The 543,464-nt window shown below is 53.4% G+C and overlaps 10 protein-coding genes and 1 non-coding gene across 15 annotated transcripts; 9 read left to right on the top strand and 2 right to left on the bottom strand.

The window, feature by feature from the left end:
* The first annotated feature begins 16,584 nt into the window (after positions 1-16,584).
* Positions 16,585-22,343, top strand: LOC118696190 (sperm-associated antigen 4 protein-like). The gene is made up of 7 exons (XM_036398172.1): positions 16,585-16,589; positions 18,228-18,315; positions 18,595-18,655; positions 19,036-19,148; positions 19,706-19,873; positions 20,847-20,936; positions 22,197-22,343. The coding sequence occupies exons 1-7, from the start codon at positions 16,585-16,587 to the stop codon at positions 22,341-22,343; spliced, it is 672 nt and encodes a 223-aa protein (XP_036254065.1).
* Positions 22,344-27,821: 5,478 nt separating this feature from the next.
* LYZ (lysozyme) lies at positions 27,822-30,185 on the top strand. The gene is made up of 4 exons (XM_036398339.2): positions 27,822-28,002; positions 28,345-28,503; positions 28,699-28,777; positions 29,211-30,185. The coding sequence occupies exons 1-4, from the start codon at positions 27,849-27,851 to the stop codon at positions 29,269-29,271; spliced, it is 453 nt and encodes a 150-aa protein (XP_036254232.1). The 5' UTR covers positions 27,822-27,848; the 3' UTR covers positions 29,272-30,185.
* A 9,310-nt stretch (positions 30,186-39,495) lies between these two features.
* On the top strand, positions 39,496-100,972 carry CACNA1S (calcium voltage-gated channel subunit alpha1 S). Its single transcript, XM_054517261.1, is given in 44 exon segments — positions 39,496-39,761; positions 45,181-45,286; positions 54,956-55,095; positions 56,115-56,248; positions 58,148-58,300; positions 59,437-59,642; positions 60,709-60,812; positions 63,157-63,305; positions 65,092-65,173; positions 65,701-65,861; positions 66,645-66,870; positions 68,760-68,967; positions 69,240-69,360; positions 69,765-69,879; positions 70,004-70,097; positions 70,806-70,875; positions 71,115-71,247; positions 71,513-71,642; positions 73,105-73,164; positions 74,501-74,607; positions 75,017-75,104; positions 75,333-75,440; positions 76,246-76,298; positions 77,364-77,510; positions 78,456-78,657; positions 80,780-80,938; positions 81,246-81,356; positions 81,840-81,923; positions 83,953-84,009; positions 84,655-84,783; positions 85,726-85,791; positions 86,301-86,392; positions 87,242-87,401; positions 88,066-88,193; positions 89,652-89,748; positions 92,121-92,223; positions 94,545-94,646; positions 94,781-94,905; positions 96,124-96,252; positions 97,615-97,814; positions 98,256-98,325; positions 99,163-99,255; positions 100,070-100,186; positions 100,526-100,972. Coding segments are annotated over 44 exon segments (5,541 nt in total). The 5' UTR covers positions 39,496-39,600; the 3' UTR covers positions 100,787-100,972.
* Positions 100,973-104,410: 3,438 nt separating this feature from the next.
* On the top strand, positions 104,411-164,016 carry KIF21B (kinesin family member 21B). 5 transcript variants are annotated; one of them, XR_004981633.2, is made up of 36 exons: positions 104,411-104,472; positions 122,223-122,445; positions 123,805-123,987; positions 127,725-127,874; positions 128,894-129,028; positions 129,368-129,535; positions 129,997-130,112; positions 130,692-130,887; positions 132,317-132,506; positions 132,606-132,669; positions 133,478-133,702; positions 133,976-134,057; positions 134,520-134,637; positions 134,925-135,116; positions 135,684-135,883; positions 136,020-136,127; positions 136,599-136,667; positions 137,418-137,647; positions 138,486-138,633; positions 138,732-138,926; positions 139,702-139,803; positions 139,912-140,077; positions 141,217-141,277; positions 141,554-141,611; positions 142,055-142,260; positions 142,690-142,764; positions 142,887-143,000; positions 143,623-143,661; positions 145,671-145,807; positions 146,041-146,221; positions 150,898-151,062; positions 153,664-153,781; positions 154,974-155,144; positions 155,581-155,780; positions 156,195-156,457; positions 157,015-164,016. XR_004981633.2 is itself a non-coding variant. In XM_036398308.2 (35 exons), the coding sequence occupies exons 1-35, from the start codon at positions 104,435-104,437 to the stop codon at positions 157,067-157,069; spliced, it is 4,878 nt and encodes a 1,625-aa protein (XP_036254201.1). In that variant the 5' UTR covers positions 104,411-104,434; the 3' UTR covers positions 157,070-164,016. The 5 variants fall into 5 exon arrangements, 4 of the variants coding, with proteins under 4 accessions (XP_036254201.1, XP_036254199.1, XP_036254202.1 ...); XM_036398308.2 differs by lacking the exon at positions 156,195-156,457; XM_036398306.2 differs by lacking the exon at positions 157,015-164,016 and having other exon boundaries at positions 156,195-156,996.
* A 5,481-nt stretch (positions 164,017-169,497) lies between these two features.
* Positions 169,498-173,061, top strand: ELF3 (E74 like ETS transcription factor 3). Its single transcript, XM_036398504.1, has 8 exons — positions 169,498-169,660; positions 170,267-170,488; positions 170,715-170,798; positions 170,892-171,005; positions 171,131-171,220; positions 171,766-171,882; positions 172,025-172,220; positions 172,941-173,061. Exons 1-8 carry the CDS (start codon positions 169,498-169,500, stop codon positions 173,059-173,061), a joined length of 1,107 nt encoding a protein of 368 aa, XP_036254397.1.
* Positions 173,062-238,173: 65,112 nt separating this feature from the next.
* On the top strand, positions 238,174-243,915 carry GPR37L1 (G protein-coupled receptor 37 like 1). The gene is made up of 2 exons (XM_036398423.2): positions 238,174-238,928; positions 242,623-243,915. Exons 1-2 carry the CDS (start codon positions 238,263-238,265, stop codon positions 243,433-243,435), a joined length of 1,479 nt encoding a protein of 492 aa, XP_036254316.1. The 5' UTR covers positions 238,174-238,262; the 3' UTR covers positions 243,436-243,915.
* Positions 243,916-245,447: 1,532 nt separating this feature from the next.
* ARL8A (ADP ribosylation factor like GTPase 8A) lies at positions 245,448-264,090 on the bottom strand. Its single transcript, XM_036398563.2, has 7 exons — positions 263,664-264,090; positions 255,359-255,439; positions 254,368-254,441; positions 251,036-251,129; positions 249,160-249,227; positions 247,842-247,912; positions 245,448-247,747 (listed from the first exon to the last, which is right to left on the bottom strand). Exons 1-7 carry the CDS (start codon positions 263,784-263,786, stop codon positions 247,698-247,700), a joined length of 561 nt encoding a protein of 186 aa, XP_036254456.1. The 5' UTR covers positions 263,787-264,090; the 3' UTR covers positions 245,448-247,697.
* Positions 264,091-271,179: 7,089 nt separating this feature from the next.
* PTPN7 (protein tyrosine phosphatase non-receptor type 7) lies at positions 271,180-279,196 on the bottom strand. The gene is made up of 9 exons (XM_036398455.2): positions 279,066-279,196; positions 278,538-278,721; positions 278,032-278,116; positions 277,430-277,506; positions 274,837-274,974; positions 273,986-274,096; positions 273,080-273,237; positions 272,131-272,244; positions 271,180-271,578 (listed from the first exon to the last, which is right to left on the bottom strand). The coding sequence occupies exons 1-9, from the start codon at positions 279,194-279,196 to the stop codon at positions 271,485-271,487; spliced, it is 1,092 nt and encodes a 363-aa protein (XP_036254348.1). The 3' UTR covers positions 271,180-271,484.
* Positions 279,197-296,370: 17,174 nt separating this feature from the next.
* Positions 296,371-352,805, top strand: LOC118696438 (receptor-type tyrosine-protein phosphatase V-like). The gene is made up of 41 exons (XM_036398597.2): positions 296,371-296,375; positions 305,596-305,822; positions 305,920-306,107; positions 307,090-307,153; positions 309,438-309,704; positions 311,489-311,755; positions 312,292-312,558; positions 314,205-314,477; positions 315,148-315,408; positions 316,126-316,398; positions 316,852-317,121; positions 317,650-317,919; positions 318,051-318,323; positions 318,611-318,883; positions 319,266-319,535; positions 320,169-320,441; positions 322,889-323,161; positions 326,027-326,299; positions 327,248-327,517; positions 327,942-328,220; positions 328,951-329,085; positions 329,187-329,391; positions 332,886-332,953; positions 333,317-333,443; positions 334,377-334,424; positions 334,831-334,924; positions 337,168-337,258; positions 337,973-338,049; positions 338,858-338,992; positions 339,473-339,595; positions 340,345-340,505; positions 341,840-341,975; positions 342,451-342,530; positions 343,143-343,230; positions 343,667-343,757; positions 344,397-344,473; positions 346,540-346,674; positions 347,188-347,310; positions 347,783-347,940; positions 348,664-348,799; positions 352,265-352,805. The coding sequence occupies exons 1-41, from the start codon at positions 296,371-296,373 to the stop codon at positions 352,322-352,324; spliced, it is 7,164 nt and encodes a 2,387-aa protein (XP_036254490.2). The 3' UTR covers positions 352,325-352,805.
* Positions 352,806-364,690: 11,885 nt separating this feature from the next.
* Positions 364,691-537,011, top strand: LGR6 (leucine rich repeat containing G protein-coupled receptor 6). Its single transcript, XM_036398590.1, has 18 exons — positions 364,691-364,900; positions 428,432-428,503; positions 440,816-440,887; positions 454,924-454,995; positions 479,587-479,802; positions 489,424-489,495; positions 507,644-507,712; positions 509,416-509,487; positions 510,796-510,867; positions 511,876-511,944; positions 512,869-512,940; positions 516,454-516,519; positions 519,560-519,631; positions 522,267-522,338; positions 523,008-523,133; positions 526,813-526,973; positions 532,867-532,947; positions 534,461-537,011. The coding sequence occupies exons 1-18, from the start codon at positions 364,704-364,706 to the stop codon at positions 535,696-535,698; spliced, it is 2,871 nt and encodes a 956-aa protein (XP_036254483.1). The 5' UTR covers positions 364,691-364,703; the 3' UTR covers positions 535,699-537,011.
* LOC118696459 (U6 spliceosomal RNA) lies at positions 526,469-526,563 on the top strand. Its single transcript, XR_004981652.1, has one exon. It is a non-coding gene; the product is annotated as a U6 spliceosomal RNA (small nuclear RNA).
* Positions 537,012-543,464: the final 6,453 nt, after the last annotated feature.

The following is a 543,464-nucleotide window of genomic DNA, read 5'->3' as shown; positions in this document are numbered from 1 at the left end:
AATTTCAGGATAAATGATGGTATCACCCTGAACCAAGCAGCAGTGGCTGGTGTGGAAGAGCTGAGGAGAGCTGGGACTGGGGTTGTCCTGGGAAATAAGAATGCTGGAAGTGAGGAAATGTGTTTGATCAAATCTCCCCCCACCTCCAGCTCTGCCTTTTCCAGAAGGAAGAATTCCTCTCCTGCTGGTTTTCCCCTTTCTTGCCAGTGCCAGATGGATTCAGGAAGGGAAGCAAGTCTGGAAAATCAGTTTTTTGATAATCTCAGTTTCAGCACAGCCCAGCACCCTCCTGGAACTCCTGGGAGAATTCCTGTCTCCTCTTCCAGAGCTGTTTAAAGGGCATAAACTGGATCAGGTGCTGCCCTTAGGAGTTGGATCCAACACCTGTCCCTGCAGGTGGAACCTAAATTACCTAAATTACCTATTAATGGCCTTTTCTCCTTTGGGAGGATGTTGGGAGTTCTGGATGTTGAGAATTCCAGACTTTCTGTGCTGCCAGGCACTGACCCCCAGGAGAACACTGCATTGACCTGAGGCCGTGGAGAAGCTTCCAAAATGGAATGATGGAACTGGGATTGTGGGTGTGGAGTTTGAATAGAAGTGTGTGATATCACAGGGTGGGAAACTTAAAAGGATTTGGAATACAGTAATATAGATAAGGCAAGATGGGGAGGAAGGAAATAAAATAAAATAAAATAAAATAATTCCTGGGAGCCTGGGCGTGGGGCCTCGGCCTGGCTCTCGCTCAGCGCTGAGCCGCTCCTCATCTCCCCTGTCCAGCCCCGGGCGGTCCCAGCGCTGTCCCCTCCCGGGACCCCCGGCCCCGCCCGCGCTTTGTGAATGGGTCGGGCGGGCCCCTATGGCCTTGGCCAATCAAAAAATCGCCCCGGCGCTCCCCGCCAATCAGGGGCTGTCGGTGGGTAGATTAGAGATCGGAGCGGGGAGGGGCGGGTTCAACGCTGCCAGCCAGTCACAGGAGGAGGTTGGCGGTGATTGACAGAGGAGCGAGAGCCAATCAGCTGCCGCGGATGTGCCTTCGGGGAGGAGGCGTGACCGCGTTCTGAGCGACAGCTCCTCCAGCCAATCCTCGCTGCCCCGGCTGGGACAGCGGGACATGCCCCTGATAGACGGACGGCGATAGGCGGAGGGACAGCAGGACAGGGCGATAGACAGACAGACCGACAGGCGGACGGACAGAAAGCGCAATGGATGAATCGACTGAGAGGTGCCCGCCCCCTGCCCGCCCAGCGCACGGCGCCAGCACCAGGAGGCGGACGGGAGGACGGACAGAAAGACATCCCAACTTGCAACTCCTGGGACGGACAGACAGATAGACACCCCTGCCTGCATCCCCTGGGATGGACAGACAGACAGGCAGATAGACAGACAAACAGACATCCCCTCTGCATCCCCTGGGATGGACAGACTGACAGATATCCTCTCTGCATCCCCTGGGACGGACAGACTGACAGATATCCTCTCTGCACGTCCCAGGACGGACAGACAGATGGACATCTCTGAGACCTGTGAGAGGGGGGAAGTCCTGTCTGTGAGCAGGAAGCTGCGCAGCCAGAGTGCTGTGGGCAGTTCAGGGGCTCCCCTGGGAGCAGGGGATAATCCAGGAACTGCTTGAGGAGTCTTTGCTGCTTTTTGCAAAGGTCAGGATTAAATGTGTGAGATGGGATTTCTTGTTGGGACTCAGATGTTTATCAGTTGTTATCTCTGTCACAGTCTCACAAACCCTGAGTTCTACAGCACTTCACTCTAACAAACTAAAAATGGAGCCCTGTCTCTCTCTCTACAAGGCCTTTTAAGGATAAACTATCCAATTAAGAAATGACACCTAAATTATTTTTACTTTTAACCCGATAACCACCCACCCATGCCTTGCAATATGGACTTTTTTATCCAATTACACAAAACCACCCAAACCCATGGAGTAGAAGGTGAAGAAGAAGGAGCAGCCTCAGCCCAAAAACCTCCATCTTGCTTTGTAGTAATATCTATATTACTATAAAGAACATTACTATATTCTTTATTTCTTTATTATATCTTTAGAATATTACTACACTCTAAGACCTTAAACACTAAGTTTTCCACCCTGTGATATCACACACTTCTACTCAAACTCCACACCCACAATCCCAGTTCTATCATTCCATTTTGGAAGCTTCTCCACGGCCCTAGGACAGATGCAGTGTTCTCCTGGGGGTCAGAGCCTGTCAGCATAAAAGTCTGGAATTCTCAGCATCCAGGGTTCCAACAGCAGTCACAGTCACTCTGTCCTGACACTTCTCTGTGAGACACAGCTGGCTGAATTCTGTGTGAAAGTGATTGCAATTGAATTGCAGCTGGCTTCTGTTCATGGGCATTTTCCTTATCTCTCCCACACCCACTCCTCAATCAGGAGGAGACATCTGCTGATAGCAGCCATTGAATGTCCCTGCATGGCTGATAAGAACTACAGCATCCCATTGGGAGATGTGAGCCCAGAGGGAGGAGCCAACATTCCTACCTGGATATAATCTGGAGATTCTGGAACACCAGCACAGCTTCTGCACTGGATTGCCCAGAGGAACAGCAGCTGCCTCTTGCCCTGGATCTTCAGAGGCAGAGACTGCACCTTTCTCCAGGATCCCTGCTCCAGCAGAACCAGCCCTGGCACTGCAGGAGGGCTGAGCCACAATTCCAATGGTTCTGCTGCCAACAGCCTGACCCACAGGGTGTCAGGCTGGGTTCTGACTCTGGCAGTGCTGTTCTAGTTCACTGCATTGTTTATTTTATCCTTTTATTTTCTTCCCTAATAAAGAACTGTTATTCCTGCTCCCATATCTTTGCCTGAGAGCCCCTTAAATTCAAATTTATAGCAATTTGGAGGGAGGGGGTTTGCATTTTCCATTTCAGGGGAGGCTCCTGCCTTCCTTAGCACACACCTGGCTTTCCAAACCCAGACAGAGCCCCATCACACCCTGGCAGTGCCCAAGAGCCAGGATCCACAGCAGAGCTGCTCCCCCACAGGAATGGGGCAGGGCCAGGAGACCTCTTCCCTTTTCCTGGGCTCTGCCAGAGCTCATCACAGCAACCACACGATGCCGCTGCCGGCTGAGCTGAGCTCCCAGCCCAGCTCAGAAACACCCCGAGGGCAGAGCCAAGATGCTCTCAGATCTACTCTGCCAAATGGAACAAAAATATTTCACTGATCTTCCCCTTCCAAGTGCAAATTTTTTCTATGCACCACATTCAAATGGCAACACAAACTTATTTCTGCTTGTGAAAAACGCCAATCACTTGTTTTAAAATTTTAAAAGTTTAATAGTAATAAAATGGTTATAAAAATAGTAATACAAATTAGAGCAATAAGAATTTGGACAATCAGAATTAGGACAATAAAGGACAATAAAAGCAAAGAATTAGGAATGTTGGGATGCTTTCCTCTTGAAAAGCACACCTTGCTAACAAAGGATTAACCCTTAAAAGCAACAGCCTGCTGCATATTCATACATCTCATACATGATTCAAAAATTCTTTTCAAACAAAGGGTGTTCTCTGGTTATTGTCAACTTCCCCCCTTCATCTTGTAAATCGTGGTCAGACTCCATGACGGCTGCAAGGACTCGTTCTTCACAATAAGGAGGCAATGATTTTTCTCTTTGGGATCTTAGTGTCTTGTTGCTGTTATATCTGTGCAAAGAATTTCTTGATGATCTCATCCCTTTCTTGAGCTAGTTAAAAAAAGTATCTTACATAGCACAGTTTCTATTTTAACATTATGTTATAACCTAAAACTATATTTAACACTCTACTTAAGAGGATTAATACAGCATAACTTTCTAACATAGCACATATAATATTCATTTTAATATTTGCAAAAAGCCAATCATATAATACACATTTTTCACACTCATAAATTTTTTCATTCTTGCTCAGTGATGCCACAAACTTGAAAATATTTGTCAAAAACCTAGCTCACCAAACTGTTTACCATCATAATCCTTCTGTCTGACAGGATCCAAAACTGAGCACCACCCCTGACTGCTCAGAAATTAAAGATAGCAGGACAAAAAGCTCAATAGTTTTGGATTTTGCATTCTCACTGTAATGGTTCAACATGAGAGGAATAGAGGATTTGTCTTTCCAAACGAGCTGTGGGTTTGCTGGTAGATAAAACCAGCACTGGGAGATAAAAGAAACAATGAGAAGGATTCCACTGATTGATGAATGGAAAAAGATATTTGCTTTTACAAATAAACTTTAGGTTGCTGATAAACGAAATTACACATTGAAAGATGAAAGAAATAATGGGGAAGAAAAACCCCTAAATTCCATAAGAATTAAAAATTAAAAGGGAGGGTTGTACATTAGAGGGGAATCTTTGGTATCAGGTGTTTTGGGAAGTCTGAACCTCTCAAGTACCTCAGCCAATGGGGAAAGAGAGAAGGGAAATGTGGCTGGAAATTGGGATTAAAAGGAGGCTGCATCCTCCAAAAATCTGAGAGACCCCAGGGCAATGCCCCATGGCCTCTGCCTTTATTGGAATAAAGCCAAAAAAGGACTCCTCTGTCTCCTTTTTGGACATAAACCTCTGGTGTTTGTGGATTAATTTTCCCGACAAACAGCTCTAACCAATACAACATTGCCAAGAGTTCACAACAAATTATTAAGGCACAGATCCTCTAACTGCAAATATCCCTTATGGGTTTATTTTATCTGTTTCCGTGCTGATGGCCTTGCTTTCTTCCTTGCTATGGATAAACTTTTATTTTTTCCATTTCTTCTTCTGTTAGCTCAGTAGTTTGCCCTGCAGAGCAGCTGCTAAGCCCATCCACACTGCCCCAGTGTGAAATGTGAATGTGGTGCCCCTCAGGAGTGAGAAAGGGAGTGCGGTGTTTCCTGGAGGTTTTCCTTTGTTGGATCTCGGGTTCACATGACCTGTAACAGCCCCTTGGCAGGGTTTAAGCACACATTTAAAGTCAGGCCAGCTTTGCCCTCCTGAGGTGTGGCTGGAATCCACCTGTGAGCTCCTGTTCCCTCCACAATGGAGAAAGCAATTTTTTCCTTTTTAATTTAGTGCTGAAAGCAGCTCAGGAGTCACACTGATGTTCAGCACCTGGTTTAGTTCAGCTGCCACCCCGTCCTTTCCCAGGCTGTCACACATGGAAGGGATCCATCAAACCAGCCCCATAAACATCCTGCACCTTTCTTTGACCTGCAGTGGCAGTACACGATCCTGCTGGGCCACCTCTGCTGCTCTGTGTGGGAACCACGCTGGTGTCTTTACATTCCAGGACAAGGATTTTGTTGTTTTTTTAAGTGGCTTTGGAGCCACCTTAAGGCTGGTGGGAGGAAAACAGCACCTCCTGGATTTCCTCTGGTGTTTTCTCATTCTTGTGTATCCCATTTAAGTGACATTCTCACGGTTTGGCAAGCAGGATCTATCACTGAACTTTGGGCTTTGGTCTAATAATCATGAATATCAATACTGAAAGTCTTTCTGAGGTTTGGCTCAGGCCCCACTATGCATTTTACAAAACTGCTTCTGGCCACGGTTGAAATTTACTTTTTCTCACCCCCCTTTATCTGGAGCGTTGAATCTCTGATAGGGGTTGTCCTCTCTCCTGTGTGGGGTGTGGTCAATGTTTGCTTCTCGGCTTTGCAGAGGAGAAATGCCACTAAAACCCCACCAGACTTGCACTGCTCTCGTTGCAAAGCAATGAAAACTTCCTGACCTTGCAGGTGGCATCTGCTTCTCACTGCATGGACAGTCTGGCTTTGTCAAATCCCTCTCCAGAACCCAAAATTACCCAAAGCAGAGATGCTTGAATAAATAAATTTATTTATTTAATAAATACAGATGTATTTGAAACTCAGTGATGCTGGTATTGAATCAAGGCTTTAAAGAAACTGAAAGAGTTAAAAGTTTAGATTTAGTTAGGAGGACAGACACAATTTAAATTGATTAATAGTATACCAAGAAGAGTAGAAGTGATGGGGAGTAGTTAAGGCTAAGATATAAATCACTTACTTGTCTTACTGTGTTTGAAGAAGCAGAATAAAAATGTGGAGCTATTGTGGAAAGGAAGAAACCATGACTGGTACCTGTGCCCTGAAAGCAGCTGAGGCCAGCTGGGGGAGCTTGGACTGCAGCCCAGGGGTCAGAGAGTCTGACAGGACACCAGAGTAAAAAGGTCAAATCCAGGAAAACAGCTTTGCCTTCATCTTAACAAGACCAATCCCCATTTTGAAACCCACCCACCCATTAGAATGGAGGACTGTGTAAGCGTGAAGGAACTTTGAACTCATTTAAATACATTTTAATATGAAGCAGGGGTAGGAGGGGCTAGGTAATGAATATGTATAGGTGTTCTGGGAAATTGTATGAATATGTAAGGCTTTTTTTGGTAAATAAGGCGCTGGATTAAACACTTTTCTGACCTAGAGATGGGGCAACTGAGAGGCATTTTAAGAACTTTTATTCCATTTTCAGTCCCATGTGAAGGGTGAGACAATACAGATGTTATAATTCACACCATCACAATCAGAAGCCAATTATTTCCTAATCACATCACACCAATCACATCTACTTTTCCAACTATTTTCCCCAAATATTGGTATAATTACAATTTAATTAGCACAAATCACATCCATTTCTCACAATCACATGTACTTTTCCAACTATTTTCCCAAAATATTGATATAAATACAATTTACTTAGCACAAATAACATCCATTCATCGCAATCACATCTACTTTTCCAACTATTTCCCCAAAATATTGATATAATTACAATTTACTTAGCACAAATCACATCAATTTCTCACAATCACATCTATTTTTCCAATTATTTTCCCAAAATATTGATATAATTACAATTTAGTTAGCACGAATCACACCCATTTCTCAAATCACATCTACTTTTCCAATAATTTTCCCAAAATATTGATACAAATACAATTTAGTTAGCACGAATCACATCCATTTCTCACAATCACATCTACTTTTCCAATAATTTTCCCCAAATATTGATATAGTTACAATGTAGCTAGCATTTCTCACGATCCATAAGCCCTATGCAGAAAGCACAGCATGTCCCCAGGGCAGCAGGCCCTGCAGGTTGTTGTTACCTACAGCTGTTTCTGTGAGTGCAGGACTTCACAGAGAAGATTCACTCAGTGCTGTGCTTCTTTTAAATGGAATTGGTTTTATTCCTGCTAGGTAGCAAGTGCCAGCTGATAGCTTGAGAAGAAAATGATAAAATCACAGAATCTCCTGAGCTGGAATTCTCGGAGTCTCTGTGCTTGAGATGACCCCAGAGGTATCAGAAAGTTGTTTTTTTTTTTTCCCAGTTCCTCAATAGAAGGAGTCAGGATTCCTCAGCTCTGGTTTTCAGGGTTGTTTATTTTTCCTTATCTATTCCATTCTTTCTCTGACCTGCTCAGATCTCTCCAGCAGGTCGGGGTGTGACACAGTCCCTGCCCTTGGGGTGGTGTTAGATTTTTATACTACAAACTATTGTACTTTATTTACAATAATTTTCCAATACCTATCACCTATGTTAGACAGTCTGTCTCTACTCTAAACCAATCCAAAAGTGCCACCATCCCAGCAGAAGATGGAGGACAAGAAGAAGAAGGAGAAGGACAGGACACGCCCAGATTCCTCCATCTTTCCTCTTGAACCCCCATTCTAAATCCCCAAAATTCTACTTTTTCACCCTGTGGTAAATTAACTATCATTCTACCCAAACTCTTGTGGCCTGTAAATCCTCACACAAAGTTGGTAATTGTTTCCATGGGGTAAAATCAAAGGCACAGGTGTCTTTGACTCCGTGCCGAGGTCTCTGAGCCCCTGCCAGGGTCTCAAATCACCCAGGGCAGCCAGAGGAATGTCCTGGGTCCCACCAGGATCACCCAGTGCAACCCCTGCCCTGCACAGACACCCCAACAATCCCACCCTGGGCACCCCTGAGAGCAGTGTCCAAACACTCCTGGAGCCCTGGCAGCCTTGGGGCTGTGCCCATTCCCTGGGAGCACAACCCAGGGTCCAGATTTGATTATTAGTTCAGGTTTACGAGATGTAAATTTTGTAGTAAAAAAGGAAAATGTTTGTAGCCAGGATATTTTCTGAAAAATCCTTTCCTTAGGATTTTTCCTCCTGAGAAGCTGAGAGGCCTCAGGAACAAAGTGTAACCAATGGTTATCTGCTGCTGTGGAATGCAACAGGTGCATCTGGGATTGGGCTCATGTGGTTGTTTCTAATTAATGGCCAATCACACCCAGCTGGCTCAGACAGAGAGCTGAGCCACAAACCTTTGTTATTCATTCTTTCCTTTTCTATTCTTAGCCAGCCTTCTGATGAAATCCTTTCTTCTATTCTTTTAGTGTAGTTTTAATATAATATATATCATAAAATAATAAATCAGCCTTCTGAAACATGGAGTCAGATCCTTGTCTCTTCCCTCATCCTCAGACCCCTGTGAACACGGTCACAAATGTTGATTGATTGCATAGGGTGTTGTACTATGTTCAGCAATTTGATGTTTACAAAAATATTTTATGGATGTCTGAAGTTGCAGGTGCTGCCATTCTTGTGGAGGAATGTACCAGCAGAGCTTTTTCTATTTAAATTGAGAGAAATGTGGTTTAATTTCACTTAAAATGTGCTCTTTTGCCCATTATAGCTCGCAGCAGTGGATTCTAACCTTTTAAACATAAAAAAAAAAAAAAAAGGAAAACAAATCTTTGACTGTGATTAAGTGTAGGTGGAGCACCTGAGCTGGTGAAAGTCAGATAATCTCTCACTGATATCCACAATTAGCAGAGCTGTTGCAATCAAGACCTAGAAATACAGAGACATTCATATTAAACACAGGCAGCTCAAGAACCCAGCAGTCAAGATGAAGAATAATTTTCTTCACTAACACATTTTTTATTTACTTTATTTTTGCATTAAAAAGTTTGTAATTTAATAAATACAGATATATTTGAAACTCAGGTGCTAACACATTTTTTTAAATTTTGGTTTTGCATTTAAAGTTATGCAAGTTAATAAATACAGATGTATTTGAAACTCAGGTGCTAACACATTTTTAAAATATTGTTTTTGCATTTAAAGTTATGCAAGTTAATAAATACAGATGTATTTGAAACTCAAGTCATATCCTTCCTAGTTTATGACAAGTGTGTGGCAGACAGGACTCTTCCACTTAAAGGGATATTGAGCTGGAAGGGATAAAAGGTTTCATGGAGCAAATGTAGAAGAATAAAAAGCAATAAAAAGGCTTCTCTTTTGCCTGTTGGGTGGTATGAAAATTCCAGCAATGACATCCCTCCTGGCTCTGGGGGAGCAGTGAAATCTCCTTTATTCAGGTATTTGTGCTTTATGGTTATGACATAGAGGAGAACCTCATTGGAAAATGTTTCTCCTGCCATGGCTCAGCTGTGATCTGCTGGGCTCTGAGCAGGGACAGCTGCAGGTGCAGGTGAATGTGGCATTGCAGCATCTCCCCTCACAGCTGCAGGGCTCAGGGGCAGCAGCTTTCCTATGCAATCGTGCAAGATTCCCAATATTTCCTGTTCCTGCATCAGGAGAAAACCAGAAAACCATCGGGGCCAAAGAGCTTTTTGGTGAAGCAAAAGGTGGAAGAAATATCTTGGTAGAAAATAGCCAATATCTTGGGAGAGATTTAATTTTAATTTTAATTTTTTTTTTAAATTTTATTTTATATTTAGTTTTTGGGATTTTTTGGGGGAGGGGTTGGTGGTTTTTTTTGTTTTGTTTTGTTTTGTTTTGTTTTGTTCATTTGTTTGTTTTTGTTTTGGTTTGGTTTTTTTTTTGTTTTTTTTTTGTAGAAGCTTAATTCTGCACTGAGGTGAAAGTCACCTGAAACCTACACCTGCTGGCCTTCTCTCCTTAGCTCTTCCTCAGTTCTTTTTCTCCTCTGGCTGAAGAACTGCCAGGCTGACCAAGCCAGGGTGTCTGACCAGCCCAATACAAGTTTTCATTCCCAATAAGGTGTAAACTTCAACCAGAGTAAAAGCTGCTGAGAAAGTCATGAATCATATCCCATTCTGCAAGGCAAATTCTTGACTGTTTCTTACTACTGTAAATTACTTTAAAACAGCACTTAAAATGTGTAATTTTCCATACCAGTAAATTCTTGGTGACATAAGAGAAACTTTGTGCTGAGAGGGCCCTATAAAGATATGTCAATGTTTGCATATATAGATTTTGTTTTCCTTCAGATGAAGTTATCTCTTCATTTCAAAGCTTAATGGAAAGAATTTTGGATTTATCATGATCTGGTCTACAACTGTCAGCTCTCTGCTACACGAACAGTATAAGGACTCGAGTTGTTTAAGCACTAAAATAAAGTTTTACTTTCCATTTAGTTGTCATTTTCCTCCTCCCTCTTTAATCTTATCTTTTAAATGACAGTTTAAATATTTGCTTAGCAGTGCCGTGTTTATCCTGTTAAGATAATCTGCTTATCTGCAAGGGAGAAAGCTGAGATGACCAAGAAATCTGTGAGGAGAAAGAGGCCTCCAAGAGAGCTGGGCTTTGGACAAGGACTGAGTGGACAAGGGGGAACAGCTTTAAGCTGAAAGATGGTAGATTTAAATTGGATATTAGTAAGAAATTCCTCCCTGTGAGGGTGCTGAGACCCTGGCACAGGTGCCCAGAGCAGCTGGGGCTGCCCCTGGATCCCTGGAGGTGTCCAAGGCCAGGCTGGACAGGGCTGGGAGCAGCCTGGGACAGTGGAAGGTGTCCCCCATGGTGGGGTGGAATGAGATGGGCTTGAAGGTCCCTTCCAAGCCAAACCGTTCTATAATAAATATAAATTATAATATAAATATATTATAATATAAATCTAAGATATTATAATATAAACACACAAATATTAGAAATAAAGATAAATTATAAATAGAAATCAATATAAATTATTCTATAATAAATGCAAATACCTGCAATATCTCCGAGCTGGCTGAGCCCCAGCCCAGCCCACTCAGGTCAGGGCTGCTCCTGGGCTCCCCTGGCAGGGGAGCTGCTGTGCCCAGGGCTGTGGTGTCCCCTGAGCCCAGGGCTGGCTCTGGGCTCCCCGAGTGTCCCAGGGCTCAGCACCAGCACTGAGCATCCTCACACTGAAGGGGCAGCTGAAGGATTCACACTGAGTGAGGGGGAGCAGAGTTTGGGGCCTGGCCACTCCTCCTGCTCCCTCCTGTGTGGTCCCAGCCAAAGAAAATCTCTGAAACACCAAATAATGAAAGAGATATGAAATACATCTTTCAAATAATGAAATATAGTGGGTTTAGATTCGATTTTAGGAAAAAATCCTTCCCTGTGAGGGTGGGCAGGCCCTGGCACAGGTGCCCAGAGCAGCTGAGGCTGCCCCTGGATCCCTGGCAGTGCCCAAGGCCAGGCTGGACAGGGCTGGGACCAACCTGGGACAGTGAAGGTGTCCCTGCCATCATCCCACAAGATGTCCTCCTGTGGGAAATGAATTTGTAGAGAATTCTCAAAGCCTGACAGAAGGCTCACATGGAATAGGACAGACATTGCTGAGAGAGAAATGGAACTACTTTCAAAGGATGGCCTTGCAAATAAGACTGGATACTTTGGAGAAATAGAACTATGAAAGATGCATTGTAGTAGGACCCATGAGGGGTAATTTTAGATCATTTGCTCTAAAGCATTTACAGCTTTATATCTGTATAATGCATTGTAATTAGGAAATGGTTGGCTTCTAAGTGTGATAGTGTGAATTATAACATCTGTATAGTCTCACCCTTCTCATGAGACTGAAAATGGAATACAAGTTTTTAAAACGCCTCTCAGTTACCCCATCTCTGGGTCACAAAAAGACATAATCCATCAGTCTCCCAGGTCTCTTCCAACCCAAATTATTCTGGGGTTCTAGTTTATGTTTTTAAGCTGGCCAGAGCTGAGGAGGGAGAAGAAAGGGAAGCACAAGAGCTGAGCTCCCTAAGGAAGGTGTAGAGGGTGAGGAAGACCATCCCAATGAGGTTCAGAGTGGAGCCCCTTGCTTTCCAACCTCCACACAAAGCCTGGATTCAGCTAGGTCTAATCTCAGCCTCAGATTATGACAATGGTTTATGTTTAATGGAATTATCTATACAAAATTTATAATAGTTAATACTGAACAGCTACATGGATTTTTTTAAATTAGTTCAGCATGCCATCAGTCACTCACTGAGGATCTGTTGAAACTAAGAAATCTCTGCCTTGGGCAGGGAAGGACCTCTTAATTTCAGGTAAGGGATCTGAAACCTTGAGTGGTGCTCCAGTTCCAGGGGAGAGTCCCTGGTATGCAGTCCAGCTGCCACTCAGGGACAGCTCAAATGTGGCTTATCCTGATGGTAATATTTATTAGAGTGAAGTAGCTGGCTGCTAGTCAATAGTTTAGAGAAGATAGCTGTCTTTGTTTTAGCTCTGTTATCTCCTTCTGCACTTAAGTTATTTTCCACTTTTGGGCTTTGAAACCACCTTTAAAAATATTTTTGCTTCACTTCCTTGTACCTAAGCCAGGAGCATTCCAGCTCACAAATCCACCACTGGGTGTGGGGCCCATTGCTCCATAGCTGGTCTGATCCAAAGTACAGCTGAGGGTCAGGTGTATCCATGAGAGACACCACAACAATATTTATAAGATTGCCTTGGGGCCTCAGGTGCCATCTCTCTCTGTCACTGGTTATGTTCCTGTATTTGCAACTTTTTTTTTTTTTTAATAGACAGGAGAGTTTTCTTCTAATGACAAAATTCAATGTCAGCACATGACTGGTTTACAAATGGAGATGAGAGCTTAGACAAGTCCTGCCTCTGACTCAGATTTCTGGCAGTAGCTCTGTTTGAGGTGGCCTGCACCCCAGATATCTCTCACTTGCAAGTTCTTAAGAATGGCCAATTAGGTCTATTAAAAATGAATTATTTATTGAATAGACACAAGATTAACAGACTTAGGACTTTTAACAGACTGCTTACTACACGGGATGAAACAAAACCAACTGCTAGTAGATGAAAAGGTACCCATATTCCAGCTAGTGAAGAAATAGTATAGATTAGGAGTCAATGTAATTTAGCATGGAAGTGATGATGGAGTACACATAAGGTCCTTTCAACTCAGTTCCTGGGAAAATATCTGCAGAATTTGTGTCCAAACTCTGAGAAGTCCTTCACATTTCCAAGGTGTGTGTGGGAGATTTCTGCCTCCACGAAAGTTTGTGCAGCTTTTATAGTTTGTAAAGTGAAGTGTCTGTCAGTCAGAAATTCCAGCTCATATCCCCACACCTTGTTCTCAAGGCAAGTTGTTTGTTGTCTGTTGGGGAAGATGAAACAGGAAAGCCTTACAAATATGATTGTCTGGCAAAAGATTTTGAGAATATGGAAACTATAAGTGAGATGGAAATGAAAGCAAGCTTTGAGATCCCTCAGTTACTGAACAACTGGAAAACAATGGTGTGGCCACTGAAGGTGATCCCCTTTTGATGGAACAACACCCTCTGCTTGCAGACAGGCCCAAGGGTCAGAGCAGACCCTACAGCTTGGCAGAAGGGGCCCAAAGAGGAGTTTTTAGGGTTTAAAATGTAACACAGTGTGGTAATGTAATGATTCTTATAGGCTGTATGTAAATGCTATAGGATTTGTATCTTGTGCTAGATTGGCTAGTTAGAATTAGAATATTCAGCACAGAAGATTTATTGTATTGTAATGGGAACCTCAGTTTCTTATGCTTTTGCTCTCTTACCCTTTTACTCTCTTACCCTCTCATCCTCTCTCCCCCTCTCTTCTCTCAGTCCTGCTCCAGCTGTGGCTGGCAGCTCCCAGCAGGGCCCTGCACCCAGGCCCTTTGCAATAACCCCAAGTTCCAGCCCTGGCTGCAGAGATCTCTCGTCTCTGTCTGTTGCTCCCCTGATGCTCCTACAGTTGTCCCCTGTGAGCTCCATCCCTGGTGCCAGAGGGAGAGAGAGCTGACAGCCAGAGACACTCCCCAGCCAGCCAGGCCAGCCTGGGGATCTCATCATCCATGTGATGGGAGGACAATGCTGATGGACAGAACAGATCAGCTCTTCTGTGGTGGGGCAAAGTCCTGCCACAAGTCCAGTCCTGCCTGGCTTCCAAGCAGCAGCTGGAGTTACTCAGCAGCAGTGACAGCTCTCAGTGGCTTTAGGCACAGGACTTGGGTTCCCACCTGGCTTTTTGGTCCTTTCCTCAGTTATGTGGGCCTGTGGTGCACACATGAGATGTTTTGTTGGATGGCCCATCAGAAATGCCAGCTGGGTCTGTTCCAGCTGCTGTGGTTGTGTTTGGCAAAGCCTGGTGCTCTCACTTTCTCACACAGGTGTGGTGGTGTTCACAGGGGTCCCAGGATGAGGGAAGAGACAAGGAACTGACTCCATGTTTCAGAAGGCCGATTTATTATTTTATGATATATATTATAGTAAAACTATACTAAAAGAATAGAAGAAAAGATTTCATCAGAAGGCTTGCAAGGAAAGGAGAAAGAACAGAATGACAATAAAATCTTGTGTCTGAGAGTCTGAGCCAGCTGACTGTGATTGGCCATTAATTAGAAACAACCCCATGAGCCCAATCCCAGATGCACCTGTTGCATCCCACAGCAGCAGATAACCATTGTTTGCATTTTGTTCCTGAGGCCTCTCAGCTTCTCAGGAGGAAAGATCCTAAGGAAAGGATTGTTCATAAAAGATGTCTGTGACACACAGGTGTATCAGCAGGAGGCCTGAGCTGGGTGAAGGGAGCTCCTCTCTTGCAGCCTCGCTGCACATCTCCTGTGCTTGCCCATCTGGCATTTGTGGCTTTCCTTACAGCAGCCCCTCTTAACATATTTACATGATATTTGCCTTTTAATTGTGAGGGTCAGCCATGGCATTCCTCACCTATCACAGAATCCAAACCCTCTTGTAACTGCATATGAATCTATGATTTCTGGCCCTCTGCAAGCATCCTTTGCTTGTTTATAGAAAACTTACTAGTTAGGTGTGGGGGTGTTTGAGGGTTCCCAGGACGAGGGAAGAGATGAGAATCTGACTCCATGTTTCAGAAGGCTGATATATTATATTATATTATATTATATTATATTATATTATATTATATTATATTATATTATATTATATTATATTATATTATATTATATTATATTATATTATATTATATTATATTATATTATATTATATTATATTATATTATATTATTATAGAAAATGCTATACTAAAACTACACTAAAGAAAGAGAAAGGAGCCATCAGAAGGCTAGACAAGAATGAATAATAAAAACCTGTGACTGACCAGAGTCCCAACACAGCAGGGCCATGATTGGTCATCAAGTAAAAACAATCCACATAGAACCAATCAAAGATGCACCTGTTGGTGAGCAGCCTCCAAACCACATTCCAAGCAATCTGATAATTATTGCTTACATTTAGTTCCTGAGGCCTCTCAGCTTCTCAGGAGAAAAATCCTGGCAAAGGGGTTTTTCAGGAAATACATCAGTGGCAGTTGGGTGGTGGGATGAACCATCTCACCTTCAGGCAGAGCTCCCAGCACAGCCTTTTGCAAACCACAATGGGGATGTGCAGAGGCACAGTTGCCATCCTGGGCACCCCAATTGTGAAAGCAGAGCCAGCACAGCTGTGAGGTCAGAGCAGCGCCTGCCCAGCCCTGTGGCACGGGGACAGGACCCAGAGGGGCTGTGTGGCTGTCACACTGGGCAGACATCACCTCCTGCTGCAGCTGGGCAGGCAGAGCTGAGCCCAGAGCGACAGGGAGGAGGAAAGCTCACCAGAAAAACCATTGGAGTCTTCCAAAGCACTGGCAGAGGTGACTGGAGCTCAGCAACTGCCCCATGAGCTGGTATGAGGGGGGCTGCCCCTGCCCAGGGTGTCAGGCTGGAGCAGCAGGATGGAAGTGGGTGTCAGTGGGGTTGGAGCAGCACGGGGAAGCTGACAGGTTTTCTGAAGACCAGCCCTGTGATGTGTGAAGTCCCCTTTCTGTGGGCATAGGTCCCAGTTGAAGAAGAGACTCAAGAGAGAGGCATAACTTTTCTCTGGTTTCTTTTCCAAGAGATGTTGTTCAGGTTTATTTGGCAGGTGCCTTTGTCTGCCTGGGGAGAAATTTTCTGAGCCATTCTCATGCCATCTTCAGAGTGCACATTAGCTGTTTTTGCTGTGGGCAGGGGGCAGGATGGGAATGTCTGAGGGCCAGTGCCAGCAGAGGGGAGAGCAGAGGGTGTCCCTCATCAGCAGCCCAGGGCTCTCACTTGGGTGATGAAGCTTGAGCATTGCTTGGGCTGTGGGCAGTCTCAGGCAGAGCCCAGAGCAAAGCCCCTGGCAGTGGCACTGGCACACCAGAGCCTGAGCCTCCAGCTTTGGCTGCAGAAGGACAAACTGCTGTGGAGCCAAGCACTCAGGGGAGAGCCAAGCATCTGCAGGGAAGGGTTTTCCCAGCTCTGGCAAGAGACTGTGCAGGTGTGAGAGAGCTCTGGGACCAAAGTCAGGCAAAGCTCCTGTGCTTCCTTGTGGTTATTAATTGTGGTGTTGGGGTGGTCTCCAGGATGAAGTGAGAGATGAGAATTGACTCCAAGTTCTCAGAAGGCTGATTATATTATATTATATTATATTATATTATATTATATTATATTATATTATATTATATTATATTATATTATATCATATCATATCATATCATATCATATCATATCATATCATAATGATATACTAAAACTACACTAAAGAAAGAGAAAGAAGACATCAGAAGGCTAGACAAAAATGAATAATAAAAACCCTGTGACTGACCAGAGTCCTGACACAGCTGGACTGAGATTGGTCATTAATCAAAAACAATTCACATGGAATGGAACCAATCAAAGATGTACTTGTTGGTAAACAACTTCCAAACCACATTCTAAGCAATCAGATAATTACTGTTTACATTTCATTTCTGAGGCCTCTCAGCTTCTCAGGAGAAAAATCCTGGCAAAGAGATTTTTTCATAAAATATAACAATAACACGTCCTCGCTGTGAAGGGGTTTGCCTGAGGCTTGGTAATTGACAGCCTCAGGACTCCCTCTCTTTCAGGCAAAAGATGCTGCAGCTGAAGAAGAGCTTTAAAGTCTTCATCTTGTTGCTCTCAGTGGCTCTTGGTGAGTTTTCATGAGCAAACAGTGAGAGTGACAGCCTGGCTGTGCTGGATCCCAGCTTTCCTTGGGGCCATCATGTGTGCAAACTTCTGTGGCCCAGAGGGTGCCCTTGACTGGCTTTGGGACCACCAGTGGGAGCCCCAGGCAGTCTCACAGCCATGCTCTGGCTTGCTGCAAGGTTGATAGAGAAGGGCCTGTGCATTTCCAGAGCTGAACTGGGGATGCCCAGTGCAAGAGGAGCGATGGGCAGGTCCCTCTGCCAGCCCCTACAGCCTGGCCCTGGTGCTGACTGAAATGAGGGGAAACAGGGAGTGGAACTGGGGCAACAAGCACTGCAGACCCTGCTGCCATGTCCCCTGAAGGCTCTCAGCCAGAGGCACATCCTCTCTCTGCACCCTCATTCCTCACCCCCGAGCTCACCAGCAGGGAGCAGACAATGGGCCTTGGGGCTGGCTGCAAACCCCACTCCAGTGCCTGGTGGTGTGAATTGCAGGTGGTTTCTGTGGGACTGCCCTTTCAGAATGGTCACCATGGACAAAGGAACTCGTGGAGGTCAGTGACTGTGGTGGGACAGGCACCTCCTGCAGGGCAGGTGTTGCTGATGGTGGCTGGATAAATCTGAGGCTCTTCTGCTCCTACACAGCATGACCAAAGAAGAAGCAGATTGTGTAGTCTGCCCTAGGAGCCATGGTGGTTCTGGCAGTAAATGTTCTAATCAAGATTTTGGTGGCTCTGGCAGTAGATGTTCTAATCAAGATTTTTCTCTTTCAGAAGATGCAAAGTGTATTTCCATCAGGACTGAAAACTTTCTGGTAAGAGAGATTTCCTGAACTGGAGCTGTGTCTGTGCAGAATGTCAGCTGACCTTGTGCTACCTGTGCTCAGTTTCCAAACAGCAAAGGCTCCTGTACTTCTGTCCTGCCTTTGCCCTTTGCTCAGCTTGGGCTGGAAAGAAGCACTGGCAAAGCAGGGGAAGCCCATGTGTCTGTTCCCTGAGCTCAGGTGCTTCAGAGAAGGAAGGGGCTGCTTTGGCAAGATCTGCTTTTCTGTTCCTGCAGGAATTCACACACTTTGATTGAAACCCGAAAGCTGCAGAATCTGCTGGAAGAGATCACTCAGCTGAGGGTGGAGATCAGTACTTTGAAGGTGACCCTGCCATTTTGGGGAAAGGGAACAGAAAGAGCCATTTTGGGGCTGGGCAGAGCCCCCAAGAAAGCTCTCCTTGGTATTGTTGGTGGGTTCAGAACGTTGTGGCCCCAGACCCTGTTCCCAGCCCTTGTGGCTCCATCAGCAGCACAGTTTGCCAGCTCTGTGGGCATGGCTGGCCATGCATGGCTGGCACTGAGCTCTGCCTCTGTGGGTGCTGGCAGCCTGCTGAACTGTCCACTGATGTTGTCCTTTCCTGTTTGCTCATGGCTTTCCCAGGAGCTGAGCCAGATAGCTTTGGAACCCTGTGTCAAGACAGACTGGGCCCTCAAGAGCTCTGGTAAGGACATGAGCAGCCCAGTCTCCCTGCCCTGTGCCTGCCTGTGTCCTGCCCACAGCCTCCACAGGGATGTCTGGGGCTGTTCTGGGGGGATATCACAGAAATGACAATGTTCCTGTGTGGATGGAGGGGCTCTCTTCCTCTCCACTGCACCTGGGGAAGGAAAGGCTGGCTTGTGCTGTGCTTCCTCCCAGCACTCTTCACCCTGTGGAGAGGCAGTCACAGGCACCTGGCTGCTGTCATTGCCCCCAGGGCAGGGTGATGCAGGCAGGACAGGTGGACATGGAGCTGCCCAGTGGCACCAGAAATGGTGTCTGAGCACCAAACCCTGCCAGTGTGTAGCTGCTTGCAGCCAATTCCCCTCCCTCCCTCCCTTACAGGGGCCACCATTGACATACAAAGAACTTCCCAGACCTATGACTGCAAAGAGAGCTGTCTCTGCAGGATTTTACGCTTCTTCTGGACTGCCAGCCCTCCTGATACTATTCTGCAGGTATCTTAGCAGAGATCACCAGTTTTCTTCTCTCCTGTGAATTTGGGAACCATTCTTGGGGGCTCTCCCCTCAGCCCAGTGGTACTGATGAGGCCCACAGCAGATTGGATTCCTGAAACCAAAGGTGGAACATGGGGCTGGGCTTGCTGTGGTTCCTCTCCAGAGGGGAGTGGAGCCAAACTGAGCTCTACTGCTGCATTCTGCCCACAGTGCTTGGCCACAGCTGCCTGAAAGGACTTCTTTCTACCTGCTGACCTGTCTCCACTGTCAGCCCTAAGAAATGCTTTCCAGGGTGGGAGGCAGGAGGAGGAGGGATGCCCTACAGAGTCCCTGGGCAGACTGTGTCTGCTTGTCCCTGAGTAGGATGATTTCATAACCAGTATTCTCTGTTCTGCCATGCTGAGCCCACCTTGGCAGGCAGGAAAGTCCTTCTGCTTCCGTCCATTTCCTCACAGCCCCTTATTTCCAAGCTGAAACAGAGCCCACAGCCCCAATGCTTCAAGCTACAGGGGCAGTTGTGTTGGCCCACACATCACTGCTCTTGCATTCTGTTGCAGCCAAATATTTTCCCAGGAAACTGCTGGGCTTTCAAAGGGCATCAGGGCCAGGTTGTCATCAAGCTGCCAGCACGAGTCTACCTGACTGCCATCACACTGCAGCACATCTCCAAAGATGCCTCTCCAAGTGGGACCATCATCAGTGCCCCCAAAGACATTGCTGTCTTTGTAAGTCTGCTGGGCACTTCTGGTGGGGGTCTGGCCCTAGTGGGAGCTCAGGGCATGGTCCTGTTCTGGTGCATCCTCTGAGCTTTGTGTCCTGCACTCCCCTGAGCACTGCTGTGCTCAGTGCAGCACTTCAAGGGCTCAGGAGTCTGGGGATTTCTGCTGGTCAGAGTGACTTTGAGATATGTACAAGTCTCTTTTCCCAGCCCGGCAGTTGAAGTAGGAGTCAGGATTCTTCTGTTCTCATTCTCAAGCTTGTTTATTATTTCTTACCCTTAACATCCTTTCTCTGGCCTGCTGAGGTCTGTTCAGCAGGTCAGACAGAGGCACACTGACTGCCTTTGAAGGCAGTGTTGTCTTTCATACTAAAAACTACATGTACATCATTTACAATTACTTCCCAATACCTATCACTATGTTAGACACTGAGCTTCTACCTTAAACCAACCCAAAAGTGCCACCATGACAGCAGAAGATGGAGGCCAAGAAGAAGAAGGAGAAAGGCTGGACACACCCAGAGTCCTCCATCTTGCCTCCTGAGCCCCCATTCTAAAAACCCCCAAGATTCTATTTTTCACCCCATGAAAAACTAATTATTATTCTACTTAAAATCTCCTGACTTGTAATTCTTCATATAAAGTTGGTAATTTGCTCCATGGGTCAAAATCAAAGTCTCAGATGTCTTGGGCTCTGTGCCAAGGTCTCTGAGCCTCCTGTCAGGGGCTCGAGCCATCCAGGACAGCCAGAGAGATGTTCTGACACAAGAGGTTCATTCTTCTTAAGACTCCTTCTGGCCAAGCACCTCGGAGTTCTTGATCAAAATGCAAATTAGAGACTGAGCTCTACCCTGAGCTCTTCCCTAACCAACTGCCAGAGCCCTGGGAGAGGCTGGGTACATAAGGGGGCTGACCCAAGTCTGTACTTTCCCTCTGTGTCAGGATGAGCCTGACTCACTCTCCTTTGCTTTGCTCCCAAGGGAGTGGATGCAGACAGAGATGAGGAAACTCTCCTGGGGGTGTTCACCTACAGTGTGGAAAAAAACCCCACGCAGACCTTCCCTCTGAAGGTATGCTCCACACACGGGGGCCAGGGAGCAAAACAGGTTTGCTTGCAAGTCTGATGCAGGGAAGGTGCAAATGTTTCCTCCTTGGGCAGAGAGTCCTGGGTTGCTGCTGAAAGAGAACTGGGGGGGCTTGGAGGGCAGAGCAGAACGTGGTGGTGGTGGCTGAAGGACAGGGTCAGGCCCATGGCAACACAGCTCCTGAGAGATCCCTGGCTGCAGGCACTGCCTTCAGAAAAGCCAGATGCACATACAGCCACACCAGCCAAACAGCAAACACACCTTGTGCCGGGGAGAAACGGGGACAAGCGGTGGCAAAAGCCATCAGGCATCACTGTTGTTCCACTCTGTGCCCTGCTGACAAGCTGGACAGCGTCACCCCAGCACAGAACACCCCTTCTCTCCCATTGCTCTCAGTCTGCCAGGAGGAAGGCAGGCAGAGGGCATGGCAGGGGCTCAGTGGGGTGGCACACAGTGGGGTGACACACAGTTGGGGTAACATGTAGTTGGGGTGACACACAGTGGGGTGACACACAGTGGGGTAACATGTAGTTGGGGTGACACACAGTGGAGTAGCACACAGTGGGGTAGCACACAGTGGGGTGACACACAGTGGGGTAGCACACAGTGGGGTGACACAGTGGGGTAACATGTAGTTGGGGTGACACACAGTGGGGTGACACACAGTTGGGGTGACACACAGTGGGGTGACACACAGTGGGGTAACATGTAGTTGGGGTGACACACAGTGGGGTGACACACAGTTGGGGTGACACACAGTGGGGTGACACACAGTGGAGTAGCACACAGTGGGGTAGCACACAGTGGGGTGACACACAGTTGGGGTGACACACAGTGGGGTGACACACAGTTGGGGTAACATGTAGTTGGGGTGACACACAGTGGAGTAGCACACAGTGGGGTAGCACACAGTGGGGTGACACACAGTGGGGTAACATGTAGTTGGGGTGACACACAGTTGGGGTGACACACCAGCCCCATGCACAGGAGCACGTCCCCAGCCTCTCTGTCAGCACAGAGCAAGGGACAGAGGGAAAGGAGGAGCAGCCCCAGCTGGGCCAGCATGCAGAGGATGCCAAGGGCCTTCCCTTGCCCCCAGCCTCCCCAGCAGCCCTAGTAGCAGCTTCAGATATCGATTGCTTCTCCCAGCTTCTTTTGGGAGCTTGTGCCTGAGCAGAAACAGGGCTGGCAGGGTGGCACTGATTTCACTGTTGATTTTAACACCCCTTTTTTCCTTCTTCATAGAACATGCTGCTCCCCAGAGCCTTTTCACATGTCAAACTTCTTGTGAAAAGCAACTGGGGAAATGAATGGTATACTTGCATTTACCGAGTGAAGGTTCATGGAAAGATGGAAAACCAGAAAGCCTCAAGCCAGGACCAAGATAAATAAGAAAACACAAAAGAAGAAAGGGCAGGAGGAAGAAGGGAAATGGGGGAAATGACGTGGCAGCCCAATGTTGATTTTAGACAATGCATGTGGGACTGTGTCAGGTGAGTTTTAGGTAAGATATTAGGAATTATAGAATCATTTAATCCCCTCTGTTGAAAGGGACTCACAAGGATCATCAAGTCCCACTCCTGGCCCTGCACAGGACAGCCCCAACAACCACCCCATGTGTCTGGCAGCTGGCTCAGTGCTGTGACCAGTTCTCTGGGAAGTCTGTTCCAGTGCCCAACCACCTTCTGAGTGAAGAACCTGGGTACAGAACCTTCTGGGTGAAAAAACTTCTGGGTGAATCAGAATCTGCTGAGTTACAGGGGACCCACAAGGATCATCAGGAGTAAATCCTGCAACTCCTGGCCCTGCACAGGACAGCCCCAACAACCACCCCATGTGTCTGACAGCTGGCTTGGTGCTGTAGCAAATTCACAGGGGAACCTGTTCCTGTACCTGACCACGTTCTGGGTTCTGGTTCTTCACTCAGAAGGAGAAGGTTCTTTACCCCAAGGCTCCTCACCTGTTTCTTCTGGACAGTTACAGGCTCTTTGGGAGGGGTAGGCAGGACAGAAGAGTTGCAGGGGTCCCTTCCATGTCAGGGGTTCCATGATTCTATGATTCTGTGATTCTGTGACCACTTGTTTCCAACCCATCTCGTGTAAACCCCTGACACAGAGCTGTGTGTGTCCTATCCCAGAAGCAGAGTGGAAGCCACAAGTCCAGGGTTTCAGACAATGGCAGAATGCATGGAAACCTCTACTCCTTGCCCATGGATGTGCAGTGAGAGACTAATTTGTGCCAGAGCCTAGCACTACTGACTAAAACAAATAAAGCCATCGGTCCTGGGAATTGAACTTCAACCTTGGTTTGATGAGTAGAACTGTAAGCAGTAAATAAGGAAGCAAAGAATGGGGACTCCACCACCTCCATGGGCAGCTCCTTCCAAGGCCTGAGCACCCTTTCCATGGAGAAATTCCTGCTGATGTCCAACCTGCCCCTTCCCTGGCACAGCTTGAGGTTGCTCTCCTCACCCTGTCCCTGTTCCTGGGAGCAGAGCCCAGGTCCCCCCTGGCTGTCACCTCTCAGGAGTTGTGCAGAGCCACAAGGTCCCCCCTGAGCCTCGTTTTCTCCAGGCTGAGCCCCTGCCCAGCTCCCTCAGCTGCTCTTCATCAGACTTATGGCATATGACTTTTAGCTAGGAATTCTCTGCAAACCCCTTTGTAGCAACCTCGTGCTAGTTTATTGTCACTTAAGTTAATCCAGGACAGGGATTTAATTTTTTTTGTTGCCAAAAATTCAGTAAAATAAAAAAAAAAACCTCCTTAACACCAATGTAGCATTATAATGCAGAATTCTTTATTCAACCAGATGCACAGGGGAATAATTCCTCCCAAAGCTGTGCATGCTAAGTACAGGAAAGTTTCTGTTTATATTCTGTATTTTTTATACATATTCATTGATTGTCCCAGACTAAACATACATATGATACATATGATTATACATCTGATTTTTATACATCTATTTTTTCATACATGCATATGATTTCCCCAAAATCATTAACGTATTTCCCCATTCATTCTTCTGTCCTGGTGCTGTCTCTGGTGGTCCCTGGTGGTTGTGGACCTCAGTGTTCCATGGTGACCTTGCTGAGCTGGCAGGACACTGAGGCAGGTGAATTTCCAGTCTCCTTACACAATGGGCATTGTGCAGTTTCCACAGGCCAGTCATTCTGGAACAAGCTTTGTGTTAGCTCACCAGGTGTAGGCCATTTATCATCTGGTAACAATTTTATTTATGGCATTATCTCCATCCTTCCCGTTAACCCACAGTGTCAAATTAAAAAAGGCAGGACTTTAAAGTGAGGTAAAAAAAAAATCAACTCAGAGAAAAAATATTCTTCCACATTACCAATTTATGGAAGTAGCTCACTCTACTCAGCTGAGCTTCAAGTCAGTTGCTGGGGAATCCCCTGGCAGCAAAAGCTCTAACAAGTGTCACTGTCACCTCCTGTATGAATCAGACAAGTAAAGCAATCCTACATGGCAGCACCAGCAACTAGTAAGGAAGCCAACTTCAAACTATGGCACACAAAGAGCAGTGAACAGCTGAGCAGTGAACCCTGCTGCAACTAAAAGCTATTCAGGTGTTACGTTTCCACAAAGAATTCCCACTGTTCCTTCAAATAATATAGGAAAGCTATTATTGTGAATGTTAGGCTCTTTTTTTCCATTTTAATTCTTATCCGACAGTTGAATCTCAAGTCACAAAGTTGTGCAAAACTTTGTTTAAAAAGTCCAACCTTCTATACAATGTGGGTCTTGGAAACAAATTCTGGACTATGCAAGGGTAAATAAAATTCCAAATACGTATTTCACAGTTATTTACAAATTTTGTAATACCTGTCACTCGTTTCAGAACCATTTACTCAAGGGTAAAGCCAAGCACTGAAATTTTACACTAAACAAACTGTCTCCAGGAAACACATTCTAAAAGTACCTTAGTAAAGGAGATCCCTTTCCCAGACACAATAAAACTTGCCTGGAATAAACCACAGTTGTCACTGAAAATGCAGGAAAAACAAAATTCTCCAACAACATTTTTAGTCTTAGAGAATCAATGCATTATTTCATTCTGGCCAGGATGTTGTTCTGGCAATATGTGCAACAGAAATAATTTCATCCACATAGCCTGGGTTGTGCAGAGAAAATCCATGACACATGAATTTTACCAGATTTTTCATAACCTTTATACAGTTAAAACCCATTGGTTCAAAGTTCATTGGTTCCAAGTCACACAGTTTGTAGTATTTGGTTTCTTATTGGTTACAGATCTCTCTGACTGATGCTGATTAGGTCCTCATTCTTATCTATCTCTCATCTGTCTTTTCTCAGACCATGTGTCTCTGACCATGCCAGGAGTGATGTTTGTTGTTAAGACAATTCTTGATGGTTTTACCTTTTGTGTATCTTCTATGCTACCCCCAGCCTGCAGAGATGTTAAACTCATCAGGCCTGGAGTGGTGAAACAGTCTTTTGAAAAGAAATTTCAATTCCTTTCAATTTGGGCGAAGGCAAACAAAACCCCTGACTAAAGTTATACAAAAAATTTTAAACTTGGTATAATTTCCAACAAGAGGGACCCCTGTAAGCTCCTCACTGAGCTGGAGGGTTGTAGAGGCATGGACTCCTTTCTTCCCTGGAATCCATGGCAAATGTGAAGCCTTTGCAGAATTCCCTCCAACTTAGGTGTGATGGCAGTTGATATAATAATACATAAAGAAACCAGTGAAATTATTTCTCCTGCCAATCTCCTCTATGACTGCTAGAGAAGAACAAGGAAGCTCTTCTATTCAACACCGCATCCACAATCCCCTCCCAGAATACTCTGTTAAGCCTCAATCCTTCCTTCTTCAAAGCTGTATGGCAGCATTGTTAGCATGAAAGGATAAGGAGCTTGTTTTGGAGCTAGAGGAGGAAATAAACCATAGAGGACCCTTTCAAGGATTGAGAAGCCTGAAAATATGTAGAGGAATGTAATGCCTGCATCCTGAGTTTCTCAGCCAATGGTGGTTTGGCTGCCAAGCCCCACACAGCCACTCCCTCGCTGCCCTGAGAAGGATCAGGGAGAGAATCAGAAGGGTTAAAGCTGGAAAATTCGTGGGTTGGGATAAAGACAATTTAATATGGAAGGCAAAATCCACATGTGCAAACAAAGCAGACCCAGGAATTCACTCCCTGTTTCCCATGGGCAGGCAGGTGTTCATCCATCCCATGGAGAGCAGGGTTCCAGGACGCGTTACAGCGACTGGGGAAGGCAAACACCATCACTCCAAACATCCCTCCCCTCCTTCCTTCTGCCCCCCACTTTGGGTACTGAGCATGGTGTCATATGGCCTGGACATGCCTTTGGTCACTTTGGGTCATCTGTCCCCGCTGTGTCCCCTCCCAGCTCCCCACACACCCCCAGCCCCCTTGCCAGCCTGGCAGTATGAAAAGCAGAAAAGGTCTTGGCTCTGTGTGAGCACTGCTCAGCAATAACAAAAACATCTCCATTATCATCCCTACATTCAGCACAAATCCAAAATACAGCCCCATGCCAGCCACTGGGAGGGAAATTACCTCAGCCACACCCAGCACAGTCATCTTTTGTTATTTCTTCATCAGACACAATAATATGAGAGCTACTCAGCTGTGCCATATCTTCTTATCTTTATGTCTTTGATAACCATTGCCTCTTTTTATTTTTACCTTTCAAGATCTTTTCTTATCCTTATTTTCTTGAGCTTTTTGATGCATACAGTAGGAGAAAGAAAATTGATGTCAAAGGCAGCCAATGTAGTGGTAGTGACCACTTGAGGTAGTGACCAATGAAGTTAATGTCCAGTGATCAGCCATGGCTTGTAATATACAGTCCATGCAAACAAAAACATAATAAATCTTGTTTCTGTTGTATGTAGTTTATTGTTCAGAAATATTTTACAAGGGATAGTAGGAAGCTGAATTAAGAACATAAAGTTGGCTACTCCTTCTTCACCTCCTTCACAGGAGGTTCTATTCAAGGGCATTTTTCATGGTAGATTCTTAACTCATTGTCATTCCCAGTAAATTCTTTTTATCTCAACCTGGGATTGGAGAAGGTGAGAGGAGCAGCTTGTAGACTTTTCAATGGGAGTACTAAATTGGGGAATATTATTGCTAGACCATGATGGGGGATGCAGCCAAGACAACTGACCCCCAGTGACCACAGCATATCCCAGATCATGAGTAGTGTCCTGCTCAAAGTATAAACCTGAGGGAAGAAGAAGGAAGGAGTGGGATGTTTGGAATGATGGGGTTTGTCTTCCTGAACCACTGCTAATGTGGTGGAGCCTGGTTTCCTGGAGGTGGCTGAACATCTCCCTGCTGATGGGAAGGAGTGTGTTTCCTCTTTATTTTGCTTTTTCTTGCATGTGTGGCTTTTTCTTTCCCCATTAATCTGCCTGTGTCTCAACCCAAAAGCTTTCTAACTTTTACCTTTCTCATCCCACCAGGGTGGGAGAGATTGAGTGACTTATCAGATTGTTGGTGTTAAACCATGACACTAACACCAGGGAACTACAGCCATGACAATTGGAATAACCATGACACTCACCAGGGAACTACAGCCATGACATTTGGAATAATATCCAACTGAGGATTGCTGGGGTGTCTGGGGAAAACATATGCCTCAGTCTTGAAGGACCAGTGAAATAAGTACTGGCACCTTACAGGAATTTTGGAGTTCTTTTGGAGCTTGTTTTGGAGTTTGGCCCACTTCCTTATTGGCTTGTTACTGTAAAGACTGCCCAGACTTCCCAGATACGCTTGCTCAACCAGCTGATCCTCCCCCTGGGAGCACGAATAAAAGGCTGGCATTGCCAGCAGTCCTGGCAGACAGGCAGTTCGAGCTGCTTTGGCACATCTTGCTGTGGACTGCAAGATGAGAAAGTCAACGCTCTTCCTTGGCTTTCTTCTTGTTTTCCTTAGCCTGGCTCTGCCAGGCACCCAGGGAAAAATAATTCCCAAATGTGAGATGGTGAAGATCCTGCGTCGGAATGGCTTTCAGGGCTTCGAAGGCACAACTGTTGCTGACTGTGAGTATAATGAGAATGAGCTGCCACAGCACTTCTCTGCCTGTACCACCTTTGTCCCTCTCTTCTTTTTCATCTTCCAGCACTACTGTTCTGTCCCTCCATTTCTTTGACTTCATAGTTTTGTCCTCCCCTTCCTTGCTCCCTTCTATAGTTCACACAGCAAATACCCATCTAGAGCTTTGTCCTTCCAAGAATTTACCCATCCAATTCTCAAGGTTATGATATCACCAGTTCAATTACTTCTCCTGCACTTCATTCATCCTGGATACTTTCATATCTTTCCTCTTATTTACCCTCAGCATTCCTTAATGTTCTTCTCTGGGATCTCTCTTCCTCCTGCAGGGATGTGCCTGGTGAAATATGAGAGTAGCTATAACACAAAAGCATACAATGACAATGGCCCAAGCAGGGACTATGGCATCTTCCAGATCAACAGCAAGTACTGGTGCAATGATGGCAGGACCCCTGGATCCAAGAATGCCTGCCGCATCAGTTGCTCAAGTAAGTGGTAGGACAGAACAAAGAACCTTTCTTTGTTCATTCCATGAAAGCACCTGCCTAGCAGCTGCTCTGGGCATTTCTGTCTGTGCTTCCCCCACCCATCTTCTCAGTGCCCACCTTTCCTTCTGCCAGTCTGTCCTTGCTCTCCCTCTGCCCTGCTTTCCTCCACACTGATGTTTTCTCCCTTCTCCACAGAACTGCAAGATGATAATCTTGAGGATGACATTCGGTGTGCCAAGAAGATTGCCCGGGAGGCTCATGGCCTCAGTCCCTGGTAAGGATATTTGCAGTGGACACTGGGGCAGAGTGGGCAGAGCAGATCAAAGACAGTCCTGCTATTGACTGAGGGAGGCAGGGGGATCAATGGATGGGAAGCTGGATTTGGTGCAGTTTAGCACAGTCCTTCCCCTAAAGCTGAAAGGAGAAGATAGGAATCCTGCCTCACAGCATCTGCTCTAATTCCCTAAATTTCCCTCCTCTCCCAGAGATCTCCTTTTTGTTCTCTTCCCCTTCCCCCAGCTTGCTTAGATTGAGCTCATAATAATTTCCATTTATTTGTAACTTTCAGATGGGATTAATTTATTTGTAACTTTCAGGGAAGAGTCTTCATCCAGGACTCTCAAAGATTAACCAACTCTGTTTTCATGACCAATTCAATCATAATCTAACTCCTCAAATTACTGTGTGTAATGTATTTGTTTTTTCAGGTATGGCTGGAAAAACAATTGCCGGGGCAGAGACCTGAGTTCCTTTGTCAGGGGTTGCTAAATCGCTGCACAGGTGTGGATCATTTCCTCAGGACCACCAGAGATGGAGAATGACAGCGTTTGGAGAGGAGGCCAGGGAAACGCATGGGTGTGGGGAATTAAAAGCAGTATATTATTAAGATAGAGTGGGTACTGGCTAGTGCTAACTTTGGAGGCTTTCACACTGCTGCAATGCAAACAGAGAACTTACAGCTCACAGCTTAATAAAAACAGGCATAGCAATTAGCCACGACAGAGTTTCAGCCTTGATTTACTTGCATAATCCTGACTCAAGATTTTGTTGCCCTAACAGGGTTTACCAAGATTTAGGGTTCCTCTCTCCTTTTGTTTCTTTCTCTGTTCTCCTTCACCACTCCCTTCCTCCTCTCCTCCTTCCCCTTTATTTTTTTGCCCATTCCTATTGGAGTGTCTGTAGTGAGGAAATACAAAAGTTTCATTAACATTGTGTAAGATGTGCAGAATTATGTTGCCTTATGACCAAGACAATCACTGATTGAGACAGACCATGGACAGAGAGAGAAAACTATGCTGAAACATGACATTGCTCCTTAAATTAATCTGAGCATCTGCCCCTGGCTGGTATGAGGGATAGGGCACTGAAACATTTGGGCATCTGGCCTGAGGGAATACAGCATTTCTTATCATTCTTTGAGGAAGTCAATCAAACACAGTCTAGAGTGCAGGCAGCAACTCTGTGAGGAAATGATGGGTTGGAAAGGCTGTTAGGGAAGGGAAATGTTTTGCTGTTTAGTTTACAAGTCCTTTTTCCAAATGAAAGCTGGATTCAGAAACACGGCATGAATGAAAGGTGCTAACACTGGAAAAAACATGTTTACTGCTTCATGTGCTTTCTGCTGTTGCTAGGGGAGCAATGACTTCTTTGGTGCTTATTCAATAAAGGGATGTTTAAACTCATGTCTTGTGTGAATGTATAAACCAACCATTAAAGGCATGTTTGTTTAGATGGCTGCATCTTAAAAAAAAAAAGCTCAAAGTAAGCCTTGCTTGAAGTCCCTCTTCCCCTTTCCCCAGTGTTGGAGGTTAGGATTTTTCATTTTCTTTCTCTCATGGAATTTTCCTCCCATTTGTTGCCTAAGAGATGGGAGCACAGATTGTCCTGGGGAAACTCTCAAACGAAGACACAGATATTGGAGAGACAAAAGATGTGGATAAAGTGGCCAGGGAAGGGGTGCAGTTTGCAGTCTCTTAGCTGGGGGGTTTCTCTAGGGAAGGGCAGACATGCTGCAAGATTTTGGCTGGGGGATCAGGGTGAAGCTCAGCTCTCTTGTGCTCTCTCTTGGGACCACAGTGGAGACAGGTGGGGTTTTGGTGCTGGACTGTTGCTGCCCAGAGGATTTGCTGCCTCTGTGCAAATTTTGTCCTGCCCTGCTTCTCCTTACCGTGGGTGAGAGTTTGTTTGCAAGGAACTGGGACCTTTCCATCACCCAGCCTCACTGGGAACGGGTCCCCAACCCCATCTCCCTTAGAGTGAGATATGTTATAAAATAATTTGTGCTAAAGGAAATGAAACCCCAGCATTTTGTGTACAAAGCCAATGTCAGGCAACAAGCAGTAATAGGCTACGTGATAAGAATGGAGATTCCAACACCAGGAGGACACTGCCTCCAGGGATGGATATTTCAAGGGATTTCTTTCCATCTGACAAGGAGGCAGGAGGCATTTGATAGGCATCATCAGAAGTTTATCCCAGAAAATTTTCACCTGACAGGATTCCAGGAATTATCCACCGGTTCTGGGAAGCGTGGCAGCAAGAAAGAAAAACTCTGATAGTATGCTAAAATATGCTAAAGAAGAGCCCCTTCCAGAGCCCAAAAGACTGTGTAAAACAGACCCCAGAAATGACATTTTGGAGACCCACATGGACTTTGGTGTGATAGAGGCCAAATCCTGAGTCTCCCCGACCCTGATTGCCTGGCTCAGAGTCGAGATTGCTTCTGGCTTTTTCCAAATTCATACTTTGATTATTTAATAAATGTTATGAATAAGAAGCTTGACTAGGCAAATACTCAAGCAGCAATCAATTTATTATTTAGTATGGTAAAGTATGAGCAATACAGCGCTGGGTACAGTGGGGGAAGTTTTCCCTCCAGCTGCACACCGATAATTGAGGGTTACAGGTATTTATAGGGGTACTCATCATATTTTTCAGCAGTTTCTATTTCCAATTTTTTTTCTCATCAGCAATTTGTATTCCAAATTATTCCATCACAATTCTATACACTATTGTGATCTTGTATCTCAAAAGGAGCATCCCAGATGGTGGCCTGTGGATGTGTTTCTGAGGAAGCCCCTTCTCCATCTCTGCTGCCACCCTGAGGGGCACCGGGCCCGACTGTCCTGTGGGCTTGTTTGTGAGGGAGCCCCTTCTCCCTCTCCCCTGTCCGCCAACACCGCCTGAGGCAGACGAGCTGGGGCTGGGACTGTGGGGCTGGGAATGGGACTGGGAATGGGTAAGTGGGGCTGGGACTGGGAATGGGACTGGGAATGGGATTGGGACTGGGACTGGGACTGGGACTGGGACTGAGTAAGTGGGGCTGGGACTGGGAATGGGACTGGGAATGGGATTGGGACTGGGACTGAGTAAGTGGGGCTGGGACTGGAGCTGGGTCAGTGGTTCTGGGTCACTGAGTCTGTGGTTCTGGGTCTGTGGGTCTGTGGTTCAGGGTCACTGGGTCAGTGGGTCTGTGGTTCTGGCTGTCACTGGTTCTGTAGTTCTGACTGTCACTGGCTCTGTGGTTCTGGATCTGTGGTTCTGGGTCATTGGATCTGTGGGTCTGTGGTTCTGGCTGTCTGTGGGTCTGTGGTTCTGGATCTGTGGTTCTGGGTCACTGGGTCTGTGGGTCTGTGGTTCTGGATCTGTGGTTCTGGGTCACTGGGTCACTGGGTCTGTGGTTCTGGTTGTCTGTGGGTCTGTGGTTCTGGGTCTGTGGTTCTGGGTCACTGGATCTGTGGGTCTGTGGTTCTGGTTGTCTGTGGGTCTGTGGTTCTGGATCTGTGGTTCTGGGTCACTGGGTCTGTGGGTCTGTGGTTCTGGGTCTGTGGTTCTGGCTGTCTGTGGGTCTGTGGTTCTGGATCTGTGGTTCTGGGTCACTGGGTCTGTGGGTCTGTGGTTCTGGGTCACTGGGTCTGTGGTTCTGGCTGTCACTGGGTCTGTGGTTCTGGCTGTCACTGGGTCTCTGGTTCTGTTTGTTGTTGCTGATAGTGTTTAGCCAGTGAAAACCCATCACAGGGTTGAACCAGAAGGGGGAATTACCTCATCACCTGTGCTTCTAATTGGGAATTCTAGTCAATTATGATAATTTGCTAAACTTATAAAACTGTGTTCACCCTGTGGGAGGCAGGCTTTTATGGACACTTTTTCATAACTGCTCCTGAAGGCCTCCAATAAAGACCAGCTTTTTATTACCTCCTCAACTAATATTATCTCAAAAGTGTGTGTTTTTTTCATTTATAGGTTCTTAAAGCATCCCCTTGACTGTACCAGTTGAGTGCTAAAGTGTCCCTGACTATATTGGAGCATGGTAAAGGTGGGAATAATTCTGACTGCAACAGGATGCTGATTCTTTGCTTCTTTTTTTCTGCCAAGGTCAGGATTAAATGTGTGAGATGGTATTTCTTGCTTGGACTCAGATTTTTATCAGTTCTTATCTCTGTCACAGTCTCACAAACTCTGAGTTCTACAGCACTCTAACTAAAAACAAACTAAAAATGGAGCCCTGTCCCTCTCTCTACAAGGCCTTTTAAGGATAAACTATCCAATTAAGAAATGACACCTAAATTATTTTTATTTTTAACCCAATAACCAACCACCCACAACCAAGCCCACAATGTGGACTTTTTTATCCAATTACACAAAATCACCGAAACCAATGGAGAAGAAAGTGAAGAAGAAGGTGAAGAAGGAGCAGCCTCTGCCCTAAAACCTCCATCTTGCTTTATCTATATTACTGTATTCCAAAACCTTAAACTCTAAGATTTCAACCCTGTGATGTGACACACTTCTACTCAAACTCCACACCCACAATCCCAGTTCTATCATTCCATTTTGGAAGCCTTCTCCAAAGGTCAAATGCAGTGTTCTCTTGGGGGTCAGTGCCTGTCAGCACAGAAAGTCTGAAATTCTCAGCATCCAGGGTTCCAAGAGCAGGAGTCTTCAGTGACCAACCAAGATGGAAAACAGAGGATAACAAAGGATAACTGCTAACAGTTATCCCTGTTAGCCTTGGTAAATCATTTACCTGAGTTCTAACTTAAGTAGAATGGTACCATTGTTCCCAACTTGGATTATGGCCAGGATGAAAACTTGGAATTGATAGGAAAGATGTGATAGGAAAGAGAATTTAGTCATTACTTTATTCTGGCCAGGATGTGCAACAGAAATTATTTCATCCACACGTGCCTGGGTTGTGCAGTGAGATTCATTCTGTCACACATGCCTCTTTAGCAGATTTTCACATATTTATACAAAGCCCCAAAGAAATTCTCGCTCATTGGTCTTAAATGACACAATTCTTAGTATTTGATCTCCTACTGGTTGTTGATCCCTTTGCCTTCAATGCTGATTTGTTCTTCATTCTTTGGTTCCCTTACCAATCCCCCACCCCTGACAGCCCTCAAGGTGCAATCCCCACCTTTGAGAATCACTAAGGGATGTGACACATTTCACTGAAGCCAAGGGGAATTTTTGGCAGGTTCCTCTGCACAGATCAGTACAGATGTACGCATCTCTGAATGTGTGTGATTTGATTCTGCTATGAACGCTTTTATCATGAATCTGTTAGTAAGCGCTGTTAAAGTGTAAAAAATGCTATTGAATGTTTAATTGTTAAATCAGTCCATGTCTGAGTGCTGCTAAACCCTTTTGCACCACTATCTTTTTTGTACCCTCACCCTTTTGCATCCTCAGTAAATGTAAAATCTCCTTCATGTAAATCATCCTAAATGGATTCCAGTCTGTTTTTCCTATGCATACTTCAGCCATGTAGCCAGCAACAGGGTGAACATCATAATTCAACTCCCTTAAGTTGCACTTTCACAAATTTGCAGTAAAATCTGATTTTTGCCAGTACCTTTGAGTGGCCAAACCATTCACTGGTGACATCAGTGGGCACACACAACTATACACATGTGTGTGCACGTACAGACACATGGACATACCCATGTGAGAAAGGATACTCACTTCCAAAACATTTAAAAGGTTTATTAAAACCTTATCAAAAATACAACAGAAGACTGAATGGAGAAAATATTACAGCACTGGCAGCAAAGGATTTTCCCCACCATGTGCTCACCCACACAATGGAGGTTTTGCCTTTTAACCCTTTAGCCACTCCCGAAGTTCTGTCCATCTGTTCCATCCTTCTTTGCTGTCCAGTGGTGGAGGTCACTTCCTTAAATCTTGATTGGGGGTCAGCTGTTGCCATAGTAACGAGCCAACCCTCCCAAATGTCCCAAAGCCAGGTCACCCCTGATAACAACGCAAGGGGGGTGTAAAACATAACTATAAAACTTCTCTTAACATATACATAATATTTGCCTTTAATTGTGAGGGTCACCCATGGCATTCCTCACCTATCACACCCAATGTGTGTCTGGCCACAGAGATGACAGGAACACCAGCAGCCCCAAAGCCTCATCCTGCTCCCCTCTGGCTAATCATCCCTCAGTCCTTGGGTGGAAAAACACAGACACACAGACACACAGACACACACACGAGCGGATCCGTGTGCACACACGGCTGCAGAGCCAGCCCAGCGCCTCTGCCTGCCCCGCAGCTCTCCCAGCATCTCCCCAGCTGCGGGCACCGGCACTCGCTGTCCCCGCCGCCCCGCACCCAGAGGCGGCCCGAGGTGCTGCTCCGCTCCAGGAGCGAGTCCCGTGCGGAGACAGAACCGCTCGGTACCGCAGCAGCTCCGGGAGCGAGGGCGGGCGGAGCTGCGGGGCCGGAGAGGGGCGGCAGTGGGGCCGGCAGCGGCGGCGGGCGAGGGTGTACCGCAGCTTTTGGCTCGGCTCGGCTCGGCTCGGCTCGGCTCGGCTCGGCTCGGCTCGGCTCGGCTCGGCTCGGCTCGGCTCGGCTCGGTTCGGCTCGGTTCGGCTCGGTTCGGCTCGGCTCGGCTCGGTTCGGCTCGGCTCGGCTCGGCTCGGCTCGCCTCGGCTCGGCTCGGCACGGCTCGGCACGTCACGGCAGCAGGAGATGCACCTGCGGGAGTCAGATCCCCATCCCAGCCCATGTCTTTGGGACCCTCCCCAGGCCGTGCCGGGGCGGTGATGGAGCGGGAGAGGAACGTGCACGCCCAGAAGTGTGCGAGGAAGAGGAGAGCGGCTGTGAGGAGGTTCCACGAGGAAGGAGTCTCTGTCGGGCAGGTAGGGAGCGGCTCCGACGGGCAGAGCGCTGTCCGTGGGTGCTAGAGCCGTGGGCCGGGTTTGGTGCCCTGTGCCAGTTAGAAATTACAAAGCCTGACAGAAGGCTCACACAGTGTGCATCTGTATGCAAACCTTGGGATAAGAAATGCTGACTGAGTAATGCCATGGAATAGGACAGACATTGCTGAGAAAGAAATGGAACTAGAAACAAGTCTCAAAGGATGGCCTTAGAAATAAGACTGGATCCTTTGAGAAATAGAACTATGAAAGATGCATTGTATTAAGACCCACGAGGGACAATTTCAGATGACTGGCTTTAAGGCATTTGCAGCATGGTGTGGCTAAAGCTGATAGGCCAAGAAATGCTTATAAGTATTGTAATTAGGAAATAATTGGCTTCTGATTGTGATAGTGTGAATTATAACATCTGTATTGTCTCACTCTTCACACGAGGCTAAAAATAGAATAAAAGGTTTTAAAACGCCTCTCAGTTGCCCCATCTGTGGGTCACAAAAGGGGTTAATCCGACATGTGCCAACAGCTCCCGGCGGGGCTCCGGGCGGTTCGGGGCTGCTGCGGGGATGCCCTGCCCAGCCCGGCCGCCCTCCCCCTCGGGTTCCAGGGTGTCCCAGATGCTCGTCCTGGAGATCCCCGCTAGATGGGCCCCGCGGCCTTGCTGTCCCTGCACAGGCTCTTCTGCACCGGCAGCAGGGGAATAGGGCTCCTGCCTTGCACTTGGGGTTTAGGGGAAAATGACGGCTGAGTGAGAAGAGGGATCTGCCTCACACGGAAACAGGGCTGGACCCCGCAGCAGAAATGATTTGACTTTCATTTGCACGGCAGAGTGGTGTAGAAGGGGGCAGATTGCTGATTTAACCCTAGTGCAGGCTGCCCTTGGCCATGGCAGGGGGTTTAGGATGAGATAATCCGTAAGGTCCCTTCCAACACAAACCATTCCGTGATTCTGTGAACCCCTTCACAACCGAGGGCATCCTCCTCCAAAGGACATCAAAACTGGCTACAGCAGCTGCAGGAGTTGCTTTCCCTGCCCTGGGCTCCCCAGTCACTCCCTTCTGGCCTCCAGCACAGCTGGCTGCATACTTGGCAAGCATTTCCCTGCCTGGCAGAATGACCCCACAAAGGCAGGGAGAGGAAGCTGTGAGCAAGGCAGCACAGTGCCCTGGGTGGAGCAGCACCCTGGGGTGCCTCAGGTGGAGTGGGGCACAGCTGGGCAGTCACAACAGCTGTAACATCTGTACAACATTTGCTGTGGAACATTAGATGGCTGCAGTTAGTTTGCTGACAGTTTAGAAAACCCTAGGAAAACCCCCATGAATAACACTTCTGGTGCCTCAGTCGCCTGCTGTGGAAGGTGCTGATAACCTGCCTCTCTCCTTACCTCAGCTCAGGGGTTACCATTCATCCAGTCAGGCTTTCCCAAGCCCAGCAGGGCTTGGCAAGACACAATCCAGCCTAGTGATGCCTCAGGTTTTAGCTTTATATTTTTCAGATTCTATTCTGCTTTAGTGTGTAAGTCTAGGCTTCATATTAGGGGATGTTGAGCTCTTTCCACAGAATAGGTAGACAAAACAATTCCTTCTCTAGCTGGGGACCCAAGGACAGCTGATCCAAATCTCAGGCCCAAGAGCACAAACAACGTGGAATGAAGGGAGAAAAACAAGAAGGATGGGACTGCATGAGGTAAAGCTGTAATTGGACAATTAACTCCAATATGCAAATGGACCAGAACTTATAAAAGTGTGAGACCCCATGACCTGTCATCCATTTTGTGACCACTTTGGGTTGTGCTGCCCAAGGTGGATCTATTTGAGACCTCTTAATAAATCCCTACTTTATTCTTTAGGGATTCTCTGTTCTAGGTCAGCCTTTACAAGGCATCATCAGGCTGGTTGGGTTCCTGCATCCCCAGACATCCTCCACACCCTGCATGCAGAACTTACCTTGGTAAGGCTAAGCAAGTGGTTAAGTGACCAATGCCAGCCAAGGGTTTCCTCTGTGCCTCCAGAAAAGCAAGTCTATAGGAATGTGTCTTTTGTTTACAGAGTGATAAAACTATCTTTTGTCTCTTTAAAAAGGAAAAACGCCCAGAGGTTTGCTTCTTCAATTAGGTAAAAACACACCTCACAAGACTTTGGGGACTTCACCTCCAACTTAAGGATAACCAATCGGACAGGAGCTAAAAAGTCCCACCTAAGCAATTTAGTAGAAAAGAAAGAACAAAGAAACTAATCACTTTTGTGAGGTGTTTTACCAGGAGCAAGAACCTCTTGCACCTGGCTCAGTTTTTCTCTGTAAAGAGTTTTGTTATTTTGCCTTTTATTAAAACTTTTCTGTTTCCAACACTGCTACTGAAGCCATCCTGCTGATTTTATGCTTTCCAAGGTAGCTGAGCTATCTTGGGTGTGATACAGATCTCCAAGAGCTTATGAGACTGAGGAGACCATATAACACAAGCCTGAGCACTTTTTGGGCTCACCATGATTCCCTGGAGCTCTGAGATTGGGGTGTCCTAAGTGAAACGGACCCAGCCTCGAAGGCCCTACAGCCCCAGTATCACATGGTCCAGGTGTGCACAGGTGAAATCCTGCAGAGGAGGGGCTGATGAGATGAGGGGGGAAACTGTCCTTGGGAGCTGGCCAGAGCTGGCTGCTCCATCTCACCCTGCAGGATGAGATTCAGCAAATGCACATTTGCCCTGGGCAGCCCGGCTGCTTCCCGGTGCGGGTGGGGACCTGGGGACAGAGCTGAGCCGGGACACGGTGGGGATATAGGGACAGAGCTGACCTGGGGACAGAGCTGACCTGGGACAGAGCTGAGCCGGGACACGGTGGGGACGTAGGGACAGAGCTGAGCCAGGACACGGTGGGGACGTAGGGACAGAGCTGACCTGGGGACAGAGCTGAGCCGGGACACGGTGGGGACATAGGGACAGAGCTGACCTGGGGACAGAGCTGACCTGGGACACGCTGCAGCTGGGGACCTGGGGACAGAGCTGAGGCGGGACAAGGTGCAGATGGGGACAGAGCTGATCAGGGACACGGTGGGGACCTGGGGACAGAGCAGAGCCGGGACAAGGTGCAGGTGGGGACCTGGGGACAGAGCTGAGCTGGGGACAGAGCTGAGCTGGGACAGGGTGCAGGTGGAGACCTGGGGATGGAGCTGACCTGGGGCACAGTGCAGGTGGGGATGTGGGGACAGAGCTGAGCCAGGACACGGTGCAGGTGGGGACCTGGGGACAGAGCTGAGCCGGGACACGGTGCAGATGGGGACAGAGCTGAGCCGAGACATGGTGGGGACATAGGGACAGAGCTGACCTGGGGACAGAGCTGACCTGGGACAGAGCTGACCTGAGACACGGCGGGGACACAGGGACAGAGCTGACCTGGGGACAGAGCTGAGCCGGGACAGGGTGCAGGTGGGGACCTGGGGACAGAGCTGACCTGGGACAAGGTGCAGATGGGGACAGAGCTGATCAGGGACACAGTGGGGACCTGGGGACAGAGCTGAGCCAGGACAAGGTGCAGGTGGGGACCTGGGGACAGAGCCGAGCCGGGACACGATGGGGACTGAGGACAGAGCTGACCTCGGACACGGGTGCTCCTCTGTTGGAGGCAGTGGCCAGCCTGTCCCACCCCCAGCCCAGCCCGTGGCACGCCAAGCACTCGCCCAACTCCCCATGTGCTGGGTAAAGAGGGAACAGCTGCAGGGGCCCTCAGGAGCTGGGACAGCACCCAGAGCCAGGCTGGGATCTAAATTTAAACTCATGCTTTGTGTGTTTGTACATGCGAGTGCAGGCTCCAGCCCCCACTCCCCCAGCGCCTCCCCGGCTGCGCGGAGGGGACAGAGCCAGAGGAGCTCTGGGACCTGGGGAAGGGGGGCTCCACTGCAGGGCAGGAGGGGAGCAGACAGCTAGGGGAGCAACACCATGGAGCCCTCTTCTCCCCAGGGTGACGTGAAGAAGAGGCAGCAGAAGGAGAAGTCCAAGAAGCCGGTACCACCGATAGCTCCTCGTCCACCCAGGGCTCTGTTCTGCCTCACCCTGGAGAACCCCCTGAGGAAGGCCTGCATCAGCATCGTGGAGTGGAAGTATCCTGTGGCTGCAGGGCTGGCAGCAGTGTGTGTGTGGCCTGTGAGCCTGGTGGGCTGCTGGGGAGAGCTGGCAGCCTGTTCCAGCTTGCACTGTCTCATCAGGCAGCGAGGCACCCAGGGAGCCCTGCAGGATGCATGGCAAAGGCAATGGCTGTGCTGGCTGGGGAAAGCTGGGCTGAGGAGTGGGTCAGGCCTTGGGTGGGGTGGGACAGGGACAGGCAGGGACAGCCTGGGCCAAGGGACTGGGGGCAGTGAATGTGTTGTGTGTATTGTGTGCTGGGGAGCAATGGGGGACAGACTGCTGAGAGGGGAGGGGGTTTGGTGTGGCAGAGGTGGGGATGGGGTCAGTGGGGACAATGTGATACTCTGGAGGCTTGGGGGTGGTAGCAAGACCCTGGTGAGTTGCTTGGGATGGCTCTTTGTGTGTAGCACAATCTGATCCCACAGCTGTGCTCTGCCCTGGTGGGGGGCCTCCCCCAAATCCTTGCTGACTCCATTGTCCTCTCAGCCCCCTTTCCCATCCCTCCCTGGTACTGCTGTCACAGGTGAAGGCTTTTTGTGGGTGCTACTGTTCAGAAGGATAGTCCTTCTTTGTGCCTTTGGCTTAGTGTTGTAGTTTGGGTGTTGCTTTTTGACCTTTTCACTGGGGCATTGCAGCTCAGAAATACCAAGATGGCATGTTTCTGCCATGCATCCAGAAACTAGAACTTTGTTCATCCATATTTTATGTAAAGGAAGAGAGTGGGAGATGAAAATTTTCACTTTGATTTCAGCGAAACGTTTGGGCTGTAGCAAAAATGATGGACTGGGCAACAGAATCAAGCTCTTCCACCACATCTTTTCTCATTTTAGTTACTGACCCTTATCTGTGTGCTCCTGGCCTTGGCAAGATGATCCCACCCCTGGCCAGGCTTCACTCTGGGAGGTGGCTTGGTCACCTTAGGCTGGCTGTGTTGCTGTGGGAACACCAAAACCATGCCCAGGGATGCTGCTTTGTCCAAAGCCCTGTTGGCAGGCATGAGGGCATGCTCACAGCTCTGGTGCTGCTGGAGGCTGAGACCTCATTCCTTTGCTGCAAGGGGACTCTCTGCCCTCCAGGAGTGGGAGCAGGGCCAAAATGGGGGAGCTCTCATTTTCTGTGTCTCTGGCTCGAGAAATGATGGTTCTGTGGGCACAGAAGGGAACTGGGTCTGTGTCTTAAATGGGCACTGAGAAAGGAGGAAACTTGTGTGTGTGCCTGAGTGGCAGGGGAGGTGTGGCACTCACATGCTCTGAACAGAGAGAGACATCATTCTCTCACAGGATTTTTCCTGAAGAAATGAAGAGAGAAAAAAGAGAACAATTCTTATCTCTATTCTCAGCTCCTGTTGTTTTTACACATGTAAAATGTGTTAAGAAAACAGTTCACCAAAAGAGAATTAGTAATTAAATTCTACTAAAGATTATTTTATTTCCTTAGCCAATTAAAAAAAACCCCTATACCTGACTGTCTAGTGACAGTCACGAGATTTTCTTTAAAATATATATTTTATGTAGTATAATATAATATTCTTTTAATATTTCTTTAGTATAGTATATCTTTACTATAATATAGTATAATATAGTATAATATGATATAATATGATATGATATATTTTTAATAAAACAATTATTCAACCTTCTAAATCAATAGAATTAAATACCAATAATTTCCTTATATCAGGGGCTCCCTAAATACTATAGGGAGGAGCTGGAAATAGGATTTACATCTTGCAGCATGCTCAAACACATTCTTCTGCTGGGCCAGCATGTGCCAGAGCAAGTGCACAGCACAGGGAGGGTCTTCCCTACCTCAGTGCTCTGGAGGGGGACTGGCACCATGACATTTTCTGAAAAATCCCTTTGCCAGGATTTCTTCTCCTGGGAAGATGGGAAGCCTGAGCTTCTCCATGTTTTGCTCCTCTTGAATGTGGTCTGGAGATTGTTTATCCAAACACATGAATTGTTTTTAATTAATGGCCAATCACAGCCGGCTGTGTCTGACTCTGTGAGTCAGTCATGGGTTTTTATTATTTATTCTTTTCTAGGCTTCTGATGTCTCCTTTCTCTTTCTTTAGTGTAGTTTTAGAATATATAATATATATAATATAATATAATATAATATAATATAATATAATATAATATAATATAATATAATATAATATAATATTCAGCCTTCTGAGAACATGGAGTCCAATTCTCATCTCTCACCTCGTTCTGGGGACCTCACAACACCACAGGGGATGAGTGGGTGCCCCCAGCACGGTGGCATGTGCAGGTGGCTCTGACCTGTGCAGGACAAACGATCCAGGGAATCAGGTTTCTGCAGTGCCTGCCTGTATTTATACCCAGCTGCACCTGGCTGCCCTCACTCAGAGACCAGGGTATGTGACAGGGTCGGGTCGTTCCAGTTCCTCTGAGTTATTATGGTCTGCAGGGCCATGCAGGCTGCCAAGGGGAGATTAGCTGTGGCCCTCTTGTGTGTGGGTACCTGGTTGTGGTATTTTCTGGGACCCCGTCATTGGAAGGAATGATGAATCTGATTCCATGTTCTTAGAAGGCTAATTTATGATTTTATGATACTATATTATATAAAAGAATAATAACTAAACTATACTAAAGACTACAGTAAGGATACAGACAGAAGGCTAAAAAGATACTAATGAAGAACTTGTGACTCTCTCTTCAGAGTCCGACACAGCTTGGCCCCAACTGGCCAATGAGTCAAAACAATTCACAGAAGATACCAATCTCCAAGCAGCAAAACACAGGAGAAGCAAATGAGATAATATTGTTTTCCTTTTTCTCTGAGGCTTCTCAGCTTCCCAGTAGAGAAATGCTGGGTAAAGGGATTTTTCCAGAAAATCTGACTGCCATGCCTGGGCTGTTGGTTCTGTGTGGCAGTATGGGTTCCTGTTCCCTGGGCCCATCACTGCTGTGTGGCTGCTGCTGTCAGAGCACAAAGCTGAGCCACAGGGGTGGGCTGGGGTCTTTTTCAAGCAGTTGAAGTGTGGGGAGCATCACTCCACTCAGCCCAGGGTGGGCGAAAGGCTGACTTGAGGCAGAGGGTGTTTTCTGCTGAAATTTGCTCACATCTCAAGAAATACGTTCATCAGAACAAGGAAATTGAATGTTCTGCAGTTTACTGGGTGTTGTGTGCAAGGCAGTCCAACAGCCTGATGGTTGTTGGGATGTGTCTCACTTTGTGACACACGCTGGTATTTCAGGTCATTCTGTAGCCAGGAGAACTTCAAGGCAGATGGGGGAGGATTGTGGGAACCCTGGAGGACCACAGAGGCCTAATTCCTGCTGCAAGGCAGATGTGGGGGCCCTTGGATGCTGTGTGCTGAACAGAAAGAAGTCAGATTGCAAGACAAGGAGATGAGGAGGATGCTGAGGCTCTGTGTCAGTGGCAGGAGGCAGAGACACTGTCCCCAGTTATCCACATGTCTGTTTTTTGGTTCAATCTGTCCCACTGCATTTCTGCCTCATAACTGTGCCAGAATCACAGGCAGCAAGTGGATTTCAGCTCCAGTTACAGGAGCTCCAGTGGAGGTCACCCTTCAAGGAGGGCTTGTCTTGCCCTGCCCAAGCAGGCAGGGAAGCTCCAGACCCTGGGCTCTGCCTCATTACCTGGACACAAAGGGGAGCAGCTTTCCCAGCTGAGTTCAGTTTTTAAAGTGTCATCAGGTTGATGGATAGAAAGGTTCAGAAAAGGAAACGAAGCCTGTGATGAGTCCAGGACAGAGCTGACAGCACTCAGGCTGCTGTGGACAGCACGGTGCCCCTTGCTCTGTCATACTGGGCTGCACAGTGGTGTGGCCACCAGAGCCCAAGGCAGCCCTCAAGGGAGAATGCTGTAGGAAACAGAGAGTGGGGATCCCTGAAGGGAGAGCCTGGCTGCAAATGAGGCCCTGGAGACAGAGTTTGAGCTCTTTGGAGGCTTCAGGAAGGTGAGAGCTGAAGCTTGCCCAAGAGGTTTCAAGGCCCAGCAAAGCAGTGACAGTAGCAGGAGCCTGAGAGTGACCCAGTGCCTGAACCAGGGTCTTCATGGGAAATAGTAAAGTCATCCCTTTTATTCTGAGGTGTTATAGGGCTCAAACAGCACAATTTCTACCTTGAAGGGGTGGGACAGCCCTCAGGCTGTGCTCACTCCTGGGGACAGGCACAGCAGTACTGCCTGTCCTGGGCCACCATGGCTGTAGGACACCTGGGGATGGTGTGCCACAGGAGCCCCTGGATGAGCTGCCCTGTCCCAGAGACCTTCAGCTGGGGCCATGGAGCCCCTGTGAGACCCGAGCAGCAGGAGTCTCCCTCATGGATGCCAAGTGCAGAGGGAACTGGGGCCTGCCTGCTCTGGAGGGGATGCTTGGGTTCATGTCCTAGCTGAGACAATGCAGAGCAACACTCCACTTCCAGAACGCCTCCAACTGTTTTTATTCTAGCATACATGCTTCTTATGCATTCTTACAGAACCCATAAGTTTACTCATTGGTCAGTAAAGACAAAGTGCTCATTGGAATAGGCAGTTGCAGATTTCTCTTATTTATCCTTCTTTCTTTCTTGGTTTCTATGGTAGAAAATTCTTTCAGGGGTAAACGTGGATCCTCTTATCAAACTTCCCTCTGGCTCACAGAAGTTGCTGTAAAACCTCTTCCACAGGTTCAGTGCCTGCATTCTGCAAAAGGCTCCTGGCCCTTCAGGGTGGTTCACTGAAGGATGAGGAGGGGGAAGCTGCCAGCTCTCCCATCCCTTTGTCCTGTGGCAAAGCTGACCCCAGTGTCCTGGCCCTGAGGATGTGCTGAGGCTGAGCTCTGGCTGCTTTCTGTGCTCTGCCCCCATGGTGGGGTTGGTTCTCCACACCAGGCAGGCATCACCTTCCATACTTGTTTTTGGTTTGCTGAAGGCTGTGTTTTTGGTAAACAATTGGGCCTTGATGGGTTTGCCTAGTTCCTTTTACAGGTTTTAATCTTTCTTAATGGACTCTCCTCTGTCAGGTTAACAAGATATTTAATACTCTGCTTGTTTGGTTTGTCGTGTATTGGTGATTTGTTAATAATGTACAGATGTAAGCTTGCTTCATAGAGGGAGGACCCTGGTTACTCATTCTAGCATTAATTCTCCTATTTAAATATAGGTTAGCCTGTTAATGGGGAGGGAGTCATAAAGTTCTTATATTTTTGTAGTGTACAGTGTGTGTAGCTTTAACACACTCTTTGTTGATGGCTGCTTGAGGGCCCACAGTATAATTGGGAAATCAATATTTATCTGCTCGTAGAGCTTGTATTCTTTCTTAAAGGAGCTGGACCCCCTTTAAATAGCCCTAAATAGGACAGGACAGGGGTGGGGTTATTTTGCTTTTTCTTTCCTGTCTGCACTCCTTAACACTTCCTCATAGACCCTTCGAGATCATCATCCTCCTCACCATCTTTGCCAACTGTGTTGCTCTGGCCATCTACCTGCCCATGCCTGAGGATGACACCAACATTGCCAACTCCAGCCTGGTAAGGAGCACCCTGGAGCCCTTCCTGCAGCCCTGAGGGCTCTCTGGGGCTGGTGGCTTGGGGTGACACAGCTGCAGGGTGGCACAAGCTGCTCTGGGGGTGCTGCCCCAGGGGGGTGTCAGGCAGTGTTGGTCCAGCCAAAGCTGCTGCAGTCACTGGGAGGCAGGGCTGGGAAGAAGTGACTGCAAAATGGGTTTTCAGAGGGGCTGAAAGCACCCCTGGGTAGAGATCAAAGGCAGCAGGTTGTGTGTGGAGTAGACATGAAGGAAGAATTGATGCCAATGAAGGAAAAAATGTCCTCTGATTTATTTTTTATCACACTTTCAAAAAGAAACATCCTGTTCCAGAAAGGCTTAAATGGTTTGCTGCAGCATTTTGGAATAATTTTTTCTGACCTTTCCCTTTCAAAACTCTATTTTAATTTTGTTATCTTTTATTTAAGAGAGGAAGAAAACCTGTTTCTGTTAGGCAGAAAGGTTACTCCTTTCTAATCATTATTCCATATTCTTCCACAGTTGCTCCAGTTTTCCTGGAATATGATGTTTTGATGTGTCCCAGATCAACAATTTACACTATTTTTAGATTGCCACACCTTTCTACTCTTCAGATCCCCACTGTGGTTCAATCCACATTGATTTCCATTGAGAGACTGAGTATAATGACTGAATCCAAACACCTAAATCCCCCTTTTAATGAAATGGGGTTCCAGGACTCCTCAGGATGAGGAGGGTGAGATCCTGGGGTGTTCCTTCATGCTCCTGGCTGGTCTGACCAGCCTCCCTAACCCCTCAGGCTGGTTTGGGGTTCTTCCCTGGCTGGGGGGCACAGCAGGCTCTGGGAGGTGCTGTTACCTCAGGGGAGGGGTAAAAGAGGAAAGCAAGGCTGGGGCAGGCTGGCCATGGGGACAGAGGGGATGGAAATTCCCTCTGGGAGAGGGCTTGGGATGAGGCTGAGCCCTGTGGGGCAGAGCTGGGGGAAGCCCAGGTGTGGGTGGGGATAAGGGGTGAAGTGGCCCTGGCCCCACAGGGCTCCCAGAGGGGCTGATGCTGCCCCAGGAGCTTTCCCATGGGAAGGACCAAGTGATGGAAATTCATTGCATCAATGAAATTCCGTCTCTTTTTATTTTTTGTCCAATGGATTACTTATGCTGCACCCTACTGGGGGATGTTTCAGCCTGTTGCCACAGCAATTGGTGTCCAGAGCCAGGTAGCCCCAGGCTGCTGTTCTTTCATTCCTGCTTGCTGTCCCTTTGTCACCATGTTCTGGTGCCTTTGGAGGAGCAAAGCCAGCTGAGAATTTAGCCAGGCACCATCACCTGGGGCATCAGGCTATGCTCAGCACAGGCTGCTGTTGGAACCCTGGGTGCTGAGAATTTCAGACTTTCTGTGCTGCCAGGCACTGACCCCCAGGAGAACACTGCATGGACCTGAGGCTGTGGAGAAGCTTCCAAAATGGAATGGTAGAACTGGGATTGTGGGTGTGGAGTTTGAGTAGAAGTGTGTGATATCACAGGGTGGGAAACTTAGAGTTTAGGGTTTGGAATACAGTAATATAGATAAAGCAAGATGGAGGTTTTAGGGCAGAGGCGGCTCCTTCTTCTCCTCCTTCTCCATGGGTTTGGGTGATTTTGTGAAATTGGATAAAAAAGCCCACATTTCAGGCCATGGGAGGTTGGTTATTGGGTTAAAATTAAAAATAATTTAGGTGTCATTTCTTAATTGGACAGTTTATCCTTAAAAGGCCTTGTAGAGAGAGACAGGGCTCCATTTTTAGTTTGTTAGAGTGAAGTGCTGTAGAACTCAGGGTTTGTGAGACTGTGACAGAGATAAGAACTGATAAACATCTGAGTCCCAACATGAAATATCATCTCACACATTGAATCCTGACCTTGGCAGAGAAAAGTAGCAAAGAACCTGCAGCCTGCAGGTAGTGGAGAAAGGCTTGTGGAGGCATTTTCCTGCAGCAGAGAGGTGCTGTGATGTGTTTAATCTCTCCCTGTCCCTTTTCTGTCTCTTCATTGCCCAATCCTCCTTGGAGAAGGTTGAGTTTATAAAAAGATGTTGAAATTATTGAGAAGGCAAAATGTAGGAGGGGAAACTGAGTCAGGGCAGTGAGGACGTTGCCCCACGCTTTTTGTGTGTGGAAATCAGAAAAACAGCAACTTTCACAGACACTGCAGGGTTTGATTTGCAGCCTTGGGAGAAGCTTGGATTGATGTAAAAATACAATACACAGGCATTAAGTAGAAAAATCATAAACTTATGTTTCTATGGTTGTAAGTAAGAATCTGCCTTAAGTAAGTGGGAAACTGGATTGATAAGATGGTGAAGGGTTTATAGTGTAGTAATGTAATAGTACGGAGTAGGTTGGGAGTTTAGAAGTTATAATAGAAGCATCTGTGTACATGTGAGACAGAAGCCACTGGATAAAATTATCCACAGTGCAGTAGAATTAAGTAAAGGTGATAGGTTAGAAAAGCAAAATAAACCCTGTAACAACTGTCCATTGGTTTAGAAAGTTCTATATTGCCTTGTAACAAAGAAACTTGTGATTGCTCTTGAGCTATGGCTGCCTGCCTGCTCCTCTAAAATCTCACAGCCTCTGAGACTGATGTTTACCTGAGCAATAAATCATTCTTAGCCCCAAAAGAGTCCCACCCCTCCATTAAAAGCAGTGACAGTGATACTGGGAGGCAGGACTGAGGGTCCCTCTGGTGAGGGCTCAGTGCTGAGGGTGTGCAGGGCCTGGCCAGCCCCAGCCTCCTCAGGACAGGCTCCTGCAGCCCAGAGCAGGGACAGCCACTCTAAAAAGAGTGCTCCACTGGTGATGCCTTTTTGGGCTCCTAAAAACAGAGGCTGGAAAAAAATCAAGAGAATAAAAAGCAGTTCAATTTATTGAGGGGCCTTCAGGTACATTTTGGGCAGAGGAAACCCCCCAGGGGCTATACCCAAAATGGAGATGGATTTGCACACTTTTATAAGTTTGGTCCATTTGCATATTGGGGGTTAATCTGCCAATTACAGCTTCAGCTAATGAAGTCATTTAGCTCAAGTTTGCTCCCCCAAGTCACTTTTGTTTCCATCCCTGGGGCCTGAGGCAGTGAGGTGTCCTTGATTGCCAGGCCTGGAGAGGAATTGTTGTGTCTGCCCCAAATGGGAAAAACACTCTATAAGGAGTTTGGAGTTATACACCAAAAAATTACAGGATTACAAACAGATAGAAACTATAAAAGCTGAACTCCTAAGGCATCACAAAGAGAATCTCAGGAGGAGAGGATTCCTAGGAGAGCTCTGCTGCCACTGCCTTGCTGCAGGACTGGAAAACCTGCAGAGCAGCCACTCTGAGTTTCCAGCCAGGGAAGAGCTGCAGTCAGAGTCTACACTAGGTAAACCTAGAATTAGTCTCATGAAAGCTTGGTTAATCAGAACTCATTTATGGGGGGGTGAAAAAATGAAATACCATAAAAATGAAAATAATGAAATAACCATAAACATATTATTTTCTAAGAATCCACTTTGTCCTGGAAGAAGTACAGTTGTTTAATTTCAACACATTTCATTATTCTTTCTATATTAGATTTCTTTTGATCCAGAAGGGTTTTTTTAATCCTGTTTGTATCTGATTTTGTCTTTTTCTAATGGAATCACAACATTTTCTTCAACTCTGATGAAATTATTTTGACTTTTCAACTTGTTCAATAATTCACAGCATTTATTTTCACTTTTACTTGAGTTTCCAGAGTTTCAAATCCCACTGTTTTTCACTGGAAACCTTACTCCAGGAGCAAGCAGCTTCAGAGTGTGTTTAGCAAGGCAGGTTATTCACAGGGATTCAGCCAAGAAAATACAGATGGCTGTGTGTGACCTGGCTGCCCGACCTCTGTTTATGAGCAGTGAGGAAATAAAGTCAAATTTAGAGTACAGTTCATCTGCCAGGGCAGCTGAGCCATTTCTGCAGCTCCAGAGGGTGGTGTTTGACATGCTGCACACACTGAAATACCTGGTTTTCATAGAAACATAGAATTGTAACATGGTTTGGGTCAGGAGGCTCATTCTACCCCCTCTCATGGCCAGGGACACCTTCCACTGTCCCAGGTTGGTCCCAGCCTGGCCTTGGGCACTGCCAGGGATCCAGGGGCAGCCTCAGCTGCTCTGGGCACCTGTGCCAGGGCCTGCCCACCCTCACAGGGAAGGATTTTTTCCTAAAATCGAATCGAAACCCATTATATTTCATTATTTGAAAGATGTATTTCATATCTCTTTCATTATTTGGTGTTTCAGAGATTTTCTTTGGCTGGGACCACACAGGAGGGAGCAGGAGGAGTGGCCAGGCCCCAAACTCTGCTCCCCCTCACTCAGTGTGAATCCTTCAGCTGCCCCTTCAGTGTGAGGATGCTCAGTGCTGGTGCTGAGCCCTGGGACACTCGGGGAGCCCAGAGCCAGCCCTGGGCTCAGGGGACACCACAGCCCTGGGCACAGCAGCTCCCCTGCCAGGGGAGCCCAGGAGCAGCCCTGACCTGAGTGGGCTGAGCTGGGGCTCAGCCAGCTCTGAGATATTGCAGGTATTTGCATTTATTATAGAATAATTCATATTGATTTCTATTTATAATTTATCTTTATTTCTAATATTTGTGTTTATATTTATATTATAATATCTTACATTATATTATAATATATTTATATTATAATTTATATTTATTATAGAATGGTTTGGCTTGGAAGGGACCTTCAAGCCCATCTCATTCCACCCCACCATGGGGGACACCTCCACTGTCCCAGGTTGGTCCCAGCCCTGTCCAGCCTGGCCTTGGACACCTCCAGGGATCCAGGGGCAGCCCCAGCTGCTCTGGGCACCTGTGCCAGGGTCTCAGCACCCTCACAGGGCAAGATTTTTTCCTAATATTTAAATGTATTCTCTGTAAATTTTCAATTTAAAGTTTTTCCCCATCAGTGGGACTCAAGGGTGACAGCTTGGAGGGAGGCCACCCTGTCAGGCCACCCCAAAGCAGCTGTCCTCAGCCCTATGGGCTTTGTAGGAATGTCAGGTAGGACATGGGAGGCCTAGGGAGTGGGGGACAGAGATGGACCTCAAACTGTCAAGACAATTTAAGTAGCACAGGTGTGCTACTTATTTAAATATTCAATTTAAGTAGCCCTGTGTGCAGGCATGCTGCTGGTGTCACACATTGTGGTATTTTTGGGGTCCCCTGTGGCAGGAAGGAAATGATAAATCTGACTCCATGTTCTTAGAAGGCTAATTTATTATTTTATGTATTTATATTATATTAAAGAATGCTATACTAAAGAATAGAGAAAGGATACTTACAGAAGGCTTAACAAGGTACTAATTACAACTCACAACTGCTGCCAGGGTCCTGACACAGCTGATGGTGATTGGTCATTAAGTAAAAACAATTCACATGAAACCAATCAAACAACCACCTGTTGGATAAACAATCTCCAACCACATTCCAAAGCAGCAAACACAGGAGAAGCAATCAGATAATTATTGTTTTCATTTCTCTCTGAGGCTTCTCAGCTTCCCAGGAGAAGAAATCCTGGCAAAGAGATTTTTTCCAGAAAATATGACAGTGACACACATAATGGCTTTAGGGATTTTAGGTAGCACAAATGTTTGATGGCAAGCAGTATGCTTCTGCAAACCCCATTTTGGGTTGTATCTCAGCCCTGGGGTTGGGGAATTCCTGTTTCCAAAGCCTGGACAAAGCCTCAGGTACAATTCAGTGACAGGAATGTGGGTGTGTGATGCTTTTGAAGGGAGTCCCAGCTGTAATTACCTGTAATTACCTGTGAGTCCTGTGTGATGTCTGTCACCCCAGGGCTCTGCCATCTCAGGAACACTGGAGCAGTTGTTTTTGGGCAGCTGACTGGTGTCCCACAGTCCCTGAGCAGGGTTTGCTGCCCATTGCTGGTTTTCAGGAGCTATTGGGCTCTGTGCCTGGAGGTTGGCATGGAGGAGAGTCGTGATTGCATCTGGCTTTCCTAGAGCTTGGGGTCACCCTGGATCTCTGGGAGTCTTCCAGGAGCTGTGGCAATGGAGAATACTCCTGCATATCTGCATGCACAGACTCGATAAAACTGCAGAAAATGCTGCTGCTCTGGTACTGCACCTGGAGAGGTGCACATGCAGCTCTGTGAGCTACCCCTGCCTCCCTCTGTCTTGGTTTGAAAAGCCAGATGTCTGCCAAGGAAGGCAGGAGGCTTCCTTGAAATGGAAAATGTAAACCACCCCCCTCTGAATGATTGTAATTTTGAAATTAAAACGCTCTCAGGCAAAGATATGGGAACAGGAATAACTGTTCTTTACTAGGAAAATTAAAAATACAAATAAAGTAGTACAAACAAAAAACAAACAAACCACTGCCAGAGTCAGAGCAGGCCCTGCCCCTTGTGTGTCAGGGGGTGGCATAGCCCCATCCCATGGGGGCTCAGCCCTCCTGCAGTGCCAGCTGTGGTTCTGCTGGAGCAGGGATCCTGCACAAGGGGGGAGTTTTCCTCTGCAGCTCCAGGGCTGCTGCAGATGGGCCTGGGCTCCCTCTGGCAATGCAGGGCAGCAGAAGCTGCTCCTCTGGGAATGCACTGGGCAAAGGGCTGCTGTGCTGGTCCAGGCTCAGATTGTACCCAGGTAGGAATGCTTGGCTCCTCCCCTGGGCGGAGCATCTCCCCATGGGATGATGGGATTGGATCAGCCAGGAGGGACAATCAGTGGCCTATGGACAGAAGATAATTAATAATTGATGGCCCATGAACACAAGAGATCTCCTGGGGAGAGGATGGGCTGTGGGAGAGATAAAGAAAACTGCCCAATGAACAGAGGATAACTGCCCCACCTCTGACAGATGGTGATAGAATTCACACTCCCAGCCACATCTTGCAATGTAAGACACGGCCTTATAAGAAAGATTGAGACAAAGTTTTTAACAGGATCTGTTGCAATAGGACAGAGGGTGATGGTTTTAAACTGAAGGAGGGTAGATTTAGATTAGTTACCTAAAAAACCCATTGATGGTGTTGATGCCTGGGTTCAAGTTGCCCAGAGAAGCTGGGAATTTGCTGTTATCTCCCTCCCAGGCTGGGGGAGGGTGGCTGGGGGCAGCCTGCTGCCTCTTCCTTGGCCCAGGTTTGAACCTTGCTGCTCCTCACTGGCTGCACCTGCTACCCTTGAAGCAGCGCTGTTCATCTGCTGTGGGCTTCTCAAAGGGTCCTCTGAGGAATAGCAATTTACCTTTTGATACTGGGCAAGGGGTTTTCAGAGGAAAATCCCTTCTAGTGAGAGACTGACTCTGTTCTGCTGGAAAATCAGGGCATGGAATTGACTTCTGCAGTGCTGGATCCTGACATCAGCAGCTCAGCAGCTGCATCCCACTCCAGGCTGGACCCTGACACTCATCAGCCCCAGCACTGCAGGGCTGCTGCAGCTTGCAGTGGGCTTTTCTGGTTTTCCTCTGCAGTTGGGGAGATACCTCACCGCACCAGTGGCTGCTGGCATGGCTCTGCAGCCCCTCCATGCCTGAAATGATCCTCATGGAATTTGTGTTTGCATGGGATTGCAAGGACAGGCTTTGGGGGACAGTCTGGGGGTCATTTGTCCCCTCATCGTGGGAGGTGAGCAGTGTTGAGTTGCTGTAGCTAAAACCTTGAAGACAGAGGCAATGCCAGGATCTCTGCTCTTACCCTAGCTGCCCTCAGATCCAACAAGAAATGGCATTGTGTGGGTGACAGTCATGTGGGGACACAGCACAGTCACTGCTTTTGGAGATGTTAATTGAGCCAGCAATGCTTCTCTCTTGAGCTCTAGCCCTGGCTTTGGAAAAGGAGAGGATTTTCCATTTGGCAGGGCATGGGGACCCCTCACAGCACTACAGTATTGCCCAGTGAAGATCCACTCCCAGTTTGGTCTCAGAGAGAGGTTTCTGCCTTTCTGAGGGCGATTCCCTGGAGATCCTGAGCAGGGATGCTCCTTGTCCTTCAGGGGGTATAAGATGCAGACAGGGACCAGGAAACACCAGAAATATCAATATCCCTCTCCACCTGGCTGCTTCAGGAGGCTTTTAGTCTGGAAGGGACATTGTCAACAAGGGCAGTGATGGCAGTGACAGGCAGAGCCAGCTGGGCACAGGCAGCTCTTGGCTGTGCCCCAGGGACAGATGAGCTGCCCTGGCCCAGCAGCTGCAGGGCTGTGCCAAGCCCCTGCCATGGGGTGCCAGGTCCTGCCTGGAGGGGGTGCAGCCCCTCTGCCCAGTGAGCCCCAGGCCCATTTCTAGCTGGTCACTGTGAAATACAAAGCTGTGCTTCGTGTCAGGTACAAACAGGCAATGTGTGTATTTGTGATTGTGGTATGTGTGGAGACCCACCATGGGACAGTTATAAAGACCAATTCTAATAATAACTGAGGAAAGTAAAGCATGGAAAAAGGCCTTTGAACCCATCTTTTGTTTACAATTAACCTTCGTTGATTTAGGAGCATTGGAATTAAAGCGTTAAGGATGTTGCTCTTTGCTTGTAGCTAAGCCTTGAAGAGTTTTGCAATAATAACCTTTTGGAGTATAATTTTAGAATATTGCTTGTATCCTTGAGACTATAGCTCTGGAATATATATAAAGGAAACATGCTTATCTCACACCTTAACAAAACAGTGAAAAACAGCTTGAGAAAGGAAGATGAACATCACCTCAAGGATTAATAGTTTCAACCAAGGGAAGCTGGACATCACTGTTATGAGATTTATAGTCCTTGCAATTAAAAGGTGGACCCACATCTGGAGAGCTGGACCTCACCACATGGGATTTCTTCCTTCTTTTGGAAACTGGACCAGCACCATCTGGGGATGCTCCTTTTGGGATACATCCTGAGAAAAAATAAATCACAATAGTGTATAGAATTGTGACGTAAAAATTGGGAATAGAAACTGCTGATGAGTAAGAATTGGAATAGAAACTGCTGAGAAATCTTATGAGTACCCCTATAAATACCTGTAAGCCTCAACTATCGGTGTGCAGTTGGAGGGAAAACTTCCCACACTGTACCCAGTGCTGTGTTGCTCATACTTTACCATATTAATTAATAAATTGATTGCTGCTTGAACATTGGCCTAGTCAAGCTTCTTATTTATAACATCACTTTGCCAGGCAAATGTCGGGCATTAAGCAGAGCCCTTGAGCCCAAGGCCTCCATTCCCTGGGAGCTTCCTTATCATCCCAGGCAAAAGGAGAGCCATGGTGACTCTGTGGGGACTCCAGACAGGCCCAGCAAGCCCTCAGCTGGAGAGGATGAGGTGTCAGTGCTGCCTGTAGGAGGAAGGCTGTGGAGGATATGAGAGAGGAGCAGCAGGGAGGGGAGCCAGAGAGGAGCAGTGCCCTGGGCCAGGCACCTTCAGGTGGCTTTGCTGGAGCAGTTTGGAGGAGCCAAAGCCTCAGGGTCGTGGCAGGGGCCATTAAAGGGCTGGGGGGATCATGCTGCAGGTCAGAGAGTGGCATGTGGTGGCTCAGCATGCCACCCTTGTCCCCAGGGTCCCCTTGGTGTGTGTAGAGGTGGCAGCAGGGGCTGCTCCAGAGTCACTGGTGAGGATGACAGGATGAGGATGTCACCAGGGGAGGTGACAGTGTGTTCTAATGGAGCATTCTCTGCTGCTTGCCTTTGCAATCCCCAGGAGAAGATTGAATATGCCTTCCTCATCTTCTTTGCCATCGAGGCCATGCTGAAGATCATCGCCTACGGCTTCCTCTTCCACACGGACGCCTATCTCCGGAACGGCTGGAACGTGCTCGACTTTTCCATTGTGACTCTAGGGTAAGGAAAAGTGGGAAGGCTGCTGCTGCTCAGCTGGTGCCAGGCCTCTTTCACAGCCAGTTTTTGTGGTGATTACAATGTGTTTGGGGACACCTCCTCGACTAAGTTCATGGGCCCCCTGTTCCTGCTCTGACATCCCCTGGGATCCTCTCTGTTGGGAAAAGTAATCTACAAACACCAGAGGTTTATGTCCAAAAAGGAGACAGAGGAGTCCTTTCTGGCTTTATTCCAATAAAGGGAGAGGCCATGGGGCATTGCCCTGGGATCTCTCACATTTTTGGAGGATGCAGCCTCTTTTTTATCTTAATTTCCTGGACACATTTCTCTTCTCTCTTTCCCCATTGGCTGAGAGGCACAAACTTCCCATAACACCTGAGGTACTTGAGAGGTACAAACTTCCCAAAACACCTGATACCGAAGATTTCCCAAATATTTCCCTCTAATGTCCAACCCTCCATTTTAATTTTTAATTTTTACAGAATTTAGGGGTTTTTCTTCCCCATTGTTTCTTTCATCTCTTAATGTCTAATTTCGTTTATCAGCAAACCTAAAGTTTATTTGTAAAAGCAAATATCTTTTTCCATTCATCAATCAGTGGAATCCTTCCCATTGTTTCTTTTATCTCCCAGTGCTGGTTTTATCTACCAGCAGACCCACAGCTTGTTTGTAAAGACAAATCCACTATTCCTCTCACTCTCTAACTCTAATTTCTTCCTGTCTTGACTCCTCCGTGCCTCATGGGTCTCCTTGCCTGGGGAAAGGGGGTGGTGTGGGGTCCTCCAGGGTTTGCACATGGGCTGGGAGCTCCCTGGCTGTCAGCAGTGGAGCTGGCCTTGCCAAGAGCTGGCTCTGGGTGAGGCTGAGCACGGCTGGCAGTCCTGACCTTGCTTTGCTGCCTGCAGAGCTCTGAACCCTTAGCTCCGATTTCTCACCCTCCATTCTCACACCCTTCTCTTTTTTTCTTGTCCTCCTTTCTGCCTCTCCTCCTCCCTCCCCTCCCTGTGCCCTGGCTCTTTCAGGCTCATCACCATGACCCTGGAGCAGGTCAATGTGAAGCAGGCAGGGCCCTCGGGGGGAAAAGGCGGCTTTGACGTGAAGGCGCTGCGAGCGTTCCGCGTGCTGAGACCCCTGCGCCTGGTGTCCGGAGTGCCAAGTGGGTGCCAGTCCCTGCTGCCACCCAGGGCTGGGGCTGGACAGACCCTCTGGGCCTGGCCAGGCTGGGGGGACATGGGACAGGCTCCTTGGTGTGGCTGGATTGAGCCCAGCCACGAGGAAGGTGTAGAGGGGGCACGGGTCCTTGCTTGTTCCTGCAGCTGCTGGTTGTCTGTGGAATTTGCAGGCAACCCTGACAAGGGAAGAGATGAGAATCTTGACTCCATGTTTCAGAAGACTGATTTATTATTATATTATATTATATTATGTTATGTTATGTTACGTTACGTTACATTGCATTACATCATCTCATATCAAAAATGCTATACTAAAACTCTACTAAAGAAAGGAGAAAGGAGACATCAGAAAGCTAGAAAGGAATGAATAATTAAATCTTGTGACTGACAAGACTCCCAACACAGCTGGGGAGTCCAGCCACAGGGAAGGTGTAGAGGGGGCACGGGTTCTTGCTTGTTCCTGCAGCTGGTGGTTGTCTGTGGAATTTGCAGGGAACCCCAACAAGGGAAGAGATGAGAATCTTGACTCCATGTTTCAGAAGGCTGATTTATTATTTTATGATACTACATTACATTACATTATTTATTATTTATTATTTGTTATATTTATATTATATATATTATATATTTTATTATATATTATATATAATATATGAATAGATGCTATATATAATATAATATAATATAATATAATGTTAATATCTTATTTATTATTACATTACATTATATCTATCATATCATATCAAAAATGCTATACTAAAACTATACTAAAGAAAGAAAAAGGAGACATCAGAAAGCTAGAAAGGAATGAATAATAAAATCTTGTGACTGACCAGACTCCTGATACAGCTGGACCTGTGATTGGTCGTCAAGTAAAAACAATTCACATGGAACCAACCAAAGATGCACCTGTTGGTAAATCATCTCCAGACCACATTCCAAGCAATCAGATAATTATTGTTTCTATTTCATTACTGAGGCCACCCAGCTTCTCAGGAGAAAAATCCAAGTGAAAGGGTTTTCCTAAAACTGTCAGTGACAGTTGTCAGCCCTGGGGAGCTGCAGGGTGGCACACACCTGGCTGCCGCCATGGCTCAGTGGCACTACCTTTGGGTGGCCAGGATCTCGCTCTGGTTCCTCAGAGCAGGAATCTTCTTCTGTAACTCATTAATACAGCCAGGATGAGAGCAGCAGAACAAAGGGAGGGGCATGAAGGAGCCTTCAGCACTGCCTGGCTCTGTTGTGCTCTTCCATGTTCTTTCCTGGTAGGTAGAAGTGAAATAGGGGTCTCCTTGAGCAGGTCTCATAAGCTCTTGGAGATCTATATCACACCCAAGATAGTTCAGCTACCTTGGAAAGCATAAAATCAGCAGGATGGCTTCTGTGGTAGTGTTGGAAACAAAAAAGTTTTAATAAAAGGCAAAATAACAAAACTCTTTACAGAGAAAATCCAAACCAGGTGCAAGAGGTTCTTGCTCCTGGTAAAATAACTCACAAAACCGATTATTTTCTTTGTTCTCTTCTTTTTCTACTAAATTGCTCGGGTGGCACTTTTTGGCTCCTGTCCAGTTGGCTATCCCTAAGTTTGAGGTGAAGTCCCCCAGGTCCTATGAAGTGTCTTTTTCACTAATTGAGGAGATAAACTTCTGGGCTTTTTTCCTTTTTAAGGAGACAAAGGATAATTTGTCACTCTGTCAACAAGGGGCACATTTCTACATAGAAGAAAGGATTTCCTCCTTCAGAGATCTCAGTCCTGCCCGTGCCCCTCTTCCCTTGGCAAGGGGCATTTCAAAGGCTGCTTCTTGGTGGGCTGGCAGGGATACAAGGTGCACCAAACACTGTTTAGGAAGTGGTTGACCTGCTCTCCCTTCATCTTTGTGCAGGCCTTCAGGTCGTCCTGAACTCCATCATCAAGGCCATGGTGCCCCTGCTGCACATCGCCCTGCTGGTGCTCTTCATGATCATCATCTACGCCATCGTGGGCCAGGAGCTCTTCAAGGGCAGGATGCACAAGACCTGCTACTACCTTGGGACAGGTGGAGCTGTGCTGGGGAGGGCAGCAGAGCTGTCTCTGTGTGGTGCTGTGAGACCTCAGGGACTCTGTGTTTGGCAGAAAGTGTGGTCTGGCCAGCATCAGGCCTGGGAGTGTGGCTGAGGGATGTTGGAAACAGCACCCAGCTGGGTGTGAGGGGTGCTGAAAGGGCCCTTTAACTGGTTTGAGCTATACAAGAAAAAAGCCTGGAAAAGTTCTGTTCTTTTCCCTCTCTCATTTTTCATCCCTTTTTTATTTTTTGGTTTTGCACGCTTAGAAACACTGATCTGTGGCTTTCTGAGGTTTTAGCCCAACTCTCAACACATCAATCCTTTCCCTGAGGCACAAGCAGCTGTGAGCAAGCCCAGCCCTGGAGCACATGGGCTGTGGTGTCTTCTGCCTGCACACAGAGCAGAATGGAGCTGAGCAGGTCTTGAGTTTGTTGTTGCTGAAATGGCCCCCCAGGTATTAAGAAGTCTTTTTTCTAAGCCCCGTGCTCGAGGAAGAAGTCGAGATTCCTAGGCTCTGATTTTCAAGGTTGTTTATTTTCTCTTATGTATAACATTCTTTCTCTGACCTGCTGAGATCTTTCCAGCAGGTCGGTTCGTGGCACACTGACTGCCCTTGGGGTGGTGTTAGCTTTTTATACTAAAAATTACGTGTGCTTAATTTACAATAATTTTCCAATACCTATCACCTATGTTAGACAGTCTGTCTCTATTTTAAACCAATCTAAAAGTGTCACCATCCCAGCAGAAGATGGAGGACAAGAAGAAGAAGAAGGAGAAAGACAGGACATGCCCAGATTCCTCCATATTGCTTCTTGAACCCCCATTCTAAAAACTTCAAAATTCTACTTTTTTGCCTTGTGATAAATTCGCTATCATTCTATTCAAACCTTTGTGGCTTGTAACTCTTCACACAAAGTTGGTAATTGTTTCCATGGATTAAAATCAAAGGCACAGGTGTTTTTTACTCTGTGCCAAGGCATCTGAGCTTCTTTCCAGGGTCTCCAGTCTTCCAGGGCAGCCCGAGGAATGTTCTGGGCTCTAACAAGCAGGGCGCAGTTTGGAGGAGGAGAAAGTGTGCGCTGCTGTGTTGAGCCTGACCTGCAGCTCACCCCATGGCTTTGCTCCCCAGACGTGATTGCCACGGTGGGCTCAGAGAAGCCAGCCCCGTGCACCAGCTCGGGCCACGGGCGGCACTGCAGCATCAACGGCAGCGAGTGCCGCGGCGGCTGGGCCGGGCCCAACCACGGCATCACCCACTTCGACAACTTCGGCTTCGCCATGCTCACCGTCTACCAGTGCATCACCATGGAGGGCTGGACAGAGGTCCTCTACTGGGTATGTGTGGGCTTGGAAACACAGGGTCTGCCAAGGAGGGCAGGAGCCTCCCCTGAAATGGAAAATGTAAACCCCCTCCCTCTGAATTGTTATAATTTTGAAATTAAAACACTCTCAGGCAAAGATATGGGAGCAGGAATAACAGTTCTTTACTAGGAAAATTAAAAATACAAATAAAATAGTACAAAAAAGAAAACAAACCACTGGCAGAGTCAGAGCAGTCCCTGCCCCCTGTGTGTCAGGGGGTGGCACAGCCCCATCCCATGGGGGCTCAGCCCTCCTGCAGTGCCAGCTGTGGCTCTGCTGGAGCAGGGATCCTGCACAAGGGGGGAGTTTTCCTCTGCAGCTCCAGGGCTGCTGCAGATGGGCCTGGGCTCCCTCTGGCCATGCAGGGCAGCAGAAGCTGCTCCTCTGGGAATGCACTGGGCAAAGGCTGCTGTGCTGTGCCAGGCTCAGATTGTGCCCAGGTAGGAATGCTTGGCTCCTCCCCTGGACGGAGCATCTCCCCATGGGATGATGGGATTGGATCAGCCCTGCAGGGACACTCACTGGCCATGGACAGAAGATAATTAATAATTGATGGCCCATGAACAGAGGATATTTCCTGGAGGGAGGATGGGTTGTGGGAGATAAAGAAAACTGCCCCATGAACAGAGGATAACTGCCCCACCTCTGACAGATGGGGATAGAACACACACCCCCATTTCCAGCCTATGACAACAGGAGACTGATCCAGCTTCCACCCTGTGAACGGGTATGGGCCAGCACAGCAATGACTGGTGGATGCTCCTCCAGTAAAAACCATGTTTTGCAGTCCTCAGGAGACAGTCATGCTGAAGCTTAGGCTTGGGGCTGATGTTTAAATCTGCCCCCAAAATGTTTGGGTCTGGATGTAAACCAGACACAGAGTTCTAGGCAGCTAGGCCTTGGAGCCAGGTTTATGTCCCACCATCCCAAGTACTCTTTTGGAGGGAGCAAAGATCCCAGAGGCTGTTCAGGGGCTCTAAGTGGAAACAGATGGAGGACAGTGCCTTCAGAGTATTTAATCTGCATCTCTCCTTGCCAGGTTAATGATGCCATGGGGAATGAATGGCCCTGGATCTACTTTGTCAGCCTTATCTTGCTTGGCTCCTTCTTTGTGCTCAACCTGGTGCTGGGGGTGCTCAGTGGGTAAGTGCCACCCTATCCTTTCTGCCAGCAGAGGAGTTTTAACTGCTTTCAACTATACAAGAAAAAAGCATGAAAAAAGCCTGGAAAACTTCTGTTCTTTTCCCTCTCTCATTCTTCATGTTTTTGTTTTTGTTTTTTTTGGGGGGGCGTTTCTTTGTTTGTCTGTTTTTTGTTTTGCATGTTTAGAAACACTGATCTGTGGGTTAGTTTTTGTGTTAGTGTCCATGGCTTTCTGAGGTTTTAGCCCAGCTCCCAACACATCAATCCTTTCCCTGAGGCACAAGCAGGGCACGTGGGCTGTGGTGTCTCCTGCCTGCACACAGAGCAGATGGAGCTGAGCAGGGGCAGGCACCCCATGGCTGTGGCTCTGGACACTCCTCACCTCCAGTCCCTCCTGCTGTGAGCACACACAGTTTTCTCATGGCCAGCCTAAGGAAAACATCTCTGATGAGTGCAAGGCATCCAAGGGAAGGATTGTTAGTCCAATTACTGCTTCAGCAGTCTCATCCAAGTACACCAATGAGCTGTCATCAGTCTGTTATGACAATCTAGGCCAAATTCAATTAGTGTTAATTCCCTGAGTAGTACAGTTAAAACCTGACATGTTACACTCAACCTACCATGCATTGCTGTGGGACTGCTACCACCCCAGTTTTGTTGCTGGGAAATATGTGTTGTCCTGAGGAGTGAGGGGGGCTTTTCTCCTCAGGTCTGTGTAGGGTCAGGGTCTTTTCTATATGTTTCAGTCCTTGTTTGTGCAAGTGGATCACACTCATCACCTTTATTAGTTCACAGGTTAGTTACACCTTAATTACTTGGATTTGTTAGGCTTCTTTTATGACAAGAACCATGCCACTGTAACATTAAAACAAATTGGGTGTAACCAGAACTAAAACAAGTTTAAAACACAAGATAACCCATAGGAACCTGATGCTTGTCTAGAGTTGGCTGTAACTGCAGGACAAGCTGGACTATAGTCACCTGATCCTGGAGTAAGTTGCTGGCACGAAAATGTTCTGAAATGTTTTTACAAATCCAACTAAATTATGTTTGACATCAGGAAAATTATTGTTATAGTGTCTGAGACCTGTTAGTAACACATGGCAACACCAGCATGGCTGGGCAGCAGGTCAACAGTCCTGCCAGAGCCCAGAGGAGAAAAGAAATTAATTGAAAGAGAGCAGAAGAGTGGGCAAGGACAATGGCAGACCTGTCCTTTCCATGTTACCATGACAAGAGTGTCCTGTTTACCTGCCCTGTGATGAGCTCACCTTCTCCACATGGAGAGCTTGGGGCAGGGTTTTGCTCCCCAGGTGGGTGAGACCCCACTCTGATGGGGAACTGTCCTGGCCAGGTGTCAGTTTGCCTGTCCAGCTGAAGCACCTGCAGTGAGAAGGTCCCAAAGAGCAGCAGTGGTGGGGAAGGAGCCCTGCCTGCGATCGGGCAGCTGGTAGGACCTTGCCAAGAAGGAGGAAAATCCCTGGAGCAGTGTAGGGGCAGTGCTGGTGTGTCTTGGTTTGAAAAGCTAGGTGTCTGCTAAGGAAGGCAGGAGCCTTCCTTGAAATGGAGAATGTAAACCCCTTCTCTCCAAATTATTATAATTTTGAAATTAAGGGGCTCTCAGGCAAAGATATGGGAACAGGAATAACTGTTCTTTACTAGGAAAATTAAAAATACAAATAAAGTAGTACAAACAAAAAAACAAACAAACAAACCACTGGCAGAGTCAGAGCAGGCCCTGCCCCCTGTGTGTCAGGGGGTGGCACAGCCCCATCCCATGGGGGCTCAGCCCTCCTGCAGTGCCAGCTGTGGTTCTGCTGGAGCAGGGATCCTGCACAAGGGGGGAGTTTTCCTCTGCAGCTCCAGGGCTGCTGCAGATGGGCCTGGGCTCCCTCTGGCCATGCAGGGCAGCAGAAGCTGCTCCTCTGGCAATGCCCTGGGCAAAGGCTGCTGTGCTGTGCCAGGCTCAGATTGTACCCAGGTAGGAATGCTTGGCTCCTCCCCTGGGCGCAGCATCTCCCCATGGGATGATGGAATTGGATCAGCCATGCAGGGACACTCCCTGGCCATGGACAAAAAATAATTAATAATTAATGGCCCATGAACAGAAGAGATCTCCTGGAGGGAGGAGGGGTTGTGGGAGAGATAAGGAAAACTGCCCCATGAACAGAAGATAGATGCCCCATAGATGGGAATAGAACACACACCCCCTTTTCCAACCTAAGACATGGTACAGGGTGTTTCAGGGCTTTCCAAGGCCTGGCCTGGCACAGAGCTGTGGCTCCTGAGAGTTCCTGAGCTCCTCAGGCCATCCGCTGAGTCTCTGGTGCTTGCCTTGTCCCAGCGAGTTCACCAAGGAGCGCGAGAAGGCCAAGTCGCGCGGAACGTTCCAGAAGCTGAGGGAGAAGCAGCAGCTGGAGGAGGATTTGAAGGGCTACATGGACTGGATCACCCACGCAGAGGTCATGGACAGTGATCGGGCCAGGGGAGAAGGTACCAGCTCTGCTTGCTCACACACCCTCAGCCTGAGGGTTGGGTTCCTTATGCTGACACCTAGAGAGGCAAGGTGGGAGTCTGAAGGAGTCACAAAGACTCATTTTGCCTGAAAACCCACAAAAAAAACCTTTGACTTCTGCAGGACAGTTTCTTCCTCTTTTTTTTTTTTTAATTTCCTGAATGATTTGGTTGAATCTGACCCTAACTAGCAATAATTTATCCTGATTGTAAATGTCCATTTCAACCACAGTGTTTAAAATTTGCAGACCACAAGCAAGGCCTGAGTCTCCTTTGGCAAGAGGGGCTGAAAAGGCCATGAGGAGTGTGTGCCCTTGGTGTGCAGGGGTACAGTCAGGGCCAAAGCTCTCTCACTAGGAGATGCATTAATTTCTTGCCATCACCTGAGGGTTGGGTTCCTTATGCTGACACCTAGAGAGGCAAGGTGGGAGTCTTTGAAGAAGTCACAAAGACTCATTTTGCTTGAAAACCCATGAAACAAAATGCTTTGACTTCTGCAAGACAGTTTCTTCCTCTTTTTTTTTAAAATTTCCTGAATAATTTGGTTGAATCTGACCCTAACTAGCAATAATTTATCCCTGATGGTAAATCTATTTCAACCACAGTGTTTAAAATTTGCAGACTAATGTAAAAGCAGGCAACCCCTTGTCAAAGGGAAGAATGATGCATTTGACTCCATGTTCTCAGAAGGCTAATTTATTACTTTATTATACTATATTATATTAAAGAATAGTATACTATACTAAAGAATTCAGAAAAGATACTGTATGCTAAAAAGATAATAATGAAAACTCCTGACTCTTTCCAGAGCCCCAACACAGCTTGGCCCCAATTGGCCAAAGAGTCAAAACAACTCACACCAGAATCCAATGGAACAATCACCTGTGGGTAAACAATCTCCAAACACATTCCACATGAGCACAACACAGGAGAAGAAAATGAGATAAGAATTATTTTCCTTTTCTCTGAGGCTTCTCACTGCCTTTCAGCTTCCCAGGAGAAAAATCCTGGCCAAAGGAATTTTTCAGAGAATGTGAATGCCACAGCAGACCACAAGCAAGGCCTGAGTCTCCTTTGGCAAGAGGGGCTGAAAAGGCCATGAGGATCATGTGCCCCTGGTGTGCAGGGGTACAGTGCAGGGCCACAAGCTCTCACACTAGCAGATGCATTAATTTCTTGCCATCACTTGACAATTTCTAGGGATTAAAAGTGGCCCAGGGAAGGAGGTACAGGCATCTAGCCAAAAGCTCAGCAAAGCCTGGGGAGTTCTACCACAGAGCCACAGGGTTTGCTGTGCCATCCTACCTGGTGAAAGCACTTTTGATGCCTCCAGCTGAGTGATGTATGTGTGCAAAGAGCCTTGGGAAACAGTGGGACAGATAAAACACTTCTTCCAGAGCTGTGGCCCATGTTCTGTTCAGCCTTTGCTCAGATCCCAGCTGGCCCCAGTTTTTCCGTGCTGGGATACTTGCTGCTGTCCCTCTCTGGGCTGCTGCTGCTCCTCCTGCAGGGCAGGAGTTTCTCATGCCTCGTGCTTGGTTTGCACCTCACCCTCAAAGCCTTCTGCCCAAACTTTGGTTGCTGACTCCCTGGGATGGCACTGTTGGTGGGGATTATTCACTTCTGAATAATCCCACTGCTGACTCCCTGCCATTATTCACATTGCTTGGTGGGGAAGCTCTTCCTGGTGTACTTTGGAAGAGGTTCCCTCCCACATGTTCTTCCCAAGGGCTCCAAGGAAAGCCTGTGATGTCATTCCCTCTAGGTATGATGCCATCGGATGAAGGAGGGTCAGAGACAGAGAGCTTGTATGAAATTGAGGGCATGAACAAGTGGATTCTCTTCTTGTAAGTATGCTCTGAACCATCTGCTTGTGGGCTTCCACTGTCTCTCACCAGCTGGGCCAGGCTTTCCTGGTCAGCCCCCAGTTTTTGGCAGAGAGACAGGGACTGGTGCTTGGGGGAAGATGCAAACATTGGGGTAGCAAACAGGGAATTTGGCTATGGTACTGGCAAAAAGCTCCTCAAGGTGGACAAAGTCTTTGCTGTGGGACCAGGCTCCCAGCATCCTCCTAAGGCTTGTGCAGCACAGTGTGTAATTTAGGACACTACAATTGCAATTTTCTCCTCAATTACAGTGTAATTTGCAATTACACTGTGCCTGCAAGCCCCCTGTGAGAGGGGCTGGAGCCAAAATTGAGCCAGGAGGGTGAATGAGCTGCAGTGCCTGAGTGACTGCACTGAGTTCCAGGTGCAGGTTATGGTCCTCATCCCTTTCCAGGGAAGGAGCAGGGGTGGCTTTGTCCTGCAGGCACAGCCCAAGGGCCTGGGTCTGGCCCACTGCCATCTCTGCTGATCCTTTGCCATCTTTCCAGCCGTCAGTGGAGGCGTTGGAACCGAATGTTTCGTAGGAAGTGCAGGGATGTGGTGAAGTCCAAGTTCTTCTACTGGCTTGTCATCCTGATGGTGGCACTGAACACCCTGTCCATTGCCTCTGAGCACCACTTCCAGCCAGAGTGGCTGACACAGGTGCAAGGTGAGCAAAGAGCCTGAGAGAGAAGGAGGGCCCAGGACACCCTGGTGCCCCAGAGAGCTGTGTGAGCTCCTGCTGTAAGTGCACAGCCACACTGGCACGGCACAGAGGCTCTCAGGCACACTCAGAACCTGCACTGAGCGTGTGTGTGTGAGCCCTGCTGTCATACAGCTCACACTGAGCACGCTCAGTACTCTCAGGGACATGATCTGGCATGGTGAACACACACAGAGTGTGTGCATTGGCACCTCTGCACACATGGCATGCAATCATGCTGTGCAGCCACATGCATTTGTGCATGCAGCCCCACTGACTGCACCTCCCCACACCCCCAGAGCACAGGTGTGCACACACACACAGCTCAGCCCCATGTACACACACAGAGCTCACACTCAGAGACACACAGAGCACAGGTGTGCACACACACAGAGCTCAGTGCCGTACACACAGACACCCAGCAGCACGTGGAGCACAGGTGTGCACATACCCACACACAGCTCACACCCAGAGGCACACAGAGCACAGGTGTATCTCAGCCCCACATACCCACACACAGCCCACGTGCCCACCCTGCATGGTCTCGTGTGCACTGTACAAATGTGTGCTCACACACACAAGCATGCAGCTGCACATCACCCTCTCATCTTCCTCCCCCTGTGGTCCCCAAAAAGCTGCAGCTCAGGGCTTGGTGTGCCAGAGGAGGGTGAGCAGCACTGCCCTCCTTCCCTGGCTGCCCAGCCACGCTGGGTTGAGGTCCCTGCTCTGACAGGCTCATCTCCCACCCAGACAATGCCAACCGTTTGCTGCTGGCGCTGTTTGTGGCCGAGATGCTGCTGAAGATGTACGCGCTGGGGCTGCGCCAGTACTTCATGTCCCTCTTCAACCGCTTCGACTGCTTCGTGGTGTGCTCAGGCATCCTGGAGCTCATCCTGGTGGAGCTGGGCACCCTGTCCCCCCTGGGCATCTCCGTGCTGCGCTGCATCCGCCTCCTCCGCATCTTCAAGATCACCAGGTTGGGGAGGGAGCTGGGTGGGTGGGGCTGAGCTGTGTGCGTGTGTGCACACCTGTGCTCTGTGTGCCTCTGGGTGTGAGTGTATGTGGGGCTGAGCTGTGTGTTTGTGTGTACATGGGGCTGAGCTCTGTGTGTGTGCACACCTGTGCTCTGTGTGCCTCTGGGTGTGAGTGTATGTGGGGCTGAGCTGTGTGTTTGTGTGTACATGGGGCTGAGCTCTGTGTGTGTGCACACCTGTGCTCTGTGTGCCTCTGGGTGTGAGTGTATGTGGGGCTGAGCTGTGTGTTTGTGTGTACATGGGGCTGAGCTCTGTGTGTGTGCACACCTGTGCTCTGTGTGCCTCTGAGTGTGAGCTCTGTGTGTGTACGTGGGGCTGAGCTCTGTGTGTGTGTGCTCAGTGTGCCTCTGGGGGTGTGTGTGTATGTGGGGCTGAGCTGTGTGTGTGTGCGCACACCTGTGCTCTGTGTGCCTCTGGGTGTGTTTGTGTGCACACCTGTGCTCTGTGTGCCTCTGGGTGTGAGCTCTGTGTGTGTGTGTGTGTGTGTGTGTGTACATCTGTGCTCGGTGTGCTGCTATGTGTGTGTGTACCTGGGGTTGAGCTCTGTGTGTGTGTGCACACCTGTGCTCTGTGTGCCTCTGAGTGTGTTTGTACCTGGGGCTGAGCTGTGTGTGCATGCACACCTGTGCTTTGTGTCCCTCTGGGTGTGAGCTCTGTGTGTGTGCATGCACACCTGTGCTCTGTGTCCCTCTGGGTGTGAGCTCTGTGTGTGTATGTGGGGCTGAGCTCTGCATGTGTGTGCTCAGTGTGCCTCTGGGGGTGTGTGTGTATGTGGGGCTGAGCTCTGTGTGTGTGTGCGCACACCTGTGCTCTGTGTGCCTGTGGGGTGTGTGTGAGTGTGTGCATGGGTGTGTGGAGCACACTGGCTGCTGGCAGCTCAGGGTGCCCGGGCATCCCTCACAGTTCTGGGGCATCGCTGTCCCCAGGGGAGGCTGCAGTGAACAGAGCTGGGGGCTGCTGGGCAGAGAACAAGGCCAGGCTGGGGTTTGTGTCCAGGACATGGTTTGACTGGGAGTGGGACAGAGCTGAGGCCCCACTCTAGCTCTGGGTTCTAGGATGTTGTGGGTGGGGCTGCTGTGTATTGTGTTGTATGGAAATATTGTATGGAAATATTGCTGGGAAATGTCCTGATGAAGGCAGGAATGATGAATCTGACTCTATGTTCTCAGAAGGCTATTTTATTACTTTATAATACTATATTATATTAAAGAATACTATACTATACCTAACTAAAGAATACAGAAAGGATACTTACTAAAATGCTAAAAAGATAATAATGAAAACTCCTGACTCTTTCCAGAGTCTCAACACAGCTCAGTCCTGATTGGCCAATGAGACAAAACAATTCACATCAGAAACCAATGGAACAATCACCTGTGGGTAAACAATCCCCAAACACATTCCAAAGGAGCAAAACACAGGAGAAGCAAATGAGATGAGAATTGTTTTCCTTTTCTCTGAGGCTTCTCAGCTTCCCAGGACAAAAATCCTGGGTGAAAGGATTTTTTCAGAGAATGTGAGTGCCACACCTGTGGGCCAGGACTCCTCACTCTTCTCTGTGGCCCCAACCCACTGTGTGTTCACCCCTCTTCCCCATCCTGCTCTGTCCAGGCAGCAATATTATCTTGCTTGTCACACCATGCCTGCAGCTTCATTTCTGCCTCCTGGAGCCTGCATGGAGCAATCCCAGAGCCCAGCCTGGGTCCAGAGTACCCCTTTTTGGGCTGCTGGCACATCACCTTGGTCTGTTTGGCTGGGTTCCCTGTGCCTGCCTCGTCCTGCCCACAGCCCTCCCCATCTTTCACCTCCCACATGTCTCTCCTCTTCTCAGGTACTGGACATCTTTAAGCAACCTGGTGGCTTCTCTGCTCAACTCAGTCCGCTCCATTGCTTCTCTGCTCCTCCTCCTCTTCCTCTTCATCATAGTTTTTGCCCTGCTGGGCATGCAGCTCTTTGGGGGCAAGTTTGATTTTGAGGACATGGAAGTGCGGCGCAGCACGTTCGACAACTTTCCCCAGGCCCTCATCAGTGTCTTCCAGGTTTGGGGCAGGGGGAAGGGCAGCAGGGGCTGGGGGTGTCCCCTGGGCTGGGGGTCTCTCCAGGCAGGAGTTAGGGCTCAAGGGGATGTGGGTTTGTGGGGTTTGAGACAGGAACAGGGAATTGCAGCTGGAGTTGTGAGCAGTAGTTCAGGTTCAGGGCTGAGCAGAAAGGAGGATTTGACCATGGAGCCAGAAGGGTGGGATCAGTCTGTGGGATTCTGTCATGCTCTGCTGGGGATGCTCTTTAGTCTTTATTACTGTTGTGCTCCCAGATCCTTACTGGAGAGGACTGGAATTCAATCATGTATGATGGGATCATGGCCTACGGGGGCCCGTCCTTTCCTGGCATGCTGGTCTGCATCTACTTCATCATCCTCTTTGTCTGTGGGAACTGTATCCTCTGCCTGCAAAGCCAGGCCCAGGCCCCATAGCATCAACTGCACAGGACTGGGCAGGGGGGAAGCAGGGGCTTCCCTCAGAGTTTCAGTGCTTGCCTGAAGCTTTTTGGTTGTGAAGAGCAGTGGAACAAACCACGAGCTTCAGGGCTGGCACTGGTGGTGGCTGAAGGCTGGGGACTGAAGGAAAGCACATATGGAGCAGGTCTGGATTCCTGGCAGGCAGAGATTCAGCCAGAGAGGGCAGCCAGCTCAGAGCTCAGTGCTCCCAAGGGATGGATGCTGGTTAGGCATCACCAGCCAGGGTTAGCACAAGCTCCAGGAGGGTTTCTAAGGCACCCTGGAGACCATGGATGGCTCCAGACAGGAACCACGTCCGTGTCCTTAGCACTGTGTCCCCAGATATCCTCCTCAATGTGTTCCTGGCCATTGCAGTTGATAACCTGGCTGAGGCTGAGAGCCTTACCTTGGCCCAGAAGGCCAAAGCAGAGGAGCGCAAACGGCGGAAGATGTCCAGGTGAGTGCTGCCATCCCTGCCTGGGAGCTCCCAAACCACCTGTTTGGCTCTGAGGGGACACAATGAGCTTTCCCATGGCCCCTGCCCAGACTTCAGTTCCTGCTCTGCCCTCCTCTCTGCTTAGAGGTTACCCAGAGAAATCTGAAGAGGACAAGCAGATGCTGGCAAAGAAGCTGGAGCAGAAAGCAAAGGGAGAAGGGATTCCCACAACAGCCAAGGTCAGTTCTGGTGGAGGTGAGCCTTGGAGGGCTCCTGGGGGTAGTCCTGGCTCCTCTTCCCACCAGCCAGGAGAGACAAAGGCTTGGAGCCAGTCTGGGTCTGGCCTCTTGTCCAGAATCACTCCTTGCTGTAGCAGGGACTGGTGATGGGTGCTCTCGGTGATGGGGCTCTCTGGGGGCAGGCAGGACATGCTGAAACTGCTCCATTGCTGGGGATCCTTTTTCTCCAGTTCATTTCCTTGGCCACAGCCAGCTGCCAGTGGCTGGTGCACACCAGTGTGGGATGGAGCAAAGCAAGTCAGCAGCATCCCAGATCTCCCTTATGTCCACACCAGCACCCCCCATGTGCAAACCCCTCTGTTCAGCTGTGCTGGCTGTGCTGAGCTGCCTCTGAGGAGCATCTGGCCAGCAGCTGCTTTCCTTTCCACTATCCAGAGGTGCTCTTAAAAGCTCTTTCAGGAGTTCCTCCCTATCTTATTCTCTCCTGGCATATTTGCACAGCTCCAGGACACATTCCTGTTTCCCATCCTCTTTGTTTCAATTGTAGCATCCCCTCACCAGGTTCCAGCCTGGGCCAGCACTCTGTGCCGCTGTATGGGCCCAAGGCAGAGATGCTGCTTGTCCCACGTGGCTTCCAAGATGAGAGGGTCTGGCCAGCTGGCACGTGCAGCTGCACATCCTCCTCCTCTCTGTCTCTTCTTGTTTCAGTTGAAAGTGGACGAATTTGAATCCAATGTCAATGAGATCAAAGACCCCTACCCTTCTGCAGACTTCCCAGGTAAGATTTGTCCCCGTCAGGGCAGCAGGAAGGCTGAGGAGGCACAGCAGAGGGATGGTGTGTGGAGCAAAGGATGCAGTGAGCTTTCACCAGCCTTGGGGTGCTGAGGTCCTTCTGGCTTGCATGCCATATCAGGATCACGGCATCAGAAGATTGTCCATAAGCTTGTCCATAAGGTCATATTCCCTCTCCCTCTCTGGATGATTCTTTTCTTTTCCCTTTTCATGGTCACCCTACAGGTGATGATGAGGAAGATGAGCCTGAAATCCCCCTGAGTCCTCGGCCCCGTCCCCTTGCAGAGCTACAGCTGAAGGAGAAGGCTGTGCCCATGCCTGAAGCCAGCTCATTCTTCATCTTCAGCCCAACCAACAAGTAGGCACTGCCCTTTCTCCCTGCCCAAGCATGCCTAGTGTCTCTGGCACCAGCTGTTCACAGCAGGGTCTTGTTTGAGCATGACAACCAGTTCTGAAGGGAACCAGCTCATGGGGAAAAGCCTTCTCTGTGAAAGGACTGGAACAGACACCCTTCCATGCCCAGGGCCTTCCTGTCCTCAGGGTTTGGCCATATCCCTCTGCCAGGCTGCATGGCCCTGTCTGATGCCCCTTGCAGCATCCTGTGGCATTTCTGTCCCTGGCAGGTTTCGGGTCCTGTGCCACAGAACTGTTAATGCCACCTGGTTCACCAACTTCATCCTGCTCTTCATCCTGCTCAGCAGCATTTCCCTGGCAGCTGAGGATCCCATCCGGGCCGAGTCCTTCCGCAACAAGGTGCCTGCAGAGATGTGAGGGTTTGGGGTGGGTGGGGGAGTATTGGAATTATTACCAATATTGTGTATGGGACGTGCCTGAGCTTGTCTGGCCCTTGCTGCTGAACCAAACAGCGGCACTGTGGTGTTTCACCCCACAGACACTTTTGGCTGCCTGGGTGTGTGGTGTTTGACCCCACAGACACTTTTGGCTGCCTGGGTGTGTGGTGTTTCACCCCACAGACACTTTTGGCTGGCTGGGTGTGTGGTGTTTCACCCCACAGACACTTTTGGCTGCCTGGGTGCTGCAGCTGGGCCCTGCAGACAAGTCCAGGCCTGCAGGAGCTCTGGTGGTGCTGGGATGGAGCTTCCCCCATAACAGGGGCTGCTCCTCAGGTTTCCCTCTGTGGAGAAGCTTTAAGGGGATGGTGAAGGAAAGAAGTCGGTTCTGATGGAGGCTTTGGATCCAGAGCTTTATTCTGGCCTCTGAATGCAGCACCAGCTCCAACAGAACTCCCTGAGCCCGTGGCTGCCGCTCCTTTAACCCCGGGGAGAGGGGCAGGGAAGGGGCAGGGAGCCACCAAGCAGGGACAGGAGGGGAGGGACAAAGGGACAAAGGACACCTGGATGGCCCAATGCCCCCAGGGGTAGAGGGCATCCTTTGGATCTGCCAATCACTCGAGGCCCTTCTGGAATGCCAGGATTGACAGACAGTGCTGGGAGGGGAAAGGAGAGGGGACTGACACACCTGGGAGGGAATTATCAGGGGAGGGACCCGGGGTTCTGAGGTAAACCCTGAAATCACAACGCAACAAGGGAGACCTCATGGAGACTCCCAGCTCCCCACTAAGAAGGGATTTACTTGCCAGATGCTGTTCCTAGGCTGGGATGCCAACCCTGCCTCTGGGAGGGCAGTGCACTCTGGCAGGCGATGCTGGATGTACTTCCCATTCAGGGTGCAGCTGGGACAAGGTTTTACTGCTCCATGTCTCAGTTTACTTCTGGGTGAAAAGATCCACCTGCCAGGGTGTGCAGGATTAATTTGGTTTGAAACTGTGGTTGGGGAAAGAGACATCCTGTGAGGCAGCAAACTGGACCTCTGGTGCAGTGCCCTTGAATGCTGTGGCATGCAGCCATGGGAGCCACAGCTCCTGTCCTTCAAGGCACCAGTGGGTCTGGCAGGGCCTGGGGGATCTCACATGAGACAGCTTCCCAGGGCACTTGGGGTTTTTGGGGATCACATGCTTTCAGGTGGAACTCACCTGGCAAGAGACAGCTTTGTCCCAGCTGCAGGTTGGATCATGCAGTGGAGAAAATCAGCAAAGCTGGGGAGAGTTCAGGAGTGTTCTTGGTACTGGGTTTAGAGACTGTTGAGCTGGATGGGCTCCCCAGTCCATAGACTGGACAGCTTCAGGATGTTTGAGCACACTGAATGTTTCCCTTGTCACCCAAGTCTCATCCTGTGCTGGTGTCTCTGTCTCCAGATTCTTGGATACTTTGACATTGGTTTCACCTCTGTCTTCACAGTTGAAATCGTCTTGAAGGTGAGTCCATGAGCATGGCTTAGCACATAGGTCTGTGTGGATGTGACAGGTTAGTCAGAGAGAGAAACAGGTAACTTTCCCAGGCATCATCCTAGGAAAGTTGTGAGAATGCTCAGAGAAAGAATTAAAACAATTCTTATCTTAATCTCTACACCTAGTGCTTGTGAACATGTAGAATATTTATACATGATGTTTATAAAAAAATATTTTACCAACAAGTGTTATTCCTAACTAACCAATAGTATAAAGAGTGTTATTTATAAACCAATCAAGTTCTATGTGAACAATCCATAAATATGTAAAGTTCCTAATAAATCTCACTTTATACCTTCTAATCATAAGAGTCAATGTCGCCTTTCTTCAACCATTCCTAACTCAATGGCGACAGGTCCAGACTTTTGTGGCCATGGGCACTCCAGTCCTCAGGCATTCATGTTCCTGAAGGTCTCAGTGAGGAGAAACTTCCAGGTCTAGACTTTTATGGCCATGGACAGCCTTAGGCATCAATACCAGCAGTTTGACTCCTAACTCTACCAGTTCTCTTCTTACTAACTATCCTAGAGGGAGCAGTAGTGATAATCCAAGCCTATGTCTTTGTGCTCCTACTGAGCCTCTACCTACAAGAAAATATCTGACTCTCCATGGCACACCAGGCACATTCTTATCACATAGTAGACCCTAGCCCCTGACTCATCCTAGGAGCAGCTGCTGCTCTCCTAACCACCTCAGCACTAACAATATGATTCCACTACACTCCCACTCCTCAGGCCTCCATGCTCCTGAAGGTCTCAGTGAGGAGAAACTTCCAGGTCTAGACTTTTGTGGCCACGGACACTCCCACTCCTCAGGCCTCCATGCTCCTGAAGGTCTCAGTGAGGAGGAACTTCCAGCTGATCCTCCTGGAGAGTTCATTCATGCAGTCTGGGTGATGTGTGACCTGTCCCAGAGGCCATGTGTCCTCTCCAGGGAGGTCAGGCAGCTAAACCAGCTGTGCTGTGACATGGGGACACATCAGCCATGGCATCAGCATTTTTATTAAGAAAAAGAGACAAAGAAATCAATGAAAATCTGTGGACAAAAGTCACATGTTGTTCCACTCCAAGGGTCTTTGTTAATTCTCCTCTTTAATTTGCTGACTGACTGGGAGAGTTGTCTCCAGCCAGTGTTGCACAGAGGATTTCCACCTGAAGCCAGGTTCCTGCCTGGCTGGAGGGGTCTGAGCAGGACAGGGTGCCCAGGCCATGGAGCTGTGAGAAGTCCCTTGTGCCCATTCCCTTGGAGGAACCATTCCCCTGAGCCCTGCCCAGCCTCTCTCCTAACTCCTTCTGCTCCCCAGATGACAACCTACGGTGCTTTCCTGCACAAAGGCTCCTTCTGCAGGAACTCCTTCAACATCCTTGACTTACTGGTGGTCGCTGTCTCCCTCATCTCCATGGGATTTGAGTAAGCACCTCCATGTGCCACAGGGTGGGCACTGGGCTCTTCAGGCTGGTGGGGCAGCTGGGGATGGTGGGTGGAGGAGGAGCAGCCAGCCCAATGTGTCCATCATGTCATGTATAGGGCACATGGGCATGGACAACTGGGAGACAGGCCCACAAACTGGTCAAGGAAGTCAAAGGACACTCCTTGAGTGTCAAATGTCTGTGGGTAGAAATTCAGTTTGGATCTGCTTCCTCCAGCTGCCAGTGTCACTTGGCCTTATGTGGGGTGGTGGCTGGTGACATCTGCGTGTCTGCTATCCCTTGTCCCTCGCTGCTGGCCCCAGCCTGCCCTCCTTGGCTGCTTGCTGGGGCTGTGCCAGCCTAGCCTGGGCAGGGAAGGGGCCCCAGCTCAGCTGTGCCTTCCTGCCCAGGTCCAGCACCATCTCTGTGGTGAAGATCCTGCGGGTGCTGAGGGTGCTGAGGCCTCTGCGAGCCATTAACAGGGCAAAGGGGCTGAAGGTGAGTGAGAGGCTGGGACAGGGGACCCATCCCATGGCAGTCCCACCTGGAGGTTGTGTGGCAGGCATCGTGCCTGTTCCCAATTCCCACCACCCATCTGTGGAAGGGCTCTGCCCAGTCCCTCTGCTCTGGCAGGCTCCCACTCTCCCTGGAGTGGGAGGGTGTGGGACACAGAGCAGGGGCTTGCCCCAGCTGTGGTCACATCTGCATTGTCCTCCCCCTCTGCAGCACGTGGTCCAGTGTGTGTTTGTGGCCATCAAGACCATTGGTAACATCGTGGTTGTCACGACGTTGCTGCAGTTCATGTTTGCCTGCATTGGAGTTCAGCTCTTCAAGGTGAGCTCAGCTGGGCAGGAGGGACCTTCTGCTCAAGGACATCCTGGCTGGGCTCTCCTGGACATCACCCTGGGGATGGTGCCTGCAGTGCTGGGTCAGCACAGGCTTGAGAGAGGAGCCACAGAGGAGCCTGCAGTGAGAGGAGGGCAGGAAGCACCCAGGGTACTGTCAGCTCCAGACAGCACCTGTGAAGGGCTGCCTCACCTCCCTTTGTGCCTCAGTTTCCTCTGTCTAGGGCAGGAGGCCCTTCTGACTGATTTCCTCTGTGCTTTGGTTGTGCTTTGGTTGTGAAGGGTTTCCTTTCTCACAGCGCTGCTCCTGCTCTCTGGGCCTTGGCTGCTCTAAGGCAGAGCCGGCCCTGCCTGAGCTCAGTTTTGTTCGAATAACTGAGCTTAAACTCTGAGCTGATGTGGGAAGAGCTTTCAGGACAGCCAGCAGACTGAGCAGAGCTGCCAGCACACCTTAGCTTTTAGCTCATTCTCTGGGTACTGCTTTCTCCCCTGTTTCCCAGACAGCTGACTCCCAGGCAGGGTGAGCTAGGCAGGCCTCAGCTCAGGGCTGTGGAAGGTTTGTTCCCATCTCCAGCAGTGTTTCTTGATCTCAGCCTGGGATTGACCCCTGGTCTGCCATGACTCTGGAAATGCCTTGTGAACTGGTTTGTTTGGCATGCCCAGTGGGGAGGGCCAGGGTCTGCATCGAGGTGGTGAGGGGGGCACTGACTGAGGGCTGCGAAAAAGTCAAAACTCCCCAGGGCTTCTAAGGTCAAAGCAAAGCCATGGCCTCTTCTGGTGTCTGTTGAATGCAGGGCAAGTTCTACAGGTGCACAGACCCATCCAAGCTGACAGAGAAGGAGTGCAGGTAAGAGCTCTGCAGCTCCCAGCTGGGCAGTGGCCAGGGCTGGGAGCTGGGGGGATGTGGTGGGGAATGCTTGTGTTCCTGTGTGGGAATGCTGCATCCAAAAAAATGGACCTGAGGTGTCATCCTGTTCTCCTTGTCCCTGGGTATTGGAATAATAGCAATATAGCTGGACAGGACGTGCCTGAGCTTGTCTGGCCCATGCTGCTGAATCAAATAGTGACATTGTGTGGTGTTTGACCCCAGAGACACTTTGGGCTGCCTGGGTGTGTGGTGTTTGACCCCACAGACACTTTTGCCTGCCTGGGTGTGTGGTGTTTCACCCCACAGACACTTTTGCCTGGCAGGTGTGTGGTGTTTCACCCCACAGACACTTTTGGCTGCCTGGGTGTGTGGTGTTTCACCCCACAGACACTTTTGGCTGCCTGGGTGCTGCAGTTGGCACGTGGGGACAAGTCCAGGCCTGCAGGAGCTCTGGTGGTGCTGGGATGGAGCTTCCCCCCATAACAGGGGCTGCTCCTGGGGTTTCCCTCTGTGGAGAAGCTTTAAGGGGATGGTGAAGGAAAGGAGTGGGTTCTGATGGAGGGTTTGGATCCAGAGCTTTATTCTGGCCCTCAGGCCTCTGAATGCAGCACCAGCTCCAACAGAACTCCCTGAGCCCGTGGCTGCCGCTCCTTTAACCCCGGGGAGAGGGGCAGGGAAGGGGCAGGGAGCCACCAAGCAGGGACAGGAGGGGAGGGACAAAGGGACAAAGGACACCTGGATGGCCCAAGGCCCCCCAGGGGTAGAGGGCATCCTTTGGATCTGCCAATCACTCAGTGCCCTTCTGGAATGCCAGGACTGACAGACAGTGCTGGGAGGGGAAAGGAGAGGTGACTGACACACCTGGGAGGGAATTATCAGGGGAGGGACCCAGGGTTCTGAGGTAAACCCTGAAATCACAGTGCAACACCTGAGGTAAATCAGGAACAAGCACAGGGCTCTGCTCCCCTCCCAGGGACCAAGGAGGGGCAGGCCAGTGGGGGTGAGGGGGCCCTGCCTGTGAGCTCTGTGTCCCCTCTGCTGCAGGGGTCAGTTCATCAACTACGTGGATGCAGACCCCACACAGATCGAGGTCCAGGAGCGTGTCTGGCTGCACAACGACTTCCACTTCAACAACGTCTTCTCAGCCATGATGTCATTGTTCACTGTCTCCACCTTCGAGGGCTGGCCAGAGTGAGTCCCTGCTGAGGGAAGGTCTGTGCTGGGAGCAGGGCACTGCCACGGGGTCTTGGTTTGAAAAGCCAGGTATCTGCTAAGGAGGGCAGGAGCCTGCCCTGAAATGGAAAATGTAAATGTCCTCCCTCTGAATTATTATAATTTTGAAATTAAAAGACTCTCTGGGAAAGATATGGGAGCAGGAATAACAGTTCTTTATTAGGGAAGAAAATTAAAATAAAATAAAAAATGCAGTAATACAAACCACTGCCAGAGTCAGAGCAGGCCCTGCCCCCTGTGTGTCAGGGGGTGGCACAGCCCCATCCCATGGGGGCTCAGCCCTCCTGCAGTGCCAGCTGTGGCTCTGCTGGAGCAGGGATCCTGCACAAGGGGGGAGTTTTCCTCTGCAGCTCCAGGGCTGCTTCAGATGGGCCTGGGCTCCCTCTGGCCATGCAGGGCAGCAGAAGCTGCTCCTCTGGGAATGCACTGGGCAAAGGCTGCTGTGCTGTGCCAGGCTCAGATTGTACCCAGGTAGGAATGCTTGGCTCCTCCCCTGGGCGCAGCATCTCCCCATGGGATGATGGAATTGGATCAGCCATGCAGGGACACTCAGTGGCCATGGACAGCAGAGATCTCCTGGAGGGAGGATTGGCTGTGGGAGAGATAAAGAAAACTGCCCAATGAACAGAGGATAACTGCCCCAGCTCTGACTGATGGGGATAGAATGCACACCCCCAGCTAACCTGAGACACATGGGCCTTGTCCAGGGTAAAGAAAGAAGAGCTATCCAGGGTGAGAAGCAGGACCAGTCCCCCTGGCAGTGGCTGTGGAGCTGGCAGGGTTACCCAGGCAGTCCTGTCCCACCATTGTTGGATGTCCCCAAAGCTCTCTGTAACTTTCAAGAGGAGTCATGGTCTTTCCACCCCAATTATGGTTTCTGTTGCCCCAATTTCCCTCCTGTAGGCTGCTGTACAAGGCCATTGACACCAATGCTGAGAATGTAGGCCCTATCTACAACTACCGGGTGGAGATTGCAATGTTCTTCATCATCTACATCATCCTCATTGCCTTCTTCATGATGAACATCTTTGTGGGCTTTGTCATCGTCACTTTCCAGGAGCAAGGGGAGAATGAGTACAAGAACTGTGAGCTGGACAAGAACCAGGTAATGGGGCTGCTGGAACAGGACAGGGAGGACCAGCCCTGGATCTGGCACACCTGGGGCTGGCTGATTTGGATCAGCCCCTCTTTGTGGTGACACTGCTGACACAGATGAGTTGAACCTGCCCCAGGCCTGTTTGCTGCTGGGGCAGGGCTAGCTGCACCCATGTCTAGCACAAAACAAGCCTGAGGGAAGGGCAGAGGGGACCAGAAACTGGGAGTGGGCCTCCCTGGACAGGTGGGGTGCCCAGAGTGAGCTGGAGCAGAGGGTTGTGCCCAGCTCTGGGCTCCCCAGTACAAAACCAGCATGGATGTACTGGAGTGAGTCCAGCAAAGGGCCACTGAGATGATGGAGGGTCTGGAGCATCTAAGGAGGGTCTGGGAGTCAAGTCTGGTGCTGAGAAGGCTCATAGGAATCTGACCTATGGGTAAAAACACCAATGAGAAGGTACAGAGGAGACTGAGCCAGGCTCTTTTCAGTTGTGACAGGAAAAATGCAGTGGACAACTGAAGAAAACAAGAAATTCCATTTAAACATGAAAAAAACCCTTTTTTTTTTTTATGGTGATGGTGGCCAAACACTGAACAGGCTGCTCAGAGAGGCAGTGAAGCCTCCATCTCTGGAGCTTTTCAAAAGCCAACTGTCCTGGGCAGCATGCTCCAGTTGGCCCTGCTTTGGGCAGCAAACTGTGACTAGACCATCTCCAGAGGTACTTTCTGCTGCCAGCCCTTCTGTGATGCTGCCATGCTGTCATTCTGGTTAGGGACAGCAAGGCTGAAAGCAGCAGAGGCACTGGCAGAGGATGTGGGACACGCTGGGGGGGACATTGGACAGGGCCAGCTGCTGGTCCCCGAGTGCTGTCATGCTCCTGCACTGAGGCAGCACGGGCAGCTTGAGCTGGGGGTGCCAGGGTGATGTGAACCACACAGAAACCCAGCAGAGATGGCCCTGGGCTGCTGGGGAGGGACAGGCCTGTGCAGCCATCCCAGTGCCCCCTTCACCCCTGGTTCATGTGGTGTCTTCACAGAATTCACTTTATTAACTTACAATATATAAAAGAAACACATGCACAGAACTCAGAATGAAAACTTTCTAAAAACATTTCTCCTCCCTTCCATCTTGCAGGGGCTTTGACCTCTTTTCTCTCTGTCCAAGGCTCTGGCCTACCTCATTCTGGCTGCATGGCTTCCCTGCCCCTACCCAGCCTGCAGGGGAGCTCTGACCTCTTTCACTGACTGGAACTAAGAGGGTTTTCTTCTGGGAGCTCTTTGCTTTTAACTTTCTGTGTTCTCAGAGGTGTATCTATGCCTTCAGCGGCTACACCAGGTGCCAGTATTCAAATTTCAGCACTGATAGGTTTGACCGCAAACTCCCAAAAAACTCACTTCCTTTTCAGACTAAGACAGGGGGTGTGCAGCGTGGCTGGGAGTGCTGAGTGTGCCCTGCAGTGGGCTCACAGCTGCCCTCCCTGTGTCCCTGTGTGTAGGGGCATTGGGGGTAGGATGGCAGGGACAGATGGAGAGGAGAGATCTCTGCAGCCAGGGCTTGGAACTTGTGGGTTATTGCAAAGGGCCTGGGTGCAGGGCCCTGCTGGGAGCTGCCAGCCACAGCTGGAGCAGGACTGAGAGAAGAGAGGGGGAGAGAGGATGAGAGGGTAAGAGAGTAAAAGGGGTAAGAGAGCAAGGTTCCCATTACAATACAATAAATCTTCTTCTGTGTTGAATATTCTGATTCTCACTAACCAATCTAGTACAAGATACAAATCCTATAGCATTTACATACAGCCTGTAAGAATCATTACATTCCCACACTGTGTTACATTTTAAACCCTACAAACTCCTCTTTGGACCCCTTCTGCCAAGCTGGCAGGGTCTGCTCTGACCCTTGGGCCTGTCTGCAAGCAGAGGGTGTTGTTCCATCAAAAGGGGATCACCTTCAGCTGGCCACACCATTGTTTTCCAGTTGTTCAGTAACTGAGGGATCTCAAAGCTTGCTTTCATTTCAATCTCGCTTATAGCTTCCATGTTCTCAAAATCTCTTGCCAGACAATCATATTTATAAGGCTTTCCTGTTTCATCTTCCTCAACACCTATGTCCCTGTGTCCCCATGTCCGTGTGTCCCCAGCGGCAGTGTGTGCAGTACGCGCTCAAGGCTCGCCCGCTGCGCCGCTACATCCCCAAGAACCCCTACCAGTACCAGATCTGGTACGTGGTCACCTCCTCCTACTTCGAGTACCTCATGTTCTTCCTGATCCTGCTCAACACCATCTGCCTGGGCATGCAGGTGAGGGCACAGGGCTGCTGGAGGGGTGTGGGAGGGGTGCCCAGGCTGGCTCAGCCCTGCCATCCCCACCAGAGCCTCTGCACAGGGGTGTTTGTTGTGGTGTGATGTCTGGGTTAGGGCCTCTGGACCAAAATGGGGCTGGCGGGATGTGGGGAACCCACAGAAGGGGCTGCAGGGAGGAGATTTCCTTTGTGCTGAGCCATAGGCCTGGCTGTGGGAGGGGGCTCTGCAGCCAGCACACATCTCTGAGCCCACAGTGGAGGCTGGATCTGCCATCAGCTAATGGCTCCTTCTGCCTTATCCTCAGCATTACAACCAGTCTGCAGAAATGAACCACATCTCAGACATCCTCAACGTGGCCTTCACCATCCTCTTCACCCTGGAGATGATCCTCAAGCTCATGGCCTTCAAAGCCAAGGTGAGAGAAGAGCATGATCAGCACGGAAAGCAGGGCAGGCCAGGGGGTCCATTTATCCTGCACTGCGCATGTCTTGAGTACAAGCACCCCCAGCCCTACAATTCCAGAGAATTTCTCCTTACAAGACCCTTAAGGACCCCCATGCACAGGACCTTGGAGTTTCTGGAGGGATTACTGCTTGTCAGGGCTACCCTTGCTGGCCAAATCCCACCCATCCAGTTGGACACGATTCCCATCTTCAGTGTCAGGGCCATAGTGGGGTCACAGCTCCACTGCAGCCATCCTGATCCACCTCCTCATTGCACTGCACTGCAAGACAGGACCAAATAACTCAGCAGAGTGCAGAACTATGACCACCATCCCTTCTTCTGAGGGTCAGACTCACTGAAGAACCTTCTGGTACCTTCCTCTGGGCCCCACCCTATGTGTCCTCCTTGACTTACACCCTTGCATATTCACTCTTCTTTACCTCCTCCTTGACAGGGCTACTTCGGAGACCCCTGGAATGTCTTTGACTTCCTCATAGTGATTGGCAGCATCATTGATGTCATCCTCAGTGAGATTGATGTAAGTGTCCAGGGCACAGAGCTGTCCCCACCCAGGGCTGCACTGGCACCTGCCCTGGCACGGGGCAGCAGTGCTGGATGTGTCCAGCCCTGCAGGGGGATGCTGTCCTCTCCTCTCTCCCTGCTCTGCTTGGTTCTGAGGAGGGACAAGCAAGGATCAGCACATGGAGAGCACAGCTGTGGCCCTTTGTAGGGGGATAGAATAAAAGTAAATAAAGGTAGTATAGAAAGTAATCTTACCCCCTAAAGAGTTCCAGCTGGGTTAATTAGTAAGGATTAGGAGCAGGCCTGATTTTAACAGGCCACAGCTGTAGCAATGATAAGAAGAGTGTTATAAAAGAGTGGATTGGTTGGTTGAGGAGAACTGGGGTCAGTTGGCTGCTGCAAGGATAAGGAACAGTCAGTGCCTAGAGGAGCTGCCCATGAGAAACACCAAGGAGGTGTGAAACTCTAGCAATGTGGAACCTTTGCAATGTAATGACAATAGAACTCTTGCAATATATGACAACAGACTGGGTTGAGCATTAAAGTACAATTTAGATGTCCCCAACTGCCCAGCATGTCACATTGTCCCCTCCCCTCTGGTCTCCTGAGCCTGTAGGCACTGGAGTCCTGTGGAAAGCAGGCACTCAGGACCAACCCATCAGCAGCAGGCTGTGTGCCAGCCCCTGCCCCACTGCACATGTCCAGCCTCAGGTCAGTGCAGGTGGGACTAAAAGGGCTCCCACAGCTCCCTGACCCCACAGGCCCAGGGGAACCATCAGACCCATCAGATTTCCAGACATTTGCTTTGTGTGTGTCCCTTTACACAGCAGCCCCTACACACTGGTGGTGTGTGTGAGCTCCAGCCATCCCTGCAAGCTGTGGGATGGTGCCTCAGGCACGGCCTGCTTGGGGAGGGCTCTGCTGGGAGCATTTCCAAGGCAGGGCTAGGAAACCACCACAGCCCTGCCTTCCCTGGCACTGGCACATCCACACCTGTGTCCTGCCCTGGAAATGCCCCTCTGCTGTGGGAGGTGTGTGCTTCCTTCAGCAGCCTGGTGGGGCTCCAGAGGCAGCTGTGGAATGGGGAGATGATGGATTGGCCCTCTCCAGTGGCTTGGCAGTGTCTCCTCCAAGGGGCAGGGCTGGCTCTGGCACTGCTGCTGCCTCTGCCACCCTGCACAGGGTCACCTTCCATGTTCTCTGTGCAGGAAGGTGAGGTTTCCACAGACCCTTGAAAGCAGTCACCTTCTTCTCTGCAGGGTTTTCCAGGCCTCACAGAGTTGGGATGAGCAAAACCCATCCACCTTCCTCTCCTGTGAGACCCCTGTGCCCCTCTCTGCACAGCCCTGCCCACAGTACAGCCATCCTCTGCCCTCTGGGCTTCCCAGCCTTCTTGATCTCCCAGATTTCCTGCCAGTGCCAACAGCTTTCATCTGCCATCAGCTCCTCCTCATCCTTGCCCAGCAGCTCTCTGCACCTTGGTTTCCCACTGCCTGCACCTTCCTTCCCCAGCCTGCTCTCAGAACTCAGAATTTCAGGATCCCTGGACTCCACAGTGGTTTTCAGTCCCTCTGGAGCAAGAGACCACTTGGCCATACACCAAAATCCTGCTGTCCTTGGGATGGGGACGCCCAGGACCCACCACAGGCACCAGGAGGAGCCTGATGCCCTGACTGGGCTGGCAGGGGCTGCCCTGGTGCTGTGCTGCAGAAGGCCAGGCAGAATTTGGGGAATGTTCTCTGTGGCCTGAATTTCCCAGGTCCTTTCCCCTGTGTCTGTGTCCTTGAGGGTCTGTGGGGGTGCCCAGGACACAGCACAGGCACAGGAGGAGTCTCGTGCTCTGTGTGGTTCCTTGCTCACCCAGGTGCTGCCTCTGCCTAGCACCAGTCACATCAGCTTGTCCCTGAGCCTGAGGGATGCTGGGGCTCTGCCTGCCCTTCCCCTTCTCCCCAGTTCCATCTTACTCTTTGTTCTGTGTCTGTGTTCTCTCCTTGTGTCCCTCCCTGCCTCCCCTCTGCTGACTCTCTTGTTCTCTCTCTCCACAGACCATCCTGGCACCCAGTGGTGGCTTGTACTGCCTGGGTGGGGGCTGTGATGGCACTGTAGGTACCAGCTGTGTGTGCCTGCATCCCTCCCTGCCCCTGCCAGCCTTTGCATGTGCCCTGTGTGTCACTGAGGGCACCACAGCCGGCTCCTCCCTCTGGGCTGTGACTCTGCCCTGGCTGAGGGGGACTGGGGTGACCCCACACACACAGACACCCTTCCCACCCTGCACAGCCAGGGGACATGGGCAGCACCCCCAGAGACACCTCTCTTCAGCCCTCCTTGGTTAAAGTCCTGCTGGGACATTCCCAAAACTGCCCTTCCCAGCTCTCATTAACCCTTCCTGTGCTGGAGCCCACCCTACACCTCACCCTACAAACACAGGACGTGCTGGGCAAGACCCTGGTGGGTCTAAGGCTGTCTGTGGTGGCCCTGTGACCCTCAGGGCTCTCCCAATCCATGTGGCAGCATGCCTTCCTTCCTGCATGATCCCAGAGTCAGAGGGTGAGCCTGAGGGACTGGGGAGATGGGGAGAGGAGCCAGGGGGAGAAGTGCCAGCACACTCTGCAGTCTGATCCTGGGTGCAGGCAGGGGCACCATGGCTGCTGCCTGGGGTTGGCATCTCTTTGCCATTCCTCCCCCCAGGACCTGGAATCCCTGCCTTGAAAGCCTGGGGGCCCCAGCACTGTCTGTCTGTCCTGCAGGACCCTGATGACAACTCCCGTGTCTCCATCACTTTTTTCCGGCTCTTCCGGGTGATGCGGCTGGTGAAGCTGCTGAGCAGGGGGGAAGGTGTCAGGACCCTCCTGTGGACCTTCATCAAGTCCTTTCAGGTCTGTCAGGAGCTCTGCTCCCCTCCCAAACACACACATGCCTGGGAGCATGAGCAGCCTGTCCTCACCAGGTGTGATAGAAGGGTTTCCTCAAGCCAGGTCTCATAAGCTCTTGGAGATCTATATCACACCCAAGATAGCTCAGCTACCTCAGAAGGCATCAAATCAGCAGGATGGCTTCTGTGGTAGTGTTGGAAACAGAAAAGTTTTAATAAAAGGCAAAATAACAAAACTCTTTACAGAGAAAAACTGAGCCAAGTGCAAGAGGTTCTTGCTCCTGGTAAAACACCTCACAAAAGCCATTATTTTCTTTGTTCTTTTCTTTTTCTAGTAAATTGCTCAGGTGGCACTTTTTGGCTCCTGTCCAATTGGTTATCCTTAAGTTTGAGGTGAAGTTCCCCAATGTCCTATGAAGTGTCTTTTTACCTAATTGAGGAGAGAAACTTCAGGGTTTTTTCCTTTTTAAGAAGACAAAGGATAATTTGTCACTCTGTCACCAAGGGGCACATTCCTATTCAGGCAGAGGAGAAAGCTCCAGTGCTCCTGCTGGCCTCAGGCTGGGCTGGGGCTGGTGGTGTGCAGAACATGGCTCCTGTGGGTGGGAAGGTGACAGCTCTGGGAGTCAGAGCTGGCCAGGTGCTGGCAGTACCTGCTGGGCACGTTTGTCCTGCTCCCAATGAACCGGGCTCTGCACCAGGTGGGTACTCAGGGAACGCTGCAGCATCTGCTCACAGCCTGAGCTGGGCACTGCCCGCAGCCCTGGGCTGTGCTGAGCCCCTGTCCCAGCCACAGAGGCCAATGGGGGCTGGCAGGAGGGTGTGAGAGGAACAGGTGAGCTGTCCCCTCCCCACACAGGGACAGGTAGAGCTCCTGCAGCACCTGCAGAGCCCAGGCCCTGTCCCTGGGCTGTGTCTCACCCAAGCCATGGTCCTTTTGTCACAGGCTCTGCCATACGTGGCCCTGCTGATTGTGATGCTTTTCTTCATCTATGCTGTGATTGGGATGCAGGTGAGGGGCACGGGCCAGGGGGTGGGAATTGATCTTCATCAGATGCCCTGAGCCTGATGGCACTGGGGAGGCGGGACAGGGAGGGACTGGTTCCTCTGTTAGGCTCTTTCTGGGACTTTGCACATGATGGGACCTGTTTACCCTGGTCTGCAGGGGTGTTTGCCACCCCAGCAGCCTCCTCCTGTCCCTGGGCTGCAGCTGGGGCGCATGGCACAGAGCACTTTGGGGGTCAGTGGCACAATCCAGTGGCACAAACCATTGGCACAATGCAGTGCCACCAGTGCTTGTCCTGGTTCAGACCTTGTCTCTGTGGCCCAGATGAAGTGCAGTTGTAGTCAGGGGTGTTTTCAGCACTGGCAGGAATGTCCAAGAGCACCCACATCCAATCTCAATCTCTTTTGGGGATGCCCAAAGCCAAATAATCCAGAGGAAGTGGAGCTCAGGCACCAGGGGATGTTTGGTGCCAAGGAAAGGATGGCACACTGCAGACCTGCCACTGTCATTTACAGATGTTTGGGAAGATTGCCATGGTGGATGGGACCCAGATCAACCGAAACAACAACTTCCAGACCTTTCCACAGGCCGTGCTGCTGCTCTTCAGGTCAGTCTTGTCCTGCCATGTGAGCAGCTCCAGAAGGCTCTGAGCCTGTGGGAATGCCCAGCTTGGAGTGGGGAGGACCAGAATTTCAGTAGCTGATTTCTTTTTTGTCCCACAGGAAGGTCTCCTGCAGCAGTGGGAGCATTTCAGGAGAGGCTGTGGGTTTCTTGGGGTGGCTGCTGGAGAGAGGGGCATTTTGGGGTTGCTGTTCTGAGTATTTCCTTCCCAGACTGGATTTTAGTTTGTGAATTCTGAGGAACCTCATGGGAAGCAGGAGCTCAGCCCGAGGCTTTCCTTGACTCCAGACACTTTTTTTGGAGCTTTCAGTGGCCCTATAGCAGCAAGGCCAGAATCCTGACTGCTCCTTTTTTTGTTCACAAACAGCTTTTTGCCAAGGATTCAGTCAAAACACCAATTACTAATGTAAACCTGGGTGGCCTTCACCTAGCACTAGCTGTTCTTGTGTTGTTGCACTGATACCTCATGCCCTTACAAGATTTTCCTCCACTCTTCCTGGAGTGGATCTGCCATTGGTTTGCTCCAAGGGGCTGCCCACGTGCTTCTGATAATATGAACATTTATGGGCAGTGTTACAAATCAAAGCTGCTCTTTAACTGGCATTCTGAGGCATTGTTTCACCAAAAGCAGCTGGTAGTTATTAGTTCTGCTCTCTACCTAGTGTTTTGCTAAGGTGGGAATCTTATTTCTTTGATTTTTGAAAACTCCAGTATATTATGCCGGCAGAGGGTTTGGATTTCCTTACAAAAGCTTGTGTTTCCCATTCCCCTGTGTGCTGGGCTGGCCTGAGCCCTCCCTGCATGCCAGGGACCAGCAGGTGTGCCCTGTCCCCAGGTGTGCCACGGGCGAGGCGTGGCAGGAGATCCTGCTGGACTGCAGCTACGGCCGGCGCTGCGACCCCGAGTCCGACTACGCCGAGGGGGAGGAGTACACCTGTGGCACTGGCTTTGCCTACTTCTACTTCATCAGCTTCTACATGCTCTGTGCCTTCCTGGTATGCATCTTCCATAGTTTGGTTTCTCCAAAGTGTCTGGTCTTATTTGTAAGGCTGTCCTTTGAAACTTGTTTCTGTTTCCATTTCTCTCTCAGCCATGTCTGTCCTATTCCATGGCATTTCTAAGTCAGCATTTCTTATCTCAAGGTTTACATATCTTATCTCAAGGTTTGCATACAGATACACACTATGTGAGCTTGTCAAGCTTTGAGATTTCTCTACAAAGCCATTTCCCACAGTGTGCTGGCTCCCTTTGGCACCCCTGTCCTGCCTGGGCAGCCATGGGGTTGGGAGCTGTGGGTCCTATGGGGTGAGCCCCTGAACCTGCCCCTGGGGACATCCCCCCCAGCCCACCCACCCAGCCATGCTGTAAACTGACCCTGCCCTCCTGGGGCACCCCAGATCCCTTTTAGTGTCTTCCCACAGCCTCTGTGTGCTGCCTTCCAGATGTGTTTGTGCTGGCCTCAGCAGGGGTGGAGAGGGATGAGATGCTGATGTCCATATTCTTTCACATGACCTGCTTGGGCAGGAGGCTCCTCTCTGCATGGGAACACCCTCACTCAGCATCCTCTGACTGCAGGACATCCCAGAACACATCTGCCCTGTTTTGTAGCTGCTCTCTCTCCCCTGGTTGGGTCCTTCCCATCCCTTCCTCTGCCCTCAGATCATTAACCTCTTTGTGGCTGTCATCATGGACAACTTTGACTACCTGACACGGGACTGGTCCATCCTGGGGCCCCATCACCTGGATGAGTTCAAGAGGATCTGGGCTGAGTACGACCCCGAGGCCAAGTGAGTGAGGCTGGGTGGGTGGGTGGGCAGCATGGAAGGGGTGTGTGGTGCTTTCTGGGGTCCCCCATTGAAGGGAGGAAATTATGAATCTGACTCCATGTTTTCAGAAGGCTAATTTCTTATTTTATTTTATTTTATTTTATTTTATTTTATTTTATTTATTTTATTTTATTTTATTTTATGACATTGCATTGCATTGCATTATATTACATTATATGATATGATATGATATTATGCTATACTAAAACTATACTAAAGAATAGAGAGAGGGTACAGACAGAAGGCTAAAAGATAATAACAAGAACTCATGACTGTCTCTTCAGGGTCTGACACAGCCTGACTGTGATTGGTCATTAAGTTAAAACAATTCACATGTTGGATAAACAATCTCCAACCACATTCCAAAGCAGCAAAACACAGGAGAAGCAAATGAGATAATTATTGTTTTCCTTTTTCTCTGAGGCTTCTCAGCTTCCCAGGAGAAGAATCCTGGGCAAAAAGGATTTTTCAGAAAATGTGATAGCGACAGGGGTGTTCCATGGAAGGGACACATGCAGGCAGGGTGAGCTGTGGCATTGCCTGTGAGCCAGCTCCCAGCATCTCAGAGGTTCATGTGGACTTGCCAGAATTGGTCCAGGTCTGATAAAAGCCATCAGGAGATTTGGGACCATAAGACTTCCAGCTCCCTCTCCATCCAGCTGTGGTGAGGCTGCTTGTGGGAACCCAGGACATCCCTCTGGCTGTCCTGAGCAGCCCAGACCCCTGCCAGGGGGCTCAGAGACCCTGGCACAGAGCCCAAGATGCCCCTGTGGTTTTGATTATGACCCATGGAGCAAATTACCAACCTTAGATGAAGACCAGCAAGCCACAACAGTTTAGGTAGAATGTTAGTGATGTTATCACGGGGTGGAAAAGTCGATTTTGGGGTTTTTAGAATGGGGGTTCAGGGGCCAAGATGGAGGGAACGGGGTGTGTCCAGCCTTTCTCCTTCTTCTTCTTGGCCTCCATCTTCTGCTGTGATGGTGGCACTGACAGATTGGTTTAGAGTAGAAGCTCACTGTCTAACACAGGTGATAGGTATTGGAAAGTAATTGTAAATATTGTACATGTAGTTTTTAGTATAAAGACATAACCCTGCCCTGGGGCAGGCAGAGTGCCTGGAACTGTCCTGCTGGATGAACCTGGGCAGGACAGGAGAAAATATTTTATAGATAAGATAAAATAAACAACCTTGAGACCGAGAAATGAAGAGCCCTGACTCCTTCTTTGAGCACCAGGCTGGGAAAAGAGACTTTCCAACTTTTCTCGGGGTCACTGTGAGCAGCTAAAGATCCCAACAGCTGCCAACCTTTCCCATGGCACTGCACCCTTTACCTGCTCCCTGGGGCTCAGCCCCCAGAGCAGCTCCCCAGGGCACTGCCAGTCAGCTCTGCTGCCCCTCTGCTGTTTCCTCTGCAGGGGGAGGATCAAACACTTGGATGTGGTGACTCTGCTGAGGCGTATCAACCCTCCCCTGGGCTTTGGGAAGTTCTGCCCACACCGTGTGGCTTGTAAGGTAAGAGCCAAGGTGGTGATGAGGTGTGTGAGCACAGGGACGATGTAGGAATGTGTCCCCTGTGGATGGAGGGACCAAATTATTCTTTGTCTGCTTAAAAAGACAAAAAGCCCAGAAGTTTCTTTCCCAAATTAAGTACAAAGACACCTCATAGGACCTTTGGGACTTCACCTCAGACCTGGGGCTGTCTGATTAGACAGAGGCCAAGAGGTTCTCTCCTAGAAAAGGAGAGAACAAAGGAAATAATAGTTTTTGTGGGGTGTTTTAGCAGGAGCAAGAACCTCTTGCCCCTGACTCAGTTTCTCTCTATTATGGCTTTATTATTTTGCCTTTTATTAAACCTTTCTCTGTTTCCAACACTACCTCAGAAGCCAACCTGCTAATTTTATACCATTCTGGGTAGCTGAGCTATCTCAGGTGTGATGGGTTTCTCTGAGAGCTCATAAGCCCTGGCTCAAAGAGAAACACATCAGGACACCTTCCCCAAGCTGTCCCCGTGTCCTCCTGGCAGGCTGAGAGCAGAGCAGATTATACTCTGCTCTGACCTCTCCTTTTTAATGAGGGGGTGATTTGGGGGGCAAGGAGAGGTGCAGAGCTGACAGAACTGACAGGCCTGAGGTGGTTCAGCTCCTGAAGATCAGGACTTACCTGTGCTCACCTCCTACTTCAAAGGGGTGGCCCTGATGGGCTGGCTCTGCCCTCCCTGCAGGGCACCCCCAGGCCACACTGCAGCTGCTGCACGATGTGGCCACATCAGCTGGGCTGTAGGACTTGGTTCCAAGTGCTGATGGTGCTTAGGGAGAAGGAAACCCCAGCTTTCTTAGCAGAAATACACTTCTCCTGGCTTAGCTCATTCTGAACAAATCTGTGTGAAGCTCGTGTGTAACATGCATGGGCAGGAGCTCAGGCACTGGTGTAATCCCTCCTGGGTTTTGGGCAAACACATCAGATTTGATCCCCAGACTCCTCACAGCAGCTGGAACATGTTTTGGAGTGGGGAGTGCAATGCAAAATTCCCCCCATGTCTCTGAAAGCAGCTGGGGGGGTTCAGCCTGGAGAAGAGGAGGCTCAGGGGGACCTTCTTGCTCTCTACCACTCCCTGACAGGAGGCTGAAGCCAGCTGAGAGTTGGTCACTTCTCTCAAGTAACAAGTGACAATCCAAGAGGAAACAGTCTGAAGTTGCACCATGAGAGGTTTAGGATGGATATTGGGGAAAGTTTTCTTACCAGAAGATTGGTTGGGCTCTGGGACAGGCTGTCCAGGGCAGTGGTGGGTTTCCACCCTAAAGGGATTTAAAAGCTGTGTGGATATGATGCTTGTGTCCATGGTTTTTCTGGTGGCCTTGGCAGTGCTGGGGGAGTGGTTAGACCTGATAATCTCCCAGATCTTTTCTGACCTGAACAATTCTGTGATCCCATGATTTTCTCCATGGCACCCATGCCCCTGTAGGTTATTTCCCTCTGTGATTCCATGATTTTCTCCATGGCACCCATGCCCCTGTAGGTTATTTCCCTCTGTGATTCCATGATTTCTTCCCATAGCACCCATGCCCCTGTTATTTCCCCCAGGGGAGCACTGACTTTAACCCTCAATCCATGGAGAAAGTTTCCCAGACTTCAAGATAGACTGGAATCCACAAAAGTGTGAAATAGATTATAGAGAGCAGTGTAGGTGAATCACTTGGTGAGAAATTGAGGTTTTGGGATTTTTAGTGTGTTGTGGATGGAAGCAAGATGGAGGGCACAGGGTGTGGTCCTGGGTTTCTTCTTCCTGCTTCTTCATCCTTCCTCTTCATGGGTTTGGGTGGCATTTTGTAATTGGGCAGAAAAGTCCACATTGTGGGCTCTGTGGGATCAGTTATTGGGTTAAAAGGGAAAATAATCTAGGTGTCAGCTCTTAATTGGATAGTTTAGCCTTAAAAGACCTTGGAACAAGAGATTGTTGGCCATTTTGTGCCTTCTAAGGAAAAGCTGCAGAACTCACAGTAGTGAGACTGTTTTACTGATAAGAAATAATGAACACCTGAGTCCAAACATGAACAATCCTCTCAAGTGCCTTCAATCCAGACCCAGAGAAACCCACAACTGGTACCCCCACAGTGTCCAATAACCAAATCACTCTCAGTAAACAATCTCCATAACACATTCCACATGTGCCAAACAACAGGAGCAGTGAATAGAGATAAGAATTCTTTTCTCTTCTTCTCTGAGCTTCTCACTGCCTTCCCCAGGAGGAATCCTGGGAGGGAGAATCATGTCTCTCTCTGCTCATAGAATGTGAATGCCACAGCCCCTGGGCAGGCCAGGCAGGGAGCCTGGGGCTGCCAGGCTGCTGTGGCCCTGCTGACAGGGTTGGTTTGCTGTGTGTGCAGCGCCTGGTGTGCATGAACATGCCCCTGAACAGCGACGGCACCGTCACCTTCAACGCCACCCTCTTTGCCCTGGTGAGGACAGCCCTCAAGATCAAGACAGAAGGTAAGCAGGGATCCTGGCTGCCTCTACAGCCTGACAGGGAACCTTCCTTGAGAATTTCCCTTGTTTGACCTGCACATAGATTGAGTTTTGTTGTTGTCTGGGACAAACTGAATAACCACCATTCATTAAATTCAAATAGAAGACATTCACTGTCAACATTCCAGCGTTGCCTCAAACAGGAGAAAGTGCACATTAAGTTTGGAAGGAAGGACAGAGTGATAGAGCATGATGAAAATTTTCCACTGTGCATGAAAACCAGCCACATGGCACCTTTTAATGGAAATCGAATGGTGTTAAGCTAAAAGAGAGCTAAAAAGAGTGCTTCATTCTTCCAGGAGCTGAGGATTGGCAGTGAAGATGTTGAGATTCAGGAAAAAAACTGGTTTAAAACAGATGGGAGGACAAATTGTGGTTACTGCATCTGTCCACAGCTGGTTTTTACAATTATCAATACCATAACATTAGAACTGTCCTCCATTGTATAGGAACAGGTATGGTGCAGTTCCTTCACTTAGAAAAGCCCACTTTCTGTAACTGGATGTGGGTCACCCCACTGGCCAGGGAACTCAGGCACTCTCTGTGGGGTCAGATCCTGTGGACAAACCCCCAGCCCTGCTGTTATTGCCCATCCCAGGGAGGGCAGAGCCCCTGGGTGCCTGCATGGGATGCTCAGCCCAGGCTGGAGGATGTTATCAGCTGATGGCTGATATGTTATCAGCTGATGGCCACGTGTTGCAGCCCTGAGGAGCAAACCAGTGCCACCAGTGCCACCTCAAACAGCTCAGGAGTGGGGCTGCTCCAGCTGCCATCATTTTAATTTAGCTTAGGAGAGGAGCTGCTGCCCTGCACAGAGCTGAGGTGGCTCCTGAAGATCAGGACTTTCCTGTGCTTCCCTCCTGCTTCAAAGTGTGGCAGGGATGGGCTGGCTCTGCCCAGAGCCCTCATTGCAGGGACTCCCAGTCCTCTGAATTTAGCTGTGCTGGGGAGGAGCTGCTTTCCTTCACCCCCTCCTTGCCAGCAGCAGAGTTTGCTGAGCTGTGCTGTGTGTCCCAGCAGCTTGTTAAGGGAATAAATCAGGCAGGACTCCTTCCTTCATGGTGGAAAAAAGCTCCTTCTTTATTCACATAACTGGTTTTTATACAGCTTTACAGACCTTGTGGGGGACTCCAATTGGTGAGGAGCATTCTTGCCAGTTACTTTTATTGGTTAGCAATAAGTTGTTCTCCTGTATTGATTGGTCACTCAAGCCCCCAGTGTGTACATGCAGGAAAGGTTGTTTGTGAGAGATAGTTTTTATTTTTCTATCTAACAGTATAAAAACACTTTATACAGGTGCAAGTTGTTTTTTATGCAGGAATAGATTGTTATGTTAATGAACTGCTCACACCAGGATTGCTCTCACATGGGAACTTGCAAAGGGCTAGCCTGACAAGGCCAGCCACTGATTTTAGGAGAGCAGGCTTGATTTGATGAAGCCTTTATGATTTTTACCTTACTGCAGCCCTTGTCTGTGTGCCTGTGCTGTGGCAGGGCCAAGGCAGGCACTGGTGGGCTCCTGGGACCAGTTCTTCCAGCAGTGCCATGGGGCTTCCCTCTGCCTGGGGTGGGACCCTGGCAGCCTGGGAGGAGCACAGGAGACCTTGGAGGTAAACTGGGATTTCAGGAATGGTGAATTCTGTGGGAGCACCGAAGGGGAGGTCAAAATCTGTGAAGTGTTCTGGCTGAAATCAAAGCCTTGCTCTCACTAAGCTCAGCTTTGTTGGGTGGGGAGACAGAGGAGCTGTCACACCCTCCTGAGGGGGCCAGGTGTTCACAGGCTCTGTCTTCACTCCTGTTCACACCCCTGGGAATGAACTGCTCTGTCCTGCTGGCTTTCCTTGCAGGAGCGTGCTCTTTGTTGACAGAGTGACAAAATTATTCTTTGTTCTTTTAAAAGGAAAGAAGTTAAAAAGTTTTTTTCTCCGATTAAGTGAAAAGACATTTCATAGGACTTGGGGGACTTCACCTTAAACTTAAGGATAGCTAACTGGACAGAAGCAAAAAAGTCTTGCTTGGGCAATTTAGTAGAAAAAGAAGTGAATAAAGAAACTAATTGCTTTTGTAGAGTGTTTTACTAGGAGTAAGAACGTTTAGATTTTGGCTCAGTTTTTTTTTTTGTTATTTTGCTTTTTATTAAAATTTTCTGGTTTTAACACTGCAACAGAAGCTATTTTGTTGATTTTTATGCTTCTAAGGGTAGCTGAGTTATTTTAGATGTGTTAAAGGCCTCTGAGAACTTATTAGACCTGGCTCCAGGAGGCTGTTATAACATTTCCTCACAGGTAATTTTGAACAGGCCAATGAGGAGCTCAGAGCTATTATCAAAAAAATCTGGAAACGAACCAGTATGAAGCTTTTGGACCAGGTCATCCCACCCATTGGAGGTATGTCCCCAGGTGTCCCTCCCAGGGGGACACAGCAGCTCCTGCTCAGGGTCCCACTGCTGCAGCCACGGGGATCCTGGCACAGGCAGAACCTTCACGTGGGTTTCACCATGGTGTTGGTTTCCTCCCTCCAGATGATGAGGTGACAGTGGGCAAATTCTATGCCACTTTCCTGATCCAAGAGCACTTCAGGAAGTTCATGAAGCGCCAGGAGGAGTATTATGGGTACCGGCCCAAGAAGAACGCTGTGGAGATCCAGGTGGGTGTGTGGGTGCTGCTGGAGGGGAGGGGCTCCCTGGAGGAGGCTTCCCCCAGCCTGGGGGACTCAGAGCTGCAGGGAGCCTGTGCCTCATGTCTGGAGGTGAGGTGGCCCAGGTGAACCAGCACTGAGCTGGCCATGAGTCCCCAGCACTGAGGGGACCCCAGTGTGACCTTGGTGTGCAGGTGACTCAAAGCAGAGGAGGGCTTTGACTCTCTGCTCCATTCACTCCAGTGTAGAGAGGGCTTGGCAGGATCTGGTGCCTCACCAAGGAGTTTTAACACCTGGAAAGTCCCACCCCAGACCATTGTCTGTGCCAAATACTGCTCATCCCAGTCTGTTGTCATTATATTACAAAGGTTCTATTGTCATTATATTGCAAGGGTTCCATATTGCTAGAGTTTCGTGCCTCCTTGATGTTTCTCATAGGCAGCTCCTCTAGCACTGACTCTTTCTTCTTCTCACAGCAGCCAAATGACTCAGTTCCCCTCAACCAGCCAATCCACTCTTTTATAACACTCTTTTTATTGGCTACAGCTGTGGCCTGTTAAAATCAGGCCTGCTCCTAATCTTTAATAATTAACCCAGCTGGAACTCTTTAGGGGATAAGATTGGTTTCTATACTACCTTTATTTACTTTTATTCTATCCCCCTACAGCAGTCCTCACCCACCTGCTCTGCTCTAGTCCCAGGGCCTTGTCCCTGCTCTCCCCCAGCTCCATGTTCCTGGTGTTGTCTCAGCCTCACAGAGCACCAGGGGAGGGGGGTACACGTGGCTGACCTTGAGTGGGACCCCTGCAGCCAGAGAAGCCTGCACAGCAGGCCCAGGGGCGGCTGGCAGAGGGTTTCTGTGCCTGGCAGGAGGCTGGGATGTCCCTAGGCTCTCCTGACTTTGTAGGGAGGAAATCACCTGAGGAGATAAAAGAGCAGGACCCAAAGGTGCAAAACAAGGAAAAGAGCCAGGCCCCAGATCAGGGACAGAGGCCCAGCCTGCCCTTGGCTGTCACCTCCATCAGGGTATTCCCTTTTGGGGACAGCATGAGCCCAGAGACTGTGGGACAGCAGCAGCTCAGGAGCAGGGCCACCAAGCACAGCCAGCTGCAGGCTGTGACCCATGGTCTGTCCTTGGCAGGGGGAGAGTGCCTCACCATGCCTCCCTCTCCAAAGAGCAAGGGGAGGGTGGTGGGCTCACCCAGCCCTGCCTTCCTGTCCCCCCAGGCTGGGCTGAGGAGCATTGAAGAAGAAGCTGCTCCCGAAATCCATCGGGCCATTTCTGGGGACTTGACTGCAGAGGAGGAGCTGGAGAGAGCCATGGTGGAGGCTGCCCTGGAGGAGGGGATTTACAGGGTGAGTTCAGCCTCAGGGCACAGCACAGTTTGGTGTCCCACCAGCCCTGATTTCAGAGTGCTGGTGGGTAAGCTTGGCTGCTAGCTCTGGGGGACATTCTGCAGGGTGTGGGCCACAAGGATGAGCAGCACTTCTGTCCTTTCTGGGAGCATCAGGACATCCTGGTGGTGGCATCTTGGGCAAGCTGCTCTCTGCCTCAGTTTCCCCTCTGTGAAAGGAGCCAGCCCATGTGCCTGGCAGGGCTGTGCTGGATATTTACCTGCTGATTTGGAGGTTCTCACTCACATCTTATGCCAGGCTCAGGTGGGAGAGCTCTGGTGTCACAGGAACTGATTCACATCCCATCCCTGGGAGCCTCAGAGACAGTGTGGGCAGCTGTGGGGTTGCAGAGTTCCTTCTGTGTCCCCAGGTGCCACCACCTCAGGCTGTCCCACAGAGGTGACAGGATTTGTCACAGGCTGGCTCATCCCAGTGCTGCTTGTCTTGGTTTGAACAGAGAGGGGTCTGGTGAGGAGGACAGGAGCCTTTCTTGAAATAGAAAATGCAAACCCTCTCTCTCTTATTATAATTTTGAAATCAAGGGGCTCTCAGGCAAAGATATGGGAGCAGGAATAGCAGTTCTTTACTAGGAAAATTAAAAATATGAATAAAATAGTACAAAAGAAACCACTGCCAGAGTCAGAGCAGTCCCTGTCCCCTGTGTGTCAGGGGGTGGCACAGCCCCATCCCATGGGGGCTCAGCCCTCCTGCAGTGCCAGCTGTGGCTCTGCTGGAGCAGGGATCCTGCACAAGGGGGGAGTTTTCCTCTGCAGCTCCAGGGCTGCTGAAGATGGGCCTGGGCTCCCTCTGGCAATGCAGGGCAGCAGAAGCTGCTCCTCTGGCAATGCACTGGGCAAAGGCTGCTGTGCTGTGCCAGGCTCAGATTGTACCCAGGTAGGAATGCTTGGCTCCTCCCCTGGGCGGAGCATCTCCCCATGGGATGATGGAATTAGATCAGCCATGCAGGGACACTCCCTGGCCATGGACAGAAGATAATTAATAATTAATGGCCCATGGACAGAAGAGATCTCCTGGAGGGAGGATGGGTTGTGGGAGAGATAAGGAAAACTGCCCAATGAACAGAGGATAACTGCCCCACCTCTGACAGATGGGAAATAGAATACACACTCCCATTTCCCACCTAAGACCCTGCTGCATGGCCATCAACCCTCAGTGCCTCAGTTTCCCCACCTGGGTAGTGAAGCTTTGGGGACCCTGTGTTCTGCAAGGCCTGAGCAGAGCAATCCCTGTTTCAATGTGGGAATGGCCCCAGAGCAGCCTGGAGCTCCAGGCTCCCCCTGATGCCCTCCCTGTTGGTTGCAGAGAACAGGTGGCCTGTTTGGCCAGGTGGACAGCTTCATGGAGCCCAGCAGCCCACTGCAGCCCCAGGTGGCCAGCCAGAGGCCCCTGCAGTTCACTGAGGTGGGCACTGAGGACCTCGACTCTCCTGTGTTCCTTGATGACTTCCCCCAGGAGGCCAACACCAACATCAACAATGCCAACAGCAGCAGCTGGCTGCAGGGGTAAGGGGCTCGGGCGCCGTGTGCAGGTGAGGAGGGCAGTGCTGGCCCTGCCACTGCCTGCCCTGGGGCTGTCCTGCCTGCACCCTGGCCTGCCCAGGGCTCCCATCCCACCATCCTTCATCTCAGTGCCATGAGCATGGAGGTGGCAGCGGGGCTCCAGGGGTTGCAGGAATCTCCCCTGCCCCTCACCTGCCAATCTCTGAGGGCCAAGGCCCAGGCTGGGCCACCAGCATGTGCCAGGGCACAGGTAGAAGGGACAAAAATGACCAATGTAAGAGATGTATTAGTCCTGCTTCTTGGGGTCTCCACCCTGTTCATCCATCCCAGTTGTCCCTACGGGTCTGTCCCCCAGGCTGGGGAAGGTGGGAGGGCTGCACCCCAGGTGGAGCTGGCTCAGTGTGTGCCCCCAGCCAGGCTGACCCACCTGCCTGTCCCTGCCAGGGTGCACTATGAGGATGAGGTGCTGAGGAAGGCGCTGCCAGCAGCACGCAGGCGCCCAGGCCTGGGGTGAGTCTGGGCTTTGTTCTTCTTCTGGGGCACTGGGACCAGGCCAGGGCCAGGGCAGGGGGAAGGGGCTGATGGTGCTGGTGGAAGGAGGAGGTGCAGGCCCCAGAAAGTTTGCTGAGAGCACTGAGCGCAGCAGGATCTCTCTGGAGAGCTCCAGGAGACCCTTCTCCTTCCTTCCACCCTTTGAGGTGATCAAACATGGAGACTGCCTCAGCTTGGGGAGCACTGGCCATCCCAGACCAGATGTTCATTTCGTTAAACAGGGACTTTGGGTGCTGCTGGACTCCTAAATCCTTTATTTCCCCCAGTCTAGCGAGCCTGCTCCCATCTCTGTCTGGCAGTGGTGTCCTTGCTCTTGTACCCATCTGATGGATGTTGAGATGCTAAAGGACAACAGGGCTGGAGAGGGGCTGGGAACACAAACCCTGTGAGGAAGCCCTGAGGGAGCTGGGGGTGCTCAGCCTGGAGAAAGGAGACTCAGGGGTGCCCTCATCACTCTGCAGCTCCTGAAAGGTGCCTGTGCTCAGCTGGGGCTGGGCTCTGTCTCCAGGAACTGACACAACCAGAGCACACAGCCTCGAGCTGTGTCAAGGGAAATACAGGTTGGATATTAGCAAAAAGATTTTACAGAAAGGGTGATAAAGTTCTGGAATGTTCTGCCCAGGGAGGTGGTGGAGTCACCATCCCTGGGTGTGTTTGACAAAGCCTGGATGTGGCACTGGGTGCCAGGGTTGAGTTGAGGGGTTGGGGCTGGGTTGGACTCGATGATCTTTGAGGTCTCTTCCAACCTGGTCATTCTGTGAATTCTGTGATGTCCCCACCTTTCCCTCCCACAGAGCAGAACCGCCCCATCCCCATGGAGATGCTGAGCAGGAGGAGAGGAGGGGGCACCTCTGGGGCTCTCTCATCACCAGGGCCACTCCTCCCCCAGCAGGTAAAAGGGGCAGTGCATGTCAGAGAGGATGTGTAATGTGGGGGACACAGGTGAGCCTCCCTCCCTGCCATCCTGGGACTCCTCCCTGCCATCCTGGCACAGCTGGGCTGGGAAGGAGCCCCTCTCCAGCCTCATTGGGTGTGTGTGGCAGCCATCTTGACATCTTCAGTGTCCTGCTTTTTATAAGCTACAAGAACATAAAATTTGGATGATTGGTTGATGATTTTTGATAATGGTTTATATTTTTGTTTGGTTTTTTTTGGGGGGGGGTTAGTTCTATGTTTGTTTTGGGGTGGTTATGGAATGATGATGGCAGTTGGTTGTTGTTTTTGATACTAGGAAATATAGAGGAAGGTTAAGTGAAAGGGTGTTGATGATAAAGCTCCAGCCTTGCTGGAGCTTTTCTCTTGGATCAGCCTGGAGATGGAATGGGCTCTCACCCTGCTGCTGTAACAGCTCCATGGGGAGCTCCTCAAACAGCTGGAACAGCTGGAAGCACATTTCTCTGGCTGCCCATCTGCCTCCAGAGCCAGGGCAGAAGGGGTGCATCAGATTTGCCCCCATGCTCCCTTTTCTGGCCACAGTGCCTCATGCCTGGCATGTGCCAGGGCTGGTTCCCTGCTCTCTGTTCATGTGGCCCTGCTGGTCCAATTCGGGGGTGCCCTGGACCCAGGAGCTCCAGCAGGATGGCATTGCCTGTCCAGGCACTGGGTAGGGACAGGGACAGACCCTGCAGCCCCCACACTGACATGGGAGAGATCTCCCCTGAGCTGTGTCCCAGCACATGGTTCAGCTCTGTGCTACTCTCACCCAGCTGCCCACAGAGGATGGCACCGTGACAGGAACAGCATCCAGCTCCAGGTTCCAGCAGAGAGAAACTGGTGAGCCAGGAGCATCCTCCACCCCAGCCATCACCTTCCTCATTCAGGAGGTAAGGCAAGGACACACTTGGCAGGGGGAACAGCAGGGATGGCAGGAAATTCCAGGGATACCATGCTTGTGCCATGGTGGGAGATTGGGGGGCAATCACCAGGGGAAGCTGGCAGTCACCTTCCCCTCATCTTCGTCCACCCTCAGGGAGGGACTCCCAGCTCCTCCTCAGAGTCCCCTCCTCTCATCTTCACAGCTCAGCCACAAGGACAGGCAGCAGCTGTGTGCCAGCACAGAGGGCACAGGGAGGAGAAGAGGGAGGGAGGGAGGGAGGGTGGGTGCCTGCAGCCAGGGCAGTGCCCAGGCTGAGCACCCAGGCTGTGCTCTCCTCCTCTGCCAGGCTCTGATCTCCGGAGGCCTCGGGGCTCTGGCCCAGGACTCGTCCTTCCTAGCAGTGACCAGGGATGAGATGGCAGCCAGCAGGCAGCTGCAGGTGGATGAAGTGGAGAAAGCAGCTGTGGAGCTGCTAAAGGGAAGAGAAACACTGCAGGGCACAAGAACTGGCTCTGCCCCTCTGGACACCTCAGCTGTGGCACCAGGCAGATCCCCAGGGCTCGGGGGATCTCCCTCCCAGAAGACCATCACTGCCACTCGCCTCTGAGCTGCCACTGCAGTGCCAGGGCTCTGTCTCAGGGCTGCAGGAGCAGAGCCACCCTGTTCCTGCTTCTGCCGGGGTCCTGAGCTGCTCTGGCCAGCTGTGGTGTCACTTTTGGGCCAGGTCTCTGGGATGCTGGTGCAGAACAGGACAGTGCTGTTCCACTGGACAGGTCATTAAAGTGTTCCTGCTGTGTGACTCTGGGTGCCCCTCCTGTCCTTCCTGCCTGCACAGCCAGTGGAGGGGGCTGCGAATGTGACACCATGTGTCACCAGAGCTGGCAGTGATCCACGTGGCAGCTCCAGTCAGTCATTTTGAGGTTGCCAAGGGCTCGGGGGATCTCCTGAAATCCCAGCAGCTGGAACCTGCATCCTCGTGTCTCTGCTGGAGCCTGCAGCCAAGTCTGGCCTGTGAGGAGGAGATGTGCCAGGGCTGGGCAGTAAAATGGGGCCTGGGGCCTTCTTGGCTCCCTGTCCCAGCTGTGTGTGGAATTGGGGCTGGGGCAGAGGTATGAAAGCATGTTTGAGCTGGGGCAGCAGCCCTGGGGCTGGCCAAGAGGAGAGCTGGACACTGTGAAGCCATTTCTGCCCCTTCCACACTGTGCTCTTGGGGTCAGGCATCCCTCCCTGTCCCTGGGAAGGTCTGGTTCAGCCCTTGACATCCATCCCAGAGCTCAGTGGGACCAGGAGAGTGTGAGCTGTTCCTGCAGTGCTCCCAGCTCTGCCTACTGGTGCTGAGCAGGCTGTTCCTCTCTGGGCTGCCCAGGGCACCCACAGTGCCCTCCATGGGATTGCTGAGCCCTGGGGCAGCCCCATCTCCCAGCCCAGCTCCTCAGTGGGATCTGGCTCCCCAGGGCCCCCAGCCCAGCCTAACTGGGAGCTGGGGGGCTCTTGATCACCTAATGTATATTAAAATACAGAGAGTGGATGGGTCCCAGGGGAGGAGCAGATCAATGAGGCAGCCTGCTCCCCAGCATGGCTTTTATTGACTCCATCAAGGAAACTGCAGAGCTCCAGCTGCAGCCTGAGCAGCAGAGCCAGACTGGTGCCTGCAGCTTCCCCCACTGCATGCAGCCAGCAGGGATGGGCAGTGTGGGGGACACTGCTGCACCCCTTCCTCTTGCTTCTGTGCCCTGGGGCAGGAGCCACCCCCCATTGACACCCACACCCTCACACACACACCCTGATGGGGTTGGCAGTTCAGTTCTGGCAGCTGCTCTGCCACGGGATGCCAAGGACACCATGGGGTGAGTGGTTGTGGTCTCCTGGTGGGTCTAGGGAGATGCAGGACTGCAGGTATCACTTGGGTGGTCACTGGAGGCTCTAAACATAAAGGGCGACACCGTGGTGGGGACAATAGCACCGTGGTGGGGGCTCTGCATCTCTGTGGCTGCACAGGGGATGATTTGCTCCATCCCAGGTACCTGTGTGGTGTGTCTTTCTTAAGCTGTTCCTGGCTGAACTGGGGGACAGGTGTCATTTGTGGTACATCTGGCATCTGGGTGGGTGTAGGAAGAGAAAAACATCATGGCAGTCACTGCCTCTCTCTGCCTGGAGCTTTAGTGGGGAAGAGTCCATCCTCAGGAAAACCAGCAGCTCAGAACTGCACCATGCACCAGGTGTCCTTGCAAACATGGGACAAAGAAAGAGGAACACCAGCTCCTCACATCCTTGCAGGAAGCCAGACAGGCCCTGTCCTGTCACCCCCATGATTCTGTACCAGCACAATTGTCCTGGGCCTTACCCATGCCAGCAGAGCCGAGGAGCTCCTGCAGGATGCAGAGTCCTGTGAGGGCACCACCCACGGTCCTGGCACCTTGGGAGGGGCAAACATGGGCATGGGGTGAAGGTACCCAGACTGCAGAGCAAGGGCAGGTGCTGGGCTCTGTGCTGGGCACAGCACTGCCTCACCAGCTGTTAGCCATCAGTGCTGGCATGTCCTGGCTGTCCCTCTCCCAGGATACAGCCTGGGCCCCTCCAAAGAAACCTCTGAGTGCCTCAGTTTGCCCTTGTGCTCCGTTGCTATTTGCCCTGATATTGACCCCAGCCTGCACAGCTGGGAGTGCCCTGCGGGTCCCACCCTGATGAAGATTCTTTCCTCTGCAGAGCCAGGGCCTGGCTGTGTCCGGCTGCCCTCAGCCCCAGCAATGTGAGTGCAGCTCAGGAAAGGCAGAACAGGGACTCCTTCAGCTCCCCAGTGCTTATCTGTCTCCAGCCCTGCTCTCTGACGCTCTCTGGATGTGTTTCCCTCCCCAGGGCAGCTCTGAGGATGGAGCCAGTGGCTCTGTGGGCACTGCCCTGTGCTGTGTGGGTGCCCACCTTGCTGTGCAGACCCCAGCCCTGCAGTAGGGACTGAGCACGCTGGGGAGCTCTGCTGGCACCTGACACCATCCTGGCACGCCACATCCTCTGAGGATAGACTGACCACAGCCTGGGAGAGCCCAAAGGGCTGCCAGGCCCCGGTCCCAGCTCCTCCAGGAGCTCCGAGCTCGGCCCCGTCCCTGCTCTGCTGCTCCACGGTGTCACCCCCCAGCACCAGAGGGGACAGGATCTGGGGGAGCCGAGGAGGAGCCGGAGCGATGCCAACCATGTGGAGACACGCGGGGCAGTCCGGAGCAGCCCCGGTACAGCCCCAGAGCAGCCCCTGGTACATCCCGGTGCACCCCGGTACACCCCGGTACATCCCGGCACACCCTGGTGCATCCCGGTGCATCCCGGTACAGCCCCCGTACACCCCGGTACATCCCGGCACGGCGCAGGCGGCAGCGGAGCCGCTGACCCGGCAGAGGGCAGCAGGGGCTGGCGAGTGTGAGTGTGAATGGGAGTGAGTGCGAGCTGTGGCCGTGTGTCCCTGTGCCCCTGTCTGTGCGTGTCCGTGTGTCCGTGTCCGTGTGTCCCTGTCCCTGTGACCGTGTGTCCCTATGTCCGTGTCCGTGTGTCCCTGTCCGTGTGTCTGTGTGTCTGTGTGTCCGTGTACCTCGGTATCCGTGTGTTCCTGTGTCCCTGTCCATGTGTCCCTGTGCCCGTGTGTCTCTGTCCCTGGGTCCTTGTGTCCCTGTCCCTGTGTCTGCGTCCGTGTGTCCCTGTTCGTATGTCCGTGTGTCTCTGTCCCTCTCCCTGTGTCCCTGTGTCCGTGGGTTCCTGTCCCTGTCCGTGTGTCCCTGTGTCTGTGTGTCCCTATGTCCCCTGTCCATGTGTCCGTGTCCCCCTGTGTTCGTGTGTCCGTGTCCCTGTCAGTGTGTCCGTGTGTCCCTGTGTCCATGTGTCCCTGTCCGTGTGTCCGTGTGTCCTTGTCCCCCTGTGTCCGTGTCCCCGTGTAGCTGTGTGTCCGTATGTCCGTGTGTCCGTATGTCCGTGTGTCCGTCTGTACCTGTCCCTATGTCCGTGTCCCCCTGTGTCCCTGTCCGTGTGTCCCTGTCCGTGTGTCCGTGTGTCCCTGTGTCCCTCTGTCCGTGTGTCCCTGTGTCCGTGTGTCCGTGTGTCCCGGCTCCGAGCGGTTCCCGCGCCCTCCGCCGCGTGCTCGCGGTCCGGCCCTGTGGGCGTTCCCGTTCCGGCCCCGCCCCGCACCTGGCCCGGCCCCTCCCCGTCGGCCGCCCCGCCCCTCCCGCCCCGCGGATGCTCCGGGGCAGCGGCGGCCGCGGTGCCGTGCGGGGCCATGGCGGCCCCGGACAGCTGCGTGAAGGTGGCCGTGAGGTGAGTGCGGGCACGGGCGCTTCCCGCGGGGCGGGCCGCGCGTTCCGGGCCGCGCGGAGCTCGGTGCTCCCGGCACCGGTTCCGAAAGGCGGGGCGGGCGCGGTAGCGGCGGCTGCGAGGCGGGGGGTGCTGCGTGCCCGGTCGGCTCCGACCCCCAGCCCGGGGCAGCGAGACCCCGCCGGGCCGGTCTGTGCCGCACCCCCACGGCCCCGCCGCTCTCCTCCCCACCCCCTCCGCACCGTTTCGGGATGTCTCCCCCCTCTCCCCACCGGCTCCGGCGCTGCCTTCCCTCCACCCGCCCCCACCGCTGGCGGAGGGCGAGGCCGGGACCCCCCGGCTCCTCCACCTGCAGAGCCGGCGGCCGCCCAGCCTGGGCAGCTCCCGGCTGCTGCGCGGGTGGCTTTGGCCGTCCGAGGTGTCACCGGGATGCCGGGCATTGTGGGGGCTCCCTGCCCGCCCCCCCCGCTGGGTGGTGGGAAGCGATGCGGTATCTCGGTGTCCTTTGTGCTGGGAACAATGCGCCTGCAGCCCCGCACCTCTCAGAGGAGCTGCAGGCGGCCTCGGAGCCCGCCGGGGTTCGGGGGGCTGCGGACCTCGGGGGGCGTGGGCCGGGCGAGGCCGAGCCCCGCGGGAACGGTGACACCCCCTGTGTCACCCTGGTCTTTTGTGAGCGCCATGCCCGGCCCGGTGCGCGGCGGCGGGGCTCTGCCGCTCCCTGCCCCCGGGAGAAAGGAGCCCCCGCCGAAAGAGGGGATCCCGATCCCACGGAGCGGCACCGGACCCTCTGTCCCGCGGGGGAAGGGACCGGCCGGGGCAGCCGCATCTGCCGGGCCCCGCGGTGGTGGCGGAGCGGATGGGACCCCGTGGGTGCCCGTCCCGCAGCGGACTCGCCGTGCAGCCCCCCGCTCTGAGCCCCGCCGGCACGGGCAGGGCGGGCTGGCGGCTGCGGGCACCGTGCGGGGGCTCGGGGGCTCTGCCCGCGCCCTGCCTGCTCGGAGCGGCAGCACAAAAGATGCTGCTGGTGCAGCGGCAGCGATGGAGGGAGAGCGGTGGGTGTGGGGCTGTGTGTGCGTGTGCACGCGGGTGTGCGGGGCTGTGTGCGTGTGCACGCCGTGTGTCTGTGTGTGTGTGTGCACCGCGACACCTCCCTGCTCCCGCTGCCCCTCCATCCTGCTCGCCCTGCCTGCAGCCCCAGGGGATTTTTTGCCGTTCTCCTCTGGAAAGGCCGAGGGTCGAGGCCAGGCTTGGCTGTGAAGGATGGGGGAGCTGCAGGAGTGAGGGCAGCCCCTGCTGCGGCTGCTGCTGCTGGGGTGGCTGCACAGGGGCAGGGGGCTGTGCCAGGATAGAGCGGCTGTGCCAGGACACTGACCCGGGAACCGAGTAATGCCGACCATGGGGGTGGGGATTTCCTCCTGGCCGGACTCTTCCCGTCTCCATCTGCATTTCTCTCGAGATGATGCCTTTTAACAGCATCCTGGCCATGGGGTGGGTGCCCCGCGGCATGGCGGCTGTGCAGTCCTTTCTGCGGGGTTCTCCTAATCCCTCAGGTCCCCTCCAGCCCTGGGGTCCTGGGCTGGCTGCTGCTTGGCTACGGGACTGCAGTGGGGATGTGGCTGGGGTATGCAGCATTGCGGTGGGGCTGGAGCGATCCTGGGGAGGATCCAGGCAGGGAGGGAGAGCTCCAGCCCTCTCACACCCCTTCCTTGAGCCAACATCCCGCTCAGAGCAGCTGGTGAGAGCTGGGCACACGGCGGGATGTGCTGCTGGAGGTGAGTCGGGAGGACAAAGGAGCCGGGCTGGCAGCGAGGAGGCTGCAAACAAAGCCGTCAGGTTGTGACGCCGTTCGGGAAGGTGGCTCTGATGCTCAGCTGAGTGTGCCAAGGCTGAGCTGCTCTCCCTGCAGACCACCCACCTTTTCTGCCACAGCAGCCCCCGGGGGCTGGGGCTGGGTCCCCTCCTGCCCCGGGCTTGGAGCAGAGCAAGGTTTTCCTTTGTCAGTGCTGGTGACACCCTGCCGGTGGAGCAGCCAGGCTGCAGGATTCTCTAAGACCCTCGAAGTAAACCTGCCCCAGATCCCACCTCTCTCAGCCATCAGAGCACAGAGGAGATGATTGAATGTTTCTGGGATGCAGCAGGACACGGATCAAAGCTCCCCTTTTGTCCCTTGATAATAACATGAATGGGCCAGCTGTGCTGTTTCTTTGGGGTCTCTGTGTCTTTCTTTGGGGTCTCTGTGTCTGTGCTGCTGGTGGGAGGGAGGTGGGACCTGGGGAAGGGCCAAGGACACTGGGAAGTGATGGTGGTGTTGCTGGGGGTGATCCAGCTGATGTCAAGAGCTGCCACAGCCATCAGGACCCATCTCTGTGGTCCCAGGGTGGGAGGATAGGGACAGTTGAACAGAGATGCTGATCTGTGCATCCCAGTTCCTGCTGATTGCCTTGGTCTGTCAGGAGAAGGTGGGAGAGATGCTGTGGCTCCCATCTTCTCCTGGAGACCCTCCTCTGCCCCATTTGCACTGCAAAGAGCCTGGGAGCTGAGCTGTGGGGACCTGGTTTAGGCTTCCCACGTGCTGGCAGGGAAATGGCTGGTACCTGCAGCAGTGCTGCTGTCAGCAGAAGGAAATGCAGGCCCAGCAGCTCCTCCTGGCCGAGGGGCTGATTTCTTCCTGTACCTTGTACCTGCAGCTCAGAGCTGCAGTGTCTGCAAGGGCAGGGCTGGGTCCTGCCCTGACCCTCGCCCTCCCTGCCAGCAGGGTCTGCTTTGCTTGTCCCTTAGCCTGGAGTGTGACTTCTGAGTGTGACTTGTGTCTCCTGGGTCAGGTTCCAAGTGCCACTGTGTCTCCTGGGGCAGGTTCTGAGTGTGACTTGTGTCTCCTGGAGCAGGTTCTGAGTGTGATGGTGTCCCCTGGGGCACGTTCTGAGTGTCCCTATGTCTCCTGGGGTGGGTTCTGAATGACCCTGTGTCTCCTGGGGTGGGTTCTGAGTGTGACTTATGTCTCCTAGGGCAGGTTCTGAGTGTGATGGTGTCCCCTGGGGCACGTTCTGAGTGTCCCTATGTCTCCTGGGGTGGGTTCTGAATGACCCTGTGTCTCCTGGGGTGGGTTCTGAGTGTGACTTATGTCTCCTAGGGCAGGTTCTGAGTGTGACTTGTGTGTCCTGGGGCAGGTTCTGAGTGTCCCTGTGTCTCCTAGGGCGGGTTCTGAGCATGATGGTGTCTCCTGGGGTGGGTTCTGAGTGTCCCTGTGTCTCCTGGGGCAGGTTCTGAGTGTGATGGTGTCCCTGGGGCAGGTTCTGTGTGTGCCACTGTGTCTCCTGGGGCAGGGAGGAGCCAGCAGGGCCGGGCTGTGCCTCAGCCAGACCATGCCAGGGTAGCAGTGCCTGCAGGGAGCTGCCTCCTGCCATGGTGGTGCAGAGCAGGGCCTGGGGGCCAGTCCTCCTCAGGCAGCAGCCGCTGCTTCCTCCTTGTAGGTGACCTTCAAATGGGTGCCTGCAATGCAGCCGGTGCAGCAGCTCCCCACTCCTGCCCTCTGTCCAGGAGGTTTGGTTTGAGGCTTGGCACAGGAATTTGAGGCTGGTGCCCCTCAGCAGCCCCTGTCCCCACAGCCCCTCCAGGTGCTGCCAGCTCCTGCAGCCACAGGGCGCCAGGCCGTGGGACTGGCTGTGCTGCTTGCAGGAAGCAGAGCTCAGCCCAGTAGTTCTGCAGTGTCAGGCGGGGCTGATGGCATCTATTGACCCCCAAGCCATTAAACTGCTTGGCTGGAGGCCTGAGTGGCCTGGCTGGCTGCAGAGCTGCTCCCTCAGGGCACCTCCTGAGGGCTGCTTTGAGAGAGAGCAGCATCCCCTGTGCCAGAGCTGCCATGGCACTGAGCATGCCTGGCCTGCCGAGGAGACGCAGGAAACGGAGCTTGTGAAATTGGGGAAGGAAGTTGAGTCGTATTTCAAGTTTATTTAAACTCTGCAACCTCCAGTGCTCTGCTGCTCTCGCTGCCGCCCCGCTGTGATGCTCTGTGGCCCTCACCAGAGCCGTGTGTGGCTGGTGCCTCGGGGAGGGACTCCCAGCTCCTCCTCAGAGTCACCTTCCCCTCATCTTCATCCCCTCATCTTCATCTTCATCCACCCTCGGGGAGGGACTCCCAGCTCCTCCTCAGTCCCCCTCCCCTCATCTTCGTGCACCCTCCAGGAGGGACTCCCAGCTCCTCCTCAGAGTCACCTTCCCCTCATATTCACACAGCCCTCAGGGAGGGACTCCCAGCTCAGAGTCCCCCTGCCCTCATCCTCATCCACCCTCAGGGTGCTCCAGCCAAGTGGCTGAGCTGGCAGAGGCCTGGTGCTGGGACCAGCTGGGTTCCAGCCCTGCCAGGGTGCTGGCACCTCTCTCTGGTGCCCCATGGCTGGGGCTCTCTGCCTGCTGGGATGCTCTCTGTGAGCCCAGAGTGTCTGCTGCCAGTTGGGGTCACTCACTGAGGAAGTGAAGCTGGAGCCCTTCCACATCAGCTGTTCTGGGGTGGATTTGGGCCCAGTGGAGAGGTGGTGTGAACCCAACTTGTGCCACTGTCTGTGCTGCCCAAGGGCTTCAGCGGGCAGAGAGAGGCTGCAGCCCTGGTACCTGCTGCCCTCCATCCCCTGCTGCCCTCCATCCCCTGCTGCTGCTGTGCCTTGGAGCCCTCTGGTGTGGTCTGGGGGGCCCTGGCTCCTGCCAGCTTTGGCTGGTGTTGGGCTGGCTTTGCTCAGCTGTTACAGGCGTGCAGGGAGAGATAAGGCAATCAATTCCAGCCCAAGGCACGGGATGTGACTGTCTCCTGGAGGGGGAGGGGAAGGGGGGAGGGGAGCAGCCCATCCTGGTGCTGGGCACAGCCCTGGGGTGCTCTGTGTGCCATCTGCAGGGTGAGGCACAGCCCTGGGGTGCTCTGTGTGCCATCTGCAGGGTGAGGGACAGCCCTGGGGTGCTCTGTGTGCCATCTGCAGGGTGAGGCACAGCCCTGGGGTGCTCTGTGTGCCATCTGCAGGGTCAGGGACAGCCCTGGGGTGCTCTGTGTGCCATCTGCAGGGTGAGGGACAGCCCTGGGGTGCTCTGTGTGCCACCTGCAGGGTCAGGGCAGCCCTGGGGTGCTCTGTGTGCCATCTGCAGGGTCAGGGACAGCCCTGGGGTGCTCTGTGTGCCATCTGCAGGGTCAGGGCAGCCCTGGGGTGCTCTGTGTGCCATCTGCAGGGTGAGGGACAGCCCTGGGGTGCTCTGTGTGCCACCTGCAGGGTCAGGGCAGCCCTGGGGTGCTCTGTGTGCCATCTGCAGGGTGAGGGCAGCCCTGGGGTGCTCTGTGTGCCATCTGCAGGGTCAGGGCAGCCCTGGGGTGCTCTGTGTGCCATCTGCAGGGTCAGGGACAGCCCTGGGGTGCTCTGTGTGCCATCTGCAGGGTCAGGGCAGCCCTGGGGTGCTCTGTGTGCCATCTGCAGGGTGAGGGACAGCCCTGGGGTGCTCTGTGTGCCATCTGCAGGGTCAGGGCAGCCCTGGGGTGCTCTGTGTGCCATCTGCAGGGTCAGGGGCAGCCCTGATCCCCACAGGGAAGGATCTCAGGAGGCTGCTCCATCCTCAGGGTGCTGGGCTGGCAAACCACCGCTGTGGGCACCCTTCCTACCCAGGTTTTCCACCTGCTGAGGGTAGCTCAGCCATGGCAGAAGGCCCTGCCCCATCCTGTGGGTGTTTTGCTGCTGGGTGAAGCCACCCAGACACGCTGCTGCTCTGCTTTCACTTTGGGGTTTTGCAGCCTGCCGTGACTCAGGGCTGTGTTCCCAGAGCAGGGGACAGCAGCTCCCCAGCCTGGAGGGAGCTTTTGGGGAGCACGCTGGGCTCTGGGGGGTGCTGAGCCCAGGTGTGGGCTCTGTGCCTGCCTTCAGCCAGGCTCTCAATTGGATTTACAGCAGAAATGTTCAAAGGGGATGGAGATGTGTGAGGGGGGAGCGGGGGAGCTGCACCCCCGGATGTGCCAGCGCCCGCAGAAAGCAGCTGGGGCAGGGTTTGGGTCCTGCACACATCACCCATGGCAGGGCAGTCAGCTGAGCACCCTGCAGCCTCAGCAGAGCCCAGGGCCTCCCAAGGATCAGCCCGAGGACGGGGCCAGCTGCTGCCTCAGCACTGAAATTGGAGGCAGGAGAAAATTGCAGATGAAGCCCCAAACAAAGCTGTCAGAAACATGGCCCCTGGGAGGGAAGGTGATATCCTCTGTGAGCCCGGTGTGAATCACAGAGCCAGGCCTGGCCAGTGCTGTGCTGCTGCTCCTGCTGGGGGTGGGGGTGGCCCCGGTGGTCCCACAGGGCTGCTTCCTGCTGGAGGCTGTCAAAACACCCGATGGCACTGGTTAAACAGCCAGGTTTGGGGTGTGCTGGATTGGGATTCCACTGGTTAAACAGCCAGGTTTGGGATGTGCTGGATTGTGAGAGTGATTCCACTGGTTAAACAGCCAGGTTTGGGATGTGCTGGATTGTGATTCCACTGGTTAAACAGCCAGGTTTGGGACGTGCTGGATTGGGATTCCACTGGTTAAACAGCCAGGTTTGGGGTGTGCTGGATTGGGATTCCACTGGTTAAACAGCCAGGTTTGTGATGTGCTGGATTGTGAGAGTGATTCCACTGGTTAAACAGCCAGGTTTGGGATGTGCTGGATTGGGATTCCACTGGTTAAACAGCCAGGTTTGGGATGTGCTGGATTGGGATTCCACTGGTTAAACAGCCAGGGTTGGGATGTGCTGGATTGTGAGGGCACTGGTTAAACAGCTGGCAGGTTTGGGATGTGCTGGATTGTGATTCCACTGGTTAAACAGCCAGGTTTGGGGTGTGCTGGATTGTGATTCCACTGGTTAAACAGCTGGCAGGTTTGGGATGTGCTGGATTGTGAGGACACTGGTTAAACACTAACAGGTTTGGGATGTGCTGGATTGTGAGGGCACTGGTTAAACAGCTGGCAGGTTTGGGATGTGCTGGATTGTGAGGGCACTGGTTAAACAGCCAGGTTTAGGATATGCTGGATTGTGAGGGCACTGGTTAAACAGCCAGGTTTGCCATGTGCTGGGTTGTGAGGGTGATGCCACTGGGGTCTGCTGCAGGAGATCACTCTGCAGGGGCTTCCTCTGCACCCTGGGCAGCTGCTGATGGGTTTTACTGTGGCTTGGTGGAAGGGACAATGCCTGGCACCCCTTCCCTCTATGGGCAGAGCAGGAGGCAGCCCTGGTGTGTGCTTGTGTGGGTGCAGGTGCCTCCTCTTGCTCGGGATCTGCCCCTCTGTTCTCTCCATGTGGATGCCACACAGTCACTGCCCCCATTGCCAGGGGAGGGCTCAGAGCTGAGCCCCAGCTCTGGGGGATTCCCTTTCCCAGCCCTGCAGCTCCTTGGAGCCTGACATGGCTGGGGAAGATTTCTTGTCACAGCCTGCTGTGGTGGAGCCTGGTGCCAGGCTCCCCTGCCTGTGCCCCCTGGGGCTGTGGGCACCTCCCTGCCCATGCCCAGCTTTGGCAGAGAGATGTTCCCATCCCTGCTCTGCTCTGGGATGCTGGCAGGGAGCTGAACTCCTGCTCCTCCTCTTCCCCATGCCTTCAAGCACTGAGTTCCCTGGCCAGTGTTGCATGGCTGGGAAACACAGCTGGAAAACCCAGCTGGTCCATGGTGCTGTGATCTCTGCTCATCCATTATTTCAGGCTCCACCTGCCTGAGGGAGGCATTAGGTCAAAATGTTCTCTGTTCCTTGCCCAGGTGAGGGACTGGGTTTGCTCCTGGGTACTTCAGAGTTGTCCTGTTGGCCAAGGGCTTGGCATTTACTTATTTATATTTTTATTTATTTATTCATTTTTCTTTTTTATATAAGTTATTAATGTTTATTCTATATATAACTATATATTTATTTTATCCATTTAGTTCTATTTATTTTTATTTATTTATATCAATTATATGTATTTTTATTCTATGTATAATTATATGTATTTATTTCTATTTATTTTTATTTATATTTATATTTCATTTTATTTTATTATTTTATTTTATTTATTTTATTTTTATTTATATTTATTTTATTTATGTAATTTATTGATACATTTCATATCTATTTATATATAATTATATATGTTTATTTAAATTTATTTTTATCCATTTATTTATTTATATAAATACATATTATCATATCAATTTATATCCATTTATTTATTTATATATATTACTTATATTCCCTTATTTGTATTTTGGGGAGGGGCTGGAGAGGCACCTCTTTTGTACCACCTGCTCCCACGTCTTGTGGGCAGTTTTGCTCTGGTGTTCCTGGTGGGCTCTGGGGCTGCAGAATCTCCTGCCCAGGTCAGGCTGTTGTTTCCCCACTGGGTGCCCTGGGAGCTGCCAGCCCTGGCTCTAGGGCAGCCTTATCTCCAGGATGGGCACACCACAGTGCTGCTGGGCTGAACTGGGACATGGGGACCTTGCAGGGGCACCTGGGAGAGGGACAGATCCTGTGGGTGGGATTTGCTGAGCTGGGGGAAAGGGGAGGCTCAGTGCAGAGGGGGTGCACTGGGGTGCAGAGCTGGGGTAGGGTTAGGGGAGGTCTGTCCATCTGTCCCCATCAGACCTGGGGGTTGCTGTGCTTTGCAGGCTCGGGCTGATGGCCTGGCAGGGTCTGTTGGTGAGTGATGGTTTCCTTTAACTCCCTATTCATTGCCACACTGCTGCTGAGGCTGGTTTGGGGCTGTTCTGCATGGCAGGAGGGGAGCTGGGGCTCTGCTGGGGCGTGTGTCCCATCATATGTGCTGTCACTGGGGTTTGGTGACACTGCACCCTTCATGGGTGACCGTGCATAAGGCACTTATGGGGTGAAGCTGGAGTCCAGGGAGACCCCAAACTGGATTGGCTCTGCTCCCCTGTCCCCTGCATCCCCTGGGCCCTGCTGGTCCCTGCCAGGGGCTGGGTGTCCCTGCCAGGGGCTGGGTGTCCCTGCCATGGGCTGGCTGTCCCTGCCATGGGCTGGGTGTCCCTGCCAGGGGCTGGGTGTCCCTGCCATGGGCTGGGTGTCCCTGCTGGTCCCTGCCACAGGCTGGGTGTCCCTGCCACGGGCTGGGTGTCCCTGCCATGGGCTGGGTGTCCCTGCCACGGGCTGAGTGTCCCTGCCACAGGCTGGGTGTCCCTGCTGCTGTCCCATGCGTGTCCCTCAGCTTGCCATGGTCCCAGCACAGAGCAGATGGTGCAGCTCACAGCCCCGTGCTCCTGCCAGAGCTAATGAGCAGCACATGGTGCCTGCCACGGCCTGATTTAAAGGTTTCCCTAAGCCTGGGAAAGTCTGGAGTGGTGGATTAGGGGGAGCCCAGGGGGCTGTGGGGTGTGAGGCAGGCTTGCCCTGCACAGGAGCAGGCTGGGGCCTGGTGGGGTGGGGTTCCTTGGGGGATGATGTAGAGTCATGTCCCCCTTTGGGCTGTGCCCAGTGGGGCTCTGGGTGCACCCCAGCTCTGTGGGGTGTCCAGGAGCTCTGTCTTGGCCCAGTGCTGATCCAGTTGTGCTGGCTGTGGCACCCTGCCTTGGCAGGGTTTGTCAGGGCACCTTGGCACAGGGGGCTCTGCGCTGTGCTCACTGCTCTGGGAGGTGCCAGGCTATATCTCTTAATTGGACTGTTTGCTGACCAGGCCTGGCAGTCTCCAGGGAGCCTGATTCAATTTTCTCTGATTGCTAAGCCACTTCCCTGCCGTGGTAATTAAATGCTGAACTTTGTCTTGGTTTGTGTCCAATATAACCTGTGTGCAGAGAGGCTGCCCTTGGCAGGCAGCCCTCTCCCTGGTCCCCATGCTCAGGCAGAATGGGGCTGGGAGATCCTTTCCCAGGCAGGGGGAAGATTCTCCTATGGGATCTGAGCCCACTGGGGAGGGTGGGCAGCCCCATCCATGCTTGAGGGGTGGGAAAACCTGGAGCACTTTGTTGTGATCCTACCCTGGGGAGCTGCTTGGCCAAGCTGAGAGCCCCACACACCTCCTCACCTGCTGGCTCTGTGGTGCCTGGGCTGTCCTTGAGCCATGGGATGTCCTGGGAGAGCACTGGAGGATGAGAGAGCTGCTCCTCCTGCCTGCCCTGGTGGGATCAGCAGCACAGCGTGGGCAGCAGCCTTGGGCAGAGGAGGTGAAGCTGGGGAGCAGAGAGGACAGCAGGGCTGGCAGGGGCTGGTGCAGGGCTGGGCTGCTGGGCAGGTGCTCCTGCAGCTTCAGTGCTGGGGGGCTGGAGGGGGCTGGTGGCCCTGGGAGCAGAGCTGGGGCCATGGGGGGAGTGGGGAGGGGAGCAGGGCAAGCACAGGGGTGTGGGGATGGGAGTGGGGTGAATGCAGGGGTGTGGGGTGAGCACAGGTGGTGTGGGAACACAGACAGGAGCAGCATGAGTGCAGGCACTGTGGGGAGAGGAGCCAGGTGCTGTCTGGGCTTGCCCAGCCCACCTGTCCTGACAGGCTCACAGGGCTGGGCTGTGCCCCTGGTGGGCTCTGCCAGCCCACAGAGGCTGATCTGTGCCTGGCTGAGGGGCAGTGCCTCAGCAGCAGTGCTGTGGGCAGCCCAGCCTTGCCCCTCTGCAGACAAGGTGGACAAGGGGTGGTGGCTGTGAGCATCTGGGGCCTGGCACAGAGAGGGAAAATCCCATGGAGCTCTTCCAGCCATCACTCTGCAGCTCTCTGGCTCTGCTCCCTGGGCAGGCAGCCCTTCCTGGCTGGGCAGCCTCCTTGGGAGGGAAGAGGAACAGCTCTTTGTAGGGTCTGCAGGCAGCCTGCAGAGAGGTCTTGGAGGGACAGGAGCTCTTTGTGATTCCCCCCAGTCTGTGAGCAGCTGCCCTACAGCCCCCTGACAGCGCTGGGAAATGCTGTAGGGTGTGTGTGCTCATGCTCCCCGGGAGGTGGAGCAGCCCCTGTGTGAAATGGGTGATGCTGGGTGCTGGATCTGGGTCCCAGCTGTGTGCCCACAGGCAGTTTGGTGGGGCGGGTGGGGCTCTCACGGCTCTGGCTCCGTGCTGGAGGGCTGTGGGAGTGTGCTGCTGGCTTTGGCAAACTGCTGGGGGCCACAGGATGCTCTGAACCCCTTGGGGCTGCTGTGGTGCTGGGCTGTGGGATAGGAAGCTGAGACAGCTGGGTGAGGAGGACACGAACCCAGCAGGCCACGTCAGCCAGGCTGTGCTTTCCCATGCAAGGACACAGCCTCCCTTCGGAGTGCAGGAGGCTGGGGCTGCCATGGTGTGTGCTGCCCTCACTGGGCATGCTGGCAGTGCCAGCTGACCCCATCCCTGTGCCTCTTGTAGGGCTCGAGATGCTGGAATGGGGAGATCCCCCCCAGGAGGGATCAGGGACCCCCAGGCTGACCCTGCCTGTGGAGCTGCCTCTCAGTGCCCACCTGGCACTACTGCCTCCCCCAGCCCCTCCTGCATCCCCAGGGCTGGCACAGGGCAGCAGTGCAGAACAGCTCCTGCACCCCCTCAGGGCAGCAGTGCAGAACAGCTCCTGCACCCCCAGGATTGGCACAGGGCAGCAGTGCAGAACAGCTCTGGACCCCCTCAGGGCAGCTGTGCAGAACAGCTCCTGCACCCCCTCAGGGCAGCAGTGCAGAACAGCTCCTGTATCCCCAGGGCTGGCACAGGGCAGCAGTGCAGAACAGCTCCTGCATCCCCAGGGCTGGCACAGGGCAGCAGTGCAGAACAGCTCCTGCATCCCCTCAGGGCAGCAGTGCAGAACAGCTCCTGCATCCCCAGGGCTGGCACAGGGCAGCAGTGCAGAACAGCTCACCCTTTGTGCCTGTCTGAGCTGCTGTGCCTCAGCTCCTGCCCCTCAGTAGCAGGATCCTGTCCCCCCTCCCCGCAGATGCTCGGTGCCCTGGCAGCCCTGCCATGGAGACAGAGCTTTCAGAGCCTGCCAGCCTGGCAGGGAGGGCAGGGACAGCACTGGGGACGCTCCAGCCGGGCTCCCCTTTGTGGGTGTCCCTGCGTGGCTCGTGCTGATGGCTGTGGATGCTGCTGCTGGATCAGGCTCCTGCTGGGAGCTCATCATCACCCAGCAGTGATGGGGAGGGGTGTTCTGCACCCCTGCCTGCCCCTCTGTGTGTCCATCCATCCATCCTTCCACCTCCTGCCTGCTGCACTGCCTGCCTGGGAAGGTTTTCTTGGCAGGAGCGTTTGGCTGGGACTGTGCAGCTCTGTCCTGGCTCTCTGTTCCTTGTCACCATCAGGGCACAGAGTGGGGGCTTGGTGTGGTCCTGGTCCTGCTGGATTTCACCTCCCTGGGCTGAGCCTGGTGTGCTCATATGGGAAGAAAGGAGCAGAGCACTGAGCAAGGTGCTGGCCTCAGGACAGGCTGTGTCAGCTTTGGGCACAGGGTGTCACCAGGGGGGCCACCAGGGCCAGCGTGGGGCTGGCTGGGCACAGCCTGCCAGGGAGAGCTGGAGCTTAGGTCACTCCTGCCAGGCTGGGGGGTGGAAGGCAGCACCCTGCTGCTGAACTGCTGGCTAATTTTGGTTGCCACTGAACAGGTAGGTTGCTAATTGTCACATAATCTGTGTCATGGGCTCTCAGGAGGGCTGCAAGGCTCTCAGTGGATGTCCCAGTCCTGCACCATGCACCCCAATGCTTTTGGCTCTGCTGTGGGTGCCATTGGCTGGCACAAGCTGTCCTCAGAGCTGTCCCCATGACCAGGTGTGGAGCAGGTTGGCTGGCAGGTGAGGGAGCAGCTCCATCGTTCACAGGTCTGACCCTGGCAGCATCACAGCCAGTTCTTCTGGACCTGGGAGCAGACAGCATGTGGCCAGGAGCTTTTTTGGTAGTGGTAGGGACAAGAAGTGCCAGAACACACTCAAATGGTGACTTTATGGCCACTACAGTTGCTCATCTCTGTTGAAGACCGTGGGATGCTCAGGCAGAGGGTGGCAATAGCACTGTGACCTCTGCAGCATTACCAGCTGGGGTTGGTTGGGAACAGGGCCAAGGAGAAACCTGGCCTGCTGCTGTAGGGGATTGTCATGTTTGGCTGGAAAGCTGCTGCAGGAAAGGACCTGGGGGATGCTGGGCAGTGGTGCCTGACCATGAGCCCACGTGTGCCCAGGGGGCCAAGAAGGCCAATGGCACTTGGGTTGTACCAGCCACAGGAGCAGGGCAGTGCCCATCCCTCTGAGCTGGGCACTGCTGAGGCACCTCCAGTCCTGAGGAACCCTCACAGGAAGGACATTGAGGGGCTGGAGCATGTCCAGAGAAGGGAGTGGAGCTGGGGAAGGGTCTGGAGTTCCAGGAGCAGCTGGGAAAGGGGCTCAGCCTGGAGAAAAGGAGGCTCAGGGGGGACCTTGTGGCTGTGCACAGCTCCTGACAGGAGATAGCTGGGGGGATGTTGAGCTCTGCTCCCAGGGAACAGGGACAGGAGGAGAGGGAAAGGCCTCATGGTGTCCTGGGGAGGTTTAGGTTGGATATTAGGAAAAATTTCCTCCTTGATAGAGTGGTCAGGCACAGACTGCCCAGGGCAGTGGTGGAGTTGCCATCCCTGAGGGTGTTTGAAATATGTCTGGCTGTGGCACTTGAGGACATGGTTCATGGTGAACATGGCAGTGCTGGGGAATGGTTGGGCTTAGAGGGAGTTTTCAACCCAAACAATGCCATGATTCTACCTGTGGAGGTGTCATGGTGCCTGGGCATGGCTTGGAACTACACATGAACACCTCCCTGCCCCAGCCAGGGTCTCACATTGCCCAGTTCCCAGCCCGGTGGCATTGCTGAGAGGGCAGGGGTGCAGCACTGGTGCAGGACAGCTGGGGCAGTTGGACACTGGGGAGCAGCAGGAGCTGCACTGGCCTAGAGAAACCCTCTGAGATGTTTTTTGGTGGCTGCATGAGGCTCCCATGGTGCTTTGTGATGTCTCTGTGCTTTCCCATGTGAGTTTTGGCAGCTGGTGCCCGTCCTTGCCCTCTTGCTGCCCTCATCCACTCTCATTGCAGAGTCTGTAGTGTTTGAACACCGGCTGGCAGCAGCTCTCAGGGACATCCCTGGGTGAGGCTTGGCCAATTGCCTGAGGAGCAGGGTCTCCCTGGGGCATTCCTGCACCTCCAGTGTTCCCCTGGTGCTGGGGACACGGGACAGGGTGGCATGGGGGAGCACACTGGGGACTGGCACGTGGGTCCTCCCCAGCCCCACAGGTCCTGGGGAGAGCCAGGGTGAGGGATGGGTCTCCGGGGTGCTTGGAGCTGGCTGGACAATGATGTTTGGGGAATGGGAGTGGGGCAGATGTTGGGGTATGGGCACTGGAACAGCCCAGCATGGCCAGGCTCAAAGTGAGTTCTTAAATCCCCTGTGGAAAATTCATGTGTGCACAGCCCTCTAGTGCTGCTGCTCATGCTGGTCCAAACCCCCCTTGCAGGTATTTAGCCCCCTGGGGGGAGTGGAGAGACAAAGAAATGTTCTGCTGAAATCCTGCTCTCATTTTTCCTGAGAGGGAAGAAAATTCCCAATGGAGTTGTGGCTCCAGTTGGTTCCTCTGCCCATTCCCTGGGGCTGCAGCTGCTGTTCATGTCTAGGGCGGGGATGAGGGAAGCACATCATCTTGCTCCAAAAGTAATTAAAGTCAGGGATAATTTTTTCTGGAGGAGGGTGGAACCCTGGGAAGGCGACAGGAACGAGTCTGGGACTGAGCACATCAGAAGCTGCTTTTTATTGTGGCTGCTGAGCTAAATATATCCACAGAGGCACAGAGCAGTTCCCACGTGTCTGCTGCTGTGTGGGGTGAGGGCTGCAGGGTGCTGGGCACTGCCTGTACCCCCACACACAGCCCAGGGCCTTGCTCCTGGGCGGGTGAGGATCAGACACTCATGCACAGAGCTGTGCCAGGGCAGATTTGGGTTGGATCTCAGGAAAGGTTCTTCCCCTATGGGGTACTGGCACTCCCTGCCCTGCCAGGGACACCCTGTGCCCCCAAACACAGCCCAGGGCCCTCCTGGGCCTTGCTCCTGGGTGGGTGAGGATCAGACACTCATGCAAAAGCTGTGCCAGGGCAGGGAAAGGTTTCCTATCAGGGAAAGTTCTTCCCTCAGAGGGTGCTGGCACTGCCTGTACCCCCACACACAGCTCAGGACCCTCCTGGGTGGGTGAGGATCAGACACTCATGCACAGAGCTGTGCCAGGGCAGGTTTGGATCTCAGGAAAGGTTCTTCCCCCAGAGGGTGCTGGCACTGCCCAGGCTCCCCAGGGAATGGGCACAGCCCCGAGGCTGCCAGAGCTCCAGGAGTGTTTGGGCAGCGCTGCCAGGGATGCCCAGGGTGGGATTTGGGGGTGTCTGTGCAGGGCAGGGGTTGGACTGGATGATCCTGGTGGGTCCCTGCCAGCCCAGGAGATTCCTGATTCTGAGTCCCAGTGGCTGCTCAGGCCTGGATGTGGCTTGCCAGGGATGTGGTTTGAAGGAATTAATAGCTGAGTTTATGGAGCACCCGGGGACTGGAGCTGTGCAGTCATTAGCGCTAATGAGAGCTATCGGCACAGGCCTCGGCTCCAAACTCCCGCTCCACGAGTCCCCTGGGAGCCCCCGGCTTCCTGCAGCCGTGCCTCACCACGGGCAGAGCTGTGCAGGTCCTGCAGAGGGGCAGCAGTGTCTGTGAGTCCTGCAGAGGGGCAGCAGTGTCTGTGAGTCCTGCAGTGGGCGCAGTGTCTGTGAGTCCTGCAGAGGGGCAGCAGTGTCTGTGAGTCCTGCACAGGGGCAGCAGTGTCTGTGAGTCCTGCACAGGGGCAGCAGTGTCTGTGAGTCCTGCAGAGGGGCAGCAGTGTCTGTGAGTCCTGCACAGGGGCAGCAGTGTCTGTGAGTCCTGCAGTGGGGCAGCAGTGTCTGTGAGTCCTGCAGAGGGGCAGCAGTGTCTGTGAGTCCTGCAGTGGGACAGCAGTGTCTGTGGGTCCTGCAGTGGGACAGCAGTGTCTGTGAGTCCTGCAGAGGGGCAGCAGTGTCTGTGAGTCCTGCAGAGGGGCAGCAGTGTCTGTGAGTCCTGCACAGGGGCAGCAGTGTCTGTGAGTCCTGCACAGGGGCAGCAGTGTCTGTGAGTCCTGCACAGGGGCAGCAGTGTCTGTGAGTCCTGCACAGGGGCAGCAGTGTCTGTGAGTCCTGCAGTGGGGCAGTGCCTGTGAGTCCTGCAGAGGGGCAGCAGTGTCTGTGAGTCCTGCACAGGGACAGCAGTGTCTGTGAGTCCTGCAGACGGGCAGTGTCTGTGAGTCCTGCAGAGGGGCAGCAGTGTCTGTGAGTCCTGCAGACGGGCAGTGTCTGTGGGTCCTGCAGCAGGGGCAGTGTCTGTGAGTCCTGCACAGGGACAGCAGTGTCTGTGGGTCCTGCAGTGGGGCAGTGTCTGTGAGTCCTGCAGAGGAGCAGTGTCTGTGAGTCCTGCACAGGGGCAGCAGTGTCTGTGGGTCCTGCACAGGGGCAGCAGTGTCTGTGAGTCCTGCAGAGGGACAGCAGTGTCTGTGAGTCCTGCACAGGGGCAGTGTCTGTGCACAGGGGCAGTGTCTGTGCAGGTCCAGCTCTGCTCCCACATTCCCAGGCAGGGGTTGGCTGCAGTGGGTGGGATGGGATGGGTGGGTCAGGCTCTGCCCAAGCCAGGAGCCAGCTCAGCCTCGCCTGTCCCAGTCCCATCTGCAAGTCCAAGGCTGGGGACAGCTTTTGGGCTGGGTGGTGCTTTGCTTCAAACGGTGAGGACTGTATTGTCTTGTCGTGGTTTTGCATTTTGCATTTCAATCCTTTGTAGCTGGGGTTTGATGTGTCTGTGTTGGAGCGAACGGGGCTGTGCTGCCCTGACTCTGCCAGGCTGGGGCTGATCCTGTGCCACAGCCTCTGTCTGTGCCCAGCCCTGCCAGGGCAGCTGTGAGGGGCTGGTGGGCTGGGGGCAGTTCTAGGTGTGTGTGTGCCCAGCCCTGCCTGTCACCCATTCGTGGAGGTGCCTGGTGGTGTTTCTGGGTGTGTCACCTCCTGGAGGTGCCTGGTGGTGTTTCTGGATTTGTCACCCCCTGTTCTCAGCTGCAAACAGGTCAGGGTTATGGCTGGCTGCAGGAGCTGAAGCATCCCCTGCTCTGTATGCTCTGTGCTTCAGGCAGAGCTGCTGTCTGTCCCCTGCCTGCATGAGCCACGTTTCCAGCAGGTGTTGTAGGGTGTCCTGAGCTCAAAGGGACCCACAGGGTTCTCTGACTCCAGCTCCTGGTGCTGTGCAGGACACCCCAACAATCCCACCCTGGGCATGTCTGGCAGTGCTGTCCAAACACTCTTGGAGCTCTGGCAGCCTCGGGGCCATGCCCAGCACCTCTGTGGGAAGAACCTTTTTCTAATACCCAGTCCTGGCACAGCTCAGGCTGTTGCATTGGGTCCTGTCACTGTCACAGAGAGCAGAAATCAGAACTGCTCCTTGTCAGGAAGCTGCAAACCTCAATAGGTCTGACCTCAGGCTGCTTTTGTCCAGTCTGAACAAGCCAAGTGACCTCAACTGCTTCTCAAATGGCTCCTCAAGGCCCTTCACCATTCTTTTGTCCCCCCCTCTGGACACTCCCTGATACCTTTCTGTCCTTCTTACACTGTGGTGCCCCAAACTGCTCAGCACTCAAGGTGAGGCTGCAGCAGTGCAGGGCAGTGAGGAGCAGTTCTTTTCCCCCTGTTGTGCTGGACTGGGCACACTCTGGGACATGGCTCACAGGATGGGCTGTGCTCTCATCCTCAGGGCCACACTGGTGTCCCCCAGGCCTGTGCTGCCCTCACCCTGCTTCTCTTCCCATAGGATCCGTCCTCAGCTGCCCAAAGAGAAGATAGAGGGATGTCACATCTGTACCTCAGTGACACCTGGCGAGCCCCAGGTGCTGCTGGGCAAGGACAAGGCCTTCACCTATGACTTTGTCTTTGACCTGGACACGTGGCAGGAGAGGATCTACACGACGTGCATGGGGAAGCTCATCGAGGGCTGCTTTGAGGGCTACAATGCCACTGTGCTGGCCTATGGGCAGGTATGGGCTCTGCCCTCAGTGTGGGCTCTCCAGGGAGGCTGGACAGGGCACCTGGGGAGGCTGAGGAAGGTGGAGGGTGTGGAGTATTGATATATTACCAATATAGCCAGACAGGACATGCCTGAGCTTGTCTGGCCCTTGCTGCTGAACCAAATAGCGGCAACTGTGGTGTTTGACCCCACAGACACTTTGGGCTGCCTGGGTGTGTGGTGTTTCACCCCACAGACACTTTTGGCTGGCTGGGTGTGTGGTGTTTCACCCCACAGACACTTTTGCCTGTCTGGTGCTGCAGCTGGGCACTGCAGACAAGTCCAGGCCTGCAGGAGCTCTGGTGGTGCTGGGATGGAGCTTCCCCCCATAACAGGGGCTGCTCCTGGGGTTTCCCTCTGTGGAGAAGCTTTAAGGGGATGGTGAAGGAAAGGAGTCGGTTCTGATGGAGGGTTTGGATCCAGAGCTTTATTCTGGCCCTCAGGCCTCTGAATGCAGCACCAGCTCCAACAGAGCTCCCTGAGCCCGTGGTTGCTGCTCCTTTAACCCCGGGGAGAGGGGAGGGAAGGGGCAGGGAGCCACCAAGCAGGGACAGGAGGGGAGGGACAAAGGGACAAAGGACACCTGGATGGCCCAAGGCCCCCCAGGGGTAGAGGGCATCCTTTGGATCTGCCCAATCACTCGAGGCCCTTCTGGAATGCCAGGACTGACAGACAGTGCTGGGAGGGGAAGGAGAGGTGACTGACACACCTGGGAGGGAATTATCAGGGGAGAGACCCGGGGTTCTGAGGTAAACCCTGAAATCACAGTGCAACAGTGGAGGATCTCACCCAGGTGAGGATCTCACCCAGGAACCTGCAATCCTTGGGTGACCCAGCACTCTGCACTGGGATGTGCAACAGTGACACTGAATGGTGGCAGCAGGGAGGACACATGAGCAGGGGTGTCCCTCCAGCCCAGGCTGAGAAGGGCTGCAGAGTTAGGATATGGATGGAGTCAGCTCCAGAGCAGCAGAGCTTTCCTGCTTGTTCAGCCTCTGAAAGTGACGTGGAAATTAGGAAAAGTGAAGTTACTGAGGTAATAGTGGATGATGAGACAGAACTTATATTTGTACCCTGTAAGGAGGTGAGATCCTGGGTGTGGAGAGAACAGAGTTGTCCCTGGTTGGGTGAGAGCTGGGAGCAGGGATGGCCTTGGGTGGGAGGAGGGGGTGGCAGGGCTGGCAGTGTGGGGCTGATGTGTCACTGGGGGTCACAGTGGCTCAGCAAGGGCGTTTGGGGAGCCTGAAGTAGCAGAGGGAGAATATGGGGTGTATTGGGCAGAGCTGAACCTGGGAGGGCCCAGCCAGCTCCTGTCCCTGTCTCTGCACAGACTGGAGCAGGGAAGACCTACACCATGGGCACTGGCTTCGACATGAGCATCTCAGAGGAGGAGCAGGGCATCATCCCCCGCGCCATCAGCCACCTCTTCAGCGGCATCGAGGAGCGGCGGCGGGCGGCGCAGAGCCAGGGCCTGGCAGCGCCCGAGTTCAAAGTCAGCGCCCAGTTCCTGGAGGTGAGTGGGTAATGGCAGGTCTGGGGTAATAACCTCTCATTTGGTGTTATTATAAAGCAGAGCAATAGGGCTCAGGAGCTCAGTCCCTGGGTAGGGACCGGGTGCCCGAGGCTCGCTTGCTCATGCCAAGGCCGCAGGGCTGCCATCTAGCAAGCACGGTGATTATCAGCTTATTAAATATTAAACCCCGAATGTTTCGGGGTGTGTCCTGCCTGGCTTCGTCTGGCCTCCCTGCTGGACCAAAGGCGGCAGCTGTGGCGTTTTTCACCCCAGAGATGCCTTTGGCTGGCTGGGTGCTGCAGCTGGGCGCTCAGAACAAGTCCAGGCAAAATAGGAGCTCAGTTTACCTTTGGTGGAAAAGGTTCAGACGGTGAAGAGAAAAGGAGCGGGTTCTGTCGTGGAGCTTAGATCCAGAGTTTATTGTAGCATGGTAGATTTCTGAGTCTGGCAACAGCTCCAGACCGACAGACAGAGACAGGACCACGGCAGAGACACAGCAGAGACCCCGACCGCGTGGTCTTGTGTCCTTTTTAAGCCCCAGGGACAGGGGGAGGGGATGGACAGGTGAGGGCCAACCAGGTGTGAGCAGGGGAAGGCTCAGGGGATGTGGACGCCAGGACAAACCAATGAGCCCAGGTCTGGGGGGGTCTGCCCATCACACCACGCCTTGCTGGAAGGTGCCAGGCAGGAGGGCACAGGGGGAGGGTGAAAGGTTGGCATCCTTGAGGGGGTTGGGATAGGTGAGACAGGAAATGGTGACACACTGCAACATCAGCTCTATAGTGATTGCAAGCTCTCAGGATTTCAGCTCTGCTTGCTAGGTAGTGGTGCCCTGGGCTTGAGGCTGCAGCAGACGGAGAGAGAGGAGAAGGAGAAGGCGCAGGCTGTTCCACGGAGATGGCTTTGTTTGGGGAGGTCCGTGAAGGGTCTCTGCTCTTCTTCTTTCTCCCCTAATGGGGTACAGTATGCTTCTTTTATAGGGTTGGAAAGGATCCAAGCTTGACCAATGGTAAGGGGTTAACATGACATTGCCTTATAGGGTTACAGAGGTAGGTTAAGGGCGGAGGACAGAGAAACAGGAATTTTCTTTTGCTGTTTCAGCATTCCTATTGTTCATATCCTCCATGGTGCTTTTCCTAAATCTATGGGGTTTACTACACTGGGGGACACCATGGCCCTTGCTTCTGTGCCTTGGGCTCCTCCAGATCTTCCTGACAGAGCTGCACCCTGTGACAGGCATGGGGCTGTGTGCTGGTGCAGTGGGTGGAGGGAGCTCCCACCATGGGGAAGGGTGGTATGGCTTGGTCCCCTGGGGATCCGGGGGCTCTGGGCTGCCTTACCCCTGTTTGAGGTCAAGGATAGCCCTTTCTTCTCCTCCTGTTTCACTCTGGACCAGAGCTCCCAGTGAAACAGGAGGAGGAGAAAGTGCCACCCTGGGGGGGGGTTGGGGAAGGACTGGGCTATTTTCCATGTCCTTTGTTGCATCTCTGACCTTGAGAATGCATCCTCTCCTGCCTCTGCCCAGGCTTCTTCTGTTCAAAACCTCTTCCATTAACTGCTTCACTCCCTGGAGAAGTTTGTCCTGGGAAGCACATGGACCTTGTATGTTGGCAGCATTTTTCCTGGGGGTTGCTCCTGGGCTGAAAAAACAAAGAGGTGCAAGTGGGAACTGTTTTAAGGCCCCAGTGAGAAAGCAGAGGGTGGTGCTCAGCAAAGCTGAGCTCCCAAGCAAGCTTCATCTGGTTGAGGCTGAGGTTTTGAGAGGAGATGGGCAGGGAGGGGCCCTGTGCTGTGATCTTGCCTCCTGGTGGCTTTGTTGGCCATCACATCTGGGTGTCTTCAGATGCTGATGGCTTGGAGAGGGCCCAAAGTCACTTCCTACCCATGTCTCCATCTGCAGAGCCCCTGTGGTGCTGTTGTGTCCTCCCATTCCCCTCACTTGGCCCATCCAAGCTCCTGGTTTTCTGCCCAGTTGTGATCAGTGTGTGGGGCTTCTCTTGAGCGATCCTTTGTGCTGGGCTGGAAATGGGGACAATTTCCTGCCTGTCCTGAAGTCCTGCATGGCTAAAGCAGCACGTGGCCACGTCAGGCACTGGTCACCAACCCTGGTGTCCTGGCAGGGGCACAGGACTTGTTCTGGCTGATCCCTGTCTTGTGACTTTGCTGCTGGGAGCAGGTTTAAACCCTTGAGGAGCCTGGTGGCACCAGGAGCACCAGGGATGGATTAGTCTGATCCCTTGTGCTGGCCAGGAACCTGCAGTCCTAGGGTGACCCAGCCCTGTGCACTGGGATGTGGGTGCAAGAGTGACACTGAATGGTGGCAGCAGGGGGACAGATGGGCAGGGGTGTCCCTCCAGCCCAGGCTGAGAGGGGCTGCAGAGTGAGGATATGGATGGAGTGAGCTCTGGCAGGGCTTTCCTGCTTGTTCAGCACTCCCTGGTCCCCCTCATTCCCTGCACACCTGACAGAGATGCCTTGAGCTGTGATGAGAGTGGGGTTTCACTGGCTCCTGTGGCCAGGTGAGCCAGGAAGGTCAGGGGGATGTGGAGCTCCTGGGTGTCTGCTCAGTGGAGCTGCCTGTGAGCACCAGGAACTGAACAGGTTTGGGCAGCAGAAGCCAACCCAAAGCTCAGAGCTTTGCATGGAAGCTCTGGAGCACCAGTGTGATGAGGAGAGGCTGGGGGAACTGGGGGGCTCAGCCTGGACAAGAGGAGGCTCAGGGGGATCTTCTTGGGGATCTTCTTTCTCTCTACAGCTTCCTGAGAGGAGGGTGGGGCTGGACAGGGGTCGAGCTCTGCTCCCAGGAACAAGGAACAGGAAGAGGGGAAACAGCCTCAAGTTGTGCCAGTTGAGGTTTAGGTTGGATATTAGGAAAAATTCCTTCCCTGAAGTTGTAGTGTGGCATTGGCACAGGCTGCCCTGGGCAGAGGTGGAGTCACCATCCCTGGAAGTGGTCAGAAGATGTGTGGGTTTAGTGGTGAACATGGTAGAGCTGGGATGAATGGTTGGACTTGATGGTCTTGGAGGGCTTTTCCAGTCTGAAGAGTTCCACAATTCTGTGCTTGTGCCTCTTCTGGTGCACATGCACCAGAGTCACCATCCCTGGAGGTGTTCAGCAGATGTGGGGTGTGGCATTTGGGGACATGGTTTAGTGGTGAACATGGCAGTGCCAGGGTAAATGGTTGGACTTGATGATCTTGGAGGGCTTTTCCAGTCTGAAGGATTCCACAGTTCTGTGCTTGTGCCTCCTCTGATGCACATGCACACACCCCAGCTCCCTGCCCAGCCTTGCAGGCAGTGTGAGCACACACAGCTATGGGGGAGTGGCAGCAGGTGCCAGAGGGCAGCTCCTGCCAGTCCTGCAGTGCCAGAGGGCAGCTCCTGCCAGTCCTGCAGTGCCAGTGCAGCTCCTGCAGTGCCAGAGGGCAGCTCCTGCCCATCCTGCAGTGCCAGGGCAGCTCCTGCCAGTCCTGCAGTGCCAGAGCAGTTCCTGCAGTGCCAGGGCAGCTCCTGCCCATCCTGCAGTGCCAGGGCAGTTCCTGCAGTGCCAGGGCAGCTCCTGCCCATCCTGCAGTGCCAGGGCAGCTCCTGCAGTGCCAGAGGGCAGCTCCTGCCAGTCCTGCAGTGCCAGAGCAGTTCCTGCAGTGTCAGGGCAGCTCCTGCCCATCCTGCAGTGCCAGGCTTGAGCAGCCTCGTGCTTCCCCTGCTCACCCCACACCCACTGCTGCCCTGCCCAGCTCTACAACGAGGAGATCCTGGACCTGTTTGACAGCACCCGCGACCCCGACTCGCGCCACCGCAAATCCAACATCAAAATCCACGAGGATGCCAGTGGGAGCATCTACACCACGGGGGTCACCTCACGCCTCATCAGCTCCCAGGATGAGGTGGGTGCAGCATGGGGCAGACACAGAGCAGGGGTGCAGCTCAGTGGGGGGATGTCAGAACTCAGCGCATCCCTCTGGGTGTCCAGAGTTGCCAAAGCCCCTCTTGGGGAGCTTGGAGACCCTGGCACACAGCCCAGAACACCTGGGGATGTAATTATGACCTGTACCAGCTTTGTATGAAGACCTGAAAGTCACAGAAGTTTAAATAATGTAATAATAAAATTATCACCAGGTGAAAGGGTAGATTTTGGGATTTTTAGAATGAGGGTTTTGGGGATAAGATGGAGGGACTTGGGCGTGTCCAGCCTTTCTTCTTCTTTACCTCCATCTTCTGCTGTGATGCTGGCACTTTGGGATTAGTTTAGAATAGAAGCTCACTGTCTAAAATAATTGATAAGTATTAGAAAGTAACTGTAAATATGTTATATGTAGTTTGTAGTATAAAAAGACAGCACTGCCCTGGGGGTGGTCAGAGTGCCTACACTGCATACAACAGACTCCAGGTCACACACTGAGCAACCATATATGCATTTGGAAACTCAGATTAATTTTAAATGGGACTCTTACTTGGAGATGAAAACTTTCAGTGGAAATCCTATTAATTCACATACACCTTTCCTTAGAATCCTCATAACCAATACACAGGAATGTTATCCTAAGGGATTGGGACCCATGCCAGAGAGTTAATTTGCAAGTTGCAGTAGGCTGCCCTGCTGAGTGGACCTCGGCTGAGCAGGAGAAAAATTTTATAGATAAGATATAATAAACAACTTTAAGAACAAAAACTGAAGAACTCCAGCTTGTTCTTCGGACGTGCAGGCTGAAACAGAGACTTTTCACATATCTCAGAGCTGCAATAACAGCAAAACTCCCAAGAGGGGGAGATCTCTCCCAGGGTGGGAGTGCAGTCCTGGGGGTGTTCTGGAAAAGGTCAGAGTGTCCACTGAGCTGCACAGGGTCTGTCCTGACTCCCTAGAAGGGTGCTTTAAGGTTTCCTTCCCTGCCTGGTGTTGTTGCAGCTGATCCAGTGCCTAAAGCAAGGAGCTCTTTCCCGCACCACAGCCAGCACCCAGATGAACGTGCAGAGCTCCAGATCCCATGCCATCTTCACTATTCACCTGTGCCAGACAAGAGTGTGTGCCCGCCCAGAGCTGGTGAGATGTGCTCCTGCCTCATGGCCAGGCTGTTCTTGGGTTCCCTACCCAGGTGATGAATGAAGTTCCCTTGGGAAGGGGAGAGGGTTTGAAGTCTAAGAGAAGCAGGGATTTCTCTTTCCAGTCACAGCCTGCATTAGGGTTTAATGGGTGCTGAGGGTGAGCTGATCTGAGGCAGGATGGCTCAGAGCAAGCTGCTCTTGGGATGCTGTCCCCATCTCTGGGGGGCTGGATATGGAGGGTGAACGCTCAGACTCTGGCTGACACCTGAGTGAAGGCCAGGGAGCCTCTGCCTGCTGCAGTGTGAGGTGCTGACCCCTATTGTGTCCCTGGCTGCAGGTGAATGAGGAGGTGAGCAGCCTTCTGGATGGATCCCAACCTGCTGCTGAGTACGAGACCTTGACAGCCAAGTTTCACTTTGTGGACCTGGCTGGCTCAGAGAGGCTGAAGCGGACGGGTGCCACGGGCGAGAGAGCCAAGGAGGGCATCTCCATCAACTGTGGGCTGGTAGGGCTGCACTGCTGGGCAGGGGTGGGGACAGGGCAAGGCCTGCCAGGGGAAGCCTCTAACACTTCTGGGTCTTGCCTGGAGCTGCCCTGGGCTGTTGGGGAACTGCTGTCGTGGCTGGGGTTTGTGCTGCCTGTGCCTGATGGGGAGAACACGCAGTGCCAGTGGTGGGAGCACAGCTCTGCTGCCAAAGGAGACTCCTGCTGTGGGGTGGGGTGCAGCTGGGCACAGGGGTGCAGCTCCCAATAGGGTGAGATCTGCTAATCAGAGCTAAAAACCCCACTGTGGGGCTTGATGCTTCTTCTCAGTGCAGCATGGAGAGAGGCACAGCCCAGGCTAAGGGGAGCCCCACGCCTGCCCCTTGTGCAACCCAAACCTGTGCTACAGTGTGTGCCCCAGGCCTGAGGTGCTGTACCCTCAGCCAGGGCTGAATCTGGGGGGGCTTCCCTTTGTGTTGGTAGCTGGCCTTGGGGAATGTCATCAGTGCCCTTGGAGACCAGAGCAAGAAGGTCGTGCATGTGCCCTACCGCGACTCCAAGCTCACCCGCCTGCTGCAGGATTCCCTCGGGGGCAACAGGTAAGGGGGACCCAGGTGGGGGCTGAGCTTGGGCTGAGGGCTGCAGGGGCTGTCCCCTTGCCCACGGGGCTGAGGGGGCTCTGGAGCTCTGGAGGAGCTGTCTCAGGACTCCAGTGGCTGCTTGGTGAGGGAGAGATGCCTTCTTCCAGGCACGGCATGACTTTGCAGATGTAAAGACATCATCAGCCTCAGGTGCAATCAGCAGCTTTGGCAGAATCAGCTGATGCAAAACCCTCCTGAGCCCTGACAGATCTGGGACTTGGCAAGTGTTGGTGCCCAGAATGGGATTGAATTCCCTGCCTCTTCTCCAAAGAGGGAGGCATTGAGGAAGGGCTGCCTTTCCCAGTGCTGTGTGATGTGCTTGGGGGGTCTTGTGGGTGCTCTGGCTGAGCAGGAGAAAAATTTTATAGAGCTCTAGCTCTGGGAGGGATGAACCCAGTTCATAGCTTGTTTTAAAACCCAGAAGGGCCCAGAATGGGTGTCTGGGGGCACGTGGTCTGTGCTGAGCCCTGGGTTTGTAGCTGCTGGGTTGCTGAGCTGTGCAGGGACTGTCTTTCACCCTGCCCTTGCATCCCCAAGCCAAACCATCATGATTGCCTGTGTGAGCCCCTCTGACCGGGATTTCATGGAGACCCTGAACACTCTCAAGTACGCCAACCGCGCTCGCAACATCAAGAACAAGGTGGTGGTGAACCAGGACAAGACGAGCCAGCAGATCAGCGCCCTGCGCGCCGAGATCGCCCGGCTGCAGATGGAGCTCATGGAGTACAAGGCAGTGAGTGGGGCCAGGTCCTGCTGTGCCCAGCAAGGGAAGCACTGCAGCCAGCTGTTCACTGCCCCCCAGTGGGATGGGGTGTCCCTGCTGTGAGCAGGTTTGCCCCCGAGCAGGCTGCACGGGCCAGAGAGCTCAGTCCTTTATGGGGACAGACTGCCCAAAACCCAAGCAGCTCTCAGCTGCTGGCTGCCTTTAGCAAACATAAGGGATATCAGCTCTTTAGTGATTATCAACTCTTTTGAGTTCAGCTCTTTTGCTTGCTAAGGTGCTGCAGGCCAGCTGGCAGACGCAGAGAGAGAGAGAAGGCTGCTCTGGAGTTCTACAGCAATGTCTTTACTGGGGGTCTGTGAAGGGTCACAGCGATGGCTCTTCTACCAGAATGGGCTAAAACAGCCCATTCTATAGGGTATAGAGGGATCAGAAATTGTCCAATAGCAGGGGTTAAGGAGAAGCGACCTATGGGGTTACAGAGAGATAAGCTGGGGTCTGAAAGGCAGAAGACAGGGGCTTGCCATGACTTGGCATTTCCTATCTTCAGGCCTCTGCTCTCCACAGGGCCCTAGCAAGCCCATGGCCTGCTACAATGGGGGAGAGAGTTGAGAGAGTAACAGTGAGAAAATTCCTTGGTTTAGACACAGTTTAAGAAGTAAAGCAAACCAAGGAATTCATTCCCCGTGTCCCATCACAGGGAGGTGTTCAGCCATGCCCAGCCCAGCAGAGCTCTGTCAAGTCTAACAGTGACTTGGGACAATGCTCCAGGCATCCCCTGTTTCTTCTTCCTTCCCCCAGCTTTATATGCTGAGCATCACATCCTGTGGTTTGGGATATCCCTGTGGTGAGTGGGGGACAGCTGTTCTGGCTGTGTCCCCCCAGCTCCTTGTGCACCCCTGGCCCAATGCTGGTGGGGGCAGAACAGCTCCTGACTCAGCAGGAGCTAAAATCATCCCTGTGGGATCAGTGCTGTTCTCAGCACAGATCCCAAACACAGCACCACACAAAAGCTGCTGTGAGGAAAATGAACTCCACCAAAGGCAAACCCAGCTGATGGAGCAACCCTGGTCAGGAGGCAGAGACAGGTGCAGAAAGGGCCTTCCTTGTGTTTAAATTGGGGCAGGTTTAGTGGGACAGACCCTCCTGCCTCCCATCCTCTGCCCCCTAGGAGAAACTGCTAGGAGGAGTCAGGAGGCTTAAGAAACAGGATCTCAGCTCAGGACCTTGGCCAGGTTTTGGGGGTGGTAAGGCAGGGAGAAGCCCTGAAGCCTCTCCCACCCTCTGCATGTTCAGCTCAGGCTCTCCTGGTCCCTGCAGGTTTGTCCCTGCTGTCTGTCTGGGGCTGTCCCAGGGGTGCACTTGTGGGTCTGTGTGTCCCAGGCAGGTCTCCGTGCCCCAGCTTGCCCTGCCCTCAGGGGCTCCCCTCCTGTGCCCCCAGGGCAAGCGGGTGATCGGGGAGGATGGCACGGAGGGCTACAGCGACCTGTTCCGGGAGAACGCCATGCTGCAGAAGGAGAACAGCGCGCTGCGCATGCGCGTCAAGGCCATGCAGGAGGCCATCGATGCCATCAACAGCAGGGTCACCTACCTCATGAGCCAGGAGGCCAACATGATGCTGGCCAAAGCAGGTGGGGCTGGGCTGGTACGTGGCATGGGGGGCCAGCAGCTGGGCCAGGGGCTGGGGGACAGCAGGGTGTGCCTCTCTCACCGGTGCCTGTGCGCTGCAGGTGACGGGAACGAAGCCATCGGCACCCTGATCCAGAACTACATCCGGGAGATTGAGGAGCTGAGGTGAGCGGGCACTCAGCTGGGGGGTCTGGGCTCCTGGGGCCAGGAGGCTCACACAGCTCAGTGCCTCCAGCGTGGCTGGGGTGGACTGGAAGCACTGCTGCTACACAGGGTTGAAGGAGGCCCAGCCTTGGTGCCAGACAGTGCTTTGGCTATTGTTGCCCCTTGGTATGGGCTTTGATGGAGGGGGAAGTTCTATTTGAAGTGCCTGGGGTCTTTCAGGGACTGCTGCCTCCCACAGTGGGTCCATGCCAGTCTCTTGGTTGATCCTGGTCCCCTGTCTGGCAGCATTATGGCTTTCTAACCCATCATTAGGGGGAATGGCTTAATAGTGACTCTGTCTCTGGCTCACACCATCCGAGCACATCATGTTCAGTCTGTAGAAGACTGGGGAGACCTTAGAGCCTCTTCCACTGCCTAAAGGAGGCTATAAGAAAGAGGGAGAGGGCTGTTTTTTGTTTTTTTTTTAACATGGACAGATGGCCATAGCACAAGGGAAAATAGCTTGACACTAAAAGCGGAGAGATTTAAATTAGAAGTTAGGAAGAAATTCTTCCCTATGAGGGTGTTAAGGCAGTGGCACAGTTTGCCCAAAGGAGCTGTGGTTATTCCACATCTGTAAGTCTATGGAGCTTGCAGCAACCTGCTCTAGTGGAAGGTGTCCCTGCCCCTTCCATAGCAGGAATGTGGACCGGGATGAGGTTTAAAGTCCCTTCCAGCCCAAACCACTCTGTGATTCTAAACCCAGGCAAGACCCCCTGTCAGGCCAGTGGGATGGCCCCTGTTGGACTGTGCTGTTTGCACTCCCTAGGACGAAGCTGCTGGAGAGCGAGTCCATGAACGAGTCCCTGCGGCGCAGCCTCTCGCGGGTCTCTGCGCGGGGCCCCTTCCCCGTGGGCTCCTCACCGGGCGCGGGCCTGGCCGGGCTCTGCAGCCCCGCGGCTGCGCTGGACACCGAGGCCTCCGACGTGCTCCGAAGGGCCAAGCAGGACCTGGAGCGCCTCAAGAAGAAGGAGCGGCGGCAGCAGAGGAAGAGGTGAGGGGAGGTGTTGGCAAGGGGGAGGCTCAGTCTGTCCCTGTGGGGCTGAGTCTCCTGTTTCCCCTCTCTCTGCTACAGCCAGAGCCCACATGCCCGCCTTCCCCTCCCAGCTCTGCCCTGCCCTTGGTCTCCTGCTCCCCATCATGGAATTCCAGAGGCTGTTTTACCCAAAGGGTCCAAAAGAAGCAGGGAGGGGAGGGTGGCCCAGCAGAAGCTGTTTCTGGCCTCTCTCATGCTGGGACTCACCAGACCCCCTCTGTTCCCCCCCAGCCCAGAGAAGGAGGCATTTAAGAAGAGGCAGAAACTGCAGCAGGACAATGGGGAGGAGACGGATGAAAATGAGGTGGAAGAGGTGAGTGGGCATTGTGTTCATGCTGTGGGGGTGTCTGGGTGTGGAGCACTGAAACTGCCACACGTGGGACAGGGACCAAGCTCAGCCTGGCCCTGAAGCAGGCTGGAAGGGTCACTCTGCTGAGGACTCCATGCTGGAGCATGGTGGAAGCTGGGTACTCCCCAGTCAGCCTGGATGTAGAATGAGGAGTCCACGTTTTTGGGGGCTTGGTTTCAATCAGCATAGATGAAGAGGGGTCAGCTGGGAAGGGATGAATGGGTCAAATTGCTGTTCCTCTCAACAGTATGTGCTGGGGGTCCAGAAATGGTGCTGCAGCCCCTGGGCATCCTGTGTGGGAGGCTGAGTCCCACTTGGGGGGCTGTGGCCCATTGCTGTTGGGTGAGCTCAGGTTTGGAGGAGGGAGGAGCTGTGGGGAGAAGGACAGCCCATCCTGCTGGCTGAGATTAGGCACTCATCTCTTAGGAGGAGGAAGAACAGGATGAGAGTGGCTGTGAGGAAGAGGATGGGCGTGAGGATGAAGATGAGGACTCGGCCAGTGAAGAGAGCCTGGTGGACTCGGACTCGGATGCAGAGGAGAAGGGTAAAGTGGAGATGTGTGTGCAGCCATGGGCATGGAGGGGCACTTGCTGGCATCTCTGGCAATATGCTCTGCTCTTGGGGAGGCAGAGCCCACCATGCCCCAGCCACGTCTGCTCTGTGGGACTTGGAAGAGCCCCAGGGCTGCTGCAGTGCTCCTTCAGTGCTGCTGCTCCCCAGCAATGGGGGTTCCCATCAGCTCCTCTGTCCTCTCCATGTGCTGTGACTCAATGGGGCCATGCAAGTGATGCTCCCCATGCCTCCCAGCCTGACTTTCTCCTCTGCCTCCAGCTGTGAATTTCCAGGCTGACCTGGCAGATCTGACCTGTGAGATTGAGATCAAGCAGAAGCTGATTGATGAGCTGGAGAACAGCCAGCGGCGGCTGCAGACCCTCAAGCACCAGTATGAGGAGAAGCTGATCCTCCTGCAGAACAAGATTCGGGACACACAGCTGGAGCGGGACCGGGTCCTGCAGAACCTCAGTGAGAACTGCCTCACCCTTGGGATCCCATTCCCAGACCCCAGTTCCAGCTCAAGCCCAGCTAACTCTAAGTCAAAGCATCCACCCCTTGCTCTGGTAGAGCTTTGCCATCCCCCTGCTTCTCCTTGAATCCCTGGCACCCCCAAAACTCTGCTTGTCTTGCCAGGGGAGCAGCATCAGTCAGCTGCACAGCTCTGCACCCTGCTGGTGCTGCAGAAGGGTGGCAAAGTCTCTTCCAGCCTTGAGCACCACTTCATGAGCTTCGGGGACTCCTGGGGAAACTGGGGGGCAAAAGACCCAATGGTGTGGCTGATCTCCAGGCTTAGATAGGACAGGGTCACCCCTGTGTGTGGCTGTGTGTCCCAGTCTGCAGCTCTGCTCAGGCCAGCCCTGTATCTCCACTCAGTGCTGAGCTCTTCCAGCAGATATTTCCAGACAGACCCCAGTTCCTGATGGGTGAGGGGGGCTCAGATGGGCAGGGAGGGATGCAGTGCTTGGTGCCTCCAGGCAGGTCTGTGGGTACAGGCAGATCCTGAGGTGCATTGTGAGCTCTCTCCCCACCCACCAGGCACCATGGAGTGCTACACCGAGGAGAAAGCCAACAAGATCAAGGCAGACTATGAGAAGCGGCTGAAGGAGATGAACAGGGACCTGCAGAAGCTGCAGGCAGCCCAGAAGGAGCACGCTCGCCTGCTCAAGAACCAGTCCCGCTACGAGCGGGAGCTGCGCAAGCTGCAGGCAGAGGTGGCCGAGATGAAGAAGGCAAAGGTACCTGGATGTGCCGGGGCAGGGAGGAATCCTGGACAAGGCCGGAGCAGTGTTTTGCACTCTGGTGGCAGTGCAGAGTGCTGTCTGCTGGGTGTGTGGTGCCCCGGGGCGGTGGCACAGCGGCCCCTCCTTGCAGGTGGCGCTGATGAAGCAGATGCGGGAGGAGCAGCAGCGGCGCCGGCTGGCCGAGACCAAGAGGAACCGGGAGATCGCGCAGCTCAAGAAGGAGCAGCGCCGGCAGGAGGTCAGAGCCGGGCTTGCCATGTGCGGGAGGCATGGAGAGGGGACACTTCAGAAGCAGGGGGAAGGACCACAAGGGTCCCCAACTCCCTGCTCTGGGTTATCAGCCTTTTTGGAGGTGTCTTGGGCTGCCAAAAGCCTCTGCACTCTGCCTTGAGATTGTGACTGGTCTGGCTGGGGAGAGGGGGTGTTTGTCCTGCTCTGGCACTCCAGGTACTCACAGATAGCTTGGTGAAGCCTCACTGGAGGTCCTAGCAGAGCACAGCTGGATGAATGGCTCCCAGAGGCTTCCCACTGCTCCTGTTGGAGTTGTGGGGATGCTGTGGGAGGGGAAACATGCAGCCAGAGCCAGGTCAAGGCTGGGAGCCTGCTCGGTGTTAGAATCAGGAGTGAGACTGTGCCAAAGGGAGCACTGGGACTGCAACTACGTCTGGGCTGGACCTCAGGGGTGTCTTTTTCTTTCTCACTCATGCAGTTCCAGATCAGGGCTCTGGAATCTCAGAAGCGACAGCAGGAAATTGTGCTGCGGAGGAAAACGCAGGAGGTGAGGAAAGGGTGTTTCCTCCACATAGCCCCCAGCTTCCATGGGGGTCTGGGCCCCAGTGCTTGGCTCAGAGAAATCCCATCTTTCAGACAGGGCTGGCTTTGGGAATCCCAAAAGGCAGGGGGAGGTTTTATGGCTCAGGAACCAGGTGGGAAATGGATGTAGGCAGCAGCAGAGTTCCCCATCCCGAGCAGCAGAGCCTGGTGGCAGGGGTGGGCTATGAGGGAGCAGAGGGAGCCCCGTGAGGCACAGATGTCCCTGGGCTTTGCTGCTTTGCTGTTCTCAGACCTGTGGGGCCTGGGGGTGATGCCAATGGGTTTAGGCTGGGTGAGACTGCCCAGCTGACACCATTTGCCATTCCTTTGAGGGAGTCCCCCCTAAGCTGTACGTTCCTTGGTAGCAGCAGGCAGGCAAGGAGACTCCACACGGCTCCTGAGGGTGCTGATTAGATGAGGGTTTATTGGGGGTCCCACCCCCAGGAGCAGCATGGTTTCTGAGGGAGAAGGGGGGAAGGGGGAGGGAGGGGAAAGGGGCCAAGAGAGAGCCTGGTCTGCCTCCCACAGCTTAACAGGGAGATTCAAAGTGGGCACGGAATAAGCCTTGGGCCAGTGGGATTACAGATCCATGATACTGCAGGGGAGGATCACAGGCTTGGATGAAACCCTACATTTTCCAGGGGTGAGACAGAGCATACATTTAACTGAGATGTAACAGCACAGACCCCCTCTCCTGTGTCCTCCCTGCGCGCAGGTGTCGGCGCTGCGCCGCCTGGCCAAGCCCATGTCGGACAGGGTGGCGGGCAGGACGGGCCCGAAGCCGGCCATGCTGGACTCGGGCGCCGAGGTCTCGGCCAGCACCACCTCCTCCGAGCCCGAGAGCGGCGCCCGCTCCGTCTCCAGCATCGTGCGCCAGTGGAACAGGAAAATCAACAACTTTCTGGGAGACTCCTCAGCCTCCATTAATGGGGCTCGGCCTGTCAGGTCAGGGCAGGGGCTGGGTGGTCGGGGGTGAGACATGCCAGGGATCCCATGCCTGGCTTTTGGTGGGTGGTGGAGATTGAAGGGTGGCTGCTTAGTGTCAACTTGAGCCATATTAAATCATTGATCCTTTGATAAGCTGTGCTGGCAGAGTGTGACTGTCACCTGGGCTTGAGCCCAAAGCTGGTCTTCCATGAGGATTAAATGTTGTGGCATAAACCCTGCTGGACTCATCTCTTGTCCCGCTTTGCTAAGAGGAAAAGTTGGGTGATATATGGTCTCCTTAGGCCAGGTCTCATAAGCTCTTGGAGATCTATATCACACCCAAGATAGCTCAGCTACCTTAGAAGGCATCAAATCAGCAGGATGGCTTCTGTGGTAGTGTTGGAAACAGAAAAGTTTTAATAAAAGGCAAAATAACAAAACTCTTTACAGAGAAAAACTGAGCCAGGTGCAAGAGGTTCTTGCTCCTGGTAAAACACCTCACAAAAGCCATTAGTTTCTTTATTCTTTTCTTTATCTAGTAAATTGCTCAGGTGGCACTTTTTGGCTCCTGTCCAATTGGTTATCCTTAAGTTTGAGGTGAAGTCCCCCAAATCCTATGAGGTGTCTTTTTACCTAATCAAAGAAAGAACCTTTGAGCTTTTTTCCTTTTTAAGGGGACAAAGATAGTTTTGTCACTCTGTCAACAGAGAGCACATTCCTCCAGTTGGGCAATGCAGAAACAACACAGATGCATCCTCTGTTTCTGGCCAGCCAGATGGCAGATCCTGGGGCAAGCCCAGCTCTCCAGCACGGTGTGGCCATCTGCCCAAATGCCTGTTCTTCCCTCTGGCTGTAGGAAGAAGTTCCCCAAGAAGGGGTCGAGCCAGACCTTCAGCAAAGCTGCCCGCCTCAAGTGGCAGTCCCTGGAGCGGCGCATCTTCGACATTGTCATGCAGAGAATGACCATTGTCAACCTCGAGGCAGACATGGAGAGGCTCATCAAGGTGGCTGTGGCCCTGGGGACAGAGAGGGCTGGCTGGTGGGTGCAGGACAGGGAGGTGGCCATGTGGACAGTGCTAATCCCCCTTCCCTTTTCCCCCAGAAACGTGAGGAGCTGTCGCTGCTGCAGGAGGCGTTGCTGGGCAAGCGGGCAAAGCTGCAGGCAGAGAGCCCCAAGGAGCAGAAGGGTCTGCAAGAGCTGAACGAGGAGATTGAGGTGCTGGGGGCCAACATTGACTATATCAACGACAGCATTTCAGACTGCCAGGCCACCATCATGCAGATTGAGGAGACCAAGGTGGGCAGAAGGACTGGGTCTGGCTGGCAGGGAGAAAATGAGAGCATCCCTCTGTGGCAAGAGCATCCCTGGGCACAGCCAGCTGGGGCTGGGCTCTGCTCAGAGGACCCAGAGTCCTCTGAGCTTTCACTCTTGGTGGGGCTTCACCTACACAGTCACTTCTCATTAGGTGATTAATTACAGAGAGGAGTTCTGGCAGGTCCTTGCATGTCCATGCTGCCCTGGAATTGTAGGGAGCCTGCAGCCCCCATTTGCCCATGGGGCTGGTGGTCACTTGTACCCATGGTTGTTGCTTCATGCACTGGAAACATCCCAGGAGGATTGGCTTTTTCCCAGCAGAAACCATCTAGATTTTGTGTCCAGTTGTGATACTGGGCATGCCACTGGGCAGCTCCCAACTCCCCTCAATGCCTGCAGCCTGAAATGGAGGCTATGTGCTGTCCCTGGCTTGTCCCCAGCTGTCACCTTGATTAGCAGGGAAGAAGGGCTGCTGTTAATTCACACTAGGCTTTGGGTTGTGGATTTGGGTGAGCCTGGTGTCTGTTCAGTGTCTAGTTTTGTGCTGGAATCAGAATTTCTGTAGCAGTGCATAAACCCTTCAGCACTGGACAGTCCCATGGCTGGATGTCCCCAGTAGCCACTGGGCAGGCTGGGGAGGGTGAGGGTTGGACTGGGCAGTGCTTGCAGGGTGATGGAAGTGCTGTGCTTGCCATGGAGGCCCATCCAGCAGCAAAGCTACCCTGCTGCATCCAGCCCTTGTCCCTCTGTGTTTCAGGAGGAGCTGGACTCCACAGACACCTCGGTGGTGATCAGCTCCTGCTCCCTGGCCGAAGCCCGGCTGCTGCTGGACAACTTCCTGAAAGCCTCCATCGACAAGGTGTGGGGCAGGGCTGGGCTGTGCATGTGTGACAGGGCTTCTTTTGGGGTGCCAGGGTGAGGGCCTGGTGGCCAGGAGCTTGCCTGAGTGCCAGCATTGCTTGCACAGGGGCTGCAGGTGGCCCAGAAGGAGGCGCAGATCCGGCTGCTGGAGGGGCGCCTGCGGCAGACGGACGTGGCCAGCTCCTCACAGAACCACGCCCTGCTGGATGCCCTGAGGGAGAAGGCTGAGTCACACCCCGAGCTGCAGGCACTGATTCACAACGTCCAGCAAGGTGGGGCCTCAGGCAGGGGCAGCTTCAGGCCAGGTGTGCTGCCTGTGGGCTGCGTGCCCACCTGGACTGGGCCTGCAGAAAGCATTTGGAGGAGCTGTGGCTGGGACCCTGCCCAAGGGCCCTGTTGGGTGGGAGTGTGTGCCCTGGATAACAGGGACAAGGACTGGGTCACCCCCAATGCCCTCCTGGCCATGGATAACAGGGACTGGGTCAGCCCCCATACCTTCCTGGCCATGGATAACAGGGACAAGGACTGGGTCACCCCTACACCTTTCTGGCCATGGATAACAGGGACTGGGTCAGCCCCCATACCTTCCTGGCCATGGATAACAGGGACTGGGTCACCCCTACACCTTTCTGGCCATGGATAACAGGGACTGGGTCACCCCCCGTGCCTTCCTGGCCATGGATAACAGGGACAAGGACTGGGTTATCCCTCACACCTTCCTGGCCATGGATAACAGGGACTGGGTCACCCCTCACACCTTACCTTGGCCATGGATAACAGGGACAAGGACTGGGTCACCCCCAATGCCCTTCTGGCCATGGATAACAGGGACTGGGTCAGCCCCCATGCCCTCCTGGCCATGGATAACAGGGACTGGGTCAGCCCTCATACCTTTCTGGCCATGGATAACAGGGACTGGGTCACCCCTACACCTTTCTGGCCATGGATAACAGGGACTGGGTCACCCCCCGTGCCTTCCTGGCCATGGATAACAGGGACTGGGTCACCCTCCATGCCCTCCTGGCCATGGATAACAGGGACTGGGTCACCCCTACACCTTTCTGGCCATGGATAACAGGGACTGGGTCACCCCTACACCTTTCTGGCCATGGATAACAGGGACTGGGTCACCCCCCATACCTTTCTGGCCATGGATAACAGGGACTGGGTCACCCCTACACCTTTCTGGCCATGGATAACAGGGACTGGGTCACCCCTACACCTTTCTGGCCATGGATAACAGGGACTGGGTCAGCCCCCATGCCCTCCTGGCCATGGATAACAGGGACAAGGACTGGGTTATCCTTCATACCTTCCTGGGCTGCCCCCTCTGCTGCAGGGTTTGGGGTGGTTGGTGACAGTGGGGTCCCCTCTGGGTCCCCTCTGCTGATGCACTGTCTCCCTCTCACAGAGAATGGCTACACCAGCACAGATGAGGAAGTTTCAGAGTTCAGCCTGGCCTCAGATGGGAGGTGAGCACCCAGCCTGGCACTGTGATGCCATTCATGGACCTCGTAGAGGGCCATGGATGAACAGAGCCCCACCTGAGCTTTTCTGTGGTGCCCAGCCCTTGGTGGGTGGAGCAGGATGTGTCTTGGACACGAGCAGGGAGTGAAGGCTTGGTCATTCCTTGGAGAAGGGGTGCTGGGGGGCAGAGGGTGACCCAAGGAGTCTGGTGGAGCAGTGGCACCAGCTTTCTGAAGAGAGTTTGGCACTGAAGATCCATCTTTGCTCCTTTCTCATTGCAGCATCTCCCAGTCTTTCACCATGAAGGGCTCAGCAAGCCAGGATGACTTCAAGTTCAAGGTTAGTTGGCCTTTTTGTGTGGGCTGGTCACAGAGGCTGGGAGGAGGGAGGGAGGGATGTTCAGTGATGCTTCAGGCCTCTGCTCTGCAGTCTGAACCTTGGGGAGCCAGGCTTGGCATAAGACAGTATGGCTGCTCTGTGGATGGGCAGAACCAAGGTCTCCTGGTACAATGGTCCTGTCCTGGAGCACCAGAGACTTGGGAAGCACCCACCACACCAGGCAGTACCTTCCAAATCTGAGTGGCACTGAGGATGTCCCCATGGAGGGAAGCAGCCACTGTTCTGTACAGGCTGTCATGTTTGCTGGAGGGCTGGCTGATGGGCATCCCAGTGGGACCTGGGGGAGCTGGTGTGTGGCCAGAGAGCACAAACTCTTCCAGCCCCCATTGGGGGCTGCTCCCACTGCCCCCTGTGCCCGCCCTGAGCCCTCTGCCCTGCTCTAGGGAGAGCCCAAGCTTTCGGGGCAGATGAAGGCAGTGTCAGCTGAGTGTCTGGGACCCACGCTGGACGTGTCCACCAAGAACATCACCAAGTCCTTGGCATCCCTCATGGAGATCAAGGAGGACGGGATTGGCTTCTCCATCCGGGACCCCTATTACAAGGAGAAGGTGTCGCGCACCATCAGCCTGCCCACCCGGGGCAGCACCTTGTGAGCATGGGCCACCAGGGGCTGGGGGGCTCAGGGGGCATGGCCTGGGGGCCTGTGCCTGGCCTGTGGACGTGCAGAGGGGTGTGGGAAGCCCAGTCCTGCATCTGTCCATGCTTGGCTACAGCATGCCATGGGGAATTTCCTCAGCGGGGCTTGGAGAGTGTGTAGGAGTGTGTTGGTGTCCTTTGCAGATGGAGAGGAGGATACTTCAGAAGCAGGGGGAAGGACCACGAGGGTCCCCAACTCCCTGCTCTGGGTTATCAGCATTTTTGGAGGTGTCTTGGGCTGCCAAAGCCTCTGCACTCTGCCTCGAGATTGTGACTCCAGCCCAATCTCTTGTTTGCTCTTCTGGGGGAGGACAGAGGTGTTGACTGGGGAGGGATCCTGGGGCAGGGCAGGCACCCACTCAGCTTTGTTCACTTGCTGCAGTCCCAGGCAGTCCCGGGGCTCGGACACCTCACCCCTGACCCGGCGGAAATCCTACGACCGTGGGCAGCCTGCCAGGTGAGCTTGAGAGAAACACTGACACGGCCAGGGGGGCTGTGTGGCCCAGGATTCTTTCTGGGCCCAGTCAGGTGCCAGGTGAGCAGTTCCAAGTCATGTGTCCCTCTGATCCTTTGGCTCAGGCCTGCAGACATCGGCTTCACACCGCCCTCCTCCCCACCCACCCGTCCGCGCAACGACCGCAACGTCTTCTCCCGTCTCACGAGCACCCAGAGCCAGGGATCTGCCTTGGACAAGTGAGTCCTGCTGGGGTGAGAGTGTCTGAGCGAGGGGAGCCCAGACCAGGATAGCACGTGGCCTGTACTGAGTCCTGTGGGGGTGTATAGCATCACCAGGGCTTGGATTGGCTCCAGCCAGTGTCCTGTCCCCTCTTCACCTCCCTGCTTCTCCCTGTGAGGGAGCAGCTGCCATGGCAGGGCTGTGCTCCTGCCCACTGTGCCCCTCTGAGCTCACAGTGCTGGCCTCTGCCTGCAGACAGGGTGGTGCCAGACTTGGAGGCCCAGAAAGACGAGGGAGCAGGATGGGTGAGGGGATGAGGGCTCAGAGGAAGCTGATGGGCTGGCACCCAGCCACAAGTGCTGCTCCAGCCTCTCCTGGCAGCAGGTCAGGTGCTGCTCTGGGCTTGCTAGCAGCGCTGGTGTTCCCTGATGGAGACCTGCTGTCTGTTCCTCACATGCCTTCCTGCTCTTCTGCTCTCCCCTGGTTCTCCACGTGTGCTTCTCCTTCTCCCTCCCTCCACTCCTTCTCTCTGTCCTACACTGGCTTGGATGCAATAACAATCTTCCACCTCTGACTCCACTGCTGCCTTCTCTACTCTGGGTTTTCTCTCCCATAATCCTGCTAATTTTCTGCCCCTAGGTCTGATGACAGCGATTCCTCTGTCTCGGAGGTGCTGAGGTATAGACAATTCTATTTATTATCCCTTCCTCTGCTCCTCCTTCTCTCTGTCAGATGCCTGCTCTCCCTGTCCCTGCATGCTCTGCCTGCAGCTTGCTGCTCTCCCCCTTCCCAGCTTGTGTGTCTGTCCCCCTGGCATGCCACCTCTGGTGCCTGATGCTGTCAGTTCAAGCTGTTCCTGCTTGGATCAGCCCTTGGTACGTGGTGCTGGGCTCACTGGTGGGTGCTGGCTGGTTTGGGTTGGCAGCATGTTCTCCTCCAGCTCTCATGGGTTCATGCCAGCATGAGGCCACCACGTCCCACCCCTTCCCCAGCTCTCCAGCAGGATGGTGAGATGATGGGAAGGGTGCTTGCAGTACATCCTTTGTGCAAGCTTCCTCCAGGCAGTTACCTCAGGTTCAGCTCGTGCCTGGTTGTGCTGCCCTGGTGCTGAGTTGGCAAAGGTCAGTCTCTTCCCTAAAGAAATCGAGTGAGATTGTGGTGCAGAGCTCAGCCTTGGAGTTAAGGTTCTCCTGGGCTTCTCTCCCTGCATCCACCTCACTACAGAGGTTTCCCAGAACAAAGGGCCACATTTCCCCCATCCTTTAGGAACATTGCAGCCTTCCAGTGCCTAAAGGGGCTTGTAACAAAGAGGGAGAGCAACTTTTTACATGGGCAAATAGTGACAGGACAAGGGGGAACAGTTTAAAACTGAAAGAGGAGAGATTTGGACTAGATTTTAGGAAGGAATTCTTCCCTGTGAGGATGGTGAGACCCTGGCACAGGCTGCCCAGAGAAGCTGTGGCTGCCCCATCCCTGGAAGTGTCCAAGGCCAGATTGGATGGGCCTTGGAGCCCCACCTGGTCTAGTGGAAGGTGTCCCTGCTCATGGCAGGGACATGGAATGAGATGGTGTCTAAAGTCCCTCCCAACCCAAACCATTCCATGATTCCATGATCAGCTGTCCAGCACCCAGGGGTCCCCTCCCTCTGCCTGTGCCCTGAGCTCCTGCAGACCCCCTGTCACTGGGGAGGTGACACCAGACCAGTCTGAGAGGGTCACCCTGGGCAGTTCGTAGTCAGGCAGCCACTCAAAATCCATGGAAGATGCAGTGCAGGGATTTCCCCTTGGATTCAGTGTTGCTTTGAGGCTGGTGGAAGCTCTGGGGGTGAGGGGAAGGCTGTTGGCTTGGCTTTGGTAAGGGCAGAGCTGAGGAACATCACATGCATGTGATTTCCAAACCCAATTAATGAGCCTGTGCTTGTCCTCACAACTAATGCAAACCTTGCCCTGCTCTCGCCCCATGCTTCAGTTTCCCTGCCTGCAAGAAGAAACAAGCACAACTTTGGGTGTTGTGGCTGTGCTTGATGACCAGGTCACACCCCTGCCAGGGGTCACACACAGCAGGGTCAGGCTGGTGGTGCTCAGCACCCTGAGCACGTCTGAAGTGGAGGGTTTGGCAGATGATGTCCCCCAGGACAGAGCAGTGTTCCTTGGCAGGGGTAGGTGCTCTCCTGCCCAGGGCCAGCAGTGGGGGCAGGAACAGCCATTGCAGCAGGGACATGGGGGGCAGATGCTGGTGCTGCCCTTGGTCACTCTTGGGATCTGTGTGAAGGAGCGAGGCCCTGTCTGCAAATGCTACCAGCCAGAGGTGACAGCTCCAGGGGATGGGGGTGCTGATACTGGAACTCTGAAACATTATCCCAGCAGAGCTTCAGCTTCAGGCTGGAGACTCCACAAATGGGCCTCAGGGCCAAGGAGCTGAGTCTCCTGAACTGTCCTGGGTTTGTGCTGGTGAAGCAGGAGAGGTTTGGGGGGAGAGCAGAGGTCGCTGGGCAGCCTCCCCCTTTCCCTGTGTGATGGCAGGGGGTGCCCATGGGGACATTCTGGGGTTTCCACAGAGACCTCAGCTCAGACAGGCCACCTTCAGGTGGAGCAGCCTGTCTCACTCTGGGCTTGGTGTGAGCCAGCTCATGTTCTTCCATGCCCTGGGGCTGTGGGCACTGTACCTGTTCTCTCTCTCCTGTGAAGGGGCATCATCAACCCGGTGGGTGGCACCAAGAATGCCCGGACAGCCCCTCTGCAGTGTGTCTCAGTGGCAGAGGGACACACCAAGCCTGTGCTCTGCCTGGATGCCACCGATGAGCTGCTCTTCACGGGCTCCAAAGGTGGGTGATGGGCAGGGAGGATGCAGATGCTGTGGGAGCAGGGGAAGTGTTGGCATTACAGGGGTGGTCCCTGTCTTCAGTGTTGAGCCCTGCCCCTGTGCTGGGGCTGGCTGGCTCCTTTCCTCTGGCCCTGTGGGTGGGGGGGACATGCTCAGAGGGAATATTGTCCCCAGGCCACCATGCCCTTGGAGGAGACGCCCCCAACACTCCTGGGCGTGTTCTTCCTCCCACAGACCGCAGCTGCAAGATGTGGAACCTGGTGACAGGCCAGGAAATCGCCTCTCTCAAGGGCCACCCCAACAATGTGGTTTCCATCAAGTACTGCAGCCACACGGGGCTGGTGTTCACCGTGTCCACCTCGTACATCAAGGTGTGGGACATCCGCGACTCCGCCCGCTGCGTCCGCACCCTCACGTACGTCAGCTCGGGGACCTGGGCACTCTGGGCTTCTGTGGCTCTGCAGGAGCCTTTACAGAACCGGCAGGGGCTGGGGACATGGCCAGATACAGCTCCTTAGTGCCAGTTTGGAGGGCTGCTTCCTGAGGGAACAGGGAGGTTGGGAGAGGTTGGGATGAGGGAATTCCTGGGGACTCCTGCAGCAAAGACTCGGGGTCATAAAATCACAGAATGTGCTGAGTTGGAAGGGACCCATCAGGATCAAGTCCACCTCCTGGCCTTGTGCAGGACACACCAACAATCCCGCCCTGTGCCTGGGAGCGTTGTCCAAACACTTCTTGGACTCAGACAGGCTCAGAGCTGTGCCCATTTCCTGGGGAGCCTGTTCAGCACCACAGCACCCTCTGAGGGAAGAACCTTTTCCTGACATCCAACCTAAACATCTCCCAGCTCAGCTCCAGCCATTCCTGCCAGTCCTGTCACTTGTCATGAGAGAGAAGAGATCAGTCCCTGTCCCTCTGCAGCCCCTCAGGAGGATGTTGAAGACCCCAGTGAGGTCTCCCCTCTAGGCTGAACAAACCAAGTGACCTCAGCTGCTCCTCATGAGGCTTCCCCTCCAGACCCTTCACCATTCTCATGGCCTTCTTTAGGATGCTCTCCAGTGGCTTCATGTCTTTTTTATATTGTGGTGCTCAAAACTGCCCTGAGGGCTTGAGGTGAGGCTACCCCAGTGCAGGGGCAGGACAATCCCCTCTGCCCAGCTGGCCATGCTGTGCCATGGACATCCCAGGACATGGATGTCCCTCCAGGGCAGTGCTGACTCATGTGCATTGACCAGGATGCCCAGGTCCCTTCCCACAGCTGCTCTCCAGCCTCTGTTCCCTGCTGTGTACACACAGCCAGGGTTGCTGTGTCCCAGGTGCAGAATCCAGCACTTGTTAAGGGTCAGGAGCTTTGAAGAGATTTTGCAGCTGTTCTGAGAACTGACAGCTCCCATGGGGGGCACAGCCCCAAACAGCAGTGTCTGGGTAAATCACAGCCTCTTCAGTGGGAAACATGGGGCTCTGTGAGGAGTTTGAGGACCAGAAGGGAGCATGGAACAAATGGGAGCTGTGGCTGCCAGTCTGGAGTAGGGCTCAAAGGTTAGGACAGGATGGTAGGTAGTAACAGCAGCCTCCTCGAGCCAGGTCTCATAAGCTCTTGGAGGTCTATTACTCACCCAAGATAGCAGTGTTGGAAACAAAAAGGTTTAATAAAAGGCAAAATAACAAACAGAGAAAAGCCAAGCCAAGTGCAAGAGGTTCTTGCTCCTGGTAAAACACCCCACTAAAGCAATTTGTTTCTTTGTTCTCTTCTTTTTCTAGTAAATCGCCCAGCTGGGACTCTTTGGCTTCTGTCCATTTGGCTATCCTTAAGTTTGAGGTGAAGTCACCTAGACCTATGAGGTGGCTTTTTCACCTAGTTGAGGAGAGAAACTTCTGGGCTTCTTTCCTTTTTAGGGGGACAAAGGACAGTTTTGTCACTCTGTCAGCACGGGGTACATTCCTATAGTAGGTCAGAGTTACCCACTTGCTGTGGCTCAGGTCTCCTTTCCCCATGCAGCCTCAGCTCACCTGCCTTGGCTTCTCTCTTGGCACAGAGGCCAAGGCCTCTGCTGCCCTGTGCTGGATGCCAGCACTCCCCAGCTCTCCTGTGGGAAGCAGAGAGGCACAGGAGAGCAGAGGAAACTCAGCTGGAAACCAGGGCAGGATGCTCTGAGTCATGCCCAGACCCTGATCCTTGGCTGCCTTTGCAGGCTGGGCACTGGCCTGTGGGACAAAGCTCCTGTTGGTCCCATCGTGGCCAGAGGGACAAGGACACTCCAGGGCCTTTCCTCAGTGTGGGACCCAGCTGTGCCAGCCTGGGGACAGCCCTGTGGTTCCTCACTGCCTCTGGTCTCATCCTTCCTGATGCCTCAGGTTTTGGCTTTTCTGTTTTTCAGATCCTGTGCTGCTTTAGTGTGTGGGTCTGGGCTTCATATTATGGGATGGTGAGCTCTGTGCACAGAGCAGGGAGACAAAACAATTCCTTCTCTAGCTGGGCACCAAGGACAAATGATCCAAATCTCAGGCCCAAGAGCACAAACAACGTGGAATGAAGAGAGAAAGGCAAGAAGGATGGGACTTGATAGGCTAAAGCTGGAATTGGACAATTAACTCCAATATGCAAATGGACCAGAACTTATAAAAGTGAGAGACCCCATGACCTGTCATCCATTTTGGGACCATTTGGGCTCACCTGGGCTGTAGCCCTGGCTGGTGTTGGAATACAAGCCCCTCAGGGCACAGGCCTGGAGGGAAATCTAAGCACAAGGATTGAACTGAAAGCCCTGGAGAAACTGAGATATATAAAGCTACAAAGTGAAATAGAAATACAGATTTAGAATATAGATTTTAGCTTTTAGTAGAAACTTATCCTAAGTGCTTTGAGTATTTAAAAAGCTGCAATAGAGAACAAAAGCTTTTTTTGTCTTTAGGCACAATTCTACCATAGTAGTGGCATTTCTATGAGGTTGCTTTGCCCCAGACAAAGTGTAAATTGCTGGGCTCTTGTGCTGCCCAAGGTGGATCTATTGAGGCCTCCTAATTAATCCCTGCTTTATTCTTTAGCTCTGTGTAGTCTCTGTTCTAGGCTCTGTTCAGCCTTGACAAGGCATCACCTGTGGCAATCACATATCCTCTGAACAGAGACAGACACATAGCTCTCCCAGGATTTTCCAGGGAAGCTGTGAGAAAGCTCAGAGAAAAGAATGAGAAACAAGGCTTATCTCCACTTGCTGCACCTGTGTTGTTGTGCACATGTGGAATGTGTTATGGAGATTTCTTTACCAAAGGGCCACTGGTGATGGTGTTTTAGATTCAAGGACCAATTAGGTCAAAGCTGTTATCAGACTGTCTGCAAGGGCGATGGGAGGGTCTGATGGCTCAACCTGGACGCCACAACCTTCCCAGAGAGAGGTCCTGCAAGAGACAACTTCCTAGGGGTCTCAGGCAGTCCCTCAGCAAGGGGCAGCCAGCTCAGCTCTTAGCAGGGATTTCAGCTCTCAGTGATTTCAGTTCTGCCTTGCCAGGTGTATCCAGGCCAACACAGGGACAAAGAGACAGGAGCACCATGTGGTTGTTCCACAGAGTTCCTTTATTCCAGCACCCTGCAAAGGAGGCCAGGAACAGCAGCTCCCTCCTGAACAGGGCAGAAACTGGGGTTTTATGGTACAAAGGGGGAAAACCAATCAGTCCCAACAAATCTACATGGGGTTCCAAAGTGTGCTGAGAACTCACCATGACCAAGGAGGATTTCTCAGTCCAGGAGAGTTTGAGATCTTATCACAGCCCATTCAAGGGATACCTCTCCAAGGGAGAGGTCTGGCATGCCCATCTCTCTCCACAGATGGGTTTTTTCTTAATAGGATAATATAATATTATAGGATAATATAGTATTACAGTATAAAATAGTATTATAATATAATATAGTGGTATAGAAATATCAGGGTGCCTCTGTCACAGGAATAATTGACATCTGACTCCAAGGCTTTGGAATGCTGAACACTCTCTTTATTATACTGTATTATATTATATCTATAGTACAAAAAATGCTAAGGAATACTAAAGAAAACTTGTGACTGTCTCTCAACAGTCAGGCAATGGATTTGTGTGATTGATTGGCCAAGGAAACAAAACAATCCTCAGCAAAATCCAATTACCAAATTCCTTCAGGTAAACAATATCCTAACACATTCCACACGTGCAAAACAACAGGAGCAGAGAATAGAGATAAGAATTGTTTTTCTCTTCTTTGAGGCTTCTCTCTGCCTTTCCCAAAAAATCCTTGGGAAAAATTGTGCCTTGCTTTTCTCTGTGAAGAGAAATGCAGCCACATAGTATAGGATAGTAAAATAAAGGTATAGGCTGGGGATGGTGTGGCTGGACAGTGCTCAGGCAGAAAGGGACCTGGGGGTGCTGGTGACAGCTGGCTGGACATGAGCCAGCAGAGTGCCCTGGTGGCCAAGAAGGCCAATGGCTCCTGGCCTGGATCAGGAATGGTGTGGCCAGCAGGAGCAGGGAGGTCATTCTGCCCCTGTGCTGGGCACTGGTGAGGGCACACCTGGAGTGTTGTGTCCAGTGCTGGCCTCTCAGTTTGGGAAGGATGTTGAGATGCTTGAGTGCGTCCAGAGGAGCACAACGAGGCTGGAGAGGGGCTGGGAACAGAAACCCTGTGAGGAACCACTGAGGGAGCTGGGGGTGCTCAGCCTGGAGAAAGGAGACTCAGGGCTGCCCTCACCACTCTGTACAGCTCCTGAAAGGTGCCTGTGCTCAGCTGGGGTTGGGCTCTTTCTCCAGGCAGCACTGACAGAACCAGAGCACACAGCCTCGAGCTGCACCAAGGGAAATACAGGTTGGATATCAGGAAAAAGTTTTTCATGGAAAGAGTGATAAAGTTCTGGAATGGCTGCCTGAGGAGGTGGTGGAGTCACCATCCCTGGGTGTGTTTAAAACGAGCCTGGATGTGGCACTGGGTGCCAGGGTTGAGTTGAGGTGTCAGGGGACAGGTTGGACTTGATGATCTTGAAGGTCTCTTCCAACCCTGTGATTCTGTGATTGATCAGCCTCCCACAATCATGGAGTCAATGCTAATTACTCTGAACTCTCCCCCTTCAGGTCGTCTGGCCAGGTGATCTCTGGGGACGCGTGTGCCGGGACCAGCAGCCGCACGGTCACCAGCGTGCAGGGCGAGCACCAGATCAACCAGATCGCGCTCAACCCCGCGGGCACCGCGCTCTACGCGGCCGCCGGCAACGCCGTGCGCGTCTGGGAGCTCAGCAGGTCAGGCCTGGGGGCTCAGCAGGGCTGGGGGCTGAGCAGGGCAGGGCTGGGGGCTCAGCAGGGCTGGGAGCTCAGCAGGTCAGGCCTGGGGGCTCAGCAGGGCTGGGGGCTCAGCAGGGCTGGGGGCTCAGCAGGGCTGGGCAGGGCTGGGGCTGAGATGGGCAGGGCTGGGGGCTCAGCAGGGCAGGGCTGGGGGCTCAGCAGGGCAGGCCTGGGGGCTCAGCAGGGCTGGGCTGGGGCTGAGCAGGGCTGAGCAGGGCTGGGCAGGGCTGGGGGCTCAGCAGGTCAGGCCTGGGGGCTCAGCAGGGCTGGGGGCTCAGCAGGGCTGGGGGCTCAGCAGGGCTGGGCAGGGCTGGGGCTGAGATGGGCAAGGCTGGGGCCCAGCAGGGCAGGGGCTCAGCAGGGCAGGGCTGGGGGCTCAGCAGGGCAGGGCTGGGGGCTCAGCAGGGCAGGGCTGGGGGCTGAGCTGGGCAGGGCTGGGGGCTCAGCAGGGCAGGGCTGGGGGCTGAGCTGGGCAGGGCTGGGGGCTCAGCAGGGCAGGGCTGGGGCTCAGCAGGGCAGGGCTGGGGGCTCAGCAGGGCAGGGCTGGGGGCTCAGCAGGGCTGGGCAGGGCTGGGGCTGAGATGGGCAGGGCTGGGGGCTCAGCAGGGCAGGGCTGAGGTTCAGCAGGGCTGGGCAGGGCTGGGGCTGAGATGGGCAAGGCTGGGGCTCAGCAGGGCAGGGGCTCGGAGTGGCATGAAATGATGCCCCTGGGGAAAATGAAATGATCCCCCTGGGGAAAATGAAATGATCCCCTTGGGCAATATGTAATTATCCCCCTTGGCAAAATGAATTGATTCCCCTGGGCACAATGAATCGATGCCCTGAGGAAAATTAAATGATCCCCCTGGGCAAAATGAATTGATCCCCCTGGGCAAAATGAAAGCCTTTTTCACAGCAGGAGTTGCCTTGAATAAGTTTTTTCAGGATGCTTTCCTATGGGATCCTAGTGGTTTTAATTTAAAAAAATGTTAAAGATTTTTTAAGATTTAAGATTAAAATTTTCTTAAATCTTAAATTTAAGATTTTTAAATATAACTTAAGATTTTAAATCTTTAAAACGTTAAGATTTTTTAAGATCTTAAATCTTAATTTAAGAATTAAACATTAAGATTGTTTAAGATTTAAGATTTAAATTTAGGATTTTTAAATTTAAGATTTTAAATTTTTAAAAAATTTAAGATTTTTTAAGATCTTAAATCTTAATTTAAGAATTAAAGATTCATTTAGGATTTAAGATTTTCTTAAATTTAAGATTTTAAATTTTTCTTAAATTTAACATTTAAGATTTTAAGTCTTTAAAAATTTAAGATTTTTTAAGATCATAGATCTTAATTTAAGAATTAAAGATTAATTTAAGATTTAAATTTAAGGTCTTCTTAAATTTAAGATTTTAAAATTTTTCTTAATTTTAAGATTTATTTAAAATTTAATATTTTAAATTTTAAAAAATTTAAGATGTTTTACAATCATAAATCTTAGTTTAAGAATTAAAGATTAATTTAAGATTTAAAATTTAAATTTAAGATTTAAAGTTAAGATTTTCTTAAATTTTAAATTTAATATTTTTAAATTTAAAGTTTAGGCTTTTAAATTTTTTAAAAAATTAAGATTTTTTTAAGATCATAAATCTTAATTTAAAATTAAAAGAAATATTTAAAAAAATTCTTAATATTTAAGATTTGGAAATTTAAGATTTACAGTTGTGACCCAAGGGGTGATGAACAGCACTGGAGCTGTGTGGGGTGGGGGGTTTGTCTGTGCACTGGGCAGAGCTCAGCAGAACAGAAAAGACAAAAGTGGGATGAGCAGCAGGGCCCTGGTTTCCCCTTGTCCTTCTACCTGCCCAGGGCTGTGAACCCTGTGGGCTCTGCAGCCGCATGTTGGCACTCTCAGGATGCACAGCCAGATGTTGGCACACTGTCAGGATGCACAGCCAGATGTTGGCACACTCTCAGGGTACACAGCCAGATGTTGGCACACTCTCAGCCTGCCCTCCTCCTTGGATCACGGGCAATGGGCTCTCCCTGCCCACTCTTCCCCAGAGGGAGCAGCCCCAACTGGGGCACCCCAGGGAGGGCTGGGGGAGGCTGGATGAGGGAGGCTGGGGGTGAGGCTGGGTGTGAGTGAGGGTTGGGGTGGGGCTGGGGGCGAGTGGGGCTGGGGGTGAGGCTGGGTGTGAGTGGGGCTGGGGGTGATGCTGGGTGTGAGTGGGGCTGGGGGTGAGTGGGGCTGGGTGTGAGTGAGGCTGGGGGTGAGTGGGGCTGGGGGTGAGTGGGGCTGGGGGTGAGTGGGGCTGGGGGTGAGTGAGGCTGGGGGTGATGCTGGGTGTGAGTGGGGCTGGGGGTGAGTGGGGCTGGGGGTGATGCTGGGTGTGAGTGGGGCTGGGGGTGATGCTGGGTGTGAGTGGGGCTGGGTGTGAGTGAGGCTGGGGGTGATGCTGGGTGTGAGTGGGGCTGGGGGTGAGTGGGGCTGGGTGTGAGTGGGGCTGGGTGTGGGAGGGCCCTCGGGATGAGCCCCAGCACGGGCAGGGGCTGAGCTGTGCCCTCGCTGCCCTCGCAGGCTGCAGCCCGTGGGGAAGCTCAGCGGCCACATCGGGCCCGTGATGTGCCTGACAGTGAGCCAGACACCCAGCAACCACGACCTGGTGGTCACAGGCTCCAAGGATCACTATGTCAAGGTACTCTGCTCCTTGGGGAGCAGCACCCCGAGTCCTGTAGCATCCCATCAACTCTCCTCCCTTGGTCAAGCCCCAAGCCCTCAGCCCTGAAACATTAACTACTTAACAGAGTCATGCCTCCCAAAGGGAGAACAGTCTCCCCCACGGACTTGGTGTCACAACTTCCTCTGGTTTCTCCATCCCTGTCACTGGCTTGGTACCCCTGGTACCACCCCCCTACCCCTGGTGGCCAGGCCCCTCTGCCCAGCCCTTAGCTCTGCCCCCCACCCCTTCCCCTTTATAAGCTGCCTGCTCCACGTGGTTCTTCCTCTTTCCCTGCATTTGTCCCTCAGGGACTGAGTTACCCTGCTGGAATAAAACCTTGCAGAAGAGCCTTTCTTGCCTCTATCAGTGAGCCAGCTGTGCTGGGTGTTGAGTGGAGGTTTGACTGCATTGCCTGAATGTTAACTCAGCCTGCCTTTGGACAGGAGAGGCTTGCTGGGGACAAGAGATGGGCAGCAGCACCTACCAATTTAACACCCACATTTTTAAAGTCCTGTAGGGAAGCCTAGGTGTTGGGAACCCCTCACTCTTCTCTCCTCCTGAAAGCTGAGCCCAGATTCTGTTTTCACCTCTGCATTTGAGGTTTTCCTTGTTTCTTCTTCCCAAATCTTGCCTTTTGCTTGGTCCACAATGCACCTTGAGAGAAGAAGTTGCATTTCTCTCATGCATCAGCCTCTCTGGTTGGGATTTTCATGTGAGGGCTGACCCAGATGAGCAGTTCACTGTTCTGCTCCATAATCCCTCCCTGATAAAGATGCCTTGTGCCTGCTCAGTCACAGCTCCAGCACAGCAGGAGCCTGTCCCTTCCTTTCAGGTTTTAGCAGGTTGAATTAGAGCTGTCCCCAGGGAAGGGAGGAAGAGTGGTGAGGTGGTGAGACAGGATCCCCCTCAGCTGTCAGCTTGGCTCCAGAGGAGTGTGAAGGTTCACCATGAGTAAAATACAGCAGAGTGGGGCCGTCCCTGGTGGCAGATCTCCTCTGCTTGTGGCAGGACCCTCAGCCCCAAAAGCCTCCAGCAGCCAATGCCCAGTCCCATTCCCAAAATCACTCTGGGTGCCCTGAGCCTGGGACACAGAGGGTGGTGGCCAAACTGTCCAGGGGAGGGAGTCCCCAGTGCCATCTGTGGTTTGTTACCTGCTGCTCTTCCCCAGGTGTTTGAGATCACGGAGGGCATGGTGGGCAATATCAGCCCCACTCACAACTTCGAGCCCCCTCACTACGATGGCATCGAGTGCCTGGCCATCCAGGGAGATGTCCTCTTCAGTGGCTCCAGGGACAACGGCATAAAGAAGTGGGATCTGGAGCAGCAGGAACTTATCCAGGTCTGGAGGGGAGCACAGGGCAAATGGGGGTTGCTGCTGGGGCCTGGGGGTTTGTCCAGAAACCTGGTGCCAGTGGAGCTCACCAGGGAGGGCACTCCCAGTCCTGGGAGTGGGTCAGGGTGTGCTGTGCCCCCATAGTTTGTCCAGCAGGGTGCTTGGGATTGCTGGCTCTCCTTCAGACAGGCTGAGGCATCAGTTGCAGTGTGGGGGCTTGTGTTCCACCCTGAATTCTGGGTTGTTGTCTCCTGCCCAAGGGAGAAACCAAGCCATGATTTTGAGCCCACACCCTTGGCTCTTACCTGGGCACCACCAGTTCTACCAGGTCCTGGGGTGTCAGTGAGGAGCTGAGCTCCCTGAGACAGTGACAGGATGGGTGCATGAGGCTGCCCCTGGTGCTGCAGGTGAGGTTGGTCATGGCTGTGCTCTGTGCCTCCAGCAAATCCCCAATGCCCACAAAGACTGGGTCTGTGCCCTGGCCTTCATCCCCGGCCGCCCCATGGTGCTGAGCGCCTGCCGAGGAGGCGTCATCAAGGTCTGGAACGTGGACACCTTCACCCCAGTGGGGGAGATCAAGGGCCATGACAGCCCCATCAACGCCATCTGCACCAACTCCAAGCACATCTTCACTGCCTCCAGGTGAGCCCCCAGCACTCTGCCCCCGTGGCCCCTGGGAAGGGGAGACCCTGGGTTTGAGCTGTCCCCCCTGGGCCTGGGTGGGTGCTGGGTGAGCAGGGAGCGGGGAGGGAATCGCAGCTTTTTAGTCCCTCCTTCATCTCCTTCTGCCCACTGTAGCCTGCCCACGGCCAGGCCTGCCCACTGCAGTGCCAAGAGCTGTCCCTGGCCACCCCCTGCCCACGCTCTGGTGATGCCCTGGGTTACTCCCCACGCAGGGACCCCTCTCCCTCGGGGCTGGGCATTGTCTGCTGCTCTCGGGGAGCTCTTCAGCAGCAAGACTCTGATATCCTCTTTTCGACCCTGTCCCTTTTCTCCCTTCCTTTTTCTCTGTCTCTCTCTGCCTCTCCTTCTCCCCCCCTCCCATCTGTGCCACAGTGACTGCCGGGTAAAGTTATGGAATTACGTGCCTGGGCTCACCCCTTGCCTTCCACGACGCGTCCTTGCCATAAAGGGCCGTGCTACTAGTCTGCCTTGACCCTCCTGCTCTTTGACTCTCTTGCTCATATGCTCCTCTTCCGTCTCTCCTTCCCTTTTCTCTCCATCTCTCCCCTTTCTCTGTCCCTCTCACTGTTGCTTTTGCTCCTCTCTCTCTTTCCTTCCCCCCCCCTTTTTTCTCTGATCTGAGCTGCTTCTTCACGGTATGAAACTATTCTGAGTTTTTCCCCACTTGATAAGTCTTTGTTAGAATGGACTCACCCCCTCGGCCCAGTCATCCCCCTGCCTTGGTTTCACTTCTTTTTGGTTTTTTTTCCTCGCCAAGTGCCCACATCTACTTTGGCACCTCAGTGGGAAGCCATGGCCTGCCCGTGCCTTTGCATGGATAGTGGGTTGGGAGTCAGCAGCCACCCCCAAATCAGCCCATGCCCCAGGAGCAAAGCAGCTCCCTGGGTTTCACTGCTGGAGCTCATTCAGGGCGGGTAGGAGTCCTGGTGTGGGGTCAGCCCTGGAGGTCACCCTTTCCCTTTGTCCCCAGCTGCTGCCAGTGGGGTGAGCTGGAGGCTGAGCCCCATTGGGTTTGCCTTCTCCCCAAAGTGCATCAGACAATTCCTGCCAAGGGAAAAGGGCCTGGAAGCTTGGGGGGCTGCATGCTGCCGTGGTGGGGAGGGGAGGGGAGTGAGCACCCTCTGGGGCAGTGCTGTGGGGCTCCTGCCCCCAACCCCTGGGTCATGCTGTCCCTCTCACCTTTGTTCCTCAGCGACTTGACAGTGAAGCTCTGGAGTGGGAGGAGGTTGCCTGCGGGGTCAAACTAGGAACTGCAGAAAGACTGGAAGGCGTGGGCAGGGTGAAGGGCAGGGCACCTCAGCCACCCCCAGGAGCTCAGCCCAGCACGGGGATTTCTTTGTGCCTGACCCAACGGGGTGGACAATGCTGCATCTGGTACTCTGAGCACTGTCAGCTCCTGTGAGGAAGCAGCTCTGTGGGGCACCAGCAGCTCCACCTGCCCTCCTGCTGAGGTTTCTGATGGTTCTCCAGTGAACAGGAAATGTTTCATCTCTCCTCTTGCCCATCCTGCTGAAAGGACTTTGGGGGTCCCTGACTCCTCAGAGACACCCAGCTCCCTCCTGCCGTGGCTCTGCCGTGCTGTGCTGCTCCTGGGCTGGTTCCTGCAGGAGTCTTCTCCACTCCACGAGGACATTTGGTGTCTGCTGGCCAGGACCACCACACAGAGGATGCTTCTCTGGAGCCATTACTTGTGAGACACCTCTGCTGTGGGGACTGCAGAAGGATTTCCTGGTACTCCCAGCCTTCCCTTTCCTGTGTGGACGTGTCCCCAGTGGTTGGAGGGTGCACTCTGAGCTCCTTTGCCATGTCCCATCTCGTGAGGCACAGCAAGCCTGGGATGTTTCCATTGGGCAGCTTCCAGACAGATCTGCTGCAGTTCCTTTGACACTCTCCAAACCCCACTTGTAAACTCAACTGCCCCCTGGCTCTGGGCTCTTCCCCACATGCCCAGCCTGCTCAGCCCTGCTCTGGATATTGTGACCCCATCAGAGCTTTGTGCTGGGTTCCTGCAGCCAGTTAACCCCCTTGAGATGGAGAAATGAAGCAAGAATGGAGGTTACAGGGCAAAAAGGCCAAGGCTGGATTTGGCACCCCACTGCTGTGGCTCTGTCTGTCCTTCCCTTGGGTTCTGCCCTCAGACCTCTGCCTGGACTGGAGCTTGCTCAGGCTGGGCCTGCATGGATGCAAGGCTGGAGAGGAGCCAGCAGGGCAGGGAGCAGCCAGGGTCACTGTGGCAGGAGCAGAGGGGGAGAGGGTTGCACACTCTGACCTTGCACAAGTCCCTGACTCCCCCTGTGCTCAAAGGACAATCCTGCAGTGAATGATCTTGCACAATCTCATCTCCTGGAGGGTCTGGGGGTTCCACCCAGGAGTGTTTCCCCAAGGACACACAGTCTGCAGGCTCTTTCCTCTGTCTCTTCTGTTCAAGAGGGGCTGGTAAGGCCCTGGTCTCACACTGGAGCTTCTCTCCATCTCTCCTATGGCCCACTGGACCAGCCCCTGCTCTGTCCTGCCCTGGGCTACCCAAGGTTCTTGTGGAATGGCCAAGGAGATCCCAGGATGGGTGTTCCTGCCTCACACACTCTCCTTTCCCCTTTGTCACAGAAGAAGCAGCACTTGAACTCAAATTTAAGGATTTCTCCATGTGATCCCACCAGCACAGAACTGGGATCTTGGAGGCCAGGGGCTCCAGGACTTGCCCCATCAAGCACAGACCATTTCCCCTCTGCTCTCTCCAACCATGCTGATACCTTGACCTGCCCCAGCTCATCTGCCACCAGCCCTTGTTCCAGACATTCTGGCTGGAGTGAGGGGATTCCTCTGCATCTCTGCACCATGAAAGACAGGAATATCTCTATTGATTTGGTGGGGGAAGGGGGGGTGTTGCCTTTTTTTGGGAAAATTCCATCCTGCTGGCTTGCCTTGTTGGAGGGTAAATGGTACATGTGTGTGTGTGTGTGTGTGTGAGTGAGTGACCCTGCCAGGACAGTCCCTGCTCCCTGGGAATGTGGCTGAGCCCTGCACAGCCAGGACTGGTGGCTGTGCTGGGGAGAGGCTCCCATCCATCCTGTGGGACCTGTGGAACTGAGGGTGCAGCCAAAAGTGCACAGAGACCTCAGCAGCCAGTGGCACACAGCCATGGGGGTCTGCAGGAGGTGTCTCCCCCCCAGGCCTGTCTTGGAGAGGTTTCTGCACTCATTCCTCAGCTGGTTTTTGCTTTGCTTGGCTGGAGGGCTCTGTGTGTGTGGGGGTGTCTCTGGGAAGTGTTTGCCTGTAGCCTGGTGTTGGTTCTGTCTGCTCTGAGATCTCCAGTGCCTGGCCTGAGCCTTCCCTGCTGCCATGGCTGAAGGGGGCTCCCAGGGTCAGACCTGCCTTGCCTTTGCCCCCAGCACCTCCCTGTGTGCAGGCTGAAAGGGCCTGTTCAGTACTCCAGGGCTGAGTGGCCAGTCCTGGATGATGCTGAGCCTCTTTTGAAGCTGTGTCCAGGCTCTCACAGCCCACAGAGGGAGGGAGCTGGTGCTGGGGCATTGCTGTCCTGAGGCAGGGGGTTTGAAGGGAGGAGAGTCCTGATTTAGGAATAGCATTCTCCCATTTAGTGCTCCCACTAAAACCCCCATCCCCATCCCCAGCAGGGAGAGAGGGGAATTGGAGGCACAAAAGATGAAGATCACAGGTTGAGATAAGAGCAATTTACTGGCAACAGCAGTGAGATAAAAAACAATCAGGAAAACAGCAGCAATGTTAATAACAGAAGTATAGAAAAGAGAGAATGATGCACATGCAGAGTGCTCACCCTGACCTGACCACAGCCATGTTCTACTGACCAGAGAAGACCTCTCCTCTGAGGAGAAGAATGGATCCTGCCCCTGTGTGTCTCCATGGCACCAGGACATTGTGACCAAGCCTTACAGTGCTGGGATCTGCTGGGCCAGCCTTGGATCCACCCAGCCCAGCAGAGCCCAGTGCTGCTCTCCCCCCCTGGCTGCAGGCAGGGGTGCTCAGTGCTCACTCCTGCAGCTGTGAAGGTGCATCCAGGGGGATCAGAACTGACATTAGGCCTTTGATTCTGCCTGAGCACGTGCCCACTGGAAGCTGGGCTGGCATTTACCCCTGAAGAAGTTCCTGCAGTTGTTGTTTTTCCTCTCAGCTCACACACCCGTGCTTCTGGCACAGAGGGGGGTTTTCCTTCCCACTTCCTCCTGTCCTCTCTGTGCTCATGCAGGTAAAACCATGGGTTGCCTTGTGGTGTGTCCCCTCTCTCTAGAGGGGGCCAGTTGCTCCCAGCAGCAGAGGCTCTGGTCTGTACTGGTGTGACATGGGACATTTCCTCAGTCCACAGCCCTGGACTGGAGGATAACTCCAGTCCTAAACTGGACCTGGGCTGGTCCAGTTTAGACAATTTTTTAACACAGCTGAGATACAGGTTGGTAGGAAGAAAAAACAATGATCTTCATCATCAGAGTTGGGGAGTCACCTTTAACACTCTCCTTCTGTTCAGATCTCTGAGTAACCTCCCCAGAAATCTCTTTCTTGACTCCAAAGATTATGTGGACTGCACTAAGGACACCTGGCAAAAATATGATTTCCTTAAAATCCCAAGGGAACTCAGAGCTTCAGAAGCTGTTTTAACAGACCTCAAGGGAGAAAAGTGGGTGAAAGTCTGGGGAAAATCATCCTCCCCTGTTCCCCCATGGGTTGGTCATGATTGTTATTAATGGAGTCCCAAATGAAGTGCCCCAGGTAGGGGTAGAAGAGCAACACTCAAAACATCCCAAATGACCCTTGATGTTGGTCATGTCATAAACTAACAGAGCAATCCTGATCCCCCTCCCTGCTCTGAGACAGAGGCTGTGATGGGAGCAGACAGAAAGATGTGCAGGGTTAGGTACCCACATGGGCAAAGCAGGCAATGCTGTCACCAGTGCCTCAGTACCTCCTACAGAAAATGCTCAGATCTAATTTGCTTCCAACCCACTCTGGGCAGATCTGTTGTTATTTCAACTGTTCAAGCCCTACCTTGGATGCCAAAAAAAAAAAAAAAAAACAACAAAACAAAACAAAAAAAAAAAACTGTTATGGTTTAGGACTGGTATTCCTAATTTAGTGTTCCCACTACTACAACTGTGTGCTTCCACAACCCCCACCTCCTTCCCTCCCTGTGGTGGGATGAGGAGGAGAACTGGAGGCACAAAAGGTAAAAAAATCACAGGCAGAGATAGGAACAATTGACTGGAAACAGCAATGAGATAAGAAAAATGAACAGCAACAATATTAGTAACAAAAGTGCAACAATATTAATAACAAAAGTGTGCAAAAGAGAGCAAATCACGTGCAAATGCTCTCCACAGTGTTACCCTGATTGGAAGAGATCCCTTCCCCCTGCCCAGCAATGATGTGAGGTGGCCTAAAAGAACCTCTGGGCTCTGGCCATGTCCCCTCCTGGCTACTGCAAAATTTAACTCTGTCCTGGCTGGAACCAGGCCAGGGGTGACTGTGATCCCATAGCTCTGTGTGTGTGTGTATGTGTGTGTGTAGCTCTTAGTTCCTGTGTGGGTTGATGTTTCTCATGCAGAAGAGCATTTCTTGCTGTTGATCTGGTTTAGCTACCTCACGGTGCAAGCTGGGTGCTGTTCTCATTGGGTTTCCTAGTGGGGATGGGGTGGGGACTTTGTGGTGTAAGAATTTTTATTTCTTTTTCTCTTAATAATTATTGTTATTGTTATGGTTTTGACACTTGAATTCATCCTGGGGACATGTGGCCTCTCTCCCACCTTGCTGCATGTCTGAGCCACCCCCTGTGTTCCCTCCCTGCTCCTCCTGGGCAGGGAGCAGGGCTGGGTCCCTGCCCCAGCTCCCACCTTTGCAGTGGGATCCCCCAGAGCCATTGCAACACTGAGATTTTGCTCCCATTCCTCGTGGGATTCTGAGGATCTGTGGTGTTTTATTGGTGATTGGGTTGGTTGGCAGCCTGGGTGTGGCTCCCATCTGGTCTCATGAAAAGGGGGCTTAGAAAGGCTCAGCTCAGCCCAAATTTCTCCCCCTGCTCTCCCAGATCCTGTCTGTGGCTGTGATGAAGCTCTGGGCTGGGAGATGTCTGTGCAGAGCAGACCAGGGGTGGTTCCAGCCACGTCTGCCCAGAGCTTGCTGCTCTGAAAGGCTCAGCTCAGCCCAGGTTTCTCCCCCTGCTCTCCCAGATCCTGTCTGTGGCTGTGAGGGAGCTCTGGCCTGGGAGGTGTCTGTGCAGAGCACATTGCTGGGTGGGCTGGTTCCAGCTCCCTGCAAAGCCTGGGGGCTGGGAAAGCCTCTGCCCAGGCTGGGCATGGTCTGTGAGAACCTGATTCTGCTGTGGGATGGATTTTTCCCTCCCAAAAACATAGTTGTATCTAGATTGAGTGCCAGGCACTGAACATAAGCAAGGGGAGCCCTGGAGCCCCCAGCTCAGGCTGGCAGCTGCCCTGGCACAGGGGTCAGGGGGCTCTGAGCCACTTTGGGGTGCAGGTCCTCCCAAACACTAAAGCACAAGGTGCCACATGCAGGTGGCTCTAGGAGGGGTGGCCCTTTGGTCCCTGGCCCTCCAGAGCTCCAGTGGGACCATGGACTGAGGCTGGAGGAGGAGGAGGACTGGGCTGAAGGCTCTTTGCCTGGGGGTGAGCTGTTCCATCCCATGCACTGTGCTGGCTGCTCACCTGAAGTCCCCTCTGGTGGTCTCAGAGCCCCTCTGAGCCCCTCCAGGGCAGGGACACTTTGGAGCTGCCTTTGTACCACACACCTCACTTTCCTCTGCCCCTGGGCACCTCGATTTGTGACAAGGGTGTGCTCATACCTGCACTCCTGCCTCAAGTTGCTGGGTTATGCTTCTTTCCCCAGGGCCCAGCTCTGGCTCTGGGGGTCTCCTCACCCCCAGCACACAGCTCCAGCCTCCTTGGAGGGAGCAGGGCTGGACCAGAGTCAGGAGCCTAAAAGCACTGGACCCCCAAACCACTGTGAGCCCTCCTGAGCAGTGTCCCCTCCCTGTCACCTACAGCTCTGATGACACAGGCTGGGCTGGGAGCTCTGGGGTCCCATCCTGTCCCCCCAGGTCCCCTCCCCACCACCTCTGAGCACAACTGCCTTGGGGTCTCACTTGCTGCCTCCTGCCTTGGTGCTGCAAACCCAGTGCCTGCTTCCCATGGTGCTGTCCCAGTGCTTCTCCCCCTCACCAGTCCCACACCAGTCCTCCCAGTGCCCCTCACCAGTCCTCCCAGTGCCCCACACTGGAGAGTCCAGGTACGATCCCTGCCAAGCACAGGGCTCCAGTTTGCTTTCCACAGGCTCCCTGGAGCTTCACTGTCTCCTGCAGGCTGCTCATCCTCCTGAGCCCCCTCACCCTTCTGGGAAGGGACGAGGACCCCCAGCCCCTCCAGGTGCTGCACAGTGCTCCAGCTGTAACTGGGACAGACCCAGCTCCCGGAAAAGCACAGCCCTGCACCTTCCTCCTCCTGCCCAGGGCTCATCCCTTCACCCACCACAGCCCTGCACCTTCCTCCTCCTGCCCAGAGCTCATCCCCTCACCCACCACAGCCCTGCACCTTCCTCCTCCTCCCCAGGGCTCATCCCCTCACCCACCACAGCCCTGCACCTTCCTCCTCCTGCCCAGGGCTCATCCCCTCACCCACCACAGCCCTGCACCTTCCTCCTCCTGCCCAGGGCTCATCTCCTCACCCACCACAGCCCTGCACCTTCCTCCTCCTGCCCAGGGCTCATCCCTTCACCCACCACAGCCCTGCACCTTCCTCCTCCTGCCCAGGGCTCATCCCCTCACCCACCACAGCTCTGCGCTGGTTCCTTCCAGCTGCTCCTCCTGGCCTGGCACCCCCAGGTGCTGCCCCACACAAGGCTGGGGCAGCTGCAGCACTGTGTCCCCTGCTCCATCACTCCTCTCTGCACAAGGAGCACAACAGCAGATGCCTTTTCACACTTTTGGGGCTTTTCCCAGAGGCCAGCTGCCCTGGAGGCTGGTGGTGTCTCTGTGGGGGCTGTGCAGCCCAGCCCTGGCTGGGTTTGTCAGAGCATGAGGGGTGTGTGTGTGTGTGTTTTCTACCTTGGTGTGTTCCTGTAAATAGTGTAAGTTATTGTGCTCTCCTGCTGTACGTTTTTCAATGGCTGTTTGTTTCTTGCCTTTTTGTCTTTGCAAATAAAATGTTCTTGACATGAAGGGATGGAGCACAGAGGTGGTTTTGAGGAGGGAAAGGGCACAGCCAGGAGCTTCCCATCCCCTCCTGGGCCCATGAGCCTGGCCCAGGCTGGGGGATAGGTGGGGAGGGGGGGCTGTGGCTGCATCCCTTCTGGATGGAGTGGAAAGTGTCCCTCCCCATGACAGGGATTACATGTGGTGGCCCTCAAAGGTTCCTTCCACCCCAGACCATTCTGTGATTCTATAATCCTCTTGGTTGGGAGAAGATTGGACAAGAGGAAACAGCCTCAAGTTGTTCCAGGGGAGGTTCAGGTTGGATTTTGGGGGAAATTTCTGCATCAAAAGGGTGATCAGGCCTTGGCACAACTGCCCAGGGCAGTGGTGGAGTCACCATCCCTGGAAGTGGTCAAAAAACCTGTGGATGTGGCACCTGGGGACACGGTTCCATGGTGAACACGGCAGAGCTGGGGGAGTGGTTGGACTCGCTGATCTTGGAGGGCTTTTCCAAAGGAACATTTCCAGGATTCTCAGGTGACCCTGCCCCTGCAGGCAGCAGCTCCTCAGGCAGATGGGGCAGAACTGACCTTAGGGGGGGCAGATTCAGGGGCTCAGGTGGTGGAAGGGGCTGAGGGGCTGCCCCTCTCCTGGTGAGGAGGAGGAGGAGGAGGAGGAGGAGGAGGAGGAGGAGGAGGAGGAGGAGGAGGGTGCCCACCAGGCAGTGCCAACTCCTGCAGGAATCAGAGCATCCCTGAGCCTGCAGCATCACAGCAGTGGGGAAGGGAAGGGAAGGGAAGGGAAGGGAAGGGAAGGGAAGGGAAGGGAAGGGAAGGGAAGGGAAGGGAAGGGAAGGGAAGGGAAGGGAAGGGAAGGGAAGGGAAGGGAAGGGAAGGGAAGGGAAGGGAAGGGAAGGGAAGGGAAGGGCGGTGGCGCGGGGCCGCCAGCAGGGGTCAGCGCTGGCTGCGCCACCGCAGCGCCCGGAGCGCGGGAGGGGACACGGGGATGGGGTGGGGGACTGCGGGGTCCCGCCGGGGGCTCAGGGTGGTCTGTGCCACACAGCCCTGCCAGGCAGCCCCTGGGGCGATGCAGTGCCGGGTCCTGCGGGATGGGGAGGGGCGATGTTGGGGCAATGCAGGCTCCTGCAGGTGGGAGATTTTGGGGGCGATGCTGGGAGGTGGCAGGGCCCTGCCAGTGCGGGGTGCTGCGGTGGGGGATGTGTGACACGGTGCCACCGTGTGGTGCCCGCTGAGCCCCCGAGGTGAGCGATGCCGGAGCCCATCGATGCCTCCAGGGTGGGGAGGGGGACAGCGAGGTGTCCCTGCAGCCCCTGGGGCCGGGCTCAGCTCCTGCTGCCCCCATCCCCCTTTGCCAGGCAGCGCTGTGGGACTGCTCAGAGCGAGCAGTTCTGGGGGCTGCCAGCCCCGGGCTGTGCCCGCTGCCCCCGTCCCTCCTCCCGCACCCCCTGCCCTGCCCCGACACCCTGGGCCACAGCCCGGCTTCAAACGTGCCCGCAGTGCCGGTTCTGAGCAATGCCAGCCCAGCTCCGAGGTGTCTCTGGGCAGTGCCCACGGATGTCCCAGCCCTCAGCACCATGCCCTGTGTCACCCTCAGCCTGTGACAGGGCTGGCACCTTGGCTGAGCCTCCGTGGTGCTGCCAGGGCGAGTGGCAGCCCTGGGTTACAAATGGGGGGTGTCATGGGCCCAACTCCCCCTGGCAGGGCAGGTGACATCGCTGCTGCTCCCACCTGGTGCCTCAGCCACTGGTGGCATCACAGACACTTTCTATTGCCAGTCTTCACGTCACCATGTCACACTCATGGCCACCTCTTTCTTGCTGTGCCATGCACCCCACGTGCCTGAAGGTGCCACTGGGCCAGCAGCAAGGGACAGCAGGGACACAGCCCTGGGAGCTGTGGCAATGAGATGCTGGCAGCCCCGTGCCACCCATCCTCAGGCCAAGGGAGGAATTGCTCTGAGCCCATCAGGGCTGGGGCTGCTTCTGGCTAGGGGAGGCTCCCATGGGCACCATTCTGCACCTTGCTGTGCCCCAGGGCTTTAGGGAGGCCATGGGGACACCTGAGGAGAGGTTTATGGCCTCCCAAGCTCTCAGCACAGTGTTTCAGCATCTCTGGGGAGGGTTGCCCATGGTGATCTCCCCAGGGCCCATCACAGGGCCCAGGCTGTGGCACCTCAGAGGACAAAGGGGCAGGAAGGGCATTCCTGCAGGCACCTGCAGGGGGGTGGGGAGGAGAGCTCCTGCTCTGGCCTCCTAATTCCCAAAGGCCAGGGAAGGAAGGGGCAGGCTCAGGAGGACATAGAGGGCTCGCACTGAGGGTGTCACCTCTGGGAGTCCCTCTGCCATGGTGGCACTGCCTGGGCACATGGACTGGCTGTGGTGCGTCCCTGAGGTCAGTCTGCAGGGAAGGGACACCTGGCCAGGGGGTGCTCAGGGTGGTCTGTGCCACACAGCCCTGCCAGGCAGCTCCCAGATTGCCTGGAATGGGCAGAGCTGTGGGTGGGTGGGCTGTGCCCGGCTCGGGCAGGAGATTCCCAAATGCCACAGGGCCACCTCATCACCCCCTTGGCTGGTGGCCCAGGGGATGGCGAAATTTTGGCACATCCCACCGTGCTCCAGGGACACCTGCAGTGTAGTGGAGGGTGGAAAACCTTCCCCAGGGGCAGCTTTCCAAGCACAGGCACTGGCAGCCCAGTGGGCAGCCAGCTCCTGGGCACAGAGCAGCCCTGGGCTCCATCCCTGGCTGGCTGCATGGCCAAGCTCTGGGTCTCTTTCCCTGGTGGCCCTGTGACAGTGACAGACAGGGCTGTTCCCTGCCATGGGGATGTCCCTGTGGGATGCTGTGCCCAGGGAAGGACCTGGCAGCACCAGCTCTTGTGAGGGTGCTGAGGAGGAATGAACCTGGGGTGGGTGATCAGCTCGTGGGACCTGGTGCCTCCTGGCAGGCACCCTGGGATGTGACACAGGGGACAGGACATGAGCCACCCTGCCCTTGCTGGTCCATGTGCCAGGCTGGAGTATCCATGTTTACAACAGCCTGTCAGCACAGTGTCACAGGAGATGGTTTGCTGCCAGGTTTGGAGTGATAAGGACCCTGAAGTGACAAGGGGGTAGCTGTGTGATGCCAGGGCCTGCTCTGCTCCCAGGTGCCCAGGACTGCCTCAGTCTGGGCATGGTGTGTGGCTGCATGGGCAAAGAACCAGAACCAGGCAAAGGGTGCCTCAGCTTTGGCTGGGACTGGCCTGGCACAGGGCTAAACCCAGCAGGAATAAACCTCAAAGGGCCCCAGGTACCCCTGCCCAAGGCCAGAGAGGCAAGAGCCACCAAAGGTACTTCCCCAAATGCAGCCCATGACCCTGCCTGTCCCTTGGCACATGTCCCTGGTGAGTGTGTGTGCCTGCCGGTGCCAGGCACGTGTGACATGGCAGGACAGGGGCTGTCACAGCTCTGCAGCCTCTCCCAGACCTCCCCCAGGCAAAAATCGACCTATTCTGACAGACAGAGCAGCAGTTCTCAGGCACCTCCCTGGTCTCTGCTGTACCCCCACAAAAACCACCTGTCCCCACCAGAGCCCTGCTCCCAGCACGTGCCCTGTCCCCGGTGTTTGTCCTGCTTGGTCACTGAGACCTGTTCCTGCTCTGGGAAGCCTGTGCCACCCCAGGCTGTGCTCCAGGCACAGGCAGGGCACCCCCAGTGCACCTGCTGGCTGCCAGGACTGGCTGCCCACCTGGCCAGGTGTGTGCCCAGGGCAGTCCTGGCTCCACTGCCCAGGCAAATCCCAGTAGGGACCCACAGGGCCCACCCTGACCCCACGGGTGGCTTTGGGTGCCGGAGCTGAGTGAACCTGCTGCTGTGAGCAAACAAACACCAGCCTGGCAGCAGTTCTCAGGCACTTCCCTGGTCTCTGCTCTACCCCCACAAAAACCACCTGTCCCCACCTGAGCCCCGCTCCCAGCACGTGCCCTGTCCCCAACATTTGTCCTGCTTGGTCACTGAGACCTTCCTCCTGCTCTGGGAAATCTGTGCCACCCTACGCTGTGCTCCAGGCACAGGGCACCTGCTGGCTGCCAGGGCTGGCTGCCCACCTGGCCAGGTGTGTGCCCAGGGCAGAGTGAAGGACTGGCATTAGCTCCTGGCTCCACTGCCCAGGCAAACCCCGGGAGGGACCCACAGGGCCCACCCCGACCCCACGGGTGGTTTTGGCTGCAGGAGCTGAGCGAACCTGCTGCTGTGAGCAAACAAACACGAGCCTGGCAAGAAAGCAGCCCGTGAAGGCAGTGTGGGTGAAACTCTGGGCACCGCTGGGGCACGGGCTCTGACAATGATTAAACTGGCCAGCCCAGATTTCCCGGCAAGGCAGCGCAGGGCCGGGACCCGGTGGTTCATATTATGCAAATCACCTGGATCTGGGAGCATGAACGTTTGGGGCTGGAATTCCCCTCGGGCTGCCAGATTGTTACACCGCCCAAGCTATAAAAGCAGAGGCACGGGCAGGGCTTGCCCATCGGCACCAGCCTCCCGGGGCCCATGAGCAGAGCCTAGGGCCGGCCCGGCCTCCTCTCCCCTGGCTCGTCTCCCCTGGCTCCTCTCTGGATTACCCACCGCTGCTGGAGTTGCCACCACAGAAGGTACCAAAGCTTTTTTGCCGGGCCTGTTGACGTCCCCCAGCCCAGGACAGCTGCTTTGCTCTCTCCTTTCACCTTGGTTATCACCGGGGATGTGCTCTGGCCTTTTCTCCAGGCTCCATCTTGGCTGTCCCACCTCAGCTGGGAGTGAGGGCCCTGAGGGGGCAGCGGGACAGCAGCCCCCAGAATGGACAGCACGATTTGGCTTTTTGTGAGGGCCAAGCAGGGCTCGGTGCCCTCCTGGCTGCCGTGATTGGGATGTGCTCGTTGTGACCGGTGCAGAGGACTGGAGCTGTGGCACAGCACTGGGCAGGGGGCAGCCGGCTGGGCCAGGGGGCTCAGGAGTGCCCAAACCCCTCACCCACAGAGGGGCTGGGGGTCACTGTTCTCTGCCAGCCACCTTCTGGCTGTCACCTCTTGCTGGGTGAGGCCAGGGTCACTGTTCTCTGCCAGCCACCTTCTGGCTGTCACCTGTCGCTGAGTGAGGCCAGGGTCACTGTTCTCTGCCAGCCACCTTCTGGCTGTCACCTGTCGCTGAGTGAGGCCAGGGTCACTGTTCTCTGCCAGCCACCTTCTGGCTGTCACCTCTTGCTGGGTGAGGCCAGGCTGCTGGGACAGGGCTGCTCACAAACAGTGACGCCACGTCCCCAGCTCGCTGCAGCTCAGCCTCCCTCTGTGCTGGCCCCCGAGGAGCTGTGAGTCAGCCCAGCCCCAGCCAGCAGGTGCTGGGTGCATATTTCTGCAGAAGTGACCTAGAGGTGACGATGGGTGGAGGGAGAGGCAGCCCCACCTCACCCAGCCTGGCTCTGGGGTGCTGCAGGTGCTGAGCCCAGGGCTCACTGTCATCTCTTGGCACAGAGCGCCATGGCAGGATCTTGTGAGATCAGCAACATCTTCTCGAACTACATCAGCGCCATGTACCAGCCCGACGAGGTGCAGCCAGGCTTGGACATGCTGGGACAGCTTGGGGATGACAGCACCCTGGGGCTTGGCCTCCCAGCCAGCCAGCCCCCAGCACAGAGCACAGGTAGGGGCAGGGGAGTGGCACTGGTGGCACTGGGGAGCTGGCACACTGGGGCAGTTGTCAGGCAGTGCCACTGGCTGGGAAGAGCACTGCAAGGTCCTTGTCCCACTGGGACAGGTCAGCAGCTTCCACCATGCCTCAGTTTCCCAGGGAAAGGCTGTGGGAGGACACCCTGGGTGGCACAAGGTATGGCTGCTGGGACCACATCTGATTTATACAGGAGAAGAGGGAATCATTGTCCTCCTCCCTCAGCACAGTGTAGGGGACAGACTGCCAGGGCTCACCAGGGGCAGTTTGGAAGTACAGTCCTGGTGATGGGGGTTCATGTGATGGTGCTCAGGGAGGCACCCTGAGAAACCAGCACAGCAGGCTGGATCACAGCACAACAGGACAAATGGCACTGAAACCAGCTGTGGGGGAAGTCTGGGATCTGCAGGGCAGGGCACTACAGACCCTTCAGGCCCATAACTCTTCAAGAGCAGGGCCTGTGTGTCCCTCAGGATCACCACTGCACCACACCAGGTGCCCAGTGGCCACGGGCAGCCCACCCGAGGCACACGGTGCTGGCACAGCCACCCTGCTCTGAGCCCTGCTCTCCATCCCTTGCAGACAAGCCCCAGTGGTTCAGTGAGCTCCCCTACCTCTGGAGCAAGGTGCAGGTGCTGGAGTGGATCAGCTACCACGTGGAGAAGAACAAGTATGATGCCAGCTCCATCGACTTCTCCTGCTGCAACATGGACGGGCGCACGCTGTGCCACTGCAGCAGGGAGCAGATGCGCCGCATCTTCGGGCCCCTGGGGGACGAGCTCTACGACCGCCTGCACGAGATCAGTGAGTGCACCAGGGTCCCCTTCACCTGCAGCCCCAGCAGCTTGAAGAATGAGTTGGAGAGGCCTCCACTAGCCTGGAGGCCAGAGCTTCCTGGGCACTGCAGGGGCTGCGTGGGAGGGTGTGGGGGCACAGGCGTGACCAAGCGTGGCTGGGCTCAGCTCCCACTGTGCACTATTCCCCTTCATATGGAACAGGCATTGCTAATCCCAGTCCTTCACCTCTGTAGCCTCTGATGAGCTGAACTGGATCATTGATTTGCTGGAAAAAGAGGATGCGACTTCCCAGACCTTCCTCAACTCCAACCAGCTGGGTAAGAGAAGGCCCCTGGCCAAGCCCTTTCCCTAGGGATCACATACTGATGGCAGCTAGGCTAACCCCTCCTTTCCTTCTCTGCCCCTTCCAGAGCTGGGAAATCCCTGTGCCAAGGACTCCTTGGAGGACTTAAAGCCCACAAACCCTTTCACAGACTTCACCTGCTTGCCTGGTTCCATGTCCCCAGGCAGCTCTGATGTCTCAGGTCAGTGTTTTGACAAGGGTGGGTTTGGGTCTCGCTGCAGTCTGGTGGCAGGGGAGGGGTGGCAACCAGGGGTAAAAGCCCCCAGATGCTCAGAGGTCTGAACCCTGATCCTTTTTGCCTCTCAGGGCCTGTGATGTCCCACAGCCCCAACTCTCAAGACTCCGGTGGAAGTGACCTCGACCTCGACCCTGCAGAATCAAAGCTCTTCCCTAATGGTGAGTTGTTTCCTTCCAGACAGGAGCTGGGAGGGGAGGGCTGGCTCCCTGGCAGTTCTGCACTTCCTACCTGGCCATGATTTAGGGACAACACCTGAACACCCATCCTCACACTGAGAGGAGGGAAAGACCTGTTTCCCTGGGTGCTCTGCTTCTGTTTCTCTCCGTTGAGCAGGGTGATGGGCAGGGCAGTGGTGATCCTGTGGGAAGGGCTGGGTAGTGGCAGATGGGTGAAGGCTGCAGCCAGGGATCCTGGCACAGGAGTCAGTGTTTGGTGTTGATCCCAGCTGGTGATGACACTGGGAACACCAGGAATGCAAGGAAGCAGTAGGGTCTGGGGAAGGAGCAGCATGCTGCCCTAAGCATAGTGTTGGGGATGAGGGTGGGATGAGGCTGGAGGGAATGGGGTGACCTCACTCTCAGGGGATATTTCCTGGTACCTGGGCCTGAAAAGAGAGAGTTCCTCATCCCTGGGAGGACAGAGAGGGAGCTGCAGCCCAGCATGTGCTGCCCAGCCTGACGTGTGCCCCTCTCTGTGTGCACAGAGCACTTTCCAGGCAGCAAAAAAGGCGACAGCAAACACGGCAAGCGGAAACGGGGACGGCCCCGAAAACTCAGCAAGGAGAGCAGAGACTGCCTGGAGAACAAGAAGAGCAAGCACTGTACGTGAGCAGCACGGACTGCCTCTCTTGGCTTCTTGGCTTTGTGGGGAATGATGGGAGGAAGGGCCTTGGCAGGGGGGTTTAGGGTGAGCCAAGAACCTGCAGGAGCTTCCCTGCTTTACAGCTCAATGTCCTCTTTCAGCCCCAAGAGGCACCCACCTGTGGGAGTTCATCCGGGACATCCTGATCCACCCCGAGCTGAACGAGGGGCTGATGAAGTGGGAGGATCGGCGCGAGGGCGTCTTCAAGTTCCTGCGCTCGGAAGCCGTGGCTCAGCTCTGGGGCCAGAAGAAGAAAAACAGCAGCATGACCTATGAGAAGCTGAGCAGAGCCATGAGGTAAGTGCCCTGCCCTATCCCAGGGGGACTCAGCTCCACTGGGGCTCAGCCTGAGCCCTCCAGCAGCTCCTCAGTGTCAGGATCCAGGACATTCCTCTGGCTGCCCTGGGTGATTTGAGACCCTGGCAAGGGGCTCAGAGACCTTGGCACGGAGTCAAAGACACCTGTGCCTTTGATTTTACCCCATGGAAACAATTACCAACTTTGTGTGAAGATTTACAAGCCACAAGAGTTTGAGTAGAATGATAGTTAATTTGCCACAGGGTGAAAAAGTAGAATTTTTGAGTTTTAGAATGTGGGTTCAAGAGGCAAGATGGAGGAATCTGGGCGTGTCCTGTCCTTCTCCTTCTTCTTGTCCTCCATCTTCTGCTGGGATGGTGGCACTTTTGGATTGGTTTAGAGTAGCGACAGACTGTCTAACATAGGTGATAGGTATTGGAAAATTATTGTAAATAAAGTACAATAGTTTGTAGTATAAAAATCTAACACCACCCCAAGGGCAGGGACTGTGTCACACCCCGACCTGCTGGAGAGATCTGAGCAGGTCAGAGAAAGAATGGAATAGATAAGGAAAAATAAACCCTGAAAAGCAGAACCGACGAATCTCCACTTCTTCTTGGTCGTGGGGCTGGGAAAAAAAGACTTTCTAATACCTGGGGGGTCATCTCAACCACAGAAACCCGAGCCTCAGAGCCCTGATTGCACCTGTGTCTCCCACAGATATTACTACAAACGAGAGATCCTGGAGAGAGTCGATGGACGGCGGCTGGTGTACAAGTTTGGGAAGAACTCCAGCGGCTGGAAGGAAGAGGAGGTGCTCAACAGGAACAAGGAGCTGTAGGAGTCCTGGATGAGCCAGGGGGCTGATTAGCCCCTCAGGGCCAGCCCTGAGCTGGGCTCCTTGACAGGAAACTTTGCCTGCAGCTGTATCTGGAAGCTGCTGGCCCATGCAGCGTGTGGAATTCCACCCCTCGCTCGTGTGTGCGGTGACTGCCAGCCCCGAGGTGTGCAGAGCCCCTGTTTTGGCTCCAGTAGGTTATTGCAAACTTCCCTTGCTGGATCCATACCTCCAGCTGGAGCCGTGGGGACTGTGGCTGTTCCAAACCTGAACAGATGCAACGGGGAAGAGAACTTCAAGCCCCACTGTGAGAGCCCAGCAGGTCTCCTGCTAACGCCCACCTCCTGCCTGGGCAGAGGAGCAGCACATCTGTGTCACCTGTGACTGAACAGAGATTGTCCCAGCTGTGGGGTCTTCCCTCTCACTGCTTGCACCGTGCCAAAGGTGCCCCCTGTCCTCTTCACTGTGTGTGGGTTTGGTGAGACCCCCTTTGAGTAGCAGCTTCTCAGTGTGGCACCTGCTGAGAGAAGATGGGAACATTGTGGAGCTTCACCTGGCCCCAGAAAGTCCTCAGTGAATGAGAAGAGGATGTGGGACAGCAGGGCCATGCTGCACTTCTAGGCTGGCCTGTGTCTAGAGACAGGCCTCTTCTCCAAAAGTAGTTTCTAATTTATGTAAGACCCAAACCAAGTACAGAGTGAATGTACAGATATATTTTTTCATGAGTAAGATGTTCCTGTGTGAGAGCGTGTGCTGTGGGGCACACAGGTGTGTGGTGGCAGGTGGTGATGCTCAGCTGGACTGATGTCACAGGGCACAGACTGGTGCTGTGCCAGCCACGCCAGACTGGTGCCACCCAGCCAGGCACCCACCAGGTGCATGTGGTTTTCTCCTTTTTGAGCGTGAATATAAGATGAATAAATTGTTGGTTTGTTGGGTTTTTGTACCTATCTGTAATTTCTCTTGTTTTTCTTAAACACACGGTGAGGACCAGGCTCGTGTTAGTTGGGATGTGCCATGGCATGGACCTCATCTGCCACCATCTCCTGCCAGGTCATCCTGGCACAGAGGCACAGGGTGTTCCTCAGGGTGAGGTGGGCTTGGCTCAAAGCCACCCAGGGAGGGGCATCTCACTACCAAACCTTGGCCCTTCTGAGAGCCCTCTGGAGTTCCAGCCCTGGCAGTCTCCTGGAGCCAGAGCTCCCCAGCTGCAGGCTGGTGGGAAGCAAAGCCCTGGCTGATCTGGGGAGGGGTTTCTCCAACACCCTCCACATTAATACCCAGTCACAGCCTGGGGCAGGACCTTCAGCCTCTCCCTGCCCAGGGAGACATGGAGGGATACCAAGAAGCAGCACAGGCACTACAGGATGATTAATGCTTGCTCATCTCTGAGCCTGGCTGTTTTCTGGCCTCTGCCAGGACCTGGGTGGCACAAGGGCCACATCTCAGGAGGGGGAACTGCAGTGACCTGGCAGTGTGGGCAGCCCAAACACATCATGTTCTCCTCCTTGCCCAATGCCATCTTGCGTCCCCATCCAGCCCAGCTGTGAGGAAGCCAGGAGATTGTCTCAGGGGTGCTGAGAGGATCTCTCCAACCCACAGGATCTGTCTTGGGGTAGCAAGAAGGAGTTCAGGGTGCTGGAGGCCAAGCAGACTCTTTGATATGTTTCTACCATGACTGTGACGAGCAGCAGTGGCTCCTGGCTGGCACACACTGCATTTCACAATGAGTGACACCAGAGGATCTTGGTGCCACCCTGACCTTCTGCTGGTGCCCAGGCACCTGCTGAATGGGGCACACTGGGCACTGCTCAGTTCCTGCTCACCCCCCAAGAGAAAAGCCCTGGGACCTGTTCTCTGAGTTTGGAGCTGGACAAGGTCTGGGATGCCCTGGCAAAAGCTGTGCCACATCCTTCTGAATGCTTTCAGCCACTGCCTGGAGGGACTGAGGAGAGAAGCCAGAGCACCAGCAGGAGGGTGAGGGGAGGTTTTGCTGCCTAGACAGTAAAGGTGCTTTGCAAAGCCTGAGATGCATTTTTGGCAGGGGCATCCAGCCATTATCATAGAATCACAGAATCCTAGAACAGTTTGGGTTGGTAGGGGACATAAAGCTCGTCTCATTCCACACCCCTGCCATGGCAGGGACACTTTCCACTATCCCAGGTTGCTCCAAGCCCTGTCCAGCCTGGCCTTGGACACTCCCAGGGATGGGGCAACCACAGCTGCTCTTGGTAACCTGTGCCAGGATCTCACCACACCCATAGAGGATATTTTCTTAAGATCTAATCTAAATCTCTCCTCTATTAATTTCAACCCATTCTCCCTGTCCTATCTGCCCACATTCCCCTACTGCCCTTAAATACTGCCAGAGACAGGGCACAGTTCAACCTTCCCCCTCCAGCCCTCTCAGGAGTGGGACACACTGCAAAGGAGAGCAGTAAGCCCTTCAAAGCAAGCTCTCAAACAGACCATGTGGGCTGTGCCCCCGAGCTGTGCTGGCTGAAGCAGCTGGAATTGCTCCCAGTTTGCCTGGCCTCAGCTTGACTGGGATGTTGGTGGCTTGAGCATCCTCCTAGAGATGCTGCAGCAACATCAAGGGCATGACCCAGCTGCTTGGTGGGGACAGAAGGTGCCCATGGGCCAGACCCATCTTCCTTTTTGTGGGTTCAACTGCTGTTTCTATATGGAGTTGCCCTGCTGGTCCTCCTGGGATGCCTGGTCTCGTAGGGGAGACCTCTTTGCCTTCCAGTATGCTGGGCTGGAGTTGTACTGCTCCCAGATACACCCTGGGCTGAGGAGATCAGGGCTGCCCTGTGGTGCAAGAAAAGGTCCCGGGCCCTGGGTGTGAACCTGGAGCCAGTCCATGGTCTGGGCAGCAGCCAGACCTCTGTCAGGCTCCTTGCATAACCCTCCCCAGGGAACAGGTTTTCCTGCCTGGTGTCTGCTGGCTTCAGTGAGTGGAGGGTGCTCCAGCTCCATCCCTGACCTCCTGGAGCTCCCACAGGCCTGAGGGGTGGCAGGAGGGCCAGGGGCACCCACAGGAGGTGCCAGGGCAGTGGCAGGAGGGCCGGGGCACCCACAGGAGGTGCCAGGGCAGTGGCAGGAGGGCCGGGGCACACACAGGAGGTGCCAGGGCAGTGGCAGGAGGGCCGGGGCACACACAGGAGGTGCCAGGCCGTGCCCAGTGCCCATCAGTGTCTTTGTGAGCAGACACAACCACGGGGAGTGGGGCAAGGCCAGCCCCAGGCTGGGGCTCACAGGAGCTGGCTGTGCTCCTGGCTGCTGTCCCTCGGCTTTGGGGTTGTGGGTGAGGTGTTTATTCTCTGTAAATAGATAAGCCCAGCAGGCTGGCAGTGAGAGGGGAGAACTTTGTCACGCAGCCTGGTGCCCTGCCAAGTGCACCTTGTTTGCTCAAGCAGTTTCATTTCTCTCCCGCTGCAGTTTGTGTTACCTAACTGGCCTGGGACAATGTTTAACCAGCTCCAGCAGCAGCAGGGAACCTCTCTGCCTCTCCTCTGTGCCCCCAGTGTCCCCAGGGCCCGTCACTGCCACCCCACTGCCATTGCTGAGTGGGTGGCACACCAGGCAGGAGCTTGGGGCAGAGGCAGGGTCTGTGCATCATAAAGTCAGAAAATGGTTTGGAAGTGAATTTATAAAGCACCATGGTCCACTCCCTCTGCCATGGCCATGGGCACTTCCCACTGCCCCATCCAGCCTGGCCTTGGACGCTTCAGGGATGGAGCAGCCACAGCTGCCCTGGGTAACCTGTGCCAGGGCCTGCCCACCCTCCCAGGGAAGAATGCCCACCTAAAATACAATCTAACCCTACCCTCTGTCACTGTGGAGCCATTCCCCCTTGTCCCTTGAGGTCCCTCAGCTGTGTGGGTACCTTGTGAGAGAGGAGGAGGAAGAAGAGGACGAGGAGGAGGCAGGGCTGTGTGGGCACAGACAGGGGGACCAGATCCTGCAGCCTCTCATGAAATCTGTGTGGGTCAGTGGGATGGAGAGCCAGGAGGACTGGAGAGAGGAGCAAGGCTAGAGAAATGCACACTCATACACCACCATAGGTGCACAGCCAGCACACATTGGGGTAACCCCCACAGCCCCCTCCAAGCCCATACTGAGCCACCCCAGCAGAGCCTCCCAGCAGCAGGCAGGAAAAACAGATGATTTGTTTATTTTATTATTATCTTTGGAGGCACCTGGATTTTATGGCTGTGGCAAGCCATGACAAGAACTGAAGCAAAAGAGGATTTTCCTCCAAGACAGCCTCTCCTCACACTTTTACCCTGGGGTCTGTGGGGAGACTTTTCCCATTAGGTGGTCCCAGGTTGAACAGGCACACAGTTCTCATGGAAATATCTTGGGCACCCTTCAAATCTCAGCATTGCAGTGTGTTTTGTCTTCCTCAAGACTTCCCAAAGGGACACAGGGGCCATTGCTCAGCCCTGGTCCCACTTAGGGAAGAGAACAGCTTGCCCTGGCCACTGCTTCCCCAGGAGCTGTGGCCAAAAGCAGATTATGGCTGAAATGTGCTGAGTGGGAGCTGAGAAATTGGGTGAGGGGAGAGATTTCACCTGGAGCAGCACAAAGGTGTCCAATATCCCACAGGCCAGACCATGAACTGCCCCTGAGCACAGCAGCATGACCTGAATTTCCAGCCAAGCCAGCCCGTGGCCAACCTTGAGCAGGTCAGAGTAGATGGGAATGCAGTGGGGATGGGGACAGCTGGTGGGAGGCAGGGACCAATGGGAATAATCACCACACCAGGGACCATCTCTGCTCCTTCAAGCTCCCTGCAGTCCCTGCTGGTTTCACCCTTCCTGACCCTTCTGCTCAGGGGTGGCAGAGCAGGCAAGGCACTGTGGGAGCCATGCACACTTTGGGGACAGTGGAGAGGAGCTCCCAGCATGGCAGAGTAGGGTGTGGAGCAGCTGGAACCACTGTTGAGGTGTCAGGACCCAGGACATCCCTCTGGCTGTCCTGAGCAGCCCAGACCCCTGCCAGGGGGCTCAGAGACCCTGGCACAGAGCCCAAGATGCCCCTGTGGGTTTGATTATGAACTGTAGAGCAAGTTACCAACCTTAGATGAAGATCTGCAAGGCACAACAAATTAAGTAGAATGATAGTGAATTTATCACAGGGTGGAAAAGTAGATTTTGGGGTTTTTAGAATGGTGTTCAGGGGGCAAGATGGAGGAATCTGGGTGTGTCCAGCCTTTCTCCTTCTTCTTCTTGGCCTCCATCTTCTGCTGTGATGGTGGCACTGACAGATTGGTTTAGAGTAGAATCTCACTGTCTAACATAGGTGATAGGTATTGGAAGGAATTGTAAACATTGTACAGGTAGTTTTTAGTATAAAGACATAACCCTGCCCTGGGGGCAGGCAGAGTGCCTGGACTGTCCTGCTGGATGGACCTCGACTGGACAGGAGAAAGAATTTTATAGATAAGGAACAATAAACAACCTTGAGACCGAGAACTGAAGAGCTCTGACTCTTTCCTCAAGTGCCAGGCTGGGAAAAGAGACTTTCTAACACATCTCAGGGTCACTGTGAGCAGTGAGAGATCCCAACACTGAGGGATGCAGCGTTAGGGGCTGTGCTGGGGGCAGGAAGGGGAAGGTTTGGGGGCCAGGCTGTGAGGGATGGGGCTGTTACACACCAGCATTTCTGAGAGTGGAACTGCAGAGGGGATGGCTGCTGCTCAGATCAGATGTGAGGGCAGAGCTGCTGCCCAGGGCACCCACACCACACAGGAGCTGGCAGGGGCTGCAGCAGGGTGCTGCAGTGGCAGGTTCCAACCCAGCCTGCTGCCAGGGCTGGGCTGGCATGCCCAGGGCTGGCCAGACCCCCTGAGCTGCTCCCCAGGCAGCAGCAGTTGCCTGGGGGCACTTACCTGGGCTCCCAGAACACCCTCCCCCTGCCTAGCAGTTTCTTGGATACTTCCAGCAGAGCTGCCAGGGGTGCCTGCCTGGCCAGGGCAGCTGCCAGGAGCTCGTCTGGCAGCCCTGGGCTGTTTGATTGTTTAGCAGGAGAATGGCTGTTCCCACTGCAGGAATGGGGAAGCTGCTGCAGCTGCCTGGGACCGGAGGCAGCAGGGAGCCAGTGACATCAGGAGCACCCCCAGAGCAGCAGGGCACCACCCTGGGGGAGCAGGGTACCCCCTGGGACACCCCACATGCCTCTGCCTGTGCCCTCTTCCCCTCTCCCTGTGCTCAGCACCTCAACTTGTGCATCCACCCACCCCTGGCTTCCAGCCAGAGCTCCTGGGGGCTGTACCAGGACATCCTTGGCTCGTTCATGCAGGATGGGACTGGAGGGGCCAAGCTCCCATGTGGTTGGCTCCTGGTTTTCCACTTGCTGATTCAGCGCCAGGCATTTTCCCTGCAGCCTGAGAGTAAAGAAGAGTTCTGACTCTTTCCTCAAGCGCCAGGCTGCAGGGAAAGAGACTTTTTAACACATCTCAGGGTCACTGTGAGCAGTGAGAGATCCCGACACTGCAGAAGCTGCCCTGTCCCCCATGCTGCTCTCGATGCTTCTCTGGGAGCAGAGCTCTGCTTGCACTCCAGCTCCTGCTGACCATGGTGGCTGATCCCTGCTCCTCAGGGACAGATTCATGAACAATTTGCCCAAAAATGTTGTGGTCCCCATCCCTGGAAGTGCCCAAGGCCAGGCTGGATAAGGCTTGGAGCAACCTGGGCTAGTGGAACATGTCCCTGGCCATGGCAGGGGTGGGACTGGATGATCTCTAAGATCCTTTTCAACACAAACCGTTCTAGGACTCTGATAGCATGACCTGATTCCAGCCCAAAGATTTATTCTCACACAAGTTTGACAAAGCTGCATCTCTGCATCCTCCTCAGCTCCTGCTTCTCCTCAGATGCTTCCCCTCCTAGAGAAAATACCAGATCTCAGACTGCCCAGGTTGGGATACATGTTCAGCCCTTGGTTTCTGGCACCCTTCTTGGGTGGATGCCTCCCAGCTTCCTTCATTCCCCTCTCTTCCTCATTGCCACCAAGAATTGCAGTGTTTCATGGTGGAATCAAAAGAAATGTTCATTGCATTCTTGTTTCCTGGCCAGCCCTGCCCTTTGTTATCCACCAAACATGATATGGAACCTGGCACTCCACCAGCCTCAAATGGAGTCACTGGGCACAGAGCACAAGCTGGGGACTCCAGGAATGGGAAAGCACCAACTGAAGGGCCCAGCTGAGCTCAGGGCATCCCTGGTGGGCTGGAGATGCCAAAGAGGCTGTCAAGGTCTGCTTCCATCACACAGACATCTCACTCCAAGTGGCCAGTGCCTCCTGAGAGCTCCACCTTCCACACAGACATTTCACTCCAACTGAGCAGTGTCTTCTGAGAGCTCCACCTTCCTACCAGTGACTCCTGAGAGCTCCCCCTTCCTACCTGCTGCCATCACAGACACTTCAACTGACCAGTGCCTCCTGAGAGCTCCACCTTCCACACAGACATTTAACTCCAACTGAGCAGTGTCTTCTGAGAGCTCCACCTTCCCACCAGTACCCACTGAGATCTCCACCTTCCACTCAGACTTTTCACCCCAACTTGGCCAGTGTCTCCTGAGAGCTCCACCTTCCCAGGGGCAATCAGGCACCATGAGCTCTTCTCTCTGCTCCCTCCCGAGCAGGCCACATGCAAACAAGCCCAGAAGCTCTTTGCCAAGCCCAGAAGCCCTTTGCCAAGCCATCATGATGTGTGGTCCTCAAAGCCCTGTGCTCTGGAGAGGCTTGGGACTGAGCCTGGGGCTTGGTGATGGGATCTGGGCACAGGGGCAGCTGCAGAGGCTGTGGCTGTGTGATGGGGGACAGAGCTGTGTCCCCCACGGGCTGCAGCTCCCAGCTGGTATCTGCTGTGCAGATTCAGTCCACAGTGAGGTCACCAGGAGCCCTGATCTCCTGCACTCACTGCTCACCTTCCCACCCAGTGGTGGCCACGTGCTCCTCTGGGAGTTTTCACTGAGAATACAACATAGGAAATTAAGGTGTTTGAGCTCACCAAACCCTTTGGGGTACATTCTGGCCCCAAGAATGTACCCCCTGGTTCAGCAAGGCACTGAGCAGCAAGAGTTACTCTTCAAAAGCCAGAATGGTGAAAGGCAGAGTGGCCAGGGCCTGCTCCAGGTGTGTGAGAGGGGCTGTTCCAGCTGCACACCTTCCCCTGCTGCAGTGTCCAGCACACAGCACATCCCAGCAGCCAGAGGGGCAGGAGAGCAGAATGCTGTGCTGGGGGGAGAAGGAAGATGAGGGGCAGTGGTGTCTGAAATGCCTGAGAGGAGACACAAGGGAGCAGTGAGAACTGGAATATAGGAGCTACCACCCTGCTGCATTGCAATGGTGCCTAATGAAGCCATGGGGAACCCCTTGCTGTGCATTTCACTGCGTCCATGGAGCCTGAATGGAAAGGGAAACGTCTCTCTCTGGTGCTCCACAAAGGGTTCTGGGGGCACTGGGATGCCTTGAAGGCTGCAGATGGCCAGAGATGTTCCAAGGGCATTCAGAGAGGAGATGGGAACAGCCTCACAGCCCGTGTGTCGCCCTGTGGCAGCCCAGGCAGGCCAGCACCACCATGGCCCTGGGCAGGAGCATCACAGCCTCCTGTGTGCACTCCTGGCAGGATCCCAAGGGTCAGTGAGAGGAGACAGGAGACAGGTGGAATGAAATATCCATGCTGTGCCATGCACTGTGTTGTGCTGGGGTGTTTGCTGTAGTTCCCTGCCTGCCCCTGAATCACAGAACCATTGGGTAGGAAGGGAACTTAGAGACCATCTTGTTCCACCCTCTGCCACAGGCAGGGACACCTTTCACTATCCCAGGTTGCTCAAAGATCCATCCAACCTGGCCTTGAACATTTCCAGGCATGGGGCAGCCCCAGCTGCTCTGGGCACCCTGTGCCAGGGCCTGTCCACCCTCCCAGGGAACAATTCCTGCCCAATATCCCATCCATCCCTGCCCTATGGCAGTGGGAAGCCATTCCCCACTGTCCTGGCACTTCAGGCCCTTGTCCAAAATCCCTCTCCAGCTCTCCTGGAGCCCCTTTAGCACTGAAAGGGTCTCTAAGAGAGAAGGTTCCAGAGAGACTTTTCTTCTCCAGGCTGACCAATTCCATATTCCCTTCGCCTCTCCTGTCACAGAGGTTTCCATGTGCCCAGCGTGCCCGTTGGCAGGACAGGGCTGGCAGTGCCCTGAGAGCTGTGGGCACACCCCTGGGCACAGGACAGCTTTGCTGTCTCCTGGTCAGCCCTGCTCCCTGCCAGAGCCCCAGGGCAAAGCTGTGCTTGGGGCTGAGCTGCCACAGCCCCTCCACTGTCACTGGGACGTTTTCTGAAAAATCCCTTCACCAGGGAAGATGAGAAGCCTCAGCTTCTCCACGTTTTGCTCTTTTGGAATGTGATCTGGAGATTGTTTATCCAAACAATCCAACTCTATCCAATTCTAATTAATAACCTAATTTAATTATATTAATTATTTATTTAATTAATTAATAATCTAAATTCTATCCAATTTTAATTAATAACCAACCACCATCAGCTGTGTCAGACTGAGGAGTCAGTCATAAGCTTTCATCTTCATTCTTGTCTGGCCTTCTGACGTCTCCTTTTTCTTTAGTATAGTTTTAGTATTAAAATAATATAATATAATATAATATAATATAATATAATATAATATAATATAATATAATATAATATAATATAATATAATATAATATAATATAATATAATATAATATAATATAATATAATATAATATAATATAATATAATATAATATAATATATCAGTCTTCTGAGAACTTGGAGTCAATTCTCATCTCTCACCTTGTGCTGGGGACCCTCACAACACCACAAAACTCCACCTCTGAAGGATGGTGTGAGCCAGGGAGGTGAAGAATGGGGATCCAGTCCTGCTCATTCCAACACAAAACCTTGGAAGATATTGAGCTCACTTGACATTGAGCTGGCTGGGGGCAGCTCCCCCTGCCTGGGCTTTCCTCACCACCTCCTGGCTGGGGTCTCTGCTGCTGAAGCACCCCAGGGCAGGGTGACCATGCCCACGGTGGCCAGGCCACGGATGCCAGCCTCAGCTGGGCACAGGCAGTGGCCCAGGGGCTGCCATTGTGTGGTGCCAGGTGGCAGCTCCTGGGTGATGCTCAGGCTCCCTGCAGAGCTGGCGCTCCTCCAGCCTTTGCCTTCAGGACTGCGGCTGAGCAAGTCCAGGCCTGAGCCTGCTCCTGGGCAAAGGGTGGGGCTGACAAGATCTCATGGCTCCAGGCCTTTCTAAAAGCAGTTTCAGAGCACTCTGTGGGAGCACAAACACCAGAGCCATTACATAAGGTGTGTTTGGGGGTGCACAGCGGGGTGAACTGAGAAGAAGCCTGGGCCACAGTGGTGCTGCAAAACCCAGGGACTTTGGGCCAGCCCTGAGAGATGAGAGTTGTGTTTTCCCTGTGGAAAATCCCTGTGGGATCTGCATTATTCCAGCAGCAGGAGGATGAGAGCCTTGGCTTTCTGACACAGTGGGCACAGTGTGGTTTGTGCCACTGGGAGGTTGCACAGGCTCTGGGTGTGGAGGTGCCTGTCCCAGTTTTCTTTCTGGTACCTTCCCAGAGTACCCAGCTGAGCACAGCAAGCCTGGCTGTGGCTGACCCTGGGCTCCTGTGGTGCCATCTGAGCCGCTGGCCTTGTCAGAGCAGGCAGCAGCTCCAGCAGGATGCACAGGAGATGGCTGGCCCAGGTGTGCTGCTGGCAGTAACCAGGGTGTTCTGTGTGGGGTGCACAGGGGCAGATGGACACTGAGTCCCTTGGAGGAGAATCCCTTCACCTCCTCCACCCCTACAGGCTGGTGGAATCCATGTGCAGGAAACCTTTCAACAACAACAGCACTAAGAGGGAGGGTGCCCTGGCATGTGCCTCATGGTTCTTTGGGCACAGCAGGAGAGGAGACAGGCACATGAGGAGCTGATTGTCTGTCCCCTTGTTGGGATCTCTCGCTGGTCAGAGTGACCCCAAGAAAAGTTGGAAAGTCTCTTTTCCCAGCCCAGTGCTCGAAGAAGGAGTCAGAGCTCTTCATTTCTCGGTCTCAAGATTGTTTATTGTTTCTTATCTATAAAATTCTTTCTCCTGTCTTGCTGAGGTCCATCCAGCAGGACAGTTCCAGGCACTCTGCCTGCCCCCAGGGCAGGGTTATGTCTTTATACTAAAAACTACCTGTACAATGTTTACAATTACTTTCCAATACCTATCACCTATGTTAGACACTGAGCTTCTACCCTAAACCAATCTAAAGTGCCACCATCACAGCAGAAGATGGAGGCCAAGAAGAAGAAGGAGAAAGGCTGGACACACCCAGATCCCTCCATCTTGCCTCCTGAACCCCCATTCTAAAAACCCCAAAATCTCCTTTTCCACCCTGTGATAACATCACTAATATTCTACCTAAACTGTTGTGCCTTGCTGATCTTCATCTAAGGTTGGTAATTTGCTCCACGGATCATAATCCAACCCACAGGTGTTTTGGGCTCTGTGCCAGGGCTTCTGAGCCCCCTGGCAGGGGTCCTGGCCATCCTGGACAGCCAGAGGATGTTCTGGGTTCCCACATCCCCTCTCCCTGGGCACCTGCAGTGAAGCCCTGAGGCTTCCCAGAGCCTCTGGCACTGTCAGCCCTTCCCCAGCCATGCAGGGAACAGGTCCCAAGGGTCACTTTAGCCATGGGCAGGGCCCCAGCCTTTGTGCAGACCCATCCCTCCTGCATCCTCCCTTCCCAGCAGTGACGGTGGCAGGCAGTGGCAGCCGGCCAGCTCCACCTGTCTGACAGGTAGAGCAAGGGTGGGGGCAGTGGCTGGCACCCGCTGCCTGTCCCAACCTGCTGGCTCCTGCCAGGAGTCACCTGCTGCAGGACAGCAGGAGTGTGCCCCCAGCTCCAGGGCCACCGTGCAGGGACAGCTCTGCCCACCACGGAGGGAAACCAGCACTGCTGGCTGAGGGGATCCTGAGAAAGGGAGCTGGGGTCGTTCAACTGGAAAAGGGAAGATCCAGGGAGACCTTAGAGCCCCTTTCTCTGCCTCAAAGAGGCTTTAAAAAAAAGAGGGTGAGCAATTTTTACACAGGAAGATAGTGACAGGACAAGAGAGAAGAGTTTTAAACTGAGAAAGGAGAGACTTAGATATCAGGAAGAAATTCTTCCCTGTGAGGGTGGGGAGGCCCTGGCACAGGCTGCCCAGAGAAGCTGTGGCTGCCCCATCCCTGGAAGTGCCCAAGGCCAGGCTGGGTGGGGTTTGAAGCAACCTGGCCTAGAGGAAGGTGTCCCTGCCTGTGGCACAGGGGTGGAACAGGATGACCCTCAGGGCACCTTCCAACCCAGACCTTCCCACACTTGTGTGCCTGGGTGACTCTGTGATCCTGCACCATGTCCTGTTACCCACACACACAGGGAGTCCTGGGGGTCAGACACTGCAGACACAGTTATGGGCACAGGCAGGGTGTGTGACACTGGAAACATCCCAAACACAGACATAGTGTGCACAGACACACACTGCACACTGCAAACCCACAGTTATGGGCATATCCTGAGTGTGTGACACTGGAAACAACCCAAACACAGACATAGTGTGCCCAGACACACACTGCACACTGCAAACATGCAGTTATGGGCATTTCCAGAGTGCGTGACACTGGAAACATCCCAAACACAGACACACAGTGTGCACAGACACACAGTTATGGGCATTTCCAGAGTGTGTGACACTGGAAACATCCCAAACACAGACACAGTGTGCACAGACACAGAGTGTGCACAGACACACAGTTATGGGCATTTCCAGAGTGTGTGACACTGGAAACAACCCAAACACAGACACAGTGTGCACAGACACACACTGCACACTGCAAACACACAGTTATGGGCACATCCTGAGTGTGTGACACTGGAAACAACCCAAACACAGACACAGTGTGCACAGACACACAGTTATGGGCACATGCAGGGTGTGTGACACTGGAAACACTCTCAAACACAGACACAGCTGATGCAGGCAGAAGGTGAGGCTTACAGCCAGTCACACACAGACACGCAGTGTGCACTGCACACACACACAGGTACAGCAGAGTGTGACTGCAGCTGTGCACACATGCACACAGGTGCACACTGCGTGTCTGTGTACCCTCAGTGTTTCAGCAGTTACACACAGGGTTACTCACACGAGTCCCCACACACCTCCTCAGCCATGGGCATACACCCTCAGGCAGGCTGCACCCAACATGGTGGTGGCCCAAGCCACTCATATGTCCCACCTCCATCACCCACAGAAGATGCCCAGGTGGCCCCTCACCCTCAGCCAGCCATACACACCCCAGCCTGTCTCTCTGCTCCCAGCTCCCTGCATTGAGAAGGGCTTTGGGACAGGCAGAAATCCCTGAGGGGTGCTGATGGGACCAAGGAATCACAGTGGGCTGTCATGCCCTGATCCAGCCCAGCTGGAGCAACAGGAAAGGGCACCTGATGATACAGGGTAAGTGCTCCCTCTTTTGTGGCAGCAGAACCCTCAGGTGTAAGGAGCTGAGCCCCAGCCTTGCCTGGTGAAGGTGCAAACAGGCCATGGGGGACTCTTGCCCAGCCCTTATCAGGAGATGGCAAAGAGAGGCTTGTACCTGCTGGCCAGCACCCACCCTGCCTGCTCTGGCAGCCTTGCTCCCAGCTGTGTCCCCAAAGGGGCTGTGCTGGCCTGTTTGGGGACAGCTGGGCACTGCCCAAGGCCTGTGTGACCCCACACTATTTCTGAGATGGCCTCAGAGCTGCAGGGACAATCTCAGCTGGGGTCAGAGACCTCCAGCATTCCCAGCACCTCAGCACTACCTGAGAGTCACAAACACCTCCTGGATCTGGCTGGGCCACTCCAGCCCTGAGTGACAGCCAGCAGCATCTTGCCCAGCCACTTCCAAACAAGCCAAACAGCTTGAGGTCCTGCAAAGGCACTGCAGACATCTCAACCCCCTCCCAAAGCAGGCTGAGCTTGGGGCTGTGCCTCTCTGCCCCAGGCAGGGCTGGCAGTGCCATGCAGCTGCCCAGGAGCACAGCTGGCTGGGCCCTGGCAAGGCAGCCATGGTGGGGCACACACACCAGCCCAGCTGAATGGCACCAGCCCAGTTTGCACAGGAAAAACACCCCGAGTGTCCCTGGGTCTGTGGGTGCCACAACAGGGGGGACAGGGATAGGGGAACAGGGGAACAGGGAGAGGGGAACAGGGGATAGGGGAGAGGGGAACTGGGGACAGGGGAACAGGGATAGGGGAACAGGGATAGGGGAACAGGGGAACAGGGGACAGGGATAGGGGAACAGGGGAACAGGAATAGGGGAATAGGGACAGGGGAACAGGGTAACAGGGATAGGGGAACAGGGATAGGGGAACAGGGGACAGGGATAGGGGAACAGGGGACAGGGATAGGGGAACAGGGGACAGGGATAGGGTGATGGAGCTCCCTGGGATGAAAGCAGCAATCAGGTCTCCATGAAGCACACACACACTGTGGGTTCAAAGCAAACTTCTGCCTGCTGAGGGAGGTGAGGAGGGCTGAGGGCACAGCACAGCAAGGGGGCACTTGGCTCTGTGCAGAGCTCCTGGTGCACAGGGCTCTGGGGAGACCAGCTCTTCCTCTTGGGTCCACAACAGCACGTTGGGAATCCCAGGGCAGAGCCTACAGCAGGCTTTAGCTTGCTTCCCCCTCTTGTCCCCAAAGAGTGAGCAAATCCCATTTATCCAGAGGAAAGAGGTGCATGGGGTGTGCCACAGGGAAAGCTGGATGGGGAAAGGCCGTGGCCGCAGCTCCCTGACCCTGTGAGTGTCCCACAGTGCCCCCGGGGTGGCGATGAGCTCATTCCGCTGCGGTTACCCCGCACCGCATGCCAGGTGCTTTCTCATGAGGCAAGAGGAGGAGGGGGAACAGGTTATTCAAGGTCTGCAGGGCGCGGGGCACCAACAGCTGAGGGCAGGGGATGGGGCAGGAGGGCTGGGCCGGCACGCAGGGTGCGGCCCCCTCCCCTTTCCACAGGAGCGCCAGGAAAGGGGGGCTCAGCAGGGATTTAGCGCCAGGCACTGCGGCACAGCCACAGGGCACGAACGGAGCAGCGGCAGACTTTGCCCCCGCCTACAAGGTGTGGCACGGAGAGCGAACAGACTGCAGGGCATAATTATCATCAAAGCCGGAACAGGTGGGGTGGGAGCAGGAGAGGTCACATCTGGGTCAGGTCAGGGATCTGACCTGCATGGGATCAACAGACCGGCCCTGTGATGGGGTTTGCAGCATGACAGCCTCCTTCCATGCCCGGGGCTCCTCAACAAGAGGGGGAGCCAAGCTAAAGCCTGCTGTAGGCTCTGCCCTGGGATTCCCAACGTGCTGTTGTGGACCCAAGAGGAAGAGCTGGTCTCCCCAGAGCCCTGTGCACCAGGAGCTCTGCACAGAGCCAAGTGCCCCCTTGCTGTGCTGTGCCCTCAGCCCTCCTCACCTCCCTCAGCAGGCAGAAGTTTGCTTTGAACCCACAGTGTGTGTGTGCTTCGTGGAGACCTGATTGCTGCTTTCATCCCAGGGAGCTCCATCACCCTATCCCCGTTCCCCTATCCCTGTTCCGCTGTTCCCCTATCCCTGTTCCCTGTTCCCCTATCCCTGTTCCCCTATCCCTGTTCCCCTGTTCCCCTATCCCTGTTCCCCTATCCCTGTCGCCTGTTCTCCTCTCCCTGTTCCCCTGTTCCCCTATCCCTGTTCCCCTGTTCCCCTATCTCTGTCCCCTGTTCCCCTATCCCTGTTCCCCTATCCCTGTTCCCCTATCCCTGTTCCCCTGTTCCCCTGTTCCCCTGTGCCCTGTTCCCCTGTTCCCCTATCCCTGTTCCCCTCTCCCTGTTCCCCTCTCCCTGTTCCCCTGTTCCCCTATCCCTGTCCCCCCTGTTGTGGCACCCACAGACCCAGGGACACTCAGGGTGTTTTTCCTGTGCAAACTGGGCTGGTGCCATTCAGCTGGGCTGGTGTGTGTGCCCCACCATGGCTGCCTTGCCAGGGCCCAGCCAGCTGTGCTCCTGGGCAGCTGCATGGCACTGCCAGCCCTGCCTGGGGCAGAGAGGCACAGCCCCAAGCTCAGCCTGCTTTGGGAGGGGGTTGAGATGTCTGCAGTGCCTTTGCAGGACCTCAAGCTGTTTGGCTTGTTTGGAAGTGGCTGGGCAAGATGCTGCTGGCTGTCACTCAGGGCTGGAGTGGCCCAACTGTCACATTCCCAGCCTGAGAACCAGCAGCTTCAATGTGCCCAGTGGACCAGAACAATTCCACAGCCCTGGAGCACCCTCCTGCCCTCCCCAGGCTGTTTTTTGCCATCTGCCCACCAAACTGGGCACACTCCTTTTGGAGAGGCCACGGCCCTGCAAGGCACAGGGAGTGGGCAAAGCAGCCCTTCTGCTCTGCCATGCCAGGGCACTGCACCCTCTGGGCACCTGGGAGACCTGGTGATGCTTCACAGGGTGCTGGTCCTTCTCCTCTGCTCCAACCACTGCTTTTCCTGCTGGCAGATGCCACAGCCAGAGCCCCTGGGCCCCATGTGCTCATCCCCCATGCCTTTGGGGGGCTGTAGTGCTGTGCCCCCTTCCCCTCCATACACACAGACCCTCTTCTCACACACATCCCAACCCTGCACGCACACACACACACACACACACACACACACTCTCCATCCTTGCCCCCATCTTTCCCCCATCCATGTCCCTCCCTGCTCTACCCCTTGGGCTAAAGGTTGGGTTCTTGGAGGGGGTCATGGCTACTGTGCACAGAGAGTTATCTTGGAGAGCTCAGGGCTGGAAACTTGGTGCCATATGTGGTCTGCACAAAGATTTGGCTGCTGCCAAGGCCTCCAGACAACAGAGGAAGGGCTGGGGAAGCACCATGAGGGGTGAGGATGCTCCCAAACCTGCCAAGCCCATGCTGTCCCAGAGCCATCCCTGTCACCAGCACACAGCTGGACACTGGCAAGGGACTGCTGGGGCTCCACTCCTAGCCCAGGGCAAGAGGCAGCAGGGACTTCTGCTCCCAAGGGCTGGGGGACTACAAGAGCCCCCTTGTGTGGACAGGTCAGGCATTGTCCCCACAGTGCATCTGGTCCTTGCTCCAGACACTGGCCTGGAAATGGTTGCAGCTCCTCCCTGCCCTGACAATGGCTGGACATTTTCTCTTTTCACATTGAAGTATGACAAGAGACACTGCTGTGCAGTCACTTCCCTTTCCATGACCTTTGTGCATGGCCAGAAGAGCTGTCCTTCACTCCTGATGGCTTTTGGAGGCCACCAGGCTGGGCTGCACCCATAGCCCCGGGTCTGGGGATGGAGGGGAGAGCAGAGCTGAGGGCACCCAGCCTGTATGGAGGCAGAAGGGTGCCCTAGGGAGGGATGACCCCATGCTGGCACCAGCAGTGCAAAGGAGAGAGGGTTTGTGAGACCTGCAAACCTGGGCTATGGCTGAGCTGCACCATACCTGGTGCCCCCAGTGCCAGAGGGGTCCCTGGGTACCTCTGTGACCTGGTGGGCAGAGGGACCCCCCTGCAGCCCCCCGGGTCGTGTCTGCTCTGTGGGAGCTGTGTACGTGTGGGCAGGGCCCCCGTGCATGGAGCTCCGTGAATGCCATGGCAGACAGGGTGTGGCACCACCCTGACATTGATTTTACAAACAGTCCTGGGGTCATGAGCAACAGAAAGGGCAAGTGTGGGTAGTGGCAGCACCCATGCTGAGCCCTGCCTCCTCACCCAGGTCACCCCAGGAGAGCCCACATGCAGTGGGGCACACGCAGGGAGTGGATGGAAGGGCACAGGGGAACTGCCCTGGCACAAACAAAGCCCAGCAGTTCATGCTCAACCCAATGAGGGACTGAGGATTCCCCCAGCCAAGGGCCTGGTGGGTCTGTGACAGCTGCAGCTGCAATCCTGTGCACCTCTCCCAGCACTGGGCACGAGGATCTGGGGTTCCTGACCAGCTGGCTGGGCTCCTGCTGGAGATGTGGGAAGCCAGGGAGGTTCCTGGCACCCACCCACATCTCCAGGGCAGCTGGGGATCCTGCAATCCTGCTGAGGATCCTGTAATCCTGCTGGGGATCCTGCAATCCTGCTGGGGATCCTGTAATCCTGCAATCCTGCTGGGGATCCTGCAATCCTGCTGAGGATCCTGTAATCCTGCTGAGGATCCTGCAATCCTGCTGGGGATCCTGCAATCCTGCTGAGGATCCTGTAATCCTGCAATCCTGCTGGGGATCCTGCAATCCTGCAATCCTGCTGGGGATCCTGTAATCCTGCTGAGGATCCTGCAATCCTGCAATCCTGCTGAGGATCCTGCAATCCTGCTGGGGATCCTCCAATCCTGCTGGGGATCCTGCTGGGGATCCTGCAATCCTGCTGGGGATCCTGCAATCCTGCTGGGGATCCTGCTGGGGATCCTGCAATCCTGCTGGGGATCCTGCAATCCTGCTGAGGATCCTCCAATCCTGCTGGGGATCCTGCAATCCTGCTGAGGATCCTGTAATCCTGCAATCCTGTTGAGGATCCTCCAATCCTGCTGGGGATCCTGCAATCCTGCTGGGGATCCTCCAATCCTGCTGGGGATCCTGCAATCCTGCTGAGGATCCTGTAATCCTGCAATCCTGCTGGGGATCCTGCAATCCTGCAATCCTGCTGGGGATCCTGTAATCCTGCTGAGGATCCTGCAATCCTGCAATCCTGCTGAGGATCCTGCAATCCTGCTGAGGATCCTGCAATCCTGCAATCCTGCTGAGGATCCTGCAATCCTGCTGGGGATCCTCCAATCCTGCTGGGGATCCTGCTGGGGATCCTGCAATCCTGCTGGGGATCCTGCAATCCTGCTGGGGATCCTGCTGGGGATCCTGCAATCCTGCTGGGGATCCTGCAATCCTGCTGAGGATCCTCCAATCCTGCTGGGGATCCTGCAATCCTGCTGAGGATCCTGTAATCCTGCAATCCTGTTGAGGATCCTCCAATCCTGCTGGGGATCCTGCAATCCTGCTGGGGATCCTCCAATCCTGCTGGGGATCCTGCAATCCTGCTGGGGATCCTCCAATCCTGCTGGGGATCCTCCAATCCTGCTGGGGATCCTGCAATCCTGCAATCCTGCTGGGGATCCTGCAGTCCTGCTGGGGATCCTGCTATCCTGCTGGGGATCCTCCAATCCTGCTGAGGATCCTGCAATCCTGCTGGGGATCCTGCAGTCCTGCTGGGGATCCTGCTATCCTGCTGGGTCTCCCAGGGCTGCTGAGGGTGGCCAGGATTTTAGTTCAGTTTAGCCATGGTGAGCCCAACACATTTACCTGCTCCTTGGTGCAGTGGCCACAGCCAGGGCTGTCCTGCCCTGCTGTCCCTGCTGTCCCACAGTGGCTGGGGATCCCATTTCTGCTATTCCACCTTCCAGCCCATCCCTGCAGGCAGGGACACCACGGACACAAGGACATCAGCCAGAACTGGTGGCTTCCCAGAAGAGGGATGTGGAAGCCTTGACATAGCCCTGCTTCTCCAGCAGCTTGGTGGTTCTCTCAGCTGCAGGTGGCATTTGGGGTGCAGGGTGGCTTTGTGTGAACCCTGTGGGGCTGCAGCCTCTGGGGAGCTCTGTCTCATTGAATAGCAGGGTGACCCCAATGCAGGGAATGATTGGCATCTGACTCCAGTGATTCAGAAGGCTGAACAATTGCTTTATTAAGGCTATATTATATTACATTATACTATACTATATTAAAGAGATACTACACTGTAAAAAAGATACTGTGAAAAATGCCAATCACTTGTTTTTAAAATTTTAAAAGTTTAATGATAATAAAATGGTTATAAAAATAGTAATACAATTAGAGTAATAAGAATTTGGACAATTTTGGTCAAAATAACTTTGCAATGTTAAAATAACTTTGTTTTATTTCTACTAAATTACAAATTCTACTAAATTTAACAACAAAAATAATTCTACCAAATTAACAAAAACTTAGACATAGTAGTAGTAGCTAATAGTAGACATAGACATAGTAATAGTAGCTAATATAGTTATAAGTGAACTGTCTATTTAGTCCAAAAAACATCCAGTGTAATAAAGACCCTACTATTGATATACCAACTATCATATCTACCATCAGAAGTATAAACCAAAGCCCAAACTAGAAGTGATAAAGAAAACAAACCAAAACTAGAGCCAAAAACCACATACTCTAAAAAACCAGACCCAAAGAAAAACTGTACAAAATAGTTCCTAGAATATGTGCACTAGTTTATAGAAAAATATAAATATGCATAAGAGTCTATGAATATGCAACAAGCTAATGTAATAGAAAAATTATATAAAGAGTAACTCCAAAAATAACAGTGCACTCTTAGCTAAATGCCAAGCCCACAGCTGTTTTTAACCCTTTGCTTTATTTCTGCCTCCTACTGTCTTTTAATTAAACTTCTTAAATTTTACCAAGAAAATAAACCTCGTTTTTCACACTCTGAACTTTGCTCCTGTCTGCCTGGTACCAGGGCAGCTCACATGGAGCCCACAGCCCCAGAGGCATTGCCTGGTGCTGCCACACGTGCCATGGGCTCTGCAGGCCTGTCCCCTGCCCCACACCTTGCTGTGGGCATCACTGACCTTGGGCTGGCACCGTGGCTCTCTGTGTCGGTGGAAGGGCTGCAGGACCCTCTGAACTTTGCTCCTGTCTGCCCTGCAGCCCCAGAGGCATTGCCTGGTGCTGCCACACCTGCCATGGGGTCTGCAGGCCTGTCCCCAGCCCCACACCTTGCTGTGGGCACCGCTGACCCCCTGCCCAACATTGGGCTGGCACCGTGGCTCCCTGTGCCGCAGGAAGGGCTGTAGGACCCTCTGTCTGCCTGGTGCCAGGGCAGTTCATGGCCCAGAAGCATTGCCTGGTGCTGCCCCACACGCCATGGGGTCCGCAGGCCTGTCCCCCTGCCCCACACCTTGCTGTGGGCACTGCCCAACCTTGAGCTGGCACCGTGGCTCCCCATGCCACTGGAAGGGCTGTAAAACCCTCTGAATTTTGCTGCTGTCTGCCTGGTACCAGGGCAGTTCACATGGGCCCTGCAGCCCCAGAGGCATTGCCTGGTGTTGCCCCACACGCCATGGGGTCCGCAGGCCTGTCCCCTGCCCCACCTTGCTGTGGGCACTGCTGACCTTGGGCTGGCACTGCAGTTCCCTGTGCCACTGGAAGGGCTGCAGGACCCTCTGAACTTTGCTCAGAGCAGCCCATATGCACTCCACAGTCCCAAAAGCATTGCCTGGTGCTGTTACATGGGGTCTAGAGGCCTGTCCCCTGTCCCACACCTTGCTGTGGGCACCGCTGACCATGGGCTGGCACCATGGCTCCCCGTGCCACTGGAAGGGCTGCAGGACCCTCTGTCTGCCTGGTACCAGGGCAGTTCATGCCCCACAGGCATTGCCTGGTGCTGCCACACACGCCATGGGGTCCGCAGGCCTGTCCCCCTGCCCCACACCTTGCTGTGGGCACCGCTGACATTGGGCTGGCACTGCAGTTCCCTGTGCCACTGGAAAGGCTGCAGGACCCTCTGAACTTTGCTCAGGGCAGCCCATATGGGCCCCACAGCACCAGAAGCATTGCCTGGTGCTGCCCCACACACCATGGGGTCTGCAGGCCTGTCCTCTGCCCCACACCTTGCTGTGGGCACCACTGACCGCTGCCCAACATTGGGCTGGCACCGTGTCTCCCTGTGTCACTGAAAGGGCTGTAGGACCCTCTCAGCTTTGCTTAGAGCAGCCCATATGGACTCCACAGCCCCAGAGGCATTGTGTGGTGCTGCCCCATACATACCATGGTATCTGGAGGCCTGTCCCCTGCCCCACCTTGCTGTGGGCATCACTGACCCACTGCTTGACCTTGAGCTGGCACCGTGGCTCCGAGTGTCAGTGGAAGGGCTGTAAGACCCTCTGAATTTTGCTCCTGTGTGCCTGGTACCAGAGCAGTTCATGGCCCAGAGGCATTGCCTGGTGCTGCCACACGTGCCATGGGCTCTGCAGGCCTGTCCCCTGCCCCACACCTTGCTGTGGGCACTGCTGACCTTGGGCTGGCACTGCAGCTCCCTCCCTGTGCCACTGGATTTTCCGAGGGCCAGGCTGGGCTCAGCTGCTGTGGAAATTCCCCACCTCCTCCCAGAGCAGGAGCTGCCCTGCCTCAGCACCCTGAGCCCCAGGGCTGTCCCCAGGCCGGGCTGTGCCCCTCCCGTGCCCTCCATGCCCTCACTCTGCAGAAGGGAGCTGAGCTGAGCTGAACCAGCACTGCAGGCTGCACACAGTGCCCTCTTTGTCGTGCCATGCTGCTGGGACTGATTTCTATTTATTTATGGAGGTGAATGCCTAGGGCTTGTTTGAAAGGAAAACACAGCACCTTGGGGTGCAGGCAGCCGTGCAGGGGTGGCTCTGTGCCCCAGGGTGAACCCTGTGGCGTTGCAGGCAAGCCCAGGCACCCAGTTCACTCTCTGAACAGAGAGAAACATCATTTTCTCTCACAGGAGTTTTCCTGGAGAAGCACAGAGAAGAAGAGAAAACAATTCTTATCTCTATTTGCTGCTCCCATTGTTTTGCACGTGTGAAATATGTTAGGAAGATTGTTCACCTGAAGGGAGTTCTTAATTGGATGCTGGTGATGATTGTTTATATTAATGGGCCTATTGTGTCAAAGATGTGTCCTGGCTGTCTGGAGAGAATAATGGGTTTTTCTTTAGTATATATATTTTGTATAATGTAATGTAATGTAATGTAATGTAATATAATATAATATAATATAATATAATATAATATAATATAATATAATATAACATTATATGATATATAATATAATATAATATAATATAATATAATATAATATAATATAATATAATATAATATAATATAATATAATATATAATGTAATAACCCCACTGGGCAAGCCCAGGCACCCCAAGCTGGGCACGTGTCCTGCAGGATGGGAGAGGCCAGAGCACCCAGGTCCCCCCAGTGCCTGTGCACAGCCCAGCCCAGCCCTGCTGCAGGTGTTTTGGGAAAGGGGACTGTGAAAAACGCCAACCACTTGGGGTTTTTTTAAATTTTAAAAGTTTAATGATAATAAAATGGTTATAAAAATAGGAATATAATTAGAGTAATAAGAATTTGGACAATTTGGATTAGGATAATGAGACAATAAAAACAAAGAGTCAAGGACAGTCCGGGTACCTCTTTCTGGGCAGCACAAGCCCATAAAAGGACCCACATTAACAGAGGATTAACCCTTAAAAGCAATAACCTGTTGCATATTCATACACCTCATACATGATACATAAATTCCATTCAAACACAGGATTCTGTCTGGTCAGTCTCAGCTTCTTCCTCTTAATCCTAACCTGCGTCTTTAATTCTAAGTGAGGTGGGAAGAAGTTAATTTCTCCTCATAATGGAGCAATAAATCCTTTTTCTCTGAAAGATTCAGGTGTCCTGTGGCTGCTATCTCACTGTGAGTCCTTTCTTAAAAAAAAGTATCCTACATAGCATAGTTTCTATTTTAACATTTTGTTATAACCTAAAACTATATTGAACACACTACTTAAGAAAATTAATACAGCATAACTTTCTAACATAACACATAATATTCATTTTAATATTTGCAAAAAGTCAATCATAAAATATGCATTTTTCACAGGGCAAGGACAGCAAAAAGCCTTCTCCAGGATCCTTCCAGCACTGTCCTGTGGTCAGGACCTGAGGCAAACACCACATCCAGCCCTTCAGGGCTTGTCTGGATATGCTCCAGCCCTGACACAAGCTCATCCCACAGCTGGAGCAGCACTTGGAGTGCTGCACCCACAGCAGGCAGCTCCTCCCTGACTCTGGCTTCCAGCTACAGGGAAGATGCCACCAGGCTGCTGCAGAGTGGCTGATGTGGCACCTGATGCCATGTGTCCCAGGGACTGGGGGCATGGGCAGGGAAGGTCAGGGCCCAAACTTAGTGATGTTGCAGTTAGGGAAAGGAATGGTCTGGATCAATTTTGGGCTGTCCTGTGGTCAGAGGAGCTTCATGCCCATCCAAACTGCAGATCTTGGCTGCCATGAGGCTTCACTCCCACAGCCTGGCAGCAGCAGAGCTCTCCATGGCATGGGCTCAGCTGGCCAAACCCCCTGCCAAGGTGCAGCTCACAGGCCTGCAGAGAGGAGTGTCTGAGTGTTTTGGGGGGCCAGGTGAGAAGCTGGGAGGTGTGCTGGAGGGAGCTCTGTAGCCTTGGGCTGTGGAGGGAAGCTGCTGAAATGTTCATGTTTATCCTGCATCAGTGTTATCTCACTAACCACAGTGCCACCTTGGCACACCTGGGCATGTTCTTCCCTCTCAGTGGAGATGGTGCAGTGGTCCTGCCTCTCCTCCATCAAGGAGCACCATCACGTCCTTGGGGCAGTCTCAGGTTTTGGTTGTTAATTGCTGCCCCAAGATGTGCAGGGTGTCTCTGTTTCAGCCCCTGCATCTGAAGAAAGACTCAGAGCTCTTCAGTTTTCGCTCTTGAGGTTGTTTATTGATTCTTATCTATACAATTTTCTTTCTGCCCAGCCGAGGTCTGCTCAGCAGGGCAGCCACAGGCACTCTGACCACCCTCTGGGTGGTGTTGTCCTTTTATACTACAAACTACATAGAACATATTTACACTTAATTCCCAATACCCATCACCTATGTTAGACAGTGCACTTCTACTCTAAACCAATCCCAAAGTGCCAACATCACTGCAGAAAATGGAGACCAAGAAGAAGAAGAAGAAAGGCTGGACATGCCCAAGTTCCTCCATCTTGTCCCCATAACCCCCATACCAAAAATCCTAAAATCGACATTTTCACCCTGTGATAATTTTATTATTCTACTATTCTAACCTCTGTGACTTTCAGATCCTCATACAAAGCTGGTAACTTGCTCCAGGGGTCACAATTAAATCCCCAGGTGCCCTGGGCTGTGTGCCAGGGTCTCTGAGCCCCTGGCAGGGTCCTGGCAGCTCTGGACACCCAGAGGGATGCACTGAGTTCTGACAGGGCAGCTCCTGCTGGAGGCTCATCCACTGGGCCCCACGGTTATCACAGCCACAGGGATGACTCCCTCCAGGAGCTATGGCAATTCTGGGTCAGGCCCTCAGGAAGCCTGATGTGTCCCAGCAGTGTGTGCCCATTCTTCAGTGCTAGGGAGCTGCAGAGGGGAATGTGCACTTCTGGGGACACCCAGCTCTGCAGCCTTTGCTGGGATGATGACCAGCAGTGATGGTGTGAGTGTGTGGGTCATGGCCATCAGTCCTGCTGCAGCTTGCCTGGTGCTCTCCCAAGAGCAGACCCCCATGTCTAGTGAGGCTGGGGCAGGGTCAATGGGAGCAGTGGGATTTAAGCTCATCACCAGGAGAAGCTGGTGGCCAGCACAGCTTTGGGATGAGGTCCAGCAAGTCTGGAGATGTAGGAGCACTGGGACCCATTGCAGCTGCTTCTCTGAGCACAGCTGATGCTGCTGATGGGGTGGCCAGAGCAGCCTGGACCATCTCCAGCCTTCTCCACACACACAGCTGGACTTGGCTGGCCTGGGAATGGCCACAGGAGGGCAATGACCACACAGGACACCTGGACAGTGCTTGTAACAAACCCTATCAATTGAGACTTGTCCTACATGGAGCTGTGAGCCCACATAACACTGTGGGCCACTCTCCAAGCACAGAGCTGGGTTGTTTGTTCTTTTGCATGGGCTTTCTTCCAGTTTGGCTTCAGAGCTCACAAGGGACAGAAATGAGCACATCAACTGTTCAATTTCTGCTGAAAAACACACCTGCACCAACCAGTGCATAACTTACCTGTTTTGAATTCATCACAGACTGAGTCTGGAGAGGTTCTGCTCTGTCAGCAGACTGGGCTGTGGATGTCTCTGTGTTCTCCTTCTGAACAAGGAGAAATCAGTTCACACCAGCCCATCTGACTGCTCAGTGCAGTTTCCCAGTGTCCACTTGCCTGGGAGAAGCCTCACAAGTCCCTGGGGTGCTTGAACTCTCCCCACTCATTACCTGTGGAGAGTAATGAGTGGGGAGAGTGCAGCCACCAGACTTGAGATAACAAACCCCAAGAGCAAAAAGCAGAGTTCAGTGCCCTGTCATGGCTGAGACCATGGGACAAGGATGGCATAGAGGAGGGTGCAGGTTCAGGTGTCATGGTTAGACTTGTTCAGACCCAGACTTGCTCCCAGCACCCCCCAGTCAGGGCAAGTTGCCTTTCCCATAGAGAAGTTCCTGTGTCATCCCCACAACCACAACATGGGGATATCTGCAGGATAATGCAGGCTTGTTCACCCCTGAAAGCAAGCTGCTGAATCCCTCCTGCAGCCAGCAACAACCCTCCTGCTCTGGAGTTGTGGCTTGCCAGTATCCCCCACCCTGCAGCCTCCCAGCTCAAACTGGATCTGTGTTTTTATTGCAAAGCCTGCCCTGGGGGGAGCAGGGGGAGGCAGGGACACAGGGACACAGCCAGGGCAGTTTCATCTTGGGAAGATGAAACAGGAAAGCTTTATAAATATGATTGCCTAGCAAAAGATTTTGAGAATATGGAAACTATAAGCGAGATTGAAATGAAAGCAAACTTTGAGATACCTCAGTCACTGAACAACTGGAAAACAATGGTGTGGCCAGCTGAAGGTGATCCCCTTTTGATGGAACAACACCCTCTGCTTGCAGACAGGCCCAAGGGTCAGAGCAGACCCTGCCAGCTTGGCAGAAGGGCCCAAAGAGGAGTTTTTAGGGTTTAAAATGTAACACAGTGTGGTGATGTAGTGATTCTTATAGGCTGTATGTAAATGCTATAGGATTTGTATCTTGGACTAGATTGGTTAGTGAGAATTAGAATATTCAACACAGAAGAAGATTTATGGTATTGTAATGGGAACCTCGCTCTCTCACCCTCTTTACCCCTCTCTTGCCTTCTCTCAGTCCTGCTCCAGCTGTGGCTGGCAGCTCCCAGCAGGGCCCTGCACCCAGGCCCTTTGCAATAAGCCCCAAGTTCCCAGCCCTGGCTGCAGAGATCTCTCATCTCCATCCATCCTGACCATCCTAGCCCCTGGCACTCCTCCAAGGGCTGTCCCTCCCTGCCAGCTGCTGGCTGTCCCCATGTGCTGTTTGCTCAGCCCTGGGTGCCGTGTGAAGGCAAACACGGCTGGAGCAGAAAGGAGGGCAAACAGAGGCTGTGCCAGTCCTGCAGCCAGGGCATGGTGAGAGCTGCCTGGGGCTTTCCAGGGCACAGCCAAAGCCCTGGCAGCCCTACAGCCCCTCACCTCTCTCAGTGGTGGGGGACATCCTCTGGCTGCCACAGCCCCAGCAGTGTCCCCCTGTCCCCCAGGCTGCTTTCACAGTGTGCAGATTTAACTGTGCCACATGAGCCAGGTGGGCCAGACTCCCCAGGACAGAGAGCCTGGTTGTTCCTGGGGACACAGAGGCAGTGGTCAATGCCATCACACTAAATTTGCCATTGTTGGTTGTGGGCCATCCTGAGAAGCAGATCCTGGCCTGGTTGGTGACCCTGGGCACCATCAGTCGTGTCCCCCACCCCACATGCAGTGCCTGTCCCTCCTCTCTAAGCCCCAGGCATGTCCCCTGCTGCTGTCACCTCTGAGCCCCATCCCTCTCCACTCCCAGCTCCCTTGGGCTGCCCCAGTGCAGGGGAGGGAAGGGAGGGGGTGAAGCATCTTTCCAGTGCTGCTGGGGAAGAACAAGCCAAGTTCAAACCAGCAGCACCTGGGGCAGACAGGGGGCCCATCTGACCCAAAAAGAGGCATGGTGGCACCTTGCACATCTGGCTGCTTGGTGGCACCTTGCACATCTGGCTGCTTGGGAGCCCTGCAGCCCATGGCCAGAGCTGGCTGACCCTTGGCCATCGGAGACTCTGAACAATATGTCACCTCCTCCTCCTCTAATTAGCACAGTCATTTGCTGGGAAGCTGTGCTAATTTTCTCCTGTGACATCTGAGGTCAGGGACAGTCCTAGTTTTCCTCCCAACACTGCTGAGCCTGACCTGCTGAGAACAGAGCAGCTCATCCCACATGTGCCACAGCAGAGCTCTCTGCTGGGCCTGCACAGGAGGGTCCCTGCCCTTTGGGAGCTATTCCCACACCTCTGAAAAGGGTACCCAAAATAACTTCTCACCTCCCCTCATCTACCCCCCCATAATGGCAGAGGGGGCAGAGTGTCCCTGCTGTGCCAGGAGCCACCCTGACCCAAAGGGATGTGGCCAGGGTGGCACAAACACATGCCCTGGCATTTCCAGGACCACCTGTGCCAATTGAAAGCAGAGGGAGAACTCCAGCATTCCCAGGCTGATGGCTGTGTGCTCGAGGTGTGTCTGCAGATACTTTATCTGTCCCACGGTGGGGTCTGAAGTCCAGCAGATAAGAGGCTGGGAGAGCACTCTGCAGAGCTGCTGCTGGAGGGATTCCAGGCTCTGCACAGGGCGTGGAACAGGTCCCAGTGCACAGTGCTGGTGGTGCCAGGTTGTGCTGGGAGAGGGCAGGTCCCCAGTGGCCCTGCTCCAGTGTGGGGCTGGCTGCCTCCTGTGTGCCCAGCTGGGCAGGGGGACATCTCTGGGGTGGGATGGATGAGTGGGAACTGCCCAGCCAGGGGGGCATCACTGGGATGGGATGGATGAGTGGGAACTGCCCAGCCAGGGGGGCATCACTGGGCTGGGATGGATGAGTGGGAACTGCCCAGCCAGGGGGGCATCACTGGGATGGGATGGATGAGTGGGAACTGCTCAGCCAGGGGGGCATCACTGGGGTGGGATGGATGAGTGGGAACTGCCCAGCCAGGGGGGCATCACTGGGGTGGGATGGGATGGAGGAGTTGGAAATGCCCAGTCTGGGGGGCATCACTGGGATGGGATGGGATGGGATGGGATGGGATGGGATGGGATGGGATGGGATGGGATGGAGCAGTGGGAATTGCCCAGCCAGGGTGGTGTGAGGTGGGACAGGGCAAGAGGCATGGCTGGGGCTCACAGCAGGCAGAGGGGAGCAAATGCTGCTCTGTTCTGCCAAAGCTCCCTGCACCCAGCCATCCCCACACAAGAATCCTTTGTTCCTGCCAGGTCCCTGTCCCCCCTGCTGCTCTGTGAGTGAGGGACAAGCCCCACGGCCCTGGTGACTCTGGCAGGCAAAATGAGAATAATTAGAAGGACGTGTCTTTATTACAGGTGTCTGTGAGGGCCTGCAGAGCCTGACCCAGAGAGCCCTTTGATCTCAGCTTTTGAAACCCTATAGCTTTGCTGACAGAGCTTCTCTGTGTTTCCAGGTCACCAGGATGATCATTTCCATCTGGGAACAATGCAGGCTTTATGCTGCCCTGTGTGTGCTGGGCTGTCCCAGTGTGGAATGAGCTGCTGTGCAGGAGGATGTGCTGCTGCACAAGCCCTGGCAGCCTCCACTCCTTCTCTGGGTGGGTGAGGGACAGCAGCAGGAGAGCCCACCCAGCTGCTCATCCTCATTACCAATGGAAAATGGGGGCCTCTTAGTGCCAGGAGGTTGAATTTACCCAATGCACAGCCCTGTGATGTAGGAGCATCAAGGGTAGGATGGTGGGGATGGATGGAGAGGAGAGATCTCTGCAGCCAGGGCTGGAACTTGTGGGTTATTGCAAAGGGTCTGGGTGCAGGGCCCTGCTGGGAGCTGCCAGCCACAGCTGGAGCAGGACTGAGAGAAGAGAGGGGGAGAGAGGATGAGAGAGGGAGAGAGTAAAAGGGTAAGAGAGCAAAAGGCAAGAGAATGAGGTTCCCATTACATTACCATAAATCTTCTTCTGTGCTGAATATTCTAATTCTCACTAACCAATCTAGTACAAGATACAAATCCTATAGCATTTCCATACAGCCTATAAGAATCATTACATTACCACACTGTGTTACATTTTAAACCCTAAAAACTCCTCTTTGGGCCCCTTCTGCCAAGCTGGCAGGGTCTGCTCTGACCCTTGGGCCTGTCTGCAAGCAGAGGGTGTTGTTCCATCAGAAGGGGATCACCTTCAGCTGGCCACACCATTGTTTTCCAGTTGTTCAGTAACTGAGGGATCTCAAAGCTTGCTTTCATTCCAATCTCACTTATAATTTCTATATTCTCAAAATCTTTTGCCAGGCAATCATATTTGTAAAGCTTTCCTGTTTCATCTTCCCCAACATCAGCCAGTGCCTTCCATGGTTCCACAGCAACTGGTTCCAGTGGCAGAGAGCAGCCCAGCCCTCTCCTGCACCCATGGAGGCTTGGTGGGCACCTGGGATGGGCTCTGAAGGCAGAGCACAGCTAGTGTGGAGATCTGTGGGGGTGATAATCCATCCTGTCTGATGGGTTCATGGATAGCAGCAGCACAGCCAGCAGCGTGCAGCTTCTCTGGGTGCGTGCTGCCCTCTCTGCATGTCACCTCCTGCTTTTGCAAGGCAAATCCTGGATGTGCAGGGCCAGTGGAGTGGGGACATCTGCTTTTCTGACAGATAAACTCCCCAGGGCCCAGAGCCAGCCTGTCTGTCAGTGGGGTGTGGGGACCCCCATCCTCTCCCCCTCCCACCATGCTGGAACAGAGTCTCTCCCCTGCTGGGGTGTGCTGGTGCCACACATACCTCACAGAGCTGCATGCAGGCACCACCAGGCACAGCACTGAGGACTGCTAACCCTTTCCTACTCTCCAGGCAGCAATGCCAGCTGAGTGCTGGTCTCCCAAGGGTGCCACTGGCCTCCAGACCCAGTTCCATTACCCTGAGCATCCAGCATGGTGCAGGCAGTGCTGGCACCCACCCAGGCAAGGAGCCAAGCACCTCCATGGTGCCAAAAGTTGGCTTTGCTGCCTCTGCAGGGTCCTTCCAGCCATGAGCAAACCCAGTGCAGCTCCCCCTCCTGGACCCCTGGCACTGTATTCTGCTACCCCCCCTCTGGAACTGCACCTCAGACAAGGTTCCAGCTTGCCTTGGAGCCTGCTCCCAGCTGCCTTAGAGACACAGAAGTCACAGAATGGTTTGGGTTGGAAGGGACCTCACAAATCATCTCATTCCACCCCCCCTTGCCAAGGGCAGGGACACCTGTGGGAAATTCAGGATTCCTCGACAATTATGATTAAGCAGAAGCTGTTGTTGTTTACATTATGCACTTATTTATACATTCTAACTCTACTGTACATGCTGAACACACATTTTTATTGGTGCTTTTGTTTGTCTATGGTCTATGAGTTTTGCATGCACTTCTCAGAATATGTGATTGGTTACAGCCTAGGTGCAACCACAGTTCTCTGTTATTTCTTTCTTGTGCTTTTGGAATTTAGTTTCTTAGCTTCTTCTTCCTTATTTTAGTATAGTTTATGTCTTAGTAACTTTGATGAATTCTAGAGGGCCCTGAGACAATTCTGATAAGAGCAGTTACAAGTGAATGGCTGGTGCACCCTGTAGTCTAAGTTGTTCAGGTACATTGCTACAGGCACCTTCCACCATCCCAGGCTGCCCCAAGCCCTGTCCAGCCTGGCCTTGGACACTCCCAGGGATGGGGCACCCTGTGCCAGACCCTCACCATCCTCACAGGGAAGAATTTCTTCCTAATCTCTAATGCAACCCTGCCCTGAGGGTTTGAACCATTCCTCTCCTCCTGTGTCCTCAGTCACAAAGCAAGTTGTGATGTACAGAGTCCATGCAGGTGGAGGCTTCCCAGGAGCTCTTTGTCTGCCCCAAACAATGTCCAGGGGGATCAGACTGGATCCCTGCTTATCTCCAGGATGCTGAAAGGTCCACCCTGTTCCCTGCAGCATCTCCCACTTGTTATGAATAAGAAGCTTGACTAGGCCAATGTTCAAGCAGCAATCAATTTATTAATTAATATGGTAAAGTATGAGCAATACAGCGCTGGGTACAGTGGGGGAAGTTTTCCCTCCAACTGCACACTGATAGTTGAGGCTTACAGGTATTTATAGGGGTACTCATCAGCTTTCTCAGCAGTTTCTATTCCAATTTTTACTCATCAGCAGTTTCTATTCCCAATTTTTACATCACAATTCTATACACTATTGTGATTTAGTTTTTCTCAGGATGTATCCCCAAAGGAGCATCCCAGATGGTGCTGGTCTGGTTTCCAAAAGAAGGAAGAAGAATCCCATGTGGTGAGGTCCAGCTCTCCAGATGTGGGTCCACCTTTTAATTGCAAGGACTATAAATCTCATAACAGTGATGTCCAGCTTCCCTTGGTTGAAACTATAAATCCTTGAGGTGATGTTCACCTTCCTTTCTCAAATTGTTTTTCTGTGCTTCAATAAGGTGTGAGATAAGCATGTTTCCTTTATATATATTCCAGAGCTATAGTTTCAAGGATACAAGCAATATTCTAAAACTATATTTCAAAAGGTTATTATTGCAAAACTCTTTAAGGCTTAACTACAAGCAAAGAGCAACATCCTTAACACTTTAATTCCAATGCTCCTAAATCAACAAAGGTTAATTGCAAACAAAGATGGGTTCAAAGGCCTTCTTCCATGCTTTACTTTCCTCAGTTATTATTAGAATTCACAACTGTCCCATGGTCGGTCTCCACACATATCACAATCACAAATACACACATTGCCTGTGTGAAACACAGCTGACACGAAGCACAGCTTTGTATTTCACACACTGCAGATGCAGCCCAGCTCTCCACTGGCTGCTCCCAGCAAGCACTCACCCCATGCTTAGGCCACGACAATCTGAACATCCTGCACCAAACCTGGAACATGCAGGAAGGAAGCTGGGGAAAAATCAACATCAGCCCCAACTGTGTGGCTCTTGTGGTTCACTGCAAACCCCCCAGCCCACATTTCATATCCTTGGAGGAGGAAGGTGTCTTTCTTTTCTGCTGGGATCTGAGATGCAGCTGAGCCCATGTCAGAGCAGACAGGAAGCTCCTCCTGCATGTCTGGAGATGCAAGTGCTGTGTTTCCATTTTGGCATGCAGGTGGATGTGAGTGCCTTTGTTGTAGATGCCTCAGCAGGTGAGAGCCTGCATTGAGCTGGGTTCCCAGGCTGCTTCCAGGTGTTTGTGTGTTCTCCTGCTCCTGGCTGCTCTCTGCAGGGTGGGTGCATGGAGAAGAGAATCACATTGTGCCTGTCCAGGGGCTGCAAGTCCTACTCCTACACCATCAGTGCTCATTGCAAGAGCTCCATGAGATCACCCCACTCATCTCTGTGCCAGTGGGATGGCTGGGTGCAGGGAGAACAGAGCAGAACAGAGCAGCATTTGCTCCCCTCTGCCTGCTGTGAGCCCCAGCCATGCCTCTTGCCCTGTCCCACCTCACACCACCCTGGCTGGGCAGTTCCCACTGCTCCAGCCACAAGATCACCCCACTCATCTCTCTGCTTATCCCACTGTCCTGGAGTGATTTATGATGAGAGTCTGTCAGAACTCAGTGCATCACTCTGGGTGTCCAGAGCTGCCAGGACCCTGCCAGGGGCTCAGAGACCCTGGCACACAGCCCAGAGCACCTGGGGGTTTGATTGTGACCCCTGGAGCAAGTTACCAGCTTTGTATGAGGATCTGAAAGTCACAGAGGTTAGAATAGTAGAATAATAAAATTATCACAGGGTGAAAATGTCGATTTTAGGATGTTTGGTATGGGGGCTATGGGGATAAGATGGAGGAACTTGGGCATGTCCAGCCTTTCTTCTTCTTCTTCTTGGTCTCCATTTTCTGCAGTGATGCTGGCACTTTGGGATTGGTTTAGAGTAGAAGTGCACTGTCTAACATGGGTGATGGGTATTGGGAATTAAGTGTAAATATGTTCTATGTAGTTTGTAGTATAAAAGGACAACACCACCCCAAGGGCGGTCAGAGTGCCTGTGGCTGCCCTGCTGAGCAGACCTCGGCTGGGCAGAAAGAAAATTTTATAGATAAGAATTAATAAACAACCTCAAGAGCGAAAACTGAAGAGCTCTGAGTCTTTCTTCGGACACATGGGCTGAAACAGAGACACCCTGCACATCTCAGGGCAGCAATTAACAACCAAACTCTGAGAATAGTCTATTCCATGATCCTCTGCTTTATGCCCAAAAACTGTTCCTGTGTCTTTCAGGCTTGGCACTGGATGCATGCAGGGATGGGGAAGTGGGGAGAGTTTTGGGGTTTTTGGTGGCATTTTTGAAGCCTCACTGCCTCAGGCATTCTGTGGTGCTGTGTGATTTGGTTTTGCTTGACTTAGTTTGGTTTTTTGACCCAGGCAAAAAGCTTTTCCCTTGCCTGGCTTGGAGAAGCTGCAGCAGCAATCTTGCAGCTGCATTGGGGTGAACAGCTGCTGGCTGGGGGCTGGAGAAGTGGGACTGGTGGAAGTGTTCCAGCCCCAAGCCCTGGGGAGCTGAGCTGGGCACAGAAAGCACACCAGAGAACCCAGCCCAGCTGCTTGCTCTGCCCTGCACAGGGAGCTGACACCAGAGAGCCTCCAGGGGTTTGCCTCCTGCTGGAACTCCTCTGTGGAAGCTGCACTTCCCTCGGGGTGACAGCCAGCACCATCTCATACCTCGTGTTGGGAAGGGGTATTTATTTCTTCAATGTTTGCCCCATTCTATGGGAGTTTTGGGGTCTTTGTTCCTGCTGGGGGGTGAGGGGGAGGAGGGTGTGAGTTCTGATAGTTTGGTGTTTAGCACTTGTTTCCTTTTCTTCCTTGCCTTGTGGGCATTGTTGTCAATAAACTGTTGGGTTTTTTTCCCCACTTTCCTCTATTAACATTCATTTTTCAGTGGAGAGGGATTGTTGACACTCTTGAGAGGAAACTACTCATTGCAGAGTGTCTCCTCTTAAATTTGTCTCCAAACTGAGCCACCCACACTCCCAGCTTCTCCTGCATCCTCCAGCCTGCTGTGTGCCTGGCTTGGAGCACACCCTGGGGCTGCCTGAAGTCATTCTTGCCCTGGAACCAGCCTGCCCATCCTGAGAGCACCCAGACACTCAATGCCATGCAGGCCCATGCTCCAAGAGCCCTCTGGCCAAAGCCCTGCTGACACTGTTGAGTCAGGGATGGAAAAAACGACTCTGGTCTTCATAAGGTGAATCAGAAGGTATAAGGTGTTTAATGAAGGTAATGGGTCTTTTTATGATCTGATTAGACTTGATTGGTCTCAAAGGAAAAACCTCTCACACTATTGCACACTATGACTAGCACACTCTGGAGAACCATATCTATAAACAACAGTTACAGAAAGAGAGATAATAATGGTTTTAATTATTTTATCTAAGTTCTGGGAGAAATGATCTCTGTTCTTTCAACTGAACTGAGAATATTCACACCCTACCATCCCAGGGGTGTGGGGGTGGTCTGGAACCCCTCAGTCTCTGTGCTGCTGCTGCAGCTCCTCACAAACCTGCACAGCCCCCAGTGGAGCAGGAGGTCTGCAGGATGGGAAAAAACCACAGAGGGATGTTCTGAGCCTGGGGACAGAAAAGATTGTGTTTGGATGAGAGAGCCTGAGCATCAGGGCTGGAACCCTGGATACTGAGAGTTTGGGGCTTTATGTGCTGAAAGGCACAGACCCTCAGGAGAACACTGCATTGACCTGAGGCCATGGAGAAGCTTCCAAAACTGACTGACAGAACTGGGATTGTGAGCGTGGAGTTTGAATAGAGATGTGTAATATCACATGGTGGAGAGCTTGGAGTTGTGGGGTTTTGGAGTATAATAATACATATGGAGCTAAGATGGAGGTTGTAGGGCCATGGCTGGTCCTTCTTCTTCACCTTCTTCTTCACCTTCCTCTTCACCTTCTTCTCCATGGGTTTGGGTGGTGTTGTGTAATTGGACAGAAAAGTCCACAGTGCGGACTTCAAGGAATTATTTATTGAGTTTAAAGTGAAAATAATTTAGGTGTCATTTCTTAATTGGATAGTTTATCCTTTAAAGGCCTTGTAGTGATAGATATGGGTCCATTTTTGTAGCTTGTTAGTGAAATACTGCAAAACTCACTGCTTCTGAGCCCATAACATAGATAAGGAAAAATAAATATCTGAGTCTGAACACGAAATATCATCTCAAGCACTTTCAATCCTGACCTTGACAGAGGCAGAAAAGAAGCCAAGAACCAGCACACCAGGCCAGGCCTGGCTCTCAGGGTGCTGGGTGCCACCCCCACAGCACAAGCAGCATTATTTTAAAGTCCTTGCAAGTGGCATAAAGAAGGAAAGGGGCAGGCCAACCATGAAACATCACATGAGATCATGCAGGTGCCTCTGGAGGACACTAACGTGAGCTACACACAGGCACCAGCCAGCACACACCAAGCTCCAGGTTTGCTAGCTAGAAGGGCAGGAGGGAGGCTGAACTGCTCAGGAGATTTTTGTTTGTTTTGTTTGTTTGGAGACGTGGATCCCAGGAGACTGGTGGGGCTGCTAGGCCAGACTGGCACAGCTAGGCCAAACTGGGACTGCTAGCCCAGACTGGGACTGCTAGCCCAGACTGGGACTGCTAGGCCAAACTGGGACTGCTAGGCCAAACTGGGACTGCTAGGCCAAACTGGGACTGCTAACCCAGACTGGGACTGCTAGGCCAGACTGGCACAGCTAGGCCAAACTGGGACTGCTAGGCCAAACTGGGACTGCTAGGCCAAACTGGGACTGCTAACCCAGACTGGGACTGCTAGGCCAGACTGGGACTGCTAGGCCAAACTGGGACTGCTAGCCCAAACTGGCACTGCTAGGCCAAACTGGCACTGCTAGGCCAAACTGGGACTGCTAGCCCAAACTGGCACTGCTAGGCCAAACTGGCACTGCTAGGCCAAACTGGGACTGCTAGGCCAAACTGGGACTGCTAGGCCAGACTGGGACTGCTAGGCCAAACTGGGACTGCTAACCCAGACAGGGACTGCTAGGCCAAACTGGGACTGCTAGCTCAGCCTGGGACTGCTAGGCCAAACTGGGACTGCTAACCCAGACTGGGACTGCTAGGCCAAACTGGGACTGCTAGGCCAAACTGGGACTGCTAGCCCAGACTGGCACTGCTAGCCCAAACTGGGACTGCTAGCCCAGAGTGGGACTGCTAGGCCAAACTGGGACTGCTAGCCCAGACTGGGACTGCTAGGCCAGACTGGGACTGCTAGGCCAAACTGGCACTGCTAGCCCAGACTGGGACTGCTAGGCCAGACTGGGACTGCTAGCCCAGACTGGCACTGCTAGGCCAAACTGGCACTGCTAGCCCAGACTGGCACTGCTAGCCCAGACTCTCCTCAGCTGTGAGTTCTGCCCACTGGCCCTGTAGCCCAAGAGGCTCTGCCAGGTGGTGGCTGGTCCAGGCTGTGCCAGCCTGAGCACAGCTCTCACCAGCAGCACATTCTGGCTGCTGGGTATCTCACAGGTGCCTAATGGCAAGCACCCAGAGGGCAGGCTGGGATGACTGAGCTGGGTGTCTCGGGATCTCTCGCTGCTCAGAGTGATCCCAAGAAAAGTTGGAAAGTCTCTTTTCCCAGCCTGGTGCTTGAAGAAGGTGTCAGAACTCTTCATTTCTTGGTCTCAATGTTGTTTATTGTATGTTATCTATACAATTCTTTCTCCTGTCCAGCTGAGGTCCGTTCAGCAGGACAATTCCAGGCACTCTGCCTGCCCCCAGGGCAGGGTTATCTTTTTATACTAAAACCTACATGTACAATATTTACAATTACTTTCCAATACCTATCACCTATGTTAGACAGTGAGCCTCTACTCTAAACCAATCTAAAAGTGCCAACATCACAGCAGAAGATGGAGGCCAAAAGAAGAAGAAGGAGAAAGGCTGGACACACCCAGTTCCCTCCATCTTGCCCCCTGAACACCATTCTAAAAACCCCAAAATCTACTTTTCCACCCCGTGATAAATTCACTATCAGTCTACTTAAACTGTTGCGGCTTGCTGATCCTCATCTAAGGTTGGTAATTTGCTCCATGGGTCATAATCAAAACCACAGGGGCATCTTGGGCTCTGTGCCAGGGTCTTTGAGCCCCCTGGCAGGGGTCTGGGCTGCTCAGGACAGCCAGAGGGATGTCCTGGGTTGCCACAGCTGGGGATGCAGGTGTGAGTGACAGAGCTCTGCTGCACTGATGGATGCTGGAGACAGGGCATGGAGGTGAGCAGGGAAAGCCTGGCAAGGAGCTCAGAGCACTTAGAGCAGACAGATCTGGCACATATACCACGTTTCCATCTCCTCAGGTGTTACAGCTGTTCCAGTATTGCCAGCTCTGGAGTGAAAGGAGTTCAGGGAAACCCCAGCTTGGTAACGAGAGCAGATTTAGATCTTGTGGCTAAGGAAAGAAGCCTGCTCCAGGGCATCTTCCAGCACCAGCAGCCAGTGTGGAGCAGGTTTCCAAGCTGCTGGGCACTCTGTTCAGTGCTAGGCAGTATGGCTCATGCTCAGCAAGGCTGCTCACAGCCACAGGGCAGCCCTGTGCTGGAGGAAGCTGTGGGTGGACGTGCCCAGGGTGATACACAGCAGCATGTGCAGAGCCAAAGGATGGGAGATCCCCATGCTGTGCAAGCCAGCAAAGCAGAACACGTCACTGTGGGGTTCACCTGCCTGAGACAGAAATGCTCAGCAGCTCCAGGAGCTGAGCTGAGCCTGCCCAGCCCCTCCACCTCTCCAAGCTGGTGGGCTGTGCCTGGACCAGCTCCAGGCACATAGGAACGAGCCAGTGATTCCCACCAGGCTGCTCCTCTAACATGGCACAGGTCCCCTGGCCCTGCAGGTGCTGGGCTGAGCCAGGAGCTGAGACACAACACTGTAGGAAATAAAAAAGGTAAGAGAGTAAAAGGGTAAGAGAGTGAGGTTCCTGTTACAATACAATAAATCTTCTTCTGTGCTGAATATTCTGATTCTCACTGACCAATCTAGTACAAGATACAAATCCTACAGCATTTCCATACAGCCTAAGAATCATTACATTACCATACCATGTTACATTTTAAACCCTAAAAACTCCTCTTTGGGCCCCTTCTGCCAAGCTGGCAGGGTCTGCTCTGACCCTTGGGCCTGTCTGCAAGCAGAGGGTGTTGTTCCATCAATAGGGGATCACCTTCAGCTGGCCACACCATTGTTTTCCAGTTGTTCAGTAACTGAGGGATCTCAAAGCTTGCTTTCATTTCAATCTCGCTTATAGTTTCCATATTCTCAAAATCTTTTGCCAGGCAATCATATTTATAAGGCTTTCCTGTTCCATCTTCCCCAACATCACACCACCTTAGAGGGTTGTTCTCCCCTTCCCCATGAAGCTGGTGAGGGCAGCCTGCACTGAGCAGCACCTGGGCTGATGGTCCATGGCAGAGCTGAGCCACAGCACAGGCTCTGCAGCCACCAGCCCAGCCCAGACCCCCCAGCCTGTGCCACTCCTTTTGCCCATGGGTGCTGGGGCAGCTCCTGCAGCAGCCCAGGCTGGGAGTTTTGGGGAACTGCCAGCCCAGTGCCCTGTGCCACAGGTTCTTGTGTCACCCTGCAGCAGGTGGCTGCCAGCACCCTCCTGCCATGCTGCCATCAGGACGTGTTTCTGTGCCAGGGAACTCCATTATTTCAAAACAAGTGGAAAGGGACTGAAGCCCTCCCTCATGGAGCCTTGGCACTGCTGGCTCTTCTCAGAGGTCCTGCAAGGTGTAGAGATCACCTTGAGAGTCTCCCAGCACCACTCCTGACTGGGCCCAGTGATGAAGGAATGGGAGCCAGCTGAGCACTGCTGCCAGGGAGAGGGTTGCTGCTGGCTCAGAGAGGCAGAGGCAAATTCTCCATGCAAGCAGAGTGCCTGCATTTTATTTCCAAGCTGCATTTGCTCTGTGCTTGGATAAGAGTCATTTCCCTCTCCCAGCAGCAGTGGCTGGACCTGGTTAAACATCCTGATGGAACTTGGAAGGGGTGCACTGCCAAACCTTTGCAGGTGCAGGAATTGCCCCCAGCTCTGAGAGTCCTCTTGTAGAGCTGAGGGGTGCTGGTCATGCTGTCCTCCCCACATGGGGGTAGAGCCTGATGTGCTGGGCCCTGTGAAGGATGGGTCTGATGGCTCAGTCCTCTCGCTGGTAAACTGAGTCAGCTGCCTCCTACCTGGGAGCCCTTCTGGTATGGATGGGGAACCTGCAGGTCCTGCCTGGGAGCTCGTCTGGCACGGATGGGGAACCTGCAGCAGGCAGAAGAGGTGACTCACTCCCATTTCAGGCACACTGAGGGGGATCTGGGCCCCAGCCCCTGGCAAGAGAGGGGACTCACACTGGTGGCAGTGGAGAGGAGAGGGAGGCAGTATGGGATTGTTATAGATGGATAATGAGATGATTGGCTCTCACAATTAAGGGATGACTATTGTGTGAGTATTAAGAAAAGCTTTAGTGATGTATAGTGATGTTATTGTAGTTTTGATGTCCTCTGTTCTCCCCACAGTTCCCTTTCCCCCCTGTATTGTTACCATCAGACAGCCAGGGATGTCCAGGACAGGTACAAAGAAGCTGCACACGTGTCCCTTGCATGGGGCAGTTGGGAATGGAAAAGTTTGGTGCTCAGGGGGTGAGGCATGGCAACACCTGACCCCCAATCCAGTTACAAGAAAGCAGTTTCCACTGATAAATGGCAAAGAAGAGCTGACTGAGACTTTGAGAGGGGCCAGGGCTGGCTGATGCAACCCCCAGGGCTATAAAAGACAGAACATCCATCCTGAAGATGAACCAGCCACGTGGTATCCATGAGGGGCATTTCCCAGCTCTGTGAATTTTTCCTCACGTAGTCCTTTTGTTGTATTTTTGTCAAGGTTTAATAAACCTGTTTAAATTTCCAAAGTGAGCAGGAGTTTCTCGCGGGATGGCGGCGGGAGGAGCAGCCCGGAGCGCGGGATGACTCAGCGCTGATGTGAGCGGGGTGAGGCTCGGCCCTGCCTTTCGCAATGTGTTTACCAGCACCTGGGCGGCTGCTGCCTTCCAGGACACGCAGCCCATCCTCCCCAGCCCCGAACCTGCTCGCCAGGCTCGGCACAGCTGGGGAGTGACCTGTTCCCACCCCGCTCTGGCTGGCTCACGGTGGGGAGCTGGGCAGGGAGCCTGGCCAGCCTCTGCTCCAGCACTGCCCAGGGGACAGCAGTAACCCAAAGTGAGGTAGTGGAGTGTCCAAAAACCACCGGGTGCACCAAAACACAGTCCCAAACCATGGGAAGGTGGTGGCACATTGCAGCAGTCATGTCCACATGATGTCAGCCCTGGGAGAGGGACAGAAATTCCCCTGCATTCCTCACACTGTGCTGACTGCTATCCCAGCCACCTGGCCACCTTCTGCCAGCTGCCAGGATACGTGTCCTGTGTGGGCAGGACAGAGAGTCAGGGGAAAATCCCTTTCTATGGATAGTGTCACAGCTAAACATGCTGTTTTGAGAAACTTCCCTAGAGGAAAGTCAAGGGCAACAGATGCAAAAAGTGTTTTGTTTCAATTCAGCTTCTTTTGGAGCTTGAGATGGGGAATGCTGCTGAGAAGCAGAAACACCAACATTTCCTTGGGAAGGAGGGTATCAGGCCCATCTCCCTGCTTTCTGCTCTAGGTTAACTCATTTTTGCTGTCACAGCACTGCCAGGGATGGACACTCAGCACAATGGGCATCAGTGCTCCTGCTGTGTCACGGGCAGGAGTACCTGGCACACAGAGACCCCAGACAAGAGGTCCTGGAGCCTTCAGAGCTCAGGTGCTTCCAGCAGGCCCATGCTGATCACTGGCACACTGGCCACAGGGCACTGCAGAGCTGTGTCACTGCCTGCTGCATCCTGCTGGCTCCTGGCCAGCCCAGACCCTTCGTCACGCTGAGCATGACCTGTGTGCAGCAGTTAACCTCAAAACACCGTTGCCAGTTAACCTACTTTGGCTCTGGGCAAGGCTGGGCCCTCTAGAGAGAACCACGTGTGGGCTTGTCTCCTGCTGGCCTCTCTGCTGGCCCGTGTCCATGGCATGATTCAGGGCAGCTCCCAGTGCCAGTGGCTGAGCAGGAGCCTGTGTCATTGCTTTGTCCCTGGGATATTTACTGCCTGCTTGCTGAGCAAGGTTCAGCCTGGCAGGAGCTGGCACCACAGGCACAAACTGGCGTCCCCAGCCTGGCAGGAGCTGGAGCTGGGTCAAGGTGGGCAGCTGAGCCGGTCCCCCAGCATCACTGTGCTGTGTGGGGAGGGATGGTGAGAGGCAGCTGTGCAGTGCCATGGCCTGGCCTGGCAGCTCTCTGGCTGCCTGGGGAGCCTCAGCCATCCTCGCTCCTGCCAGGCACTTGCTCCACCCTGACAGTGCCCCAGCATTCACCCTGACTGCTTTCCTGCCCCAGCTCCACAGCAGGGACATCGGAGAGGGCAGGGCCCACACATGAAATAGAAATGTCTTCACCCACCCCATGCCAGGAATATCTGCCTGCAGGCCATGTGCACTCATGGGCATGGCACGTTTAGCCTCAGCCCATTCTCCAGTGGGTCCCCAAATGTGTGTTCAGCCCAGCCCGTCCTCTCTTGGGCTGAGCTGCAGCTCCCAGGCTCAGCAGTGCCTGGCAGATATCAGACTGCTGTCCCCATTCCCAGGTTCAGAGGGTATCCAGGGAGCTGGGGAAAGTGCAGCACAGCACAGGCAGGAGCCACCCAGGCAATAAATCAGGGACAGAGCAACAGCTCCCCATGTGACTGCAGCCTGCAGCCTCTCCCCTTGGCTGGGGGCAGGAACAGGCAGTGGTCCGGCTGTGCAATGGTGGGGTGTGCAATAGTGGGGCTGTGCAATGGTGTGGGTGTGCAATGGTGTGGGTGTGCAATGGTGTGTCCATCTAATGGTGGCTGTCCAATGGTGTGACCATCCAGAGGTGTGTCCATCCAGAGCTGTGTCCATCCAGTGGTGTGGCCATCTAATGGTGTGTCCATCCAGTGGTGTGGCCATCCAGTAGTGTGTCCATCCAGTGGTGTGTCCATCCAGTGGTGTGGCCATCCAGAGGTGTGGCCATCTAATGGTGTGTCCATCCAGTGGTGTGTCCATCCAGTGGTGTGGCCATCCAGCAGTGTGTTCATCCAGCAGTGTGTCCATCCAGTGGTGTGTCCATCCAGAGCTGTGTTCATCCAGTGGTGTGGCCATCCAGAGCTGTGTTCATCCAGAGCTGTGTCCATCCAGTGGTGTGTCCATCCAGAGCTGTGTTCATCCAGTGGTGTGGCCATCCAGAGCTGTGTCCATCCAGAGCTGTGTCCATCCAGTGGTGTGGCCATCCAGAGCTGTGTTCATCCAGAGCTGTGTTCATCCAGAGCTGTGGCCATCCAGAGCTGTGTCCATCCAGTGGTGTGGCCATCCAGAGCTGTGTTCATCCAGAGCTGTGTTCATCCAGAGCTGTGGCCATCCAGAGCTGTGGCCATCCAGCGGTGTGTCCATCCATTGTCACACCTGCCAGCCCCACCTCCCTGCAGTGCCATGCTGTGACACACACAGCAGGGAGGGGACAGCCCCTCTTCCCTGGGGCCGTGCCCACCCCGTGCTCCAGGTGCTGTGGGCCTCAGCTCTGGGACACACCTGAGCCTCTCCCAGCCCTTGTTTAGCAACGCCCCTCATTCGGGACCAGCTCTCCCCTGACCACCTCTCATCACCTGTGCAGGTGTGACAGGAACTCATGGAGCCTCTTGGTGGTCTCTGGCAGGTGACACTCCTGGGATCCATCCCTCCAGCAACCTCCAGGGGCTGAAATAAAGTTCCATTTCAATTATCACATCTTTACAACAGTGACAGACAGACGGGGCACCAAAAACCCCGGTTTCTATGGCAATCAGGAATAACCTTCTTGGAGACTGTGCTGTTTCTGCTCCAGGTGTGTCTCAGGTGTGTCTCAGGTGTGCCCCGGGTGTACCTCAGGTGTGCCCCAAGTGTGCCCTGCTGTGCCTCAGGTGTACCTCAGGTGTGCCGCAAGTGTACCTCAGATGTACCTCAGGTGTACCTCAGGTATACCCCGGTGTACCTCAGCTGTACTTCAGGTATGCCCTGGTGTGCCCCGGGTGTACCTCAGGTGTACCCCAGGTGTTCCTCAGGTGTGCCCCGGTTGTACCTCAGGTGTTCCTCAGGTGTTCCTCAGGTGTTCCTCAGGTGTGCCCCAGGTATTCCTCAGGTGTGCCCCGGGTGTGTCTCAGGTGTGTCTCAGGTGTGCCCTGGGTGTACCTCAGGTGTGCCCCAAGTGTGCCCTGCTGTGCCTCAGGTGTACCTCAGGTTTGCCCTACGTGTACCTCAGGTGTACCTCAGGTGTGCCTCAGGTGTACCCCAGGTGTGTCTCAGGTATGCCTTGGTGTGCCCCGGGTGTTCCTCAGGTGTTCCTCAGGTGTGCCCCAGGTGTACCCCAGGTGTGCCCCGGGTGTACCTCAGGTGTGCCCCAGGTGTTCCTCAGGTGTGCCCCGGTTGTACCTCAGGTGTGCCCCAGGTGTGCCCTGGTTGTACCTCAGGTGTGCCCAGGTGTGCCCCGGGTGTACCTCAGGTGTGCCCCAGTTGTACCTCAGGTGTTCCTCAGGTGTGCCCCAGGTGTGTCCCGGGTGTACCTCAGGTGTACCCCAGGTGTTCCTCAGGTGTGCCCCGGTTGTACCTCAGGTGTTCCTCAGGTGTGCCCCAGGTGTGCCCCGGTTGTACCTCAGGTGTGTCTCAGGTGTGCCCCGGGTGTGTCTCAGGCGCGGCCCCTCACTCTCAGGTACGGTGACGTCATGGCTGGTGCGGCGCGGGAAATCCTGACCCCGAATAACCCCGCGGCGCCGCCGCTCCTGATTGGCTGCAGCGCAGAGCAAGGTGGCTCACACGGCCAATCAGAACACAGCTACCACTCCCTCAGTGCCGCTGCGATAGGAGGCCTCTGATTGGCTACCGGGCCTCTCCTGAGGGTTTATTGACGGGTGCCTGGCGCTGATTGGCTGCGTGGGTGCGCGCTGGATGTGTCCATTGGTTCCTGGCTGGGCGCCGCAATGGCGGGTGGGACCGCCCCTGGCGCTCGGGGCCGTGAGGGAGGAGGGCGGCCTCGGCACCTGTTCCTGCGTCCGGCCCAGCTGCAGCTGCTGTGCCAGCCTCCGTCCCTGCCCCAGCCCTTTCCCTGCTCCAGCCCCTGTCCCTGCTGCAGCCCCTTCCCCTGTCCCAGCACCTGTACCTGCCGCAGGCCCAGCCTCAGCCCCTTCCTGTGTCCAGCCCCAGCCCCTTCCCTGTCCTTGCTCCAGCCCCTGTCCTGCACTGCCCCAGCCCCTTCCCCTGTCCCTGTCCTCTCCCTGTCCCACCCCCTGCCCTGTTTCCTGCGGGTGTCTCCTGTGGGGCAGAGCCTTTCCCGGGCTCTCCCAGCAGTGCCCGCTCTGCTGGAGCCAGCCCTGGTTCATATCCCACCCTCAGGAGGCAGTGCCTCCCTTGTGATCCCTGTTTGCTCGCAATGGCCACCGGTGGCCAGCAAGGGCCTGGGGCAGGTTTTGAGTGTCAGTTCCCAGTCCTTACTCCAGTCTGTGGTCTCAACAAGCCCCAGAGCCTGAGAAAACAAAACATTGCAGGTGGGAAATGGTTCCTGGCTGCAGTCTGAGAGCAGGAACAACAGGAACACTGCTTTGAACATTATCTGAGGTTCACTGGGATAGTGGAAGGGAGGGATTCTGTCTACAGCAGGTCCTGGAGCTGGCACCTGGGCAGGCAGAGGCACCGAGCATCGGGGGAGATGGGTGTGAGGCACCACTGTGTTCTGTCCCCCCTTGTGCCTCAATCTCCCTTGGTGCCACCAGAGCAGTCCTGTCCTGCTCCATCCCGCACAGGGGGTCCTGAGGAGCTCTGTGAGGTACCAGCCTCACTGCTGATCCTGTGGCACCCTAAGGGCCTCTGGGGCTTTAATGCCACCAGCAGCACCAGCTCTAGAGAGGATCCCAAAGTCACCCAGCTGGTGAGCTCAGTGTTTGGGGAGCACTTCACTGCCAACATCACTGACTCTTAAGCACAGCTCTGTGACGGTGTTCGCAGGTGTCCCAGGATGACTCCATGTTTTCAGAAGGCTGATTTATTATTTTATATATATTATATATAAAACATATATAATATATATATAATTATATTAAAACTATACTAAAAGAATAGAAGAAAGGATTTCATCAGAAGGCTGGCTAAGAATAGAAAAGGAATTATAACAAAGGCTTGTGACTGAGCCAGCTGGACTGTGATTAGCCATGAATTAGAAACAACCACATGAGCCCAATCCCAGATGCATCTGTTGCATTCCACAGCAGCAGATAACCATTGGTTACATTTTGTTCCTGAGGCCTCTCAGCTTCTCAAGAGAAAAAACCCTAAGGAAAGGATTTTTCATGAAAGATGTCTGTGACATAGCTCACTGCTAGGCCACAGGGCATGGATCCCCTGCCAGGCAGCAGCCCCAGCTGTGAGCTCCCAAACCTCTGCATGAAGACATTTCTCCATGTGAAGATCCGGACATTTTTCTCTCCATTCATGTAAACGAACGTGTTCTGAAATGTTCCTCTCCTGGCATCCTCATATGAGGAACCTCCTGAAGTTCTTCACTGTGCAGAAAGCACATCCTGGGAAGCCCCTGAGTGCCTCAGCAGTGTGAGGGATTCATGTCACTTCTCCTTACAGCTCATTTCCATGAGTGGTCCTGTTGTACTCCTTTGTTTGCTGACTTCAGCCTCTTTGGCAGGCAACCACCTTTTGTCTACCCACAAAACCACTTGGACGTTGGTTGTTATGCCTTCAGCAAGTTGTTCCTCAAAAATAAAATAAAAAAAAGCTGGCTTGCCTGACCATGGTTTCACATTTCACTTGCCCAGGTTCCCCTCCTTGGTGTTTGGACACGGTTTTGGCTTATTCAAAGATATCACTTTACTTCCAGCCAGCTCCCACACTTGCTTTTCACAAACATTTGCTGTAACTCTGCTCCAACCTCTATGAACAGACAAACACACTCACTTTCTGCCTCCAGGGTCATATTTACACAACATCCAGCATGTTATAAAGGCAAGAGATAAAGCTGTTAGAGAATAGCCAGAGGAGGGCTAGGAGGGTGGTGGAAGGGCTGGAGGGGCTGAGGCCATGGACAGATCTGAGGTCAGAGCCCACTGGGGGCTGCAGCTCCAATCTCTGCTCCCTGTGACAGTGACAGGAGCTGAGGGAACAGCTGGAGCTGGGCTAGGGGAGGGTTAAATTGGATGTTAGAAAAAGGTTCTTCCCCCACAGGGTGATTGGGCACTGAACAGGCTCCTCAGGTCACAGCCCCGAGGCTGCCAGAGCTCCAGGAGGATTTGTACAACACTCTCAGGGACAGGGTGGGATTGTTGGGGTGTCCTCTGTATGGCCACTTCCAGCTCAGGAACCCTTCTGTTGCTAATTTTAATGTCTTAATTTCCTTCTTTTTTTAGTTTCCTAATTTTCATAGTGTCCCTCTTTTTGCACCTAACTATTGCTGCTGGTTTTCCTGTCCTAGAGATCTTTATGGTCCTCAGAAGAACATTTTGGCCCAGGTTTGTTGTCCTGCAGGTAAAGTCAGGTTAACATGTACACTGAGACTGGGATGAAGGAAGTGTCTGTGTGACTGGATGGGTTTGGAAATACCAGAAGGAATTCTAAAGAGGAAAATTATGAGTGTGGCTTGCACAGGGCACAGTCAAGACCAGGAAGATGCTGAGCAATCTGTTGTTTGCATCAGCCCAGATAGCTGGACTTTGATTTGGGCTGGGGTGTTGGTAACTCCAGCAGGAGAGTTGTGCTTTGATAGTGGGAAGATGGCCACAAGATACAAACATGTCCCTCTCATCATCCTCCTCCCCTGCCACCATGATAGCACCTGTGAAGGCACCACTGCAAGGAAGCCCAGCCAGAAGCAATAATCCAGCCTGGCAGGAGGATCAGACACTCCATGACCACGGTCAGCTCCTACAGGCTGTAAAAAGAGTTGTTGGCACCGTGTGCTGTGGCCAGTAAAGAGGAACCCATGAGCCACAGTGAGGACCCAGCTGCACTCATCCCAGTGCTGCACTGCTCACCTGGTCAGGCCTGTGCAGGTGAGGGTGAGGGTGAGGGACACTGGGGATACACAGTGGCAGTGACTTCTGCCCATGCTGGTTCTTTTGCTTCTTTTCTGCCTGGATCAGGGTCGGGATTGAAAGCGCTCGAGGTGATATTTCATGTTGGGACTCAGATGTTTATCAGTTCTTATCTCTGTCACAGTCTCACAAACCCTGAGTTCTACAGCACTTCACTCTAACAAACTAAAAATGGAGCCCTGTCTCTCTCTACAAGGCCTTTTAAGGATAAACTATCCAATTAAGAAATGACACCTAAATTATTTACCTTTAACCAATAACCACCCACCCATGGCCCACAATGTGGACTTTTCTGTCCAATTACACAAAACCACCCAAACCCATGGAGAAGAAGCTGAAGAAGCAGGACCAGCCTCTGCCCTAAAAACTCCATCTTGCTTTATCTATATTACTACATTCCAAAGCCTTAAACTCTAAGTTTTCCACCCTGTGATATGACACACTTCTATTCACACTGCACACCCACAATCTCAGTTCTGTCAATCAATTTTGGAAGCTCCTCCACATCCTCAGGTCAATGCAGTGTTCTCCTGGGGGTCAGTGCCTGTCAGCACAGAAAGTCTGAAATTCTCTGCATCCAGGGTTCCAACATTAGGGAATTAATTTTAATAAAAATCCCCTTCTCCAAGGAATTTATACTGTGTAATGTGCCTGGCCCAGAGGAAGCACAAGCCCCATCATGCACCCCATTGGTACAGCACTGAAGGGATTTCCTGGTCCAGTTTTATGGGGCTGAGGTGCCAGTGGTGTCTGTGTGTGCTCAGCCTCTGCCACACACCTGTGCCTTGGCTGGGACTGTTCCTGGAACTGCAATCCCTTTGCCCAGTGCAGTTGTCTGTGGGCTGAGGAGTTGCTGATGTGCTGGCCAGCCTGGTGGTGCTGCTTCCTGCAGCTGCTGGGAGCACCTTCTTGGAGAGTAAGGTTGGATTGCACAAAGGCAGAGTCCCTGTGATATCCTAGAGAGCTGCAAAGAGCTGCCAGAGCAGCTGGGGATGGTGTGCAGGGAGTGATGTCTGGGGCTGTGCTCTCCTCAAAGCTGCCCAGCCCATATAGGTCTGTGGAGAGGGGGTGTCCTAAAGGCAGCCAGAGCCAGGTTCTGTGCCCTGGCTCCTCTCTGGTGGGCAGCATTGCTTCTGTTCCCCAGAGCTGGGGAGGGCTCTGCTCACTGTGACTCCAGGAGAATAACTCTTGAGAGAGCATCTGTGCTGGTGATCACCCTGGCCCTGCTGAAACCCTGCAGATCCATGGCTGTGGCAGCGTGGCAGGGTGGTAGGAATGCTGCAGCCTTCCTCAAAATATCTCCTTCAGAAGTCACTCAGAGTAAGGCCATAGAGCAGCCATTTCAAGTCCATGCACACACACACACCACAGATAGCTCAGCAGAGGACAGACAGGAAGGGTCTTTGTATGATGAATTCCAGGGAAGGTTTATTGCATCCACCACGCCAAAGGGATCAGGGACAAAGACACAACCATGTGCTGTGCACAGGTTTAGGTGTGGGGTCAGTGCCAATGACCTGAGGGCACAGGGCAGGGCAAAGGGCAGCAGCCTGTAGGGGAAATGGGGGATGAACACTTGGGGTGGGCAGGGTCAGCTGGCCAATGGGAGAAGCAATCTCATGTAGATTGGCAATAGTGCTGCACAGCACCATGGGGGAAGTCTTCTCTCTCAGCCTAGCTGGGGAAAACTCTATGGTGGATCATTCCAGGGCAAAGCCTGGAGGTTTCCAAGGGTTTTTTATGTTCCCAAACATGGCTGGACAGGCTTCACCCAGGAGGAGATCCCTGTGGTGTCACCCCAGTGCAGGGCACTAAGGCTGCCCAGGAAAGGGGCTGCTCAGGGGACACCACTACCCAGCAGAGGTGGGGCTCACTGCAAGGTGCAGGTGTGTGTGGGAACATAGAAGAACCCTCAGAAACCTCCAGGCTTTGCCCTGGAATGATCCACCATAGAGTTTTCTCCACCTAGGCTGAGAGAGAAGACTTCCCCCATGGTGCTGTGCAGCACTATTGCCAATCTACCTGAGATTGCTTCTCCCATTGGCCAGCTGACCCTGCCCACCCCAAGTGTTCATCATCCCCCATTTCCCCTACAGGTTGCTGCCCTTTGCCCTGCCCTGTGCCCTCAGGTCATTGGCACTGACCCCACACTTAAACCTGTGCACAGCACATTGTTGTGTCTTTGTCCCTATTTCCCCTTCAGTGTGCTGGAATAAACCTTCACTGGAATTTATGATACAAAAAGCCCTTCTGCCTCTCTGTGCTGAGCTAGCCATGGTGAGTGTGGTGTGTGAACCTGACTGCTCTGCCTGAATCCTTACCCAAGCAGCTTTTCCACAGGAGATGCTTATTGAGAAATAGCAACAACCACCATCTAAAGCCCACGTTGCTACAGGTGTGAGCATGAGGGCTTGTGGCCATGTCACCTGCAGGGAAAGACGTCACCCAGAGCCTGGGAGATCCCCTGCATCGTGGGTCCTGTTGTTGTCCTTTTGTTGTCCTTGCCTGCCGCCCCATCCCGCCTGCATTCCTGCAGCCTGACTCAGGGTTTGCAGATACTGCCCACGCCTGCCCAGCCACACGGGAGGGCTCAGCCCCTCCTCCTGGCACAGCAGCTGGGCAGAACTCGGTCAGTCAAGGTCACAAAGGTGTTTGGAATCAGGGAAAGGGGGAGGGAGGAGTATGGGAGCCATCATGGAAAACCTGGAGCTGCAGTAGATGGACTGTGCAGGGCTCCTTGCTCCTGTGAGAGGAGACCTCTGCAGTGAGCCATCAGCATGACTTTGTCAGGATATCCCAGGCTCAGCAGCCCTCCAAAGGAGACTCCAAGGAAACCACAGCAACACTGAGTGACTGGCAGCCAGCAGTTAATGCTCCCTGTCACTTTTCCATCACTGAGTGGGAAAAGACCAGTGGAAGGGTCCTTCCACCTTCCAGGCTGAGGTTAGAAAACTTCAGCATCTGCAAATAGAGGACAAGAAGAAAAGTGACAAATAGTGATAGGGAAAAGAGAAAAAGTCATTTCAGCAAATTGTTCCATTTCAACAAAGCTCAGAGGAGGAGATGCCTGAAGATGGGTCCCCAACTTGAACATGGATGAGGGACCAGAGGTGTCTCTGCCAGTGGCACAGGAGATGAGATGGGACAAGAAAGGCACTGCAGGCTAAAGGCCATGTTAGACAGCAGAAATTGCAGACCTTTCCCCAAGTTCCAGGCACTGTTTGTGTCTGAGGTTGTACCTAAAAGCAGGTATTGTCCCCAGTGAACTGATGACCTCCTAATGGGGCCATGGCACTGATCAAATTAGGCTGGTGAAGGTCAGAGCAGAAATGCAGGAGGAACAAGGACTTCCTTCCAAGCACGCACCAAAACTCAGGGCCAGACCTTGATGTCAGGGGATTTCTATTTTAAGTGGAACTGACTCAGTCTCTCACACTTCTCCTGGTCTCTGTCACCCTCTCTCCACCCCCAGCCTGAGGTGTTTGCACAAGGGGCATGGCTGGGCCTGAGGGCTGAGACACAGCACAGGGCTGCCACGTCAGGTCTGCTCTGCATGGGCTTCTCTCAACTGGCAGCGACAAAACAGTGCTGGGGGAGGTTCTGGATGCATCAGCAATTATTATTATTGCAGGATCTTTCACCTCCAAACACTGCTCTCTTCACCTTCCACAGGACTCAGGCAGAGCTGCTGCTTTTTAGCTGTTCATTCTCATTGTGGGTTGTCTTTTCTGACTGCTGTCTGTCAAAGTGTTGGGAGAGGAGGAAGACATGGGAATCTGCTGGCATCACCTCATGCTGCAGGAGTGGGCTGGCACTCTGGGCTGGCAGCAGTGTCCTTGCAGCACCTGGCAGCGTTGGCACCTGCCTGGCAGCACTGGCACCTGCCTGGCAGCATTGGCACCTGCCTGGCAGCCTGTCCTTTCCCTGGTGCTGGAGCCTGACACAGCACTCTCTGAAATACCTGCCCATGGTCTCTTATCTGCCAGCCTGCTGCATGCTGGCAGTGGGGACATGGCCCAGATATTCCATTCCATGGGTTCCCTACATCCACAGCCACAGGCACACAGGGCAGGAGCAGCCTGGCTGTGCCCCACTGCCTCTGCTCAGCACTGGCCCTCTGCTCTCCTGGCCCTTCTTTGGGGCTCACTCAGCACCCCACAGACAAAGGGATGTGAGGTCCTGAGGTGCAGGAAATCCTCCAGAGTTTTGTCATGTAATATTCATGGAGCATCAGCACTTGGATCCTACTCTGCTGCCATCGCCTCTGACCTTGCTCCCTGCTGGCAGCCCCAGGATTGCTCCTGTACAGGGAGAGCAGGGAAGTGTTTCAGTATTCTGAGTGTCCCAGGCAGGAGAGAGAGACCTGCCAGGCTGGGCAGGACATGGCCACCTGCATGGCCACCATTAGGACCTCAGACAGCCCGGTGGAACCAAGGGACCTTCTGCCCCAAATACAAATCATCCCTGCTGGGTTTGCAGCCAGCCCTGGATCCTGCTCCATTACAGAGCCAGAGAATCTCCTGTGCTGGAAGGGATCTACAAGGATCATGGGATCCAACTCCTGGCCCTGCACAGACACCCCAAAATCTCACCCTGTGCATCCCTGAGAGCATTGTCCAGACACTCATTCACAGAATTCACAGAACTCACAGAACTCACAGATCTCTGGGCTGGAAGAGACCTTCAAGATCACTGAGTCCAACCCATCCCCAACACCTCAACTAAACCCTGGCACCCAGTGCCACATCCAGGCTTTGTTAAACACCCCCAGGGATGGTGACTCCACCACTCCCCAGGCAGAACATTCCAGAACTTTATCACAGAGCTCCTGGAGCTCTGGCAGCCTCAGGGCTGTGCCCATTCCCTGGGGAGCCTGGGCAGTGCCAGCACCCTCTGGGGGAAGAACCTTTCCTGATACCCAGCCTGACCCTCCCCTGGCCCAGCTTCATGCTGTTCCTTCAGGTCCTGTCACAGGAGAGTCATCAGGATGTGGTGTCTGGGGCTGGCTCTGTCCCCAGCTGGTGCCTCTGGCTCTGTGCAGTGGGCAGGAAAGGTCCCAGTGTGATGTCAGGATTTGTAGGCAGCACACTGTGCCCATGGCTCTGCTCTCAGGGACAGGGACAGAGGGTGTGGAGCCTTCCTTGGAGCTCAGTAGCTTCTCCCAGGGAAGAGGAACCCAAATCCTGGCAGGCATTGGACCTGTGCCAGCTGAGTCTCACCAGCTCCTCAGCAACTGCCCCAAGGTGAGAACAGCAGAGGCTCCCCCAGCTGCAGTCACGAGTGCTGTCAGCACCCAGGTGCAGCTGCTGCTGCATTGCCTCACATCACCCATGGTGCTGCCACACCTGAGACATTCCAGCAGCATTTCATCACCTGGTGACTCAGGGCCTGGCTTTGGCTCTGAGCTGGAGCTCTGACCTGAACCTAGGGGAAAATCTCCTGCAGGCCGCTGGCCCCTGCCTCACTGTGGCACTGAGCAGCTCCAGGCCCCTGTGGGCTGCTGGCTGAAGGCCCTGTGGGTCAGAGAGTCAGTGCTGAGCAATTCACTGATGGGACTGAGTCACTGCAGAGAGGGGAAACTGCTCAGGAGGCCTGGGGATTTCTCCATCCTCTCCCTCTGCCTCTTCTGCTGCCACAGCCGTAGGTGGCAGCTCTGTCCTGCAGCTGGCAGGGCTTGGAGCCTGGCATGGATGGTGCTGACAGCCTCAGGAACCCCACTTGCACCTCTGTGCTGATGCTGCAGGTGTTGGGTAGAGCAGCATCTTGGCCACCCCTGGACAGGTCCTCATGGCTGTCAAGTGGGCATCCCATGGTGCAGGGAGTCTGCAAGGTAAAAAGCTTAGCAGGGAGGTTTTTCCCTTCCTGCATCATCCTTCAAGCATCCCAGGCAGTATCCTGGTAAACAGGGCTTTTAGGTAAAGGCTTAGGATATTCCTTTTCTGTCCTGTGCCCTTCCCTGAGCCTGGTCTGTGGGTACCCTCAGAACTGGTGGTGCTGATGGTGTGCAGCTTTGGGCTGAGCCTGGTCTGTGGATATCCTCAGAGCTCATGGATTGCAGCTTTGGGACCCCAGGGGGCTCCTGGCCCCCAAACCATGCAGCATCAGCACAGTGCCAGAACTGCAGTGCCCTGCAGTGGGCACAGGTACCAAACTGCCAGGGCAGAGCAGGGATGGATGCCTGTCTCCTCCCATGGCCTCCTGCCTCCAAGGAGCCTGGCAGAACCTTTCTCCCCACTTGTGCACAGCAATGGGGACGGGACCTGCTCCATGGGACACTCTGGGCCCTGACTGGATGTGGCTCCAGCAAAGCCTCTCTGGCCCCAGAGCAAGGGCCCTGTGGAGGGGGGTCTGTATGGCACAGGGGGCACAGCCCCCCCAGGTCACAGCCAGGCTGGGACACAGCCATGCCCTGTGCCAGGACACCTCAGGGCAAGGACAGGATTTGGAGGGGCCAATATATGTGATGGTGACCTTAGTGGGGGCAGAATGGAAACCCCCAGCCTGGCTGGGGCTTGGAGAAGGGAATGCAGTGCCAGGGGTGTGGGCACAGCTCCCCACCCTCATTTGCATGTGTGCAAAGCAGGGAATTTTCCACCAGCGAGCAGCTGAAGTTTCTGCAGGGTGACCTTTGTCCCCAGCCAGGCGGGAGCCCAGGCCAGCTGGCAAATGTCACTGTGGTGCCCTGTCACTGTGCTTCCCCCAGAGCTGGGCATCCAGGGGGCTGTGTCCTGCCCCCACACCCTGGCACTGCCAGCCAAAACCAGCAGAACCCCCAGAATCTCCCCCAGGGAGGGCAGGGAGGGCCCCCAGTCCCTCCTGCCCACCCTGTTCCAGCCCCTGGGGCTGCCCCAGCCCTGCAGAGAGGGCTGAGCTGTGGCACAGGCTCTGGGGATGGCACACGAGGGACAGACATTTCTGGGGTGACTCAGGGACAGACATTTCTGGGGTCACTCAGTGCATCGCAGCATCAGGGGCTGCCCGTGGGTGCAGGGTGGGCAGGATCTGGGCAGGATGCAGAGGGTGAGCTGTGTGTTGGAGGGCTGGAAGTGGGACAGCCAGGAGAGGCCCCTCAGGAGATGAAGAATGTGGGTTGGAGGTCTGGATAGAAGCCCTGCAGCTGGGACACCTGAGGGCACCACCCGAGGAGCTGGCAGGCTCTGCAGGCAGGGCTGAGGTGCTCACAGAGCCCCTGGGTGCACCTGGGCCCCTCCCAGAGCTCTGGGCCCACCTGGCTCGGTGCTGGGCACAGACCCCTCCCACAGGGTGTGACACCGGTGCCCCCCGTGCCAGCCGTGCCCCCACAGCCATTGGAGGTGTCCCTTGCCCTGAGGGGCACACAAAGCACAGACTGCCCTGCACCACCTCCACCTCACAGCATTCCAAGGAAGCACAAATGACAGTGTTCCCAAAGGAAAGGACAGAGTTCCCAAAGGACAGTGTTCACAAATGACCGTGATCTTAAAGGACAGTGTTCCCAAAGGAAAGGACAGTGTTCCAAAACAACAATGTTCCCAAACATCAGTGTTCCCAAAGGACAGTATTCATAAATGACTGTTCCCAAGGGACAGTGTTCCCAAATTACAGTATTCCCAAACTACAGTGTTCCCAAACAACAATATTCCCAAACATCAGTGTTTGCAAAGAACAGTATTCACAAATGACAATATTCCCAAACAACACTATTCCCAAAGGACAGTGTTCCCAAGGGACAGTGTTCCCAAATTACAGCGTTCCCAAGGGACAGAGTTCCCAAAGGGCAGTGTTCCCGAAGGACATAGTTCCCAAGGGACAGTATTCCCAAGGGACAGCATTCCCACACGAGTGTTCCTGGAAGCACAAACGTCCTTGACCTTTGCTCAGAGCCCAGTGCAGGCGGGGCAGAGCGTGGCTGGGCAGCAGAGCCGGGCCTGGCTCCATGCTCCATGGACAGGCTGCTTCCCACAGGGGCTCCCCCAGTGCCAGAGCAGGTGGGGTGCAGCACGGGTGCCCCCAGCCCACACTGGCTGAGCAGCAGCCCCAGCACAGCCCCTCTGCCCCCAGAGCTGCCCCAGAGCCTCCCCGGGTTCTCTGGAGCCTCGGTGCCAGCAGGGCTGGGCCCCCATGGCTGCAGGAGGTGCTGGGGCTCACTGAGAGCTGCCAGGGATGCTGCAGCACGCTGAGAGTGGTGCTAGAACGGGGATGAGCACATCACCTCCACTGGCACCCAAAGCCCAGCTGGCACAGCTCTGGAGGCCCTGGGCACAGCGGGGGATGGCCAGAGTGGGGCACACAGGGAACAGGAGGATCCCCCACAGCAGGGAAAAATGAAGGATTTCTTGCTAGAGACAGAGGGACTGAATTGACACAAATGGAGAAACCAAATACTCATCCCAAAAGAAAGGTGGTGGACTTGAGGATGGTTTATTTTCTACACTTGGGGTATTTTTGCTCCAAGTCACATTTTTGCATTTGTGACTTTTCCCTGACATTTACAGGGAGCTTTAAGGTGAACCACCAAGGGGAGAGCTCACAGCCTCTCCCAATGGCCTTTTGCTGCTTGCAGAGCATTGCTGGTTCAATTCCATGTGCAGATGCTGCCTCTGCCTGAGCTGACCTCGCTGTGGGTTCTCAGTTCCTCTGGGAAAACAGCGAGGCTGCCCCGGAGCAGGCAGCAGTGCAGCCCCTGCTCCGGGGCTGGGAACTCTTCCCTGCACAGCCCAGGAGAGCCTGGCTGTCCCTGGGAACTCACCTCCTGCTGGGGCTCTGGGGAAATCCCTCTGTCATTTGGGTTTTCCTGCTGTGAAATGGGTTTGGGTGTTCCTGTTGTGCTTTACAGCACTGATTCCTGGGACACCCACGCGTGGAGCAGGGCTGGGATCCCACAGAGGATCCCACAGAAGCCCTGGGGGCTCTGAGCTCGCTCCAGCAGTGCCATGGTCAGACAGCAGCAGCTTTTCATCATCTCCAGGAGAAGGGGAGGAGAAACTGCAGATCCAGAGCCTGTGCTGGCTCCTGGTCGGCACCGGGGTCTGCAGGGCAAACACTGAGGGTGCTTCACTCCCCAAAGCCCCAACATCCATGGCACACCATGCCCCATTGCAGGGAGCAGTGACACAGCCTGGGGCTCATCCCTGAGGGGATGAGCTTCTCTGACTGCCTCCTTGCCTCTGCAGAAAGCCCCCAGGCTCCCCTCTCCTGTGCCAGGAGCCTGGCAGGGTGTGGGATCAGTGATGGGCATCCCCAGTGTGGGATCAGTGCCATGGGGACACCCCCAGTGTGGGATCAGTGCCATGGGGACACTGCCAGGGTGTGGGATCAGTGATGGGCACCCCCAGGGTGTGGGATCATTGCCAGGGGGACACCCCCAGTGTTTGGGATCAGTGATGGGCACCCCCAGTGTTTGGGATCAGTGCCATGGGGACACTGCCAGTGTGTGGGATCAGTGATGGGCACCCCCAGTGTTTGGGATCAGTGCCATGGGGACACTGCCAGGGTGTGGGATCAGTGATGGGCACCCCCAGTGTTTGGGATCAGTGCCATGGAGGCGCCGATGGGCACCCCCAGGGTGTGTGGGGCAGGCTCAGCTCTGTGCCCCGGTGACACAGGGCTGGCACAGACACTGGGCTGGCCTCAATGTCCTTCTGGGCAGGACAAATGACAGAAATGCACCTCAGGGTGTAGTCCCTGAGGGACCCTCAGTGGTGCCTGCAGCCCGGCAGCAGCAGCCTGAGCCCTGGCCCGGCTGCACCCTGTCTGTGTCTCTGTGTTTGCTGTGTCCCCTCCCTGCCCTCTCGCTCCTTTCCTGGGCAAACAGGCGTGTCCCAGCCCGGTTATTGCCCTGCTCCCGCAGCCCCGCTGTTTGCTGGAAACAAAGGAAACGTTTTCCTCCTCCCACGGGCTCCGTGTGCCCCACGTGCCCCGAGTCTGCAGCAGGGGAGGTGCCAGGGTGGGACAGCTCACACGGGAGTGCGGGGGTCTGCAGCAGGGTCCCCTCTGCCACCTCTGCAGGGCCACCGGGACAGGCGTGCTGCTGCTGCTGCTGCTGTGGGTCACAGAGAGCTCGGGGCAGCCCTGGCTGAAGCCTCATGGGGTTCTGACACTGATTCCGAGTTAAGGAAAAAAAAATGTTTTCATTGACAGAGCAGGGGTGAAAGAGTCTGAGCCCTGCAGGGCCCTGGGAGGGCTGAGCTGTGCTGGGGCTGCTCTCACTGCCAGGGGCTGCTGAGGGACTCTGCCAAGGGCAGAGGGGCTGGGCAGCTCTGGCATCCCCAGAGCTCGGTGTGAGGATGCTCTGTGACCTGATGGACACACGGAGAGGGGCCTGAGGTCACGGGCAGGAGCCTCAGGGACAGGGTGACAGGTGCTGCTCGCCTGGGGGACAGGGCAGCTCCTCCCTGCTGCCATCCCAGCTAAGGCCAGCAGCTCAGCATCGCTGGCAAAGTCAGCTCCTGGCAAAGAGGCTCCTCATGCTGCACACAGGCAGCTCCATCTGCCCTCAGGGCACCCATGCCCACTGCCCATCCCCTGCCATCCCCACTGCCCATCCCCACTGCCCATCCCCACTGCCCATCCCCTGCCCATGCCCACTGCCCATCCCCTGCCATCCCCACTGCCCATGCCCTGCCCATCCCCTGCCCATCCTCTGCCCATCCCCTGCCATCCCCACTGCCCATGCCCACTGCCATCCCCACTGCCCATGCCCACTGCCCATCCCCACTGCCCATCCCCTGCCCATGCCCACTGCCCATGCCCACTGCCCATCTTCTGCCCATCCCCTGCCATCCCCACTGCCCATCCCCACTGCCCATCCACTGCCCATCCCCTGCCCATCCCCTGCCATCCCCACTGCCCATCCCCTGCCCATGCCCACTGCCCATGCCCACTGCCCATCCCCACTGCCCATCCCCTGCCCAGGCACTGCCCATCCCCTGCCCATCCCCTGCCCATCCCCACTGCCCATCCCCTGCCCAGGCACTGCCCATCCCCTGCCCATCCCCTGCCCATCCCCTGCCCATCCACTGCCATCCTCTGCCCATCCACTGCCCATGCCCTGCCCATGCCCTGCCCATCCCCTGCCCATCCCCACTGCCCATCCCCTGCCCATCCCCTGCCCATCCCCAATGCCCATCCACTGCCCATCCCCTGCCCATGCCCTGCCCATCCCCAATGCCCATCCCCAATGCCCATCCCCAATGCCCATCCCCAATGCCTATCCCCTGCCCATCCCCTGCCCATCCACTGCCATCCACTGCCATCCCCTGCCCATCTCAGCACCACCATCACCCTTGCAGTCGCTGCTACCTTATTTCCACCCAGCCTTTCAAACTTTCTCCATCTCAGCCATTCTTCTGGGCTTGGTTTGGAGCAAATGGCCTGGAGAAACTCTCCTTTCCCCCAGAAATTCCCAGGAGAAACTCTCCTTTCCCCAGAAATTCCAGGAGAAACTCTCCTTTCCCCAGAAATTTCCAGGAGAAACTCTCCTTTCCCCCAGAATCTCCCAGCTCAGTGAGCAGTGGCAGAGGCACCACGCACAGCTCACCCCACTGGGCTCCTGCAGGAGGGAGATGCTGGAGCAGGAGAGCCCAGGGGCTCCCTGCAGGGCAAGGAGGGACTCTGAGGAGCTCATCAGAGAGCTGGGGGTCCCAGCAGTGCCCACCCAGTGCCCCTGGTGTCCTGGTGCTGTACCCTCATTGTACTCCCACCATGGATCAGGTGTGTCCCTGTTCCACCACCCCAGCACCTGGGGAGCTGTGGGGGCACATGGGCATGGGGTGAAACAGATCCCCAGGTGGTTTTGCTGATCCCCAGGTGGTTTTACAGATCCCCAGGTGGTTTTGCAGATCCCCAGGTGGTTTTACAGATCCCCAGGTGGTTTTGCAGATTCCCAGATGGTTTTACACATTCCCAGGTGGTTTTGCAGATTCCCAGGTGGTTTTGCAGATTCCGAGATGGTTTTGCAGATCCCCAGGTGGTTTTACACATTCCCAGGTGGTTTTGCAGATTCCCAGATGGTTTTACACATTCCCAGGTGGTTTTGCAGATCCCCAGGTGGTTTTGCAGATTCCCAGGTGGTTTTACAGCTGCCCTTGGCTGCAGCAGAGCTCTCCTGTCCCTGAGGAACAGCTGCAATGAGCCCCAGGATGGGGCAGTCTGTTGGTGTGGTGCAGTGCAGGCTCAGGAACTCTCCTGACCTGTGTCCCTCTTCCATCAGAGAGTTTGGAATGTGTTCCTGATTTGGAATGTGCTGCTGGGGGTGTCCCTGTGGGCCACAACGCAGGGGGATGTTGGTAATGTATGATTTTTATGCAGGCTTGTCCAAAACACAGAGGGCTGAATGAAATACCTGGAAAGGGGCATGGAGGAAAGATCCTCTCCTGGGTCCCAGTGGAATATTTGGACTCTGGTGAGGCCCCTCCCAGGAGACATCTGCAAACACACTCTCATTTCCCAGGAAACAGTCTCAGCTTGTGTGAATGCAGCTGGAGAAGATAAATGTGCCATTGCCAGGCAGTGCCCAGGGCTGCTCTGGGCCAGCCTGGTGACAGCCAGGGACCCTCCCTGTGAGCCCCTGGAAGCAGGGAGGGAAGGAAGGGGAGGATCTCAAAGGGGCAGCTTGGACAGCGATTCTGTGGGATCCAGAGCCAGCCTGAGGTCACCCCTGTGCCACTGCGGTGTCACCTTGCCCCAGTGACCTCTCCTGCTGTCTCCAGGCAGCTCCGTGACAACGCCTGGCCCTTGTGCAATGCCACGGAATGAAACTAAAAATAAAAAAATAAAAATAGCTCAGCTCCTGCAGAGCACCTGGCTGCCAGCACCTGGCAGGAGCAGCGCTCCAAGGGCTCCCTCCTCCGAGCTGATGAGGCACTGAGGGAGGGAGGGAGGGAGGGATGGAGCTGCTCATCCTGCTCCTCTCCTGCCCCCGGCCTTGCCTGGCCCTGCTCATCCCCTGCTCAGCAATCTGGGGCTGCTGGGGGATGCTGGGGGGTGCTGGGGGATGTTAGGGTGCTGCTGGAGATTTTGGGGGAAGTTGGGCGATGCTGGAGGGTGTTCAGGGGTGTTGGAGCTGCCAAGTGCCCATCCTGGCCCCTGGCACAGTGTGGGCTCTGCCCAGGCCTGGCCAAGGTGCAGGGGCATCACCCCTGAGCCTGGTGTGGGCACTGGTGCCCCATCTCTCCTGCCTGAGCTTTGCAGAGGGAACTGGGGCAGCACTGGGGTTGCTGAGGAGCAAGTTCAAGTTATTCATCCTTCAGTTAAGCCACTCTGTGCTTGGCTGGCCAAGCTGCCCATGCCCTGACTCTGCTGGCACCCCCGCCCTGGGCACAGCACTGTGCCCCATTCAAACTGGACACACTTCAGCTCTTTGGGGCATTTTTCTCCACTGAGGAAGGTAATTGGATCATTTCAGGTGTAGGGCAGTGGGCCAAGGGCAGAGCAGTCATGAACCCTGAGGTGGTCACGTGAGCTTTTACAGCTTCCCTGGACTCCTTGCAGCCTGTCACCTTTGAGTCAGCAGTGGGGATAGTGACACACTCCATCCACTATCAGAGGGCTAAAAAGGCATCTTTATTACAGTCTCATGATATTTATAACCAACATTGTTCACCCAGAACCTGGCTGCTTCTCAATACCACCTGTAACCCAGTTGGTTGATTAAGGAACCACCCTTTGGTAAACTCCTTACCAGAAAAACAACTTATTCAAAACACCAGCTGCAGATTGTTCATCATTTGTTTACCATTCTTTGCCTCCCTAAAACTTCCCCGACCAATTCATGGGAAGGCTTATGTGGCTTTCTCTCTGTGACCAGACTGTCACATCCACAGGCACCTGAAGCTCACAGGAGCCCTGTGAGATCCTTGGCTGTCAGGGAGCTCAGGCTGGGCTGTTCTTCCTCAGGCCAGTGATCCCTCTGAGGCTGCAGGCCAGACCTTGGGCATTGCCACTCTGCTCCTGTAGAGCCCAGCAGGAGCCAAAATCTCCCTTTTCTCATGAGCATTTCCAAATGGTGCTCAAAACTCAGAGGATTTGAGAGTCAGAGAGCAGCACGTGGCTGCAGAAGGAGTGTGAGTGATGCCTGGTGAAGGCTGAGCTAGAACAGAGGCTGGACAGAGCTAAAGAATAAAGTAGGGATTTATTAGGAGGCCTCAATGGATCCACCTTGGGCAGCACAAGAGCCCAGAAATTTACATTTTATCTGGGGCAAAGCAACCTCATAGAAATGCCACTACTATGGTAGAATTGTGCCTAAAGACAAAAAAGCTTTTGTTCTCTATTGCAGCTTTTTAAATACTCAAGGCACTTAGGGTAAGTTTCTACTAAAAGCTAAAATCTATATTCTAAATCTGTATTTCTATTTCACTTTGTAGCTTTATATATCTCAGTTTCTCCAGGGCTTTCAGTTCAATCCTTGTGCTTAGATTTCCCTCCAGGCCTGTGCCCTGAGGGGCTTGTATTCCAACACCAGCCAGGGCTACAGCCCAGGTGAGCCCAAATGGTCCCAAAATGGATGACAGGTCATGGGGTCTCTCACTTTTATAAGTTCTGGTCCATTTGCATATTGGAATTAATTGTCCAATTCCAGCTTTAGCCTATCAAGTCCCATCCTTCTTGCTTTTCTCTCTTCATTCCACGTTGTTTGTGCTCTTGGGCCTGAGATTTGGATCATTTGTCCTTGGTGCCCAGCTAGAGAAGGAATTGTTTTGTCTCCCTGCTCTGTGCACAGAGCTCACCATCCCATAATATGAAGCCCAGACCCACACACTAAAGCAGCACAGGATCTGAAAACCAGAAAAGCCAAAACCTGAGGCATCATGAGAAGGGAGACACCTCGGGCAGAGCTGAGCCCTGGCTGACCCTCCCTGTGACACACACTGGGAACAGCCCAGGGCAGAGGTGAGGAGGGGCTTGTGCTTCACTGAGCCCTCTGAGCTGGGGCACTCGCTCCTCCTGTGCCCCCAGCCCCAGAGTCTGTGTCAGCCCAGCTGTGGTGCCCAGCACCCAGGCCCAGCTGAGCACAGGAGGCTGTGGGTAGAGCACGGGGCCATCCCACACCAAAGCTGGCAGCAGCTGTTGGGATCTCTCACTGCTCACAGTGACCCCAAGAAAAGTTGGAAAGTCTCTTTTCCCAGCCTGGTGCTCGAAGAAGGTGTCAGAGCTCTTCATCTCTCAGTCTCAAGGTTGTTTATTGTATCTTATCTATAAAATTCTTTCTCCTGTCTTGCTGAGGTCCATCCAGCAGGACAGTTCCAGGCACTCTGCCTGCCCCAGGGCAGGGTTATGTCTTTATACTAAAAACTACATGTACAATGTTTACAATTACTTTCCAACACCTATCACCTATGTTAGACAGTGAGCTTCTACTCTAAACCAATCTGTCAGTGCCACCATCACAGCAGGAGATGGAGGCCAAGAAGAAGAAGGAGAAAGGCTGGACACACCCAGATCCCGCCATCTTGTCCCCTGAACCCCCATTCTAAAAACCCCAAAATCTACTTTTCTACCCTGTGATAACTTCACTATTATTCTACCTAAACTATTGTGGCATGCAGATCTTCATCTAAGGTTGGTAATTTGCTCCATGGGTCATAATCAAACCCAGAGGTGTTTTGGGCTCTGTGCCAGGGTCCCTGAGCCCCCTGGCAGGGTCTGGGCTGCTCAGGACAGCCAGAGGGATGTGCTGGGTCTCCTGACCAGCAATGTCCCACATCCCACCATAAACCCACTCAGAACGCCCTGGCAGCCCTGTCCTGCCCACCTGGGGCACACATGCCTGGAGCTGTTGTGGAGTATTGGAGAATCTTGGGGGATGTTGGGGTTGCTGAGGGAAGCTGGGGGTGTTGGGGAATACTGGGTATTCCAGGATGGGGAATTCCAGGGGGGGATGCTAAAGGGATGTTTGGGGATGTTGGAGAATTTTTGGGGGATATTGGGGAATGTTTGAAGATACTGGGGGATTTGTGGGCATGCTGGGGAGAGGTTTGAGGATGTTTGAGGGAGGCTGTGGGATGTTGGGGGGATGTTGAGGAAAATGCTGGGGGTGTTGGGGGCTGTGGGGATGCTGGGAAGGGTTTGAAGGATGCTGCAGGAGGCTGGGGGGATGTCAGGGGGATGCTGAAGGGACGTTTGGGGATGTTGGAGAATTTTTGGGGGATGCTGGGGGACATTGGGGAATATTTGGGGATACTGGGGGATTTGTGGAGATGCTGGGGAAAGGTTTGGAGGATGCTGCAGGAGGTTGGGGGATGTCGGGGGGATGCTGGGGGGCTGTTTGGGGATGTTGAGGTAAATCCTGGGGATGTTGGGGGCTGTGGAGATGCTGGGGAGGGGTTTGAGGATGTTTGGGGCATGCTGTGGGATGTCAGGAGGATGTTGAGGAAAATGCTGGGGGTGTTGAGGGGTACTGGGTATTCCAGGATGGGGTATTCCAGGGGGGATGCTGAAGGGATGTTTGGGGATCTTGGAGAATTTTTATTCAGGGGGGGATGCTGGAGGGATATTGGGGAATATTTGGGGATACTGGGGGATTTGTGGAGATGCTGGGGAGAGGTTTGAGGATGTTTGAGGAAGTTTGTGGGATGTCGGGGGGGATGTTGAGGGGCTGTTTGGGGATGTTGAGGTAAATCCTGGGGGTGTTGGGGGATGTGGAGATGCTGGGGAGGGCTTTGAGGATGTTTGGGGGATGCTGCAGGAGGTTGGGGGGATGTCAGGGGGATGCTGAGGGGCTCTTTGGGGATGTTGAGGTAGATGGGGGGATGTTGTGGGATGTTAGGGGGATGTTGAGGGGCTTTTTGGGAATGTTGAGGTAAATCCTGGGGGTGTTGGGGGCTGTGGAGATGCTGGGGAGGGGTTTGAGGATGTTTGGGGATGCTGAGGCAGATGCTGGGGATGTCGGGGGATGCTGGGGAGGGGTTTGAGGATGTTTGGGGATGCTGAGGCAGATGCTGGGGGTATCGGGGCTGTGGACCTGCCCAGTCTGGCCGCTGTCCCATCTCCCGGGCGGTGGGTGACCAGCAGAGGGCTCGGCTCCCCTCCAGCCGCTTTATCGTGCCCAGCGCTGCCCGGGCTCGCAGAGCCGCGGCCGGAGCCGGAGCGAGCGGCGGTGCCCGGAGCCGCGGGGGCTGCGCCGGCCGCAGAGCGCTCGGAGCGGGGCACGATGGCATCGCCAGCACCGCCACGGCCACCGCCGCCGCTGCCGCTGCTGCTGCTGGTGCTGCTGCTGCTGCTGCTGGCCCCGGGGGCCGCGGGGATGCGGGGCAGGAATGGCCCGGGCAGCTCCGGGCACGGGCAGGCTGCGCACAGAGCCCCGGCGGCGGCGGGCAGGGAGAGGCAGCGGCGGGGCACGGAGGGCGATTCGCGGGCGGTGCAGCAATACGGGCCCGGCGTGCGCGTGGAGTTCCCGAGGCCCCCCAGCTCCGGCAGCCTGCAGCCCACCCGGGCCCTGCTGCCCTCCAGCACCGAGCCGGGGGTCCCCACGGAGCGGGACGGGGCCGAGCCCCGAGCCAACCTCAGCACCGTGTCCGACCGGCGGCTGCAGATGCACAACCCCCTGTACCCGGTGACCGAGGGCTCCTACAGCGCCTACGCCGTCGTGTTCCTGTCCCTCGTCGTGTTCACCGTGGGCATCGTGGCCAACCTGGCCGTGATGTGCATCGTGTGGCACAACTACTACATGAAGAGTGCCTGGAACTCCATCCTGGCCAGCCTGGCTTTCTGGGACTTCCTCATCCTCTTCTTCTGCCTGCCCGTGGTCATCTTCAACGAGATCACCAAGAAGAGGCTGCTGGGGGACGTGTCCTGTCGCATTGTGCCCTTCATGGAGGTAAGGGCTGCACAGGGCCCCAGGGATCCAGGACTCAGCTCCTCTCTGCCCTCTTGCTCTGGGGCAGGCTGTGGGGCTGCTGGCCTGGCACGAGGACAGCCAGAGATCCCTAATGGGGCACCAGGAGTTGAGGGACAGTGCCCAGAGTGACCTCCCCTCTGGCTCTGCAGCCAGCAACGATGCTGCCAGGGCTGGGAAAAGCCCATCAGACCCCATGCAGCCAGCACAGGGACTTCTGTCAGCAGGGTCCCTCCATCTGTCTGTTCCTGTCCCACCCCAAAGCTGGGGACTCACCCTGCTGGCCCAGGAACTGGCCACTGTGGGCTGCTGAGGATGCTCCAGGGCAGGGGGCTGCAGGTGGAATGGGACAGCCCAGGAATGAGGTCTGGAAGCCTGAGATCTGTGTTTGTCCTCACACCTCAGGTGTGACAGGTTGGCCGCCCTCAGGGAGAGCCAGGCACCCACTGAGGAGGGCAGAGGGACTGTGGGGACAGGGGATGGCAGAGTGAGCAAAACTGCCCCAGAGGGCAGGACTTGGGCTGGTGCTGGAAACCACCCTCAGTGTGCTCATCTCCCATCCTCGAGGGAACCTTGGGGTCCAGCTGTGCCCCTCCGTGCCCTGGTGGGACAGACAGACCAAACCCACCTGTTCTCTGTGGTCAATGCCCCGTTTATCAAAGGGTGCAAACGCCTGGAAGAGCTCAGAGACAGGGTCAGGTCACTGAAGAACCCCTCAGGCTTGGTCAGACCAGCCAGGGTCAGAACCTGCCCCTCCCCTGAGCATCCACCCCAGTGCTCCAGGTGTTCCCAGCTGCTCCATGCCCTGCTGGCCCCAGAACAGTCCCCTGTGACAGTCACCTGTGACAGACCCCTGTGACAGACCCCTGTGACAGACCCCTGTGACAATCCCCTGTGACAGTGCCCTGTGACAATCCCCTGTAACAGTCACCTGTGGCAGTCACCTGTGTGACAATCCCCTGTGACAGACCCCAGTGACAATCCCCTGTGACAATCACTTGTCAATCCCCTGTGACAGTGCCCTGTCCATGCCCAGGGTCTGCCCTGTGCAGGGGTCCCTGGCTGGGCACAGCCCCACAAGCTCCAGCAGTGGCCCTGGCTCCTCTGGGTGCAGGGTGATGGCCCAGGGTGTCCCACAGAGCACAGCCCCAAACCTGCACAGCCCCAAACCTGCACAGCCCCAAAGCCAGCACAGGCATGGGGTGTTTGCTGGGGGAGCCCTCAGCCCCTGTGCCCCTGCCCTACAGGCATTGCTCCTTTCCAGAGGGGTCCCACCCCATCCTCTCACTATACTGGAGTGTTTGCCCCATCCCTGTCACCACCTCAGGCTTCCAACTGCATCTGGGTGGACTCAGAGAGGGGCAGGAGTTTGCTCAAGCTGGCTCAGTGTCCCAGGGAAGGGTGATGTCCCCAAAACAGACCCTGTTTCAAGGAGGATCTGAGGAAGATCTGCTGCTCATGGGCTCCCTGTCCCCCTGAGAGAACCCTGGGGGTGGCACCAGCAGGTTCAGGGATTCAGCAGCACCAACCAGGGTGCCCTGGGACAGCTTGGGCCCAGAGGAGGCAGGAAGGGACAGGAATGTTGGTGCTGCAGAAGGATGAGTGTGTCACAGGTCCTGCTGTGGGGGTCCTGCTCTGCCCCAGCACCAGCCCTGCCCTCCTGCCCCCCAGAGCATGGGCAGAAAGGGCTCCAGGGCTTCAGCTGGGGGAGCTGCAGGGAGCCACAGCCAGGCAGAGCCAAATCCCAGCAGTCAGGTGGGAGAGGGAACCTCTCTAGGCCAGGGCTCGTGGCTCAGGCACTGCATGGATGCTGTGGGAAGCAGATGCACCCTCAGTGCTCTGGCACACAGCCAGGCTTTGGGAGCAGAGCTGGTTACAGGGGCTCGTGGGGCCAGGCTGTGTGAGGGATGTGCTGCACTGATGCCACCAGTGCCATCCCTGCCAGGGCACTGGAGATGGGAGCTCTGCAGGACCAAGGGCACCAGGAGAGATGGGGGAGCCCTGGAAGGGTGTGGGGGGAGAGGCAGCAGCACAGCAGCACCAAGGGCTGCAGGTGCCAGCCAGGGAGCAGGTGCAGCATGCTGGGTGCTGGGCTTTGGGCAGAGGAGCTGGGAGGTGGTGCTGGGTGCAGGATGCTGGTGCTGGGCTGGTGTCCTGATTCTGTGTCTGGGGAGATGCTGCTGTGCATAACTGATGGTGCTGCTGAGTGCTGGCATCACTCTGGCCATCAGCTGCTGCAGTGACCAGCCCAGGGCCAAGGAAAAGGCTGGGGGGTCGGGGGGGCAGTGTTCCAGGCTGTTCCAGGCTGTTCCCAGGGCACCACGTGGAGCCCTGGGAGGTTTCCTGAGTGCTGGGAAGGTCTTTCAGCACGGGGTTTGATGTTTGATGGCTTCGTGAGGCCAGGAACGGCCACAGCACTGGGACACCAGCATGTGACTCTGCCATCATCTTGGCCAAGGGCTGTGGGACTTGGCTCCCAGCTCTGGGGCTGGGAGTGCTGGTCGGTCCTGGCCAGCCCTCCCAGAGCCACAGCGAATCCTCTCCCTGCCCTGGCCTCCTCCTCTGGCAGAGGGGATGTTTTTCTTGCTATTCTCAATGCAGCGGAAATTGCCCCAAGCTGATTTGGGACAAGAGCGCCTTCAACTCACTTGGCCTGTCCAGGCAGGCCTTGGGAACCCTGGGAACCCTGGTGCTGCTGGGTGTGATGGTCCCTGCTCTGCAAGAGCCATCCAGAACAGAGCAAGAGCCTGAAGGACAGCCCTGCTGCTCCCACCTTGGCTGGATGGACAGACAGACAGACATCCAGCTAAACTTCTCCCTTCTGCAGAAAAGGGAGCTGGGCAGGGACTACAGGGGCAGGGGACGTTTTTATCCTTTCAGGAGTCACAGAAAAGTGGCTCCAAACCCTGGGATGCAGCCACAGGCTGTGACCTCCCTACAGCCTTTGAAGGAGGGGTGGTGGTCTTAGGTAGCCAGGTGTCACAGACATGGTTCATGAAAAATCCTTTCCTTAGGATGTTTTCTCCTGAGAAGCTGAGAGGCCTCAGGAACAAAATGTAACCAATGGTTATCTGCTGCTGTGGAATGCAACAGGTGCATCTGGGATTGGTCTCATGTGGTTGTTTCTAATTAATGGCCAATCACAGTCCAGCTGTGTCAGACTCTCTGTTATAATTCCTTTTCTATTCTTAGAAATCTTCTGATGAAATCCTTTCTTCTATTCTTTTAGTATAGTTTTAATATAATATATATATAATATATGTTATATGATTATATTATATTATTATATTCTATACTATATACATTATAATAGATATATATTATTTTATAATAATATATAATATATATTATATTAATATTATGATATAACAAGATTAATATAGTATATGTTATATTAAAATTCGAATAAAAATTATATTTATTATGTAATATATTATATTATATTAATATATAATATATAATGTATTATATAATATATATTATATATAACTATATAGTATATATCTGCATATATATATCTATATCTCTCTCTCTCTCTCTATATATATATATATATAAAATAAATCAAGGCTTCTGAAACATGGAGTCAACATTCTCGTCTCTGCCAGGGTTTTTCCCCGAGCCTGGCAGAGCCAAGCCCCCTGTGATGTCCCTGTTGTGTCTCCTCCCTCACCAGGTCTCGTCCCTGGGAGTCACCACCTTCAGCCTGTGTGCCCTGGGCATCGACAGGTTCCACGCAGCCACCAGCCCCCAGGCCAGCACGCGGCCCATCGAGCAGTGCCAGTCCATCATCGCCAAGCTGGCCGTCATCTGGGTGGGCTCCATGACGCTCTCGGTGCCCGAGATCCTGCTCTGGCAGCTGGCACGGGACACGTCACCCGTGTCCGGCGTGGTGACCGAGTTCTGCACCATGAAACCTTCATCCAACCTGCCTGAATCCATCTACTCTCTGGTGCTCACCTACCAGAACGCCCGCATGTGGTGGTACTTTGGCTGCTACTTCTGCCTGCCCGTGCTCTTCACCGTCAGCTGCCAGCTGGTGACGCGGCGCGTCCGCGGCCCCGACAAGAAGAGCGAGAGCCGGGGCGCCAAGCAGGGCCAGGCCGAGGGCCACCTCAACTGCACCATCATCGCCCTGACCGTCATCTACGGGCTCTGCACCACCCCCGAGAACGTCTGCAACATCGTGGTGGCCTACATGTCCCCCGACGTGTCCAAGCAGACCTTGGATCTGCTCAACCTCATCAACCAGTTCTTCCTGTTCTTCAAGTGCTCGGTGACGCCCGTCCTGCTCCTGTGTCTCTGCCGTCCCCTGGGCCAGGCCTTCATGGACTGCTGCTGCTGCTGCTGCGAGGGCTGCGTCCCCGACAGCTCCTCCAGCGAGAGCAGCGCCGACAGCAAGCTCAAAACCGAGATGTCCTCCTCCATCTTCTTCGACAAGCCCCGGGAGAACCCCCCGCCCCTCCTGGCCCTTGGCACCCCATGCTAAAGTGCCACCAGGGAGCCGTAGCGATCGTTTCACCACCTCCTCCCAAGACCAAACCTTGTTCTGCCATTAGTACTCGTGTCTGGACGTGGAACAAGAGAAAGAGACGGCTCAGGGGGCTGCGCCGTGGGCTTCAAAGCCAGCATTGGGCAGGTGGGATTGAAATGCCAGTCCCCGTGGCTACCCTGGTGACCCTCTTGCCTCTGCCCAGAGGTCAGCGAGGACAGCAGCACCCTCCTGTCCCGGCTGCCTGGCCGGGCTCCCTGGGGCTCTGCTCTGGAGATGGCGTTGTGCCGGAAAGGTCTCACCTGAAACCACAGAGGCTGACCATGATGGCTCACAGAGGACACAGCAAACACAAACTGCCCTCTTCCTGTCCCCTCCCCTCCTGCCAGCCCCTCCACAAGAGGAAAAGGTCCAACTGGTCGTATCCCACGGATCCAAGCCGTGCCCTGTATGAGCTCAATAAACCAGTAACCTAGAGCACGTCGTGCTTGCAGCTGCTGGCACTGCTGGGCTGAGCCCTGGGAGCCCCTGGAATGGCTCTTCCCTAAACCTGGGGGCTCTGGGGTGGGCATGGGCAGCTGGGGGGCAGGAGGGCAGGGAGCAGCTGTGCCAGAGTGGGCAGCAGCCAGGGGAGATGGGGAAAGGCCCCCAGCCCCTTTGCTGCCTCCCTAGAGGGTGCCTGCTGAAGTGTTGGGTTTGGGGCAACCTGAATTGGTCTCAGTAAAGTCCAGCCAGCTGAGCACAGGGCTGAGGTAGCCCCCAGCCTGGTTCCCCACGTGCACTATGCACAACCAAGGTGCTGCTGGGCAAGATGTGGAACCACCACCCCCAGCACCCCTTGGGGTGAGAGCATCTCCCCCAAATTGCCCCACAGGGCTCCTGGCCCTCCTCCACATGCCCACTGCAGGGACAGAAGTGGCCCAGGAGGGCGGTTTCAGGGCACCAGGGTTTCCAAGCCCACATGTTCCCGGCAGGAGCAGGGGGGTCAGGGAGCAGGCGGGATGGATCTGCCCGAGGGCAGCCTGGCCACGCAGCCCCGTCCGCTGTTAGAGCTCCTTGTCCCGAGGGCTGGCAGCCACCCAGCCCCGGAGTGCCAGGGAGAGGGAGCCGGTTGCCAGGGGCAGTGAAAGGCAGGGGCTCAGTGCGGGCTTTGTGCGCAACACCCACCGGCCCCGCGCGCGCTTCGCTTTCGCAGAGCCGTTTCCAGGGAAACAAAAGCCCCAGTTTTCTTTTGAGAGCACAAAACTGGGTTTTTCCTTTCATCCTCCTCCCCGCGAGCCCGTGCTGGGCCCCACGGTTTGGGAGAGGAGGGGTCTCATCTCGGCCCGGGGATGCAGGGGGGCTTGGTACCCAGGCCATACCTTCAAGTGCCCGCGGGGTCAGCGGGGTCCCGGGAGGGTCTGGTGGCTCTGGGCTCTGGGGGAGGGCACCTCTCATGTGCCTGGTCCACATCGCTCCTCCTGAGCCTGGGCCAAGGGTGAACAAAGCCAGGCTTGTGCTGCAGGCGTGGGGAGGGGCAGGGGGTGCAGGCAGCACTGGCACCGTGCCTGTGGCAGCACCCCCGGGCCAGCCCTGCTCCCACCCGGGGGCAGCTGACAGGGCAGGGCAGGGCAGGGGCCACCCCCAGGAGCCCAGCAGTGATGGTCACCCCCTCCTGGGGACATGAAGGCCACCTCCAAAGGACACAGGAGCCCTGCAGCAGTGGGCACAGCACCCAGGAGGGAGCAGGGAGAGGGAGCAGGAGCACTGCAGGACCCCAGACCCAGCAGGGCTCTGCAGCAGTTCTGGGACACAGAAGGTCCAGCAGCAATGATGGCCGTGGATGGAATGCCTGAGCTGGTCTTGGCACTCCAGCCAAGGAAACAAGGACCTGAAACCATCAGAGGTGCCTGCTCAATGGGCACACAGTGCCCAGTGGCACCCAGGGGACAGGGACCTCCCTCCCAGGCAGGGCCCCCAATGATGGGTGGCAGAGATGGAGAGAAGCAACGTGGCAGCAACCACACCCGCAACGCAAAATTGTTAATTTATTGTTAGGAGGCAAAAAAATTGTACAGTTACAAGAATCATTTCCCAACAGAGGTCAAATCTGAGTCAAAATATCTCTTACAAAAAAAAAAAAAAAGGGAGGGTGGGGGGGAGACAACACATTACAAGTCGTTAAATTAAAAAAAAAAAGAAAAAAAAAGAAACCTCTCTTTGTGCAATTCTGCAAAATCAAGAACAGAAGGTAAATTCCTGGCCTGACACCCTGGAGCTGAGTGGGAAGGGGCTGGGGGGGCTGCAGGGCCCCACCGTGTGCCCCAGCCCTGCACTGGGACCAGCAGCTGCCTCCCCTGCTCACCCAGCCTCCAGTGCCAGCCCAGTCCCCCAAACTGGCCCCACACAACCTGGCCAGGCCCCAGGCTGCCCCTCAGAGCCCCAGCCCACAGCACAGACATGGCACAGCCTTTGTTACCCCCCTGTGCACACACAGACCTGACCACTGTCCCCACAAGCACTGCTGGCCCTGCCCCACGGCTCCTGTGCCCCCCAGCCAGGGCAGCAGAGCAGGGGTGGCATGGGGAGGGGGCATGGGGAATGGGGAGAGGGGAATGGGGAGAGGGGAATGGGGAATGGGGAGAGGGGAATGGGGAGGGGGCATGGGGAATGGGGAGCAGGGAATGGGGAATGGGGAGAGGGGAATGGGGAATGGGGAGAGGGGAATGGGGAGAGGGGAATGGGGAATGGGGAGAGGGGAATGGGGAGAGGGGAATGGGGAATGGGGAATGGGGAGAGGGGAATGGGGAATGGGGAGAGGGGAATGGGGAATGGGGAGAGGGGAATGGGGAGAGGGGAATGGGGAGAGGGGAATGGGGAATGGGGAGAGGGGAATGGGGAGAGGGGAATGGGGAGAGGGGAATGGGGAATGGGGAGAGGGGAATGGGGAGAGGGGAATGGGGAGAGGGGAATGGGGAATGGGGAGAGGGCAATGGGGAGAGGGACACAGGGAGTGGGGAATGGGGAGAGGGGAATGGGGAATGGGGAATGGGGAGAGGGGAATGGGGAGAGGGGAATGGGGAGCAGGAAAGGAGGAGCAGGCACAGACAGCAGAGCACAGGGAGTAAGAATGTGGAGCAAACATGGTGAGCAGGGAATGGGGAGCAGGGCATGGGGAGTGGAGAATGGGGAGCAGGGCACGGGGAGTGGAGAATGGGGAGCAGGACATGGGGAGCAGGCACAGAGCACACCCTGGGCCTGGTGAGCAGCACTGAGGGTGCACAGATATTTCTGAGCGTGTCTCCAGGTGCCTCCACGTGTCCCTCCCTCTCTGGCATCCCCAGGGTGTGCCTGGCCAGGGCAGAGCCAGCAGCCCCAGCTGGGCACAGGTGATGCCCCTTGGCACGTGGGGAGCCAGCTCAGCTCTCCTGGGAGGTTACAGGGGGGCAGGTGGGAGGCAGGTGCCAGTCCCAGCTCCCCCAGGGGCTGCTGGCACTGCTGGGCCCCCAGCACTGGTACCAGTGCCTCAGATCATCCCCCAGCAGCCAGGCTGGGCAGTGGGCAGGATTTGGCCAGGCACAAGAGCAGGGGACACGTGGCACAGGGGGACAAGTGGCCCTGGACCCCAAAGAGGGGTTGGGGAAGTGCAGGCAGCAGGGGGAGGCTGATGGCAGTGGCCTGTGGCTAATCCCTGTCCCCCAGAGGGGTGGGGAGCCTGCAGGTGGCATTGACACATCCCCCCCACCCTAAATCTGAGGCAGGCAGGGCAAGGTGGGCACCCCCAACACCTCCAGGGTGGTCTCTGCCTGGAGGCAGCAGCAGGACACCCAGAGAAGGGAAAAGGGAGCCCCAGGGAATCTGCCTGCAGCTGGCACAGCCCCATCCCCAAGGGCTGCCTTCTGCTACCACCCTCCTCCTCCTCCTCCCAACGCTGACCCTTGGCTGGCCTTGGGGAGCCCCAGCTTTCCTACTGCTCACAGGGCCCAATTTAATAACAGCACTATCCCTTAAATTAAAAAATTAAAATATATATACATATATATATATACTGTATACACAGACAACAACAGAACAGTGCCAAAATGGAGGAAGAGAGGGGAGGACAGGGGGACAGGAGGGCAGTCAGACATCTTCTTTACAATAAAAACAAGGACTCTGCCCCAATGTCAGCAGAGTCTGGGGTCCCCTAAAAATACCCATCTAGAGAGAGAGCTGGAGGGACAGAGCAGGAGGGAGGGGCATGGGCTTGGACAATGGCAGCTTCCATCCAGCCAGGGCCCTCAGCTCCGCCTGGACTTCGAGTGCTGGATAAGCCACTGTAGGGTGATGTCTGCAGAGGCAAGGGGACACTCAGAGCCTCTGTCTCTGGCTGTCACCTCCCCCTGTACCCCAGCTAACACACCCCCCATGCCCCCAGCACTCACCAATGTTGTCCTTTTCTTTGCAGGAGATGGAATAGCAACAGATCTCTCGGTCCTGGATGGCAGAGAGGTTCCTGGGGAAGGGAGCAAGGCTGGCTGCACACACTGGGCTGGGTGGGGTGGCCATGGCAGACACCCTGGGCAGCCCCTGAAGGGTCTCTCTGGGCTCTGAGGGCACAGGGCAGGGGCAGCAGCTGCCCAGCAGCTGTGTGTGGGTCAGGCACCATGGCTCCATGCCTGGGGGTGCTCTGTGTGACAGGGCAAAGAGGGACCCAATCCCATGGAGAACCTGGCCACCAAATTCCACAGGTCCCCCCAGCCCTGCAGATGGGGCAGGGAGGTTTTGGGAGGGCTGGCAGCATGGCAGCTGCACAGGTGCCCAGGTCCAGAGGTGCTCTGGGGGGGGGCTGAAGGGGAGGAAGCGCTGGGAGTCAGTGCAGCACCCCAGCCTGGCCCTGTGGAAGAGCCCAGTCCCGCTGCCAGGGCGGCATCTGGGGCAGACCAGCTCCAGCAGGCAGTGCCACGCTGTGCCAGGCCCCCACGCCACCGTGCGGCACATGGCACCAGCCCTGGCACTGCTGGCTCCAGCTCCTCTGTGTCTCCACAAGGTGTCACCTCAGACATCCCCAGCCACTCGTGTCTGCCAGCCACCCAGGCACCAGAGTGCCACCCCAGGCCCACAGTGCCACCCAGGCACCAGAGTGCCACCCCAGGCCCACAGTGCCACCCCAGGCCCACAGTGCCACCCAGGCCCACAGTGCCACCCCAGGCACCAGAGTGCCACCCCAGGCCCACAGTGCCACCCAGGCACCAGAGTGCCACCCCAGGCCCACAGTGCCACCCCAGGCCCACAGTGCCACCCAGGCCCACAGTGCCACCCCAGGCACCACGATGCCACCCCAGGCCCACAGTGCCACCCCAGGCACCAGAGTGCCACCCCAGGCCCACAGTGCCACCCCAGGCCCTCAGTGCCACCCCAGGCCCACAGTGCCACCCCAGGCATCAGAGTGCCACCCCAGGCACCAGAGTGCCACTCCAGGCCCTCAGTGCCACCCCAGGCCCTCAGTGCCACCCCAGGCCCACCGTGCCACCCCAGGCACCACAATGCCACCCCAGGCACCACGATGCCACCCCAGGCCCTCAGTGCCACCCCAGGTGTGCTGGGGGGACACGGCAGAACAGGGAGGGGTCACACTGTGTCACACCCCCTGTGCCCCTGGCACACTGTGTCACACCCCCAGGGGACACTGGCACACTGTGTCACACCCCCTGTGCCCCTGGCACACTGTGTCACACCCCCAGGGGACACGGGCACACTTACATCTTCTCAATGAGCTCCTTCTCATCCAAGGCACCAGGCAGGTCCCTCTTGTTCCCCAGGACCAGGACCTGCAGGGCAGGACAGGGGACACCTGAAGCACCTGAAGCCACCAGACCAGGCAGGGACCTGCTCCTGCCACCCAGAAACAGAGGCTGCTTGTGGCACCACACAGCCCTGGCTGCTCCACTGGGATGTCCCAGGCAGACAAACCCCTCCAGCAGCACTCAGGAGGCAGAGCACTTCAATTAATTGCCTTAATTAGCCCTGCACAGCATCTCCTGGGCACTCCCTGCTCCCAGTGAGGACATGGCCCCACAGTGTCACAGACATCTGTTATGAAAAATCCTTTCCTTAGGATTTCTCCTCCTGAGAAGCTGAGAGGCCTCAGGAACAAAATGTAACCAATGGTTATCTGCTGCTGTGGAATGCAACAGGGGCATCTGGGATTGGTCTCATGTGGTTGTTTCTAATTAATGGCCAATCACAGCCCAGCTGGCTCAGACTCTGACTCACAAGCCTTTGTTATTCATTCTTTCTTTTTCTATTCTTAGCCAGCCTTCTGATGAAATCCTTTCTTCTATTCTTTTAGTATAGTTTTAATATAATATATATCATAAAATAATAAATCAGCCTTCTGAAACATGGAGTCAGATCCTCATCTCTTCCCTCATCCTGGGACCCCTGTGAACACGGTCACACCACAGCTCATCCTCTCTGGAGCATCTGCTGTGCCACCCAGGACACCCTCCCAGGAGCCTCTCCCTGTCTCTGAGCAGAAATTGAAGTGGCTGACACTGGCTCCATCCAGCAGGAGCAAGCCCTGGGTGCTGGGCAGACCCCACAGTGCAGGCAGGCAGCCCAAAGCAGGGTTGTGCCATCACTGATGTGTCCCTCACAGCAGCCACGTGGCTGTCACCTGACAGGGGCAGTGCCAGCCTGCACTGGGCTCTGCAGCAGCTCAGGGTGAGCGTCTCCCCCAGGCTGGTTCCAGTCAGGAGCCTCTCTCAGAAGAGCCTCCAGAGGCCTGGGACTGCAGCCTGGTGTGTCAGGAGCTCAGTGGAGCTGGCAGGGACATTTGTGATCTGTGGCAAGTCTTCAGTTAGCTCCTTCCACAGGATGCTGATTTGGGATGGATGGATGGATGGATGGATGGATGGATGGTGCACAGCCCACCCCACAGGAGTGGAGACCCTGGGGGGCAGTCCCTGGTCTGGGGAGACACAAGAAGCTTCCCTCAAAAAGCTGTTAGACCCCACTGGCTCCTTCCCCTGTTCCTGTGTTCCTGAGCAACTCCTTCCCTATTCCCTGATTAGCCCTCACCTTTGTACTGCCCCAAGAGCAGGGTCAGTCCCCAGGCCCCTGCAGAGAGAGAAAGCAGAACTCTGCAGGTGTGTGGGCTGGGACCTGAACACCTCACTGCACAGCTGAATTAAACATCTGTGGATATTATGCAAAGGCCCTTTTTTGCTTCTTTACCCTGGATTTTACTAGCAGCAATTCAGGCTGCAACACACAGGTACAGCATACCTGTGACATGTCCCACCTCCTGCACCTGTCACAGCCCCATGTCCCACCTCCTGCACCTGTCACAGCCCAGCAGCCCCTCTCAGAGGAGACAGCACCTTCCTGTCACAGCACAAATCAGGTGCAAATCCGTGTGAGAGGAGATTTCACCAGGGGGCCTGATCTGTGCTCTCTGCCCTAAAGTTCCCTCTGTGTTGCTTGGCCCAGTTCTGACCTAGCAAGTGTCACTGTCCCAGCTGGGCCCTCAGGAGTGCAGCAGGGCCCAGATGGCTCCAAGGAAGGGGAGCCCCTCCCTGACTGTGCTCTGCAGGCCCTGGCAGGGCCCAGCCTGGGCAGCAGGACTGAGGCTCACCGGGATGCCCTGCAGCTGGGGCTTGTCCAGCAGGTTGTGCAGCTCATTCTTAGAGGCCTCTATCTTCTCCTGGTCAGCAGCATCCACCATGTACCTGCAAGGGAAGGGACAGCCCTGAGCACAGGTGCCCAGGTCTCCATGGTCTCATGCTGTGTCTGTGCCACCCCAAATCTCCTCCCACAGCAGCTCACTGGGAACTGGGCCAGCACGTGCAGGGGGTTGATAACAGGATCCTTCCACCTCTTCACCTCTTGCCAAGGATGCCTGTGGAGCTGAGAGCCCCTCATGTGTCCCAGGGGAGTGGGGGAGCAGCTCAGCCTTGAATTCAAAGATCAAGAAGCTGGGAGAGAAGGAGTGGAAACACCAGCTCATCAGGCTTTGGGGAGTTACTTAAAAATAGGAAAAGAGCTACTGACTACTGAAGTGCTACTAACTACTAAAGTAGGAAAAGAGCTACTGACTACTAAATTTTCCTCCTTAACACAGGAAAATGGGAATGTGTGCTAAGAGGGGAGCCAGCATGTGGAGGGGGTTGATTTCAGGATCCTTCCACCTCTTCACCTCTTGCCAAGGATGCCTGTGGAGCTGAGAGCCCTTCATGTCTCCCAGAGGAGTGAGGGAGCAGCTCATCCTTGTCTCTGCAGCTGTCACAGCAGTGACAGAGTGGGTGAGGGAAGTCCAGGCAGAAGCTGCAGGACACACTTTGAATCCAACATGCACATGGAGCTGCCCTGTAGACACCCAGGACAAGCAGAGCAGGCAGGAGAAGCTGAGGATGCAGAGGTGATGATGGCCCAAGAAGGGCAAGGACCTTCTCATCTCATCGATGGATGGGCACAGGGGGGAGCTGAGAGCAAAGGGAAAGGGACCTGACCCAGCTCAGGACAAGGGCAGACTGGAGTGTGACCTGGATGCTGACAGGTCCTTTGGTTTCCTGACAACCACATGGGCCAAAATGATGACATTATGGAAGGGAATCTTGGGAGGGGCCATAGAGCACAAGGATGTGAAGCTGGTGGCCACCAATGCTTCTCTGAGCAGAAGGGGAGATTTGGGAAAGGATTTTGTTCTTAAAGGCCAACTTTTATCCTGCACATGATGTCAGTGAAGGCAAAACTTGGGTGAGGAACTGATCAAAGCAGCCTTGAATTCAAAGATCAAGAAGCTGGGAGAGAAGGAGTGAGAAACACCAGCTCATCAGGCTTTGGGGAGTTACTTAAAAATAGGAAAAGAGCTACTGACTACTGAAGTGCTACTAACTACTGAAGTGCTTAACACAGGAAAATGGGAACGTGTGCCAAGAGGGGAAAACACCCCAGGGACTGCCCCAGCCCTTGGCATGCTGGGCACAGGGGGGAGCTGAGAGCAAAGGAAAAGGGACCTGACACAGCTCAATGTGATGAGGCCAGACTGGAGTGTGACCTGGATGCTGACAGGTCCCTTTGTTTCCTGACAACCACAAAAGGATGACATTATGGAAGGAGGCAGCAGAAGGAGTGAAAGGACAGAGATTTTGTCATTTGCAGCAAAGCTCATTGTAATAAAAAGTGTAATAAAAACCCTTCTGCAGGTCCAAGGCCATGTCCCAACGTGCAGAACAAGCAGTACCACACTCCTCCTCACCTGCCAAGGCTTAGAGCTGGGAAGGGCAGCACAGGAAGCAGCCCTCCAAGTCTCAGGGGATGGTCACTTGGGAAAGATCCCAGAAATCTCATTTTCTCACTAGGTTTAAGTAACCCCAATTTGGTGTCCCAAGATCAGTATTTGTCCTTTGGAATAGGCAAGCTGCTTCCCATGAGTGCCTTGCCATGCTCACCCCCAGCCTGGACTCCCTGGGATTGCTGTTCCTGCACTGTTTGCAAGCAGGGGACACCCAGGGACACTCAGATTTGCTGACTCAGTAGCAGGTGAGACTCCTGCTCTCAGCACAAGATTTATCTGGCAGCACATAAACATCCTGAGCTGGAAAGCAGCCTCTCCTGTGGGAAGGGCTGAGCCCCATGACTGGCTGTGCTCAGCCCCTGTGGGGAGCAGCCAGCACAGAGGATGCATGGGAGCCTGGAAAGGGGAGCTCTGAGGAACAGAGCTGGGGATGCTGCAAGGGAAGGGGAGGGTCTGGCACAGCTGCAGGGACCTGTGTAGAGCCCATGGAGACATCAGCCCCCAGGGGAAGTATCTGGAAATAAGGAGGCTCAGGGGGAACCTTCTTGTCTCTCCAATTCCCTGACAGGAGAGTGGAGCCAGGAGGGGGTCGGGCTCTCCTCCCAGGAAACAAACAACAGGACCAGAAGAAATGGCCTCAAGTTGGACCAGGAGATGTTTAGGTTGGATATCAGGGAAAATTTCTTCTTTAAAAGGGTGGTCAGGCCCTGGCACAGGCTGCTCAGGGCAGTGGTAGAGTCACCATCCCTGGAGGTATTCAAAAAACATTTGGGGATAAATATGGTGGTGTTGGGTTAATGGTTGGACTTAATGATCTTAGAGGCCTTTTCCAACCTTCATGACTCCCTGATGATTCAGTGATTCCAGCTCCTGACATGGGTGTCCAGCTCAGGCAGCAAAGGCACTCCAGCAGCCCAGGGTGGGGGGATGCCCCCAGCCCCTGGCAAGGCTCAGCAGCAGCAGCAGGGGTGACAGCAGGGCTTAGGACACTCACAGGATGGCTGGGGGTGACAGCAGGGCTTAGGACACTCACAGGATGGCAGGGGGTGACAGCAGGCTCAGGGACACTCACAGGATGGCAGGGGGTGCCAGCAGGGCTCAGGACACTCACAGGATGGCAGGGGGTGCCAGCAGGGCTCAGGGACACTCACAGGATGACAGGGGGTGCCAGCAGGGCTCAGGGACACTCACACCATGGCAGGGGTGCCAGCAGGGCTCAGGACACTCACAGGATGGCTGGGGGTGCCAGCAGGGCTCAGGATACTCACACCATGGCAGGGGTGCCAGCAGGGCTCAGGACACACACAGGATGGCAGGGGGTGCCAGCAGGGCTCAGGGACACTCACAGGATGGCAGGGGTGCCAGCAGGGCTCAGGATACTCACACCATGGCAGGGGTGCCAGCAGGGCTCAGGGACACTCACAGGATGGCAGGGGTGCCAGCAGGGCTCAGGACACTCACACCATGGCAGGGGACAGGGGGTGCCAGCAGGGCTCAGGGACACTCACACCATGGCAGGGGTGCCAGCAGGGCTCAGGGACACTCACACCATGGCAGGGGTGCCAGCAGGGCTCAGGACACTCACACCATGGCAGGGGTGCCAGCAGGGCTCAGGGACACTCACACCATGGCAGGGGACAGGGGTTGCCAGCAGGGCTCAGGATACTCACACAATGGCACTCACTCCACGGCAGTATCGCTCCCACATGCTGCGGAACCGCGGCTGTCCCCCGATGTCCCAGAGCTGTGACAGGGACACGGCAGCTTTACCCCTGGCACTGTTACCCTGGTGCCATGCCCAACACCCCACACCCTTCCTCCCCCTCCTGGGCCATTCTGGCCGTGCACCAAACCCCAGGAGGAGGCTCCTGACCTGATAAAGAAGGGAGACAAACCTGAGGCAGGGGAGCTGGAGGGTGCTGAACCCCCTGTGTGTGCCTCTGCTGGCACAGAGGGACCCCTGGCCCAAGGTGGGTGCTCCTCCCCATGCCCATCACACCTCCTGCATTTCCCTGAGGCATTTCCCATTAAGAACATTCAGCACACTCCCAAAGGTGGTCCTGCAGCAGCCAGAGATCCCCCAGCCAGCTTTTCAAGCCTGTCCAACAGCTATTTCCCAGTACAACCCCAGCCCTTGGAAAATCCAGGTAGAACCCTCCTCTTCCTCTGCTTCCAAGGCAGAGACCACCACTGCAAGCCATGACCCGTTTTCCCCAGCACCCTCAGCAAGGTGACCACATCCATAAGTTCCTATTAGCAAGCCAGAGATACAAGGAAACCTCCAGCTTTGCAACCCAGACTGGCTCTCATTGCACAAGTCTGGATCTCCTACAGAGGAGGAGCTGCAGCTCCCACCACCACCTCCTCTGGTGGGTACCTGCACGACCCTAACAGGGCAAAACTTTCACTTCCAGGTGGTGGAATCACTGGAAATGTTAACAAAACACCTGGATGTGGCACTTGGAGACACAGTTTAATGGTGAACATGGCAATTCTGGCTGGACTCGAGCTTAAAAAGGAATTTTCCACCCTTAATGCTGCCATGCTTCTATTCTGTGAGCTGCAGCTGGGATCCCTGGAATTCTTCCACCTCCAGCAGAAGAGCCACCAATCTTCACCCTTCATCCCAAGAGCCCTCACCAGCAGTAACAACAATCTTACCTTTATGGTAACATTCCCTTTGGTGATCTTCCTCATGTTGAAGCCCACTGTTGGGATCATGTCCTCATTGAACTGTCCTGACTGCAAGAACAAGGTGGGACAGGGTTAGGAGGTGGAGGAATGGGGCCAGGGCAGCAAGGCTGAGAGCCTGGGATCACCCCAAGGCTCTGCCCTCCTGCAGGTCCATGCCAGGAGCACAGAGCCCAGGAGACACCACCAGGCCCATGGGAATGCTGCTCTTTTCCAGCTGGGAGAAAGCCTGGTGGGCAGAGGGAAGCCATTGTGTCATTGTCCCAGGCTTGCTGAGCATTTTGCATGTAAATCACCCTCTCTTTGTACACTTTTGTTATTAGCAGTGTTGCTTTTACTGTCTTCTTATCTCATTGCTGTTTCTAGTAAATTGTTCTTGTCTCATCATCTTTGCCTTTTGTGCTTCCAGTTGGAGGGGAAGGGGAAGCAAGAGGCAGCCAACACCAGTGGGAGCACCAACCCGGGGAATACCATTCCTAAACCATGAGGCTGTGGCTGCTGCAATGGTGCCCTGGGTGCCCCAGTGCAGCCCCAGCCCTGCAGCCAGCTGCCACCCTCAGCCCTGGACTCACTGCTGTCCCCATGGGACATGTCCCCATTGCCCATCCCAACTCTCTCAAACCCTTTGTGGAGGAGGCTGAGACCTTGCTCCTCTGCAGGGACCTCTGGTCAGGCAGCCCTGGAAGGACCCCCAGAGTTCCAGACTGGGCTCCCCACCCAGGGAACCACCTCCTGCTCCAGCTCCTTCCCAGCTGCAGCTCCTGGGGCACCAGCATGTTTCATGGTTCTGCTTTGGATCATTCCTGGCCCAGCCCAAACCAGACTGACTTCTGCTTTCAAGTGAGAGCTGTCTGCACTGCTCCCCCAGTTCTGCATCCTGCCTGTGCTGGGTGACTTGGGGATCACAAAGGGCTCCCCAGGGCTGCTCCCAGTGCAGCTCCAGTGTCTGCTGAGTTTATGCAGCAGATGATGAGATCCCTGTGGGGCTGCAGCAGCCCAGCCCCACTGTGGAACAGGTCAGGCTTGCTGGAGCAGTGAGCAGGAGCCCTCCCTCTGCTGCTGCTGGCTCACCAGCCTCGTGCCCAGCACACACCAAGGGCTCCTGTGAGAAACAACCCTCGCTTTTAAAATTGTAAAGGTTTATTAAACCTTAACAAAAATACAACAAAAGGACTAAATATGGAAAAATTACAGCACTGGGAGCCCCTGTGACTACCAGCCACATCCTCATCTTCAAAATGGATGCTCCCCCTTTTAGATCTCTAAACCCCATTAAAGTCCCATCAGTTAACCCCTTCCTTGCTGTCACGTTCTCACACCTTGGGTGGAGCTCAGGTGTTGCCATAGTAACAGGCCAACCCTCCCCAGTGCCCATCCCATGATAACAATGAGGGGGGGACACATCACAGTAACACAACTCTACATCTACAAAACTTCTCTTAACACACACAGAATGTTCACCCTTCATTGAGAGCTACCATCTCATCACTCATCTCTAACAGTGCTGCTCAAATCCCAGGCCTGCAGGGTGGGCCCAGCTGGAGCAGCACACAGGGACATTACAGGCAGGGATGTGGCAGCTCTGGGGCAGGAGGAGACAGGAGCTGGCACAGCCCCTTCACCTCCAGCAGCTTCCCTGGCACTCAAACCTGAATTATGGCCTGTAAATGCATCCTGGGGGATGCTGGGGGATGCTGAGGAGCCAGTAGGGCAGAATGTTTGACAACCAGGATAGTGCAGCCTTGGGGATTGCAGCCATCAGTGCCAGAAACCTGCAGGAACCACCAACCATGGCCAAACTCATCCTAGCAGGTCCTTACTGCCTTAAAATCCTCAGTTTCTTGAAGGCTTTTCTCCTAGTTAACAAAAACCTCAAAACAGGAAGTCAGTTTATGCTATTTTGTCATAAACAGATTTTTGTGCCAGGTTGAGCCTGTGGCTCCTCCAGATGCACCGCATCAGCAAGTCCCCAGGGATTTCCTGACCTCTTCCAAAGGCTCTGCAATACACCCTGCTTCCCTTTTTCACATCCCTTTTGCATTCAGCAGCAAAAGTCAGCAGCCAAGGGGTGCTCAGGCCATGCTGCACCCACACAGAACTGTGAGGAAGGGCATGGGGAAAGGAGGGAAAGCAGGCAGGGATCCACAGGGGACATCTGCTATGGGCTGAGGTTTAACACACAGCTGGGCTCTATGAAATGAAGGAATTCTCAGGCTGAAGAGCTCTTGGAAGCTGCAGGCACTCCCCTCAGGGATTGCAGACACATCATGGGATCTGCTGGCTGTGCAAAAGCCACAGCAGATAAGGTTCCCATGTGATAGAAGTTTCTTGCAGGAAGGGGTGAGTGCAGGAGCCAGGAATCACCTCTTCTTTCCTCCAGCATGTCTGTGTGAGTGACCACAGCCCTGCTCCTGCCCCAAACCCCTCTCCTACTGCAGCACCTGCCTCCAGGCTGTCCATGGAGCCAAAACAAAACTACCTGAGCTGTCCCAAACAGGCTGAGCAGGGAATGCAAGGCACTGTGCCCCAGGATGGCTCCCACGTGCTCCCTGCTGTCCCAGCACCCACTGAAGCATCCTGCACGTGCTCCTCCTCCATCAGCTCATCCTGCATCAGCTGCTCTCTGAAAGCAGCTCTCAGTGGTGGAAACACAGAGTTTCCTCTTCCCTCTCCAACCACCCCTGATGCTGGTGCCTTCAACATATTTTCAACTCCCGGCAGGGTCCAGCCATCCACAGCTCCACTGCCAGGAAAGCAGGGAGCACCCAGATGGAGACAAGCAAAAGCTTCACTGGACACATTCTTCCCCCAAATTTTGGTTATGTAATAGACATAGCATCCATGCTCACCCTGAAGATGATGCCAAGCCACACCAATTGCTTAAGAAAGGAATTCAGAGAATTCACAGAATTACTAGGTTGGAAGAGACCTTCAAGATCGAGTCCAACCCAATTCCACTGGGAAGCACAAAAATTGTTGCAGGCAAGATGGATTTTGTGGCCACAAATGGCAGATCAGGTCTTTACAGACTCCAGTTCATGGCTGGTTTTGCCAGGGTCACCCACTGCTCTGCCCAAACCACTCTGCCTTGGTGACCTGCCTGGAAGGCAAGAGACCTTTCTGCCCAGCCCCAACACTTTCCACTTGGGTCACTGGGAGAGGTGGCCAGAATTCAGCTTTTGCCAGGGCAAAGTGAAGGGTTTTTCTAAGTGCTGAGCCCATCCTGACACATGCACAGGGACACCACATCCCCTGATGGCCACTTCAGCCATCACCCCTGGCCCACACAGGGCTGGCACCTCGGCTCACTGGCACAAGCAGAGAAGCCACCTCAGCCTCCCCCTGCTCTGGTGGGCAGCACGCAGGGCTGAGGTGGCCAGGCCCTGCTCCTCACCGTGGCCAGGTGGCTGTCACCCTGTCCCAGCACAGCATGGCACTGAAGTGATGTGAGCTGCTCTAGATTCATCACTGCTGGCTGCTCTGCAGCCCTGCTCCCCAGAGGGCAGAGATGGCAGTGCTGGAAGCCCGGCCCTGGCTCTCTGCAGTTGTGTCCACACCAGAGTATGGCCCTTTGTGGGACAGAGGCAGGGCCCCAAAGCACCTTGGGCTGGGCGTCTCCCACCACTGCCTGGACCATCCCCAAAACTCCTGCCATGTGGCACTTGAGGCCCTGCCAAACCCTGTCCAAGCCCTTACAAGGAGGGAAATTTATATAAAAAAGAAATGTTTTATGGTGTGAGAGGTGAGGCCCTGGCACAGATTACCCAGAGAAGCTGTGGCTGCCCCATCCCTGGGAATGTTCAAGGTCAGGCTGGATGGGGCTGGGAGCAAACCAGTCTAGTGGAAGGTGTCTGCACGTGCCTGCCAATGGTGAGGGTGTTGAACAAGGTGATCTTTAAAGATCCCTTCAAACCCAAACCACTCTGGGATCCTATCTCAGGAAAGCCACACTGTCCATTTCTCTTGGCTCATGTTGACAGAGCTTGCAGCAGCAAGACAAGACCATGCCTCAGCCAGGTTCTCCTCCTCTTCCAGGAATATGGAGAAGCCAACCAGAAAAGCTGACACCTTCTGCATTATGAAGCTAAGGAGCACAAACACACCTGTGGAGGGCCCAGGTGTGCATCTGAGGCTGAATGAGAACCCACAGCCACCTCCCACCCACCCTGGCCCTGCCAGATCCCACTTGGGGCACACCCAGAGCTCCTGGGAGAGGTGGGGGTCAGGACAGACCGGTGCAAATACATCAGAACACGTCCCTGCTACCTCCTGAGCCCCTCTCTGCTCTGCTCCCCAGCAAACCCGGGGCACCTTGCACACCTGGAGCTGCAGGTTCCCTCCCAGGCTCATGCAGGGCACCTCCTGCCCAGCTGGGCCAGCTGGCTGCCCAAGGGGCCAGTGTCTCTCTGAGGAGGGGTGGGAGCAGGTGCTGAGCTCTGCAGTCCTCTGAGCCATTCCCATGCCTCCCCCTGCAGGCTCTCCCTGCTGGAGAGCTGGCACCTGCCCCACCATCCACATCCTACCTGGAGCCAAACACGAGGCTGATGTGGTTTCACAGGATGGGTCAGCCTGGAGGGAGCACAGTGATCCAACCTCCCCGCTCAGCCAGGATCACCCCAGAGCACCCCAATGGCACAGCATTATTCCCAGACAGCTCTGCAATGCCTCCAGGGAGGGGGACTCCTCACCCTCTCTGGGCAGCCTGTTCAGTGCACAGTCACTGCACAGGAAAGAAGTTCTTCCAAATGTCCAGGTGGAACTTCCTGGGCATCAGCTGCTGTCCATTCCTCTTGTGCCAGTGCTGGGCCCCAGGGAGCAGAGCCTGGGCCTGCTCTGAGCCCTCCCTGCAGACACTGACAGACACTGATGAGGGCCTCTCTCAGCCACCTCTTTTTGGCTCTTTGGCTCAACAGCCTCAGCTCCCTCAGCCTGTCCCCGTAAGAGACATGCTCCAGTCCTGTCAACATCTTCACTGAACTCACTCCAGGAGCTCCATGCTTCCTCTTGCAGCACTGCTCTCATCACTTTCCAGGCAGGGCTGGAGCACAGGATGGTGCTCCAGAGCCCCCAGCACATGTCCAACACCCTGGCACTTGTGCCCTCACTCTCTTGGAAGGCTCCAGCACAGGTAGAAAGCACGTGATGTGAAAAAGCAGCAATGCTCTCTTGTTCTAACCACAGCCTGCACTGACAGGTTTTGGGCCCCAGCACCTGCTGAGGAGCTCTCAACACCCTTGAGTCACCCATGGCACCATCAGACTGCAGAAAAAGCAGCTAAAAGCCCACTAGCTTCAGGTTAAATCAAGGTGTGTATCTACAGTTTTCACTTCTCCTTGCAGAAAAGACTTCAAGCCTCAGCTATCAACAGCTCAGAAAAAAAAAAAAAGTCCTGAAAATCAAAGTTCCCACCCCAGGCAGGTGACCCAGGAGGAGTCACCCTGACCACAGCTGCCTTCAGCAAAGCCCTTGCCTGGCACAAGCACAGCCTGGCTGCTGGAGGGAGCCACCCACCTGCCAGGGAACCAGAATCCACTTCTCAGTCAGGTGCAGCTACAAATCCTGCAAGAAAAGGATGGTGCCAAACCCCCAGAGCAGCTCTGGTCCCAGAAAGGACCTTCTCCCCTTCTTGTGCCATCTCTCCAACACCCCAAAATCCCACACTTCTCCAGTTCAGGTTTTATCCCCTCACAAAGCCCAAATCACAGCTATTTCCCCTTCCAACAACCCCATTGCCACACCCTAAAGCCAGGCACCTCCAGACCTTCTCAGGCAGTTCCTGTTGAGCTGGCATTTCCTGTGCCATGCTCCTATTTCACTGTCCAACAAGTCCTTCTTTCCAGGATGTCTTCTCAAAAGTTGGTGCCCCTTTTTGTGTGCATCTGTCATAAAACTTGAACTTTCCAAATAACTTGAGAGGCCAAACTCAGCACTCTGAGCCTGACTGCCGTGTGAGGGTCTCAAACACCCTACCACAGACCTGCCAGACCAGCAGGCCATGGTGCCAACTTCAGCCACCTCAAGAGCTGCTGTAATTCCTCAAAGTCCTTTTTCCCCACACCAGCAATCCTGGCTAAGCAGAGATTCCCAGCGCATGGGTCCTGCCAGTGGGATCTTGCCCACAGTTAAAGTGCCAGGTACAAAGTATTTACTCACAGAAGCAAACCCCACAAAGCTCACACTGAGCCCTGTCTGCTCCAGATGTGGCTGGGAGTGGAGGAGGTGGCATGTGGGGAACACCAACCCTTAGGGTTGCCCTGTGCAGGCAGAACAGTGCAGCAGCTCTGGGATAAAGCTCCATCACCCTTCACAGCTTAACTGGGTGATTAAAACCAACACTAAATTATTCTGCCATTTTTAAGGTAGCCTGGGTGCTGTTAACAGGCAGCAGCACTCACAAGACCAAGAGCAGGAGCAGCTCACACGTGGCACCACCGTGTCCCACCCTGGCAGAAACTGACTATTAAACATGCAAATGGCAGGGGGAGGTCCCCCAAAAATAGGATTGGTGCTCAGTGCCCCAGAGCCAAAATGTTCCCTGACCCCAGATGATGGTGTTAGTTTGTTAGCTTATGGGAGGAACCAGCAGGAGACTGGAGCACTGAGAAGTGACTTCCAGCAAGAGAGCAGGAGTGCCACCACCTCCAGGATGAAAAGCATTTTGGGTTGTCCTCTCTCTGCCCCTAGACACTTCAGGAAGGACATTCTTGTCCCTCAGCACCTCCCAAAGAGCATGGCTCCAGTGCAACAGAGCCTCCATATGAGCTGACAATCCCCTCTGACAGCCCAGCAGCTTCCAGCACCCTGAGGAAGCACCAACAACTCGTTCTGCTTTGGAGCCATGGCAGGCACAGACTTCAGAGCAACCAGGGACGAGGGGGCAGTGGGGGAACCAGGGTGGATCTGCATCCACCTCCCTCCATGAAACCCTCGGGGGGCAGCAGCCCAAACCCACCCTTCAGCATCCTCCCGCCTTGCACCACCACTATTGAAAGGCCCAGAACAACCCAAAAAGCCGGAGGGGAGACTGCCGAGCATCCCCGCGGGTGAAGCCACGCCCTGGGCTCGGAATCCAGGACACGCAGCTCCCGATGCTGTGCTGGATGCAGGGAGCCCGCGGATGAGCAGCGCGGCCGGGGAGAGGCCGGGGCTGAAGGGCCCCGGGGTCGCTGCCCTGCCCTGCCCGGGCGCTGCTGCAGGAGCGGCCCGCAGCCACAGCACGCTGCTGGGGTGAGGCACCTCGTGCTTCCCGAGGAAGGAAGGAAGGAAGGCAAACACCTCCACAGCGGCCCCCAGGCGAGGATCCCCGGCGGCACCGAGCGCGGCAGGGCCGTCCTGAGGCCCCACCTCGCGTCCCGGCGGCGGCGGCAGCGACCATGACAAAGCGCCCGCTGCTACGGGACCGAGAGCGGAGCTCCCGCAGTGCCCGGGCACCGGCACCGACCGCTGACCACGGCCGGGGCTCCGGCCCACAGGGCAGGGCCGAGCCGGACCCGAGCACTCCCTCGGCTCCGGGGAGCGAACGATGCGGATGGCCTGGGCTGCCCCGGGCTGCACCCTGCACCCCACACTGCGCCCCACGCTGTACCCTGCACCCCACACTGCGCCCCACTGCTGTACCCCACGCTGTACCCTGCACCCCACACCGCACCCCACTGCTGTACCCCACGCTGTACCCTGCACCCCACACTGTGCCCCACTGCTGTACCCCACACTGTACCCTGCACCCCACACTGCGCCCCACTGCTGTACCCTGCACCCCACACTGCGCCCCACTGCCGTACCCTGCACCCCACACCGCACCCCACTGCTGTACCCCACGCTGTACCCTGCACCCCACACCGCACCCCACTGCTGCAGCCTGCACCCCCAGCCTACACCCCCTCCCCAAAGGCATTTTCAGGCTGGGGTGCGATAGGGCGGAGACGTTCAGAGAAATACCCAGGGGTGCAATGGGGACATGCAATGGGGACATGCAATAAGGATGCAGTGGGGGTACAATGGGGATACAACGGGGGTACAATGGGTTTCAATGGGGGTGCAGCTGGGATGCAATGGGGGTACAATGGGGATGCAGTGGGGTTACAATGGGGGTGCAGTAAGGAATGCAATGGTGGTACAATTGGGATGCAATGGGGGTGCAATTGGGATGCAATTGGGATGCAATGGGGGTACAATGGGGGTACAATGGGGATGCAACGGGGGGTCCAAGTGTGAAGCCCTGGCTGGGCACGTGACCCCTCGGGGATGGGGCGATGCGGGGCGTCCCCGGGCTCACCGCGATAACGTTGACGAAGGTGGTCTTGCCCGAGTACTGCAGCCCCACCAGGGTCAGCTCCATCTCCTCCTTCCAGAACAGCGCCCGGAACCAGTCCAGCAGCTTGTTGAAGAGCGCCAGCATGGTGCCGGCCGGGCCGGGCCGCGCTAAGCGGGGCCGAGTTGAGCCGAGCGGATCCGAGCCGGGCCGGGCCGAGCAAAGCGGAGCCGGGCCGGGCCGAGCGGGGCTAGGCCGAGCCGAGCCGAGCCGAGCGCGGCCGGGCCGGGCAGGGCCGAGCGAGGCCGAGTGGAGCCGAGCGAGGCCGACTCGGGGCGGGGCCAGTCGGGGTGGAGCCGAGCAGGGCCGAGCGGAGCCGATCGGGGCCGAGCGGAGCCGATCGGGGCCGAGCCGCCGCCGGTATTGTCCGCGCGCCGCGGGCCCTGCTGCCGCACCGGGTGGGGCCCGCGCGCCGCCTCCCCCGCCCCGCTGCCGCGCCCCCTGCCGGCCCGGAGGAGCCGCTGCACCGAGCGGCCGGGCCCCCGCGACAGCCCGGACACACCGGAGAGCACGGACAGGCCGGACAGACCCGAATATCCCACAGCCCTGCCCTGGTCACTGCCGGCATCCCCGACCCTCGGTAACCCAGGGCTCCTCAGATCACATTACGGCCTGAGGGGAGGGGTGCACCCTCGTACGGCTGCACCCCACAGCCCTGCACATCCCCCCGAGCCCACCCCTGCGCCCCGACACACTGGTACCCCAGGTCCCCTGCAGCCAAAAGCCTTCCTGCAGCCCCAATATCCCCCAGCACCTCTTCACCTGGTGCCCGCTGCACCCAGCACCCAGCACCCCCACCTCCATCACCCCCGTGCCCCCGTGCTGGACACCAGCACCGGCAGGTGCATTCCCTGCACCTCTGGCAGTGCCCTGCCACAGCTGGCACCAGCCCCTCCAGCCATGGTGCCATGCCACAGGGCACACCCCAATCCTGCACCTGTACCTGCACCCCAGCCCCCCACACCTGGGAGTGCCGCTGGGACCCCTGGCACACACCGCAGGACCGAGCTCTCCTACCCCACTGCAGCCCGTTCCACTGCCCTCCTGGTGTCACCTGTCCCCCTGGTGTCACCTGCCATAGGTACAGCCACGGCAGGAGCTGCCCCTGGCCATGGGCGCCCCTTGCCCGGCGCTGGTGGCATCCAAAGGAGGGTGTGACAAGGGGACACCAGGGGCGATGAGGCCCCAGCAGGGCCCCTGGCTCCTGAGGCTCGGAGAACACCGGTGGGTGAGGGGGGACCTGGAGCTCCAGCCCTGAGGGACGTGCACCTGCTGTGATGGGACCTCCACAGGCACAGAGAGGACCTCATCCACCTGCTGCTTTCTTCAGTGGTGGGCCAGTCACTGCTTTTGGTGCCTTTGGAGGCTGTGCTTGGCCTCAGGCCTCAGTTTCCCCAGGTGATGTCTGTGTGATAGCTGGAGTGGTACAGGGGTGGTTCAGGTGCAGGGATGGTTCAGGTGCAGCGTGGTTTAGGTGCAGGGATGGTTCAGGTGCAGGGGTGGTGCAGGTGCAGGGGTGGTTCAGGTGCAGCGTGGCTTAGGTGCAGGGATGGTTCAGGTGCAGGGATGGTTCAGGTGCAGGGGTGGTGCAGGTGCAGGGATGGTTCAGGTGCAGCGTGGTTTAGGTGCAGGGATGGTTCAGGTGCAGCGTGGTTTAGGTGCAGGGATGGTTCAGGTGCAGCGTGGTTTAGGTGCAGGGATGGTTCAGGTGCAGGGGTGGTTCAGGTGCAGGGGTGGTTCAGGTGCAGCGTGGCTTAGGTGCAGGGATGGTTCAGGTGCAGGGATGGTTCAGGTGCAGGGATGGTTCAGGTGCAGGGGTGGTGCAGGTGCAGGGATGGTTCAGGTGCAGGGGTGGTGCAGGTGCAGGGGTGGTTCAGGTGCAGGGTGGTTTAGGTGCAGTGGTGGTTCAGGTGCAGGCTGCAGGGATGCTGAGGGTGCTGGGGTGCAGGTGTTTGAGGGGTGCAGGCAGTGTGGGCAGTGCTGGGTGGGGGAGATGCAGGGCACAGGGGTTGCAGAGGTCCTGGGCTACTTGAGAGTGCAGGGTGTGATGAGTGCAGGAGCACTGGGGGTGCAGGTGTGGGGTGTAGCAGAGCTGAGGGCCAGCAGCCAGGGTGGCACTGGGGCATGGGGGTGCCAGGAGCCCTGAGCGATGCCACAGAAGCTGACAATTCCCACCTGCAGAATGGGACACAACCCAAAGGCACAGCTGCCTCAAAGGATGTTCTGTGAGACCTCTACCCAGCCTGCTGCCTCAGCAGCCTTCAGCCATCAGGCTCAGCAGCCTCAAACCCCTCTTGCTTTGGCTCTGCTCAGCTCTGCTGGGCTGGGGGTGCAGAGCTGCCCCAGGGGTGTGCTGGCTGTGCCTTGGCTCTGCTCTGCTGGGCTGGGGGTGCAGAGCTGCCCCAGGGGTGTGCTGGCTGTGCCTTGGCTCTGCTCTGCTCTCCCACACCGTGTTGAGCACTCAAGGCTGTGCCACACCAACAGGGCTCATTCCATCCACATGGGATTTGAGCCAGGCCTAAAGCAAGGACTAACACACCAGGCTGTTTGCAATTCCCTCACAGCAGGTCCTTCATTGCAGCAGTTGCTGGTGCTCTGTGAGAGGCAAAGTGCTGAATCCACTGCTGGGGCTGCCTGAGACAAATGGGTGTGCACAGGAAATGGGGAAACCTGGTTAGGGCTCAATTCACCTCACAGCCCCTGACAATTAATGGTGGGGAAGTTTCCCTCATGTGCTATAAGTCATGGGGAAGCTGACTTTATTTTTGGAGACAGAAAGCATTTTGCTCTCCAAGCTGTTGCAGCCTGCTCAGGATCCCTGTGCTCCTAAAGGGAGGCCTGAGGAAGCAGAAATATCATTATTTTCTGTAATCACCCTTTCAGAGCTCCTCATACCAGTGAAAAATTCATCATCCCCTAAATCTTGCATGTAATTTCTGCTTGAAGATTATAATTTTTTTAATAGAATCAGAGGATTGTTCAGATGGGAAAAGTCCTCTAATATCACTGAGTCCAACTGTGACCCCAGCACTGCCATAGTCACCACTGAACCATGTCCATGGTGACTCCACCACTGCCCTGGACAGCCTGTGCCAGGGCCTGGCCACCCTTTTGGTGAAGAAATCTTTCCTAATAGCCAATCTAAACTGTACTCAGTGCAACTTGAGGCTGTTTCTTCTTGTCCTGTCCCTGTTCCCTGAAAGCAGAGCCCAACTCATCCCAGGTCCCCGCTCCTGTCAGGAGTTGTGCAGAGCCACAAGGTCCCCCCTGAGCCTCCTCTTCTCCAGGCTGAGCCCCTTTCCCAGCTCCCTCAGCCCCTCCTGGTGCTCCAGACCCTTCCCCATCTCCACTCCATTCTCTAGACATGCTCTAGCACTTGAGGTGCCTTTCTTTTCATGAGGGGCCCAAAACTCAACCCAGCATTCAAGGTGGGGCCCCCAAAATACAAGAGGAAAACAGATTTTTGAAACATTCCAGCCCAAAGAATGTCCCTACACCAGTTTGGGGCTTCCCCCCAGCATTCCTGTAGCACTGAAGCTGTTAGAGATTGCTCCTGGATGTTCCTGCAGTCCCTGCCCATCCAGTGCCCAAACCAAACTCACCCCTCACAGCAGGGACTACAGCTCAGTTGTTGACCACCCCCCCCACACTGGGAGACATAAACAAATGAGCAAAAAAGATAATTTTTATGCACCATCCCCACTCCACCCGCCCTATTTCCCTTATTCTCATCAAGGGGAGTCAGCCCTGAAGGTTTGGGGACATTTGGCTGTTTCCCAGTGGTTTGAACCAGGGTCTCAAGCCCTACTCCCTGCAGAGGGTCCATGGTGGCACCTGCAGGGGTCACCCAGCAGATCTGGTCCCTGTGGCTGTACCCTTGCAGCACTGTCCCAGTGGTGTCACCCCACGGTGGCCATGCCAGAGCTGGTGACTGGCAGAGTCCTGTGCAAGAGCTGGCACCACCCCAGGGCCTCTCCAGACCTGAGAGCCCCAGACCTCTCCAGAGCATGTTTGACATTCCCAGCAGGATTTGATGTGGTTGCTCAACCAAATTCCTTAAGGAAGCAGAGCTCAGGGCTGTGCTGGGTGAGGGGAGGCTTTTCCTGCTGCTTCCCTGGCTGAGTTTAACCCTGGCTTACCAAGGAGCAGCACCAAGAGCTGTCACTGCCATGTCCCTCAGGGTTCCTGGTGCTCCCAGCCCCCAGGTCAAGCCTCCCTCTGGCTCTGGGTGGGTGCTGCTTTGGGCCTCATCCTCTGTGGGCTCCCACCTGCTGCAGGTGCTCCCTTGGGGCCTTCTTGAAATCCTGGCATCCCAGTGCTGCCTGGAAATGTCAAAGTGTGCCCTGAAATGTCTCCTTTCCTTGGTCACTGATTACTTGGAGTCCAGGGGTGCTGTTGGAGCCTGTGGTTACCATCACTCACCTGAGAGCAAAGCTGTTACTCATTACTCAAAATGCTGGATTTTGGCACATGCTCTGCCTTTCCAAGGACCTGCTGAAGCAGTGCTGTGTTTGATGGCATTGAAACTTTCCAGCAGCTGCAAGTGAATTTGGAGCATTCTGGGTCTATTTACCACCACCAAAGCTGGTGTGTGCCACAACAGTGATATCTGCCACGTGGCCACCATGTTTTGTTCCTCCCATCCCAGTGAGTTGTTGCAAGGGGAGGGAATGGACTACCAGCCTGGAAAACCCCAGGTCAAAATTACAGTCATGTGCATAGGACAAGATCTTGTATCTTTATACCTAATATATTTTCTTAGATGTAAGAAAGGTTTCACAAAGAGGGAGGTGAGGCCCTGGCACAGGCTGCCCAGAGAAGCTGTGGCTGCCCCATCCCTGGAGTACCCAGGGCCAGGTTGGACTTGGAGCAGCCTGGGATAGTGGAAGGGGTTGGTACTAGATGGACTTGCAACCCAAACTGGTTTCTGATTGTGTGGAGGAAGGACTTTTCCTGAGCCTTGGGGACATGGTTCTCAGGATGCTGTAACCAGGGCCCCAGCTCTGCCTGCCTGGGCTGTACCTCCCCTGGAGCACAGGAACACCTGTGGGGAGGATAAGGACACCTGGGACCATACCTGGGGTTTAAGTGGGGGGCTGAGGAACAGCAGCAATCTTGGCTGTGCTGAAATCCCTGGCTAATTCAGGGGCTTCATGCTAGCCCAGGGCATGGGGAAGCACGAGATTTTGGAGAGATTCTTTTCCTCTATCTGCTGGTACCCTGTGCTCTTTATGGACTGGGTGAAGCAGTTTCTCAGGACACAGCCAGAGCAGCTCAAACCTGTCACAGCACATGTCACAGGTGAGACGGCCATGACACACAAAGTGTCACCATACAACATCAGAACGCTTCAACCCATACAGAGTAGCACCACACCACTTCAGAAGGCTTCAAGCATCAGCCCTTCTTGCTCTTTAGCCCAGCCTTTTACACCCTCATGTTTATGCACTGCACTGTGTGCCCTCTGTTCCCTCTGTGGTTGCTCAGCACACCTGGGCACTCCATGGCTCAGTGCTGTCAGTGCTGCTCACCTGCTTCTCACAGCTGCACCCACTGGGGATGGGGCTGAGCCAGCCCCACTCCCAATCACCCCAAACTGTACCTACACAAACCCTGCTGCACCTCTGACATGGGGTGAGCCCAGGGAGGGTTTGGCAATAACACAGGGGATGGTTCAGGGGGTCAGTGCACAGAGGATGGAGAGAACTCCCACAGGGGCCAGGTAAGTGTGGAACAAATGGAGCTGGTAGAAACTGAGATCAAAAGGCAGGAAACCTGCTTAACTGATCATAATCTGCATCAGACAGCTGAGCTGGAAAAACTCCCAGCACCTGATGGGTAATCTGGGAGGAGGTGCCAACACCCCTGGCCAAGTGTGATCCTGGTGCTGCTCCTGCATGCCTTGGGAGACCCTCAGGCAGCCCTTGGCCTGAGCCTGCCCTGAGAGCTCTCCTCTGGACAGCAGATTGAAAGCAAGAGGAAAATGGTGTGTGTCCTGCTGTCCAGGGAGTGCAGAAACACTGTCCAGGTGCAGTTTGTAAGTCTTCAACTTCTCCTGCCTGATGGCAGTGGGCAAGGAAGGACTTGAGGAGGGGGATGCTGAATAAAACCTGTCTCACAACTCAAACCTCGATGGGTGCCTCAGAGACACCATTAAAGGTAACAGTGTTACACCAAATTACCTGAGAAGGCAAAGTCCTGAGCCATGCATTCACCTGCAGGGAGCTTACAAAGCTCCACACCTCTCTGAGTGCCTGAGCATCACACAGGAGTCCCACAGAGAACACAATTCCACCCCAAATCACCTGGCTGGGCAGGCTGGGGCTTGAGGAAGGGCTGACCTGGCACTAGAGCAGGGGGATTTCTCTGCCAGGGTGATGGAAATGCAGCAGGTGAAAGGATGTCACTTGAGATCTGCCCCTTTTCCTGCTGCTGGGCCAGGAAGCAGATTTGTTCCTGGTGCCAAGGGAGGGAAGTGGGCAGGGAAGACCATTGGGCAGCAATTCAGCTGCATTTTGGGGAGCCATGGCATGGGGAAGGAGTAGGTCATGCACATGTCTTCCAGCAGGAAGATTGAGCCTTTTTTCCCTGCATCTCACACTGGGTCATGTCAGGGCTCATGACATTGGTGGGCACAGACTGGGCATTTCCCATCTCCTTCCCAGCCCTCACTGCCCAAGTGGGTGTCCAATGCCCAATGGCAAGGGCAGCTTTGAATACCTTCATAGTACTTCAAAATACTTCCCAGAGTATTTCCATCTCCATGCTTTATGACAAAATGTTTTTCCATGTTCTATATTTCTGCCTCTGGATTTATCAGTTAAAAAGACAACCTAATAAAACTCAAATATTATTTTGTTCTGATTTCAGAAAAAAAAAACCCAAGAATTCAAAATCCCCACCCTCATGTAACAAAAGGCAATTGGAAACACATCACTTGCAAACTGCACTTGGGAATCTCCCCTGCTAGAGAGAAGGGAGGTCTGGGTTGGATATGGGGGAAAATTTCTTCCCTGAAAGGTGCTCAAGCACTGGCACAGGCTGCCCAGGGAGGTGGTGGACTCACCATCCCTGGAGGTGTTCAAGAAACAAATATACATGGCAATTCATGATGCAGTTTAGTGGGGTTTGATCAGAGGTTGCACTCAATGATCTTGGAGGTCTTTTCCAACCTTTATAATTCTATGATTCTGCTCTGAGGCTGTTGAGAAGGTGTTGGCTGAAGGTGGAGAGGAAAGCAAGCTGTGGAACGCCGTTGGTGGCTGTGCACCAAGCCATCAAGGTGTGTCTTTAGCAAGAAGAGTTTAGTGGTGCATGTTTGGAGCAAGCCCAGCCCTGCCCACAAAGGATGCACCGACAGGACAGAGGCTCTGTTTATTTCAGGGTAGTTCCACCAGTGCTGTGTCTGACAGGGTGGACATTTGTGTGCAGCTGAAAGGCAAACCACACTCCCAGCATCTGCCAGCTGCAGTTCCTCCACATAACTTGCTCTTCTGGTTCAAGATCTTGCACCTCTCAAAAGCCAAAGCTGCTTTCTGTGGGTGAAATCTGCCTGGAGCCAGCAGCAGTGGCCACCTGGAGCAGCCAGTGCAGCACCTCACCTTGCTGCTCCCCAGGCTCCAAAGCCACAGTCGGGGCTGGCTGGGCTGTGCTCATCCCGAGGGATGCTCACGCTGCTGCTCTGTGGCCTGGCAGCATCAGGAGGGGTATTTTGGTGAAGGTGTCCCCGAGGCTGGTGCAGGAGAGGTCCGAGCAGGGAGCCACAGGCCCGGCGGGAGCCCTGCGCTAGCGGGCTGCCCCCTCTGGCAGCTGGGAGGCGTAGAGAGCCAGCGTGTGATGGAGGAACTGGTACTGCTCGCTCGTCTGGATCATCCCGCCTCTGCAAGGGAAAGGCAGGGCCCACTGACACTTCACAGACACAGAACCCTGCTCCAGCTCTCTACTCCCGGGGCACAAACATTTCCACTGCACCAGCCATGTCAAGATGCCTCTGAAACAGGCAGCAGAGCAGCCCAAAGAATAGAGGGGTTCAGAAACATTGCTGGGCTGTTCAAAATGAGATTGGCAGCTGATTTGGTGCTAATTTTCACCTGTACTTCTTGAAGAGTGGCCAGGTGGAGTGTTTCTGGATTTAGTGGCTGAGCAGGGCGGGAAGAGCAGATGGCTGCCAGGTTCACAGCCCCTCTCCTCTCCCTCATGTCCTCATGTCAGAGCTACAGCAGCTCTGACTGCAGAACCAGCCTGGCACTGGGAATTGTTTGCTATCCACACACCTGCATCCCCCAGGCACCCTTCTGGTTTCCAGCAGAAACAGACCCTGTGCCCCCTGGGATGCCCATCCCCGTATCTCTGCCACATCCCTCCCCCAGCCCTGCTGTCAGGCTGGCACCCAGCAGGACCCTGCAGGGAGCCCCCTGCCCTGTGTACCCACCTGTCTATGCGCAGATGGCACACGATGCCCAGGATATCCACCTCCCCCGTGTCCTGCAGCTGCTGGCACCCGATCCTGGTGGCAATGAAGCAGCCGGTGCGGCTGATGCCCGCGCTGCAGGGCAGACACAGCTGTGAGCACCTTCAGCACCCACTGCCTGCACCTGCATTGCTGAGCTGGTGCACTCCTAGATTGTGATTTCTGCCTGGAGGGATGCTGGGCTCCTGGCCCAAGCTGCCAGACCAAGGTTCTGAGCCAGGCACCAAAGCCATGGGCTGGGGTCACTCTGCCATGGCAGGGAGTTCTTGCTGTGTGGCACAGCCCGGCTGAGGCTGCTCTGCAAGCACAAAACCATTCTGTGCCCATCCTTGTGCAGTGCAGGGGGGCTCTGCAGCCCCTCCCCTCCCAGCTGGGCTCTAACCCCAGTACCAGGTTTGCACTCAGCCTGCAGCAGTGCATGCTGCACATTCCCTAGGGACAAACAGGTGCTGTGCTCCACTGTCCCTCAGCAAGGAGAGAATAGGCAGAGGCCACCTCCTGCAGGAGGGCTGTCCTGAAACATGGCCACATCCAAGCCACAGGCCATGCTGGGCGGCACAGGGAGCAGGAATGGGACAGGTTCAAAGGGACCAACCACGGGATCACCTGGTTCCATCTCTCTGCTCAAGCAGGATCTTCCAGAGCTGGAGCTGTGGGTGTAGGGTGGGGCTAGTGGCTGGGTCCCAAATGCAGACCCCTCCTGCTCCCACCCTGCTGGACCCCAGTGCAGGATATGCCACTCTAATGTCACCATCGTGCTGCCAGGACAGGAGCTGCTGATTGACAGCTCTGCTGGGGGTGGCTGTGCCCTGGGATTCCTGCACCACCGTGGGACCTGTATGTGAGGACTCACAGGGGACTGACCCTGGGGAGAAGCACAGACAGGGCTCAGGGAGGTGCAAGCTCTTACCTGCAGTGCACCACAATGGGCCCTGGGCTGGCTGCAGTCTGCAGAGCCTCCTCCACCTTGGCCACCAGGTGCAGCAGGGGCTTGGCTGACTCAGGTGTCTGCTGGTCCGGCCAGGAAGGGAAGAGGATGTGCTTGACCTTGCGGCATTCCTTCCCAAGCTTCTCCAGCACAGGACAAAGAGAAATGGGGATGTGAGGGCACGGGCCAGATGAAATGGGGAGTTCAGCTCAGCAGAGCTCAAGCAGCCCATACCCATCTCAGCCACTCTCCTCCTGAATCCCTTTCTGAGCCTCTGCCAGACATGAGGGAGAGACCCTTGGGCCAGAGCCAATGGATGTGTCCCATCCCAGAGGGTGAGAACAGATGCAGTGTTCAAATACTGTCCCAGAATCCAGGCCAAGCAAGCCAGATCCTTCAGGCTGGTGTCAACCCAGGGTGACACAGAGTCCATGGGGCAGAGCCCAATGACACAGTGCAAAAACACCAGGCTGGTGCTGCTCTGCCCAGCTGAGCCCTTCTCCTCTGCACCCCAGGGCTGGCTCCTCTCCTGCTCCCTCCCAGCCTCCCCAGGCTCTGCACACCCCTCCTCTGGCAGGGCCCTCCTGAGAATCATGAACCCTCCTCTTTCCTGTCACAGAGCATTGCCATCTCATTGCTGAGAGCTCTCAGCCCAGAGATGCCAGGGGTGTCAGGTTTGTTTTGTGACAATGAGTGTTTGGGCTATTTTTGAGATTTCTAGGGCTAAAGCAATGCCTAGGGCTGTTACAACCAAGGCAGTTATTTTAATGGAAATTGGTATAGTTGTTGGAGGGGTTTTTGTGGGGATAATAAATGAAGTGATATTATCAGGGGCACTGCTGGGCCCCAGGTGCTCCCTCTGTGCCCCAGGATGAGGCTCAGACCCACCTGGATGGAGAGATCTCGCACCACGTACTCCACACACTCGCTCACCCCCTGCACGTGGATGGTGAAGGGGCCATAGGTGCCCTCCTTCTCGGGCCAGTAGTGGACACATTTCTGGAGAACAAGGCAGGTTTGTGGCTGTGGAGATGCTCAAGGCACCCAAGGACCCTCGTCAAGGATGTTTGAACTGTGCTTGAGTCAGTGCTGGTGAGAGGGGTCCTCACCTTGGGGAGGTAGAGTGATACAGAGGGAAAGCAAAGAAGGGATAGATCCCTACCCCTGCACCCTCTCCCATGCCCTGCCCTGGCTTTCAGGCCCCAGGGATGCATATCCCTGCTCAGCCCAGGAAGCTTCCAGATGCAGCAGGACCCAGGGCACAGGGAGAGAAGGGAGAGAAGGGAGCATAGACATGGCCAGGAAAGAGTTTCCAGTTCTCAGTTCCCCCAGGCAGGTGCTGTTGGCTCCCATCCCAGAAGCACAAGCAGTGGGCAGCAGTGCCCTCTCCCCTGGGCTGGATCCCCTGGCTGAGAGCTCTGGGGGGCCAGAGGGGCACTGCTGCCCTCTGCTTCTGCCCCATCCCTGGGGGCTGCCCTAAACCCTTTATCCAGCTTTAACCCTTTATTATCCAGCTGGTAAAGAGTGCCCAGAGCACACAGCCATGTGAGGAGGAAAACCAGATAGGGCCAAGGCTGCAGCCCTGGGGATCTCCTCCTCCCCTTGTGATTCATCAGGGAACCCTCTGAGACAAAAGCACAGTGAGTGGGTGCACAGCCCCACATTTGGCCTCACCCAGCCCTCTGCTGCCATAGCACCCCCCTCCCGCTGTGCCCAGGGCTGGGCACGCTCCCTGGTACCTCCTTGCGCTCCTGGAGCTCGGTGATCATGACGATGAGGGGAGCCTCCTCCTGCCACACCATCTGCCAGAAGTCGCTCACGGTGTTCAGCAGGGGGCCCTGTGTGGCGATGTACTCCCGGGGCCGGCCCGCGTAGCCCTGCCGAGCACAGCCCGTCAGGGACCGGGGCACCCTGAGGGCACGGGGCTGTGCCCAGCTCACTCCAGCCCCCACCATGCTTTTCTCCTCCACGCTTTAGAGGCTGAGCTACACGTGCTGTTTCTTACTAAATCTGTCCTTAAAATGCTTTTATAGATCTGCTGAGGAGCCACCAGGCATCCTCCCCACCCCACTGGTCCCATCACCCAGGAGCAAGTCCATCCTAGCACACCCAAAGTCACTGTCAGTGTGGCAATAGCTGATGGATGCCTTGGCAAGGCAAAGCTCACACAAGGAGCTGCACTCCTCACTAGGGGCATTTCCACAAGGACAAGCAGGAATCCCTGCTTCACAGCTCCAGGCATCCTCTGTCTCCAGACACTTCTCCTGGTATAAAATTGCCAAAGGTACAGAAAATCCAGGCCTTCCCAGCAACCTGTTAATGCTTTGGTCTCACAAGAAGCTGCACTGGGCCAGCTAAGGGACAGGAATGTTTTCAGGAACATTTTGCAGAGCCCTATTTTCATGCCTTGAAATGATTTATTTTTCCTAGGAAATGTGATTTTCCATTCAGGAGTGTCATTCCCTGGGGGTATCAACCCTGGGAATTCCACCTTCCCCCCACAGCCATGCTCAAAAGCATTTCATGGAACACCTCAGAAGGAAGAGCAGCAATCCCAGGTGGGGCTGATGTGATCAAACACCTGCAGAGCCCTCCCAGATTCCTGCTCCTCCCAGGCATGCCCAGGCAGGCTGGGTTGCCAATTTTCTGATGTGCCCACAAATTCCTGCACTGCTACACCTCTGAGGAATCAAGGGGAAGGAAGGGGTCAGGAAATACCAGCTGCACACAGGGGGGTGTGGGCACAGGTGTGTGCCACAGGGGTGGGCAGTGCTTGTGCATTGCCAGCAGTCAGGTGAGACAGAGAGGATACAACAAGAGGGGGAGATGTTGGAGTTGTGGATGCTGAGAGTTTTAAACTTTCTGTGCTAACAAACTCTGACCCCTCAGGGGAACACTGTTTGACCTGGGGCTGTAGAGAGGGCTTCAAAAGCTGATTGATAGCACTAGGATTATGAGTTCAGTTAGAAGTGTGTAATATCACTGAGTAGAAAACTTAGAGTTTTAGAATACAATGATATATCTAGAACTAAAAATAGAAGTTTTAAAGCAGTTACTAGTCCTTCTTCATAAGTTTAAGTAGTGTTTTGTAATTAGACAAAAAAGCCCACATTGTAGACTTTGATAATTATTTGAGTTATTGAGCTAAAAGTGAAAATAATTTAGGTGTCATTTTTTAATTAAATAGTTTAGTTTTAAAAGATCTTGTAAAGAAAAGCCCAGCATTCCTGGGTGTCCCACACCTGGGGTGTAGGGACAGGGTGGCAGTGTCACCTGAGGTGTCACAGCTCCTCTGCTGCCCGTGGGCAAACTGCCCCTGGAGCTCCCAGCAGCTCTGGGCACAGTGCTCCTGTCCCAGGGAGCTTTCACCCTCCCTGCTGGGTGCTGCTTGCTGCTGTGGGTCTGAGCCACAAGCAGCACCAGGAAAAAAATGCTCCTGACTGCCCTCCAGCACTTTTTGTGGGCTGCTTTTCCACGTCCTGCTTTCCCTCACTGCCTCACTCACAGCACCAACAGTCCCCCCTCTGCTTCCCTGGCCCTGGGCAGCCCCAAGGGCAGGGTGCTGCAGTGAGATCAGTGGCTCAGCCAGGGCCCTGGGCAGCCCCAAGGGCAGGGTGCTGCAGTGAGATCAGTGGCTCAGCCAGGGCCCTGGGCAGCCCCAAGGGCAGGGTGCTGCAGTGAGATCAGTGGCTCAGCCAGGACCCTGCCCCAAGGGCAAAACTGGCACCTGGCTCACAGAGATCCCCTTCTGGCAGAGACTGCAGCCTGGAAGGGTCTGCACAGGGATGGAATCAAAACCAAGATGTCTAAGTAACACCCTAAGGTCTGGGGATTTCTCAGTCTCTGGAAAGGAACCCCACCACCACGTGCCAAAAATAAGCCACACCCCATTTTCATTAGTTCCCTTCCTGGGAAATTGCAGCAAGCTCCCTGAGCAGAGAAAAAAATCCCAGGATAAGTGAGCTTTGAGGATCTCTGAGCTGCCATAACCTGCTGACACAACTTGCCTCCCATGCCTGTGCCAGACCATGGACCAGTGTGTGAGGAGCAGATGGAGAAGCCACTGCCAGGGAGCCTTTTGGGGTGCTCAGTGTGCCCAGGAGCTGAGAGCAGCTCCCTCATGAGACTCTCCCAGCACAGGAACAGCATATCTGCCCTGTGCAGATGGAGCCACATCTCCAGCTCCAGCAGGAGTGGCAAGTTAAGTCTGCAGCCCCAGGGCAGCCACAGGAGAGCAGGTGACAGTGCCCCAGCATGTGTGAGCAGTGTGGCACCTGCAGCCTGATGCCCTGAGAGCCCTGGGCTGCAGCCCTGGGAGAAGAGGACACTCACTGTGATGTAGTTGGCATTTATGTAGCTGTCTTCCTCCTGGCTCCCAGCCCTCCTGAGGCAGACCCGGCTCTCAGGATCTGAAAGATGTCACAGGTCTCACCCAAGGGACTGATCCTGCCCATCCTCCCTGCTTCAACCCCAGGGGCTGGAGGCTGAGTCCTCCTACTCCATGCCATGCCCAGAGCTGTCTGCACCCTCCCTCAGGCATGTTCTTGTCCCACTTTAGCCTCAGCCCAAACCTGCAGGTGCCATAGTGAGCAGATGGGGTGACTCGCCTGCAGTGATCCCCTGGACATCCACAGAACCTTAAAAGATCTTGTAAAGAAAAACCCAGCATTCCTGGGTAACTAGAGCCCAGCTGAGCCCCTCCACAGCACCCTCAGCCTTTACCCTCTCAGGACCATGCCCTTAGGACATGGAAGGCCCCAGGAGTGCTGCACACCTGGGTAGGAGCAGCTCCCCATGTACCCCAAGCACTGCGCACACCACGGGCAGAAGGAGCAACAACAGCACCCAGGGGTGCCCACCCCAGTGCCAGGGCTGCTCTGAGTCACCCCTCACCCACAGGCAAATGGGAGGCAAAGGGACACAGTGGCACCTACTGGGGAGAATGGTTTTGTATCTGTCCTTGAAAGCACGCCCAGGGATTTCCAGCTCCTCCGGACTCACAAAGTTGGGTGGGATTTTCTGCAGGGGGAGAAAACAGCCATGAGGAAAAGCCCATTGCTGCCACTTGTGTCCCCTGCTGGTGGCAGACCTGGCTGCCCAGCAGGGCAGAGCTGGCCCAGGGGCATCAGCAGAGATGCCAGCTCCTGGGCTTTACTCCAGCTGTGGTGGAACTCCTTCCAGAGAGGCAGTGCTGGGAGAAGAACATGGCATGGGAGGGCGGGACAGGGTTTTGCAGGGACCCCAACAGGACACGTGTGCACCAGGGACCAGGTGGCACCTGGGCATCCCTCCCCTGTTTGCCCACACCTCCTGCCCTCCCACTGGGGCTGTGGGGCACAGCTGGGCTCAGAGCCTGATGTTCACCCTGTTCAGCCCCACCACTGCCAGCCCCTGGCACCCCTCCTGTGAGGAGGGAGAGGGAAAATCGTGATCATCGCACCGAAAACTCCTCCTGGAGCTGTGCCAGGCTCTGGGCGTGCTGCTGGAGCTCCTGTTTCCTCAGCACGTGGCTGGATGTCCTCAGAAACTTCAGTGTGATGTCCCGTGGCGTGCAGACAGGCTGGATGGGCTCCACGTTCCCTAGAGAGCTCATATCCAGCACTAGTGACACATTGGAGCCCCTCCTGCAAGGCACAGGGGTCCCTGGCTGACCTACTGCCACCCTGGGACAGAAGGACAGCCCACCACACTGCATCATCAGTTAAAACCACCCCACACTGGGCAAAGGCCAGATGGAGACCCCAGCAGATGGGGAGATTGAGGAACAGGAAGTAGCTGAACATTTTGCCTTCCTGCTGGGGAGAAAAGTCCCCTGAAGGACTGAAGGTGTTGGGATTTGTCCTGGGCTGGGTGAGTGCCAGGGTTGCCTCTGCACTCAGAGCTGGCAGCTGCAGGCAGAGGGCTGGCAAAGGAATGTCAGGGGAGCCCTGGGATGAGCAGTGCCATGGGCACCCCAAGGCACACTCACCTCTCCTGGAGTCGCACGTGCTTCTTGGCAGGGGGACTGGGCTTCTCTGCCTTGTCCATGTCCTCTGCAGCTGCCTGGGCTGCCAGGCTGCCCCTATGAACTCTGGAGCACACCAAGCAGGCTTGGACCATGCTGCAGCAAGCACAGAGCCCTTGTCCTGAAGCACAGCAGGGCCACACAGGGGGCTCTCAGCTCCTGGGAGAGCATGGAGCCATCAGAGGAGAAGTGGCTGGAAAAGTAAAGTCAGATCTGTGAGACACCACAAGGCTGGATGGAGCCCCCACAGATGGTCTGCAAGCAAGGGATTTTAAGTGCTCAGTTGTCCTGGAAGCAGGACCCCAGCCCCTGTATGCAGGCAGATATCCTGGAGAGCTCCCAGCACAGTCACCCTCCCTGCAGCACTGCAGCCCACACTGGTGACCCTGGGCATGGCACCAAGGGCCACCTGCCTCCCCTGAGGGGAGGACACCCACTCTGTGGTGGCAGGCACAGCCTGCTTTGGGGGAGCCCCAGATGCTCTCCACCTCCATGGAAGCACATGCCCTGTGTTCCCAGCCCTTCTCCATCACATCCCCCTGCCTCATCCTGGGGACATGGTGGGGAACTGGGAGCTGGAATGTCTGAGCACAGCAGTGCTCAGCAGGTGACAAGAGGTGGCTGTAGCCACTGCATGGAGCCTGGCCATCTCCTGCTGCAGGGACACACAGACCAGGCACCCTCAACAGCCCCATGGCCCTGGGACAGCCTCCTCCACCCTGCAGGTCACAGCATCTGTTGAGAGGAAACTGCTCTATCCGGGTGGTTGAGCAAAAGGCCGTGGGGCAGCCCAGCTGGGGAGGGTGCCAGACATCCTCCATCACCAGGGCTGGGGAGATGTAGGTGATGCTGACTCACCTCTGGGCACAGCTCCTCATGGTGCAGGCAGCACCCTGGGATTCTGAGCCTCCTCCTCATCCCCTGCTTCCTCCATGAGCAGGAGGCAGACCCAGAGCCAGGGAATGATGCAGAGTCAGAGATCTTGGTGGGCAAAGAGTGGGATCCCAGGCAGCCCATCTGCTCGGGGAGGTTTTGTAGAGAGCTGGTGTCCACATGGTGGCTGGGAACACAGCTAGGGCAGGAGCTGCTCCCCAGGATTCCCTGCTGCCCAGTGCCATTTCTGAGAGTGGCAATGCCACCACTGCCACTCATACCATCCCCGTGCCCCATACAGGGTGTTCTCAATACAGGCAGGACAAGAGCAGCTGCTGACCAGACACAGCCCAGGTTCCCATCCCAGTCTGGCCAGGAAACACCTGGGAGATGCCAGGGAAGCACCTCAGCTCACATGGCCTGTCCAGCATCCTGGCCTGCCTGGCGCTGCCATCCACACGCACATGCCCACTGCCCCTGGCACAGGCTGGCACTGCCCGGGGGCTCTCCTGCCTAGACTGGCACTGCCTGGGGGCTCTCCTGCCCAGCCTGGTGCCCAGGGGCTCTCCTGCCCAGCCTGGGTGCCCTGGGGGCTCTCCTGTCCAGCCTGGTGCCCGGGGGCTCTCCTGCCTAGCCTGGGTGCCCTGGGGTCTCTCCTGCCCAGCCTGGCACTGCCTGGGGACTCTCCTCCCCAGCCTGGTGCCCAGGGGCTCTCCTGCCCAGCCTGGGTGCCCTGGGGGCTCTCCTGTCCAGCCTGGTGCCCAGGGACTCTCCTCCCCAGCCTGGTGCCCTGGGGGCTCTCCTCCCCAGCCTGGTGCCCAGGGGCTCTCCTGCCCAGCCTGGGTGCCCTGGGGTCTCTCCTGCCCAGCCTGGCACTGCCTGGGGACTCTCCTCCCCAGCCTGGTGCCCAGGGGCTCTCCTGCCCAGCCTGGCACTGCCCAGGGGCTCTCCTCCCTATCCTGGGTGCCCAGGGGCTCTCCTGCCCAGCCTGGTGCCCTGAGGGCTGCCTACCTGCTGCCCTGCCGTGAGAGCTCCTCGGTCCCGGCCCAGGCCCACGGGCACGGCACGCTCAGCCTGACAGCGCGGTTTGAAAGTGTTCAGGAAGCCGCTTATCAAAGGAGCTGCTGCCTCTGCTGCTTCCTCTCCCTCCTTCTCCCCCACCCCGGCAGCCACCCACACACATACCGGCCACAGCTCCGCAGCTCGGCCCGGCCCGCCCGGCCCTGCTCCCCCCGGCCCGCCTGCCCCGGGCACGGCCCGGCCTCCCCGGAGCCCCGGAGGGCTCCACAGGAGCTCTGACAGGGCTGTGGGGTGAGCTCGATGGCCTCTGTCACACGCCATGGCCAGCCCTGCTGCCACCCTGGGGCACGGAGGGATGGGCAGGAGGCAGCCATGAGGGCAGGAGGTGTGAGGCGGGCTGCTCGGCATGGTGCAGTGGGGCTGCTCTGGGGGCACCACAGCCCCTCAGGAAGCCAGGGTGAATCCTCCCATGCTGCCGTGAATGCTCCCATGCTGCCACGAATCCCCCCATGCTGCCATGAATCCCCCCCATGCTGCCATGAATCCTCCCATGCTGCCGTGAATCCTCCCATGCTGCCGTGAATCCTCCCATGCTGCAACGAATCCCCCCATGCTGCTGTGAATGCTCCCATGCTGCCGTGAATCCTCTCATGCTGCCGTGAATCCTCTCATGCTGCAATGAATGCTCCCATGCTGCCATGACTCCTCTCATGCTGCAATGAATCCTCCCATGCTGTCATGACTCCTCTCATGCTGCCATGAATGCTCCCATGCTGCCATGAATCCTCTCATGCTGCAATGAATGCTCCCATGCTGCCATGAATCCTCTCATGCTGCAATGAATGCTCCCATGCTGCCGTGAATCCCCCCCATACCTGCTGTCCTCTTGCCCAGGCCATGCCCTGGCTGTTCCCCATGCTCCTGGAATGTGCCAGGGCTCGCTCAGTGCCTCCCACCCTCGGTGCCTGCCCTCGTGCTCCTTGTGCCACCCCACAGACCCAGCCCCTGCCGATGTTGGGACAGCCCTCTGCACCCACCACCACCCCTCGGTACCTCAGGGTAGGACAGGTGGGCTCCCCATCCCCAGCAGGAAGGGCAGGGGTGGATTTGGGGTCGCAGGTCCCTGGGCCTGGCTCAGGTAGGCCAGGTCTGCCCTTGGGGCACTGCACATCCTTCCTGACACATCCCCACTGCTCTTCCTGTTTGCTCGTGCCGGGCTCTGCAGCTTCCTTCCTCCTCAGCCCTCACCCCGCTGTGCTGCAGCAGCTCCTGCTGCACCCCAACAGCCCCACGGACCCCAAACCCTTCCCTGTGTCTTCTCCAAGGGCTGGTCTGGCCACAGCCACCCCAGCCCAGCTCACTGAGGTGACTGTGCTGTCACCTCACCAGAGAGCTGTGTGTCTGTGCACACCTGTGTGTTTGCAGGTGTGCCAGAACAGCTTCCCTGGGCAGCCCTGCCAGTGCCACCCAGTGCCACCCAGTGCCACACGAGGGCTAGGACATCAGAGGGCCCAAGGTCCAGAGCAAAGTGTAGGGCTTGGCCAGCAGCAGAACAGCTTTGTCCTGGAGAAAGACCACCAGCACTTGTGTCTTACCTGCAGATCCTTGAGTAGCCAGAGGACAGATTGAGGGATTCTCTGTGGAATGAAAGAACACATCTGTAAGACCTGGAGGCAGCCCCACCACACACTGCCCTTCTTTCCCACTGTCCCTGACAGAGCTCAGGAATTGCTGGGATGACCAGCACTGTGGCACTAAACAAGGTGTCTGCAGAAACTTCCTCCCAGTAGGAACCAGAGCAAACAAACAAGGATCTGTGCTGGAGTAACAGGCTGCCAGACATGCAGACACTCCCTGAGGCTGGGACTGGGTCTGTGCTCTAAGTGTGGAGGGCACCTGTCCCATCTGGGTGTCTTTGAGCTCAAGGGGTTCCTGAGGATAGAGTGTCTCAGCTTGGAAATGGGGGTGTGTGTTCTATCACCATCTCTTAGAGCTGGGGCAGTTCTCTGCTGTTCATTGGGCAGTTTTCTTTATCTCTCCCACAGCCAATCCTCCCTCCAGGAGATCTCTGCTGTCCATGGCCACTGAGTGTCCCTGCATGGCTGATCCAATTCCATCATCCCATGGGGAGATGCTGCGCCCAGGGGAGGAGCCAAGCATTCCTACCTGGGTACAATCTGAGCTTTGGGACAGCACAGCAGCCTTTGCCCAGTGCATTCCCAGAGGAGCAGCTTTCTGTTGCCCTGCCTTGCCAGAGGGAGCCCAGGCCCATCTGCAGCAGCCCTGGAGCTGCAGAGGAAAACTCCCCCCTTGTGCAGGATCCCTGCTCCAGCAGAACCACAGCTGGCACTGCAGGAGGGCTGAGCCCCCATGGGATGGGGCTGTGCCACCCCCTGACACACAGGGGGCAGGGCCTGCTCTGACTCTGGCAGTGGTTTGTTTTCTTTTTTGTACTATTTTATTTGTATTTTTAATTTTCCTAGTAAAGAACTGTTATTCGTACTCCCATATATTTGCCTGAGACCCCTTAATTTCAAAATTATAATAATTCAGAGGGAGGGCGTTTACATTTTCTATTTCAGGGGAGGCTCCTGCCTTCCTTAGCAGACACCTGGCTTTTGAAACCAAGACATTCCTCTTGCCAGGTGCTGCCTTGGTCATGAAATGCCCCTGGATGCTGCAGGAAAGATGCTGATGCACTTCCTTTGCAAAATGGCTTATTTGGTTCCACTCAAATTTGGTCATGACAAAGGACCCCCCTCAGGGTTAAAAGGGGAAGCTGAGATGCTGGGATGCAGTGTGTCCTCTGCCTCTGGAGCATCACAACACCAAGGTCCTCCTGGATGTCCTCAGGAAAGCCTTGCAGCACTTTCCCTCTGCTGCTCAGAGCTCCCTGTGCAGCTGGCTTGGCTCTGCCAGTCACACACCTGCCTGTGCCAGCTGCAGCTAAGCAGGACACCCAGGATGCAGCCTCTGGAAACCAAACCTGGCCCCTGGGGCTGCTCCTTATGCAGAAAACTTCAGTGGAGACTGAAGGGACTGTCCTGGCCATGGCCACTCACCCAGGGTAGGAGAACATAGTAGGGATGTTGTGTGGGGATGTGCCATGGCCTAGGCTCCTAGGAGCAGAAATGTTTGCACTGCTCAGATGTCCTGACCCTTACACAGCTCTGATGGTGCACAACGGGAGCCCAGTGTGCTCCCACCTGCCAGCATGGCTGCTCTTCCTCTCCTCTGCCAAAGCACCAGCATGCTGAGGAGGTGCATGTGAAGGGACAGCACTGGAGGGGACACAGAGCTGTGGAGACCACAGCAGGAAAATGAAGGTGCTGGTGGAAAAGGAGACATGAGCTGGTAGAGAGAGACTGGATGTCAGGGAGACCAGGAGCAGAGGGAGTCAGAACACACTGCTTGACCCAGGACATTTTTAATTTCTCAGTGCCACCTGGGCAGCAAGCTGTCCCCCGTACCTTGCTGCACCCACCTACGTCTGTTGCCCTCCTGGGACTGAGCCCTGTGCCTCCTGCCCGCTGGGCACACAGCAAGTGCACACACCTGCCCGTGTCCCTGGTCACTCATCAGTGCCCATCCCTGCTGGTGGGCAGAGACCCCGAGCAGGGAACTCCAGACATGCCCTCCCTCCTTCCATCTCTCCCCTGGAATGCACCTGCTTGGAGCAGGATGCTGCCAGCTGGCTCCTCCTGAGGGACCCTGGCTGGGCTCACAGAGGGGTGTGAGCAGTGAGGAGCAGAGAGCTGGGGGATGCTCTGGCCAAGACTGTGCCTTTCATGTGCAGCCCTGCTTGTCCCATGTCACATCACCAGCTCTGCAGCATTGGAGCAGAACTGCTGGATCCTACAAGCAGGGACTGCTGGATCCTACAAGCAGGGACTGCTGGGGCCAGGGCACACCTGGCTTTGAGGGGAGATGGTGTCCAGGCTGGGGGCAGATCCCAGCCCAGGGTCACTTTGCTGTAAGGACAGGACCAGAACACCAGGACAGCCACTGCAACCTCGTATGAGCTAAGAGGAACATGACAGTCTCCAGGGGCAAAACCCAGAAAGGGATGGGAGGAAGCAGCACTGAAGGAAATGGCTCCAGGCAGGTCACTGCTGTGCCCTTCACCTTCCTGCCTCCCTCCCGTGAGGTCCCAGAACAAGAACATCCCTTGTCCCCCCGCATTCCTTTCTGCTCTGACCTTGGTGGCAGTGGGGTGTCAGGGGTGATGGTGATGCCCAGAGTGCTGCTGGGAGGGTTGGTGATGGAGGGATGCACATGGAGGGAAGAGTCCCAGCTGTTACCACACCAGCCATTCACCCTGACCCAGCCAGGGATGTGCCAGACATGGGATCCCCTGTCTCCTCTGACCATGGACATCTGTGCATTAGGATTATCTGTTGGGAGGAAAGGACTAGAGAGGTCTGTGACACAGTCTCAGGGTTCTTGAAGAGTCCTTATAGGTGTGGCTTTACTTTCAGCAAGATGTAGGGCCCCTATGGAGTTGGTGCTCTGGAAAGGAAGATCTGGATTTATCCCTGACTGGTACTTGCTGCTTGTTCACTTGCATTTTAAAACTACTTTTCAATGGGGTCATCTTGCACCTCTGGCCATGATTTCATAGCCAGTTCCCTCTATGCAAAGAGCACCTTCCACCTCCAGACTGGGACCTGTTTTCCCACTACTGACCAGCCAACCCTTATGCCCATTTCTGCTCCCCATCCTCCTGAGGATGGGCTCCCTCACCCAGCCCCCCTGCCCTGATCCACACCCCAGCACCTCTCCCCCCTCTCCCCACAGCACTGCAGCCCCAAAGTCACCTTAACCTGGGCACCTCAGCACTGCCAGCTCAGTGGCAGTGCTGGCACCCAAAGCACAGACAGTGCCCAACACTTTCACTCCCCAGGGCTTTGTCCCACCAGGCCCCGTCACCTCTGGGTCCAGCACTCAGGAAGGGATGGTTCTGCTTCCGTTGGCAGGCTGGCAGTCAGGATGTCCTGCAGGCTGCTGGAAATGAGCCCGTCTCCTCCGCTGCCTGAACATCGCTCGCAGGCTTGAAGGTGAAGCAGCTGCCTGGGGACGGAGCAGGCTCTGTGCCAGCTGCCGGCAGGGCACAGGAGGAGGAGGAGAACGGTGCAGCCATGCCGAGCATCCCGCAGAGGCTCCCGGGGGACAGCGAGCCCTCGGCCCCTCACCTGTGTCCGTGTCCCCCGCCCGCCGGCCCGGGGAGGGGGCAGCAGCCCCGCCGATGGCTCCTCCCGAGAGCGGCTTCTCGCTGTTCCAGCGTCCTCCAGGGGAGCGCGTTCCCAAGGACAGCCCCGGCAGGAGCATCCTCAGGGCGGGCTGCGGAGCTCGGCGCTCAGAGCTCAGCGCAGCGCTGCCTGCCAGCCCGGAGCCCCGGCATCCCACCGGCACCGGGATGATCCCGGCGGATGGGCGACCTTTCCTCCGTGGCCGGTGCCGCTCTGGGCAGAGTTTGCTCCTGTGCTGTGCCTGGCTGGAGCTCGGAGCAATTAAGCAATCGCTGGTTCGTTTTGCCAAGGCACTGCCGCTAATGCTGCCAGCCCTCTCCTCAAGGAGAACCAGAGGAAGAGTTTAGGACCTGGATTTTCTGCTTAACTCTGGATTGTTTTCTTTGAATCACTCGGTTTGCTCAGTCTACAGAAGAGGAGACTGAGGGGAGACCTCGCTGAGCTCTTGAACACCTCATGAGGGGCAGCTCCAGTCTCTGCTCTCTGTGACCAGGACTAGAGGAAACAGCTGGATCCTTGTCACAGGAGGTTTAAATGATAAAAGGAAAAATGTTTTCACCCAAAGGATGGTTGAGCACTGGAGCAGGAAGTGGTCACAGCTCCAGGAGCATTTGCACAAAGCTCCTAGGCACAGGGTGGGGTTGTTGGGTGTCTGTGCAGGGCCAGGGGTTGGACTTGATAACCCTGATGGATTCCTTCCAACTCAGTATATTCTATGGTTCTATGACTGCTGAGTAGAACCATGTCTGGTTTCTGGAATTAGGCACTCTCTCATATCTCCTGCAAACAAGCTGAGCTTTCCTCTAAACTTGCCAACAGAGCAGCAGCAGAGCTGGGCTGCATCAGCACCAGCACCACTGGGCTGGGCTAACACTGATGCAGAGCTGGTGCTGCTGTGGACTAAAGAAGGTGCCTTGGCACAGGAACAGTTCCCCTGGGAAAGGTGATCTCCAGAGTGAAAGTGCTTTATATCAGCCTGGTTTGTTCCTCTCCTCATGTGGGAAGAAGCTCCCCATGTTCATTTTACAGTGGAGGGCTGTTCCTAAGCCAGGTGTATAGACTCAGGAAATAATAATAAATAATAAAGAGGAAATAATAATCAGGTATAGAATCAGGAAATGACAGAAACATTAAAGTTGAAAAATCCCTCTAAGATCATTAAGTCCAACCATTAACTGACCACTGCCATGTTCACCACTAAATTGTGTCCCCAGGGTAAAGGGGATCTAAGCCAACACATGGGACCATTCCTCAATGCTGAGGTGCTCAGACTTTGACACTAGCCAACAAATGCCAGTGGAGAAGCCACAGAGGGCCAGCAAGGGCCACAGAATGACCTGGTTACCAGGACAGCCTGCTGGGGACACAGCCCCAGCACCTGTGGCAGCACCTCTCTCATCCATGTGTCACTTGGGCTTGTCCTGTGCTTTCCTGAGTGCCTCCAAGAGAGCTGTGCTTTTAGAAATGCTGTCAGGAAAATGCTGTGTGCTTTGGTTTCCCTTGGGGAGAGAGCCTTGCTTGGACACCTGTGGAGTCCTGAGGAGTCCTGAGGAGGCACACACATCTTCTTGGGAGGCTCCAGGACACAGAACTGCCTGCAAAAAGAAGTCTCCCAGGAACTGGACACCACCCAGCTCCTCCCTGTCCTCACAGCACACAGGGCAAAGAAGGTCTTGTGGGAATCTTTAAAATTAGAGGGGTTTGGGAAAGCTGCAAAAGGCAGGCCTCAGACACAGCAGAACCGCAATTAGAGCTAAGAAGTAGCCATAAGGTTTGTCAGCAGAAAAATTATATACGAGGTAGAAAGTAAGGACAAATAGAACAATGGTCTGTGTATTAACACTTGTCTAGAATAACTCCCTAAGCTACAGAAAAGTTTATCTAGTGAGATATTAGGAAATTCTAAGCGTAATAATGGAGCTCTGTTTATTGTGTTTTAAGGCTTACAAGCAGGTATTATATTCGAAATAAGCAAGCATTGTTTTAACCAAAGCTATGTATGCTTATAGTGGTTGGATAGAACTGCTGTCAATGTGCTTTTGTTTTGTGTGATTGGTCAAAAAACTTTTAAAGTGAATTATAACATTGAGTTCTTTGTCTGCTGCCTGAGATGTGAGCTGGTGGCATCTTCCCATTGTCACAACCATGGAATGAGACTGATGCTGGAAAATAAAACAGCTCAAGGCACGTTCCTAACAGTCCCATCCCATTTGTGATTTGTACATAGACCCCTGACCAGCAATAGGTCTCAGTTGAAAAAGGCACAAAAAGGCCTGAAAATGCTCAAGATTCATCATGTTATTCCTACCCTGGGTGCCTTGGCATACTGCAGCAGAGTGTTATAGATGGATAATGAGATGATTGGCTCTCACAATTAAGGGATGACTATTGTGTGAGTATTAAGAAAAACTTTAGTGATGTATAGTTATGTTATTGTAGTTTAGATGTCCTCTGTTCTCCCCACAGTTCCCTTTCCCCCCTGTATTGTTACCATCAGACAGCCATGGTTGTCTAAGACAGGTACAAAGAAGCTGTACACGTGTCCCTTGCATGGGGCAGTTCGGAATGGAAAAGTTTGGTGCTTAGGGGGTGAGGCATGGCAACACCTGACCCCCAATCCAGTTACAAGAAAGCAGTTTCCACTGATAAATGGCAAAGAAGAGCTGACTGACAGACTTTGAGTGGGGCCAGGGCTGGCTGATGCAACCCCCAGGGCTATAAAAGACTGAGCATCCATCTTGAAGATGAACCAGCCACATGATGTCCACAAGGGCAGTTCCCAGCGCTGCGAATTTTTCCTCACGTAGTCCTTTTGTTGTATTTTTGTCAAGGTTTAATAAACCTATTTAAACTTTCAAAGTGAGCAGTTGTTTCTCACAAGTGGAACCTTGGCAGCCCTGCTGGGTTTTTGCCCAGCACAGCCCTGCTGGGTTTTTGCCCAACACAGCCCTGCTGGGTTTTTGCCCAACACAGCCCTGCTGGGTTTTTGCCCAACACAGCCTTGCTGGGTTTTTGCCCAACACAGCCTTGCTGGGTTTTTGCCCAGCACAGCCCTGCTGGGTTTTTGCCCAGCACAGCCTTGCTGGGTTTTTGCCCAACACAGCCTTGCTGGGTTTTTGCCCAGCACAGCCCTGCTGGGTTTTTGCCCAGCACAGCCTTGCTGGGTTTTTGCCCAGCACAGCCCTGCTGGGTTTTTGCCCAGCACAGCCCTGCTGGGTTTTTGCCCAGCACATCCCTGCTGGTTTTGCCCAGCACATCCCTGCTGGGTTTTTGCCCAGCACAGCCCTGTTGGCTTTGCCCAGCACAGCCTTGCTGGGTTTTTGCCCAGCACAGCCCTGCTGGGTTTTTGCCCAGCACAGCCCTGCTGGCTTTGCTCAGCACAGCCCTGCTGGGTTTTTGCCCAGCACAGCTCTGCTGCCCCAGTCCCTGGGCTGCTCCCTCAGGGGGACACCGAGCCTGGTGACCTCTCAGCAGTTATCAGTGACAGGAAACGAGCTGGGCAGGAGGGGCAGGAGACAGAGCCCCAGAGAGAAAGGAAGCGGTTTGAGAGCTGTCACTGCCGGCTCTGCTGCACGAGGAGCTGCGCCCACGCAGCCACGGGCACGGGGAACGGCGCTGCCCTGTCTGATATATGTGATCCAATAATTCCTGCTAAAGGAAATTGTGAAAAACACCAATCACTTGATTTTAAAATGTTAAAAGTTTAATAGAAATAAAACGGTTATAAAATAGTAATACAATTAGAGTAATAATAATAATTTGGACAATTTGAATTAGGACAATATGAGACAATAGAAACAAAGAGTTACAGACGTCAGGGTATCTTTTTCTGGGCAGCATTAGCCCGAAAAAGGACCCATGTTAATAGACGATTAACCCTTAAAAGCAATAACCTGTTGCATATTCATACACCTCATACATAATGCATAAATTCCATTCAAACAAAGGATTCTGTCTGGGCAGTGTCAGCTTCTTCCTCTGAATCCTGATGGCATCTTCAGGACTGAGTGAGGCAGGAAGGAGTTAATTTCTCCTGATAATGGAGCAATAAATTCTTTTTCTCTGAAAGATTCAGGTGTCCTGTGGCTGCTATCTCAATGCGAGTCCTTGTTTTAGAAAAAAAAAGTATCCTACACAGCATAGTTCCTATTTTAACATGATGTTATAAGCTAAAACTATATTTAACACACTACTTAAGAGAGTTAATACAGCATTACTTTCTAACACAACACATATAATATTCATTTTAATATTTGCGAAAAGCCAATCATAAAATATGCATTTTTCACAGAAATTAAAACCACAGCATCTTGTGTACCAAACCAATGTCAGGCAACGAGCAGTAATAGGCTACATGATAAAGAAGGGAGATTCCAACATCAGGAGGACACTGTCTCCAGGGATGGATATTTCAAGGGATTTCTTTCCGTCTGACAAGGAGGCAGGAGGCATTTGATAGGCATCATCAGAAGTTCATCCCAGAAAATTTTCACCTGACAGGATTCCAGGAATTATCCACTGGTTCTGGGAAGCGTGGCAGCAAGAAAGAAAAACTGTGATAATATGCTAAAATATGCTGAAGAAGAGCCCCTTCCAGAGCCCAAAAGACTGTGTAAAACAGACCCCAGAAATGACATTTTGGAGACCCACAGGGACTTTGGTGTGATAGAGGCCAAATCCTGAGTCTTCCCCACCCTGATTGCCTGGCTCAGAGTCAAAATTGCTTCTGGCTTTTCCAAATTTATACTTTGATTATTTAATAAATTTCCTTAATTATTAATTTGGTGTATTCATTTATAACACCCTGTTACAGTCATTTTTTCTGGAAAAATCTTTTTGCCCAGGATTTTCTCCTGGGAAGCTGAGAAGCGTCAGAGAAAAATGAAAACAATAATTATCTGATTTTTTTCTCCTGTGTTTTGCTCTTTTAGAATATGTTTAGAGATTGTTTACTAACAGGTGGTTGTTTCATTAATTTAATGTGAATTGTTTTGACTTATTGGCCAATTACAGCCAAGCTGTGTCAAGGCTCTGGGAAGAATCATCAGTTTTCATGATTATGAAAACATGATTATCTTTTTAGCCTTCTGTAAGTATCCTTTCTGTATTCTTTAGTATAGTTTAGTTTAGTATTCTTTAATATAATATAGTATCATAAAATAATAAATTAACCTAAAATCACAGAGTTAAAATCATCATTCCTTCCTGCCACAAGGCACTCTGCAAATACAATACTGCCCTCCCAGGCTGGGCTGCTCTGGGGTCTCCAGGGAGGGTTTGTGATTGTCCTGGTTTGAAAGGCAAACATTGGAACCCTGGATGCTGAGAATTTCAGACTTTCTGTGTTGACAGGCACTGACCCCCAGGAGAACACTGCATTGACCTGAGGCCGTGGAGAAGCTTCCAAAATGGAATGATAGAACTGGGATTGTGGGTGTGGAGTTTGAGTAGAAGTGTGTCACATCACAGGGTGGAAAACTTGGAGTTTAAAATTTTGGAGTATAGTAATATATATAAAGCAAGATGGAGGTTTAAGGCAGAGGCTGCTCCTCCTTCTTCATTTTGTTCTTCATAAGTTTAAGTGGTATTGTGTAATTAGATAAAAAAGTCCACATTGCAGGCCACAGGTAGTTATTTATTAGTAAATCAGTTATTAGAAAATTAGTTACTGGTAATTAATTATTAATTAGTAAACAATTATCAGGTAGTATTAATTATTATTTATTAATTAATTATTAGTTAGTTATTATTAAAATAAAAATAATTTAGGTGTCATTTCTTAATTGGATAGTTTATCCTTAAAAGGCCTTGTAGAGAGAGAGACAGCTCCATTTTTAGTTTGTTAGAGTGAAGTGCTGTAGAGCTCAGGGTTTGTGAGACTGTAACAGAGATAACTAATAAACATCTGAGTCCCAACAAAAAACCACACATTTAATCCTGACCCTGGCAAAAAAATAACTTCTTATAACAAATAAAAGAATTTAAGGCTCGACAGACACAGATCCTCTTCTAGCCTTTGATAACAACTAGAAAGGTGCTTAAAATAGCCCAGCCAGTGTCTGCTGCAGAAATAGGTGTGGTGAGTCCAGTCAATGGCAAGTTGTGGGAGTTGGAAAAACAGAAACTTCTACAGATACTAAAGGATTTGATTTGATTTGATTTGATTTGATTTGTTATAAAAAGTTATTAAACTTAAAAGTTAATAAACTTTAAAAAGTTTATTAAAGTTATAATAAAAGCATATGTGTATACCTGAGTTAGAAGCCCATTGAATAAAACTAGCAGCAATACAATAATACAGTATAAGTAAGTAAAAGTGATGAGTTTAAAAAAAATAAACCCTGTAGCAACAATCTATTAGTTTAAAAAGTTATATATTACCTTATAACAAAGAAACTTGTGACTACTTTAAACTATAACCAAATACTTACTCCTTTAAAATCTCACAACCTCTGAGACTAATATTTATCTAAACAATAAATCATTCTTAGCCCAAAAATAACCCAATCCCTTCATTATCAACAACAATAATAAGTGAGTCACTGCTCGGGGGTTAAGATTCTTAACCTTGCTAAGGACAGAGTGCACATGATGCTGCCTGGGGACAAAGGGCCATGGAGGATGTGCCAGCAGTTAAAATTTTAGGGAAAAAATCTTCAGTGAAAGGGTGATCAGACAGTGGCACAGGCTGCCCAGGATGGAGACAAAGGCAGGTGAATGTGGCTGTTGTAGATGAGTGATGAGATGGTGGCTCTCAATGAAGGCTGAACATTCTGTGTGTGTTAAGAGAAGTTGTGTAGATGTAGAGTTGTGTTACTGTGATGTGTCCTCCCCTCATTGTTATCATGGGATGGCCTTGGTACTCGGGGCGTTGGGGAGGGTTGGCCCGTTACTATGGCAACACCTGAGCTCCACCCAAGGTGTGAGACAGTGATCTGCACCCCTGGACAGCAAGGAAGGGGTTAACTGACAGCATTTTAAGAGGGGATAGAGGTATAAAAGGCAGAGAATCCATTTTGAAGATGAGCATGTGGCTGGTAGTCAGGGGGCTCACAGCACTGTAATTTTTCCTTATTTAGTCCTTTTGTTGTATTTTTTTTTTGTTGTTAAAGTTTAATAAACCTTCAAAAATTTCAAAAGGTGAGCAGTTGTTTCTCACATCACACTTGGGGACATGACTTAGTGCTGGGGCAGTGGTTGAACTTGGTGATCTTAGAAGGCTTTTCCAAGCTGAACAACTCTGTGATGACTTTTCCAAGCTGAACAACTCTCTCTTCTTGCATGTGTGAAAAATGCAGATTTTATGACTGGCTTTTTGCAAATATTGAAATGAATATTATATGCGTTATGTTAGAAAGTTATGCTGTATTAATTTTTTAAGTAGTGTGTTAAATATAGTTTTAGGTTATAACAAAATGTTAAAATAGAAACTATGCTATGTAAGATACCTTTTTCAAAAGAAAGGAATGAGGTACTCCCAAAGGGCTAGCAGCCACAGGACACCTAAATCTTTCAGAGAAAGAGAATTTATTGCTCCCTTATGAGAAGAAACGAACTTCTTCCTGCCTCACTCAGTCCTGAAGACACCGTCAGGATTAGGAGGAAGAAGCTGACACTGCCCAGACAGAATCCTTTGTTTGAATGGAATTTATGCATCATGAATGAGGTGTATGAATATGCAACAGGTTATTGCTTTTAAGGGTTAATCCTCTGTTAATGTGGGTCCTTTTTCGGGCTTATTTTGCCCAGAAAGAGGTACCCAGACTGACCATAACTCTTTGTTTTTATTGTCTCATATTGTCCTAATCCAAACTGTCCAAATTTTTATTACTCTAATTATATTACTATTTTTATAACCATTTTATTACTATTAAACTTTTAAAATTTTAAAAACAAGTGATTGGCGTTTTTCACAACCTTCAAAAATTTCAAAAAGTGAGCAGTCGTTTCTCACATGGTGCTTGGGGATGTGGCTTAGTGGTGAGCAGGGCAGTGCTGGGGCAGTGGTTGAACTTGGTGATCTTAGAAGGCTTTTCCAACCTGAACAACTCTGTGATGACTTCTCCAACCTGAACAACTCTGTGGCGATTCTTGCGTGGCAAGAGGCAGAGCCCGGCAGCCAGGGCAGGTCCCATCTCTGCAGCTGGACAGGCAGAGGCAGCCAGAGGGCAGCAATGCAGAGCTGATGGATCTGCCCAATGCTGCTCCTCCAGCTCCTAGCCACAGCAGAATGTGGGCCTGTCTGCTTCTGAGAGCTGTTCTAGATTGCAGAAATTCAGGGAGCTGCCATGTTGGGCCATGCATGCTCCTCCTGTGATTCCTCCGAGTCCTCTTGGTCTTGTGGCCGGAGGTGGAAGCCACAGGAGCTTGCAGCACATGAGGTCTGCTTTGTCCCTGTTCCAGGCATCAGAAATATTCCTGTCTGCTCACAGTGGGGAAGCCAGGGTGCTTGGAGCCACAGATGCCCCAGATCTGGAGGAAAAGCAAAGAAGCTATGAGCTTTTTAGTTTATTTTCTTCTGCTGTTTGGGCTGAGAGGGGTCCTTAGCTGCTCTGGGGCTGAGAACATCTTTCGTGCCAGCAAGTCCATGGATGGAGCCATGGAGCTTTCAGCACTGGAGGAGAAATGCAGGCAGCAACTGGTGTCACCAGGGCCCCAGATGCAGCAGAAGTGTTTGGCTTCTTGCCCATGAGAGCAGTGCCCTGCCAGACAGCAGCTGTACCAGCCCCAGGGCTGCTCAGCACCCTGCCCTGCTCCTGCCAGCGGGGCACGGGGTGAGGGCTGGCACCAGGGTGGTGTTTGTGGTGACCCTGAGCAAAGCACTGGTCCTCCCACCCCTGGGGCCAGCAGCACATCACAGGTGTGGTGCAGGGTGGGCAGTGCCAGTGGTCACTGTGCAGTGCTGCAGCTGCTGGTTCACCATCCCTCTACCCCCACACCTCACCTCTGGCTCTTGAGGGGTGTTTTGGGGCAGAGTGGGTTCTTCTGTGATGCTGAGCCTACCTTGGTGCTGGGGCCCAGGGCTGTGGTAGCAGAACAGGCAGCAGAGCTCTGTGCTGCTGGCCAGTGGGGCAGAGGATGGAGAAGCAGCAGCTGAGCACCCACAGGGCTGCAGAGAAAGGGCAAAGGCAGCCAGCTCTGCTCCCAGCTGGGGCAGGCACCCTGCCCTGCCATGCCACCCCTGCCAGCTTGGCATCATGGCACTGTGGCAGATCACGTCCCACCTGGGCACTGCTCCTGCCAGGGGCATCTCCAGCTCCTGTCACAGCCCTTGGGCAGCTGCTGGGCCCGGTGCCCCTCTGGATGGTGGGGGAGAGAGAGAAGGGACTTCCTCACAAACAAACCCATGGGGCAGCCGGGCCCGGTGCCCCTCAGGGTAGCAAGGAACATGGAGAAGGGGCTCCCTCACACACCCACGGCGCAGCCGGGCCCGGTGCCCCTCAGGGTGGCAGCAGAGATGGAGAAGGGGCTCCCTCACACACCCACGGCGCAGCCGGGCCCGGTGCCCCTCAGGGTGGCAGCAGAGATGGAGAAGGGGCTCCCTCACACACCCATGGCACAGCCGGGCCCGGTGCCCCTCAGGGTGGCGAGAGGGGCTGTGTCAGGAGCCTCAGAGCAGCGGCTGGAGCGGTAGGGGCACACCCGGGGTGGCAGCAAAATGAGGCAGAAACTCTGAGCCACAGCTGAGCCGCAGGTGTCCCGGCAGGCATGGGATGCTGGGCTAAAGTGTAGTGAAAAAACCCAGAGCAAGGGCGGAAAACAGCGGGGCTGGGCAACAGCGGCCGAGGAGTCGGGTCCTGGGTTTCTCCCCTGAGGCACCCCAGTAGATGGTGAGAGCCCTTTTCCAGTGAGGTCGGGTGTTAATAAGGTCCCAGTTCAACGCCATTCTTACACCAAAGGCTCACCCACAGTAAAGAAGAAGCTGAGAGGAAAGTTAATGTCTTTACAAAGAATTTGATGGGTGAAGGTATGGGTGTTGACGTCTTTGAAATGGGTCTTAATGTCTCTGCTAACTTCGGGCAGCAGGTTTGTTGTAGAGCCCAGACAGCTTGGCTCCTGAAACAAAGTGTCTGCACAAGCCTGAACTTTTGAACTTTGGGAGTAAAATGGTAGGTTCAAGGGCGAATATGCGGTAGGCGGTTCGGGAAGGCTGTACCTTCCTAGCACCTCGGCCAATGGGGAAAGCAAGAGGCAACATGGGGCCGGGAGTTTGGGATAAAAGGAGGCTGTGCCCTCCGAAATTCGGGAGAGAAAGTTTTGCCGGTATGCGTGCCGGTGCACTCTCTCCCTTTATTCGAATAAAGGTGCAGGACTCCTCGCTCTCCTCTTTGGACATAAATCTCTGGCATCTGTGGATTTTCCTGACAAAGCAGTACAGGGCTTGACTCTGGTGGCAGTGAATTGTCCCCGCAGCAGTGGCAGCAACTCAACCGTTCCCCTCGGATCTGAGAGCAAGAGAGGGCCAGGAGCTGAGCCCAGCCCCTCACCCCCTGCCAAAATCTCGAGGTATCTCTGCCCTTCCCAGGAGAACCCCCCCCCCCCCGCAGCTGCACCCTTTCCCCCACCTTGGCCACTTCGTCTCTTCAGTACCGGTTCTTATAATCTCTTAGGCAACAGATGGGACAAAATTCCCTGAGAGAAAGAAAAAAAAAAAAGGAAAAATCCTAACCTCCAGCAGTCCTGCTGCAGGTCTCTGGCAAAGGTCGCAGCCGATCTTTTGCAACCTCTTCCTCTGCCAGATGTCAAGCAGCAGAACTTGCCTCCCAGACAGGGGGCTGCTCTGGGACCAGGCTCTGTGCAGGCAAGTCCTCTGCCCCAGAGGTGCTGGAAGGGCTCCTCAGAAAACAGGAAACCACTCAACCAGAAGAAGCAGTGAAACATTCCCTCATTCTGCGATGTTTGTTGTTTTAGGCTCTCCCAGCCAAGTGGCTCAAGCTGAGCGGCAGCCCGGCTGATCCCTCTGAGCCTTGGGGCTGTTCCTGTGGGCCTTGCAGAGAGCCCAGCCCAACCCAAGCCAGCCACCACCCACGAGTGATGCAGGACAGCGTGGCTTTGCAGCCCAGATGCCAAACACACTCCTAATGAGAGCCCAGGAGGGCATGAGGAGGCTCAGCAAAGCTTGCTGCATCATTGTTACCAGTCTGCTGTCCCTCCCCTCCAGCAGTGGAGCATCTCTGCTTCCTGGTGTGTGGATGGTAAACCGAGGCAAGGCAGGTGTGTTCCAGCTCAGATGTGAAAATAGCTTCTGCCAGTGCTTTGGGTAGGGACCAGCACTCCAAGTTTGGCATCTGGGCAGGTCTCCAAGCCTTACAGATGCTCCATGCCCCCAAACCCCCAAATCAGGATGTCCAATTCAATGGACACTGTTGGGGACTCGTGGAGAGACAAGGCTGAGCTCTGTGTCACTCACATTCTGGAAGACCTAGTGAATGGTCCCACTGACCCTAGTCAAGCAGCAGAGGTTGTGGCTGAAAGGACAGACAAAACTGTCAGCAGGCAAGAGTGGAGGGTGCTGATCCTGCATCCCTCTGAGGCTGCCTCACCCCTGCTCTAGAACTGCAGCAGCCTTCAGGCAAGGCTGAGCATGTGCCAGCAGAGCCTTTGGCAACCAGTGGCTGTGGGAGCTGTGCCTGTGGCCAAGATGTGTCCCAAGCAGCAGCTACCGCTGGGATGTGTGGCTGCCCACAGCAGCGCCCTGGGGAACAGCCAGCCTGTGCCAGCCCCAAACATGCCACGAGGGGGGTGCTGGGGCTCCCTGCAGCTGGGCTGGGGAGTAGAACCCAGAAGGGGTCCCCCAGCTCCTCCTGTGAAGAAGCCAAGCTGCTTGTGCTGGGAGCTGGATGCAGAAAGCACCAGGCACTGCTGACATTCTTCAAGATGGACTTGTGTTGGGTTTGGCTTCAGGAGCTGCAGGGGATGCCAGGGAGAAGCTGAGGAGCTGCATAAGCAGGCACTGCCAGGGCTGCAGCCAACCTGCAGGGACAGGAGCACCCCTGGGTGCCAGACTGCAGCTTCCCAGAACTGCTGCAGTGCAAAGGCCTCTCCCCATGCCCTGGGACACTCAAAGGTGTCACAGCCACAGGAATGGGTGTAAAAAGCCCCAGTCCAGGACTTGCCACTGGATACGGTGGTGGTGGTGGTGGCATTGGTGGGGGCATTGGTGTTGGCACTGCACAGGCCAGGGCACATGGGAGAGAAAAGCAGCCAGGCACTAAGAGGGGACAATGCCCTGCCTGTGACCTGAGCTGCTAGGCAGATCTCCTTCCTACCATGTGACATGAAAGATGGGCAGGCTTTGTGTTTACTCCTCTGAAAAAGAAACCTTCCTCCTGAAAACAAAACCTTTTGTGTGCAAATGCAGCTGTCTGAAGGTTTGTTTTTATACAGGAAACTTTGAACTGGAGGCTGAAGCTGGTTTCATTTTGACTTGGGATTTTCAGCTCATGGTGATATTTGGAAACTGAGCTGCTTTCCAAATTTGGAGGCTGGGTTTTCACTGTGGATTGTGGCAGCAGTGTCTGGGGCTTCCTGTTGCTGTCCCTCTCCCTGTCTGCAGAAATCTTAGCCCAGCTGAGGTGGGGATGGGTGCCCTTTGGGGGAAGGCTGAATACCTTGAGTGGCAGCTGAAATGTGTGGCCCTCCTTTGTGGGACTGGCAAGGGTTGGGTGCAGAACTCCTCCACCGTGGGCTGCACAGCCTGCAGGAACCCACTGCTCCCATGTAAGGCTAGGCTGGGCTCATCCTGCCAGCCTCTGCCAAGAATATGGGACCTGTGAGGTGCAGACCTTGCCCACAGGTGGGACTGGAGGAGACAGGAGTGCTCACACTCAGCGCCATGGCTATTGCACCTCCTCCTGCCCATCCACCAAGATGGGAATAGGAGCGCCTTGGGACCTGCTCCCAGCTCTGCTCCAAACCCCCTGGCTAGACCCTTCCCCTTGTCCCCAGGGACCAGCCTGTTCACCAGCGTGAGGATAAGTGCCATTCTGGACAAGCTCTTGGGATGCCCTGCACCTCCAAGCCAATGCACCAGCTCCTCCCCATCTCCCGTGATGAGGGACTGAGGGCTCAGGATGCCTTTGCTCTGGGATGGTGCCTGGTCTGATGGGGGTCCAGGCAGCAAAGCCTTTGGCAATCCCAACCCACAGACACCCTCAGGGCTGGTGCATGGGCTGGATGCCTGTGCTGCCTTCATCACTGTCCTGGGGCTCTCCCAGATCCTCTTGCAGCAGCAGCTCGAGGGGATGCTCAGCACGACCACGATCCCCAGCACCTGGCTGAAACCACAGCACGTGGGACAAACTCTGGCAAGGTGGAGGGAGGAGTGAGCCATGCCCAACTTGCAGTGTTGGCACACAGCTCCTGCCCCTGGGGTGCAGATCCTTGGCCTCAAGGGGCCACGGGAGACATCCCTGTCCAGCTGATCCCTCCTCCCCAGCATCCTGCAACTGAGAGCTGGGCGAGCCCAGGCGGGCCTTCCCGCCGGTCCAGCCCAGACTTGAACGTCAGGGCTGTGCACCAGCAGAGTAAACGGGTGAGTGTGAGCGTGCCAAGTTGACACCGCACGCGCCAGCGCGCAGGAACAGGCCGTGGACCACGCCAGGGACACCCTCCAGGTGAGCTATGGGTCCCATTCCTTGTCCCCTTCCCTCTTCCCAGACACCTGGTTGAAGCCAGGATGTGTGCAGCGGGGAAAGGAGTGTGGAAGCTCCTGTGCCCTGGCAGGGTGCAGGCAAGCCTGGTGCCACAGCCCTGAGGGGGCGGCAGGGGATGGGCAGCCTCTGAGCACGGCTGTGCCAGGAGCAGACCCTGGCACTCGGTGGCTGTCCCTGCGCAGGGGGAGTCTTGTGCCCGGGCCCCTCGCCATGTGTGGCACGAGTGGGCACTGGGAGCTGCTTATGGCTACTTCTCAGCTCTGTGTGCATGGCATCCTTGTAGCATTGGGCACCCTTGCTGCCAGCCTGTGCTGGCACTGCAGAACAGGGTGGGAGCAGAGCCCCCCAGGATTCCACAGGCTGTTGGTGACAGGGTGGGTGATTTTGGAGCCAGGTGCTGCCCCAGCACTACCGTGCAGTAGATCTGGGACCGGCACTATCCAGGCTGCTCTCAGCCCTCCCCAGTGAGTGCCTGTTGCCTGGCCAGGGGAAGCAGAGCCTGCTGAGCCCCAGGGGCGGCGCCCACGCCCTGGGGGTGCAGAGCAGGTCTGCCCGGCTCTGCCGGCTTTGGGCGCGCTCTGAGTCACCGCAGCCCTGCGCTCCCAGCTCTGCGAGGCACCTGGCTCGCACCCACAGGCATCCCGGCTCAGCTGCCAGGGCTGCAGCAGGCAGTGTGGGGAGCCAAGAGCATCACCCAGGTGATGGTGACAGAGTCATTCCTGCCACTCGTTGCTGTCCCCCAGCCTGGACAGCGTGGCTGTGCCCTGCCCTGCAGAGGGGTGACGTCCCCCACTGCCTGCCTGCCCTCCCGCCTCTGCAAAATGGGAAGAGCTCCAAGCTATCAAAGCGGGTCAGGAGGCGGCAGCGGTGCTGGCAGGGCTCCATGTGGGAATGATTAAACCCTTGCCAGGGGTTGGAGAAGGAGAATCCCAGTGCTCTAGGGTTTAGGGTTGGAGAACCTTGGCGTGTGAACCTTGGAAAGCGAGAGGTCCCATTGGCACCTGCATCCTCTGCAGGTTCTGCCCTGGGAGCAGCCTGTTCCTCTTGTTCCTCCCTTGCAGCCCTGGGCAGCACTCAGCACCTCAGAGTATCAGAGGGGAGAAATTGTGGCCTGGGGCAGTTCACAGTGCTGGTGGGCATTGGGAGGGACTGAGGGACAGGGACCAAAGGGTTGGTGCTGGCCTGAGGCAGGGCAGGAGCCCCAGAGCTGTTCCCAGCCCAATCCCAGTGGCAGTATATTAGTACCTCATATCATGGGGCCCCTGGGCATATGTTGTTGTAGGGTGCCAGGTTGGATGCACAGAATCCTGCCCAGGGAGGGATGGCAGAGCTCTCACAGAGACATCAGGGCATGTCCAGACAGCAGTAGAGTCTCCTCTGTGCAGTGCCAGCATTGCCCACAGCACCAGGTCGTGGCTCTGTCCTCTGAGTGACAGGTTGAGTCCCTGTGGGAGTGTCCTCAGCCAGATGCTATCCTCTGGCAGGGGCCCTGCAAGGCTCTGCCTGTGCCCAGCCTTGGGAGCATCACCTGCTACTGTCACCTCACACAGACCCTGTGACACAGCTGGGACCCTTAGGTGAGCTGGGCTGCCTAGGTGACTCAGTCCTGCTGTCCACCCTGCCCATCCTCACCCTAGCAGGTGCTTCCAGGGAGGCCTTGACTCCTCCAGGTGTGCAGGACCATGCTCAAGTCAGGAGATGCCTTAGCAGGGACAAACCTAATGCTGCCAGCTCCATGCCCAGGGCACCTGGAGAGGAAGCCAGTGCATGGAGCACAATGTGGGTGGGCCCTGCTCTGCTCTGAGGTCGGTTCTGCTCGGGAGGACAGCCCAGAGCCTTTGCCAGGCAGGGCCTTTGCTCTGCACTGTGGCTATTGTCCCTCACCTCAAGCAAGACCTGACACCACAGTGACTGGCACGCTGTGTCCCCTTTCCCATATCTGCTCCTGGGTGATGCTCCTGGAGCACAGGGCATGAGCAGTCAGTCCCATGCTGGGGCTCTCCTCCTTGCCAGAGGTGGTGGCTTGGCTGCACAGCCTCTGTCCCCTCCCAGCCCTGGTGGGCTGAGCCTGCAGCCACCCAGGAGCCCTGCAGCCGTCCTGGGAGCCCTGCAGCCATCCCGGGAATCCTGCAGCCATCCAGGAGCTCTGGAGCCATCCGGGAGCTCTGGAGCCATCTCGGGAATCCTGCAGCCATCCTGGGAGCCCTGCAGCCATCCCAGGCAGAGGGCCAGCCCCATCCCCCCGGGCAGAGGGTGTCCCCGTCCCCCAGGCTGCAGGGTGTCCCTGTCCCCCCAGGCTGCAGGGTGTCCCCATCCCTCCAGGCTGCAGGGTGTCCCCATCCCTCCAGGCTGCGGGGCGTCCCCATCCCCCTGCTCCTTGCGGTAGCGTTTGTTCGTTCTTTCGTTCGCTGCTTCGCGGAAAATGTGATGACTCGGCAGCCCCTGAGTTTCCAGGCCTGGTTCCAGCTGCTGGGTGGAGAAAGTTCTGCAGTTGTCTTTAGGTTTGGCACAGCTGAAGGCTTCATGGTCAGGGGGGACTGGAGGGGAGATCCAGCATCCCCACTGAAGGAGGGCTCTCCGTCTCTGTGTCCCCACCTGAGGTGGCATGGTAGCACTGAGGTGGCCATGGGGAAGGCAGGGCTGGCACAGGATGAGCAGCTTCTGTCCCGTGGGGAGGCTGCTGAGCCCTGCAGCGCCAGGGACAGGGCCTCAGCTTGGCTCCCAGCAGTGCTTTGGGCTGTTTCCACTGCAGCCACAGCCCAAACTCCCTGAGCTGAGGGAGCACAGCCACTGGGACCCGAGGTTAAATAAGCAGGGCTGCTATTCACACATGTCCCCATGGCAGGGGGTGACAGCTTGCTGTGCCACCAGGACATGCAGAGGCTCTGAAAGCTGCTGGGATGTCTCCTGGTCCATGCTCAGAGGTCAATCCCATGCTGGTGGGCAGCAAGGCATCCCCCAAGCCCATCCTTGTGCCGAGTGAGGTTACCCCTCTCCTGGTTGGGGAGGTGTGGGGCAGTTGCACAGTATGGCAGCAAGATCTGAGGGAACGCTGTGTTCCAGAAATCCCTGCTTGGCTGCCAGCTCAGAGACCAGAACAGGTAGAACAGACCCTTTGCTCCCTGGGCAAGCCACTGTCCAGAGCAACTGCCTCAGTGGGGGAGTGGTGGCTCATGCAGGGCTGCAGCAGCAGAGGTTGTGGCTGGAGCTGGGGATGGCTGGTGCAGGGGCACTGAGGCTGTGCCCAGGCAGGTGCAGTCACCATGCATGGCCTTGGATTCTCTCCAGCTGGGCCAGGCAGGCACAGGCCAGCTGGAGTGTCCCAGTGGCTGGGTTTGTCCTCTTGCTGGCCTGGAACTGCTCTTTGGTATGCTTTGAACATGCAGGAGCCCCACCTTGACTCTAGGGAAACCTCCTGTCTGTGCCACTACTGCAGGGGACACTGCCTTTGACACTGGGGCATGCAATGTCTTTTTCCAGGATTTTCCTTCAAAATCCAGGGTGCCTCCTGTCCCATGTCCCTGGATCATAATTCTTAGTCCAGCAAAGCCCTCCATCTTCACCTCCATCCCCTGCTTCATCAGCCAGGGGCTCCTTGAACTCAGCTCTTCCATCACCTGCCACTCTCCAGGGACACCAGCCCTGCTCGCTCTGCCTCTATCCCAGCCACCCTCCAGGTGACCCTCCAGGCTGCTCATGGCAGCAAACAACCCCATGCTCCCCATCCACAGTGTGGTCACCTGTGCTGGCAGCCTGCACCCCACAATGGACTGTCAGGGGACATCCGTTGCAAACGTGTTTGGGGAGCAGCCAGCTGTAACCTCCCTGATCCTGCCTGGGCCCCCTGGCAAACCCTGCCTGCAGTGAGGAGCTCCAGCCTCCTCCCAGCCGGCTGCAGCTGCCCAGCTCTGGAAAGGGGCCTTTAAAAACAGTCCCCAGCCCACTGGAGACGGCAGCAATCAGGCTCAGATCCCCCCCTGTCTCATTTCTGGGGAGGTGCTCCATCTCAGGGGCTGGAGGAGCTCACCCCAGTCCCTGTGAGCACTCACCTTGCACTAAATGGGGAGTGGGCAGCTGCCCATCAAGCTGGTGCCCAGCAGCAGGGATGAGTATCCCCAGAGCTGGCTGTGGCACTGGTTGATGGATCAGCCTCATCACCCCAGGTGCTGGTGGATCTCAGTCCCAAATGCTTATCAGGAGATCTGTAAGAGCCACACCTGTTACCCTGGCCATCCATCACTTGAGCAGATGCACCCAAGGCATTTTTGGCATTCATTCCTTGGAGCTGTGGGCATTAAAGGTTAAAAATCTTGCCTGTGCTGGAGCCAAGGCATTGCCTTCTGCTCCCACCCTGATCTCTGTGTTCAGGGTGCAGGGGAGGGGGTCTGGAGACAGTGACATGGAGAGGCTCTGATGGTAGAGCTGTACCTTTCTGCTGGGGGAACATCTGAGTCCTAGACAGAAGTGACAAACAGGCCCTCACTGCTGGGCTGAGCTGCAGGGCCAGGGCTCCTTTATCCTCAGCCCAGTCCAGGCAGGGACCTCTGCAGAGACGTGACTGTGACCACGGACCCAGACTCCTGGCACTAGTCCCATTTGGCTGGGACCTGGGTAATTAACTGTTGCCCATGCCAAGGGAGGGGGATTCATGTTCCCTGTCCCCTTTTCCAGCTGGCTCCATCACCCTGGGAGTTGTCAGAAGGGATGGGGTATGGACCTGGGGTTGGAGATGCATCCTGGACCAGGTCCTCTGTGTCCCCCTCTCCTCTTAATTGCATGCAAGAGCTGGAGCATTCTCGTGAGCTTGTCCAGATACTGGGGGTTGTTCTGTCTGTCACAGGTCCCACCTAACAAACTTCTGAGTTTTTTGTCGAAGGAATCCGGTGTTCTAGAAGACAGGTGGGGGATGTGTCCTACTGTGACAGCTCGGTGGCTTACAGTAACGAGCAGAACTTGAATAGCTCCCATAGGTGGCCGTGCTGGCCACTGGGATAGACTCCCACGGCCACAAAGGCTGTGCTGGCTTCCGGACTGATGCATCACTGAGCCCCTTCCAGCACTGTCCCAGATCCCCAGCGCTGATGTGAAGCCAATGGCATCTCTGCTCTGAATGGGAGCTGGCACCGTGCCGCGCATTGCACAGACACCGCGGAGCACCGCCCTGCCCGCAGCGCGGGGCACAGCGTGCTCCCCGGGGCAGCCCCCCGAAGGACAGCGCCCTCCCACCCGGGCACAGCCCGCTTCAGCCCCCCCTCAGATGGGCAAAGCGTGCTTTGGGCACCTCTGTGCCCGTGAGATGCCACGGCAGGAGCCTCTCAGAGTGTGCACTGCCCCCGCCGCAGCCCGCGGCCCACGGGCACGGCACAGCAACACCCCCATCCCTGCCCTCGGCGTGCCCAAACCCCCTCCCAGCCGCACCTGCACAGCAATGAGAGCACGCCGAGCTGAAGGGTGCCTGAAGGTGCGGCACAGAGGGAGAAGAGAGTGCACAGCACTTCCCACTCCACACCCGCGGCTCCCTGGAGCACCCCAGCCCACCGCTGCCCCCTCCCTCCCTCCCTCCCTCCCTGCTCTGGGCTTGGCTCGGCTCGGGCGCGCCCTCCCAGCCTGGAGCCGCCGTCAGTCCCGTCCCGTCTCCTCCCCTCCCGCTCCTCCCGCCCCTCCCGCCCCGGCTCCCGGAGCTGCCGCTGATGCCAGAGCGGGCTCCAGCCCGGCCGATCCCCGCCGCAGCGAGGTCCCCCGAGAGCCCGGCCAGCAGAGCCTCCCCCCGGGCCGGCAGCTCTGCCCGCAGCCCGTAGATCCCTCTGATCCGCTCTCCCCGGGCCAGCTGCGGAGTCACCGCAGAGGACACGGACCTGCGGCGACAACAGCAAATGCGCCCGGCGAGAGGCGGCCGCCCCCGCTGGGCTTCTCCCAGGCTGGAGGCGAGCTCTGCCCCCGCCCAGGGCCAGCGGGCCCGGCCGAGGTGCCACGGGCTGGCCGGTCCCCACTGATGTCACCTTGTCACCCGCGCTCGGAAAGCATGCGGGGACACGGCTCCTGGCTGCCGTGGGACACGGGGCTGGCTGGGGACAGCCGCTGCTGAGAAACTGCCCCTCCAGCCCAACTTTGTCATCCCTCTGATCTGCTGCCACCAGGTCCCCATGAGGTCGCTGCTGCTGCCGCTGCTGGTGCTGTGCGTGCCGCGGCTCCCAGGGACCCTGGCACAGGTAAGCGCTCGGCTCCCCAGCCCCGCTTTGGCTCCTCAGCTCTCGGCTGCCAGCTCGCTGCCGCAGGGGCTGCCCGGGCGAGCGGCTCGGGGCTGCGGGTGCCTCTCCCTGGCCGTGCAGCTGCGCCACATCAGCGGCTTCGCCATCCCGAGCGGCGCTTCCCCCGCTGCCCCTCGCCCCCGGTGCTCCGGGCCCGCTGCCTGCGAGCGCGGCGTGTCCCCGTTGCCGTGGCTGCGCGGCTCCTCGCCCGCCACTGGCCCGGCTGCTGTTCCCAGGGTCCCCAGCCGCTTCGCTCTCCTCTGCCAAAAGCGCCGCGATCGGCGGGGAGCCGACACGAGTCTGCCCGCAGAGCCGAGGGAAAAGAACGCCAGGAAAATGATGGTTCTGCTGTGGCTTGTTGCAGGACAGGGAGTGGGCAGGAGACATTTCCTTTAACGTGGGGGGAACTGACGCCAGTCCAAAGCCGGGCACACCCTGCTGGGAGCAGGCTGTGAGAGAACACACGCCGGTGTCGCCGCTGCCGGGAGGGTGCCAGGGGCTCCGGGGATTCTGTTCTGCCCGGTGGGGTGGCAGCTGGACTGCGGTCTGCGGTCCCTCCCTTCCCTTGGTGGTGGGAAGGAGGTGTGCCTGTAGAGGGACTGAGATTGCCAGGCCCTGTGCAGAGCTCAATCCCTCCCTCTCTCTCCAGATACTCTCCTGTGCCCTGGATGGTTTGGTGGCCTTTCCCTGTGGGCATGGCCTGTGTTGTCTGCAGCCCCAGGACCTGTGCAAAAGGCCAGGGCAGCCCACAGGCTGCATCTGCCAAATCTGTCTCTTTGCCTTGGCTAAGGGAGGTCTGAGAAGTGACCCAGGCTCTCTTAGGAAAAGGGGTCAGAGCCCACAGATGCCATGTCAGGGTGGGAGCTGTGCCTGGCACAGGGCACCTCTCCCGGGTGCTGGTCTCATCCTGCTCCTCTCTCACTTGACACTTTCAATCCCCCAGGGCAAGGGATGCAACCACACAGCACAGGCAGCGCTGGAGGGCCAGGATGCACGTGGTGAAAGAGGTGAGTCACAGCAAGGAGGTTCCCAGGCCGAGGAGGGCAGGAGGAGGGCAGGATGGTCTCGTGCCTGGAGGGGTGAGATGAGATGTGCTGGACCAGGACTCTTGGAGTTAAGAGTGGCTTTGTAAATATTCTGCTTTAGGCTGACTACATGCCCAGGGAAGGGGGAGAGTCAGTCCCATCCTTCTCCAGCAACCGACTAGATGGGGGCACAAGGCTCCAGAGCTCTCTGCTTCCACAGAGCACCAGCTGGGCTCAGTGGCAGCACAGCCATAGGTGCCCTGCTCAGAGCCCTGGAGCTGGATCAGAATCTGTAAGGCAGCCCCAGAGCTGCTGTAGGCCTGGAGCCAGCACGGTGCCCACATGGCATCAGTCTGTGCCAGTGAGAAATCACCTGGATGATCCACAGGCACCTGTAAGGGCATGAGGTGGATGTGGATGTGCTGTGTGTGGTGTGGTTAGTGGGAACATGAGCAGTGCTGGGGTCATCACAGGCATCTGGCCCATTTTAGGTACATTTGTGCTGCAGATGTGAGGAGGGTGACAGAGGGAGGCAGGTGAGGAAGCTGCTGGAAACTCAAGAGAAGCAGAGAAACATGGGCTGAGAGCTCACACCTTCAGGAGATAAGAAAGAGCTTGCAGTAACAAACCATCCCTGCCTGACACCAGGCAGGACAGTGAGCTGTGAGTTGCCTTCAGGTCAGCTCTGCCTGGTGCTCTGGGTGTCTGCTGACAGCAAGGGTGGCCCAGGGCAGCTGGCCCAGGTGTAGACACCTCACCCATGGCACCCAGCTACATTTAGTTAGCCAATGTTACCCTTCCTGAGCTGGCTGATCCTAAATACACATTTGAACTTCTCAGGGATGGCCCTGTGGGGCACTACATGCTCCTTTTCATGTCCATCTGATGTTGTCTGGTCCTTTTGCCCTCACCAGCAGGCTCCAAACCACAGCATTGCATGGAACAGAAGTTGCACATAGTTCTGAAAGTCCAGCTCTAGGGAAGACACACACACAGAGCTCCTGAGCAGTGCCAATGGTGTCCCTGTCCCGGGCTCAGCCCACACTGCTCCTCCCTGGCTGTGTAAAGGTGCCCCATGGCAGCCCTCTGGGGCAGTCATTGTGCTTGGTTTGTGCTGGCTCACTGTGCCAGACCCTATGTAAGCCTGTCATAACACGTTGCACACCATAAATTTGAAGTGCTAATTATTTCACAAATGTGTTACTAGCACTAGAGCTGTTCTGGCATTTTCCAAAGGCTGTGTGCCATAGAAAGCTCATGGATGTGGCACCTGGGGACTTGGGTTAGTGCTGGACTTGGCAGTGCTGGGGGAGCAGTTGGACTCAATGATCTTAAAGGGCTTTTCCAATCTAGATGGTTCCATGACTGACAGCAAGGCTGAGGATGGGGGTGTGTAACAATCTGCTGGAGACATTGTGAGGCAGAGATGACCCTGCCCTGGTCACACCACCAGCTTGGGCCTGACAGACAGGCTCTGCTTGCCTCCTGTTGTGTGGGTGACTCCCGAGCAGCTCTAAGGGCAGGAATTCAATAGCAGTTTCAGCCACTGACCCATCAATTAGGCCAAGCCCTGAATGCCACTTCCCTGTCCCCAGGCACTCCATTGGGATGCCACAGGCCCTGTCCTCGCTGCTGCAGCACAGCCAGTGCAGGGACACACCTCAGCAGTGGCTGAGGCCTCTCTGGTCCCACATTTCCTCCATGCATGCAGTGTCCCAGTCCTCCCATGTCACCTCTGAACTGGGCAGGATGGGGGTGTCTCATTGTCTGGATTCCCCCAAAGCAGCCTTTGCCCCTCCTCTGTCAGAGCCCACACAGGGGCAGAGACTGTTGCAGGGAGCACAATGACCTCCCTGCCACACCCATCCTGCTCCCTGTCTTGCTCCTCCATGGTGGGCTCAGAGCCTCCAACATCTTGTTGAGGGGCTCAGGCCAGCCAAGGTGATGAGCAGTGGATTAGACCCAGCCAGGGAACTTCTCTGCCTTAAACCAGGATGCTCTGGACAAAGCCCATGGTGACTGAAGCCTCCTGGTCGTTCTTCAGTGGAGCAGATGCTCCATGCTTAGGAGCATCTCTTTGACAGCTTCTTTTGACCTGAGTCCATGAAGGTTTCTGAACATCCTTGTGTTTCCCAAAGGCTGTTCAGAGTCCTTGGGGTCAGGGTGGTGGTGTACCCCAGCAAGGGTGGGTGGCTGGGAGCTGGCCCTGCAGGCTGGCACCCAACACCACCAATCCCTGCTGAGAGTTTTGGATTTGCCTCTGCAGGCACCCTCCTGAATGTCAGTGTGAGTGACCATGACCGCTCAGACTCCCTCCTCCTGTCCTGGGATGAGCCAGAGGGAGGTGCCAAGGGATATTTCCTTGCCCTGGCCCCCCTGGGGTCAGGCATGCTGCTGCAGAATGGCTCTGCTGGACCCAACACCACCAGCTTCTGGTTCCATGGGCTGACTCCTGGCACACGCTACGAGATTGAGGTGACAGCCACGCTGGCCTGCATGGACACTGCCAGCCAGACCATCACAGCACAGACAAGTAAGGGCTCCCCAGGACCTCAGTGCTCCTACCAGTGATTGTTGTGCTGTTTGGAGCCCTACTGGTTCATGGGAGGTTGGGCTTTTCCTCACTTTCAGAAGAACCAGGGTCCTTTTTGTGTCTCCAGAGTCTTAGGTTGGGCTTTTCCTCACTTTCACAAGAACCAGGGTCCTTTCTGTGTCCCCAGAGTCTTAGGGGTCATTCCCTCATCCTTGTCCTGCCCCTGCACCTTGTATGGGCTGGGTTCATGCTGTGTCTTCTCCTCCTAGAATAATGGAGGTAATGATGGACCAGCCCATGGTGTGGCTCACAGAGAGCTGAGGGGTGGAAAATGTCATGCCTGGAAGTCAAGAAATAGCTACAAGGAAGGAGCATCTGCTCCACAATTTTGGCACATCTCTGTCAATCACTGCTCACCCCCAGGCCTTGCTCTGTGCCAAGGGCTGGAGAAGGGGCAGGGCTGGTGGCTCTACAGCTCAGGTGGGGATGGCAGCCCTTGCCTGCACCTCTCCAGAAGATCCTTGAGTAAATCAGTGCAGATGAAGGTGGGAAACCTAGCAAAGGAGAGTAGAGCTGGAGGGAGGAGATTGGGCAGTGGAAGGGCTGGTGTCAGGCAGCAGTGGCAGAAGCAGAAGCTGGTTGTCACAGAAGGGCAGGTGGCAGAACCCACAGGGCCAGCAGGCACAGAGGACCTGTCAGCAGGTGAGCTTCCAGGTGATGATGGCTTCACCTTCATGTGTTGGGCTGACCAAGCCTCCCTGCTCCATTCAGAGGAGCTGCTGGGACTGATCCAAGGGGATGGTGCAGCCCACACAGCCCATAGGAGGCTGGTGAGTGCTCAGGGAGGTCATGGGGCTGTGCTCGGGGAATCCCTGCTGGAGCCCCTCTGCTCTGGAGGCAGGCTGAGAGAGCTGGGGTTGTTCAGCCTGGAGAGGAGAAAGCTCCCAGGTGACCCTGGAAACACCTTTTAGTGCCTAGAGAGGATTTGAAAATGGAGAAACAGGGGCTTTTTACATGGGCAGATGGTGGCAGGACAAGAGGGAAGAGTCTTAAACTGGCAGAGGAGAAGTTTAGATCAGCTCTTAGGAAGAAATTCTTCCATGTGAGGGTGGTGAAGATCTGGCACAGGTTGCCCAGAGAAACTTTGGCTGCCCCATCCCTGGAAGTGCCCAGGGCCAGGCTGGACAGGGCTTGGAACATCTTGAGCTAGTGTTAGGTGTCTCTGCACAGGATGCCCAGAGCAGCTGTGGCTGCCCCATCCCTGGGAGTGTCCAAGGCCAGGCTGGACAGGGCTGGAGAGCTGGGATAGTGGAAGGGGGAATGAATGAGCTTCAAGGTCCTTTCCAATCCAAACCATTCCACAGTTCTGTGGTTCTATGAAATGCATTTTTGGTGCTCTTTGATTGTTGCCAGGGATATGTTGTGGTATCACCTGATCACCTCATCCTGGTGGATGTTCCCAACACGATGGGTGCTGTGCAAATACAGCCAAGGAATCCAGGAGCCTCTGGCAGGTCAAAACAGTGAGGGCAGCCCTCCCAGAACCCACTATTGCACCTTCCCCCAGCCTCTCTGCTCTGGCCACAGGCTGATGAGGGGGGTGGGACTGGATGAGCTTTAGGGTCCCTTCCAGCCCAAACCCTTCCAGGATTCTGTGACTGGGTCCTGTGAAGCTGCCTGGCAGCACCTCCCTGGGCAAAGGCAAGTTGCACCAGCCTGTGAGCAGCTTGCCAGCTCAGGCTGTGGCAGAAGCAGCCAGCCCTGTCTGTCCATGTCCCATGCAGGTCCCTCACCTGTCCTGAACCTGACTCTGAGCAGCAGCAGCTCCTCCTCTCTGCGTGCAGCCTGGGCACACGGGCACGGCCAGAGGGACGGCTACAGCCTGGCACTGTGGCACAGCCACTCCCAGAGCCTGGTGAGGAACGTGTCCCTCCTGCCCAGCACCTCCACCTTCCTCTTTGAAGGGCTCCAGGCGGGCAGTGAGTATGCCCTGAAGGTCAGCACCCTGGCTGGGCCCCGCCAGGCCAGCACCAGCACCCACCAGTGGACAGGTAGGGAGTGATGGGTGCCCAAGGAGGGAGGGGTGCTAGGAAGGGTTTGGCAGGAGGGATGCAGCACGTGTGGCAGGCTGGCAAGGGGAGGACGTCTCCAGGCTTGGGGTGGGGAGCTTGTGAGTGGTGGGGAATGGCTGGAGTGTTTCACATCCTCACTGTGAGCTGAGTGCCTGGGCCAAGGGGAAAACTTTGCACTTGGGCCTGCTTTGCAGCACCCAGGGCTTGGATTTGCCTGTTCCCAACAGAGAGGGGCAGTCTGGGGATCCTGGATCTCCTCGCTGCTGAGAGCTGTGGCAGTGCTGCAGTTCCCAGTCTGCCACCCCTGTGCCCTGCAGCTGAAAGACCATGGCAATGTGGAGGGACCTCCAGCCTGTGTGGGAGGGGGCACAGGAGAGACACCCCTCAGTAGACCCCTACCAGACCTTCACCCCTATGCCACAGAGAGCAGCTGTGGGCACAGGGGGGGAGAGAGGAGGCTCCAGGGACCACCAGCCCCAATGCTGAGCCCTGCTGTGTCCTGCTCTTCCCCTCAGCTCCCTCCATCCCCACCCAGCTGAAGCTCAGCCCAGGGTCCAGCACCAGCCTCGTCGCCTCCTGGGCAGGGGCTGCAGGGGCTGCCTGGCTCCACCTGGAGCTCCACAACCTCCTCACCCAAAAGGTCAGCATGAGCCTGTCAGCCAGGAGGGGCCTCAGCAGCTACACCTTCCAGCATCTGCACCCTGGCACTCACTACTGCCTGGGGCTCAGTGCCACAGCTGGGCCCTACACTGCGCTGGGACCCAATGCCACTGCCTGGACATGTGAGTATCAGCTTGGTGGCCCCAGCTTTCTCCCTGACTCTGGTCCAGCCTCTGGATCCAAAAATCCTTGGGTGCACAGGGTGATTTTGCTTGGACCTGGCCAAAAGTTGCTCCAGGCCCCAGCTCTAGGGCACTGCTGTGGTGGGGCCAGTGAATCCCTTCAGCAGGTGGATCCCCTGTGCTGGCCTGCTTCTCCCTGAGATGCAGTGGGAGCAGCCTGTGGGCTTTCCCCTAGGAGGAGGATGGAAGGGCAGCAGGTCCCACTGGTGTTCAGTGCTGCTGGAACTTGGCTCTCATGGCTGTACAAGGGCAGCAGAAAAAATGGGGCAAAGGGGCAGCAGCTGAGCTGGTTTGAGCTGGAGGCCTCTGGGAGGGGCTTATGCAAGAACAAGAAAGACTTTTTACATGGGCAGACAGTGATAGGACAAGGGGAGAATGGTTTTAAACTAAAATAGGAGAAATTTAAATTAGATATTAGGAAGAAATTCTTCCCTGTGAGGGTGCTGAGGCCCTGGCACAGGTTTCCCAGAACAGCTGTGGCTGCTCCATCCTTGGGAGTGTCCAAGGCCAGGCTGGACAGGGCTGGAGAGCTGGGATAGTGGAAGGGGGAATGAATGAGCTTCAAGGTCCTTTCCAATCCAAACCATTCCACAGTTCTGTGGTTCTATGAAATGCATTTTTGGTGCTCTTTGATTGTTGCCAGGGATATGTTGTGGTATCACCTGATAATTTCATCCTGGTGGATGTTCCCAACACGATGGGTGCTGTGCAAATACAGCCAAGGAATCCAGGAGCCTCTGGCAGGTCAAAACAGTGAGGGCAGCCCTCCCAGAACCCACTATTGCACCTTCCCCCAGCCTCTCTGCTCTGGCCTCAGCCTGATGAGGGCCCTGAAAAAGGGAACTTTGCTGGTGACACCACATCCATAGCCCAGTAAAAAGTTCCAGTCCTGAACTGGCTCTCCCAGATGTTTCCAGGAAAACCAGGAGGGCAATGAAGAGGGCAGAGCAGATTCACACTGAACACCAAGGCAGTGTTGGCCCTCACAGGATGGAGGTGCCAGAGCAGACTCAGAGCTGCTGTGGCCAGTGACTTGTCCTGGCACTGGCCAAACACTGCTCGTGTGTATGCTGGGAGGAGCTGGGTGCCACCAGTGTCAAATCTCCAGTTCCTCCTGCTCCACCTGCCAGCCTGGGAAGCTGGAGCCTGCTCCCTGCTCCGTGCAGATGGGATTCTGGAAGGCCTCCAGTGCTCCAGCTGGTTTCTTTCTGCTCTGGAGTGAGGCTGATCCCTGCTGTTGCTGTCTGCAGCTCTGACCTGCTCCACTGAACAGAATTCCCCCATGGCAGACACACGAGCCAGGGGCATCTGGCCAGGAGTTTGGTCCAGGCCAGTTCCTGGGAATATCAGCAAGCTCATGGTGGGATGTGAATGGAGTGCAAGGAGACTTTCAGGAATTTCCCAGCAAGGCTGCCAGCTTTGTCTGGACTCTGTTAGTCCAGGAATGCTTGTGCTGGGGAGTGCAGATGGCTCAGTCCAAAAGGATGTCTAAGGCTGGACATAACCCTGCAGGAATGAGGCTCAGCAGTGTAAAGGGGTACAGAGTACCCCATAACCCTGACTCACACAATCCTATTCCCTTCCAGACCCCTTGAGTCCAGACAATGTGACCCTGAGCAGTGCAGAGGAGCAGAACTCCTTAGAGGCTCGCTGGAGTGTCCCAGGGGGACACAGGGACTTCTACCTGGTGACCCTGCAGGAGGGACAGGACAGTGCTCCAACCAGGAACATCTCCGTGGGTGGGGACAACGACCACGTCACCTTCCACGGGCTGAGCCCTGGCCAGCAGTACTCTGTGCAGGTGGTGGCGGTGGCAGGGCCCTACAGGGCATCAGCACAGAGCTCAGCAGCCTGGACAGGTGAGCAGAAAGCCCATGTGTGGCCCTTGGGGCTGTTCCTGCTGCCTGGAGGGGGCTGGGGGTGAGGCAGGCACAGGGACAGGGCACCTGGGACACCTGGTCTCACGAGTAGGTTGTGGGTCAGAGCAGGAAATTCTGGCTCCCCACAGCTCCTGGTGAGGGTGGGCTCAGAGCTCCTGGGCAGGCTTGTGCCAGGCACAGAGCAAGATCAGATCCTGCTTTGTGCCTTCTGGACTCTGCTGAGCAGGTTGCAGGCAGCTCCTGCCTTCCCCTCAGCACAGCTGCATGGGTGGGCAGGGGAGCACCACCAGCTCCCCTGAGGGGGCATCTCCCTGTGCTCACTCCCCTGGGTGACCTGTGGAGCCACAGCTGGTGCTGCCCCAGATCTGCCACTCTGGGGAGGGACAATTGTGGGGAGGTGCCCACCCAACCCATGGTGCTGGGCGCACTAAGAGCTCTCCCTGCAGCCCCTTCTGCCCCTGTGTGGGATGGAGACAACTGCAGTGTCACAGAATCACAGAACTGTTAGGGTTGGAAGGGACCTCTGGAGATCATCTAGTCCAAACCCCCTGCTCTAGGGTCCCCTAGAGCAACTTGAAAAGCAGAAAATATCTTGTGAAAGCCATGCCTGATGCACTGCCCTGTGTCATGCTGTCCTTGTCCCTTGCAGAACCACGAGCACCCTCTGCTGTGAGCCTGTCCAGCCAGGGCAGCCCCCACAGCCTGCTGGCCAGCTGGGAGGAGGCCTCAGGGGAGGGTTACCTGCTGGTCCTCAGCCTTGCAGAGCACCCTGTGAAGAACAGCTCCTTGCCCAGGGGGGTCACCAGCTTCACCTACGAGGGCCTGCACCCTGGGACCCTGTACACCTTTGAGGTCAGCACTGTGGCTGGTCCCTACACATCCTCACCTCAGTGCATCTCCAACTGGACATGTGAGTGCCACAGCCCCTGATGGTAGGACTAAAAGTCTTTTGTCCTTGGGTGTGTGTGGCAGCCGTCTTGACATCTTCAGTGTCATGCTTTTTATAAGCTACAAGAACGTTGAAGTTTACCGGATTATTAATTGATGATTTGTGATCATGATTTATATTTTTGTTTGGGTTTTTTTGGGGGGGGTGGGGGAAGAAAAGGAAAAGGTTGGTTTTAGGATTAGTTCTGTATTTGTTTTAGGGTGATTGTGGAATGATGTTGATTGATCGTTTAGTTTTTAATACTAGGAAATATAGAAGAATCCCTTCCCCTGATGTCACACCTCAGGGCACTGACAGCACACATCTTCCACAGCTGAATCCAGTAACTGGGCAAAAGGCTCAGCAGGAGGCAGAGGTGCTGCAGATGTGTGTGACCCTGCTGTTTCCCAGTCACCAGGCACAAGGGGCAGCCCAGTGCCCTTCTCCTCAGCCATCACTGCTCAGGCTAACGCTGCCTTCAGCCACCCCCTCCACCACCCACCACCTCCTCCAGCACCAGAACATTTTTTTCTCTGCCAGTTTGAGCTGTGCTGGCCCAGTCCCTGCCAGACTGGTGTGTGGGTGTCAGCAGGGGTGCTCCAAGCACCTGGGTGCAGGTTTATCCAGGGAAGGGATTCCTGCCCCAGCACATTTGGAGCTGCACTTCTGCCAGGTGATTCTAGACCTTTCCTTTTCTAGACCCTTTGTCCCCAGAGCAGCTGACCCTCAGCAATGGGGGCCACAGCACCTCTCTGCAAGCCTCCTGGAGAGCAGCATCCTCTGGCAGCACTGGCTACACAGGGACCCTCTGGGAAACCAAGTCCCAGGAGCAGGTCAGGAATGTGACTGTGGGGAGTGACTGGACCAATGTCACCTTGGAGAATCTGGTCCCTGGGCGGCAGTACACGCTGGAGATGGCTGCTGTGGCTGGGCCTTACAGATCCCCTGTGAGATCAGCCACTGACTGGACATGTGAGTGTGACAGTGCTACCTCACCCTGCTGCAGGTCACAACCACCCCTGCCCCTGAGAGCAGAATGCTCTGTCAGAGTGGCCCATGTGTGGGGAAGTGGGAATCAGAGACAGGGGTGCATAGACAGACAGAATGGGCAGTCAGCTGGAGCCACATTCAGCCATGTTGGAAGTAGAAGGGTCTGCAGTGCAGGAGGAACCCATCACTGAACAGAAAACTCCCAAATGTCACCCAGGGGAAGGTGGGGACCTGCTCCCATGTCTGCTGTGGAGCAGGGGCTCTGGCTGCTCTGGGTTTGCTGTGCTGACTCCTGACCTAACCCCAGCAGGCAGGGACAGGGCAGGGTGCCCAGGACAGCCCCACAGCACAGCACAGCCTCCTCTCACTGCCTGGCTGTCCCCTCTCACTGCCTGGCTGTCCCCTCTCACTGCCTGGCTGTCTCCTCTCTCTCAGACCCCCTGGCTCCATCTGGTGTGACGCTGACCAACACCCGGCGCCCAATGGGGCTCTCGGCCTTCTGGGACAAGGCTGCTGGTGATGTGGACCAGTTCCACCTCCAGCTCTACAGCAAGAGCCATACAGCACAGAGGAACACCTCAGTGGGGCCAAACACCCACAACTTCACATTCCTGGGGCTGTCTCCTGGCACTCAGTACTTCCTGAAGGTGACTGTCCTCGCTGGCCCATACAGATCCTCGTCACACTTTGCCACTGAGTGGACATGTGAGTCAGAAATATTCCCAGTCTCCTGCAGGGATGGGACATCTGGCACTGCCTGCAAGACTAGCAATGGCACAAACTTGTCTGGGTGGAGGGAGGGCTCCAGTGAGACCTGCATGCTCCCTGTCCTTGAAGACAGAGCAGGTCTCACAGTGTCCTAGGTTAAGTGCTGTGTGCTGGGCCCCAAAGGACCCAGTCAAGTTGAACCTTCTGCCTAGACCACTGGTGATCTGAAGGCCAGCCAGGGACTGGTGGGAGAGGGATGTGAGAAAGGAAGCATAGAGACCTGTATGGGCTTGCTGCTCCCTATCTGTGGAGCAGAGCAGCCCACTGGGAGCTGGGTGCTCTCAGCACCTGCCTGCCAGCAGCACCCTGGGGACATGCACAGGCAGCTTGCATGTCCCCCAGGAGAACAGGAGATGTGGTGGCCCGGTGCCCCCACTTCTCTTTCAGCCCTGTGCAGAGGTGCAGGCTGTGCCTGCTCTGGCTTCTCCACCACCTCATGGGTGTCCATGCTCTGCTTCCCTCCAGATCCCCTGTCCCTGGCTAACGTGAGTGTGCAGCCTGGCCGGGAACCCCAGGAGCTGCACGTGAGCTGGGTGGAGTCCGGAGGTGGCAGAGATCACTTGGTGCAGCTCTCAGTGGCTGAGTCCCTGTCCATCATCAGGAATGTGTCTGTGCCCCGTGGAGTGACCCAGCTGGACCTGCAGGGGCTGGTGCCAGGCTCCCGGTACCGCGTGGAGATCATTTCCCAGGCCGGGCCTCATCGCATCTCCTCTCAGACTGCCATCGGCTACACTGGTACAGCACAGCTCCCTGCTCCCATCCGCTGTGTGGATGCCCACAGTCCTCCAGCTCCCAGCTCCATTCCCACACTAGATCAGTTCTGCCCAGCCCAGGTCTGCCCCAGTGACACTGTTTCTCTCCCACAGTCCCCCTGCCTCCTCGTTCCCTGTCTGCCAGCCCTGTCAGCACAGCCCGGGCTCTGGCTGTGCACTGGGAGGCTGCTCCTGGCCACAGGGATGGATACCTGCTCAGCGTGCTCCAGGAGGGCTCTTCTGCACGCCCAAGGAACCTGGAAGCAGGGAAGGACAGCACCAATGTCACTGTGGCACAGCTGGAAGCAGGGACATGCTACCTTGTGAGGATCTGGGCAGTGGCTGGGCCCTACCGCTCCCTCCCCGAGAACATCACTGGCTGCACAGGTCAGCAGCTGACACCCATGGGTGGTGGCATCAGTGTTGGTGCCTGGGGAGAGGGAGGGGGAGGAGAAGGAGAAGGAGAAGGAGAAGGAGAAGGAGAAGGAGAAGGAGAAGGAGAAGGAGAAGGAGAAGGAGAAGGAGAAGGAGAAGGAAGGCACCCTGGCCTGGTTTCTGATGAAGCTGGCCTGTGGTCACTTCCTGCCTCTCACAGTCTCTGTGTACAAAGATAGCTGCATGTTCAGAAGTGTATTTTTTCCTCTCTGACTTGTGTGCCTTGTTTTTCCTCACAGTTCCTGCTGCACCTACAAACCTGAGCCTTACCAACCCAGGCAGCTCCTCAGAGCTTTACACATCCTGGAACAAGCCCCCTGGCAGGAGGGACCACTACCATGTTACTCTGTACAGCCTCAGCACCCAGAGCAGGACTCAGGTCCAGACCTTGAGTCCAGATGCCCTGAACACCACCTGGACTCAGCTGGAAGCAGGCAGCAAGTTTGCTGTGCAGGTCACTGCTGTGAAAGGCTCGTTAGAAGCCTCTTCCATCAATGTCACCCAATGGACATGTGAGTCTGACTGCCTGGGTTGGGCACCCCACTGTGAGCCTCCACCTGAGCCTTCCAGAGCACCCACTGTCACCTTCCCCATCCCAAGCCATGGCCACAGGTTCTGTGTGATGGTCCCACCCTTCTGTTCACTGCCCTCACTCCATCCTGGGCACAGAGCCCGTCCCCCCATCCACCCCAGAGGCTCTGGTTATCTCCCCTGCCACATCCAGCAGCACACCCCAGGGATGATACTCTCAAAGCCGTGTGCCCTGCCTGGCCCTTTGTGCCCAGGCTTCTCTCCAGAGGATCTCTGGTCCAGCCTGCCTGGAGGAGCCCTGGGCACAGCAGCCAGCTCTCAGCACTGAGCAGCAGGGATAACTGGCTCCCTGTTGCTTTGCAGATCCCTTGGCTCCTGTGAACCTCACCCTGAGCAGCCCCTCAGGCTCAGCACTGGTGGTGACCTGGGCAGTGCTGGGCCGAGGGGCAGAAGGCTTCATGGTGGATGCCCATGACACAGCGTCTGGCACTCCTGTGGGGCACACACTGCTGGGTGGCCATGCCAGGAGCCACATCCTGAGGAGCCTCAGCCCTGGCACCCGCTACAGCGTGGCAGTGAGGGCCACAGCTGGGCCCTTCCATGCCAGCACCCCCAACCTCACCCACTGCACATGTGAGTGTGATGCTCTCCTTGCTGTGTTCTTCACCAGATCTCCCCTTCCCAGTTCAGTCAGGGGCCATACTGGTGCAGCTGTCCTGCTTACCTCTGCCACCCATGCACATACCCAGTGCTTGTTCTCTGCTGGATGCAGCACGAGGAGTCTGTGCCTGACCCTGTGCCACACCCTGTCCCTGGTAGCCACCCACAGTCTCAGCCAGCAGCCAGGCAGGAAACAGCTGCCACAGAGCCACGGCCAGCCTGTGGCACCCTGCTGCTGCCCCAGCTCCTGCAGCACAGATGTGGAGCATCTCCTTGTGCTGAGCCCAGCTGTGGCTGTGGCAGTGCCCTGTGTTTCCTCCCCAGCCCTGCTGCCCCAGCTCCTGCAGCACAGATGTGGAGCATCTCCTTGTTCTGAGCCCATCTGTGGCTGTGGCAGTGACCTGTGTTTCCTCCCCAGCCCTGCTGCCCCAGCTCCTGCAGCACAGAGCTGGAGCCTGTCCTTGTTCTGAGCCCAGCTGTGGCTGTGGCAGTGACCTGTGTTTCCTCCCCAGCCCCGCTGCCCCAGCTCCTGCAGCACAGAGCTGGAGCCTGTCCTTGTTCTGAGCCCAGCAGTGGCTGTGGCAGTGACCCGTGTTTCCTCCCCAGCCCCGCTGCCCCCGGCCGCCGTGCGCCTGCTGAGCCCGGGGCACCCCGACAGGCTGAGCGTGGCCTGGGGGGCCCCAGCTGGGGGCAGGGATGGATACAGCCTGACCCTGTACCGGGCAGCCCTGGGCACTGTGGCAGCCACAGCCTCGCTTGGCAGGGACACCCACAACTTCACCTTCACGGGGCTGGCCCCAGGACATGAGTACTCACTGGAAGTCACTGCCACAGCTGGACAGTACCAGGCAGCAGCACCCAAAATCAGTGCCTGGACATGTAAGTACCGGGAGCAGTGTCCTCTGCAGAGGGGTGGGAAATGTTACACACTGGGCTCTCCTGGGGAGAGTTGGGAGGTTCATGGGGGACCTGGTGGCTTTGGAGATGTGCACACACCTCTGCACAGGTGTGAACTCAGCAGTCAGTGCAGGGGCACACTGCTGGCTGCATGACACTGGCAGGTTCAGCTGTAGGCTTGCACAAGGCCACGCTGATGAAACCTCATATGCAGCCTCTGCTGTGTTTTGGGGTATCCCTGGGGGCTGCAATGGGGTCTGGAGAGCCCAGCCCTGTCCAGCACAGCCTGTGCCAGTTCCCAATGGGGTCTGGAGAGCCCAGCCCCGTCCAGCACAGCCTGTCCCAGTTCCCAATGGGGTCTGGAGAGCCCAGCCCTGTCCAGCACAGCCTGTCCCAGTTCCCAGTGGGGTCTGGAGAGCCCAGCCCTGTCCAGCACAGCCTGTCCCAGTTCCCAATGGGGTCTGGAGAGCTCAGCCCTGTCCAGCACAGCCTGTCCCAGCTCCCAAACAGCTCCCAGCCACAGGCCACCTTAGCAAGCTTAGGTGATATCAGCTCTAGTGATTATCAGCTCATTTGTGATTTCAGCTCTTTGCTTGCTGGGTGCCTTAGGCAGACACAGGGAGAGAGAGGAGAAGGCTGTGTGAGGTTCCACAGGAGTGTCTTTATTGAATCTTCTGTGAAGGTTCTCAGGGACAGCTCTTCTGCCAAACTGGGCAAAAGTAGGGGTTTTTATAGGGTGCAGGGGTTTTAGAAATTGTCCAATAGTAAGGGTCAAAGGAAAGTGACCTATAGTCTTACAGAGAGATAAGCAAGGGTCTGAAGGCAGAAAAAGGGGCTTCTAAGGTCCAGTCATCATCACTGGGCATTTCCTATCTTGGGCTGCTGAACACCACGGGGGCATTGCAGGCTCTGGGCCTGCCACAAAACAGGGCTGCCCAGATGTGCCTGTGCTGGGGCATTCCCTGCCTGTGCTGGGACATCTCCCTGTGTACAGAAGCACAGATGTGTACAGGGCACCTGTGCTGTACCTGTGTACAGGAGGCTCACTGAATCCTTTCCCACAGGTAGAAACCAGCTTACCATAAAGGTTCGTGAAATGAATCAGTGTAGTACAAGAAACCACTAATCCAGCACTTCTCCCCAGCCAGAAAGGTTCTAGGGCTGGTCAGAGAACAGAGGCTGTGCCAGTGCTGTACCTGCACAGCAGCTGGGTGTGGGAACACCCCTGTGCTCATGGCAGGGTGCAGGTGTTCCCACTGGGCTGTGGGAATGAGCATGACTTGGATGAGGAGGGCTTGGCATGAGAGGGACCAGTAAGGGTGATCATCATTAAAGGTGAGATGAGATGAGAGTAGAAAAGAGAGAAGTGAGGATGAGGAGGTGTTTGTCAGAGGGGATCCTCCCTCGGGGAGCACCTGTCCTGCTGCACTATGACCATCAGGTCTCTGTGTGCTGCTGCTGGGTGTCCTGTCCCTAGCACGAGGTGTGCTGGCTCCCCAGCTCCTGCAGCACAGGCCTGGCACTGTAGCAGACCCCATAGAATTGTCTAAGACCCCGTGGAGGGCTGAGACTTAACAGCAGCAATTGCTGAGTCATGATGAGATAGCAAAATAAGCTCCTGTCTTCTGCCTCTCGGACCCTAGCTTATCTCTGTAACCCCATAGGTCACTGTCCCCTAACCCCTACTATTGGACAAGTTTGGATCCCCTATACCCTATAAAAAGGGGCTGTTTTAGCCCATTCAGCAGAAGAAGAGCCATCGCTGGAACCCTTCACAGACCCCTCAGTAAAACCATTGCTGTGGAACCACCAGGACCTCTCCTTCTCCTCTCTCTCATCTGCTTCTCCCCCGAGCCCACTGGTGCCTTAGCAAGCAAGAGCTGGAAATCCCGAGAGAGCTGATAATCACTAAAGAGCTGAAATCCACTAAGCTTGCTTAAGGTAGCAGCGGCTACGAGCGGCCTGGGTATGCGGGCACTCTGTCTCCAGGAGGGACCGAGCTGTGTGGGTAGGACTGCCTTGCTCAGGGCAAAGCCTGCTCTGGGGCAGGGGGGACTTTATGGCACAGATATGGAGCATGTCCTTGTGCTGGCTGAGCCCAGCACTGGCTGTGGCAGTGCCCTGTGTTTCCTCCCCAGGCCTGGGCCTGTTGCTGCCCCAGCTCCTGCAGCACAGACATGGAGCCTGTCCTTGTTCTGAGCCCAGCTGTGGCTGTGGCAGTGCCCTGTGTTTCCTCCCCAGCCCCGCTGCCCCAGCTCCTGCAGCACAGAGCTGGAGCCTGTCCTTGTTCTGAGCCCAGCAGTGGCTGTGGCAGTGCCCTGTGTTTCCTCCCCAGCCCCGCTGCCCCAGCTCCTGCAGCACAGAGCTGGAGCCTGTCCTTGTTCTGAGCCCAGCAGTGGCTGTGGCAGTGACCTGTGTTTCCTCCCCAGCCCCGCTGCCCCCGGCCGCCGTGCGCCTGCTGAGCCCGGGGCACCCCGACAGGCTGAGCGTGGCCTGGGGGGCCCCAGCTGGGGGCAGGGATGGATACAGCCTGACCCTGTACCGGGCAGCCCTGGGCACTGTGGCAGCCACAGCCTCGCTTGGCAGGGACACCCACAACTTCACCTTCACGGGGCTGGCCCCAGGGAGCAAATACCTGCTGGAGGTGGCATCTGTGGCTGGAGCCTTCAGGGCACCTGCAGGGAACGTCAGCAACTGGACTTGTGAGTACCTTTTCTGAGGGGATGTGTGTGGGTTGTCTGCTTGTTTTTTCTGCCTCTCTTGAGGTCAGGATTGAAGGCACTTGGATGATAGTTCATGTTCAGGCTCAGGTGTTTATTGTTTTCTTATCAGTGTTACAGCCTCAAAACTGAGTTCTGCAGACTTTTATTAGCAAGGCACAAAATGGCTAACTATCTCTTGTTATAAGGTCGTTTAGGCTAAACTATCCAATTAAGAACTGACACCTAAATTATTTTCCCTTTTAACCCAATAACTGATCCCTCAAAGTCCGCACGGGACTTTTCTGTCCAATCACAAAATGCCACCCAAACCCATGGAGAAGGAAGAAGAAGGTAAAGAACAATCTGTCTCGACCCTAAAACCTCCATCTTGCTTCATATTTATTTCTATATTCTAAAACCCCAAACTCTAAGTTTTCCACCCTGTGATATTACACACTTCTAACCAACTACACACCCATAATCCCAGTGCTATCAGTTTTGGAAGCTTCTCCACAGCCTCAGGTCAAATGCAGTGTTCTCTTGTGTGTCTGTGCCTTTCAGCACAGAAAGTCTAAAATTCTCAGCATCCAGGGTTCCAACAGATGTGTGCTTTGCTGGGCAGTCAGGAAAGCTGAGAACAGCCAAGAACAGGGCCCTGCTGACCTTCACAGCAGAGCCCAGGCAATGGCAGTGAGCAGGGCTCTGCCCACTCTCATCATCTCTGCATGGCTGGCCCAGAGAGTGATGGTGAATGGTGCTGCATCCAGCTGGGGCCAGTCACCAGTGGTGTCCCTCAGGGCTCTGTACTGGGACCAGTTCTATTTAATATTTTTACAGATGACATGGACGAGGGCATCGAGTCCTTCATTAGTAAATTTGCAGACCACACTAAGCTGGGACCTTGTGTTGATCTATTGGAAGGAAGGAAGGAGGGTTCTGCAGAGAGACTTAGATCAGTTGGATGGATGGGCAGAGTCCAACAGCATGAAGTTTAATAAGTCCAAGTGCCAAGTTCTACAATTTGGCCACAAAAATCCCCTACAACGTTCCAGGCTGGGGATGGTGTGGCTGGACAGTGCCCAGGCAGAAAGGGGCCTGGGGGTGCTGGTGACAGCCAGCTGGACATGAGCCAGCAGAGTGCCCTGGTGGCCAAGAAGGCCAATGGCTCCTGGCCTGGATCAGGAATGGTGTGGCCAGCAGGAGCAGGGAGGTCATTCTGCCCCTGTGCTGGGCACTGGTGAGGGCACACCTGGAGTGTTGTGTCCAGTGCTGGCCCCTCAGTTTGGGAAGGATGTTGAGATGCTTGAGTGCATCCAGAGGAGCACAACAAGGCTGGAGAGGGGCTGGGAACACAAACCCTGTGAGGAACCCCTGAGGGAGCTGGGGGTGCTCAGCCTGGAGAAGAGGAGGCTCAGAGGTGACCTTATCACTCTCTAAGGGAGTTGTAGTCAGGTGGGGTCGGTCTCTTCCTCCAGGCAGCACTGACAGAACCAGAGGACACAGTCTGAAGCTACGTCAGGGAAGGTACTGGTTGGATATTAGGAAAAAATTTTCACCAAAAGAATAATAAAGGACTGGAATGCGCTTCCCAGGGAGGTGGTAGAATCACCATCTCTGGATGTGTTTAAAAAAGACTGGACATGGCACTTGGTGCTATAGCCTGGTTGAGGTGTTAGGGCATAGGTTGGACTCGATGATCTTAGAGGTCTCTTCCAACCTCATTATTCTGTGATTCTGTGGTTCTGTGGTTCTGTGATAGCTCCACCAGCCTGGGTGAGGGCAGCTGGAGCTCCAGAGCCATGGTTCAGGGCAGAGCCAGGCAGGAGGAGCAGCAGTGGGGAGTTCACCTTCCCTTGTCCCCAGGCTGGCTTTGTGTTCCCTCCTCACCCCTCCCCAGGGGACAGGGCTGTCCCTGCTCACACAAGCACAGAGAACTTTGCAGAAGCTTTCAGCTGCCTCTGGGCTGGTGGGTGGAGCCACACAGTGGAGGATAAGGGTGCTGTTCATCTAAAAGATCTTCTAATATATATATATATTATTTAATTTATCTAGATTTTAATATGTTTTGTGTTACTAATATAAAAATAAGTTAAAACGTTTATAAATAATAACCTTTAATAAGTTGAATATTAATAAGATTGTTTCACTATATTTAAGTTCTCTTGAGTTACATTTTATCACTCTACTGTTCTATTAAAATTAGGTTTATTTTTCTGTTATTAAAGTTTATTCATTCTAAGTTTAAGTGCTGTTTAATATAAAGATCTAATATATATATATTTTAAATTTAATTTATCTAGATTTTAAAACCTTTTGTGTTAATAATATAAAAGTAAGTTAAACATTTATAAATAATAACCTTTCAATAAGTTGATAAAAAATAACCATTCAGTAAGTTGAATGTTAATAACATTAAGTAAAGTTTCACTATATTTCAGTACTCTTGAGTTACATTTTATCACTTTATTATTCTATTAAAATTAAGTTTATTATTCTTTGTTATTAAAGTTTATTCATTCTAAGTTTAAGTGCTGTTTAACGTAAATTATCCAAAATCTTGTTAAAAGTTATTTATCTAAACTATAAAATACATAGGTAATTTTCTTAGAGAAGTAAGTGTGGTGCATCCTAAATCTTGTTAAAAGTAATTTATCTAAACTGTAAAATACATAGTTATTTTCTTAGAGAAGTAGGTGTGGTGCATCCTAAATCTTGTGAAAAGTAATTTATCTAAACTGTAAAATACATAGTTATTTTCTTAGAGAAGTAAGTGTGGTGCATCCCTTCTGATGGCACTACCAGGAGCCCCAGGCAGTGTCCTGGGTCCCTTTGCTGACTGATGTGTGTCCCATCCTGTCTTGGCAGACCCCTTGGCACCCCGCAATGTGTACATGACCAACCAGGGCTATCCCAACAGGCTGAGTGCATCCTGGAGAGCTGAGCCCCAGGGACAGGACAGTTACAGGCTCCTCCTGTACCACTCAGGCTCAGGCACTGTGGCAGCCAATGTCACTGTTGGGAAAGGCACCAGCAAATTCACCTTTTCTGGCCTGGCTCCAGGACATAAATACCTGCTGGAAGTGGTGTCCATGGCTGGGCCCTATGCAGCCTCGGCAGGGAACATCAGTGACTGGACAAGTAAGTGTCAGAGCTGGAGATTCTGCATCCTGCACAAGGCTCAGCCTTCCCATCTGGGTGGGCTCAGCACCTGTGGTGGGAAGGACAGAGACTCAGCCAGGGAGCTGCAGGGTCAGAGAATGGTTTGGGTTGGAAATGGAGGGGACGTTTTGGAGACCATCTAGTGCAACCCTCCTGCTAGTGGCAGGGACATCTTCAGCTAGATCAGGCTGCTCAGAGCCCTGTCTAAGCTGACCTTGGATATTTCCAGGGATGGGGTGAGATGGGGTGGGAGGTACCAGTGTAGCTGTGGGACCATGGGAGAGTGGGGCAGGGCAGTCCTGCTGCCTGTGGCAGGGCCTGGCAGCCACCAATGCTGTTCCAGGAGAAGCCCATGGCCCCACTGGCTCCTCCAGGCACGGGTGACTGAACAAGAGCCCAGCAGTGCTGCTCTGGTAGATGACACCCACGGCCTGGGGGGCCATGAGGCCTCACAGCTGGGGGGGACACCCCACCATTCCTGCTGCATTTTTCCAGGCACTCAGAGAATTGCTGGCATGGGGTATAAGAGGAGGATGGGCTTTTTTTTTTCTTTTTATGGAATGTGGAAATGCAGATAAGCACAATAAGCCTTTTCATGTGCTCGTCCCCACAGTCCCCATAGTTTGCTTGGGGAATCCAGCAGTCCCTGCTCCCACGCTCAGCCATCCCCTGGCAGGGTGCAGGGAGTCATGTGCAGAGCCCTTCGGGCAGGTTTCTAATGAAACTTGCTAATTAGCAGAAAGAATCCATCTCCTCACACTCCTCACTCTGTGTGTCCTTCAGCTGCCATTTAAAGGTCATTTCTGGCAATGTTATCACTGAACATGTGGAGTCTCCTTGTGTCACCCATGTCCTCCTTGTGTCTCTGTAGAACAGAAGAGACCACATGCATACCAGTAACTGCTCCTGGTGTGGTTTTTGTTGCAGCCCCCTCAGTTCCCCAGAATCTCTCGGTGGTGGCTGAAGGGAACAGCAGCATGCTGATCTCCTGGGGCAGTGTCCCTGGCCAGCAGGACGACTGCCAGCTGTGGCTGCGGGACCCCCGGAACAGCTCCCTGCCCTGGAGGCACTCCCTGGCCAGAGGACAAGTCCAGCACCTCCTCCAGGGGCTGATCCCAGGCAGGAACTACTCTGTGTCCTTGAGCTGCGTGGCTGGGCCCTACTGGAGCAGCACCAAGCCCTTGGCAGTGCCCGTGGGTGGGTACACGCTGCCATGGGGAGGGAGGGAGGGAGGGGGCAGGATGGGAGAGGGAGAAACACCTGGGGGGCCTCAAGTCTGGAGTGTCAACAGAGGCATGGGAGGTCTTGGTCTTGTGGTGGGAGATGGAGAAAGCCAGCAAGGTGACCCTCTGGTAGCCATTGGCTCCCTAGGCTAGCCCCACCACAGAGATCTCCTGGCTCCCTGTGCAGCAGAGCAGGCTCTGCAGATCTCCACTGTCGATGTCTCCTGTCAGATGGGAGCTCATTCCCACTGTCCTGTGGCCCATGGCACAGCAGGCTCCCAGGCTGCAGGTGTCCAGCTCTGCTCATCTCACTGGCCTGGGGAGCAGCTGCTGACAGGGGCAGAGGTTGGGATTTCTCTGATCCAGTGAGTTCAGAGCCTGCCCTGTCTCCTTTGCAGAGCCAGATCCAGTGAAGGATGTGCAGTGCCTACCAGAGTCAAGGAGCCTTTACTTGAACTGGACAAGCTCTCCTGGAGATGTGGAGGCTTATGAGGTGGTGACAGAGAGACTTTCTGAAGGACCCCCCACCTCCAGGCTTACCATGAGCATCCCTTCAAGCGAGGCCAGTCTGGAGGGGCTGGAGCCAAACTCCTCCTACCAAATCCTTGTGAGCACCGTGGGCATGAACACCCTGAGGAGCCAGGCTGTGACTCTGCTCTGCAGCACAGCAGTGGAGCGTGAGTCCCTTCTTTCTGTGACCGTGTTCACAGGGGTCTGAGGAAGAGGGAAGAGACGAGGATCTGACTCCATGTTTCAGAAGGCTTGATTTATTATTTTATGATATATATTATATTAAAACTGTACTAAAAGAATAGAAGAAAGGATTTCATCAGAAGGATGAATAGAAAGAAGAATAGAATGTACAGGCAGATTTCATTCTCCCTTCCTTGTCTTGGCAGACCCCTTGGCACCCTGCAATGTGTACGTGACAAACCAGGGCTGATCCCCATCCCTTCCTAAGAATAGAAAAAGAAAGAATGATAACAAAGGCTTGTGGCTTGGACAGAGAGTCTGAGCCAGCTGACTGTGATTGGCCATCAATTAGAAACAACCACATGAGCCCAATCCCAGATGCACCTGTTGCATTCCACAGCAGCAGATAACCATTGGTTGCATTTTGTTCCTGAGGCCTCTCAGCTTCTCAGGAGGGAAAAATCTTAAGGAAAGAATTTTTCGTAAAAGATGTCTGTGACGTCTTCCCACAGGGAAACACCCCAGGAGACCCCAGGAGGAAGCACCTGGTGTTGCTGGTCAGAGCTGGGGGCTCTTTGGGGTGCCTGGGAGCCCCATGGGGCTGCACTGCCCTGCAGAGGGTCGGGGCTCTGTCTGTGCTGCTGGGACCATCCCAGGCTGAGCAGGGGGAGCAGGGACACACTGACACTCTGTGCCTGCTGGTTGTTCTTGCAGCCCTGCCCCCTCCCCTGCGTGCAGAGGTGTTCCCAGTGGAGGCCAGTTCCACAGTCATCATCTCCCCCGAGCTGTTCAGCGAGGAGAACGGCCAGATCGAGTACTACGGGGTCATTGCCACCACCAACGAGTCACGTAAGTGTCCCTGCAGGTCCCAGGCTGTGCTGGCTCCCTGGAGGGCAGCAGGAGCCCTGGATGTCCCTTTGGTCACTGTCACCTTGCACATTCCCCTGCAGTGCTGAGGCCCACCCAGGAGATCATGTCCAGCACGTGGTACGATCACTACTACGGGACAGAGGACTCCTACCTGGCAGTGCTCCTTCCCAACCCCTTCCATCAGAGGAGCTCCCCCAACACCTGGAGGGTGCCCGTGGGGACAGAGGAGTGTGGCCAGTCCAGGGCCACCTGCAATGGGAAGCTGAAAGCCAACGAGCAGTACAGGTGAGAGATGTCAGCATCCCTCCTGAGGGGAAGGGGCTGCAGGAGAAAAAGGACTACACGTGTCCCTGCCATGCCACTGACAATCCAGCTCCCTCCCTGGATGTCACCTCAGCCTCACACCCCCAAATCTCCAAGGGTTTTCCACCCAGCACCATTTGAGGAAGACAGGGCTGGCATGCAGGGAATATTAGGCAGTGTAGTTGGCAGGGACAGGGAAAGCTGAGGCTGCCAAGGGCTGTGTGTGTTGTCTCAGGAGCTGAGCAGATGTCCAGCCCCCAGACAGGAACTAAAACAGATGCTGTAATTTGTAGGACCTTCGTTTGTGACTCAGAACCATGTGCAGACAGTGCAAAAATGAAACTGATTTGGAGACAGTTCCAGTGGTGCCTACTCAGTGGGAGGTCCAGAGGCTGGGGTTAGCAAACACTCAGGCTGAGCTCCGAGTTCCCCGTGAGACACACACATGAATCCAACAGTTACAAGTTCAGAGTCTTATTTGACAGTAAATAAGAAGTATTTATTTATTCGAAATTAAATAAGACAGGAACATGGAGGTACATATTTTCTTGTAGGGTCCCTTTAGAACTGCTGATGGAAAACCAGGTTTTCCACTGCTAACAAAGAAAGGTATCTTTAGTCAGTTGTGTTAATTTAGCAGCTCACAGTTTCATCAAATGGGGACCACATCCACAGGCATTTCTGTGATCCCCCAGTCTGGAAGGTTATCCCATTTCACTTTAAAGAAACTGGCAGCAAGGATGGCTGATAAAACCATTGAGAGCATTAGGAAAAGGGAATGAAAGTCTGTGGGAGAGTGTGTGCATGAGAGAGCTTCCCTTTCCACTGGGAATAAAGGGAGAATTAAATCTGCCTGTAGGTTGTGTGGTGAGTGGGTGTTGGACCTGCTGGCCCTTCCTTCCTTCCTTCCTTCCTTCCTTCCTTCCTTCCTTCCTTCCTTCCTTCCTTCCTTCCTTCCTTCCTTCCTTCCTTCCTTCCTTCCTTCCTTCCTTCCTTCCTTCCTTCCTTCCTTCCTTCCTTCCTCTCCCCCCCCCCCATGGAAAACTTTACATGATTCTGAGTTGTTTTATATTTATTTAATAGAATATTTATTTAATAGAATATTTAATAATACATTTATTTTATAATAAATTTAATAATATATTTATTTAATATAATATTTATTATGTATTATATTGTACACCTGTGCCAAACAAGGGCTCTTAAGCTGCTGGTTAGGGCAGCACTGGCCCAGATTGGTGATAACACCCAGGGGGTGGGAAATGGCTGTTTTTCCTAAGGGGAAGTTTCCAGAGAGCCATTGCCTGGGAAATTCCAGCCAGAGTGGGGTCCTGGAGAGCAGAGAGCAGTTCTGTGGGCTGTGTGATCCTGCCTGGCAGGAGAGTGGCTGCCAGTGCACTCCCATCATGTGTCCATCCCAGGTCCCTGGGCTGTCAGGGGATCTCAGAAGGTTCCAGAAGCCTGGAGACTGATCCCCATCCAATCTGTCTGTTCTGTATTGCTCATGCCTCACCCTCAGGGCAGGACTTGCTGGTTCAGCCCTCAGCCGTGGCTCTGCAGGGGTAGACAGGGATCAGCTGGGATGGGATCAGCAGAGATCCCAGACTGAGGGGTGTCAGGAGCCTCGAGGGGGCTCCAGCTGAGCCAGGCACAGGCTCTGCACCTGCCCCACCTACCTGAACTTCTCACTCCAGCAGGGACCTCCCTGGGGGGAGCAGCTTTTTAGGGCCACCTGGCCCTGTCATTAGTCCACCTGCCATGATTCCATCCCATGAGTCACCAACACGTACTGAACTGTCCAGTTATTCAGGACTAGAAGGTACTTGGACACCACAGCTTTCTTACTTTTACACCACTGCTTTCTTTCAGTTTGGCTGCCCTAAAAACATAAATGTTCTCAGTACAAACAGCACTGACCTAAATATCCTAAATATCTGACCTAAATATCTTAAATATCCAGCCTAAATATCCTCAGTACATGGAACACTCAGCCTAAATATCCAACCTAAATATCCACAGTAGACTGTGCTGCTGAATTAATGATTATTAGGGTGGTGAAAAGCTGACAGCTCATTCCCACTCAGAATTTCTGTTCTAGTTTCCTGTCTTTCAGTGAGTTATTTATCCACAAGCCCTCATCTTTCATGCCTTGGCATTTTCAGGCTCATTTTCAGAGGAGGTCTGTGCCCTGGCAGCCAGGTGTGGGGACCCACACACAGGCAGCAAACCCTTGGCTGCTAATATCCAGTGCTGCCTTTGAAAGCTTTGGCTTGCATTCAGGGCACAAGAAGGGGCCCTTCCAGGTCACCTGCTCAGGAGGAAAAGCAGAGAGCTGTGGGCATTGGTGTGCCTGCTGCCAGGAGGGGATGAGGGGCACATCTGCACGGGGAATAGGATGCACCAGCCACTTGTGTGCGTGTGTGCAAGGAGGAGTCTGGGCAGGTCTGGCCCTTCCAGCTGAAATGTCAAACAGGGCTCAGCTCTCTCCTGTCAACCTTGCTAACCAGCCGACATGAACTATGTGGTTTTAATTTTTTGTGTCCTGTAAGAGACCAGATGTTGGGAAAGATGAAACAGGAAAGCCTTATAAATATGATTGCCTGGCAAAAGATTTTGAGAATATGGAAACTATAAGCGAGATTGAAAGGAAAGCAAGGTTTGAGATCCCTCAGTTACTGAACAACTGGAAAACAATGGTGTGGCCAGCTGAAGGTGATCCCCTTTTGATGGAACAACACCCTCTGCTTGCAGACAGGCCCAAGGGTCAGAGCAGACCCTACAGCTTGGCAGAAGGGGCCCAAAGAGGAGTTTTTAGGGTTTAAAATGTAACACAGTATGGTAATGTAATGATTCTTATAGGCTGTATGGAAATGCTGTAGGATTTGTATCTTGGACTAGATTGGTCAGTGAGAATTAGAATATTCAGCACAGAAGAAGATTTATGGTATTGTAACAGGAACCTTGCTCTCTTACCCCTTTTACTCTCTTACACTTTTGCTCTCTTACCCTTCTACTCTCTTACCCTTTTACTCTCTTACCCTCTCATCCTCTCTCCCCCTCTCTTCTCTCAGTCCTGCTCCAGCTGTGGCTGGCAGCTCCCAGCAGGTCCCTGCACCCAGGCCCTTTGCAATAACCCACAAGTTCCAAGCCCTGGCTGCAGAGATCTCTCCTCTCCATCCATCCCCACTCCTACCCCTGATGCTCCTACAACCAGACTCCACCTTTCTCTGCTGATAACCCTTTGGAGGAGAGCTGCTTCCCATTTGTGCTTTCTGAACCATTTCTCATGCTTTTCCAAGTGGAAAAAACTGGTCCAAGAGGCAGAAAAGGGAGGGAAGACCATTTCCACACATCCCCTAAATCCATGACAGAAAACCAGCTTTATCCAGGCAGCAGCTCTGTCCCCCTGGGTGCTGGGTTCTGGGTGCTGTGCTCAGCTCAGGCTGTCCTGACTCAGGACTCTGCTTTGCCTTCAGGTTCAGCATTGCTGCCTTCACCAAATATGACCCAGTAGCCCCTGCTGTGACATTCACCATGTTCTCAGGTAAGCTGGAGAGTAGCATCTTCCCTACCTGGCTGTGTAGTTTAGAGGTAATGAACAGCCAGAGGGAGCTCATAGGTTATAGTAAATATAATAAATAGAATAAATGCAGCCATATATCATAGAATTATAAAATTGTTTGGGTTGGAAGGGACTTAAAGCTGATATGGTTCCACTCCCTGCCATGGGCAGGGACAGCTTCCACTATCCCAGGGTGCTCCAAGCCCTGTCCCTCCTGGCCATGGACACTTCCAAGGATAGGGCAGCCACAGCTGCTCTGGAAATCTGTCCCAGGGCCTCACAACCCTCATCATAAAAAACATTTTTACTGATTCTTCTCTCTATACTCTCTCCTTTCAATTCCAGCTGCTGGATCCAGTGCAGACACAGCTCCACTCTCAATGCCAATAATTGCTGGAATCATTGTGGGGTTTCTTCTGACACTTGCAGCTGTTTTTGCTTTGGTTTACTGGAAACAGCTCAAAGCAAGGAGGTGAGCATGAGCCATATCTTACCTCTTGATACCCAACCTTCAGTGCCAAGCCTGGAGGAGAGCAGGGAGAGGGTGTAAAAAGACACGTAGACAAACTAGCATGTGGGCTAGTGGAATTGTGCCTGGGAAACTCAGAAGCCAAAGGAAGAGGGGAGAGAAGAGCTGCCCATGTGCAGTTAAGTCACAAAACCCTACAGTGTGCCTGCCACTGGTCCACAATACCTCATGGCATCAATCTCTGCACTGCAGGCCAAGTAACAGCTCCTGTGTGTAGCCACAGCTCTCTTCACAGAGAGCAGCTGGCACAAGTTTTTAAGGATTTTTCTCTGGGAAAGATAGTGAGAAGCTCAAAGAAGAAGAGAAAACTATTCTTATCTTTATTTACTGCTTTTGTTGTTTTGCACATGTGGAATGTGTTATGGAGATTATTTACTCAAAGTAATTTGTTAATTAGACATTAGTGAAAGTTATTTTAATTCCTTGACTAATTAAATCTATGTGTGTTGTGACTGGAGATAGTCACAGATTTTTCTTTAGTATTTCTTTATTCAATTCTTTATTTCAATTCATGTTGCAAATTGTAGGATAGATCATGATACGAACAGTGCAATGGGGAAGAAGGTAAGGGAGTAGAAGTCTGTTTTTAGGCTGATGGGGATTTTGAAGCTTGTAATGAATTTTCTCTCAGAAGGAGGTGAGGATTTCTGTTCTGGAGTGGATGTAGATTGCTATTGGGATTAGGCTGATTAAGAAGGAGGTTTTGACTGTGTTTGTAATTGTGTTGGGGGTAATATTCTTTAGTATAATATCTTTTTAATACATAATTTAATATAGTATTAGTGTAATATAGAATAGCTTAATAAAGCAATTATTCAGCCATCTAAATCACACAGTCAGAGCACATTATTCCCTAACCCTGTGCTTTGATTCTAGAACCAAGAAGAGCAGCCCACCCCAGGAGATGGTGACCTACAGCCTGAGGTGAGTGCTGGAGTCTGCCCTCTGTATGGCCCCACTGCAGCTCCCACTGTTCTTTACCTACTTCCTTTTTCAAGCTTTGACTCAGGAAATGTCCAGCTGTCTCCTCCCCTCAGTTTTTTCATAAATCAGCCTTTCCCAAGTTCAGTATTTACTGCCCAGCTCCACTCCCAGTCAATGCATTGTCCACACCTCCTCCTCTGTGAGTTTCTGCAGCAGGACAATATTCTCATCACCTTGAAATCCCTCCAGTATTTAAACTGCTGGACCTTCCCTGGGCAGTGAGGTGGCTGTAAACCCTCCCTGTGTGCCTCCAGGTGTCCCAGCAGGGCTGTCCCAGTGGCCCCTGAGGCTGGCCAGGCCTCCCAGTAACTAAGGCAAGTTTTCCTCTGGACTTCATTTCCTGCAGAAACGTCCACCGGCCAGTCCCCCTGCAGAACTTCAAGCAGTACTATGAGATGAAGACAGCAAATGCTAACCATGCTTTTTTCCAGGAGTTTGAGGTGAGATGAGACCCTCCTTGTGGTGCTGTTTGTGGGTCCCTGTTGCCATGATATTTTCTGAAAAATCCCTTTGCCAAGATTTTTCTCCTGAGAAGCTGAGAAACCTCAGAGGAAAAGAAAAACAATAATTATCTGCTGCTGTGGAATGCATCAAGTGCATCTTTGATTGGTCCATGTTGGTTGTTTCTTATTAATGACCAGTCACAGTCAGCTGGCTTGGACTCTCTGAGAGTCACAAGCTTTTGCTATCATTCTTTTCTATTCCTTGCTAACCTTCTAATGAAATCCTTTCTTCTATTCTTTCAGTATAGTTTTAATATATAATTTTCTTTTAATATAATACATATCATAAAATAATAAATCAGCCTTCTGAAAAATGGAGTCAAGATTCTCATCTCTTCCCTCATCCTGGGACCCCTGCAAACACCACCACAGGTCCCCAGGATGAGGTGAGAGATGAGAATCTGACTCCCAAGTTCTCAAAAGGCTAATTTATTATTATATTATATTATATTATATTAATATACTGTTGGGGAAGATGAAACAGGAAAGCCTTATAAATATGATTGCCTGGCAAAAGATTTTGAGAATATGGAAACTATAAGTGAGATGGAAATGAAAGCAAGGTTTGAGATCCCTCAGTTACTGAACAACTGGAAAACAATGGTGTGGCCAGCTGAAGGTGATCCCCTTTTGATGGAACAACACCCTCTGCCTGCAGACAGGCCCAAGGGTCAGAGCAGACCCTACAGCTTGGCAGAAGGGCCCAAAGAGGAGTTTGTAGGGTTTAAAATGTAACACAGTGTGGGAATGTAATGATTCTTATAGGCTGTATGGAAATGCTATAGGATTTGTATCTTGTACTAGATTGGTTAGTGAGAATTAGAATATTCAGCACAGAAGAAGATTTATGGTATTGTAATGGGAACCCTGCTCTCTTACTCTCTTATCCTCTCTTTTACCCTCTCATCCTCTTTACCACACTCTTGCCTTCTCTCTCTTTACCTCTCTCCCCCTCTCTTCTCTCAGTCCTGCTCCAGCTGTGCCTGGCAGCTCCCAGCAGGGCCCTGCACCCAGGCCCTTTGCAATAACCCACAAGTTCCAAGCCCTGGCTGCAGAGATCTCTCATCTCTGTCCATCCTGACCATCCTACCCCCCAACACTCCTACAATATACTAAAATTATACTAAAGAAAGAGAAAGGAGACATCAGAAGGCTCACAAAGAATGAATAATAAAATCTCCTTACAGACTCAGAGAGTCCAACCCAGCTGGCTGTGATTGGCCATTAATTAAAAACAATTCACATGCTGGGTAAACAATTCTCCAAATCACATTCCAGAGGAGCAAAACATGGACAAGCTGAAGCTTCCCAGGTTCCCAAGAGAAGAAATCCTGGTGAAGGATTTCTTCAGAAAATATGTCAGTGACACCTCCTAGAGATGACATTTGGTTTCTGCACTCAGTGCCTCATGCTGTTGGCTGTCCAATATGGAGTTCTCCTCTCCAGGGGTGGTCACCCATCTCTAGCAATCCAGCCAGCCTGAGGAGCAACCTTGGAGGCTGAAGATCTGATGGACCAAGTGTCAAGCAGTTCCTTTGCTCAAAACCTGCTTTGTTCAAGCTCTGCTCAAAGCACATGTGGTGTGAGATGAACTAGCAGAGAGCAGAGAGCCCCTGGCCTGAGGGGAGGTGGTGAGAACCACCCTGGCAGTGGTAGGAAAGAGTCTGCAGCCAGAGGGGAGGTCGAGGAGCACTCTCAGACCTCAGGGTCAGGCTGTGAGCTTCACCTCAGGCTGCCTTGCCTGGCTCCCACTGCCAACACCTGCAGCCTCTGGACTGTTCTGCTGCAGCATCTTCAAACTCCCATCAGCAATTTCAAACCCTCCCCAGATCAAGCTTTTCTGGCTTCTTGAGTGAGGACAGGGGCAGAAACAGATGCAGCACAAGATATTTTTGTTTGCTCAGCAGAAAATCCTCTGAGCTTTGTGGTAGATTTCCAAGGCTTTTTCCCCCAGAACTTGTTCTTGGGTTTTTCTTTTAAATATGAACAATGCTGTTGGAAAAGGCAGAGGGAAAAGCCACCATGGCTCAGAGTGCACTGGCCATGTGAGGGGGGAGAGGAGCAGCTCTCTGTGTGAGGGTAATCCTCTTTACCCTCCAGACAGGCCATGAGCAGGGAGCTGAGCTGACCAGGAGCTCTCCAGAGCAATGTTTGTGCTTCTCTTTCCCCCTGTCCTACAGGAGCTGAAGGAAGTTGGGAAGGAGCAGTCCAAGGTGGAGGCTGAGCTGCCAGCAAATGTCTCCAAGAACAGATATCCCCATGTGTTACCCTGTAAGTGCTGTCTCCTCCCTTCTCCCCCAGCCTCCAGGGTGGGAGCTCACAGGGCAGTGTCCAAGGACAGGCTCACCTTGCACCCCTGCCAGGGCCAGTGCCTGGCTCCTTTCCTGGCAGCAGGACTCTTGAAATGGGCTCAGTTTCCATTTTCCTGCTGGAGACTCAAGGGTTAAAGGTTGAGGCAGGGCTGAGCCACCTTCCTGCCCAGCTCCTCCAGCTGTGCTGGGTGAGCCCAGCCCAGGATGGGTCCCACCAGGAGACCAGAGGTGGTCCATGAGCTTCACTGGTGGCCCTCATGACCCCAGCTCTGTTTGCCAGTGCCCTGCTAGCCCAGCTGGCAGGCAGTGCCCACCTCTCTGGGGAGAAGGTGCCTGGCAGAGCACAGAGCCTCCCTGCAGGAGCTGCTGAGGCTTCTCCCACTGGGTTACCCAGCCCCATGTCCTCATGAAGGGCTCCTGGGGGCTCACCCAGTCCCATGTCTTGGGGGCTCACCCAGCCCCATGTCCTCATGAAGGGCTCCTGGGGGTTCACCCAGCCCCATGTCCTCATGAAGGGCTCCTGGGGGCTCACCCAGCCCCATGTCCTCATGAAGGGCTCCTGGGGGCTCACCCAGCCCCATGTCCTGGGGAAGGGTCCCTGGGGCTCACCCAGTCCCACCACTCACCCTGATGAAGGCTCCCTGGGGTCTCACCTGTGTGGGGTCTCTTTCAGATGATCACTCTCGGGTCAAGCTGAGCCAGCTGGGGGAGGATCCACACTCAGATTACATCAATGCCAACTTCATGCCAGTGAGTGCCCACTTGCCTTCCCCACTGAGATGTGGCCGCAGGGCTCTGGCACAGAAACTCTGCCTGGGCTGGGGCAGTGTCCCCTTCTGTGAGGCTGGTGGGCATGAGGTGTGCTGGTGAACAGCTGGGCACAGCTGGCACAGGCCAGCAAGGAGCTGGGGGGAGGGTGAAGAGGGGTGGTTGCAGTAGCAGGCACTGATGGAGCCTGTGAGATGGCAAATGTTGTGAGTGTGGGAAGTCTCTCTGCTTTCTTCTCATCTATCCTCTTCCATCACCTCCCAGCTTACTGCCCTGTCTCTCTGCCTGCTCTTTTCCCTTCTGGTCTGTGCAGCTGCAATTGAACAACCCTGGAGCTGTGCCTTCAGCCCCCCTGTGTGAGGTGTTCCCAGGTAACAGGCAGGACATGCTGCATGCATGGGCATTGTGTGCATCTGGGCATGTGTGTGTCCAAGGGCAAAGCTACCCTGAGACCTTGCATGCTCACCTGCCCTCAGCAGGGAAGGGGAAGCACAGGCAGACCCAGATCTGTCTTTCTCTGGTTGGACTGAATGAGGAACTGCTTGGAGGGAAATGGTGTGGGTCACTTTATTCCAAATATGTAGAAAGTGTGGCTGAGCAGCTCATGCTTCCTGTGAAATCAGCTGCTGCTGAGATCAGCTGCCTGGGAACTGTGCCCACGTGGGCTGAGGGCAGCAGGAATTTCTCCTTCTGCCACAACAACAGACCAAGCACTGACTGGTCCCAGGGCAGGACCCACCTGCCTTGGCAACCTGCTAACTCATCTTGCTCTTGTCTGCCTCTTGCTCAGGGCTACACATCCCAGCAAGAGTTCATTGCCACCCAGGGGCCCCTGAAGAAAACCATAGAGGATTTCTGGAGGCTGGTGTGGGAGCAGAATGTCTGCAATATCATCATGCTGACCGTGTGCATGGAGAATGGGCGGGTAGGTCCCTGCCAGCCCCAGCCCAGCCTGACCTGGTGGTGGGAGCTGAGCCCAGGGCTGGGGCTGTGTCCTCCACAAAACCCTGCTCTGATCTGGCTCCAGGATGAGCACAGCCCACACAGCTTCCCTGACAGCTTGGGGGAAGAGAGGCTGATCTGTGCAGCTGGGGGTGGGAGCTCAGCTGGGACCATGCCCATCACCCTCAGATATTCCTGCAGAATCTGACATTGCCATGTCCTCTGGGTGAGCCACCTCACATGGACTGTTCCTCCAGGGATGATGAGACCCACACAGGTCTCTGGAGGAGGCTGAGATCCAAATGCAGGGGCTGTGAGGGAGAGCTGTGCAAAGCTCCCAATGGGAAGGGGAAACAGCCCTGGCTGCTCCCCAAGACCTGTCCTGGCTCCCCTACAGCTGCTGCTCTGCAGATGCTCCCTGGGAGCCAGATCTGGTCCCTCACTGGGCCCTGTCCTGCTCCAGGTGCTGTGTGATCATTACTGGCCATCAGAGTCTGCCCCTGTGTCCTATGGGCAGGTGAGGGTGCACCTGCTGATGCAGAGCAGCTCTGAGGAGTGGACAGTGCGGGAGTTCAAGCTGTGGCACGTGAGTGCAGACTCCAGGGGCTCTGGGGACCTGTCAGGGGTTTGGGGTGGGCACTGACATTACTCCTCACCTTTCCCTGCCATTTCTGGGGCTCAGAGAAGACCCAAGCCCTGAGGAGCAGTGAGGGTGACACGGGGGTGTCCAGCATGTGTCATGCTGCTCTCCACCCTTGCTCTCTCATTTCCATGTCCCTGCAGCAGGATAGCCTGTGGTTTCCAGGCCATGTTCCCTGTGGTTTCCAGGCCATGTTCCCTGCAGCCAAAGGCAGATGTGCTCCCTCCCTCCCTCCTGGTTGCAAGACACAGAAATGGAGGTGATTAATTCTGTCTTGGCCTGAAAAAATTACTTTTCTTGCCAATATTTTGGCACCTCCTACTGACTAATACAGAAAGGAGTGACATAGGGCCTGAGGATGTAAAACAGATATGGTGAAAATGAAAAGCTACTAGCTAGCCTACAGTAGTCTACCACAGCAATAGAGTAAGTGTTTAGGAGAGTGGAAAAAGAAAATATTGATTCCACTTCAAAATATTCAGTCAGTTAAATGCTGAGAGAAGGTCTGAAAGTGGGAGAAACAATTACCCTGCTGCAGGGGCTGTGGGGAGCATGGAGGAGCAGAGGCCACCAGGCAGTGCAGACCTGATGCTGGCTGTTCCCTGCAGCTGAGCCAGGTGTCCCCAAGTGCCCAGGTGCTGTCAGGGGTGTGAGGCTGCCCTGGGGGCTGCACACCCATCAGCATTCCCCTGCAGGAGGGTCTGGGGGCAGAGCGCTTCGTGTCCCACCTGCACTACACAGCATGGCCCGACCACGGCATCCCCGAGTCCACCACCTCCATCATGGCCTTCAGGGAGCTGGTCCAGGAGCACATCCAGAGCACCAAGGATGCAGGGCCCACCCTGGTGCACTGCAGGTGAGGCTCTGCCCCCCGGGATGGTGGGGGATGATGGCAGAGGGCAGGGGGGATGAGGGATGCACAAACTGTGAGCGAGGGAAAGCTCAGGAGACACAGCTGCTCTCTGGAGCCTCCTGCTCAGTGTTGAGGAGTACAGGTCTGCTGGCCCCCAGCTCCAGGGTGTGGGGCAGTGTCAGGACCCAGGACATTCCTCTGGCTGCCCTGGGTGATTCAAGACACTGGCAAAGGGGTCAGAGACCTTGGCACAGAGTCAAAGACACCTGTGCCTTTGATTTTAACCCATGGAAACAATTACCAACTTTGTGTGAGGATTTACAGGCCACAAGAGTTTGAGTAGAATGATAGTTAATTTGCCACAGGGTGAAAAACTAGAATTTTGGGGTTTCTTCTTCTCCTTCATCTTCTCCTTCGTCTTCTCCTTCATCTTCTCCTGTCTTCGTCATTGTCTTTGTCTTCTTTCCTCCTTCTTCCTCCTTCTTCCTCCTTCTTCCTCCTTCTTCCTCCTTCTTTCCTCCTTCTTTCCTCCTTCTTTCCTCCTTCTTTCCTCCTTCTTTCCTCCTTCTTTCCTCCTTCTTTCCTCCTTCTTTCCTCCTTCTTTCCTCCTTCTTTCCTCCTTCTTTCCTCCTTCTTTCCTCCTTCTTTCCTCCTTCTTCCTCCTTCTTCCTCCTTCTTCCTCCTTCTTTCCTCCTCCTTTCCTCCTCCTTTCCTCCTCCTTTCCTCCTCCTTCCTCCTCCTTCCTCCTCCTTCCTCCTCCTTCCTCCTCCTTCCTCCTCCTTCCTCCTCCTTCCTCCTCCTTCCTCCTCCTTCCTCCTCCTTCCTCCTTCTTCCTCCTCCCCATCTTCTGCTGGTGACACTTTTGGATTGGTTTAGAGTAGAGACAGATTGTCTAACATAGGTGATAGGCATTGGAAAATTATTGTAAATAAAGTACACGTAGTTTGTAGTATAAAAAGCCAACACCACCCCAAGGGCAGTCACTGTGCCACACCCCAACCTGCTGGACAGACCTCAGCAGGTCAGAGAAAGAATGGAATAGATAAGAAAAGGTAAACCCTGAAAAGCAGAACTGAGGAATCTCAACTTCTTTGGTCGCAAAGGGCTGGGAAAAAAAGAGACTTTCTAATACCTGGGGGGTCATCTCAGCCACAGAAACACCAGAGGGCAGGGGGAGGTGGTCAGCACCAGCCCAGGGCAGCCTGGGTGCTCCTCAGCCCCAACCCTGCTGGGACAGTGCCTGGGTGCCCAGGGAACACTTTGGGAGCGTGTCCAGCAGCAAGAGGGAGCCAGGGCTGTGTCAGGCCCCGTTTAACCCTTTGTGTCCCTGCCCTCAGTGCTGGCGTGGGCCGCACGGGCACCTTCATTGCCCTGGACCGGCTGCTGCAGCAGATGAGGCAGGAGAAGGTGGTGGACATCTTTGGTGTTGTGTACTCCTTGAGGATGAACCGGTACCTGATGATTCAGACACTGGTGAGATCTCTGTCCCCTCTTTCCCCTGGCCCCTCACTTCATCCCGTTGCAGTTCACAGGGCTGGCAGCTGGATGAGCTGGGCAGGCAGCCCCAGCACCCCCAGGCTGCTCCTCAGCCTGTCACTGCCCTCCTGCTGCTGAAAGCAGCAGCTCAGCTGGAGTGGAAATTGCTGGGGGTTCTTCAGCTGCTTCATGCCCTTCTAGACCCACAACAGCAACATCCAGAGTCTCAGAGACCTCCCAGGAGGCTCAGAAACACCCTGGAGCACTGAGGAGCAGGATCAGGCCCTTTGCAGGCCGTTCTTAACTCACACCATGTTGTTGGTGTGCGGTGCTCCCCAGGCTGTCTCCTGTCTCCAGTGCCTGGGGCTGGGACAAGGTGCCAGCATTGCCCTCAGGAGAGGGACCAGAGCCCCCCTCTGCTGCTGTCTCTGCAGTGTCATGGTCTGTGTTCCTCTCTGCCTTTGCCTTCCAGTCCCAGTACATTTTCCTGCACAGCTGCATTCTGGACAAGATCTTGGAGGAGCCTCTCCTGGATTTATCAGGGACACAGAGGTGAGGCCTTGCTGTGCTTTGCCACTCTGCCCACCCTGATCACAGCCCCTCCCAGCGAGCCTTGGCTGCAGGACAGAAGGACAGGAAGCCCAGCAGCACAGAACAAAGTGGAGTCTCCTGGGTACCCCAACACCGGGGATGTGCAGAGCTGTCCTGGGGAAGGCATTTCCCTCAGCCTCTGGCTTCCCAGCACACAGACCTGCCCTGGAGATCTGTAAAAATGGCAGCTGGGTGACCTTGGGATGTGCTCCTAATGGAGGCCAGGAGGATGGAGCAGGGTCCAGCTGGGCATGGCTTTGACACCTATTTCATTGTCTTGGGGCTACATCTGGAGGTCATGCACTTGTCTTTGTGGGTGGATTGTCCCCTCCCTCATGCAGAACAGGATGTCCTTGTCCTTGCTGCCTCTTGGGAATGAGCCCTGGGCTGTGCCACCCCTGAGACCTCCCCTGTCTAGGGGAGAGCAGGTTGTCACAGGCTGGGCTGGCAGCCTGGGGCACCCCTGGCATTTGGGGAGGGAGGGTCTGCTCACAGCCCTGCACCTGCTGCAGGCACACCTGGCTGCTGCTCAGTGAGCTCAGCCTCAGCCTTGTGCCCTGCCTCTCTCCCCAGGTCCTGCCCCATCCCTCTGAAGAGCTTTGCCCAGCACTGTGCCCAGAAGGCAGCCAAGTCCCACATGGGCTTCCTGAGGGAGTATGAGGTGAGAGCTGGCCTGGGCAGGTGCAGGGGGTGCTGCCATGGCTGTGTGTGCTGAGGGGACCTGGGGGGAGTGACTGAACCTGCTGGGGCTGGGGGACACCCTGGAAGTGCCTCCTGAGTGGGTCCCATATGGCCCCAGTTCCCTGGGTGTCCTGGCAGTGTCCCCTCTCCATGGCATTGCAGTTCCCTCCTGCATCCTGCACTGCTCAGGGTCTGTCCACCACCCCCTCCCTCCCAGGTGTCTGTCTGGACAGCAGCAGCCCCCTCCTGGCAGCCTGGCACAGCCCTGGCAGCCCTGCAGAGCTGCTCTCGTGGCTCTGCTGCTCAGGCCTGTGCTGCCATGACCCCTGTGCTGAGTCCAGGCGTCCTCAGGAGACCCTGGTTCCTGCTGTCCTGACCCTTCCCTCACTGCCTCCTCCTCTCTCTCACCCTGGCAGGCTCTCCTGGAGGTTGTCAAGGAAGAAGCCAGCTCTGCATCTCCATCTTCAGGCAGCCAGCAGGCACGGCCCTCCTCCAGCATCCTGCCCTGTGAGTTCTGGGACACTTTGCATCCTCTTCCCTCCTGTTCCCTCTCCTCCTGTATGGAGCCATCCTGGAGCAGGGCCAGCAGTCCAGAGCATAAGAAAGTATTTTGAGACTTTGGTGACTCCCCCAGAGGGTTACCAAGGTGTTTGGGATGGAGCACGTGGTGCTTGGGACTGGCAGAGATGGGTTTGCTCAGCCTGCAGAAGGAAAAGGGGAGATCTTATTGCTGTTTTCAGCTACCTGTGGGAAGGCACAGGGAATTCATGGAGTCTGCTCAGAGGTGCCATGGAGGGACAAGAGGCAAGGGGGTGGTTTGGGAGGGTAATCCAACTCAGCAGAAGGAACAGTGAATTTCCATGGAGATGTCAGACACTGGAACTGAGGCCCAGAGAGCTCACAGGCTCTCCATCCTTAGAAAGGGGCAGATCTCCCCTGGCTCAGACACTGAGTGAGCTGCACTACAGGAGCAGGGATGGAGACCTGGCCTGTGAGAGCCAGCAGGCTGGAGATGAGCACGGCAGGAGGGAGTTCCTTTGCCCAGAAGGGGTGAAGGAAGGATTGGGTTTGTGTGGCAGTCAGTCTGCAAAGCCTGTCTGAGCTCAGGAGTGCCTGGGATCCCTGCAGCTGCTGCTCTCCTTGCAGATGATCGCTCCAGGGTGAAGTTCTCCCTGCTGGAGCAGGGCCCCCTCTCAGGACTGCTGCAGGTCTGGCGTGTCCCGGTGAGTCCCACCCTGTAAGAGCCTGAATGAGGGATGGGGGATCCAGGCAGCTCTGCAAAATGCAGTTTATTCCATCCAAGAGGTTACAGCAGTGCAGGGTCATGGATGACAGAGCTGTGCCTACAGCTGTCAGCTCCAGCTGCAGGCAGGCCTGGAGACCCTTTGGCTTTGGTCACAATGCATTATTTACTTTTCTTTTGGTCACAATGCATTATAGACTTTTCTTTTGGTTACAATGCATTATTTACATTTCTTTGCTGAGCACCTTAATACAGTAGAACCAATCTATACCTTAACTATTATCTATAGCCTATCATAACTACTGTAATTACCATATTCATGTCACTATTCCCCAATCACTCAAAGTTAGTACATTACAGTTTAAGCTAGAAGTTGTTTTTCAGTTTTCTTGCAGTGGAAAATTCTGAGACCTTTTTTCTACTTGCACCATTTGCTGCCTTGTTTGCCTGTGCTCTCTTTCTGCTTGGTAAAAACATCTTCTTGTTTGGGGTGGGTTTATCCTTTGCTCTAAGCCATAAAAACCCCTTCTGACTAACACACCCTTTGCCTCCTTGGTTATCCAGTAAGACTGGCTCAGCAATTCTTTCCTTCTATATCAAAACTTGCTTCCATCTCTATTCCTTCTTGAGATTCTACATTCAAAAATCTTTCTGCTAAGCATCCATATCTGGGAGACTTTCTTGTCAAACTTTCATCCTTCCCAACATCACCCCCAGCAGCAGCACCCACCCTGTGCCTGTCTCCATCCTGGCTGTGCTCCTGCTCTGCTCCACTGCTCCCTGTCACTGTGGTCTGTGGGATTCACATTCTCTGAACCTGAGAGAAGAAGTGAGAGAAGCAGAGAAAAGAATGATCAAAACAATTCTTATCTCATTGGCTGTTCCTGTGTTGTGCCAAGGTAGAATGCAATATGGAGGTGTCTTGGTTTGGAAAGACAGGAGTCTGCTAAGGAAGGCAGGAGCCTCCCCTGAAAGGGACAAAATGAACCACCCCCCTTCCGAATTGCTATAAATTTTAAATTAAGGAGCTCTCAGGCAACAAAAATTATGGGAGCAGGAAATAACAGTTCTTTAATAGGGAAGAAAATAAAAGGATAAAATAAACAATGCAGTAAGCCAAAGCAACACTGCCAGAGTCAGAACCCAACCTGACACCCTGTGGGTCAGGGTGCTGGCAGCAGAACCATTGGAATTGTGGCTCAGCCCTCCTGCAGTGCCAGGGCTGGTTCTGCTGGAGCAGGGATCCTGGAGAAAGGTGCAGTCTCTGCCTCTGAAGATGCAGAGGCAGCTGCTGTTCCTCTGGGAATCCAGTGCAGAAGCTGTGCTGGTGTTCCAGAATCTCCAGATTATATCCAGGTAGGAATGCTTGGCTCCTCCCCCTGGGCTCACATCTCCCAATGGGATGCTGTAGTTCTTATCAGCCATGCAGGGACATTCAATGGCTGTTATCAGCAGATGCCTCCCTGGAGGGAGCACTGGGTGTGGAAGAGATAAGGAAAACTGCCCACTGACAAAAGACAACTGCAATACAGATGGTGATAGAATACATCTTGCCTTGCAGTCTGGAACAGGAGGTTCTTTACCCACAGTGATGGTGTTTTGTTTCCTTGGCTTTCAGGGCAAAGCACGTGTGCAGGCTGTCAGTCAGCACACACTCACGAGATTCTGGGCAGTGGAGGCGAGTTGGGTACTTGTGCAGATTCAGTTTAGATGTGATGTAATATAGTGTAATAGAGAATAGAATAATATAGTATAATAAAGTAATTAATTAGCCTTCTGATATCAGTGGAGTCAGATACATCACTCCTCCCAGATGTTGGGCAAAAATATCACCAGCAGTGGTTCTGTGTGGAGAAGAGGGGATTGCAGGGACTGAGGACATCCCTTCCCTCCCCTGCCCAGTTTGGGCTGCCCTCACCTGCCTCTCTTGGTGCTTTCCCTTCTGTCCTTGCCTCCTGACCTGCTGAGCTCTCTGCTCTTGCTGACCATTCCTGCAGCCACCTGGGCCAGCAGAGCAGGACAGTGGCATTCCCATTCCCCACCCAGGGCTGCAGCTCCAGCAGGGACTACCTGGCTGTCCATGGCCCTGACAAGCTGACCATGGAGGACTTCTGGACCCTGGTGTGGGAACAGGATGTTCACACAATCCTCACACTTCTGCCATGGCAGGAGAAGGGGGAGGTAAGGCACTGTGCCCGCCTGTGCCAGGGCAGAGGGGGGCTCTGTTCAGGGGAGCTGGATCTAGCAGAGCTCTCAACTCTTCACTGAGTCCTGGGTGGAGACCCAGCTTAGCTAAAGCTGGACTTTTCCTGTGCCCAGGTGCTCCCACAGCTGTTCATGGGAGACAGGTTCTGTCACCCCCATGCCTGGACTCAGCTGGGGCCCTTCAAGCTCCATCTGTGTGAGACCCAGGGCAGCAGCTCCTGCTCTGCCAGCCAGGGTGTGGGCACTGGGCACTGGCTGGGCAGATTCCAGCTCAGAGCTCTGAGCTGAGCTGCCAGGCAGCTCTGAGTTCCCACCTGAGCTGGCTGAACCTGCTGATGTTGCTGGAACTCCCTCAGGTTTTAGTGGGCGGTGGACATGGAGAGGTGCTGGGAGTGCTCTTGGTGCAGCCCCAGCACAGACCCCAGAGAGGGTGACTGGTGTGACAGACAATGCCCACCAACAAAAAGCCAAATTTCTGGTTGCACACAGGTCCCAGGTGAGGTGTGCTGGCCTCTGGAAGGAGACTCTCTCTGCACAAGGACCCTGACCATCCAGTGTGACACAGAGAAGCTTGTCTCAGGATGGAGATGCACCCAGCTCAAACTGAAACACGTGTGTGTCCATGGGGCTGTGCTCGCTCCCACAGCCTGGGTGGGGATGGGGATGGGTCTGTAGGGGCTGAAGGGTCTGTGGGGCTTCTCCAGGCTGCAAGAGCAGCATGCCAGCAGTCCACAAGTGCAGGAGTGAGTCTGGATTGCAGCATCCAGAACTGCAATCTGGATTGTCCTGAGTGGACACAGGAGATAGATGGGAGATGCCCTGGGGGCTGATAGGTCTGTCTGAGCCTTTTGAAGGTCTCAGTTGCCTCTCCAGGAGCAATCCAGAGTGCTGTGGAGAAGGAGAGCGGGTTGCCAGAGTGGGTGGGGGGCAGTGGCCCAGCAGAGATGCCTGGGCAGCTTTCCAGGAGCTGGCAGAAAGCTCAGGGGAGCCTCAGAGAGCCCAAGGATGGGAGAGCTGGGGCTCCTCTGCATCCAGACTCCCCCATCCCTGCCCAATACCCACATCAGCTCTTTGTGTCTCACAGGAGAAGAAGGCAAAGGAGAGGCAGGTGCAGAGGTTCCTGTACACACTGTGGAGCAGCAAGAAGCAGCCTGATGTGCAGAGCCTGGTGGAGCTGCTGGGGGCTGTCAGACGGGGCAGCGCCCCCCGCAGGAGAGGGGGTCCTGTCCTGCTGCACTGCAGGTACCCAGGGCCAACACAGGGCCTTGGCATGCCCAAATCTGGCTGGGCTTGAACAGACAGGTGTCTGCTGAGGAGGGCAGGAGCCTGCCTTGAAATGGAAAATGGAAAGTGTTAAACCTCTCCTTCTGAATTATTATAATTTTGAAATTAAGGGGCTTTCGGGGAAAGATATGGGAACAGGAATAGCAGTTCTTTACAAGGAAAATCCAAAATCCAAATGCAATAGTACAAAAAAGAAAACAAACCACTGCCAGAGTCAGAGCAGGCCCTGTCCCCTGTGTGTCAGGGGGTGGCACAGCCCCATCCCATGGGGGCTCAGCCCTCCTGCAGTGCCAGCTGTGGTTCTGCTGGAGCAGGGATCCTGCACAAGGGGGGAGTTTTCCTCTGCAGCTCCAGGGCTGCTGCAGATGGGCCATGCCCTGGGTCCATGGGAGCCAGTGGAACTTCTGAGCCTGGGAGGTCACAGTGCTCTGCCAGGGGCTGGGAGAAGACAGGGCAAACAGGGCTGGGCTGGGGAGCATGGGGGGAGCGGGCATTGCCAGGCTGAGGGGCCCAGGCCATCCCTGGGGAGCTGCAGGGGTGCTGGGAGCAGCCCTGATACCCTCCCTTGCACACAGAGACAGCTCCCAGTGCCTCAGTGCCCACATGGCTCCTTGTGCCCTCCTCCAGAGGGGCTCAGCTCAGCCTGGCCTGGCATCAGTGACCCCCCCTTGTCCCCTGCAGTGGTGACATGAGCCAGATGGGGACCCTGATCTCCCTGGATTGCCTGTTGCACCAGATGAAAGCTGAGAGAACTGTGGACATCTATGGTGTGAGCCTCCAGCTGGCCAGGAGCTGCTGCCTCCTGATCCCCACTCTGGTAGGTGGGGAGGAGAGGGGGTGGTGGGCAGGGTGCAGCAGAGTCCTTGTGCTCCCCTTCCTGGAGCTGGCAGCATCCTGCCCACTCCTGGGTGCTCCCTGCTGCCTGTCCAGCCTCAGCAGGGATTTCCTTCCTGCTCCTTCCCCACCCTGTGGCTCTGCCAGCCACCAAGGGCTGAGGGCACTGACTTTTCCCAGGTGAGAGTTTTCCCTCTCCTGGGTTCTGAGTTAAGATCAGTTAAATTGCATGTGAACTCACAGGAATTAAAGCACTCTTCCCATTGCACTCAAGGAAAAGGGGAGCACTGGTGTCACCCTACACAACCTGCCTGCTCCCCCTGGCTCCTGGGCATGGCTGTCAGCCTGGGGACCCAGAGCCTGCTGGGTGTGCCTTGGGCAGCACCTTCGCTGCTGGGTGTGCCCTTGGGCAGCATCTTCACTGCTGTGTGTCCCCATGGGCAGCACCTTCCCTGCTGGGTGTCCCCATGGGCCTCACCTTCCCTGCTGGGTGTCCCTGTGGGCAGCACCTTCATTGCTGGGTGTCCCTGTGGGCAGCACCTTCATTGCTGGGTGTCCCCATGGGCAGCACCTTCCCTGCTGGGTGTCCCTGTGGGCAGCACCTTCATTGCTGGGTGTCCCCATGGGCAGCACCTTCCCTGCTGGGTGTGCCCATGGGCCTCACCTTCCCTGCTGGGTGTCCCCATGGGCCTCACCTTCGCTGCTGGGTGTCCCCATGGGCAGCACCTTCCCTGCTGGGTGTCCCCATGGGCAGCACCTTCCCTGCTGGGTGTGCCCTTGGCCAGCACCTTCCCTGCTGGGTGTCCCCTTGGCCAGCACCTTCCCTGCTGGGTGTGCCCTTGGGCAGCACCTTCCCTGCTGGGTGTGCCCTTGGGCAGCACCTTCATTGCTGGGTGTCCCCATGGGCAGCACCTTCCCTGCTGCATCCCCCAGCCCCAGAGCCTGCTGTCACAGCTGGGGCTGCCTGCCAGGGGGACAATGGGACACAGTGCCACATTAGCAGGTGCCCTGTGGGCTGTAGCACTGTCTGATAGAGCCATTCCATGCCAGCCCAGCCTTGTTGTGCCAGCCCTGGTGGCTGCTTGTGGCACCAGTGCCTCTGGACATGCTTCAGTTGCTGCAGCTGCTGAGTGAGCTGATGCACAGCCCTGGACACACTCCCCACAGGGCACAGCAGAACTGGGGAAGATCTCTCCAAGGCTTCCCAGCTGCACAGCCTCCTTCAAGAAGCTAATTACATTCTTAATTAATGTGAACCATGTGCGTGGTGGGAGCCAGAGCAGGGCCAGGCGTTCGCTGACCTTCTTCAGAGGCGCTTTGTGCTCCCGCCGTGCCTGGCCCTGCAGGGACACAATTCCCTGTAAGAGCCTAAATGAGAGATGTGGGATCCAGGCAGCTCTCCAAAATGCAGTTTATTCCAGGGTCATGGGTGACAGAGCTGTGCCCACAGCTGTCAGCTCCAGCTGCAGGCAGGCCTGGAGACCCTTTGGTTTTGGTCACAATGCGTTATTTACTTTTCTTTTGGTCACAATACATTATATATTTTGGTTTTGGTCACAATGCATTATAGACTTTTCTTTTGGTTACATTGCATTTTATACTTTTCTTTGCTGAGCATCTCAATACAGCAGAACCAATCTATACCTTAACTATTATCTATAGCCTATCATAACTGCTGTAATTACCATATTGATGTTACTGTTCTCCAATCACTCAAAGTTAGTACATTACAGTTTAAGCTAGAAGTTGTTTTTCAGTTTTCTTTCAGTGGAAAATTCTGAGACCTTTTTTCTACTTGCACCATTTGCTGACTTGTTTGCCTGTGCTCTCTTTCTGCTTGGTAAAAAATCCTCTTGTTTGAAGTGGGTTTATCCTTTGCTCTAAGCCCTTCTAACTAACATCCCATTTGCCTCCTTGGTTATCCAGTAAGACTGGCTCAGCAATTCTTTCCTTCTATATCAAAACTTGCTTCCATCTCTATTCCTTCATCAAACTCTACATTTAAAAATCTTTCTGCTAGGCATCCATATCTGTGAGGCTTTCTTGTCAAACTTTCACCCTTCCCAGCAATTCCCCATCAAGGCAGAGCAGGGTGTAACCTTTGCCTTTCAAGGGCCCATCAAACGCTGCAGTCCTGCTGAAGGGAGGCAGCAGAGGAGCAGCAGGGCTGCCCTGCAGCCTCCTCCACCCCTCTGGGGCCTGCCAGCACCCCTTGGTGTCTCGGGGGTCAGCGCTGCTGTTGTGCTGGAGGCATCGGATTTTGGGGGGAAGCAAAGGGGAAGATGAACTTTGATGGATGTTCAGGGGTAACTGTCAGAGTTTAATCCCCATCAGCCCCAGCGTGGTGCATGTCCCAGGGGTTGTGCTCTTGCATGTGGCCAGTCCCTGAGGGTGCCTGGGCTGTCCCAGCCCTGTCCCTGCCCGTTTCACAATCTGTGACTCACTGCACGCACTGTGTGACCCTGAGCCTCAGCCATTGTGTGCTCACCCTCAGCGAGGCTGAGCCCCCAGCACAGGGAGGAGGCTCCTCGTGACTTGTGGCTCAGCCAGAGCATTAATGAGCTCTGGGAATGCTCTGGGGCCCCTCTGCAGCCCTAATCCCCCTGGCCATGCCACGTGATCCCAGCCCACACCGTGGGTGCCTGGCCTTGCCTCCAGCTCTGTGCCCTGAGTACAACCCCAGTTACCTCCTCACATCTTCCCTCCTCAGCCCTGGCTTTGGGGCCTGGTGTCATTTTGGGGCAGCCTGGTGTTTGGGCAGAAGCTCATTTCAAACACCGGGGACTCAGGACCTCAGAGCTCACATTTGGACCCGAGGGATCAGTTTGGTGATACTAAAAAGAGACAAACAATGCAGCTGGGCTAAACCCAGATCTTTCTGTGCCTCTGTGAGCCTGCAAGCATCTGCCCTGATCTGCTGTCAGCTCCTGACTCTACAAGCTCCTGCACCAAGGGAAACTCCTGGTCCAGGGGTCTTCCCCATTTTCCCTTGGTGTAGTCCCAATGTACTGAGAGGAGATCAGGGCAGATGCTGCTCCAGGGGTTTTCCCTCCTGGCCCCAGGTCACTGCCAGAACCCAAGCCTCCATCTCTGTGCCCTGCACATCCCTGGAATTGCTCTTTGCTCTTGTTTCAGATGCAAACACCACAGCACATCCAAAAGCCACTGGGGCCCTTGGAGGGGAAGCCAATGAAATTGTTCCTCTGCAGCTTGGCTGGGATGTTCCTCTCAGCCCCATCACAGGGGACGAGGAAGGGGAAACAAACATGGTGTACCAGGCTTGGGTGGCTGTGGTGACACAGAACCACCATGGACTACTGGGGAGAGCAAATCCTGCTCTGGTACCAGACACTGCTCCTTAATTGGGATTTTTTCAAGCAAACTGCAAGGTTAATGTGTGACCTGGATGTCTCTGTCAGAAGCTGACTCTGACCTTTCTCTCTTGCAGGACCAGTACATCTTCCTGCACACCTGCATCCAGGACATCCTGGCTCAGAACCAGCCCTGACACCCCCTGGCCCTTCTGGCACCTCTGCCTGCCCTGCCTGGTCCTGTACAGAGCTGGGGGCACCGTGGGACTCTGGCACAGAGGAGCCCTGCAGGAGCAGTCACCTCCCTCCCTGGGCAGTGTCCCCAGCGTGGTGCCAGCTGTGACTCCTGGACACACGGACAGGGTCCTGGGACACACGGACAGTGTCCTGCCGCACCCCACTGCAGCCTCTCAGTGCACACACAGTGAGGGGCTGGGCAGGATCCTCTCCTCTTCTGGAGATCTCCTGAGATTTCTGGTGCCTGGAGGGCTCTGTGCCCCCTCAGTGCACACTGTGGGGCTCTGTGGTGGCCCTGAGCCCAGCACAAGCATGGAGCACCATGGTCTGCAGTGCCCCTGGGCTCTGCTGTGGGCACAGCCCTGGGGCAGCTGCCTTGTCTCAGCTGGAATGGTCTTAGGTACAAACAATAAAGAGCCCTAGGAAAGAGTGTCCTTGTAAGGGGGGCTTGGCTTTTGGGGGCTCCAGCTGATGTGAGGGCTCCAGCACTGCAGCTGTTCCCAAAAGAGCAGCTGTGTCCCCAGCCATGGGTCACAGCAGTGTCCCTTGGCACTCCAGATGCTGCAGTCCATGGCTCAGCAGCTTCTGCTCACTCTCTCTGCTCCTTCCCCTGGGGCAACACTTGTGCAGTGAATGTCCAGCCCACCCAGGCACATTTTCAGGGCTCGAAGTTGTGAACCTGCACCAAGGAGCAGGGCAGAGCCCCCTGGTTCAGCTGCACACTGGGAGGCAGCTGGCAGCCTCTGCAGCCCTGCTGCTCTGGGAGCTGGGTTGTCCATGCAGGGACGTGGCTGCTCTGCAAGCAGGGCTGGCCATACTCAAGCTGAAATCACAAGAAACAACTCAGTTCACTGAGCTGCAAGTGCAGGCCTGAAGGAAGAGTTAAGATAAAGAAGATGGTTTCACATGCATGTTCCTCATGTCAAAAAAACTGTACCTGGGACCCCGTTTGCCCTTCTGCTCCCCTTGAGGCAGGGTGGGGTTGTAGTGCAGCCTCAAAGCAGTGACCTTGCCCCAGGGTGGCCCAAAATCCTGCCCACTATTCCATGTCCTATGGCAGCTGCCTTGGGATGAGGAGACATAACAGGTTTGATAAGGAGCCCCCAAGAGCTGGCTTGAGCAGCAGAGAGCCCCAGGTGGGTGACTGAGCTGGCCACTCCTCCTAATGCCCCTGTGATTCCACTAGAAGCTGCTTCTTCTTCTTCCAAAACAAGGATCTGCCCCAGGATGGGACACCCAGGGCACCTCAGCATCAGCCATCCCTGCCCTGGGATGAGGCTCTTCTGCAGCTGGGAATCCTTTTTCCCTCTCCTAAATCAGGTTTCCTCCTGCTCCCACCCTGCAGCACCCAGCAGGGCTGTGCAGCCCCAGCCAGGTGTGGTGCCTGCTGTGCCCTGCACCACTGCCCAGCTGTCCCCCTGCACACAGGGCACCTTGAGAGCCACCCCTGCACACAGGACACCTTGTGTGTCCCCCTGCACACAGGACACCTTCAGAGCCACCCCTGCACACAGGACACCCTGTGTGTCACCCTGCACACAGGGCACCCTGTGTGTCACCCTGTACACAGGACACCTTCAGAGCCACCCCTGCACACAGGGCACCTTCTGTGTCCCCCTGCACACAGGACACCCTGTGTGTCACCCTGCACACAGGACACCTTCAGAGCCACCCCTGCACACAGGACACCTTCAGAGCCACCCCTGCACACAGGACACCCTGTGTGTCCCCCTGCACACAGGACACCCTGTGTGTCCCCCTGCACACAGGACACCTTCAGAGCCACCCCTGCACACAGGACACCCTGTGTGTCCCCCTGCACACAGGACACCCTGTGTGTCACCCTGCACACAGGACACCCTGTGTGTCACCCTGCACACAGGACACCTTCAGAGCCACCCCTGCACACAGGACACCCTGTGTGTCCCTCTGCACACAGGACACCTGGTGTGTCACCCTGCACACAGGACACCCTGTGTGTCCCCCTGCACACAGGGCACCTTCTGTGTCACCCTGCACACAGGACACCCTGTGTGTCACCCTGCACACAGGGCACCTTGTGTGTCACCCTGTACACAGGACACCCTCTGTGTCACCCTGCACACAGGACACCTTGTGTGTCACCCTGTACACAGGACACCCTCTGTGTCACCCTGCACACAGGACACCCTGTGTGTCCCCCTGCACACAGGACTCCGAGGTCTCTGAGCCCCCTGGACAGGGGCTCGAGTCCTCCAGGGCAGCCAGAGGGGTTTTCTGGGTTCTGACAGGTTTGGCTTTGCAGCTGGCTTGATGACACCTAGAGTGTCCCCTGGGGTATCCTCCTGTGGTGGCCCAGACACACAGGGCAGGTGCTGCTGCTGCAGAGCAGCCACCAGCCCAATGCCCTGGCTGTGGAAACAAACATTTCCCTCTTGTGACCCTCATCCTGCAGCCCCAGTGTGCTTTAGGACTTGCTGGTTACATAAAAGCCATAAAGCCATCAGGCTCCCTGTGAGCAAGGGCCTCCTCCCAAGGCAACATCATAAATCCTTCTGTGCACATGAGAGCATCCATTGAGCTTCACAAGGCCTTTTCATGTTGGGAGAATTCACTCATCCTGCTGGAGAGCCCCTGGCATGCTGGCATGTCCCCAGGAGCAGCAGAGTTACTGGATGGTCACTGGTGCAGGCTGAGCAGCAGGGACAGGGCACATCACACTTGGCTGACCCTGGCACAAGGATGTGGTGACACAGAAACATTTCCAAACACCAACTGCAGCCAGAACAATGCAGCTCAGGGGGCTGAGGGTGCCCATGGGCTGCCCAGGATGGTCTGGGCTGTGCTGAAGGCAGCAGTGCCCACACAGCCTGGCCAGAGTGGGAGGAAATCCAGCCCTCCATGGGGCTGAGGCTCTGCTCCACCTGGGATGCCCAGCCCAGGAGTGCTGCAGCCTGGAGCTGGAGCAGGGACAGGGGGCTGAGCAGCCCTGCCTGCAGCACAGAGGGTGTCCTGTGTGCAGGGAATGTCCTGTGTGCAGGGAATGTCCTGTGTGCAGGGTGGCACAGAAGGTGTCCTGTGCCTTTGATTTAGCCCTTGGATAAAACAATACCAACCTTTATATGAAGAATTACAAGCCACAAAAGTTTAAGCAGAATGATAGTGAATTTATCACAGAGTGAAAAAATAGATTTTTTGGGGGTTTTTTGAATGTGGGTTCAGGGGGCAAGATGGAGGAATCTGGGTGTGTCCAGCCTTTCTCCTTCTCCTTCTTGGCCTCCATCTTCTGCTGTGATGTTGGCACTGACAGATTGGTTTAGAGTAGAAGCTCACTGTCTAACACAGGTGATAGGTATTGGAAAGTAATTGTAAATATTGTACACGTAGTTTTTAATGTAAAAAGATAACTCCCCAGGGGCAGGCAGAGTGCCTTGGGCTGTCTTGCTGAATGGACCTCAGCTGGACAGGAGAAGGAATTTTATAGATAAGATACAATAAACAACCTTGAGACTGAGAACTGAAGAGCTCTGACTCCTTCTTCAACCACTGGGCTGGGAAAAGAGATTTTCTAACACATCTCAGGATCACTGTGAGCAGCAGAACTTGAGACAAACCTGGTCCAAAGAATGAATGATGAGCCATTTGCCCAGAGTCTGGAGCTGACAGGTGAAGTTTGAACCTGCCCAGCAGCACAGAATCTCCCCAGTGCTGGGGGTCTCACCCCAAGAGCCCCCAAGAAGGAGCAGTCCCAAACCCCTGCTCACACATGCACACAGCCCCATCCAACCCTGGTGTCCAGATTTCACCCTCCAGCTGCATCCAGCCTTTAAAACAATTCTACAGGACAGCAGCCTTTCTGCCAGGACCTGCAGGTCCACTCCAACATCCCCCTGGAAGAACAGTGAAAATGCTGATACTTTCATCCTGGATACTCAATCCCATCCACTTGTAGAGTCTCAGGACTTCTCCTGCTCACAGTGACCCTGAGATGTGTTGGAAAGTCTCTTTTCCCAGCCTGGTGCTCAAAGAAGGAGTCAGAGCTCTTCAGTTCTCGGTCTCAAGGTTGTTTATTGTACCTTATCTATAAAATTCTTTCTCCTGTCCTGCCAAGGTTCGCTCAGCAAGACAGCCCAAGGCACTCTGCCTGCCCCTGGGTGGTGTTATCTTTTTATACTAAAAACTACAATATTTGCAATTACTTTCCAATACCTATCACCTATGTTAGACACTGAGCTTCTACTCTAAACCAATCCAAAAGTGCCAACATCACAGGAGAAGATGGAGGCCAAGAAGGAGAAGGAGAAAGGCTGGACACACCCAGATCCCTCCATCTTGCCCCCTGAACCCCCATTCTAAAAACCCCAAAATCGACTTTTTCACTCTGTGATAAATTCACTATCATTCTACTTAAACTGTTGTGGCTTACTGATCTTCATCTAAGGTTGGTAATTGTTTTTTCCAAGGGCTAAATCAAAGGCACAGGGGTCTGGGGCTCCGTGCCAAGGTCTCTGAGCCCCATGGGCAGGGGCTCAAGTCCTCCTGTCCACTCAGCAAGACAGTCCAGGCACTCTGCCTGCCCCTGGGGAGTTGGTATCTTTTTATACTAAAAACTACCTGTACAATATTTACAATTACTTCCCAATACCCATCACCTATGTTAGACAGTGAGATTCTACTCTAAACCAATCTGTCAGTGCCACCATCACAGCAGAAGATGGAGGCCAAGAAGAAGAAGGAGAAAGGCTGGACACACCCAGATCCCTCCATCTTGCCTCCTGAACCCTCATTCTAAAAACCCCGAAATCTATTTTTCACCCCGTGACAAATGGATTATTATTCTACTTATACTGTTGTGGCTTGCAGATCCTCATCTAAGGTTGGTAATTTGCTCCATGGGTCATAATCAAAACCACAGGGGCATCCTGGGCTCTGTGCCTGGGTCTCTGAGCCCCCTGGCAGGGGTCCTGGCAATCCAGAGGGATGTCCTGAATTCTGACAGTAGAGCTCCTCTCCCTGCTTTACCTCAGCACAGCTGACCTGCAGAGCATGTGCAGGCAGAGCCTCCTGTGTTGGAAGGAGTGAGGGAGCTGCTGCTGTGGGACAGGGCTGGGGTGATGCCCTCAAACAGGATAGAGGTGACCCAGACCTGGATCCAGCTCCAGCTCCACCCTGCTGGTGCTGCTGGATGTGGTGCTGTTCACAGGAGTCCCAGGATGAGGGAAGAGATGAGGATCTGACTCCATGTTTCAGAAGGCTGATTTATTATTTTGTGATATATATTATATTAAAACTGTACTAAAAGAATAGAAGAAAGGATTTTATCAGTAGGCTTGCAAGGAAAGGAGAAAGAATGGAATGAATAACAAAGGTTTGTGACTCTCAGACAGTCCATGCCAGCTGGGCTGTGATTGGCCATTAATTAGAAACAACCACATGAGACCAATCCCAGATGCACCTGTTGCATTCCACAGCAGCAGATAACCATTGGTTACATTTTGTTCCTGAGGCCTCTCAGCTTCTCAGGAGGAAAAATCCTAAGGAAAGGATTTTTTATAAAATGTGTCTGTGAGAGCTGGGCACAGCCTGTGGCTCTCCTGGCTCAACCATGGCCCAGGAACTCGGGGCCATGGTTGAGCTGAGGCCATGGACAATCCTGAGCATGGCTCCACATCCCCAGGGGTGTGTGGAGATGGGGTTTGGCATCAGGCTCTCCTTCAGTCTGTACTGAGAAGCCTTTGTCCCTGTGTGTCCCTGCACAGGTTCTGATGTTGAAGCTCCTGATGCTCCTTGTCTCAGAGGATTTCAGGACCTGTGGAGTGCCCTACATGCAAAGCAGGGCCACTCACAGTGGCAGTGAGGATGCCATGGGCTGGCAGGAGCCTTGTGAGGGGCACAGAAGAAGGCTGAAGGTGGGGTTTCAGTCTCTTGAGCTGCTGGCTGCTCCCCTGCATGGGTGGGCATTGATTGTCCCTCTGGGCTCTGCAGGGACAAGTCCTCCCACGAGTCACTGCAGCCCAGGCAGGGCTGCCCCCTCCACAATGGGCAGCTGCCAGGGACAGGGAGAGGCAGGAGACCCCAGGCTCTCCCTGCTGTTCTCCCTCAGTCAGAACTGCCCTGTGGTGCTCAGAGCCATCAGGGCTGGGCTTTGCTCAAAGCCTTGCTCTGTGAGGAGGGGATCTGGCGCTGGCTCCACAGCTGATGGCACAGGAGGGAGGCTCAGGATGGGACAGAATTGATTTCATGGAGGAGAACAGAACATCATCCATGTGGGACAACCTGGGCACGCCCCAGGCCATGCTCTGATAGCAGTGACCAAGCAAGGGCTGGGCTGAGCTCTGCTGTCTCCACACCAGCTCTCATCCTGGAGCTCAGCACAGCACAGGACTGTCCATCCTCCTCATGGATGGGCAGGGCACCAGAACCTTCCACAGTCCCTTGGAAAGTGCCCCTGGGTCTCCTGTGTGTCTGTGCACAGAGCCAGCAGTGCCAGGACAGGGCACATGGTGTCACCCACAGCTGGTGGCACAGAGCTCCAGGGCAGAGGCCCTGAGAGAGAAGGAGGGAAGTTAAAGCCATGCTGGGGGAGCCATGGTGCTGCCCACAGAGCTTCCATCAGTGCAGGAGTGAGTCCTGCCTCAGCCCTCACATCTGGCCAGCACATCTGCATGGGGCTGCACAAGGTGAACCTGCAGACATCTGCAGTAAAACTCCTCCAGCAGCTGTGGAGGGAGCTCCTGTGTCATAGTTGACAACACAAAGCAACACACTCCATTTCAGAAGGCTTCACACTGTTTTTATTCTAGCATTCATGCTTTTTATACATTCTTACAAAACCCAAAAGTTTACTCATTGGTCATGAGGGACAAACAAAGTGCTCATTGGAACAGACACTTGCAGGTTTCTCTTATTGCTCCTTCTTTCTTTCTTGGTTTCTGTGTCAACAACCTTGGTAGAAAATTCTTTCAGGGGTAAACATGGATCCTCTTCTCAAACTTCTCTGTAGCTCACAGGAGTCACTGTGAAACCTCTCCCACACCCCTCATCCCCAGGGCAGCACAGGACAGGGATTTGTCCCACAAACTGCCCCACAGGTTCTGCCCAGTGAGTGCCATGGCTGGGCCAGCCAGGGTGTGTCTGTGGCACAGCCTCTGCTGCTCCTGCCTGACAGGAGGCCAGGCTGGTGGTGATGATGATGATGATGATGATGATGATGATGATGATGATGATGATGATGATGATGATGATGATGATGAATTTATGGCCTCCCACCCAGGGCTGCAGTGGAGTCTGCAGCCACAGATGCTTACAGAGGGTGTTGTGGGAGCTGTGGTTGGGATGAATAATTTTCCAGCCCTGCAGCTCAAGAGCCATGAAACCCAGAGGAGGAGACAAAGACAACAGAGCACTAAAACAAAACAAACCTCTGGCTTGAGCTGCCCAGTGAGTTCTGGGCCATGTTGTTCTTCATGTTTATCCTGCTCCAGATGAGCAGCATCCAACCATTGCCCTCCTCCATCAGCAAAGGGGCCAAAACAGGAGAAATGAGCAAGATTTGCCTGTTTGGACCCCCTTTCCTACTTCCTGCTCCCCTTTCCAGGCTGGCTCAGCAGGGGCAGGCTGGGTTGCTGCTGCCAAGTGACAGGAGAAGGGACACCCACCCCTCAGAGCTGGGGGGCACAGCCATGGCAGCCTGATGGGGATGCTGGGGCACCAGAGCTTGTGGAAACCCAGGGCACCACAGGGAATATTTCTGTGTCTGCTCTGGGGTGCCCTGACTTTGACCCTCATCCATGGAGAAAGTTTCCCAGACTTCAAGATAGACTGGAATCCACAAAAGTGTGAAATAGATTATAGAGAGCAGTGTAGGTGTATCACTTGGTGAGAAATTGAGGTTTTGGGATTTTTAGTGTGTTGTGGATGGAAGCAAGATGGAGGGCACAGGGTGTCCTCCTGGGTTTCTTCTTCCTGCTTCTTCATCCTTCCTCTCCGTGGGTTTGGGTGGCATTTTGTAATTGGGCAGAAAAGTCCACATTGTGGGCTCTTTGGGATCAGTTATTGGGTTAAAAGGGAAAATAATCCAGGTGTCAGCTCTTAATTGGATAGTTTAGTCTTAAAAGACCTTGGAACAAGAGATTCTTGGCCATTTTGTGCCTTCTAATGAAAAGCTGCAGAACTCACAGTAGTGAGACTGTTTTACTGATAAGAAATAATGAACACCCAAGTGTGAACATGAATTACTGTCTCAAGTGCCTTCAGTCCAGACCCAGAGAAACCCAATATTATAAGATCTACTTCTTTACACCAATTAAGTGATTTTCCGGAATTGTAATTCAAGTTGACATCAAAGCCATCTACAAACTAATCTCACATTTTCCCCTGCTCCTGGTAACAGCATGAACTGTCATCCCAAGTGCCTTCAGTCCAGAGCCAGAGGAACTGATATGACCCCCAAGAGAACACTGCATTGACCTGAGGCCATGGAGAAGCTTCCAAAATGGAATGATAGAACTGGGATTGTGGGTGTGGAGTGTGAATAGAAGTGTGTGATATCACAGGGTGGAAAACTTAGAGTTTAAGGGTTTGGAATAGAGTAATATAGATAAAACAAGATGGAGGTTGTAGGGCAGAGGCTGCTCCTTCTTCACCTTCTTCCCCATGGGTTTGGGTGGTTTTGTGTAATTGGACAGAAAAGTCTGCATTGCCAGCTTTGAGTCATTAGCTATTGGGTTAAGACTGAAAATAATTTAGGTGTCATTTCTTAACTGGATAGTTTGGTTTTAAAAGACCTTGGAACAAGAGATTGTTGGCCATTTTGTGCCTTCTAATGAAAAGCTGCCGAGCTCACAGTAGTGAGACTGTTTTAGTGATCAGAAATAATGAACACCTGAGCCTGAACGTGAACTGTCATCCCAAGTGCCTTCAGTCCAGACCAGAGAAACCCGGCGGGGGCAGCGCTCTCCCTTCGCTGCCGCTAGAGGACAACACACAAACACGGCTGAGCTGCAGGAAAAGCCCAACCCCGAGCAGCAGCGGGAGCTCCGTGCCCGCAGTGATGCCACGGATCCCTCTGAGCTGCAGCTTCAGCCAGACAGGGCTGGAAATTGCACTTCCACCCCCGAGGGGCTTATTCAGAAATGCCAGGTTTGCCATGTGTAGTGGTTTTGGTTGGTTAATTTGAGATTTTATTCATTTTGAGGTAAATAAATTGGGTTTCTTGGGTTTTTTTTTCATCTTTAACATGTGTCTTTCACAGAGGGGTGTTTAGTTTTTCAGTGGTTCAATAGATTGTTAGTTATAGAAATTTTTTTTTTAAATCACTTCTTTAAATTTTTCCTGTGTTAAACAATGAGACCATGGAAGCATCAAAGCTTGGGTTTTTTTCATCTTTAACATGTGTCTTTCACAGAGGGGTGTTTAGTTTTTCAGGGGTTCAATAGATCATTAGTTATATAAAAAGTTTTCTGTCACTTCTTTAACTTTTTCCTATGTTAAACTGTGAGACCATGGGAGCATCCAAGCTCTGTGGTCCAAGTAACTCAGTGTGCAGACCCTCAGTTTTGCCAGGATCCAGGACCCACTGGAATAAATGATGCTTTGGATGTTAGCTGCTGTTATAAGATCTCAAAGAAATAAGACATGGATATGAACCACCACAACCAGCCTGGAATAAAAGGCAAACAGAGGAGTCAAAGCGAGGCACGTGGAGAAAAGCTCTGCAATGTCAGGACATGCAGCTCCACAGAAATGTGAAAATTGCAGTCAGACCCTTCCTGAGGAAATAGATGGTTGCAATAGGAGCCTCTTCAGTGTGATTTTCTGCAAGAGCTGCAGTAACAGTGTGATCAGGCAGAGCCCTGGTGCTGAGGACAATTTGCTGAGTGAGGAATTGTCAGGAGGGGGTGATGTGGTTGGTGTGGGCAGCTGAGGCTGGAGGAACAGGGGTCACCGGTGAGAGCTGCTGCTGCTGCAGCCAGGAGTGAGAGAGCACCCTGGTCCAGCTCCAGCTCAGGGGCTCTGCCCTCCCTGGAGAGGACACGAGATCCAAGGGAGCTCTGATCCAGCTGCAGTGAATCCATGAGGATTGCAAGCCATGGAAACCCACCTGTCCTCCCTGTGAATGACACCAGCGTCCAAGGGAGCTCTGAGCTTTGATCCAGCTGCATTTTCCAGGGAGGATGGAAAAATGAGGATGGAATCCTGTTTGGGCCGTGAAAACCCACCTGGATTTCACCCCCCACATCCAGCTCAGAGGTTCTGTCCTCCCTGTAAATGACACCAGGATCCAAGGGAGCCTTGATCCAGCTGCAGTGAACTTTCTCCAGCCCAAACTCCAATTCCTGGCTGATGTCAGAGCCTTTCCAGGCCCTGCCATGTCCCAGAGCTGGAGGGGAAGCGTGCTGAGAACCCCAGGGACTCATCCCTCTGAGGAGGGCTCCTGTCTCCCCACCAAGCTTTTGTGTTTTACATTTGGAGCTGTCAAAAGACATTGCAAATGTTTAATTAATGACATCCCCAGCACTGTTCATGATGGAAGTGGCTTAATTCCAATTAAACCAGTTCCTGCTCCCAGACCAGAATCCTCGCTCTGCTCTGCTCTGCTCTGCTCTGCTCTGCTCTGCACTGGGGGATGATCTCCAGTGACTGCAGCAGTCTCAGGGAGTCCTGGAGCTGCAGGGTCTGAATGCACTTTGCAAGTGAAATATTTCACATCCAGCATCACCCCAGCCAGAGCCCTCAGCCAGAGTCTGTGCATCAGCCCCCAGCCCCGAACTCCATCTCAGCACTTTCTTGGAGAGGAGATTCCTGCTCTCACAGGTCTCAAGGCACCCCAGCCCCATGAGCTGGAGCTGTTTAAGTCTCTCACTGTGCCAGTTCACCTTCCTGACCCCAGATAACACTTCAGCCTCTTTTATCCTGCAGTAATGGGAATATCTGTCAGGAAAGGCTTATGCCAGAAGGAAAGGCTGGTTCAGAGGAAGCAGGGCTGTGAAAGCAGCCCTCAGTCTGTGCCTTGGCCATGGGGCACTTTGCCAGAGCATGGGTACAGTGGGAGTGACTTTTTGGGTGCACTTTGCAGCCACCCAAACCTGGGCTCTTCTTTCTCTGCCCCATCCACCTCCTCCATGCAGGGGTGAGAGGGAGGCAGAGGGAGGAACAAACCAGAGCCCAGATGTACCTAAAGCCCCATGGACAGCTTATTTCTGTCTTCAGGTGAGACCCATGTGCAGCTGCTGTCCCTGTTACAGTCGAGGTGCTTGGCTTTGTACTGAGACTTGGGGGGGTTCAAGCTGTGGGGCCTGGCTCTCCCCCGTCCCTCAGCCCCCTGCCATGGGGTGACAGCAGTGACCCCTCCTGAGGGCATCACAGCCCATGGCTGGCATCAGAGGGGACACAGGGCTGTCCTCTGCAGGATCTCCTGTGCAGCTCCAGCACCCTTTGCCGGGCAGGTGTTTCTGCTGCCCCAGAACTCATCAGCTCCTTGGCATGTGATGTTGTGCCCACCCCACAGGTTCTAGGACACTGTGAGGGGACCCTGGCCTGGGCAGGGTCTGTGACACAGCTCCAGGTGACACAGCTTCAAACCCCCACTCAATGGATTATTCCTCTTCTTTGGCCACTTTAACCAGGGTTAGAAGGAGCTGTGGAAGGAACCCAGCCCCCTCTCCTGCCACCAGTGCTGGGCAGCTCCTGCAAGCACAGCTCACACCTGGTCACACCTGGGCAACACAGCCAACACAGCACCGTGTCCCCCATGGGGCTCTGGGACACTGCTGCTCCATCCCTGCACCTCCCCTGCTGCAAGGAGAGGGACAGCTCAGGACAGACAGACAGACAGCCTTGGGCATGGTCCCTGCCAGCAAAGAGCTGGTCCTGAGCTGCTCAGTCCCTTCTCCCCTGACTTTCCAGTCCCAGCTGAGTTCAGCAGCCAGCACAGACACAGAGTCCTTTATCTGGGGTTGTATTTCAGTCCCCGAGTCTGGAGCCCATGGAGTGCCTTGGGTACTCCTGCCTCACTGCTTCACTCCTCTGCCCTGCTGGAGCCAGCTCTGCCTTCCCCTGCCCTGCTATCTCACAAAAACACGCTTACAAAACAAGCCTGCATCCTGGAGCTATGAACAGGTCTTTATTTGTTGAGGTTCCTTTTGGCTTTTTTTTTCTTCCCCTTTCTTCCCTTTGAATGAAATTCCTGCCAGCTCTAAGAGAGAGAGAGAGAGAGAGAGAGAGAGGGAAAGAGTAGAAAGTTTAACTCCTCCCATTGGAGCGTCTCACGCCCCTGCCCAGCCCTTGAAACCCAATAACCAAGATCATTCAGCGATGCCTCCCCTTGCCCGGCCGCATCCCCGGAGCTGCCCGGTGCCCATGGACGGGCTGCTGCTCTTGTGGGGCATTGTCCTGGCGGGCTGTGCCCGCTGCCAGGCGGTGCCCGCCGAGCCAGGTGCGCCCTCCTGCCCGCCCCAGTGCCACTGCGAGCAGGATGGCATCGTGCTCTCGGTGGATTGCTCCGAGCTGGGGCTCTCGGAGCTCCCTGCCGGCCTGAGCCCTCTCACCGCGTACCTGTAAGTACAGCCTGACCCTAAACCCTCGCTGCTTCTCTTTGCAATGCTTCCCCCGGAGCCCTCCGACAGCTGCGGCTTTCCTCCGCCTTGGAAGTTGGTGCCACATATTCCCGAAATTAAATTTCCTGTGGAAATTAGAAACCAAGCGAAATTACAAGGGAAAAGGCAGCTCTTTGGGCAGGACCTGCCCGGCTCCCCTCCTCCCGCACTGTTCATGCTGCGATGTTCTGCTCCGCTCCGGGATTGCAGCGGACCCTGAACTGACTTGCCGGGTCGATTTTGATTGTCTGAGCACATAATGGAGTGTTTTTACACAGCAATTAGCGCAAACTGCTCTGGGATCCTTCTGTCAAGCATTTCAATAGCTGCAATAACTCAGAGCTTTGCGGGGTTTGGGTTGTGCTGGCCACCAGCAGTGTCCGAGCTGCCTTTTTAAAATTAATATTTAAGCCTTGGGAGAGGTTTGGGGGGTTGGTAAGTGTTGTGATGATTTATGTATTCATTTTATTGAGGAATTATTGATTATCTGAATGTTTCATACCCCTTCTGATGTTAATACCCCGAAGGGTTAATTGACAGAAACTGCTGCGTTCATTTCTATCCCCAGAGGTGGTCTCGGTGCCATCATTCTGGTGATGGCTGAGGATCCTGATAAACGGCTGTGGAAAATCCCAGGGTTTAAGCGGGAGAGGAACCATCACTCTCAGGGAGACAAGTTATCCCTGATGCTTCCCGGGCTCGTCCTCAGCGCTGCAGCGGCAGCTGTTTGGCAGCAGGCTGGGCAGGAGCGCGGCATTCCCGGCTCGGAATGCAGCCAGGGCAGTGCCAGGGGAAGCCGTGTGTGCCACAGCCCTCAGGGAGCGCCGGCAGCCCCAGGCGGGGCTGGGGATGGATGCTCACGCTGTGCTCGCTGCTGAGAGGGGACGGCACACGGACCACGGGGGTGCTTTTCCCCCAAAGGCGCAGGTGCTCAGCTGGCAGGGCAGAGCACCCAAACCCGCCCAGGGAGGCTCTGCACAGCCAGGTGGAAGCTGCCAGTGCTGGGTGAGAGCTGCTCTGCTCCTCCTGCTCGCCTGAGGAGCGCAGTCTTGTGCCAGCCACTGCATGGCCCGAGCTGTGCTGGATTAGCTGGGAGGGAAATAAGGCAGGAGAAGGACGATGCTCGCTGGAGACCATGAAAGATGAGAGAAATGTGTCACGCAGGCTGTATTTCCCCTGGGAAAGGGAACCACTTGTGACATGAGGTGTGACTGCACAGAACTGTCCCTGGGGCTGGTTTGGAACCGGCTGCCCACGAGCGAGAAGTCACAGGACCATGTGGGAGAATGCAGAACATTGCCTGCTCCTGTGGGGACAGGGGCAGCCCCGCCAGGCACCCCCTTCACCCTGAGGTGCCACAGGATGGGGCACCCCTTGGTGCCACTCCTCAGAGGAGACGCCGCAGGTCATCCCCACAGGGCTGTCCCTTGGGCTGGGAGCTGCACAGCTGTCCCATGAGCCCAGGGACATTCCGGTGTTCCCGGAGCTCAGTGCCGCCGTCACCTGCCCACGGTGGCTGGAGCAGGGACACGGAGCGCTGGGACACGGAGCGCTGGGACACGGAGCGCTGGGACGCGGGTCCCTGTGCATGGACCAGGGGGGGATGCTGGAGGTGCTGCCGGCCCGGAGCGGGTGCAGCCGGGCACTGTCGCGGCTGCTGGCAGAGCCCTGGATTTCAGCGGGGCTGGACCCTCGGGACAGCCTGGAGCACCCCGCACTTCGGGACGCTGCTGGTGCTGTCCCTTGGCCGCGGCTCCGTTCCTGTGTCTGTACCGGCCCCGAGCCCCCATGGGCATGTCTGTACCGGACCCGCTCTCTCCGTGTCTGTCCCGGCCCCGTTCCCGGTGTCTGTGCCGTTCCTGTGTCTGTCCCGGCCCCGTTCTCCCATGGGCTGTCCCGGCTCCGTTCCCGATGTCTGTCCCAGCCCCGTTCCCGGTGTCTGTATCTCTCGTGTCCGCACCGGCCCCGTTCCCGTGTCTGTCCCAGCCCCGTTCCCGGTGTCTGTCCCAGCCCCGTTCCCGGTGTCTGTCCCAGCCCCGTTCCTGGTGTCTGTCCCGGCCCGTTCCCGTCTCTGTCCCGGCCCTGTTCCCGGTGTCTGTATCCCCCGTGTCTGTCCCGGCCCCGTTCCCGGTGTCTGTCCCAGCCCCGTTCCTGTGTCTGTCCCAGCCCCGTTCCCGGTGTCTGTCCCAGCCCCGTTCCCGGTGTCTGTCCCGGCCCGTTCCCGTCTCTGTCCCGGCCCCGTTCCCGGTGTCTGTCCCAGCCCCGTTCCTGTGTCTGTCCCAGCCCCGTTCCCGGTGTCTGTCCCAGCCCCGTTCCCGGTGTCTGTCCCGGCCCCGTTCCCGTCTCTGTCCCAGCCCCATTCCCGGTGTCTGTCCCGGCCCCGTTCCCGGTGTCTGTCCCGGCCCCGTTCCCGGTGTCTGTATCCCAGTGTCTGTCCCGGCCCCGTTCCTGTGTCTGTCCCGGCCCCGTTCCCGTCTCTGTCCCGGCCCCGTTCCCGGTGTCTGTCCCGGCCCCGTTCCCGTCTCTGTCCCAGCCCCGTTCCCGGTGTCTGTCCCGGCCCCGTTCCCGGTGTCTGTCCCGGCCCCGTTCCTGTGTCTGTCCCGGCCCCGTTCCCGGTGTCTGTCCCAGCCCCATTCCCGGTGTCTGTCCCAGCCCCATTCCCGGTGTCTGTCCCAGCCCCGTTCCCGGTGTTTGTCCCAGCCCCGTTCCCGGTGTCTGTCCCGGCCCCGTTCCCGTCTCTGTCCCAGCCCCGTTCCCGTCTCTGTCCCGGCCCCGTTCCCGGTGTCTGTCCCAGCCCCGTTCCCGTCTCTGTCCCAGCCCCATTCCCGGTGTCTGTCCCAGCCCCATTCCCGGTGTCTGTCCCGGCCCCGTTCCTGTGTCTGTCCCGGCCCCGTTCCCGGTGTCTGTCCCGGCCCCGTTCCCGGTGTCTGTCCCGGCCCCGTTCCTGTGTCTGTCCCGGCCCCGTTCCCGTCTCTGTCCCGGCCCCGTTCCCGGTGTCTGTCCCAGCCCCGTTCCTGTGTCTGTCCCGGCCCCGTTCCCGTCTCTGTCCCAGCCCCGTTCCCGGTGTCTGTAGCCCCCATGGGCTGTCCCGGCCCCGCTCCCGGGGCTCTCACGGTGCCGTCGGTGACCGCGGTGTCCCCGTGCCCGGGCAGAGCCCCCTCCCCTCCCCAGCCCCGGTCCCGCAGGGCTGGCCCGGCCCGGGGGACGCTCCGGGAGCGGGGCGGGCCCGGCGGTGTCGGGGGAGCCTCGGTGTTCGTCCCTTCCTTCCTCTTTGGGGAAAACCGACCCGTGTGGTGCTTCCCCACTAACCCTGCCAGGGAGAGCCCCGAACAGATGTGATGGAAGCAGAGTCAGGATGAGCTGGGAATGACTGGAGCAGCCCTGGAGAGCTGGGTTCCTCCCTGCTCCTGTCACTACTGTCAGCAAGTTAGGTGAGATCAGGTACAGTGGGCAGCCAGGGCTGGCTTGTCACAGCAAATCAGCATTAATTTTGTAGGAAGCGTGGATATAGGAGTGAAATCTAAGTTCTTCGTGGAAATACAGGCTTGAACTCCCCATTCAAATATGTAAAGAAATGCTGGAGTGCTTGGAGAGCCACAAGGACTGAAGAGGGAGCCCTGGAAGGGCAGCAGGAGCACGGAGCTGGTGGGCAGCTGCTCACAAAACTTTCCAGCTTCTTTGCTCCGTGCCCTGTGTTGTCAGCAAGTCGCTGGCACTGTGAGAGCAGCATTTCCTCCGGAGCAAAAGAAAGGATCCTGTACTCACCCTTGATGAGACGCTGCCTCACACTAATGAGCTGGTGCCCGTGCCCCATCCTGCAGTGCTCCCCACCCCCGGTGCCTGTGTCCCTGCAAGAATCCTGTCCTTGCTCACTCTGCACCTCTCTGAACATGGCCCCGATGTCATCCATCCCCATCCAGGTGTTTTCAGAGACGAAAATTCCATCGCTGGTGAAATTGCAGCTGTGGTCCAGGAGAGGGGAGAGATTTCCCCTTCAGCTGAGGTGCCAGTGCCATCCTGTGTCACCTACCCCCTCTCTGTCCCTCAGTGTGTGTCAGAGCTGATCTGGGGCTGCAGCACAGGGGGCTGGAGCTTCTGGGGGCTCCCTGGAGAGGACTGCAGCAAGCTGGGGGTGCAGGAGAGTGGAGCTGCATTGGGGAAGGTTCCTGTGCAGCAGAGAGGTCACTGCTCTAAGGGGCTCACAGGAGGATGGGAAAATGGGAAAAGCTTCTTGGTGCTTAAAATATTGTCTTGGCTGTGATCCCTGGCACCACTGCCCACCCTGCACATGACCTGGAGGAGCAGCCCCACCTCAGATTGCCCAGGGAATCACAGGGGCTGGTGCAGCTCTGCCCCCAGCTGTCCCCTGGCTGTCACCAGGAGGTGCCTGCAGCTGGGTGCAGGTGCTCAGGGCAGCCCCTGCCCCAGGAGGGGTGAGGAGCAGTTAATGAGAAAGGAAAAGTAGTAATGATGCAAAAGGAACAAGCAAAAAAATAGTGTTTTCTAAAGTGTTTTCTAAAGTGAGGCAGCTGGAAATAAACTACTCCTCACAGTCACACGGGAATATTTAACATTCAAAATTTGTTCAAAAGCAAAAAAATCAAAATTACTAGAGAGTGGACTCTTTACAAATTAACAGCCAAGAGGAAAAAGAAAATCAAAAGTATTTCACCTGCTTTGTAACCATTTATAATCCTGACCCCCTCAGCCCCATGGAACTGGCTACCAGCCCCTGCAAGGGGACAGGTGCAATGCTGGGGGTGAGGTAATGATCTCAAGTTTTTGAGGCTGCTCCTCTTTCACAAAAAAAAAAAAAATGACACCGTGTTGGTTGTGCCTGCCAGGTCCCCCCAGGGATGTGCTGGCCTGTCCAGCTGTCACTTGCAGGAAAGAAAGGGAGAATCTGTCTCAGCAGAGACCACTTTGGGATGGAAAGGCAACACCAGTGGTGCCATGGCCACGTGTGGACATCAGCTGGTCAGGGAGCACACACACCCACACCCTGCACAGGTCTAGAGGGGTGTGACAGGCTCTTATCCCCAGCCATGTACATGGGGAGGTACTGGAAGGATTGCCCAGATCTCCTAGGCTGGAAAACACTTCTGGAGGTCTCTTATCCACATTCTAATGGGTCCACCTTGCGAGGCTGGTCAGGATCTTGTCCAGCAGGCAAATCTACTGGATAATCTTAGGAGAATCTCTAAGAATCCCTCACCTTTTCCTCATTCTTTACCATCCCGTGTTTCCTAATATCAAACTGCAAATTCCTATGGTTCTTTTGTGCCCATTACCTCTCATCCTTCCCCTGCACAGCTCCTAGGAGATTTTGGCTCCAGCTTCTCTACACTCTTCCAGTCAATAGTTAAGGAGAGCAGTAACACTGTTAACTATTGCTCCTGTTTTTGTGAGGGCTGATCAAACCCCCTGGTGTGAGCAGCGTGTGGGACAGAGTGGGGCAGAGTGGGGATGTCTTGGTTTGGAAAGCCAGGTGTCTGCTAAGGAAGGCAGGAGCCTCGCCTGAAATGGAAAATGTAAACTCTCCCCACCCCTCTGAATTGCTATAAGTTTTAAATTAAGGAGCTCTCAGGCAAAAATATGGGAGCGGGAATAACAGTTCTTTAATAGGGAGGGGGAAAAAAAGGATAAAATAAACAATGCAGTACCTTAGAACAACACTGCCAGAGTCAGAACCCAGCCTGACACCCTGTGGGTCAGGCTGTTGGCAGCAGAACCATTGGAATTGTGGCTCAGCCCTCCTGCAGGGTCAGGGCTGGTTCTGCTGGAGCAGGGATCCTGGAGAAAGGTGCAGTCTCTGCCTCTGAAGATCCAGGGGCAGAGGCAGCTGCTGTTCCTCTGGGCAATGCAGTGCAGAAGCTGTGCTGGAGTTCCAGAATCTCCAGATCATATCCAGGCAGGAATGCTTGGCTCCTCCCCCTGGGCTCACATCTCCCAATGGGATGCTGTAGTTCTTATCAGCCATGCAGGGACATTCAATAGCTGTTATCAGCAGATGTCTCCCTGGAGGGAGGAGTGATCACTCAGAGATAAGGAAAATGCCCATGAACAGAAGCCAGCTGCCATAAAACAGCAAATGGAATCCAATTTGCTTGGCAGTCCAGGGCAGGGGAGCACAGCCCTGTGGGAGAGGGGGAAGACAGATACTGCAGGGGGAGAGATGAGGGGCACAAGCCTGGAGGGTGCCACGCACCAGAAGCACCCTGGCTCAAAACTCAGCTGGAGGAGCCATCCCCCCCCTCCCAAGGGTCTCCCCAGCCCCACAGAGGGTCAGGCAGTTCTGCTGCTCTGTGCCCGTCCCCAGAAACACCAGTGCGTGCTGTGATCCTGCCCCAGGCCCCTGCACACCTCGCTGTGGAGCCAGGCACAGCCTGCAGAGGTGTTCTGTGTCCTGGGAAACCAGCAGGGGCCTGGGGCAGGGCACAGCTGATGGGGCTGGCAGGCTGCTGCTGCCACAGCACGAGCTGGGGGAGGGAAAAGCAGCAGGTCCTGGCTGCTCCCAGATATCACCAAGCATCTCGTGGGGCTTCCCAGACAGAAGGCTCCTCATTCCCCACACTCTTTCCCTTGAGGAGAACGGGACCAGGAGCCTTCAGGGCTGTTCTCACCTTGCAGAGACATTTTGAGACCCTGTCTGGAATTTAGCATCCCACTGGGAGTCTGGGGCCCTGCATCACCCTCTGAGGGCATCTCCTCTGAGCTGCCCTCTGGAATCAGGTGCCACAGAGCCCTGACAGGGATATGCAGGAGACAGGAATGGTTTGAAGCTAAGAAGACACTTCCCAGGACACACAGTGCTGGGTCCAGCACAGGGCAGAGTGAGGGAAAGGTGCCTTTTTCTTGATATTTGCATTTTGTAAAGAGCCACAGAGCAGCAGGTGGGTGAGGCAGCAGGATTGCAGGCTCACACACAGCTGGCACCTGCAGCAGCACAGCAGCTGAAGGAGCTCCCCTCAGCCCAAACCCCTCCCCATGTGCAACATCTGCCCCTGGCAGCCCCCCTGTGGTAGGGACAGCCACCAGAACCCCCAGCATGGGGAGCACCCAGGAGCTGCCCCAGGAGCTGGCACAGCAGGATGTGGGGCTGCCCTCTGGAAGCCTGGGCAGGCAGGACAGCCCTGGGGAGGGTGTTGGGGCTGAAGGGTGATTAAAGCTCCCCAAGGATTTGGGGTTCCTGCAGGAGTGACAGAGACCCCTGTGTGCCTTTGGGACAGTCACACACCCTAGGGAGAAAGAGGGACCAGCCAAAAATGCAGAGAGCACAAAATCCCAATGCAAAGTGTAAATTGAATCCTTCCTGGGGCCAGTGCTGCCCTCCTGGCCCAGGTGACTGTGTACAGACCAGTGAGTCACCATCCTGTGCCCAATGCTTGCCCAGTGCCAGGGCCCATCTGCAGCTTCTTCTTCGTGCCATGGTCACCACAGGAGCCCCAGGCTGCAGCAGGACCCATCCAAACACACCACAGAGGTGCAGACTCACTCCCAGACCCTTCCACTTCTCAGGCCCCAATGCATCCCAGGACTACCAAATGCTGCTGCAGCTGGCCAGCAGACTGGGGCTGCTCTCTGCCTGACCTTCTTCCTGCTGGCAGACTGATAGGAAGAGCCATTCCTGCCCTGTTGTCTCAGTTGAAAAGCAAGGTGTCTGCTAAGGAGGGCAGGAGCGTCCCTTGAAGTGGAAAATGTAAACCCCCTCCCTCTGAATTATTATAATTTGGAAATTAAGGGGCTCTCAGGCAAAGATATGGGAGCAGGAATCACAGTTCATTATTAGGGAAGAAAATAAAAAAGATTAAAAAATGAAGTAAAAAAAAACACTGCCAGAGTCAGAGCAGGCCCTGCCCCCTGTGTGTCAGGGGGTGGCACAGCCCCATCCCATGGGGGCTCAGCCCTCCTGCAGTGCCAGCTGTGGTTCTGCTGGAGCAGGGATCCTGCACAAGGGGGGAGTTTTCCTCTGCAGCTCCAGGGCTGCTGCAGATGGGCCTGGGCTCCCTCTGGCAATGCAGGGCAGCAGAAGCTGCTCCTCTGGGAATGCACTGGGCAAAGGCTGCTGTGCTGTGCCAGCACCTCAGATTGTACCCAGGTAGGAATGCTTGGCTCCTCCCCTGGGCGGAGCATCTCCCCATGGGATGATGGGATTGGATCAGCCATGCAGGGACACTCAGTGGCCCATTGAGAGAAGATAATAAATAATGGCCCGTGAACAGAGGATATTTCATGGAGGGAGGATTGGCTGTGGGAAAGATAAAGAAAACTGCCCCATCAACAGCAGAGAACGGCCCCAGCTCTGACAGATGGCAATAGAACACAGACTTATCTTGCAATCCAGGATGCCTATACAGTCCAAAGTCCACAATCTCATCCTTGGGAATGCCTGGGAGAAGGGAAACCAAAGCAGGAACAAGGGGAAATGTTTATGGGCTTGGGGTTGTGGATGAGGGAGATAAAGCTGGTGAGGGACACCTGAAGAGCTGAGCCCTGCACACTGCAGTGCATTCACAGGTTTATATTCACCATTTATCAGCTTTGAGGAGCTTTTTTTTTCCACACCCAAAATATCAGGGCTGACAAGGGTTTCCTGCTTTCAGGGGTTTGGGTTCCTTCAGAGGGACTCTACAGAGTCCATCTGCTGATTGCATACAGGCACTCCACAGGGACACGGGTGTGCTCTGCATCCTTGCCAGCAGCATCCCAAGGACTTTAGGGGCAGGCAGGGATTCAGCTCCCTTTGCCCAGCACCTCACTCACAGCCTCAGGCTCTCCCATGGGTGACAGTGGCTTTTTGCTGGTGTTTTGCTGTGAGTGCCCCAAGGGGGAACATCTCCCAGCACTCCTGCTCAATGGCACTTTGGGACACCCAAAGGGGCTGGTCCAAGCCAAGGACTGACTTCAGGGAGAGCTGCTGGCACTGAATGCAGGGCTCTGGCTGGTGTTTCCCTCTGGAGCAGGGAGATGAGCACTAACCAGAAACAGGAATTCCTGTCCTGTGCTCCCCAGCCTGCAAGGAGGAGAAAATCAAACTGAGAATACCTGGGACCAGGCACAGCTTGTGAGAGAAACTGAACAGCAACAAGGAAACAGCACAGCTCCTGAGCAAGTGTTTCCAAATGTTCTTTTGTGTCCTCTGGGCAAAGTGGAGCTCCCAGGAGCTGAAATGCCCTGGTCCCCTGGCAGTGCTCAGTGTGCCTTCAGCCCTGCACTGAGGATGATGAGCACGATTCTGCAGATGCTTCATGGCTGTGTCTGGACTCCAGGCTCAGGGCAGTGGAAAGACACCAAACTCCTCAGCAAGCAGACAAAATATGGTGAGAGAGCCCAGGTCAGGGGGCTGGAGGGAGTGAGGGGGGGGTGGGAGTGCTCAAAGCAAAGCCAGAACTGCAGGACCATGAATCATAGAGCCCCAGAACAGTCTGGGTTGGAAGGGACCTCAAAGATCATCTCACTCCACCTTCCACCAGCCCAGGCTGCTCTAAGCTCCATCCAACCTGACCCCAAACACTTGCAGGGATGGGGCAGCCACAGCTTCTCTGGGCTCCCTGAGGTGCCCAGGGCCTCACCACCCTCACAGGGAAGAATTTCTTATGAACATATAATCTGAATCTGCCCTCTGTCTGTGGAAAGCCATTCTCCCTTATCCTGTCACTAGCTGCCCATGCAAAAATTGCTCTCCCTCTTTTCTTCAAGCCCCTTTAGGCACTGGAAGGGGCTCTGAGGTTTCCCCAGAGCTGCTTTTCTCCAGGCTGAGCCCCAAGCTCTCAGCATGCCTTAATAGTGAAGTCAGTCCTAGAACTGCCTGAAGAGCACGTTTGGTGGGATGGTTTTCCAAGCAATATCTCATTTAATTGCAAAGGAAAAGCTTAATGAAAATGGACAGTGTTCATGGGGCTGTAAAGGGTAGAAATGTAGTAACAAGTTCAATCAGGAGAGATCATTTCAGTATTTTCACTTCAGTGTCTTCCTAAAAAAGAATTTCCATTTACATATTTTCACCTGCTGGTGTTACATTTACCCATAGGCCATTTAATATTCACATTACAGGACTTCAAGACTACCAAATCAAAACATTTTGCTGTTTTTAAAACACAGTTTATTATTTTTTTGTTCTATACTAAATATTAACATGCTGGCTCTTTGTTCTAGGCCCAAGGGAAAGGAAGTTCAGAAGTCTCTGAATTTCCAATGAGTTCCATGACATCTCTTCCCATTTCCTCCTGCTGCTTCATCTCCCAGGCCCCTTTTCTGCCAAGGCTCTGCTCCCTACTGCTCTCTATGCCATGAGGTTTGGGTCCAGCACTGTTCCCTTTACCTGGCTGCTGTTTTCCCAGTGTGGGTAGGGCTGGCATCAATGGGATGCTGTGCTCTATGGAGGAAACTGCTCCATGAACAAGGGTGCATCCCTCAAGTCCTTCCAGCCACAACAGGCAGTGCTGCAGATAACAATGCAGGTGACAGTGCAGATAACAATGCAGGTGACAATGCAGATAACAATGCAGGTGACAATGCAGGTGACACAGGCTGTGCCTACAGTGCCATCCCATCTGAGACATCCCAAGGATCTCAGTTCCAAAGGAAGGAGGCTTCTCTTGCAGGGCTGGTGGGAAGTGGTGAGGGTATCTGGATGTGAGCAGATCTCTGACTCTTGATGGGGGCACTTTCAGATACCACAGAATTCTGGAATCTTCTGAGCCAAAGAATAGGACAAATAGGTTGTTGGCAATGATTAGGATGAGTATGGTGATTAGGAAGAATAGTAGGTAGGTGAAAAATTTTGTAATGTAGGGGTCTGAGGCCATATATCATGTTGCAAATTGTAGGATAGATCATGATACCAACAGTGCAATGGGGAAGAAGGTAAGGGAGTAGAAGTCTATTTTTATGCTGATGGGGATTTTGAAGTTTATAATGAATTTTCTCTCAGAAGGAGGTGAGGCTTTCTGTTCCAGAGTGGATGCAAATTGTTATTGGGATTAGGCTGATTAAGAAGAGAGGGACCCACTAGAGTGGCTGAATTCAACTCCTGCACGAGGGGAGATGCAGAACAGCTCTGCCCCATCCCAAAGCCAGCAGCTGGTGCCCAGGTCACCCTGCAGGAGGGGCAGCAGCCTGGCCTGAGCTGCACTGGAAGGGAAAGCAGAGAAAGAAAAAGAAAAAGAAAGAAGCGGAGCAGGTGCATGGAGGGAGGGCAGGGCAGGGGCTGCTTGGAGCCGCTGTGCCAGAGCTGGGGCCGGGCTGGCTGGACAGGCTGCACTGCCAGCACGCCTCCCCCCTCCTCCTTCCTCTGCAAACCCTCCCGGGACTCGGCTGGGGCTGGAGGAGCGCGGCCGCTCTGCCCGGGCTTTGGGGATGCTCCAGTGCCGGCTGGGGAATGGAGGAGCCGGGGGATGGAGGAGCCGGGGATGGATGGAGGAGCCGGGGATGGATGGAGGAGCTGGGGATGGAAGGAGGAGCCGGGGATGGAGGAGTCGGGGATGGATGGAGGAGCTGGGGATGGAGGGAGGGAGCCGGGGGATGGAGGAGCCGGGGATGGAGGAGTCGGGGATGGATGGAGGAGCTGGGGATGGATGGAGGAACCGGGGATGGAGGGAGGGAGCCGGGGATGCAGGGAGGGAGTCGGGGGATGGAGGAACCGGGGATGGAGGAGCCGGGGATGGATGGAGGAGCCGGGGGATGGATGGAGGGAGCCGGGGGATGGAGGGAGGGAGCCGGGGGATGGAGGGAGCTGCTGCTGGCCGGCCACAAGCCCTGGGCTCCAGCTCGCCCAGCCCCATCCCGCTTTTCCTCTCCTGCACCGCCCGGCTCCCTGCAAGGTCCTTGCAGCGCAAAGCCTCCCTCGCTCCCCCCGCTCCCTGCCCGCCCCCCGGGCTAAGCAATATGCCACAGCCTCCCCTCTCTCCCGCCCTTTCTTCAAGAATAACCTCATAAATCTGCCCGGGGCAACGAAAACACTGAGCTCATGGCCCTTAGATGTGTGTGGGAGGAGCTCTCGCCGGCGATTAAAGCAGTTGAAGGTTTGCTTTGAAAAGCTCTTTGATTCTGCTGGGGGCTCCGGTGCCAAAGGCAGCGCTGGGGCTGCGAACGCCGCTCCCCCCCTGCACCTGCCTGGGTCAGGGAGCAGCGGCGGCCGGGGGAGGAACGGGGAGGCACCGGGAGCCCAGGGACACCCCTGGGAACGGGGAGAGCCCAGGGACCCCTCGGGGAATAGGGAGAGCACAGGGACCATCGGGGGAGCAGGGGGAGCCCAGGGACCCCTCTGGGAACAGGGAGAGCACAGGGACCCTTTGGGGTGCATGGGGAGCCCAGGGACCCTCTGGGAAGGGAAGGGGGAGCAGAGCTCTCCCAGCTCTGCAGTGGAGCCCAGGGACCCCTCTGGGGAGTTCCCTCTGCCCAGGGCAGGGCAGGGGCTGCCCCGGACACCGCCCATGCAGCCGGGTGTGAAATGCCTCCCTGCCTCTGGAACTGCTCCTCAGGTCCTGCCCCAGGGGCTGGGCTGGGCTCAGGGACGGGGTCCTGCCGGTGGGACAGGGACCGGAGGGACAGGAGAGGAGTCAGGACAGGGATCAGCAAGGAGCGCTCTGAAAAGTGGTGGGAAGGCATAGGGCAGGGCTGGGAGGGGAATGGCTTGAGTTTGGTAGGAGCAGGAAAGAGATCAGGAAAGGTCTTTGTGAGGAGCAGCAGGACCAAGGACAAACGTCCTGCCCAGCTGAAACAGAGCCAGGCTCCAGCCCGTGGGGAGGCAGGAGCTGTGCCAGCATGGAGAGCAGGGGCAGGACCCAGGGAAGCTCAGGTGATGCCTCCAGTCCTGCAGGGATGCATCAAGGACCCAAAAAGGGCTCATGGAAAACCATTCCCAGCTGCAGCAGCCCAGGCTTTGCTGGCAGGGATGAAGGAGGGCAGCTCCCAGTCTCCTCCCCTCCATGGACAGACAGGTCTCTCAGGCTATCCACAGCTCTCTGTCTCCCTTTGCCTTGCTTGCAGCCTTCCTGTAGCTGTTTCAAGCCCTTTAAAGGATTTGCAAATGAAAAGCAGTGCCCATGGGAGTGGAGCAGTAGAACACACCTGTAAGGGCAGGACATGCTCAAGGGACAGGCTGTCTGTTCTTGTGAGCAGCCACAGGCCCCACTACAAAGAGAGCCCGGGAGACAGGATGGTTTCCAGCACTGAACATCCCCGTGGGGCTCCAATTAGGAACATTCCCTTGCTTCAAAGGCAAGGTGAAGCCCAAGCACCACGTGTCATCCCATCAGATGTGCCACGGTGGGAACCACAGGGCTGGAAGGGAGCAGAAATTTGGCCTCTTCTGCCAAGTATGGCAGGGAGACCAGGGGCAAGCAGGCTGAAAGGTTTGGTGAGGTGACACTGAGCCCTGAAGGCCATTTGGGACATTCCCCCTTGTCTTGGTGTGGAAAGACAGGAGTCTGCTAAGGAAGGCAGGTGCCTCCCCTGAAATGGAGAATGTAAACCCTCCCCACCCCTCTGAATTGTTATAAATTTTAAATTAAGGAGCTCTCAGGCAAAAATATGGGAGCAGGAAATAACAGTTCTTTAATAGGGAAGAAAAAAATGAAAGGATAAAATAAACAATGCAGTACCTTAGAACAACACTGCCAGAGTCAGAACCCAGCCTGACACCCTGTGGGTCAGGCTGTTGGCAGCAGAACCATTGGAATTGTGGCTCAGCCCTCCTGCAGTGCCAGGGCTGGCTCTGCTGGAGCAGGGATCCTGCAGAAAGGTGCAGTCTCTGCCTCTGAAGATCCAGGGCAAGAGGCAGCTGCCGTTCCTCTGGGCAATCCAGTGCAGAAGCTGTGCTGGTGTTCCAGAATCTCCAGATTATATCCAGGTAGGAATGCTTGGCTCCTCCCTCTGAGCTCACATCTCCCAATGGGATGCTGTAGTTCTTATCAGCCATGCAGGGACATTCAATGGCTGTTATCAGCAGTGTCCCCTCCCAAGGGAGGAGTGGATGTGATCACTCAGAGAGAGGTAAGGCAAACTGCCCACTGACAAAAGATAATCTGCCATACAGATGGTAATTGAAAACATCTTGCATTGCAATCTGGAACACCCCTGCCTGTGCCACCTCCCAGCACTGGCTGTGCCAGCATGGAGCAATGGGGGCTATGGCACTGTGAGGTGTGGCAGCATCAGGGATCTCAGGGACCTGCAGGGTCAGAAGGCACAAGTCACCTCCCCAGGGATGTCACCTGATGTGGGGATGGCTCTGGGTATAATTGTGTCTTGAAATTTCAAGAGAATTCACAGTTGTGGGTATTTCTCAAACTCAGTAAAGCAAATATTTATCTTTGCATGAAACCTGCAGGAAAGACATTTGCACCTTTAGATAGAAATTAATCTTCTGTCTTTCCCTGAGGATACAAGAAAAAATTCTGGTTGCAGGAAACAATCTCTGCAGTTCTGCTTCATCCCTGGTTCTGCATCCCTGAAAGTGTCCCCCTGCCCCAGCCCCTCAGGGCCTGGGGGCTGAGAAAGGAAACAGCCATGTGAGCACTTCATCTTAGAATGACAGAATCCCAGGAGGGTTTGGGTTGGAAAGAACCAGAAAGCTCATCCTGTTCCACCTGCCTGCCATGGGCAGGGACACCTTCCACTGCCCCCGGCTGCTCCCAGCTCTGTCCAGCCTGGCCTTGGACATTCCAGGGATCCAGGGGCAGCCCCAGCTGCTCTGGGCACCCTGTGCCAGGGCCTGCCCACCCTCACAAGGAACAGTTCCTTCCCAATATCCCAATATCTCTGGCAGTTCAAAGCCATTCCCCCTCGTCCTGTCATCCCAGGCCCTTGTCCCGAGTCCCTCTCCATCTCCCTTGGGGCCCCTTTAGGCACTGCAAAGGGCTCTGAGCTCTCCCTGGAGCTCTTTCCAGGTGACAGCCCCAGTTTCCCAGCCTGGCTGCAGAGCAGGGGGGGCTCCAGCCCTGTGAGCAGCTCAGAGCCTCCCCTGGGCTCGCTGCGCTCCCCAGGCAGCTCTGGCTCACCCTGGCTCAGGCACAGCCAGGGGTTCTGTGCTGTTCGTGCTCAGCTGGCTGCTCCCAAGGGAAGGAGAAGATGCAGATCCACAGAGCTGCTCTCTGGCTCTCTTCTCCTGGCCACAGGGCTGGCAGTGGTCAGATATCATCCCAAAACTGGAAGGATCCCTCATACAGCAAAGGACAGAGATGCACCTTTAGGCTCAGGTGAAGCAAAGGTACCACAGCCAGGACAGGACCCTGATCAGAGGTGCAGGTGAGGTTTGTGTGCTGCCCTGATTTCCTGTGGCAGTGTGTTCCATGCATTAATGAGGTCCTGTTGCACAGGTGTGTTTGATGGTGTTCCATGTGTGTCACCACAGGACATGAAATAACACAATGCACACACACTGTTGTTGTCAAGGTAAAAAGAGAAGTTTATTTTCTGACTCTAACATTTATAGGATTCTAAAAGTGACAGTAGATTAGAAAGTGAAGGTGCTACCTCTCCAATGACTCTGAACAAACAGTCTATCAAATTTCTCTTCTTTCATAAAAGAATACAAAACAATAAGTTATTTACAGAAAGTTTGTTACAAAAATGTAAACATCAGAAAGCTTAAAAAATCTTAAAAAATTAAAGCAACAAATGTAGGTCTTTCTAGAGCATGGAGCAGCCCTCCTTTACCTGCTGAGTGTGAGTTCTCTCCAGCTCAGGGCAGGCAGCAGGTTCCTGTGCTGCAGGTTGTGTTTGCAGCTGCGTCCCGTGCAGGGAAGTGCCTGCCAGTTTAGGTATTGTTGTGCTTTCATGTGGTGTAAGACAGCAGAAGATTTATTAGTGACAAAAGCATGAATGCTGGAAGCTGTGATTTATTGAAGAAGGGGGAGAGGAGATGTGCAGCAGCCCATGCTGGTTAGTGTGGTGTGTCTGAGGTGAGCTCGCACACGCTGTGAAAACCGCCCTGCTCCTCCATGGAGAGCCCTGGCTCACCTGGGGAGACTCTGGGGTGCACCCAGTCCCCTTCCAGGGGAGACCTAACATCTCACAGATGCTCTGGGGAAAGGGTTTCTCCTGGTGAAGGGACACAAGGACTCAGACTTTAGGGGACAGGTGTCCCACAAGCTTTGGCTCCCTTGTTTGATACAGCTGGGAGACACAAAGGACAGTGCAGCACGAGGAACAGGTCTCTAGCCCTGTCCCAGCCTTATGGTTGACCCCAAAGCCCTTTTCTTTTCCTGTGCCTCAGTCTCCCCATCTTTAAAGCACTACTAATAACCCCTTCCCAACGTGATGTGAGATCAATTGCTCAAACCAGTGCTCTGGAAGAGCTGGAGACTCTCTGCACTTTCCAGCCATGTCTGGACCTCTCAAGCTAAAATACCTTTTAGAAGTTTCTTAAAAAGTTCTTGAGCTTTCCATTTGTTCAGCTACAACACAAAGAAAAGCACCACTGAACTCTCAGATTTAGGGGCTGCCTTTCCTGTCCGCTGGCCTCATCACTGCTCGCTGCTGGAGCAGCCACAAGTCAGGGCAGCTGCTCAGAGACTCCTCACAGCCAAGGCTCTGCTCTCAGAGCAGAGGGAGCAGCTCTCAGAGCTCCTGGGCAGCACTGGAGCACCCCAGTGAGGAAGTGAACCCAGCTCGGCCAGGGATGCTGTAAACCCCACTTCTGTTTTCTGTAGGAAGTTCCTTTCCTTGCAGCACAATTCCTCCTGAATGGATGGGGTAAATAGCAGCTGGTGCAGCTCTTTGCTAAGCCTAAAAAGGAGGGAAAAGGCTGGCTTGGGTTAAACAAGTAGGGAAGTTCTCTTCAGGTTTCCCAAGCAATTAAAACTAAACCAAACCAAAACACAACAAGTTTGCTCTGACTATCCCCAAACCATTTTGCTTTGACCCAAACCAGAGTACTTTTCTTTTTTGAGTCATCTGAAAATCTTTGAACCCTTAAAAAAAAAAAAAAAAGGTCTTACAATGAAAAATCTCACCATTTCCCCCAGCCTCACTGATTTTTTTAGTGGAACAGAATTTTTCTGTGAACTTACTTTTGACCAAAATGCTGTGGGTTTTACCTTGGCTGGAAGTCACAGTCATCCAGATGAGCTTGTGCTGTCACTTGCTTTTCCTTTCAACAACATTTCTGTCTTTTCACCTCCCACTGCACAGACACAAAGGTCTCATGGGAGCATCACCCTCATCCCAGGGCTGTGCTGAGTTCCCAGGGAGACTAAAGAGGGGCTGGGAGAGGGAAGGAAGAACCCATGACGGCTCTTTTTAGCTTCAGAGAGCTCCTCTGACTACCTCTGGCTACTGCCAAGGCACCTTTGAAACACCTTTGAAACATCTCCAGCATGTTGGGCACCATGACTGGGCTGGAGGGGAAATCCACATTCCCTTTGAAGTCTGGATACTTGAACAGTCTTAGAATTATAGGGCTGTAATGTGCAGGAATGTGTGGGGCTGTAATTGTGACTTAGATCCTTGGATGAAAGGTGTTATGTACATACAAAAGGTATTATCATTATTGCTACTATTATTACCATTATTATTACTATTATTATTGCTATTATTATTATTATAGGCCTGCAATATGTGGATTGGAGATGAAAGTAGCACCAAAAGATCCTGAAATACAAGATGTGTCTTAAGGAAATTTCAGCTTGGAGTTGGGTTTTGTCTACACAGGAAAAGTGGAGCTGACTGGCTCTGCTGCACTGACAGCTCTGGGGTTTGATGGAAGAACTCCTGTATGCAGCCATGATTCCCAAATCTGAGTTCCTCTGGCCTTTGGAATGGTGTCTCCAGTAGGAGCAATTCCTGAGCAGTTTTAGCATAAAAAGTGAAATCAGACATTTTCACCATTCTTTACAAGACACCCTGATTGCTCTGCAGACATCACAAAATCAGTCCCTGGTGTTTGGGCCATTAGGTGTGAGGAGTTTGGGAGCTGGTGTCCTCACAGGGCTCAGTGTCAGTTCCTTATCTTCTTCTCTGCCTCTGTCAGGGTCAGGATTGAAAGTGCTCAAGATGGTATTTTGTGTTCGGGCTCAAATGTTTATTATTTCTTATCTATGTTACAGTCCCACAAGCTGTGAGTTCACAGCATTCTACTAACAAGCTACAAAATGGCAAACTATCTTTCTCTACAAGGTCTTTTAAGGCTAAACTATCCAATTAAGAAAGGACACCTACATTATTTTTACTTTTAACCCAATAACTAATCACCCAGAGTTGGCAATGCAGACTTTTCTAACCAATTACATAATACCACTCAAACCCATGGAGAAGAAGGTGAAGAAGAAAGATCAGCCACACCCTAAAACCTCCATCTTGCCTTATATATATTACTATATTCTAAACCCTTAAACTCTAAGATTTCCACCCTGTGATATCACACAGCTCTATTCAAACTCCACACCCACAATCCCAGTTCTATCATTCCACTTTGGAAGCTTCTCCACGGCCCCAGGTCAATGCAGTGTTCTCTGGGGGTCATTGCCTGGCAGCAGAGAAAGTTTAAAATTCTCAGCATCCAGGGTTGAACAGCTCAGAGGCTGCAGTGGAGCCTGGAGCAGGCTCCTGGTGTCGCTGGGTGTGGAGAGAGCTCCTGTGCTCTGCTCCTCCTGCACTGCAGCAGGGCTGGCCCAGAGCCGTGTCCTGCCCTCTCCAGCCCCTTCCAGCACCCATCACGCTCTGCCAGGGCAGCCTGGATGCAGCACATGGAGAATCCAGAATCACAGAATGACCAGGTTGGAAGAGACCTTCAAGATCACCAAGTCCAACCCAGCCCCAACACCTCAACTCAACCCTGGCACCCAGTGCCACATCCAGGCTTTGTTAAACACACCCAGGGATGGTGACTCCACCACCTCCTCAGGCAGCCATTCCAGAACTTTCTCACTCTTTCTGTGAAAAACTTTTACCTAATATCCAACCTGTATTTCCCTTGGTGCAGCTCGAGGCTGTGTGCTCTGGTTCTGTCAGTGCTGCCTGGAGACAGGGACCCAGCCCCAGCTGAGCACAGGCACCTTTCAGGAGCTGCAGAGAGTGATAAGGTCCCCCTGAACCTCCTTTTCTCCAGGCTGAGCACCCCCAGCTCCCTCAGTGGTTCCTCACAGGGTTTGTGTTCCCAGCCCCTCTCCAGCCTCGTTGTCTCCTCTGGACACACTCAAGCATCTCAACATCCTTCCCAAACTGAGGGGCCAGCACTGGACACAGCACTCCAGGGGTTCCCTCACCAGTGCTGAGTAAAGGGGCAGAATGACCTCCCTGCTCCTGCTGGCCACACCATTCCTGATCCAGGGCCAGCTCCATCCTTAATGCACTGTGGGTCTGTGCAGCCTTTGCCATCAGCTGCTCCTTGGTCCTGCCCTGTTCTCATTAACAGGGGGCCATAAGTGAGGCCAGGCACTGGAGGGGGACTCCCCAGGACAATCCCGTGGGGATTTTCTCCTGTCACAGGCTCTGCAGAGCATCAGGTTTCACTTTCCACCTGAACCGCAATACCTGACTCACGTTGGGGAGCGGGGCAGGATGAGTCAGGTCCATCCACAGCAATTTTTCCATGGCTAAACTCCCACAAGAGCGACCTGGCTCCTCGCAGGAAAAGTACCATCAAAAAATCCTGAAATACAAGATGTGTCTTAAGGAAACTTCAGCTTGGAGTTGGGTTTTGTCTACACAAGAAAAGTGGAGCTGACTGGCTCTGCTGCACTGGCAGCTCTGGGGTTTGATGGAAGAACTCCTCTATGCAGCCATGATTCCCAAATCTGAGTTCCTCTGGCCTTTGGAAGGGTGAGATGGATAAACCCAGGGAATCCTCCCCACAGGAGGTTCAGCCCTGCAGCCCTTCCCAATCTCAGTGACCAGCAGAGCTTTTCCAGCAGCTCTGGGAGCCTGCAGGGGCTCTGGCAGCAGTGGGTGCTGGGCAGGGGAGATGCTCACCAGGCACGGGACAGCAGAGGAAAGGCTGTTCCCTGTGTGTGGGTCTCGGGTTTTGCCTTGCTGAAATGGCTCCCAAGGTATTGAAGAGTCTTTTTTTCCCAGCCCCGCGACAAAAGAAGAAGTCGAGATTCCTCGGCTCTGGTTTTCAAGGTTGTTTATTTTCTCTTATCTATTCCATCCTTTCTCTGACCTGCTGAGATCTGTCTGGCAGGTCGGGGTGTGGCACAGTCCCTGCCCTTGGGGTGGTGTTAGATTTTTATACTACAAACTACGTGTACTTTATTTACAATAATTTTCCAATACCTATCCCCTATGTTAGGCAGTCTGTCTCTACTCTAAACCAATCCAAAAGTGCCACCATCCCAGCAGAAGATGGAGGACAAGAAGAAGGAGAAGGACAGGACACGCCCAGATTCCTCCATCTTGCCTCTTGAACCCCCATTCTAAATCCCCAAAATTCTACTTTTTCACCCTGTGGCAAATTAACCATCATTCTACTCAAACTCTTGTGGCTTGTAAATCTCACACAAAGTTGGTAATTGTTTCCATGCATTAAAATCAAAGGCACAGGTGTCTTTGACTCTGTGCCAAGGTCTCTGAGCCCCCTGCCAGGGTCTCAAATCACCCAGGGCAGTCAGAGGAATGTCCTGGGTCTGACACATGGGGACCACCCACCCAAGGATAAGACAAAGCAAGAGCTCTGATGCCTTGTGGCCTCCTGGTGACACCACAGAATCTGCCAGCTCGCTGCTCTGGGGAGCAGACATGGCTGAGAGGAGGCAGCTCCCAGCACCCCTGACACACAGCCTGGCCTCCCGAGGGGCTCCTCACTGCCAGGCCATGGCTGGGCTTGGCTGGAGAGCACCTCAGCCCAAACCCCTGCAGGCTTCTCTTTGTCCTTGGCAGGCAGTGAGCCTGGTGAGGGATGCAGCTGGGATCCATCTCCCACCTTGGGCTGTGAGCCCCAGCCAAGCAGAGAGTGTCAAACAGCAACCCCAACTCCCTGCTGGGCTGATTTGCCCCCGAGCAGGCAGCAGGGCTGGACAGCTCAGTCTGAGTACCCAGGCTGCTCTCAGCCCCTGGCTACCTTAGCAAGCATAATGGATTTCAGCTCTTTAGTGATTATCAGCTCTCTTAGGATTTCAGCTCTTGCTTGCTAAGGCACCCAGGCTAGTCGGGAAGCAAATGAGAGAGAGGAGAAGGAGAGGTCCTGGTGGTTCCACAGTGATGGTTTTACTGAGGGGTCTGTGAAGGGTTCCAGCGATGGCTCTTCTAACCAGAATGGGCTAAACCAGCCCCTTTTTATAGGGTATAGGGGGATCCAAATGTGTCCAATAGTAGGGGTTAGGGGACAGTGACCTATGGGGTTAGAGAGATAAGCTAGGGTCCGAGAGGCAGAAGACAGGAGCTTATTTTGCTATCTCATCATGACTTGGCAATTGCTATCTTTAAGCCTCAGCCCTCCATGGGGCCATAGCAATCCTGGAGCCTGCTACAAAACAGCACAAGCTGCTCCCTGCTCTGCTGCCCCAGACTCTGTGTCTGTAAATCATGGGCTGGTTTTTGGGAGGCAGGGCTGTGAGGCTGCCTGGCCACAGAGATCCAGGCTGTTCTGGTTGAGGTGCTGGCAGGAGCAGCAGCTCCCCGGGGAAGGGCTCAGAAATGCCTGGATTGTCAGCACTGGCACCACAAGGGACGTCTGCCCGCGTCAGAGGGGAGGAGTGACAGCATCCTGTCTGCCATGTGGCCCCACAACCAGGATGCATCCTCTGGGTTGGAGCCTCAGCTTCTTCTGGCTGAACTTCACAGCTGCTGTTTTTGAAATGTCCTCTTGAGAAGGCCAGAAGTCCAAAAGGCATTTTTCAAAAGCTTTCAGCCATAATGTTTCTTTTTGGGAAGTCTTTGGTCTGAACACAGATAATTATCAGCCAAAAATTGCTGAAAACCACCAGCAATTTTCAGTTCTGATAAAAATGCTACTCTCCATTTTACAGTGTCAACAACTGTTTTTTACTCCATGTTCATTACATTTTTCTGCAAGAGAAGTCAAATATCTCCAGGCAGCTATCCCCTGGGATCCCAGCAGTTTATCCATCTCTGTCACCCAGCATAGTCCCTTCTCCAGGACTGTTTCTGTTGCCTCCAGAGATGCAGAATGCTGCTCTGGTCCAGGCTCTGAGCTCTGTGTGGATGGCAATAACATTTATGGAACTGGCTGGAATGTGCTTTGCTGCACACTGAGGCTCAGCTCAGAGAGGAAGGGTGAGCTCAGAGCAGTACTGGCTGACAAAGTCATGGCAGCAGAGGGCAACAGATTAGGTGGGGAAATCAAGTAATAATGCCCATGAGTATCTGTGAGACTGCAGGAGCAGGAAATCTTGCCTGATGAAGCAGATGGGGAGCAGAGTCTCTCCCTCTATGTCCTGAGCTTTCCTTTGCAGGCAGCCCTGTTGAGACAGAGACAATACAGAACAACACTCCATTTTCAGAAGGCTTCAAACTGTTTTTATTCTAGCATGCATGCTTTTTATGCATTCTTACAAAGCTCATCAGTTTACACTTTACTCATTGATCAGGAGAGACAAAGTGCTCATTGGAATAGGCAGGTGCAGGTTTCTCTTATTTATCCTTCTTTCTTCTTTGGTTTCTATCCCAGTGACCTGGCTAGAAAATTCTTTTAGGGGTAAACATGGATCCTTTTCTCAAACTTCTCTGTGGCTCACAGGGGTCACTGTAAAACCTCTTCCACACAGCCCAAGATCAGGGTCTGAACTGCAGCTGATGGGGCTGCCCAGAAGGAAGGCAGGGGGGATGCTGAGTGGCTCCTCAAGGGTTATTGTGCTGCAGTCCAAGAAACAGAAGAGATGGTGTAGATTGGGACTTCTCAGAAGAGGAGATCTCCAAAGAGGACAGCACAGGTCTCACTCTGGCTGCAGTGCTGCCAAGATGAGCTGCAGCCAGTGCAAGGCTGACTGCACCAGCCCACAGAGCTCCCCTGTCCCTGCAGGCTGTGCCTGCTGATCCCACCCAGTTCTGCTGATCCCTGTCCCCAGTGGGAGCAGGGACAGAATCAGAAGGGCAACACTGAGAACTCCCATGGGTCAAGACAAAGACAGTTTAGGAGGTAGAGCAAAGCTGAGTGCACAGGAAGAACAAACCAAGGGAATCATGCACTGCTTCCCACGCCAGGCAGGTGTTCCCAGGGGAGCAAGGCTGTGTCCCACCTCAGGGCTCCTTGGGAAGACAAATGTCACAGCCACAAAAGTGCCCCCTTGCTGCCCTTTTCCCCACAGCTTTCAGTGCTGAGCCTGGTGCCATAGGAGGTGGGACATCCTCTGGCCAGCTCAGGTCACAGCTGCCCAAGCTGTGCTCTGTCCCTTCTCACATGCACCCAGACTGCTCCTGGGGGGGAAGAGAGGGGAAAGCTGCTGTGCAAGCCCTCCTCAGCACAGCCAGGGCACTGGTGGGGTATCAGCATAGTCACACACCCAGACTACAGCACCCCACGGGCTGCTGAAGGAAAATTCTCTCCATCCCCGCCAGGACCAGTTCATATCTCCACAGCTTGCCCAGCTCCAGCTGCTGGCACTTCTTCCTGGCAGGTTTTTGCAGGCTGGTGTGGAGATCAAGGCTCTCTTCCCAGATCCTGTTATCACCATGTTAATTCATGGCCACAGCAGATTAGAATCATGCTTTAGCTAATCTGATTGTTGGCCTTGATCTTTCAGAGCATTGCTGTTGTGGGCAGGATTCTGCTTGATCTTGATAAATCAATCCAATTCTGATAAATCAATCTGATTTATTCGCTTTATATCTGGTTCTTTCAGTAATGATTTTCATCAGTTATGTGACACCCTCCCTGAGCATGTTCCTCCCGACAGTTTGGGGGTAGAGATGTAATATTGATGTCTGTAGCTCAGTCCCACAGTCTTTCCCAGAACCCCATACAACTGCACCAGCCTTCTGGGGCAGGGCCCAGCCATACATCATTTCTGTAAAGGTCCAAATAAAAATTAATATTTAGTTATGACATTCTTCTGCTTGGCAGATGTCTTTTGGATCTGTGCAGTTTTGTGTCTGAGCTCAGAAGTTTTCCATGGTTCCTTGGCCTGCCCTTCTATTCCTGACAGAGACTGAACTTTCACCAGACCCCCCAGGCTCATGACTGGACATAAAAGGGCTTTTTGTTACCCTGAGACATTGAGGAATCTTGGCTGGGGGTGACCTGTGACCGTGTTCACAGGGGTTTCAGGTTGAGGGAAGAGACAAGGATCTGACTCCATGTTTCAGAAGGCTGATTTTTTATTTTATGATATATATTATATTAAAACCATACTAAAAGAATAGAAGAAAGGATTTCATCAGAAGCCTAGCTAAGAATAGAATAAGAAGGAATGATAACAAAGGCTTGTGGCTCAGACTCTCTGTCCAAGCCAGCTGGGCTGTGATTGGCCATTAATTAGAAACAACCACATGAGACCAATCCCAGATGCACCTGTTGCATTCCGCAGCAGCAGATAACCATTGATTGCATTTTGTTCCTGAGGCCTCTCAGCTTCTCAGGAGGAAACATCCTAAGGAAAGCATTTTCCAGAAAAGATGTCCGTGACAGTGACCTACCCCACCTGCATGGCTGCAGCTCTTAGCAAGGAGGGAGCCCTCAAGTTGTGCTGGAGGAGCTTTTGTTACCCATTGTTACCCATTGTTTGTCCCCCTTTTGTTACCCATCGTTTGTCTCACAATGCTTCTCATTTTAAAGCTCCACCTTGGCTAACCCAGGTCTGGGATATGTGACAGACCTCCAGGGCTGGGAGCAATGTCCTCTGAGTTCTCTGAAACAGAGCTCCAGGTGCTTTCTGGTGAGGTTGAGATCTTCAGAAGGGAGAGCACGAGCAGAGATGTTGCTGTGACCCAACAAGGCACCACCAAGGGGAAGGGTCTGGAGCAGCAGTCTGGTCTCTGAGGGATCTGGAGAAAAGGAGGCTCAGGAGGGACCTTCTGGCACTGCACAGCTCCTTGACAGGAGGGGACAGCCAGGGGAAGTTGGGCTCTGCTCCCAGGGAACAGGAACAGGACAAGAGAAAACACCCTCAAGTTGAATATTAGAGAATATAATGCTGAATATTAGGGAAAAACCCTCCCTCAAAGGGTTGTCAAGCCCTAGCACAAGATGTCCAGGGCAGTGCTGGAGTCACCATCCCTAGAACTGTTCAAAAGATGTGTGGATGTGGCACCTGGGGACATGGTTTAGTGGTGGCTTTGGCAGTGCTGGGTTAATGGCTGGACTTGATCTTGGAGGCCTTTTCCAGCCTCAATGATTCCATGATTCTGTGATCAAGCAGACCTTAGAGGAGAGCTGGCTTTGCCCTGGCACAGCACTGTGAGGCACTGGAGTGCCCAGAGCTCAAGCAGACAGAGATTGCACATGTCCAGAGCAGCTGGGGGCTGGAGGACAGACTGTGACACAGACTGTGACAGTCACACCTGGCAGGTCACCTGCAGAGCCACGAGCTGCCTGCCAGGAGCCCTTCCCCAGAGCTGTGGGAGAAGCCAGGAGCAAACCCTGCCCTGCCCAGGGAGGGGGGAGCAGGGAAGGCACCTGCCCAGCATCCTCCTCAAATGCAGATCCCAAGCATGGGAAAGGAGCAGGGAAAAGCCTCAGGGAAAGGCATCTTGTGGAGGCCAGGGATGAGCCACAGCAATGTTTGCCCTGTGGCCGGTGCAGCAGGAGCTCAGGGGGACAGAAGGGGCACGGAACAGCAGAGTGCCCTCTTCCTCCTCTCAGCCTCTTGGGTGGTACCTGCAGGGGTGTGTGCCTGGCATTTAACCCTCCCTTGGCCAGCTGCTGCTGGGACTTCCCCAGCTGGCACTCAGCAGGGTGAACAGAGATGTTTGCCCTGTGCATTTTGGAGTGGTGAGGCTGCTGAATGTGCAGCCTTCATCAGCCAGGAGCCTGCCATGGTCTTTGATGGCTCTCTCTGTGCCAGGAAAGGTGTTTCACTGCCCACCTTACAGGGTGCCCACCAGATGTTCCTTGAGAACACCTGGGGGCCGTTTCCCACAGGTGGATCCTGTCAGCTCCAGCCTCTCAGATATTGTTATTTTGGAATATTGCTGCCTTTTGCTGTTGCTCACACTGGTGAAACTTGTCTGGACAGGACAGATGATCTTTTGGTGCATGAGCAGAGGGAATGCCAATGAATCACCCACAGGGCATCTGATTTCCAGACGTGGCCCACATGCTTCACTGCCTTTCTCCCAGGAGACCAGGCCACAGGCTCTGGGCTCATTGCACCATCAATGGAAGGGAGGGAGCAGAGCTGGCACTCAGAGCTTCCCACCAGAGCAGCATCTGCTGCCAGCAGGCAAAGGTTCCCACATTCTGCAGCTGCCATGGAGCAAAAGGGGCTGGTGGGGTGTCCTCTCTCACTCAGGAGGAACATCTGGGCCAGTCCCTACCTGGAGCTGTGGGAAGGAATGAACAGCAGGAGCAGCCTGGTGCTGTGGCAGGGAGGGTCCTTGGCAGCCCCTGCAGGTCACCTCTTGGTGGCTGTGAGTGGTGACAGCGTCCCCAGCACTGCAAGGGTGGCCAGGGCTCTGGAGAGCTGCTGCATGTGGCATTAGGCACATGGGGACATGCAAGGACTGGGTCAGAGCATGGATTAGCCAGAACTGCCTCACCCCAGAGCTCTGCTTCCCACCCCTGCTCTGCCTCCCTGCTGTCCCACCCACTTTGCCCTACCTGCACCAGAAGGAGCTGGGTAAAACCAGTGCTGAGCCCTCAGGCCCTGGTCCAGCACGTGGCAGCCAGAGGTGGGGAGTTTGCACAAGTTCTGCTCATGATTTCCCAACCCAGGAGAGCACCAGGGCCTGCCCACAGATCCTGGCCACTGCCAGGGTAACCCCCTGCAGTTCAAAAACTCCCTCTAATTAGTGAACCTTCCCATCACAAGTCACAATGGAACAATTCATTATTAGTGATGTGTGCAGGCTCTGCATTCCTCTGGCTCTGCTGCTTCTGCAAGAATGTGGGGACTGATCTGAAGAGATGAACCCATCTCATCCACATCCTCCTTGGTGATTTAAGAGTTTGGCTCTCTAAGCCTTTGGCAATTACCTACTCCTTAATCCTCCACATCCACCAGCTTCCAGGTCATGCAGCCAAATGGATTTGCACTGAATCACAACTGTCAAAAAAAGGAATTAGAAGCACCCTGCTTGAGGGTCCCTTCACTGTTGACCCCACAGCAACCAGCAGGGATGTCAAAACATGAGCTTCCAACCTCCCTGCCAGTGTGAGCACCCAAACCCAGTCCTGCTGTCAGAAGCTCCTGTTTCCCCCTAGAATTCTCATGACTTAATGCTGCCTGTGAATCTCCTCTGTTTAACTGCATTGTCCTCTGCAGCTGTGAGGGAGCAGGTTCCAGGATGTGTGGGATGGAGGGGAGCATGTCCCAGTGCTGGCAGACAGGGGTGGGCAGCCCTGGGTGCCCTGGGGGATGCACAGCCCTGAGGGGCTGCAGCTGGGTTTTCCAGAGGGAACAACATCCTCTGGTCACAGCAGGGAGCTGTGTCCCAGCAATAACTTTCTTTTCTCTGTGTGGAGGGCACCATGCCTAGGACAGAGCAAGGTGACTTATTTAGTGTTAAAGTTCTGTTCTGGTGCCATATGCACTCCTCCCATCAGGGAATTGCCTGTCTGGCTTCTCTGCTGAGGGAGGTGCCAGCACTCCAGCATGGACACTTGGGGCGTGTGGGCCATGGGGACATGGACACTTGGACCTGTTGGCCACGAGGACATGGACACTTGGACCTGTTGGCCACGAGGACATGGACACTTGGGACCTGTTGGCCATGGGGACATGGACACTTGGGGCATGTTGGCCATGGGGACATGGACACTTGGGACCTGTTGGCCACGAGGACATGGACACTTGGGACCTGTTGGCCACGGGGACATGGACACTTGGGGCATGTTGGCCATGGGGACATGGACACTTGGGGCCTGTTGGCCATGGGGACATGGACACTTGGGGCATGTGGGCCATGGGGACATGGACATTTGGGGCGTGTTGGCCATGGGGACATGGACACTTGGACCTGTTGGCCATGGGGACAGGGACATTTGGGGTGTGTGGGCCATGGGGACATGGACATTTGGACCTGTTGGCCATGGGGACATGGACACTTGGGGCGTGTTGGCCATGAGGACATGGACACTTGGGGCCTCTTTGTGGTCCTTTGGCAGCCTGACACTGACTGGTGGATCTGCCTTAGGCCTGTGCTCCCAGCTCAGGGCCCCTCTCATCCAGAATGACCCTGGAGACAGCAGAGTCACTGCCATGCTCTCCTCAGGAGCTGTGGCTGTGTCAGGGCTGTTCCTCAGGAGGGTTTTTACCTCTAGGACAGGTTTGCTTGTGTTGCACTCGTTGTGCCCCCAGAGTCTGGCTGCCTGGGGGGTGCAGGGGCAGGTGCATACCCTTCCACTATCCCAGGCTGCTCCAAGCCCCATCCAGCCTGGCCTGGGACACTTCCAGGGATGCAGGAGCAGCCTCAGCTTCTCTGGGCAACCTGAGCCAGGGCCTCACCACCCCCACAGCAGGGAATTTCTTCCATGTATCTCACCTTAATCTTTCAGCTGGAACCCATTCCTCCTTGTCCTGTCAGTCCAGCTCCTGATGAAAAGTCCCTCTCTGGCAGGTGGCCACCCCTGCTTTATTCAATCTGTCACTGCAGGGGCTCGTGGTCCTCCCAGGGCAGCCTGTGCCTGCCCTCAGAAAGGCATGGCCAAGGACTGGCTTTGCTAAGACTGCTTGTGTAGGCAGCTGGCCCTTCATATTCCTCCTTTCCAAGCATTTTAGATGTTTCTAGTCTGTTTTCCTGGATGTGGAAAGGGGAAAAAAGCCTTCAAGAACCCATCTGACACCCCCATGCTGTGCTGTGGGTCTCCACTGGAGCAACTACTGCAACCAGAACAAAATAGAAACAGAGATGTTTTTCCAGGCAGAAATAAGGTCGATGGGACAGGAAAAGGCTGGATTAGAGCTCAAAGCAGAAATCAGTAAGAGATGATTAATTAAGTATTAAGAGAGGGCAGAGATTTGAAGAGCTGTTGGCAGCTGAGTGTAGGAAGCTTTTGGGATTATTGGCCCATTATTTATCATGCAGGTCCAGCATTGTTGGGGAGGGGTTTCCCTGGACATGGAGGCTCTGCAGAGACTCCATCTACCACAGTGTGTCCTGGATTTCCCAGTGTCTGATGGATGGCAAATTTTCATGAGATTTTCAGTGGCTTTCCAGGAGCTCTCCAATGTGCACAACTCTCAAAGCAAAGAAATGCTGCCCTGTGAGCTCCCTCATAATCAGTATTTTTTTGGATTTGACACTCTGGAAGGTCACCAAGGTAGATGAGAGGGAGGGAAGTGCTTTTTCAAACGTGTCTTCATGGGGATTCATGAAACAGAGGAAGAACTCAAAGCAGTAAAGATGTAATTTATTGGGTGGATCTGGGCAGAAATTGTGAAAGGTTCCCCATAAAAACAACAGTTATATTTTTAGATGAGAGTGAAGTTTGTAGGTGTTTTGTCTAGACTGTCTCTTCTTTTGATGAAGTTGGAGACTCCCAACAATGAAAATCTGGCTGGGCTTTAAAGACTTCCTTTGATATTTTCAGAAGGGACTGTGAACCCTTCTGAAGACAGAAGGGTACAGAAGGCACAGTCTGGCCTAGGTGAGAAATCTGGCCTTTTGTAATTTAGTGTGGCAGAGATTGAAATAATTGATAAACCTCAACCTGTCAGTCCAGACAATTGTACAGATAAATGAAAGGAGGAATGCTATGGGAAGCAGGATAAAATACACCTGGTCAAGCAAACAGTGCAGGCCAAACCATCATCCCAGAGTTTAGTTTAGTTTCTATATTAACCCATTACCTTAAAGAGAATACATAGCATTTTTTTCTCAATATGATAAGAAGTTCTTTCCAAAACATGGATTAAATCTGAGGCTGGCAGTTGAGAAATCCCAGCAGGCAGCAAGTTTATAAATTAAGGAAAGCTTAGCTACTCCTTAATAGCAGGAGGGTAGGTACACAGTAGAAGGTGCATTTATCCTAATTAAGCTGATTAATAAGGCCAATAAAAAGCCATTCTGATTCCGTGGAGGTAGGAAATGTAAGCTTACATCAAAACATCAGCTAAAGAGAGCTGGTGTGATTACAGATGCAGAGGCACCTCCAGTTCCTTAGCCTTGATCTATTGGCAGGGTTTGGCCTATAAAACACACTCCTGGCTGTCCCCAGGCATGCTAGGCTGGTCAAAAATAATAAAGTGAGAAGCTTCTAATCTCTGAACAACCTCCTGGGTCAGAAATGTGACTGGCTCATACCTTGAACCAAGCATTCCACTGTGGGCTCCCAGCCAGGGCAAGCAGGCTGATGTGTGCATCACACATCACAGAATCAGGAATCTCCTGGGCTGGCAGGGACCCACCAGGATCATCCAGTCCAACCCCTGCCCTGCACAGACACCCCCAAATCCCACCCTGGGCATCCCTGGCAGCGCTGCCCAAACACTCCTGGAGCTCTGGGCTGTGCCCATTCCCTGGGGAGCCTGGGCAGTGCCAGCACCCTCTGGGGGAAGAGCCTTTCCTGATCTCCAGCCTGACCCTCCTCTGGTACAGCACCAGCTGTTCCCTGGGGTCCTGTCACTGTCACACAGAGCAGAGGTCGGAGATGCCCCTCATGAGGAGCTGCAGCCTGAGATGAGCTCTCCCCTCAGTCACCTCTCTTCCAGCTGAACAAGCTGAGGGACCTCAGCTGCTCCTCGTGTGACCCCTACAGACCCTTCTCCATCCCAGCACCCCTCCTTTGGATGCTAACAGATTTAGATTTTTTTTCATATAGTGGTGCTCAAAACTGCCACCTAGCACTTGAAGTGGGGCTGCCCCAGAGCAGAGCAGAGCAGGACAATCACCTGTGGTAATCACATATACTCTGAACAGAGAGAGACAGCTCTCTCCCAGGATTTCCTGGTAAGCTGTGAGAAGCTGTGAGAAAGTTCAGAGAAGAGAATGAGAAACAATTCTTATCTCCACTTGCTGCACCTGTTGTTGTGCACATGTGGAATGTGTTATGGAGATTGTTCATCAAAGGGTGGTTTCTTCATTGGCCACTGGATGGTGTGTGGATTGACTGACCAATTAGGTTAAAGCAGTATTGGACAGGCTGCAAGGGTTACGAGTTTCCTAATAGTATAGTATAGTATAGTATAGGATAGCCTAATAAAGGAGTTGATCAGCCTTCTTCAATCATGGAGTCAATGCTAATGACTCATTAGCATGAATAGTGCCAATTATTCCCTGTTCAGGGGACTGTTACCACCATCATCTCCCTGGCACTGCTGGGCCCCCAGGACCCCATGGCCCTTCTGGCTCATTTGAGCTGCCATGGCCCAGGACCCCAGGGTCCCTTCTCCTTCCCTTTCCTTTCCTGCTCTGCAGCCCCTCGTTCCCCAGCGTGCCCACACATCCAAAGTGCTCCATCCCAGGTGCAGAATCCAGCACTTACCCTGGTTAAAACTTCATTGTTCAGCACGGAGAAGGAAGGACTTTGGGGGTGCCATAACTGGGGCCTTCCAGTACCTTAAGGGAGCCTGCAAGGACTTGGAAGGAGAGTGTTTGAGGGCCTGGAGTGACAGGATGAGGGGAAGCTGCCTCAAACTGACAGAGATTAGGTTTAAATATTAGGAAGAAATCCTCAGTGAGGGTGGGTAGGGCCTGGCACAGGTGCCCAGAGCAGCTGTGGCTGCCCCTGGATCCCTGGCAGTGCCCAAGGCCAGGCTGGACAGGGATGGAGCAGCCTGGGACAGTGGAAGGTGTCCCTGCCATGGCAGGGGGTGCAATGAGATGATCTTTAAGGTCCCTTCCAGCCCAAGCCATTCTATGATTCCATAATTGTTCTGCTCTCTCATCTGTTGAGCTCTCTCCAGGCCCTATGTGTCCTCCCAGCTTAGTGTCACCAACAAACTTAATTATACCTTCAATTGCTGCCTCTGAGTCCTTTATGAAGACATTGAAGGGTGCCTTGCATGGGCACCTGGCTTTGCTTGAAGACTGTGAGCCATGAGTCAGCAGAATCTTCTTTAGGGTGGCTGAACAGCTCACAGTGACAAACCCAAGTGGTTTTAACTCTGACCTCCAGGACTGCAGACCAGAGCTGGTTTTAATCCAAACCCACTTTCTGCATCTTTCCAACAGGCAAAAGGCAAGATGGTGAACAGAATGATAATCAGAGACAGAGTGGGTTAATAGTGGCTGAGTTTTGTGACCATGGTGCTTTATCCTCCCCAGTGCTCCCACCCTGGCTGGGCAGGAGTGGCTCTGCTGCAGCAGCTCATCAATTGCTGCTAATTCTCTTGAATTCAGCTGCTGTCATCACTGAGAATAGCTCATTTGGGAGCAAGCTGTGGCTGAAAGGTCTTTACCTGACTGGAACTGCTCCTCCAGCACAGTGAGAAAGAGCTGCTTTCACAATGACCTGAAGGGTCTGTGGGTATTATGAATGGGACAATTATAAAAACCTGTTCAAAATTATCCCATATTTCCTCAGCAACCAGGGCGTGATTTACCTCCACCTAAACCTCCCATCTAAACCAGGCAGCATGAATCACACAGTGAAAGGACTGGTTTCTCCCCATGGGACAAGAAAGGAAATCCAAAGTCTAGCTCAGATGTAGGCACGTACATCCTAGGCTTCTAAACTGAGGTGGTGAGATTCAAACATCCCCCTCTTTAGTAAGTCCAGAAATGGGAAGATTATTTGGTGAAGTCTTTAATTAATTGGTGATAAAAGCTAATGAAGCTAAGAAAGCACTGAAACCTTGTAACTGTCTTTGGCGTGGCCACATCTGTGATTTCTCAGAGTTCATTTCCATTGCCTCTGGGGAGCTGAAGAAGCCCAGGAATTCCATGGAAGACCTTTCAGAATTTTACCTCTCTAATTTGGCATATGAGTTTGTGACAACTCAAATATTCTGGGACTGATTTTACAAGCTGCTCAGGTTGGTTCATGTCCTGTGAAAAGAATAATGCTGTTGTCCAAGAACATTGTTATAAAGGAATCTAGTAAATCTCAAAAAAGCATAATTAAAAATTTTGCAAGGTAACTGCAGCATTACATAGGCCAAAGGGCATCACCAAATACTCAAGTTTGTTTCTGGTCCAAAAGATAATTTTTGTTTTATCTTCTGAGGATTCTCTTGCCAAACTTCAGATGTCTCTGAGCTGCAGTTTTGTAAAGACATACCCTACAATCTAATTTTCAACATCAAGAGTAAAGCTCTCTTTTCTCATCACTCTTAGCTGATTTCCCAAACCTTGATGTACAATGGAAATAAGCCATCCTACTTGCCCACAAAGAGAATGTGGCACAGCTGAGGGACACACAACCCCTCTGGCTTTTAGAGCTGTTCTCCAGGTGCTTTCATGCTGGTCTGACAATGGATAAAGGAAGCCAGATCTGGCTCCCAGGGCAGTGTGGTCACCTGCCCAGAGGTGGGAGGAGCAGCTTTGTGTCTCCACAGCCAAGTCCTGTGTTGGCATAAGCAGGACTTGTCTGACTCACCCAGGCTGGGGCAATGCCAGGGACCTTCCTCCCAAAATCCTGGCTGGGGTGACCTCACTGCTGATGACAGGCTGATGGAGACAAACATCAAACATCCATGTTATCCCCTCAATCCTAATGGCTTTCGGAATTTTACGATTGTGCAAAGAGAGTCAGTCCCTTGCACCCCTTCACATGATTGGGAATGGGGCAAATGAGCCAGACAACTCTTAATAGCTAATTACATTTTCTCTGTAATTGCAGCCACTAATAATATTTCTAACACAGGAGATGCAGGCAATCCAACAGGCCAAAAGGTGGCAGGGATGGGAAGAGCTGCTCAAACACAAGGCCATCACCATAAAATTAAATAATTTTCTTGTTTTCCCCTGAGAACGGCTGTGGGTGCTCCCCTCAAAGTCATTCTTAATGTGGATAAATCTGAAAACAAATGGGTAGGATGAATAACAACAAATATCAGGGGAATTCACACAGCTCCTAAAGGCACCCAAATTTGAGACTATTGACCTGCTAACCATTGTGCTTAGCCCAGTGCTTAAACCAGTTCTGCTGCCTGAAAAATGCAAGGGGACAAACGCAACGCCAGCTTTCAAAAAGCCTCCAGGGGCAACCCAAGGAATCACAGACCCTTAAGCCCATCAGATGGAGTGAAGGTAGAAGTAAGGAATAGAATTAGTAGACTAAATCATAAAGGGTAAATGTGGTAGGAGATAAAAAGAGGAGGGTCTGAGAAAAGGAAACCATTAATTGAAGGTGCCAACAGGCATCTGGTCCAACAGAAATTAGTGGCTGAATTTATAGTCTCTTCAAAATGAGCCCACATGAAACTCTCTTAAAAGGATTCAGTTGGTGTGGGCTGGTAACTGGTCAAGAGAAAGGAAATGAAAAAATGATCAGTGGGCATTTTGGGAGCAGAAGGCAGGAGGAACCAAGAACTGGGAGAGTATCACAGAAATCTGTGTCTCTGCCAGATGTCAGAGCTTTGCCAGGAGAACAGATGAGGGAAAAATCAGTTTTGAGAAACCCAGAGAGAAACCTGGGATCTGTGTGCACCCAGCAGGGCTGTAATGACCAGCCAGGAGCAGTTCCTGCAGGCAGGTTGAGAAATGTGCCAGCTTGGTCCTCAGGGTGATCAAAAAGGTGGGTGTGGAGGTCTGGGAGGAAGCCACAGCAGAGCCAGTCTAAAGTCTAGTTTATAGTCTATAAAACTGTGTGGTAACTCTGCTGAAGTCAAAAGGAATGACCCAAAGTGGTGCCTGCCCTCGTCCTGATCTGTAATTAAGTCCAAATCTCACAGGCTCAGGGTCCAGAGCTCACAAATGACATGGCAGAAGAAAGAGAGAAAAGTGATTCTCTGTCATCCCCATGAATCAATTCCATGCTCTGGTCTCAAATCCCTGCTTCCCTTGCTGACTCCAGCAGGTCCTGCTTTACTGCCCCAGCCAGTTCCACATGCTTTTGACTCAGGAGCTTAGGAAAATGTTCATTTTGTCAGGCCTTTCCTCCCTTTGCTGCTCAGAGCAAGTTCCCACGCTGTGAAGCACTTTTGTCAAAAACTCAGCTTCAGAAGTTTTCAAGGCTGTGGTGGGTGCAGGGTTCTCTCTCTGTGTGTGAACTGACAGTGAAATGATTATAAAAGTGAAAATAACTGAGATACAGAATTGGTATAAATGAAATGATAAAAGCATGGGTTACTGATCCCATCATGATGATATTTCAGACTAGTTCTGGTAACTTATGTACCACTTCTCTGACTCTTCTGCCTCTCCAAAATATCATTAACTTCACAGGAACTATGTCCTGCTTCCTTCCTCCTGTTCCATCCTGGGTCAGACAGACCCAGGTCCCTCTGAAGGTTCTCTCTCTAGGTTGGTGTATTGGTTTTTCATGGCTTGGCTTTTGATAGCAGGGGGCTACAGGGGTGGCTTCTGTGAGAAGCTGCTGGAAGCTTCCACCATGTCTGGCAGAGCCAATCCCCGATGGCTCTGAAGATGGACATGCTGCTGGCCAAAGCTGGGCCAGTTAGAGAGGCTGGTGACACCTCTGTGACAACAGATTTAAGAAGAAAGATAAACAAAAAGGTTGATTGAGCAGTTTTAATTTCAGCCAGAAAAGACCCAAGTGAGAACATGTGAGAACAACTCTGCAGACACCAAGGGCAGTGGAGAAGGAGGGGCAGGAAGTGCTGCAGGCTCCAGAGCTGAGTTTCCTCTGCAGGCTGTGGTGAAACCATGGTGAAGCAGCAGCTGTGCCCCTGCAGCCCATGGGGATCCACAGGGATGCAGAGATCCACCCACAGCCTGTAGAGATCCACAGGGGATGCAGAGATCCACCCACAGCCCATGGGGATCCATGGGGATGCAGAGATCCACCCACAGCCCGTGGGGATCCACTGGGGATACAGAGATCCACCCACAGCCCATGGGGATCCACTGGGATGCAGAGATCCACCCACAGCCCATGGGGATCCACTGGGGATACAGAGATCCACCCACAGCCTGTAGAGATCCACAGGGGATGCAGAGATCCACCCACAGCCCCTGGGGATCCATGGGGATGCAGAGATCCACCCACAGCCCATGGGGATCCACAGGGATGCAGAGATCCACCCACAGCCCGTGGTGATCCATGGGGATGCAGAGATCCACCCACAGCCCATGGGGATCCATGGGGATGCAGAGATCCACCCACAGCCCATGGGGATCCACAGGGATGCAGAGATCCACCCACAGCCTGTAGAGATCCACAGGGGATGCAGAGATCCACCCACAGCCCATGGGGATCCACGGGAGATGCAGATTTTACTGGTAAAATGCTGGCAAAATCCAGAGATTCATGGGGATGCAGAGATCCACCTACAGCCCATGGGGATCCACTGGGGATACAGAGATGATCCACAGGGATGCTGAGATCCACCCACAGGTCTGTGATCCACAGGAATGCTGAGATTCCCCACAGCCCATGGGGATCCACGGGGGATGCAGAGATCCCCCCTCAGCCCCTGCAGGAGCCCACACAGGGGTGGGTGGGTGGGTGGATGCCTGAGAGGAGCCCAGGATCCCCTGGGAGACCTGTGGACAGACAGGCCCTGCTCCCAGGCCAGAGCAGGCTGTCCCAAAGGACTGACCCCATGGAAGGGTCCCCCACATGAAGCACTCTGGGGAGGGCTGCTGTCCCTGGCATGGTCTAATGCTGCCCAGGTCCCAGGGAGCTGCTGCTCAGGGGATGGACTCACACTGGAGAATTCAAGGAGAAGCAGGGTGCAGCAGGGGGTGACTCCTCTCCCTGAGCAGCAGGAGAAGCCACAGGGCATTGACTGACCCAAACCCCCATTCCTGGTCTCCCTGCACTGCTGGGGTAGGAGGTAGAGCTGGGAAGGAAGAGGAGTGGGAGGAAAGCGTTTTTAAGGGCTTATTTACTTCTCATTATCCTGCTCTGAATTTGTTTGTAATTAACTAATTTCATATTTCTAATTAGAGCCTGTTTTGTCCATGACAGCTTTTGATGAGTGACCTCTCCCAGGGGATGCAGTCTGTGAGCTGCCCAGCAGATGTTCCTCTCCAACCATGGAGAGAAGGGCAGCCAGCTGTGCTGCTGGGGGACATGGGGACAGTTTTGAAGAGGGACATAAGGAGGTCTGAGGGCCATTGGTTGGCAGCAGAGCAGGAACTGGGAACAGGACAGTGTGGGCTAAGAGCAGAAGCAGTGTGGGTGTCCTGGCTTGAACAGACAGGTGTCTGCTAAGGAGGGCAGGAGCCTCTCTTGAAATGGAAAATGCAAACCCTCTCCCTCCAAACTGAGATCAGTTACACTCTGCCAGTGCAGGACACGGTCACTCCATGTTTTGTACTATTTTATTTGTATTTTTAATTTTCCTAGTGAAGAACTGTTATTCCTGCTCCCATATCTTTGCTCGAGAGCCTCTTAGTTTCAAAATTATAACAGTTCAGAGGGAGGAGGTTTACATGAGTGTCCCATGAAGTGATCTCAAGCCATGAACCCTTCCTTGAATTGTCTCTCCCTGTCCAGCTGCAAAGGGGAGTGGGTGAGCAGCTCCAGTGGGTGCCTGGCCAGGGTCAACCCATGACAGCTGGATTTAAAGTGCTCAGTATATTTGGTGCTGGGGAGCTCAAAAATGGAGTCATTATGTCAACAGGAACTGCTGGTGCTACTTCTTTATGAAATCCAGATTGTGCTGAGGTGCCTACAGGGAAGCTGAGCTCCTCTGAAAATCTGGCTCCAAAACAAGCAGCTCCTGGCACTGTTCCTCCAGGCAGGAGCTGCTCAATGGGAGAGGGAAGTTTCTGGCTTAGGGTTTTTTTCAGTGGCAAAATGCACTTTTGTCCTCAAATTGAATATTTCCTTCAGAACGTGGTGGTGTTTGCCAGAACGTCTCAAGTTTCCACTGGGGAAGTGAATCATGAAGAATTGACTGGTGTCCTCCAGATCCCAGTCAAGGAACCTGGCTGGGTCAAACCAAACCATGTTTGACTCCACAAAGACACTGAAATATAATGGGAGGCACTTGCTTGGACCTGCAGCTCAGATAATCCTGCTAACAGGTTTCCTAATTGGAGCCCCAGAGTGTCTGTGATGTGATAGAGACATTACTGCTGGAGAACTGCTCTCTAGGTAGAAAACAGAAAGCAAATATTGTATTTCAAGTTTTGCTGTTGCTCTGAAAAAGACACAGGGAATATTTCAGTCAGCCTTAATCAGATTAGCTGGCTTTTCACCAGGTCCTTTCTAATTCCTGGCTGGTGGTCTTTGTAAATGGAGATGGACAAACTGTAGGAAACAGGAAAAAAAATCCTAGAACAATATCCTAGAACAATATATTCCAATTGTTCTCACAAGCTGAAAAGCAGGAGCATTTGTTCTCAGTTGAAGACAGTGTTTTGTCTGAACTGATTTCAAGCAATTCAGTCTATTTAACTATGTCAGTTTGCATGAAGAATAATGTATTCCAAGGGTCTTTCTAAAACCAGAGCATTTTAGTATTTCCAGAGTTTTGCAGCCTTTGCCTCCACAAATTAGAAAACCTAATGCTGACTTGCCAAGTCTTGAATTATCATTCTACAAGCGCATTTGGCAAAGAAAACATCAGTCAAAACCCTTTTCTCTGTCTCTGCAATGGGTTCATTGCTTTGTTCCATCTTCTAGTGGCTCCCAGCTCAGCTCAGAGGGAAGCAGTGACTGCCCAGCACAGCCAATGGCCCAAATATTCTCTGGTGAACACTGGTGTGGGCATGTGGAGGTCCTGAGCAGGGACTCTTCATCAGGAACTGCAGTGACAGGACAAGGAGCAATGGGTTTGAGCTGAAAATGGGGAAATTCAGGTTAAATATACTGAAGAAATTCTTTCCTGTGAGGTTGTGGAGGCTGAGGCACAGGGTGCCCAGAGCAGCTGTGGCTGCCTCATCCCTGGAAGTGTCCAAGGACAGGCTGGACAGGGCTTGGAGCAACCTGGGATGGTGGAAGGTGTCCCTGCACATGGCAGGGTGGAATGGGATGGGATGGGATGGGATGGGATGGGATGGGATGGGATGGGATGGGATGGGATTTAAGGCTGCTTGCAACCCAAACCATTCTGTGATTCTCATTCTAGGACAGTCAGTCTGGGTAGCTTGACACAAATTTTCCTTGTCTTAAGCTACTGTCCAGATCTTTACACAGATCTCCTCAGCAGCAAGCCAAGGGTGACATTTTCATTTTGCTCCTCCTTTTATTGTTTATACCTAAGGCTGACTGTGCAAACCACCATCAACAGCAGCAGCCTCTGCTGAGCAGTGATGGATATCCAGGAGGGTTCTGGTCTGGAAAATGGCCCATTTGCAGGGCCCTGCATGGCTGGGCATGGACAAGAGCTGGGAGCTCAGCAACATATGTGGGAAAAGCTGCAGAAATTTTGTTTAATGAGTGTGGTAGAGAAGAAAATGAAGGTTTTGTGTGTGGGGATGCAGTCTGTGAGCTGCCCAGCAGATGCTCCTCTCCAACCATGGAGAGAAGGGCAGCCAGCTGTGCTGGTGGGGGACACAGGGACAGTTTTGAAGAGGGAGATAAGGAGGTCTGAGAGCAGGAGAGCAGGAACTGGGAATAGGACAGTGTGGGCTAAGAGCAGAAGCAGCGTGGGTGTCTTGGTTTGAAAAGCCAGGTGTCTGCTAAGGAAGGCAGGAGCCTCTCTTGAAATGGAAACCGTAAACCCTCTCCCTCTGAATCATTATAATTTTGAAATTAAGGGGCTCTCAGGCAAAGATATGGGAGCAGGAATAACAATTTTTATTAAGAAAATTAAAAAAGAAATACAAATGCAATAGTACAAAAAGAAAAACCACTGCCAGAGTCAGAGCAGGCCCTGCCCCCTGTGTGTCAGGGGGTGGCACAGCCCCATCCCATGGGGGCTCAGCCCTCCTGCAGTGCCAGCTGTGGCTCTGCTGGAGCAGGGATCCTGCACAAGGGGGGAGTTTTCCTCTGCAGCTCCAGGGCTGCTGCAGATGGGCCTGGGCTCCCTCTGGCAATGCAGGGCAGCAGAAGCTGCTCCTCTGGCAATGCACTGGGCAAAGGCTGCTGTGCTGTGCCAGGCTCAGATTGTACCCAGGTAGGAATGCTTGGCTCCTCCCCTGGGCGGAGCATCTCCCCATGGGATGATGGATTGGATCAGCCATGCAGGGACACTCAGTGGCCATGGACAGAAGATAATTAATAATTAATGGCCCATGAACAGAAGAGATCTCCTGGAGGGAGGATGGGTTGTGGGAGAGATAAAGAAAACTGCCCCATGAACAGAAGATAACTGCCCCAGCTCTGATAGATGGGGGTAGAATACACACTTATCTTACAACCCAGGACACTTTTGGAGACTGGATGTGTTTGGAAGCCAAACTGCAGCCATTGCTGGAAGGGAACTGGAGCACACTGAGATGGTTGCCTTGAAAATCTGATGTCTCTTTAAGCTAAATTTATAAATGCATCATTCTGCACACATATGGGGCATTTGAAGGCTGGGGATGGACATCTCTGGTGTCAAAAGCAAGACTGGAATTGCCTGCAGTACTGTGACAGGAATGCACTGATGCAGGTGGATATAGCAAGGAGGTAGGAATGCACTATCTGATGGGGCACAGAAAACTGGAGCACTGCCTGGAGTCCAAGTATTATTGAGATAATAGATTAGTAGACCTATTCCAGACTTTTTCAGAGGCTGAACAGTCAGACCTGCACCAGAATACTCATTCCTGTAGTCTCAAGGTGATTCAGTGCTCATAACAACTTATATCTTGTGGTTTTCCTTTGCATTCCCAAGCAGAAGCCCACTTAAAAATGGTATGTGGGCACCAGTACCCCTGGCAGCTGTGAGCAAAGTTCGTCACTCCCTGCAGCAGGCCTGGCTCCAGAGCCATCTGAAAGCCTTGTGTCCCCAGGTGTGAGCCCAGCATGTCACCCTGTGTTTGCTCCCATCTGCCTTCCCTGGGCACCATTCCTGTGCTCCAGCTGGAGTTTGGAGGTATCTGTAGCAGCCAGTGCAGAGTAACAGCGTTCAAGATGTTCTTCATTCCTCCTTCCATGCTTTACTGCTTCTGTTTGAGGGATGAATAACGGTGTTAACTTGTAAAAGTGCTTTGCAGCAGCATTCACCCATGGTTGGGGCTGCACCTCCCACCAGCCCCTGCAGCATTTTGTGCCTTTTCCCTGGTGCCCCACCTCGCTCCAGGACCCCTGTCAGATTCACAGAATCACAGGGTTGGAAGAGACCTTCAAGATCATCGAGTCCAACCCAGCCCCAACCCCTCAACTCAACCCTGGCACCCAGTGCCACATCCAGTCTGTTTTCAAACACCCCCAGGGATGGTGACTGCACCACCTCCTCAGGCAGCCATTCCAGAACTTTATCACCCTTTCCATGAAAATCTTTTTCCTGCTATCCAACCTGTATTTCCCTTGGTGCAGCTCGAGGCTGTGTGCTCTGGTTCTGTCAGTGCTGCCTGGAGAAAGAGCCCAGCCCCAGCTGAGCACAGGCACCTTTCAGGAGCTGTACAGAGTGGTGAGGGCACCCCTGAGTCTCCTTCCTCCAGGACAAACACCCCCAGCTCCCTCAGGGGTTCCTCACAGGGTTTGTGATGTGTCCCATGGTGGCACAGCTCAGCTTCCAGGGGCAGGGGTTGGCCACAAGCAGTGACCAGAGCAAGCTGCAGCTCTCAGCTCCTGCTGACAGTGACAGCCCATGGCTCTGCCATCCCCTGGCCATGACAGCAGAAGCTCAGTCACTGCTCAGGGGTCAGGGTGCTTGGAGGGCCTGGCTGCTGCCAGGAGCCCACTCCAGCTCAGACATCTCATTACCAGCACTGAGAGGCTGCAGAGAGCCCCCTGGTGCTGTGAGCTGTGCCAGGTGGGGCTCCCACCTCTCCTGCGCAGCTCAGAAGGGACAGGGACCTGCTGGAGCAAGTCCCAAGGAGGTCACCAGGTGGATTAGGGAGATGGAGCACAACTCCTACAAGAAAAGGATGAGGGAATTGGGGTTGTTCAACCTGGAGGAGAGAAGCTCCAGGGTGACCCAAGTGCAGCCTTTCTGTGTCTGAACAGAGCTGACAAAGATGGAGAGAGACTGCTTAAAAGGGCTTGGAGTGACAGGACAAGAAGAAATGGATTCACACTGACAGAGTGTAGGTTCAGATTGAACATTAGGAAAAAATTCTTCCTCTGAGGGTGCTGAGGCCCTGGCACAGGATGCCCAGAGAAGCTGTGGCTGCCCCTGGATCCCTGGAAGTGTTCCAGGCCAGGCTGGATGGAGCTCTGAGCAGCCTGGGTTAGTGAGAGGTGTCCCTGTCCATGGCAGGCAGGTGAAATGAAATGAGGTTTATGGTCCCTTCCCACCCAAACCAGTCTGGGATTCTGGGATTCTGCTGGGGCCCTGACAGAGAGAGGCTGTGGCACACTCCCCGCCCCATTTCACAAAAACATCCATGAAAAGCAGCTTGATGCAGCCCTGCCAGCAGCCAGGAACAGTGTGGGGAGCACTCCAAGGGCCCTTCAGGACAGTGACCTTTGGTTTGTGGCTGTGAGGAACAGCTCAGGGTGATGTGAGGGCACAGCTGGCTCACAGGTGGGCACCCGTGCAGCCTGCAGAGGAGACACCAGCATCATCCATCCCTCAGCAGATGAGACTGGGCTCAAACATCACTCTGGGGCTGTGGTGGTGGTTTCAGATTCCTGGGTGCGTCCTGGTAGCTGTGTCAGCTCTCAGCACAGAGTAGAAGGCTTTCTCTTTCTCTGTGCCTAAGTCTGTTGGGGCAATGAAATGCTTCTGATCCCAAAGTTGAGTCCAAAACATGGGGAGGAAATAACATAATCACTGTTTTCCCCCAGAAACATTTTGCACAATTGAACTGCATGAGATAAAACCAGCAAACCAGAGTTGGGTGAGAGTGCTGGCCCTGCCTAGAGTGATGCTCCTTGTCTCACTGGCATCTAGAGCTGCCTCCTTCCATCTAAAGAGCCACAGGGACCTGAAGCAAGTCAAGCCATGGCTCTAAAGATGGTTTATTCACAATCAGGCTGCCAGCAGATGGTCCAACCATGATAAGGTGTCTGCCCACATCCCAGGGTACGTGGCCACATCCTGAGTGGGAAGGCAGTCAAACCCCAAAGCATTCCCTGGATTACCCACACAAATGTCAGTGTGTCCAAGGTCAGCTCCACTCAAACAGGGCAGAGGAGTCACCTGGAGTTGAGCATGCAGCCAGAGCTTGCTGTGCCTCCACACAGCAGGATCCAACTCCTGTCTGCTGCCCCTTTCTCTGCTGCCTGGGGGCTATAGGTGAACCCCCTCCTGGCCCAGGCTGCGCAGAAAGAGCCTGCCAGCAGCACTGGGTGTTATTCTGTGTCCTGGAGAAAGCAGGGAACAAGGTGGCACAATGCTGCACTGGGGCTGCAGAGGACAAGAGGTGCCCACTGCAGCCAACGCCTGTCAAAGCCCCAAGCAGAGAGTGCAGCAGTGCTGGAACACAAATGAGAAAAGCATCCTGTGCTGTCCTGTGCCTGCCCCACAGTCCTGTGTCCACCTGCACCTCCTGCACACAGAGAGGCTGCCCTGGCACAGCACAGGGGATGTGCCCTCTCGAACATGTAGGAGGGATGTGCCCTTCACACCCACCCAGAAGCTGCTCCTCTCCTGCACCTCTCGGGTTTTGGTTGTTAATTGCTGCCCTGAGATGTGCAGGGTGTCTCTGTTTCAGCCCATGTGTCCAAAGAAAGAGTCAGAGCTCTTCAGTTTTTGCTCTTGAAGTTGTTTATTAATTCTTATCTATAAAATTTTCTTTCTGTCCAGCCGAGATCTGCTCAGCAGGGCAGCCACAGGCACTCTGACCACCCTCAGGGTGGTGTTGTCCTTTTATACTACAAACTACATAGAACATATTTACACTTAATTCCCAATACCCTATCACCTATGTTAGACAGTGCACTTCTACTCTAAACCAATCCCACAGTGCCAGCATCACTGCAGAAAATGGAGACCAAGAAGAAGAAGAAGAGAGGCTGGACATGCCCAAGTTCCTCCATCTTGTCCCCATAACCCCCATACCAAAAATCCTAAAATCGACATTTTCACCCTGTGATAATTTTATTATTACACTAGTCTAACCTCTGTGACTTTCAGATCCTCATGCAAAGCTGGTAACTTGCTCCAGGGGTCACAATCAAACCCCCAGGTGCTCTGGGCTGTGTGCCAGGGTCTCTGAGCCCCCAGTGGGGTCCTTGCAGCTCTGGACACCCAGAGGGATGCACTGAGTTCTGACATGCACCCAGACATCAAACACTCCATGCAGGTCTGGTGGGCAGCAGAGCACCTGGTCTGGTGGTGCAGCAGGACAGGGAGAGGTCAGACATCACCCAGATGTCCAAGGATCCAGCAAGCCTGATCTCTGCTCCTCACTGCGTTTTCCTCAGTCTCCCATGGTCTGCTCTGGACTCTGTTGTCTCATCAGAAGTTTGCTTTAAAGGAATTCTTTGCTTTCATTAGGGCTTCTATCTCCTGCTCTCAGTACTCTGGTCTAGCAAGACTGGGGTATGGATTCTGGCCATAGCTGGGCTTGAGAGAGAGGGCTGCAGATGGAAGGACTCACACTGTGGAGCACTCCAGCCCCAGCAGGGTTCACAGGTTCACAGGTGCAGCTCCTGGTTCTTCCAGACTATGGAAAACGCCTCAGGATGCAGAGACTGCTGCAGTGCTCCTCATCTCTCCACAGCCACAGAGCAGGGTACAGCAGGATACAGTGCATGAAACGTGGACTGGACAGACATTTAACTCCTCCAGAACCTTGGTCTTTCCTGGGAAGAGCCATGCCTTGAACTTTCCAAAGGAAAGGTGAGGATGGCTCCAGCAAGCTGCAAGGCTGGAGAGTGCACCTCCAATAACATTCACTGACCCATAGTCAGTGCAGGACCATCAGCTCTGATGGCAATAACAAAGAGATGGTGCTCTGTGAAAGTCTGGATCTTGTTAGCACAAAATACTTTCTTCTTTCCATTTTCTTCTGGTGTAGATCAGTGCGTGGCAGTGCAGTGGGACACCACAGAGGGAACCAGCAGATGCCCACCACGATGATCCACCAGCCTCAGGGGCTGGTGGCCTTTTAGCTGCCTGAAGACTGGGCAGCTTGGCCTCAGGGAAGGCAGCTTTAGGGTGCATGGACAGAGTTTGGACAGTGCTGTGGGCAGCAGGTCCCTTCCGGGCCAGCAGAACCCCTTCTCTGAAAGCCCTGAGGGATCCCCATCCTCCCCAGCACATCCCTGACTATTGGATTTGTGGGGTGCCCCGTGGCAGGAAGGAATGATGAATCTGACTCCATGTTCTCAGAAGGCTAATTTATTGTTTTATAATACTATATTATATTAAAGAATACTGAACTATACCATAAAATACTATACAATACTATACTATACTATACTATACTATACTATACTATACTATACTATACTATACTATACTAAAGAATACAGAAGGGATACTTACAGAAGGCTAAAAAGAAAATCATGAAAACTCCTGACTCTCTCCAGAATCTTAACACAGCTTGGCCAATGAGACAAATCAATTCATATCAGAATCCAATTAAACAACCACATGTTGGATAAACAATGTCCAAACATATTTCAAAGGAGCAAAACATAGGAGAAGCAAATGAGATAAGAATTGTTTTCCTTTTTCTCTGGGGCTTCTCAGCTTCCCAGGAGAAAAATCCTGGGCAAAGGGATTTTTCAGAGAATGTGAATGTGACACCCTGACCAGCATCCAGCCTGAATGACACCTGCACCAACTGGCTGGAAGCAAAGCAGACACCCCAGTATCACAGCAGCCTCTGGAGATCTCCTCCCCACCCAGCTCTCCTTGGCCCTTTCCTGCTTTATTCTGCATTTTAATGCATCGGATGTTACACAAACCCACGGATTGTTCTCCCTTTTGTGCTGGGCAGACAGACAGGCTCCCCAGACAATAGACAGGCTTCACCTGTGGCTGGGAAGGAGAGGTGGAAGATTTACTGCCATGAGGTAATTGGCTGGAGGAATTTGAACTTTCTTTGCTTCCGGAACTGCCTCCATTGTCCTGCCCTGCCAGCAAAGCAGAGCCAGGGAGGGTCCCGAGCACGGGGTGCTTGCAACAGGCAAGGTTTGCCTTTTGAGCAGCAGCTGCATTCACAGATGGCAGCCAGAGCCTGAATTCTTGGGCTGGGAAGGTTTTCTGCCCCTGGGTGCAGCTTACCCCACCTGCTTTGACACTTCTTTTGCCAGATTTCTCAATCGTGGCTGGTTGGTGACCCCCCTCTCCCTTATTCAGAGCATAAAAATGTCCCAACCCTCTTTCATTTACCTCATCAGTAAGAATTAAACTTCTCCTTGATGCCTTTGATAGTGCATTAGGACATGACAGGAAGCATCACATGCCAGATCACACAAGTGTGTGGGTGCATGGTGAGAAAGTCAGTGCAAGAGGTGAGGTCTTGTGGGCTGTGTGAGGTGAGGAGGGATCTGTTTTCAGCTAGGAAAAAAACACTTTTGCAACTTGCAACTGCCCGTGGTGCTTTTGAAATCCCTTCCCTTCGTGGTGTGGGTGCAGCAGGCACAGACCAGGAAATGCTCCAGCAGCAACACCAACACCTCATCATCCTTTCAGGTGCAACACTCCGCTTTGTTGGCATCCAAAACTTGAGGCTGCCGCATTGCTTGGGCTCTGGAGTGCTCCAGCCGGGTGCTGTGTCTGTCCTGGGTGGCTGGCTTAGCTCAGTATTGCAGCTGCACAGCTTTAACAGCTGGGTCACAGCCCCTCCTGACAGCGCTGCCTCACCGAGTTTTGCAAGCTCTGGGTTGTGGCCCTGGACACGGGTGAGGGAGCTGGTGAGAGCATGAACAGGGAGCTGCAGGGTGATGTGTTAGGGCCCTTCAGCACAGCTCTGCACACACATTGCCAGCAGGAGCATTGACATTATCAGCTGGACACAGCCTGGCAGACAACCTGGGCAAAGGATGGGAGTGCCAGGGGGAAATGCTGGGGGCAGCCCCAGCCTGGGGCTGTGCACCCCCCAAAGTTCTGGTGCCTGGGTGCTGGGGAAGGCAAATGGATGAAATCCATGTCCAGACTCATGCCATGGCCTCTGGCAGCCCTTCCAGATGTCAGTGGGAGATGCCCAGGGATATCTCTGCACCTAACATCAACCTTGTGGTTTTCCACCCCAGCACCAGAAGGAAAGCCAGTGCTGCTCAGCTCTTGTAAAGCTCTAGATGGAGGATTTCAGTGATGCTAAAAGAGCTATTTTAAATTTTATTTAAGTTTCTGAATTGTGTGGAATTCTGGTTGGTTTTTTTTTTTTCCTTTTCCTGACTGTCCCCATATGCAAACTCAGCCACTGGAATTCAGGCAGGGATTGCCTGTGAATCCCCCAGAGCCTGTTTTCTTCCCTGAGTTAAGGTGATACCTCCTTTTCACTCTGCAAATTCATCCTCCTACACAAAATAAAGGGAAGGCAGAAACATTTGCAGGACCAATTTTATTTTTTTTGAGTTTTCATTTACTCAGAGTCTCATGATGAAGGCAAACACTTCATGCTGGCCTGGCCACCAGCAGAGGCTTGTCCATCCCCACAGCTCTGGCAGCAAAGCCTTGTCTAACAGAGCCCAAAGCAGGGATCCAGGCTCCAGAGTGAAGTGGGCAATCCAGCTGCTGAGCACAGGGCTGGGGGTGCCCAGCCCCTCCACACCCCTCCTGTGTGGGCTGCTCAGTGGCCAGCACTGGCTTCAGGAGCATTAGCCTTGGTCACAGCCTCTCACAAGCTGACACTGCAGGGCTGGTGCAAAACCCATCCTAGGACAGCCCCAAGTTGTTTGTCCTTCTGCCACAGTGCTGGGAAAATGTGGCCTCAATTGGCCTTCTAATCTCAGTGCTCTCATCTGGCTTCCAATTTTCAGTGCTCTCAACTGGCCTTTCAATGCTCAATGTTCTCAACTGGCCTGCCAATTTTCATTGTTCTCATCTGGCCTTTCAATCTCAATGCTCTCAACATGGCAGCACAGGGGGCTGGAGGGCAGGGGAGAGGGCTGGGGTGTCAGAACTCAGTGCATCCCTCTGGGTGTCCAGAGCTGCCAGGACCCCACTGGGGGCTCAGAGACCCTGGCACACAGCCCAGGGCACCTGGGGATTTGATTTTGACCTGTGGAACAAATTGCCAGCTTTGTATGAGAACCTGAAAGTCACAGAAATTTAAATAGTACAATAATAAAATTATCACAGGGTGAAAATGTAGATTTTAGGAATTTTGGTATGGGGGTTATGGGGACAAGATGGAGGAACTTGGGCATGTCCAGCCTTTCTTCTTCTTCTTCTTCTTGGTCTCCATTTTCTGCAGTGATGCTGGCACTTTGGGATTGGTTTAGAGTAGAAGTGCACTGTCTAACATAGGTGATAGGTATTGGGAATTAAGTGTAAATATGTTCTATGTAGTTTGTAGTATAAAAGGACAACACCACTCTGAGGGTGGTCAGAGTGCCTGTGGCTGCCCTGCTGAGCAGATCTCAGCTGGGCAGAAAGAAAATTTTATAGATAAGAATTAATAAACAACCTCAAGATCAAAAACTGAAGAGCTCTGAGTCTTTCTTTGGACACATGGGCTGAAACAGAGACACCCTGCACATCTCAGGGCAGCAATTAACAACCAAAAACCTGAGACTGGGGCAGGGCAGGAGCTCAGCTCTGGGTTCCTGCCACTCCACCCAGATATTTGGGGCAGGATGTTGAAGAGGCTGAGCTCTGATCAATGTGTCATGCCTCTGGCAGCAGGCAGCACTACCCAGCTCCCAGGAAACAGAAGAGGGCAGTTTTGTGCACTTCTTTCCCAACTGACCTAGTTAATAGTTGGCCATGCCACAAGCTGGAATGGTTTGAACAACTTTTGGGACAGGTTGAATACAATTGAAAACCAAACTTCTGGTCCATAAAAGCACCTGCCAAGCCCAGCTCTAAATATAAATCATCTGGTGTGCCAGACCATCCCAAGGCAGTCCTGGACCAGAGTGAATTATTGCCTTCCCTTCCTGCTTGAGTGCATTAAATGCATTCAGCTCTGTCATGACATGGTTGTTCCTTCTCTGCCCTTTTTGGCACAGACAACTCCACCTCCAAGACAAGGGGCTGGAAGGCAAGCCCTGGACACTGCCTGGCTGCTCAGCAGGTGTTGGGTTAAGCCAGGTTTTCTCCTCTCAAGGCAGCCATCCTGCAGATGTGCTGTTGCTGCTCTTTGCAATTTTCAGGGCCTTACCTGAGTGTCTTTGAGAATCCCAGCCTGCACAGGTAGTTCTTTGTCTAAACAGCTGCTTCTCACACTTGTGACTGAACTAGTGGCACAAACCAGACTAAAACAGCAAAGTGCAAACCTGGAGGGAGATTCTGCTGCCCCATCATTGCAAGGGGCAGCTCCTCTCAGGGCAAAGCAGGGGATTAGAACCACAAGATTTAGAATTGCATAGGATTGTAAATTACAGACTGATTTGGTCCCTCCCTAAGGGAGGGACCTTAAACCACATCTGATTCCAGCTCCCCTGCTGAGGGAGGGGACAGGGTCAGGGTTAGGGTTCCACCAGACCAGGCTGCTCAGAGCTGCACCCAGCCTGACCCATCCTGGATCCTTGTGATACACCTCCCTGCTGGTGGAGAGCATAACCTGAACTCAGGGCACCTCAATCCATGACAAAAGGCACAGACACAGGGTTCTTATTCCCCCACAGCTCTTCCCCACCTCTCTGTTTCTCTCAGCCATTCTGCCCAGGGAGGACCCTGCTGACCTGGCTGCTGGGATTCAGAGCATACAGAAGACAAGAGACACAGCTGGGATTGAAAGACAAGAGAACAAATGGGATTGAAAGACAAGAGACACAGCTGGGAGGTGTCTCTGCCAGCTCTGGGCTGGACACAACCATTGCTCTTCGTTTGCCCAAAGTTTTGGCCAAGTCTTTTGGGACTGGATGCAGTTTTCCCCTAGGGGAAAGCTTTAAGTGCTGTTTGGGATAACCTGTGGTGTCTCAGATCTCCGTGGGCACAAGGCAGGATCAGCTCAGAATCAAGACCAAGGCTCCCCCAGTGCCCTTCCTGCAGTGCCTGGCACCCACAGGATCCCAAGATGGTAACTTGCTTGTGAGCAGCAAAAGGATTCCCCTGCAATGCCAGGGAAACCAGGCTTTTCTCTGAGTGAGCTTCCTAGAGCAAAAACTGCTCTTCCTCAAACGCAAAAGTTTCCAGGCAACAGAGATGTGGTAGAATTTTTTGAATGAAAACATATTGGAGATGTTTGAGTCTGAAGTGAAGGATTTTGTTTCAATTGGGGTTTCATTTTACTTTTGATTTTTCCAAATTCAGCCTCGGGTTAGTTTGTGCAGGTGCTGCCTGTCATTAAATATTGCATTGTCATGGCTTGGCTTTTAGTGAATGAAATGTTTTGATGTGAGCATAAAGCATTTCAACCAGCCATTCAGACATTTTCAACTACAAAATTTATTAGATTTGGTCCCCTGTAAGAAGTTTCCAAATTTTGTGTACTTCCAAGTAGTGACAGGCACAAACTGCACTAAGAGTCAGCAGTGCATCTACTGCAAGCCTCCAGTTCTCCTTTACTGTTTTCTTGCCATTCTCAGGACTTTGGCACCAGCTTGTCCCCAGGGCAGTGGTGCAGATGTGGTACTTTGCCATAATATGGTTCAATACCTGGTTTTGGGTTGCTGAGGGCTATGTTTTTGGTAAACAGTCGGGCCTAGTTCCTTTTACAGGTTTTAATCTTTCTTAATGGATGCTCCTCTGTTGGGTTAACAAGATATTTAATACTCTGCTTCTTTGATTTGTTGTGTATTGGTGATTTGTTAATAATGTACAGATGTAAGCTTGCTTCATAGAGGGAGGACCCTGGTTACTCATTCTAGCATTAATTCTCCTATTTAAATATAGGTTAGCCTGTTAATGGGGAGGGAGTCGTAAAGTTCTTATATTTTTGTAGTGTACAGCTTTAACACACTCTTTGTTGATGGCTGCTTGAGGGCCCACAGTGATATGGTGGCATTTGGTCAAAGGCTGGACTTGCTGATCTTGGAGACCTTTAATGACTCTGTGATTCTATACATGATTTTGTGTTAAACCCACCAAAATGTGCCTTCCAAGGGGAGAGGCAGCCTGGCCCAGTGCTTTCCCAGTAGTGCCTTGTCCCAGTTCTTCTCCATCTCAGCAGCTTTTCCCTCACTCCTGCAGCCCTTCCCCACAGTGACTGACACCTGTCAGAGGCTCTCTCTGATTCCCCGCCAGCCAGAGAAGGACAGGAAGAGCTGTGTGCTGCCAGACTCCCTCAGTGTGACAGAAGTGAGCACTCTGAGACAGAGTGTGACAGAAGTGAGCACTCTCAGAGTGCTGACCTGCACTTCTGGCAGTTCCGGGCTGTGGAGCTCCTGCCCACCCGCCACAGCCTCGGCCATCAGCTCTCTGTGGTCACTGGAGCAGGGCTGGGGACAAGAGGGATCAGCTGCAGGGATGGGACAGCCCAGATGTGTGCAGTGAAGAGGAACAGGACAGAGGTGGCTGCTCTGGGCCAGATGTGCAAGGAGCTCTTGCACCAATTAATGGTGGGCACACAGGAGTGCACGAGGGCTTCCAGCTCCAGTACAGGTGGAACTCCCTAACCCAAGTTCTGCCTTTCCTTAGGCTTCCAACTGATACTTTCCCAGAATATGTGGGGCCAAATCTGCTCTGTGCAGAGCTGGTGCAGTCAAAGGAAGGCTGTGGGTGACAGTGGCTGCAGGAACCCCATGTGCAGCCAGAAGCATGTCTGTGTGCAACCCACACCTTCCTCCCCTCAGCCCGCTCCCTAAAGGAGATCCAGAGCTCTCTGCAGATTCTCTGACCTGGCCACGGGTACCAAGGTGGTCTGAAGCCAGTCCCAGCCAGGTACACAGCCAGGAAGCACTTGGGTGACACAAGGTCTCCAGCACTGCCCGTCACTCTCAGGTGTTTGCTCATGGAAATTCACCCAGAGCCTCTGGGAGCCACAAGAAGACAACTTTCAATAACCTCTGCTGCTGTGTTGCACTCAGCCTGCCTGGACCCACTGGCTGGTCCTGGCAATCAGTGATTTAGGCACCCTTGAGCCAGATATAGCACTGAACAATCAGCCTGAATAGCCACAGAGAGATTTATTCTATGTTAATTTGTTGTGTCTCTTTCTCTTGTGTCTGTATAGAGATTCTATACAATTCTTTACCAGGAATTTGTACATAAAAAGCACATCCTCCAACTGCATCCAACCAGCATCATGCCTCTGTCACACTCTCCTCACTCATCTCCTGCAAGCAGAGGAGTCCTGCATGTGGACAGGACTTACACCCTGTCCATCTCCTGTTCCTGTCTGCTTCAGTATGAGGGTACCAGCTGTGGGTTTCTCTGGGCCTCGATTGAAGGCACTTGAGATGATTGTTCATGTTCACACTCAGGTGTTCATTATTTCTTATCAGTAAAACAGTCTCACTACTGTGAGTTCTGCAGCTTTTCATTAGAAGGCACAAAATGGCCAACAATCTCTTGTTCGAAGGTCTTTTAAAGCTAAACTATCCAATTAAGAGCTGACACCTAGATTATTTTCCCTTTTAACCCAATAACTGATCCCACAGAGCCCACAATGGGACTTTTCTGCCCAATTACAAAATGCCACCCAAACCCAAGAAGAAGGAGGAAGAAGAAGAAACCCAGGACCACACCCTGTGCCCTCCATCTTGCTTCCTCCACAACACACTAAAAATCCCAAAACCTCAATTTCTCACCAAGTGATTCACCTACACTACTCTCTATAATCTATTTCACACTTTTGTGGATTCCAGTCTGTCCTGAAGTCTGGGAAACTTTCTCCATGGATTGAGGGTCACAGTCAGTGCTCCCCTGGGGGTCAGGGCACCCCAGAGCAGACAAAGAAATATTCCTGGTGCCCTGGGTTTGCACACATCAGTGTCTGCTGTTTGGTGCACTTCAACAAGCCTTGCTCTCCAGGTGGATCAGTTTTCTCCCAGGAACATTTCCACAGGAATTAATTCTATTGGGCTCCAGGAGTGGTTGGACCACCATGCAGGTGGCACCAGGTGGGCTGTAAATGAATCCCTTTACTCTGAGCATTGGGGCAAACTGCCCAGAGAGGTCTGGGAGCTGTGGGCAGGACCCAGAGCAGGCAGGGCAGGCTGTAGTGGATAAGCTGCTTTCTGAGGTGCTGTGGTGCCAGAACAGCTCCAGTCTATGCAGGAGCCTCTGCCAGGCAGTTTCTGCCTGCCCAGAACAGCCCTGTGGCTTAAAAGCATCCCTGGCTGATCTTGAGCTGCTGTCCTGGTTCCAGAACTGGGTTAATTTCTGCATTCAGTATTTGGGAGGGGACACATTTCCAACACCCATTTGGTTTCAAGGCCACTTGCATGGGGAGTGCTGGGGATGCACCAGTTGTGTTGGTTTGCTGTTTGCTGCTCCTTGTCTTGTTCAAAAGCCTTTGGCTGGGCAGAAAAGAGGAAGATGCTCCTGGGTTCACCTTTCTCTGGTAGCTGTTCCAGGTTAAGACAATATTGCCTCCCACAGAAGGAATTTTGTCCCCAAAAAGTCTGGCAAGGGGGGACCTGAAATGCAGCAGAGACCTGGAGGAGAACAGGGAAGAACCCCCAGTCTGGACACCAGGGGATGTGAGGTTCTTTCATCCTTACAAGGGGATATGAGGTTCTTTCATATTTTCACTTTCATTATTTTTCATCATTCTTTTCTTGAATTAATTTCTTCATTCAAGAAAAGAATGAGGTTCTTTTCATTCTCTTTCAAAAGTCTCCACTTTTCATAGTGGAGACCATTTAGTTGCCAAAAGTCAGGATGTTGCTGGACTGTGGCTGCTCCAAAGGACATGGTGGGAAGAAAGGACATATACTTACAATCTCATTTTTCTTGCTTTAAAAAGGTGTTCCTTGCTCTCATTCAGGCCCCAATGTTTCTTTTTAGTTTAGAGGTTCTTTTAGATTTGATGTACTCACACTAATGAAAATATTAAGGTTGACCCAACTCATCCACTTGTCAACTCTGAACCCTATTAAGTTAGGCTAACATGTAAAAAGAGTTTTAAAGAGTTTGAGAAGCCCTGCTTTGACATTTTCTGGACAGAAACATTTTTCTTTTTAAATTACTTCTGGTGTAGAATGCCCTTTCTGGGATGATTTTTTTAATGTCAACACTGAAGGGGGGGAAAAAAACCAACATGGTTTTTATTATTTTGATCAATCCAAACCAATTCCTTCTGGACCTCCCTTTCATGGCAATCACCAAAAACACAAACTTGCAGAATGGTAACAGAAAAGAAAAATTGTGCTTCTTGCCCAACATCCAACTCAAAGGAGACTGCTGCACTGGCTGCTCTGTCTGGGAGGTGAAAGAGGGAATGGCAGGGGCTCTGTCAGCCTCCCCCTGTTTGGTGTGGGATGTAGGAGCATCAGGGGTAGGACAGGTGGGGATGGATGGAGATGAGAGATCTCTGCAGCCAGGGCTGGGAACTTGGGGTTATTGCAAAGGGCCTGGGTGCAGGGCCCTGCTGGGAGCTGCCAGGCACAGCTGGAGCAGGACTGAGAGAAGAGAGGGGGAGAGAGGATGAGAGGGCAAGAGAGTAAAAGGGTAAGAGAGCGAGGTTCCCATTACAATACCATGAATCTTCTTCTGTGTTGAATGTTCTAATTCTCACTGACCAATCTAGTCCAAGATACAAATCCTATAGCATTTACATACAGCCTATAAGAATCATTACATTCCCACACTGTGTTACATTTTAAACCCTACAAACTCCTCTCTGGGCCCCTTCTGCCAAGCAGCAGGGTCTGCTCTGACCCTTGGGCCTGTCTGCAAGCAGAGGGTGTTGTTCCATCAAAAGAGGATCACCTTCAGCTGGCCACACCATTGTTTTCCAGTTGTTCAGTAGCTGAGGTATTTCAAAGTTTGCTTTCATTTCAATCTCGCTTATAGTTTCCATATTCTCAAAATCTTTTGCCAGACAATCATATTTATAAGCCTTTCCTGTTTCACCTTCCCCACCAGTGGGAGATTCCCCATCCCCAGCTCTGTGTGATGGCACAGCAGCCACCACAGCACTCACACAGGCCCGGGGGTGTCAGTGCCTGTGGTGCTCCCCAGAGCTGCACCCAGCCAGAGAAGCCATCTGCTCCCTGCCTCTCACAGCACCTGGGCTGGGATTGTCTCCCCTGGGATTGCCATGTTCCTTGGGAGCCAGGACAGCTACAGACAGGAGACAGAGCCCAGGAGAAAAACCTCCATGGGTTCAAGGAGTGTTTGGACAACTCTGAGGCACATGGGGAGATCCTTGGGGCTGTCCTGTGCACGAGTTGACTCCATCCTTGTGGGCCCCTTCCAGCTCAGGATATTTTATGATTCTGTGATTCTATGACACACTGCAAAATAAACAATTTTGCCTATTTAGAAAGAGTGCCCTTATGCTCTGATCTAGGTCTCATTCCTGCCCCTGGCACAGGGGCTGCTGTTCTCATCCCTCTCTCCTCCACCTGGCTGCAGCCAAGCACCCCTGAGCTTCCACCTGCCCTGGGCTTCACCCCACACCCTCCTGTCTCCCCTGACTCCCCCTGGCAGCCCCTGGGGTGGGATGGCAGCCCTGACCTGGCAGAGGGTTCCTAGAAGTGATTTCTTCTGGTTCCCCCTCCAGCCATCCCCAGGGGCAGAAAGGCATCAGTGCCCTGCTCAGCCCCTTCCTGCTGCCCTGCTGGAGGGCACAGCCTGGCACAGGGCACAGCCTGGCACAGGGCAAAGCCAGGACAGCTACAGGGAGAGGTGCAGGAGGAGCAGCCAGGGTGGCAGAGCTTTACTTGCCCAGGGTCACTGCTCCCACTGCACAGACCCAGCTTCTGGTGCAGGAATGGGTTTGATCTCACCCTGGCAAACTGGCCTTGGCTGAGACTTCATTATTGAAATGTTGTGGAGATTTGGGCTAGGGCCTACACGTGGGGGATGATCTGAGATGACTGATCTATTTTCAAACGTGGAGAGGTGGGAGTAGAAACACGTTCAGCTCTTGCCCATTGCAGTGATATGGGATTGAAGCAGTGCTGGTGCCTCCAGATATGGTGTGATGTAAATGAGCTCTTAGTGCTTTGATCTCTTTATCTTCCCTTTCTCCTTCTCTTTATGGAGACTACCTTTAGTGTAGTTTTCAACCTGCAGGCTGTTAGGAAGAATTTCAGCTGGTTCTATGGCTCCAGGTACCATTTTACCATCAGCCCCAGCTTTGCCCCAGGCAATTCAGGCATTTTGTGGTGACCTTGGAGATTTCAAGATAAAGAGGAAAAGAGATAGTGAGAACCTTTATGAATCACTCTAGTATAATCTGAAGTATTTCTGAAACCATCATTTATTGCCCTTGGGCTTCTTTTCTGGTGGTGTAACTGTGCATTTTTACTGGATGCTAATGAGAGTGGCCAGGAGAGAGGCACAGACAGTGCTCAGCACCCAGGGATTTCAGGGTGTTTCATTCCTTACAAGAACAGGCCTAGTGCTGGGCCTTTCCAGGATAAGGATGGGAATTTTGGTCTGGTTTGTTCAGTTCCCCGTGAAATCAGACTGCTGGACTAGGAGGCCTTAATGCTGTAATTGTGCAACTGATTAATCAAGAGGATAGCAGGTCATTAGCTTCTCCTCACAATCACAAATATTTCTGCTCACCTGCCTGAGTGTGAGGAAAGAGTTTTCTATGGTCCAGGAAGCCACAGGTTCAGCACCAAAAGTGAGAGGAGCTGGATTGAGCCTGGGCTGGGGAGAGAGCACATTAATATCCTGAACATCTTGAAAAATATGAACATATTCATCCAGCAGAGCAATTTAGGGGCTGAGAAGACAGTCACCACCTGGGATTCTCAGCAGCTTCCTGTAGGCTCAAACCAGGATCTCAGATTTGTCCTTTGGGTGACTTTGCCTCCTTACAAACAGGGAGCAAGAGCTTCATTTCCCAAAATACTGAAAGTCTTGTCCAGTGACTGGGGCCACGTCTGCCCTCATTTCCAGCTGTAGTTTGGATTTCACTGGATTTCGCTGAGATACCAGGGAAGCCAGAAGCCCATGGGGTGCCCCACTGTGGGCTCTGTGGAGGTCCAGGAACAGCAGCCTGAGCTTGCAGAGACCTTGCAGAACAAAATTCTTGAAGGCTGCAAGAGCAGGAAGACAGAGGCTTCTTGCTCTGCTGAGTGACAGAGGGACCCATGGGGAGCACCTCAGGGGACTGAAGCCAAGGACAGACCTTCTGCCCCTTTGGAGCAGACAGAGGTGGTTGGGGAATGACTTCTCCAAGCCACAGGTAGGAGTTGCTCTTTCTATAGGAGAATCTTTCTGCCAGCTGTGCAATTTTCTATGCACAGATGCACATCTGGCTCTGAGGTGTCTCTGCTTGGCCTCAGCCAAACACTATCCCTGCAACTTCCCCTTCAAACCCTCCTGGCTGAGCAGCCCCAGTCCTGTTGTGTTGCTCTGGAGGGGCTTCAACCTGTGCTGCTTTAGGTCTGTTGGCTTCTGTTTGCATTAATTGTGCTTGCATTAATTAATTGCAGCCCATCTCTGAGGAAACAATTTGCTTTGTGCCTGGGAAGACACATCAGGAGCTGTGGGGCTCATGGGCAGGGCTCACCTTCCTCCAGTTCAGTGGGCAGCTTTAGGTGCTTTGGGTTTGTGAGAGGCACCAATCCTGCTGTCCCTGGAGGAGCATCTGGGGATGTTGTTCAGGCAAGACTTGCAGGGTGTCCTTCATGCAGCCCCTTTAGAGCAGCATAAAATCCTGTCCTTTTGGCCCAGAGCATGCAGATCCACCCAGCCCTGCAGGTGCCTCTCTGCCTCCTCCCAGAGGGGCTGCACAGGGACATCCCCACAGCTCCATTAATGCAGCCCCCACCGGGTTTTGGGGTATCCAAACAGGCTGCAGGGTCCTGGATAGCCCAGCCCTGTCCAGCACAGCCTGTCCCAGTTCCCAATGGGGTCTGGAGAGCTCAGCCCTGTCCAGCACAGCCTGTCCCAGTTCCCAATGGGGTCTGGATGGCCCAGCCCTGTCCAGCACAGCCTGTCCCAGCTCCCAATGGGGTCTGGAGAGCCCAGCCCTGTCCAGCACAGCCTGTCCCAGTTCCCAATGGGGTCTGGAAAGCTCAGCCCTGTCCAGCACAGCCTGTCCCAGCTCCCAAACAGCTCCCAGCCACAGGCCACCTTAGCAAGCTTAGGTGATATCAGCTCTAGTGATTATCAGCTCATTTGTGATTTCAGCTCTTTGCTTGCTGGGTGCCTTAGGCAGACACAGGGAGAGAGAGGAGAAGGCTGTGTGAGGTTCCACAGGAGTGTCTTTATTGATTCTTCTGTGAAGGTTCTCAGGGACAGCTCTTCTGCCAAACTGTGCAAAAGTAGGGGTTTTTATAGGGTACAGGGGTTTTAGAAATTGTCCAATAGTAGGGGTCGTGGGGACTGTGACCTATAGTCTTACAGAGAGATAAGCAAGGGTCTGAAGGCAGAAAAAGGGGCTTCTAATGTCCAGTCATCATCACTGGGCAGTTCCTATCTTGGGCTGCTGAACACCATGGGGGCATTGCAGGCCCTGGGCCTGCCACAAACCATGGCTCAGAGCACCCCACACATCCTGCCCAGCAGTGATGCCAAGGAAAAACCCTTCTGATCTCTTTTCTCATATCACCCCTGAGCTAAAACTCTGTGCTCACCATCTCACAGCGTGGCAGGCAGTCCCAGCAGGGAGCCCAGCACTGTGTGTGTGTCACCTCATTTTTTGGTAAAGGAAGATCAGCTAATCAGTGAATAATCAAAGGTTGTTCATGAAAGAAGGTGACATCAAAGCAAATCATTTAAGGAACACCTCGAGGGCCAGAGGAGTTGTAAGGTCTGAGGCTGAATCACATGAGCTCAGTTTCCATGAACTGTGTCTCAGTTTTCCTGCAGGTACAAGTTAGAAACGCTTACGATAAATGTTTAGAATTAGTTGGGGAAGGGGGGAAAGTTAAATCACACTAATTATAGCCATGATGGCTTTGGTGCAGTGCCATTTGAAAGCATAGGTGTATTCTACACTTAATGCAAGAGGCATTAAAAGGCTTCTTGGGTAAGCAGGGTGATACGAGAGCAGAGTTTCAGTTTTGGGAGTAGTAGAGTAGTTCACTCTGCTGGCAGCATTCCAGACCACAGCCATGAAGGGTGATTTGACAGCAAAAGAATTCCTGCTTTTATTTGATATTTTGTACAGAGGACAGACAGGGCAGTCACTGGGGAAGGAGGAACAGGGGAGCTCTGGGACAGGAGAGGGGTGGCTTGTCCCAGAGCACCACTGCTGAGAGGTATCATGAACTCAAAGGCAAGAATCTGGACAGTTCCTCTGCAGGTCCTGCAAGCCTGGGTGAAGCTGCAGCACCCCATTTCTTCTCCTACCTTTCTGATTTCTTTTAGAGTTTAAGGGACTTTGAGATTTGAATAATTAGTGCATTTCTGTACTGCCTGCTCTGGTACAGACCTCACCTTTGGAATGGTTTCTCCAGTGCAAATGACAAGGGCCATGCACAGACATGAGTGACCCAGCACTTGTTTGGCTTCCCTGGATGCTCAGGCACCCAGAAGAGAGCCCTGGCTTGGAAAGCCAAGGTCACTGACACACTGGGAAAGGTCAGAGGAGACCCTGACCCATTTATCCATGGATCCCTCTTTATTCTGCTTGATGCTGCAGAAAAAATAATCCAACAAGGTTCAAATACTGTGGGTTCCTTTTGAATTAACTGAATGTGGCTGACTGAAGTAACCACCCCCAAACACTTGAAGAGATAAACAGCTCCTCTGATTGCTCTGACAGGAAGCATTTCCACCCTTGCATGTGTTGGGGATGTACATAACATAAGAAACATTACTAAGAGGAAAATCACAAGCTTGGGAAAACACAGCAACAAGTCAACAACATCTTTAAATGAGTAATAAGTCAAATATTTACTCCCACAACACTTCAGGCAAGAATCCTGTGCCTCAGCTTTCACACAAGCATGGACAGCCTGTGGAGAAACATCTCGTACTTTTGTGGCTAGAAAAATCACCAGGTCCAGGGCTGTGCTTGGGAAGTTTATTTCCAGCCCTTGGAGGAATTTGTTCCTCCTTCACACCATTTGTCCTTGCACATTCCATGCTGTCCTCACACCAGGGCCAGGCCAGGGATTCCAGCACCCCAGGTCGGGTGTGATGTCCCTGCTCTGGAGGAGCTGCTGGGGGGTCCCTGCAGGATGTCACACTGCAGAGTTCATGGCAAAACTGAGTGCCTGGAACGTTTGCCTTGCTGTTCATTAGCTGGCAAACCACTGCCAGGATTTGCCCTTTTGAGGTGCCCTTTCCAGGGCTGTCAGTGGAGATGTATTACACTTGAGTCCTGCAGGACTGCAAACCACCAGAGTGTTCAAACAGCCAAAACAGCAGTGACTTTTAAATAAATTTCCTCAAAATATTTTCTATGTAACAACCTTGAAAAAAGGCTGGGCTCTTCTTCACTGCCCAAAGAGATGGTGGGAGAGACCCCCTTGTCTCAGACCTGCCTGTGCCCAGAGCCCCAGGGCTGCAGGAGGGGGGCTTGGAAAGAAAAGCCACATTCTGTGGAGCTGTGAGGCTCCAGGGTGATGGGATAAGGGCATCTCTCCTCTGCCTTTTGGAAGACTTTTTCAGAAACCAGTGTATTTTATTCCTTTTAGGTATTGATTATCTCCTTTTAGGTATGGATCAGGGCAGGAGGAAAGTGTCCAAGGCCAGGTTGGATGGGGCTTGGAGAAACCAGGGAGAGTGGAAGGTGTCCCAGCCATGGCAGGGGTGGAATGAGATGAGCTTGGAGGTCCTTTCCTGCCCAAACCATCTGGGATTCTAGTAGATAATAAAAGATATTGTCCCATATCCTCAGCCACCCAGAGCCCTGCTGCTGCCTGGGACTGATGGGCCCAGGCTGATGAGTCTGGACATCCCTGCAGCCACCACCCAGCCAGTGTCCAGCTGTCCCCACCACACCTGGGGAGCACCTGGGCACACAGAAGGCACTTCCATGAGGCTTGGAAAGTGGCAGGCAAGGGGTATTCTCTACACTACCAGCAGAAGGCAACTTAAGGAATACACCTCAGAGTTTCAAGGAGATCTTGGATGTTTCAGGTCTGTGTTTTCTCTCACAGTCTTTCATTTTACATTATTTTTCGTTATTTTCACATTGTTCCACAACATGTCAAAACATCAGACAGATTCATTACAACACAAACAGGAGACACTTTGATGTAGGAAAAAAAGATGTTTTAATGGGTGCTAAGTAGCAACTGCCCTTGGGGGTTTAAAAATAAAAATAGAAGCAGCACAAAATAATGTTTTAACCCTTGTATCCCAGGATCACCAAAATATAGAATGCAGCATTGTACACAGAACAGTGCAGGCAATAATTTTCTTTTTCATTCTGAAAATGGAATTTTGAATTCTCATAGGGTTTTGGTGAGTTTTCTACTACTTCTTTGGAGAAGAGAAAGTTAAAAAGAAAAAAGTAAACTTCTCCAGGAGTACTTTCAAAAGGGCTCACAAAAGTGTGTGGTTTTGTCACAGGACACCTCTCCAGAGAATATACAAGGACAGCATCCAACCTTCCTGGTGTGTCACCTGCAGTGACACCAATGCTAAATGGAGCTGGTTAGAACATGGTGGTTTAGGGGTTTTTTTGTGGAAAGTGGTCAAAATGTAGAAGCCTATGCCCCTGAGGTGTTCTGCTCTTTACCAGCAAAACTCCAGCATTTTTTACTGAGGAATACAAAGGCAAATCTCAGTACATTTTTCAGTGAAGCAATTTCCTCCCCAGAGCCCAAAGCCAGCTGAGATGCTCCAGATCATTTGCTCCATGACCTGGGAGATCTCAGGGGCTCTGAGCAGGTGGAACAGCTCAGAGAGGTCCCTCTTGTATTGCTGGGCTCTCCTGAGGGGCTTTTCTCCTTTGTGCTTCTGTCCTTGTCCTTGGCACAAGCCTCCTCCCAATGCCAAGGCATTCCCAGTGCCCCTGGGAGTGCAGGGAAGCCCTTCCTCAGGCTCACAAGTGTGTGAGGCTCACAGAAGGAAAGAGTAAATAAATTGCTTTTATTTTGTTGTTGTTTCTGCTCATTTTCCCATCACACCCATCAGGCTGTGCTGTGTTCAGTGCCAGGAGGAGCTGAGGAGCTGTGCCCTGCCTGTGCCCAGTGACAAAGAGCAGCCCCTCTGCCTCCCACAGGGCTCTCCAGCACCCAGAGACACTGCCCACATTGCTTTGCTCACCAGAGGATATTCTCCATCTATTCCCATCGGGCTTAACCACCCCAGCTTTTAATTCTGCCTCATCTTACCTCAGCTTTAAGGGTCAGTGCTCCCTTGCTCACCTGGACACAGCCTGCTCTAGGCTGGGGTGAGCAGTGTGGGTTTCATCATGTGCAGCTGCTCATGAGGGCAGGGTTGCAGCTATCAGACCCCAAGAACAGCTGGAAAGGTCCTTGTTTTCCCCAGATACCAGCTTGTGCTCTGACCCCAAGAACAGCTGGAAATATCCTTGCTTTCCCCACATACCAGCTTGTGCATTGAATCACCTGGGACAGACTCAGCTGCTCTCACAGCCTGAGATGGGGAGAGCTCTGCTCAGGCAGCTCACAGTGACTGTAACATGCAGAGGGCTTCAGAACCACCCTGGACTGGGTACCAGCACAGCCTCCTCCAGAGGCTCTCTGGAAGCCAGGCAGAGGAGATGAGCCTTTAGCTGGAGATGGCAGAGTGAGACAAGCACAATCAGCCAGGTTCCTTCCACCTGCTGACCTCAGTTTGTCACCCACAGAGCCAAGCTCTGCCTCTCAGTCCTGGTGTGCTTCTCTAGTTTGTACAGTGTAGAGAAAGGCAGTCCAGTGGCATGGACCCCTTCTCTCATGGGCTGCTGGCTCCTCAAAAGCACATGTCTGTCCACACACTGGAAAATCTCCCTGTGGGGGCTGGCACGGCCATGGTGACAGAGAGATGCTCCTGGGCTCAGGGACAAGTTGTCCTTTCCAGTGTCACGGGGCTTCCTGTTCACTCTCCAAAACTTGTGAGACAGCAGGGCTGCTGATGCTGCTGGGAAATGTCCTAACTTGCTTCATAACTTGGAGGAGCTGAGGCAGACCACCCTGAAGGAGCCAGCTCTCTCTGGCTACTCCTCTCCATCCATCCCTCTGCAGGCAGAGCCCGGGCTGTGATCAGCTGCTAATGCTGAAATGCTGCTTGCAGAGGCTTCTCACCCTCCCACTTAGCACAGAGGGGACCCAGAGCCTGGCACTGGGGTTCATTCTGTGCAAGCCACTGATCAGAAACCTCTGTGTTTGCTTCCTGCCAGAGACCTGAGCATGAACAACATCAGCCAGCTGCAGCCCCGCGCGCTCCGGCACCTGCGCTTCCTGGAGGAGCTGTGAGTATGGGGTGCTGCACGGGCAGGGGGTGTGGGGCTGGGGGGACACTGCACAGGCTCCTCCAGCACTGGCCACAGCCTCCAGTGCTTCTTCTGAAGCTGCAGGCTGAGCTGGGAGCAGCCTGTGCTGGGACAGGGTTTGTTTGCTGCTCCAGCTTAGGGGTTTCGCTGAGGTCGTCACCTTCAGGTTGAGGTGGGGCCAAAAGCCAAAATAAAAGAGGACCTAATCTCTCATTCAAAAATCAACACTGTAGCCTGGAGCAGAGCCAGCAATCAGAGAGTTTCACTCACCCTTCAGCAGCCAGGGTCCCCCTCACAGCCTCCTGCAGCCCAGAGACACAGGAGCCCCTGGGTGCTTCACAGGGTCCCTCAAGGGTGTCACACAGAGTTCCCAGGGGTGTCACACTGAGCCCTCAGGGATGTTGCACACTGACCCCAGGGGTGTCACACTGAGCCCTCGAGGATGTCACACACAGCCCCCAGGGGTGTCACACTGAGCCCCCAGGGATGTCACATGCACCCCTCAGGGATGCCACACGCAGTCCCTGTGTCCCCGGGGATGTCACACTGAGCCCCCCAGGGATGTCACACAGAGCCACCCTGCAAAACTGAAATCCAAAAAGCTTCCCCCAGAGGCCGAGGTGTCCCAGCAGTGTGCACTGAGGTCTGAGCAGACACATTCAGACACAGCAGCAGCCTCAGTCCTGGGGATCAGCATGTGGCTGTGTGTCAGTGAAGGAGTGGCCCCACTTCTGAAAGTGTGAAAATTAACCAGCAGCACAAGAAACCACTGGAATTCTTTGTGAGCCCCAAAAATGGGAGCCCAGGGGGCAGAATGTTGAGGTTGACCATTTCTGCATTAGTAAATTGCACCTGTATGGTCTTACTCCACTTGACCATGAGAAATACCTCCAGGTGTTATTCTCATGCTGTTGATACTTTCAACACAACAGCTTCTGTTGGAAAACACAATTTCTTCAAAACACTGTAATTGTATTCATGAAATCCTAATATTAATGCTTCATTTGATGTGTGTTGTGAACTTACTGTGTATATAGCCGTTACTGCAACTTAATCTGCCTCAATGAAACAACTTTCACTTCTCTGAATCAGATCTTGCTGCCACCACAAGGCACAACACTGGCATTTCATCAATGGTATTTTCCAAAATGTCAGAATTACAGATATCACCCTAACACCTGTGAGATCCTGGCACAAAGGTACCCAGAGAAGTTGTGGCTGCCCCTGAATCCTTGGAAGTGTCCAGGGCGAGTTTGGATGGGGCTTGGGCTGGTGGAAGCTGTTCCTGTCCATGGCAGGGGTGGAATGAGATGATCTTTAAGGTCCCTCCAAATCCAAATCATTGCAGGATTCTGTGATTTTATATTACAGGTTTTTACTTCAAATGGTCTTGTAACTGATCACCATCTGTCTGTATTTCAAATTCTTTGGAATTGTAAGGACCCAGCCACCCCAGGCACCCTCCCCAGCAGGCATTCACAGGCTGACAAGGAAACATTTTTGATCCTGTTTTGGATCAAAAATACTTTGGAGCCAGAGCTGCCCACAGAAGTGGGTTCTTCAGCACCTTGCACCAATCTTGCAGCCTTTCTCCTTTCATTTTATCAACTTGCACGTTGAAATGTGGGCACCCAGCACCTTCACTGGGGGTGCTGAGGCTTTTCACACACCCAGACTCCTCTGTGTACAATTAGCAGTTGTCTTGCTGCGAGCAACCGTGTCCTGGTTACATCATGTACAAACAGAGCAGCCTCAACCAGCAAGGAATAAATATTCATAGGTTCCAAAAGAGCCAGCTTCTCACAGCCAAAAATAATTATGAATGAAAGAGGCAAAGGGGAAAAATTTAAAGAGGAAAATCTGAAAAAATAGTTGGAAGTTGTTAGATAATATTTTACTGGAGGTCCAGTGTGTCACAAGTCTCCCTTTGGAAAGGATTGACATCACAGTTAAAGGAAGAAATGCAAACTGCAGCATCATATACCTGTGCATAGCAAAGTGCCTGCTTGAATTTGATAGCAGTAAGATAGTAATCCTATTTATGGAAATCAAGTAATTTATATGAAATCAAGCAAGGAAGGATTTTATATATTATGGCAAATTAAAAGTGATTCAACAACAACAGCTAGACAGGGACAGTTTGTTCAGCATTCATAGGGTTGTCATTGACCAATAATGCAACTTGCCTGGCATTTTCCCTGCTCTTTTCATTTATATCTTCACCAAATTTTCATCCCACAACATTACATCAGGACCAGGACATTCAGGCTGGGATCACCCTCTGTGCCAGGACATGCATAAGAATCAAGCAAACAAATCCTGCTTGTTTAGACATCCTCAAGGGAAGTTTGTTCAGGTTTCACAGCTCAGATCTCTGCTGATTTCATCTGCCTGGGACACATTCCCAGGGTGACACATAGCAGCCCAAGCCCTTTGTCTTCACCCCCATGGCAGAGCTGGGACATGCCAAGGGAGTGAAGAGCAGCAAGCCCTGCTGAGCACTGAGGGACAGCCCAGGTACCCCAAACCCACCATCCCAGTGTCTCCTGGGCAGGAGGGAGCCCTCCCTGCCTGTCCCCTTCCAGCAGGGAAGGGTTGACAATGAGGAGGACTCTGCTGCAGCTCATCCTGGCTGCAGGTGCCTGTGTTCAGGTAGATGGAAAGCCTTCAGCAGGTTTCTCACCCCCAGAGACTTTGGGTGGTTTTATGGCCCCAGTCTGCCTTCTACACAGAGTCCCTAAGGCACAGAATGGTCTGAGCTGGAAGGGACCCACAAAGATCATCAAGTCCAACCCCCAGCCCTATATAGCACCATCCCCTAGAGTCACCTTGGTCCAAATGCCTTTTGAACTCTGTCAGGCCTGGAGCCATGACCAATTCCCTGCCCTGACACATTATCAGGCCAATCCCTTGGGTCCTGTCACGGCTCACAGAGAGATCAGTGCCTGCCCCTCTTCCTCTTCTCTGGGGGCTGAACAGAACAGGTGGGCCCAGATGCTCCTCACACAACTTCCCCTGCAGGCCCTTCCTCATCCTCACTGCCCTCCTTTGAATGCTCTCAATAGTTCAATATCTACAGCTTTATGTTCCCTATTATCTCCTGGATAAACCAGACGAGTGACAGGCTGGAGCAATCAAAGACAAAATTTACAAAATTCAGTTCAAGGTGAACCAAAACTGATGTTCTGGGGCTTTGGTCAACCCCAAAAATTTCTTTTAACCCGAGAGAGAAAAAATTGTTTCATCTTCAGGTTACTTCTTAACATTTAGTCTTTTACTTTGGGTAAAGCCCTAAAAGGAAATGGTATTTCAAATTATATTTGCTTTATTGCCAAAGATACCTTAGGTGCTTGAATCTTATGAAAAAATCAGAGGTTCCTCAGCAAAAAATTTGCCAATTTCAACCCAGAATTTCAAATCTCCTTTTCAAGATTCTATGAAATGACCTAATGCTCAGAAACATCCCAGGAACTCTTGACATCTTGTCCTTGATCTATAACCCTTATCTTCTTCAACAGGCGGAGAAAGCCCAGGTTCCTCTGGCTCCTCTTCATGGTTCTCCTCTCCTGCTGATTCTCTGATTCCATCTTCTCTCTCTTTAAATTTAGCCCCAGTACCCCAGGGTCCCATGGAGGAGAGCTGGTGTTTCACACCCTTCACCACTTCTCCTCCTTCTGTTCTTCTATTTTAGCACCACCCCAGGCTCCTCATGCAAGTGAAGTTTCCCAGAAGTCAGACATCAGCTGGACTCATGGCTGAGCTTGTGCATGGAGCTGGGATTCAGCTGAGGGAAAAGAATAATGTGAAAAGGAAAAGACAGCTGCAAAAATGGGTGGATGAAGCCCATGTGTCCCATGGACAACAAGGACAAAACATGCCAGGTTTCACTGCTGTGGAGCCTGCAAATCCAGACTGTGGACCCACCTGAGCACATTAGTCCTCTGCAACTGGGTGGAGGCCTGTGAGGAAAAAACCAGAGCAGGGTGGCACATGAGGGTCCTGAGGACAGCAGAGCCATCACCCACGGGTGCCACCCATGACACCCAGACAGGCTGTGTCCCACAGGGCATTTCTGCTCCGGTTCCTCTCTGCTCTGGACACCAAACATGTCCTCATGGCATCAGGGGGATGCTGTGGTTAGGGCACAGATGAGGGCACAGGGACTGCTCCAGCTCACTCCCTGTGTGCTCTGGTGAAGTAATTTTCACTGCCAGAGCTTCATTGTCCAGCAATGAGAGCAGGCCCTCAGGTGTGCCCTGTGGGCCATTTGTATTTACTGAGAGCTGCCCAGGAGGGTGTTGTGAGTGCAATTAGGTCTCATACTCAGGAGATGCCCAGAGACCAGTTCCTCCAGACTCAGCTGCCTTTGAAGAGGAGTGGGAGAGGGGCCTCAGTAGCTGTGCTCCCCTCTGGCCCCCAGCCTCCCCTCCAGAGACAGGAGAGGCTGCACAGGCAGGCACAGTCCCAGCCCAGGCATTCACCAGACTTTCCCTCCAAAGAAAACCTGCACAGATAGAGGTGTTCAGAGCTGGGCCTCACACAGGCAGGGAACAGCCCAGAGTTTAGTATGTCTCCTCTTTGTTTCTTTCCCTTTTTTTCCCCCCTTCTTCTTTTCTTTCTCTCTTTTTGGCAGCAGGAAGATTGTTTAAAGTTGCTAATAAATTCCAGTTAATGAAGCCTGAAAAGCCAGAGCTGGGAGCCAAGAGAAACAAGAGCAATCAGTACAGAAGGAATAGAAAGAGATCTTGAAAGCCGGCCTGGGAATAATAACATGTTGAAATGTGTTCGCCGGCAAGGGCTTTGTTACCGCGCTTTGAATCCAAGCGCGAGCGCTCGGTGCCAAGAAGGGAAACTGCAGCCAAAGGCAGGTGTTCATTGCCATTCACCTCTTGCTTCAGGGCACAGCGGCAAGATCAGACCCCTTCCCAGCCACTGGCTCTTTCACCTGCCTGTTCTCGGGCCCCGGGGGCAGAGGGACTCACCGGCATGGGGAACAGGCTCAGCACCGCGCTCAGCACCCGCCGCCTGCTCTGCCAGCCCAGGGACCAAGAAACGGCACGAAAGCAAAATGAAATAAAATGCAGTGTCCTGGTTTAGGGCAAATTTGGGAGAAAAGCTCCAAAAGGGGGCCCCTCCAGAAAGCAAAGCCACACAGTCCCTCCACCCAATCAGGTTGGGAAGGATTCCTTGGAGACAAGTGGAAAGAACCTGTTTATTTAACAGGCAAAGCACCCCCCAGCACACAAAATGAACAATACCAGATGACACCACTCTTTCACCGCTCTGAAAAAGATGACAAATTCAGAAGGTCTCTCTTGGGGGTGGTCACTCTGTTATCAGTCCCTCCAGCATTGGGAATGGCTGCTGCCCAGAGCAGGCCCCGCTAGGCCACAAGGTGCAAACTCTCGGTGTTTCCCAGGTCCCAGTCCGGAGCAGGTTCAAGTAGATCCAAAAAAAAGGGAAAGGAGAAATAGTCCAGGAAAAAATTTGGACTGCTTAGCTACTAACTAATGAGCAGAAGCAAAAAGCGAGAGCGAAGCAGGAGCAAAGCAGAAGCAAGAGCAAAGCAAAAAGCAAAGCAAAAAGCAAAAGCAGCACCATGTACTGCCCTGTCTGTGTGTCCCACCAGCCGTGGGGGAGCAGCTGGTAGCAAAACCAAAACAAAACATTCACTCTTCAGAGCCAGTCTTGAAGGCACAGAACATGATATCCAGCATAAACAGAACACACAAATGGGGATACAAGCATCATAATGTCACCCTAGGACATGCAGGCATGCATGCTGTAATGTGAATGCAGCAGCCCTCTTCTCCTGCCTTGTACCTGTGAGGGAACCCCCCTCTCACTCCCCTTTCCATGTGGTCCAATGGAGCCATCACAGCTTATGGGGCACCAGTGCTGCTCTTGGCTGCCCTTGCCTGTTGTTGGAGCACTCCCAGCCCCCCATCAGCCTCCAGGCATCTGGAACATCCACTTTGGGGGGATTGTTCAGCACAAGGTCTCACTCCAAGGCAATGTCACTCCTGGAGGAGGCAGCACTGTAGTGGGGCATGGCTCCTGTGGGAGTGACAGCTCCTCCGTGACAGCAGGGCTGGCATTCCTGGGCAATGCTCACATGGGCTGGCACTGGGCTGAGAAGCTGCTTCTGGAGCAGTGCAGTGTCTGAAGTAGGGGACTCCTGAGACAGCAGCTGTGGTGGGTTTCCATGACACGTCAGGCTGGACAGGTCTCTCATGGAGACACAAACACTGGTAGGGCCATGAAATTGTTTTGCCATGCTGAGATTTGGAGGCAGAATCACTGCTCCCTTGGTAGTCACCTTGCCTGGCACAGCTCTCCATTTCCAGGTGGCCGTAGCTAAAGAGCTGCAGCTCTGAATTCTTGGCCTCTGTGGTCCCCCCAGGATTCTGCACAGCTCCTATGCAGAGAAGGCACCAGGGCACAACTCGTTGGCAAAAAAGGAGACCAGCTCTGGTTGATCCAGGACTTTCTGTCCTCCTGGCTGGCACCAGTCCTTGGCAGAGGATGGGGCAGCTCATCCAGTTCAGTGGGTGAGCAAAAGCACAGAGAGAGTTAAAGGATAATTCCTCTGATGAAGCCTCCCAAAGCTCATCCCTGTGCATGGGGTGAGGACTGTCCTTAGCACTGGCCAAGGTGCAGGTGAGGACAGGAGAGAAGGGCTTCTAAGGGGTTGTCTATCATGAACACTGACCAATGAGGCCAAAATATTGCAGCTGCCCAAACCAAATTCAAAACGTTTTGGAAATTTAGAGATTTCCATTTTATTTCTACTCCATTTAGACCAGGGAGAGTGTTCAGCAACTGAAAATCCTTGCTAGGTGGGATAGCTGGCCCCAGTTTTCCTGAAAACTGCTTTCCATATGACTAACCATGTTCTGGGGTACCCCAAGTGGGGCACCAAAAGTAGAGTCAAAAGTGAAAACTGCTCTGAAAGTTTGGAGGGAACAAACAGAAAACCTTTGCAGTTTATAACATAAAGAGATGGAGTGAAAGTCTTCACTGTCCTGTTCATTAAGGGGCTGTGTCTTACTAATATTACTTGGCAAATGAATGCAAACTGGCTTGCATATGAGCATTCATGTGGGTTGAAAACTGGCTTGAGGACCATAAACAAAAGAACAAATGCGATCAATCTATCGAGTTGGAACAGGCATTGAGGGGGGTACAGCAAGCAGGGCTGCAAACAGGCACAGTCTTCTCCTCAGGGATGGAGTGAGACAGCACAGACCACATTAGAGGCATCTTCAGGAGATACCAGACTAGGACCAGCTGCAGATTCCTGTGTGAGAAGGAAGAGTCCAGGCCTGGCCCTTTCCTCAAATGCACCATGTTTTCACTTGTTGACTTAATTGGCTTCATTCCTGCTTTGCACCAGCACAAGAACAAACTCAGGCATGACACGGGGCCTGTGGTCCCCTGTGTGCCCAGGGGAAGGCCCAGGCTTGGCAGGATGACACAGTTTAGGCAGGAGCATGGAGTGTCTGGGCACACTGCCTCGAGAGGGTGAGCGCTTGAGAAACCACCCCGAGTAGGAGATCAAAGGGGCGGCCGACACGCTCAATAGAAGTTTGGCAAGGGGAGAATTTCACTGGGATATGGACACACATGTTTGTCCTGTCCTGCCAATGGGCAACGTTCCTGCCTCCTAATGTGAGTGATAAGAGCATCCCTGAGCTGCCTGAGCACCTGACATGAGCCATCTTGCCCAGCACAGCCTTCGGGCGTGCCATGGAAGTTGTAGCATGACCAAGAAGCCCAAGATACAGGAGGGTTGAGCCCGTGGTAACTGAACAGCAGCAACCATACAGTGGTAAACCATGAGTTTGTTCCAACTTGGAGTGTATTGGGAATGCAGATCAAAGCCTGGAGGAATGTTCCCAGAAATCACGGGAGTGGTGGAAGGGGAGGCGGGGGGGCAGGATCTAAAATCCACCATGAGCTCTCTGAAGCAAGCCAGCCACATCCAGCTGTCACCCTCCCCTTCTACCTGCCCCTTCTATCAGCCACTTTTAAAATCCAGAGCTTTCTCTTTCTCCCAACCCCATGTCACAGTGTAAACTTCAGGAGAGCAGGACATAGCACTGAATTAGGTCTGTCCTAAAAAGAGCCCTGAGCAGGCCTAGAGCTGAGCCCATGTGGAATTTCAGAATTTCAGCCCTGCAAGAACAGCTCCTCTTCCCTGTGCTTAGGGCAAAGGCAGTGCCTTTCTGTCCTCCTTGGTAGGGTTATTCACCCAAGCTCCTCCACAGAAGGAGTGAATTAGGAGCTGTCTCAGGGGATGTCACACTGGCAGCATCACTTCAAATGTTATTGTTCCATTTTAAATGGAAAGGAAAGAACCATTTCACTGCGTTTCCTGTGGGATCTGAATTCTGCAGATATATTCAATGGGTGCCTGTCTGCCAAGCAGGGGAATTTCTGAGAGTCTGAGTGAGAGGGACAGAGGGAACCAAGCACTTGGAAGAGTGCCAAGTGATCATGGACAGAGGAAGGGTCACACACAAGAAGATTTTTACGTCTTGGGTCTCTGACATGAACTGGCACAGGAGTTAATGGCATGGAAGCAAAGGATGATCAAGAAGAGGCTCCAGGGCCTGGAGCCCCTTGGCTCTGGAGCCAGGCTGGGAGAGCTGGGGGTGCTCACCTGGAGAAGGGACAGCTCAGAGCCCCTTCCAGGGCCTAAAGGGGCTCCAGGAGAGGTGGAGAGGGACTGGGGACAAGGGCCTGGAGGGACAGGACACAGGGAATGGCTTCCACAGCCAGAGGGCAGGGTTAGATGGGATGTTGGGAAGGAAATTTTGGCTGTGAAGGTGGTGAGGTCCTGGCACAGGGTGCCCAGAGAAGCTGTGGCTGCCCCATCCCTGGTATCCAAAGCCTGGCTGGACAGGGCTTGGAGCACCTTGGGACAGTGGAAGATGTCCCTGCCCATGGCAGGGGGTGGAATGAGATGAGCTTTAAGGTCTCTTCCAGCTTAAACTCTCCTGTGGTTCTATGACACGTTTCCAGGGGTCACCCTTGGCAGGACACCCCAAAAGGCTCACCCCTTCCTGATCTGCTCTCAGAGAGGTGGCCCAGCCGTGCTCCTTTGCCTGGAACACCTGGAACACCCCCAGCAGCATCAGCACCTGTCCTGGAGGTCTAGCAAACCTCCAAACCCCACACCTCCAGACCCTGTGTGCACACCCAGCCATGCAGCCCTCTAGGAAAGGGAAAACTCAGCATGTGTGCACAAACACAGACATGTCCCACCTCCCAGTCCGTGCACAGAAGTGGGCAGACCCCATCTTGGACCCCCGTGACACTGTCAATGGCCTTGGGAGGAGAGTTCAGAGAAGTGGTTGTGGTTGGTGCCTCCCTTTGGGCCTGCCCCTGGCCTGGCATGGACCCCTAACCCTGGGGAGAGGAGCTGGGCTGCCTCAGGGGCAGGGAGGAGGAAAAGGCATGGAGAGAAGAGCCAGAGACCAGAGATGAGCCAGGGACAAGGCACAGTCTTGTGCAACACGGCCAAGGACAGAAACATCTGCAGCAACAGTGAGGCATGGGGCCTTATCTGGGCCTGGGGATGCTTTGGGCCTCTAAAGTCACCTGTGAAACCTCTAATTTCACCCAGTGAAAACAGGGCATCTGCTTCAAAACAACACAGAGTCATTTCCCCCTTATGTTCTGTGTTACCCACAGAGCTGAGGTGCCACCAGCTGGCTCTGCACATGTCCCACCAGCATCTGGGGCTCCCCAGCACCCTCTGAGGCCAGCAGCCCCAGCTGGGGCTCCATTTAAGCTTCACATTCCTCTCCTGCTAATCCCAGGTCCCAGATCCATTCAGGGACCTGGCAAACACTCAAACACACCCAGGGAAGTGAGCAGAGAGGACGAAGCTGCCAGAAGAGGCACTTTGAGCCCGGAGTAGGTGTGAGCGGCCCGGAGCTGCTGGGGAGGTGAGGACAGACAGCCAGGGAGGAGAGGAGGATGCAGGAGCAGGCTGCTAATCCTGGAGGTCCCAGATCCATTCAGGGACCTGGCAAACACACAAACACACCCAGGGAAGTGAGCAGAGAGGCACTTTGAGCCCGGAGTAGGTGTGAGCAGCCCGGAGCTGCGGGGAGGTGAGGACAGACAGCCAGGGAGGAGAGGAGGATGCAGGAGCAGGCTGAGGATGCCGTGCAGGAACACCTCCCCTCCAGGCAAGCACTGCAGCCTCCCGGACAGCACTCCCTCCCTCCCATGTGGAAATCAGCAATCAAAAGCAGCAATTACCCCAAATCATAGCCCCTAAGTGACAAATAGCCCAGCCTGCCAGGCAGATCATGTGCTGCAGGAGGCAGGTTCCAACCTGCTCTCACACATTAAAGAGACGACCCTGTGCTGTTTATGCTGTCAGAGGCCTCATTATGGGAGAGATTTTCTCCAGATTCCCGAGGGGAGGGAGAGCTCAGGCACCCACACACAGGCTCTGCCACAGGTGAGCCTGGCTGCCCAGAACACCATGGTCCCCTTGGTGACCTCTGCAGAGCCCTGGTTCCCTGTCAGAAGCCAGGAAATCCCTCTGGCTGCCCTGGAGGACTCCAGCCCCTGCCCATGGGGCTCAGAGACCTTGGCACAGAGCCCAAGACCCCTGTGCCTTTGATTTAGCCCTTGGAAAAAACAATTACCAACCTTAGATGAAGAATTACAAGCCATGACAGTTTAAGTAGAATGATAGTGAACTTATCACAGAGTGAAAAAATAGATTTTTTTGGGTTTTTAGAATGGGGGTTCAGAGGGCAAGATGGAGGGATCTGGGTGTGTCCAGACTTTCTTCTTCTTCTCCTTCTTGGCCTCCATCTTCTGCTGTGATGGTGGCTCTTTTAGATTGGTTTAGAGTAGAAGCTCACTGTCTAACATAGGTGATAGGTATTGGAAAGTAATTGTAAACATTGTACACGTAGTTTTTAGTATAAAAAGATAACACTGCCCTGGGGCAGGCAGAGTGCCTCTGTCTGTCTTGCTGAACAGACCTCAGCTAGACAGGAGAAAGAATTTTCTAGATAAGATACAATAAGCAACCTTGAGACTGAGAAATTAAGAGTTCTGACTCCTTCTTCAACCACTGGGCTGGGAAAAGAGACTTTCCAACACATCTCAGGGTCACTGTGAGCAGCTAGAGAACCCAAGAGTTCCCCTGCTCTCTGCTTCCCGCCAGGATTGCACTGCTCAGCCTCCACACCTGTCTCCTTCCCCTACAAAATGCCTAAAAAGAAACAAAACTTTAATAAATATCTTTGCCAGGTCTATGCTCAACCTCTTGGGCCTGGTTTGGACTTTCTGTGAGAGTGAAGATGAGCCTGGTCACAAATGATGTTCACTGTCTCTGTTTTGAAGATGCAACATTCCACTCCAAGTCAAGTAGACAAGTTTCTTGCCCAATTTTAGTGGCAATTTAGGGTCTTAATCAGGTTGTTGAACCCTTCTTTGTGATTTCTGGCTGATGGGTGCTGGGACTTCATCCATATTTGTCCTCATGGGCGAAACAGGAGGAGAAAGAGAAAAGTCACCTCTTCTCTAAGTCAAGCCTAGATTCAGAAGTCCTGGACTTCAATCCTGGCTCAACCACATGCCCCCACCATAGTCCTGATGGTAACAGTGATCCAGTTTCTAATGGCAGTGAAAAATGCAAATACCTTTTAATTCCCCAGCCTGCTCTGGGCCTTGTTAAATTTTGAGTTCTAAGATCAGGTGAAGCTGTACAATGGCAAATCCCACAGGTTTCCTTCAATAAATTCTTTCAGTAAGTTCTGAATGTTCTCTCCTGCTCTTTGCTCTATGTCCCAGATATGTCCCATTTCCCATTGTGATGCTGCTCTTTGCTTCCTCTCCCATCCCTTGGCCCTCATTCACCAGCCAGGATTTAGGGACAGTCCTAAATCCATGAGCAGAAACAGCTCTGCCCTGCTCCAGTCTCTCTGCCAAGGCCTGGCATGGAGCAGGGTTTGTGGGCTGTGCTGTAATTTCTGTGCTGGGGACCTGTGTCTATCCAGGAAATGGGTTTGAGCCATGAGCTGTCTCTGGATGCTGAAAATGCTGGATTCAGGTCTGGCAGAGCTGGGATTTCCTTTGCTGTTCCTCAGGCAGTGTGAGGGGATGATGCCCAGCTCAGGGTTGTGGCTCAGCTTGCAGGTGCTGCAGCCTCCCCTGGAGGGGACAGTGCAGGATGGAGGGGTTATGAGGCCTCTGCAGACAGGGAATGTCACCACAGGGACGCTGACACATGACTGCCTCTTCTTTCCACTGCAGGCGCCTCTCTGGAAACCAGATCTCCAGGATCCCTGGGGAAGCTTTCTCTGGCCTCTACAGCCTGAAGATCCTGTAAGTAACTGGTTTGTCTCTGCAGAGCAATCCCTGTCCCTGCCCTCCCCAGCCCCTGGCCATGAGCAGGGACCTGCAGCCATCCTGAGGGATGCAAAGCTTCAAGGTGTGGGGTCAGGTGTTCAACCCATCCTGGCAAACCTGCCCTTGGTGAATGGGGAGCTGTGTCCCCTCTCAATGGGGAGCTGTGTCCCCTCTCAATGGGGAGCTGTGTCCCCTCTCAATGGGAGCTGTGTCCCACCCCAATGAGGAGCTGTGTCCCCCCTCAATGGGAGCTGTGTCCCACCCCAGTGGGGAGCTGTGTACCCCCCAATGAGGAGCTGTGTCCCCCCCCAATGAGGATCTGTGTCCCCCCCAATGAGGAGCTGTGTCCCCCCTCAATGGGGAGCTGTGTCCCCCCAATGAGGAGCTGTGTCCCCCCTCAATGGGGAGCTGTGTCCCACCCCAGTGAGGAGCTGTGTCCCCCCCAATGAGGAGCTGTGTCCCCCCCCAATGAGGATCTGTGTCCCCCCCAGTGAGGAGCTGTGTCCCCCCAATGGGGAGCTGTGTCCCCCCTCAATGGGGAGCTGTGTCCCACCCCACTGACTGAGCAGGTCCCCCCAGGGCACAGTGTGCCCACAATGTGCCCTGGGAGAATCTGCAGAGGTTCACATTTTGCATAAAACTCACCAAACCCCCCTCAAGTGGTGTCCCCCAGATGTGGAGTCCAGACCCCAAACTGGTCCCTTCTGCTCTGCTGCTGTGCCTGGGCTGGGTTGGAGCAACTCAAAGATCCAGGTACCTGGGAAAGGGGCCCTTGCTCTGTCCAGGTCAGCTGCCCTCACCACAAACCCCTTCACAGCGCAGGAGGCCTCTGCAGGCCTCTGGAGTGACCTGGGGAAGGTGGAATCCTTGGGCAGTGTGACCTGAGGGATCCAAGCCTGCCCCCATGGAGGCAGCTTGACCCTGGAGCTCTGCAGCCATCAGGGATCTGCTAACCCTGCCCAATAAATGTCACTGCAGGCTAACCCTGCTCAATAAATGGCACTGCAGGCTAACCCTGCTCAATAAATGTCACTGCAGGGTAACACTGCTCAATAAATGGCACTGCAGGCTAACCCTGCTCAATAAATGGCACTGCAGGCTAACCCTGCTCAATAAATGGCACTGCAGGCTAACCCTGCTTAATAAATGTCACTGCAGGCTAACCCTGCTTAATAAATGTCACTGCAGGCTAACCCTGCTCAATAAAGGTCATTGCAGGCTAACCCTGCTCAATAAATGGCACTGCAGGCAGCACCCACCCCTGCTGCCCAGTGGGGAAGGTCTGAGGGACAAATCTCTGGAAACTTTGGAATCCCCACTCAGCTGAGCTGGCTCTGCTGTGGCACTTACACTCACACCTCCCTAAGGTGTCCCATTGCTCATGGAGTCACTCTGTTCTTGTGTCCATGTGACAGCCCTCAGGGTCTGTGCAGGATGTTGAGGAGTCCCTTTCTCCCTGAGGAACCATCTTAAAAATCTTCTGCAATAAACATTTCATCCCCAAGGGGATGTTTTGAACTCAGCCACAATGTGAAATTGTTGTAGCTGGTCCAGTTTATGCAGAGAGAGCAGGTACAAACCTGCTCCAGGATTAGAGAGTATAAGGCTGTTTACTACGTCTTCTGAAGATGTAAAGTATGAATCCTGCCCTAAATCTCAGGGCTTAGAGATTTATCCATCCCCTGCATTAGGCAACAAATCAAAGGAACTGAGGAAAAACCGCAGCTCTCCCACCCAATTTCAACAAGAGGAGCCTTCTGCTCTGGGGACGGGAGCTTTTCAAGGTGCTTTTGATCAATTCTGTTTGTGTCAGGCCTGGGTAAGGGCAAATGCAGCTTTACTGGAGCAGTGCCTCCCTTCAGAGCCCACAGCTCCATGGGGAGGGGAGGGTGAGCTCTGCCCTCCTCCCTCAGGACAGTGCCACAGGCAGCACCAGCAGGGACAGGCTCACCAGAGCCAGCAGAGGAGGCAGATCAGGGCACTTCCAGCTGGAAATGTTGCACTGAGAAGCTTGAGGAGTGAGGGGGAAGCTTGAGGAGTAAGGGGAAAGCTTGAGGTGTTAGGGATCAGGGCATTTCATCTGGAAATGTTGCATGGAGAAGCTTGAGGAGTGAGGGATCGGGACATTTCCAGCTGGAAATGTTGCATGGAGAAGCTTGAGGAGTGAGGGATCGGGACATTTCACCTGGAAATGTTGCATGGAGAAGCTTGAGGAGTGAGGGATCGGGACATTTCACCTGGAAATGTTGCATGGAGAAGCTTGAGAAGTGAGGGATCAGGGCATTTCACCTGGAAATGTTGCATGGCAAGCTCCAGGCTGTGCTGTGAGACCCGTGGTTGGTGTCCTCATGCTGCAGGATGAGCTGCCTTGCTCTCAGCCAGGCTGTGCCCAGGGTGGCATCTGGGCTGTCACATCCCTCTGGCATGGGGGGACATGTGCCTGCTCAGGGCTTGGTGTAAAGGTGGAGCTCACAGTGCTGGGTTCATGATGGACTCAGGGACTTCTGAGGCCTTGTCCAGTCTCAATGCCCCTGTTGTTCTCTGGCACTTCCCTGACCCCAAACCTTCCCCAGGGGTGTGCAGAGCAGTAACCCAGCCACCAGGGGAGGAGGGTGGATGCTCACAGTGACTGCTCCACCCATGAACCTCTTATTTCACAAAGTTCCTGCTCCATCAAAGCAGGGGCACTACCAGACCCCACATCACTGGGAGCATTTCACTTTCCAGACTCTGATGGTTCTCCTGGCCTGTCTGCAGTGGAATGTGATACTGCCATGTCCTCTCACTACAGAAGATGCTCTGATTGTTTTCTGCAGTGTTTCTGTGGGCTCCACTGGAGCGAGGTCTTTGGGGGAAAGCAGTGGCAGATCCCTCACCCTCCAGGAAACGCAGCCATTGACCCCCATCTGTTCCTCTGTCACTGTAAGAGTAAGGGCAGCAGTGAGGGACACAATGGAGACAGACTGGTCCCTGGGAATTGCTGGAACAGGTCTAGAAATGTTGCCAGGACACATCTTGGGAGCCCTGAGCTTAATCACATTGGAAGGGCTCTTGGCAAGGCTGGGGACTTCACTCATTTCTCTACTGAGAGAAGACTGAGGAAAACCACAAGGTACTGAAGAAGGCAGGTGAAGGCCACCCTGTGTTTCCTTCAGGTTGTGAGTAAGGTCCCTCAGCAGTGACCTGGCTGGGGCTGGTGGCTCTGCAGCAGCTCAGCAGGATCTGCTCCATCTCTCCAGCAGTCAGGGGGAACGAGTGTATTCCCTCAGTCTGCTTGTGGCCTGGGTTGGAGAGCAGAGCCTGGAGAGAGGCCATGGGGCTGGATCACCCTGCTCCTTGTGCCCTGAGAGTGGCCAAAAACCCTCATCCTCTTCCTCAGCCACAGCTCAGTTCCCTCTTCCCTTTGCTGCACTTCTCTGTACCCCGTCCAAGCCTGCTGAGGGTCAGAGTCCACTGCTGAGCTGGCTCCACCAAGATCTCCCTGGACTGAGCTCTGAGACTGCAAATATCAATTTCAACCTAAAGGATTGGGAGGAGTTTGGGCTGCTGGGGGAGTGCAGTGATTTGTAGGGTGTTGTTGTTATGGACACTGTGGGTACTGCAGAGATAAGGGTGCAACCCTTAAAGCTGAACACTGGTGTAAACTGGTGCCTTGTGCAGCACACAGAAGTGTGCCAGGGAACTGGGGAGCTCCAGGGGACTGGGAGACACCAGACAGGCCTCAGTTATGTCCATGTCCTGTGGGCTGCAGTTATGTCAGCGTCCTGTGCACCACACTGGGAGAGGACAGCATCTCATGGGGCATGGGGTGCTCAGTGCACTGCTCCCCAGCCAGACCAAATCCTTGCTCCCCTAGGGCCAGTGTAACCATTCCTGCAGCCATGTGCTTTGCTTGGCCCTTTAATCTCCACCAAAAACAGAGATAGTGAACTTTAATCTCCACCAAAACCACACAGATATTCCCTTCTCCAGAGGGTATCTGGAGATGGGAACATGAAGAGTCCATGAGACATGAAAGATCAGAGAGAGGCTGGGATCTCAGGTATTGAAAGACTAGAGCATGGAGGAAAGTCCTGTCTCCTCACTCTAGGCAGAGGCAAAGCACTGAGTTTATACTTAACCATTCTGGCTCTGCTGAAAATCAAAGCAGAAGAGGACTCAGGGAGGGAAAATCACCCTTCAGGCTTCACACTGAACTTCCCTGGGGGTGTTGGCCAGCAAAGGGCTGCTGGGCTGGGACCCCCATGCCCTGAGACTCCAGCTGTGATGCTTCTGCTCCTCCTGATGCTGGGCAGGCTCTGGCCAGGCCACGCTGTCCCACCTGGGCCCTGCCCTGCAGGACACGAGGCAGCAGCAGAGCAGCAGATGACAACAGGCAGAAGGATGGGGAAATGCCAAATCCTCACCTCTGGGGAGCCTAGAATAGAAATTGCAGGGCTGGTAGAAGAGTGGGATGGATGGGGCTCCCCCGGCCATGGCCCCTCCTGCAGCTCCTGTGCTCAGCTGGGCCCAGGGCAGCACAGGGGGCCCCAGTGCTCACAAGGGCCACTCCAAGCCTCTGGCACTCTGGCAGTCACAGCTGCCTGCGCCCTCAGCTCCTCTGCTGTGCCCCTCACAGCACCCTGCCCCTCTCATCTCCCTCTGCCCCTGCCTGGGCATCTTCTCCCCTCCTGCTGGCCCTGCTCAGGCCAAGGGCAGGGGGCAGCGAGCACCAGGAGCTGCCTCTGCTGCACCCATAGCCCCTTCCCACGGGGGGCACGCTGCCAGGCTGCTGCACCCTCTGCCATGGCTGGCACCCCACAGGACGTGGGGCTGCTGGCAATGGGCCCTGCAGCTCCATAACCATGGGCTGAGCTTCTCCTTCCCAGCTGTGCAAGGGCCCTGGGAGCCCCAGGGATGGATCCCCTGGGTTCTCTGCAGCCCCCTGGGATGGAAACCTCATCCAGGTGGGCAACTGTCCCACAGGGACCAGCACAGCCTCGGGGGCTCCTGCAGAGGCATTTGTTTCTGCAGCCCAGGTGTGCTGGTGTCCTGGGTCCTGCAGCCCAGCGAGAAGGATTGGGGGTCTGGTGGTGAACAATGAATCAGATGAGGTTGTGTTCACAGGGATCTGAGGATGAGGGAAGAGATGAGGATCTGACTCCATGTTTCAGAAGGCTTGATTTATTATTTTGTGATATATATTATATGAAAACTATACTAAAATAATAGAAGAAAGGATTTCATCAGAAGGCTGGCTAAGAATAGCAAAAGAATGAATAACAAAGTTTCTGTCTTGGACAGAGAGTCTGAGCCAGCTGACTGTGATTGGCCATTAATTAGAAACAACCATATGAGATCTGTTGCATTCCACAGCAGCAGATAACCATTGTTTGCATTCTGTTCTTGAGGCCTCTCAGCTTCTCAGGAGAAAAAATCCTAAGGAAAGGATTTTTCATAAAAGATGTCTGCGACATGAGGTCACTTAACCTGGAGGAGAGGAGACTGAGGATGGACACAGACCTTCAAGGACAAGGGGAGGAGGGTGGATGCTCACAGTGACTGCTCCACCCATGAACCTCTTATTTCACAAAGTTCCTGCTCCATCAAAGCAGGGGAACTACCAGACCCCACATCACTGGGAGCATTTCACTTTCCAAAGACTCTGATGCTTCCCCTGGCCTGTCTGCAGTGCAATGTGGTGCTGCCATGGGCTCTCACTCCATCTGCTGCTGCAATGAGTCAGGAAATACATCATCTCCATTTGTGAACATGAGGAATAGCAGGTTTTGGAGTAGATGGCCACAGGGATATTGAGGATGTTGTGTTTGTAGATATGGGTGCTGTGTTCCAGGCTGGCTGAGGTTTGACAAGTGACAGGCTGGGAATGGCTCCCCCAGCCACGACCAACTGAAACCTGGGCAATTCAGGAGCTGACTCACAGCAGGGTCAAAGATCTTCCCTCTGGTGGCAGGGGGGTCCCCTGAGGAGGCAGGCTGATATCTGGGGATGGAAACAATTTTCCTAGTTTAATTTCAGTGTGCTAGAGCCCTAGGGCTAATTGCAATCATGTGCAGGTCCACAAGTAAACTCTCACATGCTTCTTGGGCTGTCAAGGGGCCTGGTGCTTTCCCAGTCTTCCCAGAGAATCAGTTTATGTTTAAAAAAGGATGGGAAACACCCTGGGAATTCCTCCACCAACCCGCCTGTGCAGATGGTCTCTCCCTGCCCTCAGAGTGAATCCCAGAAGTTCTGGAACCTGGAGCAGATTCTTGGCTCTGCCTCCTCTGGCTGCTTCACTGCACAAAAACCACCTGGAAAGTGGCCATGAAGATAGGCCTGTGCAGAAACCATGCCGGGGTACACCCAGAGAAGCAGGTGTGTGGAGACCTGGAAGGGAGCACGGGAAGAGCCAAGCTGAGCTGCCCCACTGCAGCCAAACACCGTGCCCCCGATCTGCTGGGATGGGCTGGGATCTGCATGCGTGGAGCCTGGAGCCAGCCAAGGGCAAGGGGCCTCCTCAGGCCCCTCAGGCAGGGCAGACTGACAGGGGGGATGCTCAGCAGCAGGAGCTGCTGCTCAGGGGTTTTCTGCACTGGCAGGTCCAGCCCTGTGCAGAGACTTTGGAGTGCAGCTCTCCTGGGGCTGCTCTGCAGCACGGTGCACCCACCTCCTCTCCACAGGGCTGATGCTCCTCAGTGCAAGCTTCATTGCCAGCATCATTGGAAGCCACTCCACAGGCTGTTTTGACCCCTCTGCAAACTCCTTCCCTTTCGAAATCAGCTCCTGGGTCCATGCTCTCCCAGCCTTGGAGCTTTCCAGGGTGGCAGAATATGCTGCTTAATGAGAGTATCTGGAAAACTGGAAACTTCTCCATCCTTCCAGACCTCCTCATGAGCTGCCTGGATGCTTCTCATCTCCAGGTGTCCTGGCTGGAGCTCCATCAGCCAGGAAGGTCCCATCCCACCTGGCCATGGGCTGCCTTGTGCTGCCACAGCTTCCCAGACATCCCAGCCTTGCTCAGGTGTCCCTCCCCAAACGCTGCCCTGCACAGCCAGGAGTGCCCCTGCTCTGACTCCTGGCTGAACATGCTGCAGCAGCAGCAGGGCTCTCTAGCCAAGAAGGAATCCCACACCAAACTCCACGGGGAAAGACTCCAAGTGCAACCACAACCTCCCCCCAAACCGTGGAGGGCAAAATGCCTGGGTGCATCCTCCTGGCTGCAGAGCCTGCACCCACAGCAGGCCCACCCTGGCACTCCATTCCTCAGCAAGCCCCAACCAGCCTGGGGGAGTGTGCAGACCCTGTGCTGCCCCAGCACTGCCTGCACAGCCTGGGGGGTGAGCACTGCCCAGGGTGTGCCTGCACTGCCCTGCACTGCCCAGCACTGCCCAGGGTGTGAGCACTGCCCAGGCACTGCCCAGCACAGCTCTGCCCTGCCAGCATTGCCCCAGCACTGTCCTGCACTGCCCAGGGTGTGAGCACAGCTCTGCCCAGCACAGCCTGGGGTGTGCACTCAGCCCTGCCTGACCCCCTCCCAGCACACCCTGCCCCAGCCCTGCCCATGGTTCATCTCCATCAACAGGTAGGCTGGACAGGAGTGGCCTTGTTCAGCACATGCCACATGCCCTGGATGGGACTTACCCTCACCATCTCCTCCTCTTTTCCTCCTGAGCTGTGACCTCAGGACCTCCTGAGGCCCAGGACAGGTGCTGACTCACTTGATGTGTGAGCACACATCAAACAACATCACCAGAAAAGTCAAGTTGTCCCAGGATGGCGGGTTTGGAGGTGGCTTGGGACACTTCAGCAATCCCTAGACAGCCCCTAGCTCTTGGCCAGCCCTGAGCTGTGCAGAAATGGCTTTGAGACAAAGGGAATGGTGTGGCCCATCCAAGAGACGCTCCCTTTGGGAGGGAAAAGGAACGTGCAGAGGTTGGAATGTCTTTAATCCCCATGCATGGGCTCCAGGCACAGTTGCCTCCAGCAATAACAGCCCTTTGACTGTGCTGGCTGAGTCACTTCAGCCTCCCAGGATGGGGACATTTTATCATGCACAGGCCTGTACCTCTGAGGGCTGTGTGTCTGCTGAGCTCTCTTGTGCAAGGATCCCGGTGTGATGGGACCCGATCCCAACATTTTTCTGGTCGTTCAGGCACGGTCCCTGCCAACAAACAATCCTCCTACTTCTGAAAATGAAACCCCACCTCTGAGGAGCTGTGATTTATCCTGGTTCCAGCCAGACTGCTGTGGGCAGCAGGTGGAGTGTCCGTGTCTGCTGGTGTCTGCAAGCCCTGGTACCACCTCAGCAGTGCCAAGCAAGGTGACAGTGCTCCATCCACACCTGGGCTTGAGTCATTGCTGGTCTGAGCAGTCTTTGTCATGCTCATCAGTGTCCTCAGCTTGTCCAGAAGTTGGCTCATCAACCAGTAAAGTCATAGAATCACAAAATGGTTTGGATTTGAAGCAAGCTTAAGGACCATCCCATTCCACCCAGGACACCTTCCACTGGCCCAGGCTGATCCAAGCCCAAAACCTGGCCTTGGACACTTCCAGGGATGGGGCAGCCACAGCTTCTCTGGGCAACCTGTGCCAGGGCCTCACCACCCTGAATAAATTCTAAGAAAAATTAGACTCAGCAACTGAGAAATCACATCGACTAGACCACGATTGCTCCATGCTTATTATTCCACTTCACTGGGCTGCAGGACCCAGGGGTTTGTCTCCCCAGCACACCTTGGTTGCAGAAACAAATCCAGAAGGATTTGAGCTCTAAGGTTTTCTCCAGACTGCTGTGAAGCAGCACCTTGCTGTAGGAAAGCCAATGAAATCCAGGGATTTTGTTGGAAGGCACGAGCTGAGGGAGAGGCAGGAACAGACAGATGCTGACAAAGGCTGAGGCCAGTGTGATCTGGGATCTCGGGGTCACTGTGATTTTGTGGACTGAGGTCCAGCTTCACAGACTGCCAGTGCCTCAGGCAGGCACCCTGCAGCAGGCCTGCGGTCCACACAGATCCTGCACCTCCCTCCCTGCCCACACCCTGGAAAGCAGCTTCCTACCCTGAGGGGAGCAGGAATGTGGGCAGGGGACAGTGTCTGCCCCAGGCTTTTAGGACCATGAGTCAGGAGGTGACAGATGAATTGTTTGCAGAGTTGTTCCCTCTGTTTCAGTGTTGCTGACATTAATGTGCAGTGGCCTCTTGAGCAGAATGTGTTGGCCATCCTTTGATGCTGCAGGTGCTCTCCTCAGTGAGCTGCTGCATTGTCTTCCCCCTTCTTATACAAGAGCAGCACACCAAAGGGCAAAATGCCACAACTTAGACAGAGAGGTACCCAGCAGCCCTGTCCCAGCTTTTCAGATGCCCTGCTGTCCTCTGAACCCTTTTGCCATCCTCCTGTTGTAGCACCCTGGTATGGAGCAGCCCCAGGAACCAGCTGTAACCCCAGGAAGGAGGTGGCACAGAGAGCAGGGTGATCCTGCAGGTGTGTGGGATCATCCACCCGGTATCTTCCACCAGGTTTTGGTACAATTATTTGAGCTTTTCCGAAAATCATGTTGTATGTTGTTTATGACAGATAAGTAATATGCAAGGGTGGTTTAATGTGATGTGTAAGGATTGAGTGCAATGAGCAGGGCCTGATGGGGGATGTCCTTAATATCAGACTGTAAGAGAAGCCATCCTGGGACATCCAGGAATAAACACAGCATGTCTTCTCCTGCTAAAACCTGAGCTCCCTGTAAGAAAAGCTGGAGCTTTCCTGAGCTTGAGGCCCAATGAAGAATTTCTTGTTTAATACCAGGGTGGCCCTGTCCCTAGAATATTATCAAACTCTGTTTGGAATTGGTTTCTGGTTTCTCTGTGTCATGCTCTGATGATGAGTTATTGGATTCATTATGTGCAATGTGAAGAAGCACTGGTTCTTGTCCCAGTCCCAGCATCTGAAAACTTCTCTAGCTGCCCTGCTGCTGTGAAAAACAGCATTGTCCGCCACTCCAGTGGTTTCTGAGGTCTCTGAAGCATCTTCCTTAAATATTGTTTGTCTGCACCAAAATGGCTTCATTTTGGAAGCAGTCCATGCTGATGGTGGTCTGGAAAGTCTCTCAGTCTGTTTTACTGGTTGGAGGAGGGACTTGTAATAAATGGCAGGCAGCAGGATCCAGCAGAAGTGTGACAATGGGCTTTGCTTTAGTTCTGACTTCAGATACTTCCAATGACCAACACTAAACACCAGGCTCACATTTCAGAGAGCCACTGAGATTCAATGTTTGTCCCAGCAAAACCCTGAAAGCACTTGCTGAAGCCCCACTCTGTATCTCTCTGTGTCCAGCTCTGTATCTTCTTGATTTTTAACAAACATTAATTATTATTTCACTTCACTGGGCTGCAGGACCCAGGACACCAGCACACCTGGGCTGCAGAAACAAATGCCTCTGCAGGAGCCCCCGAGGCTGTGCTGGTCCCTGTGGGACAGTTGCCCACCTGGATGAGGTTTCCATCCCAGGGGGCTGCAGAGAACCCAGGGGATCCATCCCTGGGGCTCCCAGGGCCCTTGCACAGCTGGGAAGGAGAAGCTCAGCCCATGGTTATGGAGCTGCAGGGCCCATTGCCAGCAGCCCCACGTCCTGTGGGGTGCCAGCCATGGCAGAGGGTGCAGCAGCCTGGCAGCGTGCCCCCCGTGGGAAGGGGCTCTGGGTGCAGCAGAGGCAGCTCCTGGTGCTCGCTGCCCCCTGCCCTTGGCCTGAGCAGGGCCAGCAGGAGGGGAGAAGATGCCCAGGCAGGGGCAGAGGGAGATGAGAGGGGCAGGGTGCTGTGAGGGGCACAGCAGAGGAGCTGAGGGCGCAGGCAGCTGTGACTGCCAGAGTGCCAGAGGCTTGGAGTGGCCCTTGTGAGCACTGGGGCCCCCTGTGCTGCCCTGGGCCCAGCTGAGCACAGGAGCTGCAGGAGGGGCCATGGCTGGGGGAGCCCCATCCATCCCACTCTTCTACCAGCCCTGCAATTTCTATTCTAGGCTCCCCAGAGGTGAGGATTTGGCATTTCCCCATCCTTCTGCCTGTTGTCATCTGCTGCTCTGCTGCTGCCTCGTGTCCTGCAGGGCAGGGCCCAGGTGGGACAGCGTGGCCTGGCCAGAGCCTGCCCAGCATCAGGAGGAGCAGAAGCATCACAGCTGGAGTCCTGCTCCTCACACCCCCTGCAGTCACCCCCAGGGTATCTGTTCTCTCCCAAGAGCACTTCTGCCCTGCCCTGGCTCTCCTGTGATTCCCACTAGCCCAGGCAGAGCTGTAGCCAGTGCCCAGCTGTATTTGTGCATCCTTTTAGCCCTGTTCATCTATGGAGCTGTCTTGGTTTGGAAAGCCAGGTGTCTGCTAAGGAAGGCAGGAGCCTCCCCTGAAATGGAAAATGTAAACCCCCCCTCCAAATTGCTATGAATTTTAAATTAAGGGGCCTCTAAGCAAAAATTATGGGAGCAGGGAATAACAGTTCTTTACTAGGTAAGAAAATAAAAGGATAAAATAAACAATGCAGTAAACCAAAGCAACAGTGCCAGAGTCAGAACCCAGCCTGACACCCTGTGGGTCAGGCTGTTGGCAGCAGAACCATTGGAATTGTGGCTCAGCCCTCCTGCAGTGCCAGGGCTGGTTCTGCTGGAGCAGGGATCCTGGAGAAAGGTGCAGTCTCTGCCTCTGAAGATCCAGGGGCAGAGGCAGCTGCTGTTCCTCTGGGCAATCCAGTGCAGAAGCCAGTGCTGGTGTTCCAGAATCTCCAGATTATATCCAGGTAGGAATGCTTGGCTCCTCCCTCTGGGCTCACATCTCCCAATGGGATGCTGTAGTTCTTATCAGCCATGCAGGGACATTCAATAGCTGTTATCAGCAGATGTCTCCCTGGAGGGAGGAGTGATTGTGGAAGAGATAAGGAAAACTGCCCACTGACAAAAAACTACCATACAGATGGCAAATTTGCTTGGCAATCCAGGACAGGAGCCTTTCCCTCAGTTTCCCTGTGGAATTCTGCATTTCCCAACTGCTCTTCCACACCAACCTCTCTCCTCATATGTGGAAGTTGTTGGCAGAAATGCCAGGTGAGATGCTGTCAGTCCTTAATCATGGTCTTCATTTGGAAGGGAACCATTTATTAAGTGTGGCCTCTCTGCTGCCCTTTTGTACCAAACACATCTTCTCCCCTGCACTGAATGTCAAAATTTAACATTTTACTAAAGAAAAGCTTAAGTCATGGTAGCTGGTGTCTATTCTTTCTTCTCCATTCTTATGCTCTTTTACCCTGTATAGAAAAAAAAAAATTTGGCACAACTCATTTTTCACGAGCTACTACTGACAGTTCCTCATTTCCTTGCTCTTTCTTCTGTGTTCATACAAATAATTTACTGATAAGTCCCCATTTTCTTCCAGAAGTTGAAGAGTTTTGTGCCCTAAAGCTTTCCTTTTTTAAAGGATGTCTCTTTCCAATTTTCCTTCCACATCAGACTCTGAATCCTTGGCAGAAAGGCTGCAGTCACTGCAATGGGTCCGTGTTCTTTGGGCTGCCCCTCACCACTGAGGCCATGACACTGTCAGTAAACTATGATAGAACCCTAAGCACCATTTCCTTTTTCATGCCATCTCCAATCACTCTAAGGAGGTTTTTGAGTAACCTCAGGTATGTAAAACCTTCCTTTTTTAGGCACTTCCCCAGGCCCAGCTACCTTGCTGGGATGTGTCTGTGCCCCAGGGAGCATGTGTCAGTGATGTCCCAGCTCTGGAAGGAGCAAAGTTCAGGACAGAGGCATGTCCAGAGTCAGGAACAGCCTTTGCAAAGATGCTGAGATGATGGCAAGCAGTAAACTCAGATGTGTGGGGCTCCAGTGGGTCAGTGAGAGAGGGTTGTGTCTGACCAGGTCTGAAACAGCCCTTGGAGTGTGGTTCTCACTCTGCCTCCCTCCCTAGAGCAGTTCAGACACCCACCCCCGTGTCGCCGTCGAGGCGGTCACGACACAAAGCAGAGACCACAAGCAGTCTCAGATGGCAACTCTTTATTATTGAACATGGCTGACTTTTTATACACTTTCTAATTGTTTATGCTTCTACCTTAACTACTGACTACAATAAATTAACATAACACTACTGGTCAAAAGTTACAGTGACTCCAACGAACTTTCTAAAAATACTTTGTCCAGCTGCAAAGTTCTCTTACCTTTCTTCAATTCTCACTTCTCTTGGTCTCCTTGGTTGCAGCCTTGGAGAGAGCTCCTTATCAGCTTCTTCTTGCTTCTCAGCTTCTTCTCACTCCTTTAGCTAACAGACTGCTGTTAGCCCCTTCCACACCCTGGGTGCACTGTCCCCTTTGTCTCCTCCTTTCCCATCACCTGTGTAGGTGTCCCCATGTCCACTGCCCTCCTCCATGCCCTTCACTCACTTCCATCCCTGAGGGCTCCTCCTGGCTCCTGCCTGTCCAGCCCAACAGCCCCAGGCACCTGCTCTCTCTGCTCTCTCTGCTCTCTCTGCTCTCTCTGCAGCCTCTGGTTTGGCTTTTTCCCCAGCAGTTCCAGTTCCTGCTGCCGCTGTGCCAAGGCTGTGGGGTCCCTGAGCAAACATCTGTGAGCAGCTCCTCACCCTCTGTGCCTGCTGTGCCACAGTGGGGTAGGAAAGCTGCCCAGGGCTGGTTTCCATCCCCTCTGGAGGGAACCACTGAGGGAACACACATGGGCAAAGGCTGCCTGACTCCAGGATAAATCTGGGACAGCCCGGCTCAGAGCACTGGTGTCAGTCTGGGGTAACAGAGGCACATCTGCAGGGCAGAGGCCCCTTTGTGCAGCACCAAACTCACTCCTTGGCTCTTCTGCTGCACCTCCTGGGCCACACTGGGCTGCAGCTCACCTGCCAGCCACCTTTTAAGAGCCCTGGCTGGCCAAGTGGTGCTTTCCAGCTTTCCAGCAAGAGCCCAGAACAACTTGAGAAACAAGCAGCAACATCCTCCATTTCGTGTCAGGCTGTTGTTGTTGGGTTTTTAACAAAGTTTTCTTTTTTCTAATTATAGGATGTTGCAGAACAATCAGCTGAGCCGCATCCCTGCAGAGGCACTGAGAGATCTTCCAAATCTCCAATCTCTGTAAGTCATTAAAAATCAATGCTGCGAGCTGCACAGTCCCTTGGGGACCCCAGGCTTCCCAGCATTTGAGTCATTAGTTCCTTTGTCAAGGATGTTCTGTTCCTTCTTCCTTTTCTTCTCCAATTTATTCAAAGATTACTGTCACTTAGAGTGGAAGGGAGGGGAGGGCAGTTTTCAAGGAAGAAACACTGTCTTGGAAGAGGATGTTGAAATTACAGCTCCCCATGTGTGCATTGTGATGAAAAGGCCACCAGAGCCAATGCATATTTCAAGGAACATTGGAAAATATCCACCCAAAGAGTCTCTGTCCTCTGCACTGTGGACCACAGTGGGGAGAGGACCTGCCAGCGAGCACAGAGCACAGTCTGGGCTGTCAAAGTGCAAGTTGGGCTGTTTAACCCAAATGGAGGATAATTGTGGCAGGGTAGAACTGCTTTAAAGACTTTAACAATTCAGCCCTGGGAAGAAGCTGAGGCTGTGATTGTGCTTTTCCTGTACCCACAGCAGGTCTGGGCTCCTGTGTTCCCTAAAAATCACACCACTTTGGAATTCTGCTGTTTCCTGAGTATGGGCAGAGTTGAGACCAGACCCTGGGAGTGCCAGTGGATTTAGGGAAGGTGTGTTTGGTGCAGGGAGCACAGCTGAAGCTTGTCAGAGCATTCTGAGTTGGGCTGAACCACTGAAAATCTGACCTTATCCCTTAATCCTTAACTTCAGTCCTAGTCTTACAGCCCTTTTGTCCCAGAAATGTTAGCTGGGAGCAGTTTCTGGCAGTCTCCTGCTTGGAGCAGGACTATCCCAAATACTCAGAGGGGCAGCTGCAGCTCTGTCTCTCCAAGCACAGAGATCCCCTCTCACTGGTAGCCTGGGGCTGCTCTTCCTGGGGAAGAAACTTTTTCTCAAGTCCAACCTAAAACTCCTGGAAGGCAATTTGTGGCCATTACTCTTTGTTTGATCACTTGGAACCACCCTGAAGGACTTGGCTCCATCATCTTTGCTTGCAGGTCCCTGGCAGCTCTCCTCTCAGCCCCTTCCCTGCTCCTTCCACCTCTGCTCATGGGGAAATGCCCTGGGACCCTGGCTCAGCCACTGGCCCTCCACTGGATCTGTCTCATTCTCCTCATCCTCCTTACACTGGGCACCCCAAAACTGGGCACAGTTCTTCATGTGTGGCCCTCTCAGTACTCAGTAGGAGTTTCTGTAAATACGAATTTAAATATTAATTTGCAATGGGGGTGTTGGCTGTGCAGGATATGAATGTTCTTTCTGCCAGAAGAGATTTGAAACATTTGTTGTTGAAACATCATTGGCACATGGTTGTGGTTATTATTAAATTGTGTTGACATCACCACCAGTGCCAGAGTCAAGATCCCCACTCCAGGGATTTTGAGATCAGGTTGTTTTCCAAGTGACTTCTCTTTCAAGGGAAGCATGGCATGGAAGGTGTGCTGGTTCTTGGCTTCTTTTCTGCCTTTGTCAGGGTCAGGATTGAAAGAGCTCGAGATGATATTTCATGTTCAGACTCAGATGCTTATTTTTTCCTTATCCATGTTACAGTCTCATAAGCAGTGAGTTCTGCAGTATTTCAGTAACAAGCTACAAAAATGGCCCCGTATCTATCACTACAAGGTCTTTTAAGGAAGAAATATCCAATTAAGAAATGACGCCTAAATTATTTTCACTTTCAACACAATAACCAACCTCCCATGCCCTGCAATGTGGGTTTTTTAATCCAATTACACAAAACCACCCAAACCCATGGAGAAGATGAAGAAGGAGCAGCCTCTGCCCTAAAACCTCCATCTTGCTTTATCTATATTACTGTATTCCAAAACCTTAAACTCTTAAGTTTTATATGCTACCCTATGATATTACAGAGGCAATACCCTATGATATTACCTACCCTGTGATATCACACACCTCTACTCAAACTCCACACCCACAATCCCAGTTCCATCATTCCATTTTGGAAGCTTCTCCATGGCCTCAGGTCAATGCAGTGTTCTCCTGGGGGTCAGTGCCTGGCAGCACAGAAAGTCTGACATTCTCAGCATCCAGGGGGGGTTCCAGCAGCAGATCACAGCCCCAGGAACTGCCCCAGGAACACCCCTTGCCCCTCAGCCTGTCTCTCCTGTGCCCTGCCACTGTGTGAGAGCCAGTGCCACCAGAGCAGAGCCAGCCTTGGCTTCTGAAGGTTCAGCTGCTGCCACAGCTCTGGCCACCAGTCCTGGGGCATTCCCCACTGCTGGGGGGCAATCTGGGCTAGGGCTGGGTGCACATGCTCCATCTCCTCAGCCCCTGCCAAAATACCACAGGGCACCTGAGAAATGCAAACCACCCCAAGCAGACACTTGCAGCACTCTGGGGTTGTTTAAGGGGCAGGGTGGGAGGATCCCATGTGTGAATTAGCACAGAGGTACCTGCTCCTAGTGCATCTCGAGGCCACCTCACCCAGGGTGGTTTTCCCAGGTGTCTCCAAAGTTGGGTCAGGAGCTAGGGCCAGTGGGATCCAGTGCTCTTCCTGCAGAAACTGAACAGTAAAAGCAAATTTTTGGAAGAAATAAACTGCTTTAGACAACCTGAGGGAGACTAGGCTGGGAATAAAATCAGAGGGTGAGCATGTGGGCAGGTCTGGCTCGGACATGCCTCATGCCTGTCACAGCAGGACTCTTACAAGAGCTGCAGCCACAGTGACCAGAGGCTGCTGCAGCCAGCTGTGTCCTCCTTGCCCCAGAACAAGCTGTCCAAGCTGGTTGGTTCCCACCCAGGGTCCAAGGTGACTTAGCAGGGACCTCCTGCCTTCCCTGAGCAGCCCTGCTCCTGTGCACAAACCTGTCTGGGCTGTTCCTGCCCCCTCAGAGCTCCCTCAGCCCCTCACCCCTGCAGTGCACAACCACCATTGCCTGGCCCCTCTGCGCTCCTTTGCTCCTCCTCTTCTCATCATCCATTTTTAAGATACCTGACCTCATTTCCCTGTAACAGAGCCACATCTTCTGTGCCTTCCCCAGCTCTTCCTGAGGCTCAGGATCCTTTCCCAGCCTCTCATTATTTTTGAATCCCATCCCAGACTCAGATTGAGCACAGGAGGGACTGGGACTGTGATCTCCCACTCTTCCCTCTGCCTTAAAAAGACCCCAAACAGTTAGGCCTGACAGACCTGAGATCAGGATGGGAAAGGCACCAACACCTTCAGGCCTGCAGAGCTGCTCCATCCAATGCTCCCAGCTCTCCTAGCCAGGCCCACAGCACATTCACCAGGCACAGTGGGAGCAAGGGAGTTCAAAGGAAAACTCCTGCTGGGAAAATAAATTTTACATGGGAGAGGGTCTAAAGTGCCCCTCCATCCAAGTGAGCCTCCATACACATTCTCATGGCCACAGAGTGCCCAGGGCTTCTTTAGAATCAGAGCACAGAATTATTACTGTTGGAAAGGACCTCTGAGATCATCGAGTCCAACTGTGCCCATTCCCCACCTTGTCACCAGCCCAGAGCACTCAGTGCCACATGCAGACACTCCATGGACACCTCCAGGGATGGGCACTCCACCACCTCTCTGGGAAGCCCCTTCCAGTGCCTAAAAACCCTCTCAGTGAAGGAAATCTTCCTGATGTCCGACCTGAACCTCCTCTGGCACAGCCTGAGGCCATTTCCTCCTGTCCTGTCAGATTTACACAGGTGACTGATTAACACCCTTTTGGGAGGCCCTTTTGAGAACTGGCAGAGCATATAAAAATATAAAGAAATCTATAAAGTGTATTGGGAACAGCACAGTCCCCTGTAGCAGATCTTTTAGGCCCTTAAAGGTTATCTCATTCCAGCCTCCTGCCATGGGCCCTTTCCACGAGGCCACATTGCCCCAGGCCCTTTGTCAACCTGGCCTTGAACACTCCCAGGGACAGGGCAGCCACAGCTTCCCTGGGCAACCTGTGCCAGTAAGATGAAGAGCTCCAGGAGAAGATTTCTGTAACAAAAAGCAAGCAGCAAAGCATGAGTAACTTGTGTAGGTGTCACATCAGTGATCCCACCTCACCCATCCCGTTCTGTCTGTGCTTACAAGAGTTCAGGGTGAAGCCACAGGAGATCAGTCACATCCCCAGCTGTCACCTCTGCATGTGTGCCCCTGAGGCTGGCCCAACTCCTCAGCCAGCTGGGGGGCAGTCTCTTCTGGAAGCAAAAGTTTCAGAAGTGTGTGACCATGTTCACAGGGGTTCTTGGATTATGGAAGAGACGAGGATCTGACTCCATGTTTCAGAAGGCTTGATTTATTATTTTATACTATATATTACATTAAAACTATACTAAAAGAATAGAAGAAAAGGTTTCATCAGAAGGCCGGCTAAGAATAGAAAAAGAAGGAATGATAACAAAGCTTCTGTCTCAGACAGAGAGTCCGAGCTAGCTGACTGTGATTGGCCATTAATTAGAAACAACCACATGAGACCAATCCCAGATGCACCTGTTGCATTCCACAGCAGCAGATAACCATTGGTTACATTTTGTTCCTGAGGCCTCTCAGCTTCTCAGGAGGAAAAATCCTAAGGAAAGGATTTTCCATAAAAGATGTCTGCAACAGAAGTGTTCCATGCAATGGAGAACTCTTCCCTGTCTGGGATGGTTAAAGGAAGGCAAAAAGTGCTTCTCAGAGGGGTCCTGAGCACAGATCACCCCAGGCTGCCCTGAAACCTTCCCTGAGCACGAGGGGCAGGAGGGAGCTGTTCTCCAGGATGGGTGTTCCACAGGATGGTTATTCTCCAGGGGAGCAGGCACAGCCAGCTCTGCCCTGCATTAGCACCACACCAAACTCTCTTCTGCCTCGAGCCTGACTTCTTTGAAGTGTGGAGGGCATGTGCAGACAAAGGTGATGATTTGCACTTTCATATCATCACAGAATCAGCACAGTTGGAGGAGACCCTCAGGATCACCTAATCCAGCCACCAACCCAGCACCACCACATGGACCCCCACAGCCCATCCAGACACCCTTGAACACCTCCAGAGGCAATGACTCCACCACCTCCCTGGGCAACTTATCCCAGTGTCTGACCACTCTTTCAAAGAAAAAAGAATTTCTAATGTCTAATCTGAATGTCCCCTGGGGGAGCTTAGGGTCATTTCCTCTTGTCCTACCCCCTCTCCTTTCAGGCAGCTGTAGAGAGCAGCTTTCTCCTCCTCCCACAGGAGCTGCCCTGCAGAGACCCTTGGGCTGGTGAGGTGCCAAGAACCAGATCTGGTGACACAGCCCAATGTCTGAGGGGGAATACAGGGCTGAGATGCTCTGCTTGGTTTCTACTGCCAGGCTTCTCCAAATGTGGCTACTCACCTCAGACCAACAGACTCCATGCATTAGAGTGATTTTTCCCCCCTCTTTTTCAAATATCTGAGTCATTTTCCACAAGTTTATGAGACTCCTGTGTATCCATTGCCAGAAAATTTGCCAGCCTGGAACGCCTATAGGTCACCCACAGCAAGGTTTTCAGGAATTACCAGTCAGGCCATGTGAGCCCCAGTGTCTTTGTGCTGCTCAGAGACTCCTTTTTTCCATTCAGAAGGGGAAGTGGCTTTATGGCACATCATGACAGCCCATGAGTTACCAGACTTGTATGGCACTTGGTGAAATATTAACTCCCTGTTTGCATGTTGGCTGCACATCCTAAGCAAGCAGGACAGCTGGGAAGGGGGTGAAAATGGGAGCCAACAGGAGTGGGGTGGAACCAGGACCAGACAGAAAGGGATTGTGTGGTGGTTATTTTCTTGCTCTTTCAGGTGTTTACATTTGGTGTCCATGTTTGTCGTTCTGGGATTCAGGCAGGATTTGAAGGGAAAGTGCATCCCTCAGGGACAAACTGACCCAGCAGAGGAAAGGCAGACTTCTCAATGACCAGGTCTTTTCTCAGCATTACAACAGAAGCAGCAGAACCAAGTGGAGACTGAGAACAATTGTTTTCAGCTAAGTTCTATCAGAAAAACTTCCCAATCAGTTCAAGAGATGAGGTGACCAGAGAAATGGGACAGAAAGGGATGCTCTAGCCACTGTGGGACAGAGAGAGGCTGGCATTCACTGCCTGCTCAGCACAAAGGTAGATTTGAAATGCAGCAAAAGCCTGTGTCAGTGAACTCCAGTTGTCTCCAAATGTGGCAGCTTCTGGGCAGTTAGAGAGGATGAGACAGGACACATCACCCAAGCTTTGGAACTGAGCTGCAGGGTCCCTTTGTGGCACTGCTGCAGTCCAAGCCTGGCTCCCAGGCAGGAGGAATATCCAGACCTGCTCTGAGGCCCCTCTGTTTGCTGGCTGAGAGTGCTGGGCAGGGCAGGCAGCTCCTGCAGGCTCTGAGGAACCAGCTGGAAATCTGCAGAGGGTCTGGGAGTCCCTGACAGCAGGAGATCAGCTTAATGTACCTGCTCGAGGAGAGGGAGACCAGGCAGGAAGAAACTTCAATAAATGCTGTCACTCAGAGGGCAGAAGCAAAGCCATTCTTCATTTTTATCCAAAGGGGAACACTCTGACTCTCCCACCTCACTGAAACTTGCCTGAACCATTTTTTTCTGGCTTGCTCTCTCTCCAGTGAAGGATCTTGGGCTCCCAGGGAGCCAGTGTGCCTCATCTAGAGTTGCTAAAATTACTGTTCTGCCAGTGCTGGTCCCACAGCATGTCTTTTGTGGGGGACACCACCCCTGCCATGAAAAATTCTGCACACCTGAAGTCCACGGGTTGGCAGCTTTGAGAAAGCTCCTTACCCACAGACAGGTCCCCAGGTGCTGATGAAGGTTGAAGTAGGAGTGCCCAGAGCTGGGCCACAGTCAGAGCATGAATTCTCTGCTCCAGAGTCCTCAACCCCAGGAAAGCCTGGGGCCCTCTTGCACTGCACATGCACCCCCTGTGCCTCTCACCTCTGGCTTTGTGGCAGCCTGAACACAGGGCTCCAGCTTGCCCTCTGTACCAGGAGCAGGAGCTCTCTGCACCTGGGTCCTGCTCACATCTGGCTCTAAAACACATTCTGTCATACACATTTAGTTATAAATCTGTCTTGGTTTCTCACTCTGAAAGGAAATGAGCGTGTAAGAGCCACACAAAATTTTTTGTCTAAATGTAACACATTTATCTGTAAAACACAGATAAAAAAGGAGAAACACAGATGTCACAAAGACCATGCTTACACTGCTCTGCTTCTCTTCTTGCCTTCTGATGGGGACCTGTCTGCAGGTAAGGAGCTTTCTCAAAGCTGCCAACGCAAGGACTTCAGGTGTGCAGAATTTTTCATGGCAGGGGTGGTGTCCCCCACAAAAGACATGCTGTGGAACCAGCACTGGCAGAACACTAATTTTGAGTACTCTAGATGAGGCACACTGGCTCCCTGGGAGCCCAATTTACTGAAGATCCTTCACTGGACAGACAGCAAGCCAGAAAAAAATGGTTCATGGAAGTTTCAGTGAGATGGAAGAGTCAGAGTGCTCCCTTTGGATTCCTGCTCTTGGACACTCCAATTGCCCTGTGTGGTTCCCCCATATCCTTCCTAACCAAAGAAGATGCAGCTCTGAGTTCTGGCAAACGACATTTCAAACACAGTAAGAGGGCTTCCTCCTGCAAGCTCTCCCTGAGGTGCTGTGAATCCCAGCCAGCCAGGAGCAGGTTTCCATCCATCCCACATAACTCTGTGCCAAAAGGGCATGGATGGGTCTAGGATGTCATCATGCCATGTGCTGACCCAAAGCTTGGCTGCTCCAGGTTGGACCACTGGGTATCACTGACCATTGGTCATCAGGGACCTCCTGTGGTCAGCACCATCCCTCCTGAAAGGGTTTGGCTTTCCCCAGCAGTATCTATGGGTCATTCTGTCCATGGATGTCAGCCAGCTTGAGGGGCAAGTGTCACACCCACCCAGACAGCCCCATCCACATCAGACACCCCTGTGCTGACAGAAACCCCTCACCAGGTCCTGCAAAGCTGCAGCCATGCCCGGACCAGAACCAGACCAGTCAGCTACAGGATGGGGAGACATCACTGTCTGAGCTGTCAGGAAGGACACATTGGCAGCTTTCTCTAGATGAATACAAAGGGATTTGGAATTTTATTCCAAAGAATTTGGATTTTAAAAGAAAAGTCCAAGCTCTGGAGACTGAGCCTCCTACCAAGCATGAGGGAGCTGCTTCCCAGCAGGTTTGATTTATCTGGGAAGCATGTTGGGAAGGCCAGTGGGGAGGATTAGAAAGAACACGCACACCTGATGGCAATGCTCTGAGCCCTGCAAGGGCTGCCAAGGCCTTACATAATGCTCAGATGCAGTTGTGCTCCCCTGGCAGAGTGTCTGGCTGCCAGTGGTTTGTAGGTGCAGTAACAACATACCATGTGCATGCTGGAAGAGTCGTGTGTCAGTCTAATTAACGACTTTGTGGTTTGTGAGCACTTACCTAAAGCAGATGGGCACTGTGTCTGTTCCTCTGCCAGGCAGAAAGAGTCCAAGGTATTTCAAAGTGAGCAGGTGCTATAAATTATAATTACCAAGCTTGTCGAGGTAGAGAAAGCAGAGAGAAAAGAAACCTGGTGGATTAAGAGATCAAGATAAACTCCTGTTTTTTTCTTTTTCAAATGCCTATGGAAAGCTTTTTTGAGAGTTTCTTGCAGATCAGCATTTTGGGAAGGTGTTTAGCATGTGTCTGGCTCTTCAGGGTGAGTGTTGTCTGATCAGCCTGGCGGGAGTAGGGAGGATTTACTGCCAGGCAGAAGAGTTAAAGCCTCAAGATCCTGCACCACGAGAGTGAGCTCCCCTTACCTCCCTTCCACACTGCACTTTGGGTTTTCTCTCCCTGGCAAGATGCTCCATTCTGCTGGCAAATCCTTGGGTGCAGGCCTTGTGGTTCATTCCCTAGCTCTGTATCCCACAAGGATTGACTCTCTTGCTGTTGGGCTTGATGGCATCCAGGAAAACAACCTGTGACTGTGTCTCCATCTTCTTCTGTCTCTTGGCAACTCCTCCTGTGTGCAGAAAAGGAACTGCTCCCCCCTGCCTGCATGTGCCAGTCCTCTACAGCCAGCCACACTCTGCTGCCTTGTGGCTAAGGCAGCAGGGCAGAGGCAGCCACTGCCACAACCAGCGTGCAGCAGCCCCATTCCCTGTGATCCTGGCCTTGCTTTCATTTTATTTCCCCTTTCTCCATCACACTCTTGCCTCCCTCTGGAGTATTTGCAGAATTCTCCTGCCACTGTGCCACAAACCTGCTGTTCCCAGCTGAAATCAGCCAGGGGCTCCCTGAGGAGCACTCTGGTCCCATCAGCACCATCCCCTCCAAGGGCACGTTCTTGTTTGTGACCCTTGTGTGACAGCAGGGCTGTGCTCTGCTCATGCAGCCTTCACAAGCTGAGGGGGTGCAGTCTGGAGGAGAAACTGTGCTACAGACATTCTTAAAAACACTGAAATCATCTTCCTGCTTGCTAAAGCTGTAACTTCCCATTATATTCTGATTTCAATCCAGCTGTACTTGACCCATAATCAATAAGTGCTAAATCAGCCTGACATGTAACTCCCTGTACACAGTTTAATTGTACCTCTAACTAAAACAATCCACTTCCTCCATCCCATTAGTTTGCCACCATTTGGACTCCTGTGGAAATGCAATAAAGGCTGCTTCCTCCCCTGTCCCTTAAGGCAGATAATTATTTTCATACATATGGCCAGAGATTAAAATGCAAAAAATGACTTATAGCAATTTGAAAACATGTGGACTTTGATGTAGACAAAGGAGGAAGGCTCTTCCCACCAGATCAGATTCTCACAAGCATATAAATTCTTATGACAGAAGGAAGAAAAAAATTCCTTTGGAATCAACATGGCCTGAAGAGCTCAGTCTGTTCATTCTTCATTTCACTTCTTTGATGTGTTTGAGATTTGACAGTTTGCTGTTCACAGCAATATTCTTCTCCATAAATCACAGGTGATGCTGTGAGGTTTGGGGAAGGTGTTGTTTCCGTGGGTTGTTTAGGGGACAAACTGACACCTATAAGGTCAGTACAGCACAGCAGTGACGAACACCCTGCTGGCACAGGAGCTGTCGTGTGGTGAGCCCACCTCAGCTCTGATTTACTGGCTTCAGAGTCTTTCTGGAGCACAAAAGGAGGCCAGGGAAGAGCAGTGAGGTTGCTCTCATGGAGTGTATGAAGATGGGCTGAAGCAAAGTGACTGCAAATGTTTCCCTGGTGATTGCAGCTGCTGCTGAGCACACAGGACCTTGGATTTCCCCTCTTATGGACTCCTCTGCAGCAAAAAGCATTCCTGCAGCAGGAAAAGGAGCCCAGGGTGTCCTTCCACTTGTGAGGGCACAGGCTGCTCAAAACCTTCCCATCCCAGCTCTGAAATCCCCTTTTCCCTGAGGCCCCTCTTCCAGCTCTGGACAGCAGCACAACTGAGTCAGGGAGCTCTGTCCCCACCCCTGTTTTCACAAGCCTGATCTCCATTTTGGCACTTCAGGCTTTAATCATATTTCTCCAAAGGAGGCAGTCTGTGAAGGTCCAAGAGCAGACATTTACCACATGGAAGTGAACACTGCAGGCAGATGTGCCACACGTCTGGATGCACTGAAGTTCATTTTCAGGCACTGATGTAGCCGTGGTGTGGTGAGTCTTTGCTGAAGTTTGGTTGCTGCTAGTGCTCCTTGAAGCTGTATGGAAGCAGGAGCCTCTCTGGCTGCACTGCCATGATCCCACCTCCCAGGTATAGCTTGCACAGCCTGGGAGTAACCTGGAAATGGCACAGTGGCCCCTGTGGCTTGTGCAGTTGGGCCAGTGCACAGACAGGGAAGAGATGATACAATTTTGTTTCAGGTGGGCTGATGTCCCTGGAAGGGACTGATGTCCTCTCCTGAGGCCACTTCTCATGATTTGGTCCATCAATGATAAAGCAAATTCAGAAGAATTACTGCTTTTTGGCACAGACTTTGAACAAATAACATTTTTCTGGTTCTGTGTACCTCGGGCTGTTCTCCAGCCTGCCATGCCCTGGCTATTCCCTCCACCCAGTCTGAGCTGCCACTGGAGATCTGTGTTTGTCACCAGGACTGGCAACAATGGCTCAGCAAGATCAGACCAGGTTTGAGGAGAAAAAGGTGCATTAGAATACAAATGCAGTTCAACATTCTGATTTTGGACTCGTCCCTCTGTTCATTTCGGCCTGACCCAAATCCCAGGTCTGGATTCAGGAGTATCCCTGACTGGGAAACAAAGTGCATGGCTGGACCTTCTTTCCTGTTCCAGCAGCTTTCTTTGCCATTCAGCTCATCTCCCCACGCTGTTCAGAGTGTGCTCCCCAGTACCTCTGAAAATTATTTTTACTGCAATGACAAGCAGCAATGTATTTTCAAAAGCCAGAGTTGGTAAATGCACTTGGCAGAACATGCATCACTCTCTTTTATTAGGGCAATACCTGTATCTTGGTCACTGTGCTCTTGCTAGGACCCAAGAAGCAGCTCCCTGCAGCCCACAGATGGCAGTGGGGGGATCAGCCACTGGGGTGTTTGGCACAGCTACAAAGAACCCTGGGCCAGCTTTGTAGCTGGGATGTTGAGTGCCTGGGACCAGGGCATTGGTGTCTTTGTGCCTCTGCTGTGACTGGGGTGCTGGATCCTTCCCTCATGGTGAAGGATCCTAAAATACTGCCAGGAAGGAGATCAAATTCTTCTGAGTCACCAGCATGGCCTCACTACACAACCTCCCTTCACTTTGGATAAGTTTCTGCTGTGCCCACGTCTCCCTCAGGCAAACCAGGTGGATTTGTCTCCCCTGACCGTGGCTGTCTAGATATTACCTCACCCCAGGAGCAGTGGAAAATGATCAGCATCTGCAGAGGGTGAATCATCTCTGTTATCTCAGAGCCCTCTCTGGGGAATGAATCACTCTCTGGAGGAATCTGGTTTTCTCTTCTGGCTATAGAAAGACCCTATAACTGGTTTTTTATTCACTGTGTGAATAAGGCTGGGTGAGATGTGATTTTCCTACACTTGGAAGGCAAAAGAAAAATGTCCCTGTCCCCACCCCTCACTTTTATCCAGCAAAATCAGCCCCCAAGCTGGCACACCCCATCAGAGCACGGGTACCAAAGCAGGGCTGAGCACCTCTGCTCCCCACAGCCCCCTGCACATGGCCCAGCCACATCTGTGTAGCCCTCAGGGAAATCTATCAGAGGAGATCATCTTGCCCAAAAATCCTAAAATACAAATGCAAGGAGCAGCTTACCCTCTAACCAGGGAGGAATTTATCTACACTCCAGAGCTGGAGGGATTTGAATTTGCAACTGCTGTTCTCAGAGCAAGTCAGAAAGGAGGCATGGCTGGTGCAACATCACAGACATGGATTTTTTCCTGGCAGTAGGAGGGACTCAGCTGGTCAGATTTGAGATTTTTCTGCCTAGCAGTAAAAAACCATGAAATGCAATGTGGTTATCCCAGTACAATGGTCTCAATGGCATTTTTAAGAGGAAGATTTAATGACCACACACAAGCTGTTGAATGTATCATCCTCAAGGAGCAGCTCACTTTAGCAGTGCCACAACAAATCTTGCTGCATTTGTTTTTCATTCATTACTTGCTGTTTTTCAGCAATGAGTTGCTGTTAAGTTTATGTTAAGGCAATATCCATGTATCTCATGCTTGTAAGTGTCAATGCTGTGAAGGATCCCAGGATTCCTCTCCCAGGAAGACAAGAGTGTTGTGTGGTTTACCAGGCTAACAGCTAAAAGTTTAGCAAACTTCAGTCAAGAACTGGAAAATAATACAGAAAAAAGCTGATCTGCATGAATTGGTATCTCCTCCAAGGATGGTGTGTGGAGATACAAGACAGAGAAACTGCCCCAGCTGCATCAGCTGCCTCATCTGTGCTCATGGTGTGTAAAAAGCAGCAGCTTCCTTTCTTTTGAAATCCTCTCCTGGAACGTGCAGTGAGCAGATCATTCAGGTCCCAATGACCTTGAGTGGGGCCAGCATGTCCATGATATCAGCTTCTCTCTGAGACTTCACTTTCCAGTTTCCCCATCCACTGAGCTGGTGGTTGGCAGCACTTGGAAGGGGGTGATGGTGATGGGGATGGTGATGGTGATGGTGATGGTGATGGGGATGGGGATGGGGATGAGGATAGGGATGGGGATGGTGATGGTGATGATGGTGATGGTGCTGGTGAGGGACTCCCTTGCCACGCCCCAGCACCTCCAGAATTCCCACTTGTGCTGCCAATGAAGAGGTGCCAGCACAGGGAGGTGTTTGGAGCTGTGTTTGTCCAGCAGCTTGGAAGTGGCTATTCCTGCCTGGCTGTGCCCACCAGGCACTGCAGTCACCTCCAAACTTCTCTCTAGTGACTGTGGCAATGCAGCAGGGCCCCTGGTGCTCACATATCTCCCCAGATTGTTTCCCCCTTTCTCTGCCCACACTGCAATGACTCCAGAACCCACCTGTCAATAAGCAGAGGTCCCTCAGAAGAGACTCTGACACACACTGAAACTTGGCTCCACCTTCACACCCTCCTGAAACACACTGTCACTTCCCATCTCAGGCTGGAAGAGCTTTCAGGAAGTGCCTTGGCAGCCCCCAGTGTGTGTCCTGGGCACATTGTGAGCACTGAAGAAATAACAATCACAGCTCTCATCCACCCTCCTGCCTCATAAAGTTATAAAGAACGTTCCAATGTGTTTCCATTAACCTTTGTCGTGGCATAACCCATAAATTTCATGAACCTGAGCCCACTCACCCACCTGAGCACCCAGGCCATGCTGAGTGTCCCTGGTGATGGCTCAATGGAAATGAGAGACAACAATTGCTCCACACAAGAGACATGTCAGTGCCAAAGGAAGATGGGTCCCAGGTGTTCAGGCATTGGTGTGTAAGCTCACATGTGTGTAAGGAGCTGTGGTTCATCCACTCCTGATCTTCAGGCAAACTGGAGACAGGAATAAGCAAGGAATGGACATATAAACTGGCAACATCTGTCATAGAATCATGGAATCCTGGAATGGTTTGTGTATAAAGAAACCTTAAAGCTCAACTTGTTCCACCCCCTGCCATGGGCAGAGACACCTTCCACTACCCCAGGTTGCTCCAAGTCCTGTCCAGCCTGGCCTTGGACATTCCAGGGATGGAGCAGCCACAGCTTCTCTGGGCACCCTGTGCCAGGACCTCACCACCCTCACAGCCAAAATTTCCTTCCCAAAATCCCATCCATCCCTGCCCTCTGGCAGTGGAAGCCGTTCCCCCTTGTCCTGTCCCTCCAGGCCCTTGTCCCCAGTTCCTCTCCAGCTCTCCTGGAGCCCCTTTAGGCCCTGGTAGGGGCTCTGAGCTCTCCCTGGAGCTTTCTTTTCTCCAGGTGAGCACCCCCAGCTCTCCCAGCCTGGTTCCAGAGCCGAGGGGCTCCAGGCCTTGGACCATCTCCATGGGCTCCTCTGGACCCACACGAGCAGACCCGTGCATTTCTTTGCTGAGGGCCCCAGGGCTGGGCCCAGCACCAAGCGTGCCCAGATCTGTTGAGAGCCCTCTCCCCAGAGCTCAGCACGTCCCGTTCCTTCTGTCCCAAGGGCTGCTCTCCCTCCTCTTTCCAGCTGCCCTGTGCCTGACAAACACCACAGTTCCCATGCAGGCCCTGCTGCTGGGAGAGCTCTGAGCCACTCTGCTCAGCCTCCAGCTGCCTCCTGAGCCTCCTCCATTTCCCTGTGCCTGGCACCATGGCCAAGGGGGCAGTGCCAGGGCCCAGGGAGAGGCTGGTCGGGGAGCTGGCACAGCTGCCCAGCTTTCAGCAGTTTCTGTAGCTGCACAGAGATTTTGGCAATCCTTCTTGCACCGTTCTGACCTGAGGGGTTTTGGAGGTGTTTGCAACCGGGGATAACAATGCCCTCTTGTCTACACCAAAGACACTTTGTGTGGAGTCTAGGTATTGCTCTGATTTCATTTCCTGAGCATCCCTGGTGGGGAGCTTCCCACAGAAACATGCCCCATTGAGTCAGGAGGGAAGACTCACTGCAATCCAAACAGAGCCCTGCAAACTTTCTCACCGGGTCCTGTTCCACAGCCAACTGCAAACATGTTTGTGTCTTGAACCTCCATTCACTGCCTGGATGGTTTTCACAAGTTTCCAGCTGGAAATGGAGCCAGGCACCACTTGTGAGTCTTGCTGGAGGGCTGAGAGCCTTTCTGTGGCACGGCAGGGATGCCAGGTGGAGGAGCTGGCCTAGAAGGCAATAATGTGTCATTCACAGAATCATAGAATGCTTTGGGTTGAAAGTGACCTTTAAAGGTCATCTAGTGCAATCCCCTGCAATGAGCAGGGACATCTTCAACTACACCAGGCTGCTCAGAGCCCCATCCAGCCCTGAATGCTTCCAGGGAAGGGACACTTCTCTGAGCAGCCTGGGTTAGTGTTTCACCATCTTACTGTAAAAAAATTTCTTCTTTATATCTAGTCTGAATCTCCCTTCTTTTGGTTTAAAACCATCACCCCTTGTCCTATTGCTACAGCCCCTTCTAAAAAGTCTGTCCCCATCTTGCTCATAGGCCCCCTTTAGGCACGAGAAGGAGCTCTGAGGTTTCTCCTCAAGAGAAGAAGAGCCTCCTCTCCTCTCCTCTCCTCTCCTCTCCTCTCCTCTCCTCTCCTCTCCTCTCCTCTCCTCTCCTCTCCTCTCCTCTCCTCTCCTCTCCTCTCCTCTCCTCTCCTCTCCTCTCCTCTCCTCTCCTCTCCTCTCCTCTCCTCTCCTCTCCTCTCCTCTCCTCTCCTCTCCTCTCCTCTCCTCTCCTCTCCTCTCCTCTCCTCTCTCCTCACAGCCACAGCTCCCTCAGCCTGTTTCCAGAACAGGAGGGCTCCAGCCCTCAGCATGGCCTCATCTGGGACCACTCCAAAGCTCCATTTCCCCACTGAATCTACAATTCTTTGTGGCAGCAAAGACACAAGAGGCAGGCAGAAATTTAACCCAGTTTCCCCTTCCCAGGTGAGTACTGCAGTCCCTGTTTGCCTTCGTCCTCTCCCAGCTGGTATCAGTTGATAGAAGAACCCTGTTCCTCCCTGGGTTCCTTGGGCAGGCTCAGGGACCCAGAGCTGCTGCCTGTGTGTGCCAGGCCCCGGAAGGGCTGAGCAGGCACAAGGAGCAGCATAAGGAGCTGGCAGTGTGGCACTGGGGACAGAGTGGGCTCAGGCTGGGTGACCCCGGAGCTGGCAGTGTGGCAGGGGGTGAAATAAACACAGGCAGGAGACTTTTCTCCTTTTTTATGCCTTTATTAAAAGTGATCAATTTGGGTGAGGAGAACCCACAGGTCTGCGCTCACGCTGCCACCGCTGCTCCCAGGAGTGACTTGGAGAAGGAGGAAAAGTGCAGCTTTGTCCACTGGTCTGTGAGCACAGCTGGGGCTCCATCCTCATGAGAGCATCAGGAGATGCAGGTGATTTTGTGGTTTAATATCTGATGTCCTCTGTGTAGCCAACATCTTTAGTGTAGGGTGAGGGCTAAAAAGGCCTTGGCAGGTACTGATTTTGTTCCTCACGTCTAGTCATCACTTTCGTCAATTTTGTGTTGGCTCATTGTTTTAGGGGTTTTTGGCTGGGTTTGGTGAGGGGTTCCCTCCTGCTGCATGCTGGATCCAAGGTCATTTGCATGTTGACTTGATGTCCCTTCCCCTTCACCGTCTGGGTGCCATTCTCCAGGAAGCAGCAGGGTGCCACTCGACAAAAAGGGGGAAATCTTAACCATCAAGGACAGGTAGCTAACGAAAACGACAGGTGATTACAACAACAAAGAGTTAGAACTCTACCCTGGCAGCAACTGGCCCAACCTGTTAACTCTGCAACCTTTAAAAAAAAAATGGGCAGCTGTTCTACTCATAACAGTGGAGACAGAGTGGGCTCGGGCAGGGTGACCCCAGAGCCCTCCCTGGCCATGCCCTCAGCTCCTGGGGCTCCCCAGGCAGCTCCTGACTCAGGCTGGGAGCTCTGCCTGAGAAAGGAGCTGAGCTCTTGGCCCCAGTCATGAGTAAGTTATCGGAGAAGTGGAGCTGAATGACATCATCTCCTTCTTATGTTACTACAAGGAACTTAGATCCTATTATGGGAGAGGAGGTAACTCAATCGAGCCTTTCAAGATAAACTCAGACAGGAAGAGAGACACAATTGCCTGGAGGCACCAATTAGACATTTCTGGTGAGCTCAGCTCTGTTCAGCTGACACACGTGTGCTCTGGGGCCAGGGAGACAGGAGCTCCTCTCTGGTGTCCCTGGGGTGGGGTGGCAGGGGTGGCAGCCAGTGCTTCCTCACCGTGCTGCTGGCTCAGCCCTCACACCTTCAATGGGCACAGCTCTCCCTCCAGAATGTCCTTTCTTTGTGTCCTGCGGTCTGCTGTGCACAGGGAACCACAGAGGAGCTCCCTGGTCTGGAGAGAGCACAGCCCAGCCCTACACCACTCAGTGCTGTGTATGACCTTCAGTGGCAAGTCTCCTCCAGCTTTATCAGGGAGATAACTGCCCAATGTGTTGCAAAAAATACTGTGAGGATGGGCTGGAGTTTGAGGTGCCAGTGCCCTGTGGTGACTGGGCTGTGGGGAACATCCCAGACTGCTGCAGGCCAGTTTCTGCACATCAGTGGCCTAAGACATGCAGACAGACAGCTCTCACTGGCTCTGATGTGTGTGAGGAAGGAAAAAACAGCAGCAAAATCTGGGACGTGTCCTGGCAGCATGGTATTGAGCATTTCTGTTGGTTTCCAGGCTGCAGCTCCCCTTGTAAATGCTTCACAGCCAGAAGGAAATGGTAAGAGATGGGTAAATTTGCTTCTGCCAGTCATAGGCTGAGGCATTTGCACCACATCTGTTAGGGAACAGAGAGGCTGGTTCTGGTTATCCCCTGGTTATTCTGCCAGTTATGTTACCAACAGCTCAGAAACACACTTGTACATCCTCCGAAACGCTCTGGAAGCATTTCTTGGGAAAAGACAGTTCTCAGAAACTGCTGGGTCTGTGACACACAAAACACAAGATGTCAGATCAGCTCAGGATTAACACAAACCTCACAACTCAGTCACTGCACCGAGGACTGCACAGACCCCACCCCTGCCAGATCTCCCCAGTGGCTGCACTGCTGGCATTGGCTTGTCTTCTGCTCATTGAAAAGGAGGAATCTCTCACTCTTGACCTTTTCTCCTTAGAAAAGGACTTCCCTATTTGCCTGGTTCCTTCTAGAAGTGTTCCTGATGCCACCATCCTCTTGGGACTGCTCCAGACACGAAGGCAGTTGATTTCTCCACAGGCATTTCTCAAACACAGACAACATCCAAGCAATGAAGGGGCTCTTCCAAGGCATGTTGGGCCCTTAGCCCTGGAACTCAGTATGAAGCTGACCTGAAAATGTCCTGCCCAAGGAAACACTTCCATTTTCCATCCCTCATGGTTCCTCTGTCTCCCCAGAGCTGTCACTCCCCAGCAGCAGCAAAGGATGCAGCTGGCAAGCTGAGGCACACGTTTGGAGCTGACCTAGTCCTGTCACCATGGCTCTGCACAGATGTGAACATCTGCCAAGGGAAAAAGCTGCCTCAGAGCAGTGGGCTGTGGATGTCCTTCCAGGCAGCTCCCTCTCTCACTACCCCTGAGTCCCCAAGTCTGAGGTGACTGCAGGCATTTTGAGTCAGTGTCATGTTGGAGTCATATAAACACCCTGTAACTCTCAGCAGCAGATGCAGCTCTAAAGCCAGAAACTGAGACTTTCAGCAGCTGCTGGTTTCCATAAGCTGTTGTTCCTGAATGTCCCACTTAAAATCAGCTCCTTCTGCATGCAACAGACAGGCCAGTGCTCTGCAGAGCCTTGCTTGAGCCTGTGAAGTCATTTGGAAGTCCTGGCTATGCTGACATCTGGAGTCCCTGTGTGTGACCCTCTCTCCAGACCCATAGCACTGCTCAGAGCAGGCGTGGGATGAGCTCCTCTCCTGAGCCATCCCCCAGCTCTGCCAGAGGTGTCTTCCTCTGCAAGCAAGCAAAGGGTTAAAGCTTGCAAGGAGAACCAACTGAGTGATTTGGTGAAACAAAGATTAAAACATCTCCGTGGAAGGTGAGGAGCCAGCCCTGGCCTGTGCTGTCTCATTTACCCACTAATCAGCCCAATTACCTCAGGTATAAATCATAACACAAAACACAGAGCCAGAGTCACACACTGAAGAAAGAAGAGAACTGTTGGGTTGGTTTTTGTTTAGTATAATTGATATAATTACTAACAACCCTGTGCCAAGAACTTCAGCTTTTCTGCTTCCAGAAGAGAGTAGAGAGCTGTCTGAAAGCCATAGCAATTAGCAATCCCCAGATGCACAGCTTTTATTAGAAAGAATGCACATCTATTGCAGAAAGAGCCAGCAGCTCCCTGAGGAGCAATTAACCATCCCTTGGTGCCTGGAATGCAGCTGTCACTGAGCCCATGTCCCCTCAGCAGGGCTGTAAAGGCAATAAGGAGTTCTGCCCATCATGCTGCACGTGAAATGCCTTCACCTGGGCACTTCATTGCTCCTAATTTTAACTCACCTGGCTCCAGATAGGTGCATCTTGCTGTGCTGTGGTCCAAGCAGACTGCTGATTCTAACAATTGGACCATCAGAAAGTCTCCCTTTTGCTCCACTGAGGAATCTGAGCTCTGATCTCCACACTCTGGAGCAGACTGACAGAAATCACGTGGCTGGAGCTTCCCAACACCCCAGAAGGTGACTCCAGAGAGTGTCTCATGGACAGATGTTGGGGAAGATGAAATAGGAAAGCCTTATAAATATGATTGCCTGGCAAAAGATTTTGAGAATATGGAAACTATAAGTGAGATGGAAATGAAAGCAAGCTTTGAGATCCCTCAGTTACTGAACAACTGGAAAACAATGATGTGGCCAGCTGAAGGTGATCCCCTTTTGATGGAACAACACCCTCTGCCTGCAGACAGGCCCAAGGGTCAGAGCAGACCCTGCCAGCTTGGCAGAAGGGGCCCAAAGAGGAGTTTTTAGGGTTTAAAATGTAACACAGTATGGGAATGTAATGATTCTTACAGGCTGTATGTAAATGCTATAGGATTTGTATCTTGGACTAGATTGGTTAGTGAGAATCAGAATATTCAACACAGAAGAAGATTTATGGTATTGTAATGGGAACCTCGCTCTCTTACTCTCTTATCCTCTTTTTTACTCTTTCATCCTCTTTACCACACTCTTGCCTTCTCTCTCTTTCCCACTCTTTTTACTTCTCTCAGTCCTGCTCCAGCTGTGGCTGGCAGCTCCCAGCAGGGCCCTGCACCCAGGCCCTTTGCAATAACCCCAAGTTCCAAGCCCTGGCTGCAGAGATCTCTCCTCTCCATCCATCCCTACCATCCTACCCCCCATCACTCCTACAGACAGCAGCCACACATCACAGCTCACCAGGAGGTCCCCAGGCAGCCCTGCAGAGCTGAGGAGCAGCAGAGCTGGGGTTATCTGAGCCCTGCAGAGGTGACCTTTCACTGGCAGGAGCTGTGGAGGCACAGAGCTGTGGACACACGAGTCTGCAGCATGGCCACAGCCAGAGGCCATCCAGGAGTGTTAGCAAACTCCTTGGATGGATCCAAGCACTCAAAAACCTCCACCAAGGACCTGTGCTGCACTCCTCATACCCATGGACATCCCTAGGGGAAAAAAGGCCTTTCCTGAGTGTTGCTAAACAGCCACAGAGCAAAGCCAGCAGCATTCATGGTTTCCCCAGGTCCTGGGGCACCATCACAAACCAAACTCCTTTGTGGGTCAGACTGAGGAGTTTGTGAGCAAAGTGGGATGGAAAGTTGGACAGCCATGGGCTCCACGTTGCTCCCTTGTCCCTGTCTCTGTCCCTGCTCCTGCCCCTGTCTCTGCTCCTGTCCCTATCCCTGTCTCTGTCCCTGTCCCTGTTCCTATCCCTGTTCCTGTCCCTGCCCCTGTCCCTGTTCCTGTCCCTGTCCCTGTACCTGTTCCTATCCCTGTTCCTGTCCCTGTCTCTGTCCCTGTTCCTATCCCTGTTCCTGTCCCTGCCCCTATCCCTGTCTCTGTCCCTGTTCCTGTACCTGTTCCTGTCCCTGCCCCTGTCCCTGTCCCTGTCCCTGTCTGTGTCCCTGTTCCTGTCCCTGTCCCCGTGTCTGTCCCAGCTCAGCCTGGTGTACCAGCCCCTGGCTCTGATTTAGCATCTCCATTTCTGAAAGCTTAGTTTGGGTTTGAGAAATTATAACTATTCTCATGGGTATTTTCATCGTCTGTTCTTTAATTAATTAAACTTGAAACTGAGCATTCACTTTAAAACAATTTTCATTAAACTTATAGGGATTTGGATGAAAGAATATCTCTGGGAAAAATAAGCAGTGCTGCTTTTTTTTATTATTATTTTAACAGTTTATGATGCCAAAATTTAACAGAATTCTTATGCCGAGGAAGGAATGGAAAAAAATAAGCAAAAATTGACATTTCATGCAGAAGTTTTCATTTTGCTTTAAAAGTTCTTGTTTGTCCCAAAACATTTTGATGAAATTTTCAAAGCCTTACTCTGAGCTGCTACAGGGTTTGCTTTTCTGATCTTTATTCTTTGGAATTGTTGTCTCAAGAAGATGAATTATGTTATTCTCTGATTTGTTTGTAGTTGGGAGGGGGGGCAGTAAGTAAATTGGGAACTTGCAATGCCCACTCTCTCAACAGGAAATATCAAAATCCATTGTCTTGTGTTGGCCCTGTGAGCAAGGACACAAAACCTGTGGGAGTGGAGCTTTGGGTGTGATGTGCTTTTGTGATCCTCTCAACTGAACAGAATCACAAAATCAGTCACAGAATCCCAGAATGGTTTGGGTTGGAAAGGACTTCAAAGCTCATCCAGTTCCAGCCCTGCCGTGGCAGAGACACCTTCCACTATCCCAGGTGGCTCCAAGCCCCGTCCAACCTGGCCTTGGACACTTCCAGCTGCTCTGGGCACCCTGTGCCAGGGCCTCACCACCCTCTGAGGTTAATACAATAATGTGGAAACATGGGAATAATGGAATAGGGGTTTAACCCACCCTGGGTTATCATTCCAGTCTAAGGTGATGCTGTACCAGAGCTTGTACTCTGCATTTTAAGGACATTTTTCTGACAATCTCAGGAAGGTTTGACTGCACTTCTTAACCAGGTACAAATCTCCAGCTTTGTCCAGCCAGGGCAGGAAATGCTTCTTTCTGTAGTGTAGGGAAGGTTTGTTTCACAGGATTATCTGAGCATTTCAGAAGGAAATACCACCCACAGCCCCTTGCAGAAAGCAAGGCTTGCACCCAGCCTCTCCCCTCTCCCACCTGTGATGGGGCCTTTGGCCTCCTCCTCCTGCAGTTATTTCAGTGTCCTGTAAACTAAGAAATGTTGGTACTCTTTGAAAAAGGGTTGTATCTGGGGGGTAAGAGTGTCTGGGGGTTTGCTCTGGTGTTCAACTTTGATCAAAAATATTACTTTATATAGTCAAGAATACTAATTTCTTTACCACATTCCTTTCTGGAGGATCATTGATTTGAGGGCTGGGCCATGACAGCTCTGTTAACTTCCTTCTTTCATGCTTTGATAAGAGACAAAGTGCTTCCTCTTAGCAATTTGAATTCAGAGATCTCTGCCTTAGATATCCTGGAAAAATAAAATAAGCTCTGTTGGCTGTGGATGGAAATTAAAATTTTGTATAATTTGTTCCTGGTATTTCAGCCAAATCTGAAGTATTTTCCTCTTATAATTTGGTTTCAAAATCTACAGATAACACATTGTATCCTGCTTACCATCATTGCAATAAAAGGTCTTTAGAGAGATGATTCCCAAACCTAAGTTTTAATGTTTTTTTCATAATAACCTTAATATTTTTTGGCTTGTCATTCTATTCTGAAACAAAAACAAGTGTTCAAAATTAAAATTTCTCACCAAATTAAACCTCAAACTCAACAGCCTTAAGCTTTCCATGATGATTAAAAAGAAGCAATTGGCAAATGGAGGGGAGGACAGGCCCCAAGGTGTGATAGCAGAGCACAGGCTCAGTTCCTGCCCTGTGACACAGGGTCTGACTCCTGCACAGGTACCCCTGGGGGTTGGGATCCCACACAGAACCCCAAGCAGGGCTGTGACACATTTCCCATTTCCAGACAGGTCCTTTCCTTCTGGAATGGGGCTGTGGCTCCTGGCCTGGTGTCCTGCACACCCATGGGTGAGCCTGGGCTGGCACTGCTCAGATCCATGGCAAGCCCAGCCCAGGAGATGCAGCTTTGATGCTCTGAGTTCAGGGGTGGCTACGAGCACAGGGGTCACCTGGAAGGACTCAGCCCAGTCACGGGGCTTCAGAAGCTGCCATCAGCTGGCAGCACCAAATGAGCATCAAGGAGGGATGGCCCTTGTGATGCCTTGTGCAGGCTGACCTAGAACAGACACCAGATGAAGCTAAAAAATAAAGATCCACCTTGGGCAGCACAAGAGCCCAGCCAGGGCTACACCCCAGGTGAATCCAAAACAGGCCACAAAATGGACAACTGGTCACGAGGTCTCTCACTTTTATAAGTTTTGGTCCATTTGCATATTGGAATTAATTGTCCAGTTACAGCTTTACCCCATGAAGTCCATCCCATCCTTCTTGTTTTTCTCTCTTCATTCCATGTTGTTTGTGCTCTTGGGCCTGAGATCTGCATCAGCTGTCCTTGGTCTCCAGCTAGAGAAGGAATTGTTTTGTCTCCCTACTTTGTGAAGAGAGGTTACTATCCCTTTATATAAAGCCCAGACCCACACACTAAAGCAGCACAGAATCTGAAAAATAGAAAAGCTCAAACCTGAGGCATCACTAGGCAGTGGGCAGATATTGGTTTTCTCTGAGTCTGGACTGAAGGCACTTGGGATGATTGTTCATGTTCAGACTCAGGTGTTCATTATTTCTTCTCAGTAAAACAGTCTCACTACTGTGAGTTCTGCAGCTTTTCATTAGAAGGCACAAAATGGCCAACAATCTCTTGTTCCAAGGTCTTTTAAAACTAAACTATCCAATTAAGAACTGACACCTAGATTATTTTCCCTTTTAACCCAATAACTGATTCCACAGAACCCACAATGTGGACTTTTCTGCCCAATTACAAAATGCCACCCAAACCCATGATGAAGAAGGAAGAAGAAGCAGGAAGAAGAAACCCAGGACCACACCCTGTGCCCTCCATCTTGCTTCCATCCACAACATACTAAAAATCCCAAAACCTCAATTTCTCACCAAGTGATACACCTACACTACTCTCTATAATCTATTTCACACTTTTGTGGATTCTTTCTCCATGAATGAGGGTCAAAGTCAGCAGCTCCCATGGGGGTCAGGGCACCCCAGAGCAGACAGAGAAATATTCCCTGTGCCCTGGGTTTCCACAGGCAGACATCTCCCAGCACAGGTGGGAGCATCACAACACCTTCTCATGTTAATCATTATTTACAACCCAATCCAATGTCCCTGGCCATCAATCCATCCCCTACTTACAGCCCAATCCAATCCATCTCCTATTTACAGCCCAGTCCAATCTCCCTGGCCATCAATCCATCCCTCTGCCTTTGCACAACACCTGGGGAAGGGCTTTCACTGATCCCCACCCTGTTTTTCTCCCACCCAGCCGCCTGGATGCAAACCTCATCTCCGTGGTGCCCGACAGGAGCTTTGAGGGGCTGCTCTCCCTGCGTCACCTGTGGCTGGACGATAACGCGCTGACGGAGATCCCGGTGCGCGCCCTGAACCACCTGCCAGCGCTGCAGGCCATGACCCTGGCCCTCAACCAGATCTGGCACATCCCCGATTTCGCCTTCCAGAACCTCAGCAGCCTCGTGGTGCTGTAAGCTTCCTCCACTTCCTATTCCCTTGGCTAGGACAAGGTGCTGCCCAAGGGGATCCTCCTCCTGTGGGAATCCCTGCTGCTCATTCCCCCCAGGGGTGAGGGGCAGAGGGTTTGTTCCCCCTCATTTGATATGAAATGCTGAATTTGTCTCTTTTGATTTTTGTCATATTTTCCCCACTCTTCAGTGAAGAGCTAGAAAGCTCCTTGATATAATTTGGGAAATGTGTTGTATTTAAAAAAAAAAAAATCAGTAACTGGAAACAAAAACCAGATTATTTTTTATTTTCCTTGAAGACTCAAGCAACAAAAACCTCTTTTCTTTTTATCCCTCTAATCCCTCTGTTAAAACTACAGGAATTTCTAGCAACATGAAAAAAAAAATTAAATTGCAACAATCGGCAGTGAGGTCAAAAAAGTAATATTTTAATTTCTTGGAAAACATACCAGCTCACTCCCTCTCCTCCCCTCACCCCCTTTTATTTCCGAATATGATTTAAACCAAAGGTCTAACGTCAACACCTTGTCCAAGCCAGTGCCTGCTTATTTGCATGAGTGTGGTACAGCTGCAGGTCAGATGTTCTGCGGTGGTTGCTGTCCAGTTTTCGTTGTTAGCATCTCCTGGCCAGAATTGGGAGTGCTGGGGAGAGCAGCGCTGCTCCGGGATGGAAACAATCCCTGGGGAGAGAGAGCAGTGCTGCTCCGGGATGGAAACAATCCCTAGGGAGAGAGAGCAGTGCTGCTCCGGGATGGAAACAATCCCTAGGGAGAGAGAGCATCGCTGCTCCGGGATGGAAACAATCCCTGGGGAGAGAGAGCAGTGCTGCTCCGGGATGGAAACAATCCCTGGGGAGAGAGAGCAGCGCTGCTCCGGGATGGAAACAATCCCTGGGGAGAGAGAGCAGCGCTGCTCCAGGATGGAAACGCTCCCTCCATGGGCAGTGAGACACCAAACCAGCCACAACCTCCGGCAGAAGGGAACTGATCCCTTTGGCAGCTGCTCTGGAGGGGCATCCTATCTATCAACAGATAATCTTCCCTTTAAAAGGAACTTCACATGTGCAAATTGGATGGTTGTTACTTCTTTGGTGTTGATTAGCAAGTTCGGGTGTGATTGCCAAATGCTTTAGAGCTCCTCTATCCACATTAAATGCCACCTCTAGTTTGGTAATTTGTACTGATAGCAGGGTGTTAAGTAACCTCAGCATGTAGTGCCTTAGTGAAAGTTTAGCAATTATTTCCCTTTCAAAATTTAAAGTGTTTACTGAGACCATCCAGCATGGAAAGTGCTTGGACAAAGCACAGTTCAGAGTTTTATTAAGCATCAAATTCATCTGTTTAGACAAAGCATAAAGGCTTATTTAGGAGAAAAGCAAAAAGCAACTTGAGAAAAATCAAAAAAGTAGTTTTCACCCACAATAGTGCTCATTCTCGAAGGCAACCCCTGGCCACCATAATGCAACCACTTCAGTCAGCTTTAATAGCTCACTCAGCGGGTGAGCTGACATTTGGGGTTTCATTTCAGCCTCCAAAGCATGCTGCTTTCATTCCGGCTCATCCCATACTGTGGGCAAGAAGCAACTCCCTAATTAACCAGGCAGGCTTGAGAAATAAAAGTCATTGACCATTAGGTCACAAGGGAGGGAATAATGTCCCACCACACACAATTGGAAGGGAACACATGTGTGATCCTGCCAGGCTCTGTGGGACACGATGCTGCATTTTTGTGGGATCACAAGTGTTTGGCAGAACTGGCCCCATCAATCTCTCCCATGCTTCCACGCAAGCCCTTGTCAACACATTACCAGTGGAAAGTCACCCAGTGTCCCTTCTGTGTCCCAAGCAGGGACATGTCCCTGCTCCAGACTCACCCACCGAGCTGACAAGCCAATGTTCCCAAAAGACAGCCAAGCTGGAGAGAAGGCATTCCCCACCAGGGTGCAGATGGCATGTCTGCCTTCTCTACAAAAGTCTATGTTTGCAGGTAGATGGAGGATCTGCCTGCTGCTACAGACATGGAACTCCCAGCTGCAGGGTTAGAATGAGCCCCTGGGGAGAAAGGCAAGGGCAGAGGGCCTGGGCACAGGGGAAACCCTCCTGAACAGCCTGGTCAGGACTCAGGGAAATGGCGGGACATGGCTGAGCATGGATGAGCATGGCTGAGCATGACTGACCATGACTGACCCATGGCTGAGCATGGCTGACCACAGCTGACCATTGCTGACCAAGACTGACCACGGCTGACCATTACTGACCATGGCTCACCATTACTGACCACGGCTGACCATGCCTGACCATTACTGACCATGGCTCACCATGGCTGACCATGACTGACCCATGGCTGACCATGACTGACCATGGCTGACCATTACTGACCATGGCTGACCATGGCTGACCATTACTGACCATGGCTCACCATGGCTGACCATGGCTGAACATGACTGACCATGGCTGACCACAGCTGACCATGGCTGAATATGGCTGAACATGCTGACCATGACTGACCATGGCTGACCACGGCTGACCATGACTGACCATGGCTGACCATGACTGACCATGGCTGATCACAGCTGATCACAGCTGACCATGACTGACCATGGCTGACCATGGCTGACCATGACTGACCATGGCTGATCACAGCTGACCACAGCTGACCATGGCTGAACATGGCTGACCATGCTGACAATGACTGACCATGACTGACCATGGCTGACCACGGCTGACTATGACTGACCATGGGTGACCACGGCTGACCATGACTGACCATGGCTGACCATGGCTGACTATGACTGACCATGGCTGACCACGGCTGACTATGACTGACCATGGCTGACCACGGCTGACCATGACTGACCATGGCTGACCACGGCTGACCATGACTGACCATGGCTGACCATGGCTGACTATGACTGACCATGGCTGACCATGGCTGAGGGCAGAAGCCTCCCAGGTACAGCTGTGCTCTTGTGCTGTTCCTCTTCCACACCCCTTGTGCCCTGGGCAGAACCATTTCACCATCCTGCACCACCACAAGCACTGACATCAGAGCCTCAATATGGAATGCTTTAAAGGTTTGGTGTCTGCTAATAAATGACACCTTTGCTGAGGAATTCCCTGATCTTATTCCCATCTATTGCTGCTGCAGGCTTTGAACTAGGGCTGCAGGCTGTTCAGTGAGCAGAGCCCCATGTACATCACTCATCAGGAAATCCATGAATCTCTGTAACTAGCACCATCCTTTCCCAGCTTAATAACAAAGGCTCCATGGGCTGGGGTGCTGGCACTGTGCTTTGATGGCAGAAGAGAGGTGGATATTTGATCAGGATACTTCATGGGAATAGGTCGTTACCTTCCAGTCTGATCTATTCAGGATCAAATGTATCTTAGTACCTGCACACAGAAATAATCCTGAATACTTTTCAGCTGATGGTTTGTATGAAGTAAAGGTTGCTTTACAAAAATCATCTTTCTTGAGCATGAGATTTTTCATTCAGCAGTCAGCATCTGAAACCCCCATGCTGCTGTGCTGACAGTCCAATGAAGTGTCTGACAGCAGCTCTCAGTAGTCTCCCTCATCTCCTCTGTCAGCTGAATTCAGCAAGAAGTCTCAAGCCAGGAATCACAGCACCTCTTTCAGTCCCACTCTCCAGAGGGGTTCTCAAGTAAAATCTTACATAGCCAGGAAATCCCCCATGCTGCAGATATGTCCTTGCTGCCACATCTCTGCAGTGGGCTGCAGTTCCCTTCTTCCCTGCTGTCACCAAAGGAGCTCTCAGCAGAGGTGCTGGGATGTGTGTGGGACACAGAGTCAGAGTGAACTTTCCAAAATAGGCCAAGCAGGAGAGAGGTTTGCCCCATAATGTGGCACCTAGATAGAGAAAATCATCAAGTGGTTTTACTTTCATCACATAGCAGAGAAGCCCTTAAGTTAGAGCAAACGAGGTCAAAACCCAGATCCTTCCTTGTTTGGGTCCACAGGGAGCCTTGGCTCCCGCAAACCTCCAGGAATTATTTTGGCCCCATAATGGGAGCAAAAGAGAAGCTCCACTCCTCTGACCTGGCCCTTGCCTATCTGGCTGAAAAAATGGACTCTGGGAAAAGTTGTTCTCGTGCCATTACCAGTTAGTTTTGTTTGACACCCTCTAATTCTTGTGCTCTGTGTCCATCTCCTCTGTGCCATTGCTGTATTTGTCATGTCGGCTGCACCCTTCCCTCAGCTCAGCTCTTCCAGTCCCCATCCCTTTACCTGGTTTGAAATATGGAATCCCAGGATGGTTTGGGTGGGAAGGGACCTCAAAGCTCCTCCTGTTCCACCCCTGCCATGGGCAGGGACATCTTCCACTGTCCCAGGCTGCTCCAAGCCCCATCCAACCTGGCCCTGGGCACTTCCAGGGATCCAGGGGCATCCACAGCTGCTCTGGGCAACCTGTGCCAGGACCTCCCCACCCTCACAGGGAAGAATCTCTTCCCAAGACTTGATCTAAATCTACCCTCTCTCAGTTAAAAAAAAATCTACCCTCTTTCCCCCTTGTCCTGTTACTACCTGTCTGTGTAAAATCAGAAGTTAGTTCTCATATTACACTGATTTTTTTCCTTCACACCTTCAGATGGAGAGACCAACTCTGTACACTGCATCAAAGCCAAAAATTAATTCTGTTTATATCATGGTACAATGCTGTTCTGTACCCATTTTCTCTCTTCTAGTTATCCCTGACATTTAATTTGCTTTTTTCATAGCTACTAGGCACCAATACCTCTTTCCTGGAGATGTATAAAATCCTGATAGTGTGTATGCTCATAGGAGATTGGTTCTCCCCTCTGCTGCACTGGACACTCCCACAACCTGAATATCAGCTGATAATTTATTGTCAAGGTCACTCAGCAGCACCTTCCAGCTGAAAGTGTGAAGACAGTAAATGAAGGATCTTTATTAGAATTCCTCTTTCTTACAGTTTTTGTCATTAAAGGACATGATGCAGCTCTCTCTCTAATAGAATGGCTTAGTGAATAGAAAACTTGTTTGCAAGACTCCTGGGTTCCCATTCCCATTCTGTCCTTGTTCTGGTGGAACTCTGGCTGAGACTTTCAGAAGGGACCACTGCTCTTCAGTGTCTTCCTTGCCCAGGAGCAGCCATCAACACATCCCAGCTTTCCAGGGAAGCTGATCAGTCATTTCAGTGCCATCTGTGGGATCTGGGGCCTCCTAGCACCCAAAGCCCAGCCTGGTGCAGGATGAGCCTGTGAATCCCTGCCCTCACCTGTGCAAAGGGGGTTACCAGTGTCTCTCTGAGAAGTTGTTGGGAATTTTGGTGTTGGCAGGGAGTGCCAGGCATGTGCAATTCATTATCTCTAAGAACAATATTGCCTGGGACATCTGGGTCCCATTCATGAGCCTTTTTATTGGCAAAAGTGCCTTTTCTCTCAGAGGACCAAGCTTGATGCCTTGGCAAAAGTGGATTTCCTTCTCCAGCACTTGAGGAAGAAGCAAATCGTGCTCCAGTGCACCCTGAGAATGTCATTTCTGATCGAGCTTTATTTTTCACCAGACAAGCCTCATGCTGATCCTCCAGTAATGGAAACAATCCATGGAATTTGCACCATTTATGATTTAGATTTCTCTACTTATCCATGGCCAACTTGAGGAAAAGGACAATTTTGTCACAATAAAGATGGAAGCTCATCATGGCTGTGGCTCATCAGGGGAGAATTCATATGATGTCAGATTTGAGCTTGGTTCAAATAATCTAATGCAAATAATTGATGGAAAATGTTTGCATTTGTCCTTTTTGAGAAAAAAGGACAAAAAAATGAAGTCATTAAAAATGAAAGCAATGGCAAATCCACCACTTCTCTTTGTAGTCTGTTCCAGTTGTTAATCATCTTTAGTGTTAAAAAAAAACCCCACTCATATTTCCCATTTGAATTTTCTTTGGCTTTGACTTCAGACATTTGTTCTTATTATTCTTTTCTCTGTTAAATCAGAGAACCATTTTAGTACCCAGTTTCTAACCAGGAAGAATCCTATACATTACATTGCACTCATCCCCTTGATCTTATTTAATAAGCTAAACAGATTGAGTTCTCTAAGTCTTCATCCTATTTTTTTTCCAGCCTTTGGATAATTTTTGTTGCTCTTCTCTGCACCCATTTCAGTTTATTGACATCCAGTTACCAGTGTGGGTGTCAGCACCACGTTTGTCCTGCCAGATCTGCTTTCACCAGTGTTCAATGCAGATGCTGATACAATTTTCTTTTCCTTGCCCATTTAGACAAGCACCTTCATTAAAGCAGTATTTAGGCACTAGCTCAGCTGGCTTCCCATCTGTGTAAGACAAATGTGCAGTCCCCTTGGAGGTGGCATTGCCAGAGCTGAAGGTACTGCCTGTGTTGGGCTGTCTCTCAGGCTGTTCTCCAGAACCTTTGAATTCACTGAAAAACTAAATGGAAAAGGAAGCCAGATGAAAACTGAACAAATTTGACTAAGGGTGCTGCATGAATGATGAAGGGAAATCCTATTTATTCCCAATTTCTGATAAGAAATTGTTGGCAAGGAGAGAAAATCTTCTTTCTAGAGTCTGTTGCATGTTTCTTATCGTGGGTCAGAATTAATCTTGTAGGGTTTGATTTTCTTCTGCTTTGTTTCTAAATTCTCACCACCTGAGGCACCAGCCAGGCTGCAGCCTCTCTCCCCAGTCACTGTCATTGATGTTGGTTCCAGCAAGGGCTCACCTGGCAGCAGAGGAGCTCTCTTGTCCCACAGAGGAGGGGCCCTTGTGCTGTTGCAGGAGCTCCCAGGAGCTCCCACCCTGCTCAGTGTGACCATGGCTGTTCCTGTTTCTGATGGAGGTCCATGGCTGAGTACAGCCAGCCCACAAAACAGCAGTGACTGTCCTCATCCCAGGACAGCCTTCCATGGGTATTTGCCCAAACCCATCCTCACTCCATGGCACTGACCTGCAAAGGAAGAGGCCCAGCTCCTAAAGCCCATTGCCCTTACCAGGGTGACTGGTGGGTTACAGCAAAAGCTTAAAGACTTCCCATGTTTTTGCATCACAGGGGTTGTTTATAGCCCAGAATCAAGCACCTTGAGCTGCTATCAAACCAGCTGAACTGTAATTTACAGGGCAGAATATAACGTTGTGTGGGCTGAGCTCAAATTGACAAGCACTGGAGATGTTGCAATTCCACTTGTTAAAATTTGTTTACCAGGGGAGAAAAAATGAGGCAGGATGGAAGACAGGAACGTCTTTTCAAGTGTTTACCTTTCCAGCTCTCTTGTTTCTATTATTGCCATGTGGTTGGGTAACTCTAGAGTTCAACTTAGACAGCAATTTTTTTTATAACTCCCTTTTTTGGTTGTTCATAATTTTCTCACCAACAAAGAACTTCCTTCGGATGATTTTCATTACTCTGCCTCCAAACAAAGCACTCTAGAGCCAAATATAAACACAGCAGGTGATTGCTTTTCTCTGCTGTCTCCTTGCCTGGTTGCAGTGATAGCAGTCAGCTGGGCAGCATGTCTGAGCTCAGACAAGGTGTCCAGTCAGGCCATCCTGACAAAGCTCCAGGGAACATCCAGAATGCTGAATGCTTCCCTGGCATTCAGCATTCCCTTGTCCCTCACTGTCCCCTCACAGCAGACGGGGGTTTGGGGCATGGGGTTCTTGTGTTACCTCTTCATGTGATCCCACAGCAACTCCAGACCCCAACCCTCTCTTTGCCAAAGGCAGTATCCAGTGGCAAAGGAACTCAAAGTGGTTTTCAACACCAGCTGAAGAGAAGGCAGCATGACCAGAAGTGCTAACATTTGATGGAGGAAACCATCTGGGCACAAACTTCTTTTCTTGTGACAAAGAGAAAATTCTCCCATAAGATCCTCATTTTGATCTCAGGCTTCTCTTCTCCTCTAAAAGTCACAATCCAAGTTTTCTTGCAGGCAACATCCTTTTCTTTTTTCCCGTTTGCTCAAAGGAGCAAACATATTTTATCAGATATCTTTCCCTTCCCCTTCCTCTGAAATGTTTTTATGTTCTCATCCCAATGACAAACATCCATCTCAGGCTGATTTCTGTTTTGCAGGCCCCTACCAAACTGCCCTAGAGCCTGGCTGCTCCTCCACTCCCAGCTTCCTCCTGTTTTACCTACAATATTTGGCAGTGGGAGCTGCCTGTGCTTAGCCAAACAGCTCACACTCAAATCCAGGTGGAGGGAGAGATTTTTCAAGCTGAGACACATTTAGATCAAACAGCAAATAATGAAAAAAATTATTGATCCACCTGCCAGAATGGAGCGTCCCCCAGGCTCTTGGGAGGAGGCAGCAGCATTGGACAAAGGCTGGTGCATCCCTTGCTAGTGCTACAATGGGCACGGGACAAAAGGATCCCTAAGGGAAGTGGTATAGCAGCAATTCACCACATGGACTTGGTGTTAAAAGAGATTCTGAACTGATGGGGAAACCCCCCATGAGAGACCTTGGTGGGCAGTCAGCACACAGAGCATCACCAAGGGGGTGAAGTGCAGGCTGGTAGAAGTGCAGACTGGGCAGCTGTGGGTTGTCTTCTGTTTTCAGCAGACTTTTCTCAGACTGCTCACAAGAACTCTGTCCATGGACTCAGAGGTGCCTTTGAGTGGGATTTCAGAGGGAGATGCACAATTAGCCACAAGTCATAGCTGCAAAAGAAGTGATATGGAAGAAGCACTGAGATGTGCACACATACACAAGAGTCTCTGATAACCCATGACAAGGAATCCAGCGATTAAGGGCTTGGGTTTGCCAAAAGACTGAGACAGGAGAGTGAGGGATTCATGGAAACACAGAACCCAGAACTCCAGAAACTCATCACCTACAGAGCTTCCAAGGCAAAATTACCCCAGGTGGCTTTGCAGGGCCCCCCAGCACATGGCTTCCCAGTGCCAACGTTAAGGCTGGGAGCTCCCAAGCCTGTAAGCACTGGATGTTTGTGGCATGTAGCAGCAGGATGAAGGGGAACAGGAAAAAACTGTTCCTATGGTGCAGAGAATGTGCATCAGCCTGTGGCATAGCCCCAGCACTTCAGCCAGGCACTCTGAAGCACTGAGCTGAAGACAACTCTCATTGCAATCAAACTGGAACTGGTCCAGGAGCTGGCAGTGTTTTCTTTTTTTCTTTTTTATTTTTTTTTTCCTTTCACATGTGAAAATAATAAACTGTGACTAACAGGATGATTTTGCACTCAAAGTCTTCTTGCTGGTACTAAGACTCCAAGGAGTCCAAATATGGTTGTATCCTTAGGTGCCCATGAACAGCTGCTGAAGCCACAGATGGGCTGAGCCTAGGGTAAGGTGACCTCTGAGGTGTTTCTTGAAGCTTCTTGCTTAAGCATGTTCATCCACGGCTACCTGGCAGCTGTGAAGGTGGAGATCTCAGGGAAACTCCTACATTAGCCTGGAATTCCTGAGAGGAGTGGGAGCTCTGTAGCTCTGCAAGCACTACTGCACCCAACATGTGTCTCATGGGCTGAGAGGGAACCCCATAAGGGCCCTTGGCATCCCAGCCCAGGCTGTGCTCAGCTTACAGGATGTTCTGGACCAGAGGAAAAGGTCAGCCTGCATCCCCAGTGACCATCTCTGTTTTGTCCACAGGCACCTGCACAACAACCGGATCCAAAGCCTGGGAGCCAACGGCTTTGATGGGCTGCACAGCCTGGAAACCCTGTGAGTGCCTGTTTTATTCTCTGCCCTAAAAACATGGGGTGTGCTCATCCCCCAGCACAGCATTCATTGTCAGATTAACCCCTTTTCTCACCCACAGATGGGGTAACTGAGAGGCATTTTAAAAACTTTATTTTCAGCCTCATGTGAAGGGTGAGACAATATAGATGTTATAATTCACACTATCACAATCAGAAGCCAACTATTTCCTAATTACAATACATTATAAGTGTTTCTTGGCCTATCAGCTTTTTGCCATGCCATGCTGTAAATGCCTTAAAGCCAGTCATCTGAAATTGTCCCTCGTGGGTCTTAATACAATGCATCTTTCATAGCTCTATTCCTCCAAAGTATCTAGTCTTATTTACAAAACCATCCTTTGAAACTTAATTCTAGTTCCATTTCTCTCTCAACAATGTCCTGTTCCATAACATATCTAAGTCAACATTTCTTATCTCAAAGTTTACATACAGGTACACACTATGTGAGCCTCCTGTCAAGCTTTAAGAAGTCTCTACAAATCCATTTCCCACATGCAGGAAAGGGGGCCAGCCCCACACGTGTCCCTGGTCCCCAGGCACTGAGGGCAGCAGCAGGGCTGGCTCCTGGCACCAGTGGATGCCCAGGGCACGATGCCAACAGGGGAGGGAGAGCCTGAGCTTTCCTCCTGTGCCTGTGCTGCTGCTGCAGGGGGATCTGTGCATGTGAGAAGTGTGGCTGAAGGGGTTCTGAGGCCCTGGACACCATTCCAGTCCAGGTGCAATCCCAAGGGCTGGGATGCATTCCCTTCTCAGGGATTGTGCCTCCTTCCTCAGCACACAGACATGGTCCTAAAGCCTCCCCAACACCTGACCACCAAAGTGAGAGGCTGGCTCGAGTTTGGGGCCTGTGAAGTCCTCAGGGGTCTGTGGGGTATCTCTGAGGGGAATCTCTGACTGGGTATCTCTGAGGGGGATCTCTGAGGGGATCTCTGAGGGGATCTCTGAGGGGATCTCTAAGGGATCTCTGACTGGGATCGCTGAGGGGATCTCTGAGGGGATCTCTGAGGGGATCTCTGAGGGGTATCTCTGACTGGATCTCTGAGGGGATCTCTGAGGGGATCTCTGTGGGGTATCTGTGAGGGGTATCTCTGCTGGGATCTCTGAGGGGAATCTCTGACTGGGTATCTCTGAGGGGATCTCTGTGGGGTATCTCTGACTGGATCTCTGAGGGGAATCTCTGTGGAGATCTCTGAGGGGATCTCTGAGGGGATCTCTGAGGGGAATCTCTGACTGGATCTCTGAGGGGATCTCTGATGGGATCTCTGTGGGGATCTCTAAGGGGATCTCTGTGGAGATCTCTGAGGGGGTCTCTGTGGGGTATCTGTGAGGGGAACCTCTGTGGGGTATCTGTGAGGGGATCTCTGAGGGGATCTCTGAGGGGTATCTCTGATTGGATCTCTGTGGGGATCTCTGAGGGGGTCTCTGTGGGGTATCTGTGAGGGGGATCTCTGAGGGGATCTCTGAGGGGATCTCTGTGGGGATCTCTGAGGGGAACCTCTGTGGGGTATCTCTGACTGGATCTCTGTGGGGATCTCTGAGGGGGTCTGAGGGGGATCTCTGAGGGGATCTCTGTGGGGATCTCTGACGGGATCTCTGACGGGATCTCTGAGGGGAACCTCTGTGGGGTATCTCTGAAGGGATGTCTGTGGGGGATCTCTGAGGGGATCTCATGTCTGGTGGCATCACCCCCAGCCAGCTGATTTCATTGTGCTTGGCGTGGCTGGGAAACAATCCATCAGAAGACTGCAGGGAGGATGGGAATCAGGAATGAACTCATCTCCAGGACACACCTTCAGGAAGGTAGATTGAGATCAGATAGTAGGAAGAAATTCTTGGCTGTGAGGGTGCTGAGATCCTGGCACAGGGTCCCCAGAGAAGCTGTGGCTCCCCCATCCCTGGAAATGTCCAAGGCCAGGTTGGACAGGGCTTGGATCAACCTGGGATAGTGGAAGGTGTCCCTGCCATGGCAGGGCTGGAATGAGATGGGTTTTGAGCTCCCTTCCAAGCCAATCCATCTGTGATTAGCAGCAGGGAGCTCACCCTGAGCTCAGGGACAGTTTCATCCCACAGCCTGGCCACACATTCCCTGTGCTGTGACAGCTGCATGAGCGGCCTGGGCCTCATGTGCTGTGCGTGGGCCCAGGAGGAAACATAAACAAGCAAACAAATGAATTGAGGCTCTGAAAGACTGGAAGAGGTGCTTGATGCCTTCGATTGTGCAGAAATATGTCCCTTCATGCAGGCTCAGGGTCAGAGTCAGGCCCTCGCTTCATGCCAGGAGAACCAGGGGGTCCAGGTCATGGCAGGAGGAGATGCTGCTTCCCAGCATTCAAGTGCCACTCAAGGAGACAGGGCCCCTCTGTGCCCAGCATGGTGCCAACAGCAGCTATCGGGCAAGAGTGGCAGCAGCAGGCAAACCCCTGGTCCCCAGACACGCTCCTCAGGGCAGGACCATGACACACATTGTCTCTGCCTTGCAGACTGGCAGATCCTGGGGCCACCCAGAAGGGCTCAGCTGGGGACAGGCTGAGCTGTGCCAGGGGTGGGAGGCTGATGGATAATCTCCTCTGGTGACCCACAGGTCCCAGCTTGGCTTTCTCCCCAGTCATTTCTGGTGGTCACAGGCAAATATGTGAGGGCAGAGCTGTGGCACCCAGGCAGCACAAAGGCAGGAGCTGCAGGATGAAAGATGGAAGAAAACCTTGTTTGGGCTACAGCTGTACCAGACAGACATGCAGCAACATCCCAGCCTGCATCTGGGCAAACCTTTTCTGCAGCCAGGGTGGTTAGAGATGCTGCTGCCCATCCCAAGCAGGATGGAGTTGCAGAAGAAAAGATGGCCTCTTGTTCGCTGGGGGAAAGACTAAAGGGTTTCATAGCCCTGGGAGATAATTCTGTTTCCACAGCCATTTCTGCTGAATGCTCGTTTTCCCTCTCTCCTGCTCCCACTCTCACACTTTCTTTGCTTTTTGCTGCCCATCTGAGGTGCCACCCAGCACCTGGGGAGCTCCGTGTCCCCTGTGCCTGCTCAGGAGCCAGGGCTGTGCGGCAGTGTGGGGACTCGGGAGCTCTGCAAGCCCTGTCTCTGCTCTGCTGATCAGGAGCCCTGGGAGGATCCAGCCTCCAAGGGTGGTCCTGTTGGAGCAGGGCTCTCCTGTGCCCAGGCCCTGCAGGATGGTGTGAGGGTCCCACAGCCCCACCCTGCAGAGCTGCCTGCAGCAGGGACAGTGCTGGGGCAGGCAGCTCCAGACTGTCCACACTCTCCTCCATGTCTGATTGCTCTGAAAAAGGGCCCTCCAGAGCAATGAGAGGCCTTCTGCTCCTCTTGGCCTGAACATCCTATTCTCTCCTTCAGGCCAGCAGGAATTCCAGCTCAGTGATCCTTGAGGAATGGGTGTTCCTCAAGTGGAGCCATCCCCATGTCAATCCTGAGCTGGGGTCTGCTGACCAAAGCTGGGCAAGCTCTGGAGCTAAAAACTGCCAAGCATTTGGCTGCACTGTCCCAGCCAAGTGGCTGGACCTGCATCTACCTTCAACCTCTCAGCTCCTGTGCATGTGGAGACGATTACAGTCTCCACATTTATCCTTTAACTCAGATTATGATTACATTCTGTTGACAGCACTTAGCACATTTTCTTGGCTTGTGGAGGCCAAACCATGCTCTCAGTTACCCCGTGGGTGTTACCTCCTGGAAGGCAGCAGGATGGTAAGGGTTGGTGAAGACAGAAATTTCTCCAGGGTTCCTAAAATGAGTATTTGTGGCCAGATGCTGATTATAAACCAGGCACAATAGTTGAAAAACTGTAATATTTGAATGGAAAACATTGTTTCAGGTTTTTCAGAAGAGCCTGGGAAGTTTTAGGTGCAAAAACTTCTGTCTCCCTAAGGGAAATATTTCTTCTCATATTCAGCTAGTCAGGAAAACTTCTATTTTTATTAAATGCCAAAACCCTGAGAGAAGCAGCAGGCACTGCCCCAAGCAGGTCTCAGCAATGTGTGAGCTGCATAAGTACAGCCACACTGCTCACCTGCTCCAAGTCCCAGCAGTTCTGCAAAAACAGATCCCAGTGGAGCATCTTTGTTCTTGGAGAGGGCTTGGCCCTGATATTTCAGGAGGTCAGCAAATCTAGAAAGAGGTGAAACCAGATGAATGACTTCACATTTCCCTTGCATTGACCTGCAGCTCCTGTGCACAAGTCAGCTCTGCCAAGTGCACAGCAAGAGCTGCTCTGTGTTCTCCACACTGATGGGGTACAGGCAGATGTGCAGCACCCACCAGGCCTGAATGAGTCAAATGCCAGCATGAAACTGGAGAAAGCAGCTGCAAGAAGACATTTTCTCTGTCAGGGCAAGACCTGGCTGCTCCCCAGCAACCCCCCCAGCCTTCTCTTTCTGGGAAGGAGAGCTGGCAGGTAGGCTGGAAGCAGCTCAGAGCCTGGGCCAGGTTCCAAAGGGGTTTCGAAACAGCCCTGTAAAACAGTGAGATTCCCTCTGCAGCTCCCACCAGCCTGAGAGATGGCACAGAACAACCCTGCAGGGCTGTGGGAAGAAGCCCCAAGCTGAGCCATGGAACCAGGGATTAGATGGTCAGAGCGGGAGCAGCTTGGCATTTTTTAGCCCTTTCCCAAAGACATGGAGTGAAAGAGAGAGTAAATATCCTGATGTGACACATTCTTCCTGTAGCCCCTCTGGGTAACAGCCTCGATCCTCCACACAAGGTGTAAGGTGAGGGGAAATGCAGGGAGGAGGCAGCACTGCCCTGCTGGGCATGGAGACCAAAAAAACCAAGGGAAGGACATCCATCACCTACTGGCATGGGCTCGGCCTGTGGCCCAGGTGAATGTTTGGACCATAGCAAATGGCCTGGCACAGAGGAGTAAGGGTATCCTGAGTGGGTGAGGGAGCTGAAATGAAAAAGAATCAAGAGAAGCACCATGTCTTGCAAGAAGTAGGTGCAAGGCATTGCAAGAGCTGAGACTGCAGACCCAGTGCTCTTCGCATTGCTTCCCTGTTCCAGATCTCCCCTGCCAGTCCTGCCCCGTGGTGTATCCTCCTTTGGGATGTTTAACTCCTGCTGTAAAACATCTGGCAGCATCACCTGTTTCTGCCATTTGGATGGAAAGATCTTGACTTCTACATTTCCTGATTATCTTAGACTTAATTTCTCAGTCTTTAACAAAGCAGCAAGAAGGGCAAGGGGTTTAGACATCTTCTAGTGAGAGGTGTCCCTGCCCATGGCAGGGGCTTGAAGAGAGATGATCTTTAAGGTCCCTTGCAACCCAAACCATCCCATGATTCTGTGATGAGATTTGTTTTGTGTCATAAGCCTGGTGAGTAGAAGTATAATGGGAAAGCTGATGGAAGGAACACTTCAGCTGCAGCTAGGAGCATCCCTGCAATGGCAGAGACTGTTTTTTGGGAACACCAGACCTTGTGCTCAGGGCTGGGGCAGAGCTAGGGAGAGCGTGGCTGTGGTTTCAGAGGAAAAGCAAGGGCAAAGTGCCAGCCAAAGGCCTGCATGGTGCTAACACAGGGGCCAGCTTCCCCTCTGCTCTGGGAGGAAAGGATTTCTCATGAGAGGATGGATCCCTGTGACACCAATTTCCACAGGGAGGCTGGTCTCATGCCCAGGTTTCCTCCTTACCACCTTCACCTGGAAAGCTGAGCAATGTCCTAAGGTCCTTGAGCTTTGCTATCAGTCTGAGCACAGTCTAAAGGCTGATGAACAATTGCCTCACCTTCTCAGGATACTCTCACCTCGCAGTGCTCAACTTCAGCCTTGTTAGGTAGATTGTGATAACACTGAGTTTATCCCTCTGTGTCCCCAAAATATGAATATTTCATGGATCACAGCTGAAGGGGAATGAGTGAAGCCCCCCTGCATGGCCAAGCTCCAGGTCACTGCTCTGTGCAGAGGGATGGGAGGGGAAGCTGACCTGAACCTGTGCAGCCACAGGTGTTTGAGAGCGTGTGTGTCCCTCAGAGCTGGCCCCAAATTCCATCTCCAAACAGCAGCACTCACGGACCATCATTCAGCATTGCCCCCATCCCTGCTATCAGGCAGCCCTCAGGCCACGGTGTCCCCATGGCAGAACAGAACAGAGCCCAGAGAGCAAGTGCAGAGTGCAGCTGGAAGGGACAGAGGCTCCTCAGGGATCTTCCCAAACCCTCCACCAAAGCAGTTGTGGAAGTGACGCATTGGAGATCCCATCCCAGTGGCATTTTCAATGAGTCACTTCCACAAGTGCTTTGGTGGAGGATTTAGGAAGATCTGTGGGATGGCCCTGGGATGGGATCTCTCCTTTGAAGAGAGAAGCTTTTTTTCTCCCATCAGGCTGTATTGCCCAAGCAGGAAGAGGAGTGGTGGTGGCCCTGGGGGCTGACTGTCACACACACACACAGCAGGAAGCCTGATGAGGATGAGGGTTGCTGGGGGCTCTGGTACAAGGCAGGAGGGCAGCAGCAGTGGCTCTGGCAGGTCTGTGGCTCAGCTGGGCTGGCAGTGCCAAGCAACACCCTGGCAAGGCATGTGCAGGGTCCCCACCACAAAATCCACCTCCCATTCTGTAGGAGTGATGGGGGGTAGGATGGCCAGGATGGACAGAGAGGAGACATCTCTGAAGCCAGGGCTTGGAACTTGTGGGTTATTGCAAAGGGCCTGGGTGCAGGGACCTGCTGGGAGCTGCCAGCCACAGCTGGAGCAGGCCCCAAAGATGAGCCCCAAAGAGAGAGAGAGAGAGGGCGAAGAATAAGAGGATGAATAAATCTTCTTCTGTGCTGAATATGCTGATTCTCACTAACCAATCTAGTACAAGATACAAATCCTATAACACATGCATACAGCCTATAAGAATCATTACATTCCCATACTGTGTTACATTTTAAACCCTAAAAACTCCTCTTTGGGCCCCTTCTGCCAAGCTGGCAGGGTCTGCTCTGACCCTTGGGCCTGTCTGCAAGCAGAGGGTGTTGTTCCATCAGAAGGGGATTACCTTCAGCTGGCCACACCATTGTTTTCCAGTTGTTCAGTAACTGAGGGATCTCAAAGCTTGCTTTCATTTCAATCTCACTTATAGTTTCTATATTCTCATAATCTCTTGCCAGGCAATCATATTTATAAGGCTTTCCTGTTTCATCTTCCCCAACAACATTGCCCAACACCTGCTCAGAGCTCTGTCTGGAGCTGCTGAGGCAAAGAGAAAAATGCACAGTAAGAGCTGTGGCCCTGCTGTGGGCTCGGTCATGGACACAGCCGGGTCCCAGGGAGGAAGGGCAGGGCCAGGGCTCTCCTGCCTTGGCACACTCACACAGGCCCTGGTGCTGGCAGAGAGCAGAAGCCTGTCCTGTCAGTGTCCTGCCTTCCCAGCCAGCCCCAGCAGGGCCAAGGTGACTCCTGGGGCACAGGCAGGGCTGGGGAATGAATGGCTGCTCCCCAGGACCAGCTCAAAGTGCTGGAGGCCTCCGGGCTGCAGCCAAAATAGGAACAATCTGCCCCAGAAGTGCTGCTCCTCTGGGAAATCTCCGGCCTGTCTCTGCCATGGACGTGCTCAGGGAGGCCACGCAGCCCTGCCCATCCCCTCCACCTGAGATGACCCCGCTGTTTCCTGTCTGCCTGGATTCTCCCTCCCCCTCTGCATCCCTGCCAGATCCCCCGCCCATCACACAAAGCAGATAAATCACTTGGAAAGAGCAAATCTCCATTCATTTAAAAACCTTTTAATTTATTTTTAAAAAATAGCACTAATAAATTAGAAACGTCTCCCAGAAGGGCTGAATCCAAAACCCTCTGGCTCCAGGCACTTTATCTGCCTAACCTTGCCTCACAGGAAATGCCCTTACCACAGCACCCATCCCATTATCTGGGTAATTAGTCGAGTCTGTAAATGCACAGCAGAGCTGGAACCTACCAACCCCTCTGGAGAGCTGGATTTTCTATGGGAGAGGAAAAAAAAAAAGAAAAGAAAGTAAGAAAATTAATATAAAGTACACCTTGGGCAATGAAGGCAGGAAGAAGGAAATGGGAAATATCTCCAGTACAGCTCATACAAGGGTTGTTTAACACTTTAAGGGCCAGGCAGGCTTTGCTGTTCTCCCAGAAAACTGTCTCCAAATGGTACCTTGCTCCTCAAGATGATCTCTCTCCATCAGCATGTTTAACTTGAAGCCTTTTGTGCAGTCTCTTGATGTTAATCCTAAATCTGTACAATTCCCAAAGCAGCTGATGGATCTGACCCCTCAAGGACACCCTGTTTGCTGCACTGAGCTGCTCTGGTACTTCCTCAGCATCCTGATGATCCAGTGTCAGCATGGGTCCCCAGGCAGCTCAGCAGAGCTTCCTTGTGTGATCCCAAGCTGCCCTGCCAGAGGATGGGAGGGACCTCAGGAGAGGCTCAGTGTCTTGGTTTGAAAAGCCAGGTGTCTGTTAGGGAGGGCAGGAGCCTCCCTTGAAATGGAAAATGTAAACCCCCTCCCTCTGAATTATAATTTTTGAAATTAAGGGGCTCTCAGGGAAAGATATGGGAGCAGGAATAACAGTTCATTATTAGTGGAAAAAAAATTAGAAATGTAGATAATACAAACCAACACTGCCAGAGTCAGAGCAGTCCCTGTCCCCTGTGTGTCAGGGGGTGGCACAGCCCCATCCCATGGGGGCTCAGCCCTCCTGCAGTGCCAGCTGTGGCTCTGCTGGAGCAGGGATCCTGTACAAGGGGGGAGTTTTCCTCTGCAGCTCCAGGGCTGCTGCAGATGGGCCTGGGCTCCCTCTGGCAATGCAGGGCAGCAGAAAGCTGCTCCTCTGGCAATGCACTGGGCAAAGGCTGCTGTGCTGTCCCAAAGCTCAGATTGTACCCAGGTAGGAATGCTTGGCTCCTCCCCTGGGCGGAGCATCTCCCCATGGGATGATGGAATTGGATCAGCCATGCAGGGACACTCACTGGCCATGGACAGCAGAGATCTCCTGGAGGGAGGATTGGTTGTGGGAGAGATAAAGAAAACTGCCCAATGAACAGCAGAGAACTGCCCCACCTCTAACAGATGGTGACAGAATTCACATCCCCAGCCACATCTTGCGACCTAAGGCACTCAGGTACCCAGACTGAGGGGATGGGGAAAGAAAGGGGACACGTGGCTTTTTGGAAAGAGGGCCACAGCTCAGGGCCCTGGCTGCATGGGTCCAGTTCACTAACTGCTCTGATCACTGCGTAAGTGGAAAGTGACTTTTCCAAACAGTGAGAGTCACCTATAAAACTGAATTGGCAAACACACCTGGCACTGACTGGGTGTCTCCTTGGGCCCTTGTCCCAGGGTGCTGCAGCTTCTCCCCCTAGGGCAGGAGCCTGGACTACCAGGAACGTGCCCTCCCTGGTGCAGCTCAGCTCTGAACCCATTGTGCCTTGTAACCAGGCTGAGCTTTGCCAGAGCACAAGCCCAGTCAGACATGATATTTTGCAGGTTTATAAAGAAAAAAAGAGAGAAAGTGAAGGCAGTTCAGGTGAAAAAGTGGTTCTGGAGGTGCTGCACTTTTCCATAGCTCATCTCCATCGCAGGACTCTCCCTGTTCTCCCTTTGCCCACCAGACCCTCACACCCCCTCCTGCACCTGGCCAGCTCTCCAGCCTGCCTCCCCCTGCCACTGATCTTGCAATGAACAACAGCACGGGGGCTCTCCAAGCCCCAGCCTCTGAATCTGCACACATGCTCTGACCCATCCTCAGCTCCTCTGCTCTTTGGGCTTCCTTTTGCCCAAAGCCTTTCCTGGAGCAGCTGTCTGTGCCTCTTCCTCCTGAGGTGTGCGATGTGAAGTGATGCCTGTGCAGAGCAGGAGCAGCCCTTGCAGGCAGCAGAAGGGCAGCAGAGGCAGCTGGGGGCACATTTCCACCATGGATGTGCTGATGAACAGGAGCTCTGCTTCCATCCCGTGTTCCTCCTGCCAGCAGCAGAGCTCCAGGGGCTGATCCCCAGCCATTTGTGCACCTTGGGGAGCAGGTAGAAATCCTCAGCTTCTGTCCTGCAGTCGGGGAATGCTCTGCTGTACAGCAGGCTTCCCTGAGCTTTGCCTTCCTCTCCTTCCCCTCCTCCCTGACTGCCTCCTGAGCCATCAGCTCGTGGGTGTTTCTGTGTGTCCCAGCACCCAGAAATGAGGTCCCTTTGAATGTGCATGGCAGAGGGTTAAATACATCAAACATTTCTCCATCACCTCTGTCAGTCAGAGAGCAGACAGGAGTCCTGGGTGGAGCAGCCACACACTGGACACTGCTGAGATGTTCAGTGGGGGTCAGAGCTGCACTGGGAGGGACTGGTGGTGCAGGGGTGCAAGGCACAACCCACAGACAGTCAGCAATGGACCATCAGTGCCACAGAAACCCTGTAAAGTGCTGCAGCACCCTGTCAGTGAGAGGCTGGGACATTTCCAGATTCTCTGAATCCTCATTCAGAGACTGCTGCTTGCTCCTGGCAGCAATCATGTACCCCAGTACCTGACAACCTCCCCACAGTGGGCAGCCCATCTCTGCTCCTTTGGGACACACATGCACTCCTCAAGCTCCATCATAGCCTGGCTTCTCCTTATAGCTGGCAAAAAAAAAAAGGGGGGTTTTCTAGGGTGTGATAATGTCCCAATGAAAACACTGACCCTAGCAGATGAATCCCATGGTGGGTCTTACCTCTCTGCAGTGCATGTGAACATCCTCCTCTTCCTTAGGGAATGGGGACATTGCTTGGAGCCAGACAAGTGCTCTGGGTCCTTCCACATCCCCCTTCCCTCCTCTCACTTCTTATAGCACTGGCAGCATCTCATCCCCCAGGCCAAGCTGGGCAAGGGTATAGTGGATATTTTATTCTCGAAGAGGGGGAGAGAATGATGCATTTGACTTTATTTTATTAGAAGGCTAATTAATTACTTTATGATACTATATTATTTTATATTATATTACACTATGTTATATTATATCTAAACTGAATTTGCTAAGCACTCAACTCTGCACACAACTGTACAGAATTTCGTGACTGTCCCAACAACACACACACTTGGCCCTGATAGGCCAAGGAAACAAAACACTAATACTGTGGGTAAACAATTTTTATATTGCATTTTACTTTTGCACAAACACAGGCACAGCAAATGAGATAAGAATTGTTATGATCATTCTCTGAGGTTCCGAGAATGTGAATCTCAGAAATGTTCTTGGGAAGATGGTTTTGCTTTTCTCTGTGAGGAGAAATGTGGCTGCACAAGGGCACACAGACACTGCTGCCACCTGTGGTAATCACATATCCTCTGAACAGAGAGAGACATAGCTCTCCCAGGATTTCCTGGGAAGCTGTGAGAAAGTTCAGAGAAGAGAATAAGAAACAATTCTTATCTCCGCTTGCTGCACCTGTTGCTGTGCACATGTGAAATGTGTTATGGAGATTGTTTAGCAAAGAGTAGTTTCTTAATTAGACACTAGATAGTGTTTGGATTAATTGACCAATTAAGTTAAAGCTGTATGAGACAGTCTGTAAGAGTTAGAAGTTAATAGTAGAGTATAGTATAGTATAGTATAGTATAGTATGATATAGAAGAATAAAGCAATTATTCAGCCTTTTGCAATCATAGAGTCAATGCTAATTATTCCCCATTCAGGGGACCATTGCCATGATAGCCACTGCCAGGAGAGTGGGCTTTGGGCTGATGCTACACAACAGAAAGTGTTGCAAGCATTAAAAAAAACACTTGGTGTGCTTAGGGACATGTTCTAGTGTGGGGTTAATGCTTGGACTTGATGATCTTGGCTTTTTTAACCTTAACGAATCTGTGATCCCATAAAATACAGCACCAGATTGTGCAATCATTTTTCATATTTGAACTAATCTGGCAAGCCATGACTGGATGTGTGGAGTCTGGGTAAAGCTATCTGCTCAGTACTGGGCAAGAGGTCAAACTACATGGTCACCATGGCCCCCTTGGGCTTCCAGACTACCAATTAAATCATTTCCAGTGCTTGATTTGCCCACAGTAACCAGCACAACTAGCAGAGGCAGTAATTACATTTATTGGCAGCTTGATGAGGTGCCAGCACAGGACAGGTGGAAAATGCAGGTCCTCAGAGGAGGCTGCACAAAGTCCCCTCCAGGCACCATGGTAACATCTCCAACCCCACTGGGACTGAAATAGTCAGCAAATGTCCCATCTACAGCTTCTAATCTCACTTCATCTTCAGGTTTATTAGCTGCAAATTTGTGGTGTTTTGTGGCTTATGGAAGAATTTATAGTACTATATAATTTTTTTTTTTGGCTTCCTGTGTGGAACCACTAATAGTCCCTAACAGGCAGAAAATTGACCTGAGACTCTTTCCCCTCCTTCTCTCCTTTTGGCATGACTGAAGATATTAATAGTTCCAGGCTGCTTGCTGTCAGCTTCAAATCACCCTGGCAGTTAAAGCCCAAAATAACTGGGCCTTTGATGTCAACTTACTTTTATTTCTAAATAAACAACAGTGTTGGTTAAGATCTTCCAAATATGAAGCTATAGGCTCCCTCTAGCAATGAAAACAATGGAAAACCAGCCAGTTCACTGTGTCTTGGGCAGACTGGGTGACCTTTCAGAGGCTTTCATCTCAAGCAGAAGAACAGACAAGGCTCCTCCTGCTATCCCACTGCCATGCTAGAGCTGGTAACTTTAGGCCTAGCTCAGGAACGGGATTATTCATAGCCATTGCTCTTGCACATCAGTTCTGAACCTCTTTTCTGACTGATTTCACTTTCAAAAGTCCTTGATAATGGGGAAATCCCCCTTATGTCATGCTTATATTTTTTGATTTATTTTTGCTGTTGTGAGGCTTCCCTATTACTTGGCATAGCCATGGCCATGGTGTGTTGCCATCCTTCCACCAAGTAATGCTGCCCTTGATTTCCTTTGTGCCAAAAAGGATAACACTCCTGTCCTTTTAAAAAAAGGAGGAGAGAAAAAAAATTCCTTGTGTTCTTTCCCTGAGTAAACAGCAGAATTCAGGGATTAATTCAGGACTGGAGGATCCTTTTCCTCGGTTGCTTTTTCTCCCTGATTTCTAATTTTGTTCCTGGGTTCTTTGGGAGAGCAGGAACTCCTCGTGGCACAGGAAAGGGATATTTGAGCTGATCCAGGGGAAGATTCCTGGTGTTTTGGATGAGAAATGGATGAAATTGAAGTGCTGGGGAGGGAAGGGTTGTCCTTTAATCATTCCTTTAATTATTCTAGGGAGACAATGCCTGTGCTGAGGAATTTTCCTATTCCCTCGGATAGGAATGAGGGAAAAGTAAAAGGAAATTTCTGTGCTGAGTTATTAAGGATGAGCAACAACCAATGAGCTTTTTCATGTGGGAAACCCCACACGTCACACATGAAGAGACAGGAGAGCAGACAGGAGGCCTGGGGGGAACAGCCACACTCTGGACACCACTGGGACTTTCAGTGGAGGTCAGAGCTGCACTGGGAGGGACTGGTCAGACCCCAGGGCTGGGGCAGCACTGCCAGGTCCAGCTCCCTTGGGCCAAGAGCCCTCCTGGGCCACCCCAGCCCGTGCCACAGCAGTGCAGTGGGAACAGTGAAGTGGCTTTTTGCAGCTTTCCCTGCTTCATCCCAAATCTGGAAGCAGTGGGAAGGTGGCAGAATGTGGAGCTGGGGAAGCAAAGCATTGCTAAAGTACCTCAGGGAAGGCAGGGAGAGGAAGGGAACCCTTAAAGGTGTTTGCTCCAGCAGCTCCATTTCCTACATCCAGCAGCTCCTGGAGAGGGTTTGTGACTGATGGGCAGTTCTCTGGCATGCTCAGGAGAGGAAATTTTGTTGCCACTGGAGTCAAAAAGCAAAACCACCCCTGACCCACTGAGCTGTGAGTTCTTCCAATCTGAGTCCTGGGGAAGAAGCTCTGGAAATCCACCAGCAGGCACATGGGCTGGGCCAAATTCCCCATTGACAGCAGGCAGAGAGGAGATGTCTGGGCCAGATGGAGCCTGACAGCACCTGTGGAAAGACCTGAGGACTGGATTTCTCTAAATGAACAGAAACTTCCCCATGGACAGGAGCCCCTGGTGGAGGTTGAATGCTGTGTCTGGTCATAGCTTGGACCAGAGCCCAACTCCAGTTCTGTGAAAGAAGAAGGGACATATTGCAAATCAACAGCAACTCCAACATTGATGAGGGAGAGAGAATGTCCATCTGACTCCATGGATATCAGAAGGCTAATTAATTACTTTATTATACTATATTATTCTATACATCTAAAACTGAATCTGCCAAGCACTCAACCCTGTACACAACTGCTCACACTGCACAGAATCTCATGACTGTCAGCCAACAGTCCTGACACACACACACACCTGGCTCTCACAGGCCAAGGAAACAAAACACCATCACTTTGGGTAAACAATCTCCATATTGCATTCTACTTTTGCACAAACACAGGCACAGCAAATGATAAGAATTGATATTCTTTCTCTGAGGTTCAGAGAAGGAGAATCCCAGAAATATTCTTGGGAAGAGGTGCCTTACATTTCTCTGTGAAGAGAAATTTCTCTGTGAAGAGAAATGTGGGGCTACAGGGACAGGGAAACTTTTTTCACATCATGGTTTGGGTCTGGGCTTTGGGAAGAGTGGCCCCACTGCAGGGAAGAGATGGCACCTGAGGACCATCCTGAGTGCTGGTTTCTCCCAGCCCTCTCCATCCAGCTGAACCCCATGAACTGGGCAGAGCTGGGCCTGGAGCTGCCCTGGGGACACATCAGCTTGAGAGCAGCACTCCATCCAGAGCAGCCACCTGTGAGCAGCACCCAGGGACCTGCTCCCCACAGCAGCTGGGCTCTTTCCAGGAGGGAGGCTCACCTCCCCAAACCCAGGAAGCAGGGCAGGAGCGAGCACAGGCATTGTCTCCTCTGAACAGAACAGAACAGAACAGAACACTGGCAGCCACAGTGCAGCAGCAGGACTACACCTGGTTGCATTTCCACTTTCCAACAAGCCCAGTGGCTGCCAGCATTCCAAGATGGGCTTTTACCCAGCAGGAGCTGCTGAACACAATGAATGCTCTTTGTATGTGTCAAGTGCAGAGGGGAGGGAGGCCCCGGGATGCTGCCAGGGCTGGGAGCGCTGTGTGTTGGCTCAGGAAGGGCTGGTCCTGCACGTACTTGCTCACATGGGGAGGTACAAACAGAACCTTCATCTGCTGATGAAAGACCAGCCTGCCTGGAAGAGGTGCAGGCTGGAAAGGAAACACATTTTTAAAGACAGGAGCAAATATTACAGCACGATGAATTATTCCCTGTAAATAATACAGGTTGCAGATCTAAGATCCCTTGTTCTGTTAGTGAATCACAGGTGAGCCAATGCTCCTCTCTGCTGGGCAATATTTTCCATCTGTTGGCAGCTCACAGAAACGGCCCTGTGCCATCACAGGAAGCCTCCACAGTGGCAGTGACACTGCAGTGATGGGCTGAATGTCACCCGGGGCTGGGGCTCACAGAGCCTCTTCTCAGGGACCATCCCTTGGCTTCACACAGGCTCATCCCAGCCCCAGTTTGTGGTGCAGGGAAGGGAAGTGGCACAGGCAGACACCCAGTCTTGAATGACCTCTACAGCTACCTGCTCCCTGTGGAATCTCACTCTAATTTCAGGGAGTCACTGCAGGGTGAAATTTTTAAATGCACCTTATGTGCATAATTTGGGGCTGTCAGTCGACTTAGGCTGCTAATGCCTCTGATTTCAACCAGTGCAGGGATCTGGAGGTTAATCAGATTTGACTGATGCTTTGAAAATGCCCAGTGGGGTCCTGCCTGCACTTCCCATTGCTTGTTCACTTGTGAAATCCACTCCTGTATCTTCCTGAGCAGCAGAGAAGGGATGCCATTACCAGTCCTGCCCCTGGTAACCAAACCTGTGCAGTGAGAGCCCTCAGCCAGGCCCTGATGGAGCCTGGCAGTGCCATCTACAGACTCTGGCCAAGAGCACCCAAGCAGCTGATAGGGAGCTACAAGCCAAGAGTGAGGCTATCAGCAGCCAGGTGTTGGGCTATTTATCCTTGAATAGATAAATTTGGGCTCAAGCAGGGAAATCTGAGGAAAACCACTGATCTGCTTGGAGCAGGATGAGAACAGAGTGTGCCAGAGCAAGTTCAGGGAGAGGCAGAGCTCTCCTGCCTAATAGATGTGAGGAGGGGACACCACTCCTGTTCCACTCCTGGGCCCTGGGACAGGCACAGCAGCTTCAGGTGTGACCCTGCCACCACTCTGCAGGGCTGGCACTGGGCAGGCAGAGCTCAGGGTCTCACCACCAGCCCTGTGCTCCTCCCCTGCTGAGTGCCAGCACTGCCAACTATCAGACAGCATGAGCCCTGCCTGGCTCCTACAGGAGCAGGATTCATCTGCTCAAATCTCTGCACAGAGCACCTGCATCCAGATCCCTGTGTAACTGGAGGAGGGAAAACTGCCCTCAGTGTCAGGGGACAAACCCTGCCACACCAGGACCTGCCACAGCGCCTGGGCTTCTCAGGGAATCCAGCAGCAGGATCTAGTGTGGACCTTGTCAGAGCTAAACCTGACAAAATCCACCCACAACAACCTCATTCCATGTTTTTCTCTTGGGTTTGTGCCCTATCTTGTAATTCTGTGATAAGCATTCCCTAAGACATAAATCATATAAACTGGAAGTCCTGGAAGGACCTATTTGGAGAGACTCTCTGGGTTGATTTCCTGTGTAAACACCTTCAGGCAGAGCTGAGCTGGTGCCATGGAGTCGTTCCCAAGAGGGGCACTGGTAGTGAGAGAAGATGTAAGAGAAAAGGGGGCCAAGAGAGATCATAACATAATGACCAAGCCTGGGCCAGAGGATGAGAATTACAGGGTAATTGGGCAGCAGCCCATTGCTGTGTAAATGCTCAGTTATTTCTGTTCCATAAACCACAATCCAGGTTACATGGTAATTACTTTGAGGTTCATTAAGTGTAATTATACAGTAATCTCCAGGAGCCAGTAATCATGTTCTAAAGTATCTACCACTTAAAGCTTGGTGAGTGTCATGCAGGTAGGAAGCAGTCTCATGGCTTTCAGACTTCAGTGAATTGCAAAGTGGGATGGCCAGGACAGGGCCAAATGTTACTGTGACAGCTGGAGTTGCCTTCCAAGGAGAAAGTTTGGCATGTCAGAGAAATGCTGCACACCCAAAGCCCAGCCAGTCTCCATGGGCACCCTCCAGCCAACAGCAGGACTGGTGCCTTTGAAGGGCTGCTCCTCCCAGGTTGCCAGCAGTGCCCCAAAAGTCAAATAAATCCTTTTCCAGAGGTTAAGCCCATCCTTGAAGAGCAAACACAACTCTTGAGATTTTATTCAGACTCAGATGTCTCTTTTAGTTGCCAAGTCAGGGTGGGTAAATTCTACACTTGTCATTACAACCAACATAGTATATTTTATTTTTTTTACTACACAGCATATTAGACAATGCTCAACAGTGTCAGTTCTTCTTGCACATCACTTCCAGCTCTGGCTCATAGATTCCAATGTGGGGTTGGCTCCAACCACCAGAAGAAGACCTAAGTGTTCTCACAGACTCCTCTTCCCACTGTTCCCAGTCACAGCATGTCCCAGTGGCAGGGAGACCCAGTGTCCCCAAGAGGGGGAATGAGGAATGTCCCCACTGAGGGAATGGTCCCTGATCCCCTCTGCACCACAGAGAAGCCTTTCATGGGCCCCACACAACCGACACTGCTTGTGTTTCTTGTCCTTCAAAAAACCCCATTTTGACCTGGAGAGGCAAGAAAAATTACTGAGAGCCAAAGGCCCAGGGCTGAGCTCCTGGGAGAAGGGGCCAGGGCCCTCAGGAGATGGGGAGCAGCTCCACTGCCCAGTGCTGGGCACGGGGCACTTGGGAGGAGCCCCCTGGCAGCAGCCATAGCTTGGACTGGCTCTCACCTGGCAGTGCTGTGAGCAGGGAATGTTCCTGCTGCAATATTCCTGCTGCAGGAATGGGTGAGATTGTGTTTCCAGGCAGTGCTGGATCAGCATGCTAGGAAAAACCTGTCTCCCATGTTAAGGGCCAAGTTTCCAGCTTCAAAGGTTGAGTCCCTACAGAAATGCTAATTAATGCTTTTCCCTTCTCTGTCTTTCAGGGATCTGAACTACAACGAGCTGCTGGAATTCCCCGGGGCTATCAGGACACTGGGCCGACTGCAGGAGCTGTGAGATTTTCCTTTTATTCCTTTTCAAACCCACTCTCTGTGAGAGAGCGACCAATCAAGCATCGGGTGTGCTCTGACTTGAGGAGAGCACTCAGTCCAAGCCTTTCTTCTCCTTCCCAGCCCAATCCACTTCATCAAAGCAGTTCATCCCCTCGATTTCCATCAGCCCTGCCCAGCTCCCCATCAGCCTCCACACCTTGGGGGGGAGTGGGAGTCTCTGCCAGCCTTGGAGCAGGTTCCTCCTACTGCTCCTCACTCTCCTGTGGCATCTCAGGGGCTCAAATTCCAGCTGTTCTCTGGCTGCTTCTGATGTCCATTCCCCAGCTTGGGACCACAACCCGGACTGAACCTTGTTATTGTGAGGCCACAGTTTCTGCAGGCACTGTGTGCCACCTCCTCTAATGCAAAGAAATTAGGATAAATGTATAGGATTTCTCCCTTAGGATAAATTTACAATAGGGAATTAGCAGTTTATGACCATTTTAGTGGATAGCTCTCCTTCCTCTAATGGGTCAGCCTGGGAGACACTAAAAATAAGAAACCATCCCAGTTATCACCCATGAAGGTAGAAGCCCCAGGGTGGGGTGAGTTGATGTGGATCCACAGTTCCTGTGTCACTGGTGCCAGGCTGGGGTGGGACAAAAGCAGCTGCTCTCATGTTTCTGGGAGCCTTGGAGTAAAAATCTGACACTACTTTTTTCTTTACTGGAAGAATTCTCATGAGATTTCTGTGTTCAGCCCAATATCATCGTTATTCTCACCTTCAAAATGAGAATAAGATCCTTAATCCCCTTCGAGATGGCTTTTGAAATGCCTTCACTAAAGAGGCAAATTCCAAACAGTCCTCAACTAATCACCTGCTCACACTCCTCTGGGATAAACAACTTGGGCATCACCCAGAGCTTAGTCCTGGACACAGGAAGCTGTGACTGCCTTTGCTGTACAGGAGGTCAGACTGTGGCCACAGAGCTCTCTTCTGCTGAGCAAGTTTGCTGATAGAAATTTTCACAGAATTAAGAGAATGACCAGGTTGGAAGAGACCTCAAAGACCATTGAGTCCAACCCAGCCCCAACACCTCAACTCAACCCTGGCACCCAGTGCCACATCCAGTCTGTTTTAAACACATCCAGGGATGGTGACTCCACCACCTCCCCAGGCAGAACATTCCAGAACTTTATCATTCTTTCCATGAAAAACTTTTTCCTAATATCCAACCTAAATTTCCCTTGGTGCAGCTTGAGACTGTGTCCTCTGGTTCTGTCAGTTGGTTCTCAAGCTTAACCAAAACTATCCCAGCTGGAGCTACAAATCCTTTAAAGTCACATGGGCTGATAATTCCTGGCACACTCTGGTTGGCAGCTGTGGGGCTGTTATGGAAACCATCCACAAAAATTGTAGTTTCTGGTGGATAGAAAATCTTGTATTTGCTTGTTTCTGTTTCCTGACCTGTAAAGTGTTAAACCTGAAGTCCTTGTACCCTCGGTGGGGTTGGTGGGGTCACAAATGGAACACCCACAGAGTAAATGCAGCAGATTTTGTCCTGCCAAACCACAGACCTTGTTCACCTGCTGGGATGATGCTGCACCTGGGAAGGAGCCTATATCTCCTATATGATGAATATTTTGAAGGCTCTCTGGCTTTAAAAGTATTGAGAAAAAAAGAATCATTTAATTAATATGAAGATATTTGTTTCTCCCAACAGTGGTTTTCACAACAACAACATCAAAGCTATTCCAGAGAATGCATTCGTTGGGAATCCCCTCCTCCAAACAATGTAAGAAAATTAATTAATGTTTCCTACATCTTTACATTGCCCAGAAAGGAGCATTTGCTGCTGTCTTTAGTTGGGATTTCTTACAAATGACAGCAATGTGATGTTTGCTATCCATGTGCCAAAGCAGGCTGAAATTGCTGTTTCTGGGCTCCTCAGAACTGCTGTGGGTTCTCCTTTCAGAGGACAGTGTTGCCTCTGAACACAACCTCAGCAAAGCTGGTGAGAGAGAAGAAATGGCCATGGGAGTGAGGGGATGACTCTCTTTCCCACAGGAAGACAAGAGATCAGTGCCAAGCTCAGGATCTTAGAGGCCCTTGGGTGCTGTGGGATGTGAAGTTTGGGAATCCTCAAGGATGAGGATTTCCCTGCAGCTGACATTTGCTGACACCAAGGAAGGAACAAAACACAGGTGGTCAGCATGGAAACCACCTAAGTCCTGGCTGACATCTGCTGCTGTTTATTCCTTGTGCTCAGAAAAGCTGTGGCCAGCTTCAGCAGCAGCCACACGTGTCAGAGAGCTGGGACTGCAGATCCCCGTGTGTCTGCCCAGACCTGGGACACAAAGCTCTGCAGATAAACACACCCAGCTGTCAGGTCATGTCTGCTCTGACCCAGGCACAGTTAGGGATTTTTGGATATTTCTCTGAACCACATAGATACTGAAAATCATGTGACAAAAGCTCTGCTTGTCCAAACTGGACTTAAATTATAGAAATATCAATATCCGGAAAGCCATGGTGACACTGGGTGAAACCATTCAGTGCTCCAGCCAGAACCACCAGCCTCATCCCCATCTGCTTGGGCAGCATCCACAGGGTGATGATGGAGGCCAATACTCCCAGAATGTTCATCTCTCCATTGCATCTGCCCATCTACAGTTAGAGGGGGGAAGTGCTTCTTGCAGGAGGTGGCTCAACCCCTCCCATGTCTCACTGGGTCCTAGAAGAGCTCACTGCACTGACTGTGACAAGTGGGAAAGGTGCTGGTGCTGTGTGTGACACCACAGGAGGTGACACCAGTGCAAGGTCTTTCTCAGCAGGACTGAAGAAGGGTTTTACACCTTTCCAGCCCATCTGGTTCAGCAGGATCCCAAAGGACCCATTCAGAGCAACAGGAGACCTCAGTTGTAGCAATGTCCAGCCAAAGCAGGCCATGAGAGAACCTGTGGTTAGCTGGGAAAAGAATTCCTCCCAGCCCAGCAGCACCTCCTGCACGGCTTGCTGCTGGTGGCTCTGGGGCTCTTGACCTGTAACAGCATCTTCTCTTTGTGTGCAGCAGACTCTGACCTGTTCCTCTTTCCCATTGCAGCCATTTTTATGACAATCCCATCCAGTTTGTTGGACAGTCTGCTTTCCAGTACTTGCCAAAGCTCCACACTCTGTAAGTGCACCAAGCCCATCCCCAGAGAGGTAACATCCAAGCTCCAAGCCCTGTGTACTGGGCACCTTTGTGGCCTCCTCCCTCCCTTTTTCGGAGTCCCCGTGCAATAGAGGACCACGAAACCACTCTGTTGTCCAACCCCAAAGGTTACTCCAAGGAGTAGACGCTGCAAACGTTTTCTTCTAAGGAAGGATATTTTTGAAAAGGGCATTTTGGAGACAGCCACTAATTCTTCCTCCCCACACAGCTGACAGGCACTGGGGCTTTCCAAGGTCTCCACAGCTGTGCCAGGAGCAGCAAAGTGCCACCCACAAGTGCCACAGCTTTTTCTGCTGTTGCATAATTGCCCAAACAGAAGGACACTGAAGGCATCTGCCTTCCTCCACAAAATGGAGGAGTGGAGGAACACATCCCAGCACCATGGCACAAATGTTATAACTGGGCAGCCAGCAGTGGCACTGCCTCCTGCACAGGTTTGGCCCTGTCCCTGTTCCAGAGCCATCAGCACAGGCTGGGCACCACCTGAACCACAGCAGCTGCCCCACACTGGCATTTCAGCCAACCTGTTGTGGCACAGCACTAAAAATACTGAGGCAGAGGCAACCTCATAAATCTCTATTTATAAGCCTCACCCAGGCACATAAAATAAATCATTCAAATAGCCCTGCATTCTTTAGATCCAAATGCATAGACCCAGGGAGGCTTGGGTGGGATGCCCTGCTTACATTCCCCATGGTAATTGTTTGGGGTTTTTTGATTTAATTTGGGTAGAGATTGTGCCAAGAATGTCAGTGGCTGGGAGAGGCTTGGAGCTTGCCAAGTCTCCCTGCAAGGAAGCCCCAGCTCCATCCTGCTGTATCCACACAGTGTCTGCTCCAGCCACAGGGACACGCTGGGGCTGGGCCCTGATCCCATCTGGGTGTGAGGAAGCAGATTTGCCACCCTGGCTGATGGGTCTGGAGCCTCCAGGTGCTCTGCCCACCTCACTGCAGCCTCGTTTCTCTGCAGGTCACTCAATGGAGCCACGGACATCAGGGAATTCCCAGACCTCAAAGGCACCACCAGCCTAGAAGTTTTGTGAGTGGCACCTCTCTCCCTTTTACCCTGCTAGCTGTGCTCTTCCTCCTCCAAGGTGGTCCAGGCTGTTTCAGTGAGGACAACTTTCCCAGTGCTGTGCAGTGTTCAGCTCTGCCTCTCCCTGGTCGCTCACTCTTCTGCTTCGTTTCACCCCTGTGGCTCCTGAACCAACTTTCCTCCCTGTGAGTGGCTCTCTCAGTACTCTTGAGTGTGCTCCAGCCTTTTTTTGGTTGGTTTGTTTGTTTGTTTTTTCCTTCCTTCCCTCCTGCACCTGTGAGTGCAGTGCTTCTGCTGCACCCCAGTGTCTCTGCCCATACTGGAACCAGCACCATGGTGCAGTTCAGAAACATCTGCCACCCAGGCTGGGGCTCCTGCAGCTGCTCTGGTCCCCTCCTCACGCCCCCAGGGCCTTGGAGGACACACTGCCCCTGGCCACACATGGTTCTCCTCCCCTGGACACCCTCCCCACACTGAGCCCTCACTGGAGCACCCCTGGGCAGGGTGTGGCCTGGCCCTGCCATGTCTTGGGGACAGGAACACACCATCCATCCCTCACACACAGCTTCTGAGGAGTCCTGGCTCCTGGCCTGTCCAGCCTGGACAGTGGGAGCAGGGATGGCAGAGAATGCTACAGAGGCCACTGTCACCTGCCCCCAGCAAGGCCAAGGACAGCTGTGAATTCAGTACTCAGCAGTGGCCCAGAACTCTTCATAGAATGGCCCAGAACTCCTCACATTCACCTTAGCCAGGTCCAGCAGCAGTGGCTCTTTCCAAAGCTGCCAGGCAGGATTTTATGCTCTCCCTGTATTTTATTGCCCTACTGATATTGTCTCTTTTGCCACTGTCTGGGACTGCGTTTCTGGGTCAGAGTCTGTGTGCTGGCTGTCAGCAACAGCATTTCTTCTCTCTCCTCCATCCCTCCAGGACCCTGACGCGGGCAGGAATCCATTTCCTCCCCAGAAGGATGTGCCAGCAGCTGCCCAGCCTCCGAGTCCTGTGAGTAACCCGTGTCCCTGGCCTGCCTGGTCCTTACAAAGTGCCCTCAGGAACTGGGCTTTCCTTTTGTCAAGCTCAGGGAAAGGACCAGCTGTGGAAGACCATCCTGGGGTTCTTGCTCCCATCATTTTGCCATGCAGAAATCACCACCTTCTTCATCACTGCTTTGAGTTCTTGCTTGTTCTTGCCCTTGCTGCTCCATCCCCAGTGCTGCTCTGGTCCCAGGGCTGCACCAGCACCTCCTCCTTGCTCTGCACAGCAGGCCCTGTCCCCTCCCCATGCAGGGGGAGTAGAGAGAGAACAAAAGGGGATGGGTAAGGATGGCCACAGCCCTTCACAGCTCCTCTCAGCCCAAAAACAAGGGGGAAATCACCTTCACCCTCTGCCCCAGCCTTGGCTTATTGCAGCTGGAGCTGCAGCAAGGGCCATCACCTGGAGGAGGGATCCTGTTCATATCCCAGGAGGGATCAGGTCTGACCTGATGGAGACCTGTGAGGCCACAAGGCCTCATTTCCTCACCTGGGGCAGCACAGCCAGGTCAGGGTTTTGCTTGCTCTCTGTTTCTTTGGCTCTGCCTGCTTAGCCAGGCACTGAATGATGCTGGGGGCTCATGCTCTCTCCTTTAGCTTGGTACATGATGAAATCAACATCTCAGAAAGGTTCTGCATCATCTCAGGAATCACACCCCTGGTTCCTGAGATCCCCAACTATGTTTGCAGTCAAAGACATCCTCAGGAAATGAGTCATGAGCCAGATTTATACAAGTTTGCAGCCTTAGGGCAACAACAGGCTTGCCTCTCATCAGTCTTTATACAAGCAAGCTGAAAAAGAAAACAAGTTTGTTCCAGGAAAGCAACAGGAGTGAATTCTTGATCACAGAAATTGGAAACAAGAGTAAAACATAAAAATAAAAGAAGACAATTTGTAACTTAGGAGATTACAGGCTTTTGGTTCCAGATGTCCCTGTGGGGAAGATCTCCCATCTTTAGACACATGGACCAATTCAATGGATGAGTTGCTACAAAAGTGCAGCCTTTGGGCTGGCCCAGGCTGTTGGGCCCCAGAGCTCTGTTTATGTTTGCAGTTATCAGACTGCAAGCCCTCACAGCAGAGCCTGTTCTTTGTGCCTACCCCCACCACCATGTGGGACAGTTTTATTGGGACACACCACCTTGTTCCTTGCCCCCTGTTCCTCTTCCCCAGTGAACATTCCTGACATTAACTGCATTGCTTTTGGGTTTGGACACAGAGCGTGAGGGCCAATGTTTGTGCATGTTCACATCTCTCTTGCCTCTGAAATGCCTTGGCCCCTGTCCCCACAGAGCCAGTGCTGCTCTCTGCCTGGCTCTGGGAAGCCACAGGAGCTGTGGCTGTGACACCTCTGGCCACAGATGACAGGTACAGCTGCATTTCCAGGTGGGGATCCTCTGCAAGGACCCTGCACAGGGACTGTGGAGCCATCCTGGGATGGCCCACACAGGCAGGGCAGCCTTTGGCATCAACCTGGCATCATCCTGCTGCTTTCATCCAGAGCTCCTGCTCAGGGCACAGATTTCCTGTAACCATGGTGCTCCTGAGGTGGGAGGGACCCACAAGGATCATTGAGTCCAGCTCAGAACACCCCAACAATCCCACCCTGGGCCTGATAGAGTAGTCCAAATGTTCCTTGGGCTCTGGAAGATTTGTCTTTCTTCTCCTCAAGCAGAAATAGGTGACACTGCCCTGAGCAGAGCTGAAGTCCCTTGGTGCCATCAGCACCTTCATCCTGCTGTGTTCCCAACACAGCATGAGTGACTGAGGCTGCTCTGTTCGTAGATTCTGGGCTGCACCTGGTTGCCCTCACTCTGGAGGAGCCAGAACCAATCCTGGGGCTGGTTCTCCCCATCACTGTTAGCTCACCTCCAGCCCTGTCCAGCCCAATGCATTGACACAGGGACCAGGGAAAAGTGACTGATTCTAAGGACTTTTCTCCAGCCTGGGTGACAGCCTCCAGAGCCAAGCACAAACCTTTTGCTTGCTTATCCCTCCCTCCTCCTCTCCACCATGGAAAACTGGTGGTGAGTGGGTTGGCAAAAAAAAAATAATAATTGAAATATTTTAGGAGCAATCTATTGGCAGAAAGATGGAAACCGAGTTTGGAAAGTCGGCTGAGAAACCACATACAAAACTTTACCCTGGGGTAAATTTCCCTTGAACAACCACAAATCCAGTCTCTGCTGGTGGGGGAAAGAGCTGGGTTTAAACATTGCTCCTTACCCAGCCTGTTTCAGCTTCAATAAATTTTCATTAAGCTGGGCCAGGGTGGGCTTTCCTCTGACTATGAAGCCACTCTGGATGCTGACAGGACACTCGGGACACTGAGCCATGAACCAGTGGCAAGAGGAGTTTGCTGCAAACTGCTTTTGAGTGACAGCACTTGAAAAAACAAGGACCAGAGGTTGTCAAAGTCTGTGATGTCCTGAACCAAATCCCTGCCAATGCCACAACCCCTTCCCTGACCTTGGGACAAAGCCAGGAAAGGCTGAAGGGGGAGCAGGCAATGGGGTTGCTGTGCCAGGAGGGAGCTGGTCAAATCCTCCCCAGGCTCTGCAGGCACAGCTGCAGCTTGTGCAAGCTCTGGCAGAAAAATCTCTGTGCTGTGCCCATGGAAAGCAGGGCTGGGCATGGCAGAAGTGGCACAGGAGGGTTTCCTTTCCCAGCTGACTTGAGGCTGGGGAGGACAAGCCCAGCCCAGCTGTACCAGCAGCTCCATCAGCCCACAGGCTGTGCAGGGAGCTGGGCTGGGGGTGGGCGAGTGGGGAAATCATGGGGCAACCCTCACCTTGCACAGAGATCAAGGGGCAACCCTCATCCTGCACAGAAATTGTGTTAGTGTTCTCAGGGGTCTGAGGGTGAGGGAAGAGACGAGGATCTGACTCCATGTTTAGAAGGCTTGATTTATTATTTTATGATATATATTATATTAAAACTATACTAAAAGAATAGAAGAAAGGATTTCATCAGAAGGCTGGCTAAGAATAGAAAAAGAAAGAATGATAACAAAGGCTTGTGGCTCAGACAGAGTCTGAGCCAGCTGGGCTGTGATTGGCCATTAATTAGAAACAACCACATGAGCCCAATCCCAGATGCACCTGTTGCATTCCACAGCAGCAGATAACCATTGGTTACATTTTGTTCCTGAGGCCTCTCAGCTTCTCAGGAGGAAAAATCCTAAGGAAAGGATTTTTCATAAAAGATGTCTGTGACAAGAAATGATGGGGCAGCCCTCACCTTGCACAGAAGAGCAAACCTCACCCTGCACAGAAACCATGGGGAGCCCTCACCTTGCACAGAGACACCCAGAGCCAGCAGCAGCTGCAGGGTGGAGATCCCACTCTCTGGGTTACCAAAAGTGGAGCTGTGCAGGATGAGGTGAGGTCTCCTTGCTCTCCAGCAGTACCTGCCTTGCAAGGGAGGGCTCAAGGGCTCTGGCTTTTGGTGTCCCAACATTCCTGTGCTGTCCTTTCCCTGCAGAGAGCTGTCACACAACCAAATTGAGGAGCTGCCCAGTTTCCACCGGTGCCAGCAGCTGGAGGAGCTGTGAGTATGGAAATGTCCTTGTTTGTGCTGTGCTGTGGGGAAAAAGGGCTGCTTTGAGGAGAGGGGTGGTTCCCACCCACAGAACTCCCAAGCACTGGGGAAGTTGGGCATTGTAACTCACTGTTTGGAGTGCAACTGGACCAGAGCTCCACTGTCGGGATCTTTAGAGTGACCCCAAGAAAAGTTGGAAAGTCTCTTTTCCCAGCCTGGTGCTCGAAGAAGGAGTCAGAGCTCTTCATTTCTCAGTTTCAAGGTTGTTTATTTTATCTTATCTATAAAAAATTTTCTCCTGCCCTGCCCAGGTTCATCCAGCAGGACAGTTCCAGGCACTCTGCCTGCCCCAGGGCAGGGTTATGTCTTTATACTAAAAACTACCTGTACAATATTTACAATTACTTCCCAATACCTATCACCTATGTTAGACACTGAGCTTCTACTCTAAACCAATCCAAAAGTTCCACCATCACAGCAGAAGATGGAGGCCAAGAAGAAGAAGGAGAAAGGCTGGACACACTCAGTTCCCTCCATCTTGCCCCCTGAACCCCCATACCAAAAACCCCAAAATCTACTTTTCCACCCCATGATAACATCACTAATATTCTACCTAAACTGTTGTAGCTTGCTGATCTTCATATAAGGTTGGTAATTCATAATCAAACCCAGAGGTGTTTTGGGCTCTGTGCCAGGGCTTCTGAGCCCCCTGGCAGGGGTCCTGGCCATCCTGGACAGCCAGAGGGATGTGCTGGGTTCCCACACTCCACTCTGCCCCTGTGCACATACAGAATAAAAACACATCCCCTGTGCACAGGAGCTTAATTCAGTCAGGTCCTGTCAGAGGTCCCAGCCACTTCAAACAGAAGTAGGATGTGACAGCACTGAATTCCCTTCTCTAACTCCAGTCCCACCATGAGCTAATCAAGAATGGGGTTTATGTCCACCATAAATATCTTCTGCTCCAAGGAGGGGCCCCATGCCATGGGCACAAAGCAGCTCTTGTCCACCCTGCCCAGGGCCAGCCCCTCCTGAGAGAAGGGGGATTCTTTCCTCAGCTGTAGCTCTGGAACTGGGTCCTCTCCAGGCCTCCGGAGGCACTGCTGCTGCTCTGAGACAAAGTTATTCACACTCAGCTCAAAATGTGGCCCTACACTTCAAACAGAACACAAGTTCTTGGCCTTTTTGAGAAAAACTGTTAAAAAAACCACTTAAGATGATAGACTCCATGATTTTTCACAGAATTCTGCTACCTGGAGGAGCAGATGTATGGGAGCAGCATCCCCATTATAAAACCCCACAGGAGAGGTTGTCCCTGCTCTCTGTAGCACCTCACCTGGATAGTCAGAGCAGCTCATCCAGCCTCAGCAAACTGGACATTAAAAAACTGTGAAGCTACATGGAAATGAGAGTACACAGCCTCTGCTGCTTTTTATGGCAGCTGTGAGAGTACCCTCAGGAAAACATTTGAAAAAAATGTTTTAAAAGACCAGAAAAAGGCAAATGTTCAGAATTTCAAATCTGTAGTTTCACACATTCTGCCTGAGTTCCTTCTTACAGAATTTTATAATATGCCAAATTCAGACTTAACATTAATATGGAATCACATTAAATCCCAGTTTCTGGCTACTGATGTAAAATAGATTATACCTATGTACCTATTAACATATTAATATCAAATTAATATTAAATATTAGTATTAAACATTAATATTAAATATTAATATTAAATTAATTTTTTTCTTATTAAGGGACCAAAATTAGTTTTTGGTCTCTTAACCCCAAAGTTATTTTCCTGTAAGCCCCACCCCACCAAGCATCAGTATTCCTGATGGTTTGAAACAAGTCTGGTGGTACAGCCTGGCACACAAAGAGCTCAGCTGTGCCCTCACTCTGCTGTAACTGCTGGTGTGCAGACCTTCACCTGCACACACAGGTGACCCCTCACAGCTAAACACCCCTAAATTATCTTCTCAACGTTGCTGCAATACCCCTTCTGCCCAAACTCCACCTCTTCCCATCAGTGAGACCCCCAAATCTGTGCCCAGATCCTCCAGTGGCTCCCAGGTGAAATCCTGGCTGCAGTCAGGGCACTGCCAGCCTGGGCCACCACGGGGGCAGCTCAAGTGCCCACCTTTGGAACAGGAGCAGGTGGCCAAATGCCAGCTGAGACATGAGAGCCAGCACATGAGATGAGTCAAGATAATTTCTGAGTCTAAAGGCAGGTGACCCACCTGGGAAATGCCCAGGAGCTGCTGTAGGAGCAGCAGGCAGTGGCTGTGTCCCCTTGCAGGAGGACATAGATGGGGGGATGCTGCTTCTGCAGGTCTGGGAATCCAGGATGGGCTCACACTGGGGAAAACAGCCCTGAGGAACTGAACCTTTCCCACAAGGTGCATGGTTGGAGCATCCAGGATTTCTCTTGAGGATGTGGGGGGAGTGTAGGCCAGTCACAGAGCCTGTGAACTCTCACCCTGCTTTTTTGCCCTTCCTCAGGGGATGAAGGAGCTGGAAGGGGGATGTGCAGGGCTGAGGCACTTCATGTGCAGATGTGGACAGTGGGTTCTACAAGACATCCAGATATTCCTTCATGAAACACCGAGATACCTTCAGCCCTCAAACCTTCATCCTCACCAAGGATGGGCAAAGGGCAGCACCCCATGGTCCTTCCTGAAGGTCACACAGAGCTGGTTGCTGACTACTGACTCCAAGCTCTCAGCTTTTCCTCTGGAAAAAGAAGTCTGGAGGCTTAGGGAGGAGCAAAGTGGGAAACCAGTGTGGATTTAGGGATAACAGGGCATCTTTGGCCTCAGCACATCAACAGTTCTTCACTGAGCCATGATGGCATCAAAAGCAGAGGCTGTCTGAGCCCTGGAGCTGCCTGTAGGAGAGAATGGCTTTGACACATTTTGCTGCTCGTCCTGTTTAACTCCTGAAATCAGAGTAGGTCTCCCAAGCACAGCAACTTCCACAGTGACAGTGCTGCCCTGGGACAAGGATCTCCATCACTGCCTTCAGCTCTCTTCTCAAACCAGTTTCTGTTTTCCCAGGGGTCTCCAGCACAACAAGATCCAGGAGATCAGAGCAGACACCTTTGTGCAGCTGCTGGCCCTGCGCTCCATGCAAGTATTGTCTGCCAGGGACCAGCTGGGGCTGTGCTGGGGAGGGGACTGTGAGCCCAGGGGGGCTGGGGCAGCTCCCAGGCTGCCTCTGCCTCTGCTTTTCTGTCGAGTCCCTCTGTAGGAGCATCAGGGGTAGGATGGTGGGGATGGATGGAGAGGAGAGATCTCTGAGGCCAGGGCTTGGAACTTGTGGGTTATTGCAAAGGGTCTGGGTGCAGGGCCCTGCTGGGAGCTGCCAGCCACAGCTGGAGCAGGACTGAGAGAAGAGAGGGGGAGAGAGGATGAGAGGGCAAGAGAGTAAAAGGGGTAAGAGTGCAAAGGGGTAAGAGGGCAAAGTTCCCATTACAATACCATGAATCTTCCTCTGTGTTGAATATTCTGATTCTCACTGACCAATCTAGTCCAAGATACAAATCCTATAGCATTTCCATACAGCCCATAAGAATCATTACATTACCATACTCTGTTACATTTTAAACCCTAAAAACTCCTCTTTGGGCCCCTTCTGCCAAGCTGGCAGGGTCTGCTCTGACCCTTGGGCCTGTCTGCAAGCAGAGGGTGTTGTTCCATCAAAAGAGGATCACCTTCAGCTGGCCACACCATTGTTTTCCAGTTGTTCAGTAACTGAGGGATCGCAAAGCTTGCTTTCATTTCAATCTCGCTTATAGTTTCTATATTCTCAAAATCTTTTGCCAGGCAATCATATTTATAAGGCTTTCCTGTTTCATCTTCCCCAACATCCCTCTTCCATTCCTCCTTAGGAAGGGAGGAGGGCACAAACCATCCTTTGGCTTCCCCCGTGCCTGCAGCCCCTCCTCCTTACCTGCCCCCTCGTGCCCACACCCCACAGCTCTGCCAAGGCAGAGCCCACATCACAGACTGGCTCCTGAATGCCAGGAGCAACCCAGGACAGCACCTGAGTGTACCTGAGCTACACAGGTTGGTCCTGGGCCACCCCTGGAAGAGCATCTTGTTTGGTTTGAAAGCTCCTCAGCAGTTCATGTTCCACAGGTGCACCCAAGCACCTCCCACACACCCAGAGTCACCTCCCAGGTGCCTGGCAAGGCCCTGAAGGGCACCACTGGCTCTGTGACATCTGGGAAGAGCCCTGATGGTCTTTATTTGCTGTTCTGTTAGGAAGGGAACTAAATCCCCACTGCTCCCATGGTGCAGCAATGTGAATGCCATTTCATGGTTCCTGGGATTCCCTGAGTGTCACAGACACTACAGTTACACCTGAGGTGTGGCAGGTGACTGCAGACACCCAGGAAAACCTGAGCATGGTGCCCCAGCCCAGTCACACACACAGAGAAAGCTCTGACAGCTTTGGGTGTGTTCTGGTCCCTGGGAAAGGATTCATCCCACCCAATGTCACACACACCTGAGCAGGTATCTTGGCTCCCTTAGAGCTGGAGAGATGAAGGTCCTGTAGCCAGCCTTAGGGCAAGAAATGTGTCCCAGTTTGCTGGTTCCCTCTGCCCTGCTTACAGAGGGAGTGGAGCTGTCTCACTTGGATGGAGGCAGAGCTTTTTGAGGGGACTCAGTGAACCCAAAGCTCCTGTGCATGGCAGAAGACATTCTAAAATCACCTTCCCCAGAGCCCTGGCCTGCTGGGTACCTGTTGCCAATTCCTCAACTTCTGGGTCTCAGGCTGGGCCCTTCCTGGGGGCTCCCCTGTCAGGGAGACCCTTCTGGAGTGGTTCTGTGTCAGGAAAGAGAGATGCACTGGATTTTTTTGGTCTTCAGGTTCCTGTTTATTATTATCTTATCTAGAGTTTTGCACGCTGTCCACATCAGGCTCAGCACACTGGAAAAGCACCACAAAATGGCCAAGAATCTCTTGTTCCAAGGTCTTTTAAGACTAAACTATCCAATTAAGAGCTGACACCTAGATTATTTTCCCTTTTAACCCAATAACTGATCCCACAGAGCCTGCAATGTGGATTTTTCCCAATTACAAAAGTCCCAATTACAAAATGCCACCCAAACCCATGGAGAGGAAGGACAAAGAAGCAGAAGAAGAAACCCAGGACAACACCCTGTGCCCTCCATCTTGCTTCCATCCACAACACACTAAAAACCCCAAAACCTCAATTTCTCACCAAGTGATACACCTGCACTACTCTCTATAATCTATTTCACACTTTTGTGGATTCTTTCTCCATGGATGAGGGTCAAAGTCAGCGCTCCCATGGGGGTCAGGGCACCCCAGAGCAGACAGAGAAATATCCCCAGTGCCCTGGGTTTGCACACTGGCCCTATCTGCCTGTGCCCCACCCAGCACTGTGACTGCACTGGGGATGCTCTGGCACTAAGGCATGCCCTGTTTGGCATGTTGGCAAAAAATTCCCAAATTTACAGAAATTAAACCAGAAAAGAACATTTTCCATTGATCCTTTCCCATTGGTCTCAGCAGAGGAGCTCCTGCAAGGCAAACTCTTGTGCCCTCTGTTGGAAACCACCCATATACAGACCCAGACTTGTCTGGGGGGAGCTGCAATGGGGCAGAAATTGCTGCTGACCAAGGGGCTACAGATCCCACATGTGCTCCCACCAGGGCCCTTGGCTGGGCCAGTGTCAGCAGCTTCACTGCCCTGCTCTGCTCTCTTCTTAGTGCTGTGTCCTTGCCTTGCAGAGACCTGAGCTGGAATTACATCCAGTTTATTCACCCAGAAGCCTTTGTGACCCTGCACTCCCTCACCAAGCTGTAAGTTGCAGGGATATTTCTGTCACCAGGGATGGGAGGAATCTGAGCACCTCAGACTGACTCCCTGGGCTACCAGAACACCTGGGATTTAGGTGTTGGAAGATTGATGTGCTGAGGTGCATGTCTCAGCCCTGATGTGGACACAACAAATCCCAAGGTTTCCTATTAATACTATTAATAAAGGGATGATGAAGTGCAGGAGGGGCCATCTTCAAGATGCTCTCATCCTGAACACTAAACCTCCATTTCCTGATGCTTCCATAGCTGCCTTAGATGCCTTTAAGGAAGATCAGCAGGATGGGCTGTTTCTGCAAGAGTCACTGCAGACCATCTGTGCTGGCTCTGGAGGGCCCTAGGTCTCAGCCCCCTCTCTATAAGCCTTGGCTATTTTATGGGCTGGGACCTGCAGTCATCCCTGACCCACAGTGGAAGGGATGTGTGGGGCATGGACGTGCACAGGGAGGGAGACGCCACCCAGAGCTGCCAGCATGGCCACCAAGCCCAGCCCCTGCAGTGTTCACCTCCAGAGGCTCCTGGCCCCAGAGCAGCACCAGCCCCATTTCAGCATCACATCAAGGGAGAAACTGAGGCAGTGCCCTCTGCTTGGCTGAGATACCTCTGGCAGCAGAGCCCTGACCATGGTCTCCCTCTCTGCTTTCCCCTCACCAGGGACCTGACTGACAACCAGCTGGTCACGCTGCCCCTGGATGGTTTGGCTGGACTGACCCATCTGAAGCTCCAGGGCAACCCAGCTCTCTCTGAGCCCTTCACCAAGGAGAGCTTCCCCAAAATGAGGTACTTGGGGTGTTGGCTCTTTCCCTTCTGGTGTTCAGCACAGGCTGTGTTTGCTCACAGCACTCAGCCTCCTGCTCTCCTGGCCCATCTCGTGCTGTCCCCACACTTCCAGGCCCATGGGTTGAGGAGGATCCATCTGCTGCTAGCACATCTCATCTTTAATATGTTCCATGGGAGAGCAGTGATGTGCTCCCAGGCCACCACCCCCACCCCAAACACACAAACACACAAGTGGAAAACATGGAGCAGGCCCAGCTCAGGGCTCCTCTCAATGGAAAACATTCCCAGAAGCAGTCCTACCTAATGACATCCAGGTTTTCTTCCATAAACTCTGCTTGTGTGGCCGTGTCTTGTCTGTTATGGATTAATGAGGAGCCTGAAGGAGTCAAGCTGATGAAGAAGAGGCTGCAAAAGGCTCAGAGCAGAGTGCTGTGCTGCAGGCTCAGACTTTCCGACCCTCCTTGGCTCCTGGGTCCCAGTGTGGCACCTGCCTTTGAGCTTAGACACCCATGGTCCTGGGAACACAAATTCCTCCCAGATAAAGTCATCTCTTGCTTGGGTGTCCCAGGGAGTTCCCTTCAAGCTAAGAATGCATAAGCTGATGCTCCCACTCATCCAGGATGGGTTCCCAAAGCTGGAGCTTCTCCAGTTTCCACACAGGGCTGGGGTCACAGGTCACTGGACCAACACAGGGTTAAAGCTCAGGCCTGAGGAGGAGTGTGGAGCTCTCCCTTCAGGTGCCTCAGCAGTGCTGCCTGCAGGGCTCCCTCCTTCTGACTTTTTTAACTCATAGCTAGGAAATGCTGTATGATGGGTTTCCAAATGTTTCCAACAGGGGGTTCCAGAAGCTTTTGGAGGGTTTTCCACACCCAAGATCATACAACAATAGAATGGTGTGGGTTGGACAGAAACATTAAAGCTCATCCTGTTCCCCCCCCTGCCATAGACAGGGACAGCTTCCACCAGCCTAGGTCGCTCCAAGCTCTGTCCAGCCTGGCCTTGGACACTTCCAGGGATGGGGCAGCCACAGCTTTTCTAGGCAACCTGTGCCAGGGCCTGCCCACCCTCACAGGGAAGAATTTTTTTCCCAATATCTCATCAAACCCTGCCCTTTCCAGTAGGAAATGAGGATTCCTTGTCCTGTCCCTCCAGACCCTTGTCCAAAGTTCCTCTCCAGCTTTCTTCACACAACCACAGAACCAGAGAATCATTAATGTTGGAAAAGACCTCTGAGATCATCGAGTCCAACCTGTGAGCAGTCCCCACCTTGTCACCAGCCCAGAGCACTCAGTGCCACCTCCAGTCGTTCTCTGAACACCTCCCAGGATGGGGACTCCATCAACTCCCTGGGCAGCCCCTTCCAATGTCTAACAAGCCCTTCCTTGAAGGAATTCCTCCTGATTCCAACATGAGTCTCCCCTGGTGTAGTTTGAGGCCATTTTCTCTCTCCCTGCAGCTTAGTGCCCAGAGAAGAGACCAATCCCCACCTTGTTGCAATCATCACTTGTGTAAGGAGTGATAAGGTCCCTGCTGATGGGGGAGAGCTTCCTTTTCTCTAGGCTGAGCCCCCTCAGCCACTCTCCATATGATTTACTCTCCAGACCCTTCCCCAGCTCCATTTCCCTTTCCTGACTGCAGCCCCTCAATGTCTTCCTTGAAGTGAGGGGTCCAGAACTGGGCACAGGACTCAAGCTGCACCCTCACAAGTGCCAAGCTCCTTTAAGCCCTGCAAGGGGCTCTGAGCTCTCCCTGGAGCCTTCTCTTGTCCAGGTGAGCACCCCCAGCTCTCCCAGCCTGGCTCCAGAGCAGAGGGGCTCCAGCCCTGGAGCAGCTCCGTGGTCTCCTCTGGACCTGCTCCAACAGGCAGTCCCTTGTGCAGGGTGGGTCAAGTTCAGCACTTCCAGGGTGTTTCTCCTCTAAATTAGTTCCATTCACATCTCTTGAGCTGGTTTGTGTTTGTAGCAGAGAAACTGAGCCTGCAGCAGTGCTTCAGTGAACCATGCCAGGCAATGGAGCCCATTAACATTCCCTAAATTTGGGGTACTGCCATTAAGCAGCCCTACTCTTGGGGCATGTCTGGAGGAGTCATCTGGGAGCAGTTCTTAGCCTTGCTGGGAGGATCTGCACCTCCCTACCACCTTTCAATAATAGGATCTAATTTGGAGCTTATAACAGGAAACGAGCTTGTATACAGAGTTTCCAGACCCTCCCGGGGCTCGGCCAGAAATGTTTGGGAACATAAAACAAAAGCATATTTTTAGAATATAGAGTTTTACCATATTTACTGATCTTGTCAGAAGACCTTAATTGTCTGGAAAACCTGGGGTTCCTTTGCCTTCATCATCAGTCTCCCTGACTTCCAGCAAAGCCAAAAATGCAGCTGCTGACAGACAGCCTGGTATTGCATCCAGATGATGCTCAGCTGCTGCTGAATTAACCTTGTCATACATGCTATAATTAGCAACTATCAATTCAACTTTCAAGTAGAAATCAGACATATTTAAATAACTTGCTTCATTTGGGAGACCTGAGAATTCCCTGCCTGAGCTGGGACTCCTGGAACTGGAGTTTGAAGGTGCCCTCAACAGCAAGCAAGGGGAGCCTTGCTCTAGGGAAGCTTCCCCTTGAAGGAAGGAAAGGATGCCTAGGAAAACATGGCCTTGGGGTAAAAATTGAAGACTGTACATTGGATAGAGGGGCTAGTTTATTCTGAGGAGAACAGCAGAAGGGTTTTTAGGAATTTGGTGGTTTAGGAATGGTATTCTCCAATTTAGTGTTCCTGCTAAAACCATGCACCACTCCACTCCTCCCCAACTGGAGGCACAAAAGGCCAAGATCATGGGTTGAGATAAGAACAGTTTACTGGAAACAGCAATGAGATAAGACACAAACACTAACAGCAACAATATTAATAACAAAAAGCATAAGAAAAGAAAGTTATTTACATGGAAAGCCCCCAAAAACAAACAAATGCCAGATGGCTCCTCCACCACATTTTCTCTTTTCCCCCTAGCCCCCAGCAATGAGTAAAATGGTACAGAACAACCTCTGGGTCCTGGCCATGCTCCCTCACACCTCCTGCAAAAATTAACCCTGTTCTGGCTGGAACCAGGACAAGGAACTATCTGGGAATTTTAGAGCAGTTTCCAAACCTGGTGTTTGACAACATTCTATTGACTGACAGTGTCTTAAGCACCAAAAGTGGTGCAGAGAGACCATGGGCTGCCCTGGGTCCATGGAGTCCTGCACCAAAGGACCTGCACCCTGTCCTACATGGAGTCCTTCACCAAAGCAAAGTCCCTCTCCACTGTAACCATCAGCACACAGACCAGCTTTTGCCATGTCAGCAGCACAGGTACCAAAATTGGAATGATACAGAGAAGTTCAGCATGGGTCCTGCACAGAAATTCATGGAGTGTTCCATATTTTTTTTTACTCAGCTGATTATAGCACGGTGCTAATAGCACTGACATTGTGGATGTGATCCCTGTAGGGCCCATTCACTTCAGAGCTGCACATGTTGACCCCTGTGGGTCCCTTCCAGCCCAGAATACTTTGTGACTCTCTATAGATGAGTTTCATCTTTGAACAACCGAAGGAACTAAGCAAAAAGTGCAAAGCAATGGAGAGTCAGGCCATGGAGGGGACACACCTTAAAGTTCTGCTTTCCTCTGTGCAGAGTCCTGGAGGTGCCCTATGCCTACCAGTGCTGTGCCTATGGGAGCTGCAGCAGCTTCTTCAGGGTGTCCAGCCAGTGGGAGGCAGAAGACATGGCCCCTGAGGAGGAGGATCCCCACAAGAGGACCTTGGAATTGTTCCCAGGTCACGCTGACAACCACTGTGAGTAAACAGCCTGCATGGTGAGCAGCCTGGGCAGGGCTGTGAGCTGGGGTGCCATCCTGCCTCTGCAGGGCTGGTGCCACTGTCAGAGGTGACTCCTGCCTCAGGGTGGTGACACCTTCTTCAGCACAGGTGGCCCATTGCTTTGAGCAGGCTCCATTTGGTGGCCCTGTGTGGGAGAAAGAGTAGGTCTGGCACATCCAAACCTTCACAATGGATCCAAAGGACCTGGCAGCCCCCACACCTTGGGCATGTTTGTCAATTTGGCCTTGCTGGCCATGGAGGGAGGCTGCTCAAGGCACTGGAAGGTGGCTGGGGCTACCTGGGACAACTGGGCTTGGTCATTAGGCTTCTGGGCAATGTGGAGCCTTTGGCAGGACATCAGTCTTTGTTCTTGCATCATCTAGAGGAAGGACCCTGGGATTAATCTGAGTAAGAGAATGAACTCAACCTGGAATATCTCTCTGACTGGAGGTAGAGAGAGATCTCATCTCTCTCTTGGGTGTTACAGCCAAGGTCAGGGTTAGGTGTGACAACAGGACATGTTTGGGGAGCACAGCACAGGGACTGGCCAAGGCAGGGAAGAAGAAGCTCCATGGCTGAGCAGCACTTTCTGTCCAGGAGTCCATTTATTCTGTGCTCCAAAGTGCAGCTCTGCTCAGACTGGTTGAGGCCAGTTCCAGGAGCCAGCAGAGAGGGCAAGGCACCCCTGCACTCCCAGCCCCACAGCACAGCAGCAGCTCCAGCACCAGGCTGGTGTGATCCCTCTGCAAGAGAATCTCAGAATAGCACAAAGAAAAACATGAACCCCTTTGCTTCCTCTGGAACTGCTGGAGAGTGCAAACAACATTTCAGAACACAGCCTGGATGCTGCTTCTATTTATATATTTGTGTAAATACAGTGCACTTCCAAGGCCTGAGACATCCTGCAGGCAAATCCACGTGGTAGATGGAGAGAGGGCTGTGCCCTGGAGGGCCCTGACCCACCTGCTCCCAGCAGCTCTGAGCATCCAGCCCCAGCCCTGCTGTCCTGCACAGCCTGAGCAGGCAGGACTGCATCTGGAGGCACATTCAGACCCAGAGCTGCTGTCAGGAAAATTTATCCACAAACACCAGAGGTTTATGTCCAAAAAGGAGACAGAGGAGTCCTTTTTTGGCTTTATTCCAATAAAGGCAGAGGCCATGGGGCATTCCCCTGGGGTCTCTCACATTTTTTGAGGATGCAGCCTCCTTTTAATCCCAATTTCCCAGCCACGTTTCCCTTCTCTCTTTCCCCATTGGCTGAGGTACTTGAGAGGTTCAGACTTCCCACAACACCTGATACCAGAGATTTCCCTCTAATGTACAACCCTCCCTTTTAATTTTTAATTCTTACGGAATTTATAAGTTTTTCTTCCCCATTGTTTCTTTCATCTCTCAATGCCTAATTTCATTTACCAGCAAACCTAAAGTTTATTTGTAAAAGCAAATATCTTTTTCCATTCATCAATCAGTGGAATCCTTCCCATTGCTTCTTTATCTTCCAGCAGACCCACAGCTCATTTGTACAGACAAATCCACGATTCCTCTCACTGTGTTCTGGGCAGGATGACCAAGACACTTTGTGACACAGCCAGCAAGGGACCCCCAAGCCCTGTGCTCCTGCTCCTGCACTGATCCTTCCTGAGAATGACCTTTAGACATGCAGAGAGCCCAGCCAGAGGGTAGCAAATGTGATTCCTCCTGGCATATGTGGCTCCAGGAAGCATGGTAGACTTGGTGGTAACACTGGCCAGACAGTACACAGGAGTCATGTTTCAGTCGTTGCTGCAGGATTTCATCTGAGCCAGGTCACTTTTTCCATCATTAATGCAGCCCATTCTGTAGCAGTGCCAGTGCAGATAGTTGTGGGGTTTGCCCAGCAAATTATGGCGTTTGTGGGAAGATCTTGTTTGTGACAAGGGCCACAGACCTGCTTTTGCTCAGTCTCTGATGTCCCAAAAGATGCTCTCACCTGGCCCTGTCAGCAGACCAGAACCTACCCCAGGGTCCAAGGCCTCCAGGCCAGCCCCAGCACCAGAGGGGAATGCTGGCTGATTCTAAGATGTGCCAAATGAGGATGTTTGCAGCTCGTAAAGGCTCCCCTTTTCAGATGTTAAAGCATTGGATCTGTGTTGAAATATCAAAGCACAGAGGTGCAAATGTGAAATCCACAGGAACACCATTCCTTGTGATGTGCAGCTTTTGCAGATGACTCTCCAGACCTCCAGCAGCAGGGTCTGCTCTTGATGATATGGGGTTTGTGATATTGCTGTTTTACTTAATTAATCTTGGCTTTATTTCTGTTCCCTGTGCTTCCTTTCTGATGGCCACTGATGGCATTTGGCTGGGTTATATGAACCTTGTAACACTTCCTCATTAAAGAGGAGAAAAGCTCCCAATATTCCTTTCATGTAAGAGGGAAGGCGATCAGCTGGAGAGAAAATACCTCAGGGCTGTGTAGCAGCAGGTCCTGTTAGGGCACTCAGGACAGTGTGGGAGAAACTGTGAGAGGGACAGGGAACAAACATTTCCAGGCAGCTCTGTCCTCTCAGCCTTGTGCATTGCTCCCAGTCCCTCCCAAAGGAGTCCCCAGAACCTCAGCTGGGCAGTGAAAGGCAGCTTGTCCCAGGCAGCCATGCAGGGACAGCAAATGGCTCCCAGCACCCAGCCCTGCCTGGCTGTGGCTCCTTCAGCCTCTCCTGCTCCCATCCCAGCACCCATCCCAGCCAAGCCCAGCCCTGAGGGAGCACCTGACTCCAGGCCCAGAGCACACGTGGTGCCACGGACCCCAGGACCAGATCAGCTCTTCCCCACCCCCCCAGGGCCCTGGGTGCTGGAACCCCCCCACCCCACCTGAGTATGTCCATTCTCATCTGAGTAACACCCACCTGGGGCCCAAACTAGAGTGGTCAGTGCACATCTCATCATTCTGTCCCCTTGCCAACATGGATAGTTAAGGTCTCACTGCCAGCACTTTCAGTGTTTGGGATATCACTGAATTCTAGAATGGTTTGGGTTTGGGAAGAACCTTGAAGCTCTTCTCGTTGCCCCCCTGCCATGGCAGGGACACCTTCCACAGTCCCAGGTGGCTCCAAGCCCTGTCCAGCCTGGCCTTGGGCACTTCCAGGGATCCAGGGGCAGCCACAGCTTCTCTCCAGCTCTCTTGGCACCCCTTTAGACATGGAAGGGTCTCTAAATCCTGGGGCCTTCTCTTCTCCAGGCTGGGCAATCCCAGCTGTCTCAGCCTCTTTGGATTACAGCTGGCAGTGTTTAGCAGACACCCCTGCCCCAAGTCTGCCCCTGTGGCTGACCAGGAAGCCAAGGATGGCTCAGGGACCTGCCCTCAGGACAGCCCCCAGGACAGCCCCCAGTGGAGCTGCAGAGGAGGGCAGGAAAAGTGCCCTGGGGCACTTCCATCACCACCCCAGCACCTCCCTTTGGGACCTCTGGTTTGAGGATAGGAGGGGATGAATTCACTTACAACACGTGTTTGCAATGGTGGAACAAAGCTGTGGGAAGTGAGAGGGGAGCACATGTGTGTGATATCCTGGGCAGTGGGACACTGCTCCCCCAGCCCAGCACCTCCAGCAGCTTCTGAAGTCACTAAAGAGCTTCTGCAACCACCTGCAAACCCTGCAGGGCCCTTAGAGACACACTTCTGCTTCTGCCATTCAAAAAGCTACTCCAGACCCCAGACAGGATCTGCCCAGGCCTCTTGTAGCCACCCTCACACCAAGGAGAGGGCAGGACCTTGCCAGCCCAGGGGCTGCCCTGGCTGAGACAGACAGGACTGAGCAGGGAATGAACAGACAGCACAAAGGGCAAAAGTATTCAGCCCAGTGCTTTCTGTTCTACCCCTTCCCCAGCAGTTCTGCACCTCTTCCTCTCACTTGACTTTTGGTACAGGCAGCTCATTTCTCATGAAAGGGCACTACTGGCAAAGAGGGCTTTTCTCATAAGATCTCAGAAAGTGGAGGCACCTCAGCAAAATTCAAATAAATAACTGTTTCTTCAAAATCAATGCAGCCTGCTTTGCTAGGACAAAACAGCCATTTTCCTTTCTCCACAGCTCCCAGGCTGCAGAGGGACTGGTTTCTAGCAGAGAGAGGTACATTTTTCACTTTGAATCCCACTGTGCTGACTAAGGATTGCTTTGTAATTCCCAGCAGACTCAGTAGTCCAGGCAAAACAAGAGATCATCCTTCACTTCAGGAAAATGTTTAACCTGGGCTTAAAACCAGGCTTTGAGGAGAAAATGGATGGCACAGGTTACACTTTCCCAAGGGCTGGGTCTCAGCAGAGCACAGAAAGGCAAAGCTGTGTCTGTTTTATTTGGGTATCGTGACTGCACATCACAGCCTCCGCACTGTGGCTGGAAAAGACACTGGAGATTTATAAGACTATAAAATACAAGGATGAAATATTTTTCCATCCCACTGTGAGGGTTTCCTTGCCAGGCTCCAAAGCAGCAGCAATATTTCAATTCTTACACAGACAGATTTTAAAAATGACCTTTTTTTCCAGAGCTCCCTGAAGCCGAGAAAGCCATGAAGCTTGTCAGGAGGCACTAAAGATAGCACGTTATTTGTCATCATCCTTTAATCAAATAATCCCAGTCACATTTTCAAACACAGCCAGGGAGCATAGCTCTTGAGAGGCACCACTTCTAAACAGATCAGACACATAAATCCCCCTCAGGCCAGCCTTATCTCCAGCACTGTGGAGATTTGCCTTCCTGGCCAGTGTCTAAGCTGCCAGGTGCACACCTGGGCTCCAGCATCAGTCCATTCATCCAAGACAGAGTTCATCCCACAGCCACAGATCCAGCTCTCTGGCTACCAGGCTGTAGCAAGAACAAAACCACATCCTTTCCCTTTCCTCCTGCTGGCAGAAAACCCTCCCAAGGTCTCCACTGGGAGCTGAAGGCTGTGCTGGTGCCACCGCTGGGAAGGGGGCAGCAGAACATAGCTGAACTCACTGTGTCCAGCCAGCAGGACTTTGGGAACAGGAACAAGGAACAAAGCAGAAAAGTTGTAGATTAGGCTGAGAGGATGCCATTCACCCTGGTGACAGCCTGCACTGAACACACAGCTGAGGGCTCAGCCCCATTCCCTTCCAGCAGCTCCTTCTTCAGCCAGGGGCTCTGCCTGACCCTCAGCAAGCCCCAGCCTGGCTCAGGGTGCAGAGATGCTGGTGCAGGGCTGGGCTCTGCAGCCTGGCTGCACAAACCCCATGGCTGCAGAGTCTGCAAATCCCTCAGCAAATTCTGGGAACATCCACAATCAAAAACAAGGCACCACAGTCCCAAGGTTTTACAGGGCATAAAATAACACAATAAATGTTGTGTTCCCTTGTCTTTTTGCTGAGGAACTGCTCGGTGGTGGTTGCTGCTGACAAAAAATTTGTGCTGCAAAAAGAGGCTGATGGTTCCCTCTGAACAAAGCCCCAAAATCCCTGTTGATGAACAAATATTGGACAAGGCCTGCCCAGAAAGCTCCCATGGAGAAGCTGCATTTGAAGGCTTTGTGTTCTGTAACCACACAGGCTGGAGGATTTCGTTACTTTTAATGAAGAGTGCTGGGAGGAGGGAACCACAGTCACACAGCTCTGGGATCTGGGGCTCTCACACTTCAAATGTTGGGAGTAACCTAAAAACAGAGGGGTTGGCTACACTGCAACCCACCAACGTTTACAAGATCTTCTCCCTCTACAGCAGTGACTGCAGGGGACAAACTGCACACCAGCAGCTGCTTTGAACTGGCTGGGAAGGTCTGTGTGCAGGACAGGCAGCAGGAAAAGCTCCTGGCCCAGTGAGCTCTGATGGTTCTGCTGGTTCTTCTCTGAGCACCATCTCTTGTTCTTTCCTCCCCAGATGACCTAGATGCAGATGATCTTCAGCTGGACCTTGAGGAATCAAAGCTGCACCCCACAATTCAGTGCACACCAAGCCCAGGTGAGCAGCCAGGGAAACCCTTTGAACAGAGTTGGGATCTTTGAGCTTCTCTCAATGCCCAGGGTCCCCCACGACCTTTCAGATCAGAAGCCTGATGGATTGGCTTAGGCCAAATGAGGGACAGGTGAGGAGTCTCCTTCTCCCCACTGGATGCAGCTGCTCTCCCAGGAGGGGATGCCCAGGACAGGATAAGCCTGAGCAGGAGCCCCAGGTACCACCAGCTCCTCCATCCACTGCCCTGCTGCCCTCAGCTCTGGCTCTCCTCTTTCCCTGCATGAATGACACTCAGCTTTGCCTCATCCAGCCTGGAATATTGCATGGCAGCCTTGTCCTTGGTGTCCTGATCATACCATGGCACTGCAAACTGCAGGGACACTTTGCTCTGTGTCCTGAGGAAGGGGAGCAGGGAGGCACTGGGCTGCACATGCTGGCTGGGGCTCAAGGAAGTTTCCCTCTGATTTTGTCCCTGTTCATAGCTCAGTGGGGTCCCACACAAGCACACCTGGAGGCTGGAGAGGTGTGGTTCCAGCCAGCCTGCTGTGGGACACTGGCAGGGACAGACCAGTTGTTCCACTGAGTTTGTTGCAAAAGGAATAAGATTTCAGCTGAGGGCATGTCCTGCTGCCTGGCACTCTGAGCTTCACCTCCTTTGAAATGAAAAAGCTTTCTCCATTTCCCCTAATTTTTTTGCTCTCTACCACCTAAAACTTCTACTGCCCTGGTTTTGTTTTTGCTGAGCCACTCACTGAAACATCCCAATCCCTCCCAGAGGCAATTTTATACCATTGCCCACTCTCTCTTTCCCCACTTTCTTTTTCTTTGGCAAACAGCTTCCAGACCAGTCCTCGTTTTGCCCCTCCATGACCTTCCTTTACTCACTCCCCATCCATCCACTTCTTTCTTTCTCCTGACATCCTTCCATGTTCTGCCTGCCCAGACCCCTCTGTCCCTTCCCTACCACCCCAGCTCCCTCCCTCTCTCCCTCATGCCCAGACACTTCACCTCACAGTGCTCATCCCCATTCATGCAGAATGAATGAAGAGGTGCAGACACCTCTTAGCCAAGGTCTTGAGTGCACAGAGAGAGGCTGGCAGTGCCAGAGCAGGATCCTGGCAGATCTCCACACCACCAGCTCCCAGGGGGAATGTGAGGAGGAGCAGGTAATGGCAGAGGGGCCCAAATGCCAGGCTCATACCAGGAGTGTTGGTCAGTCTGCAGCCACAACCTTCTTACATTTTAGGGGCACTGATCATTTTGTTGCTTCTTATATTTTATTTTGACCCCACCCTGCACCTTCTTCCCACCCTAGACAAGATCTGAGAGGGTGCCAGAGGCACTCCAGTGTGGGGGCAGGAGCACAGGGGAGAGCCAAGAGGCAGCTGCAGAAGAGGGGGGACAATGTCATGTTTTCCTTGCCAGCCCAAGGCACTCATGTGGCTCGTGGGGCCAGGAGAGAGCTGGGACTTGGAGAGAAGCAGTGCCTCTGGGTGTAACTTTGGGGTTTGTCTTGCAGGTCCCTTCAAGCCCTGTGATCACCTGTTTGAGAGCTGGATCATCCGCCTGGGAGTCTGGCTCATCGTTGTGGTCTCGGTGCTCTGCAACGGGCTGGTCATCCTGGCTGTCTTTGCTTCCCCCAGCTACCTGTCCCCGGTGAAGTTCCTGGTGGGCTCCATCGCTGGGGCCAACCTGCTGACGGGCATCTCCTGCAGCATGCTGGCCCTCGTGGACAGCCTCACCTACGGCCGCTTTGCCCGCTACGGCGCCCGCTGGGAGACGGGCGCGGGCTGCAGGGTGACAGGGTTCCTGTCTGTGCTGGCCTCCCAGGCTGCCATCTTCCTGCTGACCCTGGCTGCTGTGCAGTGCAGCCTCTCAGCCTCCTGCGTGCGGGGATATGGGAAGTCCCCATCCCTGGGCAAGGTCAAGGCCGCCGCCTGTTGCTGCCTGTTGTTGTCCTCTGTGGCCGCTGTTCTGCCTCTCTTCTCCATTGGGGAATATGGAGCATCCCCTCTGTGCCTCCCATACCCCATCCCAGAGGGGAAACCCACCAGCCTGGGCTTCACCGTGGCCCTGGTGATGACAAACACGCTCTGCTTCCTGACCATCACTGGCACCTACATCCGCCTCTACTGCAGCCTGCTGAAGGGGGAGTTCAGCGCTGTCTGGGACTGCGCCATGGTCAAGCATGTGGCCTGGCTGATCTTCACCAACTGCCTCCTCTACTGCCCAGTGGCCTTCCTCACCTTCTCCTCTACCCTCAATCTCTTCCTTATCACCCCAGAGGTCATCAAATCCGTCTTCCTTGTGGTCCTGCCCCTGCCCGCCTGCCTCAACCCCTTGCTCTACCTGCTCTTCAACCCCCACTTCAGAGATGACTTCCGCCTGCTGAGGCAGAAAGGGCAGGACAAGGGCAGCTTCCCCCAGACCTGCAGGGCTGATGACATGGAGAAAAGCTCCTATGACTCCACCCAGGCTCTGGTGAACTTCTCTGACATCGACCACATGTGTGAGACACCTGATTCCCTGGGAGTGCGCCCCATCCTTGACAGCTACAGCTTCCCCTCCATGGCGCTCATCCCCTGCAGGCAAAGGGTGGGCACCAGGGGCAAGGAGAGGGGCTGCTCTGAGCATTGCCCCTGCCTCAATGACAGTGAGGTGCTGATAACTTCAGAGAGCCAGGATCTGTCTAGCAGCAGCCTCCGGATAACCTTCTTCCCCTCCCCAGCCACGCCACCCTACACATCTCACTTATAACCCTCCTGGGAGCAGCCATGGGAACGGCCCCGCAGCCCACACCGAGGGCCACCACCAGTGCCCAGGGGCCAGCAAGGTGACACAAACGGCTCCCTGAAAAGCACCAGTACGACCTGTCTACCCTCATCCCCATCATACCTGCCTGGGCAACAGGCACCGCTCTGCCAGCTGCCCCTGGCCTAGAAGGGCTCTGACTGAGCTCCAGACACTCAGGGCTGGCCATGGGAGGAGACAATCCCTGTGTGAGTCTCACTTCTGCTAGGAACTGCCTGGGAGAGAGCCCCACTGGCTCAGGAAGTGGGTCAGGGAAACCTCCTCCTGCTCACCCTGCAGCATCACCAGCCAGGGGGAGCCTGCAGCAAAGCCAAGTTTGTCTTCCCAAGGCAGAGACCTCTTGGCCAAAGCCATGGCTCTGTGGCAACCCCTGGAAATGGCCACCTGCAATGACATGGCCGCCCACAGGCACCCCAGGCCTTGTCCTCTAGGGCTCTCTGCAGGTCCCACACACCCCTGGAAATGGGCTGGTGCCTGTCTCACACCACCAAAAGCAGCATATCCCTGTGTACACCTGAGTTTTGGACACCTCTACTTTGGGAATCCCCACTCATTCCACTGGGAGCCTCATGGGTTGGACACCACCCCCACTTCCAGCCAAGACCAGGAGCTGGGGATGCTCAGTTTTTCAATCTGACCCACAGTGTCTCACAAGGGGTCTCTGAAACCCACAGCAGCCAAAGCCAAACAGCTCCTAGAAAAACCCATGTGCTCTGCCTGAGGTCACCCAGCAGCACCAGGCCAAGGCACCCAAGGGCACACCAGGCTCCCTCCACCCCCCCTTCAAACAGCACAGCACACCTGGGGCACTCCTGTCTGCAGCCACCTGGCTCCTGGTCAGACATGGTGAAAATGGGGTCTGGCTGCTGCCTCATTGCCCCCAGACCTCACCCCTGGAAGAGGCTCTTGGTTCTGGGTACATGTCCCACACACAGTGGAGCCATTTTGGGCACTGCATGTGCCTTCTCCTGTTTTAAGGGCAGGCAGCTGGTGTAGAAGGAGGAAACAGAAATCAGCATTGTGGGATGGTGGCATCAGGAGGACACAGGCCACTGGGAACAGCCTCAAATCCACTCCCTGCAGCTCAGGGATCTCCCAAATCCACTGACTCCATCACAAACCCTCCCAGTGCCACCCAGTGCAGCAGGGAGCCCTGTGCTCAGAGCTCAGGCCTGGGCAAAGCTTTGGTTCTGCTGACGTTACTGCAGCTGTTTGTCACTCATTTTCATGAGATAATAAATGAGCCCTGTTGCTGACCAGTGGCTGGTTTCTGTCCTCTTTCACATGAGGAGACCTTGGTGGTTCCCTTGGCAGCTGCTGTGCCTTGGGTGCTGTCTGCACTGCCCGAGTGAGAGCTGGGAAATTGTGTTGTGTCCATGTGAGTTGACACCACCCTCCTCACCCCTGCTCTCAGGAGGGAAGAGCCAAATCACCTTCATGCAGCAGGATTGTGGCACCAGGTGCCTCTCCAGGTCCTGTGGACCAGACTCCTGTGAGCTGTACCCTGGGATCTGCTGCTCAGGGCTTTGAGTTCATGACCAGGACAGATCTGTGGCATCAAAGTGTAAGGATGTCATGTAACAGGGTCTATGCAAAGCCAAACTCACCAGACAGAACCTGGCTCTGCTTCCCTCCTCTGCACTTGAGGCTTGTGGTCTTATCTCAAGATGAAAAACTTGAGAGATACCAAGAAATCAGAGGAACAAGATCCAAGGATTAGAGAAGAGGGTGGGACCCCCAAATTTAGTGACAAAATCCAAAGCTTTGCTACAATCTTCAGGTGGGAACTGTGAAAAACATGGCCTGTTGTAAGACTTGAATCCTGATCCAGACCTCTGATATCCTACACATGCTCAAAATCCGTTTTCATGTTTGGCTCATTAAAAACACAGAGCCATTTTCTTCCACGTCCTTAGGGCTGCTCACATGCACAGGACTGGGAAAGACTCATCCTAGGTTGATTTCCAGAAACAAAATCCTCCTTTGGAGGTGGGATTAACCTGCTGGAGCTAGTTCAGAGGAGGGCTACAAAGCTGATTATAGAGATGAAGCATGGGGAAAGGTTGAGAGCATTGAAATTGTTCGGCCTGGAGAAAAGAAGCTCTGGGGTGACTTAACTGGGGCCTTCCAGGACCTGAAGGGAGCCTGCAAGAAAGATGGAGAGAGACTGCTTAGAGGGCCTGGAGTCACAGGACAAAGGGGAATGGCTTCAAACTGGCAGGGAGGAGGTTTGATTAGATACTGGGGAGGGAATTCTGGGCTGTGAGGTGCAGAGGCCCTGGCACAGGGTGCCCAGAGCAGCTGTGGCTGCCCCATCCCTGGAAGTGTCCAAGGCCAGGATGGACAGGGCCTGGAGCAGCCTGGGGCAGTGGAAGGTGTCCCTGCCACGGCAGGCATGGGGCTGGATGAGCTTTAAGGTCCCTTCCCATCCAGGACAATTCTATCCCAACACAAACTCAAATTCCCCAGCACATATCCTTACTCCATAAGGAAATCTCAAATTGGGAGACACCCTAAAATAAACCCCACTGCCACTGGCACAATGAGCATCATTACAAGTCACACACCAACTGCAACAGTCCTGAAACTTGCCTGAAATCCCCTGCCCTGCCCTGCTGCTGGCAGTACCTTCAAGCAGTCACTGAGTGCACACAGGGCAGAAGGTGTCCCCAGCAGAGGAACATGTGAGTTCTCCAAGGCTCTGGGCCATCAGGGGACAGCCCCTCATCACAATGGCAGCAGGAGCTGAGCAGCACTGTGGACAAGAGCAGCATGATGCTGCACAGCCAGTGCAGCAGAAATGGAGTCCCCAGCAGGTACATGGGGTTCCCAAACTGTCAGATCTTGTGCACAGCTCCTGTACATGCCAGGCTGCCACGGCTGGAGAGGCTGTGGGGTAGAGGCAACAGCTTCCTTTCAGGATTGCACAAGTTACAGCCCTCATCCAAAGGGTCTCTATACAGTTTCAGCCTAGTAGGTGTCTCAGGTGGTGGCCAGTGTGGGGGACAGCAATGGCAAACAGCTACAGACACCCTTGCTGGCACTCAAGGCAGAGGAGCAGGGAGCCAGGCCAAGGCTGGCTGGAGCCTGGCACAGTCAGGTTCACAGGGCTCAGGCTCACCACCTTGGGAGCTGGCTGAAGGGAGGGAGAGCATCTGAGAGAGGAAGACCCTGAGATAATGACAGGGCTGACACAGGTGAAAGCATTGCCCTTCCCATGAACAATTCCCCCAGGAAGCCATGGAAAGGTCCACTGTGGTCTGCATAAAAGCTCTCTGGGTTGTGTGGGCTCCTTGATCAATGGGGGACTTCCACACCCTCTTCTCCCAGATGAAGCAATGGCCAGCAGCCCTGCAGGCCCTGTCTGTGCCAGAGCCAGCCCCAGGCCAGGCAAACTGAGACCCTCAGCACCTCACTCATCTCTCAGGGCCTCCACAGCAGATGCTGCCCATGGATGTGCTGACCATTACTTCAGCTCACCCAGGATCCCCACTGCACCCTTCTTCTGCCTCACTGGTGTCTCCAGGCACGTGCCTGGAGGGTGTCCCCAGTGAGCCAAGGACAGGCTGCAGGGCATCTCTGGGGAAGGAGACACAGAGAGAGCACCAGATCACCCCAAAGGGCCCTGAGCCCCAAAAGCAGACATGCTGTAAAGCACAGGAGCTTTTCCTCACTGTTCAGGAGGAAAGAGTCCCTTGGCTCCATCCAGGGAAGCTCAGTTGCCTCTGAAAGCCAGTGCCCATCTCCTGGCAACTCAAGAATTGCCAGCTCAGAGAGAACAAAGCTCCTTGGAGCACTGCTCAATGCACCAGCCAGGATCCTCTTACCCAGCTCCCATGGGCACAGAGCCCTCCCACACACTGCTGCTGCACGGGCTGTCAGGGGAATTTAGCTGAGCACAAGGTGGCTGTGGAGCAGGGATCTGCTCCCTCTGCTCCCCAGAGCCCATGGCAGCAGACACAGCCTGAAGGCCTCTCTGAGCTGTGCTCCTTGCAGGTTTGCTAAGGGGAAAGGAGGGAGCACAAACACAGAGCACATCCTGTACTGACCAAAGAGGTGCCCAAAAAACAGTGAAAGGCTGTGGATCTGCAGATGTGCAGGAGACAGAAACCAACACCTTTCTAATTCTGCTGCAGGCCATAAATCCAGAATATGAGCTCTCTGGAAAATGCTCATTGAAGTGCCTTTCCCCTCATTCTAACAGTGTACACATCTTTCCACTCTACCAAGCACTAAGTTCAACAATTATTTTTTAAAATTTTAAAAGTAAAAGTAATCCCACACCACTCCACCTCCCTTCCTAGCAGCTGATGTGGTCCTTAGTGGTGCCACCCTGCCCACCTTAGGGCAGCTCAGCCCTCAGCCAGGTGTGGTACCTGGGGTGACCCTGGGCTCTGCAGGCAGCACATCCCACCTGGATTAGCCAGTCCCACCTGCAAGCAGGACTCAGCTTAGACTGTGTCACCCACTTCTGGCCACCAGCACTGGTGTGAAATGACTGAACACTGGGAAGTTCTTGCTCCCCATCCTCCACCAGCAAGAGCTCATGAGGCTGCTCTGCTGCCTCCTCTCTGCTGTGGTCAGGTGAGACCCCACCTGCAGCTGCCTCCTCTTCTTGGGCCACCAGCACAAGGTAGATGTGGATCTGTGGGAACAGGTTCAGAGGAGGCCACTACACTGACCACAGGGCTGGAGCCCCTCTGCTCTGCAGCCAGGCTGGAGGAGCTGGGGGTGCTCACCTGGGGAAGAGACAACCCCAGGGAGAGCTCAGAGCCCCTGCCAGGGCCTAAAGGGGATCCAGGAGAGCTGGAGAGGGACTGGGGACAAGGGATGGCCTGACAGGACAAGGGGGAATGGCTTCCCACTGCCAGAGGGCAGGGATGGATGGGATATTGGGAAGGAATTCTTGGCTGTGAGGGTGGTGAGGCCCTGGCACAGGGTGCCCAGAGCAGCTGTGGCTGCCCCATCCCTGGAAGTGTCCAAGGCCAGGTTGGATGGGGCTTGGGGCAGCCTGGGCTAGTGGAAGGTGTCCCTGCCATGGAAGGGGGTGGAATGAGTTGAGCTTTAAGGTCCCTTCTGACCCAAAACATTCAGATTCCATGATTTTAAGTGGAGCTAGGCTGGGAGTCCCACTGTGATAAGGCCACAGTTCTGAGCTGATGGGGACACACTGCAACAGCCCAAGTGGGCAGGAGGGCACTGAGGTGCTGGGACAAGCTGAAAGGGAGGAGGCTGAGGCCATTGTGGGCTGCATCTTGGCTGAGGAGCAGTGTTGGGGGTGGCAGGGTGACAGGCACAACTGCTCTGGAAGCCATTGTCAGGGCTGGGCACCTCTGAGGTTTCCCCTGCACGTCAGCAAGGCACTGCCAGGACACCCTGAAGGGCAGCCATGGCATGTGTGAGGAGGATTTTGGCCCTGAGGGACCCGGAAGCATTGTGTAGCAGGACAATGTGGAGGCAGCGTGCAGGCACGCTCAGATGGCCGCTCTCCCCTCGTCCAGCCCTCCTGGCTGGAGATGTGCAGCTCCTCTGAAACAAAGCCAGCAGAGCAAGCACCCTATGGGATTGTTTTTCAATCTCATTGTTTTTTCCACCAACATTGTGATTTCTGTAAGACTGGGCCATGATTGGGAACGTTTGGGATGGCGGCACGGCCGTGGCCATGGGCATGCAAGTGAAGAGGAACAAACTGTGCGTGGGCTGGCAATGCCTGGCACTGACCTCCTTGGAGGCCAAAGGAAAACAGACATTTTGGAGAATGCAAGCCCATCTTCAAGACTGGGATGGACCACACATCAGGTCTGGCAGGTGACCTCAGCAGTTGCAGGTCAGACCTGAGCAACCAAGGGGTTAACACCTTGTTCCTGCTCTCCAGTGACACAAAACCACATTCACTTTCTCAGGCAATCTCTTCCATTACTGTCCCAGGCCTGATGGCAACTTCCAGACTCTTGTTCACACAACACTTGCTGGTTTGAACTCTCAGAAGCAAAACTGAGGCACTTCATCTCAGCTTTTCATCTGCGAACATTTTGTTAGCTATAATTCCTGCTGGGATCTTTTCCCTCCCATCCAGTCCCAACTTTTCTCCATATGGGCACTGTGTTCCCAGCCCTGAATGCCCACACATCTCTTCCTTCCATCACAGACCCAGGAAAGGGCTGCTGGTTGTTGTAGTCCAGAGCAGGAGCATCACGAGGATCAAATAAATCAGCTTTTGTTCTCCAAGTGAAAGACACTGTGATCTTCAATCTGTACTGCCCATAGTGGAGGCTTCCCTTGTACCTGCTCCATTCCATGGTTTCTGTCAGAGTCTCAAGGTGAAACAGTCAAAGATGGGCAGACTGGCACAGGAAAAGGTGGGATCTGATGGATGTTCTCACAGAGGGCTCAGCTACAAAAGACACAGGGTTGGACACCAAGAGAGCTGTGAGCCAGGGAAGGGCATGGAGCAAGAACCTCGTGGTGTCCCGTGCTGGGTAAAGGCCACATGGCCCTCATGCAGCCAAGAGCTGCCCCTGCCCAGAGCCTTCAGGCACGAGCACAGTAACTGGGGGCCCCAGGGCTGAAGCCACACATCCATCTGAAATCTGCCTTGCTTCAGCTGGATGTTTCCCATAGGCAGAGGAGGTGGAGGCACCACTTTGAGAGGTGATAGTCAGGAGCATGGTGCAGAGATTGGAAGGGGCTGAAGAGTTAACAGTCTACTCTGATTCCTCTGGCCAGTACACTCTCCTGTTCTGGGAAAGATTCTATTGGGAAGCAGAAGTATTCTTGGAAATATTCTGCTCAGAGATTTCTTAGACCTTGGAAAAAAGCAAAGTGTGTGAAAACTCTCTCCATCTGTGATCCCAGGTATACAGCAAACTCCAGACCTTGCATCTTCTCTTCAGATGTATTGAGGATGACATTGTACTGTCAAGTGGACACTTAGGAAAAATCACAGGAAAAGCTGAGCTCCCAATGTGAAAAGCCAACCTGGAAAGTTGTAAAAAGTTCCAGTTTCCTGAATGCCTCAAAACTGGAGTAACTTCCCTGCAGCTGTGAGGAAGAAGAATCCCACTCAAATACTGGTCAGTCACAAACTAAGTCAAACACCTCAACCTCTTCTGTGACTACCCCCTGCCCCCAGGACACACAGGGCTGAAAGAATTAAGGTTTGTCTGGGGCAGGGTAATGGGTAATGGTCACAATGGTCACAATTCCTGTCCTAAAGGGCTCCCAGGGCACAGGTGTCAGTGACACACGGTGATTAAGGATGCAGAGAGATGTTTTCTGAAGCACTTTGGCATCTATTTATCAATGGAACCAGATGCCCAGGATCATCTTGTACAGCCTCAGTGTGCAGTGAGGGACGGGGGCAGCTGGGGAATGCTGCAGCTGCCTCTTCTCCTCCCCAGATACTGACTGAGACATGACCTTTCTGCAGCTCCACAAGGAATCCAGCAGCTGTGCTCACTCAGGAGTGAGGTTCCTTTGGCCCCCCCAAGCCAAAGGTGTGTGTAAAAGCACAGACAGCAACCCAGAAGGAGTGAGGACACTCTGCCCTTTGGACATTGGCTGCAGGGAGGTGCAGCAGGAGCTGCACGTTCAGGACATGGGTCAAATCTGTAGAGGCAGCTGGGCAGGGGTCTGATGGCTCAACCTGGACACCATAACCTTCTCAGAGAGAGGTCCTGCAAGAGACAACTTCCTAGGGGTCCCTGGACACC

Source organism: Molothrus ater, chromosome 25 (assembly GCF_012460135.2).
Source record: "Molothrus ater isolate BHLD 08-10-18 breed brown headed cowbird chromosome 25, BPBGC_Mater_1.1, whole genome shotgun sequence".
Lineage (NCBI taxonomy): Eukaryota > Metazoa > Chordata > Aves > Passeriformes > Icteridae > Molothrus > Molothrus ater.
Note: the sequence above shows the minus strand (reverse complement) of the source record. Positions and strands in the feature narration are given on the sequence as shown.

Coding starts and splice junctions, on each gene's coding strand:
- KIF21B (XM_036398306.2), top strand. CDS start 104,435: ATGGCGGCCCCGGACAGCTGCGTGAAGGTGGCCGTGAG. Junction 130,888..132,316: donor AGCTCATGGAGTACAAGGCA/GTGAGTGGGGCC, acceptor CTGTGCCCCCAG/GGCAAGCGGGTGATCGGGGA. Junction 132,507..132,605: donor CATGATGCTGGCCAAAGCAG/GTGGGGCTGGGC, acceptor TGTGCGCTGCAG/GTGACGGGAACGAAGCCATC.
- PTPN7 (XM_036398455.2), bottom strand. CDS start 279,196: ATGGTCCAAGCCTGCTTGGTGTGCTCCAGAGTTCATAGGGGCAGCCTG. Junction 278,722..279,065: donor CACGTGCGACTCCAGGAGAG/GTGAGTGTGCCT, acceptor TGTGCCTTGCAG/GAGGGGCTCCAATGTGTCAC. Junction 272,245..273,079: donor CCCATTGTGGTGCACTGCAG/GTAAGAGCTTGC, acceptor TCTGCCCTGCAG/CGCGGGCATCAGCCGCACCG.
- ARL8A (XM_036398563.2), bottom strand. CDS start 263,786: ATGCTGGCGCTCTTCAACAAGCTGCTGGACTGGTTCCGGGCGCTGTTC. Junction 255,440..263,663: donor CCTTCGTCAACGTTATCGCG/GTGAGCCCGGGG, acceptor TTGTTCTTGCAG/TCAGGACAGTTCAATGAGGA. Junction 247,913..249,159: donor AAGGAGCTCATTGAGAAGAT/GTAAGTGTGCCC, acceptor TCCCTTCCCCAG/GAACCTCTCTGCCATCCAGG.
- GPR37L1 (XM_036398423.2), top strand. CDS start 238,263: ATGGCATCGCCAGCACCGCCACGGCCACCGCCGCCGCTGCCGCTGCTG. Junction 238,929..242,622: donor GCATTGTGCCCTTCATGGAG/GTAAGGGCTGCA, acceptor CTCCCTCACCAG/GTCTCGTCCCTGGGAGTCAC.
- LOC118696190 (XM_036398172.1), top strand. Junction 18,316..18,594: donor TGGAGATCAGTACTTTGAAG/GTGACCCTGCCA, acceptor TGGCTTTCCCAG/GAGCTGAGCCAGATAGCTTT. Junction 18,656..19,035: donor CTGGGCCCTCAAGAGCTCTG/GTAAGGACATGA, acceptor CCTCCCTTACAG/GGGCCACCATTGACATACAA.
- LOC118696438 (XM_036398597.2), top strand. Junction 318,324..318,610: donor GAACATCACTGGCTGCACAG/GTCAGCAGCTGA, acceptor TTTTCCTCACAG/TTCCTGCTGCACCTACAAAC. Junction 329,392..332,885: donor AAAGCCAACGAGCAGTACAG/GTGAGAGATGTC, acceptor CTTTGCCTTCAG/GTTCAGCATTGCTGCCTTCA.
- LYZ (XM_036398339.2), top strand. CDS start 27,849: ATGAGAAAGTCAACGCTCTTCCTTGGCTTTCTTCTTGTTTTCCTTAGC. Junction 28,003..28,344: donor AGGCACAACTGTTGCTGACT/GTGAGTATAATG, acceptor TTCCTCCTGCAG/GGATGTGCCTGGTGAAATAT. Junction 28,778..29,210: donor GCTCATGGCCTCAGTCCCTG/GTAAGGATATTT, acceptor TTGTTTTTTCAG/GTATGGCTGGAAAAACAATT.
- ELF3 (XM_036398504.1), top strand. CDS start 169,498: ATGGCAGGATCTTGTGAGATCAGCAACATCTTCTCGAACTACATCAGC. Junction 169,661..170,266: donor GCCCCCAGCACAGAGCACAG/GTAGGGGCAGGG, acceptor CATCCCTTGCAG/ACAAGCCCCAGTGGTTCAGT. Junction 170,799..170,891: donor CCTCAACTCCAACCAGCTGG/GTAAGAGAAGGC, acceptor TGCCCCTTCCAG/AGCTGGGAAATCCCTGTGCC.
- LGR6 (XM_036398590.1), top strand. CDS start 364,704: ATGGACGGGCTGCTGCTCTTGTGGGGCATTGTCCTGGCGGGCTGTGCC. Junction 428,504..440,815: donor CTGCGCTTCCTGGAGGAGCT/GTGAGTATGGGG, acceptor TTTCCACTGCAG/GCGCCTCTCTGGAAACCAGA. Junction 532,948..534,460: donor TCAGTGCACACCAAGCCCAG/GTGAGCAGCCAG, acceptor TTTGTCTTGCAG/GTCCCTTCAAGCCCTGTGAT.